Source organism: Mustela putorius, unplaced genomic scaffold (genome assembly GCF_011764305.1).
Source record: "Mustela putorius furo isolate JIRA1106 unplaced genomic scaffold, ASM1176430v1.1 tig00000589_pilon_pilon_pilon, whole genome shotgun sequence".
In the NCBI taxonomy this organism is placed as follows: Eukaryota; Metazoa; Chordata; class Mammalia; order Carnivora; family Mustelidae; genus Mustela; species Mustela putorius.
This window is the reverse complement of record NW_025421425.1, coordinates 11,417,263-11,993,978: the sequence shown is the minus strand read 5'-3', so window position 1 is coordinate 11,993,978 and position 576,716 is coordinate 11,417,263. Positions and strand designations below refer to the sequence as shown.

The 576,716-nt window shown below is 35.8% G+C and overlaps 1 protein-coding gene and 1 non-coding gene across 2 annotated transcripts; one reads left to right on the top strand and one right to left on the bottom strand.

The window, feature by feature from the left end:
- The first annotated feature begins 148,735 nt into the window (after window positions 1–148,735).
- Window positions 148,736–402,385, top strand: CDH12 (cadherin 12). The gene is made up of 11 exons (XM_004778670.3): window positions 148,736–149,154; window positions 218,612–218,906; window positions 313,171–313,290; window positions 327,398–327,565; window positions 347,409–347,596; window positions 360,755–361,008; window positions 372,885–373,021; window positions 388,816–388,937; window positions 392,587–392,704; window positions 397,715–397,966; window positions 400,777–402,385. Exons 1-11 carry the CDS (start codon window positions 148,924–148,926, stop codon window positions 401,274–401,276), a joined length of 2,385 nt encoding a protein of 794 aa, XP_004778727.1. The 5' UTR covers window positions 148,736–148,923; the 3' UTR covers window positions 401,277–402,385.
- Window positions 402,386–543,226: 140,841 nt separating this feature from the next.
- On the bottom strand, window positions 543,227–543,334 carry LOC123392605. The gene has a single exon (XR_006607337.1). It is a non-coding gene; the product is annotated as a U6 spliceosomal RNA (small nuclear RNA).
- Between the last annotated feature and the right edge of the window lie 33,382 nt (window positions 543,335–576,716).

Below are 576,716 nucleotides of genomic sequence, written 5' to 3'. Positions count from 1 at the left end.
TTCAAAATTAATTTACTTATTCACAGTCTTTCGTGTATTTCTTTAAATACAAATTTAAGACTGTTCTTCTATTTTTGTGAAAAATGTTGTTGTTTTGATAGGGATTGCACTACATCTATGGATTGCTCTGGGTAGTGTGGACATTTTAACAATACTAGTTCTTCCAATCCTTGAGCATGGCATATCTTTCCATTTGTTTATGTCATCTTCAATTTCTTTCATCAATATTTTATAGTTTTCAGAGTACAGATCTTTCACCTCCTTGCGTAACCTTTTTTTCATGACTATTTTATTATTTTTGGTGTAATTATAAATGGGATCAATCTCTTAATTCTTTTTCTAATACTTCATTATTAGTGTATAGAAATGCAACTGGTTTGACTATATTAATTTTGTGTCCTGCAACTTAATTGAATTCATTTATCAGTTCTAGTAGTTTTTGGTGAAGTGTACAATTTTTTGTTTATAGGATTATGTTATTTGCAAATAGTGAAATTTTACTTGGATGACGCCCCCCCCCTTTTTTTCCTTTTTCTTGTCTGATTGCTGTGGCTAAGACTTCCAATTTTATAGTAAATGAAAGTGGTGACAATAGATATCCTTGTTTTTGTTTTTGTTTTTTGTTTTCTTGATCTTAGGGAACAAGCTTTCAGATTTTCACCATTGATGAGAATGTTAGCTGTGTGTTTTTCATATCTAGCCTTTATTGTTGAGGTATGGTCCCTTGAATCCTACTTTATTGAGACTAGTGAATGGATATCATACTTTGTCAGATGCTTTTATTGTCTATTGAGATGATTACATGTTTTTCAATCCTTTCTAAAATGTCACATTGATTGATGTGCAAATATTGAACCACCTTTGCATCCCTGGAATAAATCTCACCTGATCATTCTCAAGAATTTTTTTTAATATATTGTTGGATTTGATTTGCTAGTATTTTGTTGAAGATTTTTGCATCATATTTATCAGAGATATTGACCTGTAGCTTTGTTTGTTTTATTTTTTGTAGTATCTTCTTCTTCTTCTTCTTCTTCTTCTTCTTATTATTATTATTATTATTATTATTATGTTCAATCTTTATTTGATTTTGGTGTCAGAGCAATCTTAGCATTATAGAATTAATTGGAAGCTTTCCTTCCTCTTCTGTTTTTTTTTAAGATAGTTTGAGAATAATAGATACTAACTTTTCTTTAAATATTTGGTAGAATTCACCTGTAAAGCCATCCCAGATTTTTATTCATAAGGAATTTCTTTTTTTGTTTTGTTTTGTTTTGTTTTGTTTTGCTTTGTTTTTTATTACTGGTTCAATTTTATTGCTGGTAATTGGTCTGTTTGATTCTTTGTTGTTGTGTTTTTTTTCCTTTCTCTTTGTTTTTGTTTGTTTGTTTTTCCCTTTCTGATTTTGTTTTGCTTATGTTAGTAGGAATTTATCCATTTCTTCCAGGTTTTTAATTTGTTAACATATAATTTTACATATCATTTTCTTATAATCCTTTGTATTTCTGTGGCAGTGGTTGTTATTTCTCATCCCTCATTTCTGGTTTTATTTTTTTGAATCCTTAATCTCTCCCTTTCTCTCTCTCTCTCTTTATGAATTTGAATAAAAGGTTTATCAATTTTGTTGTTTTTTATTATATTTTTTTCAAAAAACCCCAGTTCCTGGACTCACTGATCTGTTCATTTTTTTTTTGTCTCTATTTCATTCATTTCTTCTTTAATCTTTACTAAATTCCCTGTCTTCTCGTAGCATTGACTTTTCTTTGTTCTTATTTTTCTAGCCCTTTTAGGTATAAGATTAGATTATTTGAGATTTTTCCTGTTTCTTGCAGTAGGCCTTTATTGCTATAATTTTCCAACTTGGAACAGCTTTTCCTGCTCCCCAAAGATTTTGGACCATTGCATTTTCATTTTCATTTGTCTCCATGTATTTTTCTATTTCCTCTTTGATCTCATGGTTGTCCCATTCATTGTTTAATAGCATGTTATTTAGCCTCCATGCATTTGTGTTTTTCCCAGATTATATTTTGTGATTGATTTCTAGTTTCATACTGTGATGGTTGAAAAAGATTCATGATATGATTTCTAACTTTTTGAATTTATTGAAACTTTTTTTTGTTGCTTAACATGTGCTCTACTCTGAATAGTGTTCCACATGCACTTCAAAAGAATGTGTACTGCATTGCTTTCGAGTGGAATGTTCTGAATATATTTGTTAGATCCATCTGGTCTAGTGTGTCATTCAAAGCCACTATTTCTTTGTTGATTTTCTCTCTGGATGATCTATCCATTGTTGTAACTGGGGTGTTAAAATTCCCTACTATTATTGTATTACTGTCAATCACTTCCTTTATGTTTGTTAATAATTGTTTTATGTATTTAGATGCTTTCACATTGAGTGCATAAATAGTCACAGTTATTATATCCTCTTGTTGGATTGTTCCTTTTAACATTATGTAGTGTTCTTTTTTATCTCTTGTTGCAGACTTTGTTTTAAAGTCTATTTTGCCCAGCAGAGTCGCGCAGCGGAAGCGTGCTGGGCCCATAAAGTCTATTTTGCCCAATATAATTATTGCTATCCCAGCTTTCTTTTCTTTTCCATTTGATATACTACAATATTTCATATTAAGGAAGGTAATATATTGATTTTTAAAAAGCAATATTGGGATGCATAGTCTTCTGCAAATATTTTCCAAAGAACTAGAATCATATTAATTGACCTGAATCCTAAATTTTTGGTTAAACTAAAAAGAACATGAAAAAATTAACAAAATGTATTCTGCCCTGTATTCTGCTCTGTGCATCTAATGCCTGTTAGCTTGTCACTCTAATAATGGATAGTTTCACTTCCTGATACAGGAAATTCAACTTATCTTGAAATTATAACTATGCTGGGAGTTCTCTCTATATAAGGATATAGAGAGAGTGCCATGTCCTCTGTTTCAAAATGGGCAATTAAATGAAAATATATGCAATAGGGCTTGTACTATGATACTGTATTCTATGAATTTTGGATGCTTTGCAACATATATGTTCCTCCTGGCACATCTGGGTTTGTTATGGTTATATCCACTTACAAAATTAGCAAAAGTCTTCTTTCACACCTATTGGATGAAAATGTTTTTAATTACCTGCCTTAGATTAGCACTGGAAAGATAATCTCCCCAGTGCCTTTTCTTTCCTTCCCACAGTCTTCCCCTTTTTCAAAGTGGTTCTTTTAGTAAGGCCTACCATACCTTTACCTGCTTTATTATTGTCTTCTTTTCAGGCCTCAAAAATGCTCTCATGGATTTTGTTTACACTGAGAACTGTTGGGAAAGTATATAAGACACACAAGATTGTTAACTATTTATTTGGATTCTCATAATTATCAATCCCTAAAAATAGATGGATTGTTTGAGTATTTCTCCAGCTGTTTTCTCCAAAAAAACTTAATATAATATATATATTAATATAATATAATATAATATAATATAATAAAAAACAACAGGCTTCACCAGGAAGAGACATACTGGTAACAAATTACAGCATTTGCCAACTGTTAAACACATGTGAACTCTTGGAGAAGTTCTTCCCATTTGGAGTAGGTGTAGGGCCATGTTGTGTTGCTCAGGAAAGGAATCTATTTTAAATATTGCCTGGAGAGGTTGGTCTGCTCTTGAAGCTCCTTCAAGAGTTGGCATTCAGAGCAGGGTCAATCAAGAAGGTTGCTGGCTCAATGCCTGAATCTTCTGTTATGTTTAGGTCAATTAGATTCAAATATACAAAACATGCCAATGAGAAGAGAAGGTCAATCATTTGGAAATTATATTAACCATAACTTGGAGGTAATTTTTGCTGTGTCTAGCCTGTCTTCACTATAAGTACAAAAATTAAGGAGAACAATATAATAAACTGTTTGCCATTACATGAAAAATATATATTAGAATCAAGTCAGATACTTATATATAATAAAAAGTCATCCATGGTGTTATAAATTGTCCAGCTCAGCATGATACCTTCGTCATCTTCTGTTTAACAGAGTGAATTCTCTTTCTAAACTCTGTATGTAGCTATGTATATCTAGTCAATATCGTGCTTTGTAAAGGGTTCCCCCCTTAAATTTTTGAAGACAAACTGAGGTATAAGTGGAAAACACTTTGGGCAGATCACTTGAGAAGTCAAACGACCAGCATTAATTTATTTCTTTAAACTCAGCATATACCACTCTCTTTTGTTTTCTTTTGTTATTCTTTATTTTGTACTATCCCTATTCGTTCATTATGCCTACTATCATTTACTTTAATATAGGAGTCTAAAAGTAGAGAAATATTACCAAAATTAGTATTTTACCAGAACAGTTGATTTGAAGGAAGATTATATAAAATACTTTCTTTAACTCAAAATGTTGATCTGTTTCTGTTTATTATATATGCTAGTCATCACATAATAGGTCATGTTAGACTGATGTATTTTGTCTTAGTGTATATGCATACATTCATTTTTCCCATGATTTGTAAGTAAAGTTTTAAGTTTTAACAAACAGATTCAGGCAAATCACATAGCATCTATGCGAGTTGATGATCTAAAATGCAAATATAGAAATAATAATATAGGGGCGCCTGGGTGGCTAAGTGGGTTAAGCCGCTGCCTTCAGCTCAGGTCATGATCTCAGAGTCCTGGGATCGAGTCCCGCATCGGGCTCTCTGCTCAGCAGGGAGCCTGCTTCCCTCTCTCTCTCTCTCTCTCTGCCTGCCTCTCCATCTACTTGTGATTTCTCTCTGTCAAATAAATAAATAAAATCTTTAAAAAAAAAAAAAAAAAATAATAATATATTATTTATGGAGTATTGTTAGACATTATTTCATGTGCTTATAAGTCATTTTGAATGTATCCTCATCTCTATACCATGTACTACCTGTATAAGTCTCTTAATAGTTTTTGATTGGTATGTCAGGTTTTGTTGATTTGTATGAGCATTTATATAAAGTAAAAGAATAATAATAACACTTTGTCTTTCAAATGGGATGAAAATATTTAAAGTTTTTATTTATATTTTAGTTATTTTAATTTCTATGCTGATGCATTTATCTATGTGTGTTTTGACACCTGAGTTTTCTGTCTTAGAAAAGCATTGGTAGAAAATAGAGATAGAAATACACACACACACATATATGCACACAGTCACATCTATACAGATAATAGATTCAAGGTAGCAGAGATATAGCTCCCCTTGTATGTATAATGTTTATTTTTATTGTTGATTTATGTTTTTTAATTTTTCTACATAGAACATATTACTTGGGATAATTAAATATCCTAATATGATATTTAAAGTTATTTTTTTGTAGACAAAGGTGTTTGAAAACCTACGAATTTGTTTATTTAAAGGAAATGGGTAACCGTCATCATGTTTATTATTTTCTTCATCCAAAATTTTCCATATCAGCTTGCAAAGTTGTAGACATTTTATGCTCTCTTTGTTGTATAAACTAATCCATAGTTATCATATAAATGTATAATAAATGGCACTGTTGGGACTATAGATTGACAATTATTTCAACTGATGGGATTTTGATACTTGGGTGCACATCAAAGTATGCTTACCATGAGTATAGAACAGAATAGTGTCAACCAATTTAGTTCCAACTAAACTTCTGTAAAATACGAGCCACATTTCTGTGTGTTGTCTTGAAATTTATAGGCCTTATCTGGTTTTTCTTGTCCCAGTTTATATCATTCACTATCAAAAATATAACCATGACACTGATAAAGTGTTGCTGCTCATGTTGTTCAAAAAATACTGTACCTTCGGAGAGTCTCTCTATAAAACACCATTCTGACTCTGAAGAAATGGCATTTGGTGTTTGATCACTCACATTAATATTGTTTTATTTTTATATCAAACAGTAAAACAGCAGTAACATTGAATTACTGATGACATTTTTATTAGCAAACTGTGGACTTGAGATGATGCTTCTAGTTTACTGGACATGGTAGCAAGCTAACAAGTTAGAGTGGTTGAAACATGCAGGGGCTTGTACATGAGCAAAACTGCCTTTTTGCCACACGCACAAGGTCCCTAAATATCATTTAAGATACCCACATACAGAAGAAGCTGGATATTTCTTATAGTAGAACCTCAATAAATATATATTGAATTTAAGTTATAGTTATTCCAACTTTAAGAAAGAAATAGGCTGAGAAAGATAGAAAAGGAGAGGGGGGGTGGGGGGAGGAAGAGAGAGGGAATGAGAAAGAGATTTCTCAACCATGAGATAAAATATTTCTTTTTTTTTTTTTACAAGATATTAAAACCATCTAGAAATTAAAATAACCATTTCCAGCATCATATTCCAATACAGGAAATAATTCAATTGGAAGAACCAACCATTAGAAATTTGTAATTTAGGGCACCTGGGTGACTAAGTGGGTTAAAGCCTCTGCCTTCAGCTCAGGTCATGATCTCAGGGTCCTGGGATCGAGCCCCACATCGGGCTCTCTGCTCAGCGGGGAGCCCGCTTCCTCCTCCTCTCTCTCTGCCTGCCTCTCTGCCTGCTTGTGATCTCTGTCTGTCAAATAAATAAATAAATAAACCTAATAAATAAATAAATAAATAAATAAATAGATTTAAAAAAGAAAAAAAAGAAATTTGTAATGTTATCTTACTAACCATTATTTTGGTGTCACTGATGTTTTCCCAGAGGCCACTACTAGCTGCAGTGGTTCTGTGTTCTTTAGGTAGTTATTAGTAGGAAATAAGGGCATTTAAATTTAATGTACCAAATACTTTCTATCATTTATAGTTCTTTAAATTTTTATTTTGCCACTGTTTCCAGGAAATGACTTACGGTTCTGTGCTTTTGTTACTCAAAGTTGTTTCCAGGGTTATATAGGAAATATTTCCAAATAGTTTTTTAAAAAATACCAATTTTACATACAACTCTCTGGAAAATAATTACAATTCAAAGAAGAGGTTTTCTATTGCTTTGAATTTTTAAAAAAATGACAGGTTTATTAAGACAAAATATCAACTAAACAAATTGGAAACATAAAGCAAAATAGTAATTTTTGTCTTTCAGTTATTTAATATAATCCTATTTATGAAATGCAGTGAAATGCACATTTTTTCTGTAGTTCTTAAGAATGTAAATGACGAATCCTTACAAGTTATGTAAAGATTATACCAAAAACAAATTGCCTATTTTAATTAAAAGTTTAGGGAATCTCGAAAATATATTCTAAAATAGCTGTATTCTTGCTTTTCCAAGAAATTTATTTTTTTTTTCTTGCATGATAGAAATTCTCACTCCCCTTCATTCATTTTAGTAATTATTTTTGAGTGGTATAGAGATGATGCATTCATAATGGTGGTTGACTTTATTATTGCAATTCAAGCAGGTCAAACAAAAGCTTTGCTTTTGTTTCCATATATAGTAAAACTTTTTTTTTTTGCAATTTTTCTCTTCCATTTATTTAGGCACTACTTTTAATATCCCATAAAATGTATAATTTATGATTAAAATAATAACATACTTGGTTTTTATACCTCTACAGGGAAAAAGGGATAAATATCCCTCATGGTGTAGTAGTTTTCAATAAAAGGTTTACCTTCTGAAATATGGTTTTCATATGTATCTCTTGGTACCTACTAAATAAAGCGTTGTTTTAGCACTAGCATTTTTCTTACATGCTATTTTAATGATACTATATATCTTTTTCATTTAATTTTATTAATAGTATTAAACATAGAATCCCCTAATGAACAGTTTGTTGAATACCCATTAAATTAAAAAGAAAGAAAAAAACCATTAAAATAATTAAGAAAACCATAGTTATTCTTCATAAATTCTCTACATTCTATGTTTAATCACATCCCATCCTAAGGAGACAAATTTGAGCCAATAGGTATTTTTCTAGTCAAAGCTCCCAGTCCCATTTATAAGGTATAATCACTATTGTCAAGTGGGGATTTTCTTCTTTAGTGTTAATTTCCAGATAATTCTTTTACATACTGATATAACACAAATATTAAAATGGAAAAGAGTCTATAGATCACAATTTCATGGCTGCGATGAAATTGGTTCTGTGTGTGTGTATGTATATTATATATATATAATATTTATATATGCAGTGTATAATATATATAGTTTATATATATAATATATTATATATAATATTTATATACACAGTTTATATATACAGTTTATAATATATATATACACACAAAAGAAATCAGCTCACCTGACATATGTAACCTACACACACACACACACACACAGTATCATCAATATTATTATCTTAAGGATATCCAGGTTTCCCTGCTATCTGAAATAGAGCCTTCCTATGAAAGCTTTCATAAACTGAAATGACTTAAAGAAGCAAGACCCGTTAATTTCTATAGTAAAAATTTTGAGGACCCCCTCCACCCAGGCCCCTGAAAGGACCTATTTTAGTCTGTTCTGATATTTTACACACATCTTGCTAATGGATGCACAGCTGAGTGGAGCTAACTCACAGATGTTCACAGACAGAGTTCAAAGCTCTGGGGCTAGGATGCTGGAATGGCTGAGAGTGAGTCCAGGGAAGGAGCTGGGTGGGGCCACTCTCAAGGCTCAGGGCGTGCACTGCCTCTGTAGGAGTTCATTGCAAAAGAAATGTGGAACACTATTATCAGTCTTCTCTCTTTTTCATAAAAGCAAAAGTCCTCTTCCGATGTCTTTTAGTTATAAAATCAGGTACTAATTGTGGTCATTCTAAAAGTAAAGTGACCTGACATGAAACTTTCAAAAAGCAGGGTTTACTTATATAGTCTTATTTTCCCAATGTTCTGTGTACATTCGAGTCACAAAATATGGCATTGTTATGTGAAAACAGTAAAAGAACACGCTAATGTGACCATTTCGGTGTGATTTACTATTATTACTCCATTTTATTTATTCATAAATCTACTAAAGATGATAAGTTAGTGTTTCCCCCATTTCTTACAACAGGGTTGAAAAAGTGAAAGAGATGTGTGCATGCTTTGTGCAGTCTCCCCCCATAAATCATCTTGGCTATTAAAGAATTATGAACTCTCATTTTTGTGACAATCGTTTATAAACAAAACAAACTACTTTAGCATGAATCTATTTTCTGGTGAATGGAAGGAGTAAGAATATGAACAGGGCAATCGGTCTGATTCTAATGTAATACTAAGATTATTGGAAAAACAAATATAGCATTATTATGTATTGTGCCATAAAAAAAAGGTAGTCCAAATAAACTTCCTTTACTATTAGCTTTGACTTTTGTCCTTGAAAAGAACAGAAAACCAGGAAAGCATCTCTTTGCAATTTCTTTTTTCCATGTGTGCGTTTGTGTGTATGTGTGTGCATGTGTGTGTGTATTTTCTACATATTCTTGGGACCATATTAAGATTCTGATCCAAAACAGCCAAATAGTTTTCAGCAGTACACTTCATGTTTAAATTTCTAAATTATTGTCTCAAATTGGGTTTCTAATCAGTATATCTATAGTCACGCTCTCATTCATTTATCAACAGGCATTACTTTTTTCACTAATTTTTCATTAACCTTTAAGATGTCACTTGGGTAGATTAAAAATTAACAACAAAATAGACCTTATTATTTAAAATATAGCATGGATATAAAATAGTGTCATGTTTGTATGTATGGGATAATCCAAGGAGGTCAGCTCAGGGCGTCCACTCAGGGCATTAAGACTAGTACTCTTGACTCTGCTGACAGGTTAAATGTAGAGAGTATCTACAGCACTGAATGCACTGTAGATAAAGAAGGGGAAATCATTATAAGGGCACACATTTCAGATGTAGGCTTAATTGTAAGGTAAACCAAGCAAAGCTTTCTAAAAGATCAAAAGTGATCATCTAGAATTATTTTGGGAGAAATACCTGAAAGTTTACAAATTAACAGGGAGTTATTTTGCCAAAATCCCAAACACCATTACAAAACACATTTTGCCAAATAACTGAGTAATTGGCATTCCATGTGAGACATTCTTGTAATCTCTATGACTTGATATTACTCTTGTGCCCTTTTAATATGGGAACAAAGCCCAATTCTGATTTTAGACATAATACCTGCTATATTTTTTTCATCAAAGCAGAGAAAATAAGGTAAATTTAAATTGCATGTGTACTTGATCCTGGAAATGAGAGAAAGTTGATTAAATAGAATGGGTATCAGTATGAATTTTCATTCCAAAAAATGAGAATGGAATATACCGGAATAAATACAATTCCAGAGAAAGTTGGAATTGCATTACTAAAAAGAAGAAAGCTCCTCATAATGCCAGTGAACATACTAAGGGAGAAGGTTTGCAAATTTGCTAGAAGGGGATGATAACTGCTGCTATAAATCTGATAGTGTGAAGTTTTTTAAAAACTAGTAGTTTGGGGGTGCCTGGGTGGTTCAGTGGGTTAATGCCTCTGCCTTCGGTTAGGGTCATGATCCTGGGATCCTGGGATCAAGCCCCCACATTGGGCTTTCTGCTTAGCAGGGAGCCTGCTTCCTTTCCTCTCTCTCTGCCTGCCTCTCTGCCTACTTATGATCTCTGTCTGTCAAATAAATAAATAAAATATTTAAATAAAAATAAAAGCTAGTACTTTCGTGAAGATCTACTCAACTGAAGAATTATTGTGTCTGTAATTATGAATGGACAATTTAAATATCCCCTCTGTAAAACCAGTTTTATTAATATAATTATTAAACCAGGTTTATATATAGGGAAACAAAAGCTTTCTTCGATGAATTTGTTATATCTTTAATTCTGTTGTATTTATTATGGAAACTATAATTTTCATTAGAAGAAATAATTGTAAGAAAGAATAAGAACAAGAATGTATTTTTTTCCTTTCTTTCTTCTTCTTCTTTTTTTTTTTTTTTTTTTTTTTGGTTATGATAAATTTGGCACGTAGAGGTGGTGACCAGCATTCATCTCTCATATCTGATTAAGGGATTTGTGCTTTTCCAGGGTACATTCAGGCTAATTAAAATCATGCTTATGTTTTCATTAGTGGGAGCAGAAGAGTAATTCCTCAAGTTTATGATAAAAATGTCTATTACATGATAAGAAATTGAGTTCCTCTTTTGATTATCACAGGTCAGGAGAGTAAATGATTCAGTCTTCCTTTATGAAAAATGAGTAACATGTTTATTTTTATTTATTTGTTTATCCATTTATCTTATTTTTTTCACAGAGCATAAAAGAAAGTGTTTATACAGACAGAGATAATCTCCTTTTTCCTTTGGAAAAATACTCTACCCACTAATAAATGTTAGTTTGAAATTGTGCAAAGCTCAGTTTTCTTATTATTTAACAGAAAAATGTAATGCCTGTACTATGGTCTAAAATGTGAACACAACGTCTTCTACTTCCCAATTACATTTGGCCAACGTTCTTTTCAGCTCCCTGCTATGTTTCATCTATTTTTTTTTTAAATACAATATTGCTACTTGTTATTAAAGTTATATTATTAATAGTAATAGTCAATAACAGCTACCATTTATTAAGAACTAAGTACTACTGAAGCTTTCCTGAATGTGTTAACTGAAGCTAAAGATCTTAAAGTAGGGACTGTTTTCCCTATTTTGTGAATTTCAAAACAAAGGTTTTGCAAACTTCACTCCCTTCTCCCAGCTTTGGTGTTCTCATTTCATTCCCAGCCTAATGGGGCCGTTATGACCACAGAAGTGCTTATCTTAGAACGTCAACACAGGCAGTCCCAGGACTGGACAATCTGAACCCTTCTACAGGTTTTGTTTTAGCATTTTTTGAAGTTGCTCCGTGTTTTGAACAAATGAAAGAGAATACATTATAAATAATTGTATAAAATGTCTGTTGTACTGAAGTGTCCTGTTTTCTCACACAAAGGAATGTTCTCAGAGAAGCTAAATTATACTAGTTGAGAAAATAAATAAATAAATAATACTAGTTGAGGTTTCAAATGTAACTGTTTCTTCAAAATTCTCACTATGAGTAATTTGTAAATTGACTTCAAGAAATTCTGGGGAGATCCGTCCAAAATGAAACCAAACATTCATTGCTCAAACTATTTCTGAAATACTAGAAACCAAGACACTATTAATGTTTCTAATTTAAAAAATATATATATGGAAACTTATTTGCCTATATAGAATGATTCATTTGATTATTTAATCTCTGGATCTCTCAGTACCTAGATGTATTCAGTATTCAGTATCCAGTATTCCCTCCTCCTCTCCTCCACCCAAATAATATATACTTTGTCTGATCCAACGAAGCAAAATACTTAACCATATTGGAATTAGAACAAATTACGGACAGCTCAGATTTCTGGACAACTCCACTCTAGATCCATCTAAGTCCTTTATAATTCACTGGAAGGCAATTGAGAGGTATTTCTATATTAACCCAATTTTCCTAGTCCTGATTAATTTGGATACATTAAAATGTACACACATCAAAAATTAAAATAGAATAGGAAGGCATATGGCTATTGACATCTATGAATATTATCTTAAAAATTGGAAGTACCTAGTCTTACTTTTTTTTTTTAAGATTTTATTTATTTATTTGACAGACAGAGGTCATAAGTAGGCAGAGAGGGAGGCAGAGAGAGAAGAGGAAGCAGGCTCCCCATGGAGCAGAGAGCCCAATATAGGGCTTAATCCCAGGACCCTGGGATCATGACCTGAGCCAAAGGCAGAGGCTTTAAACCACTGAGCCACCCAGGCGCCCCTTACTCTTTTTTTCTACATGTGTTATATTGAGTCAACACATTGGGGAAAAGGGCTAATCTAAGTCAAGTCACGAAAGGTCAGCTGTTAGGTCTTCTGTGGCATTCTGTTCATTCACGTAATTAGGTGTTTTGTACTGAGCACTTGTGATACAAGAAATAAACTGTGCTACGAGTACTGAAGAGACTCAAGTATCTTGCAAGGCATGATGCTGGTTTTCTTACGCTGTGTAACAAATTACAACAAGCTTTGTAGCACAAATGGACTCCTGTTTTTTATCTCACATTTCTGTGTACTAGAAGTCTGGGCAGGCTTAACTCTGCTCTTTAGTTAGAGGGTCACGAGGTGGAACTCAAGGTTTAACCCAGGCTGGTCTCTTATCTGGAGGATCTAGGGAAGAGTCGAATTCCAATCTCATTCAGGTTCTTGGCAGAAGAAATTACCCACCGTAGTAGGACTGAGTTCCTATTTTCTCACTGGCAGCTGGGAGTCTTTCTCAGAGAGAGGCAACTTGTAGATCCTTTGCACAGGGTCTTGGCTATCTTTAAGCCAGAAACAGCCTTCTTGTTTTTCAAATCTTTGACCTCCCCTTCTGTCCCCTGATGGAGAAAACGCTGTTTTTAAATGGTGCAATAAATTAGATTAGGCTCACCAGGATAATATTATTTACTATTAATTGCAACTTTAATTACATCTGCAAAAATTATTTTGCTATTATAAAAGAGGGACCTTGGGATTATTGTAGAATTCACCAACACAGATGGCGGTAGAATACAGAGAATAGAGAAGTTAGCCTTTGCAGAGTTATCTTTATACTTGCATTTGCTGCTGTAAATATCTCAGTAATGCAAACATCTGAACATAAAAAGAAATGTTAAAGAAAGGGGGTAGAGATTGTGGGAAAGAAGGGAACCATACTTCTTTTTTTTTTTTTTTTTCCAACTAAACCTAGTTAGTAATCTATGTCTGAATCCGTTATTCTGTATTCTGTTTCATGTTATACTCTTGATCCCGAGTGGTTTAGTTTTCATTGCTGCTACATTTGTGTCGTTGATATTGTTAGCCAACCAACATGTATTTGATGTTAACATTATAAAAGATTTACTTTCCCTTGGGAATTTTGCAGAAAGTTTTTAAGTCTTTTATCAAGTGAGTGTCTAGGTGTATCGGTTAGGGTTACACCAGAGAACAAGAACCATATATATATATACATATATATGCATATATGTATATATGCATATATATGTATATATATATATATACTGGAGGGAGAGAGAAAGAGAGAGAGAGAGAATGAAAATTTTATTGCCAGGAATTGGCTTATGAATAAGTAGGAGCTGGGTAGGCAAATTCAACATTTGTAGGGCAGGCCATGAGAGGGCAGGCTGCATCTCTGAGACACAAGCAAAGCCACTGCCTACAGGCAGAATTTATTCCTTCCTTCCTTCCTTCCTTCCTTCCTTCCTTCCTTCCTTCCTTCCTTCCTCCTTTTCTTCCAGGGAAGCCTTGTCTATGCTCTTTAAGACTTTCAGGGGATCGAATCAAGCCCACACAAATTATCTATGATAATCTCCTTACTTAAAGCCAACTAATTATGAACTTTAGTCACATGTCCAAAATACTTTTGCAGCAACACCTAGATTGCTATTTGATTACAGAGCTGGTGACTGTCACCTGGCCAAGTTGACAGAAAAAAACACCATCACTAGTTCTTGTTTTTACTTTTAAACTAAGTGATCTGCTTTCTTTCCACAGTGTCATTCTACCACACTCTGTTGAAAACAGTATTATTTCTTTTTAACATTAATTTCCCTAAATGCATATTACAATGTCAGATACATATTACAATGTCACTTGTGTGAGCAAGTGCTTGGTGGCCTTGTACATGACTTAACAATCATGGTATTTTAGAAATAACCATCCACTTTCATTTTTTTTTCCATGACCAAAATAGGTAGACATCAATGGTATAAAATAACGTTCTCTCTATATATTTTATAATTTCATTTTGCCATTACAGTAAATTCAGAGTCAACTCACACTTCAAGTACTGGAGCTACTTATTGGTGTCCACAGTCAGGGTAGTAAAATGGTTTCAGATCAAACACAAAGTGCTACGTTCCTGCATATTCCTTCTACTCAGTGCCATGTTTGCCCATATTCCAAAGGAAGACCTTGAATATGGCAGGATATAGAAACCGATGCTTATTTAATGGCAGACTTCTGTGGCTACCTTGGTTCTCCAAGAGAATCAGATGTTTTTCATGTAAACTTAGATACCAAACCTTCCCTGAGATTACTTCAATCCATATATCATGCTATAGAATGACAAATTGGTACTTCCTTTTCCCTAGGTAATATCTACATGTACAAATGATAGGAGAAAGAAAAGGTCATTCATTTATCAACAAAAATGTTCAGTCAATAAACTTCTCTCTAAAAAGCAATGGCTTTGTCTTAAAATTTTCCAGATAAAAAATATTAAAAACTCATAGCAGAGCTATAATCCTTTTTAGTGATTTTTAAATGTCATTTCATTTGTAATACCAACAATTGCTGTCATTTATTGATAGAGAACATAAAGACTTGGAAAACTGGAAAGACAAAATGATTGGTTTTAATTGTGATATGAAAGAGCATATTGACATTTTTCCTTGTTATTATGTTTAATAAAATTCTCCCATTTACTTATATTTGAGTAAAAAATTGAAGTCTTTTTCCAAGGCTTACATCCTTAGGCTAATTTTATCCTGAGGGGGGGAACATATTAAAGAGCTATGCTTGTCTATGTTTATAAGCTTAGAATTCCTTTCTACATTATCATAAAAAAAAGTCATAAGGTCACCATTGTCTGGAATAGAGTGCACAACCATATTGTTATGATGGAGAAGGATTAAATGACTTCGGTTCTACTTTTGGAAGTGCTGTAAGATATACTCTGTGATTATTCCAACCTACAAATTTTAACTATGGAGAAAAAAAATGTAAATATAAATTTGTTTTACTACAAGTCATGATAATTTTACGTTGAAAGAGATTGGAATTGACAAGTGTTTAACTGAAATAAAAATATTATGGTGCGTAAAATATAGAAATTATTTATACTATTTCATAAGTTTATGGATATCACTGTTATTTCATGTGTTGTAAGTCAGGATTTATTTAAGTTTCTTCTATACAAAACACGGTTTGAGTAAAAGATGCACAGTGCTCTAGCAATGTTCAACACATCACTACTAGACTAAGTTGCGATTGCCAACAACTATTTAAGCCAGCATTGGTATAGTTGGGGTTAATAAACTAAGGCTTATGGGTCAAATCTGACCTACTATCTATTTTTGTATAGATGACAAAGAAAGATTTTATATTTTTAATGGTTACATTTTAAATTATTGTACCTACAAAATATCCTTAATTTTGCCTTTTTGCTATAAACTCTAAAACACTTACTATCTTGTCCTTTAAGAAGCCACTTTGCCAAACTGTATGTCAGATGAACATAGAATAATGGAGAGTAAGCAAACCTGAAGTCTAACTTATAGTTTTTAGTTATTATCCGTGTGACCTTAGGGAGGCTGGATTTCATTTATATTAGCCTTGATTTCTTCACCTGCAAAATGAACGTAATAGTATGATTTACTCATCCTGTACATACAGTAATTCTCAAAGGAAATAATATTCATGCCATCTCTTTGAAAAGTATGTAACACTATAAAATGGGCATATTATGGAATCAGCATACACATAGAGCTTGGCTTCAGAGCAAGCTTTGAGTAACTGGTGAATTTCAATCCCCAATAATCCAATTCCTAACATTATTGATTTGAGGAAACTTATCCTAAATTAATCTAAATACTGTAGCCAGCAAAAACTTTCCATAACCTAGTTCTTTGTAAGAGTTGAGGTCCTGCTAAGAAGTAGCTGTTGGTATAGCCTTATGCCCCTGATTAGCTCTTACCTGCTTCCACCCATTGGCAGTGACGAATTTCCTGACAACAGTTGGTTTGTTCTGGAATAGCCCTCTTATGGGACTTACTCCTTTATGGTCCAATGGTTTGGAAAACACCCACCCCTCATCTCGCTCTGTAATTTAGGCATGGTGTTTTTATTGCCAGGATATTGCCTCTCGAGCCAGCTTTGAGAGGTATGTCAGTGTTTTGTAGCCCTTCCCACACTAAGTGGAAGGTCTGTCTGTCTTCTGACTTATCTCCTCCTCAGAAGTCCTGGAATACTGAGGGGCCATTGCATTTAGTGTGGGTGAAGCCCAACACAGAATTCCAAATAGATTAGGGCCAAGTTCCTACTATATGAATTCCCCTTTACCTACAGAGATACCATAAATCTCACTTGTTTGCTGAACAGCAATAGTCAGGAAGGGTAATGGAAAACCTAAGAATGACATCCTTTTAGTGGATGTTGCCATGGTCTATGCCAGGCCACGAAGCCTAGTGGTAAAACAGGGCTCCTGTGTTTACTTTGTCTGAGAACCACTCCAGCAAAAATCCCTCATAAAGATGCCCATCTAAATTAAGCAGAAATACTTGTGTTACACTACAAAAATTTTGTTTTTAGTTGACGTCTTCTGCATGGTCAATAGATTACATGGGCTCTCAGCTTAGGGCGACTTAAAGATACCCTCAACTTTCAGCCAGCTTCAGGGCTCCATGTCCCTGAGTCACTTAAGCTCACTACGAAACCTCAGACCTCCTGAGCATTAAGTATTTACTCCTAAAAAATCAGAATTTTAACACCTCTTTAACACCTTTGATCAGCCTGTGTATTTCCTGGCTTTTCTAAAATTGAATTGAATTGAATTTCTAAAATTGAATTGATGATCCTGAGAAGTCTGGCTCCATACATATCCTTATCTAAGATGTTCATTCAACGACCATGCCAAAACTCAATTCAGAAAAGCCTGAATTTTTCCATCAAGTAGCTCACTTTGAAGGCAATCAGAGTTCACCAGAACAAGGCTAATAGTCTTCCTATTAATTGTAAGTATCAGAGAGAAAACATAAAGTTTATAGCGTAATGATTCTGGAATAATTAGAATTACTTCAAGTTATTGGTAAAAGGGTTACCCCCATTCTTATTTTATTTTTTAATGTATTTAAATTATTGCTAAACTGTCATGCTTTAGGATAGAATTCTCATAACTATGAGAATTTTTTCTTAATTAAAGCCACTAAAAGCAGAATATAGCAACTTAGTTTTACCATAATTCATTATCTTGCAGCTAGTTGTATGTCTATCCTCTGTCATTAATGTAATGAATTGTATGCTTTAATTATAAATGAAGATGTAAATGATGAAATATTAATTTTCTCAAGAAATGTTTATTAATAATATATAATTCTTATATTTTCAGATCCATAGCACTGAGGTTAAAATTAGTCAAAAATAAGTTAAAATGACAATTTTATGAAATGAAAAATAACTCATTTTTAAGTGGAGGAGAGTACATACACAGTAAGACTGAAAAGCATTCAATTTAATTGTGAAGTTGTTTTGTTCATGATGAAAAATTATTTGCATAAAATGGCACCTTAAAATAACAAGGGTTTTCTCCATTAGAAATCAAGCCTCTAATTTTGGGTCTTTAGATAAGAAAAATAACACTATGTGATAAAGGTAAATGGTCCTTGCTTTGTAGTCCCTTTGAGATAACTGTTCTGAATGAAAGTGTTCTGGTGTGGTGAATTGTGATAGCTTTTCATATACCCAACAGGGTGGAAGCATCTGGAAGTCTAATTCCCCGAAGAGTTTTCCGTGCTACTTTTAAACAGAATAGTGAAATGATGGAACAGGTAAACATCTGCCAGTTACAGGAAACCGATATTTTGTTCAATAGGGCATTAGACTGTGTGTTCAGCAAATATTTACTGAGGGTCTATTTTGTATCTAGTAATTACATTAAACACTGTGAGCATTATCAGAGAGTAGAGGTGCTTTAAATAAACACATAATGTTGAAGTTTGGAAAGAAGTCAGATAAGACCCAGGAATAAAAATCTAGAGATCAGGAACTTATATTATGATAACAATTAGAGGAAAGGGACTGGCTGTTTCCTTGGAATAGTTGGAAGTCACTGTATAGGACTATCAAGGTGAATTTTTAATTATAGGCAAGAAATTTACATTTTATTCAATAAGGAAGTGAGGACTATGGCGCTTTCTTTGACAAATGAGTGACATGTCAATTATTAAGCTTTATAATGAATAATATACCTTCAGCTGTTTTTCACCACTATCGATAGGATATGTTGGGAAATGGGGGTAATAGTTTCTGGAATCAAGTTTAAGATCTTATTGGCCGGCTAACTTCTTTGTGAGGATTGCAATAAAATAATATTAACATCCTATACTACTACAGGAAACACAATGGCGGTCCAAGTGTAGTGAGCTAGACTACACTGTCGGGGCAGGCCCATTAGTATTAGTCACTTAAAGCCAAAGCCAGAGAAGACACACTGTGTTAATGATACTTGGGATATGTTGGGATGGGGGGAGGAGCCCTTATCTTTTACACAGCACACTGAAAGTTTTACGAATGGAATAATATCACGCCTGGGATTTTTTTTTTTTTTTTTCAAATCTATCCAAGAACAGAGTTGGAGAATATAGAGGGAACAAGATTGGCCACACATAGCCAAATGATAAAGCTGGATGATGCAAAAATGGGTGTCTCTCAATCCTGTGTCTTTATTTTTTTTATACTTGCCTGAAATTTTGTAATAGCAAGTTGGAAAACAATTGAAACTAAATGAAAGGAAATGGGCTCCTTGTCTATTTCTAGTCCAGGGTCCACCACACATCTCAGATTTCACCCCTTCCGTACAATGGCCGTGCTGGAGCTCATTCAACAGGGAAAAGCAGATTCCACAAAAGCAGGGGAGGGACTTTGCTCAATACCAGAATACTTATATTTTTTTGTGACCAAGGCTTCTTTCTAGAAGCCACACCCCTCCATGTTAGCTGATCTGTCTCCCTGTGGAATGGGAATCGGTTTCATTAGTTTTTACCCTTCTTGATGAAAGAGGACAGAGAGAAAATGAAAATACAGCTCATACCACTGGTCAACCATAAGGAGTTGGTACGGATGTTTTCCAGCTGATGCTTTCCAGGCTCATCTGGAATGAGATGACCTATGAGAGACCTATGACAGTATCAACATCTACTCTGCAAGAAGTCATGTATCTCTTGAACTTAAAATATTTAAACCGGAACCGTATGAAATTAAGGAGGTATAGCCAGCTCCTTCACCTTTATTTATGTAAACATTAAAAAAAAAAAAAGGAAAAAAAATTGGAAGAGGAAGGGTAAATAAAACAAACTAAAGATTATCCTTTTTCTTCATTTTTCTTCAGTTTACACTTCTTATATACAGAAACTGGTGAGTGAGCCTATTAAAACTCCAATGTTAATCTCATCAAGGAAAAAAACCCTTAGTTTCTCATGATGCATAATCTTCCTTTAAAAATGTGTAAATAGACCTGTATATTATAATCTGTTTTTTTCTATTAAGAAACTGTGAAAACTTCCCATGTAAAAAATATGTTGATATGATGTTAAGGATGCATTCATTTATCAAATTTTCTCATTTATATTTAATCAATACATTAGTATATACAATATTTCAATATTAAAAGCGCAGTGACATAATACACAAAATTTTCTCAATAAACATCTCTGGAGTCATGAGTCATTTGTAATATTTTTGTTGCAAATGTCAAAATCATTCCCTTGAAATTAGTAGCAGTTTATATGTCCAATAGCAATTCATTATTATGCTTTGTAATAAAATTGCCCAAAAATAAAATGATATGATCTTATTTTATATCTTTAATGAGAAAAAATTTCTTCAGGATTCACAATATAAAACAAAACAATATATGACATGTTTAGCCTACATCCAATTGGATATAATCATTACAATTAAAAACAAAGTTTTCTTTAGGGTTTTCATAGTGTGCCTATTGCCTATTTAACAAAAAACAGTTGCTAATGTTTATTGAGCCCTTACTTTCTATCAGTTACCTTTTGGCTAGTATATGTCTACTAAGACATTTAATCCTATTTCCTCACAAGCCATGAACTCATATTACACTATTTTATCCTATTTTCTTTTTTTTTTTAAAGATTTTATTTATTTATTTGACAGAGAGAGATCACAGTAGGAGAGAGGAAGGGAAGAGATCACAGAGAGAGGAAGGGAAGCAGGCCCCCTGCTGAGCAGAGAGCCCGATGTGGGACTCGATCCCAGGACCCTGAGATCATGACCTGAGCTGAAGGCAGCAGCTTAACCCACTGAGCCACCCAGGCGCCCCTATCCTATTTTCTTATCTGAGGAAATGGAGGTAAATGTGGTTTAAGCAAAAACCCAAGGGTTCACAGTACTGTTTTCTCCTGTCATGCTGCTGTGTTGTTTTAATCCCAGGAAGTGAGCCACCCAGATTTCTGCTATTTTTATCACATATTTTACCACTGCACCATGATTAAAATAAGTCCATGTAGTTGATGTACATGAGATAGTAAAAGTGTTATTTCCGACTCTTCACCAACAGTCTGGGATATGTTAAAGCCCTGTATTCCTGTGGATTGTTTAAATTCTTTTTTTTTTTTTTAAGATTTTATTTCTTTATTTGACAGACAGAGATCACAAGCAGGCAGAGATGCAAGCAAAGGGAGGGGGTGGGAAGCAGGCTCCCCGCTGAGCAGGGAGCTTGATGTGGGGCTCTATCCCAGGACCCTCTGAGATCATGACCTGAGCCGAAGGCAGCGGCTTAACCCACTGAGCCACCCAGGCGCCCCTGTTTAAATTCTTTTAATAAGGAAACTAGAGTCAGCAAGGCCGATAGAAGTTACCTATTCTTTATGTTGTGGCAAATTACTGACTTTTGCTGATAGTGAGAAAGAACAAGTTGACATGAGAGGAACCTGCATGTTACAGTCAGCGTAACTGAGGCTGGAAGGAAACAGTATTCAGAAGTTAATGGAGTTGCCATGAAACCCAAAGAAAAAGTGCAATTTAGCAAATAAGTAAATAAGAGGAAGAGGGAGATCCTTTTAGAGCCGCTCTGTACCCATATCAACTTTGTGATGCTATATAAATTATTTTCAGCTTAAGCCTGTCAAATGCTGTTAGAGCCTGAGAAAGTTCAATTATTTTCCTGTAACAGAGTCACCTGCTGTTGCATAGATGCAGAAGATAAGCTATGGTAAGATTTCACATTAAAGAGACGTTAGAAATAAATGGACAATAATATGTGTATCAAGAAGTAATTAAGCATTTCACGGTGGCCGTTGTTTGAAATAGAATGGTACTTTATTTCCCTTGGTAAAATTTTACTGAACTATTATCTGGATAGGTACTAGGGCATTAAGTTTAAAGTTGTCTTAAACTATGATTGAATGAGGAATGCTGTGTACAATTAAAGAAACCAATAGAAATATAAAGTAGGTGATTTTATTCCATCTTAAATATGGTTTGTTTGGAAAATGAGAAATAGAGTTAAAGGCGTGCACACCGTTATCTTATTATGGATATAATATAGCATTAGCAGTTTAATTACAGTCATATTCTACTAAAGAACAGTTGAGGAAGATGTGTAGTCTTGCAACTTTATTGAAGTGTAACCCATAAAATAAGCTGCCCATATTTAAAGTGCAAATTAGATGAGTTTTGACGGATGTGTACAACTGTGAAACCGCCACCGTAATCAAGAGACGGCACATTCTCATCATCCTTTTGTCATTCCTTGCTGTGCCCTCCTCCTCCATCAGTCACTTTCTTGCCTTCTGTCACTTTGGTTTAATTTCCATATTTTAAAAGTTTTCATAAGTGGAATGATACACCAGTTACTTGCGTTCTATTTGTGTCTGGTTCTTTTTAGTCAGCACAAAGACCTTGTGATTGTTGAGTATATAAGTAGTTTATTCTTTTTAATTGATGAGTAATATTTCACTGTCTGAGGGTACTTGTTGGTGCTTTGGATTTTTTGTAGTTTTTTGCTATTATGAATAGAGTGAATCATTTGTGTATCAGTCTTTGAATGGACATATGCTTTCTCTTGTTTGGGGTATATACATTGGAAGGAGATAGCGGCATCACACAATAGGCTTATTCTTAACTTTTTAAGAAATTACCAAAATGTGTTTCAGAGTGGTTGTACCATTTTATATTCCCATGAGCAGTACGTGAGGGTTATAGATGTTCTGCATCATTGACTCTACTCGGTATTGTTAAGTTTTTCTTTCTTTCTTTTTTTTTTTATTTTAACTGTGTAATAGATGCATGGTAGCAGAAATGACTTTAAACAATTTAAATATATAGTTTCAAATTAAGAGACCCATGTAAATTGGATTTTTTTTTGTTCTAGTTTTTAGTGAACAGCAAATTAATCTGATACTGTTTTTCACTTCACCGCTTCCAGATGTTTCTACCTTCCATAATTTTACAATCACTGGAACTTCCCTGCTTTCTGACTTTCCACAGAGAGTCAAAATATCTGCTTAATAAAGAAATAAACACACCTATCCTTTTTCTATTAAGCAGACTGTTCACTACATAGTATTTTATATGTATGTCTTTAATAACCTGTCTTTAATCATTGCTTAAAATGTGCGTGGTTTGGAATTTATAGGCATAATTCTAGACATCATGAATTTTCGGTGGTTTTAAGTGAGTTTGATATGAATTGACTCTAATAGTCTTAAGGCTGTATATATTATTTACTTCATTTTGTTTACACTGAATAATCATACCTACAAGATACAAAGTAAAATAAATCTGAGCTAACAGGAAAGGGGTAAAACATCAAGTAATTGTGGCTACTGAAAGCTATTTGTTTTTCTTTTAATTATGTACTGTGATTTTTTGTTTTTTGTTTTCATACTGAAGTGTAAAATAAAAATACAAAATCATATTGAATGTCCAAATTATGTGATTTTTTTTTTTTTTTTTTTTTTTTTTTTTTTTTTTTAAAGATTTTAAAAGAGAGAGAGCGAGTAGAGCGAGCAAGGCAGATTAGTGGAAGGCAGAGGCCATCCCCGCGGAGCAAGGAGCCCGACGTGGGACTCGATCCCAGGACGCCGGGATCATGACCTGAGCCGAAGGCAGCCGCTCAACCAACTGAGCCACCCAGGCGTCCCTATGTTTCCTAATTTAATTCTCAGTCATTTTAATTAAATAGGCTAAGGATCCATTCTAGATGTAATGTAATAACAATATCCTTTAAAAGGGAAGTATTATAGTTACTTAAAAAAATAGCAACTTTTTTCATGTACTCCATGTGAAATTTCAAATCAGTGACTCCTGGCTGAATCTTAAGTTGCTTCAGTTACAAAAACAAAATATTTTTCCCATAATGTCATTTATGGAATAAAATTAAACTGTTAGGGCATGACAGGGTGGGAGAGGGGAGAAAAAGTGTATTTGCTTATAATCTTTTCTTGTTGGCTGCCTGATTATTTCTGAATTAAGTTGAAAATATATCCCACACTATTAGCCAAATAGATAACATAATTTAAATAGCTGACTGAAATCTTTGAGATAGTATATACTGATTTCCTCACATGTTCCAATGAAATTTTTGACTGGAAGCTTCTTCCTTTTGTTTTTTTGTTTTTGTTTTGTTTTTAAGATTTATTTATTTATTTATTTATTTATTTTAGAGAATGGGAAAGAGAAAGAGAGAGAGAGAGTGAGGAATGGAGGGTCAGAGGGAGGCAGAGAAAGAGAGAACCTCAAGCAGATTCTGTGCTGAGTGTAGAGCCCAATGGGGTCTCCATTTGATGACCCTGAGATCACGACCTAAGCCAAAATCAAGAGACAGACGCTTGACCAACTGAACCACTCAGGTGCCCCATTAAATGGAAACTTTTTTAAATGACTCCAGGTTATAAAGCTAGTGGTGCCAGAATTTTGACTCTGGTTCAAGCTTTCTGTTACCCAGTTGAGCCTTCTTTATCTCCAGAAGTTCATAGTATTTCAAATCCATGAGTATGTATGAGTGAAGCCTGGCCTCATTCATGTGAGCTGGCCTCAAATTGGAACAGTTTACCTTAAGGCTATTAGATTTCAGCCATTCTACCCCTGTCCTTACACATAAGTAGAAATAGGTACAATATATGAGAATGGTATGTATAATCTATGAGAACGGTAGTACTCAGCAAGCATTCCTATGTTAGTATTAGCTAGTGCTACTGATGAAAGTCAATTTGTCATTACTTTGTTAGATTGCTTGCTTGTTCAACTTATTTATTTATTTATTTATTTATTTATTTTTAAGATTTAAAACAACTAACACTAATGTTAGGAGATTTCCTTTCTCTTGATTATTAAATCACCAAGAAAGAAGTAGGGAGGTAATATTTGAATCTGAAGTCCATAGAGAAGAAGAAGGGATTCATACAAGGATCATATGACCAATATCTAATATAGGAGTAGTCAAGAAGGCTTTTTTGATCTTGACTATTATTATATGAGAAAAATATAAGAAATCTAAATGGAGAAATTCCTGTATATATCAATCACAACCTTCCAACCAGCTCAGAATATTTCTCTGTGGAGAAATTCCTGTACATATCAATCACAGCCATCCTACCAGCCGTTACTACATGATAATCTCAACTGTCACTCTTTAAATGATAATCTCAATTGTCATTCTTTAGTACAAACCCAAGTAAATGAAGAAAGAGTGGCTTCCATTTAGATATCCGTTTGAGTCTTTATTGACTGCAACATGACTCAGACAAACATATTATTTGAGGTATGGTGGGAAACAATAACACTGTCTGGAAAGGAAGACATCAGATTTTCCACTAAGAATCAGAGACTAAAGAACAATCACTTCGCTCTTTTTCTTCTTAATTCCCCATCATTAAACTATGAATAAAATACTTCTCGTAATTTATATCAAAAGATTCCCATAAAAATCAAATGAGATAATAGGTGGGAAACTTCTTGGCAAAGTTTAAGGACTGAATTAATTTGAGTTATCATCATTCTTTTCTTTTAGACAGAATTTTTATTAGACGCCTTGAAAAAATGTGGTCACAACATTTCTCTGTGAGATTATGAATGTGTCTCATAATTCCAGCAGCGCATATGAAATGGCGGAATTCAAGTGAGGTTTAAGAAACTTCTAGATAATGTAAAAACATGCTAGAAATGAATTTCTCAGGTCTGCAATTCCTATGAGTTTGCTGTTCCATTACTACTGCTGGAGAAGTAATATCAGAATAAATATCAGAATAAAATATCAGAAATCATCAAAATTGTGGCCTACTGTATAAGTAAATGTGCTTGATGTACACATATATTAGGGTAGGGTCCTTTTCCTGTTTAAAAAACATAAAGTATAATTTTTGAAGAAGAGGGAGAATGAATCTTAAAAGGGATTGTATGTGTGTGCGTGCACATGCTAATGAAATTACACCATTTGGAAATTCTAGATTGTTTATTTTTTTTTTTTTGGCTAAAAAAGTTTTTTGTTGTTGGTTTTCTTTTTCTACTAAAAGATATATAACTATTTACTGTGACTAAACTTTTATAGTATAATATTTTATCAGTTACAAGACCTACATTTTTAGAGATACAAATGTATTTTTTCACATTATAAAAACAAGAAAATTTCCTCTTCTTTTAGAATCAGGTATTTTTTTGTGGATGTTGTTCTTGTTGGTTTTAATGTTTGGAAATTTCTAAGCAAGAAGATTTTACTGTTAAAGTGACCTGAGTTTTAATTTTAGATTTGCTCTGTACTGGCTGTGAGGCACTGATAAATTTAGTAAGCTTCTCAGCATCTTAGCTTAATTAATAAAAATTTAAAAAATAATAATGCCTGCTTAATAGGATTGTTCTAAGGATGCCATGGATAACAATTACAGTTAGAGTGCGTGCAGAACGTGTGCCACATGGCAAGCACTTACATAAGGATGACTGCTCTATCTTTTTCATACTGCCCACCAATGAATAATAATTTACTTTGCTACTCATGAATGTACTTCCACCTAAAATCAATTATTTGTTTAAAAGACTACTGTAGAGTCACTCATATTCTTTGTAGAAAATGTTTAAGGTGAAAGACACTTGGAGTCTATGAGAACAAGAGGACCCGTCATTTAGAAATCGCATCAGTGCAAACGTATGCAGTCGGGGCTTTCCAGATAGAAACCATCTACGATAGCACCAAATTAGCTCAACTTAGCCTATGCTTGTTATAGCATTGCTTGCATAGTTTTTCAAATAGCATTTTAAGTTAGTAGTGACGATAATTCCAAGTGGATAGGGTTCAAAATAAATAAATAAATAAATAAAAATAAGCACTATCTTAATTAGAAAGTTTTTAGAAGAGGTCGCTATTTAAGATCTTCAGAATGAGCCTTAGACTAATAAGAGAACAGAGTGCTTTAATTGCATGACCACCCAAACATGGGAATCTTAGAATCCATCAGATATTCATTTCCAAGTGCTGTGTTAACAATGAGTCAGGATCCTCACAGAAGAATTTGCAGTTGTGTTTCCTGTTGACTGTTTATTTACAATTTATGTGCATCAATTTTGATTTAAGCAGCCTCTTTTCTACCAGAACACTCTACGGCCAGTCTATAATTGGATAATGGATTTCCTGCTTAGCAGCTGCAGAAGTTACTCCCTCTCCTGAAGTGTATCGACTGGGTTTCTTTGCCTTCAGGTCTCCCCCTCCACCAGCGGAGGGAGCAAGAGTCCTCCTCTGCAAGGGACACAGGCTCACAGCCCCTTGTCCTGGGGCTTCTCAGCAGTTTCTCTGTTTTAAGTTCAAGTGTCTAGCCTATTATAGCAACTCAGTTACACTGAAGTTTTACTTTGTCCAATAAGTTCCATCAAAGAACTTGTATTTTAATGAAATCTGTTTAAAATATAATATTTGAGAAATAAATTCTCTATAATACTTTGTGCATTCCTTTACTGAAATTTGACATTGTCCTCAGATATATGTTAATATTAAAACATTATGATGCAAATACAACCCCCCCCCCTTCTGTCTGCCTTACACACACACACATCAAGGGAATGCCATATGTCCCTAGTGAAACCTACTTGGAAAAGCAGAAATGTTGAACATATCACGCAATACCATTGTGAGAGGACATTTGTCAGTTTTCTCTCTGGCAATGAGATTTTTCTCACCCTCAAGACATGCAAATGACTTTTTTCATCTGTTCTTTTTATGTTATTTGAATAATGTTCTCCTATAGAAGTAAGGGCTGTCAAAAATTAACCATTTGGGGTTTCCGTGTTTAGTTATGCCACCTTTTGGAGAAACTAGATCTCTTCAGGGAAGTGATAACTTTTAAAGTCCGAGATGTTGAACTTCTCAGGTGGTCGGTGGATAAGTATCAGCAGGGTTGTTAACCGCACATGACTATATAAAAATGTGTTGCATTTTGGATGCTCTCCTACTCTTGTTTGCTTTAGTTTTAGAAATCACTATTTCAACTGATAATAGAAAAGATGATTCAGTTCAATGTAATATAGTCTCTTGCTACTCAGGTTAATAGTATAATGCAAACGTCTCTGTTAAGTCTGTTGCTAACTTAAAATGCTATCTGAAAAACGACACAAGCAATGCTCTATTCTCCATGCCTTGATTTGAGTGTTCACATCTGTAAGAAACTGCCAAACAAGCTTATTTAGTATGAATAATTTTAATACATCAGAGAGTTGCACTCTGGAGGGCTGTGATAAACCTCTAAATTCATTTTAGGTAGACATAGGTTGAAGTACGCACCAGGCTTGGAAGCAAAGACCTATGCAGCTATCTCTTTTATCACATCGCTTTAAACATTGAGCTTTAGACTTTCCTTGCAAATCAGCTCTATCAGGCTCTTAATTGTTTCACTGTACCTGATCTCTAACAGGAATGCACCTTGCAACGCCGCAGGAGAAAGCACATTTGTTTAAGTCCTCCGATGGCTTAACACGGTGGCTAATCTCCTTGCAAATTATAGTCATAGTTGCAGTTCATCCATCAGGCTGGAAAAGACAAGATTCCCAAGTGGCCTCGGAGCCTTTTCCAGTGCCCAGGAGACCCGCCGACCCTCCGCGCGTGTTGCGTGCGCACAGGGAGTGTTTCCCCGCTAATCAGGTCAATGATTATCGCCCGGCTCCGGGGACCTGCCAGGAGCCTATCACAGCAGTTAGGGAGCCACCAAACGCAGCGTGCTGGCGGAGGATCTCCCGTTAGGAAACATCGCTTAGTCCTCATTTACTCACTGGAACCTCTAAGGATTTCAGCTTATCTTTTTGTCCTCGTAGACAGTGAGAGGCTCAGCATAAACAGGGAAAAGACGCACCGCAGGCAGCTACTTGGAGAGTGTTGATTGAAAACTTGGATCTCCCCACCCCATTCACGGTTGATTTGACTGATGTCTCACCTCATTCACAGAGAATATTTCAATTAAGGTAAGTGCTGCTAGATCTGAGCTGCACCGCGCTGAATTTCTGCATGGAAAGTTCTAACCGACTAAACTGACATTCTGCACTGCAGCAACTCACTGTTTATGTCAGGAGAAGGCTTAGTTTATAAGCAAGTGTCCTAGAATGAAAACCGGCATTGGGGGATAGTGATGTTTCAGGGCAATTTCTTTTGGAATCCAGGCATGCTGCCTTGCATCAAGAGAAAATAAAGGGAAATAATGAAAAGAGCATTGATTTCTCATTTTACCTTTTTAGTAATCTAGAGAACTGTGCCGCCCTAAGGTAACTTGATTTTGATTGAAGTGTTTTGTTGATGTCATATGGTTAAATCTCCGAGTGGAAAAGCTTCAAAGTTAAATTAGATGGAAATAAAATTTGCAAATGAGAGCTGAGATTTTGTGCAGCTTTCTACTTTACCAATGTTCCTGGGCTCTCTCTGGGTTAAAGGATTTAGGGCTAATCCCCTGAATGTTTTAATAGTGTCCATTTAGGAATGAAAGTATAAATGGTAAAGTTTCTGATATAGCTGTTTAAAAAAAAAACAAAATAATTAACATATTACTGATATGATTTATAGCTCTTCTACAAGAGATAGATTTCTTTTATGAAATAGATTAATAAAAAGGAAAGTAAATAAAATTAACTTCTTTCTAAAATGCTTGTTTTTGAAAGAATTCTTCAGTAAGAGATTATGTTCAGGTGTTTATTGAAACCCTGGCTTTTATGTTGGAGGTTGCGCTTGTTATCAAACTCAAGTGAATTGAGGTTAAGCTTGATTGTACATAGTTTAGGGCAATTATCTAGATAATTAGGATAAACTAGTCCCCATTATTTCTTCTACAGCTGTTTTTTCTCATAAGTTTGTTAAGAACATCTAGAGAGAATGGAAGAATTTTTTTTTTCAAAGTTAAGTTTAATTATTTGAACTTTTTCTTTTCTACTTAACTTTGCACATATACACTAATGGTATTATCCTATATTATGGTAAATCTCTATGTAACCAAGAATAATAAAATAATTTTATCACTATAATTATATATGATGGGTTGATTAGCACCCTAAGCATGCGAGTGAATAATAGCAACCACTTACCTTGTTATAATGTAGTACTTCAAAATGATTTTCAAATAATAAAACATTATTTAAAGTATAAGTACAAATCATTATAATACCCAAACTGAATTTCAATAAATAATCTCTTATGCCAAGACATAATCTAAATATCTAATAAATATCTAGCTGTTTTCGTGTAAAGACTTATAATAGTATCCTAAATGTGCTTTATAGAATGAGCACTCATATTTCATGAAATGGTGATTCCACCTTCCTCCTAGTGGTATCCTGAGATGTAACATTTTATAAAGATGTCAAAACACCCTTTATCTTAATTGGCTATCCTTCTGAAATTCTCTAGAGAACTTTTCAGGCTGATGTTGATGTTGTTGCTTCTCTCACAGGAATAAAATATTTTGGGGATACCCATAGGTGCTGACATGTATTTGCTGGGTGTCTGTATGTCTTTAGCCAAAGCTGAGGACATTTAGCTACCTCTGTTGCCCTGAGACTTCTATCTCTTTATCTCCAGGGAGTTGGTTTCTCAACTGATTCGAAACCTGAGAAAAGTGTGTTGACTACAGTTCATTGTTACTGGGTTTGGGGCTGCTTCTTCCTTTCATTTATTTATTTACTTGTTTAGCAACTCTGATAAACAGAAAGAGGCAACATTAATCACAAAAAGCCACATTTGCTATTACCAAACTGGTACATGGCTTAAACTAGCTTTGTATTATAGACTATACTTGCACCAAGTTCCAAAGTGGTGGTGGTATCTTACCCAATGAACTTTTTTTGGATGTACTTTCTTGACGTATATGACCATTGAAAGATGTGGTAGTGTATAATGAAATATTTAAGTCTAAAAAATGAAGGCAATTGTAGTTCTCTTTCAAGAAGTTAGACCTAAGTTGTTAAAGGGGTTTTATCATTGTAGATGTTGTCTTGATTGGCATCATGCAGGCTGAAAAGAAAAATGGAGAAAATCTTGGGTACAGTTGAGAATTAGGAGCTGTAGCACCTTGAGAATTAGGAACTATAACACCTGACTCCTCAATCAGATTTCCCTTTTTGTTTTCCTTTGCTTATTATATTATCCCCAGGTGCCACTTTACCTTTAGATTCTATATTGAACCTCATTCTTCATTGATTTGACAGTAATTTATTCCTACTGTGAGATCAGAAACATCTTATAGGATAAGTTCACTTAGAGCAGACAGTTTCAAAATTTAAATCAAAAAGTCTGTTAAAACTTTCCTTATGATTTATAACCTGCTTTTTAGTATGTGGTAGTTTCAATAAAAGACAATGGGGAGAGGCAGTATCTTACAGGTTTTCTAAATACCAAACAGCTGGGATACAAACTTTGTATGTATGGTTTTCTAATCATTAAGTCAAAATGATTACATAGAGGTTATTTACTTCAATTCTCCAAAGAAAATATGGGGGCTGGGAAAAGATAGGCAACTGAGGCAAGGGGAGACTATAGTTAATGGACTTAAGATTTATACTTAGATCTGGCTGTATTTAAATCTCCTAATATTTGTGCTCTAACTTTTTTTATCACGTAGTATGGTGATCCTTTCCAGTGTTTGATGTGACACTCGTGAATATTTTAAGATGATTTTTTTAGGATTATACAGCTTAATTATATCACCTTCAAAGTAGTTTAACTCTTGGTTTACTTAAAATAAATGACTTTATAAATCCCATAGCTGCCACTGTTTGAAGCAAGCATATACTTTGTTCTTTTTGTTTCCTAAAGAGGTCAGTGCACAAATCCCTGCATCAAGCTGATTCTGATTACCATTCACAGATAAAGTTCTCCACTCTATGGATAATCAGCACTGAAATTTAGTATCAGGAGGAGTAGACATACTCAGAATAAAATCAAATTATAAAGTGTGATATAAATTCAATGTCACTTATTTGAAATAAGATTAAAAGGAAGTTAAGGAGAATTCATGTTCATGGCAAAAGACATATATAATATTAGAAAAGATAAAAAGATGAACAGTTGGAATTGAATGTCAGAAAGTGGACTAAAAAATTAATATTTATGGGAGCCTGGCTGGCCCAGTGGGTTAAGCCTCTGCCTTTGACTCAGGTCGTAATCTCAGGGTCCTAGGATCGAGCCCCATATCAGGCTCTCTGCTCAGCTTCCTGTTTCCCCCCTCTCTCTCTCTGTCTGCCTCTCTACCTACTTGTGATCTTTGTCTGCCAAATAAATAAATAAAATCTTTTAAAAAAATAATATTTAAATGTACAGAAGTCTGTTCTACTGATTTTATATAAATCTTCCCATGTGTACGCAGAGATTTCCTATAGTTAATTTTACTTTGTGACAAGATTATCCAAACCAAAATTGTGTCCAGTCTTTGACAAAAAAGAAGTGATTTTGCAAAATTAGGATTGACCTGGAAAATCTGTTATGATTAGCTGTGATATCCAAAGACATACTGAGATGGTAACTGGAATTTAGGTAGCATAGTTACAATATATCATTCATTAAGCTCCAGAATGTTCTCGAACATTTAAAAGGATAACAGATATTGTGAATAATGGATTCAATAATGATTAAAAACATTATATACACATATATATGTATGTGTGTGTGTGTGTGTGTGTATATATATATATATATATATAATCCAACTTCCAGGCAACTTACTTTCCATGCTCTCATTTTTTTTTTGGCAAGTGATTGGCTTATCCTAGTTGGATGTAAGAATAACAGAAAAATGAAGTATCTATAGATAATCCCCTCTATTACTATGCCAAAGGAAAGGACATGATCTGTAAAAAATAGTATTGCAAAAGAATTTGTTATGTCCACAATGCATAGATCTCTTCATCCAGAAAGCAAGACTGTGTGTCTAGGCCCCCCGTGCACAGTAAATTCGACCGGAGATATAAGACAATCATCTCACAATGACCAATGGCTACCATGTGGATTACAAAGAACTTTGCCAATATAGGAAGCTCTCTATACCTGATCTGGTGACCTTCATTATGAAATACAAGTTGATAACAGGAGTTGGTGAGGAAAAAGCAGATGTTGGAAAACATCGAGGTGGTAGTCTGCAAAAACCATGAAGAAGCTGAAGTCATAAGATTGGTAGCAAGGAAAGAAGAGGTAATTGCCTTAGGTCAGTTAGAAGAGACACATTTGCTGACTCATGATGGCTAAGCACAAGAAAGAGTACTCCCTTACAGAGGGGCAACGAGTCTTGGTTATCCTGGGTGATATTTCAGACACACTATGCAGTGGTCAGACTTTTTCCCGTTTTCCACTTTCTTCTCACTGGTTGCAGTTCCATTTACTAACTTAAGCTGAGAAAATCTCTGTTTCTTAGAAATCAAAGATTATACCTGGCCCAACATCAGAGGTATTCATGGTCTCTTTCATTAGAAAATGGATAAGGGCAGGAATGTGTTGTGATTGTAAATATAAGGTCTGGATTCAACTACCTGGGTTCACATGACCACTGAGGCTACTTTCTTCCTAGTTCTGTGACCTTGGGAAAATCAGTGAAGGTGTCTAAACTTTGTTTTTTTTGTGATTTTTAAAATGGATCATCTAAGGATAGTACTGTAATCTCATAGCACTGTTGTGTGAAGTAAAGGAAACAATTGAGATAATATAGTGGCTCAGGTGATCAGGAAATGATAATTATTATAAATAAGAAACCTTATGATGAGTCCCTCACTTTATCTGTCGAGTGGGGAAAATTAGGGATATTATCTCTCTTTAGCAACAATGCACACCTGGACCTTACCAGAAGCTTCTGGAACCACTTCTTGACACTGTGTTCATAACAGTATTTAAATTTTAGGAACATGTAATTTTTTTCTATTGGATTTAGACAGATGAGTGGATGTTTCTTGAAAGAAAATAATTCAGTAGACAGTTTATAGAAAACCTATTTTTGTCAATGGTTGTTTGCATGCACAAACCCAGCTGAATAGTAGAGGATAAAGATATTATAGAGGCTGCAAAGTTGAAAATTTTTGCTCTTTATCTCTTGCAGAAGTTAACTGATTCCTTGTTTAAAAGAGAAACTAATTCTATGTTGCATGATTTTTTTTTTTATTATAAGCATAATAAATATTTGGTGGAATACTTTTTAAATGTTTTGAAGATAATTATCTAAATGTCTATTTCCAGATAGTTTCAAGCTTATTTTCTCTTCTTCAAGAACTCACCCATATTTTACTATGGGTTTTCAATCTTCTAATTATAAATGTTAAATTTTGCATATATATATGCAAAAATATTCTACATTTTGCATCAATTGATTCAAGTAATAAGCATAGTGAAGCTGTAGTTTTCCAAATGAATTCATTGTTTTCCATCCTCCAAGTCATACATTCTTGTGTTTTGGCATATATAGGAATCAATGACTATGTGCCTTAAAATAGCAGCTTCCTGGGTCTCATATCTGAAGTATTTGATTTAGTATGTCTGAGAAAGAGCCCAGGAACCACAGTTTTGACATAAGAAGGTTAGTCTGATAAAATTAGAATATATAGGAATGTGACCTAATTACTGGATTTTAAACAATTTCCCAGGTAATTCTGATATTCCGACAAAGTTGAGGGGGTTACTGCTGTAGATCAGTAACTCCAAACTTGAATGGGCATGCAAATTATCTGGGGCTCCTGGTCAAATGTTCCTGGAGTGGTACCTGAGATTATGTATTTCTCATAACCTCCCAGAGATACCAGAGCTGCTGATCAGTGAGAAATGCTGTTCTCATTCTGGCCCCACTCTGCCCTATGGTTGCCCGCGTGGGTAAATTTTCAAGGACCTAATGTAAGATGTGACTTATAGCCCAGCTTACCTGAGTCAAAGGTTGATGAAACATCTCAAGAAATAATTTCCTTTGCGGAAGGGTGATGGGAAGTTCTGAGCCAGGTCAAAATTGAGAAATATTTTTCTAATCTATTGTGAATTCCTACCGACGCACTCTGGAAATAGAATAATTTGGTGCTTTTAGAAAGCAACATATTTAGGTACTTGCTGCCGGTATTTAATTATTTTCAGTAAAGGTAATTGTTGGGTGGTAATTGGTGCTTTCCAACTCTACTGGCCAATGTGTAAAAATTTATGGTTTTAGCACCATCTAGGATAACTCCATACCAAAGTACCAAACTTATCAGAAAATTCTGACTTCTTGGACGGAGTTTCATTTCTCTTCATCTTGGGAATGCAGTCCTGGGCATCATTATTTGTCAGTCCCACTTTTTTCTCTCCCTAAACAAACACAGCAAGGATATTGATTTCATCTCTTTCCTCTATTTATTTTTTTTCTATTTCCAACTGTCATATTATCTTTTTATTGTAGATTTTGATCAAATCTACAAAACACCAGAGGAAATATCATATTTCATTAATATAGACACAAATTTTGGATAATTGGTGTTACATTTTTAAATTACAAACCTGTCCACTAAATTCCCTATTAATCCTCTTTAATTTTTTCTTCTAGAATGTTTAACATCGTTTAACAAGTTTAATGTTTAACAAGTTACACTTGTTAACTTATTTGATTATTCTTTGTTTCCCCTCTCACATTAAACATTAGAAAGTAATGTCTGCAAAGGCAGGTTTTGTTTCTTTTATTCATAGCTACAGTCCAGTGCCTAGAATGGTGCCCAGTATAGAGCAGATTCTCAGAAAATATCTGTTGAACAAAGAATGTATGGATGTTCCAAATGAATCAATAAATTACGTAGTCCATGTGTTAGCATTGAGGCAAGTACCTAAATAACCATAATTGTGCTTTTGCTTAGAAGGTAAGATTCAAGCACATTTCTCAGAAGGCTTACATTTAATCCATTTACTTTACTCACTCATTATCGTGTCCCTCTTAAGTATCATTCTGCTAGATTCCAGGGACATATATTGATGAGCATGATGAGTTCATAATGTATTCTGCCTACTGGTGGGGGGAGGGGTGGAGCGTCAGACAACAGAAAAGTCAGTTACAATATTCTCTCGTGTCCAGTCATAGACTATATGTAAAAAGTGTTATTAATCACAGAGTAGCTGCTGACTTAACTCTAAGGGACCATAAGAAATTTCTGAGAAGTTACCTGAGCTATAAATTGAAGGATACCTTGCATTTCAACAGATAGAAGAAGAGGCAGGGTAGTAAGCTCCTAATAGAAGTTATGTCATGTGCCAAAACACAGAGATATGATGAGAGAATCCCAACCACCTTCCAGGAGCACATTAGTTTCTTATAACATGACAATGTAATGTCATATGTGTAAGAAGAGGCAACTTCATATTTGCTTTGTGCGACGAGTTTAAACCTTCCAGAAACAACATGAGAGAAAGAGAGAGATAGATATATTGGTGCTCTATTCTGAATCTTGCATTTTGTTTTTCACTACGTCAAGTTGGAAAAAATAAATATATTCCATTATATATATTTATTATATATATTTCAATATATATAATTTCATTACATATATTTTCATTTTATATATATAATAATATATATATATCTATATTTACACACATATGTGTGCATATACATATACACATGTGTATGTGTGTGTGTGTGTGTATAATTAAAAACAAAACAAAAATACACCAGAGAAAATCTTTTTTTGATGGGACTCAAGGGAGAGAGACACTCTTTTTTTTTTTTTTTTTTGACAGGCAGAGACACAGGCAGAGAGGAGGCAGAGAGGAGGAAGCAGGCCCCCTGCCGAGCAGGGAGCCCTATGCAGGGTTCCATCCCAGGCCTCTGGGATCATGACCTGAGCCGAAGGCAGAGGATTAACCCACTGAGCCACCCAGGCACCCCAGAGAGAGACACTCTTAAAAAGCTGCACCAAGGATAAGCGAAAGTGCAGATGTTAAAACCAATAAGTGCTTGAATGAGGATGAACTTGGACAACTGTTTATCCATATGTAACTTTCAAGGACTCTATGACATGATTAGGTGAACACATTTCCGTTTCAGAATTTAGGAAAAATGGCAGACAATGGATGGCCATAGCTGCTTGTATGGACATGGAGAAATCTTCACATTCTCTTTCCTCCAGATTGTAATCTAAAAGAAAAGGCCATCTTCTTGCCTCTACCCCTGGATAATCAAACTCAAAATGAACTATTCAAACACAATGTCACTCACATTCTTAGGAGGATAACATTTTGACCCTTTCACTTTAGAAGTAGGAGGATGGGGGTTACTCTGGCCGAAACTCTGCCTCTTCTGTGCGGTACTTTGTCGTTGTGAATGGTGGCTGAAAATTAACAGGAGGTGTCTTTAATCCCAGACATTTTGTCTGAACCATTCTTCACAAAACAGCACATCCTCCCTTTCTTTCTCTTTACTGTTCATCAGACCCTTAACACTTATTGCCGATAATGGGTTCTTCAATGGGACTCTAAGCTCTGTAAAGATAAAAACCTTGCTTTGTTCGCTGCTGAAGACTCAGAACCTAGATTATGGACTATGATGCAGTTAGTACCAATAACATATTTATAAGAAGGAAAGGAAGCAGGAAGGAATGGAGGAGGGCAGAGAAGGAAGGATCAAAACATCTCCTCTTGACCTCCAAACCGTTCTGTTCTCTCCGCGCTGTCTCAGTGAGTGACACTGTAACCTATCCAGTGTGTCACATTAGGTCCCCAGCTCTCATTTTTGCCTTTCCACGTCTCACACCTGCAAGAGCCAATCTAGTTCTTCCATTCTACCATCCAGATCTCTCCTCACATGGGTCTTCACCTTTGTCTCTCCACAGTCCCCACCTCCTTCATCGGTGACGGGTTTATGTTCTAAAGTAATGCCCCTTACTGCCAGAATATTGACCTCTGTACATACAAGCTTGATCTTGTTATCCCTGTGGTAAAAGCTTCCCTTATAATGCAGGTCAAACCTTCATGGGCATTCATTTATAGGCAAGGTCTAAGATATCACATCCTTTCAAGACTTGCCTAACCTCTACCGGTTTATTTTTCAGCCATCTTTGGTTTCCTTATTGCTGAGATTTCATTTTTTTCTGCCTGGCATATTAGGTTGACTTTTTGCCTGGCTTAATCTCTTGGCCCTTAGAACAGACGATGTCATTTCATCCTAATAGTTTTTGGCCCCTACCAGTTTAGTGAAAATGCCCCTCCTACCGATTTCCACAACACAGCCTATGCCACTTTCCAATCACAGAAACTCATTACACCATTTAGTAATGCAAAATTCCAAACTCTGATGGTAGGCTCTAGGCCCGGGTCCTTCACTACTGTATTCCCAGTAACTGGCACTAACTTACACAAATCAATTGTAAAAAAGGACAGGTAATGTAATTCTCTGAATTCAAAAACTATCATTTCTTCATAAGTTTCTCCCTTCCACTTGGGCAGTTAAATTCCTGCCATTCTGAATAGAATTGTATTCCTCTATGTCACCTTTAGAAATGTCAAAAAAAAAAAAACCAAAAACACAAAAATATGGTGACAATTAAGTTAATTTAAAAATTTGTCATGCCTGGAACCACTGAAAATTTGTTTAATGCATTTCATCCATTTTATCCACCTTATGGACTGTGTAGATATCTTATCCTTTAATGAACAGTAAAAATTGTTCACACACGTTTGGTAAAGGTCACCTATTTTCAATCAGCACCTTTCTGTGTAATAATTGGGTGACATTTCTCATCCGTCTGTGATCAATGAACATGCATATTTTAACTCAAAAGTCCATTCTCTTTAAAACTATCACTCTTACAGCTTATTTCATAACTAGGTGATATTTAGTGCAGGGAAATTACACTAACTCTTATTCTTGGGGCTTTTGATCTTTAGAGGAAAATAATCGGCAGAACAAACAATAGGAATGGCCTCTTCTGAAGACTCAGTAGTCAAAAAGTACATCCTGAATAGATATTCTTTGGTGTCTCATGTTTAAGGAATAATTACACTGTTATATTTAATATTACCATAATTAAACTGTATTTTATTACTTGTCCTGTAGATGAGGTGAGGTGAAATGCTCTAAAAATCAATATAGAGTAAACAACGGCATTAATTCTGGAAAATATTTCTTTCGCAGATACTTAGAGGCAATCTTCCTTGGAACCATAATCCTCAAAAAGAAATCACAGCCCTCACAGAAGCAGTTTAGGTCATCTGGGTCTAGGTCTCTGGATTTTTCTAAAAGTCTTCAACAAGGCACAAATGACATTTTAAATAGCTTGTCAGGAAAAGAAGTGATTTTTAATGCAGATCCACCAAATATAATGTTTTTTATCAGTGCCCCCAAAGGCAAACATCTGAAAGGCAGAGGAAAACATAATACCAAGATAAATGTTGTGACTAGTGTCTAAAGAGGAATATAATATTAAGATAATACAGAAATAACTCTTGTCAGAAAAAAAAAAAAAGGAGAGTAAACTGGTTTAATATCCTACAATTCTATAATTTACTCTGAAGTATAATTAAACGTTGGGATTTTTTTTTTCCTTACCAGATGCTAAGCCAATTTATTTTTAACACATTTTAGGGAAAAAATCCCCTCCCCCAAACAAACTAACAAAAAAACCCCAGACCATTTATGCTCTTCTGATCACAGACATGGAGAAAGGAACCCAGCACAGTTAAGCAGCAGTGAATGCAAAGTTAACACAAAAACTCTCAGGCAAAGTAATGACTGATTCTTTCAAAGAAGTAAAGCCTGTCATGTAATGATGATTTATGTTACTCTTGGTCTTGATCAATGTACCAACTTATGAAGCTAGCGGCCTCTATTACCCACTACTTCCTTCTAGACCTTTCTTAGTCCAGTTTTTACAGACTCTTGGGTTATCTGCCTCTCATGATGATGTAGCCAGACACCTGTAGACCTAGAGTCCCTTTACTGTCTTTTACTTGTGTGTCTTTGGTAGCACTATTTTGCTCAAGAAGTTTGGTGAACGGTTTCAATAACAGTAAAGTTAAAATGTTTTGGCTCTCAAAGGCATTCATTCTTCTGTGAAGGAACCTGACTGGGACAATTTCCCTTATTTTAGACCAAGTTCTCTATTCATAGATACCATATTCCTCAGAACCATATAAATCAAATATTGATTCTTTGACTCTATTCAGTTGGTTCTAAAAAGCAGGATTATAAATTAATTAGCAAATCAATAAGCAAGATAAAATTCTTCTTCTATACGAAAACCTCCTAAATTTATCAATGGTACCCAATCCTTGCTCCTTCATTGCCTTTTATATAGTTAGTGTCTGGGTTCACACACCTCTCTAGTGTCCCCTTTGGACACATTGCAGCCTGAGGTTACTAAAGGACCATTCATTCTCTTTCCTCTGACCCATACTGAATAACAACAACAACAACAACAACAAAATCTCGCCCTATTTTCCCTCTCTCCTTGCCTTCCAAGAAAATTAAACATTCTCAGGGTTGGTAAACATTTCAAAATGTTGATGGTTGGTAAAGAGGGTGACCCTGGTTGTATTGTACTCACTGAAATGTTGAATAGACTTTGCATTCCAAGAGGAAGTTCCAGGAGTAAAAACATTTTTTGTTCTCATGGAGCCATCATCAATGAAAGGAAAAATATGGTTGAAAAATATCAGCCTCGAGACTTGGATATAAACTCCTTGTTGTATATAGCAGAATTCTTATAGTGAGGTAGTAATATAAAGTAGGATTCACATAGGTCCTGCAGCTACAAAACTAAGTCTGACAAGAAGCATAACAACACATGCAAATGGAAAACGCTCAGCGTTCGGGTTGCCAGACATAATTTAAAAAGTAGAAACAGTGTGTTAGGCACTATGCTCTTTCGGTGTTAGTTATGGTTCCTATATAAAAATAAAAATATTGAAGAATGTCACTAGTGCCTGTTTGTAGTGTTTTCCAATATGTACATTGTCAGATAACGTAACTACCAATCTACATATCATGTTCATAAAAGGTGTGCATTTGGTGTGCAAGACGCATTTGAAGCCAATCTCCACCTTGTTCATAATTATATACAACGAGGGTCGCTAAGCATCTGCCTTCCTCTCAAGTCATGATCTTGGGATCCTGGGGTATGCCGCGTCAGGCTTCCTACTCAGTGGGGATTCTGCTTCTCCCTCTCTCTCTGCCCTCCTCTGCATTTGTTCTCTCTCTTTTTCTCTCAAATGAATAAATTAAAACATTTAAAAGAATAATTATATAGAATGAAAGTACAAGGAAAAGAATCATAATGTTGTAGCATTATTCACTTAGGCAACATAATGAGTGCTTCTCCTTGGGGGTTGGTTAACAGAGAAGGGGTTAAAAAAAAAAAAAAAAGGATGCTTTTAAGGTGCTAGAAATGAGCACTTTCCTGGGGATGGTTATTACATGGTTAGGTAGGAAGGAAGATAGGTAAACACTTACATAGCGTGTTTAAAAAAAATAAAGAAATTATGCTGCATGGTGAGCTAAAAATTTTGTTGTAATTATAAATAAAAATCTTGTATTTTTTTTCAAATATGATGGAGACTGTTTTGTTTTTTTTTTTTAAGATTTTATTTATTTATTTATTTGACAGACAGAGATCACAAGTAGGCAGAGAGGAAGGCAGAGAGAGGAAGAAGCAGGCTCCCCGCTGAGCAGAGAGCCCGATGAGGCACTCGATTCCAGGTCCCTGAGATCATGACCTGAGCTGAAGACAGAGGCTTAACCCATTGAGCCACCCAGGTGCCCCTGGAGGCTGATTTTTATTGTGACAGAAGTAATTCGTATTTTATTGGATTCTTTTAATCATAATGAATTTTATTCCACCAATTTGCAAGTGAAGAGTGCCATGAAAAGTCTTCTATAGTCTTCAGACTGATTGTACAGAGCTACATAAGAAAAGAGAAGTGTGCAAGAATTGTCTGCAGGAAGCATACAGATTTATAAATCTGAAAATTCATATTTTTGACAGTTTATAAATTTTAAAGGCAATGATTTTGTGTATGAGGAGACCATCTTGGGAGAGCTTGAAGCAGAAATGAAATAATTGCCCCAGACATTTTACTGTACAGATGTATTTTAGCAAAAAGTGATAACAACATCATAATCTTAAATGAGACTCTGCAACAAGGGCTCTTTCCTGATACATGATTCCATAAAAAGCAATAAAAGCCAATTTAGAATAAAACAGAAGAGTTGCCTATACAGACTACAAGTAATGCTGCTGAAATCTACTTCTCGTCATAAGCATCTCCTTGGAGCTATTTGACAAAATCTGCACTTCCCAATATTATTTCCACCCTTTAATTTGGGGTTCTAAAGGCCCTACTGTTAGAAATGCAGCTAGCAGGCTACCTGGGTGGATCAGAGGTTTAAGCATCTCACTCTTGATTTTTACTGAAGTCATGATCTCAGGGTCCTGAGATCCAGCTCCGGGTGGGGAGTCTGCTTGAGAGTCTCTCTCTCCCTCTCTGCCCCTCCCCCTGCTCACGCACTATCTCTCTCTCTCTCTCTTTCTCAAATGAATAAATAAATTAAAAGAAAAAAGAAATGCAACTTGCTGTTTCTTACTAATCCGTATCTTGTCATGGTGCATTTTCAACTGTTTGGCGTTGAGAAAATGAGACTGGTGTGCTCTGAACACCAAGTGTTAGTAGAAAGTGGAAAGGTCTATCATGTGAGATAAAGCAAGAGAAGATTCAGCAAGTAGCTACAGTATGTCACAAACTCACTGGTACTTAACCCTGAGGAAGAGGACAGAACCGAGGAACAAGGGCACGGGTACAGAGAAACCTAACCGAGGCTCTGTTAGCAAAGGTCCAAGCTCAGTCTGTGGGTTGGAGTAAATCCCATTGTTCCCTTTGCAGGTACCCATTTTATGGGAACACGTAAGGAGATTTTGGAAGCTGTGTAATGTCCTCCACCTACTTGAGGTCAGTTCAGGTGACTGTAGATGTAGCTTGCCTACCAGATGCTACCTGGAATGCAGTACTACAGAGAGTAATAGAGAGAATTCTATTTTTTCCTTAAAAATATATGTATATACGTAAGAGATCTTAATCTCACAAAACAAACTGAGGGTTGTGGTGGGGAGGGGGATAGGGAGAGGGTGGTGGGGGTATGGACCTTGGGGAGGGGATGTGCTATGATGAGTGCTGTGAAGTGTGTAAACCTGGAAATTCACAGACCTGTACCCCTGGGGCTAATAATACATTCTATATTAATAAAAAATTAAAAAGTAAAAAATATATGTGTGTGTGTATATATATATATATAGTTTATGCATATAAAAGTATATGTATATATACACATGTATACATATACACACATATATGCATTTAAATACATATATACACACAGTTTCTGGATTTTCCTAGGACTTCTGGAATATAATGTACAAAGTGAGAGGCAACATGATCTTATGTTCTTATTTAATCCCATCTAGGCACCTAGAATTAAATCCTGTGATGAATGGCTTCTCTTTTGTTATTAGTAACAGGTTAATGCTGGGAAAATATGATTGAGTGTGTGTGCAAGAGAGAGAAAGAGAGGAGAGAGAGATACCATACAGAGAAAGGAGTGAACATTTTACCCCCAGACTCTTATTCCCTCATGATAAGCTAAATTCAGAAACAAGAGAAAAGGGGGAAAAAAAAACTGGCAGATCATGCCCCATTTTGCAGAGAATTATGGAAGAAGAAAAATCCTCACAAGGAACAAATCTGGTGGCCATAGTGTAAGAGTCAGAGGGCTTTTTCCTTCTTTGTGTGTAAAAGGCATAAGTTATATATTTTAATATTTCATCATTGGTTGTTTTGAGAATTAAATGAGATAAAGTGTGGGAAAATACCCATCATAGTACCTGATGCATAGCGATTGGTCAAAGAAAAAAACAAGAATTGTTTTTCCTTTGCCTTTCCCAGCCTTAATGGGGTCACCAGGAAGCATGGCCAGGACTGCAAAGTAGAGTGGAAAGCTGTAGTGATGTGAAATGAAAACAATGGGTTTTCAGTTCAACGGATGGAAATTTCAGTCGGACTCCATGACTTACTACCGATGCAGCTTTAGGCATTTTTTTTTCCTTTTCTTTCTCTAGCATACAGATAAATTAATCATGACTTCAGAGGTGGTTCTGTATTGAGATGCCAGAGTAAATGAGCTTAACAAAGTGCCTGACTTATAGCAAGCACAGTGCTGGTGTAGATGGAATTATTATCTGAACTGGATGGCCCAGGCCACCATATTTTGCTGGCATTCCCCATGTGTTCTAGGTTTTAGAGTTAATCGAGATCTTTACTCCTGGCCCTAGTTACCACCTTGACCCCCAGGGTCTCTGCTAATTTCAAGCTAGAAAACCATCGTCTCGTTTTCCCAGATGATGAAAAATTAACTTATATTGAGTTGAGACTCATGGCAACTCAGATGTCTAGACCTGACATTGTAAAAGAGGATCTGATTTTCATCCCTACTGCCTTTATGATGGCTTGGGACCCACCGCCTTGATTGCTGAACCTGAGCCACTCAAGTCTTCCTGGGGCTGGTTTTGAAAACTCCCAAGGTGCTCCCAGTAACAAGATTCTTGAGTTTCCCTCCTCTGACCTCCTGCCTTCTGCCAGGCAAGACCCTCCCACTGCTAATGTCTCTTGGGACACGGAAGTTCCTCTGGGCAACACCGTTCCCTGTTCTGGTCTCCATTGCTCATACAATTGCAGCTACAGGAAAAGAGCATGATCCTTCCCGTTGTGTCTTCTTAACCACAGCTTGAACATGGGATTTTCCTTAAGCCATAGAGCACTTGCAGACCAAATGACAAGTTTCTTCATAAAGTAAAGAAATAGTGATAGGGAGTAAGATCAAGAAGACATAAAAGAAAGTGACAGGCAATGTGTCAGCTCTCAAGCCCGCAGGCCTGGTACCTGGCTGTGTCGTCTCTCTTAAGCCTCCCCTTGTCATTGGCCATCGGTCCGCCTTCTTTTCCCAAGTGGACTACATTCAGATAGATCTTCTGGCACTGAGGCCAGGACTCAGCTCAGCGGACTGTCAGAGATAGAACTCCAGACTCCATCCTAGGCCTGATTGGTTTTGAGACCCTCATTTTCATTTCCAGATTCTAACATGTGTGGAGAATGTCTACTTATTTCAACTTAAAACAAACGAAAACAAAAACAAAAACTTATTTACTTCTACCCACTAAGCTAGTCTTAATAGAAAAAATAGAAGAAAATAATCCTGCATAAATTCAATCTGTATCAGCAATTCCTAAAAATCACACCTTATGCAGGCTGTCATTTGTCCAGGAAGTTGAACTGAGCCAACCCAGGTTGTCCATCTCTTCTGCAGGGAAAGGGTGCAGTGGAGTCCACTGGTCCATTCAGAAATCCTCGTGGGTCTTTGCTCCTAGGAAACAACTACATGAACAATCATGTAAGCATGGATCTCCCTGAGAATTTGCCTAACAAATCTGGCTGCTTAAATAAATTTGTGCACAGACAAAGCAACAACCTGGAAAAATATATATATATAACTCTAATCTCTAAGAGCAGAAAGATGAGCTTCTCATTCTAAGTGATACACATTGAAGAAGTAGGTTGACATCCACCACAAAGAGGAATTCTAACCCACAGGTCTCTCTTGAATCCACTTGTAATCTTCAGTGCTTGAGAAGTGGGCAGCAAAAAGGGAGTCGGTATATGCTGTTGAAAGCATAAAGGAAAGAGGGGTTTTCCCATCATCTAACATTTACAGCTTCAAAAACCACTACATGGGAATTTGGTTTCAGCCGGTTAACCCTATTACATCTCTTCGTGCTCTTGGTTAGAATCCTGAATATGTTTTCTCCTAGAAACGTTAAGCCCAAACTTGGGAAGTTTATGTTAGACTTCATACATGCAAACTGGTAAGAACATTTAGTATTCAAAAATCAACAAGAGACCTATTTGTAAGACTCCAATTTGTGAGTCAGATAAGCTGAAATCTGTTTGTAAAACCTACCATATTCCCCAGCAGACATCTTTGAAATCTGAGTCTCTTCTGTTATCTCAGCTGCGGTCACTTTCCCCCAACACTTCCTGCAACATGCTTCTCAGTTGTGCCTCTGGATTCCTTAACGTTAGAACCCCATCTGCATATTGGCTGTTTCTCTCTTCAAGTCAGGCCTTCCTTCTTGTAGAAGGAAGATCAGCTTCCTTGTCAAGATTCTGGCCTCTAGTCTCTTCTCTTTCATGACCAGCCTCCCCATGACAGCTATGATCCATGTAAATTACAAAATTGCACCTCGCCGCTTTCCCGTGGAAAGCCTCCACTGGCTCTCTGTTGCTATAAATGAGCTCCAGTCTTTCCAGTCATGGAAAATGAGGACACATCCCCAGCTTCACCCATCCCCTTTCTCTCTTGCCTTCCCTTTCCCTGCTCAGTACTCTTCAGTCACTGTGAATCATTTGCAGTCACATGATTGAGAATGTCTGTGCACCTGCTCGGACTCCTAATGGTATTTTTGGCCCCTGCGCTGTCCACAGTGCTTGAAATATCTCTGCGTTTCTCCTTCTTAGCCTTGTACTCCTCCATAACTTTTCTGGATAATTCGTGCTCTCTCTTGGAAACTCAGAAATGACATCATTTCCCCCGGGAAGCTCTTTACTATAGGAGCCCTGCTGTGTCCTAATCTTCTCTTGGTAAGTTCGCGTCACCTGTTAGAACGGAGCCGGCCCAGGCTGTGTCTTAAGTTTGTTTAAACCTCAGTGCTTTGTACTGTATCACATATAAACACCTGAGGACTAATTTTGTAATACATGAATGTATGTATGGAAGAATGTGTTCTTTAAGGACTGTTGATTCATATGGCCAAGTGATAAATTCTGACTTTGGGGACCTCTCGCATCTTTAGTCCCTGACCACGAATTTTGGCCCTTTTTGAGTTATACCATCTTATGACTCATCAGTTTAATAGTGGAGTGTCTCTTATGTGTCAGAAACTGGGCCAGATCTAGTGTAATTAAAAGCTAAAATAATCACCAAGAAAAAAAAAATATGTAGGTACAAGTGGAGATAGTGCTCTTGAAAGCTATGTGAGTGGCACCGTGAGATAGAGAAAGGAAGAGGCTGGCTGGTTGAGAGACAAAAGAAGCCCTCTTGGAAGGACTTATGTTTGGGCAGAGAGATCTGAGGATGTGTAGTCAACTAGACAGAGATGGACGGAAGATGGTGCCAGGCTGATGGAAGAGATAGTTTGTGCAAAAGCAAGTGGGGTGTTGGCATGCTCAAAAGATGGCAAGACTGAGCAGTCCATCAAGCCTTAATCAGTCGATTGAGCCTCTGCCTTTGGCTCAAATCATGGTCCCGTGTCCTGGGATCAAGCCTCCTATCAGGCTCCCTGCTCATTAGGAAGCCTGCTTCTCTCTCTCCCTCTGCCTGCTGCTCTGTTTCCCTGCTTGTGTCCTCTCTTTCTCTCTCAAATAGATAAATAAAATCTGAGATTGAGAGAGAGAGAGAGAGAGAGAGAAATGGTGTGACACCAGAGTGGGAGGAACAGACATGGAGCTACACAGCTGTATGAGAGGAAGCTGTGACAATTTCGGAGATAGAGGCTTGGAAATGGTGCAGAAATGGAAGAGAAAAACTCTTACGTTACTTCAGAAAAACACTAGGAGCCCCCCCCCCCATTGTGGTGATGGAGAGAAATGGGCATGAAGACTGATTTTTGGAGCTGGCAGTGGGGGGTGGGAAGGGGGCGTTGGTGTCCTTCACTGCGAAAAAGATGGATCAAGATGGGCCGGCTTCTGTGAGGGACCAGTAGAGGAGACATCTGACAGGGCCGCTTTGGACTGTTTATGTTAGGTGACTTCTAGCACCAGAGTTCTACCATATGACACGTTGAGAATCACAGATGTGGACAGAACGTGAAGAGAGAGGAGAGCAGAAACTCACTGCCAAACCATAAGAAATGGTGACATTGGTAGCTCTGTGACAATAAGAGAGAAGAGAGGGGCCATCCTCAATTTGTTTTTATGTACGTGGTTTTATTATATTGTAAACGGTGAGAAAAGAAAAAAGCCTGCTATCTTTTTTATTTTTCTTTTTATTTTTTCTTTTTATGGTTTTAAAGATTTCATCTCTTTATTTGTCAGAGAGAGAGAGAGAGAGATAACACAAGCAGGGGGTGAGGGAGAAGCAGGCTTCCCACAAAGCAGGGTGATGATATGGAACTGGATCCCAGGACCCTGGGATCATGACCTGAGTTACCCAGGTGTGCTCCCCCTCTTTTTTTAATTTAAAACTGCATTTTTTTTTTTTAATGTGGCCATACAACACCAAAACAATGCAGCAATCAGAGTGGAATCCTTATGAGGGGAAAAAAAAATATGAACTGAATTGGAATGAGTACTTAACATCTAAGAATTCACTATAAAATCTAATTAAAAATAAAAATGTATCTATACATAGTGTCATTTTTTTTTAAATACATTCATTCTGAGGGAGAAATGATGGATATTTTTTATTAGTGCTTTGCTTTTAAAACTCTCAGTTTGAATTAAGTATAGACCAGTGGTCATCACCCAGGACAGATCATGATGACTCGATATGAGGATTAATTATAAAAGTAATCATACCCGTTATCTAATTATTCAAATCTTAATTGTGACTCTGCTGGCCCAATTAGTCAGAACACAAGGCTAATGTTAGAGATGGGTGGGTACTCAGCATCTGTGCCTAAGTGAGAGGCATCTGTTGCCAGGAGGTTAAGTGATGGAAAGTGTCAGCTCACCAGCTGTGAAGGAAGGGAGCCTTAGCGAAGCACACAGGGGCCGGCCTGGTGATTTAACACGCTGGGCTGGGGGCAGGTGAGCAGAGAAAGTGAGTGTGCTCTCTGAGGCATTCCTGGGGCGGGGGCGGGGGGGTGGCACAGGGGGTGGGGAGGAAGGGCAGATTGCCAGCCAGGGCTTGTCTCACTACTGGGTGCTACACAGGGAGGGGGAAAAAGAAAAATATATAAAGATATGTCTTTTCCTTGTCCTTTAAGAGTGGGGAAAAGAAATGAGTTAGCAGCCAATTTTAAAGAAATAAATGTGTTTTTATAAATTCATTAAGGATCGTTGATGGCTTCTAACATTTGCTTCATACACATTAAGTCTTATCAAAGAAATAGAATTACCCAGATGAACTATCTCCTTATAAGTATAAATAAGAATAGATTCCCGATTGGTAGTATTGATTTTGACTTTGGTAGTCTATAATATATAATATCTCATATATTTATATGCTAGTACTGATTTTGACCATATTATAGAGGAAGGATTCTATTAATATTGCTATAGATTTTAAATATATTTATTATTAATATTTATCAACCTTTCATGTTGCTTTAAAATCTGTACTGAACTCTAATCGACTGTTAGTGAAAGGGAAACAGTGGATAAAGGATGACAAAACTGATTAGAACTTTAAGTACATCAACTTTTGACCTCGCTGTGGATTGGCTTTCGCTGTGTGTCGACAGTGCCATAGGTTCAAGTTTCTGTTAATTCCCATTTTGGAATGTGTGAATGAAAGTGTATTCACATTTGCTGAAGTCAGGAAATGTTAATTTACATGAAATGTATATGCATCTTGCTTGTGAGTGTAATAGAACCGATTTTAACTTTTCACATTGGTTTCACAGAAGAAAAGTACATTTCAACAAAATTAAAAGAGTTTGGGGAGCTTTTTCAGCATTGCATCTTCATGCTCCCTTGTTATTGAATCACAATAAGAAATCCTGTTAGTTCTCTGCTACTGAGCAAATTGCTTTCCACAATTATGGTTTATGTTTTAATGGGGATAGCTTCACTTTAGGAGAATTATTCCAAACCAGCATTGCCTCTCAATACCGCACGGAACAGCACCCTGCCTACTTTACAAAATCCATGCTTCCCATGTTGCCTCTAAGGAAAATATATAAATAAATGCTTGCCAATCTTGCTTCTGAGAGAGGTTTAATTGAGGATAATGAAACATCCGTAGCTCCAAAATGGGAGCATGATGGCCACAAAGCCCTTTAAAATGCTAATAGGCAGCAGACATTTATAGAAGTTTTGTGAGCTTATGCAGCCCGGTAATAGTGTAGGCAGGTGACAGTTTGTCAGGTTTACCTGCAGTGATCAGACCTATTTTTCTGCTTTCTACTCCTGATGGCCACTTGAGTAAAGGATTTAAGGTTGATAGAATGTTGGCACCTTCCACACTAAGCATCCTGCCCTTTCCACTGTTAGGGCATCTGCAAGCCACCCATTAAAAAAAGGGAGGGGGAAATGACCAGCAAGAAGCAAACCCGTTAATTACATGTGATTTAACGTTTCTTGGTTCCACTTCCTGCCCTCGTTTCAGTTGTATTTTACCCGCAGAATACCTCTCTCACTTTAAATCACAGTGACAGCGTGGACAGCACGTGTATACTCTAACTAAGCGACTTACCAATTCAAGTGGGTTGCCTCTGCTGTAAGACACGAACTCAGAAGTGATAAAGTATGGCACAGCTTCCATAAAATGGAATAAGAAATCACTTTGACAGAGCCTAGATTCTGGTCTGGGTTGCTAAATGTGCCCCCCCTCCTTTTTTCCCTCTCTCAAGGTCAATATTCTTTATTTTATGTGGAGTATATCTTCAGTGACAGCACAGGAAGAAATGTCGACAGCCCAGGTTAATGCATTTGGGGTCAAAATGGGCTTCAAAGTGAAGGGAATCAGCCCTCTTGAGATATTCAGCTAACATTCACAAGTTTAAAAGGAATCCTGGTTAAATGGCCACTGGTATGGTCAATGCCAAGAGCTATGGGAGGCGTGAAAGGACCACTTTCAGTTGCCTGTTAAACAAAGGAAAGCTCTTTATTTTCTTTTGACTGGGCTACAGCCCAGAGGCGTGGTTTAGAACGATTTTTTGTTGCAGCCTCTTCTACCTCAGAGATTTGTTAAGTGGGGGATTTTCATTTCTGAGTTGAAAGTGTTGTTGGTTTCTGGGATTGGAAATGACAAGTGTCTTTCCCCAACCTCATCACCTGCCGGCGACTTGAGCACCATCTGCCAAGGCGCCCGCTACGGGTCTGCTGTTCCTGGGGGACTTCACCTGTGTATGTGTAAGTGTTGCCTAAGGGTAATCATTCGCAAATCACATGCGTTCATTGGTAACAGCCCTAATTTATAAAAAGAACATTAAAAAAAAAAAAAAGAAGACGAAGAAATTAGGAGTTAGTAACTGAAAATCAAGATCATATCCTGATGGTTCATTTGTCTATGAGTTTCCTCTCTTCTATTGTAAAAATCCCTAATCTGATTATCCTTTTTGTTTTATAGGCTTATATTTTAAATAAATTCAGACATTGTGGAGCACTTAACACTTGATAGGTAATAGGCATCCCTAAAACTTTGGCAAAATGATTGTCTTTAAGAAATCCACTCAGAGGGGCGCCTGGGTGGCTCAGTGGGTTAAGCCTCTGCCTTCGGCTCAGGTCATGATCTCAGGATCCTGGGATCAAGCCCCGCATCGGGCTCTCTGCTCAGCAGAGAGCCTGCTTCCTCCTCTCTCCTCCTGCTTTCTCCTCTTTCTCTGCTTGCCTCTCTGCCTACTTGTGATCTCTCTCTTTCTGTCAATAAAATAAAATATTAAAAAAAAAAAAGAAATCCACTCAGATATTTTTCCTTAATATTTCTTGTATTACTAAATGCTTTATTTAACATGCCTTTATTTCTATTTTACTTCAAATAAAAAGGATAAATATTCAAGTTTCTATCAACTGTGTCATTAAAAATTAATTTGCTACTTCAGTGTCTCATGCAGGTATATAAAACAAAAACAAAAACAAAAACAACCTATTGATTGCGTCCACAGAATGGCTGCTGTGTCTCTCACATTACCATTACTTTAAAAAACATATGTGAATAGATTTTCACTTTCTTTATCTACAAACATTCAGCAAGGTTTGACTATGTTTATACATTGACTTCAAAACTTTTCTCTGTGAGATCAAATCAAAAGGAAGTGGACAAACAACTTGACATAATTAAAATTTGCTTCAGGGTTTTCACTGAATGACAATAGTTTTGACTTTTAAAAAGTTCCATGTATATGTGTGTTTTAAATTGTCTTTGAAAGAGGTAGTGTTACTTTTGCCTAAATTTTATGCTTCGTGTGCAAGAAGGCAGGACCAAGTTTAGGTTTCTAATAATGTTAGGTGCTTAATTCTGCCAGAGAGATCCTACTCAAGGGCACTTAGGAGAGATGATTCCCACGAGGGGATGCCCAGATGAATTTCTATCAGGTTTATTTAGAACCAAATGAATGACTCAAGTTTGTTTCCTCAAAACGTTCAGGGAATTAGGAATGCATTCAGTTTGACTGGGATCTCCCATCTCTTGCTATAAAGTCCCTCAACATTATTTTATATTATTCTTCATGAAAACCACAAAACATCTGCTTCCTTTTGTGAGACTTAGAATATGCAAACAGTTGTATATAGATAAAAATCTCTTTTGTTTAATGAATGTAAATGGCACTGATCCCCCAACAGCTCCTTCATTCCATATTACAGGGATGGATCATCAGTAAACCTCTTGTAGCAGTATAAAATAAATACCTTGCTGCAGTGTTCAAAATTTCTTTTCCTCATGGAGCATCTTCAGTTACCTTGTAAGAAATAAGCACCAGCATTCTCTCATTTACACACCTAAATTTCCTTGAGATGAGGAATGGTAAATAACATTGTCCACGTTACATGAAGAGAGATTTACCATGAATGTCAAAGAAAGATCTTCTTGATTCTATAGCACACGACTGTTTCTTCCAAACAGTTTAGGATTGGGGTCATGCCTGTAGCTCATGTGTGCTCTTCCTGCAAGAAGCAGTTTTGTAATAAGCCTTGATATATGCATCAAAGAGAGGGGAGATTCTGTTCTTTTTTTAATCGATGAACAAATGATACATTGTACTTGCAAGGAAGAGGAGGGGGAAAGAAGACTTAAAGGTAAACATCTTGAGATAAACTGAGTCTTGATAAAATAACAAAATGAAACAACCAACATGCATATGTTGAATATTGACTTTGCAGGAGGCATCATGCGTGCTTGCAGGGAAAACTCAAGTTGACTCCATTCTCTACGTGAAAAAAGGACGCATGGTGGGCTACTCATGAGGGATGTGACATTCACAGTAGAGTGATGAGCATGGCCGGTTCACACCTTGACTTTGTCTAGTTCTGCGCATGTGAAGCCAGTGTGGGGACTCTAAGTAAGAAGACATAGTGTTCAAGAAGACTTTTCCCCCCCTCTTTTTCTGGTTAATTATTTCTTTTCTTTGAGGGGCAAGGGTTAAAATTGACTATGTCCATTTTTTGTGCATACACATCAATCAGAGGTAATCATTCCTTATTTGCTTTGGGCAACTAGTTGTGCAATTACTAGGAATGGAAATTTTAGACCAGGAGAAAATGTCCTGCTCTAGCTGTTGAGGAATGGATGAAGTAGTAGCTCCAGGCAAGGCGTACTTATGGCCTTGAAATTATATTCTGCCTTGAACTTCAACCCAGGGGAAAGTGGACATTATATATATATATATATAAAATTATATATATATATATTTAGTGACAATTCAACAGCATATATTTTTGAAATGAAAAATTATTTTCAGTTTCAAAAAGCAGATTAATTTTATCAACCATCCACTATGTTCTCTCAATTCTTTTGAACTGCATCAGGAACAAGAATGACTTTATCAGCTCTTAGGAATGTGTTACACACTGTGTTTTAGGCATGTTGTCTTATTTATTCCTCCCTGCAATCTTAAGTAAGAGTAGGTATTATTACCCACTTTATAAATGGAGAAACTGAATTAAGAGAAGGGGTGCCTGGGCGGCTCAGAGGGTTAAAGCCTTTGTCTTAGGCTCAGGTCATGATCCAGGGTCCTGGGATCAAGCCCACATTGGCTCTCTGCTCAGCAGGGAACCTGCTTCCTCTTCTCTCTCTGCCTGCCTCTCTGCCTACTTGTGATCTCCGTCTGTCAAATAAATAAATAAGTAAAAATCTTTAAAAAGAGACATTCGGTGACTTGCCTAAAATCAAACCCTTAGTGATTCACAGAGCTGGAAGGTCAGGTTCATGTCTCTCTAGCTCTACATACTGTGTTTTTAAATCACTAAGCTATTTAGACGTCCTTTCTAAATTATCCATCCTTCATTCATTAGATTAAGACATTTTTTAAGAAGCCATTAATAATGCCTTCCATTCTAGGCATTGTCAGGTGGTGTCCTTCTTAACTATTGATTCCCTTACTATTATTCTTTATTTTGGGGGTGGATTTATGATTTTCTGATTTTTTAACTTTTCTCTTTCCTTTTTTTTTTTAAAGATTTTATTTATTTATTTGACAGAGAGAGAGAGCACAAGTAGACAGAGAGGCAGGCAGAGAGAAAGGGAGAAGTAGCCTCCCCACTGAGCAAGGAGTCCCACATGGGGCTCCATCCCAGGACCCTGCGATCATGACCTGAATTGAAGGCAGAGGCTTAACAGACTGAGCCATCCAGGCACCCTAATTTTTTCTTGACCTTTTCAGTCTAATGTTCTTGCAGAATAATTTTTATCTTTCTCAATTTTTAATATTCAGCTTGAACTCCAATCGGTTCTGTTTTTCTTAACTGATTTAATTTGTTCTGTGGGTTTGAGTGAGACTCTCCCTGTGCAGCCCCATAGTACTAATACGGTGTCCCTTTCCTCCCATCACAGGGCTAGGAAATGGCCTTGGTGACTAGCATGATATATAATGGGGGTACAGAAGGGCAAAACATTTTGGTTTTGTTAAATTAAAATGTATTTGGTTTTATTACATTGGTCTTGTTTTCACAAGACAAAACACCTACCTCCCCTGCTTTCTGATTGACCTACCACCGTATTTGTTCTTTTCTTTTACAATTAAATAGTTTCTATTATAATTTCTAGTGCTTTCTGTCCCATTTACTTTTCAAGCTAATTAGCTTCATTTTTGCCCATCTAAATCCAATAAGGATATGTTTGAACATTCCAGAAAGAAAATTTAATCACCAAATAATAGGGACCGTATTTTCTTTAACCCTCATCTTGACTCAGGACTGTCTTCTTGAATGTCTCATGTGCTTGTCTGTCATTATGCAACTTGCTTTTCATTTTCTTTCTACACTTGTATCCATTTCTAATACATTTCCTTGGGCTCAAATACCTCTATTCTCCTTCTACAATGTAATTATCCCCAGGACTCAGTCTCTTTTTATTCTCAGCACATCTGTGCCCTTATCTGCCACCAGTACCAGGGACTCCCAACTCTCTTCCCCACCCGTCCATCACTCTTTGGGCACCGTGTGCTTATATTCATATCCTTCTAGACTTCTTCATACCAAATGCCTCAAATTCAGTCTTTGTAAAAAGTAACTAAGACTTTACCACAAACTGTTCCTTCTCTCCTATATCTGATTACTACCTTAGGAGCCAATCTTTTGCTCAAGCGGCTTCCATTTTCTTTGGTCCAGCTTAGCCAATCAGAAACAAATTCTGCATCAGTATTATAACTATGTATCACCTTGACCTTCTCCTTTTTCCCCAGATGCTATTGCCTTGTTTCATATCTTTCATCTAAGCAAGAACCTTGACTATTAAAATAACCACCTAACCAATGTGTCACTATTTCATAGAATACTCTCACTTCTTCATTGTCTTATTTTCCTGCTGCATATAATTTCTAAGAACAGAAATCTTAACTACAATCCTAACCTAAATAATTTTCTTTAATACCTGTCATTCCAACAGATTAAATGTTTATCCTTTTAAGTGGACACTTGTATGATTGAACCATGTGCCAAGGTAGGTAGTGAAGAAACAAAAGTGACACTAAAACATCTCTTACAGGCTAAGTTAGAGGAGCCTTAACCAAATAGCCTAGCCAAAAAAAAAAAAAAAAAAAAAGTAAAACTACAAGCTGCCACATAGTAAGAGCATATATGCATATACTAAAGTGACCTGAGGAACCTGGGAAGTCAGTCAAGGAGACTTTAAGTTGAGAACTGAACAGTGATAGAAGCTAAGGTTAGGAGAAAAAAATCCAAACAGAGGAAACAACAAACAAAAATTCCTTAAATATGAAGAGGCTCATAAAACTTAAAGAAATGAAAGGCCAGTATATTCGAACACAAAGAACAAATAGGAGATTATAATTGATGATTCAGGGCTGTAAAAACCTTAAAGTCTGGACTTTTTCCTAAATTCAGAGGAAATCAAATGAAAGGTTTAAGAGTAGAGGAGAAAGTAATATGGTTAGAAAAAAAAAAAAAAATTGGAAGAGGCCAAGGTGGATGTGGGGAGGTAGCATAGAAGGTATTTACCAGAGGTTGTGATAGCTCAGGGTATGAGGACTGTGGTTATTATGGAAAGAAGCAACAAGGCTTAAGGGATATTTTAGGAGTAGATTCTTAATTTGTGCTTAAACACTTTAAGATATTTATTAATGGGTTGTATGGAGGAATAGAGGACTCAAAGAGAAGGAAATATCAATTAGATAATATCAATAGATATCAATTATATTAGATATCAATTGATATCAGTAGATATCAATTAGATATCAATTAGATGTCTAATCTGCAGAAATGGATAAATGTAAAATACCACTCATTGAAGTCAGGGGCCGGGAAAGAGCACAGGTATTAAAGGGAGGAGAAGAGCCAGATGATGATAGTGGCTTTTGTGCCATTAGATTTAATATACCTATGCAAAGGAAAATATAACAATACCAAAGCATATATAGGGATAGTTGAGTATATGGAATAAAACTGAAAATTTCATATTCTGAAAAAATATATACATAAAACCAAGACTGAAATATAAATTTTGGAGATGTTGGCACACAAATGATAATTAGACCTAGTTATAAATGTGAGGAGATACAGAAAGAATATAGATCTCAAAGGAAAGAAAACCAAAGACGAATCACCAAGAAATACATTGTTTATTGTCTTTAAAGAAGATGATAAACCTAAGAAGACTGCAAAGCGGGGCTGGGGTAGAACACTAAGAGAAAAAACAGGAGAGTGCCATGAGACACAAGCTAGAGGAAGAGTTTCAAGACTAAAGGAGGCATCAAGCATCTTGAATGGTATGGGGAAAAAAAAAATCTGTCCAATGTTTATTAGATTTATCCACTGGAGGTATATGAATGACCTTATCAACAACTTCTGTAAGTAATAGGAATCTGAAACAAATTAGCGTAAGTTGAGAATGTTAGTGAGAGAAAAGAAGTGGACAGAAACTCAGCTAGTACTTCTTGATACTTTTGCCTGTGAGGGTGAATAGAGGATCATGTGCTGTCCATTAGGAGAACTGTTTATTTATTTATGTAACTTATTCGAATGGGTTTATATACACAGAGGCAAGATTTTGCTAAAAACTCAATGTCAAATACATAAAAGGGAGAAAGTGTAGCTCAGGATGCCCAAATTATATGCTGTTAGATGTCTAACAAGATATGTGACCTTGTATAAGAAAAACAACTGTTTATAAAACAATAAATTGTTATAGATCTGTGGGTAACTGCAGTGCATATATTAAAAGCATTTAAATTTTAAAACTTTGGTAAAAGCAATTTTTTTTCTAAGAGTAAATGATTCACCTATAAAAAATAATTAAAAAAAAAAGACAATGGTAGATTTAGGTGAATCTGTATGTTTGAGGAAGAAAGGTGAGATAGTTCCCAATGTATAGATTTAATTTTCTCTTGTGAGTAATTAAAAAGATTATCTCATGAAAATGTAGCTGAAACTTGGAAGTACCGAGAGACTGTAGGGTGTCTTGGGTAGAAAAAGTAGCAGGATTAAGCTGTGAAATAATTGGCGATCTCGTTATTCCTATGTCATTTTAAATGTTAAGTGATGAGTCAGATGTTATGAGAGGGGTAAAATCTCTGAGAGTTTCCATGTTTCTTGATCAATGAGGTAAGGGAACAAAATCAGTCTTTTTAGCATAAGCCATTCTCAACTACCCTTCTGCCTTCTAAGCCAGGCTTTCCACACAACCACCCTAGTTTCTCTGAATTACCCCTGTACTTGCATATGTTAGGTCCTTCCTCTGTTTAATAATACTTGTCCACTCTGTTTGGTGAAATAATGCACTCATTCTTGAAGACACATATCACATAATTTCCGCACTCTTCATACATCCCTTGGTGTCTAAAGTCTAGGACTTTTCAGGTGCTCAGTTAATAGGTTGGAAGGACAAATTTGTTCATTCCCTTAGTGTAGTTGTGATGCTATTTTAAATTTGTTTCTCATAGCCTTGTTTAATTCTGTAGTACTGTTGATTTTCCTTCAATGGGAATACTAATGATCAAATTGAGACTTGTAAAAAAAAAAAAATTCAAGCACACAGGAGCTAATTTTGTTTTGTTTTGTTTTTAACTTTTAGCTGAGTAACAACCTTTTAAAGATATTTTATTGCATTTTTAGAAGAATTTTAATTTGAATTTTAGATGTGCATTAAAATAATTAACTTCTGAAACATTTACTTTGTTTTCCAACTTTAAGGTAATGAGCAAGATATCATAGTGTATATTTAATTTCAATTAAATGCTTTTAAGACAAAGTCAAAAAATCTTTAAGTGTTTTCTATTTATAGTACTAAATCTCTTCTTATTGGACAAATGCAATTAACCTGCTTCAAAGAATAATCTATAAAATTTCACAAACCCATTTATGATAACCACACAAATAATCACATTCACCAAATTAGTTTTGCTTTGTTATATTCATTACCTTTGGAACAACTATCACAAGGAATAGATGCCCAAGCACATGGAAAGGGGAATTCCATTTTGTATTGATGAATGTATAAATCTGAGATGGTCTATTAGTCATTGGCTTCCTCATTACCAGGGTTTATTGACTGGCTTTTATATGCTGGCTGTATACTGTTAAAGTGCTTGTCATGTATTAAGGATTTCTCTAAGTTATCAACATGCGTAAGATCATTTTTAACCCTAAGAGTTGTTACTTTCCTCATAATCCAGATGGTTAACTGTGTTTCAAGTTCATATGCTAGAATTTGGACTCAGACCTGTGTGAGTCTTCACCACACAGTTTCTGTTTTGTTTTATTTGGCAATTTATTTGAGGTTGAGAGAGAGAGAGCTCAAGTAGGCAGAGAGGCAGGCAGAGGGAGAGGGAGAAGCAGGCTTTCTGCCAAGCAGGGAGCGAGATCCCAGGATCCCAGGATCCTGGGATCATGACCTGAGCCGGAGGCAGACACTTAACCAACTGAGCCACCCAGTCGCCGCTTCACCCCCCAGTTTTAACCCTTGTGCATGACTGTCTTTTCAGAATGAAGCCATTAAAGAAATTTCCAAATGCAAATAATTTTAGTGTTTGTAACTGTTAAAGTATAATCTAAGGGTGCCTGGGTGGCTCAATCAAGTTAAGCGTTTGCTTTCAGCTCAGGTCATGATCTCAGGGTCCTGGGACTGAGTCCTTCAGCAGGCTCCCTGCACAGTGGGGAGTGTTTCTCCCTCTTCCTCTGCCCCTCCACCCCTCCAGGCTCTCTTGCATGCCTGCTTTCTCTCACTCAAATAAATAAAATCTTTTAAAAAATAAAGTGTAATCTATTCTTTAAATCAAATTTGAAAGTATATATATATACATATATATATGTGTATATATATATAAACTAAAAAGGAAAAGTCCTATAATTCCAAACTCATAATGGTGTCAAGACTTTCTTTTCTATTTTCCAGCATTCCATTGATATAAAAGACCCACAAAACAACGTACATTGTATCTGAGTATTGTGAAGTTAAAATAATTCATTAAACCCCAAATTTTCAGTGTTTGGGAACAAAGGGCATCTCCATGGGCTATCATAAGTGTAAGAATTGGTACAAACTTTCACAGTGGCAACTTGACAAAGTATGCTAAATGTTGATGCATAAATCCAGCAATTTCTAAGAAACTAAAGGAAACAATCAGAGAAATTTATAAAGATGTAGGAACAAGATGCCACTGACTTGAAGTGGTACCTATAGCAGAAAAAATGCTTTTAAACATCCAAAATATATATGCTTTTAAAAAGAAATTTTCTGCAAAAATATTACTACTCATGGATATAGATATTTATAATTCTGAGGATAAATAATATCCTCTATAATAATAATGTATCACAGTGACCCAAGAACAGCTTTAATGCATATGTGAATAATTAGATCAATGATATCTCAGGACATCCATGGTATTTGAGTTGACCCTTCTCTCCTATGGAAATTTTTCACTTGGAGAAGGTGGCCATCTGTCAGGAGGAGTTTCACTTTGATCTCTGATTTGAAATCTGAATAGAAATTAGCCAGAAAAAGAGAGGTCTTAAAATTCAGCTAAGCATAGAAGAATGACCAATTACTACCATTACTACCTACAAAGATGAACGAAAGCCTTGAATATTTGTAATTACATTTTGGTGTTCATGGAACAGGCCATGGAAACAAGCCCCAGCAGAAAGATGTAGCTAGAAAAGGTACAGGAGTGAAATCATTTCCTTTCTTTCACTATCAATAGTGATACCAACATTGCCTTTTTTTTTTTTTTTTAATAATTTGATGGTAGTAGAATGCTTTTTTTTTTTTCAGAATTAAGAGTTGACAGAGCTGTGTTTCTTAATGCTAGCCACATTTTTATCATTTTTCCTATTTAAACATGTAAAGAGCTGGAAAAGCTAACAGAAAAAATTTATGGATAATGTTTTTAGAGAAAAGAACATGTGAAGCAACCCCTGTATAGGTAGTGTGTCTGTAAGCATTTGGCTATGTGGTAGGTGGGTGGTTTTTCTCACTTTTTTTTCAGTCTCGCAGAGCAAGGTTGCTCTAGGACAGCAGTCATGACGACTATAATCCAGCCATGTGTGTGATTAATTTCTAAATGCAGAAATCAATCTGTATATAAATTTAATCACTTTCAAACCTATATGCAGATCCAACAGAAAACTAACTCCAAATTAAAGTCTGCACTTGAATATGGATTTTCTGTGAATAGTTGGACTTTCAAGGAATTCATGGAATTTTCTAGGTCGATGCTATATCTGCTTATTGTGCTATACAATTTAAGCTTGGGATTTGTCCTCCTCTCCCCTAGGAGGCAAAGTACTACAAGTGGGATTCCTATACCCAAATTAGGAGAAGTTTTCTCTTGATTTTCTTTTTTCTTTTTCTTTTTTTTTAAAGATTTTTTCTTTATTTATCTGACAGAGATCACAAGTAGGCAGAGAGGCAGGCAGAGAGAGAGGAGGAAGCAGGCTCCCTGCCGAGCAGAGAGCCCGATGTGGGGCTGCATCCCAGGACCCTGGGATCATGACCCGAACCGAAGGCAGAGGCTTAACCCACTGAGCCACCCAGGCGCCCCTTCTCTTGATTTTCTAACATAGTCTCATTTTATTCAAAAAATAAACATAATAGGGGCACCTGGGTGGCTTAATTGGCTAAGTGTCTGTCTTTCAGTTCATGTCATGACCCTGGGGTTCTGGGATCCAGCCCTGCATCGGGCTTCTTTATCAGTGGGGAGTCTGCTTCTCCCTCTCCCTCTGCCTCTCCGAGCCCTGCGTGTGCTCTCTCTCTCTCTCTCAAATAAATAAAAGCTTTAAAAAATAGATACAGTGAATAACAACAACAAAGCAAAGCCATTTCTGTGTAAAAGAAAATAGATTCTAGAGGAATACACAGTTTGGGGATTTACTGATTTGGCTGTGACCATGTGATTTGTATAAACATTTTATTAATGAATATTCATTCAGAGCTGCAGCGCACTAAATTCTAAGGATGCAGTAATAAACTAGAAAGTCAGATTGTTGTTTTAGAGCCTTTATACTCAGTGAAGCATTAAACAAGTAAACATATATTAGGTTATTATAAATACTATAAAATAAAAACAAGTTAGAATTCAGTGGATAGAGTATGAGTAGGTGCCCATGTGCAAGATTCAGTGGTGAGGGAAGTCTTTTTTGATCAGGTGGCATTTGAGTCAAGATCTGAGGGGAGTAGAGGAACAAAACATGAAGATATCCAGGGAAAGAGTGTTCCAGAGAAATATGGTCTGAGGATATTGAGAGAAGCAGAAGGAAGATGGTAGATTGTGAAGTAGAAGATGTAGAAAACAGCAGATCCTACAGGGACTCTTAGTTTGGATGTTCTCCCTGGAAGACAGGGACTAGTGTGGTCTGACTAAATGGTTACTTTGGCTTCCCCATGGAAGAGACTTGGTTTGATGAGAGGGAAAGTGAAAGCAAGGATACCAGGTAGGATGGCAGTCAAGGCAGAAAATGATGATAACTTGGAGTAGGGTATTTATAAAAAGAGATGGAGCCAAATGGAAGTACCAAGAGAATATTTGAGATAGCACCAACCAGACCTGCTACTAGAAGAGATAAGGGAAAAAAAAAAGGTGACATCAAGCATCTCATATGAGAAACTAAGTTGCAAGGAGCAAGCCAGGAAGAAAACAAAATATGCTATAATTGAACAGAGACTGTCACTTAATAACCGTGACCATCGAACATACTATTTCAAGTATAGGAATGACTGTTTCCTAAAACATTTTGACTAAAATATTATATACTAATCAGTAAAAACTTACCTTGAAACAGATTTCCAGATGGAAAAGAAGGGGCAAAAACAGCGAAGGAATTTATATGGTTTGAAATCTTTAATTTAGCATGAAGTGTCAAGATTTTGTTGCTACATTTAATATGACTGTTGTCTTATACCTTAGAGGACACAGATATACCACTTGCACCTTGTGTGTGTTTGTGTGTGTGTGTAAAATTTTGGGGGGAAGTATATAGACCAAGAAGTAGGATACGTTCCTCCAATCTCTCAGCAATCCATAAAGACATGCTAAGATCAAATACAGCTGGGCTGTAATCACTGCAGGAAAGACTGGAGCAGAGTCCAGACTCGGATAATGGTCTGCAGATATTTGCGGGGAGGGACCAAAACATTTAGAAACTCTAGTAAGATTTGTGCTTGCCAGTAGAGGAAGTGGCCCAGTTAAAGGTACCAGCATCTGGTACCATGTTGTTTTTTCCTCAGGTGGTTCAGAAGAGCTGACACATTTGCTTAATAAAGCACTGACAGGGTTAAGAGAAAGAGCCCCTCCAGGCATCCACATTTGTCTTTTCTCATTCTGATTAGACTCCATTTCCCCACTGGCATTTTCACTTCCCATTGAAATTTGACCTACATAGATGCCACCTTTATTAATTCCTTTTTCAGGAGTGTCCTGTTCAACTTATAAATCCTTAGCTGCATTTTCTTAAAAAAAAAAATATTCATTTTAATTTTGTTATAAAAATTGGCTTTTTATTCTGATATTTAGTAAAACTCAAATTGATGAATAGATAAATGTATATGTATTTTGTCCTGTTCTCAGGTGTTCCACATAGTTTTATATCAACTTGCCCTTTGATCCTGAAATTATGTGTGTCTACAGAATTTACCAGAATAACTTATTAATAGATATAGGAGAAGCTCAGAATTTTTGTTTGTATTATAAACATGTTTTTCCCCCAAATCTGACATTGAATAAATTGTTCACTACTTGTGCAGAAGAAAAATTTGGCTGTACATTATATTTTCCTAATTGATGCTATCACATAATGGGTAGGAAAATATTGACAGTTGTTAAGCCAGTGAAAAGAGAGTCTATTCAGCCTAAAATAAAAGAAATGAGTTTATTTTCCATATAATTCACAAAGCCAAGACTTTTTATCATTTATCTGAAATGTCTAGTTAATTAAGACATAATTTTATATTAAATGATAAATCAGTTAGTACATATTTAAATTAATCAATATTTAGTTGAAATTTTCAATTTAACTCTAGATAATTATATATAGACCATTTATAACAATAACATTTATAGAGAGGAGGGAAGACTAATAAAGTAACTAAAGTCATTAGAACATTGAGATGGTCCCCAGTGTCTTATATTCATAAATAGTAAAATTTATTTCATAACTAATACAATTTACAATATTTGATTAAAGGTTCCAGCTTTGCAGAGTGAGTTGGTATCAGGTATATATGTGGTTATGTGTACATAAAACATACTTTTCATATTTTTATTTTTAATGACCAAAGTGTGGGGGCTCTTGTTAATTACAAATCCACATTAATATAGCCTTTTTAAATTTACTTTGGTTCAATCTTTACTTGTCCTTAAGACAAATGGTATTGACTAATTCCTGTGGTTCACTTAATAGAACAGGTAGAACTCCATTTATATTCATTATGGTCTGGATTAATCATCCCATTTCTTACCTAGAGCTATGTCAAAACAGATTTTCCAATTCATGATTTACATCTGATTTCTCACTAAATTTGAGACTTGCAGTTTTTATAGAAAGGAAGACAGAATTTAATTCTGTTCTCAACAAGCTTTTGGAAATGCTGTAGATCTTGAACTAATTAAATAAAAATAATTTTGTTATATCAATACATGATCAAAATATTAGGCACATACTAATGCTTCCTGCTTGCATATTTCTTGCTCCAATAAAATTTACTATTAAATCAAATGAAATTTGGGGCGCCTGGGTGGCTCAGAGGGTTAAGCCTCTGCCTTCGGCTCAGGTCATGATCTCGGGGTCCTGGGATCGAGTCCCGCATCGGGCTCTCTGCTCAGCGGGGAGTAATTTGCAAGGTAAATAAAATCAAAAAAAAAAAAAAAAAAAAAAATCAGATGCTGTAATTGCAAGGTACAAGATGCTGTCCTAGGTGCTAAAAGAAGTACAAAGAAAATGGAATCTCAGGACATCCATGGTGTTTGAGTTGACCCTTCTCTCCTGTGGAAATTTTTCACTTGGAAAAGGTGGCCATCTGTCTGGAGGAGTTTATCTTTGATCTCTGATTTGAAATCTGAATAGAAATTAGGCAGAAAAAGGTCTTAAAATTAAGCTAAGCATCGAGGAATGACCAATGTGTTTAGAACAATATAATGAAGAAACCACAGGATTTAGGTGAAGTTGGAGCCCATTTTAGTTTTGAATTTGTAATTAAACCTATTTTTAACTTCAATTTCTTATCTGTAGACTGAGTTTGGATTATTGATCTAACCCCTTAAATGTTCAGTGAAAATTTTAAAAAAAATTTAAAAAAGAAATATATATATATTTAAAGTATTTTGTAAATTGCAAATTATTTCACCAACACTTCCATAATGTATTTCCAGAGCACTAGCCTTGCTATGAATTCAACAGCAGAAAAAAAAAAAAAAAAAAAAAAGTGATTTCTGGTCAAATACTTGGGAAATGCAGCATGCTATCTCCATTCCATGTGGAGTAGCATGTTGCATATTAACTTTTATAGGCTCAACAATTTTGTTTAAACTAGAATTCTCTAGATTTATTTAACTGAAGTCCTTTATCATGTGATACCTATTAGTGCTGCAAAAAATATTATTGTACCATGGAAAATACTGAGGAAATTTTACATTATGTAAATGTTAGTTGTGTCTTTATTTTTATAGTCTAGTAGGAGTAACAATATAATTATATGAATAGCTACAGCACACAGCAGACTCTCAGTATAATAAAAGCAGTACAAATGATATCTTGCCATCTCATAGAAAGGAAATGTTAACTGATGTCGTGAAAATCAAGCAATTCTTTAAAAGATTTGATTTAACTATTGTAGAAGATTAGACTTAAGATTCCCTAAAGTCCATTCCAGCAGTAAGTTTGGTATCTATGTATATATCTGCAGATACACACATGCATCACTAAAACTTGCTAAATAAAAATTGGAAAGTCAAAATGGAATACATCATAACATCATATATATATATATGTGTGTATATATATATATATATATATATATATATATATATGTATTAGTGAGCAAAGTCTGGAAATGAACAGACTGGTTAGGTAGAGTGTTTTGCTTTGTCTTTGTCCTGTGTGTGTGTGTGTGTGTGTGTGACATTAAACTCCACATTTTAATATGACATGCAGAAGAACATACATATCAAACATAAATGTCATTGGGTCTGATTATTAAATCCTTGGTACTGTCTGCATTGAACTTGAAAAAAGATGGATTGTAGAGTCATAGAATTAGAAGAAAATTTAGTTCAATTCAGTGTCACAGAATCTAATGGACTAAAATTTTCTGTCATTTTGTTACATATAAATGTGCATTGAGACATGTTTAAAATTAACAACAGTTAAATATATTCACTCTCATATTAGGAATAATAAGTATGGGAAAGAAAAAAAGGGAAGTACATTCGATAAAGTAGGAGGATGATACCAAACTCTATACAATAGTATAATAGTATCTACTAATAGACATTCCCTTTCTTCCTTTTAAGAGAATGATAATTGTGTTCATGAACCACATTCATTCCTGTAGTCAGAGGATGCAAGGAACAATAGGATGCAAGGAAAATGCAAGGAATAATGAAGGCAACATGTGAGGCATAGAGGGAGGAATGTAAAGTCCAGCTCTTTGATGAGGACGCTAAGATAAGGAATTGAAACTTAAAGGACTTTATCTCTGAATTTCTTCTTTTGAGAGATAATGTATTTTATGGTTTTAAACATACCAACTTGGGTTTTTATTTTTATTTACAGTCCAAATTTTCCCAGATGATGAAAGATTAAAGAAGAAAAGATCTATTCCTTTCCCAGATGCTTTAAAATAACTTCATGTAACACGTTCTTTTTCTTACGCATTTAAAAACATTTGGACACCAATATTACACTATTTTACCCAAAGATTAGGAAACAAATGGTAAGCTTCACATGGAAAAGGAAGCTCAGTCTATTTCAGTCTGAATCCCACTCTTGTCTTAGACTGCAATCCTTCCTTAAGTTTTTGTCTCTGGTGGCTCTTCCTGGATAATTTTGCAGAATTTTTCTTCAGTGGGATAGATAAGAAAGGAAATAGGATATAACCAGATTCTTCCCCTTTCGCGAGCAATAAATAAATGTGTATAATGCAAATGTAAACAGAAAAGACATACAGTATAATGGACAGGTTATGCATGGGTGGTATGAATTAGTTTTTCTAAGCATCGTGTGCAGGTTCTACCACTCAACAGCTGTGTGGATTTGAGAAGGGCATTTAAATGTCAGTGTCCAAGGTTCCCCATGTATAAAGTTAGCTAACAGCATGGACATGTAGAATCATTGTAAAAATGAAGTACTTGTAAAAATGCCTAGCAGAGAGGAAGCACGATTACCCTCACAACTGAATATGTATACCTCATGGTACAGAATGCTGTCCTTTGCTTTCGCTCATTCAGAAAATCTAACCCTATTCCAAAAGATATATTTTTAAATCCATGTGTGTTCTACTCATATTATCAGAGGATATAATTTTTCTCATAATCATGGAGCAGTCAGTCACTGGTATTACACTGAAGCAACATCTTAGGATAACAATGCTTAATAGCCATATAGCACATTTATTCTAAGTAGGTGGAAGCACTTAACAGACATTATCCAATTAATCATTACAGATCCCTCTGTGGTAGGTCAGAGTTATTATCTCAGTGTTAGAGATAAAGATACTGATACACAGAAACGGTGAGCTACTTGCAAAAACTGAATGATTGTTTCAGCATGGAGTCAGGAGTAGATGCACAGGTCAAGGACACTGTTAACCGTACTATGCAAGTTCTTGGACTAGACATCCTTGAATTGTTTTTTTTTTTTTTTTTTTTTTTAATACTGTGTAAAGATCTCTGACTTTAACTGTTAAAACAGGCAAGGACAAGAGTATGTGTACCACTGACGGCACCTATCGCTAAGTGTGTATCTACTAACATTTTGATTTGAGATTCTCATGGATTCTAATGACTTAGACTGCTAGTTAATTAAAATTTTAATTAATGGTAGCTACTGACAATGAATAAAATAAGATAAATGTTAATTTTATGATTCAATCTAATTGAAGGTTAGAAAAAAGTATCTTACTATTAAGGTTATTGTTATCATAAGGAATGTGCCACCACTTCTCAGATTCAGTGAATTAGTGGTTTTACTGCCAGAGGGTAGATTATCCAATGTTCAACAAGATGTATTCTCTCAATATAGAAAAGTCAGTCCAGGAGTATTTGGGAAGAATGATGATTTGGTGGAAAGTTACTGATTAAAAAAAGAAATATATATATATATATATATATATATATATATATACACACACACACATATACATATGAGAAATATATATATATTTTTTTCTCATTTTACTTACCAACTCTCACCTCTCCTAACTTTGAACACAAAACAACCCTCCTAGCTCCAGTTGTCATTTATTTACTAGATAAATTTAACAAATTTATTTATAAAAAATAAATATTTATTTATTTATTTGAGGTCAATTATAACTACAATTTGGCTTAAAATTTTTCAAAGAATTAAAATTTCCTAACAGAATCCAGGTATTAGATATTCAGCAAATGTCAGTCAAAGTGGAACATGGGAAGCCAGTTGAATCGTTCAACACCAATACCCCTAGAAAATCAGAACTACTTCAAGTTTGTTTTTAATCATATTATTCCTTTTCACTTATGGATACCAGTGTCTTCAATGAAATATCTTCAGGAGAATTGGGTCTGGCTGTTATCATCTTCACTACCCCCAAGAAACAATGGTTTTACTATTTTTTTTTTTAAGATTTTTTCTTTATTTATCTGACAGAGATCACAAGTAGGCAGAGAGGCAGGCAGAGAGAGAAGAGGAAGCAGGCTCCCTGCAGAGCAGAAAGCCCGATGTGGGGCTCGATCCCAGGACCCTGGGATCATGACCTGAGCCGAAGGCAGAGGCTTAACCCACTGAGCCACCCAGGTGTCCCGGTTTTACTATTTTTTGATGACACTTGGGTTTCTGACCTTATATATATGTTACTCAGGTAAGCATTTCTCCCATTCAGAAATTACCATTTGTGGGCTTTTGAGAAAAGATATTAATAAACTCAGGGCACCTGGGTGGCTCAGTGGGTTAAGCCTCTGCCTTCAGCTCAGGTTGTGATCTCGGAGTCCTGGGATTGAGCCCCACATAAGGCTCTCTGTTTAGTGGGGAGCCTGTTCCCCCGCCCCCCCCCCCCGTCTCTGCCTACTTTTGATCTCTCTCTGTCAAATAAATTAATTAAAAAAAGATACTAATAAACTCATGATTCCAATGAATGTAATAACAAATGAAAGCTTAGTGGGTTGCTGCAGTTTATTTTTTTTCTTTTTTAAGATTTTATTTATTTGAGAGAGAGGGAGAGGAAAAAAGAGAGCCTGAGCAGGGTGAGGGGCAGGGCGAGAGGAAGAAGCAGACCCTTGCTGAGCAGGGAGCCCCAGGTAGAGATCTATCCCAGGACCACAGCATCATGACCTGAGCTAAAAGACCGATGCTTAACTGATGCTTAACTCACCCAGGATGAGTCCCTCACAGAAAACCCCTCCAGGTTTTTGTTTTTTAGGGTGTATTTATTTATTTATTTATTTGAGAGAAAGAGAGAGTGTCTGCATGCCTGTGTGTGAGTAGAGGGAGGGGCAGAGGGTGAGAACATTAAGCAAACTCCCAGCTGAGCACGAAGCCCAACTAGGAGCTCAGTCCCACAACCCATGAGACCTTGACCCAGACCATTGTGACCTCACACAAAACCCAGTCAGATGCTCAACTGACGGAGTCACCCAGCCACCAAAGTTATTTTAACAATATTTTTGATAAGCTGTAAAGTTATACAACAACAACAATAACAAAAATGAAAGCCTTATAGAAATTTGGAAGCATTGGAGACAGACTGATGAAAGAAATAGTAACAAGGAAGGAAAGATCTATTTATAGTACCCTTGGTTCTGGAGTTGAGTCCCAAACATACTACTTCCTAATGATGTCAAACAAAACTCCAATTTACCAATGTATAAAATACAATAAGTCAGAGAGATAAATATGTGACACAAAAAATGCTATCTTACATATAAAGCAATTAATATTGTGTATAGTCAGTGATGTGTATTCATCAATCTTTTATTTTTCCTCACGCTCCCTACACCATATAATGTGGGCACAGATTGAGCCCTGAAAATGACTGCCTATCATGGGTGTAATTTAGACTTTAAGGAACACCAGATGCAAATTTTGTTTCAGGTGTTATTTTCTCAGAATCAGACTTGACTGTGAGATTGGTCAAGGTCATTGTGTTAAACAATTCTGAATGCATTCTTGAAGTCAGAGGTCTAAATGGGCCATATAACAGTTTGACTGGAAAGGCACTATGCAAATCTAATGCATGCTGTCATCATTATGGATAAGACTTTTCATTTTCAGACTCTTAGGAGGTTTGTCGTCTGTAAGAAAGAACTTTGACTCAGTAAGTGGGTTAGTGTGATTGATATTTTAGTCTGCAAGAGAGCCGAACAGTAATGAGTTTAACCTATAAGGTGTAAATTACAGATCTCTATGTATTTATAAATATGAGAAGAGGATAAAATAAAAATGAAGAAATATGACGGAGTATGCGTATGCGTGTGTACAGAAAGAGAGAGACAGAAATGGAAATAGAGGCAAAGAGAAAAAATAAATAATAAGAAGAAGGAGTAGAGTGAGAGCCAAAGAGACACACCAGAAGGATGCAGAAAGAGAGGAGAGAGAGAGAGAGAGAGAGGACTGATTTAGACAAGAGGAGTAGAAATTGGATGGGCAGATAGGCAGAGGGGCAAACAGACAGAGGGAAAATAAAATGCATCCAAACTAGCAGTACTTTATTTTTGTCTGACATAAGAAAGGGTCCTCATTCTTCCTTAGCGGAGTGTAGTTATTGTCAATGGGAGGTCAGCGGGAAAGATGTGTGCCTCGCGGCAAGGCCTGCTGTCTCTTTGTGGTATTTATTTGCACGGTGTATGCCCCATGCTCACATTATTTACCTTGATTATTCTTTGAAGGAATGTATTAGACCCTTTTTTTTATATATGACATATATCAGGCTTTGTACCCCATAACTCAAAACAGTACTTGAATCATGTGCAACACAAATAATATGTGTCCGCATTTGAGAGCTACAAGGAGTCGGGATGGAAAGATGCTGAGAAGGAAAAAGCACACAAACAAGAGCCAATTTTGCCTCATTTGCTTTTAATTTTAAAGGAAGGAGAAGGACATGGGAGAGAAATAAGCATTAATATTGCCGTAAATCTGTATCCGTCTTTGATTCTGTAATGCATGCTGAATACATTGTTTGAAAATTAAATGACCTCTTCCTTCAAGTCGCTCAAGATAGCCAAGTCTATCACTGTAAAATTAGCCTGAGAATTGAGCTCTAACTATGAAACAGAGTTCAGGAAAATATGGGTGTTCTCAGTGGAGACAAGTAGTGTAAAATCGGGAGATGAGACATGAGGAGAAGAATCACAAAATTTTAATATGTCATCCATTCAGAATTGCTGAATGCTTATTAAGAGACATACCATCTCCATGCATATAAATACACAGCAAGTGTGACCAAATGGATGTAAACATACAGCAATGCCTCCATTCATCTCCGGGCATCTAAACATACAGCACTATCAACCCACACAGTTAAGAGGCGCACTTAATCAGAGCAAAGATGCTCTTGGTGCAGCACCCACAAGAAATATGTTAAAAAAAAATTTCCACCTCCTCTGACTGTCCCCACCTTAGTGCCATGAGAATTCTCTTGTTCTTGTTCGGTTGTCATAAGTGACATTTCACTGTATTGGGAGGAAAATAATGACTTTTAGAAACAATGAGAAACTGTCCATTTTAATGATGGTGTTGTGAGGAGAGATTGCGGAAAATCAATATGATTGAGAAAGTAAAGGTTGATGTCACCCTTTGGGTCAGATATATATTCATGGGCCAGAGGAAAGCTATTAGAAATGGAATATTGATTTTTAAAGCTTAACTGTAATGTCATTAATGAAACCAGACCCAGAGGAGCCGTACCAGAATACTTCATAAAAGAAAATATCCAAACCTACATAAAATGAGAAAATCTAGTTTTCATCATGATATCATTACCTGTTTATAGCACTATAAATTCATAGTATTTATATGTTCCAAAGTAGAATTAAAGATTTAAATGATGTCTTTTAAAAATAGGGCCATGTTTTATTTTCTTATGGTTGATTCCAGACCTACAGAAGAGAAATGGGGCATGCCAGAGCTATGGAGTCTAAAGAGCTATATATTTGAAGAACTCGTCATGATAAACAAAAATCAAAGCTTTTAAAGTTATAACTCCCCAGAGTGTGAGCAAACCAAGGACACCAATACCATTACCACTGTCAAAATCTGTCCGTGGCATTAAACTTTTCAATCGGCTTTGGTTTGGCAATGTAAGGTCATTCTAACTCTCTTGGGTATCTTTCTTTCAGTAAGGCATTGGCTCTCCATGAGTAATTTACTTGATTGGCATTTATATATTCTGATGCTTAAAATCATTCATGTGACCAGCAGCCCCAGAATATAAACAAAGAGATTCTAACACATGGTCCCACAAACTTTATCCATTCCTGTATGTGTTTTCTCTTGTTGATTGAATGGGTCTAATCTAAGCAAATTGAGGTTACATGGAAATGTTTATCTCATGCCATTAAGGGTATGTGCCTATTAAGGGTGAATGATGAATTTTAGACTAGTTTATCATTCTCGGTTGGAAATAATTTATTTTCTTTCAAAAGTATTTCCATATAAACATATGGATTGAGGGTCAACAATGCAAGTTTCTTATGGACTTCAAGATATTTTGATAGTTTTACTTATCAGTTAAAAGATTTCTGAGATTTCATTCAAATTAACTTCTGCAGGCACTTTTTTACTTTTTAAAATTGATATGTGCAAGGTAAAGATCTAGTAATAAATCAGCTGAAGGAGAAAGAACCTGTCAATGCCGTTCAATAATAAGGCTGGAGGAGAGAGAGGCCAAGACAGGATGTTGTGACGGTGGTACATATAGAGGGGGGAAAAGAGAGAAAATGCTGCTTTTCAACAGTGAAAGCGATAATTAATTATCCAACCACCTCCATGATGAAAATGACTAGTTTTCTATGATAAAAACCTGTTAAGATAATGAAGATATGCTTATGATTATACATATTTATGTTAAGAAAATTTCATCCTTTTAATCATAAAATGGTACGTGGTATAATTTTCTTGAAAATCAGGTTTTGTTCTTTTTAAGGTAACAGTGTTCTTTTTTTTTTCCTTCAGTTATATTAATCAAAGCCATATTAACTCCTTATATATACCATCCCTCCTCTGTTTTCTCTCTCAAATTCACCACTCCTCCAGCATCTCCTCTGGGAAACCTATGGACCTTTTAGAGCATTTGTGTGCTCGAAAGCTTAGGGAAACCAATGCCAGCAATATAATTGTGAACACATTTTTAAATAATGAAGTTTCATTTTATATGTAAACTTTGAAATACTGCAAGTAAAGGTATTATGAAAAGTGACAACATTTCAAAACTGAGAGGATTATACATATTTCCTTTATTATTTTTATGAAATAATAGTATACTGAATAACAAAAAACAACCATTAGGGCTAGTTTGTGAATAGATAGTGAATCAAACAGTTAAGTGTATCAGAATATATGTTTGTGAGAGTGTCTATATGTATACTTTTATTTTAACATGCATTGTGACCATGGAACCCAGAAGAGTATACACTGTAATCATGATATTAAAATTGAGTTTACAAGGGCTGATACTGGGAAATAATGGAAAACAAGACAGCACGTATAGCGTAGCAGACACTAGATTTAGAAATACTCCCATTAAAGCTGGATTATCACTGTATTTCTAAAGAACACACTCATTCAGCTTTTTATTTGCTCCTGTAGGAAACTTAATCTCTCATTATGTGAATGTAAAGTCTTCATGAAGGTATACTTCAATAAAAGGCAGCTGTGTTACACCAACCTCAGAATGGTTTGCTGTAGACCAATTGAAAATACATGTGCATCCCTTAAAATGACAATGTGATAAATGCTCAGTAAATATTATTTGTTCTGTTAAATCCAAAAAATAACAAGGAGAGGATGTATGGGGGAATGGAGGAAGCATTTTCCTCTCCAAATGGTGCCCATTGACCAATACTATACCAGAACACTTTCACGAGGTACCATTGTCTGCTTCCAGGAACCACAGCTCAGGGTTATTAGTGTTCAAGTTTAATGGCACTAAATAGACTTTCCTAGGTGAATGTAGGTGCCTAAATAATTTTTTTTAAAGGATAGTCATCCCAAATTGCAAAGACGAAAACTACAGAACTGACATACAAAAACCCATTATTGTAAAGTTGTGGTTTTCCTCTATTTTATAGATCAGGCTCAAAATATTACTTTGAATACAATATAGTAAATTGTAATAATGCTTTCTTATTTACATCTAGACATTAGTTTTCATGAACACAGTACAAACAGTGTGTGTGTGTGTATAAACCTATATGTATATATATAGGTATATATATATATTTAATATATATATATTTAAGATTTTTAAAAATTTATTTGACAGAGATCACAACTAGGCAGAGAGGCAGGCAGTGAGAGAGGAGGAAGCAGGCTTCCCGCTGAGCCGACAGCCCAATGTGGGGCTCGATCCCAGGACCCTGGGATCATGACCTGAGCAGAAGGCAGAGGCTTTAACGCACTGAGCCACCCAGGTGCCCCCAAACATTAGTGTATTTGAATCCCGTTTTAATACTTATCCTGGAGCAAAACCATTGGAATAGAGTGGATCTTAAACTCTGTGCCATATATTTATTTGGTTTGTTGTCCAAAGACATTCACATTGAATTTAGGTGAGATTCAAATAGTATACTAAAGACTTAATTGTAATTGGTGCCATTGAATTTATTTCTGATTCAAAAATATTTCAGCAGTGCCTCCTTGGTTTTAATTTATTTTTGAACTAAGCTATTGGACAAACTAGAAAAATACATTCTAGATAGATAGTTATTATCATATAATAATATAAACATTTATTTGACATTTACACCATATACATTTTAAAGGTTAGAATAAAACACAGGGGACCTATTTCAGATATTTGAATGGCAACCTAAATATCTTTCCCTCTTGTATATTTGTTGGCAAGTGATCTGTATATCCATCTTAAGATCATATTTTGCCAATGACCTTGATGGGACGACTCAATATTATTTGGTGAGCATCAGGTCAAATGTATCAAATATGCCTCAGTGTATGTTACTTTCATTTCCTGGTGTATGTGTAGGTCTGAGGATCTGTGAGAAAATATCGTTATATGATATTCTTGAACTCTAGGAACACCCATGAAATTACTCTTCTCAGTTGAGACATAATGAGCTCCCCTTTATGACCAGGTCCAATCTTCCTTCCTCATGGAACAGGTAAGCGGAAAGAGAGAAATTGCTCAAGATGCAAATTATGCAGACTCCTGTGACCGAGGTGAACCAGACCTTACAAACTGCCTGTCAGGGAGATGTAAATTTCTCAGGAGCAACTAGATCACTTGGCTCAAAGGAAGTTATTGATTTTCCTGCAATGTCTCCCATGCAGAAATGAAAGACAAGTTTGTGAGGAAGATACTTTCTCATCTTTCTTTTGTTAAACTACTTTTTTTTGCCTATTAATATTAGAGTTCATAGAGCATAGAGACATACTAAAAACGTGTTTTCTTTTCTCCATTTTAAAAAAGGAAACAAAAAAAAAGGAGAGGGAGACATTCAGTAAGGACATAATAGGGAAAAATGCAACAGCGTGGCAACCCCGTCTACACTTTAATCGATACACATTAACATGAGCTACATTATGCATATGTAAAAAAAAAAAAAAAAAAGCTTGCCATCCTAGTGAAAAATGGCACAGCAATTAAAATGTCAAAAAGGCAAAGAAGACAGTGTGAGATTAAGTGCAGTTATAATTTTGCTTTAAAACTTCTCAATTCTCTAGTGCTCGTTGGAGTGTTTGTCTTTAATGATTTTAAATTTTGAAATACTCACAAAACTCGGTCAGTTACTTAGTATCTGATGTAAAAAGTACATATATTTTGATCACCTTTATTCCTCAGCCAAATTATATCATGCACAAGGTCTTTTACAACTTTTCTCCTTGCAATTTAGATTAAAGACAGAAAATACTCCATTATTTATTTTTCTTCCTTAAACATTGGTAGATGTGACCCCATAAGAGAAAGTACTCAAAGGAGGACTCCCTACCATTTATTATTTTTTTTTCCAGTTGAATAAGGCCTTCATAGGCAAATATCATCCAATAATAAAAATCACATTCACTAAATTGTATTTGAAAAGCCTCTGTCAATTATCTCTGCCATTTTTTTTTTTCCCCATTCAGGCACAATTTAAATTTACCTTCCTTTTATGAGTTGAACCACTTAAGCTCAGCTTGTTTGCCGGCTATCTCTGAGTCAGCTCAGGTGATGTTATGACAAAGAGGGAGCACGCTTGTCCACTGCATACGGTTGGAAAGGAGCTCCTGGTGAGGCATATAAAGTAAAGCATGTGTTCATGCACAACTCTGAGGCCATGCCACATAATCTCCACTTTCATCGTTCTTAGTGAATGTGTAAGTGAAACCGGGAACTGAATATTTAATGCTACCTTTTTTTTCCCCTTTTTTGTCAGTAAGTAAAGATGCAAACCTGCACAGCTCCACCTCAGGGAACCCCAAGGGGTACATTTGTGTGGGAACTAAACCATCCACATCAAACACTGAGGAAGGAGGGTAATGAGACCTTGACATGCTACTGTCTGACATATAGGTTTTATTAGATTAAAAGCTCTAAAATGCCCATAAGGCAGAATGAGTCGTTGCATATTCTCCAATTCTAGAAGGCAGAAAAATGTTCTAGTTCATAAAATAAGTGCAGGCAGCTCATGTCTATAAATCTTTTTTTAACTAGTATTGTCTTTGTTTCCTCCTATTGTAGGGAAGTGTATTTCCTTAAACACATTAACGATGCTTAGGTAATATTTCTTATTTGATATCAATGGCTTTCCTTCTGTAAAACTTTCAACTTTATTTTTGAAAGATTTTTGAGCGCTTTAAAGCATGTTATCTTCAGTCATCTGCTCTCAGACCTCAAACCTGAACAAATATATCATCCCAAGAAAATCATTGTTCCTCTAAAATATAAAGGGTTCTTAATTATTAATGCTGGGATTATATGATAAAAGATCTTTCTATCTGCTTCAAACTGAATTTCTGGCCATGCATGTTTCCTAATATTTTGGATCAAGTTACTATCTTTATTTTTTACTTGGGAATTACGAGTTTTCAGCTCTTCAGTTATATTGCAGTCCCCTTTATGTTTACTGTAATCAATAATCTGGCTTAGGTCCCAAGATGTCCCTCCCATTGTGGTCTACTTCGTGCGTATTCCTGGACATTGTGATGATGATAGATTTTACTCCTGTCGTTCGCTCATAGTGTATGGCATAATTGACCTTAACATAGGACATGATTTAATCACACAGACCCTTTAAAAGCACAGAGTTTTCTCTGGTTGGGAGCAAAAGGGGAATCAGAGAGATTTGATGTTTGGTAAAGATTCAATATGAGAAAGGTTCTTTATTGTTGAGAACACATGGCACAACCTGAAACCAGCCTCTAGAAGTGTCCATCTAGTGGGCAGCAAGACAACAGGGATCTCAGTCCTACGCAACCACAAGAAAGTGATTTCTTCTCATTCCAGCAGTCTGAGGGGATATGAAGAAGCGAATCTTTCCCTAGTCAAGCCTCCAGGTGATAACAATGGTGAACACTTTGATTTCAGTGTTGTTAGACCCTGAGGGGAATGCACCAGACTCCTAAGGGAAAGGACTTGATTGTAAATTTGTGTCCTTCCTTTTAAGTGGCTAAATTCATGGCAACATTTTACATAACAATGTGTAATGCAATGTTAGGTAGGTTGAGGAAGTTCAGTGAGGGGATCTATTTCTTGAATGTTCTAATCCATTTCTTAAATAAAAAAGTATCAGTTGATTTAGAGGGAACATTTACTATGTTCAGAGCACTACGTCCCTATCTATAAGGGATATTCTAATTTGGTGCTTACAGCTACAGTGGGAGAGGACTCTACTAGAACTCCCACCTGACAGATGAGGAAACTGAGTCTTGGAGGGCTTAAGTGACTTTCTAAAGGTGAAAATGGATACTAAGTGTCAACTCCAGAATGTAGAACCAAGCACTTTGATGGGGGAATCCACATACTCACCTCTCCCTTCAGTACTTCGTAAAACCTTAGTGCCCGGGGCACCAGTTACAGATTCTAATAGCAAAACAAGTAGTGAAACTTGTAACTGGAATAAATCATCACCTCCTGTTGGAGATGCAGAATTTCACCTTCTAAATCAGTATCTTCATTTTGTCAAGAACAGAAGGTGATTGATCTGCACATAAAATTTAAAGGTGAATATAAATTTCCTCTTTGACATTATGGCCTTAGACAAGATACTTCATCCTGACACCCATATTGTTTCACCTTTCTATAAAACAGAGATAGACTAACAAATCTATTTTTTTAAGGAATTGAATGATGCCCAAATGTCTACCACATTATCTGCCACATAATAGGTAATAAACAAATAATAGATGTTTTAATTTTTTCAATGAGGGAGGTAAACAAAGGAGGGTAGGCCTAGAAACTTATTAGTGCTTCCTTCTCTCTGGAACCCAACATGCAGGCCTAGTCCCTCCTACCAGAGGGATCAAGTCCCCTGGGAGAAAGGTCAGGGAAGATAGAAACTCCAGAATGCAGTGAGAAAGGCTTGCTATACCGTTAGCCTCTGAATTAGTGTTCTTATACAATAGCAAGATGAAGTTAACGGTGTGCTTCCTTGACTTTCTGACAATAGAACTGTACTTACGGAATTGAAATGGAATATTGTGCTATTTTCCCAAAAATGTAAGACCAATCTCTTCGCCCTGTTAAAACTTTTTGTTCATAGCTATGTGTTTTCAAGACCAATCTCTTCGCCCTGGCTCAGTTGGTTAAAACTTTTCAGTCAGGTCATGATCCCAGCTATGGGATTTTCCCACAGAGTTTGAGACTATCAGATCAAGTGCTGTATGAACTGGAAATGTGTTATTTTTCAATTCTTTTTATGTGGTTACAAAAAATAAAAAAAAAAAAAAAATAGTAAAAAAAAAAAAAAAAAAAAGAGTTGAGACTATCAGATCAAGTGCTGTATGAACTGGAAATGTGTTATTTTTCAATTCTTTTTATGTGGTTAAAAAGTATATAACAAAATCATAGTAATTAAATATATTGACTTAAACTACGTTCATTTGCACTCCTTTAAAAGCTATTTTGCCTTTCTTTTCTTTTCTTTTTTTTTTTTTTTAAACAGAATCATAGTCTCTCTGCATATTTAATCTTCACTCTTAGAATGGCTTCTGAGGGGAAAATTACTTTTAAAATAATTTTCTCTACAATTAGGAAAATTACAATCTTCTAATGTTATGTATTTTAGCTAAAGTCTAAGAAGCTTTTAATTTGGGAATTACTTGTTTCACTACTTGGAAACCAAAATTATTAATAGTGAAAAAAAGCAAAGCAAAACAAAGAACCAACCCCTTCTCTGATTTAAACTTTGGAGAAATGATTTTAGCCTAATACAAAAATTGTTCAGAAGGTAAAAACTCATGGGATGGTTTCTGAACTTAAAAAAAAAAAAAAAAAAAAGGAAAGAAAAAGAAAGAGAGAAAGAAAGAAAGAGAGAAAGAAAGAAAGAAAGAAAAGAAAGAAAGAAAAGAAAAGAAAAAAGAAAAGAAAGGAAAAAAGAGAGGCACATCCTATCCAGGCCTATAATGCTCTGAGCCGTTATTTCCCAAAGTGAGTTCCTTGGCTTCATAATGTCTCCTACTTTTTACTTATCATCTGTTTTTTCAGGAGTGCTAAGTTCTTACATTTATTTTCATTCCCTTCATCAGAATTCCTTTCATCAGTTTAGAGACAGTATAGTGTTCATGAATAGTGTTTTGGTATCTGCATATATTTTGAAACCAAAACTATCATTTAAAGGCTGTGTGACCTTTGTCAAGTTATTTACCCTATCTGTGGCTTGGTTTTCACATGAGTAAAATGCGTGTGTGCATGTAGAGATTCATAAAGGAATAAATACTCAGTGGATTAATTCACATAAGGCACTAAAATACAGTAAATGTTAACACATATTAAGTGTATATGCACAGTGTTAAAATCACACTTTCTTGCTTTCCATTCTTTCAGTTAAAGCCAGGAACACCCTGCATGGTTGGTCAGGGTGTGCATTGCACAATGGAATCCTATGGAAGGAACCTCTAAGTTTGAGCTGCCATCTTTGCTCCCATCACCAAGCCATGTGCTTGAGCCAGTCTGTTTTTCTGATTTGTCTGTGTAGTGGGTACAACGTTTTTGCTAACCAAGGAATTAGCAAAGGTAGAACTCTATTAGAAGATCTCACTGAGCACAGCTGTGTCTGCCCTAACACTTACGCATGAAAAAGTTTTTATCTATAATTTACTAACGAAAAAGACTGAGTTTTTCCTGGCGGCTCCATACTTAGAAGAGATTTTAGTTTTCTTAAGTTCTTAAAAAGCTACAATTGTCTCTGATAAGTAATGACAAGCATAACTATACATAAATTATATACATTTAAGTTACATTTTCTATGCATATCAACAGTTCTTTAGTACTGAATGCATATTATGGTGGGATATACAATCATAAGGATACTATGTATTTGACTATGAGGGGCTTACTTTCTTTGCAGAAGGCAAGACTGCTACATGTAAAATGGTAAAACAAATGAGTTTTAAATATGTAGTAAATACTAACTAGTATTGTGAATAATTAATGGTATTTGTCAGGTTAGAAAGCCACAGTAGACTGAGAGACTAAGCATATCAAGGAAGAATGGAGAGGACAGATATTACAAAAAAAAGTTTACAAACAAAATATTCATAATTGTGTTGATAATAGATATAAGTATGAAGCGATAAGAGTATCTGTAATGTTTTAAGTAAAGGGTCATTAATGTGTGTGTGTGTGTGTGCACATGTGCATGCATGTTTGTGTGTATGTTGTATGTATTTGAATGAAAGACTTATTGAATAAATTAATTTATAAATGAATTTTCTAAAATTAAAGTGGTTTTGTTCACTTACTGACTTGCAATGTATTGAGTTTGGGGATCATCAAATCAGATCTGTAGTAGGTATAGATAATCTACTGAAACTCAAGTCAGAGAGTTTCCTAGAGGTCACAAGGGAGAAGAAACAATAGAACTAGACAGTCAGGGAAAAAATTGCTTATTTTGGGTTAGCTGGGTGAAGGTATAATATGGGATTTTTTTTTCAAATTCTTATTAAGGATAGCTTGAAATTGGGTCTAGAAAAACACAGGACGCGGTACATGAAATAAATACAGGAAGATTATGGTGGAGACCATGGGGGGACTTTAAAAGGGAGATACCAGTTACCTGTAGAGCATAGTTTGTAAAAACATACAATATAATGGAGCATGCAGTTTGAAGTCAGACATTGTACTGGGTTGAATTTTGTCACCCCAAAGATGTGTTCATGTCTTAATCCTTGGTGCATGTGAAGTGACCTTATTGGGAAATAAGGTTATTTACAAATGTAATCTTGTTAATATAAGGTCATACTGGATTTATGGGGGTGCTCAGTTTGATAATTAGTGTCTTTAAAAAAAAAAGAGAGAGAGAGAGACAGACAGACAGTTGACTACAGAGACATGGTAGAGCCACAAGAGAAGAAGACCAGATGACAATAGGTTAGATATAGGAGGGGTGATGCTATAAACCAAGGAACACCATTAATTGCTGGCAATCAGCAGAAGCTAGAAGAGAAACACAAAACAGACTTTCCTTGGGGCACTTGGGTGGCTCCGTCAGTGAAGTGTCGGCCCACGGCTCAGGTCATGATCCCAAGTGTTCTGGAATCATGCCCAGCCTCCGGCTCCCTACTCAGCAGGGAGTCTGCTACTCTCTCTCTCCCTCCCTCCGCCTGCCTATACTCTCTTCTTCTTCCTCTCTCTCAAATAAATTATATATATATATATATATATATATATATATATAAGAAAGAAAGAGAAAGAAAGAAAGAGACTTCCCTTGAGAGCCTCCAGAAGGAATCAGCTTTTCTGACACCTTGATACAAGACTTCTGGCTTCCTAAAATGTGGGAAAATACATTTCTGTTATTTAAAGCCACCAAATTTGTGGTAATTTGTTATAGCGGTTCTAGGAAATGAATACAGACATCCTCAAATGCATTTCTATCTCTGCTGTGTGATAATAAGTCATTTCTGAAACTCTTAGTACTATGGTGGTAATTACTTTGCAATTTTTAAATGTATCAGATCAACACAATATACACCTGAAACGTACACAACATGATATGTCAGTCATATCTCAATAAAGCTGCAAACAAAATAAATTAAAGTAAATAAATCTGAACCAAAATTCATGATAATTTCAGTAAAAGAATGTAGAAAGGCACTATACATAATGTACAACTTGGAGCTGCGAGCCTAAGTGAGACAATGTAAGTAAGTAACTTCAAGTGATGTCTGAAATACAGCAAATGCTTAATAAGTGGTAGTATATAGTTATAGAAGTAGCAGTAGTGACAGATGATGAGGCTCAAAGGTGTGGGCAGTTGACATAAGGAAATCCAAGCCAGCATCATACTTCCAGTTACAAGACAAGGCTTTACGTACTTGCTAGATTTGTAGGTGGTAGTGGTGAAAAGAGAGCTGTACAGGAACAAAATCCCAAAGGAGCTGACGTACCAATTAGGAAATCAAAGAGCAGGGGAAAAGAACGTGATTTGAGTATGTGAGGGTAAAAATCAGGAGTACGAGACAGCAGGGATGGAAAGCCAGAAATTGTACATCTCTGAGATCATACGGTGGATATCCTTATTCCTGCCTGATAGGTGCTCTTCGTTATAATTTCTAGGGGCGTCTACGTTGTGCAGTGGGTTAAGCCTCTGACTCAGTTTCAGCTCAGGTCATGATCTCAGGGTTGTGAAATGAGCCCTGGGCTCCAGACTCACAGTCTGTTAAGACCCTGCCCTCACTTGCATACATGCAAGTTCTCTCTCTCATTGTTTCTCAAATAAAATAAATCAATCTTTAAAAAATAATAATCTTTAAAAAAAAGTTAGGTACTGGCCATGAATAATCAATGCCTGTTTCTAGTGATTGTTTTTATTTTTTTTCTTGATAGAGCAAATCCTGGTGACTGCAGTTCCCTCTTTGTGCTTGATAGGGTGATGGGACTTCTGCCCACTCCACTTCGTGAATAGCTTACCTTAGATTTGAATGATGAGTAGAGCACAGGGAAAGAGAAAACAGACATCATCAAAAGAGAATCAGAAAGTATTATAGACTGGGTGAAAAGCTGGGGACACATGCCTAACCTGCTCCTTGAGATAAAAAGAAACGGGCAATTGTTCATGACATGGCATTGGTTCACTAAGAAAATGGCCCTGGAATTAAATTTGATTGAAAGGTCTTTTTATGGGGCGCCTGGGTGGCTCAGTGGGTTAAAGCCTCTGCCTTCAGCTCAGGTCATGATCCCAGGGTCTTGGGATCAAGCCCCGCATCGGGCTCTCTGCTCAGCAGGGGGCCTGCTTCTCTTCCTCTCTCTCTGCCTGCCTCTCTGCCTACTTGTGATCTCTCTGTCGAATAAATAAATAAAATATTTTAAATCAAAAAAAAAAAGAAGAAGAAAGGTCTTTTTATAGAGTAAAAATAGTGTACAGAATCACAAATAGTAATGAATATGGGCACAAGATACTACCTAATTTTTATAATAGATAAATGTGTGAGAGGCTAACACTGGATGAACAAAGTTGAGTTTCTGTAAGTACACATTTGGAGAAATAATATTGTAAAACGTACCTATAGATATATTTATTATACATACCCATTTGCAGTAAACATCATTTCTGGACCTCCCTGAGGTGATGGCTAAGCTAGTCCTGTTTCTTACGATCTTGGCTTGTTTATGTGGGTGTGTAAATAGAAAATTCACAGCCTCCCAGGAGGCCGTTGTTTTAAGTGATACAAAGTAAAGATGATGTAACTGTTCAAGGAAGGACCTATCTCAGCACCGCCTTATTATAAGAGCAAAACCACCTACCTTCCCACTGTGAATACATAATTAGTTTTATCTATATTAATAAATATTTAAAGTAAACATTAATTTAGGGACATTTTCAGTGTTTTAATACGTATTTGAATAAAAACACGTATCTCCCTCTCACAGGTGACTGACGTTCTAGGTACTAGTTTGCCACACCCCCTTCCCTCTACTAAGTTAGCGGAAGGTCTAGAGTAATGGGAAAAGGAGATAAACATAATTGAATAAGGGCCATAAGATGAAAACTTACAAATAACTTACACATAACTTTTTGTTATTCAGCTATTGTGTCTATGCCTTCTTTCTTTCTTAAAAATTACTCAAATATGTGTATGTGTGTGTGTGTGTGTGTGTGTGTGTGTGTGTGGATTCATTTTGTGCTATACTCTCTAAGTCCTTTATTCAATCTGTTGTTAAATTGTATGGAAAGTTGAAAATATTATACTAATTGATATGAAGGAAAACATGAGAATACCTATCACAAGAATGCTTTTCTGGCTCTCTCAATAGCAGATTAACATTTTTAAGATGATGTTATAGGGACTTACACTTGAATACCTAATATAAGGTACATCATATGTGTTTCATTTACATTGTTGGAAGATTAAAAACTTAAATATACCATGAACAGGAGAATATGCATTATAATGGCCATTAAGAGTATTTCAAAGTTGTTTTGGGGTTGCTGCTTACTTCATTAACATAAATTAATTGGAATTCTAATGTTAAAAATATATTGAATGTTTTGCATGTCATTAAAATTGTTTGCTGCTACAGAATCATATTTGAGTAAAATGTGAATTGTATAATTCAGGCACATTTTCATGTTTGAAAAAATGTATAAATGCTACGAGGGTTTTAAAATTTTTTTGTTTTATTTTGTTTTGTTTGTATGATGAAAATAGGTTGGCAATCACCGTGTGTCTATTGAAACGCACTGAATTGGAATATATTCAGATTGAATTTCTGAGCTATGTTGTGCTTCAGAGATTTCTATACTTTTAGTCTTAACTCTTAGATCTTCTCTTTCCCTGCTCATCTGTGAGTTAGAGAATTCATTCCTTCATCAACATATTATTTCATTCTGTCAAAAAAAGTTTATTCCATACCTATTGTAGCCCTACTATGTGACTGCCTTGACACTGGGTTGATTCAACAAAGTACTTCCTGCTCTAGTTTATACTGTGTTAGAAATAGAATACTTGACTGAACATATTCATGTACATTTAGCCACCATTCCCATCCCCTTCTGCCTTTGTCTCTATGACTATACATATATACATGGCCTAAGAAACAGATAGATAAGTGTATTTATTTTTAGGAAGAGTTAGGGAGCAGTTATCTATAACAACACATTGTGGGTAAAAGCATCACAATGGGAATAACTAATTTAGTTTTACTTATTTGGAGTCAATGTGAATTTGTTCAGTACCTTTTGGAATCAAGGTGACAGGCTGAGTCATCATCATGTTTAGTACTTTAGTAGATAATCAGACACCTCCCTCATGAATAAGCTGAAAAATCTAGTGGAAAGAACAGAGACTAATTAAAAGGCAATGCGATACCGTCGTTGATTCTTTAATAACTAGTTAACGACCTTGGACAAAATTTGATAATTTAATTTTATATATTGTATGTGTATAGTTATATACATGCATACATAAGTATTTTACATAATTGTGTGCATATATATATATATACATATATATATATATATGATTTTAACATATTATTTTATCACTAATGGTAAAAACCATTTTCCCACAAAAGCTGACTCCCTTGACATGGGGTTGAAGAAAATTGAATTTATTTTATTTTTTAAAGATTTTATTTATTTTGTTTGACACAGAAAGGGAGCACAAGCAGGGGGAGGCAGAGGCAGAAGCATACTCCCCACTGAGCAGAGAGTCTAATGTGGGGCTCAATCCCAACACCCTGCATTAAAGGTAGACACTTCACTAACTGAGCCACCCAGGCACTAAAAAAATTGAATTTAAATTATCATGTCCCCAGGGCACCTGGCTGGCTTGGCCAGTACAGCGTGGAACACTTGATCTCAGGGTAGTGTGTTTGAACCCCATGCTGCAGAAAGAGATTACTTGAAAAATAATCAATCAATCAATCAATCACCATGTTCCCAGAGTCCCTCAACTCTTTAGGTAAAGAATTTTAACTGCTTAGAATTTTAGCAACTTCTTCTGTGCTTTAAGTCAGCTCTAGGATTATACTCCTCTTTTTATAATATAAACATAGACTTCCTACCTGGAAATTCAGTTAAATTTTACAAGGTTGCCATAATCTAGTTTGATTTAAATATATATATAGATCGATCCATCTATCTATCTATCTATCTATCTATAGTTTTTTGACCAGATAGTACTGAAAAATTGCATAAACTGTAAATTTCATGATACTTGAATAACACAATAATTTCAATTGACACGCCAATGCATACATAATAAGAAAAGTAAAAAATGATTACCATCTGAATGAAGGTAATTTGAATATAAATGTTACCATTTGAATAAAGTAATATCTGTTTCTAATTTTATATTTTACTTGGTAAAGAAGTCCAAAATTATTAGCTTAAATGTGAAAAGGTTGCCATTTTTTTTCCAGTTGGAGAATAGCAGTAAAGACAGTCATAAAATAAGACAATCAGAAGTATTTAGTGATCATTCATTGCATTGGGATACATACAACAATAACAAGAAAGAAAGAAAGAGGAAACGAAAAAGAGCCTGATTTCAAGGAGGTTGCATTCTAGCAAGAAAGAGAATTTTTAAGAAGGAAAATAGATACATGTGATAGTAAGTACCATAATACAATGAAAGCTAGAGCAAGGTTGAATAAATGACAGCCTGTATGAAAGAGGATATTTGGGCCAGGCTTTAATAAACTAATTTGAGAAAAAGTTTTCCTGGTAGAGGGCAGAGAAAAGGAGTAGTCATGAGCCTTACCTGTTACAGATACAAGGAGAAGGTCAGCAGAACTAGATCACAGCACAAAGGGGAAAGAAAGCAATCAAACCCAGAGACACAGACACAACCTTCCTGGATCTTATATGTGATGGGATGCCAGTGGAGGATGGTGAGCAGGAGAGAACACAATCTGATTTACATTTTTAAAGTAATTACTGGCTTCAGTAGGAAGAAATTATTTCAAGGTGAAGAGCAGGAGACAATTTAGGAAGCTCCTGTAGTAATTCAAGTGAGAGAGGGTGGTGGCCTGCCTTAATGTCATCCCTAATGCGTAATGTGGAAGAGGATGAGAGGTGACCCCATATGTTTATAAGGAAAAGTCAACAGTTTGCCAATTAATTCTTAGATAAGAAATAATGCATGCATTCTATAAATTTTAAAGAAATATAGACCAAGCCTCAGCATTATTCAAAAGCTTGTAGGGATAACATGGAAGAAAGAAAGAAATAAAATGGTGGCACAAGAAGAAGTGGATGATTGAAGGAGGGGGAAAAATATATATATATGTCTCTATATTTACAAAACATTAGGTGCTATATGATGAAATAGACTAGGTTATGAGGAGTTTGCTTTTTCTTAGCTGTATTTGTAATCATTTTTTTCTAGGAATCTAGATAAAACATTAAATTGTATGCTTAAAAATTTTACTTAAGCTAATTTTACAAATATTCCATAATCACATCAAATAATTAAATAAAATATCTCTGAAACTTCTAGGAATCACAATTTCGACATCCATTCAGATATTCACATATGTCTTCAAACGGAGACTAACAGCTGAGAAACAACTCTGTGCCCCTCCATACACGTTCCTAGGTGCTGTTTGGGAGGTCAAAATAGTGAGATGAAAAACATTTTCAGGGAGGAATTTACAATCCTATGTGAAACGCTTATATCAAACAATCTCATGTTTTTGATGTCAGGTATTAACTTGATTTAAATAGAATTGCAAGCATTTGTCTACATTTTCTATAAAATCTGACGCCATGTTCTGAATCTGTATATTTAATTACACAAATTTAATTTTGGCTGTATTTTGAACTTTTTCTGGCACATACATGCATAACTGATATCAGATTATTGGTACTGCTGTGCAGGAGATAGATTGCTAATTTTACCTTAGTTGTAAGTCGAGGAGAAATATTTATATAATTCTTAGTAATTAATCTAAATAAGTAGAGCATTTTAATTGGTAAAAATTGGATATAGGGCTGATGCCTCTTTGTAACAAACAAAAGACACTGCATGCTTCAATCCCAATTTTCCATTTTACCATTAATGCAAAAATTTTAATTAAATTTTGGACCATGGGGCATTGACCATGAGAACAAAAATATTTGAGAATTTATATCTGTGTCTCCATTATGCTTGCATATAAAATTGTAAATATTGCCATTACCCTTAATAGAATATTAATTAAAATGGTATAACTTGCCAGTAAGATAAATCAAAGATCCTTTTCAAATATTAGTTGTATAGATTAACATTAACTTATATCTGATTATTTTTTTTGGAAATGTATTAGACTTTACCCAAAGATGTGACTTTCATGATTTACTCTTATTTAGATCTTAGAAATCGAATATATTTCTGAATCAGTTAGTGGATGCAGAAAGAACATATTGTGTTTCTAGAGAAAATAATTCATTATTTCCAAAGATTTTGCTCTTACCAGGGTGAAGGAACTGACCTCTTATAGCTCACAGCCATAGATTTATATATAAACAGAAGGGATCTGAGAACACCCTAGTGAAAATATATAGATGCTCAAGTGTATCTAATGAACAATCAAAAAGTCAATAAATACTTTTAGAATCTACAGTGTTGATGGTCCTTTCCTTGACAAAGGTCTCCTTTTGGCTCAGTGACAAATTTGTCCCCTTGTTTTTGTTTTGTTTTGTTTTTGTTTCTGTTTCGTTGTTGTTCTTGTTGTTGTTTCCCACTTCTACCCAGGAGGTACTTCCTTCTCAGAGTCCTATGTCAGTCCCCCTTCCTCAACACAGCATAGACTTTACCTTCTGGTACTACATCATGTAACTCGGGATTATCTCATTTATTCCATGGCTTTAGTTGTCATCTGTGCCATGATGAGTCCCAGAATATCTCCACTTTAAAATGTCAGACCTATCAGGATGCTTGGGTGGCTCAGTCGATTAAGCATCTGACTTTGGTCTACGGCCATACCACCCTGAACGCACCCGATCTCGTCTGATCTCGGAAGGTAAGCAGGGTCGGGCCTGGTTAGTACTTGGATGGGAAACATCTGACTTCAGCTCAGGTCATGATCTGAGGGTCCTGTGTTTGAGTCCCACATTGGGATCCATACTCAGCAGGGAGCCTGCTTCTCCCTCTGCCTGCTTCTCCTTCTGCCTGCTGCTCTCTCTCTCTCTCTCTGACAAATAAAAAAATAAGTAAATAAAATCTGTAAAAAGAATGTCAGAACTATGACCTCCACTTGCACATCACAAAGGGCATATCAAGTTCAGCATACCCCAAACTCAAGTCTTATACTTTAACCCTGACTCGCTCTTTCTCCAGTGTTCTCTGCTCCCATTTATGTCACTGCCATCCACGAAGTTTCTCATTCCACAAAACCTGGAGTGATAAATTCTAGAGCTAAACCACTAGACTTTGAATACCAGTTCTACTAAATGGCAACATGACTAATGTTACTTTGGGCAAGTTATTTAATATCTCTGCACTAACCTTCTGTTATCTATGGAATTGAAATAATAATAGTACTACATCATCTAGTTGGTGTGCAAAATAAACTAATTCATGTGAAACATTTCAGGTAATGACAGGTGCTAACAAATGCTATATGGGTGTAACGTGTTGCCTTTATTACTATTTTTTACTTTATCTTCCTTGACCTAGAGCCTTCATTTCATATTCAGTCAACCACTAAGTACTCCCATTTCTAACTCCAAAATATTTTCCAATTCTGTTCTCTTTGTTTTCACTATCTTGACCCAATTCACCATTATTGATATTCTAGTTGCAGATTTACTCATATCAGTGACCTGCTTAATACTGCTTAATAGCTTCCCAATATTCTTAGGGGAAAGATGAAAATATTCAATAATATAAAAACCTTGCTATGCTTACTTCAGCAGCCCGTATGCTACAATTGGAGCAATACAGAGAAGATCGGCATACACAAGGATGACATAAATACTTTGCTGACCAGCCCAGCCTAAGTCTACTGTTTTTCTTCAGTATCTATCCATCACCTCTTCCTCCCTGAGCTCTGTACTCCATGTACCTTCCAGTTCCACAAAAGAACTAAGCTTCTCCTGATAAAGTCCTAGTTATTCTTCAGGTCTCAACTTAAATGTGACTTCTTCTTGGGCATGTCCCTAAATATCCACCTCTCTCAGCAGATTGGCTCCCTGTACTCACATGAACATTCTACCCTGTCCCTTCTAAGATGTTACTACCATTCTAATTAAGTGATTAGTGGTGTAACATTTTTTCCCATCTGTCTCAAAGGTAAGGTCAGTGAGAAAAAGAGAATCATGCCTTTGGAATATATTATTTTATCCTTACTAGCCAACACACTGCTTTACCATAGTTGATGTTTAATAAATATCTATTCAGTAAAGGAATAAATGTCTGGCACTATACCCTGCTCTCATGGAGATTCTGGTTTAGTAGGGAAGTGGAGAGTCAACAAAAACAAGTGTCTAGAAGTGTTAAGAAGTAGAAATACGGGTGAAACGTTGCCTACAAGGGGGACAGTCCCTAACTTCACTTGGGTTGATAAAGAAAGCCTCCATAAGAAACCTGTGTGCTTTCAGGCTGATATGAAAGGTAAGGGAGAGTTGGCTGGATGAAAGTGCTGGGGCATGAGGCGGGCAGGCTAAGGGAAGAGCACATGCAAAGCCTCTGAAGCAGGAGAAAGTATAATGTGCATAGCACATGCATCCATGAATTGGCAGCCAGTTCACGGGATGATGTAAGTTTGCCTAGAGAACCTGTCCTTGGTGACTTTGTTCCAAGCCTGGGAGGCTCTGCCAAAAGCACTCTGTTCTGACCAAGACTTTGGGGACTTCTGTCCATAAAAGAAAGACAAATACCATATGATTTCTCTCATACGTGGAATTTAAGAAACAAAACAAACAAAGGTAAAAAGAGGGGCACCTGGATGGGTCAGTGGGTTGATCCTCTGCCTTTGGCTCAGGTCATGATCTCAGGGTCCTGGGATTGAGCCCCACATTGGGCTCCCTGCTCAGTAGGGAGCCTGCTTCCCCCTCCTCTCTGCCTACTTGGTCTTTGTCAAATAAATAAATAAATGAATCTTAAAAAAAATCTTAAAAAAAATAAACAACAAAGGAAAAAGAGACAAATGAAAAAATTGGACTCAACTACAGAGAACAAACTGGTGGCTACTAGAGGGGGGGTGAGTTGGGGGGGGGATGAGTAGAATAGGTGAAGGAGATTAATAGTGCAATCGTCGTGATGAGCACTGAGTAATGCATAGAACTGTTGAATCACACTATCATACCTGCAACTAATATGACAGTGTATCTTAATTATTCTGGGATTAAAATAAAAATTTTAAAAGACTTTTTGGCTTTCTGGTACCTCTGAGATGAGAGGGGAGTTCTTAGTTCACATAATAGCATATTAGGGACTCAAGATCTGATTCAATTTTATTAAAAGTATTAACAGAAATAAGGAAATGTGTTGATTTTTGCTGTAAGCTTGCAGAATAAAATTCCTAGCTTATATATGCACGCACATGCATACACAAAAATGCACATACACACACTCACACTCAAAGAGAATGACCTAAAAAAATACGTACCAAAATATGATTGGATTTATGTGGAAATAGAATTATACCTTTTTACTTTATACACTTTTCTCTTGCTTGCGATTATCCATCAGTGTACCTTTTGGCATTATTTGTGTGATCAAAACTTTTAAAATATAATTAAATATAAAATGAATACAAAGTAAAATACAAATAAGCAGAAACGTGTATTTAATTTAACATACTTCGTGTGATAAGTATGCTAAAGTATGCAAAACACATCTTTAGGTAAGAAACCATCTTATATTTATCTTGGATAAAGGTAATGTGGATTGCGAGAATGACACTAGAATTATGAGCTAATAGTTTTATGATTTTAATTCCTAATAGTTAACCTTGATTTTCTATGCTGATATATTTGTAGGTTTCTCTGCTTCAAGCCATCTCAATTAGCCATGCAAAGGGGTGAAAGTTCCAGGGATTTGTTTGGCAACATGTTTCTGAAAAGGCCGTTTGGTGCAGCTGCCTTCCATTTGTTTCATCAAGAGACTAAGCAAAACTAAAGTAGTTCCTCATGATGAACTGACAGGGAAGTGCCAAGATCATTTTATTGCTTAACGACTTGGCAGTAGGAAATGTTAAAATATTACAATCTCTCATATCTATGAGCTGAGACAGGCTTTCAATGGATGGCTCTCAAGCTCATACGTGATTAAGATGCAGCCACATGCCCTTAGCATGGGTCGATGGGAGGAAGATAAAGAAGTTGGATACTTTTAAATATATTAATAGTAATTTCTTAGGAAACCTTTGCTGGTTTGAGCCAAATGCTAATCTAAGAAATTAAGCTGTCTCCATTTTGATGTTGATAAGCACAGCAATCCCCATTGATCAATGGGATTTCCATTGCATTTGGGAGAGGGCTCCATTTATTGAGAAATTGTGTGCCAAGTCAAATTCTGAGATAAACAACTTTATGGAAGGCAAACTGACAGTTTACCATACATTTCCAGAATTTAAAGAGCTGGTGTGGTTTGCTTTCTTTTCGTGCAAATTGTGAAATGAATGAAAGTGACACAGAGTGATGACACCAGCTAAGTCGAAACATGATGTAGACAGTTACTGCAAATGCCTTCTCACAAGGATTTGCAACACACATGCCTCCTGCATACTTCTTACAATTGAAGTGTCTGGGCTCTTCTTCACCACGGATGCTTATTTTGCCCATTGATGAGTGGCTATCTGCTGTGAATAGTCACCTAGAAAAGAATGTATGTTAACTGGTCAATGCAGTCTTTTTGTTTCTGTTTAATATGAAGACTGCTTTGATAATTATATAAATCATAAGGATTGAATAAATAAATCACAGTGTTGTTAACCCTCCAGAATTATTACTGTTTTTGGATGGAGGGAAGTAGTATTAGGGGAAAAAGCAGATGGCACCAAATTTACCAAAACTTCTAAGTTTTAGAAGAAAAGTTGTAAAAGAGTATCTGGTTACGTATTTTGTCTATAGGATTTCAGTTTATGATGGATGTTAAGATGAACAGCATTTGTTAATTGGCAAGATTTCCATTGATATCTGGTCTCTCTGGGTGCATAGATGCATCCTACATGTTTTTAAGTCAATAATTGAAAACAAAAAGGGATCTGTCATGTCAATAATTGGAGAAGAATAAATTGACAGTGGAACAAAGTATTAAATTGCAGCTTTTGTCTGCATGGATATTAAAATTAAGATCTTCTAGAAATGGCTCAAAATCTGTTTGATCTTACTCATATTCATACATACATTTGATGTGTTAAAGTTAAACTTAATTTGAAAAAGGATTCCACTGAGTTCAAAGACAATGAAGTAAAGAACTTTTTGCTAAATATAAAAGAAAGTACATGTATTTTCATTTTGTTTCAATTTTCCCAAGTTTAACTTGTTTTACAACATCAATATAGCACTTTAGGAACAATTTTAAGAAGGAAAAGCAACTAATATTTTCACTAATGTAAAAAACAAATGAATCTACATATTAAAGAAAGTTACATGTATCAGGTCAGAATTGGTTTGTAAATATAATTGTTTTTAATCTCCTTAGGCTGTGTATTATAAAATTAAGTATAATAAAACGTTCATACTTTTCTTCATATTTCCAAAATCTTCACACTGCATATGAGCTACGTAAGGCCTTTTGTAAATGAGCAACCTTTAGAACTCACAATTCCTGAGCCAAGCTGAAACACTAAATTATTTTGTTTAAATTGTGCATGGAAACAATAAAAGACCACAAGCATTATTTTTAGTATTAGAGGACAGGGAAGGTTAAGTTGAATTTAAATAGCAAATAAAAGTTACCACAAAGGGAGCAAGCTTTTAAAATGTGAAATATCTCTAACTCTACAGTGGAAATCACATTGCTTCCATATGAATAATTTTTCCATCAACACACCCTTTTTTTTAAAAATTTAAATCTATAACTTTAAAAAAATCCCTCAAATTCTATGTCTCTTTTATTCTTTATTTAAATAAAATTGCTGGTATCTTTCAAAATTATCATTTTATAAAATGCACAATAGTATATAAAGAGAAATCAAAAAGGTTACTCAGAGAAATTACAGATACAGCCATAACTTAACCTTAATGCGAGTTCATTGCCTGTCCATCGGGCCCAGTTTTGCTCAAGCAATTATTATACTGCTTTATTTATAGCACCCATGAGACTGTTTTGGGCAATGGGTTCTCCATAAATTACCAAAATAAAATAACAGCACAAGAACCAACCTTACTTTAAAAATAGATGCCACCAATTAGGATGGAAGGGGAATAGTTCGGTGACGAATTAAATCGCACCAATTGCCCCTGGGAAATTGATGGGACAGATTGAGAGGAGCACACATCCATAAATGTGCATGGTTATTTTCCACAATTAAAATCACAAAGGTTAAGGGGAACTTATAATAAAGGAGAACAGTCATTGAATCTAATTGTCCGTAATCACTGAGAAATACACAGTAGTATATTTAGTAAATGTCCTAAAGCAACACTCAGATTGCCAGGGTTGGGGTTGGGGTGGGGAGAGAGAGGGGAGGGGAGGTGAAGGGGGAGAGAGAGAGGGAGTGAGAGGGAGTAGAGAGTGGGAGGGAGAGACAGGAAGAAGGAGAGAGAAAAATGTATGAATGAGTATCAGTCCTAGGGCACTCAAAAAACCAGTGTAAAGATTCAGGATTTTATCAATTTTATGATCTCATCTAATATCATTTGCACGCACAAACACAATGGGTCATATAGACCTTTAGAATGAAAAAACTAAAATTTGAGTGACAATTAATATGCAAAATATGAAAACAAAGCCTAAAATTTATGCGATATATATTATCATCACGTAGAAAAGGTGTAAAGCCAGTTCTGATTTTTAAGAGGCTTTTAGGAACAGCAAGTATACTTTGCAAATTATACTGAAAGTTCGGGTTAAGGAGAGTTTCATATAGTGTCGTTCATAATTAAGACTAACAGATGCTTAGATTTTGGATGATTCATAAAATTCTGATATTTTTCTTTAGTGGGGTAAGCCCATATCATACTATTGATAATTTCTTTACATCTTGCATAAAATTCCAGAGTCAGTTCTTCCTGCTTGGATAAGATTTTAAGGTCTAAAATGATAACACCAGCATCATGATAGCAGATTTTTCTCCAATTTTTGTTTACCTTTCCCACGTATTTTTTTTTTTTTCTTCAACTCCATAAAGACAGTACTTAGGTAATGTTGGCTCCTGGGATTTAAAACTAAAAATAACTGATTAATATGCTACTGCCATGGCAAAAGAATTCTTCTGTGACTATGAATAAAGAAGTTATAACATCAGGGGACAGATTAACTTTATGTATTGTTATCGTGTGTATATAATTGGAAATGGACATAAGCATGTGCACAAATAGACAGATACAAGTCTTTCTTTGTTCTGAGAGTTTGGGTGCCAAATATAGGCCTTTAAAAAGGTGTTTGGTGAATATAAATATTGTGGAATGATGTGATTAGTCTTTGATGAGCCCTGGCCCGTATTGGAGCTGCTTCATATGGGGACACCACAGAGAGAGCCGCTCCTCTGCTCTCCATGTTTACAAGGGTTTCTCTTGAGTAAATCTGGGAAGTATGCTTTGGCCAGCGAGTTTGTTGTTTCAAGGTGATGACTCCACTCGGAAAACTCTTCTCCCTCTAAGTGTCTCTATTGCCAACTCTCATTTCCCAAATGTGAGGACCAGCGTCTTACCTTCTAGTTCAACTTGGATCCTCCTTGTCCTCTCCTGCCCTCACCTGCCCTCCCAAGCCCTTTTACCTAATTCTTTATTTTTCCTATTTTTTTCCATCCTTCATCCTTTTCAAATACACCCTTTATTTAACTTACCTATGTATTATATATATATATAAATATAATATAATATATATAATACATATATTTTTATATAATATATATAATATTTATATTTATATAAATTTATATTTATATATAAATATATATTATATATATAATATTTATATTTATATATATATAAATTTGGTGTTGCTGTTGTTTGGTTTTGGGTTTTTGTTGTTGTTGTGTTTTTTGTTTGCTTTGTTTTGCTTTTTAATCTCCCTCCTTTAGGAGAGGACTGCTTTCTATTGAGTTCATCCTTGTGTTCCAAAATACTTAAGGGAAAAAGCTGGACTATAATAGGTATAATAGGTACTCATTAATATTTTTGAATGAATGGACGAAAAATAGAAAAATCTACATGCATTTTAAAAATTGCTTACTAGATGGGAAAGAAAATTCCTTTTATGCTTAGATCCTTAACGAGATTTGCTTTCGTCTTGACATGTGCTTTCATAACTATGTGGTGCGTTATTACGGTGTTAAGGAAAGTACACTTTAAAAAAGTTGATTTCATCATTTTGACTCTGCTGTACTGTATTATTTTAAAACCAGAACAAAAAGCACTTTGGGGTACTCTTACTCTTTTGTCTTGGTTTGGTTTTAATTTTTCCTTTCCTGTGTTCAGCCCCTTTACACTGAATAACCATTCTCAGTTAAACAATTCCACAGCATCCCCTTAGAGTCACAGAGCTGCCATAGCCTTCTCTGTAAAATGAAAGCTCAGTTAAAGACACAACTTTCTTTTATGGTGCAATTTGTTTGCTCTTAGGCTGGATCGCTCTCTTTGCCATTTGATTTCCTCAATTGAGCAATTTATGACAGATTTTTAAGGCCCACTGTCCATTACAAACAGGATGTTTTAAAAACTCCATCATCATCATAAGCTTAATGAGTAAATGGCTGGAAGCTCTGAAGCTTGGTGGGGGGAGTGTGCTGGGGTTTCACTCTGACAGCCAGCTTGCTGTTGCTGTAATTAATAATGAAATGTTACATCTCTTGCTTTTTATGTGGACACAGGGAAAGTGACAGGGATTATGGAGAGAAATAAATTTACATCATAGCTTTATAAAACATCTATAGCTTTAGAGGCTCAATACATACAAAATTACTATAAGATGACAGTTTCCAAAGAAAGTAGTTACAAAAATATTTAAAGCTCTAGCCTGAAGAATCAGGACATTGTAAGAATTTAAAAGAGAGAGAGAGAGAAGACACTTTCTTTTATCTTGTCCCTCCTTTCCTGCTGCTTAATTTTTTTTTTTCTATCTAGCTGCTTGTAAAAAGATCAAAGATATATCTAACTTGTCTCCCTGAGCGAATCTATTTCAGTCAATGTCACAGCCCACTCAATGTCACAGCTCACTCACTTTGCAACAGTGACAAAAGTTCCTATCACACTCCCCTTCTCACCAATTCCGTTGGGTCCCCCAACTGCTCCCCCTTCATTTTAGAAAATATTTTTTTGCAGCAAGGACGGAGTGGGGTTCTCTGAATGAGTCCTCCACAGTGAAACCCATGCCTTTGACTGTTAGTCATGTTTATGGCAAGCTAATAGTCCACGGGTCAACATTTGTAGCCTTATTCTTCCTCCAAAGTAGTGCATCTGGACACTGCTTTCTCTGCGTATTAGAAGCAGTATGTGGAATTCTGCCATCTCCCTGTTCATGAAATCTGAAGGTGCCACAATGTCAAATTGGTCAAGCCAACTTTGTGAGTCATTGAAAATTAACTGCAGGCTCCCACAATAAGACAAAGGGTTATCTGAAGTTAAGGAAATCAGATAATACTAGCTCTATATAATTTCTTTTTTTAGCATTTTTTATTGTTATTAAGTTCAATTGGCCAAGGTATAGTACATCATGGTTTTTTTTTATATAATGTTCAATGGTTCATCTGTTCAATGTTAACACCCAGTGCTATATAATTATTTCTATATTTGATTATTCTTTCTTAGTTTTCCCTGTATAAACTGTCACACTGTTGACATATCTATTCAGGAGGTGATTGTCCTCATCATAAGCCAGTCTTCCATTCCAAATCAATCTGAAAACCTTACCTGTGGATATGAGTAATAGAAATGAAATTAACTACCTAGTTAAGCAATATATTAATGATTAACAATTACTAATTGACAAAGTTTCACATAATTAATTAACATTCTTTTGATATAACAAGATATTGTTAAAATAATTAACAATATTTTATGCTGAATTAAATAATCTGATTGATTAGGCAGACTATTATGCTTAGTTTTCTTGTTTTAATTATTGGCATGGGCATATGTTTAGTTATACGTATGTGCAGCAATACTTATGTATAAATCCTGCAATGGTCTGAATATTGTTTTTCCCCAAAAATCATATGTTGGAACCCTAATCCCCAATATGATGGTATTTGAAGATGGGGCATTTGTGAATGCACGATGTCATCAAGATGGAGTCCCCATGAATGACTCTTATAGGAAGAGACCAGAGTTCTCCCTTTCCCTCTGAAAGGACAATGCCAGAAGACAGTGGTCTATGAATTAGTAAGTGAGCCCTCACCAGATACCGTGTCTGCAAGTGCCTTGACCTTGGACTTCCCAACCTCCAGAACTATGAGAAATAGATGTTTGTTGCTTAAGCCACTCAGTCTTTGGTATTTTTGATATGGCAGCCCAAACAGAGTAAGACAATCCCATATAATATGAATAATTTAACACTTTTATTAATTCCAATAAAATAATCTCTTTTCTGTTAAGTATTGTAATTGTAGATAATTTCATGTATAGGAATTGCAACTGTTCTGATGATGGAATTTATACATTATTATTTTATTTAGGATTTACTGGTTAAAAATCCATAAAAAAGGTTAGGAACTAGCTTAGAGTATGTAGCTAAAAATACTTAATTTGGACTGAATTACAAATAAGAGTCTGTTTTACCTCCTTTTCCTCATAGGTTGCAATTTATCTTAACTAGTTTCTGAAGTGTCAAAAGTGCCAAAATTTTCCCATAAATTTCTGAAGTGGATTTAGGGCAATGTATGAGCTACAACTTGAAATTGATAGATATGAGAATTCACTAATGATCACTCTTTCCTGTCTAACTAAACCATACTTCTCCCAAGACAATCTTGCCAAGTTATATATGATCAAAGATACATTCAAAATTTCCTTTGAAGACACCAATAACTTCTACTTACAAGATATTAGTGAGAATGAAGAAGCCCCCTCAGAAATATTAAGTAACCAAAATCCTTTCACCCATTTCTGATGAATCTGTAGAACAACTTTATATTGAATAATTATCACTCTCTAGCTCTTTAGGCCAAATTTCAGTTTGTGTGTTTGGGATGATCATCGAAGTATTCAAATGAATACCATTATTTCAGAAATCTACAGATTTTGAAAATGAGATAGAATATTTCCTGGGAAGAATATTTGTTTTTAGAAGGGAACTTGTGATAAGTGAAGATAAAACATATTTGATCAATACCATAGAGCCTTTGAGCAAAGCATGGAGCATTGCAATATAAGCAGGCAATTTGAGGCAATTTCAAATCCATGGAATTTGGTTTAATTGGTAGGAATTTAATTGGAAAAAATCCTTCACCCGAGTTGCACAGCTACATTCAATAAAGGGCCCCGTGTAACCATATCACCCAAATACCTGCTACTCTCCCTCTTTTTCAGTGGTTTCCTTCTTTCAGAGAGTTTGAGGGAAAAGACTGTTGCCTGGACCGAGGCTTACTTTTCCATTTTTCTTGTATCGGATTCCACGTGCCAATCCTCCCTAGGGCTTTGCTTCTTTGACCTGGTTTGTGATCTGGAACTTCTTTGCTACGATTTGCCTTACACAGCTACGGTCTGCTGCCTCCGTCCCGCTGTCCTCACTGAGTCTGTGGCTTTTCCTCCCCTGTTTACGCACAATACCTCTTCGCACAAGGCTGCTGTGTTGCAGAGGTCGCCGAAGTCTGGGAAATGAAAAGAAGTCAGAATCGAAACCACTTGAAAATGAAAAGATCATGTCGACACCACATTAAAATCACTTCATGGATGTACCCTATTTCCTAGGTTTAGCTCCCTGTCTGCAGGTCTGTCCCCTAAGCTCTCTTTTCTCTCTCCCATTTCAGAAAATCTTACCTTCTCCCTTTAGATGATTTCCCCCTCTTTATTTCTCTCCTCCCAACCAAACTGCCAGATACCTCTAGTGGGGGCTTTGAGACTCGACAATCCAGTGGGGTTGTTTAACACTTCCAATCAAGGTCTTCAGTGTGTGCATGAGGATGTGTGTGCCTTTCTGTCTGTTCATCCTTCCTTCCATCAATCTATCCATCTATCTATCTATCTATCTATCTAGATGTGTTGATTGAAGGAGTAGTGTAAGAGAAGTTTTTGAAGGCAACATACCCTACAAATATTTTGCAGGCAGGTCCACCATGGAGATAAATGCATTGCATTTTTGTAAAGAATGGTTTAAATTCTCTTTTCCATAGCTTTTTGCTACCTCATTATGCCCATCTCTCCTTATAAAAAAAGGGGCAGTTTACAATGCCTTTCGAAATAACCCAAATTCCCCACTGCTATAGTAGAGTACCAATAAAGGATCCAGGGTTTCAGTATTTCTTGATAGTGGGCCAGATCTTCTCCTCCAGAAGGACTTGTCACCCAATAAATATTTCTGTAAGTTGAAAGGAATCAGTAGATGGATTCCTCTTTCCTTGGGTCTGAAAAATCTGAGGGTACTTCTTTTAGTTACATGAGACAGATGGAAAAATACTCCCACATGCTGCCGTAGAAATAGTCCCTTACAAGTAAAATTTGGCCGCTGAAAGTGTGTGCATGGATGAGAGAGAAGAGCCAGGCTTGAGATCTTTCTTTCTCACCAAGGAAGCAGGTGACCTAGAAGAGTAGGAGTAGAGCCCTTTAATCACTCAGGAGAGGAATTTTGCCATTCAGGTTCTAGAATCCTATGACCGTTTTGAGACAGGCAAGCAGAAGGTAAGCTGCTGATACTAACAACTGAAACCAGTTTGTCCTATCCCATGAACTATCTAGTCACATTGGGTCAGGACTCTAATCAGGGCCACGCAATTAGTTGTCTGAACAGCTTACATGCCTAATTCTTGATGAAATGTTTTGTACGTATATAAATGTGGTAGTGGCATCTAACAAATTGGAAAGCTAATATCCCATCTAAATATATTAGCCAATTCTGGGCTTCAGATGCTTGCTGTGCCAGTTTTCTCAGAGAGAGTGGATGTTTTTTAACTTTCATATACAAGCTCTCAGAACATGTATCTACACAGAGATTTGTGCAAGAATGTTCATAGTAGCTCTATTAATATTAGCCCTAAAGTAGAAAACCCGCAAATAGCCATCAACAACGGAATGAATAGATTGGATAAAATGGATTAATTAAATGGATATTATTCCTGCAGTGAAATACATTCAGAAATAACAAGGAACTAATGATTCATAAACTCAGCGACATAGATCAATTTCACGAGCATTTGCTGAGAAAAAGAAACCAGAAACAACTAATACTTATGATGTTGCTTATATATAATTTAGAGAAGATAAATCTTATCTATAGCAACAGAATCTAGGTCAGTGGGTTGCCTGTGGTCAGGGACTTGGACAATGAGGGCACAAGAGAAATTTTTTCAGTAATAGAAATATTCTTTATCTTAATTGTAGAAGTCTTTACTAGGGAGTAGACATTTTTGAAACTCATGAAACTATATAATTAAATATGAAGTTTAATGTATGTGAATTATACCACACTGATTTTTTTAAAAAATTAAAACCAGACATTAACTTAAATTTTTTAAAGACAGACATGGAGGGACTTATATTTATATATAAGTCTACTAACCCTCAGTGATGTCTAGTGGGATCTGGGATTAAAATCCAAGTTTTTGAGTACAAAAACATTTTCCCTTGGATGAAAAAATAAAAATAAACAAACATTTTATTTTTAAGCTCTTATCCTATCGTTTTTGCTTTTTCTGTGTAAACTTCTTCAAATGATAGTCAACATGTATTACATCTACTTCCAGAATTCATCTCAAGATCTCTTGCATTCTAACATCCATTTCTACTTTTTTTAATGAAACTTATTGTGAGAAAAAAGTCACTATGAAGCCAGCATCTCCAAAGATCCTCAACTTTCTCAGTCATCGCTTGTATTTTTTTTGAAGATTTTATTTACTTATATATTAAAGAGAGAAGGAAAGAGAGCACGAGCAGGGAGAGCAGCAGAGGGAGAGGGAGGAGTCCAACACGGGACTTGATCCCAGAACCCTGGGATCATGACCTGGGCTGAAGACGGACGTTTAACTGACTGAGCCACCCAGACATCCCCACTTTTGTTTTTTCATTGTTGTTCTTGTTTTGTTTTGTCTCTTCACACCCTCTTCTACTCCTGACTGAAAATGTCAGGTTCAGAACTTCAGATTTCTGATTCCTTCCACTGTCTGGGATTGCCTTTTCATGATACTTTGTTTGACTCCTCCATGAATCCAAGCTTCTACCAAAGGTTTCTGTCTCATGCTCTTTTCACTTACTTCTGTGCTAATTCTTTTAAACTATTTATCTCTGGCCTTTTCCTGAGGTCATCCAACTGATAGAATGTGGTGTCTTGGGGCGCCTGGGTGGCTCAGTGGGTGAAAGCCTCTGCCTTCAGATCAGGTCATGATCCCAGGGTCCTGGGATCGAGCCTCACGTCAGGTTCTCTGCTCAGCATGGAGCCTGCTTCCGCCTCTCTGCCTACTTGTGATCTCTGCCTGTCAAATAAATAAATAAAATCTTTAAAAAAAAAAAAAAAAGAATGTGGTGTCTTGACATTGTCCCACAAACTCACCAGATCTCAGATGTAACGGACTGTATCTTCTACCAAGACATTTGGAACATTAGGTTTCATCTTCAGCATATTACCCGATGCCTCCTCCCTTGTATCACATCACTCATTTTTTTTTTAAAGATTTTTATTTATTTTTTGACAGAGAGAGATCACAAGCAGGCAGAGAGAGAGGAGGAAACAGGCTCCCTGCTGAGCAGAGAGCCCAATGCGGGGCCCGATCCTAGGACCCTGAGATCATGACCTGAGCTGAAGGCAGAGGCTTTAACCCACTGAGCCACCCAGGTGCCCCTCACATCACTCATTTTAGTGAAATCTTAGTATATTTCCTTGAATATATCTCTCATGTCTGCCATATATCTGTAATCATTCTGATACATTATATTTATGATTAGTCTTAATCATTATAATAGTGCTCCACTTTTCTAATTTATCCTACACATTGCTGCTAGATAGTAATACCACAAAAGCACAGCTCAGGTTACATCTCTTATCTGCTTGTCGGTTTTCAAAGGCTACCGGGAACTTTTTCTTCTTTTTTTTAAGATCTTATTTATTTGAAAGAGAGACAGAGCATGAGAGTAGGGAAAGGGTGAAGGGAGAGGTAGACTCCCTACAGAGCAGAGAGCCAGACTGTGGGCTCGATTCCAGGATCCTGGGATCACGATCCGAGCCAAAGGCAGATGATTAGTTGATGGAGCCATCCAAGTGCCCCTCAATGGCTACCAGAAAATCTAATTTAAATCAAACAAAAGCAGATAAATGAATATTTCTTGAGAACTGGAAAACACCATGCATGCCCCCAAAGGCCAGGAATGGATAGGTAATAAAACATGCCCAGTGTCCTCATCCTAACATTCAAAGACCTTCTTATTTTCATTTCAACCAGCACTTTTGTCAATTTTATTTCTCACAGATAATTTTCTAGGCGCGCTTTGAAATAAGCCCTTTGAGATAATTTTGCCTGGAGCTTGCCTGAGTTTGTAGTTTTCTAGGATTTTTGTTACTACCAGTAATGATAAGATTCTCCAAAAGCACAAAAATCATGTGTAATTTGTAGAGTGTTTACTGTAGGCCATTGTGGCTAGTATTTTGCACACATGACTGCATTTCTCCTTCGCAGCAGTTCTGTAAGGTTGAATTTGTTATGTCCATTTCACAGATGAGGATACGGAAGCTCGGAAGTGTTACATAACCTGTTTGATCACATAAGTAGTAAAAGCCAGCCAGTCTGGCACACACAAATTCTTGATACTTCTCTCTTCGATTATTTGCTTTCTATTCTGTTCTCCTTTCCAGCTTTGCCATCATCTATATATATATATATATATGATTTATATATAATTCATCCATATCAATAATCTGATTCATTCGTCTTAGAACTTCATTACAAATCTTTGTTCCCTCCAAGTTGGAAGTTATGATTCCTTATGGTCTCAAGACTTGATAATGTAAACTTTTTTGTCACTTGTCACTTAGAGCTTACTTTCTCGACATTTGTGCCCAGGTTGCTTTCTCTACAGAATGCTAACTAACAATCTGAGGACAAAAATGATGCCTCGTGTATCTCAAAGTTCATCTTTACACAGAGAATATAGTCAATATAAGATAACCAGATGTGCAGATGTGAATACTTCTGACTTCCTAACAGCATACTTCAGAAAACTTAGCTTAGAAAAAAGTAAGAAGCAGTCTTAACTGCTTTGGTTCAAAAGTAATTCTTATTTGTAAGAATTAATGCGTCCTGTAAATTTCAAGGACTGTGGTTCTGATGAGATAGAGGGAGAAGTCAGGAAAATTCCTCAGTAAGAAGTTATCTTGGGGGCGCCTGGGTGGCTCAGTGGGTTAAAGCCTCTGCCTTCGGCTCAGGTCATGGTCCCGGGGTCCTGGGATCGAGCCCCGCATCAGGCTCTCTGCTCAGCGGGGAGCCTGCTTCCCTTCCTCTCTCTCTGCCTGCCTCTCTGCCTACTTGCTATCTCTGTCTGTCAAATAAATAATAAATAAAATCTTTAAAAAAAAAAAGTTATCTTGGAGTAACAGATATAAATTTAGGAAATACTACTGCATTTCATTTCTATTGTTAATCTTTTATCCTAATCTTAAATTTATGTTTATGGTGAAGGCTACTTATTGGAAGACATATTTGTTTATCCTGAAGGATCATGTGTTAAATATGATTGGGTGACACCTTTCCCTTTTTGTCCTCTGTGTGGCATAGGAGAGATTGTGTTTTTAAATGTATGAAGTACATTTCATGTCTTATAAGTAGGAAAGAAAGAAAGGAAGGGAAATCAAAGGAAAAGAGAGGAAAGAAAGGGAATGGAGGGGAGGGAAGGGGAGGGGAGGGGAGGGGGAGGAAGAGGAGAGGAGGGGAGAGAAAGGGAGAGGAAACAGGAAGGAAAGGGAGGGGAGAAGGAAGGAAGGAAGGAACAGCTGGGTGGACCATTTCTCATAGAATTACATCTTGTTTGGTTGACAATCATTAAAAAGTCTCTTCACTATGTAAATTTGTCAATTTAAGAATAGACTGCATTATCTTACTGGGTTTTATCATGCACTCTCAGCATCTATTAAAGTTCAACCTCCACCTTGCCCTGCTCCTCTTCTAATTGGCAGTGGGCAAATAATTTCTGGTCAAGATCAAGAGCTCATCTGCCCATCTAACCCTGAACATCAATCCAACAAAAGAGCAGGTCCCATTAGCATCAGACTTGTGACTAATAAATGCAAAGGTCCAATGGAGAGCAATAATGCACTTTGGCTCCTCCATCAATCTCTGGCACCTTAGAAACTAAGTGTAATGAACAGTAGGTCGTAACCTATCGCTTTCATAAAATGTCCCAGTAGGGATACCATATTATGCATACAAAATGGTAATGTCAGGTCATTATACTAGACATTTTTAGAGTCAGTGTCACTGCATATCTAATTCTAGTAAACCAAGATTCAGACATATAATGGCTGCTTTTATCACCTTCATAATATCTCATTTAAAGCTATTGCCTGGGTCGCACATAATACTGCTGCCTTCCGTTCCAAGAGCAGTGATGGCATACCCCGCAAAACATAGGACATCACCCTCAGATAATATAAAATTGACCAGTTCTAAGATTAATTTGCAGAATCCTGGATTGTTAAGGTGTATGAATGAATTTGAAGTTTTAGAGTGCATGGAAATTGTGAACGACATGAATATTGCTCAACTTTATGGTCCTAAGGGAAGAAAAATTAGATTATAGTTAATGTTCTGTGGTTCCAAACACATTAAAGTCACCCTTGGGTTTCTTTTCTGAATACGGTTTCTCCCACAATACTTTTCCATTTAATTATTTCTTTCTCACCTACTTTCTTCTTTCATTTATTTCTTAACATCTTTCTCCCTTTTTGTAGTAGCCCCTTTACATGTGCTTATTTGAAAAAGCACAGTACAGTTGCTTTTGATAAGCTTAGAAAGAATCTCTATGGAGTGTTATGAATATGCAATACCCCTACCCACATACACACATTTTGAGAATTTTTATCCTTCCCTATAAAATTAGCCAGAAGTCCCTCTTTTAACACATGTTCTTTTGTTCTTTCTTTGTTTGATTGAATTTTGTTTTTCCCTTGGCACATCTTTTAACGCTGGAATGAATCAATGTGTAGGCAACATTAGGCAACCTGTTTAATAGTCTTTTTATATCGCACTGGGGATAATAACAGAAAATGGTCATTTTCTTAAGATCTTGACAATTAGCCATTTGGCACTTCTGAAGTCTGTAACGAGTCTTTCTGATGCATTTACCACTTCTGCAAGTGGCTGGGGCAGAACTAGGGGGGAGGCTGAAGAAATGAGAGACTCTGCAACTATATTCGCTAATAAAATAATGGCCCACTTTATGAACAGAATGAATTCTAGAAGTGTGTCAAGGATACACAAGAAATACAGAATAGCAAAGAGGTTGAAATTTATATAGTGCAACCAATTTTTCTTGCTATTTATTGCTTTATATATTTTACTCAAAATAGAAGCAAACTATTTATAGGCAAGATAAACTGGATGATTTCAACATTAACTTGCACAACCTTGAGAAATGTAGACTGATGCCCTTCACAGGAGGTATAGAATTTCTGCCATTCTTTTAATCTTAAACCAAAGAAGGATGTGATGCAGCCAGTAGCTTTCTCTTAGTGCCTCATAATACCTAATGGTAGAAAGTAGGTGCAGAGTAGAGCACATTAGTTTTTATGTTTCTACAGGATGGAAGGGCCACTTAGAGAGCTGATGGCTCCAGGTTGCCTTTAATATAATCTAGTGTCCCTGCCACCTGCATGGTGGAATGCAATTCCCTAAGTGCTTCACTTAGCACCAAGGAGCAACTTGAATTTTTTGAAGAATGAAATCCATTATTTTAATACAGAGAAATAGTGCCCACTTTTATATACTCAGTTCTATGCATACTTTATTTTCTAGACAAGCTTTATTAAAATGTGAATTCTGGAAAATGATAATATAAAAGCAGCCCATACAATCTGTTTCTCAGAAATAGAATAAATTGAACAATAGTTGTGTTTTTGGTTTTGTTGTTGTTGTTGTCGTTTTTAATTGCAATGAGAGCTGAAACGAGGGAAGTCCAAATTCTCATCGTAAAACTCAAGAGGTTATCATCCAGACCCAGTATAATCTTGGGATCATTTAAAAGAGGGTTCAAGAAATCAATGCAGGCCTTCTCCTTGAAGAGAGGGATATAGTTTGGCAGAAAATGAGGAGAACTGTCACAAACACTAATGTTATTGAACTGAAGAGGGGGGTTAGACAGGCTGGTGAGGAGGCGGTGGTCAGGGATGGTTTACCTGGAACTCATTTCGGCATGAATACAGAGGAGCCTCCAGTCCAGGACAGACAAGTGATGGAGATCCTCACAGAAATTGTTAGTAGAGGGGTCCCTGGGTGGCTCAATTGGTTAAGTATCTGCCTTTGGCTCAGGTCATGATCCCAGGGTCCTGGGAATAAGTCCCGCGTCAGGCTCCCTGCTCAGTGGGGAGCCTGTTTCTCCATCTTCCTGCCGCTCCCCCCTGCTCATGTGTGCTCACCTCTCTCTCTTTCTGACAAATAAATAAATAAAATCCTTGAAAAAAAATAAATTGTTAGTAGAAATTGAATAAAGTATAAGATAAGCCACTGATTCTGGTGGGACAAAAAACAACAAAGAAATGGCTGAACAGGGCAAAACCAAACCAAACCAAATCAAAACAGACAAAAATAGTATGGCTATATCAGAACTCAAATATTGAAAATATAAACACTTCAAAAAATTACCCACACACCTGGAAACAGCTAGAAATACAAACCTCCCACAGAAACATTCAAGATACCCTTTTAAATGTACTTTTATTTTTATTTGGCTTTGCCTCAATTTTTTTTTTTTTTCCAATTTGGAGAGAAGAAAAAAAAAAACAGTAGTAAAATTGCTACTGATGCCATCACAGGGCCACGTCTTAGTTAACCCCCTAGCTGAAGAGCAGAATAAATGTCTCAGAACAGGTTGTTCTGAGGAAAATGTCCCACAACGCCTATAGTGATAAGGAGGGAATACAAAGAGAATTGTCCCTTCTGTGAGCAAAGAACAGCCTTACATAGAACTTCACCCAAGTAAAGATCACACTCAGGGGAAGATGACTTCTAAAAAGATCTATAGAGAAGAGAACATATTCTAGGAAGCTAGAGAAAATAGTGCCAATTTTTGCTTGCAATAACATCAAATAAAATATGAAAACCATGGATAAAGAGATCAAAGTTTAGAAGGAGAGTGTAATAGATGGCAAGGGTATGTATGAATTTAAAGAGGTAAATCGGTGATAAATTCAAATTATTGCAAAACTTAAAACGTCTGAAGCAATTAAGCGAAATAAGGTGGCTTATTGTTTAAATGCTTCTGTTTGGCATAAAAGAAAGTGGCATTCAGATACTAAGTCTTGCATTTATTCCAGATTACAAAATCTTTCTAAATATTCATATCCTCATCTTTAAAATTAGGATGATAAGAGAACCTCATTCAATGGGTGCATGGTGGATTAATTTACTGCATGAAAATCTCTTAACACACGACAAGAAGCAAAAACAATGCATTTTTTTTAATTTAAAGATTTTGGGGCGGTTGCATTTTAATTAGGCTTTCAATTTTTAAGAGCAGTTATGGGCTCACGTCAGAACTGAGGGGAAGGTACAGAGATTTTCCATTTACTTCCCGCCCCCTCACATGCGTGGCCTTTCCCATGATCAACATCTTCAACTGAAGTGGCGTATTTGTTACACTTAATAAACCTATGTTGACACATTGTCATCAGCGAACGTCCATAGTTTACCTTTTGGTGTCAGCTTGGTGTTATGAGTCCTCTGAGTTTGGACAAATGGATAATGACATGTATCCTTCATTACAGTATCATACAGCATATTTTCACAGCCCTAAAAATATTCTGTGCTCGCCTATTTAGCCCTCCCCAACCTCTAACACCAATAACCACTGATCTTTTTAATATCTCCATCATTTTGATTTTTCCAGTATTTAATATAGTTGACATCATATGGTAAGTGATATTTTCAGATTGGAATCTTCCACTTAGAAATATGAATTTAAGTTTCCTCCGTGCCTTTTTAATGGCATGATAGCTCCTCTCTTTTTAGTGCTGAATAATATTCCATTGTCTCTGTGCCACAATTTACTTATCCATTCATTTACTGAATGACATTTGGATTATTTCCAATTTTTAGTAATTATGAACCAAGCTGCTATAAACATCCATGAGTAGGTCTCTGTTTGGGCATAAATCTTCAGCTCCTTTGGGTAAACATCAAGAAACACAATTGTTGGAAGATCTGATAAGAATATGTTTAGATTTGTAAGAAATTGCCAAACTTGCACATTTTTTTGCATCCTCCCACCAGCGAATGAGAATTTCTATGGTTCCACATCCACATCAATATTTGATATTGTCAGTGTTCTGAATTATGGTCATTCTAATAGAGGCATAGTAGTATCTCATTGTCATATGAGGACATATGATATAGGATAGCGTTGGCTTTATTGAGTGAGATATGTAGTACTCCTTATGCTTCCATCCTCTGAAAGAGATCGAAGAAAATTAATAACTCCTTCCTTAAAGTTTTGATAGAGTTCACTAGTGAAGCCATCTAGGCCTGATGCTTTCTGTGTTAGAAGATTATTAATTACTGATTGGATTTCTAATAGACACAGGTCCATTCAGATTGTCTATTTCTTCTTGTATGAGTTTTAGCACATTGTGTGCTTCAATGAATTGGTCCATTTCATCTAGATTATCAAATCTTTGGGCATAGAGTGTTCATAGTATTTCATTATTACCTTACTAATGTCCATGGGGTCTGTAGCTATGTTTCCTCTTTGATTTCTGGTATTAATTGTTTGTATCCTTTTTTTTTTTTTTTCTTGGTTACCCAGGCTAGAGGCTTACTGATTTTGATTTTTTTTCCCAAAGAACCAGATATTGGCTTCAGTGATTTTCTCTAATGATTTCCTGATTTCAGTTTATTGATTTCTTTTTAAAATTTTATTATTTTTTCTTATCTGTTTAATTTGGATTTCATTTACTCTTCTTTTTCTAGTTTCCTAGGGTAGAAACATAGATAACTAATTTTAGATTTTTCTTCTTTTCTAACACAGGCATTCAGTGCCATCAATTTCCTTCTAAGCACTGGTTTTGCTCCATCCCACACATTTTAAAAGATTGTGTTTTATTTTTCCTGTATTTCAAAGTATTTTTAAAATGTCTCATAATTTCTTCTCTGACCCATGTGTTATTCAGGGGTGTGTTCAGTCTCCACTTATTTTGGGATTTTCCACCAGTTTTTAATCTGTTAACTAAGCTCTAATTTCATTCCATTGTTGTCTGAGAACAGACTTTTATGATTTCTATTCCTTTAAATTTACTAAGGTGTTTCATGGCCCAGGACATAGGTCCATCTTGTTAAATGTTCTATGCCAGCTTAGGAAGAATGTATATTCTGCTGTTCTTGATGAAAAAGTCACTGTTGTGTCCAGGGGACTGATGTAGTTGTTGACATCAAGCACCTTATCATAACAAAGTAAATTTAATTTCTCCTTCCATCATTTGTGTCACTATTATCCTTTATTTCTCATGTAAACATAATAAAATCCATTCTTGGTAATTTTATGTTGAACAAAGTGCTATCTTTTAGCTCAGTTAAGAAAAATAAAAGTTTTTAATTTACCTTCATGTCTTTAATGCTCTTCCTTACTTTATGTAGTTCGGAATTTCTGAATTTTTTTCCCCTTTTCCCTAAAGAACTTCTTTTAACATTTCTTGCAATATAGGACTACTGTCAACAGATTCCCTCCATTTTTTGTTTTTCTGAGAAACTTCTTGATTTTTCTTCACTTTTGAAAGAAAATTTTACAGGGTGCAGAATGTTAGGTCGGTGAGTTATTTTCTCTTAAAACTAAATATTTCACTTCACTCTTCATTCTGACCTTCCTGGACCTGATGTTTAGGTTCTGACATTAATTTGGGATAATATTTAGTCATTCTTGTTTAAAATATTTCCTCTGGTCCTCTCTCTCTTTCTTTTCCCTTTGGTATCTCCATGACATGTGTGTTATACCTTTCGTAGTTTTCTCATAGTCCTTGGATATTCTCTTCTATTTTTATTTATTTATTTATTTATTTATTTATTTTTCTTTCTTTGCTTTGCTCTTCAGTTCTAAGATTCCATTGCTATATATGCTCTAACTCCAGAGTCTCTTTTCTCAGCCAGGTCTGGTCTACTAATGAGTCCATCAAGGGTAATCCTTATACCTGCCACGTTGTTTTTTGGTTTTGGTTTCGGTTTTATCTCTAGCATTTATTTCTGCTTTTATTTATTTATTTATTTATTATTATTTTTTAAGATTTTATTTATTTATTTGACAGAGAGAAATCACAAGTAGATGGAGAGGCAGGCAGAGAGAGAGAGAGAGAGGGAAGCAGGCTCCCTGCCGAGCAGAGAGCCCGATGCGGGACTTGATCCTAGGACCCTGAGATCATGACCTGAGCCGAAGGCAGCGGCTTAACCCACTGAGCCACCCAGGCGCCCCATATTTTTGCTTGTTTTTAAAGAATTTCTGTTTCTCTGCTTACATCTCCCTCCTGTTCTTACATGCTGTTTACTTTATTCATTAGACTCCTTTGCATATTAATCATAGTTTTAAATTCCCAATCCAGTAATTTCAACGTCCTTGCCATGTCTTATTCTGGTACTTACTCTGTCTCATCAAATTGTGTTTTTTTGCCACTTGGCTGACTTGTAATATTTTCTTGAGAGCCAGAGATGAGGTGCTGGATGAAAGGAACTGCTATAAATAGACTTTTAGTAATGTGCTGCTTAGGTGGGAGTGTGGCAGGGGGGAAGAAGCACTCTACAGTCCTCTGATTAGGTCTCAGTCTTTTAGTGAGCCTATGTCTCTGGACTGTGAACTTCACAAATGTTTCTCCGTTTTTTCCTCCCCTTAGAAGGCACATGGAGGACCAGAGTAGAGTAGACACATGGAGGACCAGAGCCAGCTGGAGTTGAGTAATTCCCTTTCTCATATAAGTCAGACTCTGATAATATCCCAGTAGATTAAGCTCTGGTGTTTCCTCTGAGGACAGATGTTTCTTAAGAAGAACCCAGTATGCTGGCATATTTTAAAATTATTCCTCTTCCCTTTCCCCTGCTGGAGTTCTGAGGGGATTTTTCTTAGATATTTTCTGTGGGAAACTGGTGATGCTCCCTAAGGTAAATGTCACAATATTGTGTGGGGACTCTATGTCCTTTGAAGGTTTTACCTCTCAGGCTTGTCCATCCTGAAATGCCATAGTCAATTACTGTTCAGGTTTTCCCACCCTGGACTGTTTCCTGGTAAGCTGTGACTCCCTGTGTCCACCTGTCTGTTTCTCCAGTCTTGTGGGAGCAGTTTGCTCTGTGCCCTTTCAGATTTTATGGATCCAGGAAGAGTTCTGGATTTTTCGTTCTGTTCATTTATTTACTTGTTGTTAGGACAGGGTGGTGGCTTCCAAGCTCCTTGCTTAAAGAATCAGAAACCAGAAGTCTTTTTCCCCTAAGTTTATACATCATGTAAAGAAAAAACAATCATTTTCATGCCCAATAAACATTAAACCTGAGATATCTCAATGAATTTTTATTCCAGTCATAAATGGAAAAGTGTGTGCCTTGGATGGGGGGAGGCAACCCACAATATAAAGTCTGCATTCTCAGTCTGGGATTAAGTGAAATGTAAACTCAGTATTTTGCTGTGATAACTTTATAATTTTATGATAATTGCCACCTTGATAATAGAATTATATATATTTGCTAGTTCAATTAACAAAATATTTTCAAGCAGTTTTCTGTCCCTAAATACTTTTTCTTCTGTTATCTCCTTTGGGATTGTCCAGAAAAATAAAAAATAAGCTTATGACTATAAAGTTATTGAATTTGGTAAAACAACAACAACAACAAATCTGTGCATTTGAAGTATAGAAGTGGTATGATCAGTTGAATTAGGGGAATGACACGTAAGGAATAGGAAAAAAAATACATTTCATCCCATTTGGATTACAGATCCTTTTATAGTCAAGATAATCAGTCTAATGAAAGAAAAGTAAACAAAACCATGCAGGAAGCTATTACATCTGATTACCCTTCATAAATTATTTCCTTTGTACACTAATTTCTTCACAATTATGTATATTAAAGAACAAGTAAAATATATTAAGGTAATAAATCTTATGAAATCCATGAAAACATTCTTTTGTATTTTTAATAAAAATATGTCAAGATCGTATTTTATTAGAGTGGTTTATTTCTGATAATTTATTTTTTAATTTATTTCTTGCGTGTGAACTTGAATAGTGAAATGCTTTAAGAACCTCAGATGTGATTTTCCTCATATGCAAAATACTTCAACCACTCATAAAATGTTGGCCCTTTATTCTTGAGGCATTTTGGCATGTGCCTGTGCTTTGAAGAGCACCTCGCTAATTTAAGTTCCACTGAATATGTATATTTATTTTGCCTGTCATGATATTCCTTTTAGTTCTCAATCCTGCTGTCAAGGCAAAGATTAACTTTGTGTTTACATAGTCCAACACAACTATGATGATATTCAATAAAAAGATGTTTGACCTCTGAGAATCTGGATCATCAGAAAATAACATCACTGGGAGTTTTAGCTACCAGAATAGAAAATGATGACTCAGTACTGTACAAAACTGAAGGAAATAAACTATCTGAGACTTTTCCCCCTTGATTTCCTAGGGGTGCAAAAACAATCAATAAGAGACAGCAAGGCAGGTTTGCTACATCTTAACTTTGCTGTCAGAAAAGCAACCTTTGTCTCTGTGAAACAGTTTTCCTGTTCAAATGCAAATTGGTCTCCCCTTTAATGGAATTTTTATTAGTATCCTTTATTTTGAGAATAATACCAATGTTTAACCATGATAATCTGTAACCTCCAGGCCACCAGGAGACTCTGATACGTATTTGAAGTTATAGCCATTTTAAAATTAGAATGTATATCACATTTCCATTTTCCCCCATAAATATTGGCTCTCCTTTGTGTGAGCGAATAAAAAGAAAATCACTGCATAAACACTCCGTGGAGGTTGGTAGTCCTTGTGTCTGTGAAGACATAAAGTATTGCAACAAGAAACTCTAATTTATTCATTCAAAGTCAAGTGCTTCTTTGAGTGCAATTTAAGAGATAGAAAATTTAATGGTGCCCAAAATGGTGATATGGGTAAACTGAAGGCAAAAACAAAAATTAATTATTAACTAATTAATTAACTTAATTAAATGCTCCCAACTTCATACCAAGAAGAGAGGGGCTTTAAAATTGAGCGACATCTGGTATGTGCCTTCTTCCTGACATCCTGATCTATATCTGATACATTTCACTGTCTCTGTGTTTACAGTATGGCTTAGAACCCAAGGGATATACAAAAGAAGTGAAAAGCCAATCTTATTACTATGTTCTCATTCTGACTGTTCCTCTTCTCATCATTTTCACTGTCAAAATTCAACTTTACGACTTCATTTGTAACTCCCCAACACAAAACATTTGCATGTGGCCTGCTAAACTAATTCGTATCTAGTTTCCCCCACACATACCAAATATTCAGTCCTCTCTTTGTTATAGTGAGAAAAGCAATTAGGAAGATTGGAGTACTCTATTCCTTAAAGGAGCTGCATGTGACATGTTCTGAGATAATGATGTAAGAGAGGGTGGAAAAGAGGAAGGATTGAATATAAAGTAGAAGAAAGTTTGTGGATAAGCCAGAGAAAGAGATAGAATATTGTTTGAAAGTATAATGATGAAAGTTCCTTGACATTTTAAGATCCTAGAGAATAAGAAAAGGCAGAAATTCTAATAAAAAAAAGTTTTATACGGTTTTATTTTTGAAAGGTATATGAGTAAAGAGACTAAACGCGTAATTGGAGGCTTTGAAGTAGGTCTTACAGTTTCTAGTTTTTGAGTGCATTTGCATCAGAAATCCGCTGCCAGTGCTTTAGTTGTGAAGTGGTGTATATAGTAATCTAGGCCAGAATCACAAGACAGAATTATGACTTTCAGTGAGATGGTGGTTGTAGAGATTGAGTTAATAAGTGGACCTGAGATATATAGAGGTGAAATCAACAGACCGGGTGATAGATTGAAATTGTATTTTGTGGGAGGGAGAGTGGTAAAGAGCGATTCACTTAAGCTTAATTTAAGTGGTTTGTGGCATACACAGCTTCTAGAGGCAAGTGCCATCCACATGAATAGGAATCAGTAAAGGAAGACTAAGTTTAAGTTGAAAAGTCATAAATTTAGTTTTGGAGTATTTGTGGGGTTTGCGACTTTGTGCATCCAAGTACAATAAATAAACACAGTTGACTAATGTCTTAAGAAAGAGTTGAAAAAGCTACAGGACAATGGCTTGATTCTGAATGGTTCTGAGTCGGGGTCCCTTAACTATGAATCATCTCTGCCCCATTTTCTACATCTATGACTATAGACAAATTATTTAGATTGCTAGTGTTGTGGTTTGGTAGCTATGAAACAGTAGTAAGGATGGTACTTAAATGTATCTGATTATTAGAAAGTTAAATGATGTAATATATGCAAGTTTGGTATACTAAAAGTACTCATAAAGAGAATTTGTGATTATTGGCATTAACGTACTCACTAGTGTGCATATGTGTCTACGTCTCATGCTGTAACCTCCTCAAGATCAGGGGTTTTGACTCATTTATCTTTGTTGTTCTTATGTTGCCTGGCACTAAGTACTTCATTAACATTTATGGATTTAAAGTGAATAACATTTTTACTCGTCGTTTTAAAACTGGGTTCTGTCCAGCTTCTTAAATCAAGGACCAATAACGCATAATAGTGATATACTTTCTTAGGGAATAGAAGAGGCCTTGGATTCTAAGCACACATTCCGTAACTTGATTTTATGCTCTCATTCATTAAGCATTTTTAAGTATTTATTTAGGTCACTTTAAATAAACTGTAGAAACTGGCTCTGTATCTTAAGCTTCTTTCATATTCTTCAGAGCTTCTAGAAAAAAAATAGTATATATGAGCATCTCAATAAATATTTTATAGAATTGTAGCATGCTAACACTTACATGAAAATTAGGGCTTCCGTTTATTGTGTGCTGGCGAGCAAACAGTGGCCCAGAGAGGTTACCTGGCATGAGTAAGTTTACAGACCGAAGCAGGGCAGAGCCAGACCAAGAATCAGACCCCGTAACCCCTATCTCATACTCCACCATAGCATAGTGCTCCTCTGTTGACTTCTTTCTTAATGAAAACAGAGCAAAGCAAAACAAAACAAACATCAATCAAATCCTAAAGACCGAAAATGATGGAAATATTCACTAGCATTCAAAATAAGGGTTGCAGGTGCTCCAGCGGAGCCGAGCGGACTTGATGTCAGTCACCGTATTAGTTCCTATTGCAGTTGTAACAAGTTAGCCCTCAACAATACTGCCTTGTTATCCCATGGCTATGGAGGACAGAAGTCTAGCAAGGTGTGGCTGACACTCCTCTTCAGGCATCACTGGGATAATATTAAGGTATTGGCCAGGGCTGCACTTCTCTCGGGCTCAAATTCTTTCCCTGAATTCACTGGTTGGTCTCTTGCAGTTGCAGGACCGATGGCCCCATTCTCTTGATACATGTCACCTTTCCATTTACATGGCATCAAGGGCATGTGGTATCCTGATGCTTTGAATCTCTCTGACTTACTCCTCTGCCACATCTTTCAGACTTTCTTTTTTGCTCTAAGGTGAGAAGAAAGGTCTGCTGTGAAGAGCATGTGCGATTAGATTGGACCCACTCATGTAATCCAGGGTGATCTTCCTATTTTAAATGACCTGATTAGTAACCTTATATCTGCAAAATCCCTTTTGCCATGCAATGTAACTTGTTCATGGCTATGACACCAGAGGGTCCAAATCATGAGGGCCAAAATTCTGCTTATCCCTTTCCCAACCTATGGCTACAATAGCAATAAAAAGCAAATGGTACCAGCCCTGATATCAAATTTGCTACATTTCTAATCAGTCAATCAAAGGCAACATCCTAATACTGTAGCCAATGTATATAAGCTGAACTGAGTATCTTATGAATGGAAGATACAGACAGAAATAGAACCAAAAAGCAAAAAACAAAAAACAGAATCATGAAGCAATCCATGGCCATACAACACCTTTTTAGCTCCTGTTTTTATAATGGACGTCCTGATCTTAATATCATATATATTTTTGAAGCTGAGTAGAAATATATGTTTGTAGCTATGCGAATGTTCTAAAAATAAATGACGGTTTCTAAAATGAAATTAAATTATCCCAGAACAAAGCTGTATGCCATAAACATAACTGTTAGAAACAGTGTGTTCTTGTGGTTAAAATGCATAGTGCTACAGAGTGTGTGTATAAAAGACAGTCCTAGGAGATAACTGAAAGTCCTGTTGTCAATATTATCACGAGCATTAAGACTTGATATTGTTCGAATGCTATCACATAGCATCTATGTAAATAAAAGAGTGTTTATCTGGGTGGTTAAAAGAGAATGTAGATTACCCTGGGATTTACAGGCTGAAACCAAGATGTAAACTTTAAATCTCTTTGTTCCTGGATTGTTAGCCTCAAGATTGTTCTCCAGAGATTTGCAGTCCCTGCAACAAGCAGGTAATGATTCACAATCTTCACCTTTTTGTTTTCAAATCCACCGGGTTGTTTTCTCTGGGAATCATTTTATTTCTTATTCACAAAGGAAGGCGATTTGAACTTTTATTTACTTTCTCCCTTAAGAGAGAGATGGCATGCAATTTACTAATATCCTGAATTTTTTTCTTATGTGGGCCAAGATGAAGAAAGAAACTGATAAAATGTGCCTTCAAGTAGACCACTGATGCACATACTAGTTCCATATATGGAAACTACAACACTACTATCCCCCCAAATGGAGCAACAACACACACACATACACACACACAAACCGTTTTGCTACTTAATTTTTTGAAACAATATTGGAATTTATATGTTTCAATTTGTTTTTTAGTTCTCACTACAGTTAGCAAAGTGTTTACTAATCTAAGAAATTACCTTTACAGTTATTTTATTTAGAAATCTAGTCCTCTGTGACTGTTTTCTATAATTAGATGCATTTTATAGATATAAATACTTATCTAAAGCCCTAAGGCATGATCAAAGGCAAAATAAGGTATGCCTTGAGTAAAGACTAAAGCTACATTTTTATATAACTAGGAAATGATCATATAGAAAATGATATTTTACATCATGTAGGAATAACGTAGAGAGGAAGATTTAAATTATTCATCATTCACACTCTAACTGGGAAAACAAAGAGACATTCAGAACATGCAAAGCAGGTAATGCAATGCAGAGAATTGGCAACAAGGGACATAACGGCTGAGAAGCCAGCTGGGGACAGTAAGGAAGCCTAACAAAAAGCTACTCCTCTTGTGGCGTAAAGTGACTAAAGAAGGGTTGTGCCATTTCCAAAGCTCTGGGGCCAGGTCACCCCGTGAGAGCTGGAACCAAGAGGCTTCTCCTTGGAAACTGGAACCAGCCAGTAGAGATGCCACCTGATGCAGTGTTTGAGGGACAGAAATACAGGCTTTTCCTTTTCCTCTCCAGACACACTCCAGGGGTACCTGGGTGGCTCTATGCATTGAGCGACCAACTGTTGCTTTCCGCTCAAGTCATGATCTCATGGCTTCTGGGATCGAGCTCCACAGAGGGCTCTGTGATGAGTGAGGAGCGTGCTTGAACATTCTTCCCCTCTGCCCCTCCTCATGCCTGAGCATGTTTTTTTCTCCCTCTTTCTTCCAAGTGAATAAATAAATCTTTAAAATATAAACACACACTCCATCTACTTTGTCTGAAGCCAAAGAGAGGAGCTGATAGGGTCCTTCTAAATCATCCATAAGTGCATCACCAAATAAGCCAAACAAAACAGAGCGAGAATTAGGTTACGAATGATGGCGAGGTCATGAAGGCTACGAACCCAAAATGTCATATCTAATGGACATTGCACCACACCACTTACAAGTTACCTTCTGACACATTGTTAAACATGACAGTCTAGTCTTTATCTATTCTTGATACAAAACGGTGTCTCTCTCTCTCTCTTTCTCTGTCCTTTCTGTCTCTCTCTCTTCTCTTTCTTCCTTGCCCTCTCCTCTCTCCAAAGCTTGCAGATGGTGGAAGGAAAACCATTATTCAGAGCTTTAAGATTTTTTTTTTCCTTCCCCTCACAAGTTTGTGTACCCATACTCTCAGATAACATCTCTTAATTCCATGGCGACTCAATTTATTCAGCTATAAAAGAAAATAGTATCCTAGAAAAATAATCCCTTTAATTTTTAAAATTCATAAAAATCCAGATCATTTTTTTTTATCAAATTCTTCTTTGTTCCAAAATACTATCTCTTAAGTAATGGTACACAAGTTAAACCAGGCTAAAATACGTAAGAAATTGCACTTATTAAAATGATAATATCTAAAAATCTAGAAATAGTACATACTAGTTACTCTGGATAATGAGATTATAAGAGTGATTTGTAGATTGATATGTTCTCCTTCTTTCTGTGTTTCTAAAGTTTCTAAAATGAAAATGTATCATTTAATAGGGAAATAGAGGAAAAACACATTAATAATTACATTAGAGCTTAGTATTTGCATTTTTGTGTATTTTTTTGATTTTACTGAAATATTCTTATGAGACAATATATAACACTTCATATCATAAATATTAAGCAAAGGAGAGACAGTGCTGAAAACTAGTGCTAAAAATCAAACAGCGATATATCTCGTATTTGTTCTTTTAGACAGGACCTTCTCCTCCCCTCAGGGAGAAAAGTCTGTAAGAAAGCAAAAAAGTAGTGAAAGATTATTAAAATACGAATGACCCCTGCATGATCCCAGAGGACATTATAATAAAGAAAACAGAAAAAAGCCGAGAATATGTGAAATTATTCTGTTTTGATGTCTCTTTAAGGAACTGCTTCTTTGGTCATAATTTAATGTTAGTATTAAATAGTCACTGTTATCCTTTATTGAAAGTTCACTATGCTAATTTCTTATGTATATTATCTCGCAACGATTCTATGAGGTGAAAAGTTCTATTAAATTGTTCCTTTAACAAGAAACGGATGTTTAGGTAGATTTACTGAGAAATGATAGAGAACATGCATGAAATTACATATCCAGAAAGTTATAGAGTGGGTAATCAAATCCGGGTTTTAACTTCAAAACTTTGCTTTGACCTCTAAACTATATGCTTCCCTGACATCACCACTAGAAAACTTGGTTGTTTATTCTGATACATATTTTGATCAAGTTTGCTGGGCTTGGAGATCAAATATCATAATATTCAAAAGTTTTTTAGTGGAATCAGGAATTGAGGAAGGAAAAAAGAAGAAGAAGAAGAAGAAGAAGATGATGATAGACCATACAATTTAATCTTAAGAGGTATGGATAATTCTCTCTACCTTTTCAAGTTAGTTTATTTTTAGGTGAGAAATTGATGTAATCATCCCATTAGAAAATAAAACTGAAACTATAGTTTCTTGTATGTTGAAAGAGTGAGAAATTAAGAAAGAGAAATATGCTAAAATTAAGAAAGAAAAGTATGCAAAAAAAGAAAAGGAAATATGTGAGTGCCTGTATATATACACATGTGAAGGTATCAAAAGAACAGACCCTTCTTCTGAGGGGAAATCCTCACAGGCATATCAGAAATACTCATATCAGAGTATTTTTTAGGAAAAGCTAGGCAAAGGACTTCAGTTAAGTTAAAGCCTCCCCTTTTTTTTTTTATTTTTTTTAAGATTTGATTTATTTTTTTGACAGAGATCACAAGTAGGCAGAGAGGCAGGGGGGCTGGGGGGGTGGGGGATCAGGCTCCCTGCCGAGCAGAGAGCCTGATGTGGGGCTTGATCCCAGGACCCTGGAATCAAGACCTGAGCTGAAGGCAGAGGCTTAACCCACTGAGCCACCCAGGCGCCCAAAGTCTACGTTTTTTTTTTTTTTTCTTTTTTAAGAATAAAAACTTTGATCTCACATGTATACTTTCTTTTCTTTTCACATTACCTGAAAAAAGAACTAGCAGAGAGGCTTCATCTACCTGATACTCTTGGACGATCTCGAAATACATTAATCCTTTATAATCATATAGGGAATGACCTAAAGAAAAACAAATTAAATAAACAAATTAAATTAATTACATCTCATTGTAATTTTAAAATGAAATCTTGAATTGAAATCTATGTAATACTGGCATTTGCATGTATGTTTACATAGGCAAAGGCATTTATTCCAAACTTCTTTTGTACTTTTATACTTTTGTACTGCACAAACATAGTACTTGCATGTATATTTATACATTTGAAGTTTCAAATATATTTGATGGCTTTGCAGGACCTTTCTCTTTGTTTCTGATGATGAATATAGAGCTCCCAAAGGCAGGGTATCTTTTAGCCAGTAAGAGCCTAAAGTGTCTTGCTGGCAGTACATAAACAAGATGTGTATTAACAAAAACGACTTTTGGGGTGGCACAATTACAACGCAAAGTGTTGGAAAATATGAAGCATCTCTTGACCAAAATTGAAGACAGATGGCAAACAAGTATATTATATAAAAGTGCAACTGCACAGGGAATATTTGAGTGGGCAGAATGTGATTATGTAAATGAAAAATTCACTTGTAACCAAGAGTGCCAAATACATAGTGAAGCTCAATTGAATTATTCAGCAAAGTATAGAGAATGTTGCTGGATTTATGATCATAGCCTAAAGGGCTGGGCTCTGGGAAAATGGAAAAGGAGCTATATATGATCCATATTCCCTTTACCTAACTTTTTATATTTAATTTATAATAGAATAAAGGGTGATTTTTTTAAAGTTTATTTTTATTTTGTATGACTCCATTTTATCAGTGTTATTTTCTCAGATCAGTACTGTCATCTTAGAAACTAATCTGACAGGGACACCTGGGTAGCTCAGTTGGCTAAGCATTAGCTCTTGATTTCAGTTCAAGTCATGATCTCACACTCTTGAGATCAACCCCTGCATCAGGCTCCCTGCCCAGTGGGGAATCTGCTTGACATTCTCTCTCTGCCTCCCCCTCTGCCCCTACCCACCCCCCAACAAGTGCTCTCTCTCTCTCTCAAAATAAATAAATCTTTTTTAAAAAAAGAAACTAATTTGACAATTGAATACACATTTACAGGTAGCCTGAATGTTACCTCCACAGTGGTATTACTTGGAAAGAGATCACGGGTCAAGGACAGTGGGTAACTTCCATCACCTACTATAATACTCTGAATTTTAGGGAATATATATTGGATCATCTAGACGACCAAAACTTTGTCCACAGTTCCTGGATCACAGCTGTCAAAACCCTTTGAATTTTCTGTGATGAGACCCATAAAGGTATCTCTTCTTATATTAATGTGGTGTCTTTTGGACACATGTAAGCATGGGGACTTATTCCAGGAAAACCAACCATGTGATCAGAGGATTGAAATGTCTAGTCCCATCACACCTCCCAACCTCCAGGTTTAAGAGAGGGGCCTAGACAATGAATCAATTGCAATTGACCAATGATTTCATCAATAATGCTTATGTGATGAAGCTTCCATAAAAACCAAAAAGAAAAGGGTTCCAAGAGCTTTCAGGTTGGTTAACAAGGGCAGGTATGGGAAGAGAAGTTCTCTTAGAAAGAACATGGAAGCTCTGAATATCTTCCCATATACCTTGTCCTACTCATCTCTTTCATCTACCTATTCCTGAATTATATCCTTTTATAACAAACTGGTTATCTAATAAGTAAGAAGATTTCTTTGAGTTTGATGAACTGCTTCGTGGATTAAACCCAACAAGGAGGTAGTTAGAAATCTTGATTTATAGGTGATATGTCAGAAGTACATTGGTAACCTGGGTTTGTGACTGGTGTCGAAGTGGGTTTGGAAGGGTTGAAAATCTTATAGGACTGAATCCATAAGTGCGGCATCTGATATTATCTCTGGGTAGGTAGTGCCTGAATTGAGTTGAATTATGGGACACTCAGCTAGTTTCCTAGAATTCCTTGGTTATGTGTGGATAAACTGTCTCCCTCTCACCACCCCTCCAACCTATTTCAAAATTGGCCAAAACTATATCAACTACCCATTCAAGAAAATAACAGGAATATAATGATTGAGGCAACATTTTGAGGTACTCAGATCATGGTATCATTCAGCAGATACAGCTTGACTATCTGTGTGTATTTGTGGTGGATTCATAATTGCATACCTTTGATAATGTGAGAAATCTCCTTTAACATCCTTAATAAATAAATAAATAAATAAATGTTTATGATGTAGGCACAGACTCAAACATTAAGAGTTCAGTCTGTTCTTTTTTTCCTCTTGGTTGCTGTGAAGGACTCTGTGAGGTCTTACCCAGCTTGCAAGCTAACACGTTAGCCTGCCACAGTTTCATGGATGCAGGAAGAAGGTGTGAGTTTCATGGAAGCCAATGTACTTTGTTACTCACAGTGATGGACGTAGCCAAATCCAATCCATCAGGATTTTCTTGTGTCATTCTCTGAACTCTGAATTTCATTAGGAGATGTGAAAAGGACCAAATGACACCTGCACATGCTGTGAGTTGAAACTAGGGTCATTTATAATGCGCACTAAGTTTTGTTCTGGGGAGAGATATTATCTCTGTCTCCCAAGACTGTAAATAGAAATAGGCCCTTTGCTCCAGGAAAATACCCCGTCTCTATCTTACACCCTTGAAAAGATGATCCAAAAGGGCAATCAGTGCCTCATTTGCAAGATGTGTAGAAGCACAAGAGAAGATGAAGATTTGTCCTCCTTAAATTCAAATATCACAAACAATAATGTGAAAAATGATAATCAGCCCCTTCCAAAGCAGGGAGTATTTTTCCATGTATTTTAATAATGTTTCTTTTTTATCAAGTACTTGACTCAAGATATTCTGCTAATTGCTTGGTAAAATTTATAAACTTTGTTCAAATGTTATATTCCAAAATCTAAAAATAATTATCTCTAGTCAGCAATGTGTTTATGCTTTTAAAATTAATGTAGTACTAATGTATAAAGCTTTCACATTTTTTCAGGGAGTTACTAAAAAAAAAAAAATTAATTAATGTTCCACATCCCTTCCAAATTCATTATGAGCCTAATATTCTGACAGAAAAGTTTTCTACAGCCTGTCATCATTTGTCACCCATGTTATCACTCAAGATGACATTTCTTGGGCAATAAAATCTCTCCATCTCCGTTGGAGTTGCCCACATGGAGTCTCTAACTGCTTTGCTCTCTCAGTCAGACCGCAGGTGTACATGAGTTCACCATATGCTTTAGGTTATGACTCACTAGGATCATTGCTTGACGTAATACCTCTTATTCTTTTTTTTTTTTTAAAGATTTTATTTATTTATTTGACAGAGAGAAATCACAAGTAGATGGAGAGGCAGGCAGAGAGAGAGAGAGAGGGAAGCAGGCTCTCCGCTGAGCAGAGAGCCGATGCGGAACTCGATCCCAGGACTCTGAGATCATGACCTGAGCCGAAGGCAGCGGCTTAACCCACTGAGCCACCCAGGAGCCCAATACCTCTTATTCTTTATATGATTTCCCTTCACCCCTCTTCCATGCCTCCATGTGTATAGAAATACTTATTCTAGAGTATGCTACGTGTGTCTTTCCGATCTTCTTTCCATACTTTGCCTTAGATATTGCCATAGAAATATTGGTATTATTTTGATTATTCTTGATTCTTACATTGCATAAATTATATTTTTGTTAGAAATATTTTTTTTTCCTGTTTCATGCTTTTCACTCAACACTACGGTTGTGAGATCTAGCTATGTTGCTGCATATAAATCTAGTTTGTTATTTCTGATTGCTTTTTAGTATCTTATACCTGTAACACATTTTATATCCCTGGTGCTGTAGTGATGAACAGCTATGGGCCTACCTCCATTTACTTATCTATGAACAGCCTAGTGATAAAAATTTTCATGTATATATCCTTATGGGAAAAACAGGTCATAGTTGATATACACTCACTAATTAAGATCAGTACTTTTTACATTATCACTTACTTCTTTTGTTTCATATCTTCTTCTTGCTAATTATTTTGAATTTCTTGGGAATGATTGTTATATATATTAAGGTTTTTAAATATAATTTTCCTTCATTTAACTAAGGGAGTTAAACTTTCCATTTTGGTGTCACATGGAATTGAGGCTCTTTTTATTGAAGATAGTCCAGTATCTATCAATTAATTCAAAGTTTTAAGACTCTAAAGTAGATCTATTTCAAAAAGAGTAGAAATATGGTGCTGTGGCATGTCCTAGAGGCTACCTTTGACATATGTCATGCACTTGAACTTGTCTTTTAGCAGACTGGGACTCAGTACAATGGGCATCTGTGAGAAAAGGAAAAAGCCAGGACTGCAAATCCCTAGTCCATGGCAAATAAACAGGAGAAACTCTTCTGATTGCCTCTCCTACTATCTGAATTTCACCGGAAGACTTGCCCTTGAGATCTTCAGTTTTCTCATTTCAGGATTTCATTTCTATTAATATGCATATAACCTCAATAGTGATGCCTCTTACACCCTATGGCCACTGTGTAGTACACCTGGAAGAGTAGAAAAGAGATACATAGACATACAAAGTTATCATCTATAGATACATAGTGTTTTTTTAGTGCAAACAGGAGCAGAGGCATTCTTTTTCTGGAACATAAAGAACTCTTACTTTTTTTTTGTCAAGTCAGGCCAGTGAAGTATGGAAGCCTTAGGATAGGTAGGCTGAACCTTACCATATTTTAATTTCCTCATTATTAAATATGGATAAGTGAAAAGAAAAAAAAAACGTAAGATTTTCATATGCATTAGATAATTGCATAATTTTTTAAGAGTGTCCAGAATATAGCAAATGCAATAAACATTAACTCTTTCTGTATTATAACATCATGATCTGTGTTAGCTAATAAAAGATATGAGGACATTTAGCATTCTAAAACGTAGCTGATTATGTACCTCATTCTGTATGTCAAAATAGATTCCGAGAGGGTTGAAGAGTTACGTAAAAAGGAAATGAGAGTACTAGGTGAAACATCAGGAAACAGACACAATACCCAGAAATCTTAAGAGAAAGAATAACAAATTCAACCTTGAAAATTAGAAATTTCAGTTGTTATGGGACACCTGGGTGCCTCAGTTGGTTAAGTGTCTGTCTTTGGCTCAAGTCATGATTCCAGAGTCCTGGGATCAAGCCCCACGTCAGGCTCCTTGCTCATAGGGGAGTCTGTTTCTCCTTCTCCCTCTGTCCCTCCCCCTGGCTTGTTCTCTTTCTCTCTCTCTCTCTCTCTCTCAAATAAATAAAATCTTAAAAAAAAAAAAGAAATTTCTGTTGTTATAATAATTCATAAACACTAAAACACGTACTCTAACCTTGAAATATTCATCTAATGAATATTATATAGGACCTGAAAACCTCTTAAAATTTAATAAGAAAGAGATATGTTGTCCTGTGATGGGTTGGATCGTATGCTCTTCAAAAAAGGCAATCAAGTTAAAATGAGGTCATTAGGGTAGGACAACATAGGTGGTGTCCTTATACTAAAAAAAAGGAGGAAATTTGGGTACAGATAGAGAAATGCATACAGAGGGAAGACAAAGCGAAGACACAGAGAATGTCATCTCTAAGGCCCTAGGAACTCCAGTGGCTTCCAGAAGCTAGGAAGGAAACAAAGAACAGATTCTCCTTCATAATCCTCAACAGAAACTAAACCTGCTGACACCTTTGTCTTGGACTTCTAGTCTTCAGAAATGTGAGACAATAAATTTGTTGGTTAAGCCACCCAGCCTGTGGTACATTGTTACGGGAGCACTGGGAAATTAATAATGCCTCATTAAAAAATTAATGAAAAGAAGAACAGTTAATTATAAATGGAAACCAAATACCTTACATATAATATAAGATGAGAAGCCTCTGAGATAATTTATAAAGTGAAATTAAAACAACTTTATATATTTCTTTGATCTATTATTAAATTAAAGATCAAAAAGTTGAGCAACAAAGGGATACAAGTTCTCATACTTTGGGTGGGAGTACAAATATATATGTGTACTTTGGAGGACAATTTGGCAATAAAAGCTAATGTTTGAAATACACATATTTCTGGACCAATCAAGACAGTTGCTCGTTGTAAAGGCTTTCAGGATACTTTTTTCCATGGCAGCCCTAATAATGAAGCTAACCTTTAACTTCGTTTTCTTCCTCTGTCCATTTCTCTTTCCCTCCTCATTTAATCTGACTCCAAATGAAACAACATCCCTTTCCAGATAAATACTTTGCAAAAACTGGGTAACGTAACAGAAATGAACATTCCCCAAGCTTACTTCCCAAACCATTTACGAAAATACTAATTTGTATATGATCTAGTTCAAATATCCACAAAGAAACTGGCAGCAGTTATTAGAAAGCCAAACTTTTTTTTACAAGTATTTTAATATATTTACAAAGATAACAAACAAATATCTATTTTGTATGCTATACCCAGTTTAATGTGCTGCTGTATCTATTTACTTGCAGGGTATCTAGGATTGATTGATTAGATTCTCGATCTATAAAGCTGTAGGTTTGCCATTAAATTTTCTCATAATATTCCATTTTGAGTTCACCTAAAGTGCGACTTCACCAGGGACTGTTTCTTTGTTTCATTCCAACGAATGCTGCCTCTACAAATGCATTATTGATTTTTCTTCCAAACCATAATGATGCAAAGTGCAGTAGCTTGACAAATTTATGTTTATTGCCGAAAACTCAAGTTGACAAGCAGGTGTGACTTCCTTTACTTACATAGCACCATTGTTCCATTATACTTTTATATCACTGATTTTGCATTTGGATAAACATTCGATCTGAAATGTTACATGAAATTAATGGAAAATATGACCTTCCTATTGAATGGGACATGGAAATATTGTTATTTTTACTGCTTTGTATTCATAACCTTTGATTCAAAATCATGGGTTTTAAAGCCTAGAATTATCCAGATTTTTAAAATAGATTTATTAACCTGTAAAGCAATCTAGTTTCTGGATTTTATTAATCGTTTAATAAGCGAGGAACAGGTAACGGTTTAAGAAGCGATAAGGACTCTGCTGGCAGCAGAGAGGGAATGCAATGCAATTTATGAAATTAAAGGAAAGCTCAGCACCTGTCCAAGTCAATATTCATCTACGTGTTTACACCAGCAAATAGAGGGCAGTTTGTTTATCACTTGAGAAAATCTGTGCTGGAGAGCAGCGGCATAAGTGCTAAGATCCCCCCTGCCCTCATCATTGGGTTAGCTGAAACAATGAAAACCACTTGCATCATCCCCTAGAGTTCATGGTAACGTATTTTTCACCTATTTTAAGAGCATGACAAGTCCTAAGAGAGAAAGAGACAGGGTGAAAGAAGAAAAAGAATAATAAAGAGAGGGGGGAATAAAGGTAGAAATATTGTTAGATCAGCTGCCTTGAGACCGGATACAGCAAGATCCAAGCTCGGAAGCTGTCACAGAATTATGGCTATTGTTTTACTTTCTCTGTCACCCATCTGCTGTCTCTAAGTGCTGAGAATCAGAGCAGGCATCTGCTGAAATACAGTATTCATTAATCATGAGAGCAGGGAACATGCATAAGTCACACTAGGGACATTACTTCAGAGCCTCTGATGATGTAGGACAGTGCAGATTGGTGTCTCTTCCTCAGGCTGGGATGTGGTATGTTTTCTATTATATGTTGAAGCGTATCTATCGTTCCAAAGCAATCAAGGGACATTATTTGAAAGCTCATCTCTCAATTACGAAGAATAAATGTTACAGATGGAAGAAGCTTCCTGGGCATCCCAATGTCTTAATACAGGTTTCAAAGTTTGCTTGCTTGTTTGTTTCAAACATCTCATATATTTGAAAGAGAATTAAGAAAACAATGGTTTCCTTGATGTGAAAAGCCTGACATTCATATCCAGTTATCAGGTACCTAAAAATACTTTTCTACTGTACCTCTTAAGAGGTACTATTTCAAGATCTTCAGTTTTTGGAGGTCAGCAAGCTATGACCTCCTGGCTAAATCCTGCTGACTGCCTGGGTTTGTGCATTTAGTCCTACTGAACCACAACCATACCTGTGTAGTTACAGGTTGCTGGTGATTTCTTCCAGAGTATGGTGTCAATGTTGCGTACTTATGACAAAGATCTTAAGGCCCACAAAACCAAAAATTTATTTATTTTTTTTCCAAAAATTTATTTTTTAAAGATTTTATTTATTTATTTATTTAGAGGGTTAATCTATGTGGGTGAGGGAGAGGGAGCGGCAAGGAAAGGGAGAGGAAAAGGGAAGAATCCCAAGTAAGCTTCACATTCAGTGCAGAGCCAATGCGGCGCAGGATCTTAGATCACAACCCGAGCTGAAACCAAGAATCAGACGTTTAACTGACTTCGTCACTCAGGAGCTCCCAAAGCCACAAATACTTGTTACCAGATTCCTTTTTTTTTTTTTTTTTTTAAGATTTTATTTATTTATTCGACCGACAGAGATCACCAGTAGGCAGAGAGGCAGACAGAGAGAGAGTGAGAAGCAGGCTCCCCGCTGAACAGAGAGTCTGATGTGGGGCTCGATCCCAGGACCCTGGGATCATGACCTGAGCTGAAGGGAGAGGCTTTAACCCACTGAGCCACCCAGGTGCCCCTTGTTATCAGATCCTTTACAGAAAATGTTTGCTAATCCCTACGTTACAATATTAGTATAAATCTGTCTGATATATAGATCCCAGTTTCCTCATTTATATTTTATATAATTTCATTATTTATATGGAATTTTTTGGAAACAATATTTTATTACTTCCTCAGATTTATGAGATTAAAAAAAACTGAACAAATGTTCCCCCGCACACACATCCCCACCCCCACCCAGACCCCACTTTTTGACAATTTATTTTTTATTTTTTATTCTATGTACTTTTATTTTTACTGTTTCCATTTGTATTTATTTTTTCCTTTTTTAATTTATTTTCAGCATAACAATATTCATTATTTTTGCACCACACCCAGTGCTCCATGCAATCCGTGCCCTCTCTAATACCCACCACCTGGTTCCCCCAACCTCCCACCCCCCGCCCCTTCAAACCCCTCAGATTGTTTTTCAGAGTCCACAGTCTCTCATGGTTCACCTCCCCTTCCAATTTCCCCCAACTCCCTTCTCCTCTCTAACACCCCATGTCCTCCATGCTATTTCTTATGCTCCACAAATAAGTGAAACCATATGATAATTGACTCTCTCTGCTTGACTTATTTCACTCAGCATAATCTCTTTGTATGTGTATTTAATAATCTTTATAAAAGTGGAAACTACTTCTAGGGCATACTTAAAATCTAAGATAGATCTGACTATTTCCATAGGAACACTGAAAACATTAAACCTTCCATGTTCTGGGAAAATGAAGTAGTGTGGCATTATACATTTTCTAATGAGGAAGGTTGTGTTAAGAAGGTTTGGAAGTCTGCAAATAAAAAAAAGAAATGCTAAAAACAGTTATGCTCTTCAATCTTGCAAATCAATCTAAATTTCTCATAATAACACTTAAACCTACAACATATACACAATAGAGTACATAATCAGTGTTTTAAATATGGAAATTAAAATATTTAAATAATTAGACCAGCATCATTTTTATTATCTCCCTAGGGAAAGGACCATATGGATAGAAAATTCAGTTTTGTTCAGTGCTAAGCTTCAAGTGTTTAAAATTGTGCCTAGATAAATAAAAATGAAGGCTGCGTAAATATTTGTATGCTGAAGAAATGACTAAAAATCTCGGGATTGATGTCAGTAATTTAAATTTTCTTTTTGTACTATATTTATAAGTTTTTGTAAAGAAGATATATCTGTTTTTCATAATAAAAGTTAGTCATTTGAATAAGTAACATAATGATATAATTTGGAGATAATTCTCTAATAACATAACAAAAGGGATCAAGAATAAATTTCACAGGGCATAGCTGGCAAAGCTAGTACTTTGATAAATAATATGTATCCTTCAACTGTTTGAATAATTGAATAATAAAACATATTTCAATAAGTGAAATTGCCGAGTGGCGACTTAAAGAATAAAAACATTTATGTTCCTTGTGGTATAAGAAAGTTAGGAGAGGGGTGCTTAGGTGACTCAGTCAGTTAAGGATCTGATCTTGATTTGATCCAGGTCATGATTTCAGGGTTGTGAGATCAAGCCGTATCAGGCTCCGGGCTGGGCTTGCAGCCTCCTTAAGATTCTGTCTGTCCTAGGGGTGTCTGGGTGGTGGCTCAGTCCTTAAGCATCTGCCTTCAGCGCAGGTCATAATCCCAGGGTCTTGGGATCCAGTCCCACATCAGGCTCCTTTCTCAGCAGGAAGCTTGCTTCTCCCTCTTTCAATCTTCCTGCTTATGTTCCCTCTCTCCATGTGTCTCTCCCTGTCAAATAAATAAATAAAATCTTAAAAAAAGCAAAAAGATTCTCTCTGTCCTTCTCCCGCTCCCTGTCCCCACTCCCACCTGCCTCCAGATCTCACTCACGCTCTCCAAAACAGCAACAACTACAACGAAACAAAAAACCCTAACATCTGGGGATATTTTAAAGACTTTTTAAATTTTATTTACTTGAGAGAGAAAAGGAGAGCACAGGGGTAGGAACAGAGGGAGAGGGACAAGCAGATTCCGTGCTGAGTGTGGAGCCCAATGTGGGTCTCCATCACACCACCCGAGGTCATGATCTGAGCTGAAATCAGGAGTTAGAGTTAACTGATGAAGCCACCCAGGTACCCCAAAATTTAATAAATCAACAGTGATGTATTTGGTTGATTGATTCAAGTTATAATTTAAATACATGTTTGTAAACATACAGTGGGTTCTGTAGATTAAAAAAAAATAATGTAGCATACAGTAAATAAAGCAGCGATGTTGGTAAGACTTTATGGAGAGTTATATAATATTTCTGGAGATTTACACATTTGACGCTTTGCAATAAAAAACATCAAGAGTTAAACTTAGAGAAAAATCTGAGGTAAATCTAAGAAAGAATAATGTCTTGTTAGCCTTGTGCTATCTCAGTATGGTTGAGTGTTATGGAATTAAAGAATGTCTGTTACCTCCTGTTTCTCTTCTATAATAACTCTCCTTCCTTTTATCCCTAACCCCCCTATCTTTTACTTTTGAAAAATTACGATCTAATCTTTTGTTATGGTTCTGAATATGTTTCTCATTATCTCTCGAATAAGTTGCAAGAAAAACCCCTCTGTCATTTCACTTAAGGTTGAAAAATCATTTTAAAAAAATGGTTAGTTGTGTTACTCCTATGTATTTACCCAAGAAAAATGAAAGCATATATCCATACAGACTGGGATGCAGAAGTTCATAGCAGCTTTATTTGTAATAGTCAAAAAATGGCAACAATCCAAATGTCTGTCAACAAGTAAATGGATAAATTGTGGCACATTCATACAATGCAATACTGTAAACATCTTTTCCTTAGCCATAACAAGCTAAAAATGGTTAATAAATACAAACTTTTTTTTAAAATTCGAGGACAGATTTTTTTTTTTTTGTTTCCAGACAACTAATGCTTTAGCATTGGATTCTGCCTTAATTTCAGGAGTTAACGAAAGGTTCATAGGCAGAGTAGTAGGGCCTTGCCAAAGGACAAAAATTCTGAATCATGAATGCCTCCTGGTAAATCCCATCTGAATGTGTGGCTCTGGACTGGAAAGGTGACAGACTTCAATGCCAGTAAATAAGTGTCTGTATATCACACAGGCAATTTTCTTCTGGTTATCTTTGTCTTACGTCCCTTTCTTTCAGAGTCTGACCCAAAATTTGAAGTTGTCATCAGAGATAAGGAAGCAGACTATGAGGTCTCTAGCATCACAGACATGTCAGTTTGGTTTTGTTTTTAAAATTTTATTTATTTATTTGACAGAGTGAGACACAGTGAGAGAGGGAACACAAGCAGGAGGAGTGGGAGAGGGAGAAACAGGCTTCCCACTGAGCAGGGAGCCCAGTGCAGGGCTCGATTCCAGGACCCTGGGATCATGACCTGAACAGAAGGCAGACACTTAATGACTGATCCACCCAGGTGCCTCCAACAGGTCAGTTTTTAATGACAAACCCGGCAGTCTGTAAAGGTACTCCTGTCCCCCCATTGCTGTGGTCTCTGAAATGCAAATGATGCTGCTATCCATCCAGGCCATTGACAGAGTAAAAGAAAGAAAGAAAAGAAGAAATGATTTCATAGAGTCAATGTAGTTCTCTTGGGAGGAAGGAGTACATCTTGATGTAAGTTACTCCTCTTCAGTTTGATGGAGGTCTCCAACATCTGCACAGAATGAGTTATCAGGCAGAACCTTCTGCAACTGTGAGATGTGCTTAAGGCTCAAGTTCCTGAAGTTTGTCTGTCATCTTGGTAGTGAAGAGGACCTGATCTAGTACCTTCCAAGGAGATCCAGGTGCAGTCCTTGTTCTTAGTGATTCCAAATCAGAAAGGTGGGAGGAAATTGGAAATATTAGAGATTGGCAGTCAGATATTTGAAGAAACTAGAACAATCTTGTATCCAGTCCAGTTTATAGGTTTATAACAAAACCTCCAAGATAAATAACAAGATTTAAAATAGCCAAAGGTTTAAATAATTTTTCTCTTTACAATGGTATTCCCATTTTTGGGGAAACATTTTATTTATTCTTTAGAGAGAGAGAGAGAGCGAGAGAGAGCACACAAGCAGGGCAAGAGGCTGAGGGAGAGGGAGAAGCAGACTCCTCACTGAGCTGGGAGCCCAACGTGGGGCTTGATCCCAGGACCTAGAGATCATGACCTGAGCCAAAGGCAGATGCTTAACTGTCTTAGCCACCCAAGCATCCCAACCAATTTTTTTTAAACCAAAGATAACACTAGCAAAACTAACTTGCTTGCATTAAACTTTCCCTGATTATTTCCATAACTGCAAGAAGAATAGTGATTGACCATATAAGATCTTTTTAAGACTGCTTTATTAGACCTTTTCATAAGGAGTCTCAGACTGACCTCTCAAAAGCCTCTGAGGTCAGAAAACCAAGCCAAAGACTGGCCATTAGATTTACCAGTAATATCATTTCAGTCAAAGCCTTGGTAATATAATCAATGTTTCCAATTGTGTGAGAGAGAGAATTGAAATTATGCAAATAGTTAACTATGTTGTAATGAAAAGAAAACTCAAGAGTTTCCAAATTCTGGAAGGATCAAATAGAGAGAAAACATAAATGGTTTCACCGTAGATAGTTTAAGAAAAGGGTTTCCTTAAATCTGGAAAAACAAAGCATCAAGAAACTAGCAGTATTTCAAGAGTCATAAATATTATGATCATTGCCTAAGTTAATTAAGTCCCGGGTAATTAATGTTTACTTCGCTTGAATCCATGTTCCCCACTAGTTCTGGAAAATCTTACGTAGTTCAATTTTATAATCTTAAAGTTGTCAGAAATTTGTACATGTCAGAAGTCATAAATTTTCTTAAAAATAAGACACTCTTGCAGGGACACTTTGTAGAAGCATCAGAGTAAAACAATAACTCTATGAGAGATAAAAGACTTAAAATGTCCATGGTTAAAGATCTGATGAGAAGTTCAATATAATGTAGTTGATAAGGAAAGTCGGTTACTTCTGTGACATACAACATTTTAAGATAATAACAAAAATGGCTGATAACATTATATCAGGATATATCAGAATTTTAAGAATTTCATATAACTTTTGGAATGCTTATATGAATATATACCTATACAAATATAAAGTAGACAAGGTTTAGTATTACTTCTTACTGGCCAGTGATTTCCATATAATTTAATATTTAAATACATCTAGTTCATTTAATCTCCTTTTTAGAAGAAGAACAATTTTTATTCAAATATAATAAACCAATAGTTTCAAAAGGTTAAGGTATAAAATATAATGATTCAACAATTCTATAATATTTCCCAGTGCTCATGAAAATAACACTATTGTTTGATTACTACAGCTCTGTATTATACTTTGAAATTTGGATTGTGATATCTCCAACTTTGCTCCTCTTTTTTTTTTAATTAATTTATTTTTAATTTTTATTAACATATAATGTATTATTAGCCCCAGGGGTACAGGTCTGTGAATCCCCAGGTTTACACACTTCATAGCACATGCCTTCCCCAATGTCTATAACCCCATCGTCCTCTCCCTACCCTGGCAACCCTCAGTTTGTTTTGTGAGATTCAGAGTCTCTTATGGTTTGTTTCCCTCCCGATCCCATCTTGTTTCATTTATTCTTTTCTTACCCTCCAGCCCCCCTCCACGTTGCCTCTCAACGTCCTCCTATCAGGGAGATCATATGATAATTGTCTTTCTCTGATTGACTTATTTAGCTCAGCATAATACCCTCTAGTTCCATCCACGTCGTTGCAAATGGCAAGATTTCATTTCTTTTGATGGCAGCATAGTATTCCACATTTTATCCATTCATCTGTTGATGGACATCTAGATTCTTTCCATAGTTTGGCTATGGTGGACATTGCTGCTATAAACATTTGGGCCCATGTGCCCCGTCAGATCACTTTGTTCCTCTTTTTCAAGATTGCTTTGGCTATTCAGGTCTTTTGTGGTTCCATACAAATTTTAGGATTATTTGTTTTAGTTCTGTGAATTTTGTTGTATATTTTGTTGTATATTTATAGGGATTTCATTAATCTGTAGATTACTTTGAGTAGTATGGGCATTTTAACAATATTGGTTCTTCTAATGTCTCAGCATAGAATGATTATCTTTCCATTTGTTTGTGTCATCTTCAATTTCTTTTATCAGTCTTTCATAATTTTTGCAGTATAGGTCTTTCACCAATTTGATGAAGTTTATTCCTATGTATTTTATTATTCTTGGTGCAATTTTAAGTGGGATTGTTTTCTTAATTCTCTTTCATATCTTTTTTTTTTTTTTTCTAGTCATTCCAGGGGCTTCTTGAATGTCTCCTAAAAGTTAGTTTTAAGTCAAAAAGACTTTACTTAGAATTTGAATTTTGGGAAAATTTGTCAAAAATACCAAAAAGTTTGAATGTTTGATAAAATAAGATCATAAATTATTATGAAATAATATTTAATTATCTATTTGACCAAAATGGCCAAAAAATATTTTAAAGGCAAATACAGAAGGTTACATAGTTGTTAGCAAAATTTAGCTTTTAATATTGGAAAGATTCAGTCTTCTTAAGTAATCAAAGACATGATTAAGATAATACAAAGCAACGGACATTATTTTGGTAAAATAAGAAATACTTGTTTGCTAGGCAGATTACTTTAAGGGGGAAGACAAAGCCTTCATAGTCTCCTATTACAAAGAAAAAATAACAGCCCAAGAAAGCTTTGTCATTTTAACAGAGAAAACCATAGTTTAATTTTTATTATCTTACTTTTGATATTAAGGCTCATTCACTTAATTAAATTCATTCTGATTTTAGCCAGCCCTGACCACACACACACACAAATTCCTTTCCAAAGATTTACTTTGCACAAGCCTTCTACATTTTTCTTCTTCTTCATTAAAGCACACATTTTACTTTGCTGACTTGTGGAGATGTTTCTCTTATTATTTACAGTAGCTTTAATTACATACATTAATTAGAATTCTTAACCCTTCGAAAGTTTAGTTTCTAGTGAAAACCAAGAAGTAAACAACTGGAAAGTGTTTGTTATGACAACATTCTTTAGATTGGCAAATTTAGGGAAACATTTAATAATTTCTAGAAGTATATGTTACAAGATTTTTTCCTTTGGTGCCCATGGTTCTTGATCACACCACTTCAAAGAATAAAGATGGGGGCACCTGGGTGGCTCAGTGGTTAAAGCCTCTTCAGCCCAGGTCACGATCCCAGGGTCCTGGTATTGAGCCCCACATCCGGCTCTCTGCTCAGCAGAGAGCCTGCTTCCTCTTCTCTCTCTCTCTCTGCCTGCCTCTGCCTACTTGCTATCTGTCAAATAAATAAATAAAATCTTTATTAAAAAAAACAAACAGACATTGGGGTGCCTGGGTGGCTCAGTGGGTTAAGCCGCTGCCTTCGGCTCAGGTCATGATCTCAGGGTCCTGGGATCGAGCCCCGCATTGGGCTCTCTGCTCCGCAGGGAGCCTGCTTCCCTCTCTCTCTCTCTGCCTGCCTCTCTGCCTACTTGTGATCTCTGTCAAATAAATAAATAAAATCTTTAAAAAACAAACAAACAAACAGACAGACAAACAAAAACAAAGAATAAAGAAGTAGGTGGGGCAGAGTGATGGGCAGCAAAGCAAGGTTTATTGAATGATAGTACAAAGCTCCCAAAGAAGCAGGGGACCTGAGGATTGCCACCACACTTTCTAGGTCTAGGGGTTTTTATGTGCTTTGTTGGCGAACACTTTTCATCTTAATTAACCCTAGCTGCATCTGTCATCCAACTGGGTTTTTGTCATTTATTGTATCATGTGGAAAAGGATGGAGGGCTCCTTTCAGGGCTGTGTAAAATCCTTTTAAGGGTGGTTTCCCCTTGGAGGAAAGGGGGCTTGTCCCTGCCTGATTTTCTTACAACTATCCTTCATCACATATATCTTTCTCAATTTTTCCAGTGCAACAGCAACATTCAAATATCCTTTAGTTTCTCTGTAATAAGAAGCCAGAGTAGATAAACCTATGTTCAGTCACAAATATTTCAGCGTTTTATCTTATTTCAAAATGATCTAGGTTTTTAATGACTATCCATCACCTAATTTAACTTGGCAAAACTCTAAGGATTTAAGCCACCAAAAAGATTTGGGGAAACTATTTAATTAGACATAAATATTGCTGAGAAGTTCATTATAAACTTATTATCTTATATCTATTTAATTAACTTTTTCTTAATTATATTTAAATTAATCATGAAAAATTTCACAAGACATTGAACAGCTAACTATCTTAAGTTATCATTTTGTCCACAAGTTCTATAAGCGATAACATGAACCTATTTGAACTTTAGTAAGCCAACATAGAACGAAAGTATTATATTTAATGCTGATAACTCTAAAGACATGCCTATTTTAATTAAACCAACAAACTTAAACTAGTTTTAATATTGAATATTTTCCCAGATCATAGGAACCTAAAATTCACTTGGATTAAATTTCTATTATATTTCTGAGAGCTTAATTTTTTGTAAGTACTTAATTGTCTTTAATTAAATAGACCTCTTTTGCCAATTAATTTTGACAATTCCACTTGGAGGCAAGAAATACCACATACCTACAACATATATAGACTCATGAACATACAGACAGACACGATAAGAGACTCTATAGCTTCCATTTTTAAATTGCTGCCAGGGGTGCCTGGTAGCTCAGTTGGTTTAGTGTCGGAGTCTCTTGCTTTCCACTCAGGTCATAATTTCATGGGTCCTGGGATTGAGCCTCAGGGGGGCTCTGTGCTCAGCAGGGAGTCTGCGTCAAGATTCTCTCTCTCTCCCTCTGCCTTTCACCTCCCAACCTCCAGCTCACGTGCCCTGTCCCCCACACGGTCTCTCTCTATCTCATGCTCGTACTTTCTTAAAAAAAAGAAAGCTGAAGAATTACTTCCCTGAAGTTTGCATAACAAATAGATGGTCTAGATAAGGGTTCTAGAGAAACCCTGGATAGCACATTTAGGTGTCAAAGGCATAGGGGAAAAAAATGAAAGCTCTTCCTAGAAGGACTTTTGATTCCCCCAAGGCCAAAAGATTTGTAACACTTGCACTTTGAGATAAACAGGAGGTTTTGGCATTGGTAAAAAAGAATGATTACACTATGAACTGTTGGTGAAGCCACACCTCTGATCCCCTAAAGACTGGATTTGCTTAGCAAGAAAAATGATCCTCAAAAATTGGGTTGCTACCTAAATGATATCAAAGACTGGTATACCCATCCCCCTACGTTGGAATGTTTTCCCTCTGGGTACATTTAGCATAGGAAGAAGCCTAAAAAATTCCTACCTCCAATTTGATCAAATTTGTGATTATTGAATTATTAAATCTTTTCAAATATCTGGTCAGGTTTCAGCTTGAACAGTCAATATTTCTGGCAGTATTGAACAATCCCATTAATTTTAGTTTCTCCTTGGTTATTTAAGAGAATATTATAATAGCACTTTACAGAAAATGTCTCAGAATCCTGTAAGCTTTGCGGGGGGTAGGAGTGATGTGGGTGGGAATCCTCATTCTGAAGTCGATATGGGAACATTCAAACTGATACTGAAGATTTTGCATAGGTCTTTTGAGGATGATTTTTTTTTTTTTTTCTAGTGTCCCAGTTGATTATGACTGAGACACCAATCCTTGGGCGCACATTTTGATGATGGGCTCCTAGGATCCTGCAATGTAGGAGGCCTACGTGTTCCTTTTATGCCTTTAATTTTTCATTAGCTTTTTGCAATGAATCTTGCAATGAGGCTATTTTGGAATCTTGAAGCCTTTTGGCAGCTTTTACATGACAATTAAAATAAGTAGCGCATTCTGTTTGTTGGATGTGGGAACCCTTACTCTCAGGTGCACTTTTTAAATAAAAGGTCTTGTCTAACTGGAATGTTTCCCATAGTGGCCATTGTAATTATAAGTGGTCTTTGATAAAACTTTGCCATTTTTTGTAAATATCTACAGCTTCCAAGACCACAGTCTGTATAAATAAAATAAGCAGATGTTCCAGGTGGTGCATTCAACTCTTTGTATATAAAGGATTGCATTTCTTTTAGTTAGAACTTTGGGTTTCTCAGAGCCAAACCAATATCTGAGAGGGACATGTCACAGTGTCTTATTGATAAAGGATAGTTGGAAAAAACGCAGGTAGGGACAAACCCCCTCGGCCCTAATAGGGAACCACCCTTAAAAGGATTTTACACCATTCTGGAAGGAGCCCTCCATCCTTACCCATATGATAGATAGATGAGAAAACCTGATAGGATGACAGGTGCAGCTAGGGTTCATCAGATTAAAACAGTCTGTCAACAAACCCATAAAACCCGTTAGACTTTGAAACTGTGATGGCAACCCTGTCAGATCTCCACTATCTTCAGGAGCTTTGTACTATCACTCAATCTTGCTTTGCCACCCACCACTCTTCACCTGGCCAACCTCTTCATTCTTTGAAGTGGCTTGACCAAGAACCACGGGCACCAAAGGAGAAGAAATCCTGCAACATGACTGTACCTACAGATTGCATGTAAATTGCCTTGAGATTGGTGGGTAACCAAGTAAAATTTACTTCGAACAAAGTTACCTTCCCTTAAAAAGCAGGGGGTTTTATGGGGCAGATTACCTCACTAGTGCTAACCAGGAAATTCCAGCCTAACTGATTTAAAATTCCACTTCTGAAAGAGTTTGAAATTGAGATTTAGTCTTGGTTGGCTGTCCTGTGGTCAAGTTTTTGGTTTCTTTTCTTTTTCGTTTTTTCATTTTCTTCTTTGTGGTCATCTTCTTGTTGTTCTTTTTCTTTCCTTTTCTTCTTGCTTGCTTTCTTTTCTTTCTTTCTTTCTTCTTCAACAGGGTGCAGTAGAGAGTAGCATCTAGACAAGTCTGAGAGAAAGGATCAGTGAACTCCATATATTAAGCTCATAGAGTAATTATCACCTTGAGACATCTTTGTTTGAGGCAACAGAAATTGGTTTACTGTCTTTGCTTTGCAGTGGCAAATTCGTGAAATACAGGAGTTAGGATTAAGGTTTTGCTACAACAGGGGGGTAAATTTCCTTCTGATATGGGCTTACTGGGACCAAGAGAGGTACAGTAAGGAAGTTTATCATTCCCAAGGCATTCCAAGAACTACTTTAACTTCTGAACAATGGTTAAATATTTTATAGAAAAATGTCTCTGTTAAAACCTTCAGAAAATTTTTCTAGAGTCAAATTCTTGAATTGTCAGATTTCCCTAGCATCTTTAAATAATTATGAATTTTATATAGTATGAAGCAGAAAATTTTAAGTGTAAAGTTAAGTCACATCTAAAAATGTTTTTAAGGTAATGAGTTATGTATAAGTTTATTGTGGATATTTTAATAATTTCAAGTTTATATAAATTATTTTCTCACTTTTTTAATATGGAAAAGAAAACCTCCTTTTGTATTATTTCAAATTAAAAGACCATTCATTTAAAAGATGGGGTAGCAAGACTATAAATATTCTTTTTATTTTATTTTATTTTTTAACTTTGGGAAGTGCCCTTGAAAAATTACTTAATAGGCCACAGGAAAACCACTGTGAAAGTTACCCATGATGAGGTAGCCTCTGAGTGAGCCTCATAATATAAAATCTTTTGTAATAACTAACATATCTGTCAGTCTAATAAAATGTCTTCTCATAAAGACAGACCCTTTCATTGTCATTTATAGGAAATGGACCTTTTGTCGGGAGCTATGCTTAGAAGTACACACAGTCAAGATTAAGTAAGTAACGGTGGAAACCACAGCCTTTGGCTAGCTCTCCACTTTGGAGACACACTTAATGGGTATTTAACACACAAGTATCCCCTCCTTTGATATATGATCATTAAAAACAAAAAACAAAAAACAAAAAAACAAAAAAACAAAAAAAAACTCCTTTCAGCTAAAAGGAATGTTTGACTCCAGAGACTCATTTCAGGCTTGGAAAGTCCTTAGAAAGCCACTTTGGCTCTACAAAAGTTTAGGAATGATGGAAAAATATAAATTTTTAAAGGCTATGCCCAAAAATCAGTGTATGGAATAGAACACACCCCTGGTGATGTCCTTCGTCACCAATATGTCATCTTTAAGGCTCACTTGTTTCCACAGGGCACTGACACCTCAGCAGAAGTCTGCTATTCTTAGTGTTTTAACAACTCCATCAGTGCTGGGGCAAGTGGTCCCAGCTTGGTAGCTCAGCACAGTTTTTCCTTGAAATTTAGGCTTTGTTTCATGCCTGGGGGGAGTTGTTTCTCTTTCACTTAAGAACCGGAGTCCTTCAATCTCCTTGCATTTCTTTCGTTGTGATATAGCACTTTAAAAGCTCCCTGGCTGACAAATGTGGCCGCAGGCTGGGATCTGCTGGGAGTGGCATCAGGCATTGAAAATAATATCTGTTCGGCGAAGGACTGCGGTGTTATAGCATCCTGGAATGGATTTTTAGGATCACACCACAGTCGTGTGAGTTAGGAAGTAGCACACGTGCGCACATTCTAACTGCATGGTGAATTTTTAAAAATCCATGATTTCATCATGTATATGGAGCACAGCCATGAGAATATTGTTGACTGTGTCCCCACAATTCAAATGCTACTTAGCAGATACTTAGTGTAGAACTATGCAATGAACGGATCTGTCTCGTTCCAAAGTCCATCTTTCTTTTTGGCTATTTGATTAAGCTTTGATTAATTATACTGTAGCCAGAATGACCCCCAAATCTGGAGTTGTCAAGGCGGCCTAACAGGCTGTCTTCTCCTCTGGCTGCCTTGCATGCCCGGATCAGGCTAACGACAAAGAAGCCTTCTCAGCTGGAATCCACCTTACCTTTCTCTCTGTAGGACACCTGCTTCGGGTCACCTGGCCTGTCTAGCACCTTGCTGGGTGGATTTGCTGAGCTGTCATGCAGTTTCTTAATTCTCAGCCACCATCCAATTCTCTTACCATACTAAGTCTGCCAGTTTTTGCATCTTCCCTCCTGTCTCTGCCTAGAAATTGTCTCTTTTCACATCCTGGTGTGTGAATACAGGGAGTCCCCAATCTCCTGTTTGAAAAGGGACTGAGTTGACCTGATAGCTTCAATGCACTAACTTCACAGAAGCTCTAAAGAAGTCACAATAAACTTGAGCTGGCCTAATATTGAGATAGCTGCTTAGCTTTGGAAAAAAATAATTTGGAAGCCATCTCTGTAAGCTTATATTCCTTCTCTTGCTAGGATTTGAAACCCTTGGTGCTTTCAACTATTTATGTAATCTATATGGGACAGTATAGAATAGCATCTAAGAGGATGACCTTGGGAGTCAGGCTGCCCAGATTCAAACCTGCCTGCTATGCGCTCATTTGTGGACCACTGCTATCTTCCTTAAGTTCTCATTCTTCCATTTCATTTGTGATAGGGGCACAATAATAACACGTCCTTCACAGAGGTGCAAATGCACAGGCATCTGTAATATAAATTATTACTATTGTTATTAATAAAAATAAAGGGTTTGGGCAGCACAGGGGGTAAATGGCCAGGCTCATGCAGAGGGAAATCATGTAGGTCCTGTTAAGCTCATGTATATCATATTAAAAATCCTGGGGGCTTAAGTGGGTAGGAGAAGAATCAATGAAACAAGATGGGATTGGGAGGGAGACAAACCATAAGTGACTCTTAATCTTACAAAACAAACTGAAGGTTGCTGTGGGGAGGGGGGTTAGGAGAAGGGGGGGTGGGGTTATGGACATTGGGGAAGGTATGTGCTTTGGTGAGTGCTGATTCACAGACCTGTAACCCTGGGGATAAAAATACATGTATATAAAAAATAAAAAATTAAAAAAAAATCCTATTTTCAAGATGAACTCTCTTAGCAACTTTCAAATATGCAACCTTATTGTTAACTATAGTCCCCATGCTGTACATTATATCTCCAGTGTGTAGTGAGAAGGCTCTACGGTGTTAATTACAGATTTTTCCACTACACTATGGTATGTGAATTTCTAAAAAGCTTTGTATTCTGTAGAATTTATATTAAAACAGCAGGATTCAGGGCACCTGGGTGTCTCAATCATTTAAGTGTCTGCTTTTGGCTCAGGTCATGATCCTGGGGTCTTGGGCTCTTGAACCCTGAATCATGGGGCTCCCTGCTCAGCCAGGAATCTGCTTCTCCCTCTGCCCTTCCCTGAGGCTCCTCCCCCTACTCATGCGTGCATGCTCCCTTTCACAAACAAATAAATAAAATCTTTAAAAAAAAAAAAAAAAAAAGCAGGCAGGATTCATGAGGAAAAAATAAGATGATGTGTAAATCTCCCAAACTTGTAAAGTCACTCCTCGCAATCATCATCCCTATGGAAATGTTAATAAAAAGAGACTACTAATAAGTAAGTTTCCCTGTATATATAACATTCCATTTTAGGGAGAAAGGATAAAGTGATTTGATGATAGGGATAGAAGTGAGATTAAGCCTAATTTGAGAAAGAAAAAGGGGTGGGGCTGGACATAAAAGTGAGAAAACACACCATGATGAGATAGAATGTGTGTCCAAACAGGGTCAAAGGAAAGATAGAATGTGAACCTAAAGGAAATGGGGATTCTATTCCACACTGTCCTCCACGGCTGCAGTTAAACACTGCGTTATTATGATATTTTGTGTTTGGCCGTCATTTTTGGTGATGTGAGTCATTGATGTGCTGAGGAATTCTCTTGTGGAACAACACACTTTGCATGTTACAATCACACTTTTACTTATCAATCCCTCACAGCCAATCCCCTCACGTTGTAGACACACATTCTAGGGTATGAGAAGGGGAATGATGTCCACAGATTAGAATTTCTGAAAAATTACTCCAGTAGTGGATCAAATCTCAGAATTTGGACACCTTTGAGGCCAAACAGGAAAGGGTATCTGGAACAGGACTGGTGGCAGTGATGATGAATTTACCCAGATGTCCAATATTGAAAATCCCTACTCTACACTTAGGTGTCAATGCTCTCTAAACCCTTGAATTTTGATACTTCACACCCCCAAAAATGTGGAGGAGAAAAATTTCACGGAATAGGAAAACAAAATACAACCTAATTACATATACTAGACTGGGTTTGGGAAGTCCGAGTTCCTGCCATCTACTCATGTTTATCTCCCCAGCCGTTCTGCATATGCCTAGACTAGGATTGCCATGAGTATGGGAAGAAGCATGGAAGAAATGGAAAGGTTCACAAATTAAAACACTTTGGATGTTGGTGTTAGTGCTTCAAACTTGAGAACAGATGAAGAAAATACATGTACTCTGCCTACACAAGCTTATTGAAAATAGTGGCAAATATTCTCTGACCTCTTAAATGTATTGTCACATAGACATGATACATTCATTTAAGATATTTGGTTTTGAACATTAAGAGTAAATTATTTCATTGGAAACCACAGTTTGTGATTTAAACTCTTGTTTGAATCAGTGCTGCCTAATAAAAAATAATGCAAACCACAAATGTGAGCTGCATATATAATTTTAATTTTCTTTTTTTTTTAAGATTTTATTTATTTATTTGAGAGAGAATGAGTGAGAGAGAGCATGAGAGAGGAGAAGGTCAGAGGGAGAAGCAGACTCCCAAGGACCTGGTGCCTGATGTGGGACTTGGTCCTGGAAGTCTGGGATCATGACCTGAGCCGAAGGCAGTCGCTCAACCAACTGAGCCACCCAGGCACCCTATAATTTTAATTTTCTACTAAACACATTAAAAAAACAACAAGAAATAAGTGAAGTTGGGGCGCCTGGGTGGCTCAGTGGGTTAAAGCCTCTGCCTTCGGCTCAGGTCATCATCCCAGGGTCCTGGGATCGAGCCCCACATCGGGCTCTCTGCTCAGCGGGGAGCCTGCTTCCTCCTCTCTCTCTGCCTGCTTCTCTGCCTGCTTGTGATCTCCGTCTGTCAAATGAATAAATAAAATCTTAAAAAAAAAATAAGTGAAGTTAATTTTTATATTTATTCAATCTAACATATCCAAAATATTATCATGTCAACAAAAAATGAATAGAGAAATTGAGAAATTCTTCCTTTTTTGGTATTAATTCTTTGAAATTTGGTATGTAAATTAAAAATCTCAAATTGCCACATTTCAACTAAATAGCCACATATGGCTAATTTTTACCATATGGGACAATATAGGTGTAAGTTAACTTGTTATGAGCATTATTTTGCCAGAATGAAAAGCTACAATTAAATATATGCCTACTTATGTTTTTGTCAGTATGTAACAATCTCATCCCTTCACACAATAGAAAAATATCATATCCTGTTTTCTTTCTTTTTTAGGGGAGTATTCTTATAGAATGCTTTCAAAATATAACTTTTGGATATTCCCTATCTCATATCTTTTTTCAAGCATCATTCCCACATTCAGTGCTTACATTTTTACATTTGTGAGGAATGTATTTTAATTTTTGTTATGTTGTATATGCCTGGAGGACCTCTGAACTGCATCGTAGCTGACAAGTTGACAAGACGCCATGTTTCATAGATGTTTGATTAAACATATATTGATTTTGATGTTAGTTCTCTTGTTTTGGAAACATTATATATAATTTCTGGCCTCCAACACTTTTGGCTCTTGAAAAATTCCACTTTTAGGCTGTAGGCTTGGAACCCTGAGTGCCAAATGCACAAAACCACACTGGCTGGAGCCACATGCTGGCTGCTCGCAGAGTATAGGCTTTTCCTGTTCCTTTAGTTCTCAGTGCAATTGTCACCTAAAACTGGCTTTTGCTAACTTAAGTTTTGCCATCAGGATAGTCTGTCTGGGCTTATTTTATTTTATTTTATTTTTTTCCTTCACAGCATTGGTAAATTTGGTCACATTTATGTATTTGTTATTTACTCATTTTTTAAAAAGATTTTACTTATTTATTTGACAGAAAGAGAAAGATTGAGCACAAGCAGTGAGGAGGGGCAGGGGCAGGGGCAGAGGAAGAAGCAGACTCCCCACTAAGCAAGCAGCCAGACCTGGGGCTTGATCCCAGGACCCTGGAATTATGAACTGAGCTGAAGGCAGCCACTTAACTGACTGAGCCACCCAGGGACCCCTGTATTTGTTTTTTAAATATATTTTCTGTTTCTGATTTAAGAGGGTCAAGGGTTGTGTATTATTTTCTTATCTACTGTATAATAAAGAATTTTATTCTATAGATACTCAGTAAATAGATACTCAGTAAACCTTAGATAAGTGAAGGAAAAAAAAAAAAAAGAATTTCTTGTTGTAAGGAAGAGTTCAAAACTCATTTAACCAAAATGCAAAAAAGAGGTTGTCAGTCTGGTAGGGATTCAAGGTTGCTCTAAGCTGCATAACTTAGAAAAAATAATTCCCATGTATCCAGACTAGAGAAGCAATTCTTTTTAAGTTAAAGCTTATAAAGAGTTATAAAACCATCTGACATTTTACCAGTCATTTATGTTTCAGTAATGCCATTGGCTTACGTTTAGTAATTTATCTTGTTCTTTCCTGGATGGTCTGATTCTTTCTATTTTCTAATCTTAAGGAATTTTTTTTTTCCTTATTGTTTTCTTTTCTTTATTTTCTAAATGTGCAATTGTCCAAGTTGGCCTATTTTGCTTCTTCCAGGAGCTATTTGGCAATGTCTGGAAAAGTTTTTGATTGTCACAATTGGGAGTAGGGGAGGATGCTACTGTCACTTTCTGAACAGAGGAGAGAAATGTGGCTTAAAGTCTAAAGCACAGAATAGGTCCCCAGTAACAACCATTCAACTCCAGATGTCAAGGGTGACATCGTGAAACCCTCCTCTAACCTAGTTCATGTTAAAAATAGTGATCTGTGTTGTATCCTTAAAATGATGATTACATTGGAAAAAATATTGCTTCTGTTTATGATATACCTTTTGCTTCATCATAGCGGAAGCTTTTTCCATTGTAACTAAAGTTAGTTCATCCAAGTTTACAGGGTGCATAGCAGTGACCAATTATCCCTAAAAGTTTTTTCCAGGCTTTCCTCTTTACGTCTTTAAACGTTGGCAGACACAATGAGAGTTTTGATGAGTATCATCATGTCATTCTGTTGATTTAATGTATCTTTGTTAATCTGTTTTATAGGTCCCTTTAGATGGGATGTAATACAACAGAAGCCTTTTCATCAAAAGGATTAATGCCTGCATTATCACTTCTGCAATAAAACAGAAAGTCAAGTGGTGGAGGCCACAGACACCTCAAACCTGGATTCCACAATTCTACATTAAGTGCTGGAGTTTTTATTACTCTGCTGTTGGAAAGCCTTTGCCAATGCTTACAAGGAACTGCTTATCCCTGCTTCTCTGGGTCCTGTTTGATGGAGGTCTCCTAACACCCCTTCAACCACAGCCACGACAGACTTTAGCCACAGAACCGACAGAAAATGTTATCCACCTGCCAGGGCGCCGGCCACATTTCCAACGAGTTAAACGGGGCTGGGTATGGAATCAATTTTTTGTGCTGGAGGAATACATGGGCTCCGAGCCTCAATATGTGGGAAAGGTAATGGCGTTTCTTTTGACAACCACTTGATAGCAAGGGGGATTATGCATTGTGTATTGTGTGTGGATGTTTTGCACAGGAGTTGAACAAACCAGTGACTAGAACACTGGGATTGAAATCCAAGAGACCTGGTTTCTCTTCCTGACTCAGTGGCCCGGGTAAGCTTTGGAATATCATTTAATCATTCTTTACCTCAATTCTCCCTGGTTATTTTAATTAAATTAATATATATATATATTTTTTCCTAATTCTTTCTTTAATTTTAACATTCTTTGCTAAAGACAAAACGTTAAGATATTGAGTGTCATTAAACGTGGTGTTATAGCACATTATTGCTCACAGACACTCTGAAACTATTTACCAAGAAGAGACATAGGGGGAAGAAAAAAACAGGCATAAATATTCTAAACTACTGTTGATATCCTTGAATGAGCAGGATGCCTTTCTTCCCCTGCCCCTTAAAAACATGACATACCATTTGAAATGTGGTTTGAAGTATGTGACGTGGCTTGTTATACTTTATAAATTATTCATTTATTACATGTTTTGCAAGCTCTTTATGAAGCTATGTATGGCCAAAGTAATAAGTGTTGGAACCCAAGTACGTACACCTCAGTCTCTGACACAGCATGCCACTTTTAAATCTTACTGTAAATTCACAGAAATTTTGTTCCACAAAATAACTGATGGTAACTCTTCCTTTCAGCACATTTATACTTTACTGCTATTTTCCTTACATAAGATTTTTGGCCCTCGCCTAGAATGGATATAATTTATCATTGCCACCAGTTTTTTTTTTTTTCCTAGAAAAATGAGTATTTTGTTAGTTAACTGTCTTTAAATCTAAAAGATTTTGTCATGCTTTTAATAAAAACATATATGCTTGAAAACAAAACAAAGCAAAATAGAGCAGAACATATATGCTTGAAGAGAGTTTAGAATAAATCCAAAAACAGAAATGGAAAACTATAGTAGAAGTCCTAGGAAGCTGATCTAGAAGAGTATCTCTATGGCACATTAATGTCCTCAGAGCTTTCTGGAAGCCTAAACTAATAAGAAATAGGATGAGTCTTATGATTCCAGTGGTAGGTAAAAGGAAGCAAATCCATCAAGATTTAAGTTATTTACATTATATTTTTTGAATGTACCTTTTAGAAATATATTTACAGAATACCGAATAATAGAGTGGAAAAGGTTTTCAAAAGAGCCTTTGTTGAAAATGAACAGTCAGTCAGGGTTTCCCTGAGGTATATGGGGCCCCAGGCAAATATTTTCTGTGGGATATCTATCTCTATACAAAGTTGGAGTCATGCCAAGTCAGTCTTTGAGTGCCATTCTGGCAGCCTAATTTATAGTGATTTTGTAAAAATTACACAATGTCATTAGCACAGGCTATTTCCATGACAGACCACTTCTAGGAATCAGGATCTAGTCATGTGACCCTGAGACAACTCCATATGTGTTAGTCCTGGAGCTCCACAGAGTATCTGATAAACCCCAAATTAAGTAGAAAGTCAGAGAGTGCCTTCGAGGGGACAAGTGGACACAAAGGCCCACGCAGTTCTAGTCAAGCCTGTGACACCCCACCCAGACGGCATTGCTGTCCATAAATAGACCTGGGAAAAAGAAGGGTCTCAGGAAATTTTGAAGAAAGCACTCCAAAACTTAGAAGCTCTGACATTACTCTACATTGCTTTTGCTTATATGACTCCTCTATATGACCGTGAAATATAATCATGTTCTGGAACACTTGTTTCTTATGAGTTAATGTAATATAAGGATCAAGTTTTGGAATCTAAGACAGATGGATAGGCAGCATAGCTCTGAAACTCTGCCTCATGGGTATTAATATTCTCAGCTCTGCTTATGATGGAAACTAGACATCATGTTGAGGTTCCTGGCAAGAGTATAATGAGATAGTATTCTCTCTGGTTTTGATTGAAGCAGATTCATAGCCTTTAGTTGCCTGAATCTGAAGTGAAAAGATTATTGAAAAATTAATGAAACCGACTTTTATTCTATCTTAGAAAGAGTCGCATTTCACCTAGGAATTGCATATCCAAATTTTGTTTGATTCTCTGGAATCATATCTTTGTAATTGCTAATATAGTATAGAATCCATCCAATTCACTTCAAAGATGAATTAGCATTTTATACATAGACTTTAAAGGAGTAGATCTAAAATCTATTATTAAATGAAAACATTATTTTCAGTCACACATTTGTAAGCGTAACGAGAACCTGTGGCTCTCTCACAATGCATGTTCCTAATGCAAATGAAACAGTAGGAGCCACAGTTTCCTTTCCACATGGAAACTAAAGTTTAATTAAGTTTGTCATGGTGAGTCAAGATGTGGGAATAGTAATATAACATCGGGACCAATTCAAGTCATTGTATGTATGTGTGCAAACATATATAAATATATTTATGCTTCTGTTTCTTTTTTAGAAAGGCATTGGGACAGTCCTCAGAAAAATAAAATATCATAAATAATGTAGAATTCTAGACTAAGCAGGAAGGCAAATGCAAAAGTGCCAAGCTTAGTGGTGGTAGTGGATTGGTTAAATACACAGTAGATTAGTAAAATAAAACTGAACTTCCATAATTGAGCTTCAATTTAATCTCGGGTATTTTAGAGCATCAGCATCTATGGGAAAAAATAATTTGTACAGTTCCTATTACTGAAAGTTCCACTTATTGAGAAGAAAAAAATCTATGTCCCTAGCTTCAAATCTAAAAGAATTTATACATGTGGAAATGTAGAGTCAGGATCCCGAACAGCTTAGTGGACATTAGCATCAACAGCTATTCTATTTAAAAGGAGCAGATGTTAATGTTGACATTACTTCAAGAAAGACCACACTGTGGTGTTGCTTCTAGGGAATATTACTTTACTTTATATACAAATAATCATAAGAGCTTCCAGAGGTAAAGCCAGTAATTTCCTCAAATAGACATTTTGGATTTTCAACAATACTTGGATAAATGTACGTGCATAGTAACACAGAAATTAATTTGATCAGCACAAATTTTACAGGTGCTATCAATTGCTCCCAGTTCCCTCTAGAACAGAAACAAAATGAAACAAAAGTCCACCTCTTATTATTTTTTAAAATATTTTATTTATGTATTTGACAGAGGGAAAGATCACAAGTAGGCAGAGGCAGGCAGAGAGAGAGAGAGGGAAGCAGGTTCCCTGCTGAGCAGAGAACCTGATACGGGACTCAATCCCAGGACCCTGAGATCACAGCCTGAGCCTAAGGCAGACTCTTAACCACTGAGCCATCCAAAAGTCCACCTATTATTAAAGACACACACACACACACACACACACACACACACTGTGTACACAAACACATACTCACAGAGTAAGCTGGATACTTGCACCAACATGTATAACTGGGAGCCTATATCTGTGTAGTAGTACTTTAAAAAGCTATGTATTAAGAAAATGCTGCCCAGTTATCCATAAAGAATAATTTAGGAAATTGAGTTGTCATTTCAGATGATCTCTGTTAGCATTAATTCTTACATTTAAATTGTTTAAAATGGCAAAAAGATTAAAAATGGAAACATACATAAACCCTAAATTCTGGAGGCATTAAGAATGCATTACAATTTGAAAAAGTGTTAAGCCTGGTAGGGATCAATCTAATTATGAAGGTCGCTAGATTATAATTGTAATCAGTAAGCTTTACTTAGTGCTAACCTACCTTGGGCACTCTTTTAATTGCTTTACATTTATAAAATTATGTAATCCTCAAAACAACATATGAAGAGATTTCTAGTAGCCCCATTTCACATATCAGAAAACTGAGACACAGAAGAGTCAGGTAACTGTCCCAGGGCTCCACGGACAGTAAACACTGAAACTAGGATTTTAAGTAAAGAAGTATAGCTCCATTGCACCAGAAAACACCACAGATTGTTATCTTCTAAGGATATTAAGAGCTAATAATAATTTCAATATTCTGTTGAAAGTACTATAGTGGAGATCCTATTGGGGTGGTGGAGCCAAAGGCAAGTCTGATTACATCCAGAAGATGGAGGAGTTTAAGAAAGCCTTCACAGATGAGGGAGCCCTTTAGATGCATCTTGAAGGATCACTCCATTTTTTCAGAAGAGAGAGTCTGAGGGAAAGTTTTATAAGCACTGAGGCTTGACAATTCTAGATGAGGCTTAGATAACCATATTTCGATATAGTCAGAGAACATGAAGCCAACTGTTTCATGTAGGTAAATACAGAAAATATTAGGTTCAATTCTAATATCAAGGTTATATTTATTTATTTATTCGTTTGTTTATACGTTGGGGTATAGTTGACAAATAACATTATATTAGTTTCAGGTGTACAACATAATGATTCAATATTTGTATACATTGCAAGATGATCACTGCAATAAACCTAGTTAATATCTGTTGTCATATATCATTACAAAATTTTTTCTTGTAGTTAGGACTTTTAAGATTTACTGTCTTAGGGGCATCTTGGTGGCTCAGTGGGTTAAGTGTCTGACTCTTGGTTTCAGCTCCGAGTCATGATCTCAGGGTCCTAGGATCACGCCCCTCACTGGGCAGACCAGAGAGATTCTCTCTCTCTTTTCCTTTCCTTCTGTTCCTCTTCATGCTCACTCACTCTCTCTCCTTCTAAAGTAAGTAAATTAAAAAAAAAAAAAAAAAAAGATTTACACTCTTAGCAACTATCAAATAGTCAACAAAGTATTAACTATAGCTTTGTGTGGTATATTATAGTTTTGTTTGTTCTTAAAAGTCTCATGATCCACAAAGATGTCTTGACTGAGAATTCACATGGACAGAGTTGCAGTTGTAAAATGAACCCTAAAAGTGCCACTTGAAAGACCCATTGGAGGTGGGGGGACTGACATGGAGACAGGGAGAGCATAAAGGTGAAGGTTACAGTAGGTCTGACCAGGGAGTAATGAAGAGAATGGGATATTAGAATTGAACATTTGAAAGATGGACATATTTTGAAATATTTCAAGATCTGTCAGTCATGGGAATAGAAAGGATGCGGCAAGACATTAACGGATAACTGCATGCAGAGAATGAAATAGTGGGAGAAGTAAAATAAGTGACTCCGATTTCTGACTTTGTTTTCCTAATATCCAGTATAGAACTGGCATTAGAGTAAGAGACAAATGATCGCTGTTAGACATGGTACATCCACAGTTACTTTTATTTTATTTTTTAAGACTTACTTATTTTAGAGAGAGACAGTAGGGAGAGAAGAGAAAAAGAGGAAGAGAGAGAAAGAGAGAGAGTCTTTAAGACGACTCCCCGCTGAGCACAGAGCCTGGTGCAGGGCTCACTCCCGGGGTCCTGCAACCATGACCTGAGCCAAAATCAAGAGCTTGGCACTTAACCAACTGAGCCACTCTGGCAGCCCTCCTTAGGTGTACCCAGGTGAAGTATCTCACAGATATTTAGATATGTTAATCTAGAGTTCGCAAAAGAAGCCTGTGATAGAGATACAGGTATAGAGTAAGTGGTATACAGGTGATAATCAAAATCACACAAATAGGTAACACTCTGGGAAAAACTGCAGAGAAGTTATGTGAACCTTCACTTTTTTAAAAAAAAAATTTAAATTTATTTTCAGCCTAACAGTATTCATTGTTTCTGCACCACACCCAGTGCTCCATGCAATCCGTGCCCTCCCCAATATCCACCACCTGGTACCCCCAACCTCCCACCCCCGCCCCTTCAAACCCCTCAGATTATTTTTCAGAGTCCATAGTCTCTCACTGAACCTTGACTTTGAACGGAAGAGCAAGTGAAGAAGAATTAGGTAGATCTATATAATAAAAAGCAAAACACAAACATTAAAATAGTGCAATGGAAAATAAACTGAAAATTTTGAGAGTAAGAAATGATAAACAAGGGTTGAAATTCACAGGTCAGTTAAATAATGACTGTAAAAGCCCCTTCTCATTTTGTCAGTGAGCCAGAGGTGACCTTTGTCAAAATGGTTTAAATGATTTTCTTTAGACCTTAAAGAAAAAGTAAGGAATGGGTACAGCCAATAGATTTCAAAAACAGATTGATCTATGCCTTATTTATATGCCTGGCTTGATCTGATTGGCATTCTATTAGGGTTCTCCAAATAAACAAAACCAACAGGATGTGTGTGTGTGTGTGTGTGTGTGTGTGTATACATATGCCTATATATGCATATGTATTTATGGAGAAACAAAGAGAGAGATAATTTTATTTTAAGGAATTGATTTCCCATGATTGTGGAGATTCAAGTCCCAAATCTGCAAGATAGGCTTGCAAGAAGGCAACTCAGGGAAGAGTTGCAGATAAAAAGTCAAGGCAATGGCGATAGAATTTCTTTTTTTAATATGAAATTATATGTAGAGCTCGGTTTTGGAGTAGTAAAATAAAGAACAACAAGAGAAAAACAAGAAGAGATAGCATGATAGCTTATTAAAATAGATTTAATTGCATTGCAAAAATAATTTGTCTATCCAGAATTTCTCCTAAACTAATAGAATCTTAAGAAGAAATAAACTAACAGAAAACTAAGATGATATTTTGATTCATGTATATAATCCTTTGCACCCAATAAAAAGATAAATTATATCATAAAGTTATACTAAGGAGTTTCAAAGATGTTTCCTTGGCTCAACATTCTATCTATTCTCTATTTGACTCATGAGTCAGGTAGTTTTACTTATTTATTTATTTAGTTAGTTGTGTGGGTTTTTTTGAGAAGGCTATTTTCATGTGCAATTTACTCCTAAAATTTGAGCTTTTGATATCAGAGTAATTCTTTTTCAGTTGAGAGTCAATGCTCATATCATCAACCCAACCTTTATGCAAAACTGAATGCTTCCTCTTGACTCCTGCCTCACTTACATGCCTGAGAAACTTGCAGTGTATTCAAGTACTCTAAGTCAAGATCTTGTTTCCAATCCATTCTGCTGTCAAATGGCCTAACCTTGATGCTAATCAAAGCATCATTAGCTACCTGCTCTTTCTGTAGCAGAAGGAGCCATTCTCACTTTTTCTAAAAGCCTTTTTAGGTAAAACCTGATTATTTTATTGCACACCTTGATTCTTATACATATCTCTAGTGTCATAGTTTTTCTCAAAAAAAGATGCTGTGTTTAAAATAGTCATCTTAGATATGATTAGATAGCAATACCTTTAAAAGGAAAATTGGCATGGAATCTGAACGAATAACACTATATACTAAAGTCCTTATCAAACAGTTAATGCCTGTTGTAAGTTCTTCTCTCTCCTTTACAATTTATTTCTTACTTCTAGCATACTAGTTGCTCATAATAGCTGTGCCATAAAGGTTTAATGTGTTTACTTTAATTGAATTGGCAGGACCTTGAATGAAATTCCACTATCTTTAAATCAATATACGAATCCTAAAAAACAGCATTTCAAAAATAGCGTGGACAGCATGAAGATTTGATAATCACTTACCGTTTTTTTTTCTTCTTTTTTATTTTTCTCCTTCTCTCCTTCCTCTTCCTCCTGTTGCCATCTTTCCACCCTCCCTCTAATTATTTTTCCACCATTCTGTTTCTTCTAACCATTTCGTTGTATTATATGTGACTGTAGCACAATACAGTTACTTAAAAGCTAGAGTAAAGAGTTGGGAGGCTTTGATTCTAATTCCAGCTCTTTAAACAATGACCCACATGAAACTACTTAAGCACAGGTGTGTCCACTCATATGACTAATAATGTAGCGTGATATATCACATACCCAGATTTTATTTTCATCATCTTAAATGCATTTGTCCCAAACTTCACAATATAGTTCATTTTATGTGCATGTATGCATATGTGCACATACGTTTAGACATTTTTTTCCCTATAAAATACTAGTTGGATTCTTTGGGAAACAGTGCTCTCTCTATGGCTAACATTGATGAACCCCTACAACTTGGCATATTATATCAAGTGATAAGACCTAGGATCCAATGCAATGATTGGGGAAGTACCTGGAAAGGCCACCATATGAACGGATAACAGAAAAATAGGGACTACAGAGTGATCTGAATAATAAAGATTTTGAATTTAATGTTCTTCACTTCTAACAACATTGACTTTGTGAATATATGTCACAGTTATGCCATTCAAACATGCGCTTGAAATATAAATGGATTATTTTGGTACACTTTTAGCATAATTTATATGTATATAAGGATCCTTCCTGTTTAACTCTAAAAAGGAAGAAACCACTGTCATAAAAAGTACCATCTGTATATATTTCATTGTTCATGAGGCACCACATAGTCCATGTCTACTGACATTTAGTCAATAGAAATAACATATGAAATTACTATGATAAAAGCATATCTTTTCTACTCCTGCATTACCCATAGAGATTGCATAAAGGAGATTTTCTATAGAGCTTGTATCATTGTAACACTTTAGAGTAGATGTTTAATGCCTAGTCACACCCATTAAAGCATGTTGTTGTTTCTTATTGTTGTTTTATGGCAACCTTCAAGGACTGTTAGTCTTGGCGCTCCTGGGTGGCTCAGTAGGTTAGGTGTCTGCCTTTGGCTCAGGTCATGATCCCAGGGTCCCGGGACTGAGTCATGCATTGGGCTCCTTGCTCAGCGAGGAGCCTGTTTCTCCCTCGGTCTGCTGTTCCCCCTGCTTCTGCTTTCTTTCTCCCTCTCTCTCTTTGATAAATAAATAAATAAATAAATAAATAAATAAATGAAATCTTAAAAAAAAAAAAAGGAAGAGAAGAAAAGACGAGAACTGTTAGTCTCTCACAGTTTCATGGATGTTAGAAGACTTGAGATGACTGGTCAGAGAAAAGGGACATTACTGCTCCCAGCACAGCAAGCAGCATGAACGTCTGCATATTTGACTCAGTTCCCACTGCCCGATGTGCTGTATGGACAAAAGAGACCCACATGGATGCCAGCACTTTCCATGGGTTGCATTTATTGAGAAGAAGCCTGATAATACCAGCCGTTTGTTTAGGAGGGAGACGTTACCTATGTTTTAGTGGGTAGGAAGCATGCCTGACCTTTACTTTGGAAGAAGACACTATCTCATCTTTTCAAAGTTATTTGTTATATATACATTCTTGAAAATATAGTCTTGGAAAAAGGTCATTTAGTGCTTTCTGGGCAAGACCTGAAGGGCTGTGAGAGATGAGGAAGAATTGTCTCCCAGTGCTTTAAGTACATTGCCTTACTAAACAGACACCTTGTGCTGTGGTGACAAAGTTAAAAACAATTTAAAATACTTCAGCAAGTGAACTGAACTGCTTTTCCAGTAGTCAAACGATGACTCCTTCTCTTTCTCCCTCTCTTTTTTCAAGCAACTTAAAAAAATTTTAAAAAAACATTTCTCTCAGAGCATGTATTCTTTTCATTCTGAATCTAGACTTAGAACTATAAATAAAAAGGAGGTTGGACCTCAAGTTTAACTCGGGCTCTTAGTGATGTTAATCTCACAAATTAACTATCTTCTCAGAAAGTATAACCTTTTCAGTATACCTACGTATTTTTCTTATCCAGGTGATAGGAGATAGCTTATTTTTCAGCCATTGGTATAAATAATTGTACTGATGGTCTCATTCCTTGATTACAATGTCTGAATGACTTTTTCATCACAAACAGTGATTTATTGTGATAAAAAGTGGAGAGTTATATAGAATTAAATTTCTCTTTATTTGACAAAGTATTCAGTGTTACTGAATTTCGAAATGACCAGAGAGTTATAGGATGTTATGGTATTTTAGGCCATTTATTATAGAGGATTTCAGATTATAATTCATAATGTTGTTTTCAAAGTGCTGGGCTTTAAAAGAGGACAATGCTATTTTCAGATGGTATATAAAAGACTCTAAATACAACTTTTTGCTGAGTAGACTTAGACACTAAACAAGGAATTGGTAGTATGGAAAGATGGAATTACAGTTGTATTGACCATGTCAGCTACTGTTTTAACTTTTGAGGTCATCCCCAAAGGACCAGTAATGTCACTTTAAAAAGCAAAATCAATCAATAATAACAATAATAATAAATTAATACACAAGGAAAAGTGTACTTTGAAAATAAACGACAATAAGATATGATTCAAAACCAACCCTCCAGTAATTTTTTTGCCTTGATTTAAATATTTTCAGATCAAATAGAGAAATATTTAAACTATTTTTATTATCCATTACATGATTATAATCAGAAAAACAAAAACAAAAACTTAAATTTCTGTGCCCAACATGGGGCTTGAACTCACAACCCCGAGATCAAGAGTCTCATGCTCTAGAGACTGAACCAGTTAGGCACTTACTTCCCAGAATCACAACTGTCTACAAATGAGAACACTGAATGTTTCCCTTAAAGCTGTAGTGGCCTTCATGTAGTACCCCTGTATTCACTTAACTGGAAACACACAGAATTTGTGCAAGCTTTCGGGTGTCCAGCATAGTAATTTTATGTAAATGTTTAAACTGTGCGTTTCATGGAAAAAATCTAGGTTTCATATTTTAGAAGGCCAATGTTTAAATTCAAAGTTTAGAAGGATTAGTTATGATATGCATTTTTATCAATATGTGCAATCATGCGCTCATTAATTTGTCAGGAATATTTCTGGTTTTTGCCGCCACTGATTAAATTGTTCCGTAACATACAATCTTTGATTAAGTATCAAACTTTAGTTATTATATGAGATATTGAATATATTTAAGAAATAATTATCTAATTTTTATTATTCAGTCTGTTTTGAATGATAGTCTTATTTATATTTCCAAGGTGATGCTTTTATTAATATCTATGAATACATACTACTAAGTGAAATTTTTGGGATCAAACAATAATTAAGAGTAGCTATTAAATTAATAATTATGCAACTGAGTAGGGAAATATCCCAGTTCAATTAAGTAAAATAATTGCTTACAGAAAAATAATTATGAATGCTCTCAATACATGATGCTTCCTGGATGAGAATTTTGAAGAGCAAAGAAAATATAGATAATGGATAAAAGCTGGGATTGTGAGAATTTTAGGATGAGTAAAATGTGAGCTAAGACAGAGTGAATATTGTCAGGAGTAAAAATTACAGGTTTCCATAGACTCCCCTTAAGTACCAGGTTTCAAAAATCCAGACCTACAAAATCCGATGATTCTTACTTGCTGTTTTGAGATGACAAGAAAACAAGTCTTCATGTGCCAATGGACTGGGATGTCCAGTCCTTTCTGTGCGATTCGCACGCGTCATGAGTCGGTAGCCCGTGCGGCTGCTTCTGCGGGGAGGGAGTGATAGACAGGCTGCGGCAATGTCTTCGTCCCAGGATGACCTGGCCTTGCACAGCAGGTCTCTGCGGACTCTCTAAGGCCAGGGTTTCTCCTCATGGTGCAAAGCAATAATCCACTTGGGTTTAGGGTTATGCCTGATGTCAGAGTAAAATTATTAGTAGCACCCATTTTTACTTTCAAAAGTGTTCTTGTTGGGTGACAAATTACATGGCTACCTTAGAGTGTGCATCATTTAGAAAACTGCCTGGGCCTCAAAGGCTATGACCACATGGTTATGGCTCTATTAAATCACACACGTACACTCAGCTATTTTGCCCGGGGCATGCCCACTGCAGTTGATTGGCAGAGTGTCTAGAGTCAGCCGCATTCTAGGCTTAAAATAACATCATTCTCCCTCGGTCTACTATTGGTTTAGACACAGAATTTTCCTGATCATTATGGTGATTTTTCTCTTAGGGGCACCTTTATTCTTATGACCATTCGGCATTAGTCAAGGACTCTTCATACCTTGAACTTACTTAATCATGTTAATAGCCTCTACGTTACTGCCAGAAAATTATTGTGTTTTTTTTCTCTTTTATGAACTTTCAGATGAAATAAGTAACTAGAAGAGAAGTTCAATCTAACTTTAACAATCAGTATTGGCTAAGACTTAGGCAGACCTTGCCTAACCAAAATGTCTTGTTAGAAAATTCTGCCTGTCCATCAGTGGTGAAATTCTATACTGCATATTTGCATAACTGAAGTACACATTCGATTTGTTCTTTGTAGAACTAAGAAAAGGTTTGGCCTAAAGGTAAATCCTAGTTTTCTTCTGGGAAAACAGAAAATTAAAAAAAAAAAAAAAAAAGCAGAAAACTAGGAAGTTTCTAGTTAAAATTTTCTAGCTTAAAGTACATAAAAGTCAAAACTCTGCCAGATACCTACTAATATTATGGTGGGAGTTAGTTTAACTATAAGTTTGCAGGTTTCTCCAGTTCTAAGAATTATCTCCAACTCTTATAGAATTTGAGTAAATGAAGTTGGAATAAGCGATAATGGAATGGAGATGGCAATTCTAGAAAAGTTTCTTGAAGGAGTAGGATTTCGGGTGTTTCGTGCAAGTGATCGATATTATAGCTTTGAGGTAAAGTACAAAGGAAGACTAAATAGTGTCCTTGAACAAGGTGGACAGTTTTTGCAAAAACTACATTATGAGAGATGAGCATGACCAAATAAAGGACATGAATTTTTAAAATAATGAGTATAAGTCCTCCAAGTTCTAGCCCAGTATGATTACCCTGACACTCTTGGAAACTACTCTAGCTTCTGAAAAATGGCACAAGGTAATTTTCAATAGCAGTGGAAGATTGTTCTTAGCAGCTGTAAAATAATAATTTGGGTGTGAAAGAGATAGGGACTGGAGCACCTTGGTTGTACAGTTGGTAGAGTGACTCACAGTTGGTTTTAGCTTCACTTGTGATCCCATGGTCCTGGGACTGAGTCTCAGGTGAGGCTCCGCGTTCAGCACAAAATTGGCTTAAGAGTCTCTCTCCCTTTCCCTCTGCCTGTCCACTCATGCTCTATCTAAAACACAATAAATAAATCTTTAAAGAAAAAAGAGAGCTATAAGGACAAAGTCATTGAAGACTATGGCTTTTGTTCTGGCTTAGGAATAATAAGAATGGGAAACAGTTGAGAACTCGTGAGGTAAGGGGTAATAGAGTAAATATAGGAAGAGGGAATATGATATTAAAAGTTTCATTCATCATTTTATATTTTCTGATTTCTGTGTGGAAAGTATTTTGGAATTATTCGTCATTAATTCTCTCCATACACCCAAAAGGGGACTACTGTTGTTTTCTGTATGTTGAGGAAAAGAAAGTAGAAGTAAAGTTCAGGGGCACCTGGGTGGCTCAGTGGTTAAAGCCTCTGCCTTTGGCTCAGGTCATGGTCCCAGGGTCCTGGGATCAAGCCTCACGTCGGGCTCTCTGCTCAGCAGGGAGCCTGCCTCTTCCTCCTCTCTCTCTCTGCCTGCCTTTCTGCCTACTTGTGATCTGTCAAATAAATAAAAATCTTTAAGAAAAAAAAAAAAAAAGAAGTGAAGTTCAGTCATCTGTCATGGGTAGCTTACAACATTGGAGAGCTGGGGTCCAAAAGTAAGTCTCCCTGACTATGAAGCCAGAGTAGGAGTCACTATGGTAGAGGGGAGGGGTGCCTGCCCATTAAGCATTTGACTTTTGACAGTGCTTAAAATGCTTTCTGACACATAAAGCATGTTAACAGAGTTAAGCAAGTTCCCAAATGAAACAGGCTGTTGGTGAAAAGCTCTAGAAAGTCACGTAGCATCACACGGACTATTCATTCTCATGATGTCACTTTCAAGGAGATAAAAAGATGCTGTTGAATGGGCTATAACTTAAGACATATGTTAATTCAGTCCCTGAAGAAGGACATCACAATTACTCAATTATTGGATAAAGAACACCCAAGGGAGTTTATATTTCAGTGGAAATGAAGAGCTTTGGAGCACGGCTTTTAAGGCCCCACTCCTTTTTTTCTAGTTGAATCAGAAATGCAGAGTGGTATTTCCCATATCCTTCTTCATTTATCTGGGATGATTTTTTTTTTTCTTAAGAAGATTTTCATATTTCTTAAACAAAACCTGGACAGTAAACTGAAAATATGATCACTAAATAAACAAATGTATTAGAGATAAAACCTTTTTCAAAGGTTTCATAGTTTTCAGTTGCCAGTATAAAACATTTTGCTACATAAATTGTAGATGATATATATACAGTGATATATTTCTAGGAGGTTTTGAGCTCTGTTTTCAATGGTTCCCTGGTTGGAACTTATGCTGTTAATATGTTGTTATTTTATTTTATTTTTTTATTTTGCTTATTTATGTGATAGAGTATTTAAAATCTCATTCTCACACTCCAACAAATTCAAGATAAACTTAACAAGTGTAATAAATATTTATTAAAGATTCCACAAAGGTTGACAAAGAAAGAGATGTGGAAAACACCAAACATATATACCATTTGTCAAAACAATTTAAAATACAATTTATTCATTGTTAAACAAAACAAATCATGCAAATCAAAACAAAATCAGTAAAATTTGTAATTTTCCTGTCTCCTGGCAAGCAAAAATTTCACCTCAATGTCTGTACACACACACATACCAAAATGTCAAAATTAAATTTCAGGTCTGCTCTTCTCTATAACTGATTATGTGCCTTTGTGAATGGAAGGGAGGCCGGAGGGAGGCAGGATGGGCTGTCATAGATGAACGGTTCCCAAGAAAATATTCACAAACACTGGCTGAAAGCAGAAGATAATCACACATAGTTTTCAGTTGCCAGTTATGCTTATTGAAGTGAAACCAATGAATTATAAAATAAACAACAAGACCCCCATCCCTTCATTGTTGTGAGGATTTGTGAGAATGATGTAGCAGAAACATACTTTAAGTCAGATGATGGGAGATGAGGAAAATCAAAGAAAAATAAAATTTAATAGATGGCATTGTTGATTTTTACTTGTGCTTTGCTTGGGCAGAGCAAAGTACTGAGGATGCTTCACGCATCACTTCCTTGACTTCTCACAAGATTTTTAACCACAGAGTTATGAAGTGTGTGAAGCTGTGACCTATGTGTTTAAATTCCAGGGCAGAATTGCAGTTAAAAGAAAATAATTTGATGTGATAAGAGGAATTTCATAGTATTCAAATCCTTTACTTTCTGTTCTTGGAGACAATGAACGAAACACATAAGCCCCCAAAGTAATATTTTTTAAAGTCTTACAAGTTTCTCTCTAGAATCATCTATGCGCTTCTCCCAAAATATCTCTTTTCAAACCATACCCTTCCCAATCTCTGAGAAAGGTTTTCCAACTCTTGTTCTTTCCCACTATTTCCTTTCACCCTCTTTTGTCTGATTAGGCATCACAAATGCCCAAGATTTTTTTTTTTTCCTACTTCAGGGTCAAACATAAAGACCAAAGGAAGAGAAATGAATGAAGTGATCCAGACCTCCATCATCTTTGGAGGGTAATAGCAGAAAAGATTAGTAGCTCTTTTACTGTAATAATTTATGCCTTGTCACTTGGGTATTATTATTACAAAGATGACACAATAACACTGAGAGAAATGCCGTAGGGTAGCCACGGGATGCTGCTCTCGTAAGTGGAGTAAAGTAGAGAGGGATAAGCCCCCTGCCTTTTTGAAATGAGCCTTGTTGATTTGGTCTATTTAACAACAACCAGAAGGTTGACATAGAATCATCTATGTCTTCCCAACTGTATATTCTTTTTTTTTTATAGCATACTATGTATAGTGATATTGGATAATTATAGAATAAAAATACTGTGTTTCATTAAAAATGGAACTCGATCCTTTTTTGTTTGTTTGTTTGTTTGTTTGTTTAAGGGATTTTTGCTTAGAATCTAGCTAAGTTTTTCCCAGACTTGACTTTGTCACAGTAAAGAAAAACGGTAACTACAGACTTAATTATTAAGTGTAGCCCGTGTGAGAAGCTCAGAGTTAAAGTTCAAATAATACCAAGAGTGGAGCAGTGGGAGGGACCCTCTTCATGTGGATCCATCTTCAGGAGGAGGCACTCATATCTGTGGTAGCTGTCAGATTTATTTGCTCTCTTCTTTACCTAAAGCAGGAGTCATGTACGGCTTATCATGATTATGTGGAGTAACTGTTACAATAATAAGGAAAGCAGTCTTTCTGATTCCTGCCTGGCAGAACATGAGTAGCACTTGGGTTAGGATATGGGGGTAATGGGGGTATATGTGTGTGTGTGTGTGTGTGTGTGTGTGTGAGTGTGTATTTTTTTTTTTTTTTTTTTTTTTTTTTACAGAGAGAGAGAGAATGAGAGAGCAAGAGAAGGGGGAGGGTCTGAGGATATATATATATATATATATATATCCTGGGACTCCAGGATCATGACCTAACCTGAAGGCTCCCTGCTGAGCAGAGAACCTGATGTGGAACTTGATCCTAGGACCTTGAGACCATGACCTGAGCTGAAGGCAGAGGCTTAACCCTCTGAGCCACCCAGGTGCCCCTGAATCTTTATATATATATATATATATATATATATATATATATATATATATATATCTATCCTGGGACTCCAGGATCATGACCTAACCTGAAGGCAGTCGCTTAACCAACTGAGCCACCCAGGTGCCCTGGGCATCTACATTTTTAACATTTTTAACAAGAAACCCTTATGAATCAGATTTAGATATCAACGATAATCGCACTTTGAGAAACTTTGCCATAGAGTTCAATAAGAACAGTGGTGATAAAATGGTCTCTTACGTGTTAATTTTAAGATCAGTGCACATGGGGCAGATTGCGGATCTCGCAATATTTGTTGGTTTTGTGGTTGAACTCTCAACAGGGAATTTTAGTTTCCAAATTGTCAGGTTTTTCAGAAATTCTCCACGGGAAACAAAGTATTGAGAACAGACTGTAATTTCCTCAGTTGCTCATAATGTACTATGGAGAAGAGTTTGTAATTGTCACAGTAATCCAATAGCAACTTAATTCCAGGTGTGTGCAGCTTAAAAGGGTGATAATTGGATAGCAGATGAACTGATAGAGTAAGTAGAAAATGTGCATAATGTTTGTTGAGGAGTGTTTAACTGCTGAGATGTACAATAGAAAGTTTAACTGAATCTTTCTATTTTTTTTCTAAAGATTTTATTTATTTATTTGACAGAGAGAGAGATCACAAGTAGGCAGACAGACAGGCAGAGAGAAAGGGGGAAGCAGGCTCCCTGCTGAGCAGAGGACCTGATGTGGAACTTGATCCTAGGACCTTGAGACCATGACCTGAGCTGAAGGCAGAGGCTTAACCCTCTGAGCCACCCAGGTGCCCCTGAATCTTTCTATTAGAAAATCACAATACCATTAGTCAGTAAATCGTTAAATTTGTGTAATTTAAGCAAATATGTGTCAACCTGTACTGCCTCTCAGGTTGAGTGTTAGACATTGGACATACATAAGGAGTTCACACTCAAACATATTTGAAATTATATAAGCACAATACGAAATGTGGAACATTATTATATGCATCTAAGTTATAAATGTGAGCCGTTATAGAAATGAGTGGTTAATTCCAGTACAGTGGTGAGGTGGATAAGGGAGTTAGAAAGGTAGGTTAGGAGGGAGAAGTTGTAGAAAACCCAGGGTAGCTTTATATAGTAGGCAATAACTGACTTTAATTTTTGGTAATAGAAATTCAGTATATATGTATGTATGTATCTATTTCCATTTATTTATTTATTTATTTAAATATTTAATTTATTTATTCATTTGACACAGAGAGAGCAAGCACAAGTAGAGGGAGCAGCAGGTAGAGGCAGAGGGAGAAGTAGGCTTCCCTCTCATTAAAGAGATCGATCCCAGGACCCAGGGATCATGACCTGGGCCAAAGGCAGATGCTTAACAACTGAGCCACCCAGGTACCTTGGAACTCAGTATTTAAATCAACCCGTGAGGGAGCTGAACTTGGGCAAGGAGGAAGAAGGAGGACTCAGAATTCCTACTGGGTGACATGATTTGGTGCGTAGTGGTGTAATGACATCAAGCTCAACTGATAGAAATAATTTTTAAAAAATCGTTTTGGGGGCGCCTGGGTGGCTCAGTGGGTTAAGGCCTCTGCCTTCGGCTCGGAGTCCCGGGATCGAGTCCCACATCAGGCTCCCAGCTCCATGGGGAGTCTGCTTCACTCTCTGACCTTCTCCTCGCTCATGCTCTCTCTCACTGTCTCTCTCTCAAATAAATAAATAAAATCTTAAAAAAAAAAAAATCGTTTTGCAGGAGTTCCTAAATTCTGGCGCCCCGACTTGTGTAGGTAATAGATATGGGCCACGAATCCTCAGCATATGTATATATCAACTCCAGCATATGTATGTATCAATACCAGCCAGGGATATTTAATTCATAAATTTACTAAACCAACCCAAGAATGTGTTGACAATGATTGAATCCATACTCTGCCATGAGAATCATATGCAAATTACTGTAGAGTTAATTCAAGCACAAGCAACAAACTATAAATTGTATACTTCATGATGTATAACTCATAAATAATGGAAATTATTTTAGTTTCTGTTTAGAATATTAATAGATTTATCTTTCTCCTAGATATGCAGATTTTCATTGTTGCATAGACGACTGGTACCACAGTTCTGTGCTGGGCTGACACTTAATTTTTTCACGGTCCTTACTGTTATTTGCAGAATGTTCTTACAGTTCTGCCTGAAAGTGGTTCTGAAATTTTTTCAGTACTTTCTCTAAAGGCTTTTTATTTTGTTTGTTTTTTATGCTCTGCAAAATTTGGGCTAGCTCTTTGCCATGTTAACCTAAATGCTTCATATAGTAATATGCATGTACTTTCTCTCTCTCCTTCATTTTGCTCTTATAGCTCTCTTCTGTTTCTTCCTGTCTCTCTTTCTCTATCTCTCCCTCCCTCCTTTTATTCTTCTTTCTTTCTCTCCCTTCCTTCCACTTCTTCAACTCCGTGTCTTAGGCATTCAATGTTTTCACTCTGGCTTTGTTATTTTCTCTAATCAATAGATTATTCCTTTACCAAGAAAAAAAAATATGACTAGATTTTATTTTATTTTACTTTATTCGATTTTTTAAAATATTTTATTTATTTGTTTGACATAGCAAGAGCAGCAGAGGGAGAGGAAGAAGCAGACTCCCTGCTGAGCAGGGAGCCTGATATCAGACTCAGTCCCAAGACCTCAGAATCATGACCTGAGCCAAAGGCAGACACTTAACCAAATGAGCCACCCAGGTACCTATGACTAGATTTTTATTTTTATGTTTATTTTTTAAGACTTTATTTATTTATTTGACAGACAGAGATCACAAATAGGCAGAGAGACAGGCAGAGAGGAAGAAGCAGGCTCCCTGCTGAGCAGAGAGCTGGATGCGGGGCTGGATCCCAGGACCCCGGGATCATGACCCAAGCCAAAGGCAGAGGCTTTAACCCACTGAGCCACTCAGGCACCCCCCATGACTAGATTTTAAACTAAAAACACATTTCCTACACAGTGGCACCATTATAATTTTCATATGCATTAGTACATTTTAGTGTCAAATGCCCAGTATGTAACTCAGATCCCTCCCAAATGAGAAATTGATTGTGTTTAGAGCCTAAACTATAAAGAATATACTAGCATTGTCAGTAATCTCTTGACTTCTTTTAGAGTCTTCTTGGTTTTGTTCTGTTTTGTTTTGTTTTTATATTATATGACTTCATTCTGTTAGATCTTATATCTCTACAAATTGAAAAGAATAAACACAGTCGGTTCATCATCTATTTATTTTTACAGCCTTATGATGAAAGAGGAAAGAGATGCCTTCCTTGCCAGATCTAGTTTCTTGCTCATGCCTGATGCATGGCCAATGTGTGACCAGGGGGAATAGGGTGCAATAACTTATCTAGCCTGTGGCATTTGATTAACCCCAAATTCAAGGGTGTCCTAGCTAACAGCAACCCTCCCCAGAAGGATATTTATAGAGAGAGGCAAATCTGAAATCTCTCGGAGGAAGGGGATGATAGGGATGAACTCTAAAACAAAGTATCTGTTATATGACACAACATTTTTTAACACACTGGTTAGAGCTCGGAGGCATTCAGTGTGGCTACTTCGTACACATTCATCCTGTCATCAGTAAAAAGAGAAAATGCTAGGATATTGAGTTGTTAAAATATGAATGAGAGCATGAGAATAATTTTAGATACGTTGGGTTGGAGATGATGACCCATGGGAAGAACAATGTGTTAACTGGACTTTGGAGTTCGGTGAGACTTGGAGATATGCATTTGGTTATCAACAGCACAGAGGGGGCAGTTAAAAACTGGAGTGTATAAAAACATCTGCAAATGGCAGAAATTCAGCTTCAAACCTCTTATACTCAACTGAGTTTTTGGCACAAAGACGTAAGTGTCTGGTGTTTAGCTGGGGTGAAGAGCGTAAGGACTCAGCTTGCAAACTTTCATTGATACTCACAGGCACTATATAGACATCCAGACTTGGATCAGGTGGCTGAAATGTTGGGCCCCACTGAGCAGAAAGATCTGTGGACTGTGCCTGAGTAGTGTATATTTTCAGGATTTAAGTTTAAGGTTGTTGGGGGAGATGCCAGCTGAAAGTTAAGAAGGGGCTTCAGGGAGCAGCTGTTCCTAAAGAGACTCACACGTCATCTTTTCCTTGCTTTGGCATCTGAGCAGGTGGGATTTCAACATTTAGCCAAGCACCTTCTTGAATAAGCATGAGAAAAATGAGATGTTCTCCACCTTTTGGAAGATATTTCCAAGATGAAAGCACTTTTCTACCTCCAAAAGTAAAAGAGACAGTAAAAGACAGTGAACCATAAGGAAGAATTTTCTTTGAATGCACATGATTTTGTAAATCAGATCTAGTGTGAGCCTGTGTCACAGTATGGTGTTTAGTATCTTTCAAACATGTGCTGCTGCACCAATGCCCTTTTCATACACATTTTAGCTTTCGATTCTTTAGGGTAACACAGCCGCACGACAGATTAGACAAAAACAAAAACAAGCAAACAAAAAAAACGAAGCAAAGAAAGTTAAATGACCTCCCCCAGTTTATAAAGCTAGTAACTATCAGTCTAGAGGAGGGAAAGAATCTTTGGATTTTGGTTTCAGAGCTCTTCCCACTTTATCAGAACTGCTTCCTTGCTTGCTTACTTTGGATGAACTATTGCTAAATTGCCATGGGGATGTGAAATAAACATTTTTGACTAAGTAGATCATGTACTTCTCTATAAAACTTGTCAAACCATTCAAATGACCATTCGTTTTTACAATTGTCCAATCTGTTGGTTTGACTATCAATGCAGTCAGTATGGCTATACTGTTTGAACAAGAAAATGGCCAATCTTTTTTTTTTTTTTTTTAAGATTTTATTTATTTATTTGACAGGCAGAGATCACAAGTAGGCAGAGAGAGTGGAAGAAGCAGGCTCCCTGCTGAGCAGAGAGCCCAATGTGGGGCTCGATCCCCGGACCCTGGGATCATGACCTGAGCCAAAGGCAGCGGCTTTAACCCACTGAGCCACCCAGGTGCCCCATGGCCAATCGCTTTTTCAACGTTGTTTCTAATTCCGTGACTCGGTGTTGGGATGCTATTACATTGACATTGGCAAGACTGCTTTCTATTACCAGTAGATTTTTGCTGAGTGTATTAGTTTCCTGTGGCTGCTGTAAAACAAAACAAAACAAAAAACATCATATACATAGTGCCTTAAAATAGTGCAAAGTGAGTATTTTATAGTTTCATTAAGTCAGAAGTCTGACCTGAGTCTCAGTCAAGGTACTGTGAGAACTACATGTCATCAGGAAGCTCTAGAGAGAATGTTTCCCTTCTTTTTTTCCAATTTTAGGGCTTGCCTGCCTTCCTTAGTTTATGAATGCTGTCTTCCCTCTTCAAAGCCACGAGTAGCCTGAAGGGTCTTTCTCAGGTTCTATTATTCTGATTCTACGGCTTCACAGTCAAATCTCCTTCTCTGACTCTCTTAAGGAATCTCGTGATTACAGAGAGCCCGCTCTGATAATCTAGGATAATCTCCCCATCTCAAAGGAATTTAATCATATCTGCAAAACCCCTTTTACGATGTCAGGGATAGTCACAACTTCTAGTGATTAGAACGTGGACGACTCTTCTTCTTCTTCTTCTTCTTTTTTTTTTTTTTTTAAGATTTTGTTTATTTATTTGCCGAGAGAGGACAGTGAGGACAGGAACACAAGCAGGGGGAGCGGGAGAATGAGAAGCAGGCTTCCCGCCAAGCACGGAGCCCAATGTGGGGCTCGATCTGAGGACCCTGGGGATCATGACCTGAGCTGAAGGCAGACGCTTAACAACTGAGACAACCAGGTGCCCCAAAATGTGGACTTCTTTAGAAGGGAGAATGCATACCATACTGGGTTTTGATTTTCTAGGTATTTTCATGGTTTATGTCTGTACTGATCTATGATATACTTGTGCGGATCCTACTTCCCAAATTAAGGTTTTTTTAATGCTCTCACTTCTCTCAATTCTGTTTTAGAGTTCATCCACAAAAATTACAGGTGAGGACCACAGATAAATATTAATTTTTCACACATAGCCCCCAAAATCAATATACATTTCATAATCAAAAATAAAATCATCTTAGTTTGGAAAAAATAACTTTATTAAATCCTGACAAAGAGTTCTCTCAAAGCTGCCCTTTGATGTCTTTGGCTGAGAAATACTAGTTTATAAAAATCTATTACTAAAAAATTTTCATGTAAAATCTTGATTAAAGGAAATTTTAGAGGGTCTTAAATCATCATTTAAAACTTGATTAAATTTTATAGCCCCTGAAGGCTAGTAATATTTTTCCCCCTTCCAGATGATGAATAAATATGCCCTGTGTCCATAAGGCTCATTAACAATGTCATGGATCTAAAAATCCACATATAGTACTTACTCCAAAATATCTCTTGGAAAACAAAAAACTCTAAGCTAAGCCCAACAGAACTCTAGCTCTCTGTCTTTCCATGAATGACTCTTCATTAGGGAAAATATTTTCCCACTTAATGACTTTCTGAAATGGGGTCCATTTCCTGGTTTTGACAAGGTTCCTTCTTGGATCAACTCATCACCTGGTCATTTTCACATCGTATTGGAAATGAAACCCATTATTGTCCAGCAGTTCTGCCTGTAGTCCCCAGATCGACCAATATGCACTTACCCACTGCTTTCATCTTCAACACGATACATGCATTCAAATCAAAACCTTCAGTCACTGTAAGCAATAGGTACAGTGTGAAGTAGTAAACCGTGGCTCAAAAAATTGATATTTTCCTCCTGCAGGAGTACATGCATCAATTGATAAGCAGTAAGCCAGAGGAAAAAGCATTTCCATTATTAGTTCAGTGCACCAATCATACCATCTAAGGCACTTCCCCCTCTCCCCCAAATGTGTAATAGAAGCCAGTTAATGGTCCTTATATGTCAGTGCCAGCTGCCTCTATCCAAGGGTGGGTAGTTGTTTCTCATTTAACCTTAATTGATAGAAGTGGTAGATGCTTAGAATCAATCAATGGATTTCTGTGGATGCAAAAAGATATTCCCTTATAATCCTAATGAATTCTGGCAGCTGGCATTTGTATAGCTGAACAGCTGTCATAAATATATTGAAGAGTGGAAACACTGGTCAAGTTTCCCTTTAGAATTTTTGAAAGGTTTTAGTTTTTCATAATGTTAAATCAAGACCAGATTTGTAAAAGCATCTTCTTCTGGGTAGTGTGTGTGTGTGTGTGTGTGTGTTGTAAATGGGGGGAAAATAGAAGTAATTCTTTTTGCTAAACTTTTTTTCTATCAATATTCAATTTTAAGTTGAGGTTGGATCTAGAATGCCGCATGATTGATTATCTAATTTTCTGATTTTCTGTTGGTAATTGAGTTTTTAGATACATTTTAGCCCTATTCCATTTGCTGTTCTCATTGTATTAAATAATAAACCAATAAATATTATGGAGTGCTTTACAGTTTTCACAGCATGTTAGCATACTTCATGGTCGTTGCTGCTCTCTGTAACATGGGATTTTGGCAAGGCAGTTCATACTTTGTCATATAATATGGCTAAGGCCAGAAAAATTAACTTACTGACTCAAGGTTAATGCTTCTAATAATTTATATAAATTGGATCTTTCCCCTTGATCTGCTGATGACTAATACCGTGGTCTTTCTACTTTATCCTGCCACTTGGCTAGGTCTTTATGTGCCAGAGGGAAAAACATTGCAACTCCAAGTCATTCCAATTTTCTGTTCCATTCCAGTGTTTCCAAAACATAGAGAATGAAGCCTAACCTTTTGAGCAGTCAGGATGTTGTCTGACCACGTGCTGGAATACTTGTGAATAATTATACATGAGCAGAGATGAGTCTGTTCTCATTTACCTATTTAGAAGTTTCAGATTATTAAAGTTATCTCTATCAATAGTGACATTGTAGACTTCAATATAACTTTAATATTTTGTTTTTATCATTCACAACCCATTTTTGTTGCTTATTTGGAAAATAGGTAATTGACTTATTTTTCTTTTCCTGAACACCTTCTCCAAAGTAAAATATCCTTCCAACTATGAAAGTTTGATTTTCTATAAGGCTTATTTTATCTTTGCCAGACTGTGAATAATGTCCTTTCTACATTAAAAAAAAAAAGAGAGAGAGAGAGAGAGTAGAGGGGCACCTGGGTGGCTCAGTGGATTAAGCCTCTGCCTTCAGCTCAGGTCATGATCTCAGAGTCCTGGGATCAAGCCCTGCATTGGGCTTTCTGCTCAGCAGGGAGCATGTTTCCTCCTCTCTCTCTGCCTGCTGCTCTGCCTACTTGTGCTCTCTCTGTCTGTCAAATAGATAAATAAAATCTTTTAAAAATGAGACCAGAAAATATCTTTTATAAATTAATGTCTTTGTTGCAGTATAAAGCCAAAAAGAATAGGAATCTTAACCTTGTCGTGGGACCTCTACTATAGGTCATGTGTCTGTAGGTGTCCTGTGATGGTGTATTCTTACCTTCTATAAGCACTTGGACATACACCCCATGACACATTATTTTACCTTACAACAACAATGACAAAAATGAATCATTTTGCTTCTAGAGGAATAACCAAAATTCTATTACTGATGAAATAGTTTTCTAATATTTCACTCAACTATTTTATTTAAATATATATTGAAGATTTACAATGTGCCAGGCAGGTAGAAAAAAATATTCATATTCCATTGATAGGAGTTAGGAAAGACAGTGTTACTAATGAAAGCATCACACGTATTTATAGTTACAAACTGTGCTAAGGGCTACACCGGGGATGTCAGAGCCCTATGAAAAAGAACTCAGCATGAGCCCAACTGGGCTGTCATACTGAGTGGGAAGTTGAGAGTTGTTTTTCCCACTTTATTAACTTGTAAGGACTGTTTTATCTGAATCCAAGTAATTTCCCTCCTCCTTCATCTTCAGGTTTCAATATCCATCTCTGTTATTTTTGCCTGCGGGAGAACTGTTATACTTAATGATACTGGAATAATACTAGCATTCCAATGGTCATAATAATAATAATTACATGTTATTTTTATTATTGAATTAGAATTCTTACAGAGGCCTTTTTTTTTTTTTTTTTTTTTCTTTTTTAGATAACCAGCAACATCATAGTAGATATTTCTATTCAGGGCAGATCCAAACTGGTGTTTATAGAGAACTCATCGTTCTAAAATTGACACAGAAATAAGAGATTTCATATAAATGCCTCTCTATGAACAATACTGTCTTGCAACATTTTGGAAGAAGGTTTTAAGTCTATTGATTCTGACAAAATAGAGATAATAGAAAAACATGGGCTAGGCAGTTGCTATGAAAGAGTTCAAACATGAGTCTGAACAATTGTGGTGAAACCACATTTGGGACAATAGACTTGCTTCCAACCTTGTTTCACCCTTATAATGCTGAGACCACATCGAGAGAAAATTCCTCGAGCGTATAAATTGCAGCTACATTTTTACTTAGAGAATTTAGGTATCCCAGTGCATTTGGCAAAAATGCATTTCCAACATTTCTGGATTTCTATTCATTATAAAATTATAGCTCTTCTGTCACTGAAGATGTAAACTAATAGTCTGATCAAGCCCTGAACTTTTGTGTCATTGTTGTTATTGTTGTTGTTTTAATAAGATATGTATAGAGTCAGTCAGCATATGATAAATATTTATTTTAGCCACAGAAGGACTTTGAGGAAGCCTTCCCCATTTTCTTAACTATTGTTTGTTCTCCTCTGCCCTACGACGGCAAGTCTACACAGCTGTCCTTTGTGTCGCATTGCACCTTGAACTTCTACTCTCAGCACCCTGCACTGAAAGTTCTTCCACTTTATGTATTGCTCTCTTTCTTGAGATGCAAGGTCCTGGATAGGCAAGGAACAGGATCACCTTTCTCAAACTGAATCCCTTGTACTTAACATACAGTAGGAGTCATTTTACAGTGCGATGCAGTAACACCACTCTTTCCTTTCCCTAGATTGTAGAAATTTCTCCCATGTTCTATATCAGTAATTGTAAGATAAACTTTTTATATAGTGTAAAAATATACTATAATATAGATATAAATATATGTAACATTTATGTCTATAACATATGTTTTTTTTATTTATCCATCTTTCTATGAGATTTATGTATTAATATAGAGTCAAGAAAGAAAATTCCTTGGGTTAAGAAAGTTGTATTCTCTGTTAGCCAAGGTTAGCCATGTGTTACTAATTCTGTAAATTCTAGATTGAGAATTCCAAATAAAACTGGTGATTTTTTTTCTTCCTCTTACTGTATGCAAGATTAGTCAGATCTGTTGTGTTGGTGTTTTGTTTTTGTTTCTGTGTTATCCCCAGTCTTCATAGCTAGGTCAATGGGTTATTTATTTGGTTGGTTGGTTTTGATTGGGAATCAATGAAATTGGCAGAATTGTTGAAAAGTATTTTTTCAGTACATACATGCTTCTTTCCATTGTTCAGCTGGATTTTTATAAGGACAACATAAAATAATTGATATAAATGTCCAATAAAAAGTTCAAAAAACTCCATCTAGAATAATATAAGATGGCATAAGGAAGTACATGCATTTGGAATTTCTTTGTCCTAATTTAAATATGCTTGTTTACACAATGGGGTTTTAAAGTTATATTGCTGAAGATGAGTAGTTTTATTTTTACTAGATTTTTTGCAGCTACATTTAAAAAAACACTCTATGTTCTTTTAAGTGAGAAAATGCAAATGATTTCTTAAATTGAGGATTATTGTCTACTGTTTTTTATCTAAAGTGGAGCCAAAGAGGCATAAACAGTTTTATACTGCAGACCTAAAGGATTATTGTGATGCATTAGGTGAAACAATCTGGAAGAAAGAGGGACAAAACATTGTAATGTATTATGCAAGAAAAGTGGGTAATTATCTTCTGTATGATAGCCACTGCATAATGTAGTTTTGAAGATAGTATCATTATATTTTCATTCACAGAAATCTTAATCATTCTTGATCCTCCATCTAGTTAATAAATTTGTCTCTCCTCAATACTCAAAAATTACCTCCCCAGACCAGTTGGAACATATGCAGATCATGGGTGATTATATCATGTGATACAGGTCACATGACTACTTCTGGCCAATGAGTGGCCAGTGGGAGTGATACACTTAAGAACTGTCTGATTCTTCACATATTTATTCCCATGCATCAGTCAACCTGAAAAGCATGTGATGAGGGCAGAGCCAAAATAGGTTCCATTATGGATTACTACAGGCAAAATTCTCTCCTATAATGTCCCAGACACACTGCCAACTCAGCATGAGTTAAACCTTTGTTGTTTTTAACCTCTATATTTATGATTTAATTTATTAGCAGAGATTACACAAGCCTGTTTTTAATATGCTTCTGAAAACATGTTTTATCTTTACAATACCTTTAATTTCTTCTCCACCTCTACTTCCATAGTAGCATGCTTTTCATATGGTGTTTATTCCATCTAGCTTTGTAGAAAGCTATTTATATGAATCATGGAGAATGAAAGCTTCATGAGTCCAGAGACCCGGTCCTAATCATTGGAATTTATAACAATACTAGCAGATTGTTTTTTTATTCAACATGTGTTTTTGAGTACTTCTATGTGTAAATTATTAAACAAACTGTGACCTGTAATTAATTGCTAATTATTTAATTAATTAAAACTAATACAGTATTGAAATGGATGATACCCAAGTAGAGTACATCCTTTAGAAAGCTCATTAATATGAGGAAATTGGCAGTTCTACAAAGTAGAAAAGCAGATGCAAAAGCCTGATTCATACAAGATCTTGATTTTGATAGAAAATGAATGCTAAGGTGGTTGGTAAGTATTAGGGATAACAGAACAAGATGGAATCACGGAAGTCAAGAGTAGATTGTGCATACTGTGCACAGCAAGGAATTTTGATGCTATGCAATATGTAGTTCAAAAACTTATGCAAGGAATTGTAGGAGGGTGCAATTTGAACTGACTGCTAACTTTTAAATTTCCCCTAGTTGCTTCTTGAAATTATTTTTTGAAGATTGGTTAGACTGGAAGGAAAGAGACCAGTTGCATTATTTGGTAATTCTTTGGATGTAATGTAAATGAGCGTTCTATTTATTGTGGGAATGGAGCTAAAGATAAAAATATCAAGTTCACATATTATTTGGATGTAAATCAAACAGTGCATACTGGTAGTAATTTATACTTGGGGAATCAAAAGAAGAGAAAGATCAAAGATGACTTCTAGGACTTGGCTTTCAAATTGAATCAAAGTTATGTGGTGGGACCAAGCAAACTATAGGCTAGAAACACTTTATAAGCTTTAATATTTAGAGATTATTTAAAAGAGAAAAATAACCAAAACCAATGCCTTGCTTTGTCAATTTCATTCACGATTTAATAAACTGACACTATATCCATAATAGGATGTTAAAGTGAATTAGCCACATGCCTATTGTCACTACTTGCTCCAACAACAGAGCCGAATTGTCTAACTGCACTTAAGATTGATCAAGCCAACACAATCGATAGAATTTTTTCTCTTATCTGAGGCCACTGGCTCTTGTATTTAATTTGAGTGATGTTTTTATTCCCTTTCTCTAGTGTATTGCTCTTCTTGACTCACGTTTTTCCCTGTGGCGTGAGATTTGCTCTCTTGATATAATGAGATCCTGAGAAGGATCACTGAGAAGTCCTTGGTCACAGTGTCTGGGCCATTAGTTTGGCAGTTTTACATAGTGGCTTCTGGAGCTGACTCGCTTCTGCGGCTTGCATCAGCAATTCTGAACAGGCCACCGGAACAAAGTGGCCATCCTTGGGTGAAATGTTTCAATTTCCTCTTACTACTTCTGTACCTGATGTAAGGGTGACTCTTTCTCTACGTCTACATCAAGGAAAGACGGGCATAAACCATTCTTAAAAGCTTTGTTACAGTCCCATTTTCACAAATATATACCATGGAATATCTCAAGGTAACTTGTTGTCTTGGTACTTTCTGCAATCAGCCGCTTTGCTCACACCTTTGACTGCTTGATTCATGTTTTCGCCTCTGGCAGATCCCATTTCTTCTTTTCTTTCCCCAAGAATAATAACACCCCCCAGCCCCAAATAACAAAATAGCACTTTAAATAGAGATGGTAGTAGTACCTACCACATAGGAACTTTAAGATTATTTAAATAAACCCTTCGTGTAAGGACCTTATCAGAACCCTAGGGCTAAGGATTGAATTGTATACTCCCCAAAATCCATGTGTTGAAGCTGTAACTTCTATAAACTATAATTATATTTGGAGATAGGATCTTTAGGAGCTAACTAGGATTAAATGAGGTTGTAATCCTGCAGGATCGGTGGCTTTATAAGGCGAGAGAGAGAAAGGGAAAGAGCACTCTCCAAGCACACACACACGGAGGAAGACCATGTGAGTATATAGCAAGAAGGCAGCCAGAATAAGAGTTTTTTCCCCCAAGAGACCACTAAATCTTTTATTGATTACGTATGATAATGGATGGTACACAAACTTTAATCCCATCTATAATTTTATCTAATACCATAATTCAGGTTAGATATATTGCATAGAATGTGCCAACAGAGTTCTTACTAGGAAATGAATCTGATGCAACCTTGATCTTGGACTTCTGAACCCCTACAATTGTGAAGAATAAATTTCTGTGAAATATACTACCCAGCTTGTGGTATCTTGCTAAGGTAGCCTCATCAGACTAGCCCACTCATTTATATAGTCACTATCCCATAATGTTTTATTATAAGTTTCCTTAATCTTCTCCCTCTGAATGTAATGGAAGCTCACATCAGATCAAACTGTTTTGTGCTTCCAGATATCCCAGTCTTTCTATCCTAAGTGCCCATGTATGTGCTCTTGTTGTTGTTGCTTTTTGTCTTAAATGTTATAGGACATATGCTCTGACACTTAGCACAAACATTTATTAATGATTCTTTGAATTTATTAAGTATACTCTTCAGTATGTATGTTTTTTTTACTTCTTCATCCCCCACCTAAACAGAAGGTATAGGAAGGCAAAGATATCTTAGCTGCAGGTCTTTCTCCAACATACAGAACGAGACAGTAACACGTTAGGGCAGGATAGATAGATAGACAGAGTATACACACACACACACACACACACCCCTATATACACTTACATATGATTATACGTGTTATATATAAAATGACATATCAAAATGATAAAATTTGGAAATACTGAACTATTTCTCTTTTTCAGTAGGTCATTGAAACATTTTTATGCATAACACTACCAGTAGCCCTAGTGTTCAATAGATCATATTTCAATAAATGTTACCACTGATTCACTGGTTTTCTAAGACTTGAAAGTTCTAGCTGTGTGGAAGATACTTTGGAAAGAACTATTTCAGTGGGGGCGCCGGGGTGGTTCAATTGTTAAGCATCTGACCCTTGATTTCAGCTCAGGTCGTGATCTCCAGGTCCTGGGATCCAGGCCTACATCAGGCTTTCTGCTCTGCAAGGAGTCTGATTATCTCCCTCTACGTCTGCCCCTCTTCCTCCACTCTCTCTCTCTCAAATAAATGAATCTTTAAAATAATGTTTCAATGATCTCCATATGATGATCAAAAAGAGGGATCCTTGCCTACTTATACAACGTCTAACGAGAAGCATAGTCTCACTTCAATTCAGACGGTCTGGTTTTTAATCTCAAAAATATTTGTGCATGTCCTTGTATATTTGTTAAAATATTCATTTATTCAACAAATATTATCAAGTGCCAACATGTGCTCAAGTCACACAGTGACCCAAGTAGGAAATATCACTGTCGTCATGGGATTGATACTGTTTTTTGGGTTACATTTACCTAGTTCACTCCCATTAGTGCAACAGAGATCATACAACCATTCTTACAGATTGTGTTACGACTTATTAACAATAAGTGTTTGGAAATGGTAAAGCACTAAACATGGGTGTGGTAGTCTTTTGGGGCTGAGCTCTCATACACATTTTTAGGGTACAGTCTCATCAAGCTTTATCATAGAGAGGAAAGAGGAGGCAATTTAGGTTTTCAAAACTGTGTGTATTCCTTTTGGATTTAAAAATCAAAGCACTTCAACCTAGCTCAGTCAAGGAAAGCAAAGATATTTACTGGAAGAACACTACTTTCGTAGTATCCAAGGAAAGCAGATAACCTGACCAAATAATGATAAAAGGCAAAGCAAGGAAAAAAAAAAAAAACCAAAAAGTCATACCAGCCTCAGTAATTCCTGCATCTGCTCATTCTCAGTCCCTTCCTCTAAGCCTTGCTTTTTACTTGATTCTCAGGGTGACATTCTTCACCCCAAACTTTACATCTGCTTCATTCAATAGAGGGACATTTCCGGAGATGTCTCTTTATGCTCTTGTCCAAAACTCACAGAAAACAGAATCATTTTGAAAATTAAAAAAAAAAAAAAGTTATTACTCACATGGAGATTAAAGACTTTATTCAGCTGATGCACAGTGAATCTGTGAATCTGGAGACCAGATAATTCCCTCAGCAGCTGGGCATGAGTTTCCATTGAGTAAGGAGAGAGCGGGGATGTGGCCTCATGGTTTAGCACAGGTTGCAGTTTTTGGTTTTTTGTTTTTTTTTTTTCTTCTTCATCTTTAACTGCTCCTATAGTTGTAGTTGGAACAATTGGATTTTTTTAGTTTTTGATGTCTCTTGTTTCGAATCATTGGTTTGGTCCTTTTCCAAACTCTCTCAGGACAGTTCTTGTTAGAGCTATTTCTGTAAGCCTTCAGGGTTATGTGTAAGTCAAGGTTCAAAAGAAAAAGCCTTATAAAAAGGTGGGATACAGGGAAAGGGAGGAGAGAAACAAAAGGAGGGGGGCTAAGGCCAAAGCAAGGGAACTTGGCTCTGGGTTGTCCACTTTTGATCCAGTCAGAACCAGTTGGTGGTGGAGGGTCATCCAGGGGAATCAGACGCTGGGGTCTTCCTTTGGAAGGGGCCGAGTCAGTTTTCGCAGCAACTGATACAGCCTAACAGAGGAGTCCAGCATAGAAAATAAACAAGATGAATCAGTGTAGTTTCAGTAACTCCAGTTACTGAACAAAAATACTGACTTCTTTGGTTAACACAATGACATGTCCGTCAGAGTTGTCTACATGAGTGCAAAAGTTTACTTCAAAGAAGAGTAGAAATCATGGAAGTGCAACTGGATAAAACCAAGTGCTGCTCTGTAAGATACACCTACACTGAGTGAAGGTTATCAGCTGGGAAACTTGAGACAAATCATACAAATGATTCCATAAGGGGGGGCAGCAAAAATTACTAAATATTTGGCTTATCCAAGCCTACATCCACTTGACTACAATCACTCAGTGAGTATCAAAGAAGTGACCTGTTTACATTTTTTCAACAAGGGCATCTCCATTATCATTGGGCACCCAGAAAGATCACGTGGTGCAGTCTGAGGAAGTTCTCGTGGCTTCTTCCATTTTGGAACAGACTCAGTGATCCCCAAAAATCAGGGAACAGCAGTTACAAAACAATGACATTAGTAATTAATCTGATTCAGTCCAGCTATCATAGATGGCCATAGTTTAATAACAAATCATATATATATATATATATTTGACATTGTCTTACATAATGAGATAATAATGGATTTCTACCATATAAATGGACATTATGCAAATTCCTAAGCCCACTTACCTTTAAAAAACAAATTACATATTACAGGCATAGAGTAGGAAAATATCCTTTTCAATGAATTTTGTCAACTTTTCTTTTTTTGACCATCTATGAACATTCAATATGACATGGTAAGCTGAATGAATATATACCGTTTATTTGCTTCAGAAATCTCTGGTGTAACTGTCTGTCACAGTACTTCACTGTAAAAGAACAAAGTAAGTCAAGAAGAAGAATAAATGCAGCATTATGCTGGAACTCCATAAAGCTATGGACGTTATATCATGATTATGTATTTAAGTAGCTGAAAGTCATTTGTAGTCTTAATATGCATGGATGATATAATAAAGGACATGATGAACATGGGCCTCAAACCATGTCTGAGCAAGAGATAATGGTGACATTTGTCTAAATGTTGCATATATTCAACACATTTTGACAGATTTTATTAATGCAAATGATTTTCAGGGAATCCGTGTTCAGTTTCAGACATAAAAAATGTAAATTTTCATTTCTCTAGTTGAATTACATTTCCCTCATGCTATGTTAGCACTAATTTTAAAAGGAACTGGTGCAATATGTATAGCTCGACTTTGTGGTAAGCTATTGTATTCTGAAATTTGAAAGTATTACTTTCAGAGCAAAAGCAGGCAACATAAAAAATGTGTACTAAACACTCACTAAGAAAATATTTCTGTAATAGGAAAACACAGTATGTCAAAGACCTTCTTTTCTCTTGGCTATGATCCTTAACTGCAAAGTTAGCCCATGTCATCTCCTCATTAAACAAAATCAACTGTGAGAAAATTAAGCAGATTGATTCACAATTAATGGTTGAGCAGACATTCCTCCAGCTTATTTCCTGCTTTAAGTCTTCGGAAAATTTCCCATTATCTTTATTCCTTACAGTTACAGGGAAAGTTATCAAGATATTCATGAACAAGCTTATATTTATAGGATTTCTGCTTCAGCTGCATCACTTGGGTCTTATATATGCATATTTAAAATTTGAAGTATTCTGTAGAAATATGCTGTATTTTGAAGTGCATGTCTCATACTTTTTTTTTCTTTTTGTATTGAAATCCAATACTATCCAACACAGACATGCTTTAGGGGTTGTACCATGAGAATCTGAAAATGGTCATAATGTGCTTACTGTAATTTCAAGTTAAGTGATTTGTGCCAGACCAGATAGGACAGGTAACTTGGAAGGCAGATTATGATGTTATTAATGATTTCAACTTTCTTAGATTGTGAATTCCTTTTTACCTATGCTTCCATTTACATAGTAAGATGACTCTATCTCATGATGTCATTTAACATTGATTCATTCACAGGTAGCACAAGCATGACCTGACTTACCTTGAGTGTTTCCCTTAAAAAAAAAAAAAAAATTCTTTATTTGAGAGAAAGTGAGAGTGAGAAAGAGGGCAAGAGACCATGATGGGTGGAGGGAGAGAGGGAGAGGAAGAAGCAGACTCCCCGCTGAGCAGGGAGCTAGATGTGGGACTCAGTTTAGGACCCTGGAATCATGACCTGAACAGAGGACAGGCACTTAATTGAATAAGCCATTCAGGCTCCCTATGAGTCAGTAATTCTTAACCTATTCCAATATTGGAAAGATTTATGTATTGACCTTCATTATACACACATGGAATAAATGTGGACACGCATGAATACATATAGACATCCTTTATAAATTCTAGATGTACAAAGTCATTTAATATAATGGAGATAGATTATGTGTGTATATATCCAAATATGTATCCTGAAAATCTGTATATTTAAGTGAACATATACTCAGTGAGCCTTCATTGTAATCCAAACACAAACGGTATTATGGAGACCATTAGGAGACCGGTATTATAGGAGACCGGAGATCTGCCCTTATTTGCACCTGATTAAGGCACTTTCTTTCTCAAGATTTTAAATCCCTTCTCTTTTCATTTTTATGATTCTTTTTAGAAGCCAATGCTGAAAAAAGAAGTATATTAACAACAAAAATTAAAATGCAATTTGCAAAAGACATCTGGATCACACACAAAAAGCTTTATTACCTTAATATAAAAATCAATCAACCTTTGAAAAAAAATCAATGAAATGTTAAAAGCCCTCTCTCAAAGGATCTTCTAACTAGATTTGTTTGTTTGTTTGTTTTGGTGTCTTATCCTAAAAATAGCTAAAAAAAGGGAACTTATCCTGCATTCCTTTTATGGATGCTCTTTCACAGTCAATATGAGCAGACATAATACTAGAGATTCTTAAGCGTTTTATGTATAATGGAACATTGGTATTTAAGAAGCATGGGCAATCCTCTGGATCTGATATAAGCTCTTAAACACTTAGAGCCTTCACTCTGTGTTTGGACATAGCCTTTTCATGTGGCCACTTCTCCTGACATCTTGTAACTTGGTGTACATTGTGGTAAAATTTTTATGTGAATTCTTCTCTATCAAATAAAGGGATGAAATTTGTTATATGCTTATAAGATCATGTTTCACTTAGTAAATAGTTTTAAAAATAACTGAAACCCAAGTTACAGTTAACTTTCATATACATTGTTTTATTTTGATCTTACAGTAATCCACATGAAAAAGGGTGAATATTGTTATTTTCATGCTACACAAACAAAATACAGTTTGGAAGTAATGAAATAACTTCCTCTAGGTCACATATCTGTAAGTAGCAGAGGCTAAACGGAAATCAAGGTTTTCAGGCTCCAGTTGTCTATTTTTGATTGTTTTATAACCCTACCGAGTAAATACAACATATTAAAGGTACAGAAACATCTTTCATACTTTTATACTACTAGAGTCCATTTACGATTCTCTACAGAATTACACATGGACATTTCAGCAGTTCTGTAAATCATCAGGGTGAAAGCTTTTCACCTATAACTAGCTATCAACTGAACATCAAACAAATTTGACTCTGTTTAAAATGGAAGAACTTTGGGGCACCTGGGTGGCTCAGTGGGTTAAGTCTCTGCCTTTGGCTCAGGTCATGATCTCAGGGTCCTGGGATCAAGCCCTGCATCAGGCTCTCTGCTCAGTGGGGAGCCTGCTTCTCCCTCTCTCTCTGCTGGCCTCTCTGCCTACTTGTGATCTCTGTCTGACAAATAAATAAATAAAATAAAATAAATTTTAAAAAAATAGAAGAAATTTAATTTGTAAGTTGGAGACACAATGATGTGCTATTTCATTTCACTTAAAGAATTCAATTGAAATTAAAAATACATTAATTCATCTTTTTTCTCTTTCATATAAGAAATCATTTATTCTCCTTGTCACTATTATAATGTAGGTTTTCTATTCTACCAACATTTTTAATTATTTGAAAACTGTATTACAGTAAAATGTTAAAAACTTTCATCTCTCTCTTTTTATCTCTCTCTCTCTCATTCCAAAATACAATGCAAACTATGGGAAAGGGAATTTACGTGTCATTAGAGACCCTGTGTAGCATTTGTTGGTTAAACAGAAGTTCCAACCACACACATTTTCAGATATCTCTAGATGTGTGGACTGGTTTTTAATAATGAAAATAAGAATTCTAAAATATAATGTGTATTTTAATTATGTAATTACATATGTACATTTTGAATGCAATTAATTTTTTTAAAGCTTTATTTATTTATTTGAGAGAGAGAAAGTGGTGGGGAGGGGGTAAGGAAGAGGGAGAGAGAAAATTAAGCAGATTCTGTGCTGAATGGGGCTCTGTCTCACGACTTGAAGATCACAACCTGAGCCGAAACCAAAGGTCAGACACTTAACCTATTGCACTACTCAGTTGTCCCTGAATACAATTAATTTGTAAACCATTTATCTTTACTTGGAAAATAAAGTTGACTTTATTGAGATTAAAAACCAGCCAGGACTGTAAACTCTAATAGTCCTTTAAAATAAAGGATATTTGAAGAAATGGCTTTGTTTTCCAAAATACTAGCTTTTTAAATTTATTAGACAAATACAGGGTAAGCATTTAGAAAATGGCAAATATTGTTCTTTGATGGCATATGGAATAATGAGATTTAAATTATATATAGAATATTAATCTTTCTTGGCATATTTGCTTGGCCTATTTTTTCAAGACAAGATAACATGTCTTATAATCACATATAATTTAACAGAATGACATAAAATAAAATTAACTGGATAAAGACATCAGTAAAAAGGGAAAATTAGAGTAAGAAAAAGAGGACTAAATTCGTATACAAAATTCAAGTCAGAAAGAATTACTTTCCAGAGGTAGCTTCACATGAGGCTTTAAATTTCCTATTTATCTGCATATGGAAAATATAACATAGTTACATGATCAGACTTTCCAGAAGTTAAATGTACACACACACACACACACACACACACACACACATTGTTCTTGCTCAATAGAAAGATAAACTGCTCCTTTTATATAGCTAAGAAAATATCTTCCATTAGGCATTCTGAAGAGGGTAACCAGTAATGAAAAAAAAAAAAAAAAAAAGAAAGAAAGAAAGAAAGAAAAAAGAAAAGACCACCAACAATATCCTTAGAGTTAAAAAAAAAAAAAAGTCCTCATAGTAAAAAATCTGTTAAGTTTTAAAGAGCATTTTCTTGTAATGTCCTTCCTTTAGGTCTTTGTAAAGGCAGTTTGCAAAAGCATTTCTATAAAATCTCAATTTTATGTGTTAGAGGGCTAATGGTCTAGGCTGGTCTGGCTTAATCTAAGGGAGAATTTCCAATATCCCGAGGAAGTGGTGGGCCTGCTGTTTTTTTCCAGAAATCCTTCTTAAATGTTGTTTATCTTCACTGACCTTTTCATATGTGCTGAGTGGAAGCATGCTTGTGGTTCTTTCCCCCTGAAAAGGAACTAAAGTCCAGAGAGTCTTTATTGTGAGTTCATTGTAAATCATATATTTAAAAGATAATCCAGGACTCGGTAAGTACACATTTGTGAATCGAAGATCACTTTACCTCTGCTCCTAGGGAGGCTTCAAAAATTCCTCAACAGCAAACATTCCCTCAAAGGCTTTTTTTTTGGTTTTTGTTTTTTGTTTTTAGCGGTCAAATGATCCTTTATTGAAATATTTTTCTTTGTAGTTCTTAACCAGCTGGGCGTTCCACTGCACCGCTACTGATGTCATCTGTGCGGTCATAGGGGTGGCCACCATCGACATGGCAGCCCTGAGACTGGACAGCCTCCAGGATCTCTTTAATGGTTCCAGAGAGTTCTCTGGCTAAAAATGGTGCCACATCTGGGGGGGCAATGTCGATAGTCACTTTGAGAAGTGCTATTTCCATAGTACTTAAAGTTTTTCTGCTTCTTTCTGTCTTTTAGTGTTTCCTGAGGGTTTTGATAACCAGGGCAGGAGCAGAAGGTGCCACTTCAACCTTGGCTCATCTGTTCTGTGTGGTTAGGGTTTCCATAACCCTCAAATCCTTCCAGTCATGGGTTGCCTTGGCGATGTCATCACCAAACTTTTTTTTTTGGAGACAGATCCAGGGGGCCAGGCTTCGGAACCCAGGCAGACATGCCACTGACTTCTCTACTGGTGTATCTCAGGAATAGGATTTTGATCTTCTCAGGTTGAACGTAAGTGCATGGGAGGTGACTGGTGTCAGATAAACCTGAATTTGGGAGGACTGAAGAGAGTTACACCTTCACCTCCTCCCAGTGGAAAGCCAAAGCCCCTCAAAGGCTTTTAGAACATGAAGGAATAGGGAGTAGATCCCAAAATTCTGAAGCAGAAAGACACAATATTTTATATGTTTCCTATGGGGAAATGGACCCCCCCCACACACATATACATATATACATGATATCCATATAATTTTAGATAGTACATTAAGAGAGAATTACATCAAAATGAGTCAAATAATAATAGAATGTAGCTAAATAATAAATAATAGAAATACAGTTACATAAAATAAGTAATAAATAAAAGACTGAGAGTGTTGCTGACCTAAGGTAAGGGGAAGTTAGTTATTGGGCACAACTGGGAATAGTGACCTTGTAAGAAGTTGGAGACAGACAATGCGGTATCTTTATCTGTGAATGGAAAAAACAAAGTGGGAGGGATACTGCATGAGCAGTTTGCACATTTTATTACTAAAACTATCAAGGAGAATTAAAGGGGCAAGAGATTAGCTAAGATATAATTGGTTCTGGGAACAGAAGCAGTAGAGTTCCATGAAGCAAAGAGCACTCATGATTTGGGTGAAGTAGGTCAGTCACCCAGAATAAAAGCTTTGCTAAGTCAACCCTGGTTAAATCCAAAACTCATGAAATATATGTAGTTAAAAGGTTAATGACTGACGATGTTTAGTCCAACCTTCTATGATCGGAGGAAAAGGGAGAAAAAATTCTTGATGTTTATGTGAAAACTGGCATGGAAAAGGGTGAAGAGGAAGAGATAATTTTACAAACAATTTAAATTTATTACCTTAAGATATAGTCACATATATGCATCTTTGCAATTTCAGAAAATGTTTGGTCAGCACTGACCCACCCTCTAATATGATGATAAAGTAATAGTTTAAAAAAAGTAAAAAAAAAAAAAAAAGAAAAGAATATTCAAGACGAAAAATAAGTTAACACTAATACATTTAATGTTCTTAGTCAAAGAGCCTACTTAAGTATTTTTTAAGTGATGGGGAAAAGATGGGGTTAACCTTCATTTCTGGCAGGAGAGGAAACATAAACCTCCCTCCTAGAATACCTCGCATTAAAAATAAAATATTTTGGGGCGCCTGGGTGGCTCAGTGGGTTAAGCCGCTGCCTTCGGCTCGGGTCATTATCTCAGGGTCCTGGGATTGAGTCCCGCATCGGGCTCTCTGCTCAGCAGGGAGCCTGCTTCCCTCTCTCTCTCTCTGCCTGCCTCTCCATCTACTTGTGATTTCTCTCTGTCAAATAAATAAATAAAATCTTTAAAAAAAAAATAAATAAAAATAAAAATAAAATATTTTTATTACCTTTTTTTTTTTTTTTTCTTAACCGCATGTAGTTGAGTTGATGTTGCTGTCAGGTAAATGCTTGGAAAGAGGATCAGCAAGTAATGTTGTTCTGGAGAGTTATGCTTGTCCTAGAATAGCATTTGCCCCTTGAGTCCCTTCTAATCACCAAGATGTGATCCCATGGGTAAGAGATTTTGGGGGAAAAGGCATGTAAGGGATCAAACAGAAGGTACCAGAGAAGAGAGGGAGCGCCTCTGGATTGTGATGCAGTTCTGACAGCTGTGAAGGAAGCATCATGTGTGGGGAGACTCTAATATGACAGCACAGTTCTAAATAAAGTATCATTGTTTAGACAGATGGGGAGTGTTTTAGCCAAAGTCCTAGGAACCTGCATTTTGCAAGAAGGGGCTGGCACTAGTACTTGTCAGTGTGTGTGTGTGTGTGTGTGTGTGTATGAGTGTGTGTGTGCGCACACACTTTTTTTGTTTTGTTTGTGTTTGTGTATTAGTAGTTGCACTAGTAGTTCTGTCTTGCTTAGTTTTTATCTGGGAACAGCCTGGGGGAAGTATGGCCTATGTGGTGCGGCATCCAGAGAGCCAGTGCAGGGTGAGTCAGCTCAGCTCAGCTCCCTGCATCAGAATCTGTTGAAGGAGACCTGAGTGATGCACCTTCATGGCTGTCGTGCCCATTTAGCCTAGAGTCTGATTTAATGAGCCACACACAGGCATGAGATAGAAGACAAGGACATTGGCTCCAGTGTCCTAGCAAGGTCAGAGCTCAGATCAGTATACCAGAAAGAGGGTAAGACTTTCAAAAATCAAGTCTTGGTTGTGGAAGATAACCAAGCTTGTCTTAGAAATTGCCCTTTCCGGAGAAGGGAAGAAAAGAAAAGGCTCCCCACAGAATTCTTATCTATGAACTGTCTCCTTCACGCTGAGTAGTGGTCCTAGAAAAATTTCAACTGAAACCATAGTTTAAGGAACAATCTCAGGCTGGAAATGATCCCAGATACCTGGGAGATGCAACTCTAACTCGTGTGTTGAGGAATGTTCCTTAAACTCAGGCCTTGAAAATTCTCTGATAAAGTTCTAAGGATTTCAGTTCCTAACAGAAACATCGCCAAGCACAAAGAAATCACCACAAGTAAGTTTACAGAAATAACAAAATGTGTGATCAAACCTGCAGTGGTTGTGAAACTTGAGAGTTTTAATATTGAAAACTGAGTCCCACATACACACCTATTTCCTTGGCAATTGAACATAAATAAAAAACATCAACAATGATAAAAATCTGGAAGAGCCACAGCATAGCATCCCAATCTATTCAACAGGTGTTGGAAACAAGCCCACACTTACTCTACAGCCTGGCTACTATGTGAGCTGGTATAAATAAAAGAAATTTTTGAGGAAGAACTTCTTTTTTTTTTTTTTTTTTTTAAAGATTTTATTTATTTATTTGACAGAGAGAAATCACAAGTAGATGGAGAGGCAGGCAGAGAGAGAGAGAGGAAAGCAGGCTCCCTACTGAGCAGAGAGCCCGATGCGGGACTCGATCCCAGGACCCTGAGATCATGACCTGAGCCGAAGGCAGCGGCTTAACCCACTGAGCCACCCAGGCGCCCTTGAGGAAGAACTTCTAATTTACGAGTTATCTTCTCCCAGCTGCCTAGTTAGTCCTCGGTATTCTCAATGTGTAGCTCTGTAAAGATATTCTTTAAAGATTCTCGACCTAGCAGTAGAATTAAGAAAAAACAGAAAGTATTCATGATTCAGAAAAGATCATTTTCTCAGCTCTAGATTTTGCATACCAGTTGGTGCAAACACCAAATTGTCTCATTTTTCCAAAGTAGGGATGGCAAAGAAAATGATTACTACTTTGTGGTCAATGTGTATCGTCTTCATTTTATGTTAATGCATTAGAAGCCTGAATCCAGGCTTTGTCTTTTTTTTAACCATTATTGGTTTCCTTATTTATCTCTATATATTTCATCTCAGATTTTTTCCTAATCGATCTAAGAATAGAGATTTTTTATAAAATACTAAATTCCATGAATTTGAATGCAACATGTTGTTGAGGCTGTTTCTGTTCTCAGAATGAGTTTATGATTCACAGACCATTTTTTCTAATATTAAATAATGCAAGAGAATACAACTGATAATAATACTAATACCAGTAGTAATAACAGAGACCCTTCTTTCACTGAAGGATTAATGCAAACTTGTTACTGTGCCAGCCCTTGTATGCTTTATCTATTTTAATAACTCTATGTGCTAGTTACTGTTAGTGATCACATTATGCAGATGACTATAAAAGATAAGAAAACTAATGAATGTAATAAAGGATAGAGCCTCCCACCAACATCTGATTCAAAACCCAAGCTCTCATTCCTTAGTTTGTAAATATTACATCCGTAAGTCAACTTACTAAAGCCTTGAGACATACAACTCACTACCTCAGTGATTGTCACATTTAAATTACGAGGAATATTTATGTTCAACAGACTGGAACTTAAAAGCAGAAGTTGAGATGAGAGGGTCATTTAAGTGTATTAATAAGGACCAAGGTAATGTGAATGATGTCCTGAGCAAGCATTTCTATTAAGAAGAAATGTGGACCAAAACACAGACATAAGTTATCCAGTAGGTGGGAAAAGTTACCCAGTAGGCAATAAGAGCATCGGCCAGGTAGAAGGAAACTCAAGTCAGTGTAGTGTCTTGGAAGCCAAAGAAAGACTGTTTCAAAGAGAAAATGATAAACAGCATCAAAGGCCGGTATCAAGAGGACTGCAAAGGTTTCCATTGGATTAAACCAGTCTGAGCACATGGATAACCTTACAACTGTGCTCAGATGAAGGCAAGGGACTGGAGATTCTAAGTGAACTGAGTAGATTTTTTTGTTTGTTTGTTTGTTTGTTTTTAAGATTTTATTTATTTGGCAGACAGAAATCACAAGTAGGCAGAGAAGCAGGCAGAGAGAGAGAGAGAGAGAGCAGAGAACCAGGCTCCTGGCTGAGCAGAGAGCCCGATGCGGGGCTCGATCCCAGCTCCCTGAAATCATGACCTGAGCTGAAAGCAGAGGCTTAACCCACTGAGCCACTCAGGTGCCCCTAATAGGTTTTAAATAACCATGACCGAGAGCAGGAGAACAAGTTGAGTAGATGCACAATTTTAGGTTACTTAGAACCATGGAGTAGGGATCATAGATTTATTCATTACTTCAAAAAGTACTAAAGAATCCCAGTGAGCAAGGCACTATTCTGGGCTTGGAGGACATTTGGGTATTAAAACCAGACAAAATCTTCTGTTTTTTTGTAAATTAAGGTCCAGCAGGATGACAGACAATGAATACCTGGTTGGCATGTGAAAACTGTCACACAGTAGCTTGGAAAGGAACCAATGTTATTTAAGAAAAACAAGCAGGCCAGAGTTGGATCAGGAATACAAAGTGAGAGTGTGGTATACGTGAACATAGGATTGGTAAATACTCTTAAAATTTTTGTGATATTTGAGGGATGACATTGATTGGAGGAAGTGAGAATCAGCCATGTGGATATCTGGGAACAGCACTCTAGGCAAGGGAGCAGCCACTGCAAGTTCCATGAGGGGCAGAGTAGTATGCTTAGAGTCCCGGGAGCAAGGGGAGAGTCATGGGAGCTTAGGGTAATAGAGAAGTAGGAATGGGCTGTGAGGGTCAAATAAGAGAGGGAATTGAAGGTTATTGCAAGGATTTAGCTTTCCCTGAGTGAAATAGAAGGTGTTTATACTGCCAACAATATGCACAGTCCCACACTCTCTCCAGTAGTGTTCTGTTTGTGGATTGTACCCACCGAGAGTTGGCTTCACAATTGGTTTTGACAGTTACCACAAAAACAGTGACAGAAGGATTAACTTTTGACAGATGTCTTATGAAAATGCAGGACCATATGTTCTCGGTTGATATTAAACATAAGGAAGAAAAGAATAGGTGGAAGAAAGGAGAGGAGAATGGACTGGCTGGCATGGTGATGGGATGTTTGTAGTTCTCATTCACTGATGCAAAGATAAATATGTTACATCAGGGTCTGGAATGTGAGGGTTTTTTCAGCATCAGACCACCCTGATTCTTCTTAGTGAATCACTGTGATTTTATAGCTAAAATTACTACTTCAAGGTTCTGGGAAAAAGAAGAGGAAAAAAAGAGATCTTTCTGAACCAAAATGTTTTAATAGAGCCTGTGGCTTTAAGTATTATATTTCACAAAAAACTAAATATACTTCTGGAATTCGGTTTAGAGTAAGAGTAAATCTTCCCTGACCCTGGCCTACTGGCCATTCATTCATTCATTTATTTTCTCAGAAACAAAGAAAACATTTATCTACATACTATGTACACAGAATTAAGATAAAGGGTGGGAAATATTTTCTTTGAGAAGCTTTAGGAAGTTCACAGTCCAGTGATGAGAATGTTTTGTGTATGAATAGTGAAGGTAAAATGTGATGTGTAGTCAATAGAGATCAGCACAGCAAAGACCTGAGAATGCAGTGGGTTGGGCAGAGCTTCTAATAGAACACAATATTGGATGAATATGATTTACCAGGTACTGTAACATTGCTTTTAATATTTTGATTAGGAGACTCATCTTTCAGGATCTTACACCAAAGACAAATCAATATGGCAGCCAACCCATTGTTCTTAACACTTGTTAAAAATCAAACTGATCTACAGAATTCTGTAGGGGTAAACTCTTTCATTAGAAATAAAATAAACTAAAATGTATTCTTGTGCAGCTAAGAAAAATTTGTGTTTCCTTGAATGGGTAGAGTAGAACTAAATTTGCTGTATCCTGGATCTATTGCTCTGACTTTGAGCTTGAACAATACTTTTGTAGAAAATCATGTCCTGATTCTATGATTTACTATCCAAATTATTTCATTTATTATCTCCATACTTATTTTCCATGTTGTAGAAAAGTAGTTTTCCTTATTTAAGTATATGTCAATTACCCACTTTGTGAGTTCTGTCTATGCAGCACTGAGATTATTCAATGAAATGATTCTTTCCTGTAGAGTTCAGGATGACAGACTGTGAATGCAGTTGAAGCCATTTCAAAACTTGATTCCTAATAATAATGTTTATTCTGACATTTTCTCCTTAGTTTTCCTTATGTAATAGACCCATTATTGAATCAAACTGTTAGCTTCTAGCCTGCTGGATCTATAAATAGAGTATTTACTTGGCATGTTAGTGATTGAGTTTCAAGATTGTTTCAGTTACTTTGGGATGCTTGGATGGCTCAGTTGTTTGGGTGTCTGACTTGTTTTTGTTTTTGTTTTTTTAATATTTTTATTTATTTATTTGACAGAGACCACAAATAGGCAGATAGCCATACAGAGAGAGGAGGAAGCAGGCTCCCTGCTGAGGACACTGAGACCATGACCTGAGCTGAAGGCAGAGGTTTATCTGCCTGGGTGGTGCCCCTGGGTATCTGACTCTTGATTTTGGCTTGGGTATGATCTCAGGGTCGTGAGACTGAACCCCTCATCTGGCTCTATACTGGGCATCAACCCTGCTTGGGATTTTCTCCCTCTGCTGCTCCCCAGCCAGCCAGCCCTCCCTGTCCTGTTCTCTCTTTAAAAAAAAAAATTGTTTTAGTTACTTTGACAATGGAACAGCAGTGCAAAAAAAAAAAAAAAAAAAAGTCACATTTTAACTAACAATGCAAGCTGACTGCATTTACTAATTCCAGTTAAATACACCTCTGATTCTCTCCTCAACTCAAATATTATTCACATGAATACTTGGAGAAAATGTAAAGATTACAGTTTTTTTTATACACATTTAATATACAGGCATTACCCTGAAAACTTTATATATTATATAAGGGAAAAGTTATTCATAAATTTACAAAAGCAAATTCCATTTTCTGACTGGCGGTAAGGCCTTTTAACACTCATGTATAGTAACCACATAGGTATCATTAAAATGAAAAATATTCACTTTTTAGGCATATATACACTAAATCAAAAGCTCATTTTTGTTCATATATTTTTCTTCAGCTACATTACTTTTGAAAGTACAGTTTTATAATGTTCAAAACAAGGCCAATTAGGCCAATATCCATAAGTTATAAATTCATTCCAAACTTTTTCTTAGAGCACTCAGTAAGCAAGTGCTTCTATTTGTATCTATTTTGAGACCATTTTCAGAAAATCATACTTTAGTCAGGAAATCTGAGTCTACATAAATTTTCATTATATTGATTATTTTCAGTATTACTGTGCACACTGAATATTGTCTCTGTAGCTACTGGAATATTTTATTTCATGATGTGTCTCCTGGCTAACAAAGACATCTAAAAGGTTATGGCCAAATTTTATATAATATTATGTATTGAAATAATCTTCATGTTTGAACCTAAAATACTAGTTTTGCTCAAACATATTACTTGAGATACTCAAACATACAACTTAAAAACAGACAATGGTAATTGGTTTGATTAGATTTTAGCTCAATAGCAGAATGGATATGTCCTCTTTACATAAGGTATTTATTTAGGAAAAAATACAGCAAAGAATACCTCAATCAAAAATGTTTATTTTTTATGCTTTATGTATCCATTGAATATTTATAGAGTAAATTAGATCAGCTTAAGAATCTATAGAACAAAAAAAAAGAATTTATAGAGCAAATTAAATACATTTAAGAATATGTTTTACATAGTTGTAATTCTTACTATAAATTGCAATAATTGTTACAAACATAAATACTGTTGCAGGAAGAAAAATATCTACTAAGTCAGAATGCATGGAATAGAAATCTAATTATAATCCCTTAGATAAGTAGAGGTTTACTTTTCTTGTGTAAAAAGCAGCTCAGAATTGAACACCTTAGGTCTGGCCTGGCAACTCCAAGACAGCATAAAAAATGGCCTTTTTATTTTCCAGTTCTTCATATCAAGCTCTCTGCTTTCTTCCCCATGCTCGCAAAGTAGCTTCTATGTGCCTAGTCTTTGTGTCAGCAAAATATGGAAAAGGTGAAGGGAAAAATAGAAAACATGAAAGAAAAGCAGCAGAACTACATACCGATGTGTCTGTCCATTTAAAAAGGTTTTCCTAAAACCCCTAAACATGTACTTCAAGTTTATCTCACTAGCTTGGGTGTAATCTTATATCTACCTTGGCTCCAAATTATTAAGGAGAGGTGCACATTTTAAATAGACATACTGCTAACTGAGACACAGCCCACTGAAAATGGATTCTATTAATATGGAAGAATTCTATTAATAAAGAGAAAGGAGACGGAAATTGGAGAGACCACTAGCAGTGACTGCTGTACTCATTAACAACTTTGCAATCAGATCCCAAAAGGCTAGGATATCATTAAAGAGATTGCTAAAAGGAACAGTTCGTGTAGGCTCAGGGGCATCAAAGACAACATATCTTACTGTCTTTTATGAGTTAGTCATTGACTGAAATGCTTACTGGAGTAATCACGGACTGAAAGCTGCAACGATTAAAGGTAGAAAGTGGGAAAGTATGGAGTCATTTACATCTGCATTTGTACTCCTATCTTCTGGCTACCTAGGACTGGGCAAGATACTGAACATCTCTTGACATTTCTTTTCTAACTTATAATATGGGAGAAATTTTAGAGTGAGCACATTATTTGCACGCAGTAGATACAAAATATTAGATGACTTCCCATTTTTTCTCAAAATTCATGTAATCAATAATGGTTTTCAATGACTAAGATATTTAGGAGAAAGAAAACAGAGCATCAATGAAATTTTGATTACTTTTTTCTAGTAATGTCAGTAAACAATTCTGAGAAAACAATCTGTTGGTTTTAAGAACTATGGCAGGCTTTGTCTTAAGCTGAGTAGATATTCAGTAGAGTATAAATGTACTTTTATGGCTAAAGAATATAGTAAAATGAATTGCACATTGACTGTATTTCTAGGTATGACAGGAGAAACATTTTTGCGTCATTCCTGCCATTACTTAAAGACTAAATGTGATTATCTTTGCTTCTTCTACATGGCAGGGATGTGAGTCCTCCTGGTTGCTGCAATATTTCCAGCCAGTAAAACAGGCACATTGTGACTGAAGATGGAATAATTATGTCACCTTACACTTAGAAATGGTCATGGTGATAAACTGATTCTGAGTTGTGACAGCAAGAACCAAGAACTGAGAATCAAGCCCCTTGCTTTTCCGTCTAAGTTAATCGGGTCACATGCCCACCCATGTCTAGTCTTCCTGCTCTCTTTGAGATTTCCTATACCCTTTCATTTATTTTGCCTGCAGAAGTCATTGGATATCAGGCAGATCCAGTCTCAATATTCCATGTGGCATTTATAGAGGACACAGAGATGTTGGCTCAGACTATCAAATATGAGCATAAAAGAACAGAAGAACATTAAGCATAAGAAGAAACAGAAGGCAAGAGTTTATCCATGACCAAGCCTTCGTTCTAATAGGAAAAGAGCAGATCAGCTCAGGTAACAATGGATATATATATATACACAATATACACACATATATACAATGATTAGATATATACACGATATATACACAATATATACACAAATGGTTAGAAGGAAAATAATAGCTAATGCTTAATAGTGCTTAATTTTTACACTGCACTCAACCCTTTGCTTTTGCCATTTAATTACCAGAGCTGTGACTGTTACTCTCATTTTACATAAAAGAAGTTGATTGTGTTCTTTAAGGTCATAACATCAAACTCAGCCAGTTTAACTCCAGTCTGTGTTTTCAAATGGTAGTCTATATTATATCTACGTAAAAACAACAAATAAATTATAAATAAATTTAAAAGGGAGGCTTAAACTATTGCTGAGTCCACTGCTTTGGGTGGGGGGGGACTTGATAGACAGACCTACCCATGTTTATGACTGGAAGATTCCACAGCACCTGGGCACCTGTAGGCTAGACTAGCAGTTCCAAAGAGATGCCTTTAACTGATATTGTTCACTAATAGTAAGATTTATCACAGACATTATGGAAGTCATTTAATGGCTACAGTACTCTTGGAGACATGTTCTGGGAATATATGTTTCAGGCTGCTGCAGTTCTTTTCAGATCAAATCATATTTCTTCTGAAAATAGTGTCGTGTTAACTGATGGATCATCAAACCTGAAGGGATAGTTCAATGGGTTTGTATCCTGGACTGAAAAAGAAAAGTCAATTTTTATTTGCTCTTAGACTCATGTTTTGAATCAAATAATATTAGATACAATGGGAATGTTAGAGAAAACGGCCTCAAGTTTGCTTGTTAACTGTCCATGCTTCATTTTTAAGACCAGGATAAAAGTATGTGACAAAAAAAAGCATCTAGACATGATTGAACAATGATTTTCTCATGGTGGAGCTAAAGGTCTGCATTAATTGTTACATGAAAAAGACCTGGTGAGTCTCAGCTAAGAAAGCATAATAAATAAAAGTTAGTTTGTTTAAAAAAAAAAAAGAAAGAAAGAAATCAAGAGCTACTATTGTTTTAGTAAAGGGATCGCTGTTGTTCTTTGTAATGTACTAAAGTGTGAATTAACTTAGGTGACCAGCTGTGGTTCACCAGAGATGTTCACTTCAGTAACACAAAAGAATAGGTTGTCTCTATATGTTTAATATTTTTTTTCAGTGAATGTATCTACTTTTATTATTGTACTAAAGTAAGCAAAAAACAAAAACAAAAACAAAACAAAACAAACAAAAATAACCACATAACCAAGAAAAGATCATCACAAAGGTGTATATTTCTACTTAGAATTTTAATTCATAGTGCATGTACTTTAACCATGAAGTTAATCAAACTCGTATTGTTTGGATCATGTTTAGGATGTTTAGGATATCAACATTATCAAATAAGACTGGCACACAATGATTGACAGAGGGTAAGGAAGATTGGTCTTAGTAAGTGGTGACAGGAAGCCAGCTTAGAATTAACCCATTTGCTCCTGGTAAATCAAAAGTCTTTATAATACACATAAAGATCATAGTTAGCTGGATAAGAACGGTCACATATACTTAAAGCAGAATAGTCTGTGACTCACTAAACTGTTAACAATCCTTTGTTTTCAACACTAATTGACAATGCAAAAATATTAAGTTGCTGATCTATTTTTACAAAGCTAACAATAACATTTAAACCAGTGTCTCCCAAAATGGTTTGGACCATGCCCCCCAGTAAATAATGCATTTTGATACCCAACACACATATATATACTCACTCGCTCATATAAAATCCTGGAATTTTAAAAAAAAAATGTTTCTTAAAGATTTTTTTTTTAATTTATCTGACAGAGATCACAAGTAGGCAGAGAGGCAAGCAGAGAGAGAGGAGGAAGCAGGCTCCCTGCAGAGCAGAGAGCCCGATGTGGGGCTCGATCCCAGGACCCTAGGATCATGACCTGAGCCGAAGGCAGAGGCTTAACCCACTGAGCCACCCAGGTGCCCCCCCCCCAAAAAAATGTTTCTTAAAGAAATATATCCCCTTACAATGCATAATGGTAATTTGCCCTATTCTGTTCTATTCAATTACATTGTATTCTACTTCATTCAATTATATTTATTAATGAAAAGCTTAACCCACTAAATTGATTTCATGATCCACTAATGAGTCATGAACCACAACTTGAAAATTACTATTTAGACTATAATAATTGAGTTTGGTTAGAGCAAGCCACAAAAATATATAATAAGAGTAGTCTGTAATCATCACATTAAACTATTTAGACAATTCTATAGACATTGGGGAGGGTATGTGCTGTGGTGTGTGCTGTGAAATGTGTAAACCTGATGGTTCACAGACCTGTACCCTTGGGACAAATAACATATTATATGTTAATTAAAAAATAAAAATAAATGTAAAAAGACAATTATATTGTGAAAAGAAGTATTTAACTAAATTCTTTTTTTTTTTTAAGATTATTTATTTATTTATTTGACAGAGAGAGATCACAAGTAGGCAGAGAGGCAGGCAGAGAGAGGAGAGGAGGAAGCAGGCTCCCTGCTGAGCAGAGAGCCCGATGCGGGACTCGATCGCAGGACCCTGAGATCATGACCTGAGCCGAAGGCAGCGGCTTAACCCACTGAGCCACCCAGGCGCCCTAAATTCTTTTTAATTGGAAAAAATAACTGGATTCTTAATACTGTTCATCTGAGATGTAGGCGTGATATGCAGTGTGTTACTTATTATCTATGATCACTTTTCCTGCAGAATTAAATAGGTCCCATGTGTAAAGATGGTTTCCTCAATGAGTCTAGAGACATGAATGTGGAATGAGATATATAAAAGGAAGGAGTATTAGAAATATTAGTGAAAAGGATTAGAGTAGAATAAGACCAAGAGAAGACAATCATATAGGGGCGCCTTGGTAGCTCAGTCCATTACGCATCTAACTTCAGCTCAGGTCATGATCTTGAGATCCTGGGATTCAGCCCAGCTGTTTATTTATTTATTTTTTAAGATTTATTTATTTATTTGAGAAAGAGAGTGAGAGAGAGCAAGTGCACCCAAGCCGAGGTAGGGGCAGAGGGAGAGGGAGAGAATTCTCACAAAAACTCTGTGCAGAACCCAGCATGGGGCTCAAGCCCGGGACCCTGAGATCATGACCTGAGCTGAAATCAAGAGCTGGGTGCATAACTGACTGAGCCACCTGGTGCCCCCATTTTTTAATGGAAGAAGCTCTTTATTATTATTCTTCGTAAAATGCTGGCCCTGGCAATATTTTGTAAAGAATTAATAGCAATGAGATTTTACTCAGATAATTCCAAATAAGTAGACTGGTGTTTCCTATATTTTGGAGAAATATACAAAAAAAGGTTTTTGTTATATTTTAATGTGACTTGATGTCACAATTATGACATAAAATTTTTAGGTCTTTTTTTTTTTTTTAAAGATTTTATTTAATTATTTATGTATCTATTTGGCAGAGAAGGGGAGCTTACAAGTAGGCAGAGAGGCAAGCAGAAGAGGAGGGGAAGCAGGTCCCTGCTGAGCAGAGAGCCCGATGCGGGGCTGGATCCAAGGACCCTGAGATCATGACCTGAGCCCAAGTTAGAGGCTTAACCCACTATAGCACCCAGATGCCCTATTAGGTCTTTTTTTTTTTTTTTAAGGTTTTATTTATTTATTTGACACAGGGAGAGAGAGAGAGCACAAACAGAGGGGGAGTGGCAGGCAGAGGGAGAAGGAGAAACAGGTCCCTGCTGAACAAGGAGCTTGATGTGGGGCTCATCCCAGGACCCCAGGATCATGACCTGAGCCAAAGGCAGACACGTAACCAACTGAGCTACCCAGACACCCCAAATTATTAGATCTAGTTTCAAACAGGAAATGATTTGAATCTTCCTTACTATATAAAATCGACTTGGAATATAATATGAAGGATAAAATTAATGTTGGTGCTAATAGTAAAAAACATACACGATTTCCGGGAGGGGAACTAGAATTGCATTGCCATAGTGGTGCATATGTGTATGTAATTTGAAAGCTGAATTTTTCAGATTTAAAAAGAAGGAACGTTCCAGTGTTGTCCCCTTTCCCCTTCTTGACTGTTCTTGCTGCTACATGACTAAATTTTATCATCCACCCCCCACCCCGTGTGTGCAGGTAGTGCTTATTCTAATTAAATACACAGGGTTAGGAAGGAGAAAAATGAATAATTATCCAGGACAGTGGTGAGAAAGTTAGAATGCAAAGCCATTTGAACCCCAATATTGAAGTTCTTTTCCCCTTCACACATAGGTTTTTATCATAATCTCCATCTGCCTGACCAACAGAGTTCAAAACAAGAACAGTCTTTTTTTTTTTTTAATTAATTTTTTATTTTTTATAAACATATATTTTTATCCCCAGGGGTACAGGTCTGTGAATCACCAGGTTTACACACTTCACAGCACTCACCCAAGCACATACCCTCCCCAATGTCCATAATCCCACCCCCTTCTCCCAAACCCCCTCCCCCCAGCAACCCTCAGTTTGTTTTGTGAGATTAAGAGTCACTTATGGTTTGTCTCCCTCCCAATCCCATCTTGTTTCAGTCTTTTTTAAAACTTGCTTTTTATATAGGCGCCTGGGTGGCTCAGTTGGTTAAGTGACTCCCTTTGGCTCAGGTCGTGATCCTGCAGTAGCAGGATCAAGACCCTCATCTGGCTTCCTGCTCAGCGGGGAGTCTCGTTCTCCCTCTGCCCCTCCCTGCTCTCGCTCTCATGCTTTCTCTCTCTCAAATAAGTAAGTGAATAAAATCTTAAAAAAAAAACAACTTACTTTTTATAGAATGTTTTCCTTCTAAGGAGACACATCCGTAACTCTCAAATCTCTTGCATCATGTAACAACTTTAAAAATGTTTATCCCAAAATTGAAAACATTATCATGATGTGTAAAATCATTGTAGATTTTATAAGTATCCATATATAATCAGGAACATTACTTATTTATAATCTGTTAGCTCAGGAATTTCTGTATTTATTTGGTTTACCTATTTGAAGTATAAAGAAAAATGACTAGGAGCAGATACCCAGGTAGCTCATTCGGTTAAGCATCTGCCTTGGGCTCAGGTCCTGATCTGGGACTGAGCCCCATGTTGGGCTCCCTGCTCAGCGGGGAGTCCGCTGCTCCCTCTCCCTCCCCTCTGTCCCTGCCCCTGCTCATTCTCTCTCTCTCTCTCTCTAAGAAATGAATAAAATCTTTAAAAAAAGCAAATGCGAAGTGACTATTAAAAGTACATCTATTATTTTGATAACTACTGAGAGAAAGAGAGTCTTGTGTCCATATAAGAAAAATTTGTACTCAATGAACCGACGATACACAACTATTTATTGTGTATAAAAGTAGGAAGTTGAGAATCTTCATTTTACATTCAAGTGACATAATTCCAGTTATATCATGGCATTTCTTGCAATGTATCACATAGTTTCCCATGGAGAAATATCACTTTTAGTCATATCTGTCATTGTTTACTTCAAAAACTGTATAATGTATAGAAGACTATTTATGGGCAAGATAAATTATATTGCAGCTTTAATTTTTCAGGTTTACAACTCTCACTTGTGACATAGAAAATGGAAAGATTTAAAATCCATTTCAAGCATGTAACTATAATTTCGTAAAATTTTATGTTCCACCATATATAATGTGTGATAAAAGATGTGTAGTGCAGAAAATATTCACCAATACTGCCTCCTCATGACTGTAGGTTTGAGGCCTTTTAAGTAGGGTTAAATGTTCAGGGGAAAGGTTCCCTTTTCTTTGTTGAAAAATTTACAAAATAGTTTGCAGTGAAATTAAAAAATAAAAAAAAAGGAAGTACATTATTTAGACTAAGTCAGGACAACTGAGTTTTGTTTCCAGGTTCTCAACTTTTGAACAACAATATACTAGACTAGTACTTCTATATTCCAAACCTGAGCCTCCTCATTCCCAATGCTAAGGAGGAAAGGATTATTAACTATGTCAAAGTAAATAATACTTATAAAAATAATTAGTACATTTGTATAAATTATTCAAGTGGAAAATATCAGTATAATTGTTAATAATCAAATAATCCCATTTTAAAATTTATATTCTCCACACACATACCCAAGTCTGATGATAAAACTTCTGTCGACTACTTTTCACTCCATGTTATTTTCCTGGTGTTGCTAATGGAGCTTGAAATTGATGGAGTCCTTTCTAATCCTGGCATCAATCTATATTCTCCATCCCTGATGCTTTTTAGTGCTACTGACTTTTCCTTCACATAAATGCCACACCCCATTTACATATGAAATCTTGATGAAATACAGTAGATGGGATTTATCTTATCTGAAATCATCAGAAAACCAAGTTGTTGTTGTTGTTGTTACTTTTAACTGTTTTAAAGTTTATGGACACAAAACATTTTGATTTATTAAACATTATAAGGCGGCTTTCACGAGCCAAGTTGCCTGAAAATAGCAGCAGATATTTTCACTGTACATAATGGAAAAGAACGCTGTGCAGAGAGTTGGAGAACCTGGTTTCTATTCTGATTTCTGTAATTAACTAGCTCTATGACATTGAGGAAATCACTTAGTCTGATTCTGTTTCTTCATTTGTGGAATGAAACAATTAAAACAATGTTCTCTAAGGTACTTTCCAGTTTCAAAGGCCTGATTTTATGCCATGACAAAAGCTGTGCATGAAGACCATTTTTTCTTTTCTTTTTAAATCTCCTTCTTGCCAAGGCAAAATACACTAACAATGTTTTTTGAATATCCCAAGGATAATTTGGCTTAATTCTTGCCTATAAGCAACATAATGGGCAGATAGCCAGAGTGATCAGCTTCTTCCATTAAGGATTTATGCAGCAGTCTGGAATGGCCAGTTTAAGAATCATGGTAGAAATTGTTCTAGGACACAAAGGATACAGTTTACACCTTAGATAGGCAGCTTTTTTTTTTTCTTTTTTCTTTTTCTTTTTTTGTATGTGAACTGATAAATAACTGAGCTGACTGTTCAAATGCCTTATTATTCTCCTTCCTATGAACAGAGCCAATAAATTTCAAGCATCATTAGCAGCAAGTGTGTACTCAAAACCCACAAATGATATGCCAACTTCTCAGAGAAGTCTTCAAGATATAAAATGAGTGGAAACCTTGTTATTTTCTGCAAGCATAGAGGGATCATAGAAGCAAAACTATTCAACATTTTATAAGGCAATAAATGCAGCCTGTTTTAAACTAAAATACAACATTATTTGTGGCTTTTTATGTGAGAGGATTCGAAACTTGGAATTAAAGGAAAATTATGCTCAGCCCAAAGTGTTTCCCCCCAAAAAAGGTAGGGGATTGGGTTTAGGCAGCAGTTCAGTTGTGGTATCATAAGGTTCAAGCAGAAGATTTCAAAAGCATTGTGTGGACTGCTACTTTTCCAGTATGTACCCGTGATTTTGAATTGGCGTCTAGGACTGGGAAGGTATGGCAAACCATGGCCCTTCTTCCTTCCTTCTATATTCTGCATAATGAGTAACTACTAAGGGTTGTTGTAAGACATTCTATGTTAAAGATAAATCCTTAGAATGGCTGGCTTAGAGAATTCTGATATGGAACACAATACAATGAATGAGGCTATGGATTTGATTAAAGTTTATTTAGTGTCATTATTTGAATGGCAGAAGCAGAGCCCTTTGCCAGAAAGTATGTGTCTGTACAGAATGAGACAACACAACTCGTTTGACTTCCCGCAACAGTTTGCTTGATGAAAGCTCTGCCCTGAATCCCGAGATCAGACAAGGAGATCAATTGCGTAGGTTTCCATTATTCCCAAGTTTAGATTGGCAGATACTTCACTCTGACCTAATACAAGAGACAGAGTTGTTTCAAATTGCATAAAAGATGAAGAGGTAGCAATAGTAAAATCTGCTGCACTGTGTGTGTGTGTGTGTGTGTGTGTGGTTTTTTTAAAATGACTTTGGATTCCTTACCCATGTTGATCTTTGAGGACTTACTGATGAGTTTGTCCGCAAATCTGTGGCGCTTGAATACAATTAGTATTCAATAACATGGAAAAAGAAAGTGGGCAGTTTTGCTTTGGATTTTCATTTTTTTTTTTTTTAAGATTTTTTTTTATTTGACAGAGATCACCAGTAGGCAGAGAGGCAGAAGCACGCTCCCTGCTGAGCAGGGAGCCCGCTGCTGGGCTCAATCCCAGGACCCTGAAACCATGACCTGAGCTGAAGGCAGAGGCTTAACCAATGGAGCCACCCAGGCGCCAGGATTTTCTTTTGTTTGTTTGTTTCCTTCTTTTTTTGACTGACAAAAGGAAATTCAGAGTAAGAGTTTTATGAGTTCATTCTATGAGAAAAAGTCCAGACAATTTCAGGAATTAATGTAATATTCTCAGAAAGACTCCCTCTCTCCTTCCCTTATTTCTGCCAGTCTCTTTTTGTATGTAGACTTAATTTTCTTAAGGCACCTCCTTTATGGTGTGCAGGGTACAGAGTGAGGTAGAAACTGTCTTAGTTAGTAGTCAGCTACTTCATTGAGTAGAAAGGCAAATGCTAACACTGGCCAGACCTGCAATCTCTGCCCACAGTATGGTCAAAGGGACAAAGTACAGTGATTAACAATATTACTAGATTCACAGGGTGAATGTGAATGGGATCACTTATACAAAGGAAGTAGCAGATGTATTTACCAGAAATGGTCGAGTAGGGATGTAGGCAGGGAAGAATCCAACAAGCAAATGAATTAAATAATGTGTCAGAAAACTGAGGCACTGTGACATACTGTGACATAATGATTTATAGGAAATATATATTTGGTCATTCAGATGATGAAATATAGATTTCTCAGTTATATTTGGTCCTCATCCACAGTTCCTAAAAATGCTGAAAAGCCATTGAGATTACATAAATGTCTTGTTATTAACAAAGGTGACTCTTGGATCCCACCAAAGGGCAAGGGTTCATTGGAAGGAGGACCAACGGCTTGACTAGAGAGTTGGAACTTTCAAACCTATCCCCTGACCTCAAGAAAGGGGAGAAGGACTGGAGACTGAATCAGTCAATGGCCAATGACTTAGTCAATCAGGACTATGTCATGATGGCTCCATAATAACCCCCCAAAACTGGGTTCATAGAGCTTCTGGGTTGATGAATACATGGAGATGGGGTGAATGGCACCCCGGAGAGAGCATGTAAGCTGTACCTCCTTTATCCTTCTCTTCATCTGGCTCTGTATTCATATCCTTTATCATATCACTAAATAAACAGGTAAACATAAGTAAATGTTTCCCTGAGTTCTCTGAACCACTCTAGCAAATATAAAGACCCTAAAGAGTTGGCTGTTGGAACCTCCAGTCTGTAGCTCATCAGTCAGAAGCACAGGGGTGGAAACAGCCCAGGGCTTGCAACTGGAGTTGAGGTGAGGCTTGGGAAGTAGTCTTGTAGGACTGAGCCCTTAACCCCTGGAATTTGATGCTATCTCTAGGCAGACAGTGTCAGAATTGAGTTGGATTCTTAGACATCTTGCTGCTGTTTGAGAATTGCTTGGTCTTGCAAGTGGGAGAGCACTACTCCATACATTGGGTTCAGGAACCCTAAAAGAATTGGTGTTAGTAGAGGCACATAACCAAGAAATCAAAATTTCCTTTTACTCAAAAGTCATGATTTAAAAAAAATTAAGTAACAATAATATTGGATTTCTCTAATTACCTATTAGTACTAGTTTTCCATTTTTGCACAACAAATTCCCTCAAATGAAACAGCTTAAGACTTAGTTCTACAACAGAAATTTGGCACAGAATAGTGGGGGTGTGTGTTAAGGCCTCACAAGATTGAAACCAAGGTGTCAGCTGGGTGTCAAGCTCTTTCTTGAGGGGGGAGAAAATCAACTTTCAAGCTCATTCAGACTGTTGGCAGAATTTATTTTCTTGCTATAGACCTGAGGTCTTCTTTATACTACTAGTAGTGATGTGGGATTACTACCAGCTCCTAAAGGTTGCCCCTCTGTATCAGCAATTCTAAATATGACCATCTGTTTTCTCCTAAGCCAGCTGGAGTGTCTCTCTAACTTCCTCTTTCTACCCCTGAGGTGGGGGGCCTCTTAAGCTTTTAAAGCTCTCATGTGATTAGGTCTGGCCTACCAACATAATATAACCATAAGAATTAAATTTATATTCTTCACAGTCCTGGGGAACATTCAGGGAAAAGGTACACTAATGGGAGAGAAGCCTTGAATAATATGATAGAATCCTGCCTACCACACCATATTTTGGAGTTCAATCATAATTGAGAATTAAGTCTTAATGTGATTTCAATTCTGTATTGAATATGCACAGGTTTTATGATTTAAAATAATACAATGAGGTATGATTGGGCCCTGATTAGTCTCAGAAATTCTGTATATAGCTTATCTTAATCAGCAACCAAGGTTATATATATATATATGAGAAAAGTTGTTAGAAGTAGTTAAGGAAATCAGTAAACAGACTCTCTCTCTCTCTTTCTTTTTCTTTCTTTTCTTTTCTTTTAGATTTTGGAAATAACATAACTATACAATCTATTCATGTCAGGTTTAGTAAAATGTGTGTTACATGTACATATACACACGCAATTCTATAGATTCTGTGAATTATTAGGAAAATTTAATAACAAAGCAATTCAGTTTCTTCTAAAAACTAATTATACTTTGAGGGATTTGTTCATCATTTAAGGTCTCAATGTCAAATTAAGCATCTGCTTTTATAATCCTGAATTCCTTTTAAAAAAATAACTTTGACCTTTAAAACTGCAATAGCTTGAAATTGATTTATTTCTCTCAGGCATCCAATAATATATATTTGCTAAAAGCAGTCAAAATTGAAGTTCCAGCATCTGTGAGAGCTGTTTGTATTTTTTTCTTTCTTTCTCTCTCTCTTTCTTTCCTTTCTTTTTTTTCTTATCCCTTTTTTTTTTTTTCCTTTTAAAGTCAAAGTCAAAGTGCAACTATTACCTCTTTGGAAGTTTCTTGGGAATCCTGTTATCCCAAGTGGAAAACGAGTGAACCCTGAGACTGATTCCTTCTTTAATATGTTTATAAGAGAGATTTTAGAAAAACCTCTCGGTTAGTGCATTTCTTACATAGAATAGACACTATTTCTATTTCTCATTAGCACTTCGCAATTTAGCATTTTCATACTATTGGACAAAAAATGAATATTTCATGTATACATTATCATGCAAATAAGATAATATTTATGACACTCTTATAGGATATAAGACAAAGATATGAATTCTTAACAGTAAAATTCACATGAAACAGCTTGACTCACAATACAAAGAAAGCAACTGGTTAAGTACTTGGATTTATTTTTTCTGCATTTGTGATATTATACTTTCAAAATCCATTTAAAGTAGTTATTGTAAAGTGAGGAAGGGAAATAAAAGACTTCAATGAGGTGGCTTTGTGCTTGAACACATAAAGCAATCCCCACAGTAACACATGTTACAGAAAATGGGTCACCTTCAAACCACCTTTGAAATAAGCAGATAATGTAATTTTCAGCTTGTGTTCTTAAGAGCGTTGTTTTATAGAATGCATATCTATTGGCCTTTTATTCATTTTGCAAAATTTGCATGTGTGAGTACATGAAAACACATACAAATATTCTTTCTCTCTCTTTTTTCTCTGCCATATACAAATATGCACACGTCTAAATGTTCCTACACATGTGGACATATCTGTTTATTTGATTATTATTTCTTCTGAAAAGGCACACTATTTCTCTATTGAAATGTAATTATTGCATTATATTTTTAACATAATGGATTTCTATATATGTCAAAACAAATGGCATAAACAATGTGCAGAACCTTAGAAAAACTTATTTTTCATTGAAATATTTTGCTGATACAATTGCATTTTTAAAAATAAATTTTGTTCACTTTTTTCTAGCTGATTATTAATTGTTCCAAATATGTAGTTGACACGTAGTATATAAAGATGTTTCCTAACTAAAATATAGTATTAATTTGTATTTTAAATAAAAACACAAACATAACATGCTTTTTTTTTTTTTTTTTTTTTTTTTAAGATTTTATTTATTTATTTGACAGAGAGAAATCACAAGTAGTCGGAGAGGCAGGCAGAGAGGGAAGCAGGCTCCCTGCTGAGCAGAGAGCCCGATGCGGGACTCGATCCCAGGACCCTGAGATCATGACCTGAGCCGAAGGCAGCGGCTTAACCCACTGAGCCACCCAGGCGCCCCCATAACATGCTTTTTAATTATGTAATATATGCTTATGAAAAACTTCTATAGAAGAGTATGATTTGAGAGACACAAAACTGTAAAAAGACGGTGCTTTTTAAAAAGATTTATTATTTCTTATTATTTAAAGATTATTTAAAAGAGAGAGAGCAAGAGAGCAAGCGATGGGAAAGGCAGTGGGGTTTGATCTCAAGACCCTGAGGTCATGACTGGAGCTGAAATCAAGAATGGACAATTTCCATGTAGGCTGGAATCACCTAAGCCATGTAGGTTCCCCAAGATACACAGTGTTTTGAATGAATATCTTTTTTGCTATGATCCAAATTATTCCCCACTGGACTTCTGTCCCCTTGAGAGCAAATACTGTTATGTTCTCTATTCTAGCGCCCAGTGCAATCACTAACAGGCAGTACAAAGTGTTCTTGAATAAAACTATTCTCTTTAATGTGTCCATAATAATGCAACCCAGTTTTGCTCAGACTGTAGTAGTATTACAAAACTAATACTTGGGCAGGTTGTATATGTGGCTCTGACCAATTGTTTGTCCTTTCCTCTTAAGGACACCCAGTTTTGAAAGTTAAGGGAGAAAATGACATTATATGACTCAAAAGAGAACTGATTGAGCTGAAGTGCTCGTCTCAAGGATACACGGAGTTAGACTGATCTAAATCTCAGCTTTGTGTTTGTCTATTTATGTCTTGAGCCAACTCAGTTTCTCTGTGCCTCAATTTATGCATCTGCAAAATGAGGGTGGTAATAGCAGGGTTGTCCTTATAGGGTTGTTCTGAGTATTAAAGTGGTTTTAGACATATAAAACCTTTAGAAAATTGCCTGGAAAAAGTAGAAGCTTGATAATGTTTTCTATCATTATTTTGGATCCAATTAGTTTTCTTGTATCTATGAATATAAATTAATGTAAATGGAAACAAATATTGCTATACTGGGCTCATTTGAATGTAAATGGAGAGAAATGAAGGGAAATAGACATTATGAAGTTCTCTACAGTACCCTCCACATTTTATGGTATCAATATTAGAATCCACATTTTATGTATGAGGATTCTGACACCCAAAGAAGTTTAGCAACTTATACAGTAACATCCAGGTAAGAAGTCACAGGTTTGGGATTCTAACCTTAATATCTCATGCTCATGGTCATGGATTTCAGTCATTCCATATTTTACTTGAGAGGTAAGATTTGGGTCTGTCTGATTTATTAAAGTAATTAAATGCATATACAAAGAAGTTAGGATAGAACAAGTAACTTTTGGAGATTAAATTATACATCTTGATTAAGCAGTCCATTTATCTTATTTATCATGCTAGCATATTACTGATTGGTTTGAGAACTAAATCTCCTAGGATTTGTAACATAATGCCTGGTATTCAGTAAGGGCTAATAATAAAAGCAATAATACAGAGAAATAGTAACAAGTAACAATAAGTCAATGACTGACATCTAATTGTAATAATGTATAATTATTACTTAAAACTCACCTTTTAAAATTTATTTTGAATGTAGAATAAATTACACAAATGATACTATCTAGTATTCTGAAAAACAACCACATTTGAAATCATAACACAAATTCACTTTCATTTCAAATAGAGATTCCATTACTAAAAATTTGATAAGAATATTTTATTGTCAGGAAATGTTTTGTTACCTAAAATCGGGCTTTGTGAAAAAATGTTTTACAGCTTCGGAAATGTAGGGAAGAAATTATTTTAACCTTCTCCCATATTTTTCTCCCAAATCCAGGCACCACGCCAATGACCTCTCCAACTTCTCCAGAAGTACCTATTAATATGTTGTGACACTCTCAAATGATATAATGTAAACTGGGTGAGCTAAAGTTGTAAAATATGACAATCCAAAAGATCAGTTAGGATACCCCTCATACGTAACCACACGTGCAATATTCAAGGAGACAAAGAAAAATAATAGAGAGCATCGGGTGAAAAGGATTTTTTTTCTTTTACAAGGTGTGTAATATATCCTAGTACATTAGATTTTGTTGCTCGCAAGCATTGCAAATAGTCTTTGTTCTCCTTTGCTTTGCCTTGGCCTACCTCGGGGGAGGTGTGGACCTTTGTGAAATGGATTTCTACTTCCTTAAATAGAAGGTGAGATAATTCCAGCTGCTAAATAGCTTTGGGTCTGTAACCCAGCCTGGGGAGTTCTCCACTCACTATGGGCTGCTAAAGGGAATGCAGAACCTTGTAAAGTGGTCTTCCTCCTCCCCAGATGGCAGCCATCAAGCTAGAAAGAACAAATGAGTCCCCTCAGGGAGTAGAATGGAATAGAATGTCAAATATTCTTGGACCTTCTGTGGCTTCTGAGAGAAATTTTGCATTATAACATTATTCAGGCAGAGTTATAGATCATCTTGGGGTCCTGTCTGTAAGCAATGCTTTGAACATAATCTAATGGCTTTGTAGCTAATACAATGGCTGCTGTGATGTTAGTGAGAACAGACTAAGCATGAATGGGACACTAAGCAACTACAAAAAAGGAAATACTAAGTATTTCATAAGTACACTGAGGAGAATATAGCAAAAGTAGTTTGTTCTGTACATAATGAAATTATTTCAGCCAAAGAAAACCGCAGAAGATTTTCTCATCCTTGTTTTGGCTAGTTTATCTGAGGGATCCCATATGTAAATAAAAGTTATATTATTTCAAATCACATTCACGAACTGTTGAACCGTCATATTAAATTATTCTATGGGCTTTATAATCATTCGAAAGCTGATAACGAGTATTACAATGTACATGCCATTATTTCACCAAAATTTGCTGAAGCGTATCCTGTACAAAGAACCTTTCCCTTGGATTGAATGTGCTCATAGAGATGACGGGCAGATGTCGAAACTCATGATACAAGGATCTCTCTATTAAGTAGGGCATATATTTATGCTGCCGCATTTGCTCATCCATATTTTGAAACTGAAAAGATATTCTAAGGCAAAACAGTAAAGACTTAAAGGACATCTCAGGAAGTTTCTTATTCCAGCAGACAAGTTGAGAAGGGAAGCTAGTTCTCTGAAAAAAGATCATGATAAGTAAATAAGTAAATATCAAAATGTATGATCCTTCCGAACTGACGGAAAACACAAAAACCAAATGCAGTGTTTGAAAGTTGCTTTGATCTATGCTCAAAATATAGAGAAAGAACTAAAAATAATATTTGAAGAGACAAATGGGGAACATTGAATAAGGGTTGGTTATCAAGTGATGATAGGTATTTTAAATAATTTTCTTAAATTAGATAGGGACATTAAGATTACGTAGGAAATGGGCCTTATTTTCAGGAAGTTGGTGCGTCAGCCTCAAGTAGTTAATTATTATGATGCCTGCAACTTTAAAAAGTCTATGAAAGTAAAACAAAATGCTGTGAGTGTTAATAATTGTTTAATCTAGAGAGTGAGAATATAGGTTTTCATTGGATCATTCTTCTAGTTTTTCTGTTGGTTTGAAGTTCTATTTAAAATATTCTTGGGTACCTGGGTGGCTTAGTGGGTTAAGCTGCTGCCTTTGGCTCAGGTTGTGATCTCAGGGTCCTGGGATCAAGCCCCGCATCGGGCTCTCTGTTCAGCAGGGACCCTGCCTCCTCCTCTCTCTCTGCCTGCTTGTGATCTCTGTCAAATAAATCAATAAAATATATTTAAAAAATAAAATATTCTTGATAAAGGAAGATGGTGTAGTGCCTACACATTTTCATTTGTCTCATGAGAACATCAGAGAACAAAAGTATGAAACCATAATCTTGATAAGAATGATGTGGAGGGCAGGTGTTAAAATACTATGTGATGTACCAGAGTCTCTTATGGGCACATGGTTTGTAATTTGCAAGTACATACACCAAATCCAATATTTGTTGAACACAAATTTTGGTTTTCAGGCAGAAACTACCTTTTCAAAATCAGAAATTTCTTCCTCCAACATAACTCATATGAGCCCCATGACCAGTAACCACCCCCTATCGTGGCAAAAAGCAAACGAAAATAAAATCACTGCTGGACACAGAATATAGAAAGCATTTTCTGTTTGATGTGTATTTTCAACCCAGAGAAAATAAGAATAAGTCCCTTATTTGGTGCAGCAGTTTCTAAAATATATTCAAGGAGATGCTAGTAAACACTTAACTTTTAGATTAGCTTTCTGAAAACTTTTAAACACTGGAATTCAGATTTGCTTACACTCTGAAGCTGGTCCTCAGTATCTTTTTAAAGCCTCTCTTGGCATCTCATTTTCATGCTCCATCTGAGATGACTTGGGACAAAAATCAGAAAATAACAACACCATTTCCACAAAACAACTGCTTGGACAATACAAATTTCTACATCCATCATTGATGGAACTCTGAGAGAAATTTTAAATGTCAATACTAAAAAATGATATTATTGGAGTTGGCTGTTTTAGTCAATGCAGTGAGCACCTACTCAGAAACAGCTTAAAAAATAATTGGAATAAGAAATATTCCTCCTTTAAAACTGTCATAATTATATATATATGTAACTATATATAATTTTATTCTTGTAGAATTATCAGCTTTGTGTAATGTGTAGCTTAAAGCCCTGTGTAAAATGACATCATGTGATTTGTCATAGTTAACACAGGCCAAAGATAAGGCAAATCAGGAGAATTCTCCTTCTGAAACTCTCCCTCCTTCTTTATGCAAATGACACTAAGAAGTAGTTAGCTAATCCTGAATTAGCTAATTGCCAAAAGATTTAAGAAATGAATCTCATCTACAGAGATCAATTCCTGGAATCACTGAAGTTTCAAATTTTTTCATTCATAAAAATCATGAAGATTTTGGTCTTGATAATTACCCCTTTAGGCGACTAAACAGGAGAGCACCCCCACACACATAGACATCATATTGTTTATGAAAAGATTAGCGGTGCCCATTAAAGCCTTCAGACTTCCAGGAGTGCCTGTAAAGCATACATTAAAAAATGATTTTGAAAAGGGGCACCGAGCCAGCTTGGTCAGTAGAGGATGGGACTTTCAGTCATGGGGTTCCGAGTTTGAGCCCCACATTGGGGGTAGAGGTCACTTTAAAAAAAATGTTTTTGAAGAATTTCAAGTGATCTTAAAATATAATTATGGTATTCTGTTATTTTTGCAAGTGTTGATTTTTTATATCATGTTATATGTATATGTAGTTAGTGAATATTATAAAAATGCACATAAATATATTTCCATATGTATACTCTTTTAGGTATATATATTTTTGTTATAACAATTTATATGTAAATGCTGACTATAACGGAAAGTATACTGAAAGGATAAAAGAAGTTATCTATAATACCCACATCAGGCCATCACTTATTTAATATTAGAACTGATGTTGGAACAATACCTATATTTTAAGGTAGTCATTCATGTGCCAGTTCAATCAAAATGGACTAATTTTAAATATTGCCTGACAAAACAGAATACTGCAGGGGGTCTCCTGTGAGGTATTGTCATGTAACAACTGCTCTAAAAATTCTAATCGTCTCACGAGTTTTACATTAATCAACTTCATTTTCAGTTCAAAATGTTAACGTATTTTCACATATTTCTTCTGAAGCTTCAATCTCTACAAAACTTCATTTTAGATTAGAAGAAAAAGGTAAAAGAGTAAGGAGTAACAGCAACTGAATTTAATTTCGATCTTGGATAGAGCTGAAAAACACATTTGCTTTTCTATTCTTATGTCAATTCGAAAAGAAAACAGTTCTGATTTTAGCCAAATGAGGATTTTTTTTTTTTTGTAATTCTGCTTGGATCACATTGTAAAAACCTTCTTCAAATTTTCACTTGTTTCCCACAATATTACCACATATTCTCAAAGCCATTGGCCAAATGGATGCAGTTTATAAAGTCTTTCCTTTTGTTTTTTTTTTTTTTTTTTTTTTTTTTTTTTTTTTTGCATTGAGCTTTTGCCTGCCTCATATCTTTAGATACATTTTAAAGCAAAAGCAATACCCACCATGTTGAATATCTTAAACTGTATGGGTGAAATATGTAATTTGAAATTCCGAAGTTCAAAGTACATTTATCTACAGCTTGATTTTACACTTGAAACTTCCTGTGCTTCATAGGAGTTTGTTAAAAGAAAGAAAGAAAGAAAGAAAGAAAGAAAGAAAGAAAGAAAGAAAGAAAGAAAAGAAAAAAAAGAAATAGGGGGAAAAATCTTTGTCATTTATAGCAATTTTCTTTAGACGAGTAAAATGTGCGGAAACGTGAAAGAAAAATCAAAATCGTATGCCCTCTTTTTGTTTTCTTATTCTTTTTACTATAACACTGAGCCAGGAATCAATTCTTTGTTATGCTCTTTTACAAATATACTTTGAAAGAAAATTTTGAAGTAAATACAAATTCACAAATGAACACATTCATTTTAATAACATTGATTTGAAGGATGATGTTATTTTACTGAAGTTAGGCCAGACGTTGAGTTTAAGAGTCACTGTTGAGTTTGGGTTTTTGTGTTTTGATTTTACTAATACTAATACACAGAAAACCTATTTGCCACAGGATATTTATATAATTTAAAATATTTCAAAGTTTTTTGTGTAGGTTGAAATATTAAAAAAAAAATACAGAACACATTCTTACCAAAAATTTTGCAAGAATGTTGTGCTTGTATGCAAATTTTGAAGCATTGCCCAGAAGACTATGGACACTAAAAGCTTAACCTTTTTTCTTTGGCTGGTCTGTTGGCTGGAAGAACCTTTTAAATGTAAAAATGTGGACCCTGATATCAGATGATATCAGTAGGAATAGGTTTAAAACATTTTAGATCAGCAACTGAATAAAAAATAGTATTTATAAAACTATACATGCTATATAATTTAAATAGAGTGTGTATTTATATTATTTATAAAATATATATTTATGAGTATACATATTCTTAGAGAATTGTAAATAATATAATATCTATATCATATAAATACATTATTGGATACTTCATGGATTTCAAAACCTGTGTTCATCTTCTATTAATTCATGGACTCCAGGGGTACCTGGGTGGCTGAGTCAGTTAATGTCTACCTTTAGCTCAGGTCATGATCCTGAGGTACTGGGATCAAGCCCTGTGTCAGGTTCATTGCTCAGCAGGGGTCCTGCTTCTACCTCTCCATCTGCTGCTCCCCCTGCTTGTTCTCTTTCTCTCTGTCAAATAAATAAGTAAAATCTTTAAAATATAATAATTCTTGGACTCCAGTTTGAAAAACATTGCCCCACAGAATCATAAAGATAATTTTTCTTCTGTTTGGTCCTCTCCCCTATGTTATCTATGGGTATCTTATTACATGCTATACTAAAGTGAATTATAAATGTGTTGAAAAAATTAGAAGTTCGAAACTTTTCTATATTATAAGATTTCAAATAAATGGAATGAATTAGAGCAAGCCATTTTTCTGTGAATCTGAAAGGATAATCAGTGATTCTATCCAACATTTGGCTGAGTCATATTGAATAACTCATTGAAAGACAGTCTGTTAAAATGAATTACTCCACTACACATATCTGAACCCATCTGGTTTGCCAAATCTCTCCTCTCCTTTCAAACAAAAAAGTTTAATATTTTCTGAGTTCTTCTACCTTCTCTCTGACTGCATTCAGGTCATTGATTTTTTAATTTAGGATATTCAGGAGGGTTTCTGATTTGGCATTGATGAGCTCATTTATATTTATTATAACAATTACTTAAAATGAAATGAGCATACTTAAGATTAATGCATTTCATTTTATGAAAATTTTATCCCCAAAAGCGTGTAAAAGAAATAAATTCAGATAACAAATTAGTTGTATTTATGCATGTTCATGTATTTGAAAGCAGTACTTAGACAATCTCTGTAATGCACTGAGAAATAAAATGGATTGACAGGACGAATGGAAGGGTAGATGTGTGACCAAAAATGAGATGAGTCAAATACAGTTGATCCTTGAACAACATGGTTTTAAACTTCATGGAGGTTAAACTTCGCTTACATGCATTTTTTTTCATAAATACATAAACTTACGGTATCTATAAATACAGTACAATTACTGTAAATATATTTTCTCTTCCTTATTTTTCCTTAATAACATTTCATTTTATCTAGCTCATTTTATTGTAAGAATACAGGGAAGCCTGGGTGACTCAGTCAATTTCAGTTTAGGTTACAATCTCGGGGTCCTGAGTGTGAGCCCTGCCTTGAGCTCCTCATTCAACTTGGAGTTAGCTTGGGATTCTCTTCCTTTCCATCCACTCCTTCGCCTCCCCTTGCTCATGCTCATTCTCTTTCTCTAAAATAAAGAGATAAATAAAATCTTTTAAAAAAGAATGCAGGATATAATACAAATAACATACAAAATCTGTGTTGACTTATTGTTTATACTATTGGTAAGGCTGCCACTCAACAGTTATTGGTGGTTAAGTCTTGTTGGAGTTAAAAGTTATACACAGATTTTCAACTGCACAGGGGTCGACAACCCTAATCCCTGCATTGTTCAATGTCAACTGTAAATTAAAAGGTAAATGGTAGAATCTCTGGGATGTATATGTATATATAAATGTTTATTATGCTTTTTTCTACTTTTAATATGTCTTAACATATTTATAATCAAAGAGTTAGTAAAAAAAAAAGAAAGAAAGAAAAAGAAAAAGAAGAAAGGAAAACAATGAAAAAAAAAACAAGATTTTTCTTTCAACTTTTCTGATAAAAAATTATACTGCAAGTATTTCTATTATGGAACCATCCCTTTGACGGTGTTCTCTGTCTCTGTCTCTTTCTCTCTCCCCCTAAAAGCTCCATTCTGACTTAGATAAAGGAGAGGGGACTGTTAAATACACCCTCTCGGGAGATGGCGCTGGCACAGTTTTTACCATTGATGAAACTACAGGGGACATCCATGCAATCAGGAGCCTGGACAGAGAAGAAAAACCTTTCTACACACTCCGTGCTCAGGCCGTGGACATAGAAACCAGGAAGCCCCTAGAGCCTGAATCAGAATTCATCATCAAAGTACAGGATATTAATGATAATGAGCCAAAGTTTTTGGATGGACCCTACGTTGCTAGTGTCCCAGAAATGTCTCCTGTGGGTGAGTAGGCAAATCAAAATTTTGTCAGATGCACTGAAGCCTTTTCAACATTTTGTTTTTTGCAGGTCAATGTAAACATCTTATTTGTAAACCAGAAGATTATTATTCTACTATAAGACACAATTATTTCCACTTATATTTTCATTTTGGTCCTTTCTGCTCCATACTGAATATACAAATAGATACATAAGTATCCAGGATATATATAACATTTGTCACTACTTTTCAATGTTTGCATTTATCCGAACCCACAGAATCCCTTTGTAATTAAGTATGAAGCTCAATTTTTACTAAAATCCATTGTCTTTACGATTCCAGGTGCCTACATGGCACTAAAGGTAACTGCCATACCCACAAATACCATGTAGTGATTCTTGGCTCAAAGTAAATCACCCAAAACATGTATCACTTATGAGTCTGGAAGTGGTCCAGAAAGGAGTGTGTTGTATCCTTTATAGCTACAGATACAGATTCCAGAAGGATGGTATTGTTTTCTTTTTTATTACAAGTAACCCTTAGTAGTTATGCCATCAAAACAGGAAGCAAATATTATCATGAACATATTATTAGAATAAATTTACATTTAGCTATAGTATCACTGCCACTGTTAATAATTTAAATTTGATATGAATTCGCACTTCATTATCAACCTAAATTTTAAAGTTCTAAGATATGTATTGTGGGGTCAATGAATCAAGGATGACAGCTTTAATGACAATTTTAAATAATTTTTATTCCAAAGTCACCACTGGCAACCCTCATTCTATTTCAAAGTAACTTGTGGTATCTAGCACATTTGTAAGATAAAGCTACCCATCACTCTGAGGTTACAACTTGAAACTCCTACCATGAGCCGTTGCCAATTTCCCTGTCTGGCATTCCTCAGAGGGCTTCTGTTGGCCCTACAACCAACCCAGACATGCATAAACTAAACCAAGGGCAGAAGCAGGTTAGTGGCTTCAAGAATGGTCACATTCTTCAATTCTTGGATTCATCACAAATTTATTTGAGATTGTTATCTATGACCTTACTAGGTATTCAAAGATCATATTCTCCCTGCAACCTGAGAAATCAGCTCGAAGGCATTTACACAGATTTTAAACATTAGTGTACAGACACAGGGCTGAACATCTGTTACTCAGTTCTTGCTACATTTTTTGAGCAGCTTTTTTCTTTTTTTCCTTACATGGTGCTGATTGCTAAAGATTTAGAAGTACAATTGGGTAGAAGTGTATCTTATTAAAAAGTAGCCCCGAAAATGGGAAGAGCTAGTTTTTTATTTGTGCCTTTTAATTTACTGGGAGAGAAAAATGAAGGTACCATTCTCAGAAAAAGTAAGGCTTTTAAGAAGACTAGGCTCTTTTGTACCTAAATGGTTTAACCCAGGGCTTACTTTATGTAAATTGGAATATTTACATGAATTTATGGCCCTCAGTGGCTATTACAGAAATAGCATCCTTAAAGCAAACACATCCATCCCTCTACATTATTAGAAAATTCTAGTCTTATTAGATAAATAATTATGTCTTTTGTTGGGCCAGTTTGGATAAAGGGAAGGACTGCAGTCTCTGAACCCTTATATAAAGGAGTTCACAGCTAGCTCCTGAAGAGGGAAATAAATCTGGAAAATCAGGCTAGGAAGGTGAGAAAACAAAGTGATCCCAGCTTTGGCACTATTGAGGTGAGACATAACTTGCCATACTGTGCTGAGATATCAGAAAGATCTAGGGAAGAATGAGTTCTTTAAGATTTGCACGTAGGATATTACTGGAATTTCTCACCAATTACTCAGGAGACGCCAGTAAATACTTAAGATGATTTTCAACATACCCTCCCTGCCTTTTTTTTTTTTTTTAATAATAATAGAGGAGTATTCCTTTTGAATGTGATACCACATTGCATGCTGTGGGTTCACCTAGTTATTATTGGACTACGCTTACATAATATTCTTTTTTCAAATGTATACTAAAAAGTATAAACATTACTTGTGAATTAAACATTAGAAATTAAATACCTACTCTGTACTACCTTTGCCATTCCCCGTAAACCCTGCTTCTACACAGAACCCAAAGCACAGGAGACCCAGTTAGGCTTGTGGCCTTTGTTATTTTTGGTTTTCCATGACCAATCTAAAGCTAATGAAAAACTACGGTGCCCCCATCCGGGCATCATATTCCTGCTCCTAGAGCTCCTGAGCTCCATTCCCAAGTGCACCCTTCTTACCATATGGAAATGGTCCCTGCTTAAGTCACTTAGTCCAAGGATTACTCCTAGTCCTACTCTCTCTACTTTTTTTTCCTGCATCGCTTCTAAGCACTTCCTGCCTCGGTGTCATTTTCTTTTGAATATCAAAATTACTTCGGGTCAAGACCAGATGGAGATCTCCATGGTATGTTGGACAGTACAGCTATAGCACAGCAAATCTTACCGTCAGTTTTATGGATCTGTGTTTGAGGGATCTCTAGGAAATAACTTCCCTTCCCAATAATTGACAGTGTCGTTATTGACAATGTTGGAGAAGAAGCCACTAACTTACAAATACATGGAGTAAAATAGCTTACTTTGTAATACAAAAAAAAAAAAGAAAGAAAGAAAAGAAAAGAAAAGAAATATTGGGACATCAAAACTATTATGCAAATATCAAGTTAGCAATAATAGATCGTGTGTCTGAAAATGTGATAAACGATTAAACGAGGAATGGAGATGAACTAAAGTGAGTCTCAACAAAGGATATTAACTTGGGGAGTGGTGTTGAGCAAGATGGGTAGAGAGTTCAGAGGAAAATCAACATTTAAGACTTACTAGACTATGGAATATATTTTGTTCCAGAAAGTTGAAGAAAATTCTAGTAATCTATGAGTTGTTTAAGAGAAAGGTCACTTTGTTACTATCTTGTGCCGCATGTAATATGCTGTGGAAGTAATATTCACAGATAAAGTGCTTTTACTCTGACCCGAGGAAATTACTTAATGATCCAGATTTTTTCCCAACTCAGACTTTCTCCTTGGAGACAAATTTGGACGTTATGAATGTGGTCTTAATTCTTTAAGATCACTACAGTAACAATGACTTACAGTAACATGCCTTCTTTAATACCGGTGGTTAATGCACCGGCATGGCTTCTGTTTCAGTAACTTCTCCTAGGGAGCTGACAGGTGTAACATCTTTAAACCCTTATTCGTATTTGTATTATCTTCTTCTGGCTGAGCTAAGTCAGTTTGAAGCAGCTGATTGGGTTACTCATCAACAGGTCTCTGTGACACATTTTATAAATGCTGTGAATCATAATTTCTGTAGTAAGACCTACCATTTCCTGAGCAATAGTTAGGGGCCAGGTAATCCAGCTCAAGATTTGTATTATTATAATTAATATTAATTTTATTTTTTTATTATTTAACCAGTACAATAATTTTATGCAGTGTTGTTTACTATCTGATCTTCATTTTTATATGAAAACTGATCTCTAATGTCAGAATGTAGGTATGACTTCCAGCCTCTTTAGAACAAAGTTAATTGCAACCAGTTATAACTCTTTAGTGGCTTCTTTATATGTCTTTGGGCCTTAAATTTAGCTTTCAATGTCAGATGAGCTGGTTAAGATCTTAAAATGCATATTTCACTTTATTATAAACCTGAGGGTGGGGGACTTTGTTTAAAACAAAATCTGAGGACTAGGTATCTCTTATTCACTGACTTAGGAAAAAAAAAAAGTGTAAGTATAAATAAAAGAAGATACACCCGAAGAGAATTGCACTGCTAGCTTATTAAAAAATTAACATGTACCTTCCGTCTTTTTTTCTTTTTCATGAACTCTGTTTTTTACATGAAGTTTGGGGAAACGTGCTAAGATATAATTTTTGGCGAGAGTTTTTGAAAGTTTTTAAACAGAGAATATTTTCTATGTGGCCATACTTAAGTATTTCAACTCTACAAAGGAAATAGTGAAAACAATGTCTATACCTAACAATTTATTACACCATTATTACATTTTAAAAACTTACATAATTTTCCAAACTTCCTTGCTTTCATGGAAGTGCCATAGGGAGACAGATGAAGAAATTGCAAAGCAGATACATTATCTTACCATATGAGCCACTCAAAGAACAGCTTAAGTGGTACCGTATGAAGAGTCTCATTGGTCTCTGTCTGTGCCCAATAAGCAGAAATTTTGCCAGGAAGCTGGAGACAGAATGTTAGCTCTTTTCTGCAAATAAAGGCATTCTCTACATATAACCGAAATGTGATTATTAAAATCAGGAAATTAACATTAATGCATTACTGGAATCTAACCTTTAGGCCCCATTCATGTTTTATCAGTTATTTCAATAATATCTCATATAACACAATTTTCCAGGTCAAAATCACATGGTGTATTCAAATGCCGTATCTCTTTAGTTTTCTTCAATCTGGAGCAATTCCTTCCTTTTTCTTGATTTTGTGGCAGATTTGAGGATTCTTGGCCAATGATTATTTAGAATGTCCCTCATGCTGGGTTTGCCTAATGTTCCTAACTCCAGGATAGGCCTTTTTTTTTTTTAGGTACATCACAGATATGATGCTGTAATCTTGTTGTATCCTTGTTGTATCTTATCAGGTAGAACAGGGTTTTAATTTGTCCCATTACTAATAGTGTTAATTTTTATTACTTGACCAACATTGTGCATTAGTTATCTTTTGTTGCATGATATATTAGCCAAAGCCTAGAGCACGACACAACAAACATTTATTATCCTGTAGGATCATGGATGCCCAGGAGAGGCTTAGGTGGGTACCTTTGGCTCAAGGTCTCCCAAGAGGTTATATCCATAGCTGGGGCGATGGTCTGATCTAAAGGCTTATTTGGGAGGAGGTAGGAGTTTGCTTCCCAGCTTACTCCTGTGGCGATTTGTAGACTCTTGGTCTCTTGCTACATAGACCTTTCAACAGGGCTTCCTTGTAGCCTGGCAGCTGCCTGGGCCCAAGGATAGCTAACTAAGAGACAGCTGGAGAAAAGAACATCTCTGACCAAAGCCACAGTCTGTATTTATAACCAATATTTAAAATGACATCCTCTCCTTTCTTCCATATTCCAAATGTTAGAAGTCCACCCCACATTCAGGAAATGGGATTACCCAAGACAATCAGTACAAGGCAGCTAAGGTCCACAGTTTACCCTCTGGACCCCAACAATCAATGTTGTTCTGTCATGCAATATATACTCAGCCCCTTTCTAGGACCCCAATTTTTTTTCCCTCATTACATGAGTCCAAAATCCAGAAACTGATCATATAAATCAAGCGCAAGAGCAAATGAGATTCCATAGATTTATCTCCTCTTGATCTGCAGACTCATGATGCTAAAAAAACAGTTACTTACCCCACTCCGACACCTAAAACACAGTGGTGAGAGATGGGGATGAGCAAACTTCTGAAGACTTTTCTGTTTAAAAAAAAAAAAAATAGGAAAAAAAAAAGAGGGAAAATGCCCTAAATAAAGGAATTACTGGTCCATCCCGTTCCAGAAATCTAGCTGGTAAATATGAAAAGCCCTTTGATTAGGTTCAAGTCCTGAGAATATTTGTCCTTGGGTCTCAGTTATACTGCCTGGGCTCTTGGTTCTACCTTCTGAGTTATCCTTCATTTTTTATGCAATGCGGCACATACTTGCCTCTGAAGCAGCTCTCTTGGTCGTCTTCCTCCCAGTAGAATTCAAAGGGTTCAAAGACCCATTTTCACTGTAAAATCTCTGACTCTCTTTCTTCAATTCACACTTTTGATGTTTCTACCCTGTAGAACTCTTTATTTTGTCAATAGTATGGGTATCCCATGAATCTTTTGGGGGTTCACTGAATTAGACAAAAAAAAAAAAAAAATCCTCTCTACCTTGGGCCCTACAGAGGTGCCTGAGTGACAAAGCCTTTCCATAAATTAGAACCCTTATTATTTGCTAGAAAGGATCTTTGAGTCATACTTACCCATTTATCTCTTAAGAGAGAAATTTCTGACTAGACAGTAAGCCAATGAACCATCCTTGATCTTTCTAAGATCTTAACAAAAAATTTTACTGTCACCACCATGGCTTTATCTTTTGACCATGCTTTCCCAGGTGCCCTGGATTTGATTTTGGCCTAGAAACCATTTCTTAATTTTAGCATCATTTGCCATCTGGGAAGACTAGTAATCTTTAAAACCGAAGAGACCTTGATGCTTTTTGTTCAAAATTCCCTGGGTCCTTTTCTACTGTTCAAATACATGCTGGCAACAGTTTTGCTAAATGTTCTGCCACTGCCTAACAGTGATCTTCTAATTTCCAATAAGATGTTCTCATTTTCCTGCAAGTCCTCACATGCAGCACCGTCCAAGTCCAACATGCAATGAAGAATGTGTTCAATGCATTTTATACTGACATTCTCCTCAAAGCCCACACTGGCCTAACTGCAAAACCATTACCGCCTTTTAGGCATTTGTTAGAGCAGAACCCCGCCACCAGGTCTGAAATTGCTATTATCTACTAAATACATCAGATTACTACAGGATTTAGAGGCTTAAGACTGCAAGTATGTATTATCTCTTGATTTATCTGGGTCGTGAATTTGGGCTCAGTTTAGCTGGGTGTCTTTGCATTCAAGTCTCTTGTGGATTTAGAGTCAAGCTGGCAATAAAAAATGTGGTTTCATCTGAAGATTTCCCAGTGCAGGGGGGTATAATTCCAATCCCAGTGATGTGGTTGTGGTCTTGGAATTGACATCCTGTCCCTTCTACTATATTTTATTTGTTAGGATCAACTTGACACACCCATTTTGTTCTCCAGGGAAAGGAATTAGCCAAAGGTGTGAATGTATGTTGGAGGCAGGCATAACTGAGGTCCATCTTAGAGGTTGTCTACCTTAGACAATGATTCCACTAAGTTGAAGTTCCTCTTATCTTTTTGTAATCATTACCTATTTTGTCAAAAGGTATTTTTTTCTTGTCAAAAGGTATTTTGAAACTAGAGACATAACCTGGTCCTCATCACACTTTCAAATGATCTATTAGTTTGTGTCAGTGCAGTCTCAGGGTTTCTTACTGTATCCAGTTGGTTCTAATGTGTTAGCACCATTACTGATTTTACTATTGAAATTATTTCAGCTTTAGTCTGAAATGTAAAATATAAGTAAAGACACTTTGAGCTTATTTTTGTGTCATTTCAACATTACCTCTTAATTATTTGAATATTCCCTTACTTTCTGGCCCCAAAATATATTTGGGACTTGTCTTGCATTTTTCCTTCCCCAGCTCTGGGAGAAAGTATTTCTTCAAGGAGCTCTCTCCCCACCCTCATAGAGAATAATATTTAGAAGCCAGAATCTAGTTGCTATGTGTGTCCTTTGCTATTGGAAAATCATTGCTCCTAGACTCTCTCAGTGGGCACAGCTAAAGAATATGTGTGTGTGTATAATATTTATATATATATATATATATAATATTTATTTCTGTATCATTCTTTTTAAAAAGATTTTTATTTATTTATCTGAGAGAAAGAGAGATAGAGAGAATGAGTGGGAGAGGGGCCAAAGGGGAAGCAGACTCTGATTAGCAAGAAACCTGATGTGATCCCATGGCCTCGGGATCATGACCTGAGTCAAAGGCAGACGCCTAACCCACGCAGTCACCCGGGTGCCCCTATTTCTGTATCATTCTAAATAGACCAAAACCCTTGATTTCATACTGATACCTCCTACTCTAATTATTCTAGGGTTGTTTGTTTGTTTGTTTTTAGCCTTCTATAATTTACAATTCTTTTCCAAGAGTAAGAAATCTGGCTGTTGTTGTTCTTAATGTATTTTGTTATTTGCTCAAAGCCCCTGTATGCACCAATCTCTCACGGCCACTCAGCCTCCGGACACCTTACAGAGGCCGGGATGACTCCACTCACAAGTTTGAAAATCTGCCCTGTTTCCATTATCTTCTCCATTATCCCACTAGAGAGGTTTTGCGTGCCCCACAGGGACTCTGCATCCCCACACTGGGCTGCATTTCCCATAGATCACACGCCCCCCTCCTGCCACCTGAACTCACGGGGGACCCCTTTCTCACTCTGCTTGGGCTTCAGTATTTGTTCAATAGCTTGTTTTATTCTGTTCCAGGTCTACCCCTCCTCCCCTATAACCTTGCTGGCACCAAAAGCTACCTTTGCCTGCCTTAGCTAGGCTTTGGGACTGAATGATTCTAGAAGATAAGCAAAGAGCAAGGGCTCTCTCTCATTCTTAAAGGAACTGAACTTGATTTTAGAAGTGATTATCTCTGGCTTGTATTTTGCATAGGCATTAACTGTTTAAATCAGCAGTCCTTCATTTCACTTGAATTTCCTCATAATTTGTTGAAGTGAGTCCAGATTCTCATATGAGAAGCCAAAGATGGCCTAGGAAGTTATTAATAAGGCCATTTTTTGCCAAAATATTTGTTTTTGAAATTTCTTTCCCACATTGGGAAGTAGCTTATGTATTCTCATATATATATATATATATATATATATATATATATATATATAATTTCTACAGAGATACAGAAGACGGAACTCTTTTGTAACATGTTCAGGTGCATTCTCTGGGTATTAAACTTGAGTCCAAATCCGCACTCTACTGCTTCTTAGTTGTATTTGCCTATGTTATTTGTCCTCATTGTGCTTTGGTTTCATTACCTGCAAATGAGGAATAAAAATACCTAATTCCCAGAGTTACTGCAAGCAGTAAAAGAGAAAATTTATGTGTAACACTTACCCCAGTGCCTGGATAAATGCGATCAATAAATGCGGACGGATCCTGCTAATAATTTGATGATCATTCTCAGGCAACTGATAGGAGAATGCCTCCCTTGTAGAGGTCCTACCTAATGAGCCTTCTTTTTTTCCCCAGATAGTCCCTCCCTCAGACTCGGGAGCTCAATATTTACTATTGTTTTTCTTCCAGGCTATACCTTGGGGAAAAAACCCAAAACCCAAAAAACAAAAACCTCATAGTCTTTGTATTCCAATTTACATTTTCTTCGGTGGAGAGGACTCTTCCGTCTTAATTTGTGGTGACAAGCTGTTGATTTGTAAGAAACACCAATTATCAGATTGCACTTTCGCTTTCCAATCTGCTGAGTCGCTTTAACACCTGGGATGAGACTGAGCGAGACCCTGTGATCTGCAACCACCCCACCCCCCCCCGCCCGCCAGCCCCGTGCCAGCAGCAAAGGGTCCACAGCGCACTGCATGCCAGAGCTGTTTTCAGGACCATAGGCTGTTAGTACTGTGTGTTCAGGGAGCATTTTATTCCTCCGCTTGATTCCTCTGTTTTTATTAGCAGTACAATCGCAAAGGTAATGCTATTGACAGTTTTTGTGTGGCCTTGAGAGAAGTGTATGAATTGTTTTAGTAGGAGCGCGGTGACTCCCTAAACATAAACCAGGCTGCATTGATACTTGCTTTAGCAGCCACTGATCAGCAATAAATGTTAAAAATTAACAAGAAGTTCCTTTTTTTTCCTAACCACCAAATGACTCTAAGCATTAAATATATGTTAGGAGGAGCTGCTGCTTGGCCACTGAATGGTTCAAAACATTAAACATATTTTTAAAGTATTACTCTTTCTCCAGCCTCCAAGTGGTTGTAAACATTAAATATGTTTTATAAAAATTGCTTTGCCAGCTACTGGCAGGATAGCTATGAACATCATTTTTCTTTAAAGTTGCCTTCCAGCTGCAAGACTTTTTTTTTTTTCTTATTTGCTCTATTCTATTTATTTTTTTATTTTTTTGTACACAAAAGCAAGCAAGAGGGAAGCGTGGCCCAATTGTCTCTTGCTTTATGATAAGTGATCATGGGAGCGCAGTTGCGCCTGTATAAAATCACGCTAGTCCTAGGAGTGCCTGGAGGTTCAATTGCTTGTGCCGGGGATTCCACATCGAAGGCAGCTACATCTTCCAGAACCGTGTTTGTTTCTGCTTTCCATTGTGCAATGCGTGGAGGTATGAAGATGGGTAGGATCTAAGCTCAGTGTTTAGGGAAATAACTTCAAGCAACCAGACGCTGGCTGATTAAGCCCACTAATCAAGGTGAAAATATTCCATAGAGGAAACAGCCTCCAAGATAGGCAAAATGGTAGGATGAGTAAGTGAATGAGATCTTTAACCCAAACATGAGGAAGGCCTTGAAATCTCTGTCTGGAAATAAGTCAGTGTGACAACCGCATGAAATTCAGACAGTGCAGAACATGTCCCTCCCTGTACGAATGTCTATCCAGAAGTTCGCTCAGCGGATTTATTTATTTGAACCACGTTCCCAGTGAAAATGAAGTGTGGCACCGGAGTCCGTTGAAAACACGAATCCCCTCCGTCACTCCAAGCCTAGCAACTCATCGTCAAGCCAAATGATTAGCCAGTAAAGCTTTTATTTCTATGAGGGCCAAGTGTTCTCCCAAATGTGTTATTCTAGGTACACGTGCGACAGGTTTGAATATCAGTGGAATACCCTGTATGCACCACTTTTAGGTACTGGGGTTCTAACGGTGAGAAAAGCAGACACAACCCCTGCCTTCAGGAAGTTTCATTCCAGAGATGTAGTGCAGGGACCATGAACTCTGTTCTGTGGGCCACGGGCTGGTGTATCAGCTGTTCCATTGGAAAACCGCCACACACTTCATTCACACGTCTATTGTCTGTGCCATTTCACACTCTGGGAGCGGTGCTGGCAAAAAGCCTGCGAAGTTCTGACCTGCGAAGGCTAAAATATTTACTCTCTGGTCCCTTACAGGAAGTTTGTTGAGCCATGAAAAAGTGGATTGAGTATCAGAGGAAGATAAGATAAGGTCCATATTTTAAATAAATGTATGAGAAAGAGGCATGTTCACTTTAGAAGTATCTCCTCAAGAAGAAACAAAAATAAAAAGAAAGAAGGAAAGGAAGGAGGGAGGAAGGACGGATGGACAGACGGACAGATGGACAGACGGACAGATGGACAGGACCAGAGGCAAAATGAGGAGTGGAAGCAAGTCCCACACTAACACAGACTCCCATTTAGTCTGAGCTGAAGGGAATGGTTTGACTTGATTTTAAATGCTAAGCACTGTCTTAAAGTATAAAGGTCCATGATATGGTATTTTTCATTTCCCTGCCAAAGTAATTCTTCTTTCAATTATGTTAAAAAAATATATATATATATATATATATATGTAAATATATATATTTCTTTCACTTATGTAACATTAATTAAAAGAAAAATTTAAGGTTGAAACTAGGAAGGTAGAAAGAGAATAACCTCTAGATTGGGTGGAAAGATTCCTTATTTGATGTCTCAGGATTCATTAAGTTCTTTGCCTCACTGAGATATAAGTGGTAAAAGAAAAACTGAAAATTACTGGAAGCAAATTTAAACCCAACAACCAGTCTTAATGATTGCTACCCGGTAAGTATTATAGGACACTTTCTCAGAAAGTTAAGTTCATGTGATATCAAGACTGGCACTATTTCCAGTTCTAACCAAGAAACTGAAACTTAAGAAAAAAAATCAGAAGCTACAATTTTATAAATAATTAACAAAAACGAGTATCAAAATATGGTACAATTTGTTTAATTGGCAACAGTACTAGAAGAAAAAGAAACATGTCAATTGAACTGTCATCGATGTTAATTTTGCCTCTGAGAAAAACATTGTAATGGGATAATTTCATGAAATGCTTTGATGGCAAGAAAGTGCCAAAATATGATTAGCTACTGCACAATTCAAATTAGACAAGAAAGCAATTGGTGGCAGCCTGAATATGGAGAGGTTTTGTTTCATGCCTTTTTCCTCTCTTTTTTTCCATGTGTTTAATCAAGGATATTTTGTTTGACAGTGAAATGATTTAGACTAAAAACATTGTTATCACAAGAATTTAGTAGAAACTTCACTAGAAAAGGAGAAAACACACTTCCATTTTCCCAAATCTCTTAAAAAGTGTAATTACCATCTGAAAGAATTTGTCATCTACAAAGAAGTATTTTTTTTGTAACTGATATTAAGTACCTACTTAGCTAAAGGCCATAATTAGAAGCAACTCACCCTTATGATTATGTTTATATTTCTATTATCAAATATATTTACTTGCTATTTAAACTGGGTTTTCTTTTGTTATTTGTATTTCTACTCCGAATGGATATTCTAGATTTTAAATGGTCATATTTATTTCACTACCTATATTTCTTATCCCTAGTTCTTTAAAAAAGATAATCTGCTGTAAAACTCAATTAATATGGAGTTCTAAAAATCAGAAATACAAATAGGGTTATGAAGAATTCATTTTCTAGTAGACCTTAGCTTTGCACAAAAGGTTGCTTAAATACAATGTATAGAAATCTCCTCTTTTGTAGTTTTTTTTTAAATACGATTTTTGTGTCACTTGAACCATAACAGATCCTTATTCCGTATCACCAAGCACACTGTCTTCCTACGTTAATTACTAACAACAGAAGCAGTTTTAGAGTTTTCAAATGTGGGAGCACTATTAGAGTTTAAAATGTTGAGTATTTTCTTACAATGATAAGATTATTTCATTTCTTGAATGCCAGGAGAAGGAAGACTTTTAAAGATTATTCTTTGAGTGCATATATTTACTTCTCCCATGAGGGATTTGTGGAAAGTACCTTATAAAGAACAAGTACAATGGAAAAAAAATAAGGTTAAGAGAGTGTTTGTTGAACACTGGTGACAAATAATTGTCCTAATTCTGGAAAGGTAGAATATTATAGGGAAAACAAAATAGACTTTGGAATACCAAAGATCTGGATTCAAACTTTGATAAAGTATGGGGGGATATTTAGAAAAGTACCTCCTTTTTGTAGAACTTAGATGGAAGGAAGGTGCTGTTTGCCACTAAAAGTATTTTTATAAGGATTGAAAGAGATACAATTTGTAAAAATCAACAACAAACTCAAAAAACTAACCCCTAGAAGGGTTTCAATAAACGCAGATCATTTCCTCCTCCCTTCTTTCAGCAGATTTTTCTGTGGGGTTTTGGATTTGGGCAGGGGTAAGAGTCTCATTACTTTTCTTTCTTTATCCTTGTAATTGTTCCTAGTGAATCAGGTAAAAAAGACGTTTCTAGAAATATTTCCTTTCCTGGATACTTATATATATTTTTATTAAATACCATTCATCCAAAATATTCGAATAGAGTCTCAGAACATAGGTCATAATGTATGATAGGTATAAAATGTCATTAAATACTATGCAAAACTATGTCTACTGGATGTTGAAAGTCATATCTTATAGTTCAAATTCACAAAAATGGACTGCGCAAACATATTTATTTCTTCTCTGCTCTAAAAACACCACTGAAATAACTGAAGGTAATGTTTATAAAATATAACCATAGGAAACGGATATGTTCCAGCAGACCAAAAAATAAGGAATTTCCAAAGTATAAAGATTATATCCGAGGGACTTCTTGTTTGGTCCTCAGTAGAATTATTGGCACTAGGCTTGAATTTTCATCATAAGCAATGATAGAACTGGACAACATATATGTGGCAACAATTTTTATGTATGTGACAAAAAGTACAAACCTGTCAACCTGGAGGGGAGGGAAAGGCATGACACGAGATCCACACTTAGCTGGATTCTCATTAGGGACATGTATGCTACCATGACACTAAGGGCAGTCTGAGAATAATGAGTCAAGAGATAGAGGTTATAGCTTGCAGGTGCTAAGTGATTGCGATTTGAGACCTGCTGACGAGGCTGAAATTTGTGCAATAAAGTAAAGAGAGGCACAGAGAAACATTGCAAAAGCCAGAGTAAGGTTTTAGCATGGGTTTTCACCAAGGGTTGCTTTAGGCATGAACAGGATCCGTGTCTGTAGGTCTGTAGGGCTGAGATCTCAATGGTAACACAAGGCAGGGAAATGTTGAAGTTACTGACTAGCCACAGGGGAGAGAACATTGAACATCTCAGACACTTACATGAGGCACCAGAAAGCCTATGCATTAGGAGCCAGGCCCTTTGCTTCAATAAAGGCTATGCCCTATGTCTAAGAACAAGAAGGAAAGAGACTTTTCCTAACAAAGACTTCCAGTAGGCCTGACAAACTCAAAAGTATCTGCCAGTAATTTAACTGCCCTCAAAAGGATTATGTTAAGATACTTTATAAAAAGATAATATCTAGATTTTCTACAGTGTGTTATTTACAATTTCCAGCATGAAGTAAAAACAAGTAGAATGTATTCAAAGAAGCAAGAAAATTTGATCAATATTCAAAGAAAAAAGTCAGTAATCATAGACATCATGATGACTCAGGTGTTGAAATTAATAGATATCTATTATAAATATATTTTGAGACTAAAGGAAAACACTGTCATGATGATAGAAAAACACTAAGAATAAATTATCAAAAATGGACATTCCAGAAGTAGCAAGTGCAATATATACAACAACTCACAGACAAAGCTTAATATGAGATTGACACTGTTGGGAAAACTACAAATGACATTGAAATCAGAGTCTGTGAAATCATCCAGTCTCCAATCAAAGGGGAAAATGACTGAGATAAATAAGAGACTAACGTGAGATGACATCAAGCCATCAAACATTTATAATATTGGAGTCAAAGAAAGATAAGAGACAGCATGGGGTAGAAGCAATATATTTGAATAAAGAATTGCCAATACTTTCGATTTTTAATTAAAAATTACAATGTAAAGATCCAAGAATTTCAACCAAACAGCAAGGGGCACAGAAAGGCTAAAACAAACTAGAGAATAATTTAAAATATCCATTTAACTGATGATAAGGCTACAAAAGAAAGAAAAAGGAGTAACAACCATCGTAAGTAAATAAATAAATAAAAAAAAAACAAATAAATGCCTCCAACAGTAAACAGATAGCATGGTAGACGTAAACACAGCCACATCAATGATAAATAAATGTAAATGTGGTAAAGACTTGCATCAGTGTGTTGAAGTTACTATAACAAATTATCACAAACTCAGTAGATTAAACAACAGAAAATTATTTTTTCATGTTTTTAGAGACTAGAAGCCTAAAATCACGGTTTCTTTGGTGGGCCGTGAGGCAGAATCTGTTGGAGACTTCTCTCCTTGGCTTATAGGCAGCTGTTTTCATGTTCACATGTGTGTCTGCATCCACATTTTTCCTTTTTAGAAGACCACCAAGTCACATGCAATTGGGATCCTAATGATCTCGTTTTAACTCAGTTACCTTTGTGGAAGATCTTTTCTCCAAATAAGGTCATATCCTAAAGTATTGAGGGTGAGAACCCCAACAGGTACTTTGGGAAGGAAACAATTCAACCCATAACACACTGAAGGTAAGAGACAGTAATTTGCGGACAACACAAAAGAGAAGATCAAACTAAGTGCTTTCTCCTATGCATGCACTTCAATATATGGATCAAAATAGGTCAAAGGTAAAAGAAAGTAAAGGAGGATATACCGTGAAGACATGGAGCATAAGAGAGCTGATGCAGCTTTGTAGCACCACACACAATATTCAAGACAAGATGAATTCGAAACAAGATGTTCAAAAGGAGATGAATTATGAGAAATAAAATGAGATATGAGAAGGATAAATTCTGGCACGCCTGGGTGGCTCAGTGGGTTAATGTCTCTGCCTTCAGCTCAGGTCATGATCTCAGGGTCCTGGGATCGAGCCCCGCATCGGGCTCTCTGCTCAGCAGGGAGCCTGCTTCCCCCCGCCTCTCTCTGCCTGCCTCTCTGCCTCCTTGTGATTTGTCTGTCAAATAAATAAATAAAATGTTTAAAAAAAAAAAAGAGAACGATAAATTCTTCATAAATGTAATTTACACCTAATAACAGACCTTCAAAATCCATGGAGTAAAAGCTGACAGAACTAAATGGAGAAATAGAAGAATGTTTACTTATAATCAAATATTTTAACACTCAAATTTCAATAACTAATACATAAAAAATTGAAGATTTCAACACTACCAAACAATGCAATCTAACTTTCGTTCATAGAACATTACACACAAACTTGCCTGAAAACATCTTAATCATATTTATATGGGACATTTGTGAAAAAGGACTTTGTATTCTAGGCTCTAAAATTTTATAAATTGAATAAGATTAAAATCTAAGAGGAAGCGATGATCTCCACATTTTTTCAGATATTGTTTAAATGAATTATGTACATGTGTGAACACTCAATAAATTGAATACTTGAGGTCTATTCATTTTACTGTATATAAATTCTAACAAATAATAGGTGGTAAGTAGATGATCCATAGATGATAGATAGAAAGGTAAAGAAAAATAAGAAAGTCAATCAATCAACCAACAGATCAGTAAATAATGTATAAAAATACTGTGTAAAAAATTTAAGCCCTGGGCGCCTGGGTGGCTCAGTGGGTTAAGCTGCTGGTTTCGGCTCAGGTCATGATCTCAGGGTCCTGGGATCGAGTCCCGCATCGGGCTCTCTGCTCAGCAGGGAGCCTGCTTCCCTCTCTCTCTCTCTGCCTGCCTCTCCATCTACTTGTGATTTCTATCAAATAAATAAATAAAATCTTAAAAAAAAAAAAGACACATTCCATCCATTTAAAAAAAAAAAAAATTAAGCCCTATAAAGGTGAGTAACCCGAATCCTTTACTGGCAAAAATAAAAATGTTACTTTTTGTTTGAACAAAAAATAACCCCCAAATCAGAAGGAAAGGTAATGAAATTTGGTTCATACTGTAGGTGCTGGTCAGGGAGTTTATTACAGGTGATCCTCTTTCCTATTCACAGAAAATGTTTGTCTTAAGCCTTTGCTTTTAAAAGAAAGCACTAAGTTTAGCTCTATAAATTCTGAGTTCCAAATTGGTATTTTTAAGTGTTATATATTAGTAAAAAAAAAAGGATCCTGAACATTGTGGCCATCATGAAGGAGAGATGCTCCCACTTTCAGAAGACTTGTAGAATGAGCACTGAAGGAAAACTCACACCAACAAACACAGTTTTTCTCTGCAGTTATTTAAGTGTCTTCTAAATTTTTGTTCAGTAAAATATGTATCATCTAATATTGTTCAATATTCAGTCTTTGTGGGCTTATTTTGTTTTATATTGTTTCTGTTGGCTCTAGCTTATTTTGCCTTATTGTATTGTATTCTATGAGAATATTTTAAGATTGGATTGAAGAATATAAAGTATTTGAAGTTGCTTCTACCTGTTCACCACATGTATGGGGTTACCTTACACACTGTTCAAGTCTCAAGATTAGCTGAGTCACACAAACTCGGGTTGTGAGGTCCAAGATAGCACTGGTTTTCATCTGGTTCATCTTATTCAGTGTAGGCTTTGCTGATATTAGTCTTCTGGAGAACTCTTTTTAGACGTCATACCAAATGTTAGACTTGGGCTTTTGTGTCTTTCTCATTCACTCTGAGGCTTTCAAATATATTTTATAGAGCAAAACTTTGCTGCTCGAAACATAATACCTGTATCTCTCTGGATTCCTCTCTTCATTTCAAATTTGGCCTCATAACTTATTAAAATTATATAAACTCTCAATGTTTTTAAAAAGGTGTTTAAAAATGTACCATAGCAAGCATTTTTGGTTGTTTTTATGGGAGGTATAGTCCAAGTAACATTCCTGCATTGCTGGAGATTGAAATCTTTGCTTATCATATATGCAGTGCATTTTATATATTCAGCCATTTGTCTTTTTCTAATTACTTTTATTTTAGAAGGCATTTTTGGAACCTCTGTTGTATGTGAAAAAAGATTGACATTTGCTTGAGACAACACTCGCTTCACTAATTGGCACCTGAGCAACCAACCATAGGCAAGTGATTTGACATTGGCAAGCTCCTGTTTCTTCATTTTGTCATTGTAAAATGGACATGCATAACTCTGCTCTCTATGGATTAAAGAAATTAATGTGTAAAAATCTTACATAATACCTGGAGATAATAGGACCAGAATATTTAACTCCCTTGGCCATCCTATCTGCCACAGAACTTCTTGGATGGGAATATCCCAAGGGAAGATATTGTATAACCCACTCCCTACACCCATACTCAATAACATGAATTACATTGTTGTGTTCTGGGGTAAGTACTTCTCCCAAACAAATCAGACCATATCACTCATATAAATTTATCTGTATTTTATAAATTTCTGATATTCTTCTGCTTGCCAAAGAATAGAGGATAAATTATTGGCTCATAATCATAACCAAATAGCACCTAGAAAATAAAAGCCACTAGGATAAGCCAAGCATCAATTCAATTAATAACTGATCTCACCCTTTTTCAGAAATACATCAGTTGTTAGTCCCGTGGTAAAATCTCTCATTTTATAATACTAAAGCAGATGCTCTGATACTTATAAGCAACATACAGAGGTTTAGACTGCAGTATCACTTCTGAGTTTCAGCTTGTGGACCTTATTTTTTTTTAAATCATTTAATTTACTAATGAAGTTACACTAACTTGGTAACTGCGAAACCATGTATTTTTCTCCCCAGTGTGGTAAGGTAGAATGAGCTATCGATGAGTTGTCCTCATTTTTGAATAATGATTCGACATTAATTTAGATAGACAAAATACACACACACACACACACCCCTTGGAGGGGAGGTAGATGGGGAAACAAAATGCACATGCTTAGACACACAGAAGAAATATGTAACACCTAATTTTAACTTTAAGAACAGGAGGGAGAGGAGTGTCAATAATCTAAACAAATACTCTAAGTGTTTTTGATTCACCTACGTGTGTAGTTAAGTAGGTATTTTGTTGCCAGCCAATATGCTAGAATCATAATTACAGCAATGAAAACAGTTATTATCATTGAGTTACAAAAAAGATCTGTGTGCTCAACAGCATTATCCTGTATACTCTGGTTAAACAATATGCTGTTGAAAGGAAAACAGAGGTAGAGGTTATTTTACATTTTAGATTTTTTAAAATCTTTGTCATCCTATGTGATTAGTGATCTACCATTCATTATCTACCAAAGCTATCAATTCATTTGTGATTGCTAATTGCTTATTATTTTTTCCATAGCTCTAGTCTGAGAAATATCATATTGTGATTTTTACAAAGTCTCTTCAAGTTTCCATAATGCCTGATTTTTAGTCCTAAATTTAATAATGTGAGATTATTCGTACATATATCAAACCATGCGTGTTCATACATATTCCAAACCATAAGAGTTAATAGAAATTTTAAAATATTATATAAAATTTAAATAATTTTATTATATATAATTATTATTAATTTAGATTATATATGACTATATAACTATATTTAAATAAGTAAATATACACACATATATGTGTGTGTGTATATATATATATATATTTAATTCTATACATATAATATTTAAAAATGTAGACACTGTCCAGGCCCTACTTTATTATATATATGTAAACATATATGTAATAAAATATAATGCTTTTTCAAAGCATCATGATACTGTAAAAGAAGAGCTATGAGCTGAAGCAGACTTTCCATCACTTGCCTATGAAGTGCATCTCCACAAACCTTTTTCCACTTTATGTCACACAACCAAAACTGTGATTTGGAAGACCTAGCCAATCCTCTCTATGATTCCTCCATTATTTTTTCCTACCAGTTCATCTCAAACAGGGATAAACCAGTCCACTCCCAAAGGTTTTCAAACTTTAACTGACAAAAACTAGGGTTGGTTTTGAGCATCTTTCCCTTCTAAAGCTTATCATCTGATTTTGTGGATAAGCAATTGTTCTAATCCATCTATATGAGGGAAAAGTTCTTCCTTTTCTTCTGCAATGGAGCTGAAGTAGCTTTACTTACATGATTAATGTAATGTAAGGAAGTGCTTTCTTTCATTCTGAAGGATATCTGTTTCAAAGGAATTTTTCTTTTACAGCAGAGTAATAACTGGAATGTTTTTGTTTACTTTTTTTAAATAAATTTTTATTTTTTTTATTATTTTTTTATTAATTTTTTATTTTTTATAAACATATATTTTTATCCCCAGGGGTACAGGTCTGTGAATCACCAGGTTTATACACTTCACAGCACTCACCAAAGCACATACCCTCCCCAATGTCCATAATCCCACCCCCTTCTCCCAAACCCCCTCCCCCCAGCAACCCTCAGTTTGTTTTGTGAGATTGAGAGTCACTTATGGTTTGTCTCCCTCCCAATCCCATCTTGTTTCATTGATTCTTCTCCTACCCACTTAAGCCCCCATGTTGCATCACCACTTCCTCATATCAGGGAGATCATATGATAGTTGTCTTTCTCTGCTTGAATTATTTCGCTTAGCATGATACACTCTAGTTCCATCCATGTTGTCGCAAATGGCAAGATTTCATTTCTTTTGATGGCTGCATAGTATTCCATTGTGTATATATACCACATCTTCTTGATCCATTCATCTGTTGATGGACATCTAGGTTCTTTCCATAGTTTGGCTATTGTGGACATTGCTGCTATAAACATTCGGGTGCACGTGCCCCTTTGGATCACTACGTTTGTATCTTTAGGGTAAATACCCAATAGTGCAATTGCTGGGTCATAGGGCAGTTCTATTTTCAACATTTTGAGGAACCTCCATGCTGTTTTCCAGAGTGGCTGCACCAGCTTGCATTCCCACCAACAGTGTAGGAGGGTTCCCCTTTCTCCGCATATTTTACTTATAAATACATATTTATTTCAGTTTCATCAAGTAAAGCAGAATTAGAAAGGGAAATTATGAAGTCATTTCAGAAAGAAGATAATAAACTATGTTTATAAAACATAACACTCTTTAAAAAAATTTGTGGCTAGAGTCCTGGGATCAAGCCCTGGTAAGTGGGGAGCTTGCTTCTCCTTCTCCCCTTCCCTCTGCCCCTTTCCCTGCTCATGCTCACACACACACTCTCTCATATAAATAAAATCTTTAAAAAATAAAACAAAAAAAAAAAAAAAAAATTTGTGGCTATGTCAAAACCTAAAGACTTCTTTTATCATATAACAATGTTATTTTTGTGACTGACAATGCATTCTAAAATATTTAGGAACAAAATTTTACTTTTTAATTTTAAAAAAATGTTGTGATTTGATATTAATATAGCCTTACCTGCATGTTTTAAATTAATATTTGCCTGTTATATCTTTATCTTTTTTGTTTTCATTTTATTTGAAGTTTAGTTTCATGTAGATAGCACACTGTTAGCTTTGTGTTTTTTGTTTTTGTTTGTTTGCATCCACTCTGTCAATCTCTGTCTTTTTGTTAGTTTAATTCAACCATTTACATTTAACTTAACTATTGATATGTTGTGACTTAAGTCTGCATTTATTATTTGTTTTCTTTTAGGTTTACTAAATTTCTCATTCCCCTGTTTCTCTTTTTTTGCCTTCACATGGGGTATATAAACACTTTGGGATACCATCTTTATTTCAATGTTTTTAAGTATGTGATTTTATTTAGTTTTCTTAGCTGCTTTAGTTAAAACAATATACGTGTGTAAATTATCACAGTCTATCACTATTGATGTTACAACATTTTGAGTGCAATGTAGGAAACTTATTACCATGCAGGTCCATTTAACCTTTCAACTTTATTCTTTTAATTTTTTTTATTCATTTATGAGAGAGAGAGAGAAAGAGAGAGTAGGTGGGGGGAAGGAGCAGAGGGAGAGGGACAAGCAGACTCCAAGCTGAGCCCAGAGTCTGAAATGGGGCTTCAAAAATCCTGAGATAATGACCAGAGCAGAAACCAAGAATTTGTTGCTTAATTGGCTGAGCCACCCAGGCACCCCATACCCTTTCTACTTCTAAAATAAAATTATCTTAAATATTTTCTCAAAATTCAATGAGGACCTCATCAGATAGTGGAATCATTTTCACTACAACTATTAAATATGATTTAATAAGTTCATAAGAAGTATATCATATTTATCCCTATTTTTATTTTATTATGGTCATTTTATCTGATCTAAATGAAATGGATTTTTTTCAAAGTTTCAAACCTCCTTCCTTTTTCATTCCTTTTCTGTTTAGAGAACATCCATTAAACATTCTTTAAGGGTATTACAGATTCTTTTAGTTTTTCTTCAACTCACAATTTTTTTGCTTCCCTTTACCCTCTGAAAGATATGAATATTGGGTAGGAATTCATGGTTCTAATTCATTCTTTGCTGTACTTCACAAACCTTTTCCACTTCTGGGCTTTGTGGTTTCAGATGAGAAATCTGTTATCATTTAAATTATTGTTCTCCTATAAGAAATTTGCCATTTTTCTTTTTCTGCTTTCAAGATTTTGATTTGTTCTTCACTTTCAGAAGTTTATAATTATTATCAGTCTTGACATAGATTCTTTGGGTTTATCTTATTTGGGTTTACTCAGTTTCTTGAGCATTTATTTTTATATCTCCCTTCAAATTTGGAAAGCTTCCAGTCATTATTTTTGAATGTTTCTTCAGTCCCTTCTCTGTCTGTCCTCCTGGAACTCTGATGATTGTGACTATAGGCTCATTTTTTACTGTTCTATGGGTACCTGAGATTCTTTTATTTTTTCCCCCCAGTCAATTATCTGTTTGTTGTTCAGGCCAAATATATTATATTTGTATGTCTTCAAGTTCATTGATTCTGTCCTCTATTTCTACTTTACTATTGTGCCCAAGCACTGAATATATCATTTCTATTAGTACAATTTTTTTTTTCTCTCATAACTACCCTAAATCATTGTTGGAGTTTTTTACTTTTATTTTTTAAGAGAATACAAAATTGCTAATTAAAATATTCTTTATTATATCTGCTTTCAAATGCTTGTCAGATGATTCCAATCTCTGATTCATCTTGATGTGGATAATCTGTTTGCTGTCTTTACTCATTTAAATTGTGAAGTTCTTAGTTCTTTGTGTAACAAGTGATTTTTTTATGATGTACTAGATATTCTTGATATTATGTAATGAACTCTAGATTCTATTTAATCTTTTTTTTTCTTTTTTTTTTTTTTTAAATAAACTCTACCCCCAATGAGGGGCTTGAACTAAGGACCCCAGCTACAAGAGTTGCATGTTCTAGTGACTCAGCTATCCAGGCATCCCTCTATTTAATCTTTCTTTAAAGCATTAAAAAAAAAAAAAAAACAAAGTGTGAATATTCCGCTTCCTTGGACCCTACTAATGTCACTCTACCAAAAGTGGGTACTGATTCATGCTGCTCCATTGCAGACTGATGGGGTAGAAGTTCAGCTGCCCCCTCTACCACCAGCAACTTCCTGGTGAAAGTGGGGCAGTGACTCACATATCTCTGCTGCCTTCAACTGGGTATATATATATACTCAATTCCCTAATTCAGTCCACTGACATAAGGGAGGGGGATGTGGGAACTGAATCATACCACTTGTTGCTTCCAAGGAGTAGGGAGGGTGCTAGGCTAGGCCAAAATTGGGTCTGATAATTGGGAAGAGTCTTGAAAGTTCTTGCTTTTCATGGTACTTAATTTCATGGCTCAAATAATGCATGCCAGCTTATTGCCATGGAATACATGGAGAGAGACTATTGCATACTTGTTCTTGATGTGGACTTCAGGGTAGGGCTTCAGTTACAGTTTCACATTTAAATATAAATATATTTATGCATATAAAAGCTCTTCAGATATAAAGTTAGATGTGTCACCCATCTGCATCTTAATTTTCTTGTCTTTAAAATGGGAAAACTGAGAGCTCATAGAGAGGTTCTGACAAAGCAAGAACAGAATGTCAAACAAAGCATTTAGGACAATGCCTGGCAAGTTATTAAATTTCTTTAGGTGTTAACTTTGCTTACATGGAGGGTAACATGCATCCAGTTTTGCCCCACAGTACTATTTTCATTATGGTCTCAACATAGTTATTAATAGCACCATTGTTAACTCTAAAAAGTTAGAGTTGTCCCAGTTTAAACAACAAATTATATAATCCGCCTACTTATATATTGTTCTTTATTGCATAACAATCATTGATTCCCTCAGTTCCTCCAAATTCTTGAACTCTATGTCATTGGCCTTCTTTATTCTGCTGAGCATAGTATAAAACATTCAGTCAAAGGCTATTTCAAACAGTGAATTAGAGCAGAAATATGCAGTTCAATTTCCTCGTGATATAAACCAGGAGGTCTTTTGCCAAGAAGCAGTAAACTGGAAGTCAGGAAAAAATACATCAATATGTTTAGAATGATGTAACATTTTTTCCTAGTCTCGCCTGATATAAAGAGCTCTGTGGCTCAGTTTCTCCTTTGTAAGAAGACAAGGTTGGACTAGGTAACTTATAAAGATCCTTCTAAAATATTTCAAAATGTATACAGACATAGCTAATGATACAAATTTGTGATAAAAATATACATTTGGTCCCTCACGTGCACTGCTTCTGGAGACTCTCAAGGAGAATCCGTTTCTTTGCCTTTTCTACCACGTAGAAAACACCACCTGCATTGCTTGCTTATAGCTCTTTTCTCCATCTTGAAATCACATCACTCCAACCTCTCCTTCCATGTCACTCATCCTATATACAACTGTAATGTTGTCTTACTCATATAAAGATCCTTGCAATTATTCTAAACCCACTCAGATAACACAGGTTCATCTTTCCATCTCAAGATTTTTGAATAATTGCATTGGCAATGTCCTTTTTGCCATGTTAACATAGTAACAGTTCCAAGGATTAGAATGTAGACATCTTGTGAAGCCATTATTCTGTCGACCACAACAGATACTCTTCTATTTCCATACCTGAAAATAAAATAATCTCCTAAACAACAAGCCAGCTAAATTAGAAAATCCAACTGGCCACACTAGTCTCCATGGTAAAACTTGAGAATGGTTACATGTACATTTTGATTCCAATTTCTACAAATGCTCTTTCCATTGTATGCCTTATTACTTGTCTTTCTTACTTTGAAGTCAGAGAAAATGAATGAGTTTGCAAATATATAGTCTAAAAGTTTTTATCCTAAGAGTTCTTAGAATTCCACTATATCGGGGGCACCTGGGTGGCTCAGTGGATTAAGCCGCTGCCTTCGGCTCAGGTCATGATCCCAGTGTCCTGGGATCGAGCCCCGTATCGGGCTCTCTGCTCAGTGGGGAGCCTGCTTCCTCTTCTCTCTCTGCCTAAATCTCTGCCTACTTGTGATCTCTCTCTGTCAGATAAATAGATAAAATCTTTAAAAAAAAAAAAAAGAATTCCACTATATCTAAGTACACAATTACTAATTCAAGTTTAATTTAGTGGAATGGTTAACTCACTCTTTCTTTCTTTCTTTCTTTTTTTTTTCTTTCTTTCTTGGTTCCATACCCAGCATGGGGCTTGCATTCATGACCTGGAGATCCAGAGTCTTGCTTTATCAACTGAGCCAGCCAGGCACCCTTTAGTTTCTTCATGGGAATGACTAATCACATTTTTTTTTTTTTTAAAGATGGGGTAAAAGTGGGAGGGAGAGACCAAAAAAAGAGGGAGAAGGCATCTCAAGCAGGCTCCATGCCCATTGTGGAGCTCAATTTCACAACCCTGAGATTGTGACCTGAGCCAGAATTAAGAGTTGGATGTTCAACTGACTAAGCTATTCAGGAACCCCTGCTTTTTTTTTTTTTTTTAATTTTTTACTTATGTATTTGAGAGAGAGAAAGAGAGAAGGCACGAGCAGATGGAGAGTCAGAGGGAGAGAAAGAGAATCTCAAGCAGAATATGCACTAGTCATGGAGCTCACCATGGGGCTGGATCCCATGACCCAGACATCATGACATGAGCTGAAACCAGGAGTCCCAGGCTTAACCAGTTGAGACACCCAGGCACCCCGATTAGTCCCATTTTTAAAGTTTCTTTTTAGCATAAACTGATAAATCATTCATAATTTGAAACCTCTGGGCTCAAAAATTAAAGAAAAAAAAAAGAAATTTCCATATAATGAAAAATAAGTATACATGGTATATAAATGACTCATTATCTTAATTTCTATCTTTTAATGAATGTTGAACAATCTCAGAAACCAATATCTTGTTCCAAAAATTGTCAAGCAAGGTGCATTTCTTTTTGATGTTTAGATAGTTAGGTTTTTTCACATTTTTCTCTTAGGGATTATGTTGCTATCCTAAAGCTTGCCTTTGGCTGGAGTCAGCTGCCTGCAGATTATTACCTACAAATAGTCATAGAAAGACATTGCAAATTAGTGCAGCTTCTGGTAACTAAAATAACCTGCAGCTAGCTTGCAGGCAGCAGTGAATAATAAAATAGGTGTACCAAAAGTTCATTTCAGAACTTCAGTGCCTTTTGAAGTGAACAGAAAATTCATAACTGGGGAGTCTGTGACTCTCTCATGAACATGTTAGATTATTTCAAATATAAATACAGGTTTATGGGCCATTTACAGCCAATTCTGAAAGCTGTTATAGTCTCAGATTACTACTCAAATAGTAAATAGTAATTTACTTTTACTAAAGAATAGTAAGAGAGAGATTAAGAGGGAGTCAGAGACATAGAGGGAGAGAGAAAGACAAGAAGACACAGACATTTACAATAATCACTTTCAAAAGAATAATAGATTTAATCAAAGAATAGATAGAATAGAATATAGAATATATATAAGATATATAGTCTATGGAATTTTATAGAATATAGAATTTAATTTACTGGTTTCCTATAGCTTATTTATTCTCAGGAGTATGTGTGTGTGTGTGTTGGGGGGTGATGGCAGGTTTTATAACTCAACTATTTTTTGAAATAGTTGTGAACATCACAAGTTAAGTGAAATAAACTTGACAAGAGTTTTTTGTATCTGGAAAAATGTCATATTTTCACATTTATGTCCAATAAACATAAATTGTAAAGGTTTTATTTTTTCTCAAAAATAATTGAAAAAAATTAACACATTTTAAGCAAAAGCAACCTCACACTCCATCCAGGATGATATCCAAAATCTTAAGGAAGTTTGACCTGATTTGGAATTTGAGGCTTGACTTTCAATAAATCATAGGTATCTCTGAGGCTTTCTATATTTTTATTTAGCAAGAGTATATCATGTTTTCAGTAGCTTTTTCTCAGATGTTGTTAATGATTATAGAAAAAGGAGAAATTTGGGTTCATTAGGTAAAACTGGCAAAGGATATCCAAAGTAGAAACAGTTTCATAAGTACTTATAATTAATATTTGAAGAGGTATTCAGTTTTTCAAGTTAAAAAAATGCAGACTTTCATTTTTACCCATTTTATCTTAAATATGGTTCTCCATGAATAACCATTATTTCATATTTTTATACAACCCCCTTAGTACATTTTAGTAATTGAGATGCATATGTATTATTTGTGATTATTACTAAAATAATTCCTAGTAAACAGAAACTGATATTCTATTATGAAGAATGCAAAATGCTTTATTTTTAATGAGGCAAGTATATTACTGAATGAAAGAAATTGGAAAAATCATTTTAGATTTAATTGTGACTCTGCTATAGGTGGAAATTTAACTAAAATGTGTATTTTTTGCCAAATGTTCTATGAAGCCCTAATCAAATATTCAAATTTATTAACCTATTGGCATTTTAAAAATATGATTATCATATATGGTTGAGGAGATTCAAACATTCAGAATATATAAAATTCAAAGTGCAGCTCATTTGTCTTATTCTTCATGTACTCTACTTTTATATGATTGTATGCTTGCACAGAAGATATGTCAACTATATATATATATATGTATATGCACATATATATATTTCATCATTTTAGTAAAATTCTTATGAAGGTATGCATATTATTTACACAATATTCTTTTTTTCTTTGTCAGTACATAAACAGCTAACTCAATTTTAGATGGCTGAATATTTTTTAGAACAATGAACGATACACTATAATTTATCCATATCTAATCAAGTTGTTTCCAGGTTTCATTATTAGAGTGTTTCAGTGACCTTTTTCAAAATATATCTTTATGGCTGTAAAAGAATAAAAATGTTTCCATATGCACCTTAAAGTGTAATAGTTACATTAAAATGTGTATGCATTTTCAGTTGGGTAAGTTTTTCAGAATAGCCCTGAATTTTTCTAAGAATTTTTACTCACTCAATAGTTCCCATTTTAAACCTGGTAGATGAAGAGAAGGAACTAGAGAAAAAGAAAGAAAAGAAAATTCTACTTTCTAGGATCTTGAAAAGGGACTTGTAAAAAGAAATAGAGTCAGAGAGAAGAAGTATAATTAGAGGAAAAGTATAGTTAGCAATAACTGAAGTTACTATCTTGTCAAATTTTGAACCACTCTTTTCCCGCTTAATGAGCTTCCCATTTTCTTCTTCTATCACATTATATAAGGCCTTCATGACCTGACCCTTGGGAGTTATACTATTCTGTCATATTGCCCTGTTGTGCACCTAGATCACCATACAATTCTCAGAACTTCCATGAGCTCTGGAAACTTCTGTACTGCCATCTTATTGACGTCACTCTTTCCCAGGCCCTTTTAATCTTCTATGGCTATATTTCTAATTTTCTTTGCTAAAGTGATTTCCTCCATTCACATGCCAGTTGGTTACCATAATATCTTAAGTACTCCATTGAAGTGTATCCTCTTGGCTAAGATTTTCCTGACATCAACATGAAGCAGATTTTCATATCTTCCTTTCTCATACTCTGTCCCTCTACAGTTAGCATACCCCCAACACAAGGCTTCTCCGGCTTTTTTTAGTTTAAATGACAGTATCCTGTATGCTTCTTAAGAGGCATAAATTTCATACTTTATTTATCTGCTTATGCTTATCATTTAGCACATTGTCTGAGACGAGGTATGTGCTAAGTATATATCTGTTAAATAAATAAGTAAATAAATGGAAAACTGGACAAGTGAATGAATGAAAGGAACTAGGAAGTGGAAGTCAGACTTAAAACCGTTCAAACATTTTCCCCCAATTAATTCAGAAATATGAGAAAGAAAGTCAAGAGGGAAACGTTACATTTTGATCTACCAGAAAAAAAAACATGGGTTTGGTCAGAATCATCTTCCCTGATCTCCCCTTTTAGATCTGTAAAGCTCTCAAGTTTACTAATGTCTACATAACCACGACTGAATGAAAGAAGAATTTTTAAGAACACATATGATATTTTTGATATGAACAGTTGCAGAGAATAAAAACAAATGTATTAAATTATCTCATGATCCCGTCATGGGCCAACACCGTCATTTTGAAAAGTTTACACACTGTAGAGTAAACCATCCACATGTGATTGGAAGAAGTAAATGAAGGGGTCGGGGGGATGGAGGACAAGAATGAGGAGAAGTAAAAGGAGAAGAGAAAGAATGGGGAGCCCCTCTCCCCATCAGAAACCACACACATTTATACATATAGAAACACACATACGCACTTTGCATGTCTATGTGTGCATATGTGTGTATGTGTGTGCATGTATCCTTTCTTGATTTTTCAAGTTTTTATTTTATTTTATTTGTTACTTGAAGGAGACAGAGAGCATGAGCAGGGAGAGAGAAGCAGAAAGGGAGGGAGAAGCAGACTCCCTGCTGCTCAGGGAGTCCAATGTGGGGCTTGATCCCAAGACACGGAGATCATAACCTGAGCTGAAGGCAGAGGCGTAATCATCTGAGCCCTCCAGCCACTCAGGAGGTGTGTCTTTCCAAATGAGCGCATACTTGCTCATCCTTTCAGAAATGTGCGTAGTCCACCGTGGGACTCCATCACAGTATAGTGGAACAGTCCCTGTGGAAGGACACTTTGTTCCCATTTTTCTTTAGATACTCTCACATACAACACATTAGAATTTTAAAATTAGTTTTAATTTATAACAAAGCAATTTTACACTTACTTGAAACTTTATAGAGTTTAAAAATACAGTCATATATTATTTAACCTTTACCTTAGCTCATTGCTATAGATAGAATGTGTATAATGTGGCACAGAGAAGATGGTTGATAGAGATTTCTAGAGAAATGAAGGAATAACTGAATGGTTCCATGTACCTTTCAGAGGAGTTAATTGAGGATCAGCAAACTTTAGCCATTGTCCTCGTGCTGAAAGAATATATTAAGTAGTCAATCCAAGTCTTTGGATTCTTTATTTGTTGACCGTTCTTTCTATCTTAATTGAGAATTTATGAATTTGCCCATGTAGGTTATGATGTATCTCAATTACCTGGTCAAAGAAATTGATATTGTACGGTATTTGGCAACGACATTTTCCTATTGATCAACTTAATGCATCAACTCTAAATATAGAGCACACTGAATAGCCTTATGCATAAATACAAGGCAACTTCTCAAGCAGCAATCTATAATCAGACAAGTGCCGTATTTCTATTAGAGTGTTTCGAGGTAATACTGTAGATCATTATTCGGAATAAATTGACAAATGATTGCTAACATTTTGTTATAAGATAGAAATAATTTCTCCTCCCACCTAGCCTGAACTCTGAAATTTACAGATCATTTTTATTCCTTGTTCCTTTAATGGAGGAATCATCTTCATGAGATACAAGTATCCTTTTATATTATTAAAATGCTTCTGACAGGGGGCATCTGGGTGGCTCAGAGGGTTAAGCCTCTGCCTTCAGCTCAGGTCATGATCTCAGGGTCCTGGGATCAAGCCCCACATTGGGCTCCCTGCTCAAAGGGAAGCCTGTTTCCCCTTCTCTCTCTGCCTGTCTGCTTGTGATCTCTTTCTCTGTCAAATAAATAAATGAAATCTTTAAAATAAAATAAAATAAAATGCTTCTGACAATAGTAACCCTCTAGGACTAATATGAATGATTTATACTTATGAAGTGTACCCAGTAAATAAAATGCCCGTTGTTTTGGTGATGCGTGTGTGTGTGTGTGGATGTGTGTGTGTGGATGTGTGTGTATCTGTGCATGTTACTCCAATATGGAACTGTAAGTAAGTAAAAACCGAACTTGAGAAAGTTGAAGTGACATAATGTTTTTTGAAGAAAAACATCCCATGACACAATTTGCTGTTTTCAAGCAATCCTTTTGTCTAATAAATCTTATGGCTGTGCCTAGACTCCACAGATAGTGAAAAGATTTAGTGACTGCTTTGTGCGTTCTGGTAGTTTTATCTTCTATCTGATTACACAAGTTTCACATGACAGTACAGTGCCACATTTGAGTTCAGCAAATAAGCATGCAATGAATTCTCCCTGCCTTACCTCTCCCTCAAACCTCTTTTTCCTAACAATTGCCATATATAATCTCTCGTACATGTCTGTGCTCAGGGCCACGATCTTCTCTTATTCTTAGGTCCATATTTTCTACTATTTAATTTATATGTCTAGAGAAACCTCCAGTTTCTTAGTTAGAATTTTCTTCCTTCCACCTGCTTGTTTTGTTAATACAATATTGAGTCAAAGGGAATCCCCCCCATGCATATTATATGCTGTAGAAGATTGGGTTCGTTTTCCAGCAAAAGTTGTTGTTAAACTCCTCCTCCTTTGTGACGATTCTTGATGCCCTGATTAATCTTACTTAATTACTTAGAAGTAGTGTTTGTTTTAAGCTTGATTTACTTGATGTGCATTTTGGAATATTAAACAATATTACTCCTACCCTTCCCTGTTCCTTGTTAGAATGCAGTCTTTGGGGCCCGATGGGGTTTTCATTTTAGTAATACATAAGGCTCATTAGGTTATACAACTTATTGGTCTTATATTTAATTTTGATATGTAAAAAAAGAAATAATTGATGTTCAAAGTAATAAAATTAATGATAGCATAAATGAGATGGCATTGAATTAAATAGTAATAAATTGGGGATGCACACCATGGTGTTTTATTTATTCAGTTTTAAATTGTCTTGGTGACTGTGACCTAAATATTAAACACTTAGGTATGTCAAGAGAATATTTTCCATTTGTTTATGTATTAGGTACTCTACCCGATGAATATTAATGATAGCTTACTAATGTTAAATTTACTATTTTCCACATTTTCTCCTAAAATTGAAAATAATTCTGATAATGCATAAATTACATATAATGACAAAGAAATGAGTTTTGCTATACATTTTACATCTTATATTTATTTTTAACCCACATTAGAAAAATAACAGCAAAAATAGTGAAATAATGGCAGAGAATGTTCTTGTTTGATAAGAATTTGTGCATGATTTTGTCTAATATGACAACATGTGGTAGTCTTTCTTTTATTATTTTGTTGTAACAACATAGCAATTATATTTTGATAGCAGATGGAGCAGTGGAAACAAGTGAATAGAAATCACAAAGTTCTAGATGTTTCAAATTTTATTGTGCGAGATTTCTTCTCACAGAATTAGCTGAATAATTTTATCCAAAAATATAATCATCATTTTATTGCACAATTTTGATTTTAATAACAATAATATCTTACTTTGCTACTTACTTACAAAGGTATTTTCTTTACCTAGAGATGGAAATAATTAATTTTTGAATAGAAAATGGAGGCAGTGAGACATTGAAGTTTGTCGCAAATTTGGCTAATTAATAGAGAAATTAATATTAAGACTGAAATTCTCTAGAGTCTAGAAGTGTTTAGGCTTCACTTTTATCATGTCTCAGTTTGAGTTCCTATTTGCCAGTTAGTTTTGCTGCTGCAAATTATATTTGTCAAGAATATAAAACAATCATGGGGTGTCTGAGTGGCTCAGTTGGTTAATTCGACCTTTGGTTTCAGCTCAGTTCATAATTTCAGGGTCCTGAGATCAAGCCCCATGTCAGGCTCTGTGTTTAGCAGGAAGATGGCTTGAGACCCCCTCCCTCTGTCTCCTCCTCTGCTCCCTCCCCCTGCTCATGCCCCCTCTCTCTCTCTCTCAAATAAATAAATAAAATCTTTAAAAAAAAAGAGTAAGACAACTAACAATACTTTAAATAAAATTACTATCATATTATGATTAAAAACAGGATAGTTTATTTTTGTTTTCCTATTGGGTCCCTTGTATATACTATACTAGCATTTATTTTATAAAAGTCAACATTGGTGGTAGATAATGGACATCAATACACCTGGTAAAAGTGCAGTGATTCTAAAATTGAAGCGTTAAAAAGAGCATCTTTCATCAATCCCGGAGTGCACATTTCAAGTGTTTATCATTTGTGCTTTCATAGCATTATTTTGATTTTGAAAATCTCTATGACACCTTCACATTTAAATCAATCTGACTGGTAAATGAAATCTTCATTAATTAGGTTAAGCAAGAAAAATGTCATTTCATTTCTCGTGAAGGCTATTCTTAGTAGACAAACTAAGAAGTTTGGCAAAAGAAATCTGATCATAACTGGTCAAATTATTTGGTAGCTGAAAGAGCAGGAATTTTTTTGTTTTATTGTTTTGTTTTGTTTTTTCCAAATCAATGCATTAGTGTGTTTAAAAAATTGCCCTTAAAATTGGGGAAAAATGTTAGACCACAATGTAGCAGTTAAGTTGTGCAAAAATCTCCTATGCATAGCTTTTTTTTTTTCCTTATTTTATTTACCAATCTGCAGTCTAGTCCATCTCTGGCAGTTTTATTACACAACGAAGAACCAAGTGGCATTTTGCTTCTTTCAGGAATAACATTGTTCAAGTGTGAAGATGAGTGAATATTCCTTTCATTCATTGATCCATTAGTTCATGCAAACTTAACTCCTAGCCCTTTGGGATCTGAACTGCTGCTGATGTTGAGTTTATTCTCAAATTACTTCTTTAAAAGTCTATTCTAGGTAGTTTCTAATTAGACACCCCCAGATGGTATGAATCAAGCAGCTGTAATCCCAGCTGGGAACAAGTGTGAAGAAAATGCTCATCTTTCTGTCTTTTTTATTTTTTTTTTCCATTTCTTAGCTTTTTTCCCCTCTCTCACAACTTTCAGTATTCTCACCATTTTCACAGGCTTTTGAATACGTGAATCACTGAATTATATGTTCTGGAATACTAATGAGATATCCTGTTCTAGCAGTAAAGATGTAGGGTCTATGCATGTAGTGGTTGCCTGGACATTTGAGTGATTCCATCTGAAAACCATTTAATAGAAAATGTGCCCTGTATTTAAAGTAATACCAACAACTCTTCACACACTTAAGGCTCAAGACTTTTTGGAGCATACCTATTTTCCTTTTAAAATCCCATTTAGGCCTTTTAGGTTATGGGATGTCATTCGGTCATCCACCAGTTTGGGTCTACCTTAATGAATATAGAGACATTTGAGAGAATTTTTCATAATAAACTACTAAACCACTACTACTAAACCACTACTACTAAACCACTACTACTAAACCAATTACTACTAAAACCACAAATATCAAGAACCTTATGCTACAAAGCTGTTAATTCACATATTATTTCATTTGTCCTAACAACTGTAGCTTGTATTCTTACTATACTATAGTCTTACTCTGCAGATGAAGAAACCAAGAGTGAGAGAAATTAAATGATCTCCCAGTAGAAAACAAGGAATGTGGTAGCGCTGGGAGTTGCCGTAATAATAGTGAACAATTATTGAGTGTGTGTGTGTGTGTGTGTGTGTGTGTGTCTACATACATATATATATATATATATATATATATATATATATATATATATTATTCAGGACTGACTTATAATGTTCTTCCAAACCCAAATATTTTGAATTAGGACAAAGGTCAAGTAGACAGGATGATCGGAAATGGCTGTGAACGAGGACCAACTCTGGCAAACTAGGATGTGGGAGAACTATGGTTCCCTTACATAAAATCATTTAGATACGTGTAGAGTGGGGAAAAAAAAAAAAGACTTAAAAAACTTTACTCAGCAAGGGCACCTGGGTGGCTCAGTCAGTTACGTGTCTGCCTTTGGCTCAGGTCATGATCCCGGGGTCCTGGGACTGAGCCCTGCCCTGGGCTCTCTGCTCCGTGGGAGTCTGCTTCTCCTTCTCCCTCTGCCTGCGGCTCGCCCCGCTTGTGCCTGCTCTCTCTCTCTCCCACCTTTCTTCTCTGTCGAATAAATAAATACAATCTTAAAAAAACAAAAGTTTCCCCAGCAAACATAACTACTAGCAAGTAGTAGTGTCACGAATGTTTTATTATCACCTAAACACACTATGCTCCCTTCTCAGGGTTATGAGACTTCACAGGTTAAGGGACTTCACAGCCCCTTTCTTTGCTCCAAACCAAAGGGCCCTCCACAGCTCACTAAAGCCAGTCCTCCTTTTCCACCTCCATGAAATTAGTGATTCGAGAGGTATTTCTACAAAATCAGAATCATTGCTTATATTTGCTCTGTGACTAGCTGATAGTTTCTAATGTCATTAACACTGAAATACCAGTGAATTGAATTGTACTGTCCTGAAAAAAAAAAAAAAAAAAAAAAACTATTTGGATTCAGAGTGAGTGATTCTGGGTAGAATTTCAGGATGACATTTTGGGCTTTGGGACTTTCCAGGTTACATGAGCTAGTAACATCAGTCATATTGGTTCATTTCCAGGAAGCAAATCATAATGACCTGAAATGGCTCCGTTTTCTTGTCTTTTAAATTTATATGACTAGTTTGAAAATTAAGCATCTATTTGTTCTGATTATACATACTTGTATTGGAATGTTCTCTACCTGCCAGTACAACAAAAATTAGTCTAAACTCCTCACTGCCCCCAGATAAGCCCAGGAAAGAACAGTAGAGAAAAGGAGAGACTGGCGAAAAGAAGGAATCAATTACGTACAAGATGAGAGAGAAAATACGAAAAAAGAAGAAATTGTTGGAGTGTCTTGGTATCATTAGTGCATTCTAGTACTCCTCTCTCTCTCTCTCATCCACTGTCCCTAAATTCTCCATTAACATGCCATTTGCTTCCTGGCTATTTGGACAATAAGATGTGTGTTATGAAAAGATACTTAACACCATGTGTTTTGTGTTTTGTGGGTTTTTTTTTTCCTCCTAATCACAGATTTTGCACATAATTGCTCTGTCACTACTTTCTGGAATGGAAAATGTTTCATTTCCATGTCTCTGAAAGTTCGTTTATAATTAGGAGTGAGAAAAAGTGTATAGAGTTAATTTTCACAAGTTGAAACCATGTTCTGTTTTGTTTTTTAAAAAAAGAGAACCTTTCCCATTTCATGACCACAAAGACAGCCTCTTGATTTCCTAACGTTTGATGTTGACTGGGAAAGGAAGATACAGAAAACTTACCCATGGCCCCATTTTGAATATCCATAAGGCTTCCCACTTCCCCTTTGTTCTCTAGGAGTGCTCTCATCACCATAAACCTCCTTTTTGTTTCATCCATCCTGAAAATCAGTGCTGGAAGAGTGAATTCTGACTTCTCTAGTATGATATGATCCAAACTATAATTTATAGATGAGCAAAACACGAAGGAGGGAAATCAAGAATCATTAAGGAACCAGGAAAATGTGTCTCCTTTAAATAAAAATTAAAGGAAAAATGTATATGATAAATGTTACTAGTACCCAAAAATGCTGTATGGAATGTGGATTTTGCTATTTTCTGGATTATTCAAAAGACTAGTAAAATTACACTGAAAAGATAAAATAGCTAGTGGCCATAATCAGCTTATTAGCAAGGAAATGAAAAATGCCCAAAAGTAAATATGCAAGACTCAATCAAGAATTAGTATGTGTGATATTTTTAAAAAGCTCTTGATAAGATTAACCACAGACATGGCCATATATTTTAGAGAAGAGAGACAAGAATGGTCCATGAATCTGAGTCACCATAGAGTGTGGCACCAGCTCTCTACTGCCTCCCTCTCCCATCATCCTGCAACTCGGACATCCATCCAGAGGGCTCCCGGGAGCACGGAACCCATCATGAACAATACCAGTATTGCCTCAATTTCTTCATCTTGCTTGAGCCAACACTGGGGGCTTCCCTGAGAATATTTCTTCCCTAAAAATTCCTGTCAAGTAATGGCTGATTTTTTTTTTTTTTTAAACTGAAGCCTTTGTTTAGGAGCTCTGAAGGTGAGAATGAGTGTTTCATTTTCCTTCTTGTCATTTCCAGACCAATTTTTTTTTTCTCCCATTCTTCCTAAATTCCCTCAAAACACTTGAAAATTTACCCCTAAAGCCTACTCCTGGTCTGTTTCCAATACCACCCATATTGTAATTCTTGGCAGTTTCAGTATCAATAGGGGTGGTAGATGATTATTCTAAATCTCTAGCCTCTTTTTCTCATTCCCAGGGTTATTGTCATTAATATTTTCAGTAACTGTATTCTCTGCAACCTCAATTTCAAGCTACTCAGTTCCTGCAGACAGTCTTTCCAGGTTTTTTTTCCCTGTAGTAAATCAATTCTAATAATCTCCCCCAACATATTATAGACTATAATTCATTTATTTTTTATATTTAACTTCCCCTATCTGTGGCTTTACACCTTTTATTACAATTTTATCATTGGTTGTTATTATTCCTCTGCATACAACGTCAAGTTCTTTGTCCTGACTGGTTAAATCCACCACTCAGCTTCCACCATACCCACGGTACTGACAGTGTGATGTGGCTGGAGGAATTGTACAGCTATGCTGACATGTCTGCTATGACCACAGACTTCAGGTGGTCCCATTGGCTGTCTCACTGGACATTGACCCACTGAATCTGCTCCTTAGTCTAGAAAAATCTTATGTTACATTGTTTCCTCAAACCTCCAGCACTTTCTCCTTCATACTCTCTCCAACTGATATCCTAACTCAGTTCTTACTAAGAAAATTAAAGCAGTCAGAACAGAATAACTTCCTAGAATTTCTACTTCCATACTGACATCTGTGTACATAACCTCTGCCTTCATTCCCACAGCTACAGGTGAAGACCAGTTCCTCCATCACAGTTTGATTCCCATTTGGTAATTTATTTATTCAAGGACATCATTCAAGCTAGCTCCCTCTCCCTTCTCTTGCTCTTATGGAACCAGGGATATCAAACCCTGCTTCAGAACCTCAAGGAGGTTACTTAATTGTTGGTGTTAATAAAATGTTTTTTGTTATTAGTCTTATCCTTAAGATTTCATTCAACCTAGTTCTCAAGCAATGAGCTGACACAGTCACCTATGCTGGTGAAGTTGGTTGTTGGAATGATACTGGTGGCTAAGGAAAATCATACCAGAGGAGAGAAGACAGAATCATCATTGTCTGGAAACTGGATTAAGATGTTCATTGCTTCTGGGCGCCTGGGTGGCTCAGTGGGTTAAGCCGCTGCCTTCGGCTCAGGTCATGATCTCTGTTTCTCAATACACAGAAAACAGATAACTGAATTCTTAATTAAATTGAATACATTAGGGACACCTGGGTGGCTCAGTGGGTTAAGCCGCTGCCTTCAGCTCAGGTCATGATCCCAGGGTCCTGGGATCAAGTCCCACATCGGGCTCCGTGCTCGGCAGGGAACCTGCTTCTCTCACTTCTGCCTGCCTCTCTGCCTGCTTGTGTGTACTTGCTTGCTCGCTCTCTCTCTCTCTGGCAAATAAATAAAATCTTTAAAAATAAATAAATAAATAAATAAATTGAATACATTATATTCCTGAGGAAGACATGCAATTGCATATCCTATCATCTATGAGAATTCTAACTGATTATCTCCATCAGTATAAGCATTGGTGAACTGTGATCCTGGGATCGAGACCCGCATTGGGCTCTCTGCTCAGCAGGAAGCCTGCTTCCCTCTTTCTCTCTCTGCCTGCCTCTCCATCTACTTGTGATTTCTCTCTGTCAAATAAATAAATAAAATCTTCAAAAAGAAAAAAAAAAAAAAAGATGTTCATTGCTTCTAGTCAACAAGTCAAGGTGGCTTCTGAAAATGTCCACCAATGATTGGAAGGTGAAGGAAATCACCTTGTTTATAGAGACCTCACCTGTAGAATTTAAGCCACACAACAATTAATGTCATTGAATTGCCAAGGGCAACCCAAAGGAGGGCAGTTTGATTCCCAGGGCACTTCAGTAGGATCCCAAGTCAGTGGGTAGTATGTAAAATTAAGTTTGCATTTCTCATTTGTGGTCTGCAAGAAACCTGGTAGCTTCCTGAGCAAAAATATGCACAACACATCAAAGAGTATGACATGTTTTTTTTTTCCCCCTAAAAAAAAGGTTACAGATCAATCTGAACTTTCAAGCGAGATGAAAGACTCTAACATCTAAAGAAAAATGACAAGATGTGTATTTTCATGACAAAACATAATTTAAAACCTCTTCAGATCCTCCCCCACAAGATGCCAGAAATCATTTCTTTTTTTCCCCAAAAGCATATTATTGGAGTCATAATTCACATTCAAGAAAATGGAATAGAAAGTCAGAAGGATGTAACACTCTACTTTCAAGTGCTCTGAATGTGTTTCCTGGACCGCTTTTTGTTATAGTCAGGGGGCAGATGAAGTGCGTATTCTTACTCTTACTAATTAAACAGTAAATATTGCAGAACAACTCGCAGGGTTATAAAAACTCTCTGCTACTGCTAGGGTGACCAAACTGATGCTTCTACTTCTTATGTCTAAATTTAGCACAGGAATGCAAAAATATGCACAGTAAAGGCTAAGTGAAGAGGAATCAAATTGGTTACAAAGAATAAATAAGTGGAAATACCTCTTATAACTGACCATGCCATTTTTTTGTGGTGGGAGTAGCTCCTACTAAAATGTAACATATTACTTTTCATTGTGACCAAATGTGGCACATTGTCAAAGAAAAAAAAAATTCCAAGGGTTTTGATGGAAAAATACTCATATAGATGGAATTCAGGAGTCACATTCAGAGACATTCATATCAATACCAGAGGCATAAGTCATATCACACCAGGATGTTATTGTCAACTATAATTAGAGGCTTATCTCATTTTCTATTATCCCACTTAAAAAAATGAAGGGTCTATTTAGTCAAATGTTTCAAAAATACAATGTTTTAGAAAAGACTTGAGAGGCAGTTTCCTTTATACAAAGCCACTGTTGAATATATTCATGATTTTTTTTTTCAATTGTCTTCCCCCCACCCAAGGGAAAAAGCTGTAAAATGGATGGCGATTTTCAGGAAGACTCCGCATATACTAAAGCAGTATGAATGTGGCCTCAGGAACATCAGGATTTGATCTCCCAATCTTTGCCACTATAGTAATGCTACAAACCATCTTTAATCTTCGTTTTTAGTTTTTTCTTGCTTGTTTGTTGTTTGTGTTTTGTTCCATTTCTCAAAACACAGAAAACAGATAACTGAATTCTTAATTAAATTGAATACATTATATTCCTGAGGAAGACATGCAATTGCATATCCTATCATCTATGAGAATTCTGATTATCTCCATCAGTATAAGCATTGGTGAATTGTGACATAGCGAGAATGAAATTCTTAAATGATATAGTTATTTTTGCTATCAATAGAAAATTCTGAGACTAGATAGCATTAGGAAAATCTATGTAAAAGTGGCTACAGTTGAATAATTGTGGGTAGTAAGTACTGAACACGAAATTTTCATGTCAACCTCAAAATTAAGTCACAGAAGAGAAGACTATTAAGTCTTTGCATTGTCCAACATGAGCATGCTCCAAAAGGACTTACCTTCCAGCTATACAAAATAACCACACAAGAGATAGAATGTGGATTAAGGACAACAGTGGGACAAATCAAAGTTGCTCTGATCAAGGGTGGCTCAGTTGGTTAAATGCTGGCCTTTGTCTCAGCTCATATCTCAGGGTCTTGGAATCGGCATCAAGCGACCTGCTCAGCAGGAAGTCTGCTTCTCCCTCTCTCTCTGTCCCCCTGATCATGCTCTTTCTCTCTCAAATAAACAAAATATTTATTTTTTAAAAAACTGCTCCAGTCAGTTGTGAGACTTACTGGAAATTAGAAATGATTGCAGGCAGTAGGCAGACAGCTAGCGACTGGGCACATCACCCCCCAGCGTCATCCATTCTTACTGTCTCACTTGTTCTTCGCCAGTTCACAGGAGAAAAACACCTGGTGACTGTAGTTGTACATTTGAGTTTTTCTATTTAAGAGTTTGAATCAGCAATAGCACTAGTGGAGTTATTACAGTTGGAGCATTGATTGTTCTAAATGGGAAAAGTAAGTAGAGAGGAAGAAGACAAGAGGCTAATTCTTCTCTGGCAATCTAAAGCTCTTAAATTTCTCCACTGTGAATACAGCACACATCCAATATATCATAACCACTAGCGGCATATCTACATGTTCTCGCCATCAGCTGCAAGTCCTCAATTCTGTACAAGAGAAACTTTGATTCATCCGTGTCAATGGTGATCCAAAAAACACTGATCTAAACCCCTATCCAATATGGTGACAACAGTGATGAAATTTCATAGAAAGCAAGAAGCATTGTAATGGGTAAAAAGTACACCGAAAACCTCTGCGACTTTTAAGAACTCTCTTTGAAGTAGCACTGCAAACTTATAGAAACATATTAATAATAGAATGACTAAGTGTTAAAAAGCAAAAGATTTGTAGGCATGAGTATTCTAGAAAGACTGCTTTATAATGCTCTACAGAATCAGGGAAGTTTAGCTTACAGAAGACATAGGAGCAAAGGAAATTTTAAAGCTATCCTTAGGTATCCTTAGGCATTTGAAGGAAGGAAGACTTCCGGAAGGAAGACTGTACTATTTAATTTTTTTCCGGGAGACAAGCCAAGATCTACCAGGACTAGAATGAAACTACTCTCGCCTACTCTTGGGAGTAGAAAGAGAACGGAGATGGAGGGCGGTGGGTAGTGAGTTGGAGCAAGATCTCATTTAGCGTAATTAATAACTACTGTTGAGAGGAGATTAATAAGTATATATAAATATAAGCTTTATGTTTAACTATAGAGCAAATTGTTACTGTATTCATTCAAATGCTAGAGACTGCTTCTTAAAAATCATAAAAGATTCTTGAATGGGGTAGACTTTTGAAGTAGGCTACTTGGAATGAGTCTTCCTATCCCCCAGATCTCCAAGTGATATCCCGGAATGTAGCATAGCTGTTGCATAGGGAAAGAGAGGACTGTGATATAGGCAAGGCATTGGAAGCATAATTAGTAAATTGGCTTGGTGGAGAGGAAGATATTGTAAGAGGATTCTGATAGCACAATCTGAGCAGTGTTTTTCCTTCCTTTATGCTTTCTGGAAGTATGTAAGTGGATTTACAAAAGAAAGACTATGGTAAGGTAGATTATAGGTAGTTTTCCAGCAAAGATGTAGAAAGGAACACTTACAGGGGTGCCTGGGTGGCTCAGTGGGTTAAGCCTCTGCCTTCGGCTCAGGGTTCTGGGATTGAGCCCCACGACAGGCTCTCTGCTCAGTGGGGAGCCTGCTTCCCCCCACCTCTCTGCCTACCTCTCTGTCTACTTGTAATCTCTCTGTCAAATAAATAAATAAAATCAGGAAGGGACAAAGCCCTCTTCCCCCCAAAAAAAGAAACACTTACAGAAGGGATATAACAAGAACATTTACACTTTTGTTTTTCCTGCTCAGTGAGTGTCTCTGTTCACCTAAGTGTGAATGAGCTTCATAGGTGATGACATTTAATTTGAAATACATGACTTTATAACATCTTATCATCTATGTTGACCCAAAAAGTTTCTTGAGATAAAGAATTGAACCCATGCATGATCAGAAAGTTTAGCTATCAGCACATTCATCTGTATATTCCTTTTGGTAAGCAGATGTAGATTTGATGGTCCGTAAGTCACGATTTCTGGAAGAGAAATGATTTTGGACCTTGAGAGGTAAGATTCACCTGAAAGTATTCGAAACAGAATTTCTCATTTTTCCTGAAAGTAATCCTTTAGCATAAACTCGTTCGCTGGCTCTTAGATGCCTCTTAGAGGTCCTGTACTCTGAAATTCTATGGTAATCTTCTGTGAAGCTTGTCCTGTGAATCAGGGATAAAACACACAAATAAAACACTTGCGGAGAGCTTTCAGTTTGCTGATAGGAGTTTCCTCGGAGGCTTGTGTAAGCTACTTCAGAACTATGGGCAGGTGCTACCAAGTGCAGTAAATAATCAGTAGTTATTAGTCAGCAGGGATCACAGAGACTTTTCTCGTTTATTCCGCCAAGTTGTCAACACGAAGTACACGCAGTTACTAGAACCAGGTCGGTATTTACACGCCACTTGAAAAGACTCGGACTTCCCCCCTTCATGTTTAGAAACAGTTTGAGGCTTTCCAGTGAGTCCTCTAAGGAAACACAGGTAAGTGGGCATTTTATAATTAGCAGATGCCAGAGGAAGGAAAGTCGGCCCATTTACACGGGGGAAGGTTCTGAATGTGCTTCCTTGTCTCTTCTTAATGGCCCCGGGGTTTCTGAGATGGATTTTGTTCATTATGAGGTCAGCAGAATGCACAAGTAAGAGACCTTCGGCTCATATTTCACAGAGGGAAACTCGTGGTGGCAGGTCCCCCCCCCCCCACTCCCCGCCCCATCATATCCGAATGAGAAAAAGGAAGTGGCATCACCAAGGTACAAGAGAAACAGACAGGAACGTCTTTCTCTCTCATCAGGTGGTGGGACCGACCCCAGCACACTGTGTGGTGACTCACAGAGGCCGCTGTAGCAAATGCAAAAAGGAGCTTCACGAGTGAGAGCATAATGGGTCCCTCACACTTGGTTTTGGCCTCATACAGTTTTGAGTCCCACAGTAGCAAAAGACAGAGTCCCTCCATAGCAGATAAAAGAAGACAAAAAAAAAAAAAAATGCTTTAAGAGGAACTACATTAAAGTTTAAACAAAAAAATAAAAACAAAAAAAAAAGAGCACATCCATTTCCTCGTGGGGATAAAGTAAACAGATTCGTTTTAGGACCAGATGAAAAAGATGCAGGATCATTTTGGCTACACTTACCTTGACGTTATGGCTCATATACGTATGGCTAATGCGAACCATATATACATTTATCTCATTTATAATTTTAAGGTTAAAAAAGGACTTAGGAAGGTAGCACTCAGAGCCAAATAATGCTGTGCTTTTTTTCTAAAACGTGGGGTAACATGCTTTGTGCCTCAAGTTTCTTTTCTTTGTTCCTCATGTTTCCAAAGAATAAAGTTCTCAACAAATGCTGTTGATCAACTTTATGTCCCTCAAGGACAGACATAGATGAGTGATGACAATTTTAATGCTTTAGAGGAAAAGGTTTTTCTGTATGTAACTGCTTCCTAAAATGTGAGCAGCAGATGTAGAATTAGGGAAAATCTGCTATTTGCAAGCATCTGCTGCAGAGGAGGTTTTCCTTTGCTGAAGCAAATTTGACTAAACATTCATGATTCTCTTTCTTTGCCTCACTACTATTCCTGTGTTCTCCAGTTTCCTCCTACGTGCTATTCGATTGTTGGAGGCTCAGAAAAAGGAGATGAAATTACAGGAGTGAAACAGCACACAGCTTCCGACTTGGAAAGATATTGTTCTGAGATGGCACGTTGTTTCTCTGAATAACTTCCTGTGCCCAGTCACCAAAAGGCTACATTGCCTTTAGTGATTTTTTTTTTAAGATTTTATTTATTTATTTGACAGAGAAAGAGAGAGAGAGATAAAGACATGGAGTGAGCATGAGCAGGGGGGGTGGGGCAGAGAGAGAAGCAGACTCCCTACTGAGCACAGAGTCTGACCTGCAGCTAAGTCCCAGGACCCTGGGATCATGACTACGCCAAAGGCAGACACTTAACCAACTGAGCCACCCAAGCATCCCTGGTGATTATTGATAAATAGTTCCAGAGTTACTGAAATTAACTCATGTTCTTCTAAGAGTTCACAGATTTTCTGATGGAACTCAGCTATCTGATTTTAGAGGCAAACCACTTTTTTTTTTTTTTTTTGATTATAAGTTTTCCATTTAGTGTGAGTGATAAGATGTTTTACATGTCCACTAGCATGTACATTCCACCAGGGCTGGTGGATATGTCTGGTTTTGTTTTGTTTTTTTTCACTGATGCTTTGCAAATGCCTAAAACAATGCTCGGCATTGTTGGTCTCAATAAATATTTGTTAAATAAATGATCAATGAGTGAATGAATGAATATCCTATACAATATTCTGAACATTTTTTCAATTGATGATTGATACACATATCCATAATTATATGCCCTAATTTATATATATCGTAAAGCACAAAAAGGGAAATGAGAAGGTAAAATGAATAAAACATGTTCAATATTTTTTCATTTACTTCTTACAAAGTGGGTATGAGGATATTTGCTTTAATGTTCTCATTGGGAGCATCACATGATGGTAGATATAGAGATCTTTCCGTCCTTAAATATCTGAAGCAAAATCATTCACAAGCCTTAATATTAAATCCTGACCAACTCTGACAATGACAATATTTGTCAGTGCTCCATTTCCATGTGACAGGTTTATCATGATATTTCAATAGTAAATATAATATTTGTCAACATTTCAATTCATCCAAGTGATTCCCCGCAGATAGTGTTAACTCGTAGATTTAATAAATTGTGTACTTATTAGTCTTTTTCTGTGAGGCCAGTCCATCTGTCGTTGCTTCTGCGAAGAGAGTAGTGACATCTAGTGGTAACAGTAAATACTGCAAGTGGCTAATGTGAGGGTCAATTAATTGTGTATGTGAAGCCCATAGTTTTGCGAAGAGAAGCTAAAAAAGAACTTGCAGTAAAGAAAGGAGAAAATGGGCAATTTATCATCTTCAGTGGAATGGAAGCATCATTAGCATAGTTTCTTTGTGTATAATAAAAGACATCTTAAGTTGTCAAATCTGGCAAAAACAAAAACAAACAACCCACTCAATTAAATGATAGAAATAAGGCAGTCAGAGAAAGGCATATACGATATGATTTCACTCATATGTGGAGCTTAAGAAACAAAGCAAATGAGCATAGAGTACGGGGAAAAACAGAGGCAAACCAAGAGCCTTTTTTTTTTTCTTTTTTTTTTATGAGACAGACTTAACTATTGAGAAGGAACTGATGGCTACAGAGGGGAGGTGGGCAGGGGGAGGGGTTGAATGGGTGATGGAGATTAAGAAGGGCACTTGTGATGAGCACCAGGTGTTGTATGTAAGTGATGAATCACTAATTTCTACACATACTCTAAGTAAATATAATCACACATTTCAGTGTAAGCAATAGCAAGAGAAAAGTTAATATGGAAAAATAGTTCAGTTGTGTTCAATACTACTATCTGGGGGAACGAAGCCCGCTTAAAATAGAATCATTTCTACATTGGAAAATAAAGGAACATTGACCAAGCAACATTTTTCTTTTTGATTTGTAAATACTTTGCATTTTATTTTTTCAATGGAATAGAACCTTGTAAATAAAAAATTATATTAATGCCGTTGTTATCTTTTTGTGCATAATTATCATATTGATTTAATTGTATTTGGGGGGGCTTTGAAATTTATCAGGAACAAACAGGTGATGTTTGCATTACCGGTGATGGGGTTTTGGAATATAGGTGAGGTTCGGTGGGGCGGAGTACTGAGTCCTACCAAGAAGGAGTTCTTGAGATGTCTTTGGTGCAAAGTGGTGGTTTTATTAAGGCACGGGGCAGGACCCTTGGCAGTAAGACCTGCTGCCTGGGGGGTTGTGAGGGATGGGTGATTATACACTTGGGAGTTGGGGGAGGTAAGGAAAAGGGAGGTTTCAAAAGGATTTTCTTTTTTTTTTTTTTAAGATTTTATTTATTCATTTGACAGAGATCACAAGTGGGCAGAGAGGCAGGCGGAAAGAGAGAAAGGGAGAGAGAGAGAAGCAGGCTCCCCGCTGAGCAGATAGTCCAAGGTTGCTTGATCCCAGGACCTTAGTAGAAGACAGAGACTCAACCCAGGGAGCCACCCAGGCGCCCCTCAAAAGGATTTTCTTTTTTTGTCTTTTCTTTCCTTTTTTTTTTTTTTTTCAAAAGGATTTTCTTATGTTAAGGAAGACTCACAGGATACCAGAGACTTTGCCTTTGTCAAGTTAAGGTGGTTTTTCCCTCTAGCAAGGCATTAACAGTAAAGTGGTTGGGGGCTTCCTGGAGGAACATTTCATTTTGCCTTCAAATTATAAGGACATTTAATTGTATCTACATTCCCTTCTGGAAGCTAGGCCACTGATAGAAATCCTTTGTTCTTGTAAATTGTTAAAACTTTTGTAAACTGAGGGAGTCTTGCAGGATTATAATCTCTATAAATTAACTATTTGTCTTTCCTTTGGGGCAGCCAAGAGTGCCTGAGGAATGTCACATATATCCCATGGCAGGAGTGGGGGAGTTGTGGTGTGTCAGCTTCTGCCTGTCCTCAGCTCCCTCATCACTGGTAGGGAGCAGTTAAAATTTTTATTTTTCAAACATCTTAGATGTATCTTTATTGATGTGGCGTTGTTAAACTGAGAAGTATATCAGCTATGATAGAGGGGCCGATAATCAATAATGAAATAACTAGAATTAAATTTTTAAAAAGTTCTAATTTGGGTAATTATGTAAATTCTATTTGAATTGAGATAAATGACAATATTATGATACAATTTATACCCAAACTGTTTTAAAACGCTTTGTTAAGAATAAGAAACTGGAATAAAGTTTTCTAGTGTGTTGTGATTAATAGTGAACTAACAGTTTTCTAAACAATAATTTTATAAGTGTGGATGAGAGGAAATGACACATTTAAATAACTCCTTTAGATAACATTGTGTAACAGTATATCTATTTTCATATTATATTTGAAAATGCATCTTAAGGATATTTAAGGAATATTTTTTTTTTAAACATTTCTTTTTTTTTTTTTTTAAGATTTTTATTTTATTTTATTTGACAGAGAGAAATCACAAGAGCTGAGAGGCAAAAGAGAGAGAGAGTGAAGCAGGCTTAAAGATTTGCGGGACTCGATTTAAGGACCATTCATTGAAGGCATTAACCCACTGGAACCAGTAAGATGTTTTCAATTCAAGGGCAACTAGTATATGAGGAGCTGAAAAAGTGTTAAAGATCTTATTTAACTCATTATTGAAGATGGAACCAGTAAGATGTTATAACTAGTATAAAGGAGACACCAAAGAAGCATAAATTTATATGCAGCAAAGTAATATTAAAATGAATTTGAAAATCTGGTTTACCTACGGGGCAATAATCAATTGCACTCCAGCAGCCTTAGGTAATTTGTATTTCTATGGGTCTAGAAATATTTACATTACTCTCTAAATTAACTTCTGTTCTTAACAGATTAGCCTAGCCAAAGATAAATTGTACATCCTTTAAGATCAGATAACCTGCGAAGGCCTCAACATTTCATTGAAAGGTCATGCGGTAATCTATGCCTATTTCAAAGCCTAAATTTTTTTCCTCACAAAGTAGACTTAGTAGGCTTATCACATACAAAATTAAAGATATTTAATAGGTTTTACCCGAATCTCACATTGAATGTAATTTCAATTTACAGGTATGAAGTAACTATAGTTGAGGACTCTAGGAAGCCCTCAGAATAGAAACATCTTGAAATTGTCAAAGAAATATTAAACATTTTCACATAATGTCCACTTAAGAGCCAAAGTAGCTGACAAATAAAACTGCAGGCAAAACATATCCCGTTGTGTATTTCCCCACTTTACAAGTGAAAATGGAAAACAATCTCCTACTTTTCTAATGTGAAGCTCATTGGACTGATTCATGTAATAATAATGGCAATATTCCTTTGATCAATGAGCATCTGCAATGGAATGCACAATAAAATTAAAAATAAAACAGAAATATTAGTACGAGATAGCTTTCTCATTAAATGCCAAAATTTGAAAGATGATTACCTCTTTTGTTCTAAAACTAATCTCCAGACACAAAAAGTAGAACTTTAACAAGCTCTTTCCCTTCTCTTGTTATGATTGAAGCAGTGGGTTTATGTTATAATGGCTTTAGAAAAATTTATTCATCATTTTTTAGTTCATTTGTTTCAGTCAATGAAAATTTAAAATAATGCAGCCACATTGAGAACCAAAATAAATCTTGAGGCAGTGTAACATTAGATAAAATATCACAAACCGTGGACCATACTTGGCTTGTTCGCTTATTCTCCCCTTGCTTTTAGTTAATTATGGTTGTTCTTAAGCCGACAATTTAGGTCTTATGATAAAAAATACATATGTTTCATGAAACATTCTCCTTGAATACAGCTGAGTCTGGATTTTGATCCTCCTAATTAAAAATAATCTCACTCCTAAATGTTTCTCTTAAAACATCATTTTTCACTTTATTTATTTTCTCTGTGGCCAACCTGCAAGCTCTTTGAGGGCAGCTTGGTATAGTTGGAAGCAAGGTCAGGTGGGTGGAGCTCTAAAACCTTGGACAAATTATGTAACCTCTCCCGATCACGACTTCTGCATATAGAAGATGTGAGTTAAATATCTTTCTCTCAGTAGCTCAAAAGAATTAGACGAATTTTTTCAAGCTAACTGATACACTGGTTTTAAATAGTAGGTGCCAAAAAAGAGTTTCTTTTCCCCAGAGTTTAGTACTCTTTTGAACATAGTAGGGACTCAATAGATATTTCTAGAATAAACCCCTCGATCATATGCAAATCAAACTGAAATCTCTCTATATTCTTTCATTCGGTATTTCATTTGGTATTTGATTCTGCCATGTCTTTAGTGAGGCCAAGAATGCATCACAATGGTTGAGCTACTGCAACCTTATTGGGCAAATCTAAATGGCTGCTTATTTTTCTTCTCTTCTCTTCTCTTCTTTCCTCTCATTTTTTCCTCATAAATTGAGACAGCATTGAACCTGATAACATATCTCTGTTTAGAAAAGTAATCACTGAATGCTGTCCCCACATACCCAGTAGCCTTGGGTGTTCCATCAAACAAGAAAGGAGGGATAAATTAGAGATGACCAGAATGAACTGGTCTGATCTTAGGTGATTTGGCTACTCAACAGGATGGTTGATCGAGCAGATTCTGGGTTATATAATAGAGGAAGAAAGAATATCTTTCTTTGACAATTTATCTCCTATAAAATAATGGGTCCAATGAGAATCTATGTAAATAGGAACCCTTATTTCCATTTTGAAAATACAATCACCTTCTTTCTTAAACTCTTCAAGCATTATATTTCAATTAAAAATTAGTATAAATTAAAGGCAAAGGTCTATTTTTATCCTTACCCACCCATTTGCTCTCATTTTCCCTTCTTCTGAAATACACTAAAAATAGCTTAGACATAGTTTCAGAAAGGGATAGTAAGGGAATAGGAAGTATATTCTATTAAATACTACTTCAGTGCCGAGTTTCTTAAAAAAAAAAAATTAATGGTATCGTTATTAAGACTTTCTAAAAATCATTATGTAACTCTATGTTTAAGGAAAAAAAAAAAAAAACTGCCAGAGGAACAAATGAGTTTTGCATGTATAAATTACTTTTACAGAGGGAAAAATTACAAATCTAAATAATTTATCTTACATTCCCTAATGACTCAGAAAAACTAAGTATCTTAGAAAAATTACAATTTAATACTTTTTTTATGTTTCTAGCCACATTGGAATGAGCCTTAAGATTCTTTTCAAAAGTCTGAGATAAACAGACTGGAAGCTTAGCGTTGTCCTTAGATTTCGGCCTTATAATCTTGAGGTATGTTCATGCCTAGGCTTTGGTTTGTTTACTTAGACCCCCATGCCAGCAATCTAATGGCCTCCTGGTTTATTTTAATACTGGTAATAATAATGATAATAACACATGAATGGGAATCATGATGATTATCTAAGGGTTCTGCTCACAAGGAGTTCACAGCATTGTACCATGGACAAGCCACTACCCCCACAAATGTGATGATCCTTGTCTCCTGAACGTTTAGTACAGTATCTGGCAATTAACAACATAAGATGAGTCTGACTGAGCTGAACTCAAGAAGATCAAAATTACAGAACAGTATTACTTTTTCTATCTCACTGTCTTCAGACACGCTGAAGGTTGAAACCTTCATCTTTTTTTTTTTATTAGAACTTGAATATCAAACGAGTCCCACTTGTAGTTTTGCCAAAAAAAAGTTCAGTTGTCAAAAAGTTATTTTCATTTGACTCAGAACTTCCTTTTTTTTTTATTTTTTTCTTCGTATACCTGGCCTTATTGGAAGCCAGCTTTGGGAAAGTAGGAAGAATATAATCAGTTTTCTTCTTTCTTCCTTGTTCTACTTAACATCTTTCCTCCTTCCCTACTAAAGACAGTTATTTCTGGAACCTCCTAAGTTGGGCCTGAAGTTGGGGATCGGTGGGAACGGGATGGAAGGAAAGAGGCAAAGATTTATAGGAAAGCGTAACTGTAATGTTGATCGATGCTCTCTGGGTAAAGCGAACTTGAAATTCAAAGCATGGCTCTCCCCTGTACAGCCCTTCTGCAGTTGCCAAGAGGGTACCCCGTTGGGGATAATGACTCCGTTCTCCAGCCCACGAAATGTTTCATTTTGTTAGCATTTGTTTTTAAGGGTTCCACTTACACAGTGTCTCTCTGTGGGGTTTTCATGGTCTTTAGACATTCTTTTTCAATTAAATCCCTTTCAAAACAACTCAAGCATGATTCCAATTTAGAGTGTGCCCATCTGGCTGTTAAGACGTCGTGCCTCTAAGCCGTCGTGCCTGTACCCTGCACTGCAGTGAGTGGAAGAGAGCTCCCTCCTGCTAGAGTTTTCCCTTGGGTCCGGTTGATCCAAGACACTCTTTACTAGTCCTTCTTCCCTTAAACTTTTGCAGGTGTGAGCATGAGGTTTCTCTGAGTCCCAGGCACCCAAGTACAATAACCAAGCCTTTCCATGCTTGCCGAAGGCCTCCATGTGCCTTGAGCACCATGGGAAGAGAAAGAGAAAAGTGGAAACACTGCAGATTGTCTCTCTGACCTGGGTGCACACTGGAGTCATCCAGGGGTCCTAAAAACCACCCGCGCCTGTGCCTCACCCCTACACATTGGACCTTAATGTTGCAAGTATGGCCTGAACATCTTTAATGATTCTACTGTGTAGTCAAGGTTGACAAAGCATCTCTAAAGACACCCTTCCTACTGACATCCCTGAGAATGCTTTGTCTTCAGATAACCTGGGATGGCTAATGGTCCACTTGGGGCAGACTGGTTTTGGATTACCTTTTGGGCCAACTTCCCAAGGGTGGTTGCAGAGCTTTACAAATAGGAAGAGTTTGATGCCTTTTATCCTTAGCATTGGGACTTCAATCAAAACTCCAAGAAAGCAGGAGTTCCATTTAAAGTCCTGTTGTGTAAATGTTTGTTGAAGTGACCTGAGTGCTGCAGAGATGATGGATAGGATTCAGAGTTATGTAAGTTCCCAGGAAAAAGATGAGGCTGCTTAACAATTTTCCGGTCCATTTCTTTTCAGTGTCTCATTTTGTTTTTGCTCAAAATCATACTATGTGCCTGGTTTTAAATAGAATATCCACCTTACCATTTACTAAGATCAGAAAGTAGCAAAACTGACCATCTCAAAATAACACAGCTCGATTCTTAATTTTTCTCTTGAAATACACAACAACTGATAATTTTTTGTAAATATATTTTTGGAATTAGTCTCTCTCTCTCTCATCTCTCCCTCCCTCTTTGGCTTTTACAATGACAACTGCACAAAAAATCTGCAAACTAATTTTCTTTTTAAGTCTCCAAGTTTTGTTAGGCAATGAGTTTTTGTAATCAGGGTGTTTAAGATCGTTCAATTCATGGAATATAACAATATTTTCCAAAGAAGTAACAATTTTTTTTGGGGGGGGCAGGTAGGGGAAAAGAAAAAGAACAAGCCTTTTGAGACTCTGAATTAAGCTGAAAAGAAAATGAAACATGAATTTTAGAACACCCCCACTTGGCTCTGAGAATGCAGTGTTTCTACTTGGCAGTTATTGAAAGTAGAATTCGAATTCCTTCTTACTACAGTCTTTCCTTTAGTCACTCTCACATCAGCCCCCTTTTTCTGATCTTCTCTCCTTTAAAATTTTTCTGGTGTAGGTCAAGTGTTCTCTCTGAGCCCCAAACCACACGTGATGATTAATATTTGAGTAGTCATATGAAGCACTTTATACAAAATAATTTTGCTTCCATTTTCCAAGCTGAGATGTAGTTGTGAACAAAGGAACAAAAGCATGTATGTTTCCTCTCAAGAAATACAGATGTAGATGAATGCTTTCCACGAAGTTAGAATGAACTGTGCAATGTTAAAGTGTCATGCAACCTTAGTTCATACTTTAAAATTTTACTTTTTATTTATTTTATTTATTTTCATAAGGCACCTCTCCAATAAGAACTTAAGTCTGGATGACTTCAAGCATGTTCAATAGTTCTTTTGTATCTTGTAACATAGTTTATGTATAGGAGCTTTTAAATAACAATAAAAAATTGTTAACAATAGTAACCTAATAGTTCGTACAGCATCCCACAATTTAACTGAACCTTAGACTAAATGTTAACTGGTGACCAATAAGAAGAATGTTAATAAGTCCTTTAAAATAAGCATTGAGTCTCTTATACAATGTATTGAGGTTTGATACTTCTTTTAATACTAGAATTTAGGTTCTGACTTTATTGCCAAGCTCGGGATTTTTCTAAGAACTACTTAAACTAAGATAAAGAAAGGAATGGCCATGAATGGAGAGAAATAATTATTCTACCTGGGGCCTCTTAAAGAGAATAAATTTGATACTTACTTAGGGGAAAGAAGATAACACATAGGTTAGTTTCATTTCTTATAAGTTGTCTTTGCAAAATATTTTCTTTTAAATATGACAAAGCTTATTATTAAGTTGTTGCATGTAACAAAATGGAAGCCTTCAAGAACTATGCCTCCAGAACATTTTGGTTCTAGAAGTTACCAGTTGGGATTGCACTGTTGAGTCCTCTGGTTTCCATATTCTATGGTTTCTGAGTATTGAGGCCTCTGGAAGGGCAAACACTTCGGACCTATCCATTACCAAACCCTTACCGCAGAAGAGGGGATGCCTTGGTTGTAAATAAACTTCAAAGGAGGGTTCATGTAATGAGAAGTGTTAAAAGGGGGCACTCTGCCCTATTGGGGCCCATCCAACATCCCAGCATCTTCTTCTTTTGGGAAAAAAAAAAATGCTGCTTTCCCCTTGAGAGCTCCCTCTTCCTCCCTTTCTCTACTGCTGTGGGTCCCAGGAACATCAGCTCCAGAGGTAAAAACAGATTTAGCCAATGAGTCCTAAGTTCAGGGATGTCGGGCAACACAGGCCAAAGTAACCAGAGCCAATCAGTTCCAATTCTACTGTTGATGTTAGAGCTATCTTGTATGAAAAGGACCTTTTCTTCCTTCTGAAGTGGCCAAGATAACACAACTAAACCTGAAGCCATGGGCAGGCTTGAGATATTGCAGATGAGAACAGAGCCCTGAGATAAAAAACCATGAGTCCTGAAGACATCATTGGAACCTCTGGATCTAGTAGTGTGCTTGAAGCCAGACCACTCTTGATTTTTAGGCTATGTGGGTCAATAAAGCCCATTTCCCCCTGAAGGCAGTTTGAGTTGATTTTCTATCACTTGCAGCCGGAAGGGTTCTGAATTATGCATCTATGATGCTCTGCCTGCCAGTATATCACATTTTCCCAAAGGCCACTCATTTAGATAAGTGGTAGCCTGCATGTTAAATGGGGAATAACTGCTAAGCATACTCCTATAGATAGTAAAATAGCTGAGAAGCATAGATTTTTCTAAACTGGGATGATTTAGTTCTGTGTCAAATAATAGTTATTTTCTCTCTATGACCAAAAGAGATTTCCATTTGACCCCAAAGCATTTGGAATTCCACCAATCAAGTACCTCTTGAAATGGTTGAAGAAAAAGACATTTAAGGTCATGATTCCTAGGTTCCATTATATGATGATGTCATCACCTATGAGTAACGAAATGGGAAAATCTCAGGACCAAGCCATGCCCTCCCCCCGCAGCTAAGTTACCTTTTATTCTGAGATTATTTCTTAATCTGGGAGGTTTAGAAATGTCTCTAAGGAAATGAACCTATAACTTGCTGTAGATTTTTGTAAGGTATATTTTGCTTTGTTGACTGTTCTTCTTCACTAAAATAAAATATAGACCATCATGTTATTGGCGCCAGGTATTTATTCATGTTATTGTTGCTGTTGTGACTATGAACAAGATGAAACGAGACTGGGTTAAGAAATCTCAAATGAGAGGACCCAGGGTTTTATTGCAACCAGAAATCTGCTTCTCGATTCTGATTGCAATAGGTGACCACTCATGAAATCTCTCAGTACCTGACAGAGCACAGCTGTGAGCCCAATGTAAAGTTTATAAAATTATCTTTGCCCATTTTCCTGGAGATAGTTTAGATGGACTGGTGTCCCCTTCTGCATTGCCTGATGCAAGGAGTGTGGAGCCCCCGTCAGCCTGGTGCGTACGCTATGGGGCATTAAATAAATGTGTTAAACACAAGCAGAGGTGTGATATAATAACTGAGATATGGACAAAGTCTTCGATGTTGTGAATAATCATTACTGGGGCTATGACATATTCCAGATTCAGTAGATAAGCACAGGAAGGGAAGATACTGGAATGATGGGATAAAGCTTCTTCCGTGGTAATCAAGTGCAGTCTAAATTATTGAACAATAGAAAGGTAGTTTTCCTTTATTGTTTTGAATGTGGTCTGTTTGTTTTAAGAAGAGAATATAAAGGAGTGAACAGGCACAGGCAAAAGAAGGAAGAAGCTTTTTCAATCCTGAGTTCATGAGGACTGTTAAATCAGAGATATCCTAGTAAAACCCAAACAAATGTGTACCCTTTTTTGGCCACTCTCGTATGACCCCCTGCCCCTAACTTGGGGAATGTCTCACAAGCAGTTACAGGAGACAAGCAACCAACCAACCTGCACCCATAATCCAATTTCAAAAGCACTAAAAAACAATAATAGCCTTTTCTGGGGATTTATTGGTGATAAAGGAAGAGGAGGGAATAACCCTGAATGGAAGATTAGCATACCTTCCTCTTTGCATGATTCTTGTGAGGGGATTTTTGTCTATTCTCCTAGTGTGGGCAAAAGATGTTTCTCGGCTCCTTGAGTTGAGGCCTGGTGATGTGACTCGCTTTGATCAGTGGGCTATTAAGAAGCATGGCATAGCAGAGACTTGATGTGCACTCACAGCTGGGTTTTACTTGTTATGCTCCGCAAATGCCATGAAGAGAGCATCTGCCAGATACCTGTTTGTTTATACATTAACGGGGGTCCCAGAATAAAGATCACTGGGTAAGACCACAGCCCAACCCACAGGTGACAGCCGATTGTGGGTAGACCTAGAACCTGAAACAGAGCCTCTAAGAAGAGCCCAGGTTAAGTCTGCAGAGCCATGACCAATAGAATAACTGCCTATTGCAGTCTGCTGATGAGTTCCAGGGCATTTGTTACACAGCACTATTGTGGCAATTGTCATTACAGAACTTCCTAAGAATCCCCTTTAAATACTGTCTCTGCAAATGTTCAATGGCCTTGGCAGCTGCACAAATGGGCACTATCTGTACTATTAGATGCAATTATCTCTGTATTTCCCCATGCTAGAATTATATTCTTCTACCCAACTACCTTTTAATTAAATAAAATCACTGAGAGCCCTTTCAGCTTTGCAGATTTGCATCACAACTTTACCCCAACCCGAATACTTGTAAGGCCATCATTAGAGAAATGGGAAGAAACAATCCATCTTCTCAACAAGTCAAGGGAGGCAATTTGTAATACTTGCCCTTTTCATTCGTTGAACCAATTACAAGGGTGCTGGACACTCTCCCAAGCTATGGCAGATATAAACTCACTTGATCCAAACTCCTACCAATATACCAATTTTATAACAAAAAACTGAGATCTGGAAAGAAGGTAGGTAGATGGATAGATAGACAGACGGATAGATAGACAGGTATTTATTTTTAAATTCTGGGTACTCAATTTATTTAGATTGAATATGTTTTCACAGATAATCTTCCATTTTCTAGCAGGGGGAAGGCAGTAGGATCTGCTACAGAAATGGGAAAGTAAAATCCCCAAGCCAGGAAGAGCAACAGAAATTTTATCCCGAATCCCATTTTTACCAATATATTGACCTGGAGGCCTTGAGTAGTTCTACAATTTTGGTAAGGAAGCGTGCAAATGGGTATTCTTTGGCTAGCCCCTGGGACAGAGCTGTGATAGGAACTCCTAGATACAGAGTAATCATATTCTACTTTCAACTTTAAATTGGTTGCAGCAATCATACGCTTTTCGGAAGCTATTTCCATCAAGCTTACATTGCATGATACAGATTATCCCGGTGCCCACCTGCAGTCCCCTCCCTTTGCCAACGTAGAAGCAAATTATATTTCGTGTGCTTGCTTTGCTGTTTCACACAGAGTCTCCACTTAAATCTTACCCAGTGCTCTCAAGATTAGTGAGAAAATCATGCCCGGGTTCTCCTTTCCTTTCCCATCTAGGTCACTGGTTTTACGCCGCCATATCTTTCTCCACCCCTCCTCTCCAGCCCCACCATCCTCTGCCCACTCAGACACAAGATGTCTTTGGCAGAAAGGTTTTCCATTTAATGCCTCCCTATTTGGGCTTAAAAAAAAAAAAAATTAACCCCTCATTCCCATGATCATCTTCCAACCAGCAGGTACATTGGTCTGCAACAATTGAGGTGTTCTGGTGCTTGGTGAGACGTTGTTGGGATTTATATGATCAGCCTCCTCAATGAATTACAGTATCGAAGTACATCATCTTTCCATAAGACGAAGGTGGTCTTTCGTAATAGCCAGTTTTGTCGCTTTCACTGCTGATTTTCACAGGCACTGGGCTCTACGCAGACAAAGCCATCGTTTCTTACTTCATATTTGTGAAAAGTGACAGGGGACAGGGGGGAAATGTCGGGGGCTCACAGGAAATGCCATTGTAGCTTAGAAGTGTTGCATCAGGTGGAGAATATTAACACGGGGCACTGTAGACTCAAATAGTGGCGGGCCCCGGAGTTCTTATCAAGTTGCTTAAGTTCTATGATTTAATAAACAGCATGAAAATGAATATTTCCTTCTGGGAATTGGAAAAGAAAACAAAGACCATCTGAAGGGTTATATGCTGTAAATCATGCAAGACAACAGAGTCAGAAAGTGACTCATCTGTGATGATTATTCATCACCTCTTAACACCTTTCCTTCCCTGGAGAGAGAGGTGAGAAGAAAAATTTCAGAGTTGTCTAGTCCTCTCATTTCAGTATCTGTGTATTATTCTATTGCTAATAAGGTGTTGCTGTCTCCTAAACTATGTGTCAAAACCTCATTATGTTGGACAAAGAGCACTACAAACTTTAATCTTTGCTAAATATATAAAAACAAATGTCTTCTCAATGAATAAATAAGGCAAGAACACTAAAAGGAATGGCTGAACTTACAAAAAGCTCTGACCTGTCTGCTTCATGTAATTATATACACATCTGCAAAACATTCAATTTTAAGAAATTAATCTATTTTTGAACACTGATTCAGTTTTCTAAAATTACCTAAAATGCTGGTTTTTAAGAAGATCGAAATATTACTTAAATTTTATATGATAAAATAACTTTAGAAATATAAATGCTACATATAATAACGTGTTTATTTTATTTGTTTGTTTGTTTTTTTAGAGAGAGTGTGCATGCGTTTACGTGCATGAGCAGAGGGGAGGGACAGAGGGGAAGAGAGAGAGAGAGAGAATCTTAAGCAGGCTCCACACTCAGTGCAGAGCCCAACAAGGAGCCAGGTCTGATGACCCTGGGATCATGATCAGAATGAAAGTCAAGAGTCAGAGGTTTAACTGACTAAGGCACCCAGGTGCCCCATTTATTTATTTTAAACATCAGACTTTCACTTATATATATTGTCTTACTCTTCCCTTTCCATTGTATTTTTCCCCCAGTATTAATGTTGAGAATCTAATATTTACCAGGCAATGCTCTAGACACCATGAATTTAGAAAATATCATTGAGGATGCTATCTAATGTCTTAACTTGTGTCAGAGAAACACTGACCAAAAAAAACCTGATAAATAAGTGCATATTAGATCAGATGGTTACAAGTGCTATAAAACAGGCCAAAGGTAGAGGGAGCAGGTGACTGACTGGTAAGTATTTTATTTTACTTTATTTTGTATTTTTCCAGATTTATTAAGATGTAATTGATATATAATATTATATAAATGTAAGGTATGCAATATGACTGTATAAATGGATGTATATTATATATGCATAGTTATACACATACATGTCTACATATATAGAATATACACAGATATAATATATGCATACATGAATACACACACACACACACAGTGAAATGATTACCACTATAAAGGTAACTAAGACAATCCATCACCTCACACTGTTACCTCTTTTGTTTCCTGATGACCACATTTCAGATCTTATAACTGGAGGTTTGTACGCTTTAGCCAATATGTTCTCATTTTTCTCACACCCCTTTCTTCTAGTAATCACCCATTTTATGGGTGATTTGTCTTTCTCTTACCTATTTCACTTAGCATAATGCCCATAAAGTCCATTGATGTTATTGTTACTGGCAAGATTTCTTTATTCTCTATATAACTAAATAATATTCCATAATATTCCATTATATATATGTATATATGTATATGCATATATATTATATACATTTATATATGTCATATATAATATACCACATTATACATATATACATATAATATACATATATATGTATGTATGTGTATATGTATGTATATACATATAAATGTGTATATATATATATGTATACATATATGGCCATTCCTTTTAGTGTTAGTGTTCTTGCCATATTTATTCATTAAGCAGACATTGCTTTTCATATATTTAGCAAAGACTGAAGTCTGTAATACTCTATGGCCAACATAATGAGACCTGTCTGACATAATGACACCTAGTTTGGGAGGTAACAACACCTTATTCCTTTGTCTATTTTTGAGTCAGATTGTTTTTTTTTTTCTCTAAGTTGTATGAATTACTTATATATTTTATTTTAACCCCTTACCAGACATATGATTTGAAAATATTTTTCCCATCTTGTAAGTTGAATTCCCATACTGTTGATTGTTCCCTTTGCTATGCAGAGTCTTTTTATTTTGATGTAGACCTACTTACTTATTTTTGCTTTTGTTGCTCATGGAGTAGGTATTTTATTTATTTATTTATTTTTAAGATTTGATTTATTTATTTGACAGAGAAAGAGCCATCACAAGTAGGCAGAGAGGCGGGCAGAGAGAGGGGAGAAGCCGGCTCCCGGCTGAGCAGGGAGCCCAATGCGGGACTCGATCCCAGAACGCTGGGATCATGACCTGAGCTGAAGGCAGAGGCTTAACCCACTGAGACACCCAGGCGCCCCTGGAGTAGGTATTTTAAATATAACACCAAAGGAGGTCCCTCTAAGAGATAGCATTTGACTCCAGAGTGGAAAGAATGAGTCCATTGGTATAATGAGGGAGAAGAGCTTTCTAGCTCAAGAAAACAGAAAAAGCAGACTGAGAGGAGCGTACATTTGCCTGGAATGGGAGAGTCAGAAGGAGAATGGCACAAGGGGTCAGAGTGGTGATGGGAACTGGCAACTGCAGGCAGTCGCAAAAATTCTAGAACCTAGAGTTAGAAAATTATAGGGCAGATTTGGTTACATATAGTCATTTTCCAACCTACCAGGGAAGAAAAGACAGACTCTGTAAAGTCAAAGATTTGTCTGTTTTACTCCTTACTTTATTTCCAGTTCCCAGCAACTGCTTAGTCAGTATTTTATAAATAGTTGGGGCACATCCCTAATAAAATTAAGATACGGTCACAGCTGGCATACGACCATTCTCCCATCTCGCTTCCTCTTTTTTTTTTTTTGAATTATTAATTTTTTATTTTTTATAAACATATATTTTTAACCCCAGGGGTACTTTAAAATTATTTTATTGTTGGGCGCCTGGGTGGCTCAGTGGGTTAAGCCACTGCCTTCGGCTCAGGTCATGATCTCAGGGTCCTGGGATCGAGTCCCGCATGGGCTCTCTGCTCAGCAGGGAGCCTGCTTCCTCTTCTCTCTCTCTCTCTGCCTGCCTCTCTGCCTACTTGTGATCTCTCTCTATCAAATAAATAAATAAAATCTTAAAAAAATAAAATAAAAAATAAAATTATTTTATTGTTACTTTGTTTTATCATCTGTGTGTTTATACTTTGAGTTTTAAATCACGTACTTTGAATCAGATAGTTCTAAAAGGCTGTAAGACAAAGTAATCCCCTCTGAAGATGCCTGCTGTCTTCTTCCTTCACCCCGCCCATTTCCTGTCTCACTGATATCTCCTTAAAAGTCCTTTTTTTCCCTCCTACTTATCTTTTGTTCCTAAAGACAGAAGTTTACTGACATTCAGAGCATACACTATTATGACTACACAAATACTTGCTTGGTTTCCTTCAACTTAATACGGCTTTGAATTTTATTGAGGGGGTCCTTTATACTTTTTCCTAAGCGTGCATCCCCAATTTGATCTTCCAGTGAAGTAAATCCCATCTCAATACCTTAGCTATTGCCTTCACTTATCGTCTTGAAGAAGTCTTCCTCACTCTTTTCTGACCAGTTGTAGTCTCGTTGGATTGTTCTTCGGAACTGCAGCATCCAGTGGCCATGAGTCTTTCCTTAATAATCATCTTATTTTTATTCTTTCTACTTCTCTCTGGTGTTTGCTCCTCTTTTTGGTACAACTTCTGACCTTCTCCTGCCTGCCTTAGTTTGCTTCCTTATTTTGGTTGAACACATGTATCCCTGTGAGAGGATACATGGTAGGTAAAATTTTTGAGATTTTATGTCATACAGTTTAAAAAAAAAAAAAAAAAGCCAAACACCAGACACATACCAAAAATGTAAACGTGAGGTTTATTGGTATAATTTAGGGCAGAAGAGCAATAAAGCAGCCTGTAGTTCTAATTGTCCAACAGAGAAAGGGGCTGAGTGTTGACTAAGATGGTTGCTTCCCGGAAGTGACTCCAGAGATGGAGCCCAGATGTTTGGGGAATTCTCATCTTGAGTCTCAGTCTGGGTCCATTTTTATTCATCTTCCAGGGCTTTTAGAGAGGCATATTAATCAGAAACTCATGTTTTATTTTTAGGAAATAACTTGGAAAATACATTGTTGATTATTCTGCATCCCATTTCTGTTCTCCTTCTAGAGCTTCTGTATTCAGATACTTGTCTTTCCATTTTGGATCCTTTTCTGTCTTTTTGCTTTCTTTTCTTGGAGGTTTTCTCCTATACCTTTAACTTATATTACTCATTTGTGTTTTTATTTGTTGTCTGTCTTGGCTGATTGCTGGTCCTAGAACACATTTGAGTAGCAAGGATCTGAGAAAGAACATCACTCTGACCTAGTTTAAGTCTTTACATTTGTTTTTACTTGCAAAGGATGCAGACCTCTCGGACATACCCTACAGAAAGCAACACTAGAATGAGAGAATTTAATAATACTTCTTAGTTTTGATGGTAATAATTTTAATAGATTCCACGTACTTACACCTTAATCTGTTCACGTCTTCATTCAATACCTATTTCGCGAGTGCTTGCTACAGGGCAGGTATTATCCTAAATTCTACATATACCATACCTAATAGAACAAAGAATATTCTTTCATCATAAAGTATAAGCTATATATTAATAGCACTAAGAAAATACAGATACAGCAAAATTGTTAAGGAAATAATTGAATGACTGTCGTTTGGAAAACCTCACCATGGATATAAATGACTGGAGGGCTGTGGTATTATTTGCCAAGTCTGGATTAGGTGCGAATCAACTGAGGTAAATAAATACACCTGGTTTCTTGGGAACTCAGAGTGGCTGGAAAATCATACATTGGAAGTGGTTGGTTGAAGTGAAGTTGGAGACATGACAAAGACAGTCTCCAGAGAGATACACCAGTGATCATTTGCCAAAATTTGATGCGTAAAGCAGGAGCTTTCTTATATGGGTATGAAATCAGAAGGCACTGAAGCAATAGTTTCAGGTATGTAAATCAAAGTAAATTGAGATATCACTTTTAAACTCAGTTGGGAAAGCATGGTGGAGAACTAGAACTGTTCCAACAAGTTTCTGACTAAAGAAGGATACTTGACAATTGGAATCTGAAACTATTTACCTTGATTTAAAATGTTGGAGGCTTGAACGAGCTCTTATTATGGGTGACAAGAATCCACACCAGTTAGGAATAAGCCATAGTTGAACATGACCATAAGAGAGTGTAATTTTGGAATTGGAATCATTAATTGTATTAATTAATACGACTCCTATGTCCTGATATTTTATATATTGTATAGAAACCTTGTTTTTTTTACTATTGAACTTGAGAAGATCCAGATATTTTCTCGAAATGACTCAATCTACATTTTGTAGTGGAAAATATACAATATATGCTACAATATATACCACCTCCCTAAAGATTTGGTGAAAACCAAATCTGTGAAGCGTGACCAATGTCTTCTCCAGTAGCATTGAGATCAAACTGTCAAGTTCATTTATCTTATATTTTCTTTTTAATTCTATCATATATGCTATGTATTCCACAATATTTACTGAGCAATTTACTGAGCAATTGCTCTGTGACAGAGACTTTGCTTGGCAGAATTACAGTGGAAGAATATCATGGAGTCTTTTGTTCACAATGTGGCATGCGCTCTGTAGGCTGTGAGGTTCATTTATCTCCTTGACAACTTCCTGTCCTGATTTAGGGACCATTTTGAGAGGAGAGTGTATGTTGCCACAGCTCTTTGCTATTCTGAGTACTTGGCACAAGTGTTGCTTCTCTCACCATGTTAATTCTGAGGCATTTCAACATCTGTCCACTCGTGTTGTAATGTCCTTGGGGGTAGAAAGAGGTGGGGCTTTAATCGGTTTTCAGATATTTATTTTTTATTAGGACATTAAATTAGAAGTGATGAGCCACAGTGAAGAAACAGAAATATCATGACACTTTCCGTGTAAGGTCTGACCTACAGTTTTACAGTGGTATAGGGCCCAGGCCACTACGGGCTTCTCACGCATCTATGTGGTTTTACTGTAGTAAATTGTGAATAATGAGTGGTAATAGTTAATGTTTTAAAACAACAGTAAATCTAATAATGAGTAATAACATCATATAGATAATGCTAATGTAACACAATATAACATTATGTAATATAGCTCATGGGAAGTTAATGATTTAGAATGGCTATTAAAAAGATTAGGTACCTTCCTTTTATAGATCGTAGTATTATTCAGTTGTTGCCAGAAACAACATCTAACATATCAAGGTTACTTAAATGACCATTAAATAGTATTTGCTTTTTCTTCTCTCCTTCCCTTTCTCCTTTCCTTCCTTCTTTTGTTTTCTCCCTCCTCTCTTCAGTAGATATTGAACATATTATACCCTAAGATAGATATTAGAAGTCATGGACATATACCCTGGGTTTTGTGACTGTATAATTTGGGGAGCTGGTGCCAAACAAAGTTATGACTATCAGTAGCATACATTAGCAATAAAAAGAACATTATAAATTAACTTTTACAAATCTTTAACAGTGGTCTCTAAGTCCCTATAACTATTTACACATATATTTTATTCACATAGTTACACAAATAAAATAATAATTTGAGGATTAAAAAATTTCAGACAAATCCCTTCTTCATGATTTTCTCATCTTTATAGTGGGAAGTATGATGAATTATTGTGATAACAAAAAATGGATAATATCATCATATCAAACTTATAATATAAATGCAGCACTGAGTATGATTCAAAATTAGTGAACAATATAAAATATTAGAATAATGCTAATAAGTAGTTGCTAAATAGTCTTGTTAAGTTAAACTTCCAATAATCCTTTTAAGTTAAAATTTCTTTTCTTTTCTTTTCTTTTTTTTTTTTTTTTTTTTTTGGTATAGATTCACCTTACTTACCTTTCATTGAGAACTGCCTTCCTATATTACTGGACTGCCATGGGTCAGATGCCTCTGGAAACTGATTGTTTTGCCATTAGAAATACTCAGATATATTGGACCCTTTGAATTTTAAACAAGTTCAAGTTTTGAGTACATATTCTGCCAAAGAGTATATATGCTTGATTTTTCCAAACACAATAAACTAAAGCTCATAACTTTAGCCTAGACACTAGCAACTCTTAATTAGGATCTTGGTTGATTCTCTGCAAGACCTGCTTTTATTACATTGTATCAAGTACCTACTTTTTAAGGGGCTCTGTGCTAAGTCCTTTGTTTATTATGAGAGATGAGGAGATACACCAGACTTCCCCTTGCCTTCAAGAGATCTACAAACCAGGACATGAAACTAACTGTGTACCTAAAATCTATAAGGTGAGGTGGCATGCAATAAATACTTTAATGTAAGTAAAGAGGAGAGTAAAGCAGAGGGGAGTAGAAAATTAATTCTAGCTAGAAAGGTCACAGATAAATCCATGGTGGTTACAGTACTTACATTTAGATTTCAGGGATGGGTAGATTTATAGCAAAAATAGAAAGAGTAAAAGCGAAGAACCCCCAGGTGAAAAGAAGAGTATGAATTAAATCGCAGAGTAGGAAAGACCATATCTGGAAGGTGACAAGTGTTTTCCCGGAAAATAAGACAAATTGTGGGAGATAGACTGGGCAGAGTTTGGGCTATGGAGAAATGCCTTTTCTATTATAGATTCTTTCTATCTCTTATGTCAAATCACGTTTCTTTGAATTCCTATGATAAAATTCAAATTAATGGTGATCACTTCTTCCTTCATTTTTCGTGATTACTTTTCTCCCGTCAACTTGACATTGTCATTCACTTGAACAGTTTCTTTGATACGACTTAAATTATCACTTCTCAAATTGTTTCTTGAAGAAATTTTAATCTACATTTCATGGCCGTAAGTATGGATTCCTCCCACAATTTCTTCCCAAATAAACCTTTTGATTAATTCTGATTATTTAAATAGTTATTGAATATTCAAAACAGTACTTTTACTACATAAGGTCATACCTGTCATTAAGAAGGAACATGTCAGTTTTACGATGACTTTAATAAAAATATCAAAGCTATTATAGACATTAAGTGGCATGTAAACGACTCAATTTTCTTTACACTTTTAATGATGTTTCCTATAATGTAATTATAGTATATAAGCATCTGAAATTTCAGTCTTTTGGAAGTATTTGGTAGTATTATAGGACAGGAAGAAACATTCTAATACACTGCAAAACATACATTTTAGGGAGCTATTTTTACTTAAAAAAAAAAAAGATATCCCTGGTAAGTGTTTTGTAATTCCAAATTTTTATCTTATGAATTATTTCAGAACTATTTGTGAAACTTAATACAAAAATATTTTCATTGCCAACTTATGTACATGTAAGTATTATATTTATGTTTACATGATTGCTTCAGAGTTGGTCTAAATGCAATCAAAACTTTCCGTGTGATTCCTTAGTCCTGTTAGTTTAGTTTTTAGATAACTCAGAAACTTTGAGGCTTATGAGATAGGCTAATACTTCTGTCTCTAAAAACTTAAGATAGCCTTTGTCAGTAAGTTTTCATTCAACATAACGAAATTCTGTGCTTCATTTCTCTTCAGTAACATCAAGGTATCACTTGGGAGATTTTTGTTGGTGGTGGTAGAATATAAAAGAGATCAATAACATAAACTTTGAGAACACCAGAAGCTTTCTAGCTGTCCGGAGTCATATTCAGCCAATAATTTAGACCAATGAATTTTAATTCCCGGAGTGACACTGAAAATTTCTCTCAACTAGATTTATAAAGAAAATCTGTGATAGTTGACGGGATCATTGAAAATCACAGTGCCTGGCTGTGTGGTTTTATTTACAAAAATCAAAGTTTTTTTTTCTAGCTCTTTATTGAGGAACATTGCAATTGATCATATTTTCTGGCAATTTCTATTGAAATAACACAAATTTTATGCTGATTTTTTTTCAAACAATTTTTTTCTTTTGGATTTAGTCACAAGAATTTTGCCTCATATTGTGTTTTCCAATTATTCTATGAATAAAGAATAGAAAACTAAAAGCTCTACCTATTTTCTTTCTACTTTTTCTCTAGCAATATTTTAAGTTGACACTTTTTACTGCCACTCTTGGAGGAATAATATTGACCAAAACAAATGAACAAAAATACCTTCAAAGTGGTAAGCTAGCATATGTTTGATATCTCGTGGATTAATGGTCTTAACTTTCCTACAGTGTCTGGAAAGCAGGGAGTTTCAATAACTTTAGCTATCTGTCAAGCATTCAATTATTACTTTGTCTCACACATTTTCAGTCATTTATCAATCTCAGATAGTTGATATTTTCTTGATTTCAAAATGACAGCCACATTATATTTATTTACACATCAGTTGTGCTGTGGATTACCTTGAATTGCACTTGGTGTCTCTACCAAGTTCAGTCTTTAAAGGTTGTTATGACAACCTGATGTTTCCAGGTGAATGGTGAGGAAAGATGCGGAATTCTGATAAACTGAGAATTGTTATAACCCGTATTGCATCATGTTCATGAGACAGCTTCTGAAATAATCTGCGTATACTGAAAGGCGTGTGCCATCTCCTAGGTACTGGAACTAGGAAATACTCTTTTCTGCCATTTCCTAATTACCTAAGCTGGGAAGATAATAATCTATGTTTGAAAAAGACTTAGTATTATAATATATGGGTTGTTTGTCAGAAGGATGAATGGATATAATTCTTCAAGAACACATATATATATGTATACATATTTTTCATCTGGTCTGTTGGTGACTCAGTTTTTTAACAAAGTTAGATAGATGTCTGGCTGTCTGTCATTCCAAGGAGCCGGGCAGAGAGTGTGCCGGAAGTCAGCTCTCAAATCCAACACTAAGTAGAGACCTGAAAGCCAAGTCACCTTCCCTCAAGCTATCTGTTAGCTCCCATGGGAAGGGAGTTGTGTTAGCCCGGGCCATTCTTTTTTGGGTGCACAAGGTGCAGCGAAGAGCCACCATCCTCTGAATGGAAGTGAGGTTGGAGGGCGCTGTCCAGTGCTAGAGGGCATTCCCGCACTCCATTTGCTCTGAAGTGTGGGTCCTCTTCCTGTCCTTACCATCACATAGGATTGCTTGAAGGAGGCGGCCCATGTTAACCTACGTTAACATGCAGTGATGTAAATAAACCTCCTCTGGCAGGGCTTGAGCCTCTCTGGGGTGTGTGTGTGGGGGGGATAGGATTGGGCTCCTTTTCCTCAGAGGTTGTGGGTGGGACCAGAGACCACCTGGGCTCGAACATGTTTTTATTGGCAAGAGGTGATGTGTTGTCAGCAGCTCAGTGGGCCCCTGGGAAAGAAAGAAAGAGCAGCAGCGTGGTCACGAGGTGTTGCTGTTTCCTACATTGTCCGTGTGGAGCCTGGGAGAAAAATCCCTGCTGCTCTAATAGACTGAAGCATGTTTCTGGAACAGTAGGTTTTTTAACGGAAGAATGAGCCCTCTGTGATATGCTTCGTCAGGAAGGCTCCGTGCATTCATAAAATACCTGGATACTGAACCATGGTTTCTGCTCTTGACTCAGCGCTGGGACACACCTGCTCCTGTCTGTTGTTCTTTTTCTTCTCACATGGAGACAGAATGCCCATCCTTGCTCCGTGGTGTGGTGTAGTTGAATACGTTAACTAACCCTAATGATCCATCCATGCTTGGCATTTCACAATTAGCTTGAAAGGTAATGACCAAAACTGTTCTAAGTCATTAAATTATGCCCCAGAATGGAATGTGTGAAGAGACAAATGAGGAAGGTGGATGGCGGAGATCCATCTCATTGCTCTCAGCAACTCCTTGAGAGCTTCATGCAAACTTAATCATCCCCTGTCTTTGGCAGGGCGCTCTGCCTGTGCTACACTCTGCCCCTTCCTTTTTACGACAAGGAAAGACCAATGACTTAAAAGTCAGCCAATTAGTAAGAGGGTAGCAGATTAATAAGTGCCAATTGTCGAAAACAGTCCCTTTTCAATTTATTTACTATATAGATTCATTTTACTGCGCATTTTAGTTCACTGGAGCAAACATTATCAACCATCTATGTTCTATGCACTCATTCTTATATATGGGAGCTCCTGGAGAGGTTGAGGAGGAATCACAACTCATTCAAAAAGAGAGTTACACAGATAATATAGGATTTCTTTATATGCTCTGGAAAGATAAAGATAAAAAAGCAATCAGCTCTTCCGCAGTTTCAGAGGTTGGTCAGAAAAACCCTTCAGAGGTCTTGATTACATTTTAAATTAAAAAAGGAAGTAATACTCTTTATGTGATTTGGATAAAAATTCTAAACAGATTCACCAGTGTGTAAGAAAATCAGGTTACATTTCAAATTGCATGTTTATTCTGGTATATGTGTGTCTTAAATGTATTTCTCCACCAGTTAAATACCTACTGCATTTTAATTTGGTGTGTACGTGTTATATGTTTGTGTATGATTTTAAGTATATTTTACAGCTCTTCAATACATGTTATACTTTGTTTAGGAGCTATTTCTTTCACTCATCAGCATGTACCAGCAGCTAACAAGCACTGGTCCCGAGCACTAAATAAATGATTTCGTGACTGAATAATTAATTAAAGGATGGAACTCTTGAATCCATCTTTTGTGTTGTAAGACTTCTATTCCTGAATTATAGTTAATGACAAACAGAAAAATCTTATTTGCAGCTAACTATATGCTTAAGAAGACATTTCAGTTCCTCTGTTTCTCTTATGAATTGATGACTTTATAAATCTACTCATCTTCAAAACCAATGGTGGGGACCGCTGCTATAAGTGTTTCCTAAATGTTACATTTGTCTTTTTGTTTTTTATACAACAGCGGATATGATGACACACAACACTCACTGAAAATACTCTTTTTAAAGTATTTTTTTTACAAGATTTTATTTATTTATTTGACACATACACAGGCACAGAGCACAAGTAGGCAGAGAGAGGCAGGCAGAGGGAGAAACAGGTTCCCCTCTGAGCAGAGAGACTGATGCAGGGCTCGATCCCAGGACCCGAGGATCATGACTGAAGCTGAAGGCAGATGCTTAACTGACGGAGCCACCCAGGCACTCCTCACTGAAAATACTCTTAGCAGCAGAGACTACACACACACTTTATAATCAAAATTACAAAAAAAAAAAAAATTGTAATTCCTATTTTTTGAAAATTTGAGTAGTTCAAACAACAACAATAACAATAACAACAAAAACAAAAACAAAAACATAAAAACCCATGTGGTACCAATACTTCAGTGATGTGCTTAGACACAGACTGTATTTGATGCAGCTGGTACATGTAAGCAGTGCTAAAGCAGCAAGAAAGAAGCAGGACAAATCCTTCTCTGCGTGTGTCTGGGCTCCCCAGGGGATAACCATCTGAATGTGCCCCTCCTTCTCTGATGTGCCCCGTTTCTTAACTTGTGCATTTATGGACCCACTTTTGTTCTCTACTTCCACTCTCTTGAGTTTTCCTCTTACCATGGCCACTTGTTTTTCTCAGATTCTATTAATGCAACTCGTGAATCCTGTCTTCTGCCCCGAACCATAGCTTAAACTAAGTAGTGCCTGCAAACACCCATTAGAAGGATCCATCCATGCTTGACATTTCACAATTAGCTTGAAAGGTAATGATCAAAACTGTTTTAAGTCATTAAAGTGTAGTGTCAATGGGGTATCTGCTAGCAGATATTGATGTTAAAAAGAGGGACGAGAACAAGAGGTAGGAAAATGTTGGTAAGGAGCTAGTAAAGGGTATGGAATGGCACTATATGGACCAAAGACCTATATGAGCTACTGATTCTTTTTATCCAGAGCAAGACCACTTGTATGTGAGGAATTGCTGCTTGTTTATTCTTTCTGACCATTAATCTATATCACAGTATTAAGGTTTTGAGTATAATTAATCCATTAATTAAATTGTTACTTAAGTAAATTTATTGAATCACGTGGGTCTAGTAAGGAAAATAAGAGACATGAATATTGTGCTTTTGTTTTTTTTCTAAAATCCTTTTGAGAAGCAAAACACATTCTTTGAGGATGAGAAGGGCCATAGGTCAGATCACTGAGAACCATTTTCCACTAGAGTTTCCAAAAGATTTCTCATTGTAAATAAATCTACTTTGGTACAAACATTTTTTATTAACATATATATTTATGTCCATATATTTAAATCAAAATAAGCATTTTTAATATATGGCATGAGCTTCTGCCTAGGAAGTATTTGTGGTTTTTAATATTCTGGTGAATAAAATTAGGCTTGAAGAGGAAGACTTATTTCTTTCCCAATTCAAATTAATCTCTGGACTGAAGTAACTGGCTGAATATGATTGGGGAACCTGAGGAGAGGGACAAAAATAAAATATGCCACTTATTCCCACTGCCATCCTAAAAAGTCACCATTCATTCTACAGATATAGGACTCTCTAAGAGTTGGGGGGGGGGTTGTTGCATTCAAGAAAAAATCATGTTAAACCAACAAGACAGCTCATCACCATGATTGATAACTGCATCACTCTGAGCCTTGCCAAATATCTATCTGACTAAACCCAGAAGCTTTCAATCATTGTTTTTCTATTATTAAACAAAACAAATAGAACTACTAACATTATCACAGGAGTCATTTCAAAATATTATTCATTTTTTATTCCCCAAATAGAGTTCAACTGTATAATCATTGTTAAATTTTGCTGAAAATGCTAAGAATTCAAATATAATTTTATTAACCTGAAGTCAAAGAAATTATAATGGATTTAAAACTGAATGTCCTCTATCAGCTTGGCATAATAATCACAGCCAGCTACATTTCTCTGCACAGAGTTGGAACAAGTCCAAAAGAACTCAAATTAGTAGCCATCAATTAAGTATAAATCTGGAGTTTCTCCTAGTTTTCTCTTCTGTCTTACCTTCCGCCCCCTCCTTCTCTTCCTGCTTTCTCCCTTCCTTTATAGTGTTGATGGGATCCAGCCATACTCTGGACTTGTTTTCAAATAATTAACAAGGTACATTTAGCAAGGAGAATTAAGTAAAAATAGAAACTGTTAACGATGGGATATTGATTTGTTTGAAGAAAGCGTTCGCTGTCCCAAATAGAGATAAATTCAGCTACTTTGCCCACATTCAGATACAGATGACTTCATCCAAAGACCGACTTCTGATGCTTGGTCTCTGGAGGGGTCTGCAGGGTTATTTATTACGAAAAGGAACCACAGAAAGGGAGGGACACACCCATTAACTGTACCTGTGTTTGTCTCATTGGCCCCATCATCCACCTGCCCTCATACTCTATGTAAGAAATATTGATGCACCCCTGGGGATAAAAATATATGTTTATAAAAAAATAAAAAATATAAAAGAAAAAAAAAAGAAATATTGATGGAGGAAAGAGTTTCCTTTATTTAGGCAGAGCAAAGAACATGTTGTTGATAAGAGAGGATTTTATTTCTTCTCCCAACTGTGATGATAATAGATAGGTAATAGTGTGAGGGGTACTTCATTGAACATTCTCGAGCTGGTCTCCTCATTTCAAAAAATGGAGGATAAAAAAGAGATTTTATCTTGGGCAATTTCTAGTTAAACATAGATTCAAAGCTGAGTCTGTGAAGGATGCAAATGTTAGTATTTCCTGTTGAAGGTTCCCAAAACAAGGTTGGCTTAAAAATTCCACATTTGTAAATTGACTTTGTTTTAGGTGTATAAAGGGGATTAGGATATATTATTAAATACCTAAGAAGATTGGAATACATTACCAAAGACCTACAGATGTATTTTCCGAAACTCTTAATCTTCTCCTAATTCCATTTTATCTCGAATGTTATACTACATTAAAATGAATGAGATCTTATATTTAATATAGAACTGTACATTGCAATTATGATACATGCAAGCAACTCAGGATATGATCAGTGTGTCATTCTGTTGGGATACATGGACATATTATAACTTTTGGACTTATCATCACTTACTGGAATTCTAGTCTACATTCTATGACTACATAATGATAGTTTACATAATTTGGATAACAGTGACAGAAGACACATCAATTGTGAAAAGTCAGATTTTTCTTTCTTTCAACTTGCATCTATATTTTGGTATGTTTCTGAAATATAGAACTGCTGCATATTAAAAGTAATATTTTTACTTTAAATTCTCTATTTTTTTCCCCTAAATAGTGCTATTTACACTTACTTCATAAGCTATACTTGACAATGTCTTTTTATTTTTGGTGCAGTCATAAAAGGAGCTTTATCAAGCTGTTCTACTTTTCAAATATATAAGGAATCACAAACATTTTTATATTTTATGTATATCTCCATTGAAAAATCTACATATGCCAAGTCACTCTATCTCTAAAAAATTGTGCTTTAGGGGCATCTGAGTGTCTCATTCAGTTAAGTGTCCACTTTCAGCTCAGGTCATGATCCCAGGGTCTTGGGATCCAGTCCCATGTTGGGCTCCCAACTCAGCAGGGAGTCTGCTTGTCCCTCTCTCTCTGCCCCCCTACCAACCCGCTCATGCGCGCACATGCACACATGCCTGCTCTCTCTCTCTCTCTCTCTCATTCTTCTTCTCTCAAATAAAGAAAATCCTTTAAAATATTGTTCTTTAATGGATGTGGAATAGATCCATATTTATTATCATGCAAATGGAGATAAACATAAAGCTCTCGATTAGTTTTTAGTCCTTCTCCATTAAGCTCAAAGACCAGTGTAAGTTCGAATAGTAGAAGTAGAAGAGAAATGTACCAACTGAAATCTCTTCTTCACCAAATAATTGTGCTGAAAGACTGCAGCACGTCTCGGGGCTCGATCCCAGGACCCTGGGATCATGAGCTGAGCTGAAGGCAGATACTTAACTGCCTGAGCCACCGGGGCACCCCAGTTATTCAATCATTTAAGCAACCACTAATTAAATATCTCTGGGGTATGCTGTGCTGGAGGATGGGCCCTGGCTGGGGCTTTGAATGAGGGAAATTAATCTTAACTATTAAAGTGCAGTAGTTGTTTAGATCTTGAGAGAGAAATGCACAGAGACAACACACAAACACAAGTGTCAGTGTTTATTATAATTAAGCAAAGCGAAAACTAAGGTATTTCTGGAATGATTCATTTCAGTGCCAGTCATTTAACCTTGCTGTTTTTATTTTCTAAAACTGATGAAGCTTGGAGATTCATATTTTGTTGGTCACATATAGTTTGCACTGTAAGAGGAAGTGTCTTAGACTACACCTGATGTTTTGCCTCATTCTGTAGGCAATAAAAGTCAAACCTTACCCTCGCTGGGTAATTGATATGCCAAGAAAAGCAGCTCTGGCCTGTGATGCTAGCACAAAAAAGGTTTTAGGCAAAGGCAGCTGTTCTTCATCATCTATATAAAGAAACAGTAGTAGTGCTATTATAGATATGGTTACTTCCTACAGCAGAGGGAAAGAGAAAACAGGAAAAAAAAGAAAAAGAAAACTTTTTTTTTTTTTTTTTTGGTAATGTCTAGAATGCAAAAGAGCAAGAGAATATGTCTTTCTGATTCTGTTCTGCATTTAAGATGCTGGTGACGTGTGTTATCACGGCCGCACACATGTGAACGCAGGGAGGAAGATTCTTTAGGTAAAATATTTTGTTTCACGTTACTTTGGTAAAGGTGGCTTCAGGAGCCTCGCTTCAAAGCATATACTAGTAATATTTTTATTTTAGGAGATAAGCCCCACAAAGGCAATACCGGCCTGTCTCTTTACAGGTGCAGACAACTACAGCTTTGCTGAAACCAGCGGTGACAGGCAGGGGAATGCATTCAGTGGCTAGTGCGCCTCCTGATCTGAATTGCAATGTTCCTCTGCAATGAGCCAGAAAACAAACCTCTCTGAGCCCCACTTTGTTTTGCTAAGTTGTATTCATATTTAAAAGAAAAATATCCCTGACACACTTTGAGGTTCGGAAATTAAGACTCTAAGTATTTTTAACGATCCAGTTTTATTTTTTAGAGAATACCAGTTTCCTTTTTCTCTTTCTGTTATTGAAAAACTGTTTAAGAGATAAAATAGAAAAATGAAAAATGTAATGTACAATGAGGCATGGTGATCTTATATTTTCCTTATTAAAAATGTAAGAGTAGCATCTTAGATATATTGATTTTCCTATCAGAAATATATAACCAGATATTATTTTCTAGTTCAAATATTTAGTACTTATTTAGAAATAAGCTAATTCTCTAGTATGTGTCTGTTTGTATTTGCAAGGCTACGTATGTGCTCTTATTTATAATTGTGAAAGCGTGGATTAACTAGATGACCATTAATGAAGGATTGGCTTTACAAAAGTAGTGTGAGAATTAATGTGATTAAATATTGCATATTTATTAAAAGTATGTCATATAATAATATTTAAAAACTGATTATCCCTATATATTTTTGAATTTAAAAAGCAGGTTACAATATTCTATGCATAGTGTCTCAATTTACTTAAGTCTGTGTAGAAATGACAACTTAAAGGTGTTGTCAGAAATAGCTTCTAGATTTGGGGTCATGAGGAGCTTTAATTTCTAGGAAGACATGTGATGTCTATATTTAGATAAAGTATTGTAAATTATTTTCAAGGCAGTGGAAAAATTAAAATAGTGAAGATTATTATCTGTGACCTGACACATGAGATTTTCTCACTTAATTAGCAATCATCTTCTTAAAGCTTGAAAAACAAAGCTTCTATTATTTGAAGAAATATACATTTAGTAATCTGATTTTATATGAAACAAATTTATGGAAGAAAAAATGGAAAACATACATCCTCTCTTCCTTTCTCAGATCTGCTACTTAGCTAGGTTGACATCCATTTAGAACCTAACCTTTGCAGATACTGTAGCCAATTATTTTCCTGTAAGATATTGCCCCAGACTTGGCTAATTGAGTCCTCTTTTTGCACTCTCTTCAATGTATCTGTTTTTTATCTTATATGCTCATATTTTTTTTGTTTAGACCATGTGTTCAGTTAGTTGGCTCATTGACTAGTGGTAATACAAAAATGCTGAATGAAAATCTGGGAAAAGGAGCAAAACTAGATTTGTGGCCGTCCCCACTTATACCATCTACTTCCAGCTCTGCTCAAGAGTAGTTTTATTTCTAGCTCTCATGCCCCCACAATATACAGCTAATTACTTAAAGGAGTTCTTTTAGGTTCTCATTAAATTAATTTAAAGGACTGTCTCCCTCAAACTGGCATTGATTTTTCCAACTCGAGAATTTATTTCCGGGTGCCAGCAATGACATTTAGCAACCTCATGCGGACCTTGGTAGGCAGAATAAGAAATACATGGTGAAAAACCATGTTATACATGGAATAGTTAAAGAAGGGGCATGTGTTCGGTTAGAAAAAGAAATAATAAGAAATAATATGAGCGCTGCTTTCCAGTATTTGAAGGTCATCGTGTAAGCTGTCAATCCTTAGTGTCTCCAGAAAGCAAAATGGGAACAATTTGGTGAAAATCACAGGAAGCTAGATTTTAACTTAGGTGAAGACTATCTTTTTAACCACCGGAAGTATCCCATGTTACTCTTGATGCTCATGTGGGAGGTAGCATTTGGTTTTTCAGTCACTTATTAATGTCTTAGCACAGTGCCTACCTGCTATCTTTTTACTAATCTACCTGCTTGCCATCTTACATGCTGGGGAAGTGGAGCACGTCAGGAATTGGAGATTAAAAAATTAGAGATAAGAATTGATTTCATCACAATAATATTCTAAGGAGTACTTGACAATTCCATTGTTTATCACTAAAGATTTTGTATTGTGATAAAAAAAAAAATCTTGACATTGTCTTCTCCAAATATTGAGAGCTGTTTTGTCTGTTGACCAAAATAACATAAAGAATTTCATTGAAGATTATGGTATGTTCTCAGGAAACTTTTGTTAAATGTGTAGACTGAGGACCTTGAGGGAGATAATACTGCACATTTGACTCCATTTGTTTTTATCTTAACTTCCTTTTCATTAATACAACTCACTCTGTCCCAGAGTGGGCTTGACAGAATATGTTCATTTCTACTTTCCAGCATTCTCTTCCCTCAGCTTTATCACCTGGACAGTTTTTTTCTAAAGTTTTCCCCTTCAAAACCCATTCTTTAAGATCAAAATCCAGTTGCCAATCGACCACAAGCCTTTACCAACTACTCTAAAAATAGAGATCAATCTCATCAAGCCATTTTTTCCTTTGATTTTGTTAAATTTATGTTTTGGCTGATCCATTGTTCTAATTGTTCCATGCTTCCTGGAGTTTGATTGCAAACTTTTTAAAGTCAGAGAATATACATAAAATGGGGCACACATTTTGTTTTGGCCTCGGTTGGTACACCAGGTTGCTAAATCGTCAAAAATGTAATAGGGTCCCCTATTACAATTGGATAAGTGTCCTACTCTTGGTTTCAGTTCAGGTCATGATCTCAGGGTTGTGAGACTGAGCCTGTGTCAGCCTCCAAGCTCAGCATGGGGTCTGCTTGGTTTCAGTCTCCCCCTCCCTCTCCCCCTCCAACTCCTGCTCCCTCTCTCTCATTCTCTCTCCTTCTCTCTCTCTCTCTAAAACAAATAAATAAGTCGTTTAAAAAAATTTAGTAGGGAGATATTAAAAAAAAATGGATTCTGAGAATTTCCAGTGGTTGAGTAGGAAAATCTGCATCTAAAACAGAAATAAATAAGAACTCAAGTGATAGTAATGATCATGCCAAATTTAGGAATTAATAATCTGAAAGGGATGGTATTATTTTCACTTTCATTCCCTCCACAATCACCCTGCCCCAACATTCACACACCATATATATGTATGTATGTATATATATATATATATATGTATATATATATATATGTATCCATGTCCATACATTTCACAATATGCCAGAACTATGGAGATGAGTCACATAGATAAAAGAGGCTGTTTTGTTGAGCGGTAGGGAATGAGAAGAGAACTTGATTAGTTGTGAGAAATTTTGATCCTCTCAGTATGGCACTAGAAGACAAAATTGTGGAACATTCAAAAAAGGCTGTGTGAGGGGCTCCTGGGTGGCTCAGTCAGTTAAGTGTCTGCCTTTGGCTCAGGTCATGATCCTAGGACCCTGGGATCAAGCCCAGTGCTCAGCAGGGAGTCTGCTTCTCCCTCCCTCTCTGTCCTCACCCCCAAACTCATGCTCTCCCTCCCTCTCTCTCTCAAATAAACAAATAAAATCTTAAAAAAAAAAAAAAAAGGCTGTGTGGAAATCTAGGTGTTAGAAAAACATCTTGTGAGTCTCCTGACAAAAAGTATTAAAGAGGGATAGAGATTTAGTCCTTAGCAAAATTGTGTGCCTCTGGAAGGAACCTGGCAACATCCTACCTCACTGAAGAGTAGAAGTTTTCTGATGTTTCTCAAAATATATCCAATATGAGAATCATCATGCAGTACTTGTTAAAAATATAGCTAACCCATCACTTTCAAATAATTGGTTTTAATATATGAGCTGCCGAAGCGAGCACATCAAATAATTGGTTTTAAAGCATTTGGAATGGTATCCTGCAATAGATTTTTTATTTTATAACCTAATATATATGTATATAATTTATAAAATCTTCAGCAAATATTCATTGATCACTGCATTACTAGCCACTGTTTTAGGCACAGAAAATACACACTGCTGTGAACAAAATGAACAGAATGTCTGCTGGGAAAGAATTTATATTTTACTGAATCTGTTTAAGTACATTCTAAATTATAATGTAAAATGCATCTTATTTGGTCAAATAACTTTAAAACACTAATCTAAAGTCATCACCCTTTGTGTAAGCTGTTAATATTTGTAGTTGCCACTGCTTTATTTAAAGGATCCAGGGCTATAGAGAAGACAACTGCTGTGGATACGGGTAGGAGGCATTTGATAGGGGAGAAGCCTTAAAATCCTTCTAAGTATAGGTGTTAGAAGGTTCTATGATATTGTTACATCTATGTGGGGCAGTTAGGCTGCATGGTGCCTAGAAATGGCGGGTTATATCTGTGATTTGAATATGGGCTTCAAAGCTAATCAGATCTGCATACTTGCCACAGTGTTGTTATTTGATATATGAGCCCTGAAAAGGGTTTTATCCTCTCTATTCCTTAGATTTTCATTTTGAAATGATGATAACATCTTCTGGAGATTCATACTGTTATTACTATTTTGCTGATAAGGAAACAGAGCTTAAAGATGCTAAGACTGTTGTTGAATCAAAGATGGATAGTTAGCTAGCTAGCTAGCTAGCCAGATTCTCAATGAAATCTATATATGTGAGCTGTATACAGGCATAAAAAAAAATCTTGATTTCATCAGTTACATCATACCACTAATTATATAAATCTAAATGTTATTTTAGTGGTATTAATATTGATTAGTTGGTATTAATATTCGTTGCTTAAGTTCTAAATACGATGCCACAAAAAACTGTTAGAATTAATATATACAGTAAAATTATAGGGTACAAAATCAACATCCAAAAATCAGTTTCATTCTGTCAATAAAATCAGACTATCCAATAAAAAAAAGAGAGAGAGAGAAAGAGAGAGAAAGAAAACAATCCCATGTGTCATAACATCAAAAAGAATGAAGTATTTAGTGAAAAGCTTCCAAAAAGAGATGAAAGACTTATACATTGAAAGCTATAAAACATTGATGAAAAAAATTAAAGAAGACTCACAATAGTGGAAAGATATCTTGTGTTCCTGGATTGGAAGACTTAATATTGTTAAGATATTCTTATTACCCAAAGTGATCTGAGAGACCCCTATCAAAATCCCAATGGCATTTTTACAGAACTGGAAAAGAAATCCTGAAATTCATATGGAACCACAAAATACTCAGAATAGCCAGATAATCTTGAGAAAGAAGAACAAAGCTGGAGACATCACACTACCTGAATTCAAAATATCTTACAAAAGTACAGACATTAAAACAGGCTCTTGTGTTTCTGTGTCCTGGAAATTATGAAAGGCTTAAGTCTGCACCTTAGTACAAAATCTCACCCTTCAGAACTAAGAGTTGGAGACCTTGAGACACTGAAGCCTTCCTCCTGAAATGGAATATCCTGAGATGAAGTTCACTGGGGCCCTCACAAAATTTAAAAAAGCAATAAGCTTAAAATATCCTGGTAGGAAAATGATCCCCATCAACAGACAAGACCGAGGTTAGTGGCCTAACATCACAAACTGGAAGGAATTCATACTTCAGAGCCTCATTCCAATGGAAGGAATTATGAGAATCTATATACAAGGTAATGAAAGGAAACCATAGCAGCAGTGAGTATAACTTAAAATATGACTTAACTTGAATCACAACTACTCATGGGTTGGAGTTAGGGAAGGGACAAAACTGCTATCCAAACCCTTAAAGACATGGAACCTACAGGGGAATGTGGCCTCAGGTTTGGTGCTCTTTAGGACGAAGAAGAAAACTCAGAACTGAATCTCAGTCCCAGCATGCTTCAATGACTGGTTTGTGAGACAGACTTCTGACCAGCTGCTGAATCTTCACATTCAAGAACATCAAACCCTTTCCTGAAATTTATCTTCTCATAGCTCCTTTTTTAATGCCACTAACCCATAATTTGTACTCATGCCCCCAAATAGCCCTTTGCCAAGTTTCCAATCTACCTTTTAAATCATATATGAATTGAATTTGTGACTTTATTATTCTAAATACTCTTGTGCTCCTGGAGCGTTGTCTCCTGCTGTCTTCCCACTTTTCACTTGGTCTCTTTTCTGCCTCCTCAGCTGGGTCATAAAATAAATTCATGGGTAACCCCATCTAACTGTAACTCACTGTCTCTTAGACTTTTAATCCCTTTTTAGCTTTTAATCTGCACTCTATTTTGTGGCTGGCTTACAACTTGAAAGCTCTTTAAAAAATACTATATATGAAAAATTTCATATAATGATATAGTCACCAAAATATTGAAAAGGAATCATTTTAGTGTAATGGGAGAAGCTTCATGATAAATAATAGGATTAAAAACAAAGAGAGATAGCTTGCACTTGGAAATAATGGCATAGTTAATTCTATTTTTGTCATCAAACTTGTATTTTCAAATAGCATCTATAGTTTCATTGCTTAAAGTGGCAGGAATGCCTCCAAGTTATAGACATATATTGTGCAGGTAAGTTCAGTATCCCATAGACTATGCATTACAATCACAGTTTATGTGGTTTAATAGTTTCTGTCTTTATTTTTATGTGTTACAGTGGAAAGTTCAAAGTGTTTAATAAACTGATTGCTCTTCTACAGAGTAATGATAATGTATATATTTCTATTTTGCAATGAGTTTTAAGATTTGTCTCCAACCTTTAAGGTTTTTTTTTTTTTTTTTTTAAAATAAAAGGAGCTGTACATCACCATGAGAAAGATAACTATAACTTCTTAAAATTTAAACCTTGTGTTTCATTCTCAAGAGAGAATCATATGGAATGAAAATTTCATAGAAAACCTAAGTGAAGGGAACAATGTCAATAAATTCATTAAAATTTAACTTGATCAGACATCGATTTAATTAGGTTCCTCTGTCCCAAATCACAATATGTGTTTGTATAGTGGAATCTAAAGACATCTAGTCCTCAAACTCTTATTTTATAGATAAAGAAAATGGGTTGGGATTATTTGGCTTATTCATTGTCATTTCTGTGTCAACTGGGGGACTTTCTATTAGAAAGTATATGAAATCTTACCCCAAAGATACAAATGTAGTGATCTGAAGGGGCACCTGCACCCCAGTGTTTATAGCAGCATGTCTAAAATAGCTAAATGATGGAAAGAGCCATTTGCAGATGTCCATTTGCAGATGAATGGGTAAAGACTTGGTACGTATATGCAATGGAATATTACTTGGCCATCAAAAAATGAAATATTGCCATTTGCAATGATGTGGATGGAACTAGAGGGTATTATGCTAAGAGAAATAAGTCAATCAGAGAAAGACAATTATCTATGATCTCACTCATACGTGGAATTTAAGAAAGAAAACAGAGGATCATAGGGGAAGAGGGGAAAAAACAAAACAGGACAAAATCAGAGAGAAAGAAACCATAAGAGACTCTTAATCATAGGAAACAAACTGAGGGCTGCAGGAGATGAGAGGGGAGGGGGGATGTAGTAACTGGGTGATGGACATTAAGGAGGTCATGTGATGTTTTGAACACTCGGTGTTATATAAGACTGATGAATCACTGACCTCTACTGTTGAAACTAGTAATACATTATATATTAGCTAATTAAATTTGAATTAAAAAAAAAAAGGAAAGCATAGGAAGTCTAATAAAGTTTGAGTTTTGTTTAGATACAGCACATCCTGCCCTGACAAACTGGGTTACAATGAATCTAGCAAAACAAGTAGGCTTCTGAGTCTTCTATTTTTGTAACAATTATCAAAACCAAATCTCAGCTTAAATCATTGTAACATTCAACCACAGCAACATAAAAGGAAAAAAAAAAAAAAACCTTGAACTAAAACCACAGTAATTTACACACTAATAACATATCTTTCTCTATTAGCTAAGATTATTTAAACATTCATGGCTATAATTATGATAATTATGGTTACTTCATAACTACCCATAGCATCCATCACTGTTTTGTTTTGTTTTGTTTTGTTTTGTTTTTTGCATCCATCACTGTTTATGTGGATTCATGAGTATTCTTGCCAATAGTGCTATGTCACGTGGTCATGTTTTTGAGTTTGTGAAATAATCAATGACCAACTCCCTTGGTTCCAGGTAGTGTGAACTGCTATTTATTACAATAATAACTTTCCATAAAAGTGACCTTAGTATAATTCTTGCTTTTACAAAAGTTCATTCTTTCCTTGTAACAGTAGAATTAAACACTCTTCTGTAGACCTAGCTGGATTTAATGAGTCAGGATGACCGGAGTGCTAGTAATTGATTTCTTTTATTCTTTTGGAACTGGTTTTAAGAGTTCTCAAGGCACTTTTGATTTGAAGCTATTCCTTTGATTTCTGTAACAGACAACAAAGCAGCCTCACTGTCAAAACTGTTGACAGGAGGGGACATTGAATCTTTTGCCTCAACTAAAGGATATTATAAAGGTTTCATGGTTAATTTCTAACATCAGCTAATCAAAAATATTTTCTAAGCCCAAATCATTTTTTTAAAAAAATTTTTCATTCAAGAGGCATGTCTTTTACATGTCCATTATGTACTAGGCTCCATAGTAGGTATTAGGATTCCAAAAAGCAAAGATTTTACTGTGAACTGTAGATCATGCTTGCTGCCTCATGGAAACAGCAGAGAAGTGAAACTAGATAGTCTGTGAGCATATGGGAATGAGCTTCTGAAAGAGAAGCTAGTGAGGCCAGTGCTTAATTTGGGCTGCCGTTCTTCTGGGTGCCAAAGGACGTTTCTGACATCCATGGCAAACCTGCAAAGAGCAGCATATGAAGTAATGGTATGTCATAGGGAAGAGACACTGTATTGAAGCAGCGAGAAATGGACAGTGTGGCAAGAGATGAACCTGGAAATGTAGGTAGAGGCCGATTCCCAAAGAACATGAGGGATATAGTGCTGAGGACAAAATCAGATTTACAATTTGAAAAACAAAAAATGTGGCTTAAATACACAAGGTGGATGGCAGGTTGTTATAGCAGGAAACACTGATATATATTATAGTGCTCTAAGTCAAGTGGAAAACAAATTTTTGAACAAAAGTAGTGGCAGATTGGAGAGGACAAACATATTTTAGCAACACTAAGTCAGTGAAAGAGACTGCCCTGGGTGTAAAATGTGATTAAAAAATGTAGACTGTGACCAAGAAATCAGGCATATCTTGGTTTAGTTAACTTGCAATTTTGTTATGTCAGAAACTGGCCGATATACATGATGATCCAGTCGCTGGCACCTAGAGGCTAATAAGAAATCAAAGTGTCGAGTTAGGCATACAGAGTGAGAGAAAACCCGAAGTGCATGAACCTTTGAAGGCCAAGGAGAGGAAAAGGAGTCCGTAGAGAAGGTTAAGAAAGGGTGATCACAGTAGAAAGCCATCGTTGGAGGCAACATGGGGAGAGAGATTTGTATCAACCTCTTAGATGCCTCTAGACAAAGCAGGTGAACATGAGAATCACCTTGCACTCTTGGGGGAAAGACTAGTAAATCAAAAGCTGTGTTGGATGGCTGACAAAAGGTAGCTGTGAGTCTGAAATGCACTACTAGCGAGGAACTAGGCTCAGGGGAAAGCAAGATTTCAGCAAAGGGAAGGAGCTGTGGACGTTTTGTATTCTGTGAAAGTCTAACAGTGAGCAAGTTTGTCTGTGGTACTTCTCAAAGTAGACTGAATCATGTGATGTGGTTTGGGCACAGGCAATAGTGGAAGAAACCAAAAAGAGGTGATATGCAAAGAGCTTAATTTATATTTTACAAACTGTTATGAAATTCAGATATATGTTATTTATTTATTCATTTATTTTTATTTATTTTTTAAAGATTTTATTCATTTGACAGACATAGATCACAAGTAGGCAGAGAGGTAGGCAGAGAGAGAGGAGGCAGCAGCCTCCCCGCTGAGCAGAGAGGCCAATGTGGGGCTGGATCCCACCCAGGACCTCGCAATCACGACCTGAGCTGAAGGCAGAGGCTTTAGCCTACTGAGCCACCCAGGCGTCCCTATTCATTTATTTTTATTTCTTAATTATGTTCAGCTAGCCAGCATGTAATAAGTACATCAATAGTTTTTGATGTAGTGTTCAGCAACTCATTAGTTGCATGTAACACCCAGTGCTCATCACAACACGTGCCCTCCTTAACACCCATCACCTGGTTACCCCATCCCCCATCTGCCATCCTCTGAAAACTTCACTTCATTTCTCAGAGTCCAGAGTCTGTCATGGTTTGTCTCCATCGCTGATTTCTTCCCCTTCAGTTTTCCCTCCCTCTGTGTATTCCTTATGACCCACATACATGTTTTTAACTCTTAGATGAGAGGTTCAGACTTGTTACCCCCCAAATTAATTAGCAGAGTCCTGATTTTTGTTGGATAGTAGGTATAACAAACTTCCCAAAGAGGAGGTTTGAGAAGCTGAGGAGTTAAATTTTAGAATATATATTTTAGAATGAAAACACAGATGGATTTCAGACTTTGAACCGTCTTGAAGGAATCCAGATGCCAAGTGGTGATGCATGGCACACCATTGAATGATTTGGACAGAGCAATAATATTTTCAAAATATTATAACCAAAAGATTAATCTCTAGTAATGGGAAGGACATTCTGAAAAGCATTAAGATTGGATTTTGTTTCAATTTGCACCACCAATTATTAGAATTAGAGGGAAACAATAAAATATTACCCTTCATTATAAAGTTGAAGAATTTTAACAATGACCACTTTGATGTGGGCTTCTTATGTGTCAGTTATTATGCTAAGCAATTTATATGCATTACTCATGAGTTAAGGCAAAATGAGTTCCAAGTGATCCCAAGTAATTATGCTCCTACTTTCAATTTGAAATAGCAGGCTTAGAGAGTTTAAGTGACTTGCCAAAATTTTGTTAATTTGAAAGTTATTAAAAAAAAATCCCAATCCAGCTTCAAGTATAAAATCCCACACAAAAAGGGGTTTCTGGCCTCAAATGATCAAAATGTTTGGAGGCTGAGCTTCAGCCACATTTGATCAAGACTCCTCATCCTCTTTCTTGGGATTCACAAGTTTGTGACCTCTTGTGTCTCACTATCACTAGTCAAGTTTTCCCCAACATGTTGAAATGACTTTGGTAGTTCACACTTTTGCATCCAGCTTCCAGGGAAGAAGAGAAAAGAGAGCATTTCCCAGAAGTTCTTAACAAACATCTCTGGTTTTATAGGTTTATAGAAATGGGTTACCATTACACTTCTTAAAAATTCAACATTAGCGGGGGGTGGGGGAAGCTTGTATTTGTCAGCTAAACTCGAGCCCACTGCCTTCATAGGAGTTAAGCTTCTTTTAACATAAATGGAAGTGTGAAGGGCATAGTGATATATGACTATCTATGCAGAGAGTTTTAAGCTTAGGTAGGATTCATTGGGGGAGTGGATTACCATACTATTCACTCAAATTACATTATTATTCTTACATAATTGAAATAACTTGCAAAACAATCATATATCTATTTAATTACAGAGTTAGTTCTAGGATCCAACTCTACTGGTTTGTACACACACTCACACACACACACACACACACCCTATACACGTACATATACAATTTGTATTTTTGGGGGATGCCTGGGTGGCTCAGTTGGTTAAGCCGCTGCCTTTAGTTCAGGTCATGATCCTGGGATGGAGTCCTGCATCGGGCTACTTGCTCCGCAGGGAGCCTGCTTCTTCTCCCTCTGCCACTCTGTCTGCCTGTGCTCGCTAGCTTTCTCTCTCTCTCTCTCTTTGACAAATAAATAAATAAAATTAAAAAAAATTGTATTCTTTCTTTTGCTAAAGCTAGTACACACACACACACACACACACACACACACATAATGGATGGGTAGATGGATGGATAGATAAATACAGATAATCTCTAGATAGACTTTATGTTAGATGACTTTGCCCAACTGTAGTCTAATGTAAGTGTTCTGAGTGTGTTTGGGTTAGGCTAGGCTAAACTATGATGTCCCTTAGGTCAGTAGCTCATAGGTATTAAATGTATTTTGAACTTATGATAATGTTCAACCTAGGATGTGTTTATCAGCATGTAACCTCATGGTAGGCTGAGAAAGATCTGTAAATGGGTAAAGAGATAAAGATCTTTGTTTTATCCTTAATATGGCAGAATCATCCAATCAAATAAAAACAAATAATTTTAAGAGTATAGAATGTGTGTTAAATAATGAATTACATTAATCGTCCTTAACATCTTGGCTAACTGCATATAATGAAAAGCAATTTTTTTTTTCCCTTAAGGATACAATACCTCATGGAAAAAATACAAAGCTTAGAGAATTATAACTGAAAGCCACTGAATGAATGAATTCCAAACTCATGTATTTCATCATGTTTTCTATGGAATTTTCTGACAGCATCCATGAAAATAATTTCCAATTACATTGGGCACAAAGGAAGCAACAGTGTATCATCACTGGTAATTGGAATTTAGTGTGTCACTGGGAGCAGTCATTAGCATTTTTACTGGTGTATGTGGTATAGAGTTCTTGGCACACAATGCAGAGATAAAGTGCTCATAAAAATGGATTCCCTTATCCATCAAAGTACATTTAAATCACAAGGTGTAAATATGTATAGTCTAAAATATTTAGTATATATCTAGAAGGAAAGTTTTATAACCTTAGAGTGCTTTTGGGTGCTTGGACTGAATACCAAATCCTAAGTGGATGTCAAAGCATTGGGTGTGCCAAGGGCTGCTCTGTAGCCAGGCTGAGGAGAGTCAGAGTTGAGGGCAGTATAAAACCAAATTGCCTGCACTTATCCTAGAAGTATAGTTCAAGAGGGCATACAATCCACTCTGGGAGATTTTTTTTTAAAGATTTATTTATTTGTTTATTTGACAGAGAGAGAGAGAGAGAGAGATCACAAGTAGGCAGAGACAGACGGGGGAGAGGAGGGGGTGGGAAGCTGGCTCCCTGCTGAGCAGAAAGCCTGTGCGGGGCTCGACCCCAGAACCCTGAGATCATGACCTGAGCCGAAGGCAGAGGCCTAACCCACTGAGCCACCCAGGCGCCCCAACTCTGGGGGATTTTTATGACATATATCTTTACTAATCTTTAAAAGTTCTGGTTATTTCAAGCAGATTTAACAAGTATACCAACTCTTCTTACTTGGGTCTCTAACAAAGTAGGACAACATTGTTGTAGTCTACTTGTTTGTATTTTAATGTCCTTTAAAACATTTTCCAAAATTACATTTTTTTCTCAAATATAGGAGATAAAGTCCAGATCAGTATAAGAATATTAGGATGGGGCACTTGAGTACAGGAATTGGGCTAGTGTTACATATTTGGGTCTTGTCATCTTATGTGTGGAGTAGAATAGAAAGTTAAGTATGTACACATGTTTTGGCCACACACTTAAATAGCACATACTATGTGGAAAACTTATTATAATTTCTTAACTAGCATTAGCTCATTTAATACTGCTAGAAGATGCTAACTATTTTTTCACTTTCTTTTCATAGGAAGAAACTAAAATGGAGAGATTGAGTATTTAGTTTGAAGTCACATGATTGGCTAGAGGTCAATACTATTCAAGTGTAGGCTTTAAGGCTCTAGAGGCAAAAACAATAACCACAATGGTGAGCAATCAGTCTTTCTTAATTGGCGAAATTGTGTAGGACTTGGCTTATCAGACTCATCTACAAAGATTTCAAAACTTTCTGATACCTGGCACATCCACAAACATTTAAGTTAGACTATCTGATGGAAGCCTAGGAATTGATGCTCTCCTTAATCCCTGTGAAAGTTTTATAGGTAGACTTTGTTGATAAAGAGGATAGAAGAACCATTTACAAGTTTAAAGGGCAAATATAGGAAGAGAATCCATAGAAGGAAGCTAAGAGCCAAGTGTTCATGAGTAGTGCAGTGAGGTCTAATGCAAAATTGATTAAAGACCTAGTTACTTTAAAGACTAAACTCACCTGCTGTGCATTCATGCTTAATTTTACTTTATAATTAAATCTGACTTTAGCAGATCTCATGTTTCAATGTGTAATAATATCCTATTCCTTTGTAGGATCTTTTCATGTCTGCGTGTGCGCACACACACACACACATGATCTCTAACTTCATTCTAAAAACCCTTCAGCTTTCCATTTCTCTGCTGTTTGATGTACTTTTTTTATGTAATAAAGTGTACATTTTATTTTCCAATCCTATTTGGAAAGAAATGTCTGTGTATTTCATTCTATACCTTTCTAAGTAGAATTGCATTATTTCTTGATTATAATGCAATATATACATAAGGCAAAAGCTGAAAGAAAGTTACATGTCTCTCTTTTTTTTAAAAGATTTTATTTATTTAATTGATAGAGATCACAAGTGGCAGGGAGGCAGGCAGAGAGAGAGGAGGAAGCAGGCTCCCTGCTGAGCAGAGAGCCGGATGCAGGACTCGATCCCAGGACCTTGAGATCATGACCTGAACCGAAGGCAGTGGCTTAACCCATTGAGCCACCTGGTGCCCTACTTGTCTCTCTTGATGTGATTTGTCTCTTTTTCGCTATTTATATTTCAGTCTTGTGAAGGGTTAAAATCATCAGCAAAACAACTTATATTAACTCCCCTTGGGTGTGCATTTCATATTGTGGCACAATCTTGCTTATTTGATTTTTTTTTTTTTAATGCAATACCACTCCTTTTGGTTCTGCTTTCTGAAGTGAAAACGGTGATGTGCTTTAGAAATTCAAGATCAGTTAAACTCACAATGTCGTGTCAAAAAGTACTCTAAAGGCCATAACTAACTGCAAGGTCTCCATTTAGAGTATGGTGTATATAGTATGTGTGTCTTTCAGACGTACCTATAGTACTGTTTGTTTTCAACTGATAAATATTTATTTGGGACTTAGGTCATAACAGACGGGCTGTGAGAAGAATGAATATGGAACTGCTGATGATGTAAAAGATTTTGTAGCCCATGAGAAGAAGCACATAATGAACTGAGTTTCAAAAAATAAAAATGTGTTAAGACTATTGGGAATACAGAGGCATGAACAAAGAATCTGTCTTGGTAGTAGAAAAACAAGCATTCACAGAGGTGACAGGGGAGTTGGGACATCAAGGGTGTGGAATATTTCTTCAAGGGGTGAAGGCTGAAGAGTTCTGGGTAGCAGGACCCCGTGGGCAAGTATACAGAGACAGGAAAGAGCCTTAGCTCTGCCGTAACTAAGTACTTACAGGCTCCGTGTGGGGTGTCTCACAGCACCGTCAGAAACTTAATCTGCAGAGATTCTGAAACCCATCCCTGTCATGCCCATGAGTTTAGGTGATTTTTCTTTCAAGAGGAATAGGAACCTCTTAGGTTTTAAGACCTAAGGGGTTAAAAAAAAATAGAGCTTTAAAAAAATTAATTTATTTTGTAAAGGAAAGGGGAGCAATGTGACCAACCTTGTGCTATGGGACAGTGACTCTGAGGCTCCTGTGTGAAAGGCGCTAGAGAGGAAAAAATTAGGATTTTTTTTCAGGCTTGCAATTAGGAAAGTGAGGCCCCAGACCACCTGAGACAATTGTAGGGTGATAAAAAGCAAAGAACATACTGAATGAGTGGAATATTTTTATACAGCTAGGAAATTTTTAAAAAAGACTTTATGGAAGCCACAAATTAGATATAATTCATGTATATTTTCTTTTTTTAAAGATTTATTTATTTATTTTAGAGAGATACACAGAGAGAGGGAGAGCATGAGCAGGAGGAGGGGCAGAGGCAGAGGGAGAGAGAAAATATCCAGCAGATTCTCCACTGAGCACAGAGCAGGGCTCGATCCCAGGACGCTGAGATCATGACCTGACCCAAAATCAGGAGTCACTTAACCAACTGAGCCACAGAGGTGCCCCATAATCCACTTATATTTTCAACATATTTCTACCAAGTCTTTTTTTTTTTTTTTTAACACCTCAAATGTTAAAAAATGCAAGGGATATAGAATGATCATGCTGGAGGAAGCATTTACCAGAACAAATAGTTTTGCAACACATTCCTTTTTATGGTTGAGAATAGTACCTGGTATATGGTATGTACCACTGAACATTTGTTGAATGAAAGAATAAATTAATCAATCATCAAGTTAATGTCTACTTGGGCAGAAATTGTGAGTTAAGGCTCAGTTCAATTCCAACCTCTCTACCATTTTTTTTTAAAGATTTCATTTATTTATTTGACAGATAGAGATCACAAGTAGGCAGAGAGGCAAGCAGAGAGAGAGGGGGAAGCAGGCTCTCTGCTGAGCACAGAGCCTGATGTGAGGCTCCATCCCAGACCCTGGGATCATAACCAGAGCCGAAGGCCCACTGAGCCACCCAGGCACCCCAACCTCTCTACCATTTTATTTTTTTTTTATTATTTTTTTCTTTTCTCTCTACCATTTTATACGAGCCCATTCTTGTTGACAATAAAGGACATCCTCATATTAAAAAACAAAACAAAACAAAACAAAAACAAACAAACAAACAAAAAACAAAAAACCCTGAAATCCTATCATATTACAACTGTGAATTTACAAAATGCAACTAATTTTTTGAATATATTTTTACATATATGTACAAGTAAAAATTCTATCTAAATTGGTTCTCATATTAACTTATATCTTATACATATATAGAGAGTGACTGCTTAGATTTAGAATTTAACAATTACTATAAAACAACTCTTTTAGTAGTAGCTGCATTATTAAAAACTACATGAATTAACTTACTACCAATCGGAGGAGTGTTACTGGAAAACTTAAGTAGTTCAGTATTCTCCATTGCATATTGTACATGCTGTCTCCAACTAGATGTAAAAGAATGCTTTCTCGTTGAGTTACATCCTCTCTGCACTTCAGCATTTGGAGTGGTTACATTGTCGCTCTGAATTTGTGTGATAAGAGAATACATCTCAAGATGACTGCTAGGTACAAGCAGAGTACTCCAGTTTTTGTGATTATATTGTTTCCTTGTTGCACACTGAACATGTTCCTAGGGTAACCTCCTGCTCCCACTTCTTGGGTACTGAGTGCTTAATAGGTTCAGGAACTGCTGTGCTATCCAAGCCCTGCAGAAGGTAGTATTTTGAGACTTACATGCTCCAGATGATCAACTGAGTCTTTCCAACGGAGGGAATCTCTGTCTTTGCATTAGTTTGTAAAATGTCAGGGAGCATCTGGCAAAACAAGCTGATATAATGATGTTTAGTTGTTTCCCTGTAAACACCTATGGAGGCACATCTAAGAGCTCTCAAATTTGATATGGTTCTTAGTGAATAACCTTTTCACTAAACTGAAGATAATTTCTACTATATCTGAGTGGACATTCATTTTTTTAAAGATTTTATTAAAGTTCTATTCGTTAACTCACAATGTAATATTAGTTTCAGGTGCACAGTAGAGTGAGTCAAGACTTCCATACAGCACTTGATGCTCATCACAAGTGTCCTCCTTAACCCCCATCACCTATTTCACCCTCCCTCTGCCCACTTCCCCTCTGGTAATAATTAGTTTGTTCTCTACAGTTAAGAATCAGTTTCTTGGTTTACCTCTCTCTTTTGTCCCCTATGCTCATTTGTTCCTTAAATTCCACACCTGTGTGAAATCATGTGATTGTCTTCCCTGACTGACTTATTTGGCCCAGAATCATACTCGTTAACTCCATTCATGTCGTTGGAAATGGCGAGATTTCATTCTTACGGTTGAGTAATATTCCCATGTGTGTGTGCGTGTGTGCGCACGCATGTGTGTATGTGAGAGAGAGAGAGGGAAAGCTTCTTTACTCATTCATCAGTCGATGGACTTTCAGCTGTTTTCATCATCGGCTATTGTCGATAATGTTGCTATAACCATCTGCTCAATAAGAAGGACAGAGATGAATAATACAGCATCTCCCCTTTTACATTTTTGTTCTTAACATTAATATGAACATTAACCAAGTATACAGAAAAATAGTTTCCTCCAAAAGTAGTTTTAAATGTTGTATGTTAATTTTTTTTAATTTAAACTCAAAAATTTAAAGAGTGAATTAAGAAATATTGCCTATCTTATTCATCTTCGTCTTTCTTATTAAGCATAGGTGAGAGTTAGGTTAAAGTTTATTGAATTTGTCACTAAACATTTCTTAGCAGACATACTACCTTTTTCTTCAAATATATCCTTAAAGAAGAACTACTCACAACTATTTAACTACAACATTTATACTTAGGATTGGGTAGTTATTTAATATTTGTAGACTTTGCTGATATAGCACATGTGCAATGCAGTGCTAGTAATGATATAGGTCAAACCAGGAAAATCACTGTGTGACAGAAAGGAGGAAAGAAGGGAAGTCACTCTTGCAACACTTCATTCCTATAGCATAAAGGATAACATACTTTTGATGGATATCTAATATAGGTCCTTAATGCCTATTTGTCAAATAATTATTAATGATGTTGCAAATATTGATAATGATGATCATGATGGTGATAGTGGATGATAAGGAATGTTATCAGTCTTGACATCTCAGAAATAGGTGCCTACTTTTCTTCTAGAAGTTTCCTTTCCTGGAAAAGACTGTTGAAATAAAACCTATCATTCATGTCTTGAAATAGCTAGAATTCACCAAAACATTCTTAAGATTAAAACATTTGGTATTGAATGTCTACTCAATCCCATTTGATATTGAATGTCTATTGAAAGTTATCATTTTTAAATTTCTTTTTTTACTAACCTGACAAACAGACAAAATGGTAGGGGGGGAAGAGATGTTTCATTCTCTTAGTTGACAAGTAAACTAAGATTGGGTTTGTTCCAGTTTTGTACCACCTGAAGTGTAAAGCCTGAATGAATAATTGACTGGAAAGGAGAAACCCTTTGTTCCCAAAATTAAGAAGTCACTTTGAGTGCCTCTAAGAATAGGAGCATTCTGTCCATTTTCTAACTTTGGGTGTACGTATCCCTCCCTTTGTGCAACGTATTGATTTTACTTATATTGAACTTGATCATTTTGATTTTACTTTGTTCTCAACTCAGTATAGTAATGCTGAACAGGATATGAAGATATAGTCAAAAAGGTCTTAGAGAAAGACTTAACTATGACCATGACTATATAAGACAAAAATACAAGTAAAATCTCCTTTTAACTTCTCTTAGTGAAAACACGAGAAAAGATACAGAGAATTTGAATTGCCTTTAATGTTTTCTTGTGTCACTGAATCCTTAGGTTAATTCAGTCCTGAGACCTAGAGGTGTTCTTGTAGCTATAATTGCAATTATTTTTGGATCCTCAATTTCTCAGATATTCCGTCCTAATTAAAGTCTTCCTAATGGTAGTATGTAGTTGTTGATTTTTAAATAACAATGCAAGTTACTTACAGCCTCTAAAGTTCAGTAAACCTTCAAACCTTTTAGCTTCTCTATTGATAACCCAATCATGCAATTAAAGCATCTATAGTAAGCAGATGAGCTAATGTAAGCAGTGTCATGTTTCTTTTGGTGTATAAATCAATAAAGCTATCATGATGACTTTCAGTTCAATCATCTAGCTACTGGAAATGAACACAGCTTTTAAAATAGATTTTTAAAATATGTATCATTTGCACTAACAGCTATATCGTTGCCCAACATTTTGGTTATAATAGTTACATCATTCTCAGTGGCATCGTATATACACAGAATCATTGAGTAATGCCAAATTGAAAAAACAAAATGGAGTCCATCAGATTTTAAAAAAACAAAAACAAAAACAACAACAACAAAAAAACACATGACCTTGAGCTCTAAAAAACAAATATGCTAGAGTCACACTGTCTTATTTTCCAGGTGCATATGTGCTCCAGGTCAAGGCCACAGACGCGGATGACCCGACCTATGGAAACAGTGCCAGAGTCGTTTATAGCATTCTTCAGGGACAACCTTATTTCTCTATTGATCCCAAGACAGGTAAATTTTTTATTAGAGACAACATCATCACCACCCCTTTCAAATATTTAAATGTTAATTAAGTCTTGGCATGGGAAGTTCCCTATTCTAAAAATGCAGTAAAGATTCGGTGTGCTGTACATTACGCAAAGGAAGATAGGATCTTACCTTATGGCTGCAGAACCATTTCCTCGGGATGGAACCTTGTGTAAATGTACGCTATTTCACATGGATGTGTTAAGTCCCAACCCCAAGTTAGAGATACTTGGATAATTTACTTTAAATTTTCAAAAAGCCTGGTCATATTTTTCTTTTTGATTCTTCTGGATAAAATAACTTTAAGTTTCAGATTTCCTTGTTTGGGTTCAATTATAGGCAGTTTGGGGTCTTAATGACATGTGGTAAGATCATGGGGCCTCTATTGCTGTCTTTTTGTTTTGTTTTGTTTTTTCCTAAGATTTTATATATTTGACAGACGGAGCTCACAAGCAGGCAGAGAAGCAGGCAGAGAGAGGAGGAAGCAGGCTCCCCGCTGAGCAGAGAGCCCAATGCTGGGTCTGATCCCAGGACCCTGGGATCATGACCTGAGCCAAAGCAGAGGCTTTAACCCACTGAGTCACCCAGGTGCCCCAATTGCTGTATTTATCAAGAGCTATGGATAATTAATTTGGATTTGCATTAATAGAGACGTAGCTTCCAGCAGAGGAGAGAAGAGGGTTGACAACCTCAAAACACCCACATCACTAATTCTTCTGGTCTATGCTTTTGAAGCTGGTCTAATTTTTAAGTCAGAACATTTGAATGGCACTTTTTGGAGTCAAATATATGAGAATCTTTGGAAAATATAGAAAGGGAAGGATACTATGCACATAGAAAATTTTCTCTTCCCTTAGAGCCGGTCTGCCTCGTCTAGAGAATCTGTTTTTTTGAACGCTAGGTAGTTTTCAAAGAGATCTGACCATGCTGACCATCAAAATAGGTATTCTGTGTCACACTTAAAACAGAACTCCACAATGATAGCTATTTTATAAACTATTACATGGCGCATATATTGCAGACTGAATTCAAAACTAGTTATTACATTAGGTTGCAATAATGAAATAAATTGTTAATGTGCTAATGTTACTTTTTAAATTGGTAAATAAATTTTAAAGAGCAATATCAATTTGAAAAGTCTTAATTTCAGACACTATGCATTCAAATAGGCTTCACATTTCAAAATTAACACGTCCCCATAAGTATTTGCTGAAATCTGGAATACCAATTAGATATAGGTTAATTAATAATTAGCCATGTTTTAATGTCACCTAGAAACAGAAAGTCAATTAATTAGGAATAGAGAACCTGCAAAAACTTTCTGCAAATGAACCTGCTATTCTCTAATTTCCTACTCTTCTCATTAAGCCCACAGAGGGAGAGAAATCAGCAAGAAGTTATGGGAATAAGGCAGGAAGTTGGTTCCTTTTGTAAACCTAAAAAAAAAAAAATAGCTTATAATAAGGACAGAATCAGTCCTGTAGGAAGGGACTCTGGAAAGGTTTGTTTAGGACATAGAAGCTCTTTTGGTTTGGAAAGAGTGTCAGAAACCAAAAGTCAGAATGTCAGATGAGTGTGTGATGGGGAAGTTACACCTACAATATGAAGTATTTTTAAAAAGTATGGCAATCAGGATAAGATATTTGGCAGTATCATTGTTAAGGAACTTCTATGGTCGCTGTTTCACCATGGGGAATCCTATATATTTGTAGGGAAAAATTGTTGAAGGAAGAATTGGGGAAGTTGTTCAATGACATTTATCATGGTACAAAACTCCAGGAGTATGAAGGATTGGACAACAGGCTGAATATATAAACAAATATTGGAGGGAGGGAAATTATATAAACTAAAATAAATCCTTTTTATCAGATGACAAAATTATGGGTTATTTCTTCTTCTATAATTACCCATCTTTTCCAAATTTCACATCATGGATAATCTAACTAGAAAGAGAATTAAGAGCAGTATATGTGTCTTACATCTCTTCAGCCTCTGAGAATCACTCCTCAGAGTCAGAGACGATGGGAAAAAGAAAAAGGAGGGTGTGCAGAGATTGGTGGAGGGGAGGTTGGCTGTTGGGGTACACTTAGCGGGTTGTAGTGATTAATTCTACAGAACAGGTGCGTTTATATAAACTCAGAATAAGGCGACAGAAGAAAGATGAAGGGATTAATATTGATGAAATAACTATAGATACAGTCAGTATCTAACTGAACGGTGAGAGAAAATCATACAAAAATGAATTTAAGCATAGACCATAGATTAAGAATAAAATAGTTACCGTCGACTTAATACCAGACAATAATTTTTGAGTCAAAACACTTTCTGTCCCTCTGGCTTTACTTGTTCAATATCAGCTTCAGATTAATTCTAGTGCCTTCAGAAAGTATTATCTTACAGGAGAATATGTATATTCATAGTATGCCTTTAATAACTATGTATTTATATTTTATGTAATGCTTATTATTTAGAACTAAAGGTGAAACAATTCTGGCATAAACAATGAAATAGATTTTTTGAGGCATTGATTTTCACTGGAGACAGAAGTCTTGATACTAACAATGCCTCAGACCACTAGACAGGAAAAGAGTGGATGAGGAGGCACTTCATTAATAGAATGATAACTAGTTCTTCATGCACAGAGACCATTAAGAAGACTTTTTGTCAAATTTATCACCTTGTGGTACATAAGAGTAAATCAAAAATCAAGGATAATTGCAATTTCTCAGAAATAGTCTCCATTTGTTCCAGCCATCTAGCTTCCTTTTATGATTCCTTTTGCTGTTAGGAAATAAAATGCATGAAAAACTAATATTATCTAAAATTTTCCACCTTTGAGTGTAGCATTCACTTTAAAATAATTTTTAGACGAAGAACCTCATCAGAATTTCTTGTGCCTAAATATTTATGAAGAGATAAATATAACCATTTATTATCCATTTAGAATGAGAAAATAGAAGACATTTCCTTAGTGATACTGCTTTTTGACAAATATTCCTAGCATCCCTATGCAAGTGAATACAGGAGGCTTATTTGTAGGGAATATAAATTGACGCATTCTATGAAATAAGTTTGGAAATAATCGTTCTCTTTAAAAATTGGCTGATTTGGCAATTATCCAGCTGAACTATGAAATTATTTACTGTGAATTAAAATTCACATACATTTGTGTGTGTGTGTATACACACACATAGAGAATTACTTCAAGTTATTATTAAATATTTTAAAAAACCTCAAGTGTGATGAATCTATGACACTTTTTAAAGATCTATTTGTTTATTTGGAAGAGAGTGTGCATGAAAGAGGGGGGATGGGTGGAGGAAGAGAGATTCTCAAGCAGATTCCCCAGTGAGCACACAACCTTGAGATCATGACCCAAGCTGAAATCAAAAGTCAAGCAAAGAGGGTCAATTATCCTATGGTTTCACTTACTTGTGGAGCATAAGGAATAACATGGAGGACATTGGGAGAAGGAGACGAGAAGCGAGTTGGGGGAAACTGGAGGGGGGGGACAAACCATGAAAGACTGTGGACTCTGAGAAACAAACTGAGGGTTTTAGAGGGAATGTGGGTGAGGGGTTGGGTGAGCCAGGTGGTGGGTATTAAGGAGGGCATGTATTGCATGGGGCATGGGTGTAATGCATAAACGATGAATATTGGAATGCTGAAAAATAAAGTTTAATATAAAAAGTCAGATATTTAACCGACTAAGCCACCCAGGTGCCCCAAGTTTATGACATTAAATAAAGTTTATATTCATTATACTTATTATCTATAAAACATTAAAGTGTTATATTAGCATATATTTTGTATATTTTATATTTAATGTTTTTATGCATTAGAAAAACATCTATAATCTATAAAACATTAAACATAGGCGTTACAATATTTTATAAAATTTTATCTAGTGCATAAAATCAGGATGCTAAATATCTCTATAACATTGATAATAGAATTATTTAGGAAAACAAATTTTACTATAAAATATTGACCTTATGTCTTAATTTATGCTCAAAATTCTTTTACAATATTTAAATTGTTCCTAAATGATTAAAAAAAACTAGTCTGCATTGGGTAACTAGATATATATCATGTGGTGATGATATGTACCATTTTTCCAAATAATCTGACCCCTTATTGAGAGAACATCATTATTTATTTTACCTCAAAATTTTTCAAACCTATAAACTTTAAATGATTTTGTTGTCATAAAATATACATAACATAAAATTTACCATATTAACCATTTTAAGCGAACAGTGTAGTAGCATTAAGCACATTCATCTTGATGGGACACCTGGGTGGCTCAGTTGGTTAAGCATCTGCCTTACACTCATGTCTTGATCCCAGAGTCCTAGTATTGAGTCCCACATTGGGCTTCTTGCTCAGCAGGGAGTCTGCTTCTCTTTCTGCCTGCTGCTTCCCTGCTTGTGCTCTCTATCTCTCTGTCAAACAAATGAATAAAATCTCTAAAAAAAAAATCACATTTTTCACAACTACCACTGCTATCCATCTCGAGAGCTTTTTTATTGATATCTTTTCATTTATATATATTATCAAAAACGACATATATTTATAAGGTTTTTTTCTATTTTATGCATTTATATATGCCTTTATAGAATCCATATGAAAACAGTTGAATGAGGCTAGAGTTGAATGGACAAGCTGCATTTTTTCCCTTTTATTCACCATTCAACTATTTATTTCATGCTCTGTAACTCTGTCTTAGGCTCTGTTTAGGGAAATCTGAAAAATGTTGCTGTGAGAACAGACACTTCCTCAAGATTTTTACTCTTTGAGTCTGACTATCACCTTTTATTCAGGAATTATAATCTCCAGGCCTGTGTCTTAAGTGAAACTTCCTCTCTGATTCTGACTGATACTTACTCTTTTAGGTCTTTAACAAAGTGTTGGTGTTTTAAAGCTGCAGAGTATAATTGAAACATGGGTTAGACTATATTTTGAGCTAATTTTGATATTACTACATAAATACTTACAATATTTCATGACTTGAAATGCTTTTGATATTAATTCAGAGTAAAGTCTGAGAGATTCATATACGTTAGTGCTGAGGTGCTGATGAAAGAAAGAGTATCATCTTTATTCGAGGGCAGGTTAAGAGGGGTTACGTACGCAAAGTCGTCATGCCTCTAATACTTTCTGCATTTAGACCAGGTCTGATTATGGGCATAGTGAGAGCAAGGAGAGCAATAATGCTAATAAATACAAGGCAGGACAAATAAGTCAAGGAAATAGATAATTATTAAGCTATTACATCCCATATTACCTATTTTGTAATATTTTAGTTATGGGTAGTAAAACTGCATGACTAAAAACATGCTCCCATGAATGGTTTCCTTATATTCTGCCTCCTCTCACTTCCCGAGAACTCAGCATGAGCTTCGCTTGCCTTATTTTAGACATCATGGAGTGCACACATCAGCAGATAGAACTGAGAACGTTTGGCTTTAAAAGGAAAATACTCCAGGGGCATGTGATACAAGACTTGAGGAAGTAGTAGAATTGTTATGAAGTAGAGGAAGTGGTTGTATTCTGTGCCGCTTGAGAGGAAAAGGGCTATCATAGCTGGCTGAGTTACAGGAAGAAAGAATTTTGGCTTCAGGTACATATAAGAGGATGTCAGTACTTGTCCCTAAATAAGAGGCATGCCTCGCGAGATTGTGAGTTTCCTATTGGTGGAAGTGTTAAAGAGATAATGAGCAAGGAGCTGGTGGTGCTGGATCTATTTATTCATGGGGTGAATGTCAATGTAGAACCAATGGCCTCACAGGTGTTTTGCTAGTAGGATACCAAGATGAGTCAAGTAGATCCTCAAGTGGGTCCCCATCACCTGGAGGGAGGCCACCAGGTCCTCAGAAGATGACAGTTGAATTTTGTAGGATGAAATTCTCTGATATGTAGAATGACTGCTGAGCACTGATACAGACTGAGAGAAGAACTTCCTAAGGAAAGAGGTCCTAGGAAGTGTCTTCTGAGTCCTAAAGCAAGGTCAAGGTGTGTTATAGGTGGGAAGAAGGTCTCCAAATTTTTTTCCTACTGAGGGTAACCTGATAATTCTTCTTGTCCTTAAAATACATTATTGAGTTATTGGCAACAACATTTTTTAAAATTATACACTTCATCTGTGTAGTGATAGACACAACAGTTTTGTTAATATTTCTAAAGATTGCACTTGCTCTTAAAAACCCCATTTCACATTTTAAAATTTTAGATTAATTTAAGACTGTAATGAAAAAAAACTCAGTAGCTTTTCATATAAATTGCTGCAAAACCAGGACTTGTACAAGTGTTTTAAAATACAATTTAGCTGTAAAAAAATAAAAAGCAACTTTACATTGTGATAAAGTTAAGATTACCATCTTTACCTATAATTATTATTTTTTTATTCTACCATCTATTAGCAGTTCCTAAAAGACCCGGGCATTATGATATATTTGCTAATGCTTCCTCCAGATTCATAATTTAAAAAGTCAGTCATGACATGGCCAGCATTGGAGTGTGTTATCTACTAAGGCTTATTATTTTCAGATGCAAAAGTAGCATTTAATCATTTTTTTCATAACGTACTAGCTACCATATACATATGTCTATACTAACAACTCCATCTCATTCAAAATTACATCAAGAATATTTTCATTAAAAAAAAGAATATTTTTCATGATCAACCGTCAATAATGACCAAGACTGCTAGTAATATATTCAATCATTATCTCTCTTGAAGGGTATATGGTAACTTTCCATGTGTGACCTAAGCTTATTGCTGTATGTTAATTTGTGTATTTTATTAATATTTACTGTGTGTCTACTATATGCTTCACATTGTTCTAGAACTAAGTTTCCTACAGGGAAAACAAAATAATGACAAAATCCCCACCTTCAGGAATATTCACTTTATTTGGGAAAACACAAAACAAACACAATAAGCAAGCAAAATATTAGTGTTTTGATAGCAGGGCTATCAAAGGCTGAGGGCTAAGAAGAAAATGATAAGTAGAGAGAGAGAGAGTGTTGGAAGGGCTGGGGAGGGTTATGTGTGGTATGCAGGATAATGATTTTCAAAAATGTCTATGCCCTGATCCCTGGGACATGTGATTATGTTGTATTACATAAGGAAGAGGAATTAAAGTAGCAGATGGAATTAGGGTTGCTACTTACCTGCCCACAAGGTGGGGAGATTATCCTGTATTATCTATGTGGGCCCAGTTTAATTACATGTCTTCTTAAAGTGTAAGAAGGAGGTCAACAAGTCAGAGTCCAAGAAAGATTAAAAGATGCTATGCTGCTACCTTAGAAGTGGAGAAAGAAAACCAGGAGCCAGAGAAGTCAGACATCTTTTAGAAGATAAAAACCCTTCAAAAAGGAATAAATGCATCTAGCCACAACCTGAATTTTGGCTCTCAAGATCCATGTTGGACTTCTGGCCTCCCTAACCATAGGATAATAAGTTTGTCTTGTTTTTAAGCCACTTAGTCTGTGGCAATTTGTTACAGAAGCAATAGGAAGTGAAATCAGTATAGAATTTTAGATAGAATGATCAAGAAACTCCTATGAAAAGGGCTTTGAGAAAAGATATGAAGGAAGTAGAGGAGCTGTTCATGAGTAAACGATAGGAAGAATATTGCCCACAGAGGGAAGAGAATGTCCAAAGCTCTGGTGACCAAAGAAGGAGGTGTGAAAAATAAGGTCAGAGAGTTAAGTGGGAAGTTGGAGATGATGTGAAGTATTCACTCTGAGTGACTTGGGTTTCAGAGTAGAGGGGGAGTGCTGTGTGGTTCACACTCTTACCTCAACACTATGCTTTCCCTTTTAAGAACAGACTAGTGATAAAAAAAAAAAAAAAAAAAAAAAAAAAAAAAAAAAAAAAACAAAACCACAAAAAAACAGACTAGTGAACCAGGACTTCTTTGGACTCTAATCCTCAGTGAGTGGAGAATAGAGCAATTTGTCCATTATTCTCTCTCTTGATCTCTCAAAATAGTCTCAAATTAATAATTAACATTTTTCCAGCTTTACTGGGAAATAATAGACATAGAACATCATGTAATTTTAAGATATACAGTGCATTGATTTGATACATTTAATATTGCAAAATGATTACCACCGCAGTGTTAGTCAACACCTACATTACATCACATATTTTTGTTTCTTTACTGGGGTGAGAACTTTTAAGGGCTGCTCTCTTAGAAACCTTTAAGAATATAATATAGTAATATTAAGTGTAATCACCACGCTGTACATTAGATCTCCAGAAGGTATCCATCCCATAACTCCAAGTTTGTGTCTTTGACCAACTCCCATTTCGCCTACTCCACAGCTCCTGGTAACCACCATTTTATTCTGTTTCACTGAGTTCAGCTGTTTTAGAGTCTACATATAAATAATATTATAGAATATTCATTTTCTCTCTCTTATTTCACTTAGCATAATACCCTCAAGGTCCATCCATGCTATTGCAAATGGATGGGAAATGGATGTGTGCAAATGGATGTGTGTGTGTGTGTGTGTGTGTGTGTGTATCATATCTTCTGTACCCAGTCATCTATTGATGAACATTTAGGTTGTTTCTGTATCTTGGCTTTTTGTGAATAATCCAACAATGACCATGAAGGTGCAGATACTTCTTTGAGATCCTGTTTTCATTCCCCCTGGATATATGCAAAAAAGTGAAATCAATGAAAAATATGGTAATTCTATTTTTTTAATTTTTTTGAGGAACCTGTACAGAATTTTCCATGGTGGATGCACTAATTTTCATCCCTACCAACACTGTACAAGTGTTTCCTTTCCTCCATATTTGCCAACATTTGCTATCTCTTGTCTTTTTTGTTGATAATCATTCTAACAAGTGCGAGGTGATAATCCTTTGATTTTCATTTTTCTGATGATTATTGATGTTGAGTACTTTTTCTTGTATGTGTTGGCTATTTGTATAATGTATTTTGGGAAAAAATGTCTGTTTAGATCCTCTACCTATTTTCATATCAGATTGTTCCTTTTTTTGTTACTGAGTTGTATGAGTTCTTTCACATTTTGGCTATTAACCCCTTAGCAGATATGTGGTTTGCAAATGTTTTCTCTCATTCCATGGACTGTCTTTTCATTTTGTTGATTGTTTCTTTTGCTGTGCAGAAACACTTTAGTTGGATTTCACTTTTTGATTTTCAAGATGATTCCCAGAGGGTTTATTTGTCTTTGGAATCACTGTGGTTTCTTCTTATTTCCCCCTCTTTGGTCTTATTTTACCCATCCTTCCCCATAGCAGTAAGCTGCAGCCACATGGGCTCTTCTGGTATGCTTTGAAGGGACCATTCCTGCTCCTACAGAGTATTCTCCTGCTTCCCTCTCTGGGATGTTCCTTCTTCTATTCTTTCCAAGCCTATCTCCTCCACTTCTCAGAGACTGTGACTCTAAAGGCTTTCCTCAGAGATGACTTTTCCGACATCACTGTCCAAGACGCTTGATTTCATTTTCCTCATTATACTAATCAACATCTGAAATTAGGTTAATTATTTAAGTGTTTCTTTATGGTCTCCTCAACACTCCCACAAACACATGCCCCTTAATAGACATTCCATGAAAGTGCCTTGTAGGGAGACTGTGTCAATGATTATCTAGATGGAAGCAAGACACCTAGTTGAGTAATTTGAGATTAGTTTAACAAAAGACTACATTTTGAAGTGCAAGCAGACTGAAGGGAAATCATGCAGGATGGGGCAGAATGTGGAGAAAATATAACAGGTGTCTGTGGTCACCACTCCAAAACTGAAAGAATGATAGGGTCCTTGAGACCCATGCAACTGTGTGGGGAGGGCCAAAGCAGGAGACTGTGCGATGCGGGGGTATCCATGCAAAGAAAACCGCACCTCATTCTCCTTATACCATTCAGTGTCCTGCCAGTTGGTCTATTAAAACTGACAGAGAGCAGAGAGAAGTCTACAAAAGTGTATAGAGTGAATAAGTGTGTAAAGTGTAAGTAAATGTATAAAGTGGCAGATGGAAGAGTGTTCACCATTATACCATCATATATGATAACAGTGTCTGAATGAAACTATATTTTAGGACGAATGCTGACTGAATCTAGTGTTCCATGTCTCAGTCCTGTAGAAATAACACATATAAAACCATATGATGAATTAACACATGTAATATTTTATGATTTTCCATAGAGAATATTGTGTTATTCTCATCTTAAAAAATGTTATCAGAGTATTTAACCCATATTTGCAAAATAAGCTGAGATCCACCAAGACTAGGAGGCTTGATACAACATAAGGGTCATTGAAAAGACAGAATATATCCCTTGGCAGACTAGTGTCCTTTGATGTATTATTTTAAGTTTATAACTCTCTCAACCATATATTTCCATTCATTCTGGCAGAAATAAAATTCCGCTATTTTTCTTTTTCCTGTATTTACTCTAGATCTCAGTTATGTATGCTGGAAGGTTCATTAGGTACAAGACATTCAAATCATACCAGGATTCATTATACACTTGCCTACCCACTCTTTTGTTCTATTAAATAAGATTTACTTCAGAATTATAGCTAATTAATTAAATTTTGTGGTATTACCATTGTGGAGTATTTGGACTGTCCTGCAAAATGCATATTTTAGGCTTCAGCTATTATCATATGAGGCTGTTTCTGTATCTTTATATACAAATACTAAGAAATAGAGATGAGCACATGAACTTAAACCTAAGACCCAAAATAGCAGAATGTAACATTTCTTTCTGCTTGTTACATTCTACTCTTAGAGTTTTTAAACTCCGTTCTTGGCAAGATTCCTCCTTGCTCAAGATCATGCAATCCATTTTGATTTGTTTGGTTTTAAATATTAGGCAGTTGGTAAACAGTGGGTGGTCCATAAGAAGAGTAACTTCTTGGAAAGAAGACTATTTTTCACCAGGCTTTTTCAATAGACCACAGTGTTTTAAGATTCTGTTCTTACATTTGAATTTCGTAGTCTGCCAGGTTCTACTCTGAAAAATCATCCCAGATTCTTCTCTGAAAAACCATCTACAAATATCGTATTTGACTTGTCTGAGGTAGTGGCTCTTGAATGGAAATGGTGGTGGGAGAGGGGAAGCACATCATGGCCACCAGTAGTTTTCATTGGAACTGCATAAGCAACACTTTCCTCTCTCTAAAGTCTAACAAATGTTTTCCAGTCAAGCAGTATTACACTAAAGGAGGGCTAGAAGCAGCAAGTAGGTCACCTATCAGACACAAGGTGGAACAGGAAGTCAGGGCAGTTGGAAATCGTGATAACAACTATAACAACTTACCTGAAACAAAACAAAACTCACCTTAAATAAGTCTGGTAATGCCTGCGTGTTCTTTATCTTAGCATCTTAATGTATGTATATCAATATATATGATATATAAAGTATAAATTTTATATTTATACATTTATATATTAGAAATGAATTGGGTAGGGGTGCCTGGGTGGCTCAGTTGGTTAAGCGACTGCCTTTGGCTGAGGTCATGATCCTGGAGTCCTGGGATCGAGTCCCTTATCAGGCTCCCTGTTCAGCAGGGGATTTGCTTATCCCATTGACCTCTCTCCTCCCATGCTCTCTCTCTCTCTCATTCTCTCTCTCTCTCTTTCAAATAAATAAATAAAATCTTAAAAAAAAATAAATGAGTTGGATAAGTAAAAATTATGTATAAATATATATAATTACAAGTATCAATATATACATGTATATAATTTTTGTATTGCAAATAAACTGAGTAAAGATCTGGTCAGCAAAAGGACAAGAAAGCATGCATATAAATTAAACCCAGGAATTTATCTAGAAAACATAAACATTCTAAGGCAGGCAGAAATCAGGTACCTTAAGCCTTGCGACCAAGTCACTAAGATGGCAGAGATGAAGAATCTTAAGAGACTTAGAAATGAAACATCAAGGATCTGAGCTAAAGAGAGGAAAATAATAGAGTGTCAGTACCAATGCATGAATAAACAGCAGTAGCAAAAAACTGGAGCTTGTCTTTTCTGCCACCATTTCCTGCCAAGGGTCAGAAGAAATCCTAGATTGTAGTTAAATCTAAATTAACAACAGAACAGCATTTGGCAAGTTAATAGTGGAAAGTATAGATAAAATGTGGATGTATATTCAGTTTATGAATTGGATGTTATACTTCATGTTGGTGTTCAATATTATATTTGTTAGTTATATATGCTACTTTATTTGAAAAATGACACTATCTAAGGTACATGGGTTTAAGACAACTGCTCTGCAGTCTTTCCCTAAAACTATTGTCTATAGGTTGGAATTTGGTACAAAATGTATCCATAATTGTACTTACAACAAATCAAGAAGGTCTTAGATATTTCACTATGGATAAATATAAATATAAATTAGTTCTATACTTGGACACAAGAGCATAAAATGAGTAGGATATTTCAATATGCATATATGCTGGATGATTCATGATTTTAAACTTAATTATACATATACTCATTCATTCATTCATTCGGTCAGTCATTCAACTAGTCAGTTGGTTGACACATTCTAATTGAGTTCCTTCTAAATGCAGACACTGCCCTAGAGGCTGGAGTAACTTGGTGACAAGAGAGACGAGGTCCCTGTAGTAGTAAAGCTTAATGAGATCTAAGTGAAAAACTCTGTGGCTAAAATAATTAAAAGGTATCCTGAGAGATGAACTAAAATACATGGAGAAGATATGTTATGTGTTTAAAAAGTAAAGTAATAAATGTATTTTATAAAAATAAAGAATAGAGAAGAAAATAGCATTCTTTAGAAACTTCACACTCACTGTAACCACTGATTTTTTCATGTATATTTGCTCTATATTGTTTAACAATTCCATTCCCTTTTTTTAAATTTTATTTCTTTTCAGTGTTCCAGCATTCATTATTTATGCACCACACCCAGTGCCCCATGCAATATGTGCCCTCCATAATACCCACCACCAGGCTCACCCATCCCTCCCCCCTCTCTTTTACAACCCTCAATTTGTTTCTCAGAGTCCATAGTCTCTCGTGGTTTGTCTCCCCCTCCAATTTCCCCCAACTCACTTCTCTCCATCTCTCAATGTCCTCCATGTTATTCCTTATGCTCCACAAGTAAGTGAAACCATATGATAATCGACTCTGCTTGACTTATTTCACTCAGCATATTCTCCTCCAGTCCTGTCCATGTTGCTACAAAAGCTGGGTATTCATCCTTTCTGATGGAGGCATAATACTCCATTATATATATGGACCACATCTTCCTTATCCATTCGTCCGTTGAAGGGAATCTTGGTTCTTTCCACATTTTGGCAACCGTGGCCATTGCTGCTATGAACATTGGGGTACAGATGGTCCTTCTTTTCACTACATCAGTATCGTTGGGGTAAATTCCCAGTAGTGCAATTGCAGGGTGATAAGGAAGCTCTATTTTTATTTTCTTAAGGAATCCCCACACTATTTTCCAAAGTGGCTGCACCATATTGCATTCCCACCAACAGTGTAAAAGGGTTCCGCTTTCTCCACACCCTCTCCAACACAGGTTGTTCACTGTCTTGTTAATTTTGGCCTTTCTAACGGGCGTAAGGTGGTATCTCAATGTAGTTTTGATCTGAATCTCCCTGATGGCTAATGATGATGAATATTTTTTCATGTGTCTATTAGCTATTTGTATGTCTTCTTTGGAGAAGTGTCTGTTTGTGTCTTCTGCACGTTTTTTGACGTGATTATCTGTTTTGTGTGTGTTGAGTTTGAGGAGTCCATTCCCTTTTAAAGATAGAATTGTTCTGTATAAATCATGTCTGACTTGGTTGACTTAGTGAACAATGACTGTCTTTTAGAGCTGATACATTGTTTTTTGACCATATTCCACAATGCTACAGCGTTTCATTATATGGCTGCTACCATAATATTTTAAATTATATCCTAAGCATTGGACATTTTGAGTGTTTCACTTTTTGAAAGATACACAATTTTGATAGCATGTCTTTGCTAGTGAATCTAGATATTATCATTTTCTTGTTGCAGATTATCTGATCTCAGAAAACACAATGTTTGTGATATTTATCTCTTATTATTTTTTTCCCTTAAGGTGTTATTAGAACAGCTTTGCCAAACATGGACAGGGAAGTCAAAGAACAATACCAAGTCCTCATCCAAGCCAAGGACATGGGCGGACAACTAGGAGGGTTAGCTGGAACGACAATCGTCAACATCACCCTCACGGACGTCAATGACAATCCACCTCGATTCCCTAAAAGTATGTTGAGTTTGAATCTTTTCTGTTGAGTTTAAATGAGTGCAGCTTAAAAAAAAAAAAAAAATTCTTACATTTTGTTGAATGTTACAGAAATTATAGTAATTTTTCAGACATTTTTGGTCCGAAGGAAACAGAACCCAAGAGATAAAAATTGAATGACCTAAGAGTTTCATTTTCCATTAGAATCATGCTCCATATGACTTTAATATAAAATAATACAAGTCAGTAATTGAACAATGAGTCCTATATTATTGATTCGCAGTCAAGTAAAATATTCACAATAAGTTGGAATCTTGCTCTAACTTTTATTTGAAAAAGTAAAGTAAATATGAAAATTCCATTGTAATTTAATACTCATATTTATGACACATATGACACCATATTATTTGGTCTATCATGCAATTAGCGTAAGAATTCTCTACTTTTTCTTTAGCAATTGTACATGTTGAATCATTTCCATTTACTTCCAGGTAAGTATCAGATAATAATTCAGTGATGCTATTTAGATTACTTTAGTCTTATTTTATTTTAGTTGTGCAATAGGTGAAAATTGTTACAGTTTCTATGATAATAGAAAGGTTCACACCTACATTTTCTCTGTAACTCTGTGCTTCTTACTGAAAATGAATACTTCTCACTTGTGTTATATCTCGTTTTCTTTTGCAGTATTACATTTAACACCAATCAGTACCTGCTCGATTTCTGGTACATTTTCAAGGCTTAGTTCAATGTTCCTAGGACTTAGAATATAGAAACTGAAAGTCTCTATCACTGGGTACACAAGGAGCTTGATTAAATCTCTAGATACTCATTTGCGTGAATAGTTTAGAGAACCAAAACAAAATGATTTTCCTTTTTCGATCTCAGTAGGAGACTTTGAGTTCATCTACTAAAGTATAAAAAACTGAGAATATTTAACTAAATGGATATTTTATTCCTTTAGCTGTATGGTTTTTCATATTTTGCTATTTTATCCTTTTCTCTTAAAGTCATTAACATGTATTTTCTTATGGAAATATTTTACTTAGTGATCAGAAAGTCTAATGGCCAAATGTTATGAGGAGCAATTAGAAATCATCATACTTTAGTCAATGAAATATATGTGAAAAATGGCTAATATAAATATGCTATACTTAATAACACAAAGAGTCTTATGGACATACTTCTTTACTTAGCTATTAAGGTAACAGATAAAAGATAAGCAAATATTAAAAGGGAAAAAAGAAATCAGGCATTTGATTCTCTAACATTTGACATTAATAAAGAATATGTTCCCAACTCAAAAAGTACTTATTATTTTTATTTTTATGTCTTTTATTTCTTTATTTTTTTACTTCTTATGTATGACAAGCTGTAATAGCCAAGGGAGGGGGATAGTTTGGGAAACTACTCTACTTTTATATAAAAGATGTCACTGTGAACATGGGTCCTGTTTTGCATTTTGCGCATATAAAATACATTAGTCTAGGGTATAGGAAATAGCAGAGATATTACTACATGGTGTCAATATTCTTAGTCACAAGGATGATAGTGAGGCTTTTCAGATGAGGGATATAAAACCCAGCCAGAGGAAAAATACAATTTCTGTTGGTATAGATGAAGAGTGGTTGGTAAAATTGAGCAGAGAGAGTCAATTATCATATGGTTTCACTTATTTGTGGAGCATAACAAATAGCATGGAGGACAAGGGGTGTTAGAGAGGAGAAGGGAGTTGGGGGAAATTGGAAGGGGAGGTGAATCATGAGAGACTATGGACTCTGAAAAACAATCTGAGGGTTTTGAAGGGACAGGGGGTGGGAGGTCGGGGTACCAGGTGGTGGGTATTATAGAGGGCATGGATTGCATGGAGCACTGGCTGTGGTGCAAAAACAATGAATACGGTTATGCTGAAAATAAATAAATCAATTTAATAAAAAAAAATTGAGCAGAGATCCAGAATAGTTTGCTGTACAGGGAAATGAAAATATCTCCATGAGAATGAGGCTAGATTATACTTAGGAAGACAAAATGGTGTGCTCAGGTCCTGCTGAGACAGAAAGATCACTTCTAGATCTTACTTACCCAGTGAAAGCAGAATCTAGATACAGCAATAATCTTGTTTGGGATTAATAGCAGGAGTGAGGGAAACTAAATGAGAACCACCAGGAAGGAATGTAGGGGATAAACTCAGTGGAATTTCTGGGACATTTACATGCTCTGTCAGCAACTTTATCATTGTCTTATTCCCTTTTACCACAACATTCTGAGTTCTTTATTTTCCACAGTTTACCATTAAGAAAACTGAGGCTTAGAGAGGTTGAATAATTTGCTTGAAATCAACAAACTGAAGTAATTTTTTTTTTGCTCTGAAGTTCAAATTCCTTCTAGTTTAACATAGCATTAAAATGAAAAGTTATTCTTTTCTTCTACCTGCCACTCTAAAACCCTAATTTTTAGAACACCTGCAAAAAAGTCACCTGACGTATGTGGAGTTGTCACCATTCATAAACAGAGAAATGAGAGGGCAAAAGAAATATACTGGGCAGCTTACCATGATCAAATTATTCTCTACTTGTATTACATGTATTTTGAACTATAGTCTGAAAGTGTAAGAGGTGAGAGAGATTTTTGAATCATGAGAAAGGAAAGGGTTTTCACATTTTTGCATAAATAAAAAATTAATCCCCTTGCAATTTCACATGCCATTGTGTCAAGCCCTTTTTAGTGTGTTGTCATTTTGAATTACATCCTTCAGAGGAAAAGACAGCATACATTTATAAACAGAAAAGCCATTTCTTTAGAAGCCAATGCTCTTTCTGCAAGAAAATTTCTCATGCGATACAATTAAACTACAAATGTGATGTAACATTACAAGATGAAATGATACTTTTCAATGTAAAAGTAAAATATATACACATATTTTATACATGAATAACTTATAAGAGAATCTGCACAACTAGCTCTATTTCATGCTTATTAAGTGATTATTCTAAAAACAAAACAAAACCAGAAAACTTCCTTCCGTTGAATTTCATGAGCTCCAATTTCTCATTGCTTAAAAATGCACAGAATAATTTCTTAAAATTTACTAATCATAATTTTGTTGGCTTTGTGTGTGTATACATATGCATATGTGACACTGTTAAGTATCCATTAACTTCTCTTAAATACGTTAGAGATAAAAAAAGAAAAAGAAAACTGAGTGGCACATGCATTCGTATCATGCATGTGTAAACAGTTTACTGTTTTATTGTTGCAAAATAGATGGTTCCTGAGACATCAGAACTTCCTGCCAATATGATAAGATGATGGTAACAATTATATTGACTAGTGAATTGCTGTGTGTCATGTACTATGTCAAGCGATTCGCATTTCTCCCTCTTACTTTCATAATGACTATATAGTATTTTCTCAATTTGAGAAATAAAGTAGCAAATCATATTATTAAGAAATGAAAATGATAGAAGTAAAGTTTTTAAAAGTTAAAAACTTTTCTAAGATCATTGATCATTCAGCCACTGGGTGAGAGAACCAAGCCTTAATCTTATGTGGTGACTTCAGGTCTCTCTTTATCATTCTCTCTCTTGATGGGGAATTTGTTTTTGATGGCTGTGTTTGCCCTAAAATGTCCATAACCTAGAAAACCCAGATAACCTAGAAAACTGTCCACAAACACAGGGAAGTCAAAATAATACCCAACATGTTCAAAGAGCTGTGCCTGGAGTCCTATAACGGCAAAAGGCTTTCTTTGCAAAATCTTTTCCCTATAGTTATAAAGCTACCATCTACCACAGTCAAGGATATCTGCAGAGGATCTCCATCTGTTAAAATAATCTACAGAAAAATGCTGATGGTTTCCATTACTTGAATATTAAATGACAAAACCATCTAACAAGCTGTTCTAAATAATGCATTATGAGATCAAATCAATTAAGTAATGTGGTTAATTCACATTAGGCAAAATATTCATGCGTGCATCTCCCACTTCGTCTCTTTCTTCTGTATATTTGTAATGAAAATGAGAACAACTTGAATGAAAGTACTTCATACACAACATTGGATGAAAATTATAGGAAATATAAGAAAATGCAAGGAAATATAGGAAAGATAAGGAAGAATTTGCTTCTTTTGTTTCTTTTTCAATATACTAAGAGAAATAGAATTGCTCCTAAGGTAAATAAGTTCAAATATAGAAATTTTCTTGGTAAAATATATAGTATGTCTTCATGAATAAAGAATTGTAGGCTAATTGAATTTTGACAATTAACTCAGATCCAGCCATAGAAAACATACCATTACATTCCAAGGGGATTGTCATGGGGATGACTGTGATAAACCAGTTCTATGATTTGAGTTTATGTATACAAATTGTATATAATCTGAGTGTTACTTGTAAATAGTATGAAAGTTCATGACTTTGCATATATTTTGTAGATATAAATTTTTATAGAGCTGCATCAATGTATACATATATATATATATAAATTACACATATACACATATATATGACTTTATCTACCTACCAATAGATAGATACAGTCTCAGAATCATTTAATAACATTGTAAGGAACATATGCTCTGACCTTTGAGTGCAGAAAAGGCCAGTATGTGTCTGAACTTGGAAACATGGTCAGGATCACTTCAGTCTTTTTCATAATCTCCATCTGTTAATGTCAGGATGTGAATTGTATAGAACTCTCATATCTCACCTTCCTTGGAGACTCCTGTTCCTGGCCTGCTTCCTACCCGCAGGTCAAGTGCAAATTATTGGTAACACCCCAGCATGTTCCTAAATCATATCACTGAGGGTGAAGCAAAGGCCAAATTTCTGCTTTTAGCACTATCTCCAATCTGTTGTCTTAGGGGCAGGAATGGAAAAGGGAAAATGCTGACAAGTACTCTGAAAAAAAAAACTAGAAGAAGCATGACTAAAATAATGGGTCTTAGTGAAATCTACCACTTTGATGAGGATAATGTCTTCGGCTTCGTTCAAATATTTGAGTTTGGGAAGGTGGTGTGTGTCAGTTTGGTGTGCAAGGTTAACACTGTAATAATATATTGTTTAATATAGAGGTATCTATATTTATAGTATATTGTATTTATAATTATAATTTATATTTATAGTATACTGTAAATATAACGAGGCTTAATTGAAAACAGGTGAATGTGGGATTTTTTTTAAGTGTTTATTTATTTATTTGAGAGACAGACAGAGAGAGAGAGCATGTGTGGGTGGGGAGGGACAGAGGGAGAGGGAGAAACAGACTCCCTAAAGAGCAGGGAGCCCAACACAGGGCTTGATTCCAGGACCCGGGGATCAGGGCCTGAGCCAAAGGCAGACACAATCAGTTGAGCCACCCAGACGCTCCAACAGGTGAACGTTTTAAATAGTAAAACAAGAAAGTAAAATATATTAATGAGTCAACATCAATTCATGTTTGTTTATGGTTTTCAAATTTACTACTGGTGTTGATTTAGTATCAACTTTAGAACATGTTTCAATTTCCACAATTGATTTTTTTTTTACCAGTATTTAAGAGGCATATTGTGGTATGCATAGTATGTGGCAATTATATATATTACCCATATTCATCATTTATTAGTGGTGTGTGTGTGTGTGTGTGTGTGTGTGTGTAACTCCTCACTTGTGAGGGAAATGTTTAAAAAGCATAAAGAAAGAAATTGTAAATCTAAGAGATTGGAAATATTGCACAAAGAGCTTATGTTACTTGGGTCCTGTAAAGATTGTAGGCATAAGTGATAGAAAGAGTCATCACCTTTGATGACTCTATTTCTATTTTTGAAAAACAAGCCAAGACATAATGAAACCAGCTCTTTTACTAAGTGGAAAAAACACTTCTACTTTAATTCCCAAATGGGTCATTTGTCTGCTTGGATAAAAACGAGAAAGAGGTAACTATTTCCTGAAGATGAGGCACGCAAACGAGGACCAGAGTCATACTCACTATAGTGTTCCCAATAGTTCTCGCATCACATTTGCCCACAGAATCCTTTGGGATCTTACGCCCCAGTGATAGCAGCTCTGTTTCTAGTGGCACAGCTTGGACTCAGAAATCTGAATTTCAAATAAGTAATCTGGTTGATTCTGAGGTAGGTAGTCTGCAAAGCATAATTTGAAAATCACTGGTTTACTGTGATGAAGCAGCGATGTTGAGAAGGCATTTCATTATTCATTAAATAGAGCTAATGAGTTAATTATTTCATATCTCATGAGAGTTGTTTTGGTCCATGCAAAATTCCATTCCTACAGATATATTTGAGTGAAATCTGAATATTAACATTTATTCATTTTAACCATTTTGAAATGGTTATTTTTTTTTTGTTCCTTTACAATCAAACAATCATAAAGTTATGTGTCTTGCTTAGAAGTCTTCCAAAGAGCTTACAGAAGTCAGAGACTGAGGCTTTGAGGCAGACACGGAGTTGAATCTAATTTGTATACAAGCTCAGTGAATGTGAGCTCCAGATTCTCCAAAAAGAAGAGAGTAGATTCATTATAATCCACGTCGGCAGATGTAAGCAAATAAAAACCATTACCACAATTTTGAAATCATTTCTCATTGCTATTATTGTCACATTAATACCACATTATGCTTTGTTAATGAAAGCATGACTCTTTCTTTAAGTGATGCTGAAAGCTTTTGATGACCTACTTGGTCCTTTTCCCCATGTGGCAAAGGGCACGAGATTGTGGGCTGGTTGCTCTATGGCCCCATTGCCTGATTTGCAAAAGTACTGAGCTTACGAGCTACAACATCTACAGGTCTTTAAGAAATCTAACTTTTAGTTTTCAATTATTTCGTGAATCATATTCAATAAAGTCTAAAACTGAAATAATATTAAAGATATTGTGCTTAATCTTACCAATGTCATTAACAATAATAACAATATCTAAAGACCATGGTTCCTATAAATACTGAAAATATTTCTTAATATTAATCTGTGCACATTCCAACTCACCGGAGTCCTTTTTTTACAATTAGAATCCTGGAGAGGTGGCTTGAATGTTTCAGCATCATATAATCCACAGTTCAAATGTGAGACTTTACCTTGGACGTAATAAAACTCATAGGTTCCTAAACAGACAAGCAAGGTAATAAGAAAGTTTTCCCACCTCTACCTCTCAGCCTTCCCGCAAAAAATAGGCAAAAAAAATTCTTTTGTGAAAATTTCCTGTCAGTCAGAGCAAGTAAGTAGATACCAGCAATGGAATTTATCAGATTTAAATAATTATAAACCTCTCGGTCTCTGGCTACAATGCATACATATACCTCTTGCTCATTAAATCTTCAGTTAGCGAGTCCTCAGTTTGCTTTTCTGCATTTTCCCACTAGAACTGCATTATCAGGTTCCATTATTTTCCAGGTGGTACCACTGCACGACTCTTTACAGAATGTAGCCATGGTTTTAGTGAGGCAGCAGCTAAGAGTGATTGCACATGTGCCATACAGAAGCCGCATTTAAACTGCACATTAACTTCTTTATTCCTTACGAAGAGAAGTTATTTATCTATGCACATTTAGAAAAGGAAAGTGAAAGAAAATGAGATTGTAAGAGCTGAAGCCAGGAACTTTGTAGGTGCATGTGTGATGGAGTGGAACATGATCCAGGAACATATGAGAGCTGTGATTTTTAAACATGCACGTTTAGGAGCACCTGGGTGGCTCAGTGGGTTAAGCCTCTCCCTTTGGCTCAGGTCATGATCTCAGGGTCCTGGGATCGAGCCCCGAAACAGGATCGATGCTCAGCGGGGAGCCTGCTTCCCCCTCTCTCTCTGCCTGTCTCTCTGCCTACTTGTGATCTCTCTTTCTCTCTTTCAAATAAATAAACAAATAAAGATTTTAAAAAATTCTCTGCATTAAACCTCTCTGTTTAAAAAATAAAATAAATACACACATTTATGAAAATATAGATGACTGCTTCCTACACCAAAATCTTAAGTGAGAATGGGAGCTCTGAATGTGTACGTGGGGCACTCCGTCTGCTTCACTATTCAAACTGAAAAGACATTCTCTCCAAGACGGTGAGTGTTTTTGTGTTTGTAAGATTTATAGAGCACAGAGATCTTAGGCTTTGGGAAAGGTACGGATGATGGAGAGCTCAGCTTTACCATTAACTCACTGGGACCCGAACAAGCTAAATAAACGCTCACTGTCTCGTGTTTTTACAACATCAAATTAAGATAATCAATAGGGGGACCACAGATCCTGGTTTGCTTGAGACAGTTCCAGTTTTCTCTTGTGGTCCCAAATTAATGACAAGTAGTGGTTTCTTTTACTCTCAGAAGAGGATCTGTTTGGCTAGTAAATGAAGTAGACATCTTAACAGTAATATACAGCACTTCTGGGAGGATTAAGTAAAACAATACAATTGAAGTATCTAACAGTATTTTTTTTTTCTCCTCTCCTTTCTCCCGCCTTTTCTTTCCTCCCTCTTTTCAACCTTATCCCAATTTCTCCTTTGTATCTCTCTCTCTCTAACTAGTTTATGTCTCAGGCTCCTTTTATATCATTTCTTTCTGTCTTTTGCTTCCCCTTTATCAGAATTTCCAATTAATGTACCATCAGACTTGGATTGAAGAGAGAAATAGTTCAAGAAATAACTCACATTTACATTTTTAGTTGAATTTACCACCAGAAAAAAAAAAAAATCTTAGGACTACTGTATACCTTTTATACACACGAAAAAAATCAATTTAAAAATTTCTAACTCCATACAAATATTTAGGAAGTGAATATAAAATAATTCTATCACCAAAATAGTATTATCTTTACCCATGGACATTTGCAATGACTATTTTGATTTTTTTTTAATTTTTTCTAAAAATTTATTTATCTAAAAATTTATTTATCTATTTGACAGAGAGAGATCACAAGTAGGCAGAAGAGACAGGCAGAGAGAGAGGGAGAAGCAGGCTCCCTGCTGAACAGAGAGCCCGATGCGGGGCTCAATCCTAGGACCCTGAGATCATGAACTGAGCCAAAGGCAGAGGCTTACCCTACTGAGCCACACAGGCACCCCAACTATTTTGATTTAAATATGATATTCTGATTTCATTTTACTCTAGCTTGGATAAAACCCAGTTGTAGTATTAAACTAATATGTGAAGTCTCTAGTTACTTAATAAACAAATTATTAAAACTCTCTTTTATGGACAAGTAAAAAAGAAATTATTTTTCATGTGAAGTCTTAGTCTTATTCTATTAAAATATTAGGAAGACTAGAGATTGATTCTTATCTAGCCTGATATCCACTGACTTGTTCCAAAATGATTTTATAGTAAAGGTATTCATGATGTATATGCATTATAATGATAATTCTACCTTAAAACTCTTTGCCCAGAGTAAATAGTATATACACTCTGATTATTAATATCATTTCCCCAGCTTTTTAAAAAAAAGCTTAAGTTTGTTATTTTTACAGTCTATGAAAATTACTTTAATAGCCAAAATAACTGAAAAAATAGCCAACTTTTATATAATCATATATATAAGTACACACATACACACCAACACACACACACACACATTTGTTCTTGATTTTTAAGAGATAAGAATTGAATGAGTTACCTTTTCTTTTTTCAGCCATCAAGGCACTCTATAATACAAATACCCCAATGTATAAATAAAACCACAATGAAACCCCAAATAAGAACATGATCACTAACTATTGACATGATTAGAATATGGTAAATATACCTAAATGGAATTATTGGGAAAATATTTATGAAAAACATAGCATTTGAGAAGAAATGTAGCCTAGGAATTTAACAGATTGGAAGGAGAGGAATTTGAGACAGCACAGCTCACATGCGAGCATGTACATGCGTGCGTATGTGTGTGCTTGTCCGTTGAGGGGCAAGAGCAGAGGTCAACGTGTTGGAAAAATGACTTCAATAACCTGGTGAAGACTGAAGTAGAGACTAGATATGGAGCAAACCCCTGGCTGTTGTTTGGAAGAGAAAAGTAGAGGCAGAACTGAGAGAAGTTTCAGGAGCAGTAATGGAAAAGCCTTTGTGCCCTATTGGAGTCAGAAGATAAATAAGACAAAGAGCATGTGAAGACATGATTTAAGTAGGAAAATAGTTTCTCTGTTAATATGCTGAAATTTAGTGGGGATGAACAGGAAACAGTTGAAATATAGGGAGAATCAAAGTCAGAGTCAGAGAAACAGTTTTTTAAATTATTAGCCAACATATAGTACAGCATTAGTTTTTGATGTAGTGTTCAATGACTCATTAGTTGCATTTAACACCCAGGGCTCATCACAACACGTGCCCTCCTTAATGCCCATCACCCGGTTATGCCCTTCCCCATCCCCCTCTGGGAAACAAACTGGGGGTTACAGAAGGGAGAGGAGTGAGAAACATTTTTTTAAAAGATTTTATTTATTTATTTGACAGAGAGAGAGACACAAGTAGGCAGAGAGGCAGACAGAGACAGAGAGGGGGAAGCGGCTCCCCGCTGAGCAGAGAGCCCGATGTGGGGCTTGATCCCAGGACCCTGAGATCATGACTTGAGCCAAAGGCAGAGGTTTAACCCACTGAGCCACCAGGTGCCCTGAGAAACATTTTTTTTTTAAATTTATATTTTTATTCTTTTATTTTTATGTACTTTTGTGTTAAAACTCTAACAACTGAATATGTACAGAAACAGATGCAAATGTAGTACAAAAATCACTCATATCCTTTTGTCTCAGATTATTCTAATGCTAACACCTTGCATAATGACAGTATTTTATAAAAACATGAGCTGAACAGAGGTCCACTGATATTAATGAAACTGCAGACTGTAGGCAGATCTCACAGGTTTTTGTCACTAATATCTTTCTTTCATCCTGGGATCCAGGTGAAATAATAGAAAGATTTATTTATTAGTGAGAGAGCCTACGCACACAGAGGGGGAGGAAGACAGAGAAGCAGACTCCCCACTCAGCAGGGAGCCCAAGGCAGGGTTTGATCCCAGGACCCTGGGATCATGACTTGAACCTAAGACAGATGCTTAAAGGACTGAGCTGCCCAGGTACTCCTCAGAGAAACATAGATGTAATTAATGAGGTCTGTAGTATGGATAAAATTAGTAAGATTCAAAAAGAAATATTTAAATTTTGAATATAAGAAAATTCAGGAAGAGAATGAATAAAGATATAAGGAGAAACTTAAATACAACTACCTCAGCCCTTTAATACACAGATTTCTGACTGTGGTGATCATTTTTAATCCTCAATATGAAACATCCTAAATTCAACATATATTTCACATGGGATAAATTTCTCTATTTCATGTTTGCCTTATTATCGGTCTTAGCATTTACTTAGGCAGGAAACTGAAATTCAGTATTTCTTTATGAGAGTTAAACAGAATATAAGCAATAACTATGGACATGATACATTTTATGCATAAGAAATCTAGTTTATTAACAGATATCAGACACAATAAATTATAGCATTCAATGCATAATATTTCATTGATTGCTAATTTTATTGAAGTGTATATGCAAAAAAGGCTGTATTTCTTTTTTTTTTTTTGCCTGTACAAAAAAGATTTAAAAATTTAATGTCTTCCCTCAAGCAGCTCTGTGTATAATGGAGAGATTAAGTTAATGGACAATTATACTACTTGAAATAAAATAAATGATAGACTTATGCACACAGTCACACAAAATGTGTAAGACGGGCATCGAAATCATTACAGAGTAGATCTGAGAGGATTTTGAAGGAAGTAATATCTTGGGTGCAGAAGCAGAAGGGATTTTAATTCTAGAGCCACAATGCTCTTTTCTCTATGTCTTCATTAATTTTACTCTCTGAGCATTGAAAAAAGAAATTTTCCCCAAGTCTATCCAACCCCAATTGATAGAGGAGCTGAGCTATCTCTTATGTGATATGAGTTTATTTTTTTTTCTGTGACATAGGAGACAAAGTTACCAACTGAGATGGTCTATCAACTTACGATGGTTGAACTTATTTTACAGTGGTAAGAGTAATGCGTATTTAGTAGAAACTGTACTTTGAATTTTGAAATTTATTCTTTTCCCAGACAAGCTATATGTGGTATGATATTCTCTCGTGAAGCTGAGTAAAGGCAGTGAGCCACAGCTCCCAGTCAGCCTTGCCATCATGAGGATAAGTAACTGATACATTTTCAACCATTCAGTTTTTCACCTTCAAAACAGTGTTCAGTGAATTACATGAGAGGGTCAACACTTTATTATGAAATAGGTGTTCTATTAGATGATGTGGCCCAAATGTAGTCTAATATAAGTGTTCTGAGCATGTTTGAGTTAGGCGAGACTAAACTACAATGTTTAGTAGGTTAGGCTTATTATATGCATTTTCAAGTTACAATATTTTCAACTTAATGATGGGTTTATTGAGACATAACCTCATTGTAAGGTGAGGAAGATCTGTAGAAAAAAGGTAAAGCAGAGATTGGTGGAAAATAAATTAGTTTAAAACAGAGGTCATAGCAAATAATAATAAGTTACCTTTGCAAATCTGTATCCAATTTACAGCCAATCTTGCAAGTGCGTTTGAGATTAGTAATCAAAATTTATAGAGGTATCCAGCTGCTTCTCTTTGGTTTTTCTCAGTCAGTTGCACTTCTTGAGAAAAAGAGTAATTATCATTATCAGGGTTTGAGTTTTACCAGCCAGCAGTGATAACATGAGTAAGATATCTAGGCCATAGGTTAATATGATATTGAAATGAGAAAAAAAAAAAAAAGCAATGTTAAAATGATAATGAATGACTGGATGTGGAGAGATTAATATAGTGGTATTAAGTAATGTTAAAGTTATTTGTGTTTCATATTAAAATTGATGTCTACTATCTCTATACAAATGCATATTTATGTTACATAATTTATTTAACATAAATTTATTTTAACATAAATTTATAAATTCATAAATTTATGTTATATAAATTGAACAAACAAAATAGTAAGGTAGAAGATTATGATAATTTTTGGCTTTCTCATGTAGTTTCTACTATTTGGAATGTTTTCTACCAGCTGACCTCACACACCCAAACATCATCTAGTTAACTCAACTCCGATTCTTAGCTTAAGTATCATAGAAAGTACATAGAATTAGGTTAACTTTCCTCATGTGACTTGGTGATTCTATTTCATTGGTGTTATTGTTTAATTAATACCTACCTCCTTCACTAGGTAATAAATGACATTGGAATAAATATAGTTTGTTTTGTATTTTGTTTTTTCTTTATCATTCCATGGAGCAAACTACTAAAAATTGCAGTGAATCATATATCAATAATCTGAGTTATTGGAAGGCTTACCAACGAATCTCCTACCCAAAGGGAATTTAAAAAGGATAGTTCAAATTTAGTATCTAGCCCTAAATTTTTGTGTTGTGTATGGCTGCTCAAAACTAGACAGTTTAGAGGAATCAATTTCTCATATCTCTAAGCAAGAAAAAAAAATACTGCTATATTTATATAGAAAATATAAAATTTTATAGAATTTATAAATCCATCAATATATTGGATATTGTGTATATGGCTCTCATTTTCATGGATATGGTTAAGTAAAGTCTAGGGCAGGCAATTGTAACCTTTATAAAAAGATGCATTAATTTGGCCAATACAGTAAAGCTCTTGCTTCCAAATACTAGACACTTCTAGAAATTTGTTCATCCAAAACCCATCCTAAGAATGAGCAGGACTGGATGTCTCTGTCATTACCAAGAGATTCCATTCACTGTGTGCTTAGTATGCTTGACTAAAATCTAGTTTGAATCCAACTTTGTTACCAGGATGGTTTTTCCTTGTGGACTATATTTCTATTACTTTAATTTGGACATATTGAAAATAGTCACAGCTTCAGGCTTTTGAGGAAATAGAGGGCATTTAAAATGTTCTTCAATCACCAAGATATTTTTATTCTTGAATCCTTCAATTTTCAAGATATGGGAAAAATGTTTCAGCTAGAATGAAAATGGCTTTTCAGACCTTCTTTAACAACTCCCTTCCTTTTATTTCCATACCTCTGTAGGCAGTTTCCTGTTGATTACTGCCAGTCCTACAGGAAAATAGTATAATACAGATATGGAGATTATCTATAGAATTGAAAAGTAACTGTATAATAGATACCACTTAGGAATTTCATAAATTATTATGTAAGTGACATCATCATCATTCCAATTTTACAGATCAAGAAAAAAAATTAAATATTTTGCCTCAACTCACAGAGCTAGTAAGAGGCTATAACAGGCTAATAATATATATAACGCTCCTTTTTATTCATACAGAAATGTTGTTTGTTTCCATTTCCTTTTTTATTTTCTTTAGACAAGGTGAAATCATTTTGTGCGCTATTATTTGTTTAAGAAACTGAAGCAATAAAATATTGATAAAGAAATATTTCACTGTTTTGTGATTAGATAGTAAATCACAAACACATACCTGTGGGATCACTATTTGAACAATTAAATGAATTGAGTCACTGAATCAAAAGTTTAATGTTAATATACCTTATTTTCTGAAGTTTAAACATAAATGTAACACTTCAAAGAATTATCTGTTTATGTGCTCTCAGATAATATGTTTTCATGTTCCTAAAAATGTTTATTGTTCTTAATCAACTTAAAATAATTTCCACTTAAACTTTCCAATATTTTTGTTTTTCTACTATTTTAAAATATACATATATATACAAATATATATACAATTATATATACTGTATTTGTATATGAATATACAAATTCATTACTTTTCATATATAGTATAGTAAGTTCTCTGTGAAATTGAACGTTGACTTTTTATATATTGTTTTGACTATCTTCAGTTATTGTAATAAACATAGAGTATATTTCAAAAGATAATTTGTAATGGATCATTCCATTTTCTTTTCACTTGCTATTCTTATTACTGAATGTTGTTATGGTATTATATAATTCATTCACTTAATATACTTTTGGGGTCCTTTAACTTTTATTTCTGAGGAGATTTTAACATATTAATTCATGTTTTGTTAAGTAAATATATCTCTTTTTCATAAATTATTATGTAAGTGACATAATTACATTATTATGTAAGTGACATTTTGGTATTTTCTTCAGTACTTGGAAATTTTTTAAAGAAAAAAGGGAAGGAGAACATTGTATATCCTTTTCCTTAGGTATCAGTGAATGCCACCAGCACACACACAAAGCCAGTGTGTGTCTTAATAACCAAAGAATAATCAACAACATACTTCCTGAGGGGAGATCCATTTAGGCAATAACTGAGTAATAGATAGTTTTATCTCTGGAATTAATAGGGAGCCTTATCTGTAAGAAGTTTTAGAATTGGATCTCTATAATTCCATCTGAATTCACTGCATGTCATTTTCTCCTTTTCCATGGGAACATTTTTTTTTTCTTTTAAACACAGCAAGTATATTTGATGAGCATGTAAGTATATATTCTTATTGACTCTGAACAATTTCTTGTCACCTGTTTTATTTCTTAATCTGCGTTGTACAGGTAGTGCCATTAAGATGTTTCATATGCGTCAAAGTAGGACACGCAGAAGATGATCGGACTGTAATTACATAGTACATCAAAAGCAATCCAACTTTGGCACAGCTGAAGATTACTTCAGTTTTGAATTAATCTGAATGACCCCAGCTTTATTGCTGTCGAGTTTCTAGAAATGATAAAATGTCAAGTCACTGGAAATAAACCGACAGAACCTAAAAAAATGACATGACTAATGCATCGTTTCTCTGACTTGTTCCATAGTCTCTAAACTTTATTACTAACTACCATATTTTCTTTAGAAATGCTTGTCTTAATGAATGTGTCTTTCACCTCTCTAATCTGCGTCGGTGATATAAAGAACAGAAAATTCAGTGCTCTGTATATTTGTGTTTTATGTGCACTAAAATCTCAATCCACAAAGATGTAAGTGGTGAATCACTGTTTCCCTTCTACTGTATCTTAATTTTGGTAGGGCACGTTAGTGGAGGCTTGTGAGTCAATCATTTTGAAGAATGCTACTATTTCCATTTATCCCAAGTTTTCCAATGCCATTAGATAATTATTAAATTCATGGGCATACTCTATGCTGACCACTTTTTCGGAAACTGTTATTTAACTCATATTGACACAGCACTACAAGGAATTGCTATCTTCACATTTATTGTTATTGGCTTCATAAAATGTTGTTTTATAAAACACAAAACTCATATTTCAGCATGTTGTCCTGAAAAGGGGAACTCTCGTTTATAGTCTGCATTATCTGGTGTCCTTCAGATTACCTTTCAGACTTAAAAAAAACTTCTCACATTGGAGGGTCTCAATTCTGGCTCATCTTTTTTTTTTTTTTTTTTTTTTTTTTTTAACTTTTACTAACTATAATCTCTTAATGATGCTGCCAGACTACATTATTTCCCCTGATTTTTAATTCTTTTAATTTGGCATTTTAAAAAATTTATTTATTTATTTGACAGAGAGAGATCACGAGTAGGCAGAGAAAGAGGGGGAAGCAGGCTTCCCACTGAGCACAGAGCCTGATGCGGGGCTCGATCCCCGGACCCTGAGATCATGACCTGAGCCGAAGGCAGAGGCTTAACCCACTGAGCCACCCAGGTGCCCCTTTTAATTTGGCTTTTAATTGTTCAAATGAAAAGCTAACTTGCAAAGCGAATAAGTAATCTGAATGTGCTCCAATAAGCAGAAATATTACACGTCATTTCCGCTGGATGGCCATGCTTTCCTGAGATGCCATCCAATGCTCTCTACCTCAGTCCACACCACCATCACCACCTTGCACTGCGGGGAATATCTGAAATTTGAAATCCACTACATATGGCAGCTGCCCTTCTCTCTCAAATCTCTGTCTGCCAACTCTGTCTTTGATAATTTTTCCATCTTAAGTTTCCTAATTCAATATCCTGTTAGAGAAAGATGTACAGTACATTATTCAACATAGCTCCCTATTACTCTATTTTATCAGGAAAACAAATTGAAGGTCTTTCTTAATACTTATTGATGTCCTATGACATTGGAATATGACTAATTCTAGTATAGATTCAAGGCTTTTGGTATTTCTTCAGGTTCTTTATCGCAATCATAGGACAAGAGGAAAAGGTTGTGAATATGTTTCTGATGAATGATATTTCTGCTTAATAGGCATTAAGAAGGGAAGAAAAAAAGGAAAGGAAAAATAACATATGTTTGAGAAGTTTAGTACAGCCTTAAATAACTACTGCGTAATTTCTCATCATGTTACACAAGAATTCAGGCATCACTGGGTCACCTGGGTGGCTCTGTTGGTTAAAGTCTGTCTTCAGCTCAGGTCTCGATCCTGGGGTCCTGGGATCCAACCAGGCATCGGGCTCCCTGCTCAAGGGGGAGCCTGCTTCTCCCACTCCCTCTGCTACTCTTCCTGCTTGTGCTTTCTCTCTCTCTCTGGCTCTTTGTCAAATAAATAATAAAATATTTTTTAAAAAAGAATTCAGGTTCCATCATATTTGCTAGTATTCAGAAGTTCTTCAATCAGATCAGGATTTAATATGGCTTTTGTGAAACATGCTCTCTAGAAAGTAGGCGTAAAAGTCACTTTAGGTTCTGTTTATATAGTCATGGCTATTTGAACTCAAATTCCCCTTGGATATCTCTTTACGTTTCTTGTAGACTATGTGTACACAATGTAACCTATGATTTTAGTCTTCCTCTTTGCTCTGGTTGCCTCAAGTCCAAACTCTACTGTAAATCCTGCAAACTTTGAGCATCTCTCTATGACAGCCACTGTGTGAAGTGTTTAGGGAACAAAATCTAATGAAACATAATCCTAACCTATGAAAAGTTGCTAACTTGATCAGTTAATATGACATCTTTAACTAAAATTCCTTTGTAATATTTATGTAACACTCTATTATTACCACTTAGAATATTATTATTTGCCTGTGTTCTGGTTTATTTATTTATTTATTTATTTATTTCTATAACTTTTAAATTTGTTCTTTTAGAAAGGTTTGACGTATTTATCTTTGAAGGCAGGCATACTGTTAATTATCAGATTAATTGAACAACTATTTTTGGACCACTGTAAAAATGTACTTTCTCTTTTACATGGAATCAAACAAATTTAGGTAAATATTTAACTCCTTTCAGATTATGTAGATGTTTCAATGAGGTAATGTCCACTGACTGTAAAAAAGTCTGATTTTAACATTACAGGAGCAAGTGGTAGATATCTTTTTTTATAGGGGGGACATGAGCTGTATATGACAAGTTTTAACAGCTACCAGGGCTAATGAAAAGACCACATTTTGAAACCGTGAAAGAACTACAAGACTTATAAAATAATTGGGAATAATTCTTCTTCTACCCACTTAAGCCCCCATGTTGCATCACCACTTCCTCATATCAGGGAGATCATATGATAGTTGTCTTTCTCTGCTTGACTTATTTCGCTAAGCATGATACGCTCTAGTTCCAACCATGTTGTTGCAAATGGCAAGATTTCATTTCTTTTGATGGCTGCATAGTATTCCATTGTGTATATATATTATACCACATCTTAGGAAAGTATTTGGCAAGATCGCTATAAGGTGTGATTGATTATTTTTCCTCATATTTCTTGGGGCCAATAGCTGAAATATTGAAAGGAAGTTTGATGAATGAACTTTGCCATTCAAGAAACACATTAAAGGCCTTCCTAATTTAATTTCTATTGATGTAACTAGAAGTTCTAAACAAATTAATTACCCTGGCCAATTTAACCATGGGAAAGGACAACCCAAAATACATTAATAGAAATTAAAATGGGAAAGCAGACATCAAAATTTAAATTTTGTATTTTTGAGATTAGTTTTGCATTTACATTTTTACTTCCTCCCATACTCTTCCTTTCCTTATTTTTATTTAAACAAACAGTCTCTTAATCCTTTAATACATATTTTGATGACAGGTCAGTAAAATAGCTTATATCTTTTTCTTCATGTTATGCCATATGAAATTTCTAAAACTCTTTTAAGTGATGTATATATTTTTATTTTTAAGAGGTATTACAAATTTTTCCTGATTCTAGTATATTTTAAATAGATAGGAATTTTTCCGAGTTTTTCTGGCTCAGTATCAAATTCATAGTAATATATGTGCTCCACCTGGTGGTGAAAAAGGAAAAAAAATAAAAATAAAAATAAAAAAAATCAGGGGCAAATAGAACTTTATATCCTGAGTTTAGATTTTAGACCTTTTTAGAATACCCAGTAAAAATCTACACAACACTAAACGTTAAGTTGAATATTAGTCAATACTTAAATTCATTATGAATTAAAATTTTGGTTTACCAAACACATAATCCTTTCACAGGCTGTTTTCGGCTTAATGATTTATACTTACTGGGTAAATGCTATGTGTGTATGGAATATATATAAGAAAATATATAATATCTCTCTATATTAGGAAATATAATCTTAACTTTCTAGAAATATCTATCAATCATTTATCTCTCTTAATTTTATCTCTGTTTTATATCCTGGATTCTGTGGTATTGGTACAAATTAATTACATGAATTTTTCTGCCCTTCCATTTGATAGTAGGTTCACTTTGAGGCTGTTAGTATGTAAAATACTTCTTCACAATAATATAAATTTCACACACTTTACTATTTATAATTCCCAATTAAAATTCTAGAGCAGGACCTACTGAAGTGAAAAGTGAAGTTATTACTCCTAATCGTAATTCTTAACTTGACAGCAAACTCGCTTTCGATTTTGCACTATTATGTTCTAAACTTGATTTACTTTTTATATAGTAGATTTTTCTATCCTAGTAATCTTTCTATATACGTTACTAACTCCACTGTCAACATGAATTATACATTTCTTGCCAGGTATCTTCCATCTGAAAGTTCCAGAGTCTTCTCCTATTGGCTCGGCCATTGGAAGAATAAGAGCTGTGGATCCTGATTTTGGACAAAATGCAGAAATCGAATACAATATCGTTCCAGGAGATGGGGGAAATTTGTTTGACATCGTCACAGATGAGGATACGCAAGAAGGAGTCATCAAATTGAAAAAGGTAATAGATAAGTTTTTGGACAGTTGAGTACCCACTGTTAATGAAAGAACAAAATGACTAAAAGTTGTAAATGACAGAAATTTTTTCTCCAGTTAGTAGTATTTTTAAATTAAAAAAGACCAGGTGACTTAAGCATTCACTTCTTCAGGCATTTGTATTCTGCCATTCAACAGATATATATTTTTGTTGTTGTTGAAACAAGCCTATTAATATGATTAAATTGTTTAAAGATGCTTTTCAGGGCTCCTGGGTGGTCAGTTGGTTAAGCGACTGCCTTCAGCTCAGGTCATGATCCTGGAGTCCCGGGATAGAGTCCCACATCGGGCTTCCTGCTTGGCAGAGAGTCTGCTTCTCCCTCTGACCCTCTCCCTTCTCATGCGCTCTCTCTCATTCTCTCTCAAGTAAATAAATAAAATCTTAAAAAATAAATAAATAAAAATGCTTTTCAGAATTTAATTGTAATTTAATTTTTTATTGTTACAAACTTAAACAAAAAGATTAACTTAAAAATAAGACCTAGAAGGAAACTCTAACCCCACCAAGCTTGCTCTGGCCCCTTTCATGACTTTTCTGAGAATATAAATACCTAATTCACACGTTGTTGGTGAGAGTTTCTATCCTAGTGGAAGAATCCGTATGTCAGTAACCTGTACTCCTGAGGAGCGGAGGAAGTGAGCAAGGGTAATGCTGGCCTTGAGGGGGTTTTACGAAGGACTCATAAGAGAGGGAGGGGGCGGGGAGAAGAGGAGGATAAAGAAGAGAAAGAGGGAAAGAGATGGAGAGTGAAAGAGAGGGAGAAAAGGAGGGAGGAACAGGCAGACTGGGGTGAAAGACCATCTAGTAATATTAAACAGAGTGCTCCAAAAGAGAATTGCAGAAGAGGAGAACACAATTAGAAATATTAGTGGGGTTAGTCTGTCTTTTGTTGGGTTGGCATGAGGAAGGGATATGCAGATGTGAGAAATAGAAAAATCACAGTTATGAGTGGGATGTGTAGATTGTTTCCCATAACAGTGAAGCAAATGATAGGAATTTTCAATAATCGGCTGCAGACAAACTAGCGAAACTCCTTTAATTTAGTAGTGCTTTCCCCTCTCCTGCAAAGTATGTTCCATTTCCCCCAAACTGCCATATATTATATACATTTAATAATTGTAATTATTTTAGCTTACAAGAAATATTTTTGCAGCTATTCCCATTAATTAGGGTTCTGTTTCCATATTTGCTCAGGAACTCTGAATTTCAACAGAGAAATAATACATATGGCAATAAAAAGAATACTGAAAAGAAACACAATTTCCATACAGATTATTTATCACTTTTTATTTTCACTATTGCACATAAATTGTATATTTTCTAGAAATTACTTTAGCCACATGATCTCACTCAGCAAAATTATACATTTATGTTGCATTTTCAAAGTACGGTTTAAAAAGTATGTGTCAAATTCTCATTAACTTTACTTCTTTATTGTTTGTTCTTGCTTTGCCTGTTTCTCTCTTTCCTATTCAGTAACAAGTCAATAAGAGTCTTATCACTTATTTTTTTTAAATAAGTACATTTTTATTTATTTATTTAAAAAGATTTTCTTTATTTATTTGACAGAGCGAGACACAGCGAGAGAGGGAACACAAGCAGGGGGAGTGGGAACGGGAGAACCAGGCTTCCCGCTGAGCAGGGAACCCGATGCGGGGCTCCATCCCAGGACCCTGGGATTAGGACCCAAGCCAAAGGCAGATGTTTAATGCCTGAGCCACCCAGGTGCCCTAAAAAAGAACTACATTTAAATGACTTACAAATGTTAATTTAAATGGAGCAAATATGTATTATCTGAATAATAAGAAAAATAACAGAAAATATTTTACATCAACAGTTCATTAAACGTAATTATGAAATTGGGTGAATTTACAAAGTATAATGAGGTACAGAATAGTCAATAGTGCATATTACTATATTTTTAAAAATTTATGTATGTATGTATATTTATTGTTGTTATAGCTATATTTTATATTTTACATGTTTTATATTTATATTTTTATTGACACACATTTACCATCCCTGCCAATAAATGATTGGTGTCTAAGTGTCAATCTAGGAGAATGAGTAGCACTATAATTTTTTTAAAAAATATTCCATTTATTTATTTGTCAGGCAGAAGGAGAGAGAGAGAGAGAGCACACAAGCAGGCAGAGAGGCAGGCAGAGGCAGAGAGAGAAGCAGGCTCCCTGCCGAGCAAGTCCCATGTGGGACTCGATCCCAAGATCCTGGGATCAAGACCTGAGCTGAAGGCAGCGGCTTAACCCACTGAGCCACCCAGGCGTCCCACTATTATTTACTTTCAAACACAATTGAAAAGGGAGTGCTGTGCTAACTGTAGTCTTTATATTATATCAAAATGGCTTAATCGTCGAAAGTAATGATTTTAAAAAAGAAAATAACGATTTAGTAATGATTTTTGTAACTATTCACTTATTATACACCTTCATTAAAGCTAGAAGAATAGACCTCTTCTCTTTTTAGCTAATGGTAGATTCATAAAAAGAGTCATGTCATTTATTTTGTTGCATTTATTTTATTAAATTTTTGGACAATTTTCTTTCTTAACTAGATTAAAATTGAGATTTGTAAAATTATGACATAACGTTATTAAAATTGACTTACATAATATAGAAAAGCCATCTGAAAGGTCTGTCTCCACGTATACCAAATACATTTCTCTTCCTGCAGTGGATGAATAATTGTCCATTTTGCTGGCCTAAAATTTCTCATCTAAATAAAGTTCAGTGTCCATAACTAACATTCACCCCTTCGTTCAACAGGTATTGATGGGGAAGCCACTCAGTCCATGACCCCACTCTGGCTTCTGGAGATAAAGCAGTAAAGAAAACAGACCCTTACCCTCTCTCTACTCAAGCAGCTTCCACTTAGCTGGGGGAAGACAAGCCAAAAGCACTGTCTTCAGGGATGGAGTCAAGCTTGAGAAATGGAAAGCAGGGTCCGGGGTTGCAAATAGTAAGGAGAGTGGTGGCTCGTATAATGGGTGGTCAAAAAAAGGTTGACAGGGTGAGATTTCAGCAAAGACTTGAAGGAAGCAAGAAATGACTTGTGTAGTAGTTCTGAGTGAGACCTCTTCCACAAAGATCCGACAGCCACTGCAAGGAAGCCAGAGGGCGGAGTGCAGCCAGGGAAAGGGGCCCCAGGTGCCCTTGTCAGAGATAGGGTCAAAGATGCAGAGGAAGGGCCCATCGTGGCCAGCCTTGTAGGCCCCGCAGGACTTGAATTAGATCATGGTAGGGGAAGCCTGGGGGGACTTTAGATCTACATTACCTTTACTGTTGTGAAGCTGAGATAATGTGGTGTTCTCAAGAGAATAATGACTAGCGAGTGAGGATAGAAATAGACCAGTTAAGGGGTACCTAAATGGCTCAGTTGGTTAAGCCTCTGCCTTTGTTTCAGGTCATGATCTCAGGGTCCTGAGACTGAGCCCCACATCAGGCTCCTTACTCAGTGGAGAGCCTGCTTCTCCCTCTCTCTTCTCCTCTCCCCACTGCTTGTGCCTGCTCTCTGCCTGTCAAATAAATAAATAAAATCTTTAAAAGAAAGAAAGAAATATAGACCAGTTAAAAGACTATAGAAATAATCCCAGAAACTGTTGATGGAGATAGGGACCATGCCTTTGTAGTAATCAAGGTTGTGAGAAATGGTGAGATTCTGGCTCGATCGTAATGGAACAGCCAAAACATATTTTCATAAATATTCTTTTTTTTTTTTTCGTTTTTTTTTTTTCTAAAGATTTTATTTATTTATTTGACAGAGAGAAATCACAAGTAGATGGAGAGGCAGGCATAGAGAGAGGGAAGCAGGCTCCCTGCTGAGCAGAGAGCCCGATGCGGGACTCGATCCCAGGACCCTGAGATCATGACCTGAGCCGAAGGCAGCGGCTTAAACCACTGAGCCACCCAGGCACACATAAATATTCTGATCATCTGGCAAATTACCCAAGCATTTGAATAGATGTATTCTTAGTGTTGTAATTTGTTTTAATCTCTCAGTGAGGAACCTCCAGAAGCAATCCCTCTCTGTTAACCTACAGTTCTGCTGGGAAAGAAAATTGCAACTTGCAGAGTACATCTATTAAATCTTAGAAAAAAAAAAAAAAAGGAAAATACCCAAAGAGAACACTTCTATCACAAAATTTTAAAATTAGCTGTACCTGTCTACCTACTTGCCTACCTACCTATATGCTGTATATATTATATTTTGTGTATGTGTACAAGTGTATATGTGTAGATATATGACCTGATTGAACATGGTGGTATGATTTCATAAAAATAAAATAAATAGAAAAAGTATGTTGCATAAAGCCCATGAAAAACTCAGAATTAATTTAAACAATTGCAATTCTTTAGAGTATTTTCCTCCCTCTGTGGGGGCTGGTGTGAAGACTGTATTATAGAATATTTGTGCATATATTCTGTAAGTTCTCAGGAAAGTTTACCTCGCAGTTAGCTTTAGGAGTCCCAGAAGAATTGGACGTGTAATAATAAACATGTATGTAAACATCAAAGGCAGTGTTTCAGTTATAGGATGGTCTTTAAATTAGCGTTTAAAACGTTTAAAAATGTTCCTTTCAACATCACAGCATAAAATTGCAAAAAGGAGTTTTAATGTAAAACCAAATTCATATAGGCATTACTTTGTTAATGCATTCAGAAAGTCCAAAGATATATATTGTACCTTCGAATATGTAGCTATTTGTTAAATGTCAGTTATTTTAATTGTTTAGCTAATGTGAACATATGATACTCTTTGTTTTCAGTTTTTCTTAATTCATTTAATAATCAATTAAAATACTTAAAGTTCCTGAAGCACATAGTCTCATTATTGTTTTATCTCCAAAATCTTCATTTGCCTTCCCTTCAGTATTTCTGAGGAGGGCCAAAGTGAATAAAAATGATGGCCAGGTTTATAGGAGCTGAGAAGAATGAAAAAAAAAAAAAAAGCGTTTTTATTAATTTATTTTTTAACAGCTGCTTGGATTCAGTTTATGAGCAGTACGACAATGTTATTTCACTGTGTCACTTTGAATTCAGACTAGCAGTTTGAAACATTATAAATCTTCTCAAGGCACAACCTACTGGTAAAAAGTAAAACAAAACACACACAAAAAAACTACTCTTACTCTACATTTATGTCATATCGCATCAAGCAAAATTTAAACAAATCGAGAGTGCCCTGTATGTTCTTCAGTGTTAAAGCATTAAAAACACTGACACTAACAGAATAATACCTTTAAATTTTTCATCCCATTTAAAAATTGGAAGATGGGCTACATTTAAAATGAGAGTGTAAGGGGGCGCCTGGGTGGCTCAGTCCGTGAAGCCTCTGACTCTTGATTTTGGCTCAGGTCGTCATCTCAGGGTCGTGCAACGCAGCCTAGAGATGGGCTCTCAGGTGGTCCTGGACCTGCTTAAGATTTTCTCTCTCTTCCTCAGGCTCTCTGCCCTCCCCCACTGCCTGTGTTCTTTTACTCTCTCTCCCTCCCAAAAATGTAAATAAATAAAATGAGAGCATAAGGCATTTTAAATTCGGCAATTTAATTAATTCATTCATTTATTTTTAGAGGGAGAAAGAAAGCACATGAGAGAGCAAGGGGAGGGGGAAGAGGGAGAGAGAATCTCAAGCAGGCTCCACGCCCAGTGTGGACCCTGATGCAGAGCCCAATGTGGGACTTGATCTCACCATTCTGAGATCGTGACCTGAGCCAAAATCAAGAGGCAGGCACTTAACTGACGGAACCTCACAGGCACCCCTCAGCAATTTTATTCTTAATTGAGAAGGTTATTGAAATATATTTTACTCAGTTGTTTGTTTTCTACTGGATAACTGAAAATAAGTATGTGTTTATTACATACGTACATACTTATCGGATCTAAATATGAAATTGCATGAGTTTAACACATTCAAGGGCGAAAATAGAAATATATTTATAGAAGCACTGTATTTTTTCTTGTCACTATGAAGAAATTAAAGCAATTAAAATAGCGTGGTAAATATTTAAGTTGTGCAAAAGGACGATTTTATTATTTTGCCTAATTTCTCAAGCAGTTCTCTGCCATTTCTACAAAAGTTATCTGTTGCTAACGACTAAATAAAGATAGCGTAAGTTTAAAGCAAAGAATGATGAAGTGATTTTTTTATTTTAAAATAAGTCAAACTTCTTGATCTTAAAAAAGAATTCTTACTATTCGATGTGACTTGGAAATATTATTTCATCCCAAATAAACATAATTGTGATCACACTGAATCCAAAGCAGAATTCTTTTTTTTTCTTAAAAAAAGAAAAGAAAAGGAAAGGAAAAATAAAAAAGAAGAAAGGAAATGCTTTATTCTTCTCCAAGATTTTCTAGTCAGCAGGCTAAGCTCTCAGCAAGTCCCATGGAGCTTTCGTTATGTTCCTTATGGCCTGTTAGTAAAACTCCTTTTCTTCTTGGAGTTACACATCCAGGAAAAGCATTCACACCAAAAGATTTGGTAGGAGAGCACCATCATGTGGTTAATTTTTGAATAACTCAAAGGGGAAAAATAAATTACAGTAACTTTTTTTTATGCAGCCAAACATAGATCTTAATTTATTAAATTTAAAACTCTCCTATTTCTAGCTAGCCTGTATGCATGCACAAGCTTAAAGAAAAATAGGTGGTGTTCTTTATTTGTTTCTGCAAATATTACGTCCCAGTTTTTGTTAAGTATTTGTCAACCTGTCTTTGAAACAACCTTACCTAACTTCACTCATCAGTTTCATAACCTCTAAACCAGCTCCCAAACCGAAATTACCAAAGGAGGTTGTTTTGCTCCCTCATAGGCATTTGAAGCTGTGGTCCTACAGTCTGTTCAAACTCAGATGGACCAAAATGGAATTCCTTCTCCTCTCCTGACAAAAGTGCTCCTGTTCATATCTTCTTTCTAGATAAGGCTCCCGCTTCCTCTCAGTTTCTTAACACCCAGATCTAGACTTTTGTTTATGCTGTTTCTGCTGCCATCGGCTCCTCTTCCCAAATAGGTCGTGAAGCCTGTCCGCTGATTTGTCCTGAACGTGGGTTAAAATTTCCCTCTTTCTCCTCCTACTGGGTTGACTTGCCCTTGGTTATTCCTCCTACCACGACGATGACTATTCTTGGAGGATGACACCTTCCTTGTCTTCATTTAGCTTAGCCTGTCCTCTGTTCTTCTCACTCTCATGCTTAAATCCTTTTTTTTGTTTGCTTGTTTCCATCATTCGTAAGATACAGAGCAAAGAGTGTATTTTTAATTTTCATCTCTTGCACACACACATGCCACATTCCACCTGTATCAAATTCACTGCAATTTCTGCCAAATATGCATTCTTCCTTTTGCATAGAAGACAGTGCCCCACGTGAGTATCTTTATTGGTTCCTTCCTTTCTTCTTTTCTTCAGTGTTCACCCATACCTCACACCGAAGCCCTCCATGAGTCCCTCAGGAAGTTGATCACTTCTTACTTCCTCCCCAAATGTCAGCATTTCTGTCAAAACACCTACGATACTTACAGCATTCGTGGTTTAAACATATCTGATTGTTTCTACTATATTTTAGCTGCCTTCATTGTATCTACATTTCTGTTGTCATGATAAAGGAAATGCCTGAAATATACAGGATGTTTACATCTTTTGTTGATGAAAGGATACATGTCTTAAGTTGGTTTACTGGTTTAATTTATGATGCATTATTTTTTTTTTTAGTTCTCAATACTAAGTTTAACATGCTTTATGAATTATATACAAATGAGAAATAAACTCAGAGAAAAAAGATATTTGTTTGAAAAGCATATGAACTGTTGTAACTATTGTTACAATATATGTTAGAAGTAAAATGTGAGATTGGTTATTCTGGGAAGTTCAAGAAATAATCGGCCTCCTTAGATAATCATGATTTATACTGTGTGTGCTTATAAAACATGTATTACTTAAGATTACTTAAGATTACTTAAGATTAACTTAAGTAAATCTTAAATCTTATCTTAAATCTTAAATCTTCTTACATTTTTAGGGAAAATCTTACCCAAAATTCTCAACTAGAAGCGCTAGAATTTCTTTTAATGTTCTTTTTTGTTTTATTTTGTCTTACTGAATTGTCGCTGAATTAGGTACTGAATTTGTTCCAAAAAGTATTGCCACTAAAATAGGGGTGTAAAACTAATAATGCCCATGATTCTTTAGTTAATTCATTAAAACTCTCAAAAATTTGGAGTGCGCAAAAACCCAGAATGTAACTTACACACGGAAAAATTAAATGCGTTTCTAAAAAATAGTTCTGTGACAAATTTTTTTCGAATTAAGTTTAATGGAATATATGTTTCTTCACTTTAATCATTTTATTTAGAAAGTACTTTTCTGTCTGGTCATTTTGTTGTTTTTTTTTAATTTTTAAAAAAATTTCAAAACAGGTGATGTTGAAATTTGTCAAAAACAAAAATTCAGGTTTTAAAAATGGCCACATTTGATTTTTTTTCCCCTTTGTTGTTCAGGCATTCTCACCTATAATGTAACAACTTTTATCCCTCAATATTATCCCTCAAATAATTACTTCATACTTTTTAGCAAGTTACTGAGTGGAATTCCTTCCTCAAAGGCTATAGGATACACACAAACTTTCCCATCTACCCCCAACACACAGAACACACATTTGTCTCCCAAGTTTTACACTTCGCACCATAGTATTTATTAACACCCAATGTGCTACGTATTTTGCATACTTCTCTACTGTTGTCCATCAAGTCCTAGAAGACATCAAACTCCTTGCAGGGAATGATTTTGTCTGCTTGGTTCTAGTGCCAATAATGATGTCTGGAACATGGATGGATGTTCCAGAAATGTTTATTGAAAGACAGAATAAAATGCCTCTGGGATTCTGCCCTTGGTCTGAAAGTGTTATCTTTGTACCTTCCCTTCCCTTCCTTTCCAAGATCTTATCTTTCTTGCCTTTTCATCGTGGTTCAGCCTGGTATGAATCTGTTCTCTTCTGGTCTTGAAAATCGTCAACCCTGTTTTGGATACAGGTACAGCTGTCACTCATTTGCACTGATTGAAAATTTTTCCCTTCCATTGACCAGTAAGAGCCACTATATGATTGAGAAAGTAGAGTCTTAATCACTTACGGATACATACCGTTGAGTGAAGACTGTACTCTCTTGGAGAAATAATACAGATACGTGTTAATCATAAAAACTGAACCAATGGAGGGGAGTGAAAAGTAAGTGTGATAAAAACACAGCTATGGAGGGTCAGAGAATGCCATAACAGGGTCCTCCACCGAAATCTCTTGGGCTGAAATCAAGATGTAGGCTGGGGTGTGATCTGATTTGAAGCTTACAGTGTTTTCCAAGCTTACCAGTTGTTGCTGAAGAAACAGAAGAGTCTGTTTCTTCGTGGCTTTATGACGGAGGGCTGTATTTCCTGACAAATATTGGCCATTTTTCACACTCAGCTCCTGTGGGCGTCTCTTAGGCACTTGCCAGGTGGCTTCTACCCTCACAAGTTTACTTCTTCAAGGCCAGGGGGGTGGGGGGTGATTTGTACTGCCTTTCTTTTAACAGCTCTCATGATTAGGTCCGACCCTCAAGTAAAATCTTCTTTCTAGTGAACTCAACCCCATGTGAAGAAGACCCCTTGTTATAGTTGCATCATTTATTTTTCCATAAAACTTGAATTCCTGGGTTGCTATCTGAAGCAATTCACAGGTGGCTCACACAGTCAAGGGAAGGGAATTATACAAGAGTGCAGGTCATGGGGAGAAATCTTGAGGACATCTTGGAATTCTACCAAAGCTGTTGTTTTTCAAATTCCTAAAAATATATCTACATTTCCACACAGCTTCATCTAGACCCATGCTGAGGCCTGGAAAATCCTAGGGAACTATTGTTTTGCATTTTAGGGCAAAATTTCTTATTCCTCTTCGAAATGGAAACAAAAATAGCAATTAATATTTTATGTACTTTTCCATGACCTGGTATCCAGCAAAGTAAGAGCTGAGAAAGTGGCTAAAAATAAAGATGCAATAAAGGTGATCTTTGCCCAGTTCCTCCTTGATACTCTGAAGAACAATTAAAATATATTATATTGTGTTTCCCCATAGTTAGCTCTCTTACCACGCAGCTTCCTACAATGTCAACTGTTCCCTGCAAATTCCAGTCTTACTAAATTTACTTTCTTGAAACACCCTTAGAAGCAGGGAGTTACTCAATTAAATTCTTTTAAATCAATCATTTCCTTACTTTTCTAGAAAGGTTCATAAAATCAAATGGACCCCAAGCAATGTCATAAAGGTTTCTACTTGTGCAAGAGCCAAATTAGCTCAACTTCCTAATAATGGAATTCTGGCATAGAAGATGATTATTTTTCTAAGAATAAAAAATAATCCTATTTGTTCTATACCTAATGCTAATATTATAGTTTTCGTTGGTTGTAAAGTTAGATGAATTTCCTCCTTCAGCACCACCAGCCCCAACCCCCAAAAGTAGAGGTAGATAGCCAGGTGGTTTGGATACAGTCAGCTACAGAGAGGTCAGTATTGATTCTCTTTGCTGTTTCTGAGCTATTCATTTTTATAAAATGGCGTTTTCCAGGGTCAGGATCATGAAGAAGGAAGGCCATCTCGGATATTGTTATGGCATTTCTTTTAGAATGTTCTTTAATTCTTTGATTACCGCACAATATAAGTTTCCAGTCTCAAAATAGCCTGTGTGTACAAACAATTTCATCTCACTCCTTGGCCACCAAATATTTGCCTGCTATGCAAGGTCCGAAGTTCTGGAAAGGCATAGACTATGTCTGGATATCCTGGCATCAGGACAAAGAAAAAATGTGGAAAATTTTCAGCCTTCTCCTTCCATTTCTGGGTTCGAAATGGACTTTGAAGTGGGTGTCAGTCCATCGGTTGGGTGTGGCATGTTATCAAGTAGGTAAATAAATGGTAGATCTTGTCTAGAATGAGTTCTCCTAAACATGCGATAATCAGGAGCATTTTAATGTCGAGGAGAAACTAGAGAGGGAAAAGGGAAGCAGTTGGTTTTAGCTCTTGTGTTCTAGGACCACAAAAAGGAGCACTTATAAGGTAGGACAGCTCAATTTGCTTTGTAAGCTAAAGAATCCAAGGTGTTAAAGTCAAAGTAGTTTTACTTTAGAAAATAAAAGTCACCAGAAGAAGAAGAAGAAGAAGAAGAAGAAGAAAGGGAAGAAGAAGGAGGAGGAGGAGGAAGGGGAGGGGGAGGGGGGGAGGAGGAGGAGGAGATGATGAGGGAGTAGAAGGAGGGAGGGGAGAAGGGGGGAAGAAGAAGATGATGATGATGGGGTCACTATGATGGAAAATTATATTAAACATTCATAGAGGATTTAGCATTTACAAAAATTCATGATGTTCTATTTCCATTCAGCCTTAGCCATAATATCAAGCATGGTGCATTATACGCGCCATTCTTGACTGTTACCAGCTTAAAGATAAGTTGTAATTCCTAACAGAAAAGAGATGGAAATGGAAGACAATCAATATTATATCAACAGAATATGCAAATAACTAAAAATATGGAAAGTAAAAGAGAACATTGAGGAGAAAGCAGATAAAAGCTCCAACAAAAATTTGGTGAATTGGATGAAATAGAGGAATCATTACAGGGAAAACAAATATGGATTCCCCTGAATGAAAATTATTGTGAGCAAAACTTAAATGCCACATCTAGGAGGTGTTTGCTCTAATAAACTCCGTGGACTTGTGAGAGTTTTGGAGTATTTCACAGTAATATTTTAATTTTCTTTCTTCATCCTCAGAGAAAATGCCTACAAAGACAATCTTGTCCTTAAGAGAGAAAGATCCTTCCTTTATTTCCGCCAGGTGTGCTGAAGCAAAAACCAGATGTGTTGACACAGCAATTAGCAAGTCATTGGAGTCTTACCAGAGAGAATTAATCTAGAAAACAGAAACTTTTAAAGGACCCTGGAAGTCTCTATGTTAATTTCATGTTGTCTTGGTTTTCCATAGGTGATTAGACGTCAGAGCTGTTGACGTTAAAGTTTATATAAAACACCACAGCAATACCATATATCCAGAATATGATAGTTTCAGTTATTGGTGACATAAAACTAATACTCAGCATAAAAGTGAAAAGAAATAGTAGTAAAGCTAAAAATAGAGAATCAGTGACTTCATGACTTACAAATACTATATTTCACAATTTTCATTAATTTGATCACATATGTTCAAGTTATTGGTAAATATCCTGACGATGCATTATACTGCCTACTAAATTATATATATATAATGCTGAGAACAGCAGAGACAGAAATGCTTTGTTTAATTACCACTATGTATGTTTTAAATCCTGACATAGTCCTTTTTTAGTGAAAAGACCTAAATATTCAAAAATGCTTGACAAAATGACATTGTCATCAAGCTAAGAAGAATTTATTTATTTATCTATCTATTTATTTATTTATTTTTGTTATGCCAAATTTTTTTAATATAACTTTTTATTTTTTATAAACATATATTTTTATCCCCAGGGGTACAGGTCTGTGAATCACCAGGTTTACACACTTCACAGCACTCACCAAAGCACATACCCTCCCCAATGTCCATAACCCCACCCCCTTCTCCCAACCCCCCTCCCCCCAGCAACCCTCAGTTTGTTTTGTGAGATTAAGAGTCACTTATGGTTTGTCTCCCTCCCAATCCCATCTTCTTTCATTTATTCTTCTAGTACCAAATTTTTAACTGGAATGTACACGGTCTTAATGATCCAATTTCAATTTTATTCTGTTTTAACTACAGCTTGCTTCCACTAGATGTCAGCATTGTATAAGATTAGAAAATGCCTCCCTTAAAATTTGTTTTCACTATGAAAATAAATGTCCTACTGAAGCCCGTATGTTCACATACATACCATTTTAATATATGCAGCTGATTATCTTTCTAAGTTACGTGGAATATTGTGCAAGTGGGTCATTCTGAAAATATTTCGTAATTAAAAATTCTGAAAGCAGGACAAAATGGGTATTAACTTGTAAATGCCCTGAAACCGTGTTCACCAACTTTGCCACAATTTGCCTGAATGTCCCTCTTCATTTTTGATGTGTCCCCATTACAGCCATTAGATTTTGAAACAAAGAAGGCGTATACTTTCAAAGTAGAGGCCTCCAACGTTCACCTTGACCACAGGTTTCACTCCGCGGGCCCCTTTAAAGACACGGCCACCGTGAAGATCAGCGTGCTGGATGTGGAGGAACCCCCGGTGTTCAGCAAACCGCTCTACACCATGGAGGTTTACGAAGACACTCCAATTGGGACCATCATCGGAGCTGTCACCGCGCAAGACCTCGACGTGGGCAGTAGTGCTGTTAGGTAAGAAGTGTCAACATTCTTATTTTGTGTCAGAAAAAGGGGGAAAAAATGCTAGTGTCCAAACCTGGGTGAATGATTCCCATTTAGTGATAGGACACTTGAAAATCCACTGCCTTTGCGCGATAAGTATTAAGTGAGCAGCCTTGACGTTGGAGCAAAAACATCTGCTGCCCGTCCCTGTAACAGGGCCCGACAGTGGTGTGATGTTGGACATGGCACTCCAGATAACCAGTCTCAATTTTTTATCTATGAAAGGCATTTTATAATACAATCTCAGAGGATGATTTCCAAGGTTAATGATATATTTTCAAAGTACTTAAAATAGAGTGGACATGTAATACGTTTTTCAATTACTCTAAAATCTCTATCTCTTACCAAAAGCTAGTCTTTGAAAGAGATGGTTTTACCATTTGCAATTTGGAGTTCATTTTTTTTTTTTTTTTTCACGGACGATCGTGTCCGCTGATGAAAGCAATTAGAGCCAGTCCTGGGGTAAGATGAATTATGGAATTGTTCAAAGCCCAGACTTTACGATGAGTTCCTATTGATTGAGTCAACAAAGCCATCAATAGAGTAAAAAAATAATCTCTCTCTCCTCCTACCCCAAACCCATACATTCCATTTACACTACTACTGAAACGTTGTGAGGTTCCCCTTTTTCTCACTTATACATTGATCCTCCTGCAACATATTTTTTAAAAAGATTTTATTTATTTGAGAGGAGAGAGGAAAGGAGGGAGTAGGAGGGAAGAAGATAAGGGGAAGAAAAACATACTTCATGCCGAGTGTGATGCCCCATGTGGGTCTCGATCTCACGACCCTGAGATCACCAGCTGGGCTGACGTCAAGAGTTGGAAGCTTAATGACTGAGCTATCCAAGTGCCCTAGATCCTGCAAAATATTTTGAGTAATAGTAATATTGATTCAGTTATGTTTCTTCTGTACATTTAAATTCCCTGCTAGTTGTCCACATCCCACATGTATACAAGTCCTGGGAAACACCTCCCCCACCCCCATCCCACCCCCCAAAAAAGAGAGAGAGCGAGGGAGGAGAGACAGAGAGAAATATGTGATTTGTTCTGAATCTTCCACCACTAAGGGGTTGAACCTTCCTATAGAAAATCAGACCAAAGAAAAGTAGGCTTTTAATACAAAAACACTATTGACATAGGGAACATGTAAAGATTTTATGCCATGGGGCAATAATAAAAACAATGCATAAATCATTCAGTGGTAACCTCAACACATTCATAGCATATAGGAAAAATCTCGGGAAAGGGCTTGGACGCGGTCAAGCTCTGCTTTTTGTATTCACCTGTATCTATCTTCCAAACTGATCTGAGTGTCCCCCTGCTTGAAACATGTCAGTGGTTAAGACAGAACTCTGAAAAAAACACATTTGTTTTAGGAAAGAGAAGAAAAAAGGCGATTACTGAGTGCCCTTACATGTCGGATCGAATGCTGGCTAATTCACTCACTGGATTCTTAAGTTGTTGTGGTATGTGTCCGTATGACAAGGTGATTCACTCTTAGCTGAACTCCAGAAGCCCGTATGCATTGCCAGGCATTCAACAATCAGCTCCACGCGTAGTTGTTACGTATTAACCCGTTATCATTCATTCAGTCCTATAGTTGAGACCCTGAGCGTGTTGTTGATAATTGTGAAAGTGGAAAATGCCTGCTGAGTAGATTTACAGGTAATTTCAAGCGTATAAACAGTTATGGAAGAAATATGGAAGGCTGTAAAGAAAGTAATAAAAAGGCAAATAAATATGGATTGAAACTCTTTATGGTTCAATAAATGAGAATTTTGGCACACAGAGAAACAGGGTATCTAGAGAACATTCTATGTTGTTTAATTTACTGTATGTTCCATCCTTCAAGACTGATAAAAGCATGCTAGAATCAAAATTTTAATAAAATATGATTTTAATGCAATACATTAAAAAAAATCAGAAAGTTTATTAGTAAAACTACCACCTGGCAAAGGTAAGGTGAGGGTTACAGACTTGCAAATACAACATATTTAGAGTTAAGACCATGGTGTGAGGAATACAGGAAGGCTACATTTTTGAGATACCCTTGAAATACAGGACTGGTTGGAGGGGTAGTTACTGTCACCCGAGCTGGTGTCTGACAAGAGCTACTTTATGTGGGATAAAGTACTAGTCTCATTTCTAATGGGTTGCAGCCTGACTCACTAAGCTGTAGACACAGATGGATCTAATTGATCCCCGGGAGGGGTTGTCAAAAAACAGAGCTGCTTTTGAATCAACATGAAAGCTGTCTTACTTCCATGTCCTTGGAGTAAACAATAAGGTTGAATCATGTCAGTTGAGGAAACATGGGGTATGAATCATCTTTTTTTTTTTTTTTTTTTTTGGTTTGAAAACATGTTGGCTCACTTAAGAATGATAGTAAAAATATGTTGCGAAAATAAGCATCAGAATGTGAAATTACTTGACATGTTTAGGTACGATCTGTTTGTTTTGTTTTCCTTTGCTTAACTGTCTTTTCACAGCTTGCTGTGCGAGGTATTAATTTTTTTTTAATTTATTTTTTATTTTCAGCATAACAGTATTCATTATTTTTGAACCTGTTACTCCATGCCAGTGGGTATTTTATTAATATTATTTTATTATCACTGAGCACAGCAAAGAACCAGAGTGCAATGGCATTAAGCAAGGATTGAAGCAATTTTGAAGAAAGGCTAGGAGTAATGACTTCAAATGCCTGTAGTTGACCTTTGAACAATGTGGAGGGAGGGGTTCAGGGGCGCTGACCCTCTGCCTAGTTGGAAATCCACATCTACCTTGATTCCCCCAAACCTTAACTACCAAGAGTCTGTTGACCAGAAGCCTAACAGATGACATAAACAGCAGATGAACATGTATTTTATATGATGTATCTATCATATACTATATTCTTATAATAAAGTAAGCTAGAGAAATAAAAATATTATTAAGAGAATCATAAAGAAGATAAAGTAGATTTGTAATACTGTACTATATCGAAGAAGACTCATGTGTTAGTGGACCTGCCCAGTTCTAACCCCTGTTGTTCAAGGGTCAAGTAGACCATGTCTGGTCCCCCTGTCCCTAGTGTAATTTCTAGTTATTGTCTCCCTTACTCTTCTAGCCTTTGCCATTGGATACGCGGATTTCTTGCTTCTCATCTCTTCTAATGCTCTATATCCTTTGGCTCTTATTACATAATTCATGGAATGATTTCTAGTTCATCAAGTGAATGGAGTGAGTGTGCCCACTATCAGTGAGTTGGGGGATATTCACAATAGTAGTCGCTTAAGTGTAGAATGAAATTTTAAATACGTGGTGTGCCTGAGTCTGTTAGGCATCTGACTCTTATTTATCTTATCATTTTATTTTGTTTATTTGCCAGAGAGAGAACACAAGCAGGTAAACTTCAGGCAGAAAGAGAAGCAGGCTATCCACTGAGCAAGGAGCCCAATGTAGGATTCGATCCCAGGACTCTGAGGTCATGACCCAAGTTGAAGGCAGACACTTAACCAACTGAGCCACCCAGGTGTCCCAAGCAGCTGACTCTTGATTTTGGCTCAGGTCATGATCTCAGGGTTATGAGATCGAGACCCACATCAGGCTCTACATTCAGTTTGGAGTCTGCTTCTCTCCCTCTCCCTCTTCTTCTCCCCTTGCTGTCTCTCTCTCTCTCTCTCAAAAATAAGTAAGTAAAATCTTAAAAAAAATAATTTATTTATCCATTCAACTAACTAAAGAATATCTTCATTACTTTAAAGTCTTGGCCATTACTGATAAAGCAGTATAAAGATCTAGGTGCAGGTTTTTATATGGAAATAAATTCTCAGCTCCTTTGTATCATTACCAAGAACTGCATTTGCTGGACCATATGGTACGAGCATGCCTAGATTTGTAAAAAGCCACTCAACTGTCTTCCAAAGGGACTGTAGCATTTTTCATTTTCATTATCAATGACTGAAAGTGCCTGTTGTTTGCATCCTCGCCAGCATTTGGTATTCATTATTCCAAATTTTGGACATTCTAAAAAGTGTGTAGTGGTACCTCATAGTTGTTATAACTTGCTGTCTAGATGACTTAGTAGAACATCTTTTCATGTGCTCAGTTGGAATATGTGTATCTCCTTTGTAAGATTTGTCCTGGTCTTTGACCAATTTTTAAATTGGGTTGTTTGTTTTCAATTTGTTGAGTTCTATGAATACTATTCAGAATAAGCAGGAAATTTAAAGGTGTTGCTCTTCTTTAATATTTTCAACTACAGGATAGATCCCATTGTAAGCAGGAGATTCTGATGGATGAGTAACTTGAGAAGACCCTATCTAAAGCTTACATATACTCAATTATCTCATTGGGAGTAGCTTCTGCTGAGTTTCTGGCTAATGACTACCCAAAGAGATCAAAGAGAGATTACAGATATGCATATCAAGTAACTGATAAACATATACAATTCAGATATAGCATTAAGTGATATTCGGCTCAGAACCAGCATTAAGAAATCTGGAAATGAGATTCACTGAAACTCAACTTTTCTCTCTACCTTTGTTCACGCAATTCTATTCCCTCCATACAATAGTTTCTCACCCTCTACTTCATTGCCTTCATCCTCAACTTCTGCTGTCTTAGGTGGCAAAACCATATGGATACTCACTGCCCATACTAACTCACTTCGTTCTCCCAATATTGTGTTTTTCTTATCTTTTATGTTCACTAGAGACATTAACCATATTCTGTCATTTTTTTGCTCATTAGATAAATATGTATTCACTTTTTAGCCACCATCTCCAAAATGCAGAAAATGAAAAGATATTTGAGATTTGGGGATATTTCCTTGTTCTCTCACATACTAAATACAAAATTTAATTTTATTTTAAAGTCCTCTTGATAAATTTATCCTACTATATAATGAAATGACCATAAACAGACCTGATATATAAATATAATTGGTCTTGGGTGCCTGGATGGCTCAGTCAGTTAAGCAACCTGCTCTTGATTTAGTATCAGATCATGAGCTCAGGATCCTGAGAGCTGAGCCTCATATTGGCCTCTGTGCTCACTGAGGAGCTGAACAATCTCACTCCTTCTCCCTCTGCCTCTCCCCTGCATGCTCTCTCTCTTTGAAATTAATTAATTTCTATATGTCATATATAAATAAATATTTATAATATGTACATTTATTACATATTGAATATTTATATATATTTGTATATTATCATCTATAATAATAGGCCTCTTTGATTTTTAAAAGGTTGAAGACCTGGGTGTTTAGGGCCCAATCTCTGCTATTTTAGCACAATAGAGTCAAGAGTATACTTTCTTTTTCTTTCCTTCTTTTTCTTTCCTTCTCTTTCTTTCTTTTTTTTTTCCAAATTGTTTCTCAGTTCTTTAGCTTCTATAAATGGAGTTAATGGAGGCAAAATGTCATCAGTACACTTGCAAGTAAGCATCATAAATACCATACAAAAATCAACTTTGGATGAATAATTCTCTTGGGGGTCCTAAACCCATCACAGTAATAAAAATGTTAAATAGGGCAAACTTCCCATATATTAATGAATTAAGCTGCTATTGTAGTGTCTAAATTCCACATTTCCTTGTACTTTTTCCCCTGAATTTCTTTGAAATATTCCGTACCATCAGATTCCATCTGCTTTTCCATGTCTACCATTTGTACACAATATCTCTTATTTTTTTCATTTAACATTTTTGTGTTGAATTTTCCCTGCATCCTTCAAGTGATCTCAAAGTTGACAATACATCTTTTGGTGGTGCTTTGTCTTAGCAATTTTAAATGTCAGTTGTCTCCACTTAGAATTAAGAGAGTAATTTGTGAAAGATAGTTTCTGATAAAGAGACTAAAACACTATTTATTTTTCTTTAAGTGCCCTTTAAAAATGCTCCTTTATGTAGAGTCCAGTTTCTCCTTTTGTGTAATTCTAATCACTCTTTTGTATTCTAGTTTTTATTAGTTAGCAGAGAGCAAACCAATATTGTATTTATGGCCTGTTTTCTTGGAAAATACTTAATATTCAGATAGCAATTGGGAGAAAACATTTTATCTGTAAGGTTATATAAAATATTCATTAAAATAAATCAGTTAATCCTTTTTTGAGCACTGCTTACCTTATCTCTTTCCTTTAGCATTCACAATGCAAATTTCAATATATATATTTGCAAAAAACTGGTCTGATAAAGGACTTTTCTCCAAAACATACAAGAATTCTTTAAAGTCAAGGATGAAGGGAATGAAATAAAGATTGAAAAGCCACTTTAATTAAAGGGAATGTAATTGTGTGAACAAAGGTAAAAAGAAAAGTTGAGTTTTGATGAATTTTACTTTCATATTCCTTAATATTGTTGTAGGTTGTATAACCTATCAGTGACTGGATTTGTATGTTTGTTCTCTCCTTAATCTTTCCTTAATCTCTCCTTAATAATCTCTCCTTAATCTTCTTGGAGAGCCATGAGCCAGAAACTCCCCGCAGTGAGACCGTTGAGTATATATTGGCCTCAGACATGTTCATATCCAATTATTTATCCCTCAGAATCTCCATTTACGATTGGATCTAGTCTCTAGTTGGCAACATTAAAGAGCAGCAACACCTTGGTTACAATTCCCTGCTTATTTTGATTGCACTGGAAATGAAAGAAGCATTCCCTCTGAATTTACACCAATGGAATGATTAAGAATAATTCACTTGAGATGTTGTTGATCGAGAACTTAACTTGCTATGAAGAGTGAGAAGATCCTTTGTGATTAAACTCATTGCTTTTTTTCCTCAAATGACCGGTCCGTGAGCAATCAGTAAAATAGGAGCTGCTGAAAATAACATGTACTAGATGGACAGGTTGACTTTTATTTGCTGTGGTGACAATTAGCTGTCAGTATGTAGTGACATCAGTTTTTAAAGATTTTATTTTATTTATTTATTATTTGAAAGAGAGAGAGAGAGCAAGCACTCGAGTACTGGTGTGAGCAGGGTGGGGGGCAGGTGCAGAGGGAGAAGCAGGCACCCCCCCACCCAGCAGGGAGACTGATACAGGGCTCCATCCCAGGCCCCCGGGATCATGACCTGAACCAAAGCCAGACATTTAACCCACTGAACCACCCAGATGCCCCAACGTACAGTGACATCATACTAACTAATTTATTTCTGGTTTTGAGCTGAGTGTTTTGGCCAGATTTGTTTAAACATCACAACTTGGGTGCCTGGGTGGCTGAGTGGGTTAAGCCGCTGCCTTCGGCTCAGGTCATGATCTCAGGGTCCTGGGATCCAGTCCCGCATCGGACTCTCTGCTCAGCAGGGAGCCTGCTTCCCTCTCTCTCTCTCTCTGCCTACTGGTGATCTCTCTCTGTGAAATAAATAAATAAAATATTTCCAAAAAAATTAAAAAAAAATTAATTAATAAATATCACAACTGACATTATTTTACAGTGAGAGAAACTGAGGCCCGGGAAGACCCAGTTATGTCTTCAATAAGTATGAGAATAAGATTTAACCATAAGCAGCCGGATTCTAAAAGTCAAACTAATAGCTCCCCTTCTTCAGTGTGATTGAGTTACTCATCTAAGTGTTTGAGCTGCTTTTTAATCTTAAGATTGCTGAAAATATAATTAAAATATCATAGTTCTCAGTAGCCTATTGAACAAAATTGATAGAAAGTCAAAACAAGTCAGTAAAAATATACAATATTCAATTCCTTAAGATATAGTAGCTATGGACCTTATTAGATACTTGAAAGTACTCTAAACATTTTGCATCTGTTTCCCTGATGTAAACCTTACAACAACTTTAATTAAATCTGAAAAATGTTTAAATTATTATTTTTTAAAGATTTTGTTAGTGAGAACACATGCATGAGAGAGAGAGCAAGAGAGAGAAAGAGAGAGAGAGCACAAGCAGGGGCAGGGGAGAAGCAGACTCCTCCTTGAGCAGGAAGTCTGATGCAGGGCTCCATCCCAGGATCATGACCTGAGCTGACTGAGCCACCCAGGCACTACCTAAATCTGAAAAATGTTTACTTGAACTATGACAATATTGACATTTGTCAGGCTAAAAAAACAAATACCAAATTATACAGTTGTTTTATTAATAATTTTTTGGTAAAATATTTTTTGAGATTCAGTACCTTTTATTTTTCTAGAACAACCACGCAGTTCTTATAAGATTTAGACATAACTGAGAATTTATTGACAACACTCCATAGATCTGTAATACCAACTTACAGATCTAATTTTCATGTAGATTGGATCTTGAGAGTCAATAATGAGTTTGCTTTATTTTTAAACAAATTTTATATTATTCTAGTGATATACTAAAGGAAATCTCAATGGCTAAGTGTCCAGATATTAGTTGTCTGTCAAGTAAATAAATAAAATCTTTAAAAAAAAATACATGAGAAAACTGAGACTACCAGTTTAATATTAAAGCTAAACACAAATTAGATTTGGGTTTATTAGATTATTATTTGCCTAAACTTTACTTTTTTCCTGCTAGAGCAAGCTGCTTCAGAGTCTCTGAAGAATAAACCAAAATCTGGGTATAAAATGTTGGGGGAAGATAAAGTTAGCATCCAGTTACATAAATGGATACAAGTCAAGAGATCATATAGGACTATGTAAAAATGACTTGAGAAAATGAGAAAATCTTGGGGTGCCTGGGTAGCTCAGTCAGTTGAGCATCTGACTTCAGGTCAGGTTATAATCTCAGGGTCCTGGGCTGGAGCCCCAAGTCAGGCTATGTGTTCAGCAAGGAGTTTGCTTCTTCCTCTCCTGGTGCCCCTCCCTCTGTCATGCCATCTTTGCCTCTCTCTCAAATAAATAAATAAAACCCTTTTTCCCCTTAAGGGGGGAAAAAAAAAAAAGGAAAATCTTAATTAACTAGGGGGAAATAAAAATATAACAACTTTTTTAATAACTGTAGATTATGATGCATTTACCTTTCTTTAAAGGTGTGTTTTAATCATATTATGTGCTTCCAAATGAAAAATTTGAAGACACAAAGGTTATGCCTTTATTAAATCATTATAATTTTATAAAATGTTTAGTTTCACATCAAACAGATAAGAGAAGCTCTCTAAACTATCCGTAACTGTTAATTTTACTAAGAGAAAAGTTAGAATGAGGAGGATTAGGGAAAAAAAACAAAAACAAAAACTAAGAGGAGCTAATGGGAAACTGGCAACTGCTATTTAAAATGTTTGAAAGAAATGTTAGGATTCCTAAGAAAAGCATGTAATTGTGATTCTTGATGAAGCAATTATAATCTTAGTGTTGTTGTATGTGACTTAGGTTCTTAATAAAATGTGGAAATAAATTGAACTGAATTTACTTTCATTTAATTATCTTCCCCAAGACAAACAAACAAACAAAAAAAACAAAAAACAAAACAAAACAACAACAACAAAAGACAACCAGTGACTAAGAGAAGACAGAGGGAAGAGATTTTGATTATTATCACATTAACAAAAATAGTTTCCTACCTTGACCTGAATAGTTTCCTACCTTGACTCCTACATCTTTATTGCTTAAGGAATGAGATGTAATACTTTTTAGAGTAACTCGGTACCATCAAGTACTTTTTACAAAATGTGTTTGAGAATTTAGCTTTTCCATTAGCTGTGAGAAAGTTATTAGGCAAATTAAAAGACACAATTTTAAGGAGAATGCTTACCTAATGAAGAGAAGAAAACTTTTTAAGGTATTTCTGAAAACTCATTTACAGAAAAGTAATAAAATTGTACTCTCTCAAGTGGTCTGCACAGATTAGGTTAATGCGTTAATTTTTGATTTCTATTCAGTTGTTAAAACAGGTTTCTTAGCAACAGTGCCTGCATACTTAAATGAACTATACATTTGTTTCATCATATATAGATCATAAACACCTTTAAAAAATTAAATCTTACCTACTTACCAAATAAACATAAGGTGATTCAAATTCTGTATTTCAGGGTTCTGCTCATTTACACTGGTGTGTGAGGACAAATTAGACGTCCATTATTACACTGTTGTGATTAACTGCAATTAAAATATAATTTTAGCCTTAGGTTGGCTGTGGGCTGTGACAAACCTAGAGTAAACATGGGATCTACACTCTGGGAGAACTTATCTCCTGAAAAATGATCTAGACATTTTAGGACATGGTCATGTCTCCTCTGAAAATGTCTAGGAAATTCTAGGAAACATAGGAGTAGTTCATTTCCAGTTTTGTTGATGGCCAGTTCTTAATTGCTATCTTGGGCAGGACATCACAATGGAAAGTGGTGGTTGTTGCCTCACGGTTATGGTTTAGTCAGACCCAGGGTTTAGTCCCTCACACAAAGACAGGACGTCAGGGAAATTCCAGGACCTAGTGCTAGAGCCACCATCTTGCAGTCTGATCAGCTGTAGGAAGATCCTGAAGGTGTATTGTGGAGTAGAAAAGGGTCAGATAAGTTTCAGTAGGACTCCAGAAGGCAGGAAACTTTCTGAGATGATCACATCCAGAGAAGGGATGTACCAAAACTTTATGAGATGACAGAGCCAAAGATTAGATGCCAGAGAACAGTGAGTAAGAGGTAAGCAAAAATATGGTTGCGTGAAACCGGGCCTGGCCATGTGTACCCGTGCTCTGTGTTTTAGGGGTTCGTGTGGGAGCTTTGTAGTTTAGGTATCTTAACGTTTCTACTTTGAAGTACATGACTTGGCTAACTTTGTTTGGCCTGATGTTGTCTGCTTGTTGACCTCACTGTGATTTCCAGGCTGGAGTCATGGTGATAAATATATCGTTCATTGAGCCTTTTGATGAGCAGAGCCCTTTCACATAAAATGTCCTATTTAAAAATGGTAAGATTACAGGACGATAGTTATACAGAAAACATTGATAAGCTGGTTCAAAGATCAGCTCTAAAATTTTCCAACTATGTGAACTGGGGCAGATTCCTTAGTATCTCTGTGTTACAGTTTTTCCATTGGTAAAGTAGGGAGATGAATAATCCTTAGTTTTTAGGGCTTTTGTAGGACTTTAGTAAGGTAATACGTGTTAGTATATAGAACAGTATCTGGTACATGCTAAGATTTCAAAAATTTTATTACTATGATAAAAATATGTGTTGGAAAAAGATTTGTTCACTCTGTATATCTGCTATATAAAGATTTATATAAATTCAGTTTCTGTTTTTTTTTTTTTTTTAATGAATGTTTTAGTCCGGCTGCTGCACATAAAGAAGGCAACATCTGCTGTTAGCAAATAGGTAAACTAATAAAGAAGATAAAGAAACATTATTAGCTAAGCTCACTGTTTTGTTTATTTTTTAGAAAGTTGTCCTGATACACAGAGTAATAAAACAACAGTGGCTCTTTCATACGTGTTTGAGGAAAATACTTCTGTACAATTGCCACATTGTCAATTACAAAATCGCCCCTTAGTTTCCACAATATGATTTTTCTTTTCTTTTTCTATCTGCGGAAATGAAGATTCTACGTCTGTTCTGGCCTGTGTTCTTTGCAGCTGAATTCAGACGGTTCCCCCTCCCCAGATCTTCTCACTGCCCCCATGGAATCTTTCACTGCTTGGAAAAGTTTTAATATTCAGCAGGTTAAGGAAACCCATGGTCAGCTCTAGAATTTTAGTCTCTGCTGAGCTTTCAAGGTGTCAAGACCCTAAAATAATATGAACAGCAGGAGTACTAAATCTTTCATTATTTCCAGTTTCCCCTTGAGCATACTGACTTTGCAATAAAGAAGCTGTCATTGACACTCTTCTTTATTGCAAGGTGGGTAATAGCTGCGGGGAGAAAAATAAGAAACTGTGTCAAGTTAGCCCGACTGCCATTATGATTCATGGGTAATCATTGCACATTTGCATCCACTCTCTTTCTACACAGGTACTTCATAGATTGGAAGAGTGATGGGGACAGCTCCTTTACAATAGACGGAACCGAAGGAACCATCGCCACTAATGAATTACTAGACAGAGAAAGCACCGCGCAGTATAATTTCTCCATAATTGCGAGTAAAGTTAGTAAGTATGGCATGGACAGAATCAATGTTGCACTGCAATACTTTGGATTGAACACTCTTGAACGAGTCCCTGCTGAGGTGTTTTTCATTTTTGTACTGACAGCTGAGTGGTCTCCTGGGGAAACTCGGAAACCTGTTCCTTTTCCTCAGAGCCTAAGTCCAGAGGAATTGTGACAGCTGCCAATGAGCCCTGTTTGCAGGCTGGCATGAATATCTAGCAGCGCATTTCATTGTGTGACCTCATCCCTTTCCACGCTGTGCCCTCCAATATCCCCCACCGGCACTCCAACTTCCCTTCTACACCGGACCTCCACAGACAATATCAACAGCTCCTGAGGCCAGGCAGGAGGAAAGAATTCTCACATGAAATCACCCATTCTGGAATCATTTCTGAAACTGAAGAGAGTATTTTTAAAATCACCCCCTTCCTTCTCTCTCCTTTCCTTAGAATGTAATTTTAATGTATTTTTTTTTAAATGAATGTCATGGCCATATATAGGAGCTTTAAGTGCTTTTCTTTAAGGAGTCACTCAAAATTGAAAGGATTGTTAAGACCGATCCCTTGTGTTGAATTCTGCTTGGTCCAGAAGAGACTCCTCTAAACTGAGAGTGACAGAGCTCTCAATATGTTTGTCTGGCCAACCTAGGATACTGTCCCGACTTCCTAAGGTGACAGATTGGGGCAGGGTGGGTGGTTATCAATGTAGTTGTCTGCACAAGGAAGTGCATTCTCCCATCCACCTGCTAACAGTCTTTTGAAGGATTTGGGGAAATCCCTTCTGAGCATCTTTCATTTTGTCTCTTTCTCATTTTATTCTGTTTATCTGGCACACATACTTTGGCAGTTAATTTCATTTTTCTATGCAGGGGAGAGCTAACTGTGAATGCTTCTGTTAAGGGGTTTTTGTTCAGTCTCAATTCAATGGGGTGTAAATATTACAGTTTTGTTTATCTTCAACAATTGCTTCCAAACATGAATAGTCAGACACCTATTCTCAGGCCTTAATGGTATCTTCAGCTGATTTCATGATGTTGTCATTACTCTGATTATTAAGGGTAAGACAAACGTAAAAGAACGTGCAGTGTCCACCTTGTTCACTGGAACACTGACCTGTCATGGGAGTAAACTGACTTCCCCAAGGCTGCCGTACTTGGGAGGTCACACACTGGAGGTCAGGTTGACCATCGCAGTTCAGCTCATATGTGCCAGTGTGCTTTGTATGCGGGTGACTCTGTCTTGGGATCTCTAGCCCAGGCCATTTGCTAGTGGAATACCACAATGCAACCTCTACCGATGTCCCGTGAAATGGAACATACACGCAGACCAACCCTGCCCGGATGCTTACCTCACAACACTAGGAGAAGGACTAAAACAGTAATTAATTCAAGCAACTGCATTGTAGGGCCATTTGTTATTACACAGGACTAGAGGACCGCAGAAGTCAAGTACATCGTAAGTTGAAACAGTGACCCTCGCTGGTGGGGGGATAGATTCTCTGGCTGGAGAATTAGAGTGGAAAGGTCAGAGGACAGATACATGAGTCTCTCTTACCTGCGCCCATGGAATACTGCATTGCTGCCACTGCTTCTAGGGCTAAAAAGGGACTGACAGTGAAGGCAGTTGCCAAAACTTTGTCTTCTTATGTGATCTTTGAGTTATTTGATGGGGGGGAGGGGGCGGCTCTGGACATCCTATCCACATAGGAACTTGATTTGGGAACCCAAAGTTGGGTTCCAACCTCTTAATTCCAGGGTCCCCTTGCATAGAGAGGACAGTCTTCTTAGGAGAGTTTATAGCACGATTTCTCAATTTTAGCTTCCTGTTGTTCCCATTTGACCCAGAGGAAACTCACACAGGGACTTCCCAGGCTGTTCTACTGAATGGTTTCTCTGTGCGCCACCACCTTTCACATCTGCTCTCCTTGCTCGGGTAGGCTCTGAGAGCGGATCATTCAGTCAGTGGCCTGAGCAGACGTATCATCAGGAGAACGGAACGCAGGTCTCCTCTTTTCAGAGGACACCCATTTTCTTTATGGTGTTTTCCTGGTTTCCTTTCACATCTGGTACCTTTTTCCCCCTCCTATACCATATCCTATTCCATTTGTTACTCATTATTCCTTTCATATTAACTTTGAGTTATTTCGCTCAGAAGGTTGGGGGATAACTTAACTATATTGTGGTTAGAAAATAAACGTTGGTTTTCTAAGATCTTTGGCAAATGTGGTGAATGTGAATTAAACTGTGGAGTGTAAGACCTCCCTGAACCATTCACTCTAACGGCCTGCACATAATAAGTGACAAATAAGCAGAGACAGTCTCTTCAAATATTGCCAAAGGCATATTAATCATAACAAAAGATTATTTATTAAAAACTATTTAATATTACCTAAACCTTCCTATTAATAGACACAAAAACCATATTTCTTGAAGTAGGAATAGTAGTCTTCCATATCTTAACTCAGGATGAGAGTCTGCAGATAGTTCGTTAATCACCTGGGGCTCAGGAAGTTCTCTTTCTCCCCAGCGGCTGTGTAGACCACCCAGACCATCACCATGGTGTGTGTGCGGGGGTGGGATAGTAGTGGGGCTGGTACCTCGTCAGAGACTCTACTTGGCCCACCTAGACAATGAAAGGAGGGTGTATGCACTTTTGCAGTAGAAGCACCTGTCACTGAGTCTCAATTTTAGATTTTTCACATTTAGAGAAATCTGGGGGTTTTTTTTTTAGCTGTCAATATGATTAGGACATATGCTAGCTCTAGTTTTTACCTAAATGCAAATTAGAAAACCCTTGTGTGTGGATTCTCAGTAGTTATATTGGTCCTTACTGGGAAATATGCAGAACTGGGACTTAGACACATAATATATATACCTATATATATCCATTTATCCCTATATGTGTGTGTATAAATCTTATCAGTATAAGAGTGATGTTAAATTAACATTTCTGAAATAGGTACCCCTGTGCTGTTCCAGTACCTACTCCAAGACCACTGTGTAGATATCAGACCCCAAGGAAGTCTGCTGGGGTAAATGCTATGTATCCATGTGAAAAATAAGGAGGCTGAATGCATACCACATGGTAATTAAAGATTTACAATAAGAATAGCTTATTATGGGTTTTATTTTGCTTGAATTCACAAAGCTTAAAAGTAAAATTTATTCATATTCTAATGCATAAGGCTGTTTTCATTGATCAAACTAGCCAGCTGCGCAGGAAACTATCCACATGGTGAATGACTGAGAAATAAATAATTTACACTTATACTGCCAAGGAGAAAAAATTATGTAAGTATACCTTATTGCAGATTTAACTAGCATGTGTTTTGGCCTGACCCTCACATAAAAAATCTCAGGCAAAGGAAATGTTACAATGATTGAACAACTTCCAATTAATTAAAATACAGTCATTAATCAGTGTTGCTATAGTTGGAGATCCAAGTAATTTTATTAGACTTCTAATAATCCTTTTATGCTTCATTGCTTTGCTTTTTTTATGATACTAATTTTGACAATTTTAAGAAAGATAGAAGTTCCAAAACTTCACTTCTTCAAATTATCAGAAACTTCCAGTACACAAATGTTTCCAGTTTTTTTTCAGCATTACTATAATAACTACCATTAGGCAAAGATAATTAAAGACTTAGAACATATTTTATATAATTGTGAAATAAACAAATGGTACCAGAAGACAATTCTACTTTTCTTGGTCAATAGTTATCCATTTATTTGCATTTATTATGAAACTGGTCAAAAGTCAGTGAAATGACTCCCTAACTTCTATATTTGGGGAAAACTTTGTATGCAAGCATATCATTATGAGTTGGGATTGAATTGTTGGGTAATTATTTTTTTGAGGTTATTTGGTATATAGAGCTATTTTGTTATAACTTCTTTTTACTTCACAATAATGCAAATGATAACATTTTCATGTGTACAGAAAAATTAAACTCTGGCATTACTAGATACAATTCAAGCTAAACATAAATTCATACATGTATTTTCATAAGTTTGTATAGAATATCATTTATGTGCAAAACACAGCTTGTTGTGAGTTATGAGAAAAATGAGACTGAAGTCTATGCTTAAGGATATTAAAGTGTAAGAGCAGTCAGAAATTCACCAAAATAGAGAATTTTAGTAAATTATAACAATGCCAATTATGGTTAATTCCAGGGACTTCAAATTTAAGGGTGTTCTTAAACAACCTCCAAGGGGAAGTTGTGAAAGATTATAAATGACCAAATTGTGGTCATTCAGTGATAAAGGGTTTAAACATAAAGAATTGGATTTTGTGATAGAATTTTCTGAAGAATTTCATCTGCCTGCATGCCGCATAGTTAACCATGAAGTGATGTTCTTAGACCAAATGAGAAGAAAGCATCTAATTTTTCTGAAATAATAACAATAATAATAATAATAATAATAATAAACTAAAGAATTCTACTAGTTTAATATGCACTAAATTAAGATGAGTGTTATGGTCCACACTGTGAGTGTGAGAAAATGTAAGCTCCAAGATAGTTCATTGTAGCTCCGTGTCACACTAGGCATGGTGACCAAAGAAGATGGAATCCTGGACTCTCTCACTCCAAAACACAATTTCACAAGGACAATTAGTCACTTGCCTAAGTTTATTAGATATATTTTAAGTAAGTTATTAGTTGAACTAGTCAATGTGATTTTCATATGCATAGATAGAGTACAAAATAGTGAAAATTATACATTTGCAATGTACATAAAATTGAGTGGACATTTTTGTTAGTCCATGAGGCACCTGGGTGACTCAGTCATTAAGCATCTGAGTTTGGCTTAGGTCGTGATCCCAGGGTCCTAGGATCAAGCCCGACAATGGGCTCCCTGCTCATCAGGAAGCCTGCTTCTCCGTTTCCCACTCCCCCTTCTTATGTTCTTTCTCTCGCTGTCTCTTTCTGTGAGATAAATAAATAAGATCTTAAAAAAAAAAAGAAAGAAAGAAAGAAAAAGAAAAAGAAAAAAATTTTTGTTAGTCTTGACCTTTATCTATCGTCTATCATCTATCTACCTATTATCTATCTATCTAGACTTGTTCGACTGCTTATCTACTGTAGTTCTATAGTGAATTGGCATGTTTCAGAAATTTGTGTACTGACTGACATCTATTAACTATTAGTATAAAATCACCTCTTTTTTTCATCAAATCAATAATGGGTTTTATTTGCTTTCCAAATACTAATTTCTGTGGTTAGATTAAAGTCACTTGAGAAGAATTTTTAAAATTGTAGAGAGTTTAATATAAAGTGGGAAACAGCACCTACGGTCTTACTGACCATGGGTTAAGAATTCAAGGAAAATATGCTGACGATCGTGGTACCAGTGGGTCATGGTACACAGACCTTTCCTGTTTTATCAGCTGTACTGAACCCACTTTCTTCTCACATTAGTCTGTTTTTGAAAGAATATTTGTTCATTGATATTTTCAATTTGCTAGAAGGCACTAGGCTCTGTGTTAAACTCTGGAGGTTTTAAGATGAATACGAAGCAGTTCCTGCTCTAAAGGAATTCTGAATATCTAAGGCTTTATCTTATTACAAATATTTAAAATTAATGATATGTTTTCTCTAGTGTTTCCATTGGGGGGAAAATTGATTGGTGGTATTTTTAAGGTTTCCTTTTCTTTAGAGATCAGTTTTTGTCACCAACAGCATAGAAAGTAATATTTGACTTTAGCATAGATATATATGAATAATTTAAATCCTCTTTATGAATTGCTCAGTCTAGATTCAGATCATACTACTGTAATTGAACAGAGCTATTATTAGATATGGTTTATCTTAACTTGTAATTTCAAAATGAACTGATTTAAAGAGAAAAGAAGAAAGCTTGTGTTACTTATTCATTGCATCTTGTTCAGTTTGCATTATAATTCAGTTTTTTGTCATAAAAAGCTAAGACTTCATTCTTGAAGTTATTGTAGTTGCAATTTAGTACATAGTCACAAAATTAAATTTTTAACACTGATAGTTATTCAAAAGCAGATGTCATCTTTAAATAAGGAAGACTACCCGTTCCAGCATATTTTAACATACTAGAAACCCTGTGTTTGTCAATGCTTTGCAGTTTTCAAAACATTTTCAACTACTTTTCTCACAGGTCCTTGAAAATATCCTATTATTTGGCTGGTATTTATTGAATATTTAATACATAATTTTAAAAAACCCACCACTTTGACCATTGAATGTAAATGGGATCTCTCACAGTATGGTGACCTCAATAATAGCATAGGCATTACTCTTTGGAATTAAGTATTTTGGGGTCACCTGGGTGGCTCAGTTGGTTAAGCAACTGCCTTCGGCTCAGGATCCTGGGATCTGGTCCAACATCAGGCTCCCCCTGCTCTTCAGGGAGCCTCCTTCTCCTGTTTCCTTTGCCTGCCACTCCGCCTGCCTATACTCTGTCTGTCCAACAAAGAACAAAATCTTTTAAAAAAAGTAAGCATTTTCATGTACATGGGAAGATCTCAGGTGGTGTGCCTCCTTATTCTCTGAGTTAGTTGATAGATATCATGGAGCAGTGAAAAGCATAATGAGACTTGGATTCCAGTCGTGGGTCTGACCAAAAAAAAAAATAAAATAAAATAAAAAATGTAGGGCAGAATTATACCAAAGTTTTCTCACCTTTAAGTATGGAATTATAGATCTGTAATTTTCATACTTGTAGATCATTAGGATACTTTGTCAAATGAAATCTTATATGGAATTCCAGTGTACTACATTGAAGAGAACTATGAATAAAGCCAATGATTTTTCTTTGCTCCTATAAAACTCCTTAGCCCTAAGGAGGATATTATGAGGGACATAAGTTCCTATCAATTCTAACTTCCTTTCAAAATTTTTGAAAAAAAGAAAATTTTCCCATCCATGAGCATGGAATGTTTTTCCATTTATTTGTGTCATCTTCAATTTCTTTCATCAGTGTTCCCTAGTTTTCAGACTACAGGTTTTTTACCTCTTTTGTTAGGCTTTACTATTGCACTGGAACATTAACGAAAAACCTTTTAAAAATAAATAAAATGTAGTTTTCCTAGGATTTATTAGAGGTTACAATGCTAGTTACTAAGGAACCATTCCTAAGAGATTTCTGATTATAGGTCCCCAAAATGGGCATACCTTTGTGTCTCTCCCTTCCAATATGTTCTTCTGACAGTGAAACTAACATTCCTTCAAGAAGTGGGTTCGGTTCTCCTTCCCCTTGAATTTTGAAGTGGACTAGTGACAGCCTTAATAACCTCAGAGGAAATGCATTTCTATGTAACTGTGTTAGGTCATAAATCCAAGAGTTTCTGCTCGAATTTCTCTCATTTTTGAAGTACTTGCTCTTGAGTTTTAGCCACTATGCTGCAAGGAAGCCCAGTCTACATAAAAAGACCATGAATGAGTACTCTTATCTCTACCTCCAGCTAGGCTTTTAGCAAAGCACCAGCATCAAGTACCAGCCATGTGAATAAATGAAACTTTGCATAAGAAAAGCACCAATTCGGGAAGAAATGCAGTCTTCCTTTCTTTTCCCTCCCTCCGTTCCTTCCTTCCTTCCTTTTTCTTTCTTTCTCCTTCCTTCTTCCCTCTCTCTCTCTCCCTTCATCTTTCATTGTTTCATTGTTTCTTACTTGCTTACTTTCTTTCATGGTTTAGGTACATTTCATTTGCTTTCTTCCAAGGTCATTCTACAAAAGAACAGGTGTAATAACTGAAGGCCTGCCTAGGCAAGGGGGTGAGAGCAACTTCCTCTTTCCCACCACCTGTCCCTGTGTTCCTCAGTTGTGTCACTGCTCCTGTGCATGAGGGTAGAGAGCTTACAACTTTCATCACCCACCTTGCCCAGAATGGGACCTACCACCTAGCACCCCCTGCCCTCTGTCCCCTTTCCCACATGTCGATCCTGGTTACAGGTGGCCATGGTAAGAACTGTTGGGATCCAGTAGGAGTTCTGAATCCCAGAAGGCCTTGGGCACAGCCTATGAATACTCCTTCCTCTAATTTGGTGCCCCAGAAATGCTGTTGGGTCCAACACCTCAATCACAGAAGCCAGCAGCACATTCTCTAGGCAGAGAGAACCAGAGCTTCAGACCTTAGCCAGAAGCTGTGCAGGTACATACAGTTTGACTTGAAGGGGCAGTGACCATTCTCCCACATGAAGAACTGGCATTGGATGGTCCAAGCCTTGAAGTTCCTGATGAGTTGCTTCTTCTCAGCCTCCTGGGTCAGCCAGAGTTTGTTGGGGGTGATGTAGCTAGAATGGACATGGTGCTGGGGACAGGCCTTCATAATGTCTTCTGGGAAGTCCCGTCACCTCTTTTGCTGGGGTGCATAAGTGCCTAGGCAGTGGGTGTGGATGAAGTTGGGCAGGAGGCCTCTGATTCGTCCCACACCTTGTCCATTCAGATACCACAGATGAAACCCTGACTTCCTGCTTCCTCTCAAGGTCCAAGCACTGAAATGGGGCCTTAAGCTCCTAGGAAGGGTCTGCCTTTGGCTGAGAGTGCTGGGAATAACTATGATCCCTATCAGCAGATAATGGAGACAGGGAGTTCTGGAAACTGTCACCAGCCTCCTCACCCTGCTGACCAACCCCTCTAGATCAGGATCGGTGCCTCAGCAGGCCCCTGATCAGCTGCAATGCATAGGAACAGAGGGTAGGTAAATGGACTCAGAGCCCCCATTCCAGGCTGCCTGTAGCTATGGAGGCTGATAGCTGTATCTATCTCCATAGAAACAGAAGCCTCCCTGGAAATATCTGCAGACCTTGGATACCTTCCTGTAGTGAGTAAAGCAGCAGCTGGACCCCTAGTGACAGACCCTGTGGGCAAGATTTCTGCATTGTGGGAGCAGGGGCTACTTGTGTTATGAGGCCCTGCTGGGACCATTCCAGCTCAAGCCCTAGTGAGAATCTTTTCTTTACTATATATTTTAATATTTTTATTACCCAGATTAGTTATCTATTGTTACATGATAAATTATCATAGAGTTTCTTTGGGTCAAGAATTCTGAAAGGGTTCATTTATTTATTTATCATTTGGATTTTATTTATTTAAAAGAGAGAGGGGTGCCTGGGTGGCTCAGTGGGTTAAGCCTCTGCCTTTGGCTCAGGTCATGACCTCAGTGTCCTGAGATCAAGCCCCGCATTGGGTTTCTGTTCAGCTGGAAGCCTGCTTCCCTCTCTCTCTCTGCCTACCTCTCTTCCTACTTGTGATCTCTGTCAAATAAATAAATAAAATCTTTTAAAAAAATAAATAGAAGAGAGAGCAAGAAAGAGGGAGCACGTACGAGCGGGGAGGGAGGGGCAGAGGGAGAAGCAGGCCCCCCCACTGAGACTATGACCTGAGCCGAAGGTAGACACAACTGATTGATCCACCCAGGCATCCCTGAAAGGGTTTGTCTAAAAAAAGAATGGCTTAATATCTCCTCCATGAAATCTGGGAGACTTGACAGCTCTGGGTCTGGAATCTTCTGAAGACTTCAGAAACCCAAAGTCACTAAAACCTTTTGCTTTCTGCAGCTAATCCAGCAATATCAAGGAGCAATATCAGCCTTATTATCAAAGAAGACAGCATATTTGGGATTCGTTCAGGTTGTTGTAACACATGTCACTATTTTGTTGTTGAAGTAATTTTTATAGTATGGATATGTCACACAATGTTTTTCCATTCACCGAAGATAGACATTCGCATTGTTGTCAGTTTTGAAGTGTATACATAATACTTCAATGTGCATTTGAACACAGGTTTTTGTGTGGACGTTTCTTTCATCCTCTTGGGTAGAAACTTAGGAATTGTTGCATTTAAGTTTATGTTGAATGTTTACAGAAAGTTCCAACCTGTTTTCCAAAGTGAATTTTCTGTTTCCATCACCACCAACCCTTTCCATCAACAGCCCATTTTATTTCTCTAAGCAATGATTTGTGAATTTCTGTTTATAAGTCCTGCAATTATTTTGTTAAATTTATTCCCATATATTTTATTATCTTTGGTTTTATTGTGAATTGAGTTTTTTCTGTCTCAGTTTCATTCTTTCCAATCTGGATACTTGATTTTTTTTTAAATTTTATTTTCATTTGATTATACAATGGTGAATATACGTGTCAAGAACAGCCATTTCTACCTGTGCCCAATGTTAGAGAGAAAGCACTCACTCTTTCACTGTTGAGTCTGACATTAGCTGTAGGATTCTTATAGACAGACGAGATCAGATTGAAGATCTTGCCTCCTATTTGTCACTCTTTTCTTTTTTAAATTAATATATAATGTATTATTTCAGTCTTACATAATTCACAGCACTCACCATAGCACATACCCTCCCCAATGTCCATCACTCCGCCACCCCATCCTTCACAAACCCCCACCTCCAGCAGCCCTTAGTTTGTTTCCTGAGAGTAAGAGTCTTTTATGGTTTGACTCCCTCTCTGGTTTCATCTTGTTTCATTGTTCCCTCCCTTCCCCTATGATCTTCTGTCTTGTTTCTCAAATTCCTCCTATCAGTGAGATCATATGATAATAGTCTTTCTCTGATTGACTTATTTTGCTTAGCATAATACCCTCTAGTTCCATCCATGTTGTTGCAGATGCCGAGATTTGGGGATATTCGATGGCTGCATAATATTATGTTGTGTGTGTGTGTGTGTGTGTGTGTGTGTGTGTATGACATCTTATTTATCCATTCATGTGTTGATGGACATCTAGGCTCTAGATGACTTTTTAAAAATTATGAATGGATGTAAGATTTTGTCAAATACTAATTCTGAATCTATTTGAGACTGCCATGGATTTTTTGTTTGTTTGTTTGGATTCTTCTATTAATATAGTTAGTTGGATTGGTTATTCTTGGACATTAAATTAACCTTACATCCTCAGGATAAATGCCATTTTGTCACTGTGTAGCAATTTTATAGTATGCTCTGAAACTGATTTGTTAATATTTTGTTAAGGAATTTTTATGCTTATGTTTATGAGTGGTATTAGCCCATATTGTTTTGTTGTGTATTGTTTTCTTATGATGTTTTTCATTGGCTTTAGTAGCAGTATACATAGAATGAATTGGTGTTTCCTTTTCCATTTTCTGAAAGTTTGTGAAGAATTGGTATTATGTGGTCTTTAAATAGTTGATAGAATTCCCCCAGTGAGGTGCCTGGGTGTCTCAGTCAGTTAGCCGTCTCCCTTCAGCTCAGGTCATGATCCCAGGGTCCTGAGATCCAGCCCTACATCCAGTTCTCTACTCGACAGGGAGTCTGCTGCTCCCTCTGCCTCTGCCTGCTGTTCCCCCAGTTTGTGCGTGCTCTCTCTTTCTTCAAATAAATAAATGAAATCTTTATCTTTAAAAATAAAAATAAAATCTCCAAAAAATTTCCAAAGTTTTAAAAAAAAAAAGAAGAAGAAGAATTCCCCCAGTAAAGGCACGTGTGTGAGATTTTTCTTTCTTGGGAGATTTTTATTTTTATATAAACATATAATATATTTTTATCCCCAGGGGTACAGGTCTGTGAATCACCAGGTTTACACACTTCACAGCACTCACCAAAGCACACACCCTCCCCAATGTCCATAACCCCACCACCCTCTCCCAACCCCCCTCCCCCCAGCAACCCTCAGTTTGTTTTGTGAGATTAAGAGTCACTTATGGTTTGTCTCCCTCCCAATCCCATCTTGTTTCATTGATTCTTCTCCTATCCCCTTAACCCCCCATTCTTGGGAGATTTTTAATTACAACTTGATTTTATTCATTTGCTGAAGGCCTATTAAGGTTTTGTATTTTAAAGGTCAGTGTTGGTAATTTGTGTCTTTCTAGGAATTTTTTCAGTTCATTTATGTTGACAAGTTTTGGGCATAAATTTATAATATTCTTTATAGTATTTTAACTCATTTATAATAAACAGTGATTTTCCCTTTATTCCTTTTTTTAAAAGATTTTATTTATTTTTATTTTGAAGATTTTATTTCTTTTTTGACAGGCAGAAATCACAAGTAGGCAGAGAGGCAGGCAGAGAGAGAGGAGGAAGCAGGCTTCCTGCTGAGCAGAGAGTCCATGAGGGGCTTCATCCCAGGACTCTGGGATTATGACCTGAGCCGAAGGCAGAGGCTTTAACCCACTGAGCCACCCAGGCACTCCTTATTCCTTGTTTTTGAAATTTGGGCTTTACTTTTTGTTTTCTTAATCGAAACTATACTTGAAAATACTACTAATAAGGAAATTCTAACTCAGACTGACTCAGAAAGCTCAGGGAGCTTATGAGATACCATCAAGGGATGGAGAAAGAACTTTTGAAGGCACAGGGGATAAAAACAAAATGATTTCTTGATTAGATTATGTGAGCCAAAAACCATTAATAAGCTGGTTATTAAATATAAAAAACATGCATCAATAATAATTAGAATTTAAATGATTTGATGACAAAGAAGACAGCAATTAGTCATGTAAGATTTTGTTTTTTTAAAATTCACTAAATTTAGGGATGCCTGTGTAGCTCATTCCATTAAGTATCTGCCTTCAGCTCAGGTCATGATCTCAGGATCCTAGATCTAGTCCCACATTAGGCTCCTTGCTCAGGAAGGAGCCTGCATCTCCCTCTGCCTGCTGCTCCCCCTGCTTCTGCATGCTCTCTCACTCTCCCTCTCTGTTGAATAAATAAATAAATTATTTAAGTTTAAAAAAAAAAAATAAAATAAGGGGCGCCTGGGTGGCTTAGTGGGTTAAAGCCTCTGCCTTCGGCTCAGGTCATGATCCCTGGGTCCTAGGATTGAGTCCCACATGGGGCTCTCTGCTCAGCAGGGGGCCTGCTTCCTCCTCTCTCTCTGCCTGCCTCTCTGCCTACTTGTGATCTCTGTCTGTCAACAAATAAACAAAATATTTTAAAAAATAAAATAAAATAAAATTTACTAAATTTATATTTGAAACTTTCCCCTAAGTATTCAGTGATAACTAGTTTCTACATGGCGAAAATGTTATAATGCTCATGCTAAATCGTGACTAAACAAATTTTATCATCGCTGTCCCAAATACAGATTAGATGACCCTAATGAAAAAGGGTCATTAGTTCCTCAACATAATTTTCTGAATTATATGCATAAATGAAAAAAAATCTATATGACTCCAACAAACTGCATTTTCTTGTTAAAAATTCATTGCTTAAGTATGGTAGTTCTTGAACAGAAATGTTACTGCTTCCCAAATTGGCTTGCCCCTCTGCCCCTCCCCAACTCATGCTCTCCCTCTCTCTCTCAAATAAACAAACAAAATCTAAACACAAATGAACAACACACACAAAACTCTCTTCTTTATATGGCCTCAGGACTTGTACTTTATATACCATACAAAATAGAAAGTGGAAACTGATTTTTATGTTGGCAGAAATTGAATAGGCTAAATAATTCACATAAATTCCTAAACTAATCTGTAATATTAATTTGTTGTCTATTTTTTCAATAGCTACATAAATTTTAGTTGTTTTCTAATACACAATATATACTCGAGTTTAAGAGCATGAACTTGGTACTAGAACCCCATCTTGTTACCTCCAACTTGTGATTTTTGGAAGAGTCACATCCCCCTTCTGTTCCTCAGAGATCCACAAGCAATAATAGGGATAATAATAGTGTCTACAACAGAGTTACTGTGAACCTTAAAAGAGTTAATCTATGTAACATATTTTATTATAGGTACACTGTAAGCATTATAAAATATTAAGCATATACTTTTAAAATTCTGTTGTTATTTTTGATAATTTCCAATTTCTTCTTAGGAAAGTGAACGAAGTTTAACTAAATCATTGAATTTTAACTACATATTATGCTATAGGAGTAATTGATACCACAAATAGTTACAGAGCTAGATAATCTCCAAGACGTGCACTTGGTAATGAATAATGTAATTTACCAAAGGGGAGCTAACATTTTGTAAAATACCAACACTTATTTAATACAACAAACCTATGAATTTGGGACTGTAATACGTGTGTTTTATAGGGAGAAACCAAGTTAAAGGTAGATTAAATAACTTGTGAAAACAGACAACATTTTCTACCAAATAAGATAATTCTCTGTGGCCAATATTAATTTTTAAATCATAGATACTTTCTGCATCCATCTCCCAAGATTACCAATATACCTTCTATAAGCACATCCGCTATTACTTTGTGTTATCTTTGTGTGTCCTGGTACGCGATGATGGGTTTCGCAGCATCATATGTGAATATGCAAACATTTATTATAATACTATTTTAGTGTTTATTGTTTTCTTTTTTATTTTTTTATTTATTTATTTTTTAATTTTATTTATTTATTTGACAGAGAGAAATCACGAGTAGACAGAGGCAGGCAGAGAGAGAGAGAGGGAAGCAGGCTCCCTGCTGAACAGAGAGCGGGACTCGATCCCAGGACCCTGAGATCATGACCTGAGCTGAAGGCAGCGGCTTAACCCACTGAGCTACCAAGGCGTCCCTGTTTTCTAATAAATTTTAGCACAGCAGGATAGTGGAGAGTTGGCAGAATCAGTCATGTGTTGAGATTTTGTATGCTTCTTCCAAAGAATCCAGATAGAGGTCTCAAAGAATACTAATATTACGACTCCTCAGCAGCACTGCAGATGAAGGTTTAATACCTATGCCAATCCATAGAGAAGGTCTGGTGGCATGTACATGGTATTTGGATTTCCATAGTACTGGATTTGAATATTAATTTCTCATTCCCCTAAATGTGTGACTCTATACAAGGTCCTTCAACAATTTGGGGCAGTTTATCCATCTGTAACATTTCATATGGTAAAATTTTATAGTAAAAAAGGTAAACTGTGCATGCTAGGCCTTACTAATTTAATTGTTTTGAGTCTTCAGCAAATGACAGGGAAGCAGGTTATATATCAAGGTCTGGGGCTGAAACTTGTGATGGGTCTTGGTAGTTTTTCAAAACAACACTTTTTTTTTTTTTTAATATACTGTGGGAAGAAAATCTTGTTTATTCTTTCTTTTCTTATCACCAGCAAGTCATTTCAGTGTGTATCCTAGCTTTCCATAATCTATGTCTTCTACTTCCTTAAGTCTGTTTTTTAAATCTTTATTTATAAAAAGCCCTCTCTCCTTCATTTTCCTTGTAATTTATCATCCTTTTCAGGAAGAATCATTTTGAAAGAACTTTTTAAATGTGTAGAAGATCCTACCCAATGAAGTTTTAATTATATGGACACAACATAGAAAACATGTTTGATCCAGTGAAAATTGGTGAAAGTTTCACTATTGGTGAAAGTTGGTTCTGTGAACCAACTCTGGTATGATGGCTACTGCTTGATAAAATACTAGCTAGGCAGTTGCCCTTAACTTCGGTGGTGTGTGAATTTCAGGGATAAACACTAGTATGATGCACAGCTAGTGCTCCAACAGCAAAACATTGATACCTTACTCACCCATCCTTTTATCATTTATATTTGGCACATGGCAGAGCTTCCCATAAAGGAAGGGTCATTTAGATTTATAATGGCTGATTTGAAAAAGTAATAATAAGGGATGCATGGGTGGTTGGTTAAGCTTCTGACTCTGATTTTGGCTCAGGTCATGATCTCAGGGTCTGGGATGCAACCCTGCATTGGGCTCTGTGCTCAGCAAGGAGTCTGCTTGTCTCTCTCCCTCTGTGTTCCCTACTCCACCTCAATAGACACTCTCTCCGAAATAAATCCTTTTTTTTTTAAATTAAAAAAAAACAATTTAATACTATTTAGTATAAGAGCAATAACTGACCTGATTTTGTAATTGTCTGTTTTCTTTTTATGTTTTCAACAGGTAACCCATTATTAAGCAGTAAAGTCAACATATTGATTAATGTCTTAGATGTCAATGAATTTCCTCCAGAAATATCTGTGCCGTATGAGACAGCTGTGTGTGAAAATGCCAAACCAGGACAGGTATCTTATCAATATTGTTAACTAATAACATAAAAAGACCTACTATATGCATCTGTTTCAGGGTATAAGACCACACATAAATGCATGCACACACACATACACACACACACGTCAATATCGATATCAACATTGATATTGATAATGATCGAGGGATAGGTAGATTTTTTTCCCTGGTTCATATGTTTTCATAAAAAAAAAACCACAGGGAATATTAAACTTATAACTAGGGGTGCATTTATGGATGTAGAAGTAACATCCCAAGGGATAAAGTGATGATGGCCTAGTGAATATTCTTTATATAGCTAAAAAGTCTAAGATTACAAATCTGCTCTATTTTCACTCTTTGAATGTGGAATTTCTATGGAATCTGTGACCATAAACCTAGTAAGCAAACAACTTTAGAGTGCGTTCTTCTAGAGTGTTTCTTGCTTTGCTCACATGCTTTATGAAAGGGTATCTCAGAAAAGCTCTGTAGCCCATTAAAAATGTAAGGCTTCTTTCTCTAGTGGTCTTGAGTAGAACATCTAGGTTATTCAAAATCTTTGAATTACATTTTCCTTATTAAGTCAATATTGCTCTGGTTCTAATGGAAGAGGTCACGAGCGATGACCACATGGTTATAAAAGTTACTGTCAGAATCCTAGATTTAATGTGATTGTTGGTGTTGGGTAGCCAGGTTTTTTTTTTTTCCTAGACTATTATAGATGGATGAATAAAATAACATAATGTGTTATAGTATGATATGATTATATGATATAATGAATGAATCAATCATGAAAAAATGATGAGAGTATGTCATGAAATAAGAATATGATTAATCCAATACCGTGCACCTAAGTTTCAAAGGAAAAATATATCAGTATGCTTGGTTCATTTTGTATTTTAACCACCTTTAAATAGCATAGCTATTCATTTAATTTAAATGAATTTAAAATTTAAAGTTTTAATTACTACTAAAATATCTTGATATTTGAAATAATATCTTTATTGAAAAAGGTTATTCTTTAATATTCAGTATTTGTTTCAATTTGAATGTTTTATACTAGAAAATCTGTTTATATGTAGAAAAATCTGTTCGATAACCCTAATCCTGTGATGTCCAGTAGCTATGTAGTTATTAAATTAAAATTAAATAAAATTAAAAATCAGCATTCTCCTTATTACTAGCCACATTTCATTTGCTCAATGGCTGTATGTAATAAGTGGCTACCACTTTTTTTCCATATAGATATAAAATATTTCCATCACTACAGAAACTTCTAGTGGACTGTGCTGCTCTAGTCCTTTCTCTGATAATTTGGGGAAAGTATTAACTTTATTAAAACATGACTTATTTATAGAAAAATTTGCATCCTTAATTTTGAATAGACACAGAAATACATTAAAATGAAGTATTAGCCCTTTATCCCCTTAAATGCACCCACAATTTACATGGGATAAGGCCAGTGCCCACTTCAGTATCTAAAAGAGTAGATGCTACATCAATGTTTAAACAAATAATAAACCAGTTTGGTTATTTGAGAAGTTACAAGAGGTTTTCTGAAATTCCATAACTTAGCAATTTCTCACTTTCCAGATCCTTCCAACCTCACCCCCAAAACCCAATCTTCTATTTTTTAGGTAGTTTAGGATATTAATTATTTTATATTGATCAGACTCTTATAATGCACCAAATGAAAGTCTTTCGGAAATAGAACTCCATTTGATGCTTCCTTGCTTGTCTGGTAAATTGAAGAGTTTAAAAAGTTGGGAAAAGTAGAAATGACCCAAAATAACTTGGTTTTCTTAGATCTGGACAAAGTGGTGGACAAAGTGGTAAGCAATCTGTGTGGGGTCCTTGGAAGCTCTTGTTCTAATAAATGCCTATTGGGTTTTCTACTGGGCCACATTTGTTCCTTAAGTTTTGGGGGAGTATGGTATGTGAGAATTTTCTGCTTTTAACCCAAGGCATTTTAGCCTTTGTGTAGGAACTATGCATAGGAACTCTCTATCTCTTCTGGCCTATAATTGGATATATATGTATGTATGCATGTGTTATCTATCAAGAGACAAAAGAGAAAAGAGAAAAAGATGATGCTACTTAAATCAACAATAATATATATAGTGAATTACTGTAGTAGGAGATTCTTTTTTTTCCTTAGGGCAATGACTCCCAAGTGTCAATTCCAGATAAGTGCCTGTTTATGCCAAAACTTTCTTCTCTGTCTGCTGTTTGAAAGGACATTGCTTCATTCTAAAGTTATGTTCTTGATATTTTTTGATGTTAAATAACTTTAATTTAGTAAATGATTATGCTACCTATAGTAGTTAAAGGCAAAACTAAACACCTGGCAAACCAATCCCCTAATAATTTACAGAAAATCAATGGATGGGATATAATGATCTGACTGAACATATGAGTTTAGGTGAAGTTACATAAGTTGAAGTTTTATAGAACTGTGACCAATTCCCACTGCATCAGGGAACTGAAATTCTCATTAGAAAACCGATTTGTCAAATTAGAAATTACTAATATAGCACCAGGCCCTCAAAGGCACTGAATATATGCTTGTGTGTGAGTGTGTGCACATGCCCTCAACTCTATGGGGAGGTAGAACATAGTAAGGAGATTGAGTTTTAGCCGTGGAATGAAAACAAGAGGTCGTAAATAAATTACATATTAAAAAAAATAAATCATGTACTTAAAGGTATCAATCTAAGAACAAAAGATGTATGCTTTTGCCCTCCATGACCAAGACACAGTACCTGAAGTGTAAGGTCTTCCTTTGGTAAATTCAAATTTCGTCTAAGGGAGTAACAACCTGAGCATACTCTACTCTCACTCTCTTCTACACACATTTCCTGAAATTCTTTCTGGCGCAAAGCCATTAGATATATTAATAAATGCAACCTCAAAGGTATTATAATTTGCTTATCTATGTAGTGAATTAGCAATTTCACAGTTTGGCTCTCAGAAGTTATTTTTAATCTCCAAATTCTTAAGGGCATTTTCTTGAAGTATCAGAATTTTAACTACTAAACACACAACCAATGGAAGCGATTTCAGAAAAAATTTGAAACCGGGCTGCTAGTGCTTACTTCTTAAAAAAACTTTACGAAAATACACTTAGCATTCTTGCTCACTGGGGAAAAACAAACATAAGGATAAAAACAGATTTACATCCTTTGTATTGCTCTTTCTCATCATTTTATTTATTTATGAAAATAAAATGCAATCTCACAAACAAAACTACACTAAAATTTTGCTATCTCAAGGGCTTTTAAATAATCAGAGATTTTCTTTCCAGTAAGCATTTTCATATTTAGGTTAGAAAGCATGTATTTTATTTAGTTTAAAATGCAAGCAAGTGCATTTTAATTTTATTTTGCTTATTAGTGAGAATTTTCAATGGTGTTTTTTAGTTATGCAGATATTGATTTGGAATTGCCCCATACTCTGTAATTATACTTAAGCCATTTATGAACTGTAAAAGTTTAGATATTTGTTCATAAAAATTATTTGTAAATAATTGGCCTACTGATATGAATCCTAAAAATGTCATTTCTATCTCCTTGCATGCATCATTGGGTAAACTTATTAGCCTGGTGTATGTAAAGCTCCCTTTGAAACTCATGACTGACTTCAAGTTTCACCTCAACTTTGTTTCAGATAATTCAGATAGTCAGCGCTGCAGACCGAGATCTTTCTCCTGCTGGGCAGCAATTCTCCTTTAGATTATCACCTGAAGCTACCATCAAACCAAATTTTACAGTCCGTGACTTCAGAAGTAAGTTTACCACGTAAAAAAAACTTACCTCTTATAATGTAACTTTGTAAAAGGACACAAAGATAGAAATCAATGTTTTTCTAAAAGCACTCAAGTTCATAAAATATGAAAATCCATCTATAGGAAATATAAAATTCTATAGCTAGCAGTAAATTAAATATTTAATCTATATAGATTGTATCTAATGAGGCAAATTGCTTCCATTTATAATGTGGACAGTCCCTTAATGAGTTAAGCAAAACCAGCCAATCTGGGAAATTGAATGCTTTCTATGTTTTAAATATGTCATTTGTTCCACCTGCACATTACTTGCACAAATGAATGGATAACTTAACTGGTTTATTTGAATGACACAGAGTACAGCACAGGTTAAGAACGCAGGCTTGTAATGAGAATGACAGAGGTTCTCTTTCCCACTCCGTTATGTCCTCAGTGGCAGATTCTCAGTGTAGTAAGCTATGCTAAATAATTTTAAAATCATAGGTGTACTGAATCAATGGCATATTATTTATATTAAATAAAATAATGCATGCAAATTCCTTTAATGCAATACCCAAGGTGATTTTACTTACTGTCCCAACGGAACTACAGAAATCTGCATTTCCATCTCTGCCACCAATGCTGCTACCATCACCACCACTGCTATTGCTACTAATACTATCAGATCTACTGGGAGACTCATAAAAATGCAATGGACACAGGATTACAAATATTAAAGCTAACTACTGGTCAATTGTTCTCACATTATTAGTTCTGTAACTGTGGATATTTTATCCCTTCTAAATTTCCATAGTTATGAGTTTGGGATTAGAAACATCTGACTTCAGAGTATTGGATAGTACAAAAGCTAATTTCTTACTAAATTCTATCCTTAGAGACAAAAGAGCCAATTGTGATGACGATGATGATGATGATGATGTTGGTGATGGGATGGATAGAAGTCAAAGGATGGCTGAGAAAATTGACTTTTCTGCAAATATTTAGAGGAAGGATATCAGACATTTTGTCACAGAAGGGAATTCAGAAGAATTTGCTTCATCCAACAGTGTAATGTGAGGAATGTGTATAAAGGCAACAGGGTCCCAAATATGAGAAGTCTTCTAAGTAGAGAGACCACATATTTTGTTAAGAAAACTAGAACACTATAGAGAATAGAAGTGGACAATATTAGTAATTTTAATTAGAACAGCTCACCTAAAATAGGGCTGTCCAAGACAAATCAGACCCTGTGCTCATTCTAACTACCTGCCTTTTGAAAGGGTTATAACTTAAATCCAGTGACTTCAAAAGTCTTTGTAAGATTTACGAGAGCATAGAGGCGCCTGGGTGGCTCAGTGGATTAAGCCGCTGCCTTCAGCTCAGGTCATGATCTCAGGGTTCTGGGATCGAGCTCCACATCGGGCTCTCTGCTCAGCAGGGAGCCTGCTTCCTCCTCTCTCTCTGCCTGCCTCTCTGCCTACTTGTGATCTCCCTTTCTCTGTCAAATAAATAAATAAAATCTTAAAAAACAAAAAAGATTTACGAGAACATAATATGTTCAGATTTGCATTAGGGAATCAGTTTGGCTGTAGTAAGAGAAATATAATAGGAGGATTTAGGATTATTTCTGAAGCTATTGCAGGAGTGGGTGAGCGGATATTAAATTAGGGCAATGTCTAATGGAGATATATGGATAGAGAGAGAATTCACAGGGCTTAATGCTAGATTGCCTACATTCCGTATGTAAATACTATGGAGAAGAAAACTAACCATTCTTTCAGGATGAAAGAATGATGGTCCCATCATTCAGGAACATAGAATGACTATTTACCCCACTGTATCTTTGCTGGAAAGTAATCTTTGCTGGAAAATATATATCTGATTAATCATGATAACATGAATCAGATCATATTGCCTCATAGCGTAGTGTTTTCTCACAGCTTGAATATTGTTTGCTATTCATTTGCCATTTACTATATACCTTCTTTTATCTAAAGTTATATTTTAAGTATAAGTGTAAGTTTTTAAAAATAATAGAAACATTTTTGAACCTCACATATTTATCTTTTAAAAAAAATTCCCCTTGGAGCTAGAACATTTAAGTTCTCACTTAGCAAATTTCACTTCTATAATACAGTGGTATCAACTATAGTCACTGTGTTATACATTAGACACCATCAGGCCTTATTCATCTTATAATCAAGAGTTTGTATCTTTTTATCAATCTTTCCCCATTTTCTCCACCCTGGGCCCCTGACAACCACATTTCTACTGTCTGCTTTTAGGAGTTCCTTTTTATTTTTTTTAATCTTTTTTTAGATTCCACATGTAAATTTTACCATGTACAGCATATCTTTTTCTTTTCCTAGCTTACACCACTTGGCATAATGCCCTCCAAGTTAATTTGTTTTGCCACAAATGACAATATTTCCTTCTTTCTTATAGCCAAATAATACTCCATTGTGGGAATATATATATTTATAGTTTATATGATATGTATTAACTTTTCCTCTTTCTTCAGTAGAAACTATATTAAGAATGGACATGACGTTTAATATCTTTTTTTCCCCACCATGTACAGCACAATGAATTTTGTATGCTCATATCTCAATAATAATAATAGATTGAAAATACAGTAATCCCCCCCCTCCCTGTTAGGGGATAATTGTCCAAGACACCTAGTGGATGCTTAAAACCAAACCACAGATAGTACTGTACCCTGTATATTCATATCTTTTACTATAGACACATACCTATGATAAAGTTTAATTTATAAATTAGGCACAGTAAGTAACTAACAGCAATAACAATAAAATAAAACAGCTGTACAAATATGCTTTAATAAAAGTTACATAAATAGGATCTCTCTCTTTCTTAAACTACTTCATACTGTACTCACCCTTCTTCTTGTGATGATGTAAGATGATAAAATGCTTACATGAGTAGATGAAATGACCTTTGGACTGTACATCAGGAAGTGGATCAGCTGCTTGCAGGCCAAGGTTGACTGAAATCAGAGAAAGTAAAACCATGGATGAGGGGGGGAGGGGGCTACTGTAAACTTAACAAAAGGGTAGGATGTCCTTTGTTATAATGCATTCAGGAACATTGAATCCATGGTTCCTCAAGTGCCTATATATCAGTTTCTCTAACCCCTATTTTTATTAATAATTTTCACCCAGATTTCAAACTTTAGTCTTGACTGTTCCTTTTCCTCAGACTCAAGTACTCAAATCAGTTGCTGAAGATTTCAATGTTAATTCAACGAGTCCCCATTTCTTTATTCCTACTGTCATCAAAAGTACCCGGTATTACTAAATCTCACTGGGAATATTATAATTGACATTTGGCATCTTGATGTTTTGTTTTCCAATTTAAAAAATTTCCTCTATATAATGACAAAGTCATCTTCCCATGTAAAATGGTCTTTTTTTTTTTTAAGATTTTATTTATTTATTTGACAGACAGAGATCACAAGTAGGCAGAGAGGCAGGCAGAGAGAGAGGGGGAAGCAGGCTCCCTGATGAGCAGAGAGCCCGATACGGGACTCGATCCCTGGATTCTAGGATCATGACCTGAGCTGAAGGCAAAGGCTTAATCCACTGAGCCATCCACGTGCCCCAAAACAGTCTTATCAAGTAAAATTTTCTCAATGAAATGAGTCTAGAGAAGCTGCTTAATTTTTAATTGTTGAATCTAGAATATACAAAGAGACAAATGGAATATTATTGAGATAATAACATTTTTCTGACTTACCTATATATAATATATATAATATATATTAGTTTTAATGATTCCAAAGTCGATATTATGTATGGCTCTAATAAACTAAATATTATCGTGCTTTTATAATAACAAAATATTTCAAGGAGTTACTTTAATAGACACAAAATATGAAATGGTGTTATGGATAAAACCAAATTCCCACTTCTATATGTAGAAATAAAAGAAGTAAAGAACAAAAGCATGTAAAATAATACTTTTAATAGCAGTATTAATTGCATTTATATAAAAACTAAAATATTTATTGCCTTGAATCATTCTAAGTAAATATTACTATTGTTGATTTTGTCAGAACTAAAATGAATTATTTTTGTCTTTATATTAAAATGCTGATTACTGTAATTTATTATGCTTAAAATTTTAATGAATTTTTTTTAAAGATTTCATTTATTTATTTGACACAGAGAGAGAGAGAGATCACAAGTAGGCAGAGAGGCAGGCAGGTCGGGGGTGGGGGGAGGCAGACTCCCTGCTGAGCAGATAGCCTGATGTGGGGCTTGATCCCAGGACCCTGAGATCATGAACTGAGCCGAAGGCAGAGGCTTTTAACCCACTGAGCCACCCAGGTGCTCCTGAATCTTGATGTTTCTAACACACTTTATTTTTTTTTTCCATTTTCCATGTACAAAGTGAAAGATGTATATACACACACACACACACACTCTCATGCACACACACACACACACACACACACATGCATATATACACTTACATGCACAAAAGTGAAAGATATGCATATATACATCTATGCATTTTTTTTTTACCATATAATCATAAATACAGATTTGGGAAAAATTAAAAAATCAAATGCTAAATTGATATTTGTTGTATTTTAAAGAACGGGTTCTTAGGTGAGATATTTTGCAGACCCATGCTTTGTAATCTCTGCTCTTTCATCACGTAAGCAAACACCCACAGATACGCTTTTTTCTCAATGAGATTTTGATGTTAAAAAAAATGGGTCAACACACATGCACACACGTGGGTTAACACAGCATACCTCTAGTCTCATAAACAGTTTTATATTCTTTCTGAATTGAAAATTTAATTCTTACACCAGACAAGGTTAATGTTTCTTCTTTTCTTAAGGGTTATTTTGATTGCATTTGATTACATTTGGCACTTTCATAATAATAAAAGAAAGAATTAAAATACTGATGCCTTTTTGGTATATTTAACCTATACCAAATTTAAGATCTGAAGTGAAGCTTTTAGTAACCCTCTTATCACAAATGTCATGTTTTGTAGACAACACAGCTGGAATTGAAACCCGAAGAAATGGATACAGCCGCAGGCAGCAGGAGTTGTATTTCCTCCCTGTTGTAATAGAAGACAGCAGCTATCCTGTGCAGAGCAGTACAAACACAATGACTATTCGAGTTTGTAGATGTGACTCTGATGGGACCATCCTGTCTTGTAATGTGGAAGCAATTTTTCTACCTGTGGGACTCAGCACTGGGGCTTTGATTGCAATCCTACTGTGCATTGTTATACTCTTAGGTTGGTTTCAATATTAATCACATATTCTCTCTCTCTCTGTCTCTCCCTATCTCCTCTCGCTTGTCTCTTCACAATGTACCGTGTAAATCAGATTTTCTTCATGAAGATGTCACATCTGGATAGAAGGAAGATGGTCTCTATTGAATGATATTTTTATTAATGCTAATTTTCTAATATCTAAATATCAGAACACAAAACTATGGTCAAGCCCTTGGGGATTTTCAACTAATAAGAGCTGGTGGCCCTTGCCACAGTGAAATTTTCTGTAACAAACATCCCACATACGGCAGTGGGTTTTTTAAAGTGTTTTTTATTTTTTTTAATTCATGGTACATTCCAGTAATTGTTGCTATCTCATAAGATATTATATAATCTTCAAAAATATACTACATGAACAGTAGCTCTCAAATGCCAGTTCAATAAAAGCAGAAAAGGAAAGAACAGGAAAGGAGTGAGAGAAAGTGAAAACCCCCCCAAGTTTGCTTTTTTTTTTTCCTCTTTAAACTGCCAGCCAAAAGCAGTTCTTATTCCACTTTTCTCATATCTCCTCACATCAAAATTCTAACCATTCCCACTAGAACAGCACACACTGAAATATCTAGAAGCATTGCAAGGGAAAAGGACTGAGGTAATGTATTCTGTAACATCTCTGTAAGAATTAATATAAATCTACTTTAGGGGTTTCCCTCTTCCATCAATTCTGTTCAGCTGGTTCCTTTCATTTATTAATTCACTGGCAGATTCCCAAAACCAGAGAGAGCTTTTCTGTTTTGCCAGTGATTTCTTTAAATTCTAATGGAACAGAGGTACAATTGGACATCGTGGAATCCATTTATACATGCTTCACAAATGTAGATACACACCTCTATCTTAAGATTTAAAAAAAACTCCAAAAAACAAAAAACTAGGATTTAAAGCATGGAGTAAGGTATTACATCATAATTTATGGAGAACATTCTTCAAGTGAGAAGCTCATGTTAGTTTGCAGATTGAAGTTCTAGTCCAATTTGCTTAGTATCAACATTAATTCCACACAAGTGACTCTCATATACAGAAGAAAAGTTTCCTTTCTGTCCTTATAATTCATAAGAAGTTGGCGCTGGAATCTGTTTGTGCTGATGACATGAACCTTAGAAGGGAGGATTCAGAATAACATTCGTGTATCTGAAATCGAACACCAGCAAGCAGGTGTTTAACCTCAAATCAAATGTTATTTTTTAATGCTTCTCTCCTGTCTGGGAGCCACCTGAGTCCCAGAGTATTTCCACATCCACCTAGCAAGACTTGGCATGTTCTGGAGGCTCACCTTTGGCCTTTCTGGCCTTCTTACAGTGTAGTGAGTGATCTTGCTCTGTGGGCCGCAGTGTCCACAGTGCACCTGCACACTTCCAGCGGGAGTTGGCCAGGATACAGCTGGGAATGGTGGCCCTATGAGTCCTGCCATGGGGTGTACTTAAAAATCCAACTATTCTTGGACTTCCTTAACCAATCTCGGACTCCTTCAGATCTTTCCACTTATCCTTAGCCATTTTCATATCTTTCCTGGGATGGGGGAAGCAACAATGTCTTGTGGTGTCTAGGAATCTGGTAGGGTGCCCCTGGTAGGGCCCTTCTCAGTCACAGCACTCCAAAGCCATTTTATATGCAGGGCATCTCTATGACACTTGTAGATTCTCACCCATTCACTGTGTGAGCAATCATCTTAGTTTTTGGATTTCCCTCAGTGCTGGGAGGAGTTAAGAGGTCTAAACACCTCTTTAAGACCTGTTTTCCAGGAGCTCTATCTAGATCTCCTCCCTCTTTCCAGATGGTCAACTTTAGTTTTGGAGGAAGCGGGAATAAATGAGCTTTCACCATCACTCAATCTTCTCTAATTCCTAATTTTAGGATGAGAGTCTTCTAGACCCTGCTGTAGTACATCAGACATACTCTGGCTTCCAACCTATTACCACCTCTGTGAAGGAGAGGGGATTTTATGATGAGCAAAGTTGAGCACTGACTTCATCATTTGAATCTATGCCCATCCACTTCTAGAGGCAATAAACTCCCCCCTCTTTTGTTTTGCTTTGTTTTAAGATTTTATTTATTTATTTGAGATGGAGTGAGAGAACATGAAAGCATTCACAGTTGAGGTAGAGGGAGGAGCAAAGGGAGAGGGAAAAGCAGACTCCTTGCTCTGCAGGGACTCTGACACGGGCCTCAATCCCAGGACCCTTAGATCATGCCCTGAGCTGAGGGCAGACACTTAACTAACTGAGCCACCCAGATGCCCGGAAATAAACGCTTCATGATTTATAAAACGAAGGCCCTTATACTCTACACTCTTCTTTCCTTCCTTTCTTCTTTCCTTCCTTCTTTTCTTCCCTTTTTAAAATTTATTGCTTTTAACTTATTGTCTCATGAAGATTTGGGTTTCTCTTAGAAATATAAGTAATTGTTGCAACTGGGAAATCTAGCTATGAATAATATGTGATATTTATGGACTCTAATATTCAAGTTTTATTATACCACCACTATACAGCTCTCTATATGCTTACAACTATTCCTTTAAAAAAATGTGACACACACTTTTTAATGGATACTAAAATTTTTAGATATAACATAAGTTAAATATAAGACTGTAATTGCTTGATTTTGTGAATAATTTGGCTAAGATTTGTTAGCTACAATTTCAAAATGAAGTTGAGTAAACATAGATCTGATCTTTTTTGTATAATATGCTTACTTTGAAAATAACATGTTGGCCAGCCCTGATCGATTTTATGGAGATACGAACTACACATTCTCAACTTGCAATTTTTGTCTTCTAGCCATAGTTGTGCTGTATGTAGCTCTGCGAAGGCAGAAGAAGAAAGACACTTTAATGACCTCTAAAGAAGACATCAGAGACAACGTTATCCATTACGATGATGAAGGAGGTGGGGAGGAGGACACCCAGGCTTTCGACATTGGTGCTCTGAGAAATCCAAAAGTGATTGAGGATAACAAAATTCGCAGGGATATAAAACCAGACTCTCTCTGTTTACCTCGTCAGAGACCACCGGTGGAAGATAACACAGACATACGGGATTTCATTAATCAAAGGCTACAGGAGAATGATGTGGACCCAACCGCCCCACCATACGATTCATTGGCAACATATGCGTATGAAGGAAATGGCTCAGTAGCAGACTCTCTTAGCTCTATAGACTCTCTCACCACAGAAGTGGACCAGGACTACGACTATCTGACGGACTGGGGACCCCGTTTTAAAGTCTTGGCAGACATGTTTGGTGAAGAAGAGAGTTATAACCCCGATAAAGTCACTTAGGGCAAAAGTGAAGGATAAAACACAACCAAAAGGAGACATTTAAGAAAAAGAAACATAAGTAGAAATCGCACACACACATACACACAGGTGTACACACGTGCACACACACACACACACACGCATCAGGCTTTATAGGACACAATCCTTTGATTATCGGGGTTTCTAGCAAGTTGCTATATTTATCATATTGTGAGTTTTGTTTTTTTTTTTTCTGCCAACACAAGATAAATCCTATTATGTGTACTTGCTTGGTTTTGTTTTGTTATTTTGGAAACACACTGAGACAAGCTCAGGCCTATTAAATACGATTTACTGACATGACAACTTAGAATGAAGATAGCTATGTGGCATCACGGTGGAAGAGTGTTAGATTTTTCTTAATTCCACTAAAGTGCCTACTGAAACTCTTATCATTTAAAATGGTGTACAATACACTCTGCTGTGATGGCATTGCAGGATTCAGAGATAATACAGAGGACAGAAAACAGAGACACTATCTTTATGTCAAGGAGCAATAGCGACATGCTGACTTCCAATTCCTCTTGAGGAAAAGAGAAGAATACTTTCTGAACTCCATCTTCTTATATTCAGAGTTTCTTTTTCTCTTTTTTAAACTGTATGCCAAAACACATTTGTTTTTCCTTCCCTTTCAGAAAATTGAAATAAATGCGATACTATCAAATTCTTTATGTAAGTCCTGAATTTTAAGAGCAATGTTTGAACTTAACATTAGTTCATATTAAAGGTGTTCAGTAAAATGTTCCTTTTTTTCAAAAAAAAAAAAAAAACTAAAAAAAAGAAGTTAAAAAAATCCCTCTTGATAAAGAGAGGCCTCAGGGCTGAAACTCCACATTAAAATAAATATTGGTTTTGTCTTCATACTGTGCTGGTGTGTGGAAAGTTGGTTTTAACAAATCACCAGATTATGAAAGTCTTCAGTCACAGATAACATTTTTAAGTTGTGTCTCCATGAAATTTTTTAAGGAAAAAAGTGCCATTAATTTAAACATGGGAAGAGAAATTCGTTATATAACTTCTCAGAGTTTCTTATAAACTAGTCATTTTTTTGTCAGCAAAGACAATTAAAATACATATACAAGATGGATTTATAGCATGTCTAAAAATATTTATCATATATTACCAAACAAATAAAAAATCAGGGATTTCAGAAAAATCAAACCAGTGACTAATTCCTAAAAAAAAGACAAATGCAAAAATCAGGCAGTTGATTTACTTATTGAATTAACATGGACTTCAACTTTTTAAACATTATTATTATACCAGATCTCACAGTTAATTCTTTATGCGATCATCTACAATAATTCCACTATAAATTAATAACTCCACTATACAATTCCTGTGCTCTTAAAGAAATTTTACTTTTTAATTTGATGCAGATTTCTGAGAACTGTTAGATTTTATAAGCCTACAAGTAAACTACACTCATATACTTTACTCTCCAGTGAACTGTACAGTATCTAGAAATGCACTTAACAAAACAGATAACTATGAAGTGATAATATATTTTCTTAATAATATAATTATACAGGTGACTACTGAACTATTAAGACTATCTACAGGAAAAAAATAAAGGTTTCTTATAAGATCCATCCTGAAAATGTGGTCAATACCTAGCTGTATTTATGAAATATTTATGAATATATATATTTTCAAAATTATGAAAGAATTCGCACATGGGAAAAATGGGTAGAAATCTAGATAGTATAGGCAAGTTATAGTCAGTCCTATTTATTCGTAAGTCTTACTTTAAACATATATAAGTGATAATTATATGGTGGCAATTTGGCTGTTTGCGTTTGCAGTTCACATCCCTGTTTTGGTGTCACATAGTTACACACTTTCCTTGTCTTCTCTACCAGAAACAATGTCTGACCTTCTTCCTCTCTGCTCCCAGATTTTACCTGAGTCTCATCTCTGGGAACTTCGTTAGAATATTCATGTACTGTAATAATTCACAGCATGATATGCTTTGGGAAATATTTATGTATTTTTAAAAAGCTGGCAATGTCGTATGAAGGCAACATCTGGGTTTGTCCCAGCCACACAATTTACTATGCAGTGATGCATGACCCCTTGAAGAAGGTTAATATGCAAGATCACTTCCAACTGACAGCAGGATTCTTGTCAGGAGTGGCTGCATTTTGTATCTTGCTCTAAGTATTCTGGAGGCAGTCAGAGACAGGACGCAATGATGGTACAAAGCAAGCTTGGGAAGGGCAGGTCATGTCAGACCCCATGACTGAGATTCTAAGCAAAAAGGTAAAATTAGTCTTGATTTTGCCAAACTAATTAGTTTTTGTTCTGTACTTCTATCTCTTATGTCTGCTTATTTCTGCTACATTATTGGAATAGTTTGTTAGGGCTGCCACAGACTGGGTGGCTTAAACAACAGAATTGTATTTCCTTGTGGCTCTGGAAGCTGGAAATCCAAGATCAAGATGTCAGAAGAATCGGTTTCTTCTAAAGTCTTCTCTCTTTGGCTTGTAAATTTTCTTTCTCCTTGGCTTGACCATTTTCTGTGTCTTCATATGGTCTTCCCTCTATGCTAATTCCTGTTCTTTTAAGGGCATCAGTCATACTGAATCCCCTCACATGACCTCTTTTTAACTTAATTAACTCTTGAATGCCCTATCTTTAAACACAGGCATATTATGAGGTACTGGTGATTAGAACTTCAAAATATCAATTTTAGGGGGACATAATTCAGCCCCTAAAAGCCACACAGATGTTAACAGCAAATTAAATATATATATGTATGTGTACACACACATATATACACATTTGTTGTAAATTACACACACACACAAACACACACACACACATATAATTTACAACAAATGAGGAAAGAAATTTGAAAGAAATAACATCAAATGAAAATAATTTCAGATACAGTAGGAAATCAGAGGAGTGATATGGTGAAAAGAGGTCTCTTGGTGCTCATAAATTGGAATTATTATGGGTTATCTTTTAGAGCATTCAACACTTGTATAATCTTTTTTAATCTTTTAATTTTTAAAATTATTTTTAATCTTTCTTTTAATTTTTAATAAACAGCTCCTGGCCTTCCTTCAGGAATTAAACAATACTTTGAAAAGGATTAGAATTTACATGGGGAATTTTGGCCATTAATAACAATCATATAAAACTTCTGAATTACATTATAGATTTACCTTTACAGAAATATATATGCACATACTATATATAACATATATATGATTATATATATATATTAAATGCAATCTTTGTGCTCAAAAAAATATTAGATCAACATGTAAGAGTGAAACAGTGTAATATACTAAAAGTAATTTAAATTTCTTTTGAGGCATATTCTATCACTAACTGGAAATGTGCTATGGGGTAAGCATCTTTGCCTCCATGTTCTATTCTCTTTGGCAAAATTAGTTTGTTGCCTTTGGTATTATCTAAGTTTATTTCTAAGTTTCTTCTGTAATATCTTGATGCTTAAGTTCTAGCTACAGTTACAGGAGTCTATTAAATTATTTGCATACTGATTACATAAAATTATGCAAAACATAGGAATTTTTAAGATATAATTAACAAAAATCTTTGAAATATGGATTTAACTAATTATGCATTGGCTCACCATGTACCACATATGGAGAGCTGGGAAAATATTTCCTAAGTTATAATTGTCAAAATTCTTCAGCAAAACAATGAAAGAATGCTTAAAAAGAGAAAGATCCTTAGCCAAAGAGGAAAAACAAGTGATGGGAAGAAAATATTAGAAGGACGTGTCTCTTATTCCTTGTCTTTAAGAGGAGAATATTTTAGAAATCCTTGGCAAAGTTTTAGTAACTAATGTACTAAAATGGGTATTTTTAAAAGCAGGTATAAAAATTCAGGGATATTTGAAGTGGGCCCCAAAGTATGACTAGGTATGAAAAGAGTTACTGAGATATCAGTAACAAGATCAGTCTGTTTCCCAAGAAAAAGAGGAGTGGGAAGGTGACAATTTTACAACCCTATTTTAAAAACTTATCTTGCCTCCTCCCCTAATTCATAGTTTAGCTAGCTATGCAATTCTCATTTGGAGAAAGGGTGTCCTTTCAATATAGAGCCTCAGATCCTTCAGTTCTGGGAGATTATTTTGTATTTATCCTCTAATGGGTTCCCACCCGATGTTCTCCTATTCTGGGATTTTTAATAGTTGACTGGATGTTTTAGGGTTAAGAATTAAGTGCATTATCTTTTCACTCTCACTATCTTATATTTTTATCCCATTGTCATGATTACCTTTTCATCTTTGTCTTCTAGGGTTTTTTTTTTTTTTTTTTTGCCTTCCAGTTCTGTCGATAAACTTTCCAGTGATATTTTTTTTCCGATTTCAGGAGCTTGGTGGTATACTGTTGTTCTGTTCTGTCACTTTTCCTGTTATTCCGTTCTTGTTTTTGGATAGTTTGTTTATTTCCTCTGATAGTATTAATTTTAGCTCTTCTTAAAAATTTTTGTAACTTCTTTTCCCTCTGAAAAGTGTATATCAAATAGATGGGGTAAGAGAGAGATAGACATTCATTTTAGCTTATTCTATTTTGATTCATGTCTCATTCTAGTTCTCTGCCATATTTGATATGTCCAAGTCTTAACATATGATGATAAGACAGGTTCTTTACTGTACTGTAACACTGGTTCTCTAATCTGCAATTTTATACCTAATTTCATTAATCACCATTCCTTTAGCTTTCCAATAGTTTGCTCAAAATGCTGGTCTGCTAATAGGCAATATGCCATTCTCTCTTTTGTTGAGGGGATGCACATACACAAACACACACACAAATGAATACATATGCATATATGTATAATTTATAAATATTTTTCTATAGTTAAAGAATATTTGTATCTCTATAGAGAAATGATATACATATCATTTATAAACATATATATTCTCTTATCATTAAATTATGTAATTATTATAACTTTGTCTCAGCATGAAAGGATATTATCGATGTAAATGTAATCAATCATAATGACCCAAACTTTGAAAAGAAACTGGTACTTTTTCTCATATCCATCATTATAAAGCAGATTAATTTAGTTTATACATGTACACATACACACAAACATATATATGTAATTAGATGGTTGATAATTCCAATTTGCAATAAGTTTTGGACTGCCATTAAATCCCTTTACTCAAGTCCCTTATTTTTCTTAGTGTAATGGATTTTCATAACCGTCAGACTCACAAAATTTCTCAATAGAATTTAAACTTTCATAGGAGTTTACTTTTATTTTTTAATTGCACTTTGAAGAAATAGAAGATAAGAGTGTCCAAACAACCTAGGCAAATCCAAGAAATAGTAACCTAATGGGTGGCAAGTTCTTCAATTATGAAGTTGAAGTAAATCTTATCATTCTTTTATTCTGGAGTTCTTTCCACTGTTTTTCCAACTCCTACACTGTTACGTGTAATATTTCATTGATGAATGTAATTAACACACACTTTTGGGTATTCTGGGCCATATTACATTATCATTGTACTTCCTTATACAAAGAAGAAAAAACCTGGATGTTGTTGATTCTATCAATATCTTACTCAAGCAACAGGGTTTTAAGACACAATAGTATCCAACAATACAGTAAAAATATAATACAATTGAAAATATCGATCTATCTTTCTGAGAAGCAGGTAATTTAAAGCTGTATCACTGTGCACCTCTTTATAAGCAACCTCGTGCCTATGTATGGCTTTAACTTTCCTAAAGTTTTTAAACCAATTATTTTTCTTTTTTTTTCCTTCTTTTCACCCTTGTATACCTTAGCCCTTGTTATCACTTAAATTTCCAATTTCCAAGTGCAATTCATTATGCCTTCCTTAATCCATTCTCCAGTAAATATGGTATTTGCCATGATTGAAAATTCCAATAAGTTGTCACCGAAAATTATTTGAGAATTAGTCTTCCCTTTCTCCTCTTCAGCTGTGTCAACATTTTTAAAAATGTGGTAACAATGACAGAAAATGCTGCTAATCACTGAACATATACTCTACTAAATATATGTGACAAACATTTAATGCTCAGAGTAACTTGATGAGTCATTATTATCTTTATTTTACATGAGTGTAAACTAAGCTTAGACACATAAAGTAACTTGACTGTTTAGACACAGTTAACACGTGGTGGAGCCAGGACCTTAACATCATTATCATTTTCACACTCCAGTCCTTTCCAAGGGTATATGATACACTTCTTCCCCCACTCCCACCCCCCTCACTTATAATTGACCATTTAACAACCTGAATTCTGTTTTTTCTTTCTACCATGCTCTTTTGAAGAATTGGTAACTTCATAATTGAAAAAACACCAGTGATACTTGTTTCACCTTTCTGGGATATCTGTAGAGTTAATTAAGCACACCTTCATATCTCAACTTCAAATTTCTGTTTCCACCTCTCAGTTCACCCATTTTTTCTTTAATCTTTTAATTCGTAATACACCACTCACACAGTTGATATAAATAATCCCACATAGTTCTCCCATCTGTTTTCATGTGTTTTTTTCCCATGTCTTTTTCATATCATTGACCCTGGGAGAGCTTATTACAATAGTGATTCTCATCTTTGTATAAATAGTTCTCAAATAATCCCTAAATCTGTATTTATACATTTCATCTTTTAACAAGGTAAAATAGTTTTACTTGTATATATTTGTTACTTCCTGAACACATACACCTGTTCTATGCATGGACTTCAAATTCATCAGATCCCAATCTAAATCTTCCTCTTTCAGAGTTTAGTATATCTGTTGTTATAACACTATGTATATAACATGTTACATATAATTACATTGCATTAATAATCATTTTTATATATTACATAAATTACATATATGGAATTATTTGTTGTATTGTATTGATCTGTTTCCTCTGGGTTATTCATGATCCTCATTTCTAATTCTGTTAAACTCTTCCTGATAGACTCTTTCATTACATCACTATTTTACTACCGAAATAACCTTTTTAAAAAATAAACTTTTAAAATCATTAAGGTACAGAAAGTTCCCATGTACTTCACACCCAGCCATACTAATAACATCTTATATTACTTTAATACATTTGTAATAATTAGTGATAATATCTACACCTTTTCATTAAAGCCCATGCTTTAAGATATTTAAATTTTTACCTAGTGTACTTTTCCACTCCAAGATCCCATTACACATAGCTATCAGATTTCTTCACGTTTTTCATGGCTATTATAGTTTCTCAGACAAGAATTTTTTTTTAAGAATTACTGATCAGGTATTTTGTAGAATATCCCTCAATTGGTATTCATCTGAGTTTTTTCCTCAAGTTTGGCCCAATTATATGGATTTTTGAGAGGAAGACCACAGAAGTAAAGTGCCACTGTCATCACATCATATTAAAGGAGCACACTATTAAAATCATTTAATCATGTTAATGTAATCTTAATTCTCTGTCTAAGGTGTTTTGTCAATGTTTTCACTGTACATTATTCATTTTTCCCAAATCCCATACTGTACTCCTTGGAAGTAGGTCATTCTGTGCAACCCACAATTAAGAGAGGATCAGATTATGCTCCATATTTTGAGGGCAAATTATCAACATAAAATATTTGGAATTTTTCTGCATAGGAGATTTGCCTATCTTTCATTCACTTATTTAACTAGGAATGCATAGCCGTATCTGATATTTTAGTTCATAATCCCATACCTCTTTATTCATAGAACAATTTCAGTCACTGCCTGTGCCATTATATATCCTCATTACTGCTTAGTTTTTGTATGTCTTGAGCACTTTCTTAGTTTTTGCCACTACAGGCTTCAAGTTCATCTTGCATATTTCTAGCCCTAGATCTAGACTCTGTCCCTCCTTTGAAAACCTTGCTTTCTTTTGTTGGAAAATTATATTACAGATAAAGAACTGGATGTTAAATTGCTCCTTGCTACTGAGGTCTTTGTGTTTCTAGGACCTCTCAGGGGACAGAACAACATACATGTATGTAGCGACCAGTGTGTGTGTGTAGGTAGATAAGTAGGTAGGTAGGTAGATACCTCTATATCTAACTGTCTGTACATTTATTGAGCTAAAACAGTTCATTTCATATATATACCATAATATATAATAATTATATATTACATATAATCATTATATATAGCCCTCTCTCTCTCACTTATATGTAACTTCTTATTCCAGCACTGAAAAACCTTCTTTCCAACATTTGCTATTTATTCACTTAATTGTTCAATTCCAATACGTATGCATAGCATGTCAGAATTGATAACCCGTATTATCATGCAAAACATTATCAGAGTTCTTTTATCTTTAGTCTTGCAGACCTTACTCATTTCCAAAATGACTTGGGTCCCAGCCTTTTCACCTCCATCCCCTTCAGTAAGGTTCTTCTATCCATTTGTTAAGATTATTTTGTCACAGTCTTCATTTAATCCTTGGATCCCCTAACCTTCTAAAACATATTTTTAAATTTTTCACACATTAATGTTTACATTTTCATTGTGAAGTTCAATAGATTTTGACAAATGCATGGCATTTTGTATTCACCATAATAGTCCCATATAAAACAGTTTCACAAATTAAAAAAAAAAAATTCCCTCTGTTTCAAAATGCTTAACAACTCCCTCTCTGACTCCTGGAAACCACTATTATACGTACTGTCTTTATAGTTTTGCCTTTTCCAGACTATCATCACATAAATGTAATCATACAGAGTGTAGCCTTTTCACACTGAGTTTTCCACTTAGTAATATGAAATTAAGGCACATCCATGTCTTTGTGTGGTATATAAAAATAGCTCAATTCTTTTTATTTCTGAATATCATTCCATTGTATGGTTGTACCAAAGTTTATCTATTACCTATTGAGGGACATTTTGGTTGCCTCAAGTTTTTTGCAATTATGAATAAAGCTTCTACAAATGTTTGTGTACAGGTGTTTCTATGAACATAACTTTTCAAATCACTTGGGTAAATAGGAGCTCAGTTGTTGGGCTGCACGTTAAAACTGTTTTCCTTTGAAAGAATCTGCCAGAGTGTTTTCCAAAGAGGCATTTTGCATTTCCCCCAGCAACAAATGAAAGCTTCATAGCTATTCATTCTTACCAACAGTGGCATTAGTTTAGATTTTAGCAATTCAATGCAGTGGCACCTCATTTTTTTCTTTTAATTCACATTTCCTAATGATAGAGTATGTTTAGCAACTGTGTGTCTTTTTATGTCATGCCAACTGATAGAAATTGCATAGAATCTGGTTCAAAATGGAAGAATTAGCATTTAACTATAATGAGTTTTCCAATCCACACACTTTCTCTCCTTTAATTTAGATGTTCTTTGATTTTTTTCATAAATTTTTGCAGTTTTCTGCATAATTTCTCATACATAATTTATTAGTTTATACCTAAATATTTATTTTTTGTTTTGTGAATAGTATTTTTTAAAATTTAAAAGTCTCATTGTTGCAGATATATAGAAAAACAGTTGACTAGTTTAGATTGAACCTATACTCTGTAATCTAACTATATTTGCTTATTATTTTAGGAGTTTTTTTGTAGATGACATGGATTTTATACAGACATATCATATTCAAATAAAGATTTTTTAATTTCTTCCTTTCCATTCAATATATTTTTTATTTTTTTTTCTTATTTTACTAGTTAAGAATTCCATTATGATGTTGAATAACAATGATGATACAGACATCCTCTCCATGTTTCTAAACTTAGGGGTGTGTACAGTCCCTCACCATCATGTAATGTTAGATAATTATTTTGAAGATTTCTTTATCAAGTTGGAAATACTGCTTTTTATTTCTTTTTGCCAAGATTTCAAAAATTATGAATGGCTTTTCGATTTTGTCAGTGTTTTTTTTTTTTATATTGAATTTTCTTTTCTTTAAATCATTTATTTATTTATTTATTTATTTGCTTTTCTGTATTTTGTACAGAAAAATATATATTTTGTATTACATATTCTGTACATATTACATATTCTGTATTTTGCCCCAGGGGTACAGATCTGTGAATCATCAGGCTTACACATTTCATAGCCCTCACCATAGCACATACCCTCCCTAATGTCCATAACCCAGCTACGTTATCCCTACCCCCACCCCCAGCAATGCTCATTTTATTTTATGAGAGTACCATTATTAGTTTTTTTTTCTAGTGTTCCAAAATTCATTGTTTATGCACCTGCATTAAATTTCCATATAAAATTATTTTTGTTAGCTTATTGATATGATGGCTTATATTGATTAATTTTTGGATGTTGAAACAGCCTTGAACCTTGAATGAATCATACTTGATTATGGTACATAGACATCATTCTAATATCAAAATCAGAAATTTCATTGATATAGGTGAAAAATACAAACACCCTAAATAAATGTTAGCATATCAAATTCAGTTATATATAAATTATAGTAGTCTCTGTTTTTCTTTATATTAAGCCATTTCTGGTTTTGATATTGGGATACTCTTGGTCTCATAAAATAAATGAATAAATTATTACTTTTCCTTGTATATTTTGAAAAAAAGATTGGGCACAGTTGGTATTATTTTTTCCTTAGCTCTTTGGTAGAATTCTCCAGTGATATAGTCTGGATCTGATACTTTTGTTGTTGTTGTTGTTGGAAGCTTCTTAATTATGAATTTTATTAATTTTATAGATATAGGGTTATCTAGGTTACTTTTTTCTTGTGTGAGTTTCTTCAGTTGATCCATTTTATATCTAAATTATCAAATTTGTGAGCATGGAATTTTTCATAGTACAGTAGTTCCCTTATACCTGTGGCTTTACTTTCCAGTTTCAGTTACTTGCAGTTCAGAGACAGATGAAACTTTTCCAGATATATCCTCAGAAGGTCAATAGTAGCCTAACACTATGCCACAAAACTTACATCATTTATCTTACTTCATCTCATCACATAGGCATTTTAATCTATCACATCATCAGACGGAGAAGTGAGTATAGTGCAGTTTTGAGAGAGAGAGAGATCATGTTGACATAATTTCTATTACAGCATATTGTTACAATTGTTTTTACTTTATTGCTGTTGTGGTTAATCTCTTACTGTGCTTAATTTATAAATTAAATTATATATATATATATTATATATGTGTATGTATGTATGTATATATACATACATACAGAGTTTTTACAGAGTTTAGTACCAACTGCAGTTTCAGGCATCCACTGGGAGTCTTGAAATGTATCCCTCATGGATGGGAGGGGTTGTTTCCATTTTATCATTTTGATATCTATATATCTGTAGTGATGAACCCCCTCCACTTATTTCTGATATTGTCTGTTTGTGTCTTCTCACTTATTTTTCCTGGTTAGTGTGGTTAGAATGCTGTCTACTTTATTGATCTTTTCAAAGAACCAGGTTTTATTTTTATTGATTTGTCTAAATTTCATTGATTTGTGTTCTAATTTTGTTTTAATTTTAATTCCAGTATAATTAGCATACAGTTCTATATTAGTTTCCGATGTATGATATAGTGGTTCAACAATTCTATGCATTATTCAGTGTCAGACTAAAAGTATACTCTTAATCCCTATTTCTAATCCCTAATCTTCACCTATATCATTAATTCTTTTTGTTCACTTATTTTAAGCTTACATTATTTTCTCCATAGTTTTCTAAGGTAAAACTTCAGTTTATTTTAGATCTTTCCCCTTTTTAATCTTTGTATTACAGGCCATATATTTCTCTCTGCACACTATTTTCACAGCATCTCTTAAACTTTGATAAACACATTTTTGTTTTCATTTAGTCCACAATATATTTTTAATTAATCTTAAAATGTCTTCAATACATGTACTACTTAGAAGTGTTTTGTAACTTCCAAACATCTGAAGATTTTTCTAGTTATATTTCTACTATTGATTTACTATAATTCCATTGTGAATTGAGAACATTTGCATGATTTTTAAAATTTATTTAAGTGTACAGGCTGGAATGAGGTCTATACTGGTGACTGTTCCATGTCACCTTGAAATGATGTGGATTCTATTGTCTCTGGATGGAGCATTCCATAAATGTCAATCGGATAATTTTGATTAGTAACACTGTTTAGGTTATGTATATCTTTACTGATTTTCTTCCTGCTTTATCTAACACTTATGACAAAGAAATATTGAAGTCTCTTATAAAAAGAATACTTTTTTTCTGTTTTTCCTTTAATGTCTATCAGTTTTTACCTCATGTGTATATTTATAATTACAGGCTTTCTTGGAGAGTTAACTTTTTTCAATGCCTCGTAAATTCCCTTCTTTATTTCTGCTAAACTTCCTTGTTCTGAAGTCAGTTTTGTCCAATATTCATATAGTTTCTGCAGCTTTCTTTCAATTAGTATTAGCATGGTATCCGTCTCTATTCCTTTCCTTTTTTCCTCTTAGAGTCTTTATTGTTTTAGTTTCCATGTATATAAAAAATATCATTTGGGGTGCCTGGGTGGCTCAGTGGGTTAAGCCGCTGCCTTTGGCTCAGGTCATGATCTCAGGGTCCTGGGATCGAGTCTTTGTCCAGTCAGTGTCATAGCTTTTTTTTTTTTTTTTTAACATCATCCTGCCCCAAGCCCTTCAGTGTTTTCTAGTCTATTTTTTAATGTTTTTAATTTCTTGCATGAAAAAATTTCATTCCATGCTATTATATATGCTCATATATTGTTGCTATAATTTTCTCCATATAAAAATATGTAGTTAATATAAAGAACCAAATTTGCACTTCATTGAAGTAAACTAGAATAAAATTTAATGGATGAGACCTTAAAAAAAAAAAAACAAAACAAAACAGATGAAACACTTAATTCTTGTATTTTTCCACATGAATTTTTAAATGTGATTGCTTATGTGTGTGTACACTTACATACATATATATCACTCAAAATATTGCAAATTGTGTATCTATCATTTCTTAAATGTAATGTTATTAAACGGAGATAAGATTTGACGTTTCACAACTACTATATACATATTTGTTCAATTCCAACAATATAGCATATAAAGTTACCATTTAGGAAGGTAATGTGAGAATAGTCTTTTTTTTTTTTTTAAGATTTTATTTGTTTATTTGACAGAGATCACAAGTAGGCAGAGAGACAGGCAGAGCAAGAGGAGGAAGCAGCCTCCCCACGGAGCAGAGAGCCGAAATGTGGGGCTCAATCCCAGGACCCGGGGATCATGACGTGAGCCGAAGACAGAGGCTTTAACCCACTGAGCCACCCAGGCACCCCCCCCTTTTTTTAAACAAGTCATTAAGCTGAAGGACACAAAGAATGAGTAGAGCAGAGGTCCTGTCTTTCCTCATTAGAGCTTATAATAAGCATTTATTATCACATCCCTTACATTCTTGAAACAGTGAAAATATCATACACAAAATAAAATGATAAAAAATACTTTAGTTGCCTGGTATATGAGTGCTCCAGCACTCTGTGTAGACATAGAGGAGAGAAATGTGAAATCATTACTTTAAAATTCTGGTTCATTATGACATCTGTAAACTAGCTTGATGAGGTAAGTTTACATTCAGAAAGCATATTACAGATACGCTTAAATCTTCTGTTCTTGTAAGGATGTTAGATTTTGGCACAGATATTTGTTCTCTTACAAATATTACCTTGTATATATTCAAGTAATATGAGTAATCTACAAAGCTTAGGGAAACCTTCTGTAGAAACAATCATGTAGCTCTTCAATTAAGAAAACTATATAGACATTAATCTAATTCTTATTTTTATAGGTATATATACACTAAAGGAAGATTTGAATAAACATTTAGTGATAACATAATGCGTTCCTATCACAGCTATATATCTTCATATCTTTCAATTCATCCACACAATCTCTCTGAAATTATTACCTCCCATTCTATAATGCAAATACAATTTCTCAACCTAATTAAATAACATACCTGTAGTCCCATTGCCTGTAAGCCACAATTCTGAGTAGAAAAGTAAAACCAAGTAAAAACCACAGCAACAAAAACAATAGTTATAAAACCACCCAATTGTTTACCTTGCAAAGAACTATTCCTGCATAAATGTAAAGAAATATATATGCTCTCATGTCTGTTTTTTTTTTTTAAATATCAAAGATGCCTGGCTTCTGAAGTAGACCATTCTGTCAAAAGAATCCTACTCTTAAAGGAAATCAGTACATCAGAAAAGTAACCCTCTTATTGCACCACAGATGTCATATTTCACCTGGTAGTTCACTCAAAAGGAAAATGCATTTTTATCAAATTTTTAGTTAGAGCATTTGAACCTTTATATATATATATTTTTTTATTTTTTTTCAAATGTGAACATTGAGGAACTGAGAAGTTATGTAATTTCCCATGGTCTCAGAGCTAATAAATTTTCAGAACTCTGGTATGGACGTTTGTTAGAATGACTTTAATGGTTAAGCTCTTTCCATATCATTTCTCTATCTCCTCTTGACATACCTAAGCTTGATGATCCCTTACTTATCTCCAGCCTATTTCATTTTCCATTCGTATGGAAGTTGTTTTAAAATTATCTGCTAAGTTCATTTCCAATCACTGCCACACAGTACTCCTCCTCCTTTATAAAACTTCAGGAATCCAAGCTTCCAGTTTTATGGAGTGACTATTAATTCTGTTTGTTCCACATATATTCATCCATTCTTCTTCCCCTTTCTCAGATCTTAGCGAGACTATTTACACAATTTTCTGGAATGCAACATTACAGAGCCTTGCACAAGTGCATAATATTTGTGACCTGGAAGTGTTCTGGAATTTGAGGGATGAAGTTCCAAAGAGTATAATTTTCAGGTCAATATACTTTTTATAATTCTTCTTCTTATACAAGCTGACTTATGTATCTTTGGTTTTCTTTTGCCTATTATCAAGTTGTCAAGAATTTCAGTCTACTCTGTGCAATAATAATACACGTTTCTACTCTCTTGGTGCCTTCATTGTCATTCATTCATTCATTCTTTCAAGAAACATTATTAATTGTGGATCTAATCTGCATTACTTAGTAACAAAACCACATGGGAGAGAATTATGTGTTTTTTTATATGATAAGGGTAGAATATATATTATAAAGAATTTTGAAAAAATTCCATAGTTTCAGAAGTACTCAACCCCCCACTATAATTAACATATAGCCAATTGTTCTTTCTTTAAATTACCACAAAATGAAGAAGGAGCCATTTAAACATGCTTTAATATAACCCTCTTTCTTCTCCAAGCTTTCAGGGTCTGGCCATTATGATTACTAAGTAAATGTTACTAGAGCATTTAAAACTAATTTTGTCGTGGGATTCATAGTGAGATGTTACAGTATGCATCAGCGAATTGGCAGTTTCCATGGTTGTATGAAATGTGAGCTCACTTATCTAACCAGATGTTAAACTCAGTTTCAAAATAATATACAGCAATATAATAAGATTTCAATTTAATTATTTTATTTATACTTTTTCAACACTTTATTAAATTAGTGGGCATATTTATTTTTGTTATTACTCAAAATGCATTTATTCATATAACAAATATTTACTGATGATCTACTCTGGTTACAAACTACACTAAATGTTCAAGAAAAAAAGTTATCAAACATTTACATTCCCTGATACACACACACACACACACACATCACATATCAAATAAAAATATAAAACTGGCACCCCTCTAAGTTCGGAGCCTTCAGAAAGGGAGATTCTTGGTCAATTCATTGTAAGAATAAAGTATGGACAAATTGTGTGTTTTCCTCTATGCATAGTACATCTCTTTGGAATCCATAAAAGGTAGATTGTAAACATCATGGAACACACTCATTATTTATGAATTATATAGTTACATAGTTAATGGGTTCCACTTTCAGTTTATTATTTCAAGCTAGAACTTTTTTGTTCTTGAAAGATTTTGGTGATCTTTTCATTCAGTATAAAGTATAAATAGTATAATTTCATATTGTATCCATCAATGAAAAAGAAAGTAAATTTTAGAAGGACAAATAAAACAACCAACTGTCTGACAGCTGTTTTGTGTGTAGATCCAAACTTTAGTAGATTGTAAAAAGAGTCAACAAAGCAATGGATTTTGATAAGAATATCTGAACAGGAAATTACTTGGCTAGCCTAGGAAGAAAACGTGATTATCTGATAGCATCTCAGTTCTTCCCAACATCCAACAGTTTTCCTTCCCTTAGGTGTCAACAAAATTGTCCAAGAAACTCTTTTATAGTGACAATATTTTTGATCAAAATATATTTATCAGTAAATTTTGGATTTTAAAAAGGTAGATAGAGGGGTGTCTGGGTGCCTCGATTCATTAAGCATCCACTCTTTATTTTGGTTCAGGTCATGATTTGGGGATCATAAGATTGGACCCCATATTTGGGCTCCATGCTCATTGCAGATCTGCCTGGGATTCTCTCTCTCACTTTGTCCCTATCCCCCTGCTCACACACACACACACACACACACACACACACACACACCACACACTCTTTCTTTCTTTCTTTCTTTCTTTTTTTAAGTAGATTAAAAACACCTGTTTAGCCTAAGATGAAGTAAGAAGGTTTTAGTGATGGAATTGCAGATACCAGTATGCTGGGTATTTTGAAGTGCTGAATTTTATTTCTGTAATAATAAATAAGGGTTGTGCTGGATCCCTGATATGTGATAAAAAGCACTTGTACTGACTCTGCATGAAATTTTTATAATGGATGAATCTGGAGAATTGTAACACTAATGACACCATGACATATGCTTCCCTAGATCCATGTCCTGGGGGCCTCATTGTGTGACAAAATGTCATTATTTGGAAGTTTAAAATGTAAGGCAAGCTGGGACTTGAAAATTAATTGGAAACTGGGACATGCTATTTTTTTGGTTACCTTTTGAATCTGATCACCATATAAAGATGCTTGGGTTGGTTCCCTGGAAACATGTGGCCAGTGGCAATTCGCTGGCGTTATAAGAAAGACTATATTATGACCACCTAACCCAAATTGAATCTTCTGATAATTGCTATCTCATGAGTGACCACAGGAAACCATTTAAAGAACCAACCAGCTGTGCCCCAGGCTAAACTGCTGACTCACAGAATTGTGAGGAAATTAAATGTGGTAAGCCACTACATTTTAGAGGAGTTTCTGATGTAGCAATATATTGTAAAGACTTACATTTAGATAGGTTGCGTCACAAGGCCAATATGACGATTGTGGGATAAATGTAATACTAAGTAGTATCTGCATATCACTTATACATAACACACTTTCATAGTAATCGTTTTATTTGTCTCCATGACCTTCTAAATTCCTATTGAATTTTGTTGTTGTTGTTCATCTGTTTCTTGCCACAACATAGTCTTAAATAACTAAGGATAGTGTATGACAAAGATAGAAAAAGCACTTAGTAGACCAGTTAGAAGAATCACAGTTATGTGCTAAGCTTCAATATGTCAACACTCAGATATTTGATAAATCAGCCTTAGCTATTGTGGTAAGCTGGAAAATATCCCCCCCACCCCAAAAATATTCATAGACAAATCTCTGGCACCTGTGAATGTTATTTTATTTTTAAAAAAGCCTTTATAGATATGATTAAACTAAAGATCTTGATATAAGGCGAGGTCCCTAAATGTAATGACGTGTATCCTTAGAAAAGAGAGGTAGTTGGGAGATTTGAAAAACACAGGGGAGGAGGGTATGTGAGGACAGAACGAGTGAGGTTTGAAGATGCCAGCCTTGAAGATTGGAATGATGTGAGCACTAGCAAATCAGGCAGGAACCAGAATTGGGAAGAGGAAAGGAACAGTTTCTCTTTTAGCGCCTTTTTAGGGAGTGTTAGACCTTAATGTGTCTAGACCTTAATTCTGGGGAAGGGAAATTACTGTTGGACTTCTGGCCCCAATAACTATGAATGTAAATTTCTGTTGTTTAAATCTACCAGATATGGGTAATTTGTTATAGCAGATATAGAAAAGTAGTGGAGTTGCATTCTATTAAAATATTTCATCAAATTTGGAATTGTCTTTTAAATTTACATTTAAAAATTTCCAAAATGAATATAACCAATGACCCATTCAGGTAAGTAAACAGCACTTTGTGAATGTAAAATGCCAATAACCTGGATTATTCACCATTGTTTTAGTATTTATACAGAAAATGAATTTGATGTCTTAGGTTCCATTTCAATGCCTATCAATAATAAGTTCTGAGTCAGAGGACACATTCAGAGTGGTGAGTCCAGGGCCAGGTCAATTATAGCCATGATATTATTACTATAGATTTTCAATAGTATTTTTAGGATGATGGAAAGCAAAAATAAAATGGAAAGTTTTCATTGGGGAATTGACAGATTTTATTTATATTTGGGAATTTTACTCTAGCTGGTATAAGAAAAATATTCTATGAGGAAAGAGTGGAATCAGGGAAAATAATTAGGAGCTTGTTACTGTGTACCAGGTAAGGATGATTACATTTTATGAACATACCGTGAGTAGTATTTTTTCCAGCTGTTGAAAATATGGGTGATTTCTGGTTTGGAGTTATTAATAAAGCTGCTACGTACACTACTTAAAAACTTATTTGCGTTCTCTGTTTTCATTTGTCTTGGGTTAATAACCAAAAGTAGAAATGCTAAGTCATAGGGTAAGTACATGTTTAATTGTATGAGAAACTGCCAAACAAATTTCTAAAGTTTTATACTATTTTACACTCCTAATACTCTCCCTTGTCTAATATTCCAATTAAAAAATTAATAGTCGGCATGCCTGGGTGGCTCAGTGGGTTAAGGCCTCTGCCTTCGGCTCGGGTCGTGGTCCCAGGATCCTGGAGTCGAGACCCACACTGGGCTCTCTGCTTGGCAGGGGGCCTGCTTCCCCCTCTCTCTCTCTGCCTGCCTCTCTGCCTACTTGTGATCTCTCTGTCAAATAAATAAAATCTTAAAAAAAATTAATAATCACCATATTTTGTCCCACAGGTCATACAAGTTCTGTTTTTTGTTTTTTGGTTTTTGTTTTTTTTTCAGTTTTGACTTTTTTTTCCTTTTGTACATTAGTTTGGATTGTCACTCTCTGATTTCGAGTTTATTGACCTTTAGTATTTTTCAATATTTAGAGCTTAATCTATTGTTTTCTAAATTTTCTTTAGGGCCTACATCTGCTCTCAAGAAACTTCAGGGACCTTTTAAATTATTTAATAAATTAAATTATTCACTGGGAACTTCCTTTATTCATAGTTTCCATTTCCCAATTGAATTATTCTATTTTTAGTTTTTTATATTTTTAAAAAATTGAAACCTGATCACATTTGAATATTCTTTTTACATGCTGATTGTACCAGCATATAAAAGGTCACATCTGGACCTTTTTCTCTCATTTAGTCTATCTCCTGGTTATAAGTCAAATTTTCTTGCGTTTTTGAAACTTTGATAATTCTGATGGCCTGTGGAACTTAACGAATACTACATTTTTATGTCTAGATTTTTGTAGTCTTCCTTCATAGAATGTTGTATTTTGTTCCAGTATACATTTAATTTATTTACAGACATCACATATTTTGGATGCTCATGTTTACAGACTGTTAGGACTGGTATGTTGCCTTTACCTCAATACTAGAATGGTATATTAACCTAGGTTATTTCAGGGATCTCTACTCAATACCTATGGTGTTCCTAAAAGTCTCTTCACTCTGACTGGGTAGAACTCGAATATTCCTAAGCTTTATATGAGCTCCCCTGGTTGTACAACTGAGAGTTACCCAGTAACAATCCTTTGCCTAGTTTTGTGAAGTCTTAATCTCTGCATGCAGAGTTTTGTGTTGTGATAGAGTCTGACTGGAACTCTTTTTTCGATTCCTGGAAGTCTTTCTCTCTCAACTGCCTTTCCTCTGGTACCTTGGATTACACCAAATCCACCCTATTTCCATTCTCTGACTTCTGAATTCCTCTTTACTATGCTCCAGCTCCAAAAATGCCTCTAAGCAGAAAACCTGGACGATGCAGGAGTCAGCTTCATTTTGTTCTCCTTCCAGCAGGGATCACAGTCTTGCTGCTGCTTCCTTCCTTCCTTCCTTCCTTCCTTCCTTCCTTCCTTCCTTCCTCCTTCCTTCCTCCTCCTCCTCCTCCTCCTCCTCCTCCTCCTCCTCCTCCTCCTCCTCCTCTTCTTCTTCTTCTTCTTCTTCTTCTTCTTCTTCTTCTTCTTCTTTCTTTTCCTCATGTCTGAAAATAGTTATTTCTCACATTTTGTCTTGGTTGTAGTGTTTACGGTAGGAGGACTCCACCAGCAACTCTACTGTAGCTGAAAAAGCAAATCTCTGACGTAATGTTTTTGAACAAGTAACAAAGAATGAATCTTGTGCATGGGGAAGGGGTTAGCTCTGAAAACAATCCAGAAAGACTAATCCAGAAACCTTGAGCTCTTATAAAACCAAGCAAAATATTTTCTTATAAATATTTTCTTATAATCCTCCTCAGTTGTCTTGTTTTGTTTTATTTTGGGGGTGGGTCATACACTCTTTCTCGCCACAAGCCTTCTGACAGCAACAGTCATCTTTTTCCTCCTTCCCTTTCGAATCCACTATCTGTGTCCTTAACATATCTGCCCCTTTCTCTACTTTTCATTGTCACTGTTTTAGCAAGGCTCTCCTTACATCTTGACTTATCACTTACTTTATTATTACACTAAAAAAAAAAACATAGCTAGAATGTAACGAATTAAATATATGTATTTAGTTTCTCCATTCAGGCTGTCATAACAAAATGCCATTGACTGAATGGCTTAAAAAACAGAAATTAATTTTCTCACAGTTCTGGAGGCTACAAGTCCAGCCAGTTTAGCTCATGTTGGGGACTTTCTTCCTGGCTCATAGTTCTAGTTCTATCCTTACATGGCCTTTCCTCAGTGCTTTGTGGCTGGGATGGTGGGAGATATGGGCAGAGCTAGCTCTCTGGTGTGCCATCTTATAAAGAGACGAATCCATCAGATCACAGCCCCACCCTTAAGGTATAATTTAACCTTAGTTACTTCCTTAGTATCCCATTTCCAAATACAGCCACACGAGGTATAGGGCTTCAACACATGAATTTGGTGAGGCCGTGGAGACAATAATCAGTCTATAATAGACTACTACTGGGGCGCCTGGGTGGCTCAGTGGGTTAAAGTCTCTGCCTTTGGCTCAGGTCATGATCCCTGGGGTCAGGCCTCACATCAGGCTCTTGCTCAGCAGAAAGCCCGCTTCTCTTCCTCTCTCTCTCTCTGCCTGCCTCTCTGCCTACTTGTGATCTCTGTCTGTCAAATTAAAAAAAAATTTTTTTATAATAGACTACTACTAAAATTAAATTCATAACACCACTAAAATATTATTTTAAAAACTAATATTAAAAAGTAAGATTTTCAATAACAGCTATATATATGAAAAGCAAAACCCCAAATTTCTTCCAATCTGTTCTATGATATTTCTTTACAAAATTGTTTATTGATTGGTGGCATAACAAGTCATCTTTTCCTATAGGTTTAGGACATAGTAGCATACTTTTCTTTCATTTTGCAAATCTATTAGAAATACACATAAGTACAGAGATGGAAAGATATATAATATAAAATTATAGGTATGTTATATTAGTTACATACATTAGATACCAAATATGTAAAATCTATGTCTCTATATACCACTACCAGAATAATAAACTGATTAGGCTATAACTTTAAAATAACATTGGGAGAGGTGGAAATTAAATTATCTCTCCATGTTTACAAAGTAAAATCTTATAAATTAACATTCATAATCAGAATTATTTTTGCATGTTTCTTGTTACCTGAGCTCTGTAATAGATTATTACTAAATGAATGTGATGGACTTGATCTGAGTTCTACATAATTTATCATTGCCTAAAAATTCAAGGATATGACAGAAGAAAGTGCTGATAGTATAAAAATTTGGCATGTGCTTATCAGGCATATGTCTTATTCAGTATACCTGGAGAAATTTTATAGAACAAGATTATATGTATTACATAGCATTTTCTTCATTAAAAATTTATAAAATAGAGAAAGAAAAACATTGAGGAAGTTAGCATAATATCTCATGGAATATATTAAATTCTAACCATCAGTTTAAGAGACTACAAATCTAGAAATAAATATAGGAAATAATAATGAACATATCATTAGTACACATTTTCATGAAATTTTATGTTAATTTCCATAAAATGGAAAACAATCATGATTAAGAAAACAATTATGATTAATCATAATAATTTATCCAAGAAGTAATACATTTCACAGATAATTTTGTATTTTGAAATTTTATTTTCGCTTAAATATTTTGCAATAATTATAAAATCACACGCCATTCATGTAGATGTTGATATTTTTCATAAAATGTTAATAATGTGATTTTACACAGGTAGAAGTATGGACCCCAAGATGTGTACTACTTAAAATATATATATAAATTAAATATATACATACACTATAAAAGAGAAAGAAATTATGCAATTGTTAAGAAATGAAACTCATGCTAATTGAATCTGTTCTTTGCACAAAAGAACCTGATTGCCAAACTTTCTTTTATTCTCTTTAAAATACTGATGACTTATTTAGCTGAGAGTATTAGATGAATTGTAACACCTTACAAACCAATAATATTATTACATTAATATGTTTTAAATTTTGATCATTATTTGCAAATGTTGATCATCTTTTTCTCTTTATTCACCATCAAGTTAATTAAAAGCAAGTCAAGAGGGTGTTGGCTGCCAGCAGCTGTGGGGCAGGGTCTGGGGTTGGAGTCTGACCCCTGGGGAAAGGAGCTGTGCTGATTGTGTAACGCAGGACTGCATCAAGATGTCCTAACCATCTTTTCATGGCAGTGAAAATCATCTCCATTTTCCGGTAGGGAAACTTGAGGCCCATTGTAGCTAAGTGACTTGCTGGAGTTGACACTGGGAGAGCCAACATCTGCCCACTGATTTTTGGCCACACCTGGCTGTCTAGTGGTTTTGAGATGCCAATCCAGCTGTCAAGAGCACGCCTGTGTGCCACGGGGGTGCCACCACCAGGGACAGCAGGCCGGATGAGGATGGAGTTCAGCTCATGCCACCAGGGGAGGCCTGAAGGTTCTTCTGCATTGGGCTGGTCCCTGGTGGCAGCAACTCCCGGGTCACCTTCAGTGAGGCCATGCAACCTCAGAGAAGGTCTGCATCCACAGTGCCCACAAAGTCGACATCACCTTATGCTTTTACTTTATCCGCTGTCTTCAGTGCCCAGGCCCAGGTCTGGCTACCTGCAAACCCCATCTTAGAGGTCTGGGAGATGAGAACCTGATGGTGCACTTCCTTCCACGTGAGGTTTTAGTCCCAGAACTGACATGGCATGAATCCTCAGGAGCTGGCTGTGTCTGGCTGCGGGCCCACAGAGGCCAACTCTTCTACAGAACAAGCAGAGCAGGGGTGCCACTCCTGAACCCAGGCTCCTTTGAGTACCTCTCTGAGCAAGTAAGCATGAGTTTGAGAACGGTTGGCATCCCTGTTGGCCAGGTTGGAGGAGCTCTGTTACATCCAGGATAGCAGTCAGGGCCCTCCAGAGCCCAGGCCTGAGGTGACCACTGAACACCCCTACTCATGAGGTACTAGTGACATACTGGTGGGATCCAGTGGCAATCGGTACAGGCAGAGTATCCCAGTGGGGATGGCAGCAGCAGGAATCCCCAAGCTGATTCATCTGGGAAGAAAACCAAGGCCCAAGAGGTGGGGGACCAGCCAGTGGACAGGCTTCAGGAAGCACCGTGGGCCTAGTGTATGACTTCCAGGTATCACCATGTGGTGAAAGGAAGCCACATCATCATCCACAGTCAGGACAAGTGCCTGGAGCTGACCCTTCTTCCTGGGCTGCTGCCCTGTCCTGGGTATCACTGGTTGATGGCTCTTTCTGACTGACAACTGATTGAAGGCACTGCTCATGCCCTGGGGTGGCTTCTCACCTCATCCTGGCAGATGAGCACCCAGGATGGAATCCCTGGAGCCCTGCTAGAGTCGTTCACGCTGGCCAAGCTGCAGTCCAAGGATGGCCTCTGCTTCATGCACTAGAGAAACAGCCCCCTCAGCTGCCCTTCCAGTGGCCCAGCATGACTGGGCAACCAGCACCCAGCACTTGTACCTGGGTGACCTTCCCACTGAGCTGCAGGCTGGTCCCTCACTCTGGAGGGCGGGGACCTGTCCTTCTCCAGCAGATGGGATTGTGAGCCACCCTGCAGAGCCACTTGCTGAGGGCTGGTGACAACTGTTTCTCCCCGCACCGCTGCTGCTGGCCATGGCCAGGAGATATGTCCAACCTCATCATTGCGTGGGGGCCTCAGGCCAGCACTAGGCCACCCAACCTCAGCCAGCTCAGCTTCCACCAGCTCTGCCAGGATGACATCACCCAGCTGTTGCACTTGGGTCAAAGCATGAGGAACAATGTGCATAAGGGCATCTTATGAGTGGGGGGCTGAGGCCCCAAGTACCGAACTAGACCCATTGAGAGCCATGAGAAGGAGCTATTACTGGTACTCAGGGTCGTCACGAGGACATCACCTTGGCCTACTCTCCGACAGCCAGGCTAGGGAGCCAAGTCTCTCACATGCACCTGGCCTTGGTACATGGAATCCGCACGTGCAGCTCTGAGAATATCCTGCCGACACAGTATGTGGAACATGGGCCTCTGGACATGTGGCTGAGGTGGGAAAGGGGCCTGGAAAGTGTAAGTGGCCCAGCAGCTGGCCAGCACCCTCAGCTACCTAAGTAGGTAGAAGGGAACTCCTAGACAGTCCCCGAGTGCCTGGCAGGGGCAATAGCCTAACCCTCGCAGCCAATAAATGGAGCTTTGGTGCCACCATCCTGGAGATCTGCTTCAATGAAGAAGCCTGTGTGCAGCGTGGTGACCCTCAGAGAGAGAGAGCTTCTACCAGAAGCCTCACGGGCTTCCTCCGCCCTCATGCCCAGAACTGGCCATGCTCATCAGCCAGAACCTGACCTCTGAACCAGCTCAGGGGCTCTCCTTCTGCATCTTCCTGCATGACCTCACTGAGCTGCACCCTAAGAGTACGTCCCACCCCGCAACTGGGGCCTGTGCTTATGCCAGCACCAAGCACCTGGAGATTCTGCACAGAGACTGAACATGTGTGCCAGTTCTAATTCACTTAGCGGGGTGCAGATGCCTCTGCTCCCCTTTATGCATTATTTGGGGAGAGCCACAACTTCTTTGGACAAATTAGGCTCTTGCAATTTTTTTGCTTTTGCTTTTTTCTCTTAATGAAGTATGCCTTCCTTCATCTAATCAATCAATCAATCAATCAATCAAAACAAGTCAGGCATAAGATGTCTAAATGAAGGCCAGTATATTTGGAGAAACACCACAGATGTATTTGATAAGAAAGACCTTGAACTTTCATTTAATTTGTAAATTTTATCTAAGTGCCTACATAACAAAATACCTAGTCAAATTTAGTCTCTATTAGAGTTATCTAAATTAAAAATTCAGACAATCTACTCAAAATGAGTAGGTACAATACAAAAGAACATAGTGTATAGATATTTATTGATTGTATTACTTTTTTTATGTAATAGAAATGTTGTGGGGCACCTGGGTGGCTCAGTGGGTTAAGTCTCTGTCTTTGGCTCAGAGGAGATAGTGATCTCAGGGTCCTGGTCTCTGCTCAGCGGGAATCCTGCCTCCCTCTCTCTCTCTGCCTGACTCTCTGCCTTCTTGTGATCTCTGTCTGTCAAATATATAGATAAAATCCTAAAAAAAAAAAAAAAAAGAAAGAAATGTTGGATAGTAACAGCTTTTATTTGTCAATACTGACATCCACTTGGTTGTAAAAAATTGTTTCTTGTCATATATACCCTTCTGTACACCAGAATTGATTTAAACACAAACTTCCATTTTAAAGAAATGACAAAAATATTTCACTTTAATTGCTATTAAGCAAATGCTGAATATATTTCCTTGTACTATTTTTTATATTACTGATAGGTAGGTACATACACATGCATCTGCTCTTGCTTTTGGTAATTCTGTATGATAATCTCACATTCAGAAGTATCTATGATTTAAAAAGGAATACTTGTTTTCTTCATACTGTCCTATAACATTACTTATGTATATAATACTTTGCAAAAACATGCAGTATCAAAGAGAATATATGTTAACTTTCTTACCTCGTGTCCTTTGTGTCTTAGGAAATTGCTATGCTCTGCTTGTGAACTTCTCCTTCCAAGGGCTCAGCCCACTTGCTCGGGTGTTGCTGACCATATCACGTTCCACTGACGGCCAGGCCATCCAGCTGTGACTAATTGGTGAGATCACATTCCCATGCAGATTGCTCGAAGGTCAGGAACAGATTAAAGCTATGAGCAAAACTATTCTGACTTTGGTTCAAAAAAAATGTACTCTTGTGTTTTATATGGTATGAACTTGGAAGCAACTCTCAGCCACAGGGTCACAATGGAGTGTGAGATTGCCTGCTCACAGGACCACAAAAGAAAAGCCACGCAGAGGAGCAGAGAGCCAGAGAAGCAGAGTTGAATCTTGATGCCATTTTTAGAGTTCCTAGACTTTACCAGCAGCTAGCGAGGCCTATGAGGCATTTATTTTAAGAGCCCATGAATTTCCTCTTTGGCTGAAAAGATTACGGATTGGGTTTTTAGTACTTTCCTGTAGGTGAAGAAATTTTAGATTAACCAAGGTAAATGATTTGTCCTTTGTTGAATAGTGACAGAGTGTATAACTAAACTTTTATCTTTTTAGAACTTTCTCCGTTCATGATTCTAAATATTAGTTTTAATTACATTAATAGATCAATGTTATAATATGAATGTTAATGTCACCTCTATAATAAACTATTAACACAATCAGAGAATTATTTTATGTTGAAACCTATTATTATTTGTTGCATTTTCTCTTATTATTCTCCTAAAATATTGATTTAATTTGAAGTTCCATGTGATTAGGAATAAAACTCTATGGAATCTAAATTTCGCTTTATTAAATTATGGCTACTCGTACGCTACAGAAACTTGGGGGGTTTTTTGTTTATCCTTTGAAATTGCTTAACATTTCAATCTGAGAGAGGGAGAGAGAGTCACGTGACTTACAGCTATCCAGTCATGTCACCTTGAGGAAAATCAGCTCGCAATTTTGGATTTCCATAACTACGTATAAAATAAGAAAAACGATCAGATTACCCATAATCAATTTTTCAAGTGTATTTCTTATTAAAACCAGTGTGTTATTAAGACACATACACAGCATTACAATCAACCATGTTGCTATTTCAGAGCTCTCAAAATCGGGGCATATTTTATTTTGCCTCAGATGTAGGGCCTTTAACAAAGTCAACATTTGGAGAATTAACATAGAACTAAAGATTTTGCACCACATAAAGAAAAAAATTTAAAATGCAGAAGTTTGGCTTCAGTGGAGCAGCGGGACCATATGTGAAAAATTAACCGCAGCTAAATAGCAGATGTGCCATTTAGTTAGGGCCTGCGTTCTGAGTCACGGTTCACACAGACTCATATTTTTTGAACTTACTGATTATTAATAGGGTGTGAAGAGGGGCTCTTTTCCAGACTAAGCATTTCACTGGTGGCCTTTATTGCCCAGATCCCGAGGACATTTGGATTTGTAACCCCTTAGATGAACGTTGATAAGTATGGACAGCGTTCTTTAGGAATGCAAGAACCAGGCACATAGATGCAAAATTATATTCCAGGTTGGATTTTGATCAACTTCCAAAATTAAAACTGTGTGGAACAGTATACACTGTGGCTTCAGGGTCTAATTAAGTGTTGGGAACGGACGACACTGATGCAAAACTGTGTACAGTTTAGAAAATTAGATATATTTCACAGTAAGTGGTGTGGGCAGAACAATGCACAGGAGAGAGTGTGGCATTATATTATGTTGATGTAAACTATAGAGAAATAACAGCAACGAAAAAGCCCTGCTGTGGCATAGAAAATGGAGATTAAGCAGAACACCAAATTATATGTACGATTTGATTACAACTGTGTTTAAAATGCTCTACTAAGACTGGCAAAAACACAAAAATCAAAGGATTTGCTCTGTTTGGATGATTTTATTTCTTTTATTAAATTTCACCTAATAGTCTCTATTTTATGAAAAAAGGGATCAAATTAAAAATATAAGGTAGGTCACCCAATTTGAGAATAAACAGCCATCTTTCGATTTCTAAAGTACATCACAGTAAATTCCATTCGTTGTGTAGAATATTACATACCTACTATGTCATTCACTCGACTATATTCATGACTCAAAGATATAGATAAGAAAAATATTCTCAAAGTGACTTAAGTTTCAGAACAGTATTTTCCAAAATTTTTATACATGAATTATACAATAAAATTGTTATTTTTTTAGTTTTTAAAAAGTGAACCGTACACATCCATTTGTAAATCATAAACTTGTTTTGCAGTTAATTTATCTTTGAAGTATTTATAACACTTAACCTTTCTTTCCTTTAGATTAAAACTACATGTTAGCAATCCAATAGTTTATTTCTATTCATACACCATGGTTCTAGAATCCAGAGGACCTACCATGGAAAGGTAGAGTCTACCTGAGAAAGATATAACTAAGGAATTACCAAAAAATGTATCAAGGATTCTATGGTATAATACAAATCCAAAATAATTTGTGTAGTGGTATTTGAGAAGGCCAACAAATAAGACATTTTTTATTCATTCAAGCTCATGACCATTTCAAAGATAGTTACAAGAGAAATGGAAATATTATCATGTTTATTACTGTCAAATTATTGCATCAGTGATATGAGATGGGTTCTGAGGGTTTTTTTTAAGCAAGAACTTCAGGGACATTTGGACAAATGAACTTTGTTCTAATTCTACAAATCCAAGTTCACAAATAAGCCTGGACCCTTTTGTCCAGGCTCAGCCTAGGGGGTCTAAATGATACAAATGAGCACTGGCCTCCTACCTGGGAGTACTGCTAGTATTCTGATCAACAAGTATTAATTGTCACTTACAATGGAAACCACATGTTTTTTATAATGGACACAGTGATTCTAAGAGATCCATTGCTGCTTCGTTTCCAATTTTGTCAAATTTTCGAAGACTTGATTCAAACTTCATGCGGTAAAATAAAGTTAACTGTATCTACTGCACATCACTGCATTTGTAATTTTGTTTACAGGAAGACTATCTTTTTAGCTGAAAATAGTTTATATTCAGACATGATCCAGGCATACGAAGGACTATGAGAGATACTGATACCTACTACAATAAATGTGAATTAGGGACCAGATTGGTTTTCTTAGAAAACTGAGAAGTTAAGTAGAGCAAAAAGGACGTAGATTCTAAGAAAACCAGGGTTTATTTCCTTTTTTTTTTTTTTAAGATTTTATTTATTTATTTGACAGTCAGAGATCACAAGTAGACAGAGAGGCAGGCAGTGGGGCGGGGTGGGGGGGGCAGACTCCCTGCTGAGCAGAGAGCCAGATGTGGGGCTGAATCCCAGGACCCTGGGATCATGACCTGAGCTGAAGGCAGAGGCTTAACCCACTGAGCCTTCTAGGTGCCTCCCAGGGTTTATTACCTAATTAAGAAAACAGAAGGAAAAAGAGAACTTGTAAGGTCAAGGCAGCGGATCACTGAAAAGGGAAAGCAAGGGCTCTGAGGTATATGTGAGGTGTGTGTGTACAGCTATACGTGTACACAGTATGTCTCAGTGCGTGTGTGTGTTTCTGGGCTAGACAATAAGCTAATACACATCCAGGCAGTTCTAGGCTCCATGCTATGTGCTGGCAGGGCTCCAATTCATTTACAAGGATTTCATCACTGTGCCTGCTCAGGGGTCCTGCTCAGGGCTGACTTTTTTGGTAAGTTTTTAAGCGCAAGTTGTGTTTAATTAGTTACCAATTTATTTCTGTTCCTTTATAAACTCTGCATGAAGATAATCTGATGTTTGTTTAAATAACAGTCCAGGAACAAAAGCTTAATTGGAATAAAAATATGAATGAAATGGCATTATTTTGATAGTAGCAATACTCTTGATTTGGCAATTGCAGTGTTAAAAGGCTTTTCAGAGTTAAGACCTGAGAACATCAATACGGAAGACTTCAAAGTTCAGTGAAGCAATAAAAATATCAAGTCGGATTCCAGTCAAAGCTTTCTGTTCATCATTCATAATTAACATCAAGGTGAAAAATTTTACATTAGTAAATTATATTGTAAAACATTCAAATAATTTACATATTGAAATGTAGACAAAATATACCAACTGAAAAAGTTGTGTATACCATGCCCACATTACATTTTAAATAAAATAATTAGCATGCATCTATTTATAAATGATAAACTTGCATTGCAGTTAATTTAAATATGAAATAGGAGTAAAACTTGGTTTTTTCTTGCCTAAGATGAAAACTGCATACAAATAGAAAATCCAAATCATTTTGTGAGGTTTTTGTTTTGTTTGTCTTATTTATAGACCACAGTTCTAAAATCCAGAGGACCCACCGTGGGTAAGTCACATAAGCAGCTTAGAATCCAGCTGGGGAAGACGGTTATGATCCCGTGATGAGTAGATGAAGATCCACGTGAGACGCTGAAGACACTGGTAGCAGTTAAATTTGACTTGATAAGAAGATGAACATTTTCCTGGATAGCCTTCTTAGGCCTGGCTTACCATTTCTACTTTTTTGTTGCTTCCACCTCCCCAACTTTTATTTAAAACTTTACTTCTCTTGAGAATGATACATTCTCAGATGCCCCATCCTCCTCCCTCTTTATTTGGTTCAGCTATTCATATATTTATAAAGTTCTTCTTAAAAAAGAGAACTCCTTGTTGACCTTAATGAGATTTTGAAAGAAATCTTGTGCTTTAAACACTGCTGCAAGATGTAGCTCATCTCTCATTTTGGGTAAGCTGAAGAGTGATCCTTGTTATATATTTACATATTCATTGTCCCTTAGCATCAACCTCACTTAGTGAATATACAATAAAAGTATTTTACATTGGCCTTTAATCTGGTTCCTCAACTTTTTAGGAAAGGTCAACAATTCTATCGGAGAACATTCCTGAACAAATTGTGACATAAGGATTTGTCTTTAAGAGTAAATCTTTCTGGAGCACCTGGGTGGCTCAGTGGTTGGGCCTCTGCCTTTGGCTCAGGTCATGATCCCACGGTCCTGGGATCGAGTCCCACGTCAGGCTTCCTGCTCAGCAGGGAAACCCACTACCCCCTCTCTCTCTGCCTGCCTCTCTGCCTACTTGTGATCGCTGTCTGTCAAATAAATAAATAAAATCTTTAAAAAAAAAAAAAAAAGAGTAAATCTTTCTGGACGCCTGTGTGGCTCAGTGGGTTAAGCCGCTGTCTTCGGCTCAGGTCATGATCTCAGGGTCCTGGGATTGAGTCCAGCATCAGGCTCTCTGTTCAGCAGGGAGCCTGCTTCCTCCTCTCTTTCTCTGCCTGCCTCTCTGCCTACTTGTGATCTCTCTCTGTCAAATAAATAAATAAAATCTTTAAAAAAAAAAGAATAAATCTTTCCAAATAATTTCCTTATAATTAATATTCTGGAACATATTTTCTTATAAAATGTCAAGTTATAATTCTTTGGTATTATGAAAATATTTGTTGAGATTTTTCATTATGAATAATCATGTATTACTTTATCTTTTACTCTTTTAATATGTTATATTACATTACTTACTTTAGGGTTAAATCCAACGTTATGCGGTCCTTGGACAATCCCAGCATCTCCAACATTTTTACAAACATCCAACACATAAATTATATAGAAATATAATATTCAACAACACAAACACACCGCACTTCTTATACAGAAGTGTAAATATAAAAATCTGTATTTCACCAACCTCACTTTACTATCACTCACTGTCTCATGTAGAATATAACTTTTCTTTAGTGATTTTCAAATGACTGCATAAAATGTACTTCTTTACTAGGCTGAAGAGACACATAACCTTTCTAGAAATTTTTCCCAAATATGACATGAGATAGTAAAAAATATAAAATGATCTCAGGATATGACCATATCTTTTTATTCCTAGCAGCTCTCTGAATCTAGTATTTTTACATTGCTGAATTGAGGTAGAATATTGAGAGGTGATGTACCAAAGTGGCATGTTCATCATTCTAAATCAATTTAATAATAATTTAGAATACATTAGGAGAAGGCAATAGACTAAGTGTTAAATATTCCAGTTTCACTCTTGTATAAGATGTGTTTTGTTCTAAATTTAATCATAACTTAGATGTTTATCTGTTTCCAATATCACCATCATTTTCCCTTTCGAGGAAAAAAAGTATGATATAAAATAAATTGTTATCTTTATAGCATTAAAGAATGAAGTGTTCTTTTAGGTATTAAAAATGTGTAACATAACAGTGTTGCAATATTATAAAATATAATATGGCACAAAATGCAAATATCAAGAGAAATAGAATTTGCAAGATAAGTTAGTGGAATTTTGTGAAATTAATTCTGCAAGGAAATGAGTTGATGTAGCTGCTGATTTGCTTGATTAACAACCCTATGGACTTCTGAAGTATTAAAGTGCTTGGAAGCCAAGCATCATCAGCTAAAGGATTCATGATCAAGGAGCAGAGTTGTTTTTTGATTGCTTTTAAGTTACATCAAACATCAAGTTCTAAAGAATAAAAAGCAGAGAGTAGCTAAATTCTGGAAAGATGAATATTTCCAAGTCTACCTGGGTTGAGGAAAGTGTCTAGTACTTCACTACTGAAAAAACAAAAAACAAAAAAAAACACGAAAAAAAATTTGCAAGACGTGAAGGAATAACTAAGGACTGATTCTTTGTCTAGTGGGAAGAATGGAGGAAAGAAGTAGGTAAACTGGAGGAATGAGGGGTGGTTTAAAGTACAACTTTGGGAAGGAAGCAAACAAGATATTGAAAAGATTAAAGGAGAAAAAGAATAAAAGATTGAAAAAGATCGAGTTTGATGAAGTATGCAAATCAAAGATCTTCCAAAGGTGTCAATTGCAAGGCTAATCTTTTCCCTTATGGTTCAGTAAGGATGTCAGGTAGATATCATTTTGGTTCCTACTCCTCATACATCATGGTTTTTAGGAAGTGTAACCTTTTAATAATAATCTATTTAAGCCTCCGTTAGATACGTGTTTAGCTTGTTTATGAGGGTATAGTAATACACAGAAAAAGTCCAGAGCCTAGTTACTAATCTTGGGAATTCTGCCAGAGATTTGAGGAAGGAAAGTGCCTATTTGCCAGTAATCTTTGAGCCAGAAAGACCAGCCAAATATCCCCAAAACAAGGGCCCATAGGCTTCCTGTACACTTAACATTCCAAAAATAATGCAATTCAGAACACCATGATCACTATGTATCACAATAAAATAAATATATATTTAAAAATAATTCATTTACTTACACAGCACATCATCTGTAATAGCAACTTCCAAACAAACTCCTGATGTATGGAACATTTTGATTGGCATACTGAGGATATACAGAGACTCGAATTTGAATTCTCACCTTTGTTGTGGGCCAAGACGACTTCTCTGTAACTAAAATGCTGGTTTCTTAAATCTAACACTGAATACACTGGCTTTCAATCTTTTTAAAATTCATCTTGAACTCATGATCCAAGACACTAATCTATTTTGTTCACGTCTTCACTAATAGACCTTTTCATATAAAATATTAATACAGACTAGTGTCTTTTATTTAAAACTTCATGAGTGTAGTGTCTTTAATTAGTGATCTCCCTAGGAGGAATCCTAAATATTTCTTTGTATTATTAAGAATTCTATAATTTGGTGCATCTGGGTGGCTCAGTCAGTTAAGAAGCCTACTCTTGATTTAGCTCAGATCGCAATCTCAGCGTCTTGGGATGGAGCCCCACATCAGTTTCCACCCTTAGCAGAGAGTCTGCTTCAGAATTCTCTCTCTCTTTTCCCCTCCTACCACTCTCTCTCCCAATCTCTAATATAAATAAATACATTTAAAAAAAATAAAAGAATTCTCTAATGCTGTTAGGTGCCATTTGCTTTTAAAACTCTATCTCATTCATGAAGAAAGAGAAACCAACTTACTGGCTACATCTTCCAAACTGCTTTTTCCAAACTACATAATCTTGTCCGGGAAATCCAAATTCAAAGTAGACTATTCTACTTTACCTGCTCCCACCTTCCTTATTCTCAGGTGACAGAAGGTGGAAGCTACCTACCTGTGCCCCTGGATTCTGCTGTTATTTATGAGCACAGAGCATGTATGGAGAACTTGGTTCTATTCAGTTCCCTGTCCAGTCTAGGCAATGATAGGCTAAGGTATGGCACAGGATAAAGTTTGTTATAAATAGATTATCTATACCATCAGACCAATGATGTCCAGGGACTCCACTGTTATATATATATATATATATATATACATATATATATATATATATGTATTTTTTTTCCAAATGTTCATAGCCTTTTGTGGAACTTCCAAAATTGTTATAGGGTGTCCTGGGTATTGCTAAACCTAGCACTCTCAGACCACTGGGGTCTAATTTATACAGATTTATAAGTTTCAGATTGTCATTGCCTTTACTGCTTTCATCTGCCATCATCCAGCTTTTTCATTATATTTTCTTTTTTTGGCTAATAGTTATAAATTTCCTTCTCTCTCCCAAGTTCCCTGTAACTTCTAGAATTTGGTTTATGTGAGGTTCTCTTTCCTCCATTACTCTTCCTTTTTGTAATTTTCTCTTCAAGCAAATACCACAAATCTTTCCATAATATAACTGGTTTGCTCAGTTTTAGAAAGAAATTTGTACAGCATTCCCAAATATCCTGTGCAAAGTTTATTCACTTTGTTTTCTAAAATATGCTCTAACTCCACCACAAAAATCTTGACTGATATCTGGAAGGTCTAACTTAGCGCTGGTTTCTCTTTCATGGCTGAGTTCAGACCCTTTTTGGGTTCTCAGTGCTTAAGCAGCCATGGGGCAAACTAGCGCCTACCCATCCCCAGAAACAATTTGGAGAATTTTATAATTCAGATGTATAAACTACCTTCCATTGGCTCCTTCCTGTAATACGTTGTCCAAAAAATTTCCTAAAGGGATCAGAGTGATAAAATTATTCATGAAAGTACAGTTCCAACTTTCTAGTTGGGTTGTCTCTTCTGGATATGTGCATTTGTCCTACTGGCTGCAATGTTGTGATGAAAACTGGGTCTAATGCATCCTTTTTCTGAAAGAGTAGTAATATAGACACCATTGCTGCTTATGTTTCTATTAACATCCTCAGCACCATTCTGTCTAGGATTAGCTGACTTATAGGTACCCCCTCACTTGGTTCTGTAGAGGGTTTTAATTTCAGTAAAATTGGACACAGTGTGAAAGTTTACTATTCCCATATATTGAGGCACTGATGCCACAATTTTTTTAAATAATGCCATACCGTGGACCAGGATATCTAATTACCACTTCATTATCAGAAATCTTACTGCATATGAGATTGAATATAAAAGGTATTCAAAGGATAATACAGTGTTTGGCTTATTTCCATTAGATCATACAGAGTTCACCTCAGATGGCTCCCTGGTTACCTCCTCTTTCTTCGGTCCTTCTCTAACTCTCTTCTCCCATGATCCTCTAGCTTTTTGTATTCTCGCTGTCCTCCTTCCCCACCTCCCACCCCACACCTCCCCCTTTCCTATTGCCTGTCTTTCTCATTTCTGCCCTCTGCCTCGGCTCTATCCTGGTTGAGGAAAGTCAGAATTTCTTAAATTGTGGGTCTCTGAAGGCAGCTCTTATTCTTTTGGATTCTTCAGTTAAAATAACCTGGATGAAAAACAAAACTTTTCCTGGTTCGTATTATCCATGTTTCAAGCCTCTCTCTAATTACTCAATTTTGTTTCAGTTATCAGAGAAGGCAACAATTTGAGTGAGCTGGGAAGGATAAAATGTCTTTCCATCATATATCCATTTTTATCATATTTTCTAAAACTGAGGTTATATGAAAACACTGTAGAAATAATTATATTAATCAAATCATTTGTGAATGCCTGAAGTATCCATATTATATATGGAAAACAAATTATTTAAATTAAGTATAATTAGTATGCATCAGTATTAATCAAGACCTTATTTTTTGTTAAAATTGTGAAAAACATGTTTAGACTAAAATTTATAAACAATTATCAATTTAGATGATGTCTCATGTAAAAATTATGAATTTTAATATGTTGCCATTAATTTGGTCTTTATTTAGCAACTGTTTATTGAGCATTTAATGTGTAGAATGTACATAAGAATGGTCCCTGAATTTATGTCACCTGAAATAATTAATTGAACTAGTGTTTTATTTTATTTATTTATTTTTATTTATTTATTTATTTATTTATTATTAAAGATTTTATTATTTATTTGACAGAGAGAGATCACAAGTAGGCAGAGAGGCAGACAGAGAGAGAGAGAGGAGGAAGCATGCTCCCTGCTGAACAGAGAGCCGGATGCGGGACTCGATCCCAGGACCCTGAGATCATGACCTGAGCCGAAGTTAGCGACTTAACCCACTGAGCCACCCAGGCACCCAGAACTAGTGTTTTAAACTAGATGAATAACTTTAATTTAAAGACATATGTTTTTGTATAAGAAATATATAAGGGGCACCTGGGTGGCTCAGTGGGTTAAAGCAGGACTCTGGGATCCCAGGACTCTGGGATCATGACCCAAGCCGAAGGCAGCGGCTTAACCCTCTGAGCCACCTAGGCGCCCAATACTTATTTTATTTTAATTGTTGGACTTCATAATATACTACAGTCATTGTTTCTATCTTATTAGAAATATAAGCTTTGACTTACCAATTCCTTCAGAAGACTGTTTTCCCCCTTTGGTAATAGTATTGTGGGTTTCAGATTAAGTTGCTATGTGATGTGCTGTTAAATAAAAATTCAACTTCCAGTTGGTTTAAAATAGAAAGTCACTGCCTGACTCCAGGCTATCTGCCTGGTAATTGCAGAAAGAACTTCGTTAGGTCCATGTAGAATGAATGAGCACAGGCTCTCTGAAATGCTGTGCAGACAATCCATCCAGCTGAGAAAAGACTTTGAAGATGATTGCCTTAGGAATTCTTGAACACATAGGCCAAAGGAGTGACTCTAATTCAAAGAATGCAAACCTTCTTGATTTTTATGAAGATAACTACTAGAACCACTGGGAAGTAACTACTTCCTATGGGACATAATTGGCATTTTAAAAACATTTTATCTGACTGAGTTAGCAATGCAGGTTGAAATAGAAACCAATTTACACTTGTTGGAGTTTTATAACCACATCTATGTTACATTTAAAAATAAGAAATATAAGGGTGCCGTCCTGAATTGAAGGTTAAGTAGTAGCATAAGCCAAACATAAAAATGAATGGTCAATATTATGATGTCCTTGCATATCACTTGTTAATCATATTTTTTTTCAATTAGGTAAATCAAATGACAATAAAAGAAAAAGTTTAAATAGTAAAGGTTGTAAGACTACAGTTTTCTTTTCTTTCTTTCTTTTTTTTTTTTAAGATTTTATTTATTTATTTGACAGACAGAGATCACAAGTAGGCAGAGAGGCAGGCAGAGACAGAGAGGGGGAAGCAGGCTCCCTGCTGAGCAGAGAGCCTGATGCGGGACTGGATCCCAGGACCCTGGGATCATGACCTGAGCTGAAGGCCAGAGGCTTTAACCCACTGAGCCACCCAGGCACCCCAAGACCACAGTTTTCATAGAAACTCATAGTTATGCCCCTGTATCCACATTTCTTCTTCCTCACAGAATCTTTGATTATTTTATGGATAAATGGCTGTTATTGAGGTGCAACCACACTGCAGTTAAGTTCTGGTCAAGGAGATCTCAGTAGAAAATGTGAGTAAAGCTCATTTTCAAAGGGAAGAGAAATGACTTTTGTCCTTTTCTCCTCCTTGTAGCTTAATAGCGTGGACTTAATTGTGAAGTTCAAAAAGCTTCTTAGAACTCCCTAGTGGAAGCTATTTGTAGAATTGAGAAATTAAATACAAGTTGCCACACTCCCCTTTTCCTAGATCAGCTACTTTCAGATTTTTCTGTGTGGCAGAGAAACTTCAACTGTGGGTATTTTGATTATCACTCACAAGCAAACTTAGTCCTCAAATGATGCATATTTTATATGATCATGACCCACTCACTCATTACATTTGTCAACGAATTTTAATACAGTAGTTTTTAATGGACATAAAATTAAACTGCCTCTTTCATCATTGTTCTGTTTATGGACTTGATTTTTGACCAGTTTGAGTAAGAGCCTGTATCCCTTCCCTTTTCTGAATATTCCTTTCAAGAAGCAGTCCCTGAGATTCTCGTCAGAAAACTTAGGTTCCATGCCTTAGGATAAAGGACCCCAACACATGATGAGGTTCGAAAGATTAAACAAAGTTACCCCAGCTACCTTAGTTGAGAGGAGTATTTTATAATGTGATGAACTAGGAAGCTGAGTCTCCACATTCTAATTAGTAGAAAGCAGCTACTTGGAGGGAGATGTAGTTCATATTTCTCTCTTTCCTTTGAAATTCTCAACAGTCTATCTGCTAATGAGAGAGAGAAAGAGAAGTCAAGCTAGAGAATCAACATGAACATGAAGTTCCTTTGAAATCATAAGTCTTCTGCAGTTGGGATTTTTATTTAATTAAAATCCAAAAATTAAATGAGTTTGTCTTGTGCTTTGGCCATGACAGATTTTCTACACAGCAGTGGTTCTAAAATTGAAGTGTGCAGCCCCTGAGGGCTTGTGCAAACACTGATTGCTGTCTCCCCACACCAGCCCCCACCCCCGGCTCCCAAAGTCCATTTGGCAAGTCTGGGTGGGACCTAGGGATTCAACACAATCCTGTGTCAACCAAACCAATGTGAGTTCACTCCTTGGTGAGTCAGCTCCTATACCAGGTAGAGTTGTCACACAAGGAAAACTTTTATTTGCAGCAATAAGGAAATCATGGGTAATGGCTTTCAAAGCCATCATTCCCTAAACAAGGGTGAATGGGTTCCTATAGTTTAGGGTTAGGAGGAATATTTAGATAGGGAGTCCTTGTCATCGTATGTAGAGGTGGGCATAAGATCGCATATGTGGAAGCATGCCTATACATACATTGTATGCTATGTAAATGAGGCGGAGGCTCCTCTCTGGGTGGAGATTTAATATTATAATGAGGTAAAGACGGCTGTTCTAGAGTTTACTCCATTGTCCATGTGGAGGCAGGAGTGAGGGGCATTAGCTTAAAAGGTCTGGGTACTCTGTGCCAATAGGAGATCTTGTCAGGGCAGTTGTTATCATCTGAGTGGTGGTTTTGTGTTTCAATTGCCTGTTTAAGGAGTAAGCAAGAAAGAAAAGCTTACGCAAAATGGTAAGACAAAGTTAGTGAGGTGGGAAGTTAATGTCAGGTCTTGGGACCTAACTGGTGACACTAGGTGATGCTGATAATGTGGACCCATGGAGAACATTTTTAGAAATTTTTCTCTAGGGGCACCTGGGGGGCTCAGTTGTTAAATGTCTGCCTTGGGCTCAGGTCATGATCTCTGGGTCCTGTTCAGCAGGAAGCCTGCTTCTCCCTCTCCCACTCCCTCTGCTTGCCTTCCCTCTCACTGCGTCTCTTTCTATCAAATAAATTAATACATCTTAAAAAAAAAAAAAAAGTTCTCTAAAGCTCTGAGGATTCGTGTCTATTAATTCAAATGAGTGTAGATTGCAAGATAAAAGGGAGGGCAGTTGTTCTAAGCCTGTGTTCCACGGAATTCATATGTTGAGGGTCTAACCTTTCTTGTATTGGTATTAGGATGTGGAACAATTGGCAGGTGATTAGGTCATGAGGGTGGAACCATGAATGGGTAGTGCCCTTATGAAAGAAAGCCCAGAGAGTTTTCTCCAAGTTCACCATGTGAGGACACAGGGAGAGGATGATCTGTGAATCAAGAAGTGGGCTCTTACCAGACACCAGATCTGCTTGTACTTTGATCTTGGACTTCCTATCCTATAGAACTGTGAGAACATTTCTGATGTATAAGCCCCTCAGACTATGCTAATTTCTTATATCAGCTCAAAGACAGTAGTATAGGAAAAAAATCTGTTACTACTACCCAAACCATCCTATAGTGTTTTTAAAATTTATGGCAGTTGTGCCAAAAATGGACTGAATAAAAGTCAACCCATTTGTATTTACAATGAAAGCCTGAGTTTAGGTGCTGACATAAGACAAGTCTTTAAAAAGCAACAACAGTATAATATAGAATGACCAGGATGACCACCCCCTTTTGTTGGCTTCTCTGACCTGCCTGTGGTTACAGACAAGAATGGAATTGAGGTCTAGGTGGGGTGTAGATTATTAAGATAAGTTTTCTGAAGAAGAGTGGATACAAAACTTAGGCATGCATGAGAATCTTGTGGGGTGCTTTGAAAAAATTCAATTTTTTTTAAAGATTTATTTTATTCATTTGGCAGACAGAGATCACAAGTAGGCAGAGAAGCAGGCAGAGAGAGAGTAGAGGAAGCAGGCTCCCCTCCAAGCATAAAGCCCCAAGAGGGGGTCGAGCCCAGGACCCCCTCATTACCTCAGCCGAAGGAAGAGGCCTCAACCTGCTGAGCCACCAGGTGCCCCTGAAAAAATTCAATTGGAAATCCTCACCTAAACCATTGATGAAATTTATGGGGTGTAATCTCATTTCGTTTTTAAGTAAGGATTGCAGGTGATTTTGTTGCAAAAGACAGTAAGCACTGAGAAATGGTGCTATTAGAAACAAACAAACAATAACAATAACAAAAATCCAACTTTTAGAGGCAGCCCCAGTACTTGGTTCTCCGTTTTCTTCCAGCAATGGAATCATTCAGAGTTAGGGCCTCCTTGGTCAAATCTTCTTGCTTGAACTTTCCTGCCTCTCTGATATGGACCTTGTAATTACACTGGGCCCATCCGGATATTAAGAGGAAAATCAAACAAAATAAAAAATGGGCAAAGATCTGTGTAGACATTTCACCAAAGAAAATATACAAATATCTACTCACATGAAAAGATGTTCAACAACATTAGGCATTAGGAATATGCAAATTAAAAGCAAAATAAGACAAGAAGGGCTATAATCCAAAACACTGTTAATACCAAGTGTTGGTAAGAATATGAGGAACCAAAATCCCCATATGTTGCTGTTAGACATGTAAAATGTACCTTCCTTTGGGAAACAGTTTGACAGTTGCTTCAAGTTAAACATATATTTGTATATGATCCAAGATTCTACTTCTAGGTATCTACCCAGGCAAAATTAAAATCTATATTCACACAAAGACTTGCAGCAAATGTTCCCAGGAACAAACTGGAAACATCCAAATGGTCACCAACTGGTAAACAGAAAAACAAAATATTGTTTGCCAGTAGAGTGGTATACTTTCAGCAATAAAAAGAAACAAGGCATAGATACATCTAACACAGTGGATAAATCTCAACAACTTTAGGTAAGAAGGAAATATCAAATATGAGACAATTTTAAGCAATTATTTATTTTATTTAAAATATTTTGGGGCACCTGGGTGGCTCAGTGGGTTAAGGCTCTGTCTTCAGCTCAGGTCATGGTCTCAGGGTCCTGGGGATTGAGCCCCACATCGGGCTCTCTGCTCAGCAGGGAGCCTGCTTCCCCCTCTCTCTCTCTGCCTGCCTCTCTGCCTGTCTCTCTGCTTATTTGTGATCTCTGCCTGTCAAATAAATAAATAAAATATTTTAAAAATTAAAAATAAAATATTTTAAGCACTTTCCAATAACAGGTATTAAAAATTTAGATAAGGAAAGAAAAATACACTAATTCACATCAGAAGAACCTAAAGCTCATATACTCCGAAAAACAATTTGCAGCCAATTCTCTAGCTTCCTGCTAAGAGCAGCTTTTTCAGGAAACACATTAAGAAGCTTAAATTTCTAATCCTTCAAACTGACTGGGTGCTTGAAATCTGGAAATGCCACAAACCAGTAAATTGAAACTAGTCCTGTATAACATAAAACCCATGGAGAGAAACCACAATTAAGAAAGTAAAAGATTTAGAAGCAAGGCTTATTTTTAACAAGTGCTATCACGTTACAAAGCTGACTGACAATGGAAAGAACTGAACAAAAAAATGTCTTCAGACTCTTGGGGCTCCTCACTTTTCTATTACAAAAATATTTATTAGAATTAATCGTTTTTAATATAGACATACTATGCAGCTTAGTAAAAAATCTTTTAGTTTTACTTCCTCTTAAATACCTAGGTTTATTTGCCAATACCCATGCTCTGATTTAGCTTGGAGCCTCATGATGTATGAGTTGTATAAGCCGACATGCCTGGGATTAAATTCAGATTCAGCTAAATGAACTAATGCAAGGCAAATAATAATAATAATAATTAGCCTCAAATTTCTCATCTACTAAGGGGAATAGTAACATTCACTTTGGCATGGTCTTTATTTTGGGAGGCTGAAGTACATATTTAATTGTCTTCCCAAAAGCATATATAGTAAATATAGTAAATATGTGTTTAGGGTAGGCAGAATTCTAAAGGTAAGCCCTACCTCCCCAGTTTCCCGTTGCTTGCTTATTGAATCGTACATGAAATTAGGTGCTATTATAAAGGGATTTTTCAGGTGTAAATCACAACCAAATCCAGTTGACCTATAAATACTCTACAATACAGATGGGCCTGGCTCAATTAGGTAAACTCTTTTAAAAACAGAATTGACTTCAGCCGGTAGCAAACAAAAAATGCTAGATTCAAAAACTAGGAAGGATATGATGCACCATCACTGTCTTGAAGAGGGAGGGAGCCATAGGATAAGGAATCATGTGGGCTCTAGCAGGGAGTGTGGTTTCCAGCTGGCAGCCATGAGGGAAGTTGGGATTCCTGAAACCACAAGAATAGGATTTAGCTAACCCTTGAATGAGCTTGGAAGTGGATTCCTCCTCCAAAGGTCCCAAGTTGTGTGATACTAAACAAAGGACCCAGCCTTCCAAGTTGTGTGACACAAACCAAAGAAGTCAGTGCCTACCAAGTCTTCTCTACTATAGATCTGTGATGAAGTAAATGTGTGATACCTCCAGATTTGTGGCAAGGTGGTATGTAACAATGGAAAAAAATGTCATGTTTATTAAAATAGAGTTCCTCCCTCTCTTTTGTAGAGCTAGGTAGAAAAAATGATTGTTAGCTTTTTAAAACACAACACCCCACTGTGTGTCATGACTGCATACTGATATACTAATTATTGATAAAATTATAAAACCCCTTTCTAGAGCTCTTTTAATTTCTTACAATTGTCATATGAAAAATATTCATAACCAATTTTAATACCTATTGCACAGATGAAGTCATTCCTATAATCAGAGTAGTTTAATATATGAAGTTCTTTTGGATCCCTAGTTAGATGTTTTTCCACTGGATTATATAACTTCCACATCTAAGTAAATATAGGAAATTTCAAAGTTGAAGTATAGACTGATAATGTAAATATTTAGAATCATGATGAAGCAAAATGATAATTTTACCTGGCAAGTTTTTTGAATAGTTAGAATTGATTGCTGGTTAGATAAATTGTATTTGACTTAAATCAGGCCTATGTAGGGGCACTTGGGTGGCTCAGAGAGCTAAAACCTCTGCTTTTGGCTCAGGTCATGATCCCCAGGGTCCTGGAATCAAGCCCCTCATTGGGCTCTCTGCTCAGCGGTAAGCCTGTTTCCCGCCACCACCATCCCCCGCCCGCCTCTCTGCCTACTTGTGATCTCTGTCTGTCAAATAAATAAATAAAATCTTTTAAAAAAATCAGAGATATATACATTGTAGAGATACATCAAGCCAGAATACAGCTGTTTCTAATCCATTCCTATTGACTCTTTCTTCCTATTTGATACATTGTCCAAGTGGCAGTCAAAGAGAATGCCTCAGTCTATGCAAAGGTCCAGTTTGGTAGAAATTTATAAGCTAGTGAATACTTTTCAGTATTTCCATAAATATAAATATACATCTAAAAAATTCACAACAAATTAATTAATTAATTAATTCTCACTGTCAGAAAAAGTTCTTTGGTTTGCTTTGACTGTCCTTGCCTTGTCCCTCTCTGCCACAGCCATTGTCATTGTGATTGCCTTGATTGACTGCATATCACCTCAGCCTCTAATAGAGAAGGTCTTGAGTCACTGAGACCAAGGATCAACATATCTGAAGGGATTGAGGGCAAAGTGGTCACACTAAATCCCTGGAAACTAATGGATAAGTTTCCTGTGAAAAACAAGGAAGTCAGAGAGAGCAGAATGCCTTGAGAGTACAAAAGGCTGAGACCTTGAGCAACTTGAGAATCCTGGTGATGCCAAACCAACCAATAGGAAAGTGGAAAGAAGGGGAATGGAACACGACCATAAGAAGGAAGATAAGGAATTAGAACATGGTGGCCATTTGCCTAGAGGTGATGAAGAGGAAACAGATGTCCTTGGAGATACTCATTTTCCCTCAAACTGTTTTGGTTTGTTAGTGAAGATTCTGCCTTTGTAGTAAGTCACATTGCTTTCATGGAGTTAAATAAAGGACCGGAGAACTGATGATGATCCCATCCTTCAGTGCCTGCTGGGACGGGGGAGTCACAGCTAAGGTCACAAGGAAGCTTCAACTACAAGGTGTCTAAAGAGAAGCCACATTCTACATGGAAAAATTGTGATCTTGGAAGAAAGAATGTAGATCTCATTCTTTGTGAGTTTAACTTAAGTATTCCAGAAGATACAGTAAATGGAAAACCGATGTTGAAGAGGAACTGGATTTTTAAAATGAAAAAGAAGTTTGAGGAGGACAATAGAAGTGACGACTCCAGATCATCTGTCTCTGCACATTAGGACTGCACCCAGGGGATGTTTCCTCATCAACACAGTCTAAACCTGGAGTTATAGATCTTAAGTGGAAGCTTACTCCAGAAGTAAAAAACATATTTTTAAAAGCTTATCTAGGGGCACATGGGTGCCTCAGTTGGTTAAGCATCTGCCTTCGGCTCAGGTCATGATTCTAGGGTCCTGGGATCAAGCCCTACATCAGGCTCCTTGCTCAATAGGGCGCCTGCTTCTGCTTCTCCCTCTCCCACTCCCTCTGCTTGTGCACCCTCTCTCTCTTTAAAAATAAATAAATACATACATAAAAAGCTTATCTATCACTGGTCTAGTAATAAGGAAAAATGGTTTTAGTCCTATAATTGCTGTTAACCAGTTGAGAAACATTATATTTACTGTAAACCTAATATTTACTGTTACTCTTCACATTACTGTTTTATTTATAAAATGAAATGTTTAGTTTATAGATGACATCTCTAGTATCTATTTATATATCTCCCTATATAACCTATTTTAGGTGGGGATTAACTTTTTTTTTTTATTGCATGAACTTATTTAACTTCCCTTCTCTCATTTATCTCCTCTGAATTATCTCAATTATCTCCTCTGAAAAAAGAAGGTAATTTCTACTTCACAGTATAAAAATAAATAAGATTGTATGTGAATAAGTAAACAAATAATACTTGGAGCATATTTATTTTTCACTAGAAGCTCATATATCTATATAAATTTTAAAATACAATGATAGAATATAAATGTTCAATATTCTCTTCAATAATGGACAAATTTGTATAGCATACCTTTATTTATATATATATATATATATAAAATTAATAATATATATATTTTTCTAGTATAACCTAAACTTATATATTTCTTATGTTAAGATTTGTTTATGTAATACTATTTCTCACAATGTGAATGAAAAATCAACTATTTTTAAAAATTGAGCAATTCATTTTCTGAGAAAGTATATAGTAACCTTGAAATGAATGATCGATCATATTTACTGGTTTTCAAATATTTATTTTTTAAACAAATATTTATTTACTTTTAAAGCTAAATGAAAACCATTCTTTAAATTTGTTGTAGGTAAGGATACCAAACAAAGAACAATAAGAACTTAACATCAAACCCATTAAATGCTTTTCCCTACTATAATCTATTTGACACTATTAGCACAAAATGTATCCAGCATCATTTGGTATGCATTTCAGATGAAAATGTTATTAGTTTTTTCAAAATTGAAATGAATTTAATCACAAACTATTAATGTACTTTAATTTGGTTTGCTACTGGAGAAGATAATTGCTCTATTTTAAATTCAGTTAGTGAAATAGTTACAAATAGCAGAATTGAAAAACGAAGGACATTTTCTCTAATTTCATGAGGTATTGTTTAAAAGCTTATAACTGAGAAAATAGATAATTAAATGACATTTTTATTGGTAGTACTCACACACTAAATTATTAAAGCATCAGCCTTAATAATCAGAGTAAGCATAAAGGGCTTACATTTGCTTTTCAAGGCTTGGACATTTATTTTAAAAACATCAAACCTGGATAGAATGATCAAATACAATATGTATATCTCTCAATAGATATTTCCACAATATTAGAATGACTTAATAGGGAACACTAGAAAGCTTATAATTAGAAACAATGGAAAAAGCTTATCCTTGTTCATAAAAATGCCAATGTGAATGTCAACTGAAAAAAATAACTCTAAAGTCATTACCTTTGTTTTAAATTGAAGAAATATTTACATCGATCTCTTCTACTTACCTTAAATATATTAATTTATTACTGAATTTTTAACTTCATTAAAAATATTATCCTTATTTGGCTAGTTATCATAATAGAAGTGCTATGGTTTATCACAAGGTGATAGGAATGGAAATAACTGAAATAATGGTAATACCTTCTTTTGGAAAGCTTGATGCAATTGTTTCATAAAAATGAGCAAATATAAGCACAGTTTAATTGGTTTTGGTGAAGAGTGTGTCAAGGAAGGTGAATAAAAAGAAGTGACTGGAATTTATTGGATATAAAAAGAAGAAATATGAGAATAGGAAGATAATTTCAAGCAGGTAATGAATATCAGATTAATGAATATAGATTTTATTAAGTGGACATGGGAATAAAGTAAAATCTTTTGAGAAGGGTGGTGATTAGGTTATTGCAATATTTCCAGTAAGGATGAGAAATGACAATTATTAAGCTCCCTGTTTTCTGAGGGCTAGAGGTCACATACTAATAAGTAGAAGGTCTGGAGTTTGAGCTAAGAAAACTTCCCTTCTCTCACTTACACTGCATTGCAAAACAATACAGAATGAATGGAAAGAGAACTGATACCGAAATTTCTAGAAATATCTACATAAATGAAAGGGCTGCTTTAGGAAATGAGGTCAGGAAAGAGAGGGAATGCTGATTTTGGGTTTTAAATATTTGCACAGGGAAAACAAGAATGAAGCAAAGAAACTGTCGCAATCCACATTTAGTAATTCTTCTTCCAATATGTGTTTGGAATCTGGTAAAGATGGGAGGTTATAGGGCACGGAAAAAAGCAGGAGTGAACCTCCTGGAAACACAGAATCTGAAGCTGTTAAAAGTAGAAATCTGGCATTAGGACAGAATTAGTCCTAGAACACACTATGAGCTGCAATGAACCAACACAATTTTTTTCAATGACAAGTTTGAAAAGGACAATAACTAAAAAAAAAAAAAAAAAAAGCTATTTTATTTGTAGATTAGAAAGTCACTTTTGTCAGTTAGACTTGGAATTAGGTGTCAACATAAGATCATTCAATAGAAATGAAGAACTAGTTGAAGTTTGATAAAATGAATTTTTAGAACTATATATTTTCCTTAACATACTTGAGCAATTTCACCAAATGCTAGAATAAGAAAAGAGAAAGTCAAAGATGTCTGATTTTTGGACTGACTTGCTAACCATTTATTGATTCAACTTTAAGACAATTGACTTGTTCATTGGAAGAATACCAGGTTTGTCACACTCTGTTTCTTATTTAGATGAAGGAAATGAAAATACTAGATAATCTTATGAAAATGTTAATGGTATTTACTGGAGCTCCTCTCTAGAAGATGTTTTTAGCAGGATATAGCTAGTCTCTTATGTATTGCTTAATGGAAACTAGAAATCATTGATTTTTGAGGCATGGCTGATAGACAACTGGGGTATTGTGATATAAGCATATTCCTATTTAATGAACATTATACAAAGTAGGAGTTTTAAAATCAAAACAGCTTTTTTGTGTATGTGGCCCATTACTCAGAACCTCTTCCACTAATAGGTGATCACAACCTGTTTCAATAAAGGGTAAAGAGAAATTCTGGGATGCCTGGGTGGTACAGTGGGTTAATTATCAACTCTTGATTTCAGCTCAGGTCATGATCTCAAGGTTGTGAAATAAAGCCCTATGTCACGTTCCACACCTAGCAGAAAGTCTGCTTGAGATTCTCTCTCCCTCGGCCCCTTCACCCCCTACCACACGCTCTCTCCTTCTCTTAAATAATAAATAGTCTTTAAGAAAAAGAGAGAGAAGTTCTTAGAAGTTGGTTCAGACACTTTTTTAGTTCCTCTAAAAAAAGAAAATTCTTCTGTGTTTTTTGCTTTTCTCTGATTTGAATCATTAGTAAAGTTTGGTATGAAAATGTTTGTGTGCCTGATTTGGCAGTTAACCTTTCTTTTAACACGGGTAATTATTTGAGAGTCTTCAAAAAATTAGCATTCATTTTTATTCCTTGCGAATAAAGGCAATGTTTATTATTGTTTTTATTACCGCTGTCCAAATTATACATATGGGGAAAAATGGAGTATCTTTTTTTCTCTACTTTTGTCCATCCTTTGAAGAATTACCCTTTCACTGGGATTTCTTATTTAAATGTTCTTCTAATATTTATATTTGGCTCAACTATTTTAGAATTGCTTTACACAGCCCTTAATTCAATAAACCTTATCCAAGGTAAAGCTAAGTTTCATTGAATATCTTAAGATGTCCATGACATTTTACACACATTGGCAGAAATAAACCTCAGAACACTCTGTGAAAAGAAAATTTGATTGATTTTACCCAAGAGACTAATGAGATATGGAAAGTTAAGAAAAAAATAATTTCGTTACTCTCAGCAAATCCAAAACTTTTTTGCCCTGGGGTTATATCTTTCTTCATATTTTGCAGTTACTAGAAAATATTGCATATTAAGTCACAAAATTCCCCATATTTTAGCCTATGGTCACCCCTTCATTTCACTTCACCTCCGACAGTTTTTGGCTTGGTTTCATTTTCATCTTTTCTTCTTTTCTGCCCTGTCAAATAGGTCGTTTTTGTATTCTACTTGTCCTGCCTACCCATATCTTTAGAAATGTGTTGGTTTCATCAAATAATCATCTGACATGCCTCTAAGGGCAAAAATGTAATATCTAGGGAACTATGGGCTTGCTTTAGATCTGAGCTTATGTGAGTAGCAACTAGTTTTCCCTAATTTGATCCTTTGATGTATCAAGAGAGCCCTATTATGTCACTGAAATAATTATCCCACAGACCTTAAAACTCAATGATTTGGTGGTTAGACAGTGGGCTTTTCCCCTGTGTCCTTACTCCAGGATCCATTAAATTATGGCCATGCCATTAAATTATTTTTTTAATTGGAAAATAATGGTTCTTCACTATTTCATCCATTTTGTGGTTTACGCATGTAACACACAGTCATGTATAAAATATTAATTAATAGCTACATGTCTTCCTATCTTTTCAGGATTAAAAAGTGTATTTATTTGTGTGACATGTTGTTCTAATGTGTTCAAATGAATATAGCAGCTTATTTTAGAAATACATATATATAGCTTGGGTTTTAAAAATTCTTTTCTCACCAAAGATTTATTTATTTATTTGAGAGGGAGACAAAGAGAAACAGAGCAGTTTGGGGGGAAGGGCAGAGGGAAAGGGAAAGAAGCAGATTCTTCACTGATCGCAGAGCTGGCCATGGGGCTCAGTCTCAGTGTCATGAGATCAGGATCTGAGCTGAAATCCAGAGTCAGGCCCTTGGGGTGCCTGGGTGACTCAGTGGGTTAAGCCTCTGCCTTCGGCTCAGGTCATGATCCCAGGGTGCTTGGATTGAGCCCCGCATTGGGCTCTCTGCTCAATGGGGAGCCTGTTTCCTCCTCTCTCTCTGCCTGCCTTTCTGCCTACTTGTGATCTCTCTGTCCAATAAATAAATAAAATCTTAAAAAAAAAAAAGATCAGGCCCTTAACAGATGGTGCCACTGAAGCACCCCAGTTTTTAAGAATTCTTAATAAGAAAAGGAAAGCAGAATTATGTACTAATGGGGATTTACCCATTATACACATATATTAGACATGTGCTCATATCTTCATGTGTTTATGTACAAATTATATGCATGTAATATATATCTTCATGTTTATGTGTACATTATGTATATGTATGACTCACATATAAAATCATACTCATAATATGTGAATATATGCACTATATACATGAAGTATACATATATACACAATATATGTGATTATTTATAACAAATAAAAGACAAAAGAGCAATATAATGATAAGAATGAAAAACCTTGATATTTTAAAAAATAAACTAAAATATATGGTACTGATGAACTATCACTTTTCAGCTATTAGATGATTCACCATAATTTGCCCACTAACTATTCCACATATCTCAAGAAACAAGAAATTTCATCAAATAAACTACTGAAAAGTTTTACCACTCCTTGGTCTACCAAGCAGAGATGAACAAAACTCAGATCAGCAAAATCAATGCTCATAAGCTGTATTTAAAAGTGTGTAAGAGGGGCGCCTGGGTGGCTCAGTGGGTTAAAGCCTCTGCCTTTGGCTCAGGTCATGATCCCAGAGTCCTGGGATCGAGCCCCACATTGGGCTCTCTGCTTGGCAGAGAGCCTGCTTCCTCCTCTCTCTCTGCCTGCCTCTCTGCCTACTTGTGATCTCTGTCAAATAAATAAACAAAATCTTTTTTAAAATAAATAAATAAATGAAAATAAATAAATAAAAGTGCTTAAAAATGAAGCCGGTGCATAAATCTACTTTGGGTTAATATGTGAGCCTCAGTGTTAATATTATGGGGTGAGTTATGTTTCTCCCCAATTAATATGCTGAAGTCCTAAACCTTTAGTAACTCAGAATGGAGATGGTGTCCATAAAGAATTATGTTAAAATAAGGTCATTAGGGTGAGCTTTAAACTGTTATGACTGGTGTCCTTAAAAGAAGGGGAAATTGGGACACCTGAGTGGCTCAGTGACTTAAGCCTTTGCTTTCTGCTTGGGTAATGATCTCAGGGTCCTGGGAGAGAGCCCTGCATTGGGGAAAGGAGGGGGTGTCTCTGCTCAGCAGGGAGCCTGCTTCCCCTCCTCTCTCTGTCTGCTTCTCTGTCTACTTGTGATTTCTGTCTCTCTGTCAAATAAATAAATAAAATCTTAAAAAAAATAAAAAAGGAAGGAGAAATTAAAACATGGGACAGATACTGGGAGAACCATGAAAAGACATAGGAAGAATAGGGCTATCTGAAAACCATGGAGAAAGGTCTCAGAAGAAATCAGTCTTACTGACACCTTGATCTTGGACTTCCAGCCTCCAGAATTGTGAGGAAATACACTTCTGTTTTTTAAGTCTGTGACATTTTGTTATGGCTTCCCTCACAGACTAATGCAGTTGACATTTAAGCATTTACACAATGTACCTATTCTTTAAAATATTAATTTTTCTTGTTTTGTCATAAATGTTAACTTGTCAAATTAATAATATGTAAGTTATGAAATTATCTTTACAGTTACACTGCACCATGAATTGTGTTCTAGAAAGATTAGTGGGCTATGTATCTAAAAAACATATTTTATATTTCCAAATAATGATAGTAAGAAAAATAATCTGTATATAGTGTACAAATACAAATCTAAATACTATTTTTTAATGAAATACATACTTTACCAGATAACAGATAGCATTTTAAAATTTGACTTCAATTTAGGAATAATTAACATGAGAAGGAAAATAGTTAAAGATTTGAAAGACATTAGTACTACCTGGTCTGCACCTCAAATATCCACAATCAAAAGACGATCTTATTTGATAAGTTACAACCCTTGCATGTAGCTTCATGTAATTTTATTGGCTTAAGAAAAGAAGGTATTCTAACACAGAATATAATCACTTAATAAAATGAACAATGATATAATCATGAAAAATTCTAGTCAAATTTCTACCCAATTAATTCAACTTGAATGTTTTAATAATTTGGCTTTTATTGGTATGTGTATGTGTATATTATATAGCATATGTATGAATGCATATTTGTGTGTATATATATATGTATTTGTATATTTACATTCATACATAAATATATTTGTGCTGTCTAGTAAATAAAGACAGAATGAATAGATCTACGTTTGGCTCAATTTTGCAAGATATTAAGAAAGAGAAACATTTGTTCATGAAAGAATTTGGGAAGGCATTTATCATTTATCTACCATTAACATTGCATTATTGTGGAAGCTGTCTCATTTCTCTAAAGCTATTAAAAATATATGCATTTTAATAACTTCGCTGGGGATGAAATTAAAAACTGATAACCAAAAATTAAGCATTTAACTTTTTCCCAAATTGATAAACTAAACTTTATATATGACTAAGATCACATCAAATTAATGTAGAAAAAAATGGCACCATAAGAAAAATGAAGTGCAAATGTGCATGCCTATTGTTTCTTTCAAAATAAATGCAGCTAATATATTTAGTAAGACCAGAGCATGAGTAAGTGAATAATTCAAATTCCATCTGAAAATCCAAATGAAATAATATGCTTCACTCCATTTCATGACTAGTTTGACAAGCTTTCTTTGAAATATATTGTAAATAATAATCCTGCCTTATTAGCCATTTTTGGACCCGGTTGTGCATGTAAAAATAGAAATATCCAATTGGTCTTTGAATCCAAACAAGAATGGGTAACCTCACAAAGCAGTAAATTTATCAGGAGATTCTCAAAAAGCATCTATAAGACATTCTATCTAAGCTTTTGGACATCTATAGGCATATATATGTACGATTCACAGATCAGAAATGAATTTATAGATCTCATTCCCTTAAATACAGTTGGATCTGATTGTCTTCTTTTTCCTAACAGAAATATAGTTTAACCAGAGAGAGACTTGGGCACATAAAATATTTTCAGTTTGGAGGGGGTGGTGGGGAGTTCTTTCTTTTGGAGTGAAGTAAACACTAAAGCACGTAATCATGTCTTTTTACTAAGGAGTCAAAATTACTAATAGTCTTATTCTGTCAGCAAAAGAATGGTTTCTATGTATATTTCCTTTCCTCTTTCAGGTACTGTGAGAGAGAGGGGGACGGGAGGAAATGATTGCTGAAATCTGCAGGGAGATATTTTGGAACCAAACATTAAAAAAAGAGATGCGTTATTCTTTGAATTGAATTATCTATGACTAGTGCATGAGAAGACTTATAAGAATATTTTGGCAAGCTCTCATGATCTCCAAAGCAAATTGTAGGCCTTAGGGATGAATTTTGATTACATATTGGATTTCAGACTAAGCTGGAGAAATTTTAATCAAAGCTTTTGCTTAAAATTGAGCTTGAAATAAGTGAATAGCACTAAGGAATTATTATGAAAATTTCAAAATTGTTGCTTGGAGGGTATATTGCAAAATTTCAGAATGTCTCCTCTATAAAAATGACCTCCATTTTAATAGTTCCTATGTTTCTCTATTTCAATTTTATATATATATATATATATATATATATATATATATATAAAGAATATATATATTTAAGAATATATATATTCTTTATAGGGGCACCTGGATGGCTCAGTCATTAAGTGTATGCCTTCTGCTCAGGTCACGATCTGTGTCAAATAATAAATAAAATCTTTTAAAAAAAAGAATTTATAGATATGTTTATCTCAGTTATATCAGTACTCAGAAGAAGCACATATGGCCAAGATATTTACTGTCATGGATTGGGCCTAGCTGAAGGAAAAAGACAATAGAGAGGAAAGATAAATTTTTTTTTAAAAGATTTTTATTTCATATTATTCACAAGTAGGCAGAGAGGCAGACAGAGAGAGATGGGGAAGCAGGCTCCCTGCTGAGCGGAGAGCCCAACTCAGGCCTTGATCCCAGGACACTGGGATCATGACCTGAGCCGAAAGCAGAGTCTTAACCCACTGAGCCACCCAGGCACCAAGGAAATATCAATACTAATGATAAGTTTTGAGTTACCAAGCCAAATGTTAAAAAAATTCCCCATATTTCCAAAAGGATTTGGGATAGATTAAAAAAATGCATATAATATTGAAACATTAGAGATTGTAAGGATAGAAGCAGCAGAGTCCTATTAAACCAGCAAGAGCCTGAACATAGAAATCTTTGCAATGAAATTTGGCACAGTTTTTAAATTTGGATAGCAAAATTAGCTTATAGATTTCTGGCAAGCAAAGCACAATGAGAATTGGGTTCAGCTACAACTTTCAAAACTTGTAACTAGGATGTTAGTTTTATGAACAAGTTTCAAAATTCATAACTTGTTCATAAAATTAATATACCAGTACACTGAGGAATCATAAGGAAATAGTGCAATTCTGACTTAAGTAAGGTGGAAATGCTAGCAGAAGGAAAAACAACACCATTGCCCAGAGATAAACAAGACAGTATTGAATTCACAAGGTTTCTCTAGAAACCTATAAATAACTGAAATTACTTTCCCTTATAACTGAGTCAGTTTGCTCCAGGGAAAACTGCTCTTCTTGATAGTTTTCAGCAAATCAGTTTGCCGAGGGAGGGAAAAATAAAACAAATTCTTACACATTTCTCTTTTCCATAAACTCTCTCCATTTTTTTTTATTTGATTTATGAAACTTTATTTTGGTGACAATTTTTGGGATTAATTTATCTTAACAGAGTAATTTCAGTTGTATGTATAAGTAAATTAAATAAAATATATTTTTTAAACACTTTTTGGAAAAGTAAAAATTGTATCTTATTGACATCTGAAAGAGTTAATTCTGGTTACTTCTTTCTTTCTTTCTTTCTTTATTTATTTTTTTTAAAGATTTTATTTATTTATTTGAGAGAGATCACAAGCAGGCAGAGAGGCAGGCAGAGAGAGAGGAAGAAGCAGGCTCCCTGCTGAGCAGAGAGCCCGATACAGGGCTCGATCCCAGGACTCCGAGTTCATGACCTGAGCCGAAGGCAGCGGCTCAACCCACTGAGCCACCCAGGCACCTCTCTGGTTACTTCTGTAGTAAAGAAAATCCTTAGTGATTTTGCATGATATATTCAATAACCTTCTTATAATAAGCACAATTAAGATTTTTATGTAAAGTTATAATATTGCTCAATTAATTAAATTACACAGCCATAGAACATATTTCTGGAAGCAGTTCTATGTAGGAATAAGCTACTGTGTTGCTGTGTGATAGCATGATTTCACAGAAAATTTGGATGACCTCTATCTATACCTCTAAAGGTTGAGTTTGAGTTAGATTCACTCGGACAGTTTTTAGAGTGCTGATTTTTTTTTTCACAACTTCTAATTACAATTCTGCTATTAGGATTACCTTGTAAACCTAGATTTTTAAATAACTAACAAGATAAGTCTGATACCTAGGGCTTCAGAACAACAAATTGAAAAACATTGATTAGGGTTAAAAAAAAAAAAAGTGATAGAGGCAGGGTTTTAATTCTGTAAGAAAATATTTTAAGATATTTTTTTCCTCCTAACTGAGAAATTTATTAAAATACAAGTAGCAGGGGACCTAGGTGGTTCAGTTCGTTAAATGTCTGCCTTCAGCTCAGGTCATGATCCCAGGGTCCTGGAATTGAGCCCCACATTGGGCTCCCTGCTCAGTTGGGAGTTTGTTTCTCTCTCTGTCTGCACTTCTCCCTGGCTCATGCTTGCTCTCTCTCAAATAAAAAAATGAAGTCTTAAAAAAAAAAAGTAATATGTAAGTAACAGATAGTTTATATTCTCAATCTTTGAATTGATGTAGTCTGTGATCCAGTTAAAACATATCCATTTGAAAAAAAATCAAAGCAGAAAAAATGATATTTTCAACATACTTAAAAATCCTCATAGATTTGAGGTTCAAAACAACATGAAACAAAAAAAATTTACTTTATCAAGGTGACAGAATGCAAATTTGAAAGTTTAAATATAAAAAAAAATAATTGAATAAATTGGTTAGTAAAGAAATTTTATTTCTAAATACTACATATGGAAAAGGCAATAAAATATAATTCTATTTATAATTCCATTCCAATAAAAACTAAGTGGTACACTTAATAAAATATGTGCAACACTTGTACATTAAAAATTATAAAACATGGCTGCTATAATTTAAGATCTAAATAAATAAAAACATACACTATGATCATGGATTGGAAGAATCAATATTGTTTAGAAATCATGACCTTCCAAATTGACCTAAAGGTCAATCAACACAAATCAAAATTTGTCTAGTAGAGGACTATCCTTGTCCAAAAAGATGCTTGACTTTTAGTCTCAGTTCCTGTGAGGTAATGTCTAAACCTTTGTTACTTCCTACCTGATAAGAGTATCTTTGTTTAACTGGAATCCCATGGCTTCTCGGCATAATCTCTGCTAACAATGTGATTTGTGGTGGAACACTGAGCCACATGGTGTTAATTTGACCTCTGAAGTGTCTGGAGACCAAGGTCATCTACTTGAATGAGCAACCATTTCCAACTCTTGACACTAAGGCTGAGTTGAGCTTCTCAGGTTGGCATACTCCACTCATATTGCCACACATTATTGTTTGGAAAAATTAATGGTTCTATGCAAGACATCATGGAGAGAATACAACTGGAAGCTCTGTACCTTGGTATCTCCTGGCTTTTGCCCTATGTGCTTCTTCCCTCTGTGATTTTTACCTGTATCTTTTTGTTGTAATAGACTACCTATGAGTTGAAACTGAGAATAATCTCAGACCATCATCTCTTATTGGCATCAGAAGGGAAACTTTGGGGACTGTACCAGCTGTAGAATAGTCTTCCCCCCACATTCATGTTCACCCAGAACTTTTGAATGTGAAGTTACCTGCAAGTAAGTGAATAATGTGAAGTTTCTTGCAAATAAGGTCTTTGTAGATGTATTCATACTGAGTTATAGCAGGCCATAAATCCTATATGAATTGTGGATTTATAAAAAATAAAAATTTAGCACAGAGACACAAATTCACAGGAATAATGACACATAAAATTAGAGGCAAAGATTAGAGTGATGCTTCTACTGGCCAAAAAAAGTCACAGGATTTCCAGTGACAACAAGAAGATAGAATGAAGCAAAATGATTCTTCCATAGAGCCTTCAGAAGGGTTAGGACCATGCTGATGTCTTCATTTTGGATTTGCAGACTCCAGAACTGTGAAAGAATATATTTCTGTTATTTTAAACCATGTAGTTTGTGGTTACTGCAACAGTATTAGGAAACAAATATAAAGATTCCCAAATTTAGCAAAATTCCATAAAGATATTTATAGAAACCATTTTATTCTAAAATATTTATGGAAATCCAAGTGACCTAAAATGATCAAAACAATTTTATATTAAAAAATAATAATATAGGAGCACCTGGGTGGCTCAGTGGGTTAGGTCTCTGCCTTTGGCTCAAGCTCTGCATGGGGCTTTCTGCTTGGTGGGGAGGGTCCTTCCCTTTCTCTCTCTGCCTGCCTCTCTGCCTACCTGTGACCCCTCTCACTTTCTGTCAAATAAATGAATGGAATATTTAAACAACCAAAAAGAAAAGAAACTCTAAAGATTAAAAGAATAACAATAGTAATAATAATACAGCTAAAAGAGTCACACTGATTTCAAGGCATTCTGTAAAGCCACTTTAATGAAGACAGCATGATATTGGCATAAAGAGATACATTCAGATCAATGCAAGAGAATAGAATCCAGAAAAAAAGACTTACATGTATATAATATGTTGACTTTTCATTTTTATTCCTTATTTTTAATTTTTTTGTTGAGTTAACTTTTGAAGTATTATTCCAAAGGAAATTGAGGAAGAGAAAGATAGTCTTTTAACTAAAAGTTCTGGAAAAATGTGATAACAATTAGGGAAAAAATATCAACCTTCGCTTATGTTATTCCATATATGAAAATTTGCAAGACATACACTTCTAAATATAAAATGGTTAAATTGTAAGATTTATGGGGAGGGTGGAAATAGATAGGAGAAAATCTGTGTGTCCTTGGAGTAAAAACATACGTCTTCAGATGCAAAAGTGAAAAAATAAAAAGGAAAGATTGATATAAAAATGTAACACATTGACTGTTTGAAAGGCAGTTCTTAAGACAAAAATAGGTCAGAAGTGGAAGAAAATATCCCTAGTTTTTATATTTGGCAACAGATTTTTATACAGCATAGATATGCTAACATTTCAATAAAAGCTCAACAATTAAAAAAAAAGTGGGTCAAATTTGGCATGAAATTTCATAAAAGAATATATATGTTAATATGAATAGCCAATAAACACATATAAAAGTGCTAAACATCTTTTGTAATCAGAGAAATGCCTTACATTTCAACCACATTACAGTGTGATACACTATGCACCCATCAGAATGTCTGAAAGTAAAGAGTGATAATGAGGCCAGAAAGTGGAATCACCACAGTACATGTACATTGCAGGTAAGAATGTAAAATGATATATTGGCTGTGGAGACCTTTCAATATTTTTGTAACTAAGCATATACACTGGCCATTCTACCAGTCATTTTACTATTCTGTTCATACACAAGTCTGCACATGTGTTGGAGTAAATGTAGAGCATGAAATCAGCCATAACACCTGGCTTGCTAAAATGTAACAGGGAGGCCACTGGGGGCAGGGAGAGGTTTCGGAGGTAGGCCTTTGGAAGGCCAAGGCCTGTGGACCTCTCTGCCCTAGGAATGTGGGGTTGGGGGTTTGCCTTCCCTGAAGCTTACTTAGCCCAAACAGCTCCCCAGTGACCTAAGAGATACAAGCATTGTCCCTTAGTCTATATTTAGCAGAATTCATTGAACACACAGATTAGCATATCATATCTTTCTGGTAAACAGATCCTCCCAGTTCCAGGAAGACCCCTTGTCACATGCTTGAGAAACAGTGATAAGGAATAAAAGCGTGAGCAAGGAAGAGCAAAGGGTCTTTGCCTCTGAGCGTTGACCCCTTTGCCTTCTTCTCTGTTTCATAGCAAAGTTTGGAATAATTTTTTATCAACGGGTAGGGGGATTGCTGGCCATTCCTGGCACACATGAATGTTCATAGTAGCTTCATTCAGAACAGTCTCAAACTAGAAAGAAACGAAATGTCTACCAACGGGTGAATTGGTACACAAACTGTTATACAATCATACAATGGGATGCTACCCAGCAATAAGATGGAATGATCTACTGTACCTATGCCACAGCAGGGAGGATTTTTTAAATAATTATGCTGAGTCAAAGAAGCTAACATGTGATCCTATCTATGTAAAATGTTATAAAATGTAAATACATCTACAGTGCATCATATATTTACATTTTTCCAAGTAGTGAAATAAATCATTGTCTTTATATGGTATAAGTTATACGTTTCATAAATACATTTAAATGTATCATTAATATACATGCTAAATGACTGAGTAAGATGAATATGTCTGCATATATTCATGGATATCAAACTTGTTCTTTACTCATTTGGATACTTTCCAGTTTGGGAATTAAAAAAAAAAACAACCACTTTCATTTGTAAAAGCAAATTCAATAGAGTTGCTAAAATGTACAATAATTGACTAAAATTACTACTTTAAAGGTACTTTATAGGTTTCTCTCGAGACAGACACTAAGAGCTAAGCACTTCTTTTTTCTTATAGAATCATAAAACTCTTATTATCACTTTATCAATTTATAATGATTTTCTGACAGTAAAAGGCAGAAAAGGAATCGAACTACCACCCTAATGACAGTATTCAAGGCCACTGAGAAATTTTAATACTTATAAAACAAATGATGTGATTAAAGAGGTCAGATGGAGCAAATTGTTTTATACTCTATACTTCTCATTTCAAGAACCTCATGAAGTAAAAACTATCTTCAAAGTAATTATAAAATGTGAAGTTTGTCAGGCACTGCAATAAATTTTATTTTTAATTTATTAAGTCAAGTAAAAATTTTCTCTTCTTTATGTCCTTCTTTAGTAGATTATTGTAAAAAATCTACATTATACATCATTATAATTTTTCACTTACTCTATGATTTTTGATTGATTTTTCTTTCTACAGACATTAAATTAAGCCAGTTTTAAAATAATTAAAAATATATTTTGCTATATTCAATTACATTAGTATTAGTATATTAGTATATTCAATACATTAGTATATTCAATACATTTTAAATGTTAAGTCCAGTAAATAAAAAGACTGAATTAAATCGCTCAATTTAGTAAATTATGTGTCAACTTCCATTAAGTGTTCTTATTTTATTTAGTAAATTTAGATACTCCAAAACTTCAAAATAAAAAAAAAATAGTTTCAATAAATCTTCAATGCTGATTATATTAGGGTTAAAGTCCTTGGATAAACATTTCATTTATTCTACATAAATTTTCATTATTTCCATATATATGGAAATATATAGAAATGTTTATGAAATAATAAATATATAATATATTAATAATATATGAGCATTTATTTTATGGTTATATAATTTAACTTGTATATATGAATATGATAAATAATATTGTTTAATATTATTAATAATATTAATAAAATAATAAATATATTATATGCATATATATGCAAGTATGCAGGCAAGAAAAATATATATATACTTCAGACACACACACACACACGTATAGCATACTTCAGCTGAAATATTTCCTAACTTTTCTCTTTCACCTTATCTCATTTTGAAATGATATATTGGAAAGTCATTATTAAATGTTTTCTGTTTACACATTTATTATATATTCCTGATTATATAAAATCTCCATGCTCACTGAAAATAATATCACACCTTCGGAAATATTAGAAAATAAAAATCCATCATGATGTCAATAGTCAATTACACTTTATTTACATACATAATGATATATGATAATTCTCTGAGAGCAAAAAGGAAAAGAAGATAGAATAGCATATCCTGGTTTTTAGTTTCCTACTTGCTCATATACCAAAATCATACTAGCTTAAACTACAAAAAATTATCTTACAGTTCTGGTGGTCAGAAATTCAAAAACCTAAATGGTCTTATGGGACGAAAATCAAGATGTCAGCAGGGCTGCATCCTTCCGTAGGCTCGAGGGGATAATGCATTTCTTCCCTTTTCCAGTTCTGGAGGCTGCCTATGTTCCTTGGCTTGTGATTCATTTGTATTTCAAACCCAACAATCTCATGTCCCTGATCCTTCCTACCACTATCACATCTCTTCTCTAACTTTCTTGCCTCTCTTTCCTATGTTTTAAAGACCCTTGTTACATTGACCTAATCAGATTATCCAGGATGATTGCCTTATATGAATTGTTTTTAACTGAATCATTTCTGCAAAAAACAGTTTTGAATATATGGTAACATAGTTATGGATTCCAGAGGTTAGGATGCGTACATTATTGGAAACCACTATTCTGTTTACCTATGCAAAATAAAAAGTCATTGAAATTAATAAAATGTTTAAGAGGCTTAAAATGGAGCTTCCAGTCAAATTTTCTTTTTGTTTCATTTTAAAAATTTAATCCTATCATAGTTACCTTCTATTGTCAGCAGCCAAAAATCCTGACAGATTTGAGTATTTCTTAGACTAAGCATAAAAACTTTATCTCTCTCCCTCTCGGAGGAGTCAAGATGGCGGAGAAGTAGCAGGCTGAGACTACTTCAGCTAGCCAGAGATCAGCTAGATAGCTTATCTAAAGATTGCAAACACCTGAAAATCCATCGGCAGATCGAAGAGAAGAACAGCAATTCTGGAAACAGAAAAACAACCACTTTCTGAAAGGTAGGACCAGCGGAGAAGTGAATCCCCTGGGAGGAGGGGCCGGCTCCCGGCAAGCGGCGGAGCAACGGAGCACAAAATCAGGACTTTTAAAAGTCTGTTCCGCTGAGGGACATCGCTCCAGAGGCTAAACCGGGGCGAAGCCCACGCGGGGTCAGCGTGGCCTCAGGTCCCACAGGGTCACAGAAGGATCGGGGGTGTCTGAGTGTCGCAGAGCTTGCGGGTATTGGAACGGAAAGCCAGCTACAGAGACAGAGCCCACAGTAAGCTCGCAGCTCGGGGTGACCTTGAACCGGTTGCAGGCTCAGTGAGCTCGGAGCGTGGCTGGAGGTCAGGCAGACGGGAGTAACTGGGCACTGTTCTCTGAGGGCGCACTGAGGAGTGCGGCCCTGGGCTCTTGGCTCCTCCGGGCCGGAGACCAGGAGGCTGCCATTTGTATTCCCGTCCTCCGGAACTCTACGGAAAGCGCTCAGGGAACAAAAGCTCCTGAAAGCAAACCCAAGCGGATTACTCACCCCGGCCCCGGGTAAGGGCGGTGTAATACCGCCTGGGGCAAAGACACTTGAGAATCACTATAACAGGCCCCTCCCCCAGAAGATCAACAAGAAATCCAGCCGAGACCAAGTTCACCTACCAAGGAGTGGGGTTTCAATACCAAGGAGAGCAGCAGAATTCCAGAGGAGGAGAAAGCCAAGCACGGAACTCATGGATTTTTCCCTGTGATTTTTTTTAGTCTTGCAGTTAATTTAATTTTTTTCTTTTTCATTTTTTGTTTTTTTTTTTCTTGCCTTGGGGTAAAATTTTTTTTTTACCTGTTACCTTTTTCTTTTTTAACGATTTTTTACTAGTTTATCTAATATATATATTTTTTCTTTTTAAAATTTTCTTAGGTGTTCTCTTTTTAAAATTCTTTTCTTTTCTTTTTTTCTTTTTTTTTCTTTCTTCCTTTTTGAACCTCTTTTTATCCCCTTTCTCCCCCCTCACGATTTTGAATCTCTTCTAATTTGGTTAAAGCATATATTCCTGGGGTTGTTGCCACGCTTTTAGTATTTTACTTGCCCCTTCATATACTCTTCTCTGGACAAAATGACAAGACGGAAAAATTCAACACAAAAAAAGAACAAGAGGCAGTACCGAAGGCTAGGGACCTAATCAATACAGACATTGGTAATATGGCAGATCTAGAGTTCAGAATGACAATTCTCAAGGTTCTAGCCCGGCTCGAAAAAGGCATGGAAGATATTAGAGAAACCCTCTCGAGAGATATAAAAGCCCTTTCTGGAGAAATAAAAGAACTAAAATCTAACCAAGTTGAAATCAAAAAAGCTATTAATGAGGTGCAATCAAAAATGGAGGCTCTCACTGCTAGGATAAATGAGGCAGAAGAAAGAATTAGTGATATAGAAGACCAAATGACAGAGAATGAAGAAGCTGAGCAAAAGAGGGACAAACAGCTACTGGACCACGAGGGGAGAATTCGAGAGATAAGTGACACCATAAGACGAAACAACATTAGAATAATTGGGATTCCAGAAGAAGAAGAAAGAGAGAGGGGAGCAGAAGGTATACTGGAGAGAATTATTGGGGAGAATTTCCCCAATATGGCAAAGGGAACGAGCATCAAAATTCAGGAGGTTCAGAGAACACCCCTCAAAATCAATAAGAATAGGCCCACACCCCGTCACCTAATAGTAAAATTTACAAGTCTCAGTGACAAAGAGAAAATCCTGAAAGCAGCCTGGGAAAAGAAGTCTGTAACATACAATGGTAAAAATATTAGATTGGCAGCTGACTTGTCCACAGAGACCTGGCAGGCCAGAAAGAGCTGGCATGATATTTTCAGAGCACTAAACGAGAAAAACATGCAGCCCAGAATACTATATCCAGCTAGACTATCATTGAAAATAGAAGGAGAGATAAAAAGCTTCCAGGACAAACAAAAACTGAAAGAGTTTGCAAATACCAAACCAGCTCTACAGGAAATATTGAAAGGGGTCCTCTAAGCAAAGAGAGAGCCTACAAGTGGTAGATCAGAAAGGAACAGAGACCATATACAGTAACAGTCACCTTACAGCCAATACAATGGCACTAAATACATATCTCTCAATAGTTACCCTGAATGTTAATGGGCTAAATGCCCCTGTCAAAAGACACAGGGTATCAGAATGGATAAAAAAACAAAACCCATCTATATGTTGCCTCCAAGAAACTCATTTTAAGCCCGAAGACACCTCCAGATTTAAAGTGAGGGGGTGGAAAAGAATTTACCATGCTAATGGACATCAGAAGAAAGCAGGAGTGGCAATCCTTATATTAGATCAATTGGATTTTAAGCCAAAGACTATAATAAGAGATGAGGAAGGACACTATATCATACTCAAAGGGTCTGTCCAACAAGAAGATTTAACAATTTTAAATATCTATGCCCCCAACGTGGGAGCAACCAACTATATAAACCAATTAATAACAAAATCAAAGAAGCACATCAACAATAATACAATAATAGTAGGGGACTTTAACACTCCCCTCACTGAAATGGACAGATCATCCAAGCAAAAGATCAGCAAGGAAATAAAGGCCTTAAACGACACACTGGACCTGATGGACATCACAGATATATTCAGAATATTTCATCCCAAAGCAACAGAATACACATTCTTCTCTAGTGCACATGGAACATTCTCCAGAATAGATCACATCCTCGGTCTTAAATCAGGACTCAACCAGTATCAAAAGATTGGGATCATTCCCTGCATATTTTCAGACCACAATGCTCTAAAGCTAGAACTCAACCACAAAAGGAAGTTTGGAAAGAACCCAAATACATGGAGACTAAACAGCATCCTTCTAAAGAATGAATGGGTCAACTGGGAAATTAAAGAAGAATTGAAAAAAAATCATGGAAACAAATGATAATGAAAATACAATGGTTCAAAATCTGTGGGACACAACAAAGGCAGTCCTGAGAGGAAAATATATAGCAGTACAAGCCTTTCTCAAGAAACAAGAAAGGTCTCAGGTACACAACCTAACCCTACACCTAAAGGAGCTGGAGAAACAACAAGAAGAGGAATCATAAAGATCAGAGCAGAAATCAATGAAATAGAAACCAAAAAAACAATAGAACAAATCAACGAAACTAGGAGCTGGTTTTTTGAAATAATTAATAAAATTGATAAACCCCTGGCCCGACTTATCAAAAAGAAAAGAGAAAGGACCCAAATAAATAAAATCATGAACGAAAGAGGAGAGATCACAACTAACACCACAGAAATACAAACTATTATAAGAACATACTATGAGTAACTCTACGCCAATAAATTTGACAATCTGGGAGAAATGGATGCATTCCTAGAAACATATAAACTACCACAACTGAACCAGGAAGAAATAGAAAGCCTGAACAGACCCATAACCAGTAAGGAGACTGAAACAGTCATTAAAAATCTCCAAACAAACAAAAGCCCAGGGCCAGATGGCTTCCCGGGGGAATTCTACCAAACATTTAAAGAAGAACTAATTCCTATTCTCCTGAAACTGTTCCAAAAAATAGAAATGGAAGGAAAACTTCCAAACTCATTTTATGAGGCCAGCATCACCTTGATCCCAAAAGCAGACAAGGATCCCACCAAAAAAGAGAGCTATAGACCAATATCCTTGATGAACACAGATGCGAAAATACTAAACAAAATACTAGCCAATAGGATTCAACAGTACATTAAAAAGATTATTCACCACGACCAAGTGGGATTTATTCCAGGGCTACAAGGTTGGTTCAACACCCGCAAATCGGTCAATGTGATACAACACATCAATAAAAGAAAGAACAAGAACCATATGATACTCTCAATAGATGCTGAAAACGCATTTGACAAAGTACAGCATCCCTTCCTGATCAAAACTCTTCAAAGTGTAGGGATAGAGGGCACATACCTCAATATCATCAAAGCCATCTATGAAAAACCCACCGCAAATATCATTCTCAATGGAGAAAAACTGAAAGCTTTTTCGCTAAGGTCGGGAACACGGCAGGGATGTCCATTATCACCACTGCTATTCAACATAGTACTAGAGGTCCTAGCCTCAGCAATCAGACAACAAAAGGAAATTAAAGGCATCCAAATCGGCAAAGAAGAAGTCAAATGATCACTCTTCGCAGATGATATGATACTATATGTGGAAAACCGAAAAGGCTCCACTCCAAAACTGCTAGAACTTATACAGGAATTCAGTAAAGTGTCAGGATATAAAATCAATGCACAGAAATCAGTTGCATTTCTCTACACCAACAGAAAGACAGAAGAAAGAGAAATTAAGGAGTCAATCCCATTTACAATTGCACCCAAAACTATAAGATACCTAGGAATAAACATAACCAAAGAGGCACAGAATCTATACTCAGAAAACTATTAAGTACTCATGAAAGAAATTGAGGAAGACACAAAGAAATGGAAAAATGTTCCATGCTCCTGGATTGGAAGAATAAATATTGTGAAAATGTCTATGCTACCTAAAGCAATCTACACATTTAATGCAATTCCTATCAAAGTACCATCCATCTTTTTCAAAGAAATGGAACAAATAAAGCTAAAATTTATATGGAACCAGAAAAGACCTCGAATAGCCAAAGAGATATTGAAAAAGAAAGCCAACGTTGGTGGCATCACAATTCCGGACTTCAAGCTCCATTACAAAGCTGTCATCATCAAGACAGCATGGTACTGGCACAAAAACAGACACATAGATCAATGGAACAGAATAGAGAGCCCAGAAATAGACCCTCAACTCTATGGTCAACTAATCTTCAACAATGCAGGAAAGAATGTCCAATGGAAAAAAGACAGCCTCTTCAATAAATGGTGCTGGGAAAATTGGACAGCCACATGCAGAAAAATGAAATTGGACCATTTCCTTACACCACACACAAAAATAGACTCAAAATGGATGAAGGACCTCAATGTGCGAAAGGAATCCATCAAAATCCTTGAGGAGGACACAGGCAGCAACCTCTTCGACCTCTGCCACAGCAACATCTTCCTAGGAACAACGCCAAAGGCAAGGGAAGCAAGGGCAAAAATGAACTATTGGGATTTCATCAAGATCAAAAGCTTGTGCACAGCAAAGGAAACAGTTAACAAAATCAAAAGACAACTGACAGAATGGGAGAAGATATTTGCAAACGACATATCAGATAAAGGACTAGTGTCCAGAATCTATAAAGAACTTAGCAAACTCAACACCCAAAGAACAAATAATCCAATCAAGAAATGGGCAGAGGACATGAACAGACATTTCTGCAAAGAAGACATCCAGATGGCCAACAGACACATGAAAAAGTGCTCCATATCACTCGGCATCAGGGAAATACAAATCAAAACCACAATGAGATATCACCTCACACCAGTCAGAATGGCTAAAATCAACAAGTCAGGAAATGACAGATGCTGGCGAGGATGCGGAGAAAGGGGAACCCTCCTCCACTGTTGGTGGGAATGCAAGCTGGTGCAGCCACTCTGGAAAACAGCATGGAGGTTCCTCAAAATGTTGAAAATAGAACTGCCCTATGACCCAGCAATTGCACTATTGGGCATTTACCCTAAAGATACAAACGTAGTGATCCAAAGGGGCACGTACACCCGAATGTTTATAGCAGCAATGTCCACAATAGCCAAACTATGGAAAGAACCTAGATGTCCATCAACAGATGAATGGATCAAGAAGATGTGGTATATATACACAATGGAATACTATGCAGCCATCAAAAGACATGAAATCTTGCCATTTGCGACAACATGGATGGAACTAGAGCGTATCATGCTTAGCGAAATAAGTCAAGCAGAGAAAGACAACTATCATATGATCTCCCTGATATGAGGAAGTGGTGATGCAACATGGGGGCTTAAGTGGGTAGGAGAAGAATCAATGAAACAAGATGGGATTGGGAGGGAGACAAACCATAAGTGACTCTTAATCTCACAAAACAAACTGAGGGTGGCTGGGGGGAGGGGGTTTGGGAGAAGGGGGTGGGATTATGGACATTGGGGAGGGTATGTGCTTTGGTGAGTGCTGTGAAGTGTGTAAACCTGGTGATTCACAGACCTGTACCCCTGGGGATAAAAATATATGATTATAAAAACAAAACAAAACAAAAAAAACTTTATCTCTCCCCAAATGTTCTGTAAAATTATGTCATACACATAATATTGTGTCAATGGTAATAAAGGGGCGAATTTACCAATAAATTGGTAAATAAGTGGAGAATAAATTAAGTGTTTTCTATACAGTCATTTATAAAGATATAGCTAAAGAAAGTGACGGTGACATGATGATAAAAATGGAAGGAAATAAAGAAGGAGAGAAGAGGAAGGGAGAGAGAGGGACGAAGAGGGAAAAGGAAAAGAGGGAGGGAAAAAGATCAAGATGAAGTCATTAGGTCAAGCGTTCCTAAAAATATTTTGTAAGGAACAAAATTTCCTTCAGCAACATTTGTGTTCTGGATTATAGTTTATATCTCTCTCTCTCATCTATCTAGCTATATCTTTATCTAACATCTATCTAACATCAGTTTTTCCTGTAATACTTATATTTATTCGTATACTAAAAAGATGTATTTCCCATTCAGAAATAATACCATTTAAAATAAGTAGCTTTTCTTTTTCTACAAATTTTCTAAAACAAGCGTGCCACCCACACACACGCACACACACTCATACACACATGTACATAAAACCCCTTCTGTCTGAAAAGTGGTAATATAAAGTTGGTCTTTGAGAAGGAAAAATGTGAAAATGGAAATATGAATATCTTTTAAGGAAAAAATTCAACTTTAATTAAATAACAACTATAAAGCCAGTCACCTGAAAATAAATGTATTTTATTTACACATACACTGTGCTGTCAGGAAAACAGAGTATATTGTTAGGAAAATAAAAGCCTTGCTAAGCTATCACATTGAAGTAAAGATCCCTTGTAATAATAATTTGACCATATTTTCTTTTTCTGAATAACAAGTAAAGGTTTTTCCTCTTATTTTTTCTTGCCATGAAATGAAAAGAGATAAATAAGCTTGGTGTGGACCAGTTTTTTTTTTTTTTTTTTTTAATTTTATTTATTTGACAGACAGAGATCCCAAATAGGTAGAGAGGCAGGCAGAGAGAGAGAGAGGAGGAAGCAGGCTCCCCGCTGAGCAGAGAGCCCGATGTGGGACTCGATCCCAGAACCCTGAGATCATGCCCTGAGCTGAAGACAGAGGCTTAACTCACTGAGCCACCCAGGTGCCCTGAACCAGTTTTTAATATAGACAACTTTACCAATTAAAATGATCAACTTTATTGGCCTAGATATCAATATTTGTGGAGTATGACTTGGGTAACTAAGAAAAAGAAACAATAAAATGAAGCTGGTGTGAGTTAGTGATAATTGTTAATTATCTCAAACACAGTTATAAAATTTCAAGGATGTTACTATTGGATTTGTCATTGCTTTTCTGCTTTGTTATAAAAGCTATATAACATCACAATCTACGGCATTATTATTTACTTATATGTTTTACTATTTAGATATTTAGGTTGTTTACTTTTTAAAAAAATTTAACCTAATGCTAGAGTTATTAGGTGACATGAATCTGTCTCTCCGTATGCCTTTGGTAATATTCCTAGTATCCTAGTAGAGATGCAATTCATGTGTTCTGTTGAGGGAATCCTCTTCAGGAAATATCTCTGTGAGACTGAAGCAAGCAATATAGTTATAATAAATGGATACAAGATAAGAAAAAATATAGTCTCAGAAAAATCAGTCTTGGTCTTATTCACAGGAGAATCTGGAACATAAATCACCCAAAAAGTTGCCTTTATTTTAAAGCAATGTGGCTGGCCTTTTGTATTGTGATATAATTCAATGTTGAAAGCAGGATGCCCCTGGCAAAGGAAGGAGTTCTCCAGAGTAAGGAAGTTCTTTTCAGCCTACAGGGCAATGTTCCTGATAAAGGGGATCACCATGTCCTTAGCAGCCAGCACTTAACCAGTAGAAACTGTGTATAGGGTACAAACAGGCATTTACTACAGCTCACCTCTTGTCCTTCTTATATTCACTTTTTTCTAAGTTCACTGTGTTCAGGAACAGCTGCTTTCAGATTCTAGTTCATCACATTCATAGGGACAGTATAAGAGAGGATTAATGAGATGAACTAGAGCCCTCACTGCTACAATTAGTCCTGCAGCCTTAACTGATAACATCTTCCTTCTCTATCACCCATTTAATTTTTTTTTTTTTTTTTTTTTTTTTTAGAAATGATCAAATATGGACAGTCTGAACCTCATGAGAAAATGGGGGAGGGGCATGGGAAGGAGTGGAAAGATATTTTCTTCTGTTAAAATATCTTTATTTAAAGGTTACCGGATTTCCTGGAAAATTTTATTATTTAAATGTGTAGGAGTTGTAAAAGTTGTAAAAATAGTGATGTAAATAAATGTGTTCTCTTTCAAAAAAAAAAAAAGTAGAGTATTTTTGTTGGTCCAAGTGCCTTGGTTGGTGGAGACCCCCAGAGGTCTGAGACCCTCATTACCATGCTTTATAAGGTACGGTTGTTCTACTTGAGCACTGAAAATGAGAACTGAGCATGGGATCACGAAGAAACACTGTAGTGGATCACCTGAGTGCCAAATGGACTCTTCAATGTATATATTATCTAACAGTGAAGCAGTCTCACCTTCCCACGAAGGGTCAATGGCATCTGCTGTTTGGTAATTCCTTTTTATGTCTCTTAAATTACTGCTTGAAGATTCCAAAGAAAACTGATGGCAACCGATGCTTAATGAGATTCTTAGTCTCAGATTAGGATGTACAATGCAAATTCCTAAAGTGATGGTGAACAGCTACCTCCACTCCTGGACCGTGGATCCACACATTGTACCTCCTGAGGATGGCACCTAAAAATAGCCATTAGTCTTAGAATTATACAGAATCATGAAGCATAACTTCCTTCTGCGTTTAATTATGTGCATTATATAATTAAATGTGCATACAGTGGAATCCATTCACCAGCATTCTTAAAGTCTTTGTTAGTAAGGGTAATCTCTGTTATTCCTCTGGGATGCTACCTCCTTTTTAACTTATTGTATTGTCCAGGAGCAAGGGTAGTGTATTGTAGATATTCCAGGGACTGCCATTTAGCTTTTCTAATGGTGGAACCAATGTAAGGGACATAACTGCTAAACACGCCCATTCTGAATTTAAGTCAGGAAAAATAACCATTTTTGCTTGCTGGTTTCAGTGAACCTATTCTGAGGTGGACCTAAACAAGGGCTCCATTAGCTAAGTGCCACTTCACAAGGTGGGGGTCGTGGTGGTGCTTTGGGTCCAAGGATTGGAGCATACACTCAGACTACATAATCAGTAATCCTTTTAAGCTGTAAGTACTGCTCTTTCCCAAAGTATGGATATTTTAGTAAATGGCTATGATTTTAGGAGAAAAAAAGCTTGGATAACATGCTCATATACACTTGCCATGCTATTGCAATGTCTTTCTTCATGGAGACCTAGCATCTTCTTTGGTAGATGAATTCTGTATCTGAGAACTTATCTGAAAACTGCCCAAATACCTGAATTTTTATTAGATATTTCAACACATTTTATGTTTCAGCATGCTTTGCAGACATTCTGATCTTGTTGTACATTACAATAATTATGCCCACTTTGATTCTGTTAATTGCAGTCATTTGGATTTTGCTATGTTAAGATTCTGTCATTCTCATGGCTACAAAATATCCCATATTATAAAAGCATCTCCTACTGTCAACTTAATCTTATAGAGACTTTTTAATCTAAACTTAATTCCTTTGTTGTGAGATTGTAATGATATCAACCATTTACATATCTTGAAATACCACATATGTTAATGAAGGCCTAAATTTATATATTTGGCAAGGACACTTTTCTATTCCATGATATAGAAATCTGCATTTCCAACTATTTATTCAATATTTCTACTTAGATATCCAGTAAACACTTCAAAAGGAGACTATCATATATTGATATCATGATATATTTTACCCTTTGGAAGTCCTCCACCTATTCTTGACCATCTCGGTTAATATTAGCATCATTTTAATTTCTCAAACTAAAGCCTTTAGAATTATCTTTAATACTTTTCTTTATTTTTTACCTCCATATCATTATCCATTAGAATCTGCTGGGAGAGCATCAAAATCTAGTGGAAATCCAATAACTTACCTTCTCACCTTCTTTACTGCCATCACTATATGTCTCATCTGGATTATTTAATACCCTCTCAATTGATCTTCCTTCCATATTTAGTAACTTTACTTCTCTCAAGTTTACCCTCAAACAAAAGCTAAAGTTATCCTGAATTTCATTAAAAAAAAATTTCCTTATTTATTTTAGAGAGAAAGAGAGATATGCACATGAATGGGGAGAAGGACAGAGGGAGAGTGCCTTCAAACAGACTTTCTGCTGAGCAGGAAACCTGATACAGGGGCTGATGCCATGATCTGTGAGATCAGGATCTGAGCACAACCAAGAGCTGGACACTCAAACTGACTGAGCCACCCAGGTGCCTCTGATCCTTAAAATAAAATTATCTATGTCATTCATCTATTCAAACTAGTCATTATAATGTCATTAGAACAACTACAGTTTTCTATTTGTGTGTCACAGTCCTGATTACATCTGGTATAGCATTTTCCTTTGTTTTTTATAAACAAAACTTATTAACAATTGTGTTAAAATAAGGCAGAAGAGATTTGATAGATCTCTTCTCTGTATTTTTACTTTCTTTGTCTTGTCTAGTGTTAGAAAATGTTTGTTCATAGAACAGAATTTCCAGTTTTACACCTGATTAAATTTAAGACATTCAAGAATTGCATGTCTGTCACTTACCAAATTTTTCTAGATGTAGCATAAGAAACAATTCTCTGACAAGAACAGCATTTAGTGAATTTGCTGATAAAATAAAATACACTAAAACAAGAGTGTTTAAGAAAAGGCAACTTTACATTTTCATGAATTGGTATGGAAGAAATGTTCAACCCTCTAGCTTCAAAGGCCACTGAGCATGTATGAATACATGAGGGTACCTGTAACCAGGTTGAGTAGGAAATTATAGTTTATATATATGTGGAATAAGTACATGGAATAGGAAGTAATGAGGCATCTGGGAAGCTCAGGTGGTTTAAGCATCCCATTGTTGATTTTGGCTCAGGTTATGATCTCTGGGTCATGAGATCGAGCCCTGTGTCAGGCTTGCCCTTGGTGTGGAGCCTGCTTAAGATTCTCTCTCTCCCTATTCCTGTGCCCTCCCCACCGCCCAGCTCTGTTCTCTCTGTCTCACAAAAAATAAAAATAAAATAATAGAACTTGAGTGGCTCTGCTATAGAGAAAGTTGGGAATGGCAAAGGATTGGAGTGGTTTTGTTGTTTCTTTTTTGGTATGTAAAATGAAACACACACACACACAGACACACACACAATCTATTGATTCAGATTTTATTAAAATGATTCAACAAGACAAAAGTGTTGAATGAGTGTTGTTATGAAAGGCAGAGGAGGGTGAGGAATTGAAGGATTTTATGATGATTGAGAAAATAAACCAGACTTCAGCTTGTTCTAAGAATTGCTCATACATTTCATTATGCCAACATTGACCTTACAACAATTCTTCAGCTGTCAAATTTTGTTCAAGTATAATCTTTTTTTTTTTAAGTTTTAAACACAACATACTTGGGGCACATGGGTGGATCAGTTGATTAATCTGCCTTGGGCTGAAGTCATGATCCCAGGGTCCTAGGATTGAGTCCAGTATCAGTCACTCTGCTCAGCAGGAAGCCTGCTTCTCCCTTTCCCTCTGTTCCACCCCACCCCCTCCTGTTTGTTCTCCTTTTCTCTCTCAATTAAATAAATAAAATCTTTAAATTAAAAAAAAAATCACAACATGCTTACCTCTACTTTAAGACAGCTGATAAACAAATACTTATTTTTCACTTCTTACACACCAAAAAATTTTTAGATACACAAGAAAAAGAAAAAAACATACAGAACCCATGACCTGAAATAGTTTGCTCTACATTTAACATTCTGTATGGATCTAGAGGTAGTATACTGAACTTAAAAAATGTTACCTGCCAAGTAATTTCAACAAGTGAGCTGTCTGTTATAAGCCTATGAACTGGACAAGTCCTACAAAAGAACCAGTGAGCTTAAAGGTAGGTCAATCAAAACTTCCCAAACTGAATATGAAGAGAAAGAAATAATCTTTAAAAAGACAACACAGAACCCAAGAATTGTGGGTAGATTTCATAAGTTCTAACATCTATGTAGTAGAGTACCAGAAAGAAAAGAAAAAGAGACTGGAAAAAAATACTTGAAATTTTGATGACTGAGAAACTTGCAAAATTAATAACATGCATTAAGTCACAAATCCAGAAAACTTAGAAACACTGAGCAGGATGAATAAAAAAAAATAATTAAATTGTGCCTATTCATAACTTGATCAAATTGTAGAAAATTAAAAGCAAAGATGAAGTATTGCAAAAAGGTAGCTTGGTGGATACCTCATCTACAGAGGAAAAGATTTGAAATTAGAAGGAAATTCTCATTAGAATCATGTCAGCAAGAAAGATATTAGACAATCATGTCTAATGTCTCATTAGAATCACGTCAGCCCACTGAGGGTCTTAGTGAGTTAAAGCCTCTGCCTTCAGCTCATGTCATGATCCCAACATCCTGGAATCAAGCCCCACATAGGGCTCTCTGCTCCGCAGGGAGCCTGCTTTCTCCTCTCTCTTTGCCTGCCTCTCTGCCTACTTGTGATCTCTGTCTGTCAAATAAATAAAGTCTTTAAAAAAAATTAAAAAAAAAAAGAATCATCTCAGAAAGAGAGTGGATTAAAATAAACATGTAGAAAAAATACCCGATCACACAGGAATTCCACATTGAGAGAAATTACTCTTAAAAATGAAGTATAAATAAATATTATCCCAAATAATACAAAAGGAGGTTATACATTAGTAGCAGACCAGCTCTGCAGGAAATATTAACAGTTCTTCAGGGAGAAGGGAAATTATATAGATCAGAAAATTTGATGTACATAAAGATAAAAGGACAACTAGAAATGGAATACATGAAGATAAAACAAAATGTATATATTTTATTATTATTATTATCATTATTTTAAAGATTTTATTTATTTATTTAACTGAGAAAGACATAGAAAGGAGGGAACACAAGCAGGGTAGAAGCAGGCTTCTTGCTGAGTGGGGAGCCACTGCAGGTCTCAATCCCAGGATCCTGGTATCATGACATGAGCTGAAGGCAGATGCTTAATGACTGAGCCACCCAGGTACCCCACTTTTTTTTAATTAATTTTTTTTATTTTATTATTTTTAATTGAACTAAAATGCAATTGATTTTTGAAGTAGTAATGGTAACAATATCTTGGGTGACCGTAACATTTGATTATGTTACATTAATAACAGTAATATTAGTAGTGATGGGCGGGAAGGAATTAGATACCTGAGCTAGATGTGAACTCATATAATGTTATTGTAAGGTAGGCTTAGTTTAAGATAAATGTATACTGAAAACTCTACAGAAATAATGGAAAATAATTATGAGGGAAGAAAAATTAATAGAAGATCAACAAGATTTCAGTAGTGAATTAAGACAAACATTTAAGGAAGAGCTGATATCAATTCTCTACACTCTCCCAGAAAATAGAATTGGAGAGAAAACTTTTTTACTCATTTTAAAAGCTAGCAGTTTCCTAATAATAAAGCCACACAAAGAAAGAAAGACTACAGGCCAATGTTTCTTAAAAGCAAAAGCTACATAAAAACAAAAAACAAAAACAAAACTTATAACACCAGTCTATTCATCAGAAAAATATCATTATCCAATTTTGATTGAGGGACATTGGGAAAAATATTTGATTTGCATTCCTTAAATTTTTAAGTTATGAAAAACATAAGTCATGAAAATCTGAGAACTGTCATAGCTAGGAGGAGCTTGGTTGACATGATGACTAAATATGGTACCTTGGAACAGAAAAAAGACAATAGGTAAAAACGAAGAGATTTGAATAAAATATGGACTTTGGGGGCGCCTGGGTGGCTCAGTGGGTTAAGTCGCTGCCTTCGGCTCAGGTCATGATCTCAGAGTCCTGGGATCGAGTCCCGCATCGGGCTCTCTGCTCAGCAGAGAGCCTGCTTCCCTCTCTCTCTCTGCCTGCCTCTCCATCTACTTGTGATTTCTCTCTGTCAAATAAATAAATAAAATCTTTAAAAAAAATATGGACTTTGATTAATAATAATATATCAGTATTGGTTAGTTAGTTGTATCAATAATAGTTAATAGCTACACATGTGCCATGTTAATGTAAGATGGCAATTCGAGAAACTGGGTGTGAAATATGGAAACTCCTCCACTATTTTGGTCATCATTCTATAAATCTAAAACTGTTCTAAAATGAAAAGTTCATTTAAAAATAAAATAAAGTAAATTAGACTGCCCAGAAAAGAATGGACTATTTCATCTAACATTCTTTCTTAGTAGGCTACTTTGCCTCATACAAGTGATAAATATGAGCCTATCTTGTAATGATCCAGGCAAACATAACTTTCAGTAGAAATATGGGCTGGCAGTGGTGGAAAGTTGAAGAGGCAGGGTAGAAGCAGTGAGAAATACCAAGCAATAGAGAAGACAGAAAGCTGGAAAATCAAAAGAGACAGTGTGATGTTGGTATCATGGCTGCCTTCTAGTTTTCAAGATTCCAGTATGTGAGAGGGAAACTCTCAATTATTTAGGAAATACTCTTATTTGTGGAAACCCTCATAACAGATAGCAGATGCTTTGGTATAGGAAGATACTAAATTTGTACCTGTAATATTGACATTTTATATCTTCTCACAAACTATTTCATGGAAACTGGTCTTCAAATAAATTGGTAAAAATAGAAAAATAGTGTAATTCTTAATATGCAACTAATTGCTGCCATTTAGAGCCAATTTTTAAAAGTTGGAAGGCAAATTTAATTAGTTAACTTAAAACAAATTAGAAAAGTACTAACATCCAAGTAGAAAAAAGAGGGAGGATTGTTTGATCTGTTGGTTCAAAAATTAACAAATTAACAAATTCAAATCTAATAATATTCATTGATCTTACTACTAACATCATCAAAAAGAAGAATTACTCCTTTTTGCTGAACATGGATGTCAAAATACTCACCAAGATACTAGCCCATAGGATCCAACAACATATTAAAAGCATTATTCACCACAACCAAATGAGATTTATTCCTGGGCTGCAAGGGTGGTTCAATATCCGCAAATCAATCAACATGATATAGCACATTAATAAAATAAAGAACAAGAATCATATGATCCTCTCAATTGTTGCAGAGAAAGTATTTGACAAAATGAAACATCTTTTCTCTACACAGTGTAGGGATAGAGGGAACATATCTCAATATCATTCTCAATGGGGAAAAATGGAAAATTTCCCTTAGGTCAGGAACATGATAGGAATACACACTCTCACCACTTTTAGTAATAGAAATCCTGGCCTCTGTGATCAGACAACAAAAAGAAATTAAAGGCATTCAAATTGACAAAGAAGTCAAACTCGCACTCTTCACAGATGACATGATGCTTTACGTGGAAAATTCAAAAGACTCCATCCCAAAATTGCTAGAACTCATACAGGAATTCATCAAAGTGGCAGGATATATAATTAGCATACAGAAATCAGTTTCATTTCTGTACACTAACAATGAGACAGAAGAAAGAGAAATTAAGGAGTCAATACCATTTACAATTTCATTCAAAACTGTAAGACACCTAGGAATACACCAAACCAAAGAGGGAAAGGATCTGTGCTCAGAAAACTCTAGAACACTCAGGAAAGAAATTGAGGAAGACACAAAGAAATGGGAAAACATTGCATGCTCATGGATGAGAAGAATTGGTATTGTTAAAAGGTCTATTGTCCCAGAGCAATCTACATATTCAAAGCAATCCCTATCAAAATACCACTGACATTTTCATAGACTGGAACAAATAATTCTAAAATTTGTATGGAACCAGAAAAGACCCCAAATAGAGGAATATCGAAAAAGAAAACCAAATAGATCCTCAACTAATCTTCAACAAAACAGGAAAGAATATCCAATGACAAAAGAAGAATCTCTTCAATAAATGGTGCTAAGAAAACTGGAGAGGCACACACAGAAGAATGAAACAGGATCAATTTCTTACACCATACACAAAGAGAAACTCAAATGGATGAAAGATCTAAATGTGACACAGGAATCTATCAAAATCCTAGAGGAGAACACAGGCAAAAACCTCTTCAACCTCAGCCACAGCAACTTCTTGTTAGACATGTCTCCAAAAGCAAGGAAAACAAAAGCAAAAATAAAGTATTGGGGCTTCATCAAGATAAAAATCTTCTGCACAGCAAAGGAAACAGTCAACAAAACTAAAAGGCAACCTATGGAATGGGAGAGGCTATTTGCAAATGACATATTAGATAAAGGGCTAGTATCCAAGACACATAAAAAACTTATCAAACTCAACACCCAGTAACCAAATAATCCAGTTAAGAAATGGGCAGAAGACAAGAACAGACATTTCTCCAGAGAAGACATACAAATGGCCAACAGACACATGAAAAAATACTCAACATCACTTGTCATCAGGGAAATAAAAAATTAAAACCACAATGAGATATCACCTTACTCCAGTCAGAATGTCTGAAATAAACAAGAAAGGAAACAACAAATGTTAGTGAGGGTGAGGAGAAAGGGGAACCCCTTTATACTGTTGGTGGGAATAGAAGCTGATACAGCCACTCTGGGAAACAGTAGGAGGCTCCTCGAGAAGTTAAAAATAGAGGTACCCTACAACCCAGCAAATGCACTACTGGGTATTTACCCCAAAGATACAGATGTAGTGAAACGTGAAGGGGCATTTTCACCTCAATGTTCTTGTAGCATTGTCCAAACAGCCAAACTATGGAAGGAGCTGAGATGTCCTTCAACAGATGAGTGGATAAAGAAGATGTGGTACATATGTATAATGGAATATTACTCAGCCATCAAAAATGATTACTTACCATTTAAATTGATGGGGATGGAACTAGAGGGTATTATGCTAAGTGAAATAAGTCAATCAGGGAAAGACAATTATCAGATGGTTTCACTCATTTGTGGAATATAAGAAACAGTGCAGAGGACCATAAGGGAAGGGAGGGAAAACTGGATGGGAAAAAATCAAATAGGGAGATAATCCCTGAGAAACTCCTAACTATGGGAAATAAACTGCAGATGGCTGAAGGGCAGGTGGGTTGAGGCATGGGGTAACTGGGTGATGGGACTTAAGGAGGGCATGTCATGTGATGAGCACTGGGTGTTATATGCAACTGATGAATTATTGAACATTACATCTGAAATGAAAAACGTATTATGTGCTGGCTAATTGATTTTAAATTTAAAAAAAAGTTTCAAATTCCTGCTTGCAATGCAAAGCTGATGCATCTATTTCTAACTCTTCCTATTAGAAGAATTCCAAGTCTGACATTACACAGTTTTGAAACTGTTTTGGAAAATAAATGCTCTCATAAACAGCAAAAGGTATACATAATACACATTTTTTTCTGGAGGGTGTATTTTCCATCAGTACTGAAATCCTTAAAATCATGCATACCCTTTGATACTTGAAATCCAAATTATAAGAATTTATAGTAAGAAAATTATTGGAAAAGTAAAATTGTGTATATACTTATAAATTAAAATAAAACTCAGATGTGTATATCCATTGACTATATTAAAAGTAGGGTGTATGGCCATTATAGATACCCAATATAGATAATGGGCATTATCATATGAATTTAAATATAAACATGATATTTGTGTGTAGAAAAATACCTGAACATAATGATGAATAATGATAGCTGACATTTGTGTCAAATACATTGTGTCAAATACTTCTGTAAGTACTTGACATGTATGAAATCATACAATTCTCTCTTCTGACACCCCCCATGGTGAGGTAAGTATTTTGTAGAGAAGAAAACTGAGACACAGAAAAATTAAGTAACTTCTTCAAGGACATGTAGCTAGGAATTGTGGCTGAGGTACTAACTCAAGCCGTTTGGCTCTGGATGCCAAGGTCTGAATCACTAGCCTAATAACTCTCTAGATAGACTGAGGATGCACAAGATGATTCAATTTGTATTTTAGAGTGAACCAACAAATGCAATATATGTCGCTTATGTCCAGGGAACAATCTGTCATCAGGGCAAAAATGGCCATTGTGCATTGGTTACACATCTGTAAGAAAAGACTTTCTAACTCCAGTTTCTCCAGGAGAAACTTATTTTACTCATTGATAATGAAGGCTCTGAAGTCGACCGAAGAGATATATTTTATAAAGACAGAAGAGGCCATTTTTGGTTCCAGTATATCATATATCATATGATTTACTTTGATTTTTGTAATATTTATTTTGTCTCTGGCTAAAAAGAAAATTTCATCTTGTCTACTGGTTGTCTAGGAGCAGTATTTGATTGTTAGCTGAACTTCTGCCAGATACTTTCCTTCAACAGAGAAGGGGGAAAAATGTATTTTTGAAGCAATTGTTTTATAGTTCAGTTAGCTGGGGCTTAGAGAATTCTTTTGGGCTGGGTTTAAAGAAGTGTTTGGTCTAATAATAAGGACTTTACCATTTCTTGGTCACAAAAACACTTGGTGACTAGACAGTTGCATTTATAAGGATCAATATTGAACCAATTTTTTTCTTTTTAACTTTGTGGACGTGTTGGCTTTTTTTTCCCCCTCAAGCTTGCAAATTTTCACATTTACATGAATTTGAATATGTTTTACAATGCACTGTTGAAATATAATTAAGCAAAATTCTAAGAAGGAAATTCTATTTATAAATGAAACAGTACTTCACTTATCTATTACTATGTATAAAAACAAAACAAAACAAAAAACACAAAGCAACTACAACAAATCTATCATAGAAATTGGTGAACAAAAACAATACCATTTTGCTGCATTTAAAGATTTTCTGTGTCAGGATTTCACCTGAGTGATTGCTTAGCTCCATGTGGAATGCACTAGAATTCTAAGTAGTGTTCAGTGGACAGCTTGTCTGATTAGCAAAATCCAAGATGACAACACATGTAAGCCCAGGGCCTTTGCAGGATGACTGGAAGGGTAGACTCAGGGGGCCCCACTTTCAGTCTGACCAGGGATTCCTGTGCCACCTCTCCTTCAGGTAGTAAGACATTGTACAGGACCTCTAAGGATTCCAGAGTTCCAAGACAGAAACTGCCAGTCATCTTAAATACTAGGTCCAGTACTGACATAGAGTAGTCATTTTCTACAGAGTACTGGCCAAAGCAGTCACAGGACAATTAGCTGACATTCAGAGGCTGAGAAAATGAACTCCACCGCTGAATGGAAAAATGCCAAAGAACTTGCAACAACTCTAATGTAGTTTTGGAATATAGGGGAGGATTAGATGGGGTGAGGTCTGGAGCTAACAACCAAGAAAGAATCCTTGAGATGTCTTTGGTGCAAATTTGTGATTTTGTTAAAGTACAGGGATAGGACCTGTGGGCAGAAGGAGCTGCTGCCCCAGGGTTGTGAGGGGTGACTGATTACATATGTGGGAGTTGGGGGGAGGTAAGGAAAAGGTCAATTTCAAAATAATTTCCATATGTTAAGGACTCTCAGGGTGCTGGAGGCCTTGTCATTGTCAATTTAAGGTGGTCTTTCCCTCTAGGAAGGCATTAACATTAAGATAGTTGTAAATTTCCTAGAGGAATGCCACACATATCCCACCCATAAGTGTGGAAGGGGGAAGGTTGCAGGGTGCTTTGTCCTCAGTGAAACTTCTGCTCCCTTCTCTACATCAGTGCACCAAAAACAATGTTCTTTCATTCTATAGTTTGTAAAACACTGGCAGGATGTCAGAGACTATGTGTTATCTAAGTTTGTGCCCTTTTCTTACAAGGTATTCTGACATAAATCTAGGAATTCTTGGAATTCTTTGATCTATACACATTTAAATACACTCAAATTGCCTTTATTATATTCAGCTTTGAGTACAGTCTGAAAGAGAAGATTTTATAATGACATGTTCACAGCAAACCAATGAGTCTCAATAAATTAAATTCTCATCAGCTTTAACTGAAAAAGCTTACAAAGCCCAAACCATAAACCAATGTTATCACTGAGTTCCTATTTTCAATACCAAGAGTGAAATCACAAGCAGTCTTTTGTAAGGATTATTAAATTATAAACCCAGATGTGCCAAACTACTTCTCATTTCACTTGGGATACAAAAAACATATTATTTATTTTTCTTGGCAAGCAGGCAGTAAAAGGCACTACATATATTGTTAGAAATATTTGCACAAATCAATTCACCTGGTAAATTATATTTATGCCTAGGAAGCTATTATACCAACAGAACATATATATAATTGACCTTATATTTTTTATAATTATAATTTTTATAGTTTTCAAGTTTAGCTTTATTGAGGTGTGATTGACATTTAAAATTGTAAGTTATTTAAAGTATACATTGCGGTATTTATATATCTATATCTATATGTGTGTGTGCATATATATATATATATATATATATATATAAAGAATCCTCCTTCATCAAGTTAATTAACACATCCATCACCTCGCATATTGATCTTTTGTGTGTGTGTGTGAAACAAATTCTAATCTCTTAGCAAATTTCAGTACACAATACAGTGTTAGCAACCATAGTCACCATGTTTTACATTAGATCATCAGAACTTTATCTCATAGCTGAAACTTCACACACTTTTACAAACCTCGTCCTATCTCCCCTACTCCCAACCCTGGCAACGACTTTTCTACTCTCTGTTTTATAAATTTGAACTTTTGTTCAGATCCCACATATAAGTGATGCCATGCAATATTTGTCTTCCTTTCTCTGACCTATTTCACTCAGCCTAGAGCCCTCAGGTTTCTTCTGTGTTGTCCCAAATGGCAGGATTGCCTTCTTTCTCATTCAATTGTGTATAGATTTATATATCATTGTCTTCTTTATCCATTCATTTGTTGATGGAAACTTAGGTCATTTCCATATCTGGGCTATTTTGAATAATGCTGCAAAATCTAGGAATTGTAGCCAAGATAGTAACTCAAGCAGTTTGGCTCTGGATGACACTGTTTTTTGTGTAATGATTTAGTATCCTGTAACTTTATTGAATTTATTAGTCTTTTTTTTTTAAATATTTTATTTATTTATTTGACAGAGAAAGAGGACAAGCAAAGGGGAGTGACAGGCAGAGGAGAAGTAGGGTCCCCACTGGGCAAGGAACCCAACGAGGGACTTGGTCCCAGGACTCTGGGATCATGACCTGAGCTGAAGACAGATGCTTAACTGACTGAGTCACCCAGGTTATGAGGGAGCAGAAGGCTGGCTGAGGACAAAGCAAAAACTGGCACCTTACACCCCTCCCCACCCCCACACCTCTGTGACCTGTATGACATCCCTCAGGCACTCTGGGTGCCTAAAAGGAAAACAAATACTTAACTTGTAGAGATCACAATCCCGCAAGACAGGAGTCTCCCTTGGTTTACAAATGCCCTAGTGAGTAACAACAAAGAAGCTATTTTATCAATAGCCTAAAACTGAAGGAGGCTGAGGTGAAGGAAATTTAAATAAAGTTAAATTTCTTCTAAACCTAAGCTCATTGACAAGGACACTTGATAGGAGGAATGTGATATTTCACCAGGAAACTCCCAACTATCTTCTTGTTAGTGGCTCATTAGAGGTAAAAATAGCCTTGGCTTGACAATAACCAGGCCTCCAGTACCCTGACAGTCTTCTGAACAAAAGCTTTGTCCTCACCTACTCAACTCCTATGTATATAATCAGCCACGCCTCAGGATATCGGGGCAGCAGCTCTTCCTGCCCACAGGTCCTGTCCCCATGTTTTAATAAACTACCATTTTGTACCAAAGATGTCTCAAGAATTCTTTCTTGGTCATTGCCTCCAGACCTTACCCCACCGAACCTCACCTATGTTCTAGAACTTCATCACAGGACCTCCTGAATTTCTGAGTTCTAACAGCTTTTTGGTACAGTCTTCAGTGTTTCTAGTTATAATATCATGTCACAGGGAAATTCAGCTGCATTTATGTTCAATTTGTAAATTACTTCCTTCACATCATATATGAATTTAGGTGATTAGAGACTACTGTTTCTTCCCCAGCAATTGTCAATGCTAGGATGATAGGTATATATATTTTTGCTTCATTTGCAACAAACTGGATTATTAAACATTTTTAAGTAAAATTAACTAATATGATAGCTGAAAATAGCACTTCATTGTTGTTTTCTCAATTTCCATCGATTTAATTATTGTTGACTCTATACAAATTTTTCATGTGTTTTTAACCACTTATATAACTCGTGTGTGTGTGTTATGCACAAGAAATTTTACAAGAATTATTTCAATATTTCTTATCATCTTTATCTAGACTCCTCTACATTTTCAACAAATTAGCCCTCAGTCTGTCCCACCTGGTTAAATTACTTTCTTAGGTTGTCATTTGTATTTATATATTATTTTTAAAGATTTATTTATATTTTAGAGAGAATGGGAGGGACAAAGGGTGAGAGAGAAACTCAAGAAGATTCCCAGGTCAGCACAGAACTCCATTCAGGCCTTGACCATGATCCTGAGATCAGGACCTGAGCCAAAATCGTGAATTGGATGTTTAACTGACTGTGCCGCCCAGGTGACCCAATAAACTTTCTTTTTCAAAAAATATTATGTTATTATTAAAAGTATTATTATTATTTGTAGTGGTTGTTCTGGTTGATTTTTAAATGGTGCTGTTATTATCCAGGTATTAAAATAAAAGATGTATAAGAAAATTCATCAGTGTTTACATTAAGACTAATAGTTTTGTAATTTTCATTTAAAAATCAACACTTAAGGTTATTTACTTTTCAAAATACATACATTTTTATAGGCATGCAATTTGATTTTTTAAATTCTGTTCATTCTAGGATTTACTTTGATGCAAGAAAGTGGTAGATTTAAAGTTTATTTTTTATCAGTGAAATTGCTCTCAGGCTCACAATTATAGATTCAAACAACTGTGCTTGTGTGCTCAGAATTTATCATGCTTTACCTTAATACAAAATACAGAACTCTAAGTACAGCAATAAACGCGGGTATGCTAAAAACTCCTGTGGTATGATTAAGCCTGTCTTGACTAATGCTCTATAGTTGAAATATATCCATTTATTTCAATTGTTTGTTTTGTAAAAACATTAATTTTTAATTATCTTTTATTTTTAAATTTTACATTCCAGTAATTTACTTGTATTTAAAATGGGAGTTTTGGGGTACTTGGGTGGCTTAGTCTGTTAAGTGTCTGCCTTTGGCTCAGGTCATGATCCCAGGGTCCTGGGATGCAGCCCCATTGCTTGTCCCTTTCCTCCCCACTTATGCTCTCTCGCTTTCTGTCATTGTCTCTTTCTCTCTCAAAAACATACATAAAATTAAAACACAATTTTTAAAAAATGGCAGTTTTTCAGTACCAAAATACTTTGTTCACTGGTCATTTTGAATTGTGAATTTAATATGTATTAAAAAAACAAGCCAGTAAGCAAGCAAGCTACCTCTCAGGGCTAATACCATTAGCTTAAAGTTTCTTAAAGTGGTTGATGGGATCCAATTTGCTTGAAATTATGTTTTTACAATATTTTCATTCAATTTGCGTCCTCTGGAAAATCACAATGAAACTGATTCTTCACTAATGTTTACTCATCAGAATCTCTCTCACTATGGGCAACCTGACTTTAGGTTATTACAAGTTCATTACATCCAAGAAGATATGAGTAAGTGAAACAATAAATGATGGATGGAAAATGGAGGTCTCTGTTTTGGATGACATGGCTTTATGGGACTTACACAAACATTAATAGACCACAACATATTTCAAATGTTGAATATTAAATTCTAAAAACTGTTTAGAAATTACTTTTTTCCTCCAGGTGTTGGACTACTACTACATTTTAAAAACTTAAAATGTCTGTTTCTTACTTTATTTTTACTTCAGGGGGTTCAGTTTTTCACCTGTGGATCAATGTCAATGCCATCCCAAATAAATAATGCTGACTGATTCATTTCCCATGATACTTGAAGTGCAATTCTGCATTTGGGTTGGAAGCTCATAAATCTTTGAGGTTGAGTGTAGGGATTCCTAAGTGCACTTTGTTCTGATAGCATTAAAGATGAGATTTGAGGCTTTCCCACTACAACTGTGTAGTTTATCTGTAGTTGATACTATTGTAAATGACAGCCTACTAGTACTCTAATCAATAATTTAAGTGTTCTACTCTGGACCAAAATATCCATAGGAAAGGAATTCCTAAAATAATGCATTTGATGTTTCAATAAAAGAGATTTGGGGCTTCAGAGTAGTGGTTCATCGAAATCGAAGTGCTGTATTTGCAAACTCTCCCACATTCATTAATGATTTGAAAACATCTACTGTCTTTCAGCAATATGTTTTTCCATTATTTATTTCCATCAAGGCGGGGATCATTTATTTCACTTTTTGCATTTCAAGTTGTGATTGATTGAACAAATATATTTTACAGCATGTTACTTCATATCATTGTTTTGGCATACTATAAATTTCTCACCTGATGAGAGTGTTGAAATTGTGGCCATACAGTTAATCATTAACTATTTTTGTTCACTATCTTTGTAACTTATCAACTAACATCCAACCATGTATTATTTAAGTCTCATCTAATTCTAAATTTAGTGTCAAGTGAATTATTAACCCAGAATTACAAAACATGGAGTTGTAACAGAAGAATAAATAAAGGGAGCCTGGGTAGCTCAGGGGGTTAAGCCTCTGCCTTCAGCTCAGTTCACAATCCCAGTGTCCTGGGATTGAGCCAGGTATCTGGCTTTCTGCTCAGTGGGGAGCCTGCTTCCCTTCCTCTGTCTCTGCCTGCCTTTCTGCCTACTTGTGATCTCTGTCTGTCAAATAAATAAATATAATCTTAAAAAAAAGGTAGAATAAATAAAATATTAAATAAAAGTACATGTGTTAAATTAGAACTTCAATTTAAAAAAAGAAAGAAAGAACACTGTCTCATAATTTTCAGTTTACTTTTCTGATAAGTATTAGAAACTTTGAGATGATAACATGTCATGGATTAAATTTTTAAAAAATGTGATATGTTTTCCCAAGATCATTTTATTTTAAATCAGAGTAATAATAAACCAAATTGCATGAGACCATCAGAGATTTATCTGATTATCCCGGGGTCCTGGGATGGAGCCCGGCATTGGGCTCTCTGCTCAGTGGAAAGCTTGCTTCCTCCTCCTCTCTCTCTCTCTCTCTCTCTCTCTCTCTGCCTGCCTCTCCCCCTACTTGAGATCTCTATCAAATAAATAAATAAAATCTTAAAAAAATAAATAAAATGTAATAGATATAGGAATATTTATGTTATTTAATTTTTCTTTACATTTGGTTTTTGTTCATTTCATCACAGGTATCAAATTTATTGTCATAAAGTTGTTCATGTTATTTCCTTACTATCTTTTTAATATTACTAGAATCTGTAGTGACTGTATCTCTTAATTTTTTTTTTTTGTAATTTCTGTTTTTTCCACTCTTTTTTCTTTCTTTTCCTTAGCTTAGGAATTTATCTTTTGTTTTTTAAAGTCTTCTCAAAAAACTAGCTTATGGTTTTTCTATTGCTCTTCTGTTTTATATTTGTGTGATTTTTTTTCAAAGACTTTTGTTATTTCCTTTCTTCCATTTATGTTAGGTTTCTTTTGCTATTCTGCTCTGGTTTATCATGGTAGAAGGTAAAAGATATTTCTTATTTTCTACCATGGGTATCTTGTGCTAATATAAGCAGAACTACAGTTGCAGCCTCTAAATTTGTATATGCTGGTTTTCATTTTAATTAAGCTCAAAATACTTTCTAGTTTCTCTTTTGATTTGTTACTTGACTTACGGGTTAGTTGGAATACATTTTGTTTCCAAATATTAGGGATTTTCTAGATATACTTCTGGTATTTATTTCTAATATAATTTATATGTGGTCAGAGAAAAATCATATTATTTGAATCTTCTAGCAATTATTGAGACTTATGATATGACCTATAATATTATTGATCTTATAAATGCTCCATGTATATTTGGAAAGAATGTGTATACTGTTGTTCTTTAAAGTCATTTAAACTGGGGTGCCAGGGTTGCTCAGTGGGTTAAGCCTCTGCCTTTGGCTCAGGTCATGATCCCAAGCCCCACATCGGGCTCTCTGCTCTGCAGGGAACCTGCTTCCTCCTCTCTCTCTCTCTGCCTGCCTTTCTGCCTACTTGTGATCTCTGTCAAAGAAATAAATGAAAATCTAAAAAAATAAAAAAAATTTAAAAAGTCACTTAAATCAATTTGATTGACAATTCTGTTCAATTCTTTCATATCTTTACTTAGTTTCTACTTTATTGTTCTATTAAATATTGAGAAAGTGTTGAAATATTATACTATTTTGGTGGATCTATTTCTCCTTAAAGTTCTATCAATTTTGATCATATATCTTATTTTTATTTACATATTCATTTTTTATATTGTGTGGGAGTTTTCTTGTTAGCTTTTCTTTTCTAAATTTATTTCAATCCCACTGCAGTTAACATACCATATTATATTATTTTCTGGTGTAAAATACAGTGATTCAACAGTTCAATATAGTACTCAGTGCTCATTAAGATAAGTGTACTCTTAATCTCTGTCACCTGTTTCAACCATGGGTCACCCACCTCCCACTGCTAGCCATCTCTTTGTTCTCTGCAGTTAAGAGTCTCCTTTTAATTTGTCTTGTTTTTATTGCTGTTCATATATTTTAAAGCTTTGTTATAAGGTGCACAAGCAGTTAACGTTGTTATACATTTTTGAAGAGCCAACTGCTTTTTTCCATATAAATGACTATCTTTAGCCCTGGTTATATTATTTGTCTGAAATCTACTTTTTCTGATGTTAGCAGTTTTATTTTGATTATTATAAGCATTTTCTTCCTCTTATTTTTACATAATGTCTGTCTTTATATTCAGGGTGGCGTTCTTGTAGGTAGCATGTAGTTAGGTCTTCCCTTTATCCAACATTAAAATTTATACTATTTGTTGTGTTTAGGTTATTTACATTTAAGGTGATTATTGATTTATTTAATTATGTTTAAAATTGTAAGAAATAAAATAAGGTAATGCATAATTCAGTGAGAACTTCTATAACTAAAAATTAAGAAGGAAAACAATGAATTGTTGGAAGATTTGAAAAGTCACTTCAAATGATTTCAAATAATGAACCAAAAGAGAGCTTGAAAAGAAAAAAATATATAATTTAAGACAAAATAATGGAAAAAAAATATCAAAAGGAGCAAGGAATAATTTCTGACAATTATGAACAGAAGATTAAACCAGGTTGATATAAACTTCTGGGACATTTGTATTCATAAGAACAGAGTCCTGAAATATGTAAAGTAAGAGAATACGTGGAAAACTATCAAAATATATATTTTAAGAATGAATATATTTTAGTAACATAAAAATGTATAATATTGAATAACATTATTAGCTAACTTGATTACATAGATCTAGATATGATTTTGACATAAAAATAAGTGAAATATGTGTTACAAAGCATTCATTGGATAGTCATGCATATTGAAAAGCCTCTAGGCCATAAACTCCCAATAAATTTCAATAAACTATTTGAGAGTAATTTACAATTCGGATGTCCCATCTTCTGTAGTACTCCAGTGTTGTTTATTAAAAATAATGTCATTCTCCTTCATAACTGCAGTGTAATCATCTTCATAACCATAGTATAACTATCATATTAGGAAATTAACTTTGATATATTACTGTCATCTACTCCACCAACCACATTCAGGTGTCTCCAATTGTACCAATAATGTTCTTCATATAAAAGAATCCAATCAAGGATAATGAGTTCCATTTATTTGTCATGTTTCTTTTATCTTGTTCCCATATGAAAAAAATCCTAAGACTTTCTTTGATTTTTATAAAGTTGTTTTAGAAGGTATAGGCAGGTTTTGTTTTACCTGTTGTTTGTCATATTATATTTAGATTATGGATTTCGTTCAAGAATATCACTTCAGGGATGCCTGGGTGGTTCAGTGGGTTAAAGCCTCTGCCTTCAGCTCAGGTCATGATCTCGGGGTCCTGTGATCAAGCCCTGCATCGGGCTCTCTGCTCAGCAGGGAGCGTGTTTCCTCCTCTCTCCTCTCTCTCTCTGCCTACTTGTGATCTCTCTCTCTGTCATATAAATAAATAAATCTTAAAAAATAAAAAGAATATCACTTCATTCTTTCAAGTGGTGTAAAATTTTGATTTTCACATCAGTACTAAACTAATTTTGATCATTTGATTTGGTGAAGTCAGCCAAGTTTCTACACCGTAAATTAACTATTTGCCCCTTTGTAACTAAGTGTTTTTGAGGGGAGCAATTTTGAAATGATAAAGTTTTCCGCTTTTCATGGAGCTTTCACCCACAGTTTATGCCTCCATTGATGTTTTATGCCAAAGTTAATCATTTTTTGTCATCATTGCCGTATAGTGTTTTTCTAATTCCAACATTTCTTTACATTTATTAGATTCCCTTTTACTAAAAGAAAGAGCATTTTTTTCCTCGCCATTCATATGTATATTTATTTATTTGTCACTACAACTACATATAGCCATCTTTCTTAAGGAACTTTGATTGCTTTTATGGAAGAATGGAATTAGTGTCCTTCTTCTCAGTGCTTGTTATGCTCCCAGTTCTTACTTTTTCAAAGAACATCTCTAGAACACACACACACACACACACACACACACACATGCACACAGATTAAATCGCTTTTTCCTCTCTATTGTCAACTGTGAGCTTACACTGATACCTCCAATTCCAATTCCAATTCAACACCAGTTGCTATAATCTACCTTCCTCCCTTCTTTTATATTTGCTGACCGTGGAGTACTATAGCAGCACTCACTGTTTCCCCAAAGTAATATGTTTCATAAATAAATACTCCATTTATTTCCAAAAGTTTGAGTTTTTACCCCCTAATATGGGTTAGTCATCTAAACAAACTCACTTAATTTGAAATTTCTTTGTAGTGATTTGTCTCCTAGCTCACTGTTGGTATCTAATATCATTCAGCTTAATATTTTAGCCAAAATTTATATTCTACTTTCATGTATATTTGCTGCTGAAATTGTACAAATCTTATATATAATATATACATAATATATAAATATATTATATATAAATATATAATATATAATAATATATTATATAATAATATATATAATATACCCCATATATTATTCTTTTAAAAAATGATTCAGGTAGAGTATCTGAAAAATTTCAATATAATTTTTCCATAGTTTAATATATTTTAAAAGAGGGTGGTCTGAAACCTATAAATAATCTTAACTACATTAACAAAATAACATCATATTACTAAAAATTGTTTTCACCTTTCCTAGTCTTACTGTATAATGCCAGCCTACATAACTCCATGATTTGGATTCAAATTGTATCTCAGTTACAATTTCAAACTTCTCACACTAAGTTGATAATCGGAAAGGGGCTCCTGGGTGGCTGAGTGGTTAAGTGTCTGCCTTCAGCTCAGATCCTGGGATCTAGCCCCACATTAGGCTCCTTGCTCGGTGGGGAGCCTGCTTCTCCCTTTGCCTCTGCTTGCCACTCCCCTGTTTGTGCTCTCTGTGTCAAATAAATAAAATATTTTTAAAAATTAATTGATAAGGAAAGCAGAGCTAATTGTTATTTTTTAACTTAATACAAGGTATAGAATGCCAACCATTCAACCACTCTAAAGATTATGGAATTTACATGTCTAATACATGGGGAAAAGTCCACAGCTGATTATGCTAATTTCACCTTAAATCAGTAAATGTGGAGGAAAAGAGCAAAAATAAAAACTACTATTTCTAATTCTAAATAGTACCAAAATACCATGAAGCAGCACATTTTTATTCAGTTTGTCACTTTTTGAAATAATTTATTTTCCAAAACTTTTAAAAAATATTTATTATCACTCCCTTTGATCTTTTATTAATATGTTTCTTTATTTTTTGCACTTTCATAGAATGAATTGTGAGTTTTTTTGCTATATTAATAAAATTTGACCTGTGTGAAAACAGAAGAGGCATCTGAGAAAAATCACAGTAAGATATGAGTCCTTTCAAATGGTAACTAGTGTAAAATTAAAAAAGCCTATATCATAAAGTTTCAATAAACTATTAATATAGGAAAATATAAATTTGGGAAAATTGGGTAAAAATGGTCAAATGATAAAAATATACATACACAGGTATGTGGTGACTTACTCTAATATTTTGTCTGTGCCTATCTTCCATTATAAAATCAAAATAAATGTCAAATAATTTTTTTAAAGATTTATTTATTTATTTGACAGAAATCACAAGGAGGCAGAGAGGCAGGTAGAGAGAGAGGAAGAAACAGGCTCCCTGCTGAGCAGAGAGCCGGATGCGGGGCTTGATCCCAGGACCCTGGGATCATGACCTGAGCCGAAGACAGAGTCTTTAACCCACTGAGCCACCCAGGCGTCCCATTGTCAAATAATTTTAATTATTTTGTTGTCTTCATCACTTTGAGAGCTTAGAAAATACATAACAATAAGGCAGATACTATCTTCTGAATAAGTGAAAGATACAAAAATAAACTGATAATATCCAACAGATAATTTACCATGATCTTCGAAAGATATTGCTAGAATGATATAAGTATGGAGAAAAAAATGATTTCTAATATGATCTCTAAGACCTTTTGCAATTCTAAGATTATCCAATTCTGTGATTACATAATTCTAAGTAATGAATGAATTTCAAATTTAGGCCAAGTTATTTATTACTATTATATTGTTCAAAGTTGTAAGTGAATTTACAGTATGAGTTCATTTTGTGTTTGGGGTGTTGTATACTATTTCCCACAGTTACTCTTATGAATAGCACAGAACTAGGATATGGTAGAATTGTGATTGAAATTTAATCTTTCTCTTCACTTCACACCATACCTCCAAATGCTTGTGTTTCATTTCTTTGCCTTTTATTACTAGGTAACATAATTAGTAAGTACAAAGGAAAATATTGACAATATTTATAAATTATTGCTTATCAAGTTTTTAAATGTTCACTCTTTTTCATAGACTGTCTTCTCCAAAGAACAAAATCTGAAGCAGAAGGCTTTATGTTTATGCTTTACTCAAGTGTGCACAAACAAGGGGCTTGTATCACCTCACCTAGGATGGAAGCTAATTACCATGAGAATTGGAGGATTGAAACTTTCAGTTCCACTTCTCTGACCAAGGAGGGAAGAGGGGCCGTGGGTTGAATCCATCACCAATGGCCAATGGTTTAATCAATCATGCCTATGTAATGAAGCCTCTATAAAAACCCCAAAGGACAAAGTTTGAAGAGCTTCTGAGTTGTTGAACACATGGATATGGGCATGGAAACCCTGCAACCCTTTCCTGTATCCTGTCCTAAGCATTTCTTGCATCTGGCACTTCCTGGGTTATATCTTTTTCTAATAAACTGGTGAGCTAGTAAGTAAAATGTTTCTCTGAGTTTGGTGGGCCACTCTGGCAAATTAATCCAACAAAGGAGGGGTCATTGGAACTTCCATCTATAGGCGGGTGGTCAGAACCAAAATAAAAACCTGGACTTTCAAATTGTATCTGAAGTGTGTGTGTGTGTGTGTGTGTGTGTGTGTGTGTGTGTAGCTGGGTGGGGAAGGACACTTTTGTGGGACCAAGACCTTAGCATGTGTAATCTGATACTGTCTCCAGGTAGATATCAAAATTGAGTTGAACTGTAGGCCACCAAACTGGTACCAGAGAATTGCTTGCTACTGTTGGGAATCTACCCTCCTCCCCATCAAACTCATACATTGGAATCAAATTTGAAAGTTGAATAATTACAATGAAAGATACATTTGATTGATTGATTGATTGATTATTTATTTATTTATTTTTAAAAATATTTTATTTATTTATTTGACAGAGAAAAACTGTGAGAGGGGGAACACAAGCAAGAGTGGGAGAGGGAGAAGCAGAATTCCTGCAGAGCAGGAAGCCCAATGTGGAGCTTGATCCCAGGACCCTGGGACCATGACCTGAGCTGAAGGTAGACACTTAATGACTGAGTCACCCAGGCACCCCACATTTTATTTTTTCAATCTAATGCCTACATAATGAATCTCTTTAGCATACTATTTTTAAGCTGGTGAACTAAAGTCACCCTAAGCTCATGATATTTGAATAAAATGTATAACTAAAAATGTGTCTTGTACTTTCTTGAATTGACATATTTGAGTAAGTCTTATTTTTAGGATTATAATATTTTATTCAAGGATTCATAAAGAATACTTGAATTCCTCTTATATTGTCAAACATATACAACATATAACCTACATAATCACTTCCAATTTTTAAGTTCTGGACAAGATTGTATTGCTTATTCTATTTTAAAAAGCCTTTTATGAAGATGCCTGGGTGGCTCAGTGGGTTAAGCATCTGCCTTTGGCTCAGATCATGATCCCAGGGTCCTGGCTTCAAGTCCCACATCAGGCTCCTTGCTCAGCAGGGAGCCTGCTTCTCCCTCGGTCTGTTCTGCCTGCTGCTCCCCCTGCTTGTGGTCTCTCTCTCTCTGAACAAATAAATAAAATCTTATGAAGTGTGTAAACCTGGTGATTCACAGACCTGTACCCCTGGGGATAAAAATATATGTTTATAAAAAATAAAAAATTAAAAAAAAAAAAAAAAGAAAAGAAAAGAAAAAGTATGCTTATCTCAAAAAAAAATTAAAAAGCCTATTATAGTCAGGATACATGGTTTAAAATAACTTGCTATCACCAGCTATTTCTTCTCTAGCAGACACTGTTAATAAAAAGTTTCCTATTACATATTAAATAAAGCCTTAGTGAAGATTGACTTTTGGATAAAAGAGAGATGACCTGATTAAAATTCATAATAGACAATGACAGTAACCCTTCTTACATTCAATGACAAACTCCCTCTCAAGGGTGATTTTGAGAAGCAGGTATGCTTGGTTTACAGGAGCTATTTTTTTCCCTTTAATTTCAATTAGAATGTAACATTGTTAAAGGCTACAGACAGGTTCAAGTGGAAATTTTACCTTTTCTGGAGTTGATTGTGCAGCTAAAATGTCCACAGGCTCAATCTCTTCAGTTTAGCCATGGCCAGAGGACTGTAAAAAATTACCTCCCACATACAAAAAAACAACAGCATAATAACAACAAAAGAGCTTTCTGACTGGTGGTATCCAAAATGTCTCTTCTCTGATTTACTGAACTCCATGTGGCCGAATGCATAATCCACAACAGCCTCCTGATAAACCTCACTGTCCATATGAAAATGGACTAAAGCCTCCAAGTTCATGTGAACAAATTGTTAAAAGCTCAAAATAATTCTCAATTTGCCATGACAAGTATGATTTTATGTAAAAAGAGTAAAAGAGACTTTCAATAACCGGGTATGTCCTTTTAACCAGGGGTGGCTGCCACTATGGGGGCTGTATCCCCATCAGACTCATGTCTATGCACCACAGGGCCACTTACAGCAGACACCTGCAGGTCTCTGGCAGCTTTATTTCTGGGTACGTGCACATGTACCACGTGCTCCAGGCAAGTTTGGAGTTTCATACAATTAATAGCCTGAGTCCTGTAGGAACCATCAACAGATCTCAGAGAGACAGTTAGCTTTCTTGCCCCCAGGAGGGTCGTGTGTGTGTGTGTGCTCCATCTGTCTAAGCTTGCTAACATGAGCAAGTCCCATTCACCAGCAGCAATAACCTGTTTCACAAGGCACACACTTCATCGGCTCTCTTCCTATCTGATCTCATTCTCTACTCTCTTCTCTTGCCACTAGATTCCTACCAAGTATGTTATTTGCGCTCCCAGTTCTTGTTGCACTGTCTCCTTCCGGAGGAACCCAGGCGAAGGAGCATAACTCCGTCTTAAAGCTCTCCCTGTTTTCCACGAATGCTGTTTGTGCTCAGGAACTCATAACCTGACTGAACATCATTAGATGCACCTAAGTCCAAAATATGATTTTTCCTTTCCTGTAGCATTTAGAACAAATCTTTTAATTCCTGTGTTGAACATCAGAGGAACTAATTGACTTTCATGGAAGAGAAATGTTATAAGAAAGGAGGTATCCTCAAAACCTCAGACCCTGTGTAGCATGTTGAAATGTTCACGGTAATCACAACATTCATGAAATGAGGATGACTGAGGGAACAAAATATTACAGGAGCCTTCTCAGGTTCGATCAATATGATCCTTGAGGGACGTGGCAGTTTGAACTCCCCCTACCCCTGTCCCTACCACTCTATTTTCCCTTCTATTTTAGTCCAGTCAGTGGAACAAAGCATTGATTATTTGATATGCTCAAGAAGAAAATTTGAAGGTTATTCTCTTAAAAGTTTCTCATCAGTAGGGGGAGCTTTTAGCTTGTATGGAAGAGAACAGTATTTCTAATTCATTTTTTGGTAGGGAAAATAAAAGAATGAAACATTATGGTTCTTTCAAAGTAAGTTTTAGAATTAAGCAGTCTCTGATTCCATTTTCATGAGTGACATGGTATCTTTTAATTTGTTACACATTAAAAGAACAATAGAAAACAAAGTATTGCTTCTTACTGACTTTATGATGTGATCTGGTCTCTTATTGGATTATTAAATGTGGTTTATATCCTAAAAGAGTCTCAGAATATTCTAGAACTCTTGGAAGTATGTTATGATTATCAGCTTCTTGTTTCTTAAAGAAATAGAGCTTAGGCAACTGGAAGTGAAGGGAGCATATGATGACCAAATATATTATTCAATGACCAGATGGACTGATGGATGAGTAAAGAAGTGTGAATTAGCTTAGTCTTCAAGGAGTGAGGACAATAATCTTATACATACATGCTTTAGTATACATTCAGAATTCAAAAATCGTCTGAATAAATAGTCGATTAACTGAAAGGAAAAGACAAATTCTTTTATCAAAGTTTTTCTTATTTCTAAGATGCTTCACGGCAGAATGGGAATATATATTGCTTTTTCTTTTCAGCTAAATAATTTATTGTCTCATTAACTACCTAGATTTGAAATTGTATATGAACATAAGTTACTAAAATCATACTCAATGACCTGATATTATACAAATGCAGACCAGAGAGGGAGAAAAGGCGCCAGGAGAATTGTTTTCTTATGGGAAGCACATTCGCTCCATGACTATTTTTGTGATATAAATTACAGGATTCTTTGTTTAGAAATCCTCTGACACAGCATTCCTTTCTCTCATTATTTAAAGAGGCAGGATGGCATAGTGAGAGCACCACAGCTTTGCAGTCATAAAATCTAGGCTTACAAGGAAAAGGTACCAACATTTATTGACTACATCCTATGCCTTAGACTCTGTCTTAGGTGTGATGCACTTACCATCCAGTTTACTTTGAACTTCAGAGCAGTATGATGCATTATAAATCACCTAGGTCGAAGTGATGGGGTTTGGGAATATAGGTGTTTGGCGGGGTGAGTTACGGAGCCAAGAAACCAAGAAAGAATTCTTGACACATCTTTGGAGCAAAATGGAGGTTTATTAAAGCACTGGGACAGGACGGGGGCAGAAAGAACTGCTGTCCTGGGCTTCTGAGGGGTGGCTGATTATAGACTATGGGGTTGGGGAGGTAAGGAAAAAGGGAGGTCTTTCATATGTTAAAGAAGATTCATAGGATACCTGAGGCCTTGCCTTTGTCAAGTTAAGGTGGTTTTTCCTCTAGCAAGACATTAACATGTAGATACTTGGGAATTTCCTGGAGAAACCTATACTCCACTACTCTGCAGGCTTCAAGTCTCTACCAATGGGCTACAGGTTATAAGGACATTTAATTGTATCTATATTACCTTCTGGAAGCTAGCCCATTGATAGAAATGCTTTGTTCTTGTAAATTGCTAAGACATTTGAAAACTGAGTGACACTCAGGTCTTACAGGAGTGTGATCACTACAAGTTAACTATTTGTTTTTCCTTTCCTTATCTTTAGAGTAGCCAGGAGTGCCTGAGAAATGTCACTTATATCCCATATCCCATCGGTCGGGGGAAGTTGTGGGATTTCAACTTCTGCTTTGTCCTCAACTTTCCTTCTGTTCTTTCATCACAAGCATGCTTTGGAAATAGTCTCTGGGTTAGAATCCAAACTCTACCACTTCCAGGGTGTGTAATCTTGAGACCATCGCTTAATGGCTCGGGGCTTCAGTTGTAAAACTGCAAAAAAGAAAAAACAATGGAGATGATGATGATAGTAACTATATGGCAGTGTCATTATGGGGATGGAATCTTTTTTTCTTATTTCTGAAATGCTTAGATTATTGTTGGGCAAATAATGAGAACTAAACAGTGTGGATTTCTTCAGTCCACAGTTTGAAAATTAAAAGATTGTTAGAGTGATAATGGCAACAGTGCAAATGGCATATTTCTCTAATGAGTGAATCATGCCTTAGTTAGGATTTGCGTCAGGCTTTGTTTGAGTAGTTAGGTATCCCCTGCTCTTATATAATGAAATCATGAGGCAATAAACTACACAGTATTCTAAAGACACAAAGAGGCAAAATGAGAATTAAAGTTCAGTGCTTGTGACACAGAAGACAATGAAAGTGTATTTGCATGGAAGATGAATGGATAAGTAAGTTAATAACATGTCTGAGTTCTGACTCTTTCCATTATATCAGGTTGCTTGTAGCTCAGGCAGTATGTATATCAATTGAAGAAAAGCCTTTGATCTTCTTTGACAAGTCAGATGAGTGGTATCATCTATCATGCCAACCACAACCCTATTATGGGTCTCTTACATGACAAATGAGGTGGGTTATGAGAAAATACTTTAAAAACTGTAAAACACCATTTTAGGAGTATGCTATTATTTGGCAGGTGATAAGATGTGGTTAAAAGACAGGCCTGAGTGGGGAGCAAGGGGGGGAGACAACCCTGCATTTGAATCTTGCTAGGTTTGTGACTTCGTTAATTACCTAACCTTTCTAAACTTCAGATAACTCAAGGGTAATGACTGTAACAGTTCCTAATTTATACTGAGAAGTGAATGAGACAAGATTGTGTCTGTGAAGTAGTTACCTTAATCCTTATTATAGTGCTTATCAACACAGTGAGTGTTCAGTAGCAGCTGGATATTACTATAAGAATATTACTGTTTGTAATCATTGCTGTTTTAATAAGACACATTCTTAGACAGAATTTTTTCCGACATGCATGCTAGTATGCCCCTATCCTATGACCATGGCAGACATTGCTCACTCACTATGATCTTTCTTTTACTGTTGTGGCGGACAGCCACTACTGACTGGTAGTGGTTGGTACTGGAACAGTAAATGGGATGCAAGTTATTTCCCATCTTAGATGATTTTCATTGGACTATACTAAATATGGAAAATGAAGATAATGATTCAAATGCAATTTGGGGGGCAAAAAGTAATGACAACATGGCGACACTGGGAATCTTAGCCCTCTTTCCACCACAGAAGCACTAATTTAACAACAATTTACAGACTAAAATAACCTTTAGAGAAATTCAGATTTCTATTAACAGATTGTGGTACCCTCAGTGAGCGCAAAACTGACTGTGAACAGTCACACTGAAAGAGATAAGAAGAGTAATTTGATTTTACCTACTAGTTCTTACCACAAGCTGACACAACTCAATACTGAGATATCATCTTTGTCTGTGACTTCTTCCTTGAGGAGAGAGAGAGTGAAGTTTAACTCCAATATGCCAGGGCATTAGTTTCTGTTTTACCTTACCCAGACAGCTGACAGAACTGGCATAGTTTGGATACCTGGAGGCAGCTAAGACCAAAAACAGTAGCAGGCAACTTGCTGCAGCTGGCACTGCTCTAGGGAATTGGGAAAAGGTAGAGAACCGGAAGCTGCTGTCCCAAAAGGGAGAGAAAGGAATGGAGTGTCCTCCAACATCCAAGCTTGTAGTAAGTCAGAAACCAGAGAGTGAAATTATAGTCTTGAAAAAACATCTGTCTAGCTAGTATTCCACAGGCATAACTCCAGAGAAGACGAAGTGACGACTATACCTATATTACACAAAGTAGACTTTAAGTCAAAAATTGTCACAAGAGAAAAAGAAGGTGATTGTATAATGACAAAAGTTCTAATTCATCAGGGAAATGTAACAATTATAAGTCTATATGCTCCCAACATTAAAGTACTCAAATACATGAAGTGAACCTTGACAGCCTAAAAGAAGAATTGATGGCAATACAATAATAATAGGAGACTTCAGTATCACGTGTTCAATAATAGAGAAAACATACAGACAGAAAATTAATAAGGAAACAGTAGACTTGAAAAATACTATAGGCAAAAGGGTCCTAATAAATATATTGAGGACATTCTACTCAGTAGCAAGAGAATACATATTCTTCCCAGATACCCAAAGAACATTCTCCAGAATAGAGTACATGGTCACAAAACAAGTCTTAACACATTTAGATTTAAATCATACAAAGTATCTTCTCAGGCCACAATGGAATGAAATTAGAAATTAATAAACAGAAAGCCTGACAAAATCTACAACTATGTGGAAATTAAACAAAACATTCTTGAACAATCAATGAGAAACAGTAGGAACCCAGGGATATTAGAAATATATTGAGACAAATGAAAACCAAACATGGCAATGGCATACCAAAATTTATAAGATGCAGTAAAAGCAGTAATAATAGGGGAGATTATAAAAATAAGTGGCTATGTTTACAAAGAAGCAGAAGGGTGCCTGGATGGCTCAGTGGGTTAAAGCTTCTGCCTTCGGCTCAGGTCATATCTCAGGGTCCTGGGTCCGAGCCCCATGTCAGGCTCTCTGCTCAGCAGGGAGCCTGCTTCCTCCTCTCTCTCTGCCAGCCTCTCTGCCTCCTTGTGATCTCTTCTATCAAATAAATAAATAAATAAAATCTTTAAAAAATAAAATAAAAAAATAAATGAAGCAAAATCTCAAATAAACAACATAAATCTACACTTCAAGGGACTAAAACATAAAGAGAAGCTAAATTCAAAATTAGCAGATGGAATGAAATAAAGATTAAAGGAGAAATAAGACAGAATAGAAAAATAATAAGAAATCAATGAAATTAAGAGCTAGATATTTGAAAAGATAAACAACATTGAAAAATCTTTAAACTAAACAAGAAAAAAGAAGACTCATATGTAAATTAAGAAATGAAGGGAGGGATATTAAAAATGATTCTATAGAAATAAAAGGATAAATTCTTAAAAATATACAATCTATCATACAGAAAAAGAAAATTGTAACAGATCTGTAACTAATAAAAAGATGGAATCAGTGAACAAAAACCTCTCAACAATAACAACAACAAATAATCCAGGGCCAGAGGACATCACAAGTGAATCTACCAAATACTTAAAGAAGAATTAATACCAATCCTTCTCAAACTCTTCCAAAAAATTAAGAAAAGGGAATACTCTCAACCTCATTTTACATAGACAACATTACTTCGATACCAAAGTCAGAAAAAGACACTATACGAAAAGAAAACTACAGGTCCATGAACAGAGTCTCTGGATGAACAGTGATTAAAAACTCCTCAGCAAAATACCAGTACATTAAACTCAACAGCACATTAAAAAGATCAAACATTGTAACCAGATGGGATTTATCCCTGGGATATGAGAATATTTCAACAACCGGAAAATCAGTTAATGTGATACAACATATTAAAAAAATAAAGTTTTAAAATCTCATGATCATCTCAATAAGACACAGAAGAAGCATTTGACAAAATTCCACACCCTATCATAATAAAAACACTCAAGAAAAAGATTAGAAAAAAATGACCTCAACGTAATAAAATCCACATTTGAAAGGTTCACAGTCAACATCAAACTAAATAGTAAAAAAATGAAACTTTTCCTCTCACATCAGGAAAAAGATAAGGGTGCCTTTCTCACCACTTACATTCAACATAGTTCTGGAAGTACTAGCCAACACAAGGTAAGAAAAAGAAACAAAAGGCACCCTAATCAGAAAGAAAGAAGTCAAATTGTTTCTGTTCACAAGTGACATGAGCTTATACGTAGAAAGCCCTAACTACTATATACATATAACATAAACTGTTAACAACGCATAAACAAGTTTGGTAAAATTGCCGGGACCTATAATGTACAAACAAAAATCTTTGTGTTTTGATAAACTAACACAAACTAAAAAGAAATTAGGAAAGAATCCCATTTACAATAGCATAAAAAGAATAAAATGCTTAGGAATACACTTAACCAAGGAAGTGAGAGGCTTGTATACTGAAAACTACAAAACATTTATGAAAGTAGTTAAAGGAGACATAAATAAATGGAAATACATCTTATGCCCATGGGTGGGAAAACAATATAATTTAAATGTTTATACTACACAAAGCAATCTACAGATTCAGAGCAATACCTATCAAAAGCCAAATGACATTTTATACAGAAATTGTAAAAAAGAAATCCTAAGATTCATGTGAAATCACCTAAGAGCTTGACTAGCCAAAACAATTTTGAGAAAGAAGAATAAAGATGGATCCTCCTCATACTTCTTGATGTCCAAGCATATTACAACGCTATAGCAATCAAAACAGTATGCCTTTGCCATTAAACACAGACAGACCGATAGAGCAAATGGAAACTGGATAAAAACACACATAAATGTCAAATCATCTTCAACAAATGTGTCAAGATCACACAATGAGGGAAGGATAACCTCTTAAGCACATGATGATGGGAAAACTGGATAGCCACATGTGAAAGAATGAGACTGGTCCCTTATCTTCCACCGTGTATAAAAATAAATTCACAATAGATTAATCTCTTAAATGTAAGATGCAAAACTCTACAGCTCCTAGAAAACAAGTGAAATCTTCATAACATTAGTTTTGGCAATACTTTCTTGGGTGTGATACAATAAGCACAGGCAACAAAAGCAAAAACGGACATATGGGATTACATCAAACAAAATCTCCACAGTGAAGGAAATAATCAACAAAATGAAAAGGCAACTTATAATATGGAAAATATATTTTCAAACCATATATCTGATAAGGACTTAGTATCCAAAATATATAAGGAATTCCTACAACTCCACAGGAAGAAAAAACAAACAAAATGAATAATGTGATTACAAAGCAGGCAGAAATCTTGAATAAATTTACATTTCTCCAAAAAGCATATAAAAAGAATTTAACATCACAAATCGTTAGGAAAACACAAATCAAGACCACAGTGAGGTATCATCACAAACTTATTAGAATGGTTAAGACAAAAAGAAAAAGATTCAAGTGTTGAGGAAGACTTGAAGAAATTGGAATGTTTGTCCATTGTTCTGACTGCAACGTGGGTATAGCCACCATGGAAGACAGTGTGGAGATTTCTCAAAAAAGAAAAAAATAAATGCATCATTTGATCCAGCATTCTTACTTCTGGGTATACACCCAAAAGAATGGAAAACAGGATCTCAAAAAGACATTCACATCCTTATGTTTGTTGCAGTATTAGTTGTAACAACCAAAACATAGAAACAACTGAATTGTTCATAACAGGTGAATGGATAAAACAAATATGGTATATTATTCAGACTTGAAAAAGAAGAAAATCCTTCCATATGCAACAACACAGATGAACCTAGAAGGCATTATGCTAAGGAAAATAACCCAGTCACAGAAAGACATACTTAAATGAGCTGTCTAAAATAGTCAAACTCCTAGAAACAGAGAGTAGGATGGCAGGTGCCAGGGCTGGGGGGGGGGGTGGATGAAAAGGAGATGCTCAGTGAGTATATGCCAGATAAATAAGTTCCAGAGATCTGCTGTCCAACACTGTTGGACAAAATACAATGCTGCATTTTGCATTTAAAAATCTAAGAAGTTATGTCTCCCATTGTGTTCTTACTACAGTGAAAAAGTAGTATGTGTTAACTGACCTTAGTGGTCTTAAATATGCTAAATAAATTACCAAATTTGAAAACAATGCAATGTTTAAAACATTCATAATTTCTTTAATCCTAAAAGAACAATTTAAAAAAAAAAAAGAAAAGATTTTATTTATTTACTTTAGGGAGAGAGAGAGGGAGTACGACCCGGGGAAGGAGTAGAGAGTGGGGGAGACAATAGGGGAATAATCTCAAGTAGACTCCACACTGATCACAGAGCCTCATGTGGGGCTCCACCTGGGGCTCAATCACAGGACCCTTAGATCATGACTGGAACAGAAACCAAGAGTCAGGCGCTTAACCGGTTGAGCCACCCAGGCTCCCCAAGGGTGCATTTTTGATGTAGAAGTGAAGATTCCACCAGTAACTTCAGAAAGTGATGATTTTATATATTTTTATTTTATATTTTTAAAATATTTTGTGTGTTCATTTATCAGAGAGAAAAAGAAAACGTAAGCAGGGGGAGAAGCAGACTCCCCCCTGAGCAGGGATCCCTATGCTGGACTCAATCCAGGACCCTGCCTGTGAGCTGAAGGCAGATGCTTAACTAACTGAGCCACCCAGATATTCCAGAAAGGGATGATTTTAAAACATTATCTCACCCAATCCTCTTTTATACCTAGAAATATTATGTTTCTGAGACTAGGAAACTGATGTTTGGAAGTAAGTAACATTCACTGTCACAAGGTAATTAAGTATGAGAACCAGTGACCTAAGCCTCACAAGTTGTAAAGGACAAAGTAAAAAGTCCTCGTGTAACTTTAGGATTCCCGTGACTTTCTGAAAGTCATTCCTATTCACCAAGACTCGAAAACCCAGTTCAAATCGAATCTTGTCTGCAGCCTATAGTTCAGGTTTTTACTCTCCCACTACTATTTTCTCATTTTAATGATTATTTAATAAGCATGGAAAACAGGAAGTAGAAATTCTTCCTCAAGTGCAATGTGTGTTTTAAATGTAAAGTGATACTCATTAAAATGATTAAAATAATAAATTTCGTTCAATGAGAAGAGGGAAAGAGATGAAGTTTTATGTCTGTGAACAGAGGAGCTTTCCAGAAGAGCATCAAAGTGACATGCTAAATTGATAATTTAGAAAATATTATTTAAGGAATCTCCAAATCAGGAGCTATGTCCAAACAAATATGGCTGAATCTGAGAAGCTAGACTGGAAACAGAGCATGGAGGAAAAATCCTCTCTTTTTCAGCATAAGCTCCTTTGAGCTATTTTATATTATTTTTTTTATTATGTGCCACTTTTCTATGACAATATTTGAAACAAGACGCATTAATGCAATTTAATAAGCATTTAAATAACTATTATAGATGATCTCAAATCACAATCTAATGATGAAATAAGAGTTATACTCTAATGACTATAACACAAGGAAATGACATAAATACAGTTAGCTCTGTTAAAACAGTCTAGAAGAATTCAGAGGCAGGGAAGGCCATTGTAACTTGCCTGATCGGAAGTAGTTTCCTGTATAACGTGACATCTGAACTGAGCTCCGAATGTGTCAAAGACAGGAAAAGAAAGAAGGATTATGAAACAATGAGGTGTATTATAGTTTTACTCAAGTACTTGGATTCCCACTGGGGAGTGCTGGGAAATGAAACGATATAAACATATTAAGGAGACACTGGACACAGTTTTGAATTCCATGTCTAGATTTTGGATTTTGTGGTTGGAGTTGATACTGTGACGAGCAGTTCAGACTCACGCTTAGGAATGAGAATTAGGCTTCCGTCTGCTGTGTGTCAGTGGCAGACAGCAGTCATCCATCAGGCTCCTTCCTGGGGCAGCCTTTATCCAATGACCGGTTATTTGGCTGTAAAAGTTTGGCCCCTTACCACAATTCAGGATAATGCTGTTGAGTTAACTCAGCTACTGTGAATCATCACAGCCTAACTTACTTTATTGAGTCTGCTTACTTTTCTCACAGCTGGTTATATGGGAATGCTCCTTAATAGAAACCAGAGAAGTTATAGAATGTTCAAAAACAAAAATTACATTGTAGAATTTAGCACAATTGCTTATCTTTTAAGATGGCTAATTGAATTTAAGCTTTTACTCTTTTTTTTTCTCCCCAAAGCACCAATAAAATTACATGGAAGGAATAATCCTGTAACAGAAAAAAAGAAATAAAAGGGGACCCTCAGTTTAAAAAAAAAGATTTCTATAAACTTCTGCAAAACAGATAATCTCAAAGAAACAGTACTATGAAAAAGAAAGCAATGGAAAAGAGTATTCTGAGATAAAAGAGAAAGGTACTGCCATGGAGAGAAGGCAGAGGCTTGTGAAAACAGGAAGTAGAAATTCTTCCTCAAGTGCAATGTGTGTTTTAAATGTAAAGTGATACTCATTAAAATGATTAAAATAATAAATTTCGTTCAATGAGAAGAGGGAAAGAGATGAAGTTTTATGTCTGTGAACAGAGGAGCTTTCCAGAAGAGCATCAAAGTGACATGCTAAATTGATAATTTAGAAAATATTATTTAAGGAATCTCCAAATCAGGAGCTATGTCCAAACAAATATGGCTGAATCTGAGAAGCTAGACTGGAAACAGAGCATGGAGAAAAAATCCTCTCTTTTTCAGCATAAGCTCCTTTGAGTTATTTTATATTATTTTTTTATTATGTGCCTACTTTTCTATGACAATATTTGAAACAAGATGCATTAATGCAATCGCAATAACTGATACAAATAGAACACTTGAGTGGGAAAAGGTGCAAATAAATTAAAGAATTAAGAACTCGCTGAAAGTTTCCAAGGGATTATGATGCAATGGGAAGAGAAAGTCTCACTATCATTTTTCAAGGTCTGGTGACGGACACAATAGGAGTCAAGTCAAGAGGAAATAGTGCTCAGTAAGAGTAGCAGGTTTGAAGGATCAGTGTAAACACTTTTTGGTTTAGATGCATACAGAACAGATGCTAAAATATGATCAGCAGGCCACTGGAAATGTGAGAAAGAAGTGTGGGAAACAGTAAAACTGCAGATCCTATTATGTTACTTTAAAGAGAAAGATCTTGAAATATTCATCATTGTGCTTTATATACAACCTTCTACTTCCCTTTTCATTTGAAGGGGTTGAAATACCTTAAAAATGCCTTAGAATTATAGCAAGAATTCAAAGAAAAAGAGACAAACTCTCTTTGAAAAAAAGAATTGTAACCAGGCTCTTGATGTCAAAATAATACAGACAGAGGGGATATGAATATCGAATTAATTCCCAGAAAACTTTAGAAAGAGTATGGAGAGGAAAAGTAACCATCAGAGGCCCATGCAAGAGTAAAGAAGAGTCATTTGGGATCTGAAAGTGGTAGAGAAGATGATGGGTCATGGCCGTGAAGGAAGCCTAGTGTCAAAATAGAAGGATATAACCTGAGGGCTTTGGATGAGAGCATCAAAAGATAGAAGCATGTGTAGCTAGACAAGTGGGACACAAAGTAATAGCTTGACAATGTTAACCCCCTAGTCAAGTAAGAAGCTTACCTCCCCTGAATAGAGGCTACTGGTCTTCCCCTTCCTACAGGGGAAAAAAAAAAAAAACGCTTTCTATCAACCATTTCCCATATATCACCAGAGATTCTTTCAACAGAAAGATGTGCTCTCATGTTGTGATTTCTTTTTTTCTGTCTTGTATGAGTAAATGCCTCTTTGTCACAACCAAAGACATTTGTAAGCGTCACCAAAGCACAGAGCCCTTGACTTCTGAAGGGGCTGTGGTGGGATGAGTTTTGAAAAGTAATGGGCCCAGGCCTGGGGAAAACACTCTCAATCTACACACAATTCAGTGGTTAATCTTAAACTGAAATATTGTCACTTGATTTTCCAATACCTACAAGAGTAGTCTTTCTCAAATTTAATAACATATTAGTGGAAAAGGACTATTCTTGTGTAACAACCTCATGTCCTCATATAGATTGAGGTCTATAATGAATACTTAATCACAATTATTAATTTAAAATTGTAGGTGTAGAAATGGGGAGAAATGTTAGTCAAAAGGTATAAATTTTCATTATATAAGATAAATAATTTAAGATAAATCAGTTCTGATGTTTTAATGGCAGCATGGTGACTTTGGTTAATTAATAATACCGTATTATCTACTCAAAATTGCTCAGAGTAGATCTTAGGTATACTCACCACAAACATCAAAAATGGAAACTATCTGTGCTGACAGATGTGTTAACTAAGCTTATTGTGGTTACCTTGTGCTGGCATATACATATTTCAAGTCATCAGTTTGTAGCCTTAAACTTACATAATGTTATATGCCAATTACATTTTAATAAATCTGGAAAAAACCCTTATAAATTAGAAATGTTCCAATACATTCTTTGAGGATTTAAAAAAACTCCTACCCAGAGTTCTACTCCATTCCAAAAAAAGACTAATTTAAAAAGTAACTATAAGTGCATGAAAAAAGTATTAGTCTAAAAAGGACTATTCCCTCCTTTCTTCCTGTTTTCCACTTACTTTGCTTAGTAACTCTCTCTGTGAGAACAGGAACTTCTTGGGGCGCCTGGGTGGCTCAGTGGGTTAAGCCTCTGCCTTCGGCTCGGGTCATGATCCCAGGGTCCTGGGATCGAGCCCCACATCGGGCTCTCTGCTCAGCGGGGAGCCTGCTTCCTCCTCTCTCTCTGCCTGCCTTTCTGTCTGCTTGTGATCTCTCTCTCTCTGTCAAATAAATAAATAAAATTAAAAAAAAAAAAAAAAGAGAACAGGAACTTCTCTTCAAACATTAAAAAATACCCAAAGAAAGAGAGAACATAGAAACCAGCTTGAGTTAGTCTCTGAAATATTTCAAAACGTATGCTCATCTTTTTTTTTTCTCCCCTTCCTTTTTTTTTTTTTTTTTAAGGTATTCACTTCCTTGGTACTTCATTTTTCAGTCTTTCTTTGATTTATATTTAAAAGCCTGAGTAAGGATGAATGCATTTGGAACTTAAATATTTTTAAGGCAAACTTTGCTAGCAAAGGGATTAATAGGGATCAGTAGTGTTTGCTGAAATAGTTTTAGGAGCTGAGCTGGCACCAATTCATTCTAGCTGGTGCTAGTTGGGGGAGGTCAATCTTATCTGTCAGAATTGGTATCAGGAAAAAAAAAGGTTGAGAATGTTTTGTTTGACATTTTAATTTTAGATTAATGGCTAAAAATATGTTACTCTCTCTCTTTTCTTAGTTTAGGAAATATTGGTCTCAGGGACATTTATTATATTTCCAATACAAGAAAGAGCAAATGTCAGTATGTTTTGACCCCGAATTGAGACTTGTCTCCCCTTTTATTCAATTTCTTTGGGAACTCAAAAGAGGCCTCTCAGATCAATATCTTATACTAACAACTTGTTATGGTGTTTAGTTCTGAAGCTTTGAATTTAGAGTCTTATTACAGTCTATCTGCTCCCTACTAAATTGGTGTATTTTGTTTGTTTCTTCTTCCCAAAAATATGATGGAAATTAGTAGTGCCAACTATAACCAAGATCTTCAGTACTGAGACGATTTATTTAAGACTTTAGTTCATAGCCTCACCATATAAACACTCAAAAATCTTGGTTTAAGTATAGTTATTATTTTAAAATGAAAACAAAGGTTAGAGGAAAATTGCCATAAATAACAATAGTTGACAGGACATGATACAACTTTATAATCCTGGGTAGAATGTATCCATGTTTGTAACCCTAACATTTTGGATTAAAAGATGTAAACCATGCTATAAACATGAAAAATATTTAGACTTTTATATGTGTTGGATTTTAAAGTCCTTGAGGATGGTGCTAACGTGTCACCAATGCTGACATAGGCCGTGATGTGTATTAAGAATTCAATAAATACTGCAAAATGTATTTGGTCTCAAATTATTTGCTAATGTTGGTAATCTAATGATTTCTGTGTATTGCTACACCATTAGATTGATAATGGACATTAGCAAGATCAGTATCATAGCTATCATTGACTGATTATCTTCTCTGTAATATAATAATACCATCAACATTGAATTATTCTTAAATGAATTATTTGAACTCTAAAAATCACTGAAGCAAAAAATTTTCAGGAGTACATATTATGTAGATAACTATCCAAATTAATAAGGAGAAGCTTTTCTCCCATATACTTGGACAACACTATATTTCAGAAAAAATGATGCATGTGAAGGGGTAAATACATAAGTTTTTGTTCAAGCAGTGATTAGCATGAAGTATAAAAGAATGTTACTCCACTGTAGCACTGTGACCTAAAATTGAAGATTAGTAACTGTCCTTTTTTCCCCTTCAAAAGTAGCTTTGATGTGACTATATTCTAATATGAGGAATATCAAATAATTTATATGGACTAATCCTCTTTATTACTTATAGTGGTTTTTTAGCAATTAAGTTTGTGATTATTTTAAGATATTGGTAATAACTTTTGATTTGTTGTAAGAATTGTTTATTTTGGGGGTGCCTGGGTGGCTCAGTGGGTTAAAGCCTCTGCCTTTGGCTCAGGTCATGATCTCAGTGTCCTGGGATCAAGCCCTGCGTCGGACTCTCTGCTCAGAGGGGAGGCTGCTTCCCCCTCTCTCTCTGCCTGCCTCTCTGCCTACTTGTGATCTCTGTCTGTCCAATAAGTAAATAAAATCTTTAAAAAAAAAATTGTTTGTGATTTTAATTATCACATGTGGTATTTTTAGATAGATTATATTATTTCTGCTTAAAAGTATTATAGTTCATTTCTGATATGTGGACAAGGGAATACCTTATAGTAACATGACTGAATATGCAGTTTCATGGACAAACAACAGTGCAATCTAAAATAATTAGGAAACAGAGGGTGCCTGGGTGGCTCAGTTGGTTAAGGGACTACCTTCAGCTCAGATCATAATCCTGGAGTCCTGGGATTGAGTTCTGCATGGGGCTCCAAGCTCCATGGGGAATCTGCTTCTCTCTCTGAACTTCGCCCTTGTCATGCTCTTTCTCACCTCTCCCTCTCTCTCTCAAATAAATAAAAATAAAATCTTAAAAAAAAAAGAATGCATTAAAAAAATAAATAAAATAATTAGGGAAAAGAAAGAGGAAAATATGCCAAAAGAACTTTCTTCCAAGAGTTCTACATATGGTTGTATGATCCTGAAATTTTTAAGACTGAGTCTTGAACCTCTTTCACCCCCACACACTACAACTAAATTTTCACTAAACACATTGAGTTTTATCTTCAAAAATCTTTCTCCAGTGCATATGTTTCTGTAGTATACAACCAGAGCAGGCTAAAATGACTCTTGGGTGAACAAATTCCAAATCCACTTTTTTTCTTCTTCTACTATCTTTAAGGAATCCACAGTGATATTTTAAGTGGAAATATGAATATTTCATATCACACTTCTGCTCAAGAAGCAAAAAAAAATAACAATAATAATCAGCTTCATTCATTCATCAGAAAAATTCGTTGGTTTCCCACTGGTCTTAGTTAAAAGTTCAAAAATTTTACCATGGTCTATGAGGTCTTGAATAATCTGACCCCACCTCTCCGTTCCAGCCCATACAGTTCTCTTTCATCTCCCTTTTCTCTCTTTTTGAGATTGTCTTCAAACAAACACGATCCCTGCCATTATAAAATATTTGCCAATAGTCTTTCATTTCTCTCAAATACTCTTCTTTCTGGCACAACGTTTTGACTAGTTAACAATATAAAGTTCTCAGCTCATTTGTTTTCTTCATGATGATTTCTTGAGTGCCAGAATTATATCGTGTAAATTATAGCATCTAGTATATTCCTTTAATTGCACTTTAAAAAATATTTACTTATAAATGTGTTCGTGCAGTTGTTTGATTAATATCATTAACTGCTCCATTGGACTCTGGGCTCAATGAAAGAAGACACCGTGTTTATTTTTCTCATGACTGTATCTTTAGGGCTTTCTGTTGTGCCAACAACAAAATTGGCTCTTAGTATATATGTGTATATTTTTAATGGGATGATTGAATGGATAATTGAATGAATGTATGAATAAGCTAAGAGTAGAATAAAATGTTATTTTCAAATTATTAATCTGTCTTTTGCCTAAGACTTGCTGTGGTTAAGAAAATATGTGTTGATATAATATCATGCCTGTTCCAGGATGAGATCTCAAGAGGCATGATATCTCAGCTTACTCTTTTGGGCTTTATCTCCTGCCGGGAGAAAATATTGCCCAGATAACCATGATCCCAGAATGTGGATACATATGGAGAGGACTTGAACCCAAAGTTCAAGAGCTTAGAATCAAATAGAAGATCTGAGTTGAACTCCACAGAATCAGAGCTGACACACATATACATAAGTGAGAAACAAATTCTTTGTATAAGCTACCCAGTGTTCAGGTTGTTTTCAGTAATACATGAATAATTTATAATTTTAATAATAATTTATAGTGGAAAACAAGGCCATTTATTGAAATTAGACTGTATAGTATCTTAATATATCTTAGTTATATATATAATACTCAATTATATATATAGTATTCATATATAATTATGCTACATAAATATAAATACCTGTGATAATATATAATATGTAAGTAAATTAACCCTTGTTATCACATTAAGAAAAATATTCTGACATTCATTGAAATGGCTTGATCAAAACTTACAAAAGATGTGTTGAATCCCTTTACACTTCTCAAGAAGACTGTTTTCTTTATTTTAACTCCCTACTTTTTTCAAGTTACAGCCATTTTAATCTTAGTACTGTTTTATTCTTTGTAGCTAAATATATGTGTTGGAAGTTGAATCTTGTGGATTCCTTGAAATTCTTGTTTTCATCTTCTCCACCATATACCTCTGTTTGGTGGAGAAATATCTTTGAAACATAAACTAAGGCTAGATTTTATTTTCCCTTGTTCCCTTCTAAGAATTGAAGAGTAATTGGAACAATAAGCTTATGTTCTCTAGCTCTCACTGTATGGCTTTAGCGAATTGCTATTACTTTTCATAAGAAGGCAGACTGTACAGTGGTTACCCACAGGGCATGTGTTTCTGATGTATGGCAAGTGTGGGATGCCTCAGTCATTAAAAACTCGGGGCAAAATCTATTCCTAGAAACTCATGCTGATGCTCACAGGCAGTGGTGCATAATAGTAAGAATGAATAAGAATTATCTTTCTTTTCTACAACACGTTCATTTCAAATTTTCCGTGAGGGTGTATCACTAGTTTCTAAATGCTGTATCATATCAACATCCAGTTTATTAGTCTCTTTTCAGACTTCTTTGAATTGTGAGAAACATAAATGTCATCTAATCCACTTTTATAAAATGTTTGGGGATTTTAAATTATTCTGATGCTCAAACCCACTCTGAGAAACTCTGGTCATTGGACTTGGACAGAAATATATTTTTTAAAGCTCTCAGGTTAATTTTAATATGCTTTCAGGTTTCAGAGCCTTGATTCTACTCTAATTCCTTTATTTCATTGAGGGGGAAACTAAGGCCCACAGAAGTAATTTGACTTACCCAAAAGGACCAAGGGAATCACTATAAATGTTAGTAAGATCCACCCAGTTCCACAATGTATTTCTTGTAATATAAATGAAAAAAGCATCCTCTTAAACAGTATCACTTTATCTGTGACTTTTTTCATCCATATCAGCAAATATTAGCTCAAAGTTTATTTCAAGCTCAAATTACTGTTAAACATACACTTTTTTATCTTACCATATATATGTATATATATATTTGAGTTACTAAATATATTTCAGAAATACCAATTCAATTGGTATTAAAATTATTTCATGTCTAAATATAATGTGAAGCCTTTTAATAATGCAGTATGTATTCCTTTTCTTCACTAGCATAAGCTAGTATTCAATCATAATTATTGATCAAACAGCATCTCCACATAATAACTAAGAGAGCTCATAAGCAGGTTTGTTGACTTTGTTTTATATATGATGAAGATTATAAGGGAAAAACGTTAAAATAGCAGAAAGGAAAAAAGGTGAAGAGGATTATTTACAAATATGAAGTAAGAGTAAAAACTGTGTGATTTTGAAATAAATAAATAAATATAGATTGATATAGATATAGATATATTTGCACACACACGCACACATACATACATGACTATAGAAAATAAATCTAAGTTAATACTGAAAGGGAGTAAGAATACATATTGTCCTCCTAAATTGACCCTTTATTATTTATGTATTTATTTATTTACTTGTTTATTTAATTTTATTTTTTCAGTGTTCCAAGATTCATTATTTATGCACCACACCCAGTGCTCCACTCAATAAGTGCCCTCCATAATACCCACCACCAGGCTCACCCATCTCCCCACTCTCCTCTCAGAGAGTGTTTGTTTCTCAGAATCTACAGTATCTCATGATTCATCTCCCCCTCCAATTTCCCCCAATTTACTTTTCCTTTCCTTCTCCTAATGTCCTCCATGTTATTCCTTATGCCCCACAGGTAAGTGAAACAATGTAATTGACTTTCCCTTCTTGACTTACTTCACTCAACATAATCTCCTCCAGTACTGTCCATGCTGATACAAAAGCTGGATATTTATCCTTTCTGATGGAGCCATAATATTCTATGGTATATATGGACCATATCTTTATCCATTTGTCTGTTGAAGGTCATCTTGGCTCTTTCCACTGTTTGGCGATTGTGGTCTTTGCTGCTATGAACATTAGGGTACATATGGCCCTTCTTTTCACTGCATCTGTATCTTTGGGGTAAATACCCAGTAGGGCAATTGCAAGGATATAGGATAGCTCTATTTTTAATTTCTCAAGGAATCTCCACACTGTTTTCCAAAGTGGCTGCACAAACTTGCATTCCCACCAACAGTGTAAGAGGGTTCCCCTTTCTCCACATCTTCTCCAACACTTGTTGTTTACTGTCTTGTTAATGTTGCCCATTCTTATTTTTACTGGTGCATGGTGATATCTCAACATGGTCTTGATTTGAATATTCCTGATGGCTAATGATGATGAGCATTTTTTCATGTGTCTGTTAGCCATTTGTATGTCTTCTTTGGAGAAGTGTCTGTTCATGTCTTCTGCACATTTTTTGACGTGATTATCTGTTTTTTGGGTGTTGGTTTGAGGAGTTCTTTATAGAGCTTGGATATAAACCCTTTGTCTGTAGTGTCATTTGCTAATATATTCTCCCATTCTGTGGGTTGCCTCTTTGTTTTATTGACTGTTTCCTTTGCAGTGCAGAAGCTTTTGATCTCGGTGAAGTCCCAAAAGTTCATTTTTGCTTTTGTTTCCTTTGCCTTTGGAAACATGTCTTGAAAGAAGTTGCTGTGGCTGATGTCAGATAGGTTACTGCCTATGTTTTCCTTTAGGATTTTGATAGATTCCTGACTCATATTGAGGTCCTTTATACTTTCCAAGTTTATTTTTGTGTATGGTGTAAGAGAATGGTTGAGTTTCATTCTATACCTAGCTGTCCAATTTTCCCAGCACCATTTATTGAAGAGACTTTTTGCCACTGGATATTTTTTCTTGATTTGTCAAAGATTATTTGACCATCGAGTTATGGGCTCTATATCTAGACTTTCTACACTGTGCCACTGGTCTCTGTGTCTGTTTTTGTGCCAGTACCATGCTGTCTTGGTGATCACAGCTTTGTAGTAAAGCTTGAAATCAGGCAACATGATGCTTCCAGCTTTGTTTTTCTTTTTCAATGTTTCCTTAGCAATTCAGGGTCTCTTCTGGTTCCATACAACTTTTAGGATTGTTTGTTCCAGCATTTTGAAAAATGCTGGCGAAATTTTTATTGGGATGGCATTGAAAGTATAGATTGCTCTGGGCAGTGTAGACATTTTAATAATGTTTATTCTTCTGATCCATGAATGCTTTTCCATCTTTTTATGTCTTCTTCAATTTCTTTCATGAGTGTTCTGTAGTTCCTCAAGTACAGATCCTTTACCTCTTTGGTTAGGTTTATTCCAAGGTATTTTGGTTCTTGGTGCTATAATAAATGAAATCAGTTCTCTATTTTCTCTTTCTTCATTTTCATTGTTAATGTATAAGAGAGCAACTGATTTCTGTGCATTGATTTAGTATCTTGCCACATTACTGAATTGCTGTATGCGTTCTAGAAATTTGGGGGTAAAATCTCTTGGGTTTTCCATATAAAGTATCATGTCAACTGTGAGGAGAGAGAGTTTGACTTCTTTTCCAATTTGAATACATTTTATTTCTTTTTGTTTTCTGATTGCTGTTGCTAGGACTTCTAGTACTATGTTGGACAACAGCAGTGGTGAGAGTGGGCTTCCTTGTCGTATTCCTGCTCTCAAAGGGAAGGCTGTCAGCTTTTACCCATTGAGAATGATATTTGCTGTGAGTTTTTCATAGATAGATTTTATGAAATTGAGGAATATAACTTTATTCTTATACTTTGAAGAGGTTTAATCAGGAACGGATGCTGTATTTTGTCAAATGCTTTTTCTGCATCAGTTGAGAGGATCATGTGGTTCTTCTCTCTTCTCTTATTGATTTGTTCTATCATATTGATCCATTTGTGAATGTTGAACAACCCTTGCATCCCAGGGATAAATCCCACCTGGTCATGGTGGATAATCTTTTTAAGGCACTGTTGGATCCTATAAGCTAGGATCTCATTGAGAATCATGGGACCCATATTCATCAGAGATATTGGTCCTAAATTCTTCTTTTGGATGGGGTCTTTGCCTGGTTTGGGGATCAGTGTGATGTTGGCTTCATAGAAAGAGTCTGGAAGTTTTCTTTATGTTTCTATTTTTTAAAATAGCTTCAGGAGAGTAGGTATTATTTCTTCTTTGAATGTTTGGTAGAATTCCCCAAGGAATCCATCCGGTCCTGGGTTCTTGTTTTTTGGGAGGTTTTTGATCATTGTTTCAATCTTGATTCTAGATATTAGTCTATTTAGGTTGTCAATTTTTTCTTGTTTCAGTCTTGGAAGTTTATAGTTTTCCAGGAATTCATCCATTTCTTCTAGGTTGCTTAACTTATTGGTATTTGACTGTTGATAATAATTTCTGATGGTTGTTTCTATGTCCTTGGTGTTATGAGTGATCTCTCCTCTTTCAGTCATCTCTAGATTCTAACTCATTGATCTCCTATCTACTCTTGATTACTTGATTATTGCCCTTCTTGTGCATGGGGTAGGCTTAATTTCTTGTTGATTTTCAAGTCCTTTAAGGTGTAAAGGAAGTTGGTGTATTCAGGATTTTTCAAAAAAAAAATTTTTTTTTTTTTTTGAGGCAGGCTTGGATGGCTATGTATTTCCCTCTTAAGACCATTTTTGCTGTATCCCATAGGTTTTGGACTGATGTATCTTCATTCTCATTGGTTCCCATGAATTGTTTAAGCTTTTCTTTGATTTCTTGGTTAATTCAAATATTCTTGAGCAGAATGGTCTTTAGCTTCCAAGCATTTGAATTCCTTCCAAACTTTTTCTTGTGTTTGAGTTCCAGCTTCAAAGCACTGCAGTCTGAGAATATACAGGGAATAATCTCAATCTTTTGGTACCCACTGAGCCCTGATTTATGACCCAGTATGTGGTCTATTCTGGAGGAAGTTCTATGTTTGCTCGAGAAGAATGAGTGTTCTGTTGTTTTAGGGTGGAATGTTCTGTATATATATCTATGAGGTCCATCTGGTCCAATATGTCCAATGTGTCATTCAATGCTCTTGCTTCTTTATTGATTTTCTGCTTGGATGATCTATTACTGAGACTGGTGTGTTAAGATACCCTATAATTAATGTATTCATGTCAATATAACTCTTAATTTTGATTAATAATTGGCTTATATAGTTGACTGCTCTCATATTGGGGGCATAAATATTTACAATTATTAGATCTTCTTGGTGGATAGACCCTTTAAGAGTGGTATAGTGTCCTTCTGTATCTCTGACTACAGTCTTTAGCTTAAGTCTAATTTATCTGATATAAGAATCACTATCCCAATTTCTTTTGAGGCCAGCTGGCATGAAAGATGTTTCTCCATCCCTTCACTTTCAGTCTGGATGTATCTTTATGTGTCTCTTATAGACAGCATATGGACAGATCCTATCATTTTATCCAGTCTGCACCCCTGTGTCATTTTATGGGGGAATTTAGGCCCTTCACATTGAGAGGGATTATTGAGAGATAAGTTTAACTGACATCATGTTGCCTGTGAAGTCATTGTTTCTATAGATTATCTTTGTAAATTTCTGTTCTATGTCACTCTTAGGTTTTTTCTTCTTATATATAACCCCCCTTAGTATTTCTTGTAGGGCCAACTTTATGGTCACATACTCTTTTAAACCTTGCCAGTCTTAGAAGCTCTTTATTTTTCCATCCCTTCTGAATGTCAGCCTTGCTGGATAAAGTATTATTGGCTGCATCTTCTTCTCATTTAGTGTCCTGAATATGTCTTGCCATATTTGTTTTAGCTTCCAAGCCAGAAGTCCTTTCTGGCTTGCCAGGTTTCTGTGGACAGGTCTGATATTATTCTGATGGTCCTTTCTCTGCACATAAGGAATTTCTTCCCTCTAGCTGCTCTTAAGAACTCCTGTCTGAAATTATGATTCATGAATTTCACAGTTAAGTGTCTGGATGTCTTTCTAGACTCATTGATCTTGGGGGGTGTCCTTTCTGCCTCTAGAACACTAACACTTGTTCCATTCCCCAGATTAGAGAAATTTTTATCCAGAATTTGTTCAACTATATCTTCTAGTCTCTCTTTCTCCACTCCCTCAGTGATCCCAATAGCTCTGACATTGGAACATTTCATGGTGCCATTTATTTCTCTAATTCTGTTTTCATGGCTTCTAAGCTGTTTGTTATAGGCCTCCTCCTGATCCTTCTTTTCTATCAGTTTGTCTTCTAGATCACTAATTCTATCTATTCTAGGTTATCCTAGCTGTTAGAGTATTTAGAATAGATTGGAGCTTATTTTTTTTAAAGATTTTATTTATTTATTTGACAGAGAGAGATATCACAAGTAGGCAGAGAGGCAGGCAGAGAGAGAGAGAGAGAGGAGGAAGCAGACTTTCCACGGAGCAGAGAGCCCAATGCGGGGCTTGATCCCAGGACCCCAGGATCATGACCTGAGCTGAAGGCAGAGGATTTAACCCACTGAGCCACCCAGGTGCCCCTAGATTGGAGCTAATTGATAGCATTTTTAATTTCTGCCAAATCAGCTCTCACTTTCGTCCTTAGAGATTCTATGTTGTCACTAATGGCCTTCTCTAATCTAGCCATTGCTTGGATAATTATTACCCTGAATTCCCTTTCTGACATACTTTTTATGTCCATATCCAGTAAGTCTATGACAGAGGGCACAGTTTCTGAATTTTTCCTGTTTTAGGTGTTTCTCCTCCTCATCATTTTGGCAAGAGGTAGTTGAGGGGATGTATAGCTGACTATATCAACTATTATTCAGGCAAGGTGCACCCTGGAAAGTTTTGGAGCAATTGGTAGTCACCACCAAAAAGAAAAAAGGAAAGAGAGAAAAAGAAGAAAAAGAGAATACCCAGCCAAAATGAGCACCCAATGTAAAATTTATAAAGTACATAAACAAAAATGAACAAAAACACTGACAAAAGTAAAAGATTTGAAAAAAAAAAAAAGAAAAAGTCAGCCAAAATGAACCCCAAGAATAAGATTATATAGAACAAATAAGAATAAGATTATATAGAACAAAACAAATACACAGAAACACTGACAGAATAAGTTTGGAGGAGGGTTATAAACCATCAATGTGGAAAAGGAAGGTCATTTCAGTTTTTCCTGAGTGTATCTTGTTATGTTTGCTAAACGACTCAACTTTCCAGAGATACAGGGAAATGAAAACTTGTTTTTATAAAGGAGTAGTATTGGATAGAGAAAAAAAGGATTACCTTGAAGCTTATATGTATATGTATATTAAAAAGAAAAAAAGAAAAAGAAAAAGAAACAGGTATATATGAAAAAAGTTTAAGTTGAAAAGTTGTTATGGAATATGTTGTATTAAACCTCTAGTTGTAATGGTAAATACATTAAAATTTTAAAAAGAATGGGGCACCTGGGTGGCTCAGTGAGTTAAAGCCTCTGCCTTCAGCTCAGGTCATGATCCCCGGGTCCTGGGATCGAGCCCCACATCGGGTTTCTGCTCAGCAGGGAGCCTGCTTCCTCCCCTCTTTCTCTACCTGCCTCTCTGCCTACTTGTGATCTCTATCTGTCAAATTAATAAATAAAATCTTTAAAAATAAAAGAACAAGAATTATTAAAATGAATTTAAAAAAAAAAGAAAGAAAGAAGGGAAAGTTGTATCTATGAAATATACAGGTTTTGGAGCAATACCAGGAGCTCAATATATTGTTTCACTCGATGATGTGTTTTACAGTTTTATGGGGCCCCTGTGGAGGTTGTCCTCTTGTTCTTTTGGCTTGTCTTCTGTGGGAGGGGCCTGCTGCATTGTTTTTCAGTCAATCTTGCTTGGGCTGAGTTGCCCTGTCCCCTATTAAGGGACTGGGCTCTGTGGAAACTGGTTTTCCAAGCTTTTGTTCTCTAGAGGTGTTTGTTTTTTGGTGGCTTTTTGCTACCAGAGGGTTAGTGGAAAGTAAACTGTCCACATACAGACCTCCACCTCAGAGAGAAGCCTTGGTCTGCTCCCCTCTGGGTGGTCCAGAGGACACAGACTCCCCCTCTGCAAACTCTGCTAATCACTGCAACCTCTCACAGGTGGTGTGCACCCACAGTAATGATCCCAGTGGGCACCCTATGCCCCTGCTTATCTCTGCTCCCCCATGCCACTAAAACCAGTTGTGATATTGGTTTTGGGAGCCCAATTCCTGTGGCTGCCATTGCCAGGACTGCTGTTTGGGGTCCAGGCCTATGCCAGGTGCACTTACACTTGGCAGCCACACAGGTCCTAGAAGGCTGTGTTCGGAGTCGGCATGGTGTTCTCTCAGGTGTGGGCTGACATTCAGACCCTGCAGGTGCACAGGTTGCAGAAGGCTGCAGGCCTCGAGACTGCCAGTCGGCACCCACACCAGGCTCTCTCAGGGGTGGGTGGGAGTGCACCCAGCTCAAGCAGCTGAAAGTCACAGGATTCAGGGACCATGGACTGGAGGTCACGCTGGACTTTTTCTGGCATGGGTGGTTGCCAGCGATGACCATCCTAGGACCATGGGCTTAGGCCCATGTCTGTGACCACCTGAGTCCACCAGGTGACCCTTAATATCTTTTGCCATTTTTGAGTGGTTTTAACCAGAATCTAAGTTAATGCTGGTTCCCAATCACTGGGTACTTTTGTATTGGGGTATTACTTTCCAATGGGTTGGTTCTGGTGTCTCCCTCCCCCTTCTGTTTATCTTCCCATACCAGTCTGAGCATTCCCACTCCACTCTACCTCTCTACTGTCATCTTCTGCCCCTGTAGAGATCCAGAAGTGCATAATTCTACACCTCAGGCTGGATTCATGAGTGTTCAGAGTGTTCTGGTAGATATTTAGCTCATTTTAGGAGACCACTTGAAACAGAGTCTCCTACTTCTCTGCCATCTTGCCCCTCCTACCTCCCTAAATTAACCTCTTCTAGATTAACAGAGCTATAACTGGTGGTGAACTAAAGTATTTTTTAAAATAGATTTTACTAAATCCTCCTGTAATCATTCTACTCTTTGATAGAATTACAATATAAGTAAAGTAAAAAACAGAAAATTATGTATGTATTTGACCTATGGAAAAAGAAGAAAACAAAAAGAGTTAAATACACATATGCAACCACAATTAACTTGCATTTTTGAAGTTTCCCTTTCTCTTTCAAAAGAAGAATGTACTGTAATTTAACATTATATAATTCAGTATATCATATTATCATGGAGATTTCTGCTTTTCACATATCCTATTAATACACTTACTAGTCACCAGGAATACAGACATCAACATCCCCAGAATAATGAATCTCTCTACCAAGTGCTCCCTGGGGAAAAACAGTGATTTGCATTATTGAGCAAATGGATCATCTTATTAATAATGATAATATTAATAACACGACCAGAATCTAATGTTATCTAAATCCTATGGCTGAAGGATTCAGAAGTGTCTAAAAGATCCTTTCCTTTTTTGCTATGTTTCTAAATGTTTCTCGGAGGGCTGGGGCTGTCTAATGCCCCTTTCACTGCAACAAGGTCATTTTTAATGAACAAAAGTTAATTAGGCCCAAATGTATCTCTTTTGGTGCAACTGGTGCTATCACAATTTGAATAGTCTCAGACTGCTGGGCATAGGGAGGAAAAATTAGAAGTGTATCTCTCTAGCAATGTCAATCTAGTATTTTTAATGAAAGAAACTCCACTGGGAGTGCAGGGAAAGAATATGAAAGACCTAAAAATTATTTAAGGGGAAAGAGGACAGGAAATTTGCAGAATAAGTAGAAGAAGACTAAGCAGTGGAAGTAGAATATACACTAAAAAACTATTTGGAAGACGATTGAATGTGAATGCTTAACACATTCCAAATCATCACCAACAGCGATTGTTGATACTAATTAAACACACACATACACACACACGTGCACATGCACACACACATACACACACAAACAAGATGTTGAAATAGAAGCCCTTCGAAAGTCTCTGTTAATCCTTATGTCAGCATAACCTTGATCAGATTCAACTGAGTTTATTTGGTCACATATTACTATAATCAGTTAACAAGCTTACCTTTTCTGTTTCTTCTAACCATTAGTCATATCATTTTTCAGTCATATCTTCCGATTGACCTAGCCATTACTTACCAGAAGAATATGATTATCTATTAATAAGAGCTATCTATTAATAAGAGCTCTTACTAATAGAGCTAGGGAACTAAACAGAGAATGAAGAAGAATTTTTATATAATAATAGATGTGAGAATATAAACTAGCTTATAATGAGAGACTGAACCATATGCAATCATTCATTTTTGGTCAAAAATTGTCAGTTATCAAAAATTCTGTGATTCACCTCATGAAGGGGGATAACTGATTTTGAGAATAATGGAAATACACAAAGACATACCGAAATCACCTAAGATTTAATTCTATGAGAAAGACATATCAGCACATGTTTTGACAAAAAGCATTTCATAACAAGCTTTCTCTCAAAGAAGTTGTAAGTAGCTCCTCTCACCAACCCAATTCTGTGGACTATGACATCAAATTTCCAAGTATTCTCCAGATTCCTTTGAATCAGCACCTGGTACACTGCCTCTTCCTCCTCTTATGTGCAACCCTCTAGAGTCATTGAAAAACCGCTCTCCAGCAGCCTACTCTCATGATCTGCCTGTCTTCAAGCACAGCCACGTTTTTACTCTTATTATTTCACGGAGAAATGTGAATTCTTGAGGACTCTGGTGTTTCTTATATCCAAAGCAACAGAGGTAGAAAGTATATTTTAAAGACAAAGCAAAAATTTAGAAAAAAATCAAATGAACTCACCTGTAATGTATTTTCTTAAAAATGTGAACTTAAAGATTTGACATAAAACTTTAAGAATAATTATTAATCCTGTGGTTGATTTTATAAAACCCTTTAGAGTTGACATGAGGGTGAAGGTGAGGGCCAGGATAGAATATGGAAGGTAAATCGGACAAATAGATAAATTATTATAATTTTTTCACATTTGAAGAAGAGCATACATATAAATGCTAATATTTTGAAAAAGCAGGGACTCAAATTACTAAGTGAGTCAATTTTATTAAAAACGTGTATTTCCTTTATGCTTTTATATTAGCAAAAATTTAAAATTATAGAATGGAGAAAAAAACCATAAAATATGTAATATGAAAGATGTGAAGAGATTTTAAATAACTTCAAATTTGATTTAGAATTGGAGAAAATAGAGCTTGAAGTCCAGAATTGTGATGCCACCAACTTTGGCTTTCTTTTTCAATATTCCTTTGGCTATTCGAGGTCTTTTCTGGTTCCATATAAATTTTAGGATTATTTGTTCAATTTCTTTGAAAAAGATGGATGGTACTTTGATAGGAATTGCATTAAATATGTGCATTAAATATGTAGATTGCTTTAGGTAGCATAGACATTTTCACAATATTTATTCTTCCAATCCAGGAGCATGGAACATTTTTCCATTTCTTTGTGTCTTCCTCAATTTCTTTCATGAGTACTTAATAGTTTTCTGAGTATAGATTCTGTGCCTCTTTGGTTAGGTTTATTCCTAGGTATCTTATGGTTTTGGGTGCAATTGTAAATGGAATTGACTCCTTAATTTCTCTTTCTTCTGTCTTGTTGTTGGTGTAGAGAAATGCAACTGATTTCTGTGCATTGATTTTTATATCCTGACATTTTACTGAATTCTTGTACAAGTTCTAGCAGTTTTAGAGTGGAGTCTTTTGGGTTTTCCACATATAGTATCATATCATCTGCGAAGAGTGATAGTTTGACTTCTTCTTTGACGATCTGGATGCCTTTAATTTCCTTTTGCTGTCTGATTGCTGAGGCTAGGACTTCTAGTACTATGTTGAATAGCAGTGGTGATAATGGACATCCCTGCTGTGTTCCTGACCTTAGCAGAAAAGCTTTCAGATGGGATTGGGAGGGAGACAAACCATAAGTGACTCTTAATCTCACAAAACAAACTGAGGGTTGCTGGGGGCAGGGGGTTTGGGAGAAGGGGGATGGGGTTATGGACATTGGGGAGGGTATGTAATTTGGTAAATGCTGTGAAGTGTGTAAACCTGGTGATTCACAAACCTGTACCCCTGGGGATAAAAATATTATAAGTTTATAAAAAATAAAAAATTAAAAAAAATTGGAGAAAATAGTGAGGTGTAATAATAGAACACAGGGTATCATTTCTAAACTAGAACTGTTTGCCTATATTGGTTTTTGTTGGTAAATTTCATCATATTACTTACCTACTCAGTTATTGGATTTCTCATATTTAAAGTTAATAGGTCAAAAATTCAAGACTCCCTTAATAGTTCATAAATTTTGACTATTACTCTAAGCTATATAAGCCAAACCATTTTAAATTACTCACTGTTGTTATTTTGAACAAGTGTATTTTTTATTGATATATATTTGTTAGGAAATTCTAAGAATATTAAATAAGGTATCTTATTATTTTCCATTGGCTATTCTCAAAAGAGTAACATGTTAGATTTCTCAGAAAAACTCAATATTAATAGCACGTCAGGAAAGAAAATAATCAGTGTAAATTTATCTTGAAAGTTACTGTCTGTAATGTGGATTATTTGTTGCTCCACAAAATAACAGGCTGGCAGTTATTGTTCTTAAATCAATCCAATATTAGAAAATAATGTTCTTTGTGAAGCCAGGTAGAGAACAGTGTTGAATTCTCCAATGTATAAGGCTTTTATATACTTTATCTAGCTATTTATTTCCTGTTTACAACAGACAGAGTATAGTTGTCAAACATTTTGTGTAGATTTTACAACTTGTTTTATTACATGTGATTTCATGAATCCATACATTTTTCCTGTAAAGCCCTCTGTCTAAGACTCTGCACTTGACGTTTTGGTGGTAACGACTTGCATTCTATTGCTAAGTCATAGTAAGAAGCACAAGAAATACAATTGCATTCCAAAAAAAGATATCATTAGCATGATAATAAAGGACTACTACAGACAGTAAATAAAAGGTAAAGAAGAAAATCAACAGGAGCAAAAATAACACAACTAGATATGAGAGATTTCTGATCTGGGTCTTCCAGGATAGATATGCCCAAATAGAGAATAATGAGCAAGGAGTGTATTCTAAATGGAGGATATAATGAGACAGATAAGCATTCTGAGACAAAAAGACCTGGGGTGAGTGACAATGTAATGCAGTTGCCAGTAGAGACTTGACTCAGGTGGCCTGGTTCAAATCAGTACTCTGATCAAAATGGTATGGTATCTAGCCACGTTTTTAAACTTCAGTTTTCTCATTCCTCAATTTATCTCATTTGGTGATAGTAGTGTGCCAACTAAATTCAATCTATTACAGAATTAAGGTGATTGGATAGTGCTTGAAATTAATTAATAATTAATTGCTATTAACCATCATAACCATTTAATGGAGCAACTTAGAAGACATTTGCTTGAAAATGTTAAAATACTAGTCTAAAGGGTTTGGTATTTCATCAAGATTGCCTAGAAATAGAAGTTTCTTTTTGTTTTTGTTTTTTTTTTTTTTTTTTTTTTTTTTTTTTTTTTTTTTTTTTTTTTTTTTTATTTTTTTATTTTTATAAACATATATTTTTATCCCCAGGGGTACAGGTCTGTGAATCACCAGGTTTACACACTTCACAGCACTCACCATAGCACATAACCTCCCCAATGTCCAAAACCCCACCCCCCTTCTCCCAAACCCCTCCCCGCAGCAACCCTCAGTTTGTTTTGTGAGATTAAGGGTCCCTTATGGTTTGTCTTCCTCCCAATCCCATCTTGTTTCATTTATTCTTCTCCTACCCCCTTAACCCCCCATGTTACATCTCCACTTCCTCATATCAGGGAGATCATATGATAGTTGTCTTTCTCCGATTGGCTTATTTCGCTAAGCATGATACCCTCTAGTTCCATCCACATTGTGGCAAATGGCAAGATTTCATTTCTTTTGATGGCTGCATAGTATTCCATTGTGTATATATACCACTTCTTCTTTATCCATTCATCTGTGGATGGACATCTAGGTTCTTTCCATATTTTGGCTATCATAGACATTGCTGCTATAAACATTTGGGTGCACGTGCCCCTTTGGATCACTATGCATGTATCTTTAGGGTAAATACCCAGTAATGCAATTGCAGGGCCATAAGGGAGTTTTATTTTCAACATTTTGAGGAACCTCCATGCTGTTTTCCAGAGTAGTTGCACCAGCTTGCATTCCCACCAACAGTGTAGGAGGGTTCCCCTTTCTCTGCATCCTCGCCAGCATCTGTCATCTCCTGACTTGTTAATTTTAGCCATTCTGACTGGTGTGAGGAGATATCTCACTGTGGTTTGGATTTGTATTTCCCTGATGCCGAGTGATATGGAGCACTTTTTCATGTGTCTGTTGGCCATCTGGATGTCTTCTTTGCAGAAATGTCTGTTCATGTCTTCTGCCCATTTCTTGATTGGATTATTTGTTCTTTGGGTGTTGAGTTTGCTAAGTTCTTTATAGATTCTGGACACTAGTCCTTCATCTGTTATGTCGTTTCCAAATATCTTCTCCCATTCTGTCAGTTGTCTTTTGGTTTTGTTAGCTGTTTCCTTTACTGTGAAAAAGCTTTTGATCTTGATGAAATCCCAATAGTTCATTTTTGCCCTTGCTTCCCTTGCCTTTGGTGATGATCCTAGGAAGATGTTCCTGCGGCTGAGGTCAAAGAGTTTGCTGCCTGTGTTCTTCTCAAGGATTTTGATGGATTTCTTTCTCACTTTGAGGTCCTTCATCCATTTTGAGTCTATTTTTGTGTGTGGTGTAAGGAAATGGTCCAATTTCATTTTTCTGCATGTGGCTGTCCAATTTTGCAACACCATTTATTGAAGAGGCTGTCTTTTTTCCATTGGACATTCTTTCCTGCTTTGTCGAAGATTACTTGACCATAGAGTTGAGGGTCTATTTCTGGGCTCTCTATTCTGTTCCATTGATCTATGTGTCTGTTTTTGTGCCAGTACCATGCTGTCTTGATGATGACAGCTTTGTAATGGAGCTTGAAGTCCGGAATTGTGATGCCACCAACATTGGCTTTCTTTTTCAATATTCCTTTGGCTATTCGAGGTCTTTTCTGGTTCCATATAAATTTTAGGATTATTTGTTCCATTTCTTTGAAAAAGATGGATGGTACTTTAATAGGAATTGCATTAAATGTGTAGATTGCTTTAGGTAGCATAGACATTGTCACAATATTTATTCTTCCAATCCAGGCGCATGGAACATTTTTCTATTTCTTTGTGTCTTCCTCAATTTCTTTCATGAGTACTTTATAGTTTTCTGAGTATAGATTCTGTGTTGCTTTGGTTAGGTTTATTCCTAGGTATCTTATAGTTTTGGGTGCAATTGTAAATGGAATTGACTCCTTAATTTCTCTTTCTTCTTTCTTGTTGTTGGTGTAGAGAAATGCAACTGATTTCTGTGCATTGATTTTATATCCTGACACTTTACTGAAGTCCTGTACAAGTTCTAGAAGTTTTGGAGTGGAGTCTTTTGGGTTTTCCACATATAGTATCATATCCTCTGTGAAGAGTGAGAGTTTGACTTCTTTTTTGCCGATTTGGATGCCTTTAATTTCCTTTTGTTGTCTGATTGCTGAGGCTAAGACCTCTAGTACTATGTTGAATAGCAGTGGTGATAATGGACATCCCTGCCGTGTTCCCGACCTTAGCGAAAAAGCTTTGAGTTTTTCTCCACTGAGAATGATATTTGCAGTGGGTTTTTCATAGATGGCTTTGATGATATTGAGGTATGTGCCCTCTATCCCTACACTTTGAAGAGTTTTGATCAGGAAGGGATGCTGTACTTTGTCAAATGCTCTTTCAGCATCTATCGAGAGTATCATATGGTTCTTGTTCTTTCTTTTATTAATGTGTTGTATCACATTGATTGAGTTGCAGACATTGAACCAACCTTGGAGCCCTGGAACAAATCCCACTTTGTCATGGTGAATAATCCTTTTAATGTACTGTGGGATACTATTGGCTAGTATTTTGGTGAGAATTTTCACATCTGTGTTCATCAAGGATATTGGTCTATTGCTCTCTTTTTTGATGGGATCCTTGTCTGGTTTTGGGATCAAGGTGATGCTGGCCTCATAAAATGAGTTTGGAAGTTTTCCTTCCATTTCTATTTTTTGGAACAGTTTCAGGAAATAGGAATTAGTTCTTTAAATGTTTGGTAGAATTCCTCCAGGAAGCCGTCTGGCCCTGGGATTTTGTTTGTTTGTAGATTTTTGATGACTGTTTCAATCTCCTTACTGGTTATGGGTCTGTTCAGGTTTTCTATTTCTTCCTGGTTCAGTTGTGGTAGTTTATATGTTTCTAGGAACTCACCCATTTCTTACAGATTGTCAAATTTGTTGGCGTAGAGTTGCTCATAGTATGTTCTTATAATTGTCTATATTTCTTTGGTGTTAATTGCGATCTCTCTTCTTTCATTCATGATTTTATTTATTTGGTTCCTTTCTCTTTTCTTTTTGATAAGTCTCGCCAGGGGTTTATCAATCTTATTAATTCTTTCAAAGAACCAGCTCCTAGTTTCATTGATTTGTTCTATTAATATTATTTCTTTTTTTTTGGTTTCTATTTCATTAATTTCTACTCTGATCTTTATGATTTCTCTTCTCCTGCTGGGTTTAGGCTTTCTTTCTTGTTCTTTCTCCAGCTCCTTTAGATGTAGGTTTAGGTTGTGTACTTGAGACCTTTCTTGCTTCTTGAGAAAGGCTTGTACCACTATATATTTTCTTCTCAGGAATGCCTTTGTTGTGTCCCACAGATTTTGAACCATTGTGTTTTCATTATCATTTGTTTCCATTATTTTTTTTCAATTCTTCTTTAATTTCCTGGTTGACCCATTCATTCTTTAGAAGAATGATGTTTAGTCTCCATGTTTTTGGGTTCTTTTCAAATTTCTTCTTGTGATTGAGTTTTAGCTTCAGAGCATTGTGGTCTGAAAATATGCAGGGAATGATCCCAATCATTTGATACTGGTTGGGACCTGATTTAGGACCCAGGATGTGATCTATTCTGGAGAATGTTCCATGTGCACTAGAGAAAAATGTGTATTCTGTTTCTCTGGGATGAAATGTTCTGAATATATATGTGATGTCCATCTGGTCCATCGTGTCATTTAAGGCCTTTATTTCCTTGTTGATCTTTTGCTTGGATGATCTGTCCATTTCAGTGAGGGGAGTGTTAAAGTCCCCTACTACTATTGTATTATTGTTGATGTGTTTCTTTGATTTTGTTATTAATTGGTTTATATTGTTGGCTGCTCCCACTTTAGGGGCATAGATATTTAAAATTGTTAGATCTTCTTGTTGGACAAATCCTCTGAGTATGATATAGTGTCCTTCCTCATCTCTTATTATAGTCTTTGGCTTAAAATCTAATTGATCTGATTTAAGGATTGCCACCCCTGCTTTTTCTGATGTCCATTTGCATGGTAAATTCTTTTCCACCCCCTCACTTAAAATCTGGAGGTGTCTTTGGTCTAAAATGAGTTTCTTGTAGGCAACATATAGATGGTTTTTGTTTTTTTATCCATTCTGATACCCTCTGTCTTTTGATTGGGGTCATATAGCCCATTAATATTCAGGATAATTATTGAGAGATATGAATTTAGTGCCATTGTATTGCCTGTTAGGTGACTGTTACTGTATATTGTCTCTATTCTTTTCTGATCTACTACTTTTAGGCTCTCTCTTTACTTAGAGGACCCCTTTTAATATTTCCCGTAGAACTGGTTTGGTGTTTGCAAATTCTTTCAGTTTTTGTTTGTCCTGGAAGCTTTTTATCTCTCCTTCTATTTTCAATGATAGTCTAGCTAGATAGAGTATTCTTGGCTGCATGTTTTTCTCGTTTAGTGCTCTGAAAATATCATGCCAGCTCTTTCTGGCCTGCCAGGTCTCTGTGGATAAGTCTGCTGCCAATCTAATATTTTTAGCATTGTATGTTACAGACTTCTTTTCCCGGGCTGCTTTCAGGATTTTCTCTTTGTCACTAAGACTTGTAAATTTTATTATTAGGTGACCGGTGTGGACCTATTCTTGTTTATTTTGAGAGGGGTTTTCTGTGCCTCCTGGATTTTGATGCTTGTTCCCTTTGCCATATTAGGGAAATTCTCCCCAATAATTCTCTCCAATATACCTTCTGCACCCCTCTCTCTTTCTTCTTCTTCTGGAATCCAAATTATTCTAATGTTGTTTCGTCTTATGGTGTCACTTATCTCTCGAATTCTCCCCTCATGGTCCAGTAGCTCTTTGTCCCTCTTTTGCTCAGCTTCTTCATTCTCTGTCATTTGGTCTTCTAGATCGCTAATTCTTTCTTCTGCCTCATTTATCCTAACAGTGAGAGCCTCCATTTTTTATTGTACCTCATTAATAGCTTTTTAAATTTCAACTTGGTTAGATTTTAGATCTTTTATTTCTCCAGAAAGGGCTTTTATATCTTCCAAGAGGGTTTCTCAAATATCTTCCATGCCTTTTTCGAGCCCGGCTAGAACCTTGAGAATCATCATTCTGACCTCTAGATCAGACATATTACCAATGTCTGTGTTGATTAGGTTCCTAGCCTTTGGTACTGCCTCTTGTTCTTTTTTTTTTGTGGTGAATTTTCCCGCCTTTTCATTTTGTCCAGATAAGAGTATATGAAGGAGCAAGTAAAATACTAAAATGGTGGCAAAGACCCCAGGAAAATATGCTTTAACCAAATCAGAAAAGATCCTAAATCGTCGGGGGGAGAAAGGGGATAAAAAGAGGTTCAGAGAAAAAAAAAAAAAGAAACAATTAAAAAAAAAAAAGAAAATGAATAAAGAAAAAATTTAAAAAAGAAGAATATATATATATATATATATTTGATAAACTAGCTAAAAAACGTTAAAAAAGGGTAAAATTTAAAAAATTTAGCAGCAGAAGAAAAAATATTGAAAAAGAAGAAAAAAATTAAATTAACTGCAAGACTAAAGAATCATGGGGAGAAAGCCATGAGTTCCGTGCTTTACTTTCTCCTTCTCTGGAATTCTGCTGCTCTCCTTGTTATTGAAACCGCACTCATTGGTAGGTGAACTTGGTCCTGGCTGGATTTCTTGTTGATCTTCTGTGGGAGGGGCCTGTTGTAGTGATTCTCAAGTGTCTTTGCCCCAGGCAGAATTGTACTGCCCTTACTAGGAGCTGGGCTGAGTAATGAGCTCGGATTTGCTTTTAGGAGCTTTTGTTCCCTGAGCACTTTCCATAGAGTTCCGTAGGATGGGAATGGAAATGGCGGCTTCCCAGTCTCTGGAGGACCCGAGAGCTCGGGGCCCCACTCCTCAGTGCGCTCTCAGAGAATAGCACCCAGTTAATACTGTCTCCCTGGCCTTTGGCCACGCTCTGAGCTCACTGAGCCTGGGACCGGTTCAAGGTAACCCCGAGCTGAGAGCTTACTCCTTGGGTCTGTCCATGTAGCTGGCTTCCCCGTTCTAATACCCGCAAGCTCTGTGACACTCAGACACCCCCGATCCTTCTGTGACCCTGTGGGACCTGAGGCCAGCTGACCCCACGTGGGCTTCACCTTGGTTTAGCCTCTGGAGCAATATCCCTCAGCGGAACAGACTTTTAAAAGTCCTGCTTTTGTGCTCCGTTGATCCGCCACTGGCCGGGAGCTGGCCCCTCCCCCCACAGTCTATTTTCCCATTGCTTTGGATTCACTTCTCCACCAGTCCTACCTTTCAGAAAGTGGTTGTTTTTCTGTTTCTATAATTGCTGTTCTTCTTCACTTCGATCCCCCGTTGGATTTGTAGGTGTTTGCAATCTTTAGATAAGCTATCTAGCTGATCTCCTGCTAGCTGAAGTAGTTTCAGCCTGCTACTTCTCCACCATCTTGACTCCTCTCCTGGGCCTTTTTTTTTTTCAAAGATTTTATATATTTATTTGACAGAGACAGAGAGCACAAGCAGGAGGAGAGGGGGAGGGAGATACAGAGGGAGAGGGAGAAGCAGGCTCTCCACTGGGTGCAAAACCCAAGGCCTGCTCTATTCCAGGACCCTGAGATCATGATCTAAGCTGGAGGCAGACTTTTAACCAACTGAGTGACCCAGGTGTCCTAAAAGTTTTAAAACTTTTAGTTGGAAATTTTAATTTGTGTTAACATGTATTAGTCATTAAGACTACAGCAGAGTAGGTAGAGGAAATAAAAAGAAAAAAATAGTTCAGCAATACTGGTGAATAAGAATGCATATGCAGGGGCATCTGGGTGGCTCAGTGGGTTAAAGCCTCTGCCTTTGGCTCAGGTCATGATCCCAGGGTCCTGGGATCGAGCCCCGCATGGGGCTCTCTGCTCTGCAGGGAGCCTGATTCCCTCTCTCTCTCTCTCTCTGCCTGCCTCTCTACCTACTTTTGATCTCTGTCAAATAAATAAATAAAATCTTAAAAAAAAAAATCCATAGGCACCTGCATATGGACCATGATGAGAACTTAGCGTTAGGGCTGACTCCAAAATTTAGATTGAGAATGACTGAAGGGAAGGATCCTTGACAGATAGAAAAAGGAAATCATAATGGGGAGCTGGTTTTGGCATAAAGATAATGAATTCAGTTTGATATATTTATGTTTGAGATGACATCTCAATGTCAGCATATCTGCCACATTAAGTTAGAGATGTGTTTTTATTGTGCCAAGTTACTTTCAGCATATTTGTTGAAGCCTCATCATAGACATGGGACACTATACAAACTAATATGGAAAAAAATCTTATTTTATAGATGGAAAGTTAAGGAAATTGAGACCCAGCTAGATGAATTACCTGCAGAGCTGGGTTCCCTAATTCCCAGGACATTCTCTTTCTATTCCATTTTCTTACTATATGGAGAAAAATATTAGAACCTATGAGAATAATCTTAAATGTTAGGAAACATGACCTGAATTAAAGGTAACCTCGTTGTCAAGTGTGCCTACTACTTTATGGAAAAGTTTTAAAAAGAAAATATAAAGGGACCATATCTAAATGTCATTACTTAAATAAATTATACAAAATTGAACTTTCTCTACCTTAGAAGAAACTCATTTGTAAATATTTAGGAAAATTTGCAATTAAAATAAATCTATTAAATGAGATAAAGAGATTGTTAACTTAAATAAGGGAGTAAACTAAAGCAATTCTGTATTATCGGAAATTGAGTTTATTTTGGAATAGCAGAATTGCAATTCAGGATAAACACATTCTAGCTAGCTACAGGCAAAGCAGTAGAGGGTTGGGGGCAAATTGTATTTATGAGCAAATAGCATAAAGATGGGGAAGTCCAGCAAGAGTCCAAGCAGAAAATTCACTGGCTTGAGGAAAGGGAGAAATTCTTAGAAGTTCATTGATTGGGAGAAAAAACTCTTTTCTTTAAATGAGGCATTTATGGGAAATCAGTTTCTCAGTTCTTAAGTTTTATTCCTCTGAGGGTGTATTCATGAACTTCTCCATTTCATTTTCTCTGGTTTCATTTTAGAGTGAAATCCTTTCACGAATTAAAAACTTCATACTATAGAGGTTCCTGGGTAGCTCAATCAATTGAGCATCTGACTCTTGATTTTGGCTCAGGTCATGATCTCAGAGTTGTGAGATTGAGTCCCTTGTTGTGCTCCGTGTTGGGCAGAAAGCCTGCTTAATATTCTCTCTCTGCCCCTTTCCCACTTCCCTTTCTCTCTCCCTCTCTAAACAAACAAAAAATTAAACACATAAACTTCCAAATGCTAGATTTTTGTGTGCAAAGAAATGTGATGATATCCTTTTGGAACAATGGGGATGATGATTCAGTAGTCCTGTGTTAGGCTTATTCATGTATATATATATATATATATATATATATAATTTTGTTTTTTTTTAGATGTTCTGTAAGTGATTCTTATCTACCAAGAATATTGATAACCATTATAACCATTGTATCCTGGAAAATGGAGACCTTCCAAATAACCTAAACTCTCATTAATTCCATCATGGGTGACTATTTCAGGGGAGAAACAAAATACCCTCTTTCTCGAACTATGCAGTTTAGCACCAAAGGACAACAATTAAAATGGTTACCAAGGTTACATTAGAAATATTTTGGAAAGCCTAAAGTTTGATAATTATGTCACAAAATACTAAACTCATTGTCTGCTATACCTAGAAACATACTTGTGACTCTCTGAAATCTTATCTCATTATAAACTTTATTTCTTTTGGCATTCTTTATGACCTCACCTAGGGTAGTGAAAACTCCTCACTAACCTTGTAAACTAAGTATTCACAGGATCCACTCATCCACACTTCTTTTCTTAAATGTTTCTACTCTTTCCTCTGACATCTTTGTAATGTGATAAATACATGCCTTTGTGATTACTTTCTTCATTTACTGCTTCCTCCTGAATATCCTAGGACTCTAAAAGGAGGAACTCTGTGATAGACTGAATGTTTGAGTCTCTAAAGATTCATATATTGAAATCCTAACCTCCAATGAGACAGTATCAGGAAATGAGGGGTTTTGAAGGTCATTAAGTCATGCGAGTAGAACTCTCATGAATGGGATTAATGTCCTTATAGAAGGAAGACCAGAGAGCTCTCTCATCCTCTTTCTACCATGTTGATGGCACAACTAGAAGTCAGTGGTCTGCAACCCAGAAGAAAGCTCTTCCTAAAATCTGACCATACTGACACCCTAATCTCAGACATCCATTATCCATAACTGTGGGAAATAAGTTTTTGTTGTTTACAAGCCTCCTAGTCAATGGTATTCTGTTATAACAGCCCAAGCTGACTAACATATAGCCCGTACAGAATACGTTGATATTCTCCAAGGTCAACCACTCCTTAGGGATCTTACCAGCACTCTAGGGAAGGAGAGTTGTTGTAACTCCAGTGTGTAGGCCATGTGTGAAACTTGTCACATGGACACTTGACAGTTTTACAGTACTTCTTTTTTTTTTTTTTTTTAAAGATTTTATTTATTTATTTGACAGACAGAGATCACAAGTAGGCAGAGAGGCAGGCAGAGCGAGAGAGAGGAGGAAGCAGGCTCCCTGCTGAGCAGAGAGCCCGACGTGGGGCTCGATCCCAGAACCCTGGGATCATGACCTGAGCCGAAGGCAGAGGCTTTAACCCACTGAGCCACCCAGGCGCCCCAGTTTTACAGTACTTCTTTGGATCCCATGTATCTCCAGACTCTGGAAAAGAGTGGTGGTCAGTCACTATGCAAAGTACTAGAGAAGAACAATTCAGGAGAGGGTACAAGTACAAAGGCTTTGAGGCAAAAGGATACGTATCATGCTGAAAAAACACAAGGGTGTTTAGAGTAGATTCCAGTGGGATATGAACTCCAAAGGAAACTACACAGGTATGTTAAAAGTCATGGATAAGTCAAAGGAGTAAAATCCTGATTAAGAAACTGCACTTAAGCATGAGCATTCTACGTAAATCATTTTTTGGAGACATGGGACCCCAAGACCCAGAGAGTGTAAGTCAGAAAAATTTAGTAGTTTCACATATACTTACAGCAGCATCAAATTATTAGATAACATAGTAAAAGGTCCAACAAGTTAGAGTGAAGAACATATTTTCTAGAATGTAGGTGTGGCTCTTATATGACCGGCATGCCCAGGTTTTATTGGTTTAAGTAAAAAATTTGATAAGAATGGAAAACAAGAATCTTTCTCTTTGAGGTTTAACAATGTTAATTTAAATATAGTGTCAGGAAAACCTTATGAAATTATTTGTATTATGTCATTTGGCCCTGTTTTCATCATTTAAGTCTAAACCAGCAAGGCCAAGGAGTCTCTTGTCATTATTCCAGGACCTACAGGATCCAGCATAAGTCTCTCAACTGTCTCTGTGGCTTCTGATGTCAAGACAGTCAGGCTGTCTTCAGGCAGTCTGTCCTCATTGGCTAAAGAAAAATGCACCAGCTTTGGATTGAGGGGTGGGCTCAAAGAACTAACACATGGCAAGAGAATGAAACATGAGAACACTTCTAGTTAGAAGGGAGGTGAGCAAACGTAGAAAGAGAAAGTTATCCTATGGCCTTTGTAGTCACCCTCTCATAGAATGTGTTGGTATCATTTCTGAGCAATATGGGATTATTGGTAGAGAAAAAACATTGAGACAGAAGGACAAAGCAAAACCCTGAAGTCATGTTGTTTAAGCTGTAATTGGTTTTATCACCTGATATTGGGTTTTGTCATACCTGCAAATACAATATTAAACACTCCTTAAATTACATTTAAAATACTTGAAACCATTCCAGACACATTTTTGTCACCTTTGTAACCCTTGAGGATTTCAATGGAGGAAATATAAGGCATTCAGTTAGCACTAATGGAGAGCTCTTTTGAGTGCAGACGTGAAGACGTGTGAAGTTAACCACCATGATTAAACATTGTCTAAAAGGTATTGAGTAATCAAATGTTCATAGGATAAATGTGTGTATTCTCACCATAGATTACACATACACACACACACTCACAGTTTTCATTTTACTTTTAAAGCTCATGTGGTGTATAAATGCCTTGATTATGAACTTTGGCAACTTCATTAGTGTGTATGCTAATTCCTGTGAGCGTTTACCCGTATGGGTCTTCATGTATCTACTAACTCTAACTTTAAAATAAGAATAATATTGATTGCATCTCATGTATAATTTAGTGTCTGGCCTATGGTAGATAAACAAACACATGTATATTGTTATATGGAAAAATGTATAAATAATGTGTTTATTAGTTGGAGGATGTCTCGAAAAAACTTGAACCAAACACATATTTCACCCAAGTAAATTAAAAAAAATCACATGCTTTCTAATTAATATTTTATAGGAAAATGTACATATGCACATATGTAAAAAATGCTTTCTAGGTAAAATGTTAAAATAAAATGTTAAAAAATAAACTTTTCTAAATGCTGTGTGTCTAATTTTTAAAATTTAATTATATCTACTTTATAGAAAATTGTTGAAATATTATCAAATAATAAATTCAGGGTAACAAAATCTTGTGCAATTTCTATCATATGTGTTACTTGAGAAGGAGTAAATGAATCATAGTTTCTGTGTTCAAGACCCTGGGAGGCCACAAAGGCAACAGATAGTATTCAAAATATTTTAAAATGTCACATCAAAGATATAGATAGCTATAAGGTATTGACAGATATAATCGATAGATAGATATAAATGTGAATATGTTTATTGGATAATCAAATTATGTAAACCTTCATTAGCTTCCTAATCTATAATCATACACAACATAATATAATTTAATGTTTCATGTTTGGTATTTTTATCTTTGAATTATCAGCTCTTGGATTTGTTATCTAGGAAATAACTGCTTGTGTTTTAAGTAATTGACTTATACCATGATCTTCCCAAGGAGGACTTTGGTTCTAAAATGATATTGAGGGATGCCTGGGTGGCTCAGTTGGTTAAGCAGCTGCCTTCGGCTCAGGTCATGATCCCAGCGTCCTGGGATCGAGTCCCACATCGGGCTCCTTGCTCCACAGGGAGCCTGCTTCTCTCTCTGACTCTGCCTTCCACTTTGTCTGCCTGTGCTCACTCTCGCTCGCTCTCTCTCTGACAAATAAATAAATAAAAATCTTTAAAAAAAATAATAAAAAAATAAAATGATATTGAATTCATTATCATCAACATTTGATATTTTTAAGTAATCTTTGCCTCAACATTACAAAAATCATTTCATAATCATACTTTTTGACAGAAGTTTTCAACATTTTGAAAATTTCCTACTGCCTGAAAACAACTGAATAGACCCAGAAACATTTACATTACCTCAGGGTAATCTCAGCCTTAATGCTAACCACTTAGTGGTTTATGGTTTTTAAAAAGGCACTCCATTCCATTTAGACATTTTGATTTGTTTTTCCTCTCTTATTGACTGTTTAAAATGTTTCTTGGTCAGTGGTTTGGCCCTGCCCTGCTGACAAATTAGAGATAGAAACAGCAATCATACAACATAAAGCTAATATACTGCTTTTATAGAGATAATATTCCCAATTTATTTCAAGAAAACTTCCTTATTTAATGGCTTTTCCAGTAGTGAAAATTTCCCTCCCACTTTACCAGTTTCCTTTGTAAGTGCGTAAACAACCCTTGTGCCCATGAAGTCCTTTGTCTGTCTTAATATTGATCTGTCTGACACAGAGATTTAACCTCAATGTGCGCACTGCTCTACTTCATGGGACGCATTTCCCTGATATGTCCTGTTTTTCTCAGGACTTGCACATCTGAGGACTCTCTCAGTCTCTGCTTCTGTATTTGTCAAAAGGTCTTGAGCAAACATCTTACATAAACATTAATTTTACTGAGTATGTCAGGAATGAATAAAGATGGAGGTCGTAGAGCCATTTAGAAGGTAACTGTACAACGATGTGGATGGAGCTAAAAGGTATTATACTAAGTGAAATAAGTCAGTCAGAGAAAGAGAGTTATCATATCTGGTATGAGCACTTTGAGAGGCAAGGCCAGGGGTTCTGGGGGAAGGAAGGGAAAAATGAAACAAGATGGGATGGGGAGGGAGATATACCATAAGAAATTCTTGGGGCGCTTGGGTGGCTCAGTGGGTTAGGCTTCTGCCTTCGGCTGAGGTCATGATCTCAGGGTCCTGGGATCGAGCCCCGCATCAGGCTCTCTGCTCAGCAGGGAGCCTCCTTCCTCCTCTCTCTGTGCCTGCCTCTCTGCCTACTTGTAATCTGTCTATCAAATAAATAAACAAAATCTTTAAAAAACAAAATTCTTAATCTCAGGAAACAAGCAGAGGGTTGCTGGAGGGGAGGGGGCTGAGAGGGTTAGGGTGGCGGGTGATGGACACTGGGGAGGGTATGTACTATAGTGAGTGCTATGGATTGTGTAGGACTGATAATTCACGGACATGTATTTCTGAAGCAAATAATACATTATATGTTAATATAAAGCCCAGCAGAGACAAAAAATAATAATAATAATTAAATTAAAAGGGGTACCTGGGTGGCTCTGTTGGTCAGCCTTTGCCTTTGGCTCAGGTCATGATCCCGGAGTCCTGGGATCAAGGCCCACATCAGGCCCCCTGCTGAGCAGAAAGCTTGCTTTTCCCTCTCCTCCCTACTCATGCTTTCTGTCACTATTTCTGTGTCTTTCTCTCTCAAATAAATAAATAGTATAAAAAAATAAAAAGAATAAAAAAAAATTTGGACTCAAACACACACACACACACACACACACACACACACACACACACGAAGGTAATTGTGAAAATCCAGACAAGAGATGGCCAAAACCTCTCTTATTTAAAACAGTAGAGGGCGCCTGGGTGGCTCAGTGGGTTAAGCCGCTGCCTTCGGCTCAGGTCATGATCTCAGGGTCCTGGGATCGAGTCCCGCATCGGGCTCTCTGCTCAGCAGGAGCCTGCTTCCTCCTCTCTCTCTCTCTGCCTGCCTCTCTGCCTACTTGTGATCTCTCTCTGTAAAATAAATAAATAAAATCTTTAAAAAAAAAAAAAAATAAAACAGTAGAAATTGTTTCAATAAAACACATCCACTACCTGGATGGTAAGTACTGTTCTATGCTTCATGGTTCCCCAAGTTAAATACAAACAGAGAGCATTAAAAAAAAAAAAAATGCTATTTTCAGAGTGCTCACTTTCCAGTAGAGGTTTACAGACAAATCATGTAACAAGTTATGTTAGGAGATAATTAAGGCTGGAGAGGGGAAAAGAAAACTTGAGGGGGTGTTTGCCATACTCAAAAGTGCAGTTAGGATAGTGACACTGGAGGGAGGTAAGAGAATGAGCTCTACTCATTCTCGGTGGGGAGGAACAGTGTTCAGACAGAGGAAGTGCAAATGCTCAGAGGTGAGAGCCGGATACATTTATCTGGAAAGGAAGATGGCAAAATGGCTGACAGAGAGATGAGTTAGTGAGAGGTTAGTTCAGGGAATTGGGAGTGGAAAGTCAGACTATTCTGAGCCTTGTATCTTCTGATTTGAAGAACTTTAAATTAAACCTGAGTGAGAAACCACTGAAGGTTGGAGTAGAGACGTGAAAAGATGACACTGATGTGCTTAAGTGTATGTTAAAGAAAGAAAAATTACAAAATACATGGAAGCCTTGACAATGCTTTGGAAAGCGTCGAACAGTGACCATGAAAGCCTTTGTCCCCATTGAGGTTTACTGGTTATCTTACCAGTGTAATGAAAAGATTTAGACTTCATGTTTAATATATAATAGCAAAATACAAAACATCACATATCGCTGGAGAAGCATTTGATCTTCCTCCCATGGTGAAAAGCAGAAGTATCTAGAAAACTATATGGCAATAAAGTAAAATGCAATTCTTTCTCAGCAAATACTGCTTTAAAAGTAATTGAAAATATCACTGCAACTTTGAAGGGAAGAGCATTAGAACAAATTAGTCTGTGTGGGTGATTTGGTATATACCAGATGAGAGTACAGATATTTCTAAGATGAATCAGCTAAAGGTATTTGCTGGATTCTCTTTCAATAAGGAAATAAATGAAGAGTTACTTTTTCTATGAGGCACTAAAAGATAGATATATCAGAGACATATATAATCTCAACAGTAAATGACTTCTTCAATAAAAACTGTATTTTAGGAGAAAATTGTATACATATAACCCGTGACTGAGTACCTACATGGCATGAATTTTTAAAAAGAAAGATATATTGACCAAATATTGTATGCAATAAGAAACTATGACTTTCCTACTTAGTCCTAGAGACTGTACATTTTGTGGATGAAATATACAGATAAAAGTGACTTTTTATTTAACAAGAGTCATGCTTTGGATAATATCCTATAAGCAGACATTATATCTGATTTTTAACAAGGAATGCCTTTTATGTTAGCTGATGGGTTTTACTTATTAGACCATGCTATGTAAAATGTTAAAATAATGTATCTACCACCATGCCCTGTGGGTCAGTAATTCTGACTCAGAAGGACAAATTGAGGGATAATATTGTAGAGTTAAGGATCCTCTATGGAACATCCTACATTTCTCATTTTCTTTAATCCAGCTGGTATTGGTTTAGCTTCTGTGTTAGAAAAGTAAAAGTGTCTTTAGATATATTCTTAAAGATGACATAAGACTGCTTTGAATGATTCCTTATACATGTAAATAAATATTTTTGGAGTGATCATTTGAAATTGTCCTTTCAAAATAAGTATAATTTTTGCTACAAGCTTATTTCTATTTATTTATTTATTCTTTTATTTGTTTTTAAAATATGGAATGCTTTAAGAATTTGCATGTCATCCTTGTGCAGGAGCCATGCTAATCTCCTTTGTATTGTTCTAATTTTTGGCATATATGTTGCTGAAGGGAGCATGTTACAGGCTTATTTTTAACAATTCATTGATAAATACTATTTTTTTGAATACCATAATAATCTGAGCTTAACTTGTTTCCTTTCTTCCTTCTTTTCTTCCTTCTTTATCTCTTTCCTTCCATCTTATTATTGTTCCTTTTTTCATTCCCTACCTACCTATTTCATCTCTCTTTTACGGTCTATTCTTAATAATAATAATAATAATAATAATAATTCTAAAAGGACTGAGAGGGAACTTTCTGCAGAGATGCTAGGCTGCATGACATCCTCCACCCCTCAAAAATGACCATATCTGAAAGATGTTAATATGTTTATGTTAAATGCCAAAGGGGACTTTGCAGATGTGGTTATGGTAAGGATCATGAGATGTGACGACCGGGGTCCTGAAACATAACTGAAGGCCAGGGAAGCCACAAGGTTCATGTAATGAGGAGACAAGATCAAGTCAGAAAGAAACAGATGTGAAGGCAGAAGCAGAGGTTAGAACACGGAAGGAAGCCCCAGAAACCAAAGAACACGGAAGGAAGCCCCAGAAACCAAAGAACACGGAAGGAAGCCCCAGAAACCAAAGCAGACAGAAGGCCTCCAGAGGCTGGAAAAGGCAAGGAAACAAATTCTCTTCAAGAACCTTAAGAGGGTCTCAGTTGATTCTAGAACTTCCAACATCCAGAATTATAGCATAATAAATTTGTGTTGTTTTAAGCTACAAAATTTGTGTTCATTTCTAAACAGTAATAGGAAACTAATACAGATAGTTCTGTATATGGATCAAACGCATGAAAATTTGAGACCTTAGTAATACTACGGCATGTTAAGAAATTCACTCTAACTAGTGTGTTGGAGGCATGCAGAAAAATAACAGGTTGATTCGCCTTAACTTAACAACTCTTGATCTGGCCAGTGATTCTGCTTTGGGTTCTCACACACACTTTATATACCTTATTTTATTTAACCGGTTATTTTTCTGTGCTCTCTGATCTTCCACAAACTCACTGTAGATGAGCAGTGTTGTTTTGCTTAGTTGTACCCCTAGCACCCCTGAGCCTCCATTAAGATGTTTTTGATGACTGAAATAATGTATTTCAGTTTGATCTTGGAGCGGGGTCAAAATAGTTACATTGCATATCAGAAGTACTAAAAATGTGCTATTTCCTATAATAGATATCTTTTCCCAGTGACAGGGAGTATGTTTGATCTTGTCAATGAAAAATTTCTTACTTGACATGTTATCATTTCTTACCTTTCAGGAGTCCTTCTCTTGTGATCCACCTTTCCAAAAGAGCATCAGGATCTCTGGGTTTTCTCATATCCCTGGGAAGTGCTATCGTGTCTCACACTGGCCCCAGGACTTCTCCAGGGTCATAGAAGCTGTGCTCCATTTTTATCACAGGAAGTTTGCTTGCTCGTCATGACCAATGCCTAATGATTCCCTTGTGGTGACCTTCTGTAGCTGTCATGAGTGCTCCTGTGTTCCTGCAGCTTAGTGCTGGCCCATCCTTGTCCATGTATCTACCAACTCATCCCACTCCTCCTAATGTGGACTTTTTCCCCATGATCTTCCATCTAGCATTCTCAGCTCTAATATCGTTGCCCCACCAGGGCACAGGGAATGGTTTGATGATCTATTTGTTGTATATTGTGTAAGGAGAAATAGGAGAAATACTTCAGGTCCATCTGTGTAAGTACTTTCCTCAGCATCCACATTCTTATGCTTGCACGTCATATTATTGTTAGAGCAACTCGAGGGTTCTTTGAGAAGAGCACAGTCTCAGCATTGCAGTGGAGGAAGAGAGAAAATAGCCTCCTAGTCCTATAACCAATTGATTTTAATCCAAGCCCTTGGCTAGGTCTGAGAATAAAGATAGACCTAAACTGTTGTCTTTTCTTTTTCCCTCCTTGTCCCACCATCTTTTAGCAACCAAAATGGTATTCATTTATCTCTTCTCTTTCACTTGAATGCTCTCTGAAACTCTCAGCCTCCCTATAGACTAAAACAACAATGAAAAACAAAACAAACAACAACAAACCTCTCTGGTCTCAGAGGACTTGGCTCTTATCCTAACATATCACGAAAATCCACTTTGGGAATTCTGAGAAATCCTCCTTTATCTCCTCAAAAATACCTGAAACATCAAAAGCATATGCTTTTTGGATATTTTCTTGCCTGGACATTTAGTATACCATCTTAATATTCAGAGAATATATGCTGTCTTAATATTCAGAGAAAAGAAATGACCTCTCCATTATCAGACACACCCTGCCCTTCTCATAGAGCATGGAATACCTTTTATTTTATGGCTAATGAAGCCTTGAATCAGATAGGATCTAGAAATTCCCAGGACCAAAAATATTATGGTTTAACATCTTCCTTCTATACAAACTTTATTTTGAAAGTGGTTGAAAGTTATTGAAGGATATTGAGCAGGGGAATGACACAGTCATACTGCAGTTTCAAAAATCACTGTCAGAATGTTGGGAAGATGTTAGTGGATCAGTGTAGCCTTTGAGGCAGGGATTACCCATTTGATGCCAGATCAGTGATCCAGGTGGCAAGACGTCTGTAACCTTAGACTATGATGCTTCAGATGCAGAGGAGAAGACAAACTCAAGCTATAATTTAGAGATAATGTACTAATTCAATGATTAGGGCAGCAAAAAAGCAGTGGAAGTGTCTCTGATAATTCTTTGGCTTTATGTCATTTTTTGATATAGGAAATGGAGGAAGAAGAGTTAATTTAAAAAACAATTATTATCAAGTAGCCTTTAGATGTGCACATTAACAATGTGAGAATGGAAATCCAGGTGTAGACTAAGAGACGGGATTTCAGCAGGAGATGTGAAGACTTCGAATATGTAAGTGTATAGAAGAAAATAATTTTAAATTCAAGCAATTAATTCGTAAAAAATGATTTTTATACTGCAATTTTTGAGAAAATCGTGTTTTTAATAGTTTGAACACCAGTTGCTAAGTGGCAGAAGTCAATAAGCAGACAAATTTGACATATATTCACTGTGCAAAATTATGGGAGCAGTTTTTTGCCACTTTTTATATCTTTATTCTATTTTGTATAGTACTCATGACTATTATTTCCTTCTGCATTTACCCCCTTCACCTTTTCTTTGTAAGCATAAACTGTTTATGACAAGGGCTAAGGTAATTACACATTAAAAATTGTTACAATCTTGGCACTCCTCCCTTTCCACAGAGAGACACATCCATCTCTAGATTTGCAGATATGGCTCCATTTTATAGGTTTAATAGCTGTACAGAAATCTCAGAGACAAGTTCATTTGTTGTGAAGATTTTTTCTCACTTTTTTATGTGTGCAATCTGGAATGCATGAAGTTATACTGGATATCAAGTCCTTCAAAGACATTTGAAGAATTTTTTTTTTAATATAAGCATTTCTCAAAGTTTTACAAAATGGACAAGTTCACTGAACATATCTATACTTAATAATTAATAACCATTCATCAAGCTCTGTGCATATACAAGCAAATACTCTAAGATATACAGAAGAAAAAGAAGTAGTTTTGACACAAAATTACAACTTGACTCATGTATTGGTAACCGAAATTGAAATGAAAGGCAATTTTTTAACCTTTAATATTTGTGGCATTTACTTTAATATTGAGCAAGTTTGGTAATTGCATATTGTAATTGAATGAATATAATATTCTGTCATCATAATACAATCACTGAAATTTCTGACAGTACATTTAAATGGGTGCCTTTATTATAAGAATTGATCAAAGAAAATAAGAAACCAATCACATACACTTTATTAGTCAAAAAAATTGGAAGGGCACTTTATTTTTTAGCTTTAGAGGAAGTATAATTTTATGACATTTGAACATTCCCTCTATTTAGGAATTAGTCATGAAAATTGCCTTATTTTCTATGCACAATAAATGTTCTTTCAGAGAAAACAAAATATTCCTGGATAAGTTCCCAGGTGCTGTTAAATAAGTCCATTCCGCCTTGTAATTGTTGTCTCACGTGGTGTTATTTGCCTTATTGATGGACCCATTCGTTCTCGGTTGTAGGCTTCCTGTCTTTGTAAATTCTTTAGATGATCCTGCTTGTAATTACCCGTATGCCGAGCCCTTTCACTGTTACTTGAAGAAAGTTTTATAATCACATTATGCACACAGAGCAGCACTGCTGTGTGTGGATTCTATTCTGTTCCATGTCTAAAGCTCATCTGAATGTTGGAAAGAGGAATAAGAAATCTCCAATGGCCAATTTATCTCCATATCTTTCCTCTGGAGGTGATTTCAGAGAATCTTCTCTGTCCTACTTAGTAACTCCTTGGAGCAATTGTTTAGGGGCACATTCATCCCTGTGAAATTTGCCTTAAATATTATGATTAGTCATCCAAAATTTTATGTGGGTATCAGTGACATTTCCAGATTTACCATCTCTGGAATAACGGGTTTCACATGTGTAGAATTCTCTATGTTTAGCAGAGATTTCAATTGCCTTAGAAGTTTTATAATCTGTTGAAATAACTTACAGTTTTAGGAATTATAGGACTTTCAATTTATTTATTAACTTCATATAGTTGCAATGTTGCAGTTAACTTTTAAAAATTTTCTCTATTTGAAAAATTAAAAAAAAATAACTTCTGTGAAAACCATTATTCATGTCTTAGTATCTCTATAGTTCAGGTTACCATAGTTCTAACATCTTTTAGCTAAGGTCCACCTGAAAGAACTTCATTGTTCTGGGATCCCGTAGGATGTGGGTATGTAGAGAATTGTTAAAAGTATGTTTCTTATGTTTTCCAAAAATCTAATGAAATACCAAACTAAAATATAATTGAAACAGAGGAAACTGCTTTACTTAAACCACTGAGCCACCCAGGCGCCCAGGAAACTGCTTTACTTAAACAGCAAGATCAATCATAATATTTAAGATATGGTAGTGATTTTTGATAAGATTTTTGTTCAATGTTTTCTTAAGTATATTTAGCAGAAGATTGACTTTACCAGATATTAATAGAAGATACAAGGAAGGAAGTCTTTCTCGGTTGTATATATTTCAATACTATGACAAGTAATGAAAATACACACTTTAAAATATTTTATGAGCTCTAGATTCTTTAAAATACTTAAATATATTATAATGTGATTCCCAAGTACAGGAAATGTGATAGGAAATATTTCTCAAAGCTAGTTTTTTAAAGAGACTATTCAGAGATTCATCTGGAAAAAGAAACAGCCATCTACAACCATATCTAGCTTTGTATAAGAAAAGAACTGAGACCAGAGAGGTTCAGTAATGCGTGTGTATTACCTAACTCATTACTGTTAGGACTAAGATGGTACCTAGGCTTCTTGAATCCAATGACCTGCACTCTCACCTGTGTCCCTTTATTCTTAATAAATTTGATTTTTAAATTAATAAAAGATGCACAGAGTACTGAGTATATACCAGGTAGTGGACACATTGCCAGACTCCGGAGATACTAAGATTAAAAAAAAAAAAAGGATGGGGCGCCTGGGTGGCTCAGTGGATTAAAGCCTCTGCCTTCAGCTCAGGTCATGATCCCTTGGTCCTGGGATCGAGCCCCGCTTCCGGCTCTCTGCTTTTCAGGCTCTCCCTATCCGGGGAGCCTGCTTCCTCCTCTCTCTCTCTCTGCCTGCCTCTCTGCCTCCTTGTGATCTCTGTCAAATAAGTCAATAAATAAATAAAATAAAAATGGAAAAGAGAGATCATGTTGTTTCACTTTTCACAGACCTTTGAGTATAGTGAAAGATGTAGGAAAATAACTCTAGTTGTTGCTGTTAAAAAAAAAAAAATACTACAAACTTAGTGACTTAAAATAACACACATTTAATTCTCTTACAGTTCCAGAAGTCAGAAGTCTAAAATCAGCTTTACTAGGTTAGTGGAAATGTGCCCAGGAGGCTTGGCTCCTTCAGGAGGCACTGAGGGAAATCCATTTCCTTGCTTTTTTTCATTTCCAATTCTGTAGTCTTTGGCTTGCGGATTCTTCCTCAAAATGTATCATTCAGCCCTTACTTTATATTACCATCTCCACCGACTCCAATTCATCTTCTATCCTTCTGAGAAAGGTCGTCACAATTATGTTAGGCCCATTTGGGTAATCAAAGTGGCTAACCAACAAGTAGGCATGATTTCACTATCACATGTAGGTGAAGTCATGCAGTTTTTGTCTTATTTTATCTACTTATTTCACTTAGCACAATACCCTCTAGGTCCTTTCATATTATTGCAAATGACAAGATTTCATTCTTTCCTATGACTCATATTCCATGTAATACTTCTATGGCTAAATGTGTGTGCGCGTGTGTGTATGTGTGTGTGTGTGTGTGTGTGTGTGTACCCCACATATTCTTTATCCATTTATCAATCAATGGACATTTAAGTTGCTTCTGTGTCTTGGCTCTTGTAAATAATGTTATAATGAACATAAGTGTGCACATATCCTTTCAAATTACTGATCTTTTATTTTGTTTTTGTTTGTTTATTTATTGTTAGTTCATCAAATTAGAAGTCCCCTCACTACCTTTTGGGAGTTTTTTTTTTTGTTTTGTTTTTTTGTTTTTTGTTTTTTTTTTAATGTTCCTGTCTTACTTTCTTCTTTATATTATTGTAACTTACATCTGTTTTCTATCCTTTTAAATGGTATATATTCTATTTTCCCCCAGCCTTATTGAGATGTAGTTGGCATATAACAATGTGTAAACTGAAAGTGTACAGGGTGTTGATTTGACTCACTTATATCTTGCAAAACGATTAACATGATAGCATTAGCTAATACCTCTATCAGGTCATGAGACTACCATTTCTTTTGTGTGTGTGTGTGTGTGTGGTGAGAATACTTGAGACCTACCCTTTTAGCAGCTTTCAAGTATTTATTATAGTATTATCAACTTTAATCACTAGGCAGTACGTTGGATTCCCACAACTTATCTGTCTTATAACTGAAAGTTTGTAGTCTTTGGCCAATATTTTCTCCAGTCCCCAACTCTTGGTAACCACATCTCTACTTTCTGTTCCTTTTAGCCTGGCTTTTTTAGATTCCACATATAAGTGAGATTATAAGGTATTTGTCTTTCTCTGACTTATTTTGTTTAGCATAATGCCTTCAAATTTCATTCATGTTGTTGCAAATGGCAGGACGTTTTTTCTTGTGACTGAATAATATTCCATTATATTTACTTTCCACATCATCTTCATCCATTCATCTGTTGACAAACACTTATGTTGTTTCCATACCTTGGCTATTGTGAATAATGCTGCAATACACGTGGCCGTTCAAATATTTCTTCTAGACCCTTACTTCATTTCCCTTGCATATATACCAAGGTGTATATATTTTTTGAACTTTAAAATAATTTATTCATCTCAATACTTCTTAAAGCACCTAGTACAGTGTTTTAGAAATAGAAGATGGCCAATAAATATTGGTGCAATTAATTAAATCAATGACATATAGGTTTATTAGAAATTCTCATGAAAATATCTATTTTTCAAGTAGCTAACAACAACTAAATGAGATGTACCAAAGTGAAATGAATCATAAATTGCTATGGAACACAAAAGAAAAAAAATGAATATGAGCATTAAGTTAGATCATGAATAAAATTATGAAAAACAAATTCCAAAGGATTTAATGAGGTTGTTGGTAATGATAAAGTGCTAATGAAATATCTCAAGATATCTTATGATCCACTTTCACCATTGGATGAGTGTCCAGGACAGAGTGGCATTGATAGAGTTAGGAGGAAGATTTGAGGCTTGACTAATGCAGAATATTCAACAGTTGGCTTCAATAAGAGTTGGGGGAGACATAAGAGGATGAGTGACTTGAAACCAGTCTATAATAGACTTATTAATGCAAAGGGAAAAAATGGAGAATAGAAATCAAAGTAACAAGGAATGAGACTGTGGTCTATAAAACTCAGAAGATAATGAATCTGCATATATGCAAACTTAAGGTGGGTTTATATATAGTTGATAATCTATGTTACCGATGTCCATCTCCACTTTGCAAATGTGCCCAGTGGCTATGTTGCATAAGATGAAGGGATCAAACTTTGAAGAGAACATTTTCCCTTTCTGTTCTACCAATATCAACCACTACAGGAATGGATGGCATGGGATTGGGATCTAATTTTGTTGAATTCTCAGAAAGTTTTCCCACAAAATTGAAAGTTTAGGTATATCTAGTACAAATATGAGTCACAAAGTAGTTGATTTTAGAATATGAAAACACAAATATAATTAGGCAGATAACCTAACTACACAGATGTTGGAATAGTTACAGGATATAAGCTAAAATTTTAGCACCTGACTTCAGACAAAAAGAAAAAGCATTACATTCATTTGAATATTTATATAACATATATATTGTATTGCTGAAAACATTCAAACAAGTGCACAAAATTATAAATTTTGTTAACATACCCGTTTTCAATATACTTTAATATCACAGTTTAATGTCTTATGATCAAATTTCATTCAATCACCAAAATGACATAATAAACCTGAGTTGATCTTCAGTTTCTTCTTAAATATTTCTATGATCAGGACACATTTTTCCATAGATATTTATTTGTGGCAATTATGTGTATGTTCATAATTTCACATACTACTAAATGAAGTCCAGTCTGTGGCTTTATTTACATGCAAATTTAGGAGAGATAGACAAGGTAGTAGCCAGATATAAATTAAAAATAAAAAAAAAGCAAAAGGCTTTAAGGAAGTAAAAGAACAGTGTGTTTTCCAGTTAGAAAAATCTTTAATTTTTTAAAAAGATTTTATGTTTTTATTTGAGAAAGAGAGAGCACAAACAGCAGGCAGAGGCAGGGGGAGAAGCAGACTCCCCGCTGAGCGGGGAGCCTAACATGGGACTCAATCCCAGGACCCAGAGATCATGACCTGAACCAAAAGCAGAAGCTTAACCATCTGAGCCACCCAGGCACCCCTAGAAAAATCTCTTAAATGGAGTTAATACTTTCTTATTTTCAGTTAGAAAGAATAATTTCCTCTCTTATGGAATTGCTTTGATAGGAATTCATCCATAATCTCACTTTTGTTTGGTTTTAATATGGCCAATATAGTAAATTGATCTAATTAGTACTATCTCCCTTATTCCTCATAATAAGCTTCTTGGATAGATAGGAATTATAAAGGGGAGATAGAAGCTAAATTCTTTTAGGGTATTTCTTGCATCTGTACATCCAATTCACAGAGAAAAAAAATGCAAGAACATAGTTTATTTTAAAATAAGAAAATGCAATAACATCATAGGTATTTTATATCATTAATGAGTTATAATTTACTCATTTCTGAGAATAGAGAAATCTGGACTTTATAAAAGCATATTTGTATACACTAATTGTCACCTAAATAATGTTTGCAAACAAAAGAAGGAAGAAAGCAACTCACATTCAGTAAACTGGTGTTAAAAGGAGAATCTAAAACCTCGTTGGGAAAACAAATGACTTATAATATCAGTAAATATAAATAGGCAGATCATAGCTACTAATTAATCAAGTGGTCTAATATTCATTGGTTGCCAGGAGTCACAACAGTGTGTATAATCAGTTATCTGGAAAAAAAATAATAAGGATCACCAGCTGAGGAAACACCGATTATATCCAAACAAATTCAGGCTTGACGAAGTATAATCAGTTGGATCATAAAGGACAGAACAAATATCTGTAATTCTATTCTCCTAAGGGAACGAATAATTATAGATGTTAAATCTGTGAGCGATAGGTACCAAACAGGGAGATGCCAGCTGATTAGTTGTAGAAGTCTAGTAAAGCTGTCACCCAGAGTCCACTTAATAGTTGGGGGACTTAGTAGTTTTGTCTGTATGATAAACTAACTTGTCGGAATTGACCTGGAAATATATCAGGTTAATCTAGACAAATTTTGTGTTTAAGACATTGTATATGTCAAAAAAGGTATTGAAATTGTATGTGTCAAAAATTGTATATGTATACATATACAAAAATTGTATATGTAAAGAAATTGTATATGTCAAAAAAGGTATTGTCAAATTGTCAAGGTATTGCATATGTCAAAGTATTAACATATCAGGAAATTTAAAACTATAATTGGGTTGGAGGGAACCAAAAAAGGACTCCCCCCCCCCCAGTAATTAGAAGGGAATGATCTGTGGTTGAAGAATTACCTAAGACAAATCTTTTGGGGAATAAAACATAAAACTCTGAGATCATGGTTGGAAGCAGATAGACAGAAGCTAATCTATTCTGTGTAACCACTGACAGAAATTTGGGAGTGTGGAGGATAGAGAGAAATGAGAGAAGTATATCAGATCATGCAGCTGGCCTTAAAAGAACAACTGGTAAGAAATTATTGCCCGGCAGAGAATCAAAGGAAGATCAAACATTATTTTAAATATTTTGCACTGCTGTGTTGTCACGCCCTGTATTGTCCCAGACATTCTTTTTTTTTTTTTTTTAAAGATTTTATTTATTTATTTGACGAGAGAAATCACAAGTAGATGGAGAGGCAGGCAGAGAGAGAGAGAGAGGGAAGCAGGCTCCCTGCTGAGCAGAGAGCCCGATGTGGGACTCCATCCCAGGACCCCGAGATCATGACCTGAGCCGAAGGCAGCGGCCTTATTTGGCACATATATTAATGTTTTCAGTACTGGTTGCATAATAGTAATAGTAATAATAATAATAATAATAATAACAACAAAGAAGTGAGAAAAAATTGATTTTATCTGAGTCAGCTTGGGACAGAAGAAGAGAGGTAGAATGTGAACATAACTACTTAGTTCTATTAGGATATATACAATGATTTAAAATGATCTTGTTTTTAAAATAAAAGATTGCATTTTACCATAATACTTTATCATTTTTCTAAAATGCTTTATTTCAGGAAATGACAGGGCATCATCCAGTGCCTAAAAGGGGATGCATGTTAGACTCTTCCCCTTTCCTTGCATACATTTCCTCTAAGTCATATTCTACAATTTTGTTTTCTAACATTTTCTGAAATTCATACCCTTTGCTTCTGCTGTTGTGTCCTGGTTAAATGAGCCATTTCATAATTCATGAAAAAATTAATGAAGTGACTTTCAAAACTGAGTGTTTCTACATAGTCTTCTCAAATTCATCCTTCACACTACTGCCAGGTATCTTTCTTGAATAAATGGCTACCCAACACACTCTTTCGTTTACAGTCCTATAGTGCCTCATTATTTGCAACCACACATTTTAAATAGTGGTCTAGGGCTTACTACTAGTTGAGTAAAAGGGGGGAACATCTATCCAGGCAGATGTTTCATTTCCATTTTAAAATAAATTCAAGTAAGTTTTTAGATCACATCTTGGGAGATGTAATATGTTCATGTAAATGGTCTGTTTGCAAAAAGATTTGGCAGAAATTCTTTCTCATGATTATTTTGTCAATTGAACACCTTCTTCCCTTTTCTGTTTCACCCTCAATTTATATTTCATAGAATCCTACTTATATGAACACTTTGGAAATATGCCCTGGCCTAATGTGTAAATTCAAAATTGCTTAGAATGGTATAAAAGGCCATAATTTTGCCTTTGGCTAAATATCCAATTATATCTGCTTTTACTTATAACCTTATGATTTATGTTTTATTAATGAAAAATGTATTTAATTCTCTGCCAAAAAAAAAAATCCTGTTTCATGAACTCTAGACTGTAATGACTCTCATCTCTCCTTCTCCTGCCCCTTTTCTCTTATTAAACAGGCTTAACACTTTCTAATGGAACTTTCTGCAAGCAAAAATTGTTTTATAGATGCACAATCCAACATGGTAGTCATGAACTACCATGGTAGCTGTTGAGCTCTTGGAATGTAGGTAATATATCACAGGGGCTAAAATTTCAACTCTTTTAAAATTTCAGATAATATAAATTAAAATAGTCACATGTGTCTAGTGGCTCCTTATGAGACAATACAGTTCAAGCTTTTTCACTTAGACTATTAATGAAACCTTTACTGGTAATGTACACCAGCTTCCAAGCTGAACATGATGCTTCTCTCCAAAATTTCTCTTTCCTCTGTGTGTTTGACCACCACTTTCCACGTCCTTCAATCCTCTAGTGTCTGACATCATTTTTATTTTTATTATCTTGAAGTCCTTTCCTTTCTTAGAAGAAAGAGTTTTAATCCTTAGCCTTCTTGAGCTGTAGGTGCTTCAGAGTTTTGCTTGCTGGAAATGGAATTCTTACTCAGATTCCTCTTTGCTGACTTTGACAGGGAGAACGAAGATGGCCAGTGCTGACACCAGTGGTCACGGGGGTGGGGGTGCTAGTGGGATGCCAGTGACCAGTCAATGGTCACTGGGGTGATTTCCTCACTCATAAATATAAGGGTAGGAGTTTAACCTCTCATCTCAAACCTACCTCAACAACAGAAAAACAAACAAAAACAAAACAAAACAAAAAAACAACCCTATCAATACATTCTAGTTTCATCTTGTATCTTCTTATTAAAAAAAAAAAAATGCCCTGGAATTATTATGATTAGTAGAACTTGATACTTTTGCTGCTAGGCTTACTCTGCATGAATCAGCTCACTAATCCCAGAAACTCTACCTTGGCGTAGGAGAGGATTGGCACCTTTGGTACTTAAATTCCTTGTTGAGAGAAGGATGGGTGAACTATGAAGAAGAAGAAGATTCTTGGTTCCTTATGTTATAGATAAAACAAATGCTACTTAAGAAAGTAATGCAATTCAAACTCAGAATAGTTCTTGACATTAATGTTGCACTATAGGTAAAATGAAAGCGTGTTTGATTTCTAAATTCATATGCTGAGCATAGAAAAGGAAAAGTCATTAATATATTTTATGTAATGAAAATGAGAGTAAAAAAGTGTCTAAATAGGAGAAAAACCATCTTACACAAAATACTACTCATCGATATTTGAAATATCGCTTTTCATTGTTTTCTTGCTTACTGTCTTCTCCACAAAAACATAAATATCACAAGGAAGGCATTTTTATCTCTTGTTAGCTTCTATGTAATCTATACTCATAGTAGTGCTTTTACTCTATGAATGAAGAATTAATTCAGGTCCTCAGTGTACAGAAAAGTATGATTTATGACTAAATAATTCTTAGAATTATGTGATTAAAACCCCCCAAACTTTACTAAACTAAAGTAACTATTAATGGAATTATAGGCACCAGGGGACATTTTAATCTAGAGTTACATTCTTGGCTTTAAAAATAATACATGAAAATATAGCCAATTTAAAGTTACTGTATTTTTGATACATGCAGGAAAAAAAAAATCTGTGCTTGAATGTGAACTTTCTGGAGATTGAAAAATAGTATCAGTATAGATAAGAGAAAACCATTATATAATGGTTCAGTAACTATGCTTTATCTCCAATGAGGAAAATAAAATACACTTGGTGGGGAAAGAAAATCTTTGAAGGCAAGGTCTCTGTCCAACGATCTGTGACCTGAAGATGCACAAAAGGACTGAAGCAAAGTATGTGTTCTATCAATGATTTCTAAACCAGTAACAGAAATAATGATTGAGAACTAAATATAGAGTCAGAAAGCAGAGTTCATTCCCAGCTATGCTGTCAAATGCTGTTATGATCTGGGAAAACATCTGTATCCTTTAAGCCTAAATTTCTTTATAACAAAGGGACATTTTCTCCTCTGGGGGGAGATTAACTTGTATTATTTGTGTAATCTTTTGTTTTGATTCTTATAACACTCATGAGTAGGAACAAATGGAAGCCACTATGGTGATATGAAAATTTGCTTAGAACATGATCAGAAGGGGCACCTGGGTGGCTCAGTTGTCGAGCAGCTGCCTTCGGCTCAGGTCATGATCCCAGAGTCCTGGAATCGAGCCCCAAGTCAGGCTCCCTGCTTGGCAGGAAGCCTGCTTCTCCCTCTCCAACTCCCTCGGCTGTGTTTCCTCTCTCGCTGTGACTCTGTCAAATAAATAAATTAAAAAAAAAAAAAAAAAAGAATGTGATCAGAAGTTCTGACATCCAACCTCACTTCTGCTAAATAACATTTTAAAGTTACTTTAAACCTTTCTACAATTTCCTCTCATTTGGAATTATAACCATTATCCCTTCTTACACTCGGAGTTAGTGATTCCCAGGCAATATTCTGAATCAGAAGCACACAGGGCTGATGAGAATACTGTAACATCACCAAACATCTCTTTATAAGACCTTTGAGCTGGTGGTATAATGTCTTAAGAAATGAATAAAGGGGCCACCTGAGTGGCTCAGCTGGTTAAGTGTTTGACTCTTGATTTTTGGCTCAGGTCATGATTTCAGGGTTGTGAGATCAGGTTGTGCTGGGCCTGAAGCTTGCTGAAGATTCTCTCTCTCCCTCTCCCTCTGCCCATCCTCCACATAATTAAAAAAAGTGAATTAATGATGCAAATCACTGATGTACATATTCTAAAATAGTCATAAATTACTTTTGCCATTCCTTTGGTGAGGTAACACATAACAACTCATTTAGCAGAAGGTAGCTGATATTGAGGAATTTCAGTTTGGCAGAAGGTCGAGTATTTTCCATGAATCTCTTCACAATGATAATGTTTTCACCAAATTCTGCTGGAGATCAGTCAGAGATTTTCATAGCTGAGAACTTCCAATGTTTTGATATTGCTTGCTATCTAAGAGCTTCGTCTCTCTCCAGTAGTGTTTCAGAAGATTAAATCTTAATGGTATGAATTGTACTATGAAGTTCCTATAAAGATATGAAATTTTGAAGGGTAGTTTCAGTGTCAATTTAATTACTCCTTCAAAGCTCATGCATTTTCAAGCAATTAAATTTAATTTTTAAAGATCTATTTCCTTGGTCACTTCATTTGTAATGTGAAATCTTTGTAAAATCTTTGTAAATCTAAAGTAGAGTTTTTTTTTATTTTAACTGTTAATAAATCATTTACTCTGAGAAAGAGCAAAATAAACAAAGAAAATAAATTTTTCAAAATTCTTGCTTGTCACATTTATTCTAAACTGAAGAAACTCTAAAGGTACTTATTATTGCCTCTTGTGCTACAAAACAAGATAAAATATGTTTCTATTTTTATTTTCTTTTTCCTATTATTCCATAAAATAGTGTGAGGATCATATTTATTTGCCTGTTCTCAGCATTTTCAGACAAAACAAAATTACTATAAATTCCTGAGCATCCTCATAATCTTATTATTGAATTCTGTTTGCTCAAGTGGTTTATGCAAAGGGAAAAGCCAGTAATTATGACTGTCATTAATTATTACTTGATGTCCTAAAAATAGAAACTAAGAACATGAAATTTATTGGCTTAGGTTAAAACCTTTAGGGACTAATTTACATAAGGAGGTGTTATGTTAGAAATCAGATACTAGAAAAAAGTTGGAACCAGAAGAATACACTAAACCTCCCTCATGTCTATTAAATACATACTGGCCAATAAGCAATGTACATGAAAGCCCTGATCTGTGAGCATAGATTGGGAACTCAGCTGCAAGTGCAGTCACATGGGGAATTAGGGCATCAGCATATATATCTGAATGGGACACAATTCAGTCCTTAACAGGACACACTGAGGAAAGTCATTGGATATCCTACAGAAGGACAGAATAAGTAAATCATATATTTAATGAGAGCCTAGTATCAAAATATACAAACAGTACTTATAATTCAATAACATAAAGATAACACAATTAAAATTATATGTTACATTAAGAATTTTTAAATTTTATTAATGTCATTGTCATTATTCCGTGTGCCTATGCACCTAGGAAAAAATCAGTCATCTAAAGGTAGGGAGAATAGCTTTTGTGATAGTCTAGCAAAAATCTCTACTGTGGCCTGTCCTTTTGGCTACCGGTGTATAAACAGATATTTGTCTTTCTGAGTATGTAACACCTTCATCCTTTCCCTAAAGGAAGCAACACTGATGCCATTCATTTACTTACATTTATTAACAGCTGAACATTCAAGATGTCTGAGTGACATGGAATTCTCCCCAACAAATCCAAATAAGGCCCAGAACAATCTTGAAATCTACAAATTGGAATACAAGATTTTTGCCCTATGTACACCCATAGATATTCTATTCAGAGAAGAAGCGTCTGAGAAATACATTAGCTGATAGCCAATTAGGATACACTAAATAGGAAATAATGTTCAACGTGAAAAATAAAGACTACTCTGGCCATGGAGGCAAGTTTCCTAGCTAACTTAAGGTATAAAAACTAGATTCTTTTCTTTGGGAAGATTTTTTAAGCCCTTTGCCCATTGTGTCCCTGGATTTGTCTTTGGGAATATAGGAGAAAGGAAAGGAGTGTGTGTTTATTCAATAGCTCTCTATGGCTGTATATATCAGATACACATTGCAGAGGCTGGCATTCTTCAGGGTTGTAGAAATTTTGTAGCCCATTTCCTATTGATATCATTTGGTCATGGTGACTGTTTCAGGCTTTTAATTATAGGTCAAATTAAGTTTCTTTTAAACAAAAAAATTCCCTGAAAAATACAATAAAATTCCAATTACTCTTGGTCAATTGCATATGCAAATAATCACAGTCAAGGTCTTTGTCCAGACAAAATTTTTAAAGTGTGAGTGAAAATTCTTGATTTTTTTTCTAACTTCTGTGTTCTGCCCAGCCTTCCTGTGATATAGTAGCCATCACCGTCAGCAAGATCATGGTCTTCGTAGAGAAGAGCACGTCTACTGAGGCTGTAGTTATGTAAACTCTTTCCTGTTTCAGTTTGAGATAAAGGTAAAGCCAGGTATTTCAAACCTGAAAGTTTGTAGGATCTCCTGTTTGTGGATTCCAGACCAAGAAAATCTCCTTTAACAAGATCTGTCTTCTTTCTCTATCTGTATTCCATCTACCCCAAACAAAAATTAATCAATCGTTTGCAGGACTTTTCTAAAAAGTGTAAAAACAGTCAACTAAAACAAATTTTAAAAACAATCTCAACATTTCCCTCATATTATACCTGAAATTAACATAAGATTTATTTGAAGGTAAAGCAGATGACTTACTCACTACAACCTAACAAGTTCACCAGGTTTCCAACATGTAATATGTATGTTTCTACCTCTCACCACCCTGCTAATTTCATAAACCAAACCCATAATTTATATATATATATTTTTCCAGAGTAGCATTCATGGTATCATATTCTATATCTGTGTGGACAATGTTTTGCTGTGAATTAGAGAGATATTAAAAAAATGGCTTAAAATGTAGAAGTTTAGTTCTCTGTAACAGTAATAGTCATATGTGAGTAAATTGGCCATGAACCAGTCTATTTCCCACTCATTTCTTACCATGCACATTATAGCTTTATATCCTCACAGACCAACATAAAACTGTAGCCATCATTTGTCTAATTCCAAAGAGCAGTTAAGAGTCTCAAAAATGGATCTCAGAAGTCCTATAGAACATTTCTCAAGATGGGTTCTCATGTTATATTTCAGCTTTCATTTCCTTGGTCATATGATGCTCCTCAACTCAAATAAGATGAGAAATGTATCTTCTATGCTGGCCTTGATGTTAGTCATAAATCAGAGGTGGGGCATAAAGGAAAAGGCCATGGGAAGAGAACCAGCAGTCTCTGCTTGGGATATCTCATTGTTCTTTAAGTTTCCTACATTTTAGAATCACTACAACAATTAGTGGGATAACCTTTATATGATATTAAAAGGCTGTAAAGGGTGCACGACCCCCTGACTTTGTGATTTTTAAAATTTATTTTTCTTTTATAACTTTTACCTATCATCATGCCTTCTTTCTTATGATATTTCATGAGTTTGACCTCAAATATAAGAAGAATATTAAATAAGTGATTTTGATTATTCAGTTGGCAGAAATTTCAAAGGCAAATATAATGTGGATTGAAGAAAATGAATTCTGAATGAAAAAAGAAAGCCAAATTATTTGACTAGTTCTTTGCTGCTGTGATGATTTAATAAGTTAGATTAATTTTATATCATAAAGAAAATAAAGATATTTAATATATAGTTTAACTATTTTTACTTAAGAAATTAAAATTTACTTATATACATAAATAAAAATTCATTTTTCCATGTTTCTTTTAGAACATGTATGTTACAAACTGTAGGAAAATAAATCCCAACTTTATCTTGATTAATTGACCAATCATTGTACATACAAGATGCAACAAATGCTTTGATAGAAACCAGATCACACAAGAGTGAATATGTTCATGTGTTTGGGGCCAAGGATATCACTAACATCAAGTAGAAAAGAACAGAAAGCCTGTCAAGCAGAGCTGAAGGATAAGGTAGACATTTCTGGAAAACTGGAAGGGAACACATGAGGGAGAAGAAATCACCAATAAGATCAAGGTGCAAATGATGGTCTGGAAAAAATAACTGAAAATATATCACAAGGAAAAAGGCCAATTTCTCTAATATATATATATATATATATATATATATATATATATATACACACACACATCTGGGGTGCCTGGGTGGCTCAGTGGGTTAAGCCTCTGCCTTCAGCTCAGGTCATGATCTCGGAGTCCTGGGATGGAGCCCTGCATCAGGCTCTCTGCTTGGCGGGAAGCTTCCTTCCCTTTGCCTCTCTTCCTACTTGTGATCTCTCTGTCAAGTGAATAAATAAAATCTTTAAACATTTTTTTGAAAAAAATCTACACATCTTATTGATAAAAAGAATGAACAACATTGGCAAAGAACATGAAGACTTTAGGAAAAGAAATTTTAGGAAAAGGTAACATAAATGGATCTTCAGCATATAGCAAGATGTTTATGATAACTTCTCATAAAATAGACACAAATTAAAACTAACATGATACAGTTTTTTTAAACAACTAAGTGATAATAAACACTGGAACATTTGATAACAGATAATAAAGGTAAATTCAATTAAAAATTTCAAACCTTCCCTTAACCATTATCCAGGCATTCATTTAAAAAGAAATTTACTCCAAAGCATTATCAACATCTTACACACTGCATATTTTGTTTTATATAAAATGCACATACATTTTATTTATATTTTAAATAAACTGCACATAGTCTACATGAACACAGTCCTTTCAACTTCTAGATGACCAATCTAGCAGAAAAATACCTCAAGGCCAGCCTTTTTTCTCCTCTTTTCCTTCTCCCTTCCCTCCACTTCCTTTTCTTTGTCTTCCTATTCATCTTACCTTTGACTTCATCTTCCTCTTTCTTCTCCAGGTCTTCCTAGCACAACTCATCTCTTTCAATCACTGGGGAAACATAGCTTGAGCACAAAAGATACCTCAGGAAATCCAAAGCTCACTGATGCTGTCAAAAGCTACATTCTAAAACTCTGTACTGGCATGGGATACAGATCTTTAGAATTTCCTTTTGTTGCTGTTTTATAGTTTAAAGTATTTTTTTTTTTTTTTAATCAGTGGAAAAAAAGAGGTAGGTGACTGTTTCAACTGAGCTGTGTATAACTTTCACTACAACCCAGTAACTTATAAAATACAAGATTAATTTAGAAGCAACATTCTCCTGTCATTAGGGCTAATAGTATGTTTGATCATTATTAAAATCATTATTAAAATGATCATTAAGATCACGCAGCTGAGGAAGGAAACAAATATAATGGTTGTGTTTGTAAACCATGATCTTCCAGGACTGTTCTTTTCTTTTTTTTTTTACTTAAATGAATAGTAATGTAAGCTAGAAACTAAAATCAAACAGTTTGTAGTGAAGACTTTGCCAGTTTATATGATCAGTGATAGTCTCATCATTGAATATAAGTCTTCAAGGATTGAGCTGTTAGATCTGTTAGAGCATTTTAATTGATATGTCAGAACATTTTAATTGATCTGTTAGAACATTTTAATTTTAGAGGAAATGACCAGAAGTGTTAGCAAGTTGTTATTAAAAAAAGAAAAAAAAGTTCTGGGTAAGCAGGCTTTGGGGTGTAAGTAGAATGCAGCAATTTCAAATAAGTTGATAGGTCAAGATAGGCATGACAGTGATCCGTTATACAATTATGAAATACCTAACAGAAGATTCACTACATTATAAGGATTAAAACAATGTTAGTTTTTTATTGCTATTTAAAGGATTATTCAACAGAAAAATAATTTAAAGGGCATTTGAAATTGTAATTTATATATATAATTATATATATAATATATATATTATATAATATGTATATTTAAGGTTAAACATGAAGCATTTAAAATAATTAAATTTTATTTTTATTTAAACTATTTTGAAGCACTCTTTTGAAGACAATAGACATATGAAAAAATTGTGGCATACAGCAACACTAAATAAACTAAAACCGTGAAACTCATGAGAAATAGTTCATTTGTTAATGGACAAACTTTCCTTTCAAACCAAGTATTTTTGTGTGTGTGTTCCTCTGCTATTTCAAATCTTTCTAGATGCTGTCTGTTCCATTTTCAAAATCCCACCTCAAATATCCTCAAAATGTGAAAAGTAATTTCAAAAGATGATCACCTTATAAAAAGAAGAATAGATACTACCTTCATTTGGTGATAGCCTTCTGTCCTTAGATTGGAACAATTGGAAATAAACACATGGGGACTCCAGGCCCTAGAGATACCTCAAAGACCATTATTGTTAACTTTCATAATTTGCATACCATGGCAGTGAGGTCTGGGAGGCTCTATTTTTCCATAGCACACATGATGACTTAATTTTGCTAATACTCACCTTTTATCATTGATCATTTTTCAACTCCAGAATTAAATATTTTCTCTTTGGAAAGAAAAAAAAATATTATCATGAATCCTTTGCATAAGTCTTTCCCTGTCTTAAAAAATAAAGCTGTTAATTTCAAATGGAAAAAATATAAACCATTAAATTCTGGAATACCACAGAAAAGGAGTATCACCTTGTCAGTCTCACTATTGTATATGCATTTTAGAAGACATAAAAATCTTTTTTGTTTCAGTTATGTTTCTTTTATTGTACTGTTTCATACAAGAACACATTGCAGGGTTAACAGTTTTTAAAGTAACTCATAATTTTGTGCACATCTCTGCCATATTATTACAATCTGCATTCTGTTTAAGGTTTAATTTTAAAAATAATTGCCTCTTATTAAAATCCCCCACATTATATTATTGCTGGTCATGCAGAAAATTACTTTGCTGCAGGAAACAAAATCATCCAATATAATCTTTTCTCCTTATAGCAGAGGAGATAATTGGATTAATCACAAGTCAAAATCTTGGAAGTAAAGTACTTTGTTGGCTAAACTGAGCCATGCCTGTCATTTAGAGATGACAGATAATAGAGCTTCAATGATGCTAGATAATCAACTGTCCCAATAATAATGAATATTTTTAAAATATTAAAATATGTTAATTGCCAGCTGACTATGAGGAGAAGCTGGACTAGCCCCATGGGGAACTGGTTGCCTTGTTAAGACATTATCATATAACCATGACTGTGTAGGCAACTTTCTTCTCAACCTACCTGGTACTGTATTGTAAGGGTTAAAAAGCACTTGATAAAGTAGAAGTCTTTTATTGTGTGGATTTTTCAATGATTGGGCCTATTGCATGGCTTTGAGAATTATATTGGATCCTAATACAGTCCAGTGGTTTCATTGCTCAGTGATTCTCTTTGTTTTTGTTAGAATTATTGATTTTAAGATATACTTTTTAGAGTAATACTATATTAATTTTTCAGAATGCAATAAAAAACAAGATTTTTAACAATGAATTTTACTTGAGAATATTTAGGCATATATTATTTCCAAATTTTAGATATGAAAGGAACTTTAACCTATTTCATATTATCAATGAAGAAAACATAATAGAGAAAGGCTGCATTGCTTATGGAGAAATATACCATTCAGTGAGAGCATTAGAATGAAAATTCATGTCAACTATGCTTAGGAAAACACTCGTTGTACTACTACCTGCGGTTATCTAGAATAATTGTAAAGTGAGTCACTTAGCATATTCGGGCAATATAGGGGGAATTTTTAAACATTTAAATGCAGACATATAAAGAAAAATTCACAAATCTCAGGTGTACAAGACAAATTAAAGACACCCTGGTGGCGACCACCTAGATCAAGAAATAGAATATCACCAAAAAAAGCCCTCTCATCCTGATCACCAATCTCTCTCCTCCCCAAAGAAAATGACTGTCATGACTTCTAAAGCCATGAATTAATGTTATGTATGCAATATGTATTACTTTGTGCCTTTCATAATTTGTTCAAAATTATGTTAGTGAAATTCATTGGATGTGATAGGAATTTTTTTTTTTTCAATGTTCAAGTGTATGGCTTTAGGTCATCTAGTTTTTTTTTTTTTTTAATATAATTTTTTATTTTTTATGGTTTTACAATAATGCAATAAATCATCATGTAAAGTATCCCACATAATACTGATGGATTATTTATATTATTTACCTATTTTGGCTAATGTCATTCTAGACATTTAAATACAAATCTTTTGGATCAATAATCACATTTTTGATTATATACCAAGGAGTGATATTGTTGAGTTATAGAGAATGTTTATGTGCAAATCATGTAGAAAATACCAAAATGTTTTTCCAGTATAGTTATACCAATTTGTAGTCTGATCACAAGTGTGTAAAAATTGTCTTTCCTACAAATTTTTGCCAAAAAATAGTATTGATAATATTTCTAATTTTAACCACTTGAGGTATGTAATTTTTAAGTTTCCAGTAATTTGATAATTTCCTACAAAAGTATTGAATAAGATAGACCATACTCTGGGCCACAAACATACCTAAACAAATTATAATGAATAGAAATAATAAAATTGAAATTAAGAAGTCAATCCCATTTACAATTGCACCCAAAACCATAAGATACCTAGGAATAAATCTAACCAAAGAAGCAAAGAATCTATACTCAGAAAACTATAAAGTAATCATGAAAGAAATTGAGGAAGACAAAAAGAAATGGAAAAATGTTCCATGCTCCTGGATTGGAAGAACAAACATTGTGAAAATGTCTATGCTACTTAAAGCAATCTACACATTTAAAGCAATCCCTATCAAAATCCCATCCATTTTTTTCAAAGAAATAGAACAAATAATCCTAAAATTTAAATGGAACTGGAAAAGACCTCGAATAGCCAGAAGAATATTGAAAAAGAAAGCCAAAGTTGTTGGCATCACAATTCTGGACTTCAAGCTCTATTCCAAAGCTGTCATCATCAAGAGAGTATGGTACTGGCACAAAAACAGACACATAGGTCAGTGGAACAGAAAAAAGAGCCTAGAAATAGACCCTCAACTCTATGTTCAACTAATCTTTGAAAAGCAGGAAAGAATGTCCAATGGAAAAAAGACAGTCTCTTCAACAAATGGTGCTGGGAAAATTGGACAGCCACATGCAGAAAAATGAAACCGGACCATTTCTTTACATCACACATGAAAATAGACTCAAAATGAATGAAGGTCCTCAATGTGAGAAAGGAATCCATCAAAATCCTTCAGGAGAACACAACCAGCAACCTATTCAACCTCAGCCACAGCAACTCCTTCCTAGAAACATCACCAAGGCAAGGGAAGCAAGGGCAAAAATGAACTATTGGGATTTCATCAAGATCAAAAGCTTTTTCACAGCAATTGAAATAGTCAACAAAACCAAAGGACAACTAACAGAATGGGAGAAGATACTTGCAAATGATATATCAGATAAAGGGCTAGTATCTAAAATCTATGAAGAACTTATCAAACTCAACACCCAAAGAACAAATAATCCAATCAAAACATGGGCAGAGGACATGAACAGACATTTCTGCAAAGAAGATATCCAGATGGCCAACAGACACGAAAGTGCTCCACATAACTTGGCTCAGGGAAATATAAATCAAAACCACAATGAGGTACCACCTCACACCAGTCAGAATGGCTAAAATTAACAAGTCAGGGGATGACAGAAGCTGGCAAGGATGTGGAGAAAGGGAGCCCTTCTACGCTGCTGGTGGGAATGCAAGCTGGTGCAACCATTCTGGAACACAGCATGGAAGTTCCTCAAAAATTTGAAAATAGAGCTACGCTATGACCCAGCAATTGCACTACTGGGTATTTACCTTAAAGATATAAATGTAGTGATCTGAAGGGGCATGTACACCCGAATGTTTATAGCAACAATGTCCACAATAGCCAAACTATGGAAAGAACCTAGATGTCCATCAACAGATGAATGGAAAGAAGATGTGGTATATATATACAATGGAATACTATGCAGCCATCAAAAGAAATGAAATCTTGCCATTTGCGACAACATGGATGGTATTATGCTTATTATGCTTATGGCATAGAGGGTATTATGCTTAGTGAAATAAGTCAATTAGAAAAAGACAATTATCATATGATCTCCCTGATATGAGGAAGTTGAGAGGCAAAGTGGGGGGCTTGGAGGGTCAGAAAATAATAAATGAAACAAGATGGGATGTGGAGGAAGACAAACCATAAGAGACTCTTAATATCACAAAGCAAACTGAGGGTTGCCAGGGAAAGAGGGGTAGGGAGAGGGTGGTGGGGTTATGGTCATTGGGGAAAGTATGTGCTATGGTGAGTGCTATGAAGTGTGTAAACCTGGTGATTCACAGACCTATACCCCCAGGGCTAACAATACATTATATGTTAATAAAAATTTAAAAAATATATTAAAAAAAGAAATAAAATCTCTGCATTTTAATTACTATATTTATATAATTAAATTTAAATTGATTATCACTATACTTGGGTTAATATTTACTTTGTTGGTACCTGCTTTCTATTCGTTGCACTTATTCTTTATTTTTTGTTTGGTCCTCATTTCCTGCCTTCTCTGGTTAATTGAGGTTATTATCTGACTCCATTTTATTTCCTCTACTAGCATATTTAGCTATACTTCTTTGGTAAAAGATTTAGTGCTTATCCTTGTTTATACAACTCTCATTTTATTTTATTTATTTATTTTTAAAAGACTGTCTTCATTTATTCATGAGAGACAGAAAGAGATGCAGAGACAGAGGGAGAAGCAGGCCCCTGCAGAGCAGAGATCTCCTTGCGGGACTCGATCCCAGGACCCTGGGACCATGACCCGAGCTGAAGGTGACACTTAACTGACTGAGCCACCTAAGCACCCTGAAACACACATTTTAAAATGATATTTCATATAAATAACTTTTAAAAATAACATGGCCCTTGTAGTACAAATATCTTCTAATAAGTATAACCAGTTTCTACCTCCTGCACCATGTGGCCATGCTGTTACTCATTTTATTTATCCATCTGTTAAAATTGCCCAATAGATTGTTAATATTACTTAAAATGTCATTACTTAGATCATTTAAGAATAAAAACAAAGCATGTTATTTTACCTCATTTATTTTTTGGTTGGCCTTTCTTCCATTACTTATGTAGAACCAAGTAGTCAGATCTAAGATCCTATATCTCAGTGGACACACCTGTATCCAGATTTCACATACCTGATATACTGTAAACTCTTAGTTTTCTGATGGGTCCAGAGAAGTTGATGATTTTCAGTTTATTCAACTTTTTCTTGTTGTTATGATGGGAGTGAGGACTTCCAAACGTTTTATATAATGGAGCTAAATCTAGAAATCTAAAATTCAGTTTATATTTGGACTTTTAGTCAGCAATTTACTATAGTCAATAGTACTAATGATTTATACTTAGATTATTTAAGATTTTTTACACATGCAGATATACATCTGTGAGTGGTCACAGTTCTATTTCCCATTTTTCAGTCCCCCCCCCCTTTCTTTCCTCCTCCATAACACTTCTTTCCTTTCTTTATTGGCTAGGACCTTCAGCCCAGTATTTAATCTAATCAAAAGAAAAAAAAATTAGAAAATATCTTAACTGAACACAAGACCTTTGAAATATATGGGTGTAAGCAAAAAGATGGTTAGATGAAAATTCAAAACTATAATTGCTAATAATAGAAGAGTGGAAAAAAATCAAAATCAGTCTTATCAGTGCCTATTATAAGAAACTAGAAAAAGGTTTACATAGTAAGTAAAATGAAGAAAAGAAAGTTTCAGGCATTCCTGAAAGCGAATATTAACCAATAATAAAGGAAACCAGTAAAACCAAAGCTTTTATTTTAAACAAATTATTAAATTTGATTAAAATATAACTGTGTTGTGGGGCAACCCATGGAATGGGAGAAGATATTTGCAAATGACACTACTGAGAAAGGGTTTATAGCCAAAATCTATAAAGAACTCCTCAAACTCAACACCAAAAAAAAAAAAAAAAAAAAAAATCATGTCAGAAACTGGGCAGAAGACATGAGCAGACACTTCTCCAATGAAGACATACAAATGGCTAGCAGACACATGAAAAAATGTTTATTATCATTAGCCATCAGGGAGATTCAAACCAAAACCACTTTGAGATACCATCTTACACCAGTTAGAATGACTAAAATTAACAAGAAAGTAAACAACAAGTGTTGGAGAGGATGTGGAAAAAGAGAAGCCCTCTTACACTGTTGAGAATGCAAATTGGTGCAGCTACTTTGGAAAACAGTGTGGACATTTTTTGAGAAATTAAAAATAGAGCTACCCTATGGCCCTGAAATTACACTCCTGGGTATTTACCCCAAAGATACAAATACAGTGAAAAGAAAGGCCATATGTACCCCAGTGTTCATAGTAGCAATGGCCACAATCACCAAACTGTGGAAAGAGCTAAGAGGCCCTTCAACAGATGAATGGATAAAGAAGATATGCTTCACATATACAATGGAATATTACACCTCCATCAGAAAGGATGAATACCCAACTTTTGTATTAACATGGATGGATCTGGAGCAGATAATGCTGAGTGAAATAAGTCAAGCAGAGAAATCAATTATCATATGGTTTCACTTACTTGTGGAGCATAAGGAATAACATGGAGGACATTAGGAGAAGGAAAGGAAAAATGAACTGGGGGAAATTGGAGGAGACAAGCCACAAGATACTGTGGACTTTGAGAAACAAATTGGGAGTAAGGGACAGGGGAAAGGGTGAACCTGGTGGTGGGTATAAAGGAGGGCACATATTTCATGGAGCACTGGGTGTGGTGCATAAACAATGAATCTTGGAACACTGAAAAAATAAAATAAAAAAATAACTGTGTTGTTAGAAAAAGTGTGTAGATTCTACTCTACTACTTATATAAAAAAAAAAAGATGGATATTAAGATAATAATATTGAACAACTTTATGCTTCTCAAACCAAAACATTTCAATGAGGTCAGCAATATCTTAAAAGTCACAAATGATTAAAACTAATGTAAGAAGAAATAGAAAACCCAAATACTCCTACATTTTGAAAAGGGACATGATTATTAATTAAAAACTTTTCTAGAAAGAAAAGTTCAAACCTACATGAATACACTGATAAATCCAATTAAATATTAAGGAATGAATAATATAAATCTTATTTGAGAAAACATAGTAAATGTTTTCTAATCTCATTTAATGAGGCAGAAATTACCATGTTACCAAAATCAGAAATAGTACTAAAAGTATTCTTTGTATATTAACTATGGATCTATTTACACAGTGGAAAGATGTAAAATTGATGTTTAAATAGACGCACGAACATAAATACAAAAATCTTTAGCAAAGTATTAGCTAATAACAAAATATATAAAGAATTAGTTTATTATAACCAAGTGGTATGTCTTTGGAATACAATATTTGTTCAATATTGGGACATCAATAAATGTAATTCGCCACTGTACTGGAAGTCCTAACATGTGCATTAGACAAGGAAAATTTGAAAAAGATGTAGAATAAAAGTGAGGCAGTAAAACACAATTTTCATTTGACATTATTGATTGTAGAGAAAATCCAAAGGAATCTACAAAAAGAACATTATTAATAATTAGAGAATTCCATAGGCTCACAGAAAAACTTTTCAACATAAAAAACTAATTGTAATGCATTTCTATATAGTGGAAAGGAGCAGAATATGGAATAGAATATAATTTATAATACCCACTACATGAAAGACTTAGAGATACAATTAATGTAACATGTGTATTACCTCAAAATTGAAAACTCCTACAGAGTCCTGAGAGAAATAAAACTTTAAAAATGGTCATACACCATTTTCATTGACTTTAAGACTTAATTATTATTAATCTGTAGATTTATGAAATCTGGATTAGAATCTCAGGAGTCTTTCATGCAGACTTCCAAGATGATTCTAAAATTTAAACAGGCCAAGAAGAGCCAAAACAATTGAACAGGAAAAACAGGATTGGAGGCCTTTTACCATTTGGCTCAAGTAAAGTTACAATAAAAAATGGGGTGGTATTACTTTTAGGACAGAAGTAGAAATAAATGGAATAGTATAGATAGCCTAGGAATAGATCCACTGATATTTGATCATTTGGATTTTTTTTTCTTAAAGTAGGTTCTAGGCACAACATGAGGCTCAAACCCACAACTCCAAGACCAAGAGTTGTATACTCCACTAAGCCAGCCAGGTGCCCTGATCATTTCAGTTTTATTAAAGGTTCCAAGGAAGGTCAATGGGGAAAAGAAAAGTCTTTTTGAAAAATGATGCCGGCACAACTGTGCATAAAAGAAAAAATTAACCTCAAAACTGAACTCATGATGTAAACAAAATTACTGAAAATTATTCACAGGACAAAACATAGATGTTACCATTGTAAAACCTCTGGAAAAAAGAAATTCTTTGAGACTGTGGAATATGCAAAGATTTCTTGTATAGTTACTACAAATATAAAAGAAAAAATAAACCTTATTAAAGTTATATATAAAGTATACTTAAAGATGGTTTTTTAAAAATAAGTCATTGCTAGTACTGCAAATTACTAGAGAAAAAGATATGGACAGTAGGATTGCAGAAATCCAAATAAGAAAATGATGAAATATCCCTGTCATAAGATCTGGAAGAAAGTATATATTACAAAGACCACAACCCAGTGGGAAAAATAAATAAATAAAATTTATTTATTGAGGGCAGAAATTACAAATAGCTTTAAAATGCATGAGATTTAAAAAAAAAAGAACACACAATGCAGGACATTGGCCTAATGCCAGTGACAATTTCATGTTATGTTTAGCTTTTTTTTTTTTTTTTTTAATAAGATTAAAGTTACAAATCTGAATAATTTGTGGAACAGACCCATCGAAGAATTTTACTTGTAAAGAAGTAAGGCATGTCCTGGTTAATAAGTTTTCCTAAAGCAATTAAGGTTTGAGCAAAATTAGCTTACTCTAAACAAAATGAGTTAGAGATAGAGCTGATGATGAATGATTGCTAGTTCAACATTGTTTATACTTCAAATTAGCCTACCATTTGTGACCAGTGGGTCCATGAGTAACTCTTTCTGTCAGAGAGAGAGAGACAGGACTCTCTCTCTCTCTGAAAAAACAGCAATTTTGATTAACAAAACTAACAAGGCAGTTTTTCTGGGTAAGGTACTGAAGCATTGGTAAACTTGCTAAATAGAATATCCACCAGTTAAACATGGTAAAAAGAAGGTTTCCAAGGATATGGATGTTGGCTCTTCTTAGTCAAGATAACAGTTTCCATGTTCAAGTGTTGCATTACTTCCTTGAGTTTTAAAGATTATTTGGTAGTATTTTGAGAGACAAAATTTCTGACAAAGTAGATTGACATACCAAGGAATATCCCAGGCCACAAAGAAGGAGTGATAATAATTGGGAATAATCATTTAAATGTCTTTTAACCATGGTAAGTTTTATTGGAGTCAAAAAATAAATCTAAATTAAGCAAAGTGAATATTTTTACTCCTAATTACGAAACTTTTAGAAGCAAAAATGTGCTTATGACCTTTTGTCCTTCTGATAGCCATGTAGGGGTAATAGCACACTGGCATTTCAAATGATTCATTATATGTTAGCATAAATTTGCATAGTGAGATTTTGTAGGTGTATATTTGCTAGAAAGTGTGCTCAAGAAAGTCTCCACAGGGCCCTGCTCCCCTCACATCTGCTTATTTCCATTTATGATATTCTGTACCCGATTTGTGGGCAACACACTGTTCATAAAGTCAGTTTCATGTTCATCAGTAGATGAATATATATAGGCTGCTTTTCTTTTACTTCAGTGCAAAATCAGAACAGATGGATATGAAAGAAAATATTTCTCTGCTTAGCTAGAATAACAAGTTCATAACAATATTTCCAAATATTGAGATAAGTAAATTGCAGTTGGAATCTCATGGTTTATGCATCTTCTGTTCAACTAAATCCATCAATTTATCTTTAAGATTTACATTGTTATCTGTAAAAAATAGGCTTTTTTTTTCAGTTCTGATGTTTATCAATTATTTTTAAACAGTAAGAAGAGATTATAATGCAGATGTCATAGTTTCAACAAAATATAAATCTTGTCTGTGTAACATAGTATGGAAACGAGAGCTATTTCAAAAACCACTTTGCTGGATTGAAATTGAAAATCAGTAGATTGGAGAGATTTCTGTTTTATTTTATTAAATTTAAGTCATGTTGAATTTTTCTGGTTACTTTCTACAAAGAGTATAAATCATAATAGTATTTTTAGTGACATGTTATAAGTGAAGAAGCATACCTTTTTTTTACTAAGAACCTTCATCTGAATGTCAGAAACTCAAGCAAATGTAGAATTTTTAACTACTTGCTATGATTTAATTAAAATTACATTTTACATTAGAATACTGCTATGAAAATTCCATATGATTGAAAGCTTCTGTGAGCATAAATATTTTATATCTTAAAATGGAATCAATTTTCCATTCACTGATATTTAATATTTTTTGTTAATGAGCAAATATACATGTAGAGATTCATAGAAAAATCAGAAAAAATATGCTAATATGTTGATAATTTTTAAGTAAATTAAGCTTAAGAATTTAGGATGATATCTGTCAAGAAAGTTGAATTTTATGTTTCATTTGCATGCATTATTCATTTAGCTCTTTGTTCTACAGATATATTTTAAGGTGTTTTCTATCACTGTATAGTATTACTAGCCAAAAAACAACATATTAACTATGTTAATAGTCAATTGTTATTACAATGTAGTAAATATCTATCTTCTAATAACATCACTATTGATTTACTATTTCAACCTCATAATAAACAAATGACACAATTAGTATATTATCCATTCTTTCCCAAGGACCAGAGCTACTTAAGTGGTGGCCCTAGCATTAGGCAGCCAGACTCCACGCCTCACTTTTAAAAGAAATATACACTATAATGTGTGTAATTAGATACTACTTACATTAAGTACTAGAAAGTTTTAGCTTATCCTGAGTACTGTACTACACTTTAACATTGCCAACTATCAAACAGAATTGCTGATTTTTATGCAAAGATTCTGTGTCTATTAATTCCACTCCTCAAACTTATAAAAGGAATTATGTTTAGGAACTTCTCTATCTCTTGCATCATTAGATCATTTAACTTTGACCCAAAGAAACTATTCACCTGCTCTTTTACTTTACCACACCTTTTCTCTGTCTACAGCCTCTTAAGCTCTGCACGTCTTGAAATCTGCCCAACCTTTTGCTTCCTCACCAACACACTGTTTTTCACTGTGTGTTCAGTTATAAGATTGCATGTATCTATTCTCTAAGCATGTACTTAGTGAGATCCACCAGAAAACATCAATAAGTTGTCATCCATGCTGTTAATATATATTACATAATTCAGTTACATTATTAGGGGAATAGAAAATATCTTTGAAATGAGCATTTTAATAGTTCTGTGTAATTCTGTGCTGGTTGTCAGATCTGAGACGGTACGAAATTTATGGACTGTTTTGTGCATTTCATACCAGCCACTGGAGGTCCTTTTCCAACTGTTTGTTTCAAGAGAAAACGCAGTCTTTGAGCCTCATTGCTGCAGAAACTGATTTGTAAAAGTATTCTGGAAGTGTACAAAAGAGACAATAGCAATACAAAATACAACTCCCACTCTATGTTTCTATATTTCTTTTTTATTCCCCTTGGAATTGCATTTGCAGAATTTGTTGGCTGGATGCCAGTCCTATCCTGAGACACTTTAAAGTGCTCTTGACAATGCTGTTCATTCATTATATGAATACAAAAACAGTGAGCAAAAGAAGCCTGAAACTTAGCTCACTGATAATTGCTTCTTTATTTTCTTGAATGTTTCCTTGCAAGCGGAGCCAAATTTAACATCCTGGTTTCTCATTAGCTGATGAGAGTCTAGACGTTCCCTGAGCTGTGTCTTTTTGGTGGGTATAGGAAATGTCCGCTCATACTTGCTTCAGCAGCACATATACTAAAACTGGAAATGATATAGGAAATGTCAACTCTTCCATTTTGACCCCATCTTTTTAACATTGTTATGCACGTGTATTTTAATGTTGATGTATGTCCTGATGATTTTGACTCTCAACTTTTAATCAAATATTTCTATCATTTCCTACAGAATTAATGAATTTTCATAGAAAATGTATTTTCTGGAGCAAAGTTCTCATGAAGTCAGTTTAATGGCTCCATCAATTTTTGGTACATTGTATTTACAATATTTCTTCTTACTTTCCCAGCTTCATTTGCATATAAGTATCTTCATAAGGATATTGAAACTTTTACAACTTTTTAAAAAATGTATTTGTTAGGGAGAGAGAGAGAGAGAGAGATCAAACACAAGCAGGGGGAGTGGCAGGCAGAGGGAGAAGCTGAGTCCCTGCTACAAGGATCTTGATTCGGGACTTGATCCCAGGACCCTGGAATCATGACTTGAAATGAAGGCAGAAGCGTAATGGGTTCAGCCACCTAGGCATCCCTACAACTATTTTTTGGACTCATTTATTTGTTTTAGTCCATATGAGATTTTTGTAATTAAACTTAAGTTATTGTGGCTATTCTAGATGTCGCATACACCAATACTAATTGTCAGAGGTAAAAACAATTCTGGTTTATATTTTCAAAAGTATTTTTTCCTATGATTAGCTTTGAATAACCTTCTTTTTCATATATGATTTCAAGTATTATTTATTTATTTCGGTGTGCTATACATGTTTTCCCAGATAAACACCATTGCCTTTACCTTCCCTACATTGCCATATATGAAACATAATCATCTGAGTTTTTATTTTTTATTTTATTATGTTTTTATTTATTTTTATCATCTGAGTTTTTATTTTTTATTTTTTTAAAGATTTATGTATTTATTTATTTGACAGGCAGAGACCACAAGTAGACAGAGAGGCAGGCAGAGAGAGAGGTGGGAAAAGTAGTCTCCCCACTGAGCAGAGAGCCAGATGCAGGGCTGCATCGCAGAAGCCTGAGATCATGACCTGAGCTGAAGGCAGAGGCTTAACCCACTGAGCCTCCCAGGCACCCCATCGTCTGAGTTTTTAAAATGTGTTTTTCTTCTATAAT

Excerpts from the sequence above, each read along its gene's own strand:
- CDH12 (XM_004778670.3), top strand. The coding sequence starts at position 148,924 with ATGCTTACAAGGAACTGCTTATCCCTGCTTCTCTGGGTCCTGTTTGAT. Across the intron at positions 149,155-218,611 it reads AGCCTCAATATGTGGGAAAG|CTCCATTCTGACTTAGATAA; the intron begins GTAATGGCGTTT and ends TCCCCCTAAAAG. Across the intron at positions 347,597-360,754 it reads GAGTCATCAAATTGAAAAAG|CCATTAGATTTTGAAACAAA; the intron begins GTAATAGATAAG and ends TCCCCATTACAG.